This window comes from Tachyglossus aculeatus, chromosome 4, assembly GCF_015852505.1.
Source record: "Tachyglossus aculeatus isolate mTacAcu1 chromosome 4, mTacAcu1.pri, whole genome shotgun sequence".
NCBI lineage: Eukaryota > Metazoa > Chordata > Mammalia > Monotremata > Tachyglossidae > Tachyglossus > Tachyglossus aculeatus.
Genome location: NC_052069.1, coordinates 350,220 through 926,935, shown reverse-complemented (window position 1 = coordinate 926,935; position 576,716 = coordinate 350,220). Strand labels below are relative to the sequence as shown.

General features: G+C 46.1%; 3 protein-coding genes across 11 annotated transcripts; 1 reads left to right on the top strand and 2 right to left on the bottom strand.

Moving 5' to 3' along the window:
* Positions 1-67,669: 67,669 nt before the first annotated feature.
* RNF4 (ring finger protein 4) lies at positions 67,670-124,443 on the bottom strand. Of its 8 annotated transcripts, none has more exons than XM_038745059.1 (9): positions 124,385-124,443; positions 106,642-106,760; positions 85,525-85,552; positions 84,876-84,993; positions 80,012-80,091; positions 76,755-76,764; positions 76,056-76,218; positions 72,151-72,199; positions 67,670-67,954 (listed from the first exon to the last, which is right to left on the bottom strand). In XM_038745059.1, the coding sequence occupies exons 3-9, from the start codon at positions 85,531-85,533 to the stop codon at positions 67,805-67,807; spliced, it is 579 nt and encodes a 192-aa protein (XP_038600987.1). In that variant the 5' UTR covers positions 85,534-85,552; positions 106,642-106,760; positions 124,385-124,443; the 3' UTR covers positions 67,670-67,804. The 8 variants fall into 8 exon arrangements, with proteins under 8 accessions (XP_038600987.1, XP_038600985.1, XP_038600984.1 ...); XM_038745057.1 differs by having other exon boundaries at positions 85,525-85,672; positions 106,638-106,760; positions 124,385-124,440; XM_038745056.1 differs by having other exon boundaries at positions 85,525-85,672; positions 124,385-124,440.
* A 27,083-nt stretch (positions 124,444-151,526) lies between these two features.
* On the bottom strand, positions 151,527-312,564 carry CFAP99 (cilia and flagella associated protein 99). The gene is made up of 16 exons (XM_038745561.1): positions 312,494-312,564; positions 285,731-285,858; positions 270,221-270,365; positions 262,917-263,011; positions 247,987-248,099; positions 245,979-246,153; positions 237,964-238,044; positions 219,796-219,873; positions 215,424-215,519; positions 212,490-212,578; positions 205,879-206,083; positions 189,700-189,841; positions 179,640-179,791; positions 175,715-175,920; positions 158,784-158,967; positions 151,527-151,906 (listed from the first exon to the last, which is right to left on the bottom strand). The coding sequence occupies exons 2-16, from the start codon at positions 285,839-285,841 to the stop codon at positions 151,775-151,777; spliced, it is 2,004 nt and encodes a 667-aa protein (XP_038601489.1). The 5' UTR covers positions 285,842-285,858; positions 312,494-312,564; the 3' UTR covers positions 151,527-151,774.
* Positions 312,565-317,551: 4,987 nt separating this feature from the next.
* On the top strand, positions 317,552-502,529 carry ZFYVE28 (zinc finger FYVE-type containing 28). Of its 2 annotated transcripts, none has more exons than XM_038745215.1 (13): positions 317,552-317,666; positions 406,135-406,275; positions 425,551-425,688; positions 436,670-436,872; positions 438,596-438,685; positions 440,432-440,521; positions 452,029-452,130; positions 459,386-460,720; positions 480,980-481,152; positions 484,312-484,428; positions 488,830-488,934; positions 494,379-494,482; positions 502,323-502,529. In XM_038745215.1, the coding sequence occupies exons 1-13, from the start codon at positions 317,628-317,630 to the stop codon at positions 502,455-502,457; spliced, it is 2,772 nt and encodes a 923-aa protein (XP_038601143.1). In that variant the 5' UTR covers positions 317,552-317,627; the 3' UTR covers positions 502,458-502,529. The 2 variants fall into 2 exon arrangements, with proteins under 2 accessions (XP_038601143.1, XP_038601145.1); XM_038745217.1 differs by having other exon boundaries at positions 502,354-502,468.
* The last annotated feature ends 74,187 nt before the right edge of the window (positions 502,530-576,716 follow it).

Here is a 576,716-nt window from a genome sequence, read left to right as displayed (position 1 = left end):
TTTGTTGAGCGCTTACTGTGTGCAGAGCACTGTACTACGCACTTGGGAAGTCCAAGTTGGCAACATATAGAGACAGTCCCTACCCAACAGTGGGCTCACAGTCTAGAAAGTACACAAGTACTTAATAGCAAGTGCAATTATTATTGTAATATCAATCAATCAATCAATCATATTTACAATTATTATTGTAATATTAATCAATCAATCAATCATATTTATTGAGCGCTTACTGTGTGCAGAGCACTGTGCCAAGCGCTTGGGAAGTCCAAGTTGGCAACATATAGAGACAGTCCCTACCCAACAGTGGGCTCACAGTCTAGAAAGTACACAAGTACTTATTAACAAGTACAATTATTATTGTAATATTAATCAATCAATCGATCGTATTTATTGAGCGCTTACTGTGTGCAGAGCACTGTACTACGCGCTTGGGAAGTCCAAGTTGGCAACATGTAGAGACAGTCCCTACCCAACAGTGGGCTCACAGTCTAGAAAGTACACAAGTACTTATTAGCAAGTGCAATTATTATTGTAATATTAATCAATCAATCAATCATATTTACAATTATTATTGTAATATTAATCAATCAATCAATCGTATTTATTGAGCGCTTACTGTGTGCAGAGCACTGTACTACGTGCTTGGGAAGTCCAAGTTGGCAACATATAGAGACAGTCCCTACCCAACAGTGGGCTCACAGTCTAGAAAGTACACAAGTACTTATTAACAAGTACAATTATTATTGTAATATTAATCAATCAATCAATCATATTTACAATTATTATTGTAATATTAATCAATCAATCAATCATATTTATTGAGCACTTACTGTGTGCAGAGCACTGTGCCAAGCGCTTGGGAAGTCCAAGTTGGCAACATATAGAGACAGTCCCTACCCAACAGTGGGCTCACAGTCTAGAAAGTACACAAGTACTTATTAGCAAGTGCAATTATTATTGTAATATTAATCAATCAATCAATCGTATTTATTGAGCACTTACTGTGTGCAGAGCACTGTACTAAACACGGAAATACCATTTTCACAGCTCCTCTGGTGCCGCTAACCTTCTCACTGGGCCTCCATCTCGCCTGTCTCATCACCGACCGCGGCCCACGTCCTGCCTCTGGCTTGAAACCCCCTCCCTCCTCAAATCCTCCAGAAAATGACTCTCCCCCCCCCCTTCAAGGCCTTCCTGAAGGCCCGTCTCCTCCGGGAGGTCTTCCCAGACTACACCCCACTTGTCCTCATCTCCCACACCCTTCTGCATCATCATCAATCGTATTTATTGAGCGAGCGCTTACTATGTGCAGAGTCTCCCCCTTTTAGACTGTGAGCCCACTGTTGGGTAGGGACTGTCTCTATGTGATGCCAATTTGTACTTCCCAAGCGCTTAGTACAGTGCTCTGCACATAGTAAGCGCTCAATAAATACGATTGATTGATTGATTGATTGATTGATTGCAGAGCACTGTACTAAGCGCTTGGGAAGTCCAAATTGGCAACATATAGAGACAGTCCCTACCCGACAGCGGGCTCACTTGCTCCTTTGGTTCTACCCCCTCTCTCCCCGCCCCACAGCACTAATGTATTTACCCATCATTTAATTTATTTATCATAATAATAATAATGATGATGGCATTTGTTAAGCGCTTGCTACGTGCAAAGCACCGCTCTAAGCGCTGGGGAGGATGCAAGGTGATCAGGTTGTCCCACGTGGGGCTCAAAGTCTTCATCCCCATTTTCCAGATGAGGTAACTGAGGCCCAGAGAAGTTGCCAATTTGTACTTCCCAAGCGCTTAGTACAGTGCTCTGCACGCAGTAAGCGCTCAATAAATACGATTGATGATGATGATGAAGTGACTTCTCAGAGCTTAAATCCTTATTTTACAGATAATAATGATGGCATTTTTTAAACGCTTACTATGTGCAGAGCACTGTTCTAAGCGCTGGGGGGAGATACAAGGTGATCAAATTGTCCCACATGGGGCTCACACTCTTAATCCCCATTTTCCAGATGAGGTAACTGAGGCCCAGAGAAGTTGCCAATTTGTACTTCCCAAGCGCTTAGTACAGTGCTCTGCACACAGTAAGCGCTCAATAAATACGATTGATGATGATGATGAAGTGACTTCTCAGAGCTTTAATCCTTATTTTACAGATAATAATGATGGCATTTTTTAAACGCTTACTATGTGCAGAGCACTGTTCTAAGCGCTGGGGGGAGATACAAGGTGATCAAGTTGTCCCACATGGGGCTCACAGTCTTCATCCCCATTTTACAGATGAGGTAACTGAGGCTCAGAGAAGTGAAGTGACTTGCCCAAAGTCACACAGCTAAGTGGCAGAGCCGGGATTTGAACCCATGACCTCGGACTCCAAAGCCCGGGCTCTTTCCCCTGAGCCACTGTGCTTTTCTGCTTATATTGATGTCTGTCTCCCCCCGACACTAGACTGTGAGCTCACTGTAGGAAGGGACTGTCTCTCTTTATTGCTGTATTGTATTTTTTGTCCAAGCACTTAATACAGTGCTCTGCACCCAATCAATCAATCAGTAGTATTTATTAAGCGCTTACTGTGTGCAGAGCACTGTACTAAGCGCTCGGGAAGTACAAGTTGGCAACATATAGAGACGGTCCCTACCCAACAATGGGCTCACAGTCTAGAAGCGCTCACTGTATACGATTGAATGAATGAAGTGCCTTGCCCAACATAATAATAATAATAATTGCATTTATTAAGTGCTTACTATGTGCAAAGCACTGTTCTAAGCGCTGGGGAGGTTACAAGGTGATCAGGTTGTCCCACGGGGGTCTCACAATCTTAATCCCCATTTGACAGATGAGGTAACTGAGGCCCAGAGAAGTTAAGTGACTTGCCCAAAATCACACAGCTGACAATTGGCAGAGCCGGGATTTGAACCCATGACCTCTGACTCCAAAGCCCGGGCTCTTTTCCAGTGAGCCATGCAACATCACTCAGCAAGCTGGGACTAGAACCCAGGAGGCCTTCCCAGACTGAGCCCCCTCCTTCCTCTCCCCCTCCTCCCCCTCCCCATCCCCCCACCTTACCTCCTTCCCCTGCCCACAGCACCCGTATATATGTATATATGTTTATACGTATTTATTACTCTATTTTATTTGTACATATTTATTCTATCTATTTTATTTTGTTAATATGTTTTGTTTTGTTGTCTGTCTCCCCCTTCTAGACTGTGAGCCCGCTGTTGGATAGGGACCGTCTCTATGTGTTGCCAATTTGTACTTCCCAAGCGCTTAGTACAGTGCTGTGCACACAGTAAGCGCTCAATAAATACGATTGAATGAAATGAATGAATGAATGGCAGGGGGCTATCCCATGTCTCCCCACCTTCAAAGCCTTATTGACGGCCCGTCTCCTCCCAGAGGCCTTCCCTGACTAAAACTCCCTGCCTCCTCTTCCCCCACTCCCTTCTGCACCACCCTGTCTTGCTCCCCTTGTTCTTTCCCTCCCTCCCAGCCCCACAGCACTTTTGTACATATCTGTCATTTATTTATATTAATGCCTGTCTCCCCTCTCTCTAGAATGTAATCTCGTTGTGGGCAGGGAATGCATCTGTTTATTCTCGTACTGTACTCTCCCAAGCACTTAGTATAGTGCTCTGCACACAGTAAGCGCTCAATAAATTCGATTGAATGAATGAATGAATGGATGACAAACCTCCTGTCTCCCCTCACTTCAGTCTATACTTCACTCTGCTGCCTGGATTATCTTTCTACAGAAACGTTCAGGGCACGTCACCACCCTCCTCAAAAATCTCCAGTGGTTGCCTATCCACCTCCATACCAAACAAAAACTCCTCACTCTCGGCTTCAAAAGCTCTCCATCCCTTTGACCCCTCTTACCTCACCTCCCTTCTCTCCTTCTCCATCCCAGCCCGCACCCTCCGTTCCTCTGCTGCCGCTTACCTCCTCACTGGGCCTCGTTCTTGCCTGTCCCGCCATCGGCCCCTGGCCCTCGTCCTACCTCTCTCCTGGAATGCCCTCCCTCCACACATCCACCAAACTTCCCCGCTTCAAAGCCCTACTGATAGCTCACCTCCTCCAGGAGGCCTTCCCAGACTGAGCCCCCACTTTTCCTCTCCTCCTCCTCCCCTTCCCATCGCCCCCCCTGCCCTACCCCCTTCCCATCCCCACAGCACTTGTGCATATTTGTACATATTTATTACTCTATTTTATTAATGATGTGTATATACCTATAATTCTATTTATTCTGATGGTATTGACACCTACTTGTTTTGTTTTGTTGTCTGTCTCGCCCTTCTAGACTGTGAGCCTGTTGTTGGATAGGGACCATCCCTTTATGTTGCCAATTTGTACTTCCCAAGCGCTTAGTACAGTGCTCTGCACACAGTAAATGCTCAATAAATATGATTGATTGATTGGTTGATTAGCAACACAGTAAGCACTCAATAAATACGATTGACTGAATTAATTAATTAACAACTTCTCTGTGCCTCAGTTGCCTCATCTGTGAGCCCCACATGAGACAATCTGATTACCTTGTATCTACCCCACTGCTTAGAACAGCCCTTGGCACACAGTAAGCCCTTATCAAATACCATCATTAATAGTATTATATTTATTGAGTGCTTTACTGTGTGCAGAACACTTAAACCAAGTTCTTGGGAATGCACACTCTATCGGAGTTCGTAAAACACGTTCCCTGCCCAAAAGGAACTTACAGTCCGGATGGGGAGACAGGCATTAAAATAAATTATGATTATGTACCCAAGTGCTGTGGGTCTGAGGGTCAGGTGAATAAATAGTACAAATCCACATGCACAGGCAATGCAGAAGTGAGAAAGAGTGGAGGAAATGAGTGTTTAGTCAGGGAAGGTCTCTTGGAGAAGATGGGATTTTTAAAAAGGCTTTGAAGGTGAGGAGAATGAGGTGAGTCCCTTTTAGACTGTGAGCCCACTGTTGGGTAGGGACTGTCTCTATATGTTGCCAATTTGTACTTCCCAAGCGCTTAGTACAGTGCTCTGCACATAGTAAGCGCTCAATAAATACGATTGATGATGATGATGATGAGGGTCTATTGGATATGAATGAATAAACCAATCAATCACTCAGTGGTATTTATTGAGCACACCCCTCCCCTCCCCTCCATTCTCCTTTCCTCCCCTCCACTCTCCTGTCCTCTTCCTCCCGTTCTGTCCTCTCCTCTCATCTCCTCTTCCCTCACCTCTCTGCTCCTCTCCCCTCAACCATCCTCTCTCCTTTCATTCATTTATTCAATTACATTTATTAAGCACTTACTGTGTACAGAGCACTGTACTAAGCACTTGGGAAAGTACAATACAACAGTAAACAGTGACATTCCCTGCCCAAAACAAGCTCATAGTCTTGGGGGAAGACAGACATCAGTACTAATAAGTAAAATGACAGATATATACGTAAGTGCTGTGGGGCTGGGTTGGGGGAGAAGGGTGCAGGGAGCAAGTCAGGGTGATGCAGAAGGGCGTGGGAGATGAGGAAAAGTGGAGCTTAGTCTGGGAAGGCCTGTATATATGTTTGTACAGATTTATTACTCTATTTTACTTGTACATATTTACTCTTCTATTTATTTTGTTAATGATGTGTGTTTAGCTTTAATTCTATTTGTTCTGATGACTTGACACCTGTCCACATGTTTTGTTTTGTTGTCTGTCTCCCCCTTCTAGACTGTGAGCCCGTTCTTGGGTAGGGACGGTCTCTATATGTCGCCAACTTGTACTTCCCAAGCACTTAGTACAGTGCTCTGCACACAGTAAGCACTCAATAAATACAATTGAATGAATGAATGAATAAGACTTTCCCCTTCTCCTTATGTTGTTGCTATGAAGCAGCCCCTGCTGGATGAGTAAACAAAGATTTTGCCTGAGGCTAAAGGATTTAAATTATAGATTATAAATGATGTGTTTCTATTAACGTCTGTCTCCCCCTCTTGATGGTAAGCTCATTGTGGGCAGGGAATGGGTCCGCCGATTCTGCTGTATTGTCCTCTCCTAAGTGATTAGTAGAGTGCCCTGCACATAGCAAGTGCTCAATAAATACCTCTGATGGATTAACTAAAGGATGGCAATGCCAGTTCGTGGTCCTCAGTCCTGGGCTCCTCCCTATGAAGCCGTGGGAGAGAATGAGTTCACCAAGGAAGTGAGTCTGGATGGAGAACAGAAGGGGACCAAGAACTGACCCTTGAGGAACCCCTACAGTAAGGGGATGGGAGGAGGAGGAGGAGCCCACAAAGGAGACTGAGAATGAACGGCCGGAGAGATAAGAGGAGAACCAGGAGCGGACGGAGTCTGTGAAGCCAAGGTTGGAGAGCGTGTTGAGGAGAAGGGGGTGGGCCACAGTGTCGAAGGCAACTGAGAGGTCGAGAAGGATTAGAATGGAGTAGGAGCCGTTGGATTTGGCAAGAAGGTCACTGGTGACCTTTGAGAGGGCAGTTTCGGTGGAGTGTAGGGGATGGAAGCCAGATTGGAGGGGGTATAGGAAAGAGTTGGAGTTGAGGAATTCGAGGCAGTGGGTGTAGACAATTCATTCTAGGAGTTTGGAAAGGAAGGGTAGGGGGGAGATAGGGCAATAACTAGAAGGGGCAGTGGGGTCAAGAAAGGGTTTTTGTTTAGGATGGGGGAGACGTGGGCATGTTTGAAGGCAGAGGGGAAGGAACTAGTGGAGAGTGAGCGGTTGAAGATGGAAGTTAAGGAGGAGAGGACAGAAGGGGCGAGAGTTTTCATAAGAGAGGGAATGGGGTCTGAAGCACAGGTGGATGGAGTAGAACTTGAGAGAAGGGTGGAGATCTCATCTGAGGATACTGCTGGGAAGGACGGGAGAGTAGCGGAGAGGATTGGGGGGGATGGAGAAGGGGAAGGGGTGACTTTGGGGAGCTCAGACCTGATGGTGTTAATTTTACTAATGAAGTAGGAGGCCAGATCGTTGGGGGAGAGGGATGGAGGAGGGAGAGGAACAGGGGGCCTGAGGAGGGAGTTAAATGTCCGGAACATCTGACAGGGGTGGTGGGCATGGGTGTCAATGAGAGAAGAAAAATAATTTTGCCTGGCAGAGGAAAGGGCAGAGTTAAGGCAGGAAAGGATAAATGTAAAGTGAAAAAGGTTGGCTTGGTATTTAGACGTTCACCAGCAGCATTCAGCAGCTCGAGCACAAGAGCGAAGGAGGCGGACAGTGGCAGTGATCCAAGGCCGTGGGTTAGTGGTGCGAGAGCAGCGAAGGGAAAGGGGAGCAAGCGAGTTGAGTTGAGTAGAGAGGGTGGAGTTGAAAGCAGTAATCTAGAGAGGATAGAGGGGCGAGGTGGGGTGTGATGCGCTGAGAGAGATAGATGCAGTCGAGAGAATGGAGGTCTCTGAAGGGGAGTAATATAGATTTACAGGGGGGAGGAATGTGAGAGAGGAGGCAGGTGAGAAGGTTATGATCAGAAAAAGGGATTTCAGAGTTGGTGAGGGTGGAGATAGTGCAGCGGTAGGAGATGATGAGGTCGAGGGTGTGACCACGTTGGTGAGTGGGCCAAGTGGGGTGATGATGATGATGATGATGATGGTGGCATTCGTTAAGTGCTTACTATGTGCAAAGCACTGTTCTAAGTGCTGGGGAGGATACAAGGTGATCAGATTGTCCCACATGGGCTCACAGTCTTCATCCCCATTTTCCAGATGAGGTAACTGAGGCACAGAGAAGTTAAGTGACTTGCCCAAAGTCACACAGCTGACAGTTGGCGGAGCCAGGATTTGAACCCATGACTTCTGACTCCCAAGCCCGGGCTCTTTCCATTGAGCCACACTGCTTCTCTAAGCAGAGTGGAGCAGGAGGAGGTTGGCAGGGGCAAGGAGAGATAGAAGGCAGGCAGCAGAGGAGTCACCGGGATCATCCATGTGGATGTTGAAGTCTCCAAGGATCAGAGTGGGCATGGAAAAGGAGAGAAGGAAGGTGAGACAGGGGTCAAAATAGTTAAAAAAAGTTGGAGGTGGGGCCAGGGGGCCGGTAGGTGATGGCTACAAGAATCTGGAGGGGGAAGTAGAGGCAAATAATATGGACTTCAAAGGAGGGGAAGGAAAGGGAAGGGGGAGGAGGGATAGTGTGAAAGCGACATTGGGGTGCGAGAAGGAAGCCGATACCTCCTCCTTTCCCGGTGAGTCTGGGGAAGTGGGAAAAGAAGAGACCTCCGCTGGAGAGAGCAGCAGAAGAGACCGTGTCATCTGGGGTGAGCCAAGTCTTGGTGAGGGTGAGGAGGAGGAGAGAGTGGGAAAGGAACAGGTCAAGGATGAAAGGGAGCTTACCTATAATGGAGAGGGAGTTCCATAGGCCACACTTGGCAGCGGCTGTGGAGGGAAGGGAGGAATGGGGAAGGGTGCGAGGGGTGGGGAGGGTTTGGATTGGGATAAGTTGGCCGGGGCCTGGGAGGGGAGAGGAGGAAGATGGGTGGCTATGAGAAAGGAGAACTGGGATGGGGCGGGGGTGGGGAGGAGGGGAGGGAAAGGGTTGGAAGGGAGGGGATGAGGGTGGGCGCTGGTACAGAGGGATTCTGGGGAGAGGGTGGGGGAAAGGGAGGGAAAGAGCTGGGTGGGAGAGGGGAAGGGGAGGACTGGGAAGGGCAGATGGGAGCAGGGGAATTGGTAGTTCAAGGTGAGGTCAGCGAGGTAAATGACAGCACGGGGAGCAGTTAACAATTGACATGCAATCCTCTCCCCTCACCTATCCTCTCTTCTCCTCACCTCCCCTCTTTCCTCCTCTCCCCTTCCTTCTCCATCTCCTCCCATTCCCTCCCCTTCCTTTCCCTCCCCTCTTCCCTCTAGACTGTAAACTCCATAATAACAATAATAATAATAATAATAATAATAATGTTGGTATTTGTTAAGCGCTTACTATGTGCAAAGCACTGTTCTAAGCGCTGGGGTAGATACAAGGTAATCAGGTTGTCCCACGAGGGGCTCACAGTCTTCATCCCCATTTTACAGATGAGGAACTGAGCCCCAGAGAAGTGAAGTGACTTGCCCAACGTCACACAGCTGAGAAGTGGCGGAGCCGGGATTTGAACCCACAACCTCTGACTCCAAAGCCCGTGCTCTTTCCACTGAGCCACACTGCTTCTCTAGAAGCATCTCCATCTAGTCTGTAAGCTCACTGTGGGCTGGGAATGTATCTGCTTATTCTATTGTACTCTCCCAATTGCTTAGTACAGTGCTCCGCAGACAGTAAGCACTCAATAAATATGATTGACTGACTGACTCCCCTCCCCTTCCTTCCCTTCTCCTCTCTCCTCGCCTCTCTTCTCTTCCCTCCCTTCCCATCTTCTCCCCTACCCCTCCTCTCCTCCCCTCCCCTCTCCTAATCAGTCAACCCTTGGTAATAATAATAATAATAATTCTGGTATTTTTAAAGTGCTTACTGCATGCCAGCCACTATACTAAGCACTGGGTTGGACCCAAGCAAATCGGGTTGCACACAGTCCTTGTCCAACACGGGGCTCCCAGTCTTAATCCCCATTTTACAGATGAGGAAACGGAGGCACAGAGAAGAGAAAGGCCTTTTCCAAGGTCACATAGCAGACAAGTGGCAAAGCCGGGATTAGAACCCGTGACCTTCTGACTCCCGGGCCTATACTCTATCCATTATGCTGGTATTTATTGAGTGCTCATTCTTGGGAAAGTACAATATAAAAAGAGCTAGTGGACACCATGCCTGCTCAAAAGGAGTTTATAGCCTGCAGTCTCCTCCCCTTTCCTTTCCTCTCTTCCCATCTTTTTCCTCTCCTCTTTTCTCCTCATTTCCTCGTTCCTCTCCTCCCCTCTCTTCTCCTCTTGTCCTCATTCCTCTCCTCCCCTTTCTGCTCCTCTCCCCCTTTTTCTCTTCCTTTCCTCCCCTCTCTTGTTTTCTCTTGCCTTTCTCTCCTCTCCTTTTCTCTCTTTTCCTCTCCTCCCTTCTTCTCTCCTCTCATCTCCGCTCCTCTTTTCTCCCCTCCTCCCCTCCACCTCGACCTACCCCACAGGCCACTGAGAGAGCTTAGGAATGCCCAGAAGCCCTCTGCAGATCCTGAAACAATAGAAATCAAATACTACTACTACTAATAATAATAATAATAATGCACTTAGTTATGCACTTAGTATGTGCCAAGCACTGTTCCAAGTGCTGGGGTAGATACAAGCTAATGAGGTTAAACGCAGTCCCTGTCCCAAGTGGGGCTCACAGTCTTCATCCCCATTTTCCAGAGGAGGGAACTGAGGCCCAGAGAAGTGAAGTGACTTGCCCAAGGTCACACAGAAGACAAGTGGCAGAGCCGGGATTAGAACCCGTGACCTTCTGATTCCCAGGCCCGTGTTCTAGCCACTACACCATGCTGCTTCTCAGTCTTTTATGTAAGTGACGGAGGTTTCCAAGGTTACATAGGTTTCGTAGGGTTCGCAGCTCACCATGGTTACAAATGTTATGAAGGTTACATTGGTTGCTTGGTTACTTAGGTTATGAAGGTTATGTAGGTTTTGAAAGCTACATAACATGATGCCATGATAAGGAAGCACAAGAAGTTCATCATCATCATCAATCGTATTTATTGAGCTCTTACTGTGTGCGGAGCACTGTACTAAGCGCTTAGGAAGTACAAGTTGATAACATATAGAGACAGTCCCTACCCAGCAGTGGGCTCACAGTCTAAAAGGGGGAGACAGAGAACAAAACCAAACATACTAACAAAATAAAATAAATAGAATAGATATGTACAAGTAAAATAAATAAATAGAGTAATAAATATGTACAAACATATATACATATATATAGGTGCTGTGGGGAAGGGAAGGAGGTAAGACGGGGGGATGGAGAGGGGGACGAGGGGGAGAGGAAGGAAGGGGCTCAGTGTGGGAAGGCCTCCTGGAGGAGGTGAGCTCTCAGTAGGGCCTTGAAGGGAGGAAGAGAGCTAGCTTGGCGGAGGGGCAGAGGGAGGGCATTCCAGGCCCGGGGGATGACATGGGCAGGGGGAAAGTTCTATCAATTGGATTTATTGAGCACTTACTATTTGCAGAGCGCTATACTCTATAAGCACTTGGAAGAGTATTCATTCATTCATTCAATTGTATTTATAATAATAATAATAATAATAATAATAATAATGGCATTTGTTAAGCACTTACCATGTGCAAAGCACTGTTCTAAGCACTGGGGTGGCCGCAAGGTGATCAGGTTGTCCCACGTGGGGCTCACAGTCTTAATCCCCATTTTCCAGATGAGGTAACTGAGGCCCAGAGAAGTGAAGTGACTTGCCCAAAGTCACACAGCTGACAAGTGGCAGAGCTGGGATAAGAACCTATGACCTCTGACTCTATGCAGAGCACCACACTAGGCCTTTTGGAGGAGATGTGCCCCTAATAAGGCTGTGAAGGTGAAAGAGTGATGGTCTGGCATATAATAATAATAATAATAATAATAATGGCATTTATTAAGCGCTTACTATGTGCAAAGCACTTTTCTAAGTGCTGGGGAGGTTACATTCATTCATTTATTCATTCAATCATATTTATTGAGTGCTCACTGTGTGAAGAGCACTGTACTAAGCATTTGGGAAGTACAAGTCGGCAATGTATAGAGACGGTCCCTACCCAACAACAGAGGTTATCTGGTTGTCCCACGGGGGGCTCACAGACTTCATTCTCATTTTACAGATGAGGTAGCTGAGGCCCAGAGAAGTGAAGTGACTTGCCCAAAGTCACACAGCTGAAAATTTGCGGAGCCAGGATTTGAACCCATGACCTCTGACTCCAAAGCCTGGGCTCTTTCCACTGAGCCACGCTGCTTCTCTCTGGCATATATGGAGAAGAAGGGAGTGCCCCGCTAGAAGAAGGGCGTGGGAAAGGGGTTGGCGACAAGGAGTTAGACGAGATCGGGGCACAGTAAGCAAGCTAACATTAGAGGAGCGGGATGAGTGGGCTGGGCTGAAGTAAGATACCTGCCAACTCGTTGTAGACAGCAATGTGTCTGTTTGTTAATAATGATGACTTTTGTTAAGCACTTACTATGTGCCAAGCACTGTTCTAAGCACTGCACAGGGGGAGTACAATGTCATCGGGTTGTCCCACATGGGGCTCACAGTTTCATCCCCATTTTCCAGATGAAGTAACTGAGGCCCAGAGAAGTGAAGTGACTTGCCCAAAGTCACACAGCAGACAAGAGGCAGAGCCGGGATTAGAACCCATGACCTCTGACTCCCAAGCCCATGCTCTTTCCACTGAGCCACACTGCTTCTTGTTGTCACAAGGGTCACAAGGGTCACTCCCTTGGTGACCTCATTCGCTCCCACGGCTTCAACTATCATCTCTACGCTGATGACACCCAGATCTCCATCTCTGCCCCTGCTCTCTCCCACTCTCTTCAGGCTCGCATCTCCTCCTGCCTTCAGGACATCTCTATCTGGATGTCTGCCCACCACCTAAAACTCAACATGTCCAAGACTGAACTCCTTGTCTTCCCTCCCAAACCCTGCCCTCTCCCTGACTTTCCCATCACTGTTGGCGGCACTACCATCCTTCCCGTCTCACAAGCCCGCAACCTTGGTGTCATCCTCAACTCCGCTCTCTCGTTCACCCCTCACATCCGAGCCGTCACCAAAACCTGCCGGTCTCAGCTCCGCAACATTGCCAAGATCCGCCCTTTGCTCTCCATCCAACCCGCTACCCTGCTCGTTCAAGCTCTCCTCCTATCCCGTCTGGACTGCTGCATCAGCCTTCTCTCGGATCTCCCATCCTCGTGTCTCTCCCCACTTCAATCCATACTCCATGCTGCTGCCCGAATTGTCTTTGTCCAGAAACTCTCTGGGCATGTTATTCCCCTCCTCAAAAATCTCCAGTGGCTCCCTGTCAACCTACGCAGCAAGCAAAACCTCCACACTCTCGGCTTCAAGGCTGTCCATCCCCTCGCCCCCTCCTACCTCACCTCCCTTCTCTCCTTCTCCAGCCCAGCCCTCACCCTCTGCTCCTCTGCCGCTCACCTCCTCACCGTTAGGCCTCGTTCTTGCCTGTTCCGCCGTCGACCCCCGGCCCACGTCCTCCCCCGGGCCCGGAATGCCCTCCCTCCCAACATCCGCCAAGCTAGCTCTCTTCCTCCCTTCAAGGCCCTACTGAGAGCTCACCTCCTCCAGGAGGCCTTCCCACACTGATCCTCTTCCTTCCTCGCCCCCTCGTCCCCCTCGCCACCCCCCCCGTCTCACCTCCTTCCCTTCCCCACAGCACCTGTATATATGTATATATGTTTGTACATATTTATTACTCTATTTATTTATTTTATTTGTACATATCTATTCTATTTATTTTATTTGTTAACATGTTTGGTTTTGTTCTCTGTCTCCCCCTTCTAGACTGTGAGCCCACTGTTGGGTAGGGACTATCTCTATGTGTTGCCAACTTGTACTTCCCAAGCACTTAGTACAGTGCTCTGCACACAGTAAGCGCTCAATAAATATGATTGATTGATTGATTGATTGATTGATTATATTGTACTCTCCCAAGTGCTTAGTGCAGTGCTTTGTACACAGCCAGTGCTCAATAAATAAGATTGAATGAATGAGCTGAATGCTGTTTTTTGTGGCTCTCCTTGGCTCCTGTCTCTTTCCACTCCAGGCCAGGCTTTCCTCTGCTGCCCAGATCATTTTTCTAAAAATATAATAAATAATAATGATGGCATTTATTAAGCACTTACTATGTGCAAAGCACTGTTCTAAGTGCTGGGGAGGTTACAAGGTGATCAATTGTCCCACGGGGGGCTCACAGTCTTAATCCCCATTTTACAGATGAGGTAACTGAGGCACAGAGAATGATAATTATAATGATGGCATTTATTAAATGCTTACTATCAATCAATCAATCAATCAATTGTATTTATTGAGTACTTACTGTGTGCAGAGCACTGTACTAAGCGCTTGGGAAGTACAAGTTGGCAACACTGTTCTAAGCACTGGGAGGGGTTACAAGGTGATCAGGTTGTCCCATATGGGGCTTACAGTCCACATTCCCATTTTCCAGACTCATTCATTCATTCATCCATTCATTCATTCAATCACATTTATTGAGCACTTACTGTGAACAGAACACTGTACTAAGCGCTTGGGAAGTACAAGTTGGCAACTTATAGAGACGGTCCCTACCCAGCAGTGGGCTCACAGTCTAGAAGGGGGAGACAGAGAACAAAACAAAACATATTAACAAAAATAAAATAATAGAATAAATATGTACAAATAAAATAGAGTAATAAATATGTACAAACATATATACATGTATACAGGTGCTGTGGGAGGGGAAGGAGGTAAGGCGGGGGGGATGGGGAGGGAGAGGAGGGGGAGAGGAAGGAGGGGGCTCAGTCTGGGAATGAATGAATGAATACACACCAGACATAATACACTTGAGTCATCTAATACTCAATGCATACTTGTAGCTCCCTTACTTAGCCTTTCGCCCTGGTTGAATTTCATCCTGTGTTTAATGGTTCATTTATCAAACTTGTAGATGAAGAAAGCACAGAGTCACACTCCACCCAAAACCTAAATCAAGGCAAATTTGCCCCTCGCTGCTTCCAAGAAACTATTCTGTCAACAGCTTCCAGTGAAAACCATTTTAGAACACTAAGTGAAATATCCTCATTTACAAAGGGCCCCTCGGATGAAAAAGCTCTCGTCGAATAAAAAAGGTGGAACTGATTCGCTATAATGACCGATTCAAGAGTTTTGAATGTTGAGGAAACTGAGGCCAGAGAAGTGAAATGACTTGCCCAAAGTCACACAGCTGACAAGCGGCGGAGCCGGGAGCAGAACCCCTGGCCTCTGACTCCAAAGCCCGGGCTGTTTCCACTGAGCCACACTGCTTCCCCAAGTCTCCTGTCTCTCTCTGCTTCAGTCTATACTTCACTTTGCTGCCCGGATTATCTTTCTAAAGAAACGCTCTGGGCATGTCACTCCCCTCCTCAAAAACCTCCAATGATTGCCTATCAACCTTCACATGAAGCAAAACCTCCCCAAAGTGCCCACCTCCCCGCTCCTGAAGAACCTCCAAACACCTCTGCATCAACCAGAAACACCTTACCATCAGCTTTAAGACAATCAACCAGCATTCCTCCGCTACCTTGGAGAAGCAGCGTGGCTCAGTGGAAAGAGCACAGGCTTCGGAGTCAGAGGTCCTGGGTTCAAATCCCAGCTCTGCCAACGGTCCACTGTGTGACTTTGGGCAAGTCACTTCACTTCTCTGGGCCTCCGTTACCTCATCTGTAAAATTGGGGTTAAAACTGTGAGCCACCCGTGGGACAACCTGATCACCTTGTAACCTCCCCAGCGCTTAGAATAGAGCTTTGCACATAGTAAGCGCTTAACAAATACCATTATTATTATTATTATTATTATTATTACTTCACCTCACTGGTCTCCTGCTGAAACCCAGCCCACTCACTTCACCCCTCTGAAGCCAACCTCCTCACTGTAGCTCCATTCATTCATTCAATCCCCGCCATCTTACCTCCTCCCCTTCCCCACAGCACCTGTATATATATGTATATATGTTTGTACATATTTATTACTCTATTTATTTATTTATTTTACTTGTACGTATCTATTCTATTTATTTTATTTTGTTAGTATGTTTGGTTTTGTTCTGTCTCCCCCTTTTAGACTGTGAGCCCACTGTTGGGTAGGGACTGTCTCTAGATGCTGCCAATTTGTACTTCCCAAGCGCTTAGTACAGTGCTCTGCACACAGTAAGCGCTCAATAAATACGATTGATGATGATGATGATGATGATTCAATCATGTTTATTGAGCACTTACTGTGTGCAGAGCCCTGGACTAAGCGCTTGGGAAGTACAATTCGACAACAGATAGAGACAGTCCCTACGGGCTCACAGTCTAGCAGGGGGAGACAGACAACAAAACAGAACAAGTAGACAGGCATCAATAGTGTCAAAATAGATCAATAGAATTATAGCTATATACACATCATTAATAAAATAAATAGAATAATAAATATGCACAAATATACCCAAGTGCTGTGGGGAGAGGAAGGGGGTAATAATAATGATGGTATTTCTTAAGCACTTACTATGTGCAAAGCACTGTCCTAAGTGCTGGAGTAGATACAAGGTAATCAGGTTTTTCCCCATGGGGCTCACAATCTTCATCCCCCATTTTCCAGATGAGGTCACTGAGGCCCAGAGAAGTGAAGTGACTTGCCCAAAGTCACCCAGCAGACACGTGGCGAAGCTGGGATTAGAACCCATGACCTCTGACTCCCCAGTCCGGACTCTTTCCACTGAGCCACGCTACAGAGGGAGGGAGTAAGGCTGATGGAGAGGGGAGGAGGGGCAGAGGAAAAGGGGGGCTCAGTCTGGGAAGGCCTCCTGGAGGAGGTGAGCTCTCAGTAGGGCTTTGAAAGGAGGAAGAGAGCTAGTTTGGCAAATGTGTGGAGGGAGGGCATTCCAGGCCACAGGTAGGACGAGGGCCGGGGGTTGACGGCGGGACAGGTGAGAACAAGGCCCATTGAGGAGGTTAGTGGCGGCAGAGGAGCGGAGGGTGTGGGCTGCGATGGAGAAGGACAGAAGGGAGGCGAGGTAGGAGGGGGTGAGGGGATGGACAGCCTTGAAGCCAATAGTGAGAAGTTTTTGCTTGATGCTTAGGTTGACAGGCAACCCCAGGAGATTTTTGACGAGGGGAGTGACATGCCCAGAGTGTTTCTTTAGAAAGATAATCCAGGCAGCAGAGTGAAGTATAGACTGAAGCAGAGAGAGACAGGAGGATGGGAGATCAGAAAGGAGGCTGATGCAGTAATCCGGTCAGGATAGGACGAGAGATTGTACCAGCAAGGTAGTGGTCTGAATGGAGAGGAAAGGGCGGATCTTGGCAGTGCTGTGGAGGTGAGACTGGCAGGTTTTGGTGATGGATTGGATGTGTGGGGAGAATGAGAGAACGGAGTCAAGGATGACACCAAGGTTGCGGGCTTGTGAAACGGGATGGTAGTGCCATCCAGAGTGATGGGAAAGTCAGGAAGAGGACAAGGTTTGGAAGGGAAGATAAGGAGCTCAGTCTTGGACATACTGGGTTTTAGATGGCAGGCAGACATCCAGATGGAGATGTCCTGAAGGCAGGAGGAGATACAAGCCCGGAGGGAGGGAGAGAGAACAGGGGAGGAGATGTAGATTTGGGTGTCATCCGTGTAGAGAAGATAGTTGAATCCGTGGGAGTTAATGAGTTCACCAAGGGAGTGAGTATAGATGGAGAACAGAAGGGGACCAAGAACTGACCGCTGAGGAACCCCTACAGTTAGAGGATGGGAGGGGGAGGAGGAGCCTGCAAAGGAAACTGAGAATGAACGACCAGAGAGCCAAGAGGAGAACCAGGAGAGGACAGAGTCCATGAAGCCAAGGTTAGATAACGTGTTGAGGAGCAGGGGGTGGGCCACAGTGTCAAAGGCAGGTGAGAGATCTTGTCTAGCTCGCTGCCGACCCCTGGCCCAAATCAATCAATCAATCAATCAGCAGAGTGGAGTATAGACTGAATCAATCAATCAATCAATCAATCAATCAATCGTATTTATTGAGCACTTACTGTGTGCAGAGCACTGTACTAAGCGCTTGGGAAGTACAAGTTGGCAACATATAGAGACAGTCCCTACCCAACATTGGGCTCACAGTCTAAAATCCTGCCTCTGGCCTGGACCTCCATCCCCCTTCACATCTGACAGACCACCACTGTCCCCCTCTCCAAAGCCCTCCTAAAACCACACCTCTTCCAAGAGGCCCTCCATGACTGACCCCTCACTCCCCCACTCTATCCCGCCATCTCCTCTCTGTCTCATATGTAACTGGGTCTGTAAGAGAAGCAGCCAGGCACCGTGGATCGAGCAGGGGCCTAGGAGTGAGAAAGTCAGGACTAATTCCAATTCCAGATCCGCCACTTGTCTGCCATGTGACCTTAGGCAAGTCACTTTACTTCTCTGGGCCTCCGCTACTTCATCTGTAAAATCGGTATTGAGACTGTGAACCCCACATGGGACAAGGACTGTGTCCAACCCTATTTGCTTGTATCCACCCCAGCACTTAGTACAGTGCCTGGCACATAGTAAGCACTTAACAAATACCACAATTATTATTATTATTATTATTATTGTTATCTGCACCCTTTGGAGAAGCAGCGTGGCTCAGTGGAAAGAGTATGGGCTTTGGATTCATAGGTTCAAATCCCAGCTCCGCCAACTGTTACCTGTGTGACTTTGGGCAAGTCACTTAACTTCTCTATGCCTCAGTTACCTCATCTGTAAAATGGGGATTAAAACTGTGAGCCCCACGTGGGACAACCTGATTACCCTGTATTTACCCCAGCGCTTAGAACAGTGCTGGGCACATAGTAAGTGCTTAACAAATACCATTATTATTATTATTATTATATGGGTGGCATTTACTAACTAAAATAATACTAATAATCGGGATATTTGTTAGGCACTTACTATGTGTCAAGCACCGTACTATGTGCTGGGGTGGATACAAGCAAATGGGGTTCACCATCATCATCAATCATATTTATTGAGCGCTTACTGTGTGCAGAGCACTGTACTAAGCGCTTGGGAAGTACAAGTTGGCAACATATAGAGACAGTCCCTACCCAACACTGGGCTCACAGTCTAAAACCCATGTGGGTTGACACAGTTCCTGTCCCACATGGGGCTTCCAGTCTCAATCCCCATTTTACAGATGAGGGAACTGAGGCACAAAGAAGTGAAGTGACTTTCCCAGAGTCACACAACTGACAAGTGAAGGAGCCAGGAGAAGTACCCAGGTCCTTCTGATTCCCAGGCCCGTGCTCTAACCATCCTCTCCGAGGTGTCTAGTCCAGTGCTCTGCACACAGTACGTGCTCAATAAATACTATCGATCGATTGATTGATAGATCATACTGACAGACTGTGAGCCCACTGTTGGGTAGGGACTGTTTCTATACATTGCCAACTTGGACTTCCCAAGCGCTTAGTACAGTGCTCTGCACACAGTAAGCGCTCAATAAATACGATTGATTGATTGATTGATTGACAGGTGCTGTCGCATCATTGGCAGCATCATCATCAAACCCAAGGGTGACTGGAACGGGCGAGAAACCCTGAAGATATTTTTAAAAATAGCTTTCCCCCCACCTCTCTTCCCAACGTCCGGCTTTACGAAGCCTCGTACGCTACTCCTGAGTCTGTCGGGAGCCATTTTTCCCGGTGACTAATAATCCTAAAGGAAAGTGCCAATATGCCAGTATTAAATATGGATTCAACAGTCCAGCGCAAGCAGCATGAATCAGGAACATTTCCCGTAAAGGTTTTCCCTTCCTATTTTTCTTCTTAATTGTTGGTATTGTTATCATCGCTGATGCTGTTTCTTTGTGCCAGAGTGGTCCCCAGGAGACTTAAATCACACCTGAACCAAACATCCAACTCAATATCCTCGGGACGCGGGAATTGTGTTCACCCTTGAGGGATGAGAATTTATTAAGCATTTTAAAACCCAGTTTTACAGGCCCTTAGAATGTAATCGTACCTCTTAGTCATACAGGGTTTTACTGGCCTGCCAGAAAGAGATTTCTGCTTCAGGGCACTCAATTTTGCATTCATTCATTTATTCACTGAAGCAGCATGGCTTGCTGGCTAGAGCCCGGGCTTGGGTGTTTGAAGGTAATGGCTTCTAATCCCGGCTCCGCCACTTGTCTGCTGCGTGACTTTGAGCAAGTCACTTTGCTTCTCTGTGCCTCGGTTACCTCATCTGTGAAATTATGATGATGGTATTTGTTAGGTGCTTACTATGTACCATTTGGGACAGGGGCTGCAGCCAACCCAATTTGCTTATATAATAATAATAATAGCATTTACTAAGCGCTTACGATGTGCAAAGCACTGTTCTAAGCGCTGGGGAGGTTACAAGGTGATCAGGTTGTCCCGGGGGGCGGGCTCACAGTTTTCATCCCCATTTGACAGATGAGGTAACTGGGGCCCAGAGAAGTGAAGCGACTTGCCCAGAGTCACACAGCTGACAGTTGGTTGAGCCGGGATTTGAACCCATGACCTCTGACTCCAAAGCCTGGGCTCTTTCCGCTGAGCCACGCTTCTTCAGCGCTTAGTACGTGCCTAATACATAGTAAGTACTTAACAAAGACCATAATTATCATTATCATTATTATTCTAGACTGTGAGCCCGTTGTTGGGTAGGGACTGTCTTCATATGTTGCCAACTTGTACTTCCCAAGCACTTAGTACGGTGCTCTGCACACAGTAAGCGCTCAAGCAATACGGTTGAATGAATGAATGAATATTATGAATGAATTCATAGTATTCATATTATGAATGAATTCATAGTATTCATATTAGGTCAAACACAATCTAGTCTGTAAGCACGTTGTGTGCAGGGAATGTGAATGTTTATTGTTATATTGTACTCTCCCAAGCGCTTAGTATAGTACTCTGAACATCACTCCGCTCCTCAAAAATCTCCAGTGGCTGCCTGTCAACCTACAAATCAAGCAAAAACTCCTCACTCTCGAGCTTCAAGGCCGTCCATCCCCTCGCCCCCTCCTCCCTCACCTCCCTTCTGTCCTTCTCCAGCCCAGCCCGCACCCTCCGCTCCTCTGCCGCCGCTAACCTTCTCACTGGGCCTCGTTCTCGCCCGTCCCACTGTCGACCCCCGGCCCACATCCTTCCCCTGGCCTGGAATGCCCACCTTCCACACATCCGCCAAGCTAGCTCTCTTCCCCTATTCAAAGCCCTACTGAGAGCTCACCTCCTCCAGGAGGCCTTCCCACACTGAGCCCCTTTTTCCTCTCCTCCTCCCTATCGCCCCCCCGCCCTATCTCCTTCCCCTCCCCACAGCACTTGTATATATTTGTACAGATTTATTACTCTATTTGTTTTACTTGTACATATTTACTACTCTATTTTATTAATGCTGTGCATATAGCTATAATTCTATTTATTCTGACGGTTTTGACACCTGTCTACTTGTTTTACCTTGTAGTCTGTCTCCCCCCTTCTAGACTGTGAGCCCATTGTTGGGTAATGACCGTCTCTATATGTTGCTGATTTGTACTTCCCAAGCGTTTAGTACAGTGCTCTGCACACAGTAAGCGCTCAATCAATACGATTGATTGAATAGTAAGCACTTAATAAAGATGAATGAATGAATAATATTCATTCATAATATGAATAATATGAATTAGAACATGGGCCTGAGGGTCAGAAGGACCTGTGTTCTAATCGCAACTCCACCACTTGACTGCTGTGCAACCTTGGACAAGTCACTTACCATCTCTGGGCCTCAGTTCCCTCATCCGTAAAATGGGGGTTAAGACTGTGAGCCCCCAGGTGGCACATGGCCTGGGTCCAATCTTATTAGTTTGCATCTAGCCAACTTGTACTTCCCAAGCACTTAGTACAGTGCTCTGCACACAGTAAGTGCTCAATAAATACGATTGAATGAATGAATGAACCCTTACATTTAGTAGAGTGTCCATCTCATAGTAAGTGCTTAACAAATACCATAATAAAAGAAAAATTGAAAGCTTACTGTATGGGGAGCACTGTACTCCCCAATAGAGTTGGTAGATAACATTCCCTGCTCACAACTTTAGTGGACGCAGGACAGGGATCTCGTCCTCATTTTAAAAAGGAGAAGTGAAGTGACTTACCCAAGGTCACACAGCAAGCAACTGGCAGAGCCAAGACTAGAACCCACATCTTGTGACTCCTGTTCCCCTGTTCCTTTCTCCAGGCCACATGGCCAGGGAACTTGTCCACCAGGCTTGTCCCATGGGTATGTCAGGGGAGGGAATTGCAAGCAGGAAGGAGGATTCATTCATTCATTCAATCGTATTTATTGAGCACTTACTGTGTGCAGAGCACTGTACTAAGCGCCTGGGAAGTCCAAGTTGGCAACATATAGAGACGGTCCCTACCCAACAGCGGGCTCACAGTCTAGAGCAATGGGTTGTGGGTGAGTGAGGTGAGACTGAGGCCTAGTGAGTAGGATGGTGTTAGAGGAGCGAAGTGTGTGAGCTGGGTTGTAGTGGGAGAGGAGCGACTATAGTAGGGGGAGAGAGAGCTGATTGAGTGCTTTAAAGCCAGTGGTGAGGAGTTTCTCCTTGATTCATTCATTTATTCACTCAGTTGTATTTATTGAGCGCTTACTGTGTGCAGAGCACTGTACTAAGTGCTTGGGAGAGTACAATACAACAATAAACACACAGTCTCTTCCCATAAGGAGCTTACAGCCTGGGGATAGGGAGACAGACACAAATATAAATAAATTACAGTTATGTACATTAATGCTGTGGGGCTGGGAAGGAGGAAGAACCAAGGGAGAAGGGAGTTCTCTATTTCTCCTCCCTTATTGACACCCATGCCCATCACCCCCGCCAGCTCTTCCATACATTCAACTCCCTTCTCAGGCCCCCGGTTCCTCCCCCTCCTCCTTCCCTCACGCCCAACGATCTGGCCTCCTACTTCATTAACAAAATTAAATCCATCAGGTCCGACCTCCCCAAAGTCACTCCTCCGCCCCCTTCTCCAACCCCCCGGCTCTCAACACTCTCTGCTACTCTCCCATCCTTCCCAGCGGTGTCCTCAGAGGAGCTCTCCTTCCTCCTCTCAAGTGCTACTCCAGCCACCTGTGCTTCTGACCCCATTCCCTCTCATCTCATGAAATCTCTCGCTCCATCCCTTCTCCCCTCCTTAACTTCCATCTTCAACTGCTCACTCTCCACTGGTTCCTTCCCCTCTGCCTTCAAACATGCCCACGTCTCTCCCATCCTAAAAAAACTCTCTCTTGACCCCACCTCACCTTCTAGTTATCGTCCCATATCCCTCCTTTCCAAATTCCTTGAATGAGTTGTCTACACGCGCTGCCTAGAATTCCTCAACAACAACTCTCTCCTCGACCCCCTCCAGTCTGGCTTCCATCCCCTTCATTCCACAGAAACTGCCCTCTCAAAGGTCACCAGTGACCTCCTGCTTGCCAAATCCAACGGCTCATACTCTGTCCTAATCTTCCTCGATCTCTCAGCTGCCTTTGAAACTGTGGCCCACCCCCTTCTCCTCAACACGCTATCTGACCTTGGCTTCACAGACTCCTTCCTCTCCTGGTTCTCCTCTTATCTCTCCGGTCGTTCTTTCTCAGTCTCTTTTGCAGGCTCCTCCTCCCCCTCTCATCCCCTTACTGTGGGGGTTCCCCAAGGTTCAGTGCTTGGTCCCCTTCTGTTCTCAATCTACACTCACTCCCTTGGTGACCTCATTCGCTCCCACGGCTTCAACTCTCATCTCTACGCTGATGACACCCAGATCTCCATCTCTGCCCCTGCTCTCTCCCCCTCTCTCCAGGCTCGCATCTCCTCCTGCCTTCAGGACATCTCCATCTAGATGTCCGCACGCCACCTAAAGCTCAACATGTCGAAGACTGAACTCCTTGTCTTCCCTCCCAAACCTTGCCCTCTCCCTGACTTTCCCATCTCTGTTGACGGCATTACCATCCTTCCCGTCTCACAAGCCGGCAACCTTGGTGTCATCCTCGACTCCGCTCTCTCATTCACCCCTCACATCCAAGCTGTCACCAAAACCTGCCGGTCTCAGCTCCGCAACATTGCCAAGATCCGCCCTTTCCTCTCCATCCAAACCGCTACCCTGCTCATTCAAGCTCTCATCCTATCCCGTCTGGACTACTGCACTAGCCTTCTCTCTGATCTCCCATCCTCGTGTCTCTCTCCACTTCAATCCATACTTCACGCTGCTGCCCGGATTATCTTTGTCCAGAAACGCTCTGGGCATGTTACTCCCCTCCTCAAAAATCTCCAGTGGCTACCGATCAATCTGCGCATCAGGCAGAAACTCCTCACCCTGGGCTTCAAGGCTGTCCATCACCTCGCCCCTTCCTACCTCACCTCCCTTCTCTCCTTCTCCAGCCCAGCCCGCACCCTCCGCTCCTCCGCCGCTAATCTCCTCACCGTACCTCGTTCTCGCCTGTCCCGCCATCGACCCCCGGCCCACGTCCTCCCCCGGGCCTGGAATGCCCTCCCTCTGCCCATCCTCCAAGCTAGCTCTCTTCCTCCCTTCAAGGCCCTGCTGAGAGCTCACCTCCTCCAGGAGGCCTTCCCAAACTGAGCCCCTTCTTTCCTCTCCCCCTCGTCCCCCTCTCCATCCCCGTCTTACCTCCTTCCCTTCCCCACAGCACCTGTATATATGTATATATGGTTGTACATATTTATTACTCTATTTATTTATTTATTTATTTATTTTTTAATTAAATAATTTTTTATTAAATAATTTATTTATTTATTTTACTTCTCCATTTCTATCCTACTTATTTTATTTTGTTGGTATGTTTGGTTCTGTTCTCTGTCTCCCCCTTTTAGACTGTGAGCCCACTGTTGGGTAGGGACTGTCTCTATGTGATGCCAATTTGTACTTCCCAAGCGCTTAGTACAGTGCTCTGCACATAGTAAGCGCTCAATAAATACGATTGATTGATTGATTGATTGTTGGGTAGGGACTGTCTCTATATGTTGCCAATTTGTGCTTCCCAAGCGCTTAGTACAGTGCTCTGCACATAGTAAGTGCTCAATAAATACGATTGATTGATTGATTGAGTGGGAGATGAGGAAAGGGGGAGGCTTAGTCAGGGAAGGCCTCTGGGAAGAGATGGGCCTTCAATAAGGCTTTGAAGTGGGGAAGATTCATTGTCAGATTTGAGGTGGGAGGGTGTTCCAGGCCAGAGGCAAGATGTGGGCCAGGGGTCAGCTGTGAGATAATAATAATAATAATAATAATAATAATGATGGCATTTAGTAGGTACTTACTATGTACGAAGCACTGTTCTAAGCGCTGGAGATAGACAAGATGGAGGCACAGTGAGAAGGTTAGGCCAGAGGAGCGAAGCGTGCAGGCTGGGTTGTAGGAGGAGACTAGCAAGATGAGGTAGGAGGGGGCAAGGGGATTGACTGCTTTAAAGCCAGTGGTGAGGAGTTTTTGTCTGATGCTGAGGTGGATGGGCAACCACTGGAGTTATTTGAGGAGAGGGGGGTGACATGTCCTGAACGTTTCTGTAGAAAAATGATCTGGGCGGCAGAGTGAAGTACGGATTGGAGTGGGGAGAAACAGGAGGCTGGAAGGTCAGCAAGGAGGCTGATGCAGTAATAATAATAATAATTATTATTATGGCATCTATTAAGCACTTACTATGTGCAAAGCACTGTTCTAAGCGCTGGGGAGGTTACAAGGTGATCAGGTTGTCCCACAGGGGGCTCGCAGTCTTAATCCCCATTTTACAGATGAGGTAACTGAGGCCCAGAGAAGTGAAGTGACTTGCCCAAAGTCACACAGCTGACGATTGGCGGAGCCGGGATTTGAACCCTTGACCTCGGACTCCAAAGCCTGGGCTCTTCCCACCAAGCCACGCTGCTTCTCAAGTCCGTAATCCGGTAGTCCAGTAGAGAAGCAGCGTGGCTCAGTGGAAAGAGCCCAGGCTTTAGAGTCAGAGGTAGTGGGTTCGAATCCCAGCTCTGCCACATGCCTGCTGTGTGACCTTGGGCAAGTCACTTCACTTCTCTGAGCCTCAGTTCCCTCATCTGTAAAATGGAGATGAAGACTGTGAGCCCCAAGTGGGACAACCTGATCACCTTGTATCCCCCCCGGTGCTTAGAACAGTACTTTGCACATAGTAAGTGCTTAACAAATGCCACTATCATTATTATTATTATTAATCCAGGCAGGGCAGGATGAGTGATTGTACCAATGTGGTAGTAGGTTGGATAGGGAGGAAACGGAGGATTTTAGCAACATTGAGAAGGTGGATCCGACGGGATTTAGTGATGGATTGACTATGTGGGTTGAATGAGAGAGAGAGGTCAAGGATAAAACCAAGGTTACAGACTTATGAGACTGGAAGGATGGTGGTGCCGTCTACAGTGAGGGGAAAGTCAGGAGGAGGACTGGGTTTGAGTGGGAAGATAATAGTAATAATAATAATAATAATAATGATGACATTTGCTAAGCGCTTACTATATGCAAAGCACTGCTCTAAGCGCTGGGGTGGTTCCAAGGTGATCAGGTTGTCCCACGGGGGGCTCACGGTCTTCATCCCCATTTTACAGATGAGGGAACTGTGGCACAGAGAAGTGAAGTGACTTGCCCAGAATCACACAGCTGACAAGTGGCGGAGCCGGGATTTGAACCCACGACCTCTGATTCCAAAGCCCGGGCTCTTTCCATGAGCCACGCTGCAGATAAGGAGTATGTGGAGATGGATGGGAAATCATTGTAAGTACATGAGGAATGGGGAGACATGTGCAGAACATTCTTTATTCATTCATTCATTCATTCATTCAATCGCATTTATTGAGCACTTACTGTGTGCGGAACACCGTACTAAGCGCTTGGGAAGTACAAGTCGGCAACATATAGAGATGGTCCCTACCCAACAACGGGCTCACAGTCTAGAAGGGGGAGACAGACAACAAAACAAAACATGTGGACAAGTGTCAAGTCCTCAGAATAAATAGAAGTAAAGCTAGATGCACATCATTAACAAAATAAATAGAATAGTAAATATGTACAAGTAAAATAAATAGAGTAATAAATCTGTACAAACAAATTATCCTACACCCCCTCCCTTCTTCCTGGGACACATCTGCCAGATCGCCACTCTCCCCACCTTCAAAGTGCCACTAAAATCACGACTCTTCCAAAAAGCCTTTCCTTGCTAACCTCTAATTTTCCTACCCTATTTTCCCTCCCTTCTGTTTCACCTATACACCTGACTCAATGAAAAGAGCCCGGGCTTGGGAGTCAGAGGTCATGGGTTCAAATGCTGGCTCCGCCAATTGTCAGCTGTGTGACTTTGGGCAAGTCAGTTCACTTCTCTGGGCCTCAGATACCTCATCTGGAATATGGGGATTAAGACTGTGAGCCCCACTTGGGACCACCTGATCACCTTGTATCTTCCCCAGTGCTCAGAACAGTGCTCTGCACATAGTAAGCGCTTAATAAATGCCATTATTATCATTATTATATTATTATATTATTACAATTCGGCAACAGATAGAGACAGTCCCTTCCCAACAACGGGCCATCATTATTATTATTATTATTATTATTATTATTATTATTATTATTATTATTACAATTTGGCAACAGATAGAGACAGTCCCTTCCCAACAACGGGCTCGATGTCTAGAAGGGGGAGACAGACAACAAAACAAAACAAGTAGACAGGCGTCAATACCATCAAAATAGATATACAAAATTACAGATCCCTCTAGACTGTGAGCCCGTTGTTGGGTAGGGACTGTCTCTATATGTCGCCGACCTGTACTTCCCAAGCACTTAGTCCAGTGCTCTGCACACAGTAAGCGCTCAATAAATACGATTGAATGAATGAATAAATAGAATTATAGCTATATACACATCATTAATAAAATGAATGGAGTGTTGTGCTGATGGTAGGAGAGATGGGAGGGATGGGATTCATTCCCCTCCTAGACTGTGAGCCCGTTTTTGGGTAGGGACCGTCTCTATATAATAATAATGGCATTTATTATATGTCGCCAGCTTGTACTTCCCAAGCGCTTAGTCCAGTGCTCTGCACACAGTAAGTGCTCAAAAAATACGAATGAATGAATGAATGAATCTTGTGCCATAAAGTGGTCCTTGTTAGTTGGGTCTGAGCGCCCCCTGGGGGCGGCACACTGCACTACACCCTGGGGTGGGGGTTGGGGGGGACAGAGTGAAGAAGACCCCCAACCTCCTGCCTCCAAGGAGCTTGCATTCATTCATTCATTCAGTCAGTCAGTCATTCAGTCATTCAGTCAGTCAGTCAGTCAGTCAGCCAGTCATTCATTCAGCCAGTCATTCATTCATTCACTCACTCCTTCACTCATTCAATCCTATTTATTGAGCGCTTACTGTGTGTAGAGCACTGGACTAAGTGCTTGGAAAGTACAATTCGGCAACAGATAGAGACAATCCCTACCCAACGGGCTCACAGACAAGAAGGGGGGAGATGGTATAATGATAATAATGATCATTTTGGTATTTGTTAAGCGCTTACTAGGTGCAAAGCACTGTTCTGAGCGCTGGGGAGGATAATACTACTACTATTCATTCATTCATTCAATCGTATTTACTGAGCGCTTACTGTGTGCAGAGCACTGGACTAAGCGCTTGGGAAGTACAAGTTGGCAACATATAGAGACGGTCCCTACCCAACAGTGGGCTCACAGTCTAGAAGGGGGAGACAGAGAACAAAACAAAACATATTAACAAAATAAAATAAATAGAATAAATATGTACTACTACTACCACTACTACTAATAATGATAATCATTCATTCATTCACTCAATCGTATTTATTGAGCGCTGTGTGCAGAGCATTGTACTAAGCGCTTGGGAAGTACAAGTTGGCAACATATAGAGACGGTCCCTACCCAACAGTGGGTTCACAGTCTAGAAGGGGGAGACAGAGAACAAAACAAAACATATTAACAAAATAAAATAAATAGAATAAATATGTACTACTACTATTAATAATAATGGCATTTATTAAGCGCTTACTATGTGCCAAGCACTGTTTCTAAGCACTGGGAAGGATACAAGGTGATCAGGTTGTTCCACATGGGGCTCCCAATCTTAGTAATAATAATAATGATATTTATTAAGCGCTTACTACGTGCAAAGCACTGTTCTAAGCGCTGGGGAGGATACAAGGTGATCAGGTTGTTCCACATGGGTCTCCCAATCTTAATAATAATAACAATTATTATTATTATTAAGCATTTACTATGTGCAAAGCACTGTTCTAAGCACTGGGGAGGATACAAGGTGATCAGGTTGTTCCACATGGGGCTCCCAATCTTAATAATAATAATAATGATATTTATTAAGCATTTACTGTTCTAAGCACTGGGGAGGATATAAGGTGATCAGGTTGTCCCGTGTGGGGCTCACAGTCTTCATCCTCATTTTACAGATGAGGGAACTGAGGCAAAGAAAAGCTAAGTGACTTGCCCAAAGTCACACTGCAGATAAGTGGTGGAGACGGGATTAGAACCCACGACCTCTGACTCCCAAGCCCAGGCTCTTTCCACTGAGCCACGCTGCTTCTCTAATATATATATATATATCAATCGTATTTATTGAGCACTTACTGTGTGCAGAGCACTGTACCAAGCGCTTAGGAAGTACAAATTGGCAACATATAGAGACAGTCCCTACCCAACAGTGGGCTCACAGTCTAAAAGGGGGAGACAGAGAACAAAACCAAACATACTAACAAAATAAAATAAATAGAATAGATATGTACAAGTAAAATAAATAAATAGAGTAATAAATATGTACAAACATATATACATATATATACAGGTGCTGTGGGGAAGGGAAGGAGGTAAGATGGGGGGGGATGGAGAGGGGGACGAGGGGGGAGAGGAAGGAAGGGGCTCAGTCTGGGAAGGCCTCCTGGAGGAGGTGAGCTCTCAGTAGGGCCTTGAAGGGAGGAAGAGAACTAGCTTGGCGGATGGGCAGAGGGAGGCCATTCCAGGATGTATGGATGGTATTTGTTAAGTGCTTCCTTTGCTCCAGGCACTATTCTAAGCGCTGGGGTAGATACAAGCAAATCAAGTTGGACACGGTCCCTGTCCCATATGGGGCTCACAGTCTCAATCCCCATTTTACAGATGAGGGAACTGAGGCCCAGAGACGTGAAGTGACTTGCCCATCGTCACACAGCAGACAAGTGAGAAGCAGCATCGTTCAGTGGAAAGAGCTTTGGAGTCAGAAGTCGTGGGTTCAAATCCCGGCTCCGCCAACTGTCAGCTGGGTGACTTTGGGCCAGTCACTTCACTTCTCTGTGCCTCAGTTCCCTCATCTGTAAAATGGGGATTAAGACTGTGAGCCCCCCGTGGGACAACCTGATCACCTTGTAACCCCCCCCCCCCATCTCTAGATTTTAAACATTCTGAATCATTTAAATTTATGAATGATGATTCTGAATCATTTAAATGACAGGCGTGCCGATTCATCTGAAAGTTTCAAGGGACAGGATCAATCGATCAATTGTATTGATTGAGTGTTTACTGTGTGCAGATCGTGTTACTAAGCCCTTGGGAGAGTACAAAAAACTAGAGTTGGTAGACACATTTCCCTGCCCACAACGAGGTTATAGTCTAGAGGGGGAGGGCAAAATTTAATATAAGTAAATAAATTATGGATGTGTATATAAGTTCTATGGGGCAAGGGAAGGGTGAATAAAGGGAAGAAATCAGGGTGATGTAGAGGGGAGTGGGAAAAGAGGAAATGAGGGTTTAGTCAGGGAAGGCTGTAGCTTGGGTTCCAAAAATCATTTATTCTGAAATTCACTTTAGAAAAAATTTTAAGCTTGTTTTGAGTATGGTTCTCGGTTACTGGGTGTACAACAAAGTGATAACATTAGTGCTAATCTGTGTATCTCCACCTGCCATCCCCTTTTAGACTCCCCTTTTAGACTGTGAGCCCACTGTTGGGTAGGGACTGTCTCTATGTGATGCCAATTTGTACTTCCCAAGCGCTTAGTACAGTGCTCTGCACATAGTAAGCGCTCAATAAATACGATTGATTGATTGATTGATCCACTTCCAAGTTGGGTTAATAGAGAAACTTTAGGAGCTCAAAGTAAATTATTGGCATAAATTCACGTGCCATACCTATGCTAAGTCTTCCTTTAAGAGCAAGCATTGCCCTTTTCCTTGCCTCTTCACCTCAGTGCAGGAAATCTTATGGTCAGACAGCTGGCTGCATTAGAGAAGCAGCGTGGCTCAGTGGAAAGAGCCCGGGCTTGGGAGTCAGAGGTCATGGGTTCTAATCCCAGCTCCGCCCCTTGTCAGGTGTGTGACTTTGGGCAAGTCACTTCACTTCTCTGGGCCTCAGTGACCTCAGCTGTAAAATGGGGATGAAGACTGAGAGCCCCACGTGAGACAACCTGATCACCTTGTATTCCCCCCCAGCGCTTAGAACAGTGCTTTGCATATAGTAAGCGCTTAACAAATGCCATTATTATTATTATTATTATTTGCACATAGTAAGCACTTAATAAATGCCATCATCATCATCATTATTATTATTATTACGTGGCAGGGCCGGGATTAGAACCCATGACCTTTGGACTCTCAGGCCTGGGTTCTACCCATTACACCATGCTGCTTCTCTTCTGATGGAAGAAGCAGGGAACTGGACAAGATGATAATAATGATGGCATGTATTAAGCTCTTACTATGTGCAAAGCACTGTTCTAAGCGCCGGGGAGGTTACAAGGTGATCAGGTTGTCCCACGGGGGGCTCACAGTCTTAATCCCCATTTTACAGATGAGGGACCTGAGGCACAGAGAAGTTAAATGACTTGCCCAAAGTCCCACAGCTGACAAGTGGCAGAGTCGGGATTTGAACCCATGACCTCTGACTCCAAAGCCTGTGCTCTTTCCACTGAGCCACGCTGCTTCTTCCTGCTCGGTGATTTGGGGGTCTCTGTGATTATGGGTGGGGCTACCTGGCAGCAGGGGTTTGGACAGCGTGGCTCAGTGGGAAAGAGCCTGGGCTTTGGAGTCAGAGGTCATGGGTTCAAATCCCGGCTCCGCCAATTAGCTGTGTGACTTTGAGCAAGTCACTTCACTTCTCTGGGCCTCAGTTCCCTCATCTGTAAAATGGGGATGAAGACTGTGAGCCCCCGCGTGGGACAACCTGATCATCTTGTAACCTCTCCAGTGCTTAGAACAGTGCTTTGCACATAATAAGCGCTTAATAAATCCCATTATCACCAGAATATTGAAAATCATTCTGGCTACAATTCCAATTTCTTTTTAAATGGTGTTTGTTAAGCGCTTACTATGTGCCAGGCACTGAATTAAGCACTGGGGTAGATACATAGTAATCCCCACAGTCCCTATCCCACCAGGGGCTTTTAGGGTTAATTTCCATTTTACAGATGAGGTAACTGAGGCCCAGAGAAATGAAGTGACATTTCAGGTGACACAGCAGACATTTGGATTAGAACCCAGGTCTTTCTGATTCCCAGGCTCATGCTTTAATCACTAATTATATTAATAATAATAATAATAATGGTATTTGTTAAGTGCTTACTATGTGCAAAGCACTGTTCTAAGCACTGGGGGGATACAAAGTGATCAGGTTGTCCCACGTGGGGCACACAGTCTTAATCCCCATTTTACAGATGAGGTAACTGAGGCACAGAGAAGCTAAGTGACTTGCCCAAGGTCACACAGTTGACAATTGGTGGAGCCGGGATTTGAACCCATGACCTCTGACTCCAAAGCCCGGGCTCTTTCGATTGAGCCACGCTGCTTCCCAAATGATGTTCACAGGTGCTAATTCATTCAATCATATTTATTGAGTGCTTACTGTGTGCAGAGCACTGTACTAAGCGCTTAAAATAAATAACTAATTATGGTATTTGTTAAGCATTTACTATGTGCCAAGCACTGTACTAAGCGCTGAGATGGGTACAAGCAAATCGGGTTGGACACATTCCCACGTAGGGTTCACAGTAGGGAACTGAGGCCCAGAGAAGTGAAGTGACTTGCCCAAGGTCACGCAGCAGACAAGTGGTGGAGCCGGGATTTGAACCCATGACCTTCCGCCTCCCAGGCCCGGGCTATAGCCTCTACGAGAAGCAGTGTGGCTCAGTGGAAAGATCCCGGGCTTTGGAGTCAGAGGTCATGGGTTCAAATCCCAGCTCCGCCACTTGTCAGCTGGGTGACTTTGGGCAAGTCACTTCACTTCTCTGGGCCTCAGTTACCTCATCTGTAAAATGGGGACTGAGAATGTGAGCCCCCCATGGGACAACCGGATCACCTTGTAACCTCCCCAGCACTTATAACAGTGCTTTGCACATAGTAAGTGCTTAGTAAATGTCATTATTATTATTACTCCATGAGAACAGATAAAAATTATGATTTTTAGACTGTGAGCCCACTGTTGGGTAGGGACTGTCTCTATATGTTGCCAATTTGTACTTCCCAAGCGCTTAGTACAGTGCTCTGCACATAGTAAGCGCTCAATAAATACGATTGATGATGATGATGATGATGATGGTATTTGCTAAGCACTTACTATGTGCCAGGAACTGTACTGAGCACAGATGATTCCCATGATCCTTTTTTCCCCTTGGAAATGAAAGAGATGCTGGTTCTGATATCAGAACCTAGAAAAGCGAAGTTTGCATCCTATCGAGAAGCAGCATGGCTAATCTAGTCCCCGTGCCGGCACTTGTCTGCTGTGTGACCTTAGGCAAGTCACTTCACTTCTCTGTGCCTCAGTTACCTCATCTGCAAAAATGGGGATTCAACAATACCTGATCTCCCTCCTGCTTAGACTTTGAACCCCATGTAGGACCTGACGAGCTTGTGTCTGCATCGGTGCTTAGTACGGTTGTTGGCATATAGTAAGTGCTTAACAAGCATCATCATTATTATTACTAGAGTTCATCATCATCATTATCAATCGTATTTATTGAACGCTTCCTGTGTGCAGAGCACTGTACTAAGCGCTTGGGAAGTACAAGTTGGCAACATACAGAGACAGTCCCTACCCAACAGTGGGCTCACAGTCTAAAAGAGTTTCCATTAAGGCTTACAAAGAGGATCGTCGGTAGCTGTTCGATCTCTACCCTTACCAATTCTGAAATTCCTCTATCTGACCATTAAACTGAACTCCCTTGCTTCATTCATTCATTCAATCGTATTTATTGAGCGCTTACTGTGTGCAGAGCACTGTACTAAGCGATTGGGAAGTCCAAGTTGGCAACATAGAGAGACGGTCCCTACCCGTCTAGAAGGGGACTGGCCCTGGCCCCCCATCAATCTTGTACTACTAAGGCGCAACCGTGGATCACCTGCACAATCTGCTTCCTCTGCTCCTGTGCCCGAGCCAATATATGTTTGTACATATTGATTACTCTATTTATTGATTTATTTTACTTGTACATATCTATTCTATTTATTTTATTTTGTTAATAGGTTTGGTTTTGTTCTCTGTCTCCCCCTCCTAGACTGTGAGCCCATTGTTGGGTAGGGAACCGTCTCTATATGTTGCCAACTTTGACTTCCCAAGCTCTTAGTCCAGTGCTCTGCACACAGTAAGCGCTCAATAAATACGATTGATTGATTGATTGATTGATTGAAAGGAGCTAGTTTGGCAGAGAAGGAGGTGGTCCACAGCGTCAAAGGCGGCCGAGAGGTTTAGTCAGATAAGGAAGGATTAGAGGACGTCAGACTTGGCAAGAAGGTCATCGGTTACCTTAGAGAGAGCTTCTTGTGTGGAGTAAAGGGAGCTGAAGCCAGACTGGAGGGGTTCTAGGAAAGAATTGGAGAGGAAATGGGAACAGAGGGAGCAAACAACTCTCTCAAAAGTTTGGAGATCCTTGGTAGGAGGGAGATGGGGTGATAACTGGAAGGAGCTGTGGGACTCTGTCGGCCATAAATTTGTTCTCATCTGCTTCAATTGGGCCCTCTCCTCTACCTGACAACACTTCTTCCTAATTCATTCCCGTACGAGCTGTTCCAGACATTGAACTCCCTCCTCAAACCTCCTGTCCCTCCCGCCCCCATCATCTCTTTCCCCTAATGACCTGGCTACATGCTACGTCAACAAAATTGAAACCATCAGGCCTGATCTCTCCCTCTCCATCCCCCCCGCCTTACCTCCTTCCCTTCCCCACAGCACCTGTATATGATGATGATGACGGTATTTGTTAAGCGCCTACTAAGTGCCCAGCACTGTTCTAAGCGCTGGGGTAGTTACAAGGTAATCAGAGAGATAGAGAAGCAGCGTGGCTCAGTGGAAAGAGCCGGGCTTTGGAGTCAGAGGTCAAGGGTTCAAATGCCGGCTCCGCCAATTGTCAGCTGTGTGACTTCGGGCAAGTCACTTCACCTCTCTGTGCCTCAGTTACCCCATCTGGAAAATGGGGATTAAGACTGTGAGCCCCCCGTGGGACAACCTGATCACTCTGTAACCTCCCCAGCGCTTAGAACAGTGCTTTGCACACAGTAGGCACTTAACAAATGCCATTATTATTATTATTATTATGTCTACCAATTCTATCATCCTTTCCCAAGCACTCAGTATGGTGCTCAACACCCAATAAGCGCTCAGTATGCACCATCGGCTGACGGATTGATTCGTGGGCTTGTTAGGTCTGGGCAAACTTGGCAAGAGGATCAACAAAACGCCGAGAGACTAGAATGAATCATTTGGGAAGCAGCCTTACCTCTCTACTGTCTCACAAAGAAGCACGATTACCTCTTGCTGCACATAATATTCTTTTGGAGACTTGACGGGTACCATAGCTGAGACGTAACTTAGTTCAAACTCAGTATATATGTTTGTACGGATTTATTACTCTATTTATTGATTTATTTTACTTGTACATATTTATTCTATTTATTTTATTCTGTTAATATGTTCTGTTTTGTTCTCTGTCTCCCCCTTCTAGACTGTGAGCCCGCTGTTGGGTAGGGACCGTCTCTATATGTTGCCAACTTGTACTTCCCAAGCGCTTAGTAAAGTGCTCTGCACACAGTAAGCGCTCAATAAATACGATTGAATGAATGACTGAATGAATCTCCCTAAAGTCTACCCCTGTTCCTCTCCAATCCCCACTTCCTACTCCACCTTCTTCCACTCTCTTTATAAGAATCAGCGTGGCTTAGTTGAAAGAGCCTGGGTTTGGGAGTCAGAGGTCGTGGGTTCTAATCCCGTCTCCACCACTTGTCTGCTGTGTGACTTTGGGCAAGTCACTTAGCTTTTCTTTGCCTCAATTACCTCATCTGTAAAATGGGGATTCATGATAATAATAATAATAATAATGGTATTTATTAAGCGCTTACTATGTGCCAAGCACTGTTCTAAGCACTGGATTAAGACTGTGAGCCCCACCTGGGACAACCTGATAACCTTGTATCTTCTCCCAGCGCTTAGAACAGTGCTTGGCACATAGTAAGCGTTTAACAAATACCATCATCATCATCATTATTATAATCCCTGCAGTAACTCAAGGTAAAATCTCTCAACTCCTCTCTAAATCTAGCCCCTCCACCGGTGCTTCTGACATTCCCTCATAATTAAGACCTAATTAATTCCCTCATAATTAAGCCCTATGTGGGACAGGGACTGCGTCCAAACCGATTATCTCATAATTAATTCCCTCATAATTAAGCCCTATGTGGGACAGGGACTGCGTCCAAACCGATTATCTTGTAACTTCCCCAGCACTTAAAACGGTGCCTGGCACAAAGTAAGCGCTTAATATATACCATGATAATTATTATTATTTTTAAAACACTCACACCCTGCCTTCTTCCTTCTTTGAATGCTGTTCACTTTTCACCTTGTAATGGTTTCTTCCCCACTGCTTCCAAACATGCCTATGTATGATGATGATGATGATGGTATTTGTTAAGCGCTTACTATGTGCCAAGCACCATTCTAAGCGCCGAGGAGGTTACAAGGTGATCAGATTGTCCCACATGGGGCTCACAGTGTTCATCCCCATTTTCCAGATGAGGCAACTGAGGCATAGAGAAGTGAAATCACTTGCCCAAGGTCACACAGCTAAGTGATGGAGCTGGAATTAGAACCCATAACCTCTGACTCCCAAGCCCGGACTCTTTCCACTGAGCCCCGCTGCTTCTCCCCAATCTAAAAAAAAACCTTCCTTGATCCCACAGCTCCCTCCACTTATCACCTCATCTCCCTCCTACCAAGGATCTCCAAACTTTTGAGAGAGTTGTTTGCACCCTCTGTTTCCATTTCCTCTCCTCTACTTCTTTCCTCCCCCTCATCCCCCTCTCCATCCCCCCATCTTACCTCCTTCCCTTCCCCACAGCACCTGTATATATGTATACATGTTTGTACATAATTATTACTCTATTTGTTTATTTTACTTGTACTTATCTATTCTATTTATTTTATTTTGTTAGTAGGTTTGGTTTTGTTTTCTGTCTCCCCCTTCTAGACTGTGAGCCCACTGTTGGGTAGGGACTGCCTCTATATGTTACCAGCTTGTCCTTCCCAAGCGCTTAGTACAGTGCTCTGCACACAGTAAGCGCTCAATAAATACGATTGATTGATTGATTGATTTCCTAGAATCCCTCCGATCTGGCTTCGGCTCCCTTTACTCCACAGAACAGCTCTCTCTAAGGTAACTGATGACCTTCTTGCCAAGTCTGATGGCCTCTAATCCTTCCTTATCTGCCTAAACCCCTCGGCCACCTTTGACATGGTGGACCACCTCCTTCTCCGCCAAACTAGCTCTCTTCCCCCCTTCAAAGCCTGCTCTGCCTATTGTCAGCTGTGTGACTTTGGGCAAGTCACTTCACTTCTCTGGGCCTCAGTTACCTCATCTGTAAAATGGGGATTAAGACTGTGAGCCCCCCGTGGGACAACCTCATCACCTTGTAACCTCTTCAGCGCTTAGAACAGTGCTTTTGGGTAGGGACCGTCTCTATATGTTGCCAACTTGTACTTCCCAAGCGCTTAGTACAGTGCTGTGCACACAGTAAGCGCTCAATAAATACGATTGAATGAATGAATGCTTTGCACATAGTAAGCGCTTAACAAATGCCGTCATTATTATTATTACTGAGAGCTCACCTCCTCCAGGAGGCCTTCCCAGACTGAACCCCCCCTTTTCCTCTGCTCCTCCTCCCCCTCATCACCCCTACTCCCTCCTTCCGCTCTACCCCCTTCCCCTCCCCACAGCACTTGTGTATATTTGTACATATTTATTATTCTATTAATTTTATTTATGATGTGTATATATCTAAAATTCTATTTAGCTATTTTGATTCATTCAGTCGTATTTATTGAGCGCTTACTATGTGCAGAGCACTGTACTAAGCGCTTGGGAAGTACAAGTTGGCGACATATAGAGACTCCTGATGCCTGTTTACTTGTTTTGTTTTGTTGTTTGTCTCCGCCCTCTAGACTGTGAGCCTGTTGTTGGGTAGGGACTGCCTCTGTTGCTGAATTGTACTTTCCAAGCGCTTAGTACAGTGCTCTGCACACAGTAAGTGCTCAATAAATGCAATTTAATGAATGAATGAAACTTTATCCAACCTTGGATTCACTGACACTGCTCTCTTGGTTTCTCTGACCGCTCCTTCTCACTCTTTTTTGCGGGCTCCTCCTCTGCCTCCCTCCCTCTACAGTTCTAGTTCCCCTTCTGTTCATTCATTCAATCGTATTTATTGAGCGCTTACTGCGTGCAGAGCACTGTACTAAGCGCTTGGGAAGTACAAGTCGGTACTTGTATTCAAGGCTCTGTTCTAGGTCCCCTTCTACTCTCCACCTACACCCTCTCCCTTGGAGAACTCATTTGCTCTGCACACAGTAAGCGCTCAGTAAATACGATTGAATGAATAAGTTAATGATGTTTATATTTCTATAATTCTATTTATTCTGATGGTACTGCTATCTCCCTTCCCACCTTCCCGTCCCCACAGCACTTGTATATATTTGTACATATTTATTACTCTATTTTATTAATACTTAGTCCAGTGCTCTGCACACAGTAAGCGCTCAGTAAATATGATTGAATGAATGAGTTAATGATGCTTATATTTCTATAATTCTATTTATTCTGATGGTATTGATGCCTGTCTACTTGTTTTGTTTTGTTGTCTGTCTCCCCTTTCTAGACTGTGAGCCTGTTGTTGGGAAGGGATTGTCTCTGTTGCCGAATTGTACTTTCCAAGCGCTTAGTACAGTGCTGTGCACACAGTAAGAGCTCAATAAATACGATTGAATGAATGACTATGCTCCCAAGACTTCAATTACCATCTCTTTGTGGATGATCCCCAAACCTACATCTCCAGCCCTGATCCCTCTCTCCTTCTTTGCAATCTCGCATTTCCTCCTGCCATTAAGACATATCTACTTGGTTGCCCTGCTGACACCTCGAATTAAACATGTCCAAAACTGAACTCAAGCACTTGGTACGGTGCCCTGCACACAGTAAGCGCTCAATAAATACGATTGAATGAATGAATGAACTCCTTCTCTTTACATCCAACCCCTGTCTTTCCCAGTCTTTCCCACCACTGAAGACAACACCACTGTCCTCCCTACCTCACAAGCCCGTAACCTTCGTTTTGTCCTCAACCCAACCCTCAACCCTTCCTCTCCCCCTCGCCCCCCCTCCATCTCCCCATCTTACCTCCTTCCCTTCCCCACAGCACCTGTATACATGTATATATGTTTGTACATATTTATTACTCTATTTATTTATTTATTTATTTTACTTGTACATATCTATTCTATTTATTTTATTTTGTTAGTATGTTTGGTTTTGTTCTCTGTCCCCCCTTTTAATCAATCAATCAATCAATCGTATTTATTGAGTGCTTACTATGTGCAGAGCACTGTACTAAGTGCTTGGGAAGTACAAATTGGCATCACATAGAGACAGTCCCTACCCAACAGTGGGCTCACAGTCTAAAAGGGGGAGACAGAGAACAGAACCAAACATACCAACAAAATAAAATAAGTAGGATAGAAATGTACAAGTAAAATAAATAAATGAATAAATAAATAGAGTAATAAATATGTACAACCATATATACATATATACAGGTGCTGTGGGGAAGGGAAGGAGGTAAGACGGGGGGATGGAGAGGGGGACGAGGGGGAGAGGAAAGAAGGGGCTCAGTGTGGGAAGGCCTCCTGGAGGAGGTGAGCTCTCAGCAGGGCCTTGAAGGGAGGAAGAGAGCTAGCTTGGCGGATGGGCAGAGGGATTGGGGGCATTCCAGGCCCGGGGGATGACGTGGGCCGGGGGTCGATGGCGGGACAGGCGAGAGCGAGGTACAGTGAGGAGATTAGTGGTGGAGGAGCGGAGGGTGCGGGCTGGGCTGGAGAAGGAGAGAAGGGAGGTGAGGTAGGAGGGGGCGAGGTGATGGATGGACAGCCTTGAAGCCCAGGGTGAGGAGTTTCTGCCTGATGCGCAGATTGATCGGTAGCCATTGGAGGTTTTTGAGGAGGGGAGTAATATGTCCAGAGCGTTTCTGGACAAAGATAATCCGGGAAGCAGCATGAAGTATGGATTGAAGTGGAGAGAGACACGAAGATGGGAGATCAGAGAGAAGGCTAGTGCAGTAGTCCAGACGGGATAGGATGAGAGCTTGAATTAACAGGGTAGCGGTTTGGATGGAGAGGAAAGGGCGGATCTTGGCAATGTTGCGGAGCTGAGACCGGCAGGTTTTGGTGACGGCTTGGATGTGAGGGGTGAATGAGAGAGCGGAGTCGAGGATGACACCAAGGTTGCGGGCTTGTGAGACGGGAAGGATGGTAGTGCCGTCAACAGAGATGGGAAAGTCAGGGAGAGGACAAGGTTTGGGAGGGAAGACAAGGAGCTCAGTCTTCGACATGTTGAGCTTTAGGTGGCGGGCAGACATCCAGATGGAGATGTCCTGAAGGCAGGAGGAGATGCGAGCCTGGAGGGAGGGGGAGAGAGCAGGGGCAGAGATGGAGATCTGGGTGTCAGCAGCGTAGAGATGATAGTTGAAGCCGTGGGAGCGAATGAGGTCACCAAGGGTGTGAGTGTAGATTGAGAACAGAAGGGGACCAAGCACTGAACCTTGGGGAACCCCCACAGTAAGAGGATGGGAGGGGGAGGAGGAGCCTGCAAAAGAGACTGAGAAAGAACGACCGGAGAGATAAGAGGAGAACCAGGAGAGGACGGAGGTGGATGGGATGGGGTGGATGAGTAAGCGCTCAATAAATACGATTGATGATGATGATGAACCCATCTCTCTCATTCCACCCACATATTCAATCTGTCACCAAATCCTGTCGGTTCTACCCTCACAGCATTGCTAAAATCTGCCCCCTCTTCTCCATCCAAACTGTTATTATGCTGATCAATCAATCAATCAATCGTATTTACTGAGCGCTTACTGTGTGCAGAGCACTGTACTAAGCACTTGGGAAGTACAAGTTGGCAACATAGAGAGACAGTCCCTACCCAACAGTGGGCTCACAGTCTAAAAGGGGGAGACAGAGAACAAAACCAAACATACTAAGAAAATAAAATAGAATAGATATGTACAAGTAAAATAAATAAATAAATAGAATAATAAATATGTACAAACATATATACAGGTGCTGCGGGGAAGGGAAGGAGGTAAGATGGGGGGATGGAGAGGGGGACAAGGGGGAGAGGAAGGAAGGGGGTGATCCAAGCAGTTATCCTCTCCCACCTTGACTAGTGCGTCTGCCTCCTCACTGACCTCCCTGCCTCCTCTCTCTCCCCACTCCAATCCATGCTTCACTCTGCTGCATGAATCGCTTATCAACAAAAACGTTCAGTTCAAGTCTCCCTCAAGAATCTCCAGAGGCTGCCCATCCACCTCCGTATTAAGCAGAAGGTCCTTACCATTGGCTTTAAAGCAGTCGATCAGGTCGCCCCATCCTGCCTCAATTTACCAATCTCCTACAGGCCAGCCTGCACACTCTGCTCCTCTAACGCCAGTTTACTCACTGTGCCCCGATCTCCTCTATCTCGCTGCCGACCTCTTTTCCACATCCTCTCCATGGCCTGGAAATCTCTCTCCATATATGCCAGATCACCCCACCACCTTCAAAACATTATTAAGGTCCCATCTCCTCCAAGAGGCCTTCCCAGTTTAAGCCCTATTTTCCCCGGCTTGCTTTCCCTTCTGTGTCATCTCTGCACCTTTGGATATCTGTTATTCGCTCCACCCCAAACCCCACAGCACTTATATACATATCTTTAAATTATACATTATCAATTATTTATTCATATTAATGTCCGTCTCCCCCTCTAGACTGTAAGTTTCTTATGGGCGGGGAACGTGTCTGCTAATTCCGTTGTGTTGTACGCTCCCAAGCATTTAGTATAGTAGAAAAGCAGCGTGGCTCAGTGGAAAGAGCCCGGGCTTTGGAATCAGAGGTCATGCGTTCAAATCCAGGCTCCGCCAATTGTCAGCTGTGTGACTTTGGGTAAGTCACTTCACTTCTCTGTGCCTCAGTTACCTCATCTGTAAAATGGGGATTAAGACTGTGAGCCCCCCGTGGGACAACCTGATCACCTTGTAACCTCCCTAGTGCTTAGAACAGTGCTTTGCACATAGTAAGTACTTAATAAATGTCATTATTATTATATATAATAATATAAATAACATTATATATATGTTTGTACATATTTATTATGCTATTTATTTATTTATTTTACTTGTACCTATCTATTCTATTTATTTTATTTTGTTAGTATGTTTGGTTTTGTTCTCTGTCTCCCCCTTCTAGACTGTGAGCCCACTGTTGGGTAGGGACTGTCTCTATATGTTGCCAGCTTGTACTTCCCAAGTGCTTAGTACAGTGCTCTGCACACAGTAAGCGTTTAATAAATACGATTGATTGATTTATTGATTATTAATAAATATGACTGATAGGGAGGGGAAGAAGAGAAGGAGCAGGTGGAGAAATCGGAGGAGAAAGAAGAGGATAATAATAATAATAATTATCATACTTGTTAAGTGCTTACTATGTGCCAAGCACTTCTGCGTACTGGGGTAGATACAAGTAGATACAAGTTAATCAGGTTGGATACAGTCCCTGTCCCCCATAGGGCTCACGCTTTCAATCCCCATTTTGCAGATGAGGTAACTGAGGCCCAGAGAAGTGAAGTGATTTGCCCAAGGTCACACAGAAGACAAGAGGCAGAGCTGAGACCAAAACCAGTCCTTCTGATGCCCAAGCCTATGCTCTATCCACTATGCCATGCTACTTCGGCAAAACTGTGTTTCTATTTGGTAGTTCTATTAGTTATTTACTCCTCACAAAACCCTTGTGAGATAGGGTTAAGGCATTATCATCCCCAATTTACAGCCCAAGGCCACGCAGGGAACAGGTGTCAGAGGCGGAACTTGAAACTGGAATATCCAGCTTCCAGGACTGAGGCTCTCCCCTCACGCCAGGAAGAGGAGGAGGAGGAGCAGGAAGAGAAGGAGGAGGAGGAGGACGACAAGGACGAGGATGTGAGGATGAAGACGAGTATTATCAAGCCAAAACTCCTCCCTGTTGGCTTCAGAGCTCTCTATCCCCTCGCTCCCTCCTACCTCCGCTCCCTTCTCTCTTTCTCCAGCCCAGCCCGCACACTCTGCTCCTCCGGTGCTGCTAACCTCCTTACTGGGCCTCCTTCTCGCCTGTCCCACCCTCGACCCCTGGCCAACTTGTACTTCCCAAGCGCTTAGTACAGTGCTCTGCACACAGTAAGCGCTCAATAAATACGATTGAATGAATAAATGAATGGCCCATGTCCTACCTCTGGCCTGGAACGCCAAACTAGTACACTTCCCCTCTTCAAAGTCCTACTGAGAGCTCACCTCCTCCAGGAGGCCTTCCCAGACTAAGCCCCCCTTTTCCTCAGCTCCCCGTCCCCCCCTACTCGCCCCGACTCACCCCCCTATTCTATCCTCCTCCCTGCCCCATAGCACTTGTGTAAAGTCTGTTTATATTAATGCCTATTTTACTTGTTCTGATATGTAGATAGATCTCTAATTCTATTTATTTATATCATATTTATTGAGCGCATACTGTGTGCAGAGCACTGTACTAAGCGCTTGAGAAGTACAAATTGGCAACATATAGAGACGGTCCCTACCCAACAACGGACTCACAGTCTAGATAGAGAAGCAGCGTGGTTCAGTGGGAAGAGCACGGGCTTTGGAGTCAGAGGTCGTGGGTTCGAATCCCAGCTCCGCCACAAGTCTGCTGTGTGGCCTTGGGCAAGTCACTTAGCTTCTCTGAGCCTCAGTTACCTCATCTGTAAAAATGGGGATTAAGACTGTGAGCCCTATGTGGGACAACTTGATCACATTGTATCCCCCCACGCTTAGAACAGTGCTTTGCACATAGTAAGTGCTTAATAAATACCATCATTATTATTATTAGATGCTATATTGATGCTAGATACTAGATGTTACACTGATGCTACCGATGCCTGTTTACCTGTTTTGATGTCTGTCTCTCCCCTTCTAGACGGTGAGCCCATTGTGGGCAGGGATTGTCTCTGTTGCTGAATTGTACTTTCCAAACACTTAGTACGATGCTCTGCACCCAGTAAGCACTCAATAAGTACTACAAATTGATGCCAATTTGTACTTCCCAAGCGCTTAGTACAGTGCTCTGCACATAGTAAGCGCTCAATAAATACGATTGATTGATTGATTGATTACTGAATGAATGAGGATGATGATCATCCTGGTAGAGGTGTTTACTCTGGGGTCAGCCGTGCTTGGATCCGCTGAGGATCGTGATCTTGGCAGATCTGTTTTTGAGGTTATCAATCATCCCGTGATTCCCAGCACATCCTGCGGGATGGATCAGCGTCTCCAGGAATCTCGACCTCCGGGAAGGCTCCAGAATCTCGGCCGCCCGGAGCGGTCGCCCTCCAGAACGGATCGGGGAAAGGCACGGTGCCGTTGATGGGGAGAGTTGGTCAGGGTGGATTTAGATTTCCATCCCGTGGTTGGTTGGGGAGGAAGGCCTAGTGGATAGCGCCTGGGACTGGAAGCCAAAAGAACCTGGGTTCTAATCCCGGCTCTTCCCCTCGTCTGCTGGGTGACCTTGGGCAACTCACTGAACTTCTCTGGGCCTCAGTTCCCTTCTCTGTAAAATGTATTGAGCACAGTAAGTGCTCAATAAATACGATTGAATTAATAAAATTAATAGTAATGATGGTATTAGTTTGTGCCAGGCACTGGGGTAGATACAAGACAATTCATTCATTCATTCAGTCGTATTTATCGAGCACTTACTGTGTGCAGAGCACTGTACTAAGCGCTTGGGAAGTACAAGTCGGCAACATAGAGAGACGGTCCCTACCCAACAACGGGCTCACAGTCTAGAAGGGGGGAGACGGACAACGAAACAAAACATGTAGACGGGTGTCAAAATCGTCACCATTAACAAAATAAATAGAATAGTAAATATGTACAAGTAAAGTAGAGTAATAAATCTGTACAAATATATACAAGTCAGCTTGTTGTGGGCAGGGAATGTCTCTACCAACTGTGTTATAATAGACTCTCCCAAGCACTTAGTGTGGTCCTCTGCACACAGTAAGTGCTCAATAAATGTGACTGATGACTGATTGAACATCCTTGCCTCCTGTTCACCGTTCCCTTGTGCAATGAAAAGTTGGCCCCTCTGGGCTTTCATTCATTCATTCAATCATATTTATTGTGCGCTTACTGTGTGCAGAGCACTGTACTAAGCGCTTGACTTCACTCTCTCCACTTCAATCCATACTTCATGCTGCTGCCCGGATTATCTTTGTCCAGAAACGCTCTGGACATATTACTCCCCTCCTCAAAAATCTGCAGTGGCTACCAATCAATCTGCGCATCAGGCAGAAGCTCCTCACCCTGGGCTTCAAGGCTGTCCATCCATCCCCTCGCCCCCTCCTACCTCACCTCCCTTCTCTCCTTCTCCATCGCAGCCCGCACCCTCCGCTCCTCCACCGCCGATCTCCTCACCGTACCTCGCTCTCGCCTGTCCCGCCATCGACCCCCGGCCCACGTCCTCCCCCGGGCCTGGAATGCCCTCCCTCTGCTCATCCGCCAAGCTAGCTCTCTTCCTCCCTTCAAGGCCCTGCTGAGAGCTCACCTCCTCCAGGAGGCCTTCCCAGACTGAGCCCCTTCTTTCCTTTCCCCCTCATCCCCCTCTCCATCCCCCTGTCTTACCTCCTTCCCTTCCCCACAGCACCTGTATATATGTATATATGGTTGTACATATTTATTACTCTATTTATTTATTTATTCATTTTACTTGTACATTTCTATCCTACTTATTTTATTTTGTTGGTATGTTTGGTTCTGTTCTCTGTCTCCCCCTTTTAGACTGTGAGCCCACTGTTGGGTAGGGACTGTCTCTATGTGATGCCAATTTGTACTTCCCAAGCGCTTAGTACAGTGCTCTGCACATAGTAAGCACTCAATAAATACGATTGATTGCTTGATTGATTGATTGACCGGTGCCTATGCCCCAGTGGTCAAAGATGGGCAGAAATTCCCCACTGCCATCATCTTCCAATCGCACTACATTTATGCTTCATCAGGGGAAGCAGCGTGGCTCAGTGGAAAGAGCCCGGGCTTGGGAGTCAGAGGTCATGGGTTTGAATCCCGGCTCCGCCACTTGTCAGCTATGTGATCTTGGGCAAGTCACTTAACTTCTCTGGGCCTCAGTTACCTCATCTGTAAAATGGGGATTAAGACTGTGAGCCCCAAGTGGGACAACCTGATCACCTTGTATCCCCCCAGCGCTTAGAACAGTGCTTTGCACATAGTAAGCGCTTAACAAATACCACCATTATCATCACTCCCTCCCCAGCACCAGGTTGTGGCCTCTTTATCTTCTACTACACATGAAGCTTTTAATCCCTGTCCTGGATTTTCTTTGTTCTTAAACTACCAAGCACTCTCAAGTACCTGTGATTTGAACAATCACAGTTTTTTGGTTATCATTTGTACCTGTCATTTATTTATCATCCATAATTTATGTGTTTATATTAATTTCTGTCTCCCCCTCTAGACTATAATAATAATAATAATAATATAATAATGATGGCATTTGTTAAGCACTTACTATGTGCAAAGCACTGTTCTAAGCGCTGGGGAGGGATACAGTGTGATCAAGTTGTCCCACGTGGGGCTCACAGTCTTAATCCCCATTTTTCCAGATGAGGTAACTGAGGCTCAGAGAAGTGAAGTGACTTGCCCAAGGTCACACAGCAGACTTGTGGTGGAGCCGGGATTCGAACCCATGACCTCTGACTCCAAAGCCCGGGCTCTTTCCACTGGGCCACGCTGCTTCTCTAATAATAATGATGGTATTCATTAAACACTTACTATGTGCCAAACACCATTCTAAATGCTGGGGTAGATACAAGGTGATCAGGTTGTCCCACGAAGGGCTCACACTCTTCATCCCCGTTTTACAGATGAGGGAACCGAGGCCCAGAGAAGTTAAGTGTCTTGCCCAAGGACACACAGCGGACAAGTGGCGGAGCCAGGATTAGAACCCACATCCTCTGACTCCCAAGCAGGTGCTTTTTCCACTGAGCCATGCTGCTTCTCATTAGGTGCTCACTGTGGATGTGGAATTTTTCTACCATCTCTATTGTAACGCTCTCTCCCAAGAGCTTCTTAAGTGCTCTGCACGCAGTAAGTTATTATGATGGCATTTATTAAGCGCTTACTATGTGCAAGGCACTGTTCTAAGCGCTGGGGAGGTTCCAAGGTGATCAAGTTGTCCCACGGGGGGCTCACAGTCTTCATCCCCATTTTACAGATGAGGGAACTGAGGCCCAGAGAAGTTAAGTGACTTGCCCAAAGTCACACAGCTGTCGACATTTTAGACTGTGAGCCCCTTCTAGACTGTGAGCCCACTGTTGGGTAGGGACTGTCTCTATATGTTGCCAACTTGTACTTCCCAAGCGCTTAGTACAGTGCTCTGCACACAGTAAGTGCTCAATAAATACGATTGATGATGATGACAATTGGCAGAGTCGGAATTTGAACCCATGACCCCTGACTCCAAAGCCCGGGCTCTTTCCACTAAGCCATGCTCGTTAATTAACATTTACAGAGAGAACTCTGCTCCACGGTACGTTTGGTGCCACAATAAATTTAGGTTCCGGAAGAAGCCGGAACACAGGGCTCATCCCGGAGATACGGTGGGACATTTTTACGATGGGTTTGAGGATAATTCCAGTTGCCACTGACAATTACATTATATGTTGCCAATTTGTACTTCCCAAGCGCTTAGTACAGTGCTCTGCACATAGTAAGGGCTCAATAAATACGATTGATGATGATAATTACATTGCAGGATCAAGCGTTACCCAAAGTAGGTCATCTGGTCATTAATAATGGCATTTGTTAAGCCCTTACTATGTGCAAAGCACTGTTCTAAGCGCCGGATTGAGGCCCTCCTCATCCGATCGGCCTCCCTCTGAAAATTTTCTGAAGCCCGGGGAAAATTTGGGTGCTTACCTCTGAGTAACCGTCCATGCAAATTGGGCAACCAACAGTGCCTGAAGGCCTAAAATAAATATGATTGACCGACTGATGGTTGGGTTTGTTGCTCACTGTGTCCTGCTCTTCTCTCTCCCACCGCAGAAATCTTGTTCACACCCTCCCCCTCTCCTACTCTCAAAAAACTGACCCATCAGTGATAGTATTATTGAGCACTTACCCCGTGCAGAGCACTGTAATAATAATAATAATAATAATAATAATGGCATTTGTTAAGCGCTTACTATGTGCCAAGCACTATTCTAAGAGCTGGGGTAGATACAAGGTAATCAGGTTGTCCCATGTGGGGCTCGCAGTCTTCATCCCCATTTTACAGATGAGGTAACTGAGGCACAGAGAAGTTGTCACTTTTCAATCATATTTATTGAGCGCTTACTGTGTGCAGAGCACTGTACTAAGCGCTTGGGAAGTCCAAGTTGGCAACATATAGAGGCGGTCCCTACCCAGCAACGGGCTCACAGTCTAGAAGGGGGAGAAGTCGCACAGCAGACAAGTGGCAGAGGCGGAATTAGGTTTAGACTGTGAGCCTACTGTTGGGTAGGGACTGTCTCTATGTGTTGCCAATTTGTACTTCCCAAGCGCTTAGTACAGTGCTCTGCACATAGTAAGCGCTCAATAAATACGATTGATGATGATGATGATGATGATGATTAGAACCCACAACCTCTGACTCCCAAGTCTGGGCTCCTTCCACTAAGCCACGCTGCTTCTTCACTGTACTAAGCCCTTGGGGGAGTACGATACATTTAGATTTGGTGGACAGGATCCCTTCCCTCACTGCACTTTACAATCTAGTCAGGGAGATGGACGTTAAAATTAATTATGGGTAGGGGAAGCAGCAGAATACAGGAATATATACATAATTCATTCATTCATTCAATCGTATTTATTGAGCGCTTACTGTGTGCAGAGCACTGTACTAAGCGCTTGGGAAGTACATACTCCCGGCTCCGCCACTTGTCTGCCGTGTGACCTTGGGCAAGCCACTTAACTTCTCTGTTCCTCAGTTACCGCATCCTTAAAATGGGGATTAAGACTGTGAGCCCCAAGTAGGACAACCTGATTTCCTTGTACCGACTCCAGCGCTTAGAACAGTGCTTAGAACACATAGTAAGTGCTTAACAAATACCATGATTATTATTAGTTATCATGCTGGGAATCAGGTGAGTATCGAAATGCTTCCTTCCTCTCCCCCTCGTCCCCCTCTCCATCCCCCCATCTTACCTCCTTCCCTTCCCCACAGCACCTGTATATATGTATATATGTTTGTACATATTTATTACTCTATTTATTTATTTATCTTACTTGTATATATCTATTCTATTTTATTTTGTTAGTATGTTTGGTTTTGTTCTCTGTCTCCCCCTCCTAGACTGTGAGCCCGCTGTTGGGTAGGGACTGTCTCTGTGTGTTGCTGACTTGTACTTCCCAAGCGCCTAGTCCAGTGCTCTGCACACAGTAAGCTCTCAATAAATACGATTGATTGATTGATTAAAGGGTATAGACTCAAACTTGTTTTGTTTTGTTGTCTGTCTCCCCCTTATAATAATGATGGTATTTGTTAAGCACTTACTCTGTGCGAAGCACTGTTCTAAGAGCTGTGTTGGGGGGGATACAAGGTGATCACGTTGTCCCACGTGGGGCTCACAGTCTCCGTCCCCATTTTACAGATAAGGTAACTGAGGCACAGAGAAGTGAAGTGACTTGCCCAAAGTCACACAGCAGACAAGTGGCAGAGTTGGGATAGAACCCATGACCTCTGACCCCCAAGCCTGAGCTCTTTCCACTGAGCCACGCTGCTTCTAGACTGTGAGCCCGTAGTTGGGAAGGGACCGTCTCTATCTGTTGCTGATTTGTACTTCCCAAGCGCTTAGTACAGTGCTCTGCACACAGTAAGCGCTCAATAAATACGATTGAATGAATGAATGAATGAACGCCGAAGGGAGGATGAACTGGATGGAGAAAGACTGTAACCTGATCACCTTGTAACCTCCCCAGCGCTTAGAACAGTGCTTTGCACGTAGTAAACGCTTAATAAATGCCATTATTATTATTATTGCTATTATTAAGCAGTGTGGCTTAGTGGAAAGAGCCCGGGCTTGGGAGTCAGAAGACATGGGTTCTAATCCCAGCTCTACCACATGTCGTCTGTGTGACTTTGGGCAAGTCACTTGACTTCTCTGTGCCTCAGTTTCTTCATCGGTAAAATGGGGATTAAGACTGTGAGCCCCACGTGGGACAACCTGATTACTTTGTGTCTACCCCAGCGCTTCAAACAGTGCTCCACACATAGTAAGCTCTTAACAAATGCCATCATTATTATTATTGTACTCTCCAAAGTGCAAAGTGTAGTCCTCTGAACACAGTAAGCGTTCAATAAATACGGTTGAATGAATGAATGAACAGAAAGCACTCAGTAAATCCAATTGAATTAATTGGATGAATAGGATATCAAGGAGGTAAAGGAGGAGAGGGCAAGGTGATTCTTCCTGTCCAGCTTCTTTATCTGTAAAATGGGGACAGAAATTTCCACCAATTCACTCATTAGTGCCAGAAGGAGCTATCTAGGAAGCAATTGTAAGGCACTTTACGGATGAAGCTGTGCTTTAGTGTGCAGTTGCAGTTAATTAAACACCTATTTTGGTGACTGTCCAGACAATACTAGATGTGGTATGCCTTTTTGTTTTTTTTTTGGTATCCTTCTACGTGTTTGTTTCCCAAAGTGGGTAAAAACCAGGGATGGTTCCTGCCAACTCTGTTGTGCTGTACTCTCCCAAGCACGTAGTAAGGGCTCCCAAAATACCACTGATCCATCACACCAGGCGATGAGTTCTGGCTTGTATCCTGGATCACAGAACTAAGCTTTTCAGTCAATCAATCGGCGGTATTTCTTGACTTAGTTTATGGTGTGGAGAGCTTGGGAAAGTACACGGGATCCCTGCCCACGAGGAGCGTACGGTTGGTCTAGAGGGGGCTTCCCCCGCGGAGCTGTGCCCTTAATTATCTCGAGAGTGTTTGTGGGCGTAAAATGGGAAGGAGCACTCTGGAATTTAAAATGAAAATGGCCAGTGCTGTTGGGCGACCAGAAAGGCAAATCGTGACCTGGACGAGCCCGCCATCTCTTGATCGCAACTTTCTGGTGGGGAGGGCCTACGTCCAGGACTCGGCATGGCGTAGCGGCTAGAGCACGGGTGTGGGAATCAGAGGGTCATGGGTTCTAATCCCGGCTCCGCCGCTTGTCTGCTGTGTGACCTTGGGCGAGTCACTTCACATCTCTGTGCCTCGGTTCCCTCACCTGCAAAACGGAGACCGAGACTGTGAGCCCCACGTGGAGCAGGGACTGTGTCCAACCTGATTATTTTATTTGTACATATTTATTCTATTTTATTTTGTTAATATGTTTTGTTTTGTTGTCTGTCTCCCCCTTCTAGACTGTGAGCCCGCTGTTGGGTAGGGACCGTCTCTAGATGTTGCCAACTTGGACTTCCCAAGAGCTTAGTACAGTGCTCTGCACACTCAGTAAATGCAATTGAATGAATGAATGAATGAATGCTGGCAACCACCCCAGCGCTTAGAAGAGTTCCTGGCACATAGTAAGCGCTTAATACCACAATTATTATTCTATCTTCCCACCCTGTTGTGAGTACTCCCACAAGTGCAGTGCTCTACACAAAGTAAGGGCTAAATAAATACCTTCTTGGGGGAGCGGGAGGGGGGAAAGAGCTTGATTCGCTCCTGTGGTGTGAATGTGTAAATTTAGCCCAGAGGGACTATCTGGGGCAAAGGTGATGGACTCACCCAAACTCTCAGTCCTGTCAGTGCGTGGGCTTTATTATTAATAGTAATAATAATAATAATAATGGCATTTATTAAGCACTGGGGAGGTTACAAGGTGATCAGGTTGTCCCTCGGGGGGCTCACAGTCCTAATCTCCATTTTACAGATGAGGTAACTGAGGCACAGAGAAGTTGTGACTTGCCCAGAGTCACCCAGCTGACAATTGGCGGAGCCGGGATTTGAACCCATGACCTCTGACTCCAAAGCCCGGGCTCTTTCCACTGAGCCACGCTGCTTCTCACGCTGCTCTATTCGTTAGAAGATGGTCCTGTCAGAGCACGGGTCCTGTTGGTTAGAACGCGATCCTGTCAGAGCACAGACACAGTCCATGTCCCGCATAGGGCTCACAGTCTTCATCCCCATTTTACAGATGAGGTAACCGAGGCCCGGAGAAATGAAATGAGTTGCCCAAGGTCACCCAGCGGACAAGTGGCAGAGCCGGAATTGGTACCCAGGTCCTCTGATTCCCAGGCCTGGGCTCTTTCCCCTAGACCAGGCTGCTTCCCTCTTTCAGTTGAGAAGCAGCGTGGCTCAGTGGAAAAGAGCCCGGGATTTGGAGTCAGAGGTCATGGGTTCAAATCCTGCTCCGCCAATTATCAGCTGTGTGACTTTGGGCAAGTCACTCTCCAAAGCACTGAGAACAGTGCTCTGCACACAGTAAACACTCAATAAAAAATGACCGACTGAACAAATACCATTTTTTTAAGAAAACTATTGAACTCTTGAGAGGTTATTTAAGGGGAGTTATCATTACAAGGAATGTTGGATTCGTTGACTTTTTTAGGGGGTGGGGGAGAGAGGGGGCAACATCACTTTCTTCATTCTTATCCCAACTGCAAGTCATGCTGCAGGTTTGGACAGATTTATTACTCTATTTATTTTACTTGTACATATTTACTATTCTATTTATTTTATTTTGTTAATATGTTTTGTTTTGTTGTCTGTCTCCCCCTTCTAAACTGTGAGCCTATTGTTGGGTAGGGACCGTCTCTAGATGTTTCCAACTTGTACTTCCCAAGTGCTTAGTACAGTGCTCTGCACACAGTAAGCGCTCAATAAATATGATTGAATGAATGAATGAATGAATGAGAAGTTAGTCTTCAAAGCCTTTCTGAAATCACTTCATTCATTCATTCAATCGTATTTATTGAGCACTTACTGCGTGCAGAACACTGTACTAAGCGCTTGGGAAGTACAGAGAAGCAGCGTGGTTCAGTGGAAAGAGCCCAGGCTTTGGAGTCAGAGGTCATGGGTTCAAATCCCGGCTCTGCCAACTGTCAGCTGTGTGACTTTGGGCAAGTCACTTAACTTCTCCGTGCCTCAGTTACCTCATCTGTAAAATGGGGATGAAGACTGTGAGCCCCATGTGGGACAACCTGATCACCTTGTAACCTCCCCAGTGCTTAGAACAGTGCTTTGCACATAGTAAGTGCTTAACAGATACCATCATTATTATCATTATTATCACAAGTTGGGAACATATAGAGACGATCCCTACCCAACAACAGGCTCACAGTCTAGAAGGGGGAGACAGACAACAAAACAGAACATGTGGACAATTTTGTACATATTTATTACTCTATTTATTTATTTATTTATTTTACTTGTACATATTTATTCTATTTATTTTATTTTGTTAATATGTTTTGTTTTGTTGTCTGTCTCCCCCTTCTAGACTGTGAGCCCGCTGTTGGGTAGGGACCGTCTCTAGATGTTGCCAACTTGGACTTCCCAAGAGCTTAGTCCAGTGCTCTGCACATAGTAAGCGCTCAATAAATACGATTGAATGAATGAATGAAAGTCATCAGAATAAATATAAAGCTAGAGGCACATCATTAAGGAAATAAATAGAATAGGATAAATAGAATAGAGTAGGATAAATAGCATAGAATAGGATAAATAGAAATAGAATAGAATAGAATAAATAGAATAGTAAATATGTACAAGTAAAATAAATAGAGTGATAAATCTGTACAAACATCTATACAGGTGCTTTGGGGAGGGGAAGGAGGTAGGGTGGGGGGGGATGGGGAGAAGGAGAGGAAAAAGGGGGGCTCAGTCTGGGAAAAGGGGGGCTCAGTACACTAGGAAGCAGAGTGACTTAGTGGAAAGAGCAAAGGGCTGGGAGTCGGAGAACCTAGGTTCTAATCCCTGCTCCAAGCTGCAAGACCTTGGGTGAGTCACTTCACTTCTCTGTGCCTCAGTTTCCCCTTCTCCCTCCTGCTTATACTGTGTGCCCCATGTGGGACAGGGACTGTCGCTGGCCAGATCCCCTGCTTATCTACTTCAGCAATTAGTAGAGTGTTTTTCATAAAGTAAGGTGGCCTAGGGGAAAGAGTACAAGCTTGGGAGTCAGGGGACCTGGGTTCTAATCCCAGCTCTGCCATTTATCTGCTGTGTGACCTTGGGCAAGTCACTTCACTTCTCTGGGCCTCGGTTACCTCATCTGGAAAATGGGGATTAAAGCTATGATCCCCATGTGGGACATGGAGTATGTCCAACCTGATTAGCTTGTATTTAACTCAGCATTTAGTGCCCCGCACCTTGTAAGTGCTTAACAAATGCCATAAAAAGAAATACAATTACCACCACCACCTGTTACTGGCCCTGGGAAAATCTGGGAGTCCCTAGCAATCCCCAAGTACAAAATCTTTTAGAAATAATACTGATTGTGGTATTTGTTAAGCGCTTACTATAATAATTATGGAATTTGTTAAGTGCTTACTTTGTGCCAGGCACTGTTCTAAGCGCTGGGATGATACAAGCAAATCAGGTTGGACACAGTCGCTGTTCAACATAATAATAATAATAATAATAATAATAATAATAATAATAATAATAATGATAATGATAGCATTTATTAATTGCTTACTATGTGCAAAGCACAGTTCTAAGCACTGGGGAGGTTACAAGGTGATCAGGTTGTCCCACATGGGGCTCACAATCTCAATCCACATTTTCCAGAAGAGGTAACTGAGGTCCAGAGAAGTTAAGTGACTTGCCCAAGGTCACACAGCAGACATAATAATAATTGTGGTATCTGTTAAGTGCTTACTACGTGTCAGGCACTGTACTAAGCGTTGGGGCGGTTACAAGAAAATCAGGTTGGACACAGTTCTGTCCCACGTGGAGCTCACAGTCTCAATCTCCATTTTACAGATGAGGTAACTGAGGCATGGAAAAGTGAAGTAACTTTCCCAAGGTCACGCAACAGTGGCAGAGTCAGGATTAGAACCCATAACCTTCTGACTCCCGGGCCCGTGCTCTATTCACTGTCAATCAATCAATCAATCAATCAATTGTATTTATTGAGCGCTTACTGTGTGCAGAGCACTGTACTAAGCGCTTGGGAAGTACAAGTTGGCAACATCTAGAGACAGTCTCTACCCAACAGTGGGCTCACAGTCTAAAAGGGGGAGACAGAGAACAAAACCAAACATACTAAATTAAAAAAATAAAACAAAATAAACTATGTCCTGGAAGAGTGCAATATAACAATAAACAGACCAATTCCCTGCCCACAACGACCTTTCAGTCTAGAGGGGAAGACAGTCATTAATATAAATAAATTACAGGTACGTACAAAGGTCACAAATGATCTCCTTCTTTCCGAATCCAACAGCCTCTACTCCATCCTCATCCTCCTTGACCCCTCATCTATCTTCGACATTGTCAACCTTCCCCTTCTCCTGGAAACTTTATCCAACCTTAACTTGCTAACTGGTGCTAACTCCCTCACTGGGCCTCCATCTCGCCTGTCCCGCCGCCGACCCCTGGCCCACATCAATCAATCAATCAATCAATCGTATTTATTGAGCGCTTACTGTGTGCAGAGCACTGGACTAAGCGCTTGGGGAGTACAAGCTGGCAACATATAGAGATGGTCCCTACCCAACAGTGGGCTCACAGTCTAGAAGGGGGAGACAGAGAACAAAACCAAACATACTAACAAAATAAAATAAATGGAATAGATAGGTACAAGTAAAATAAATAAATAAATAAATAGAGTAATAAATATGTACAAACATATATACATATCCTACCTCTGGCCTGGAATGCCCTCCCTCCTCTAATCCGCCAAACAATCACTCCTCCCCCCTTCAAAGCCCTACTGAAGGCTCACCTCCTCCAAGAGGCCTTCCCAGACTAAGCCCCCCTTTTCCTCAGCTCCCCCTCCCTTAATAATACTAATAATAATAATGGAATTTATTAAGCGCTTACTCTGTGCAAAGCACTGTTCTAAGCACTGGAGAGGTTACAAGGTGATCAGGTTGTCCCACGGGGGGCTCACAGTCTTCATCCCCATTTTACAGATGAGGGAACTGAAGCCCAGAGAAGTAGTGAAGTGACTTGCCCAAAGGCATACAGCTGACAATTGGCAGAGCCGAGATTTGAACCCATGACCTCTGACTCCAAAGCCCGGGCTTGCTCTCCCCCCCCCCCCCCCCCCACGCCGTCCTTGCCCAACAGCATTTATGTATATATCTCTGCCAATTGTCAGCTGTGTGACTTCGGGCAAGTCACTTAACTCCTCTGTGTCTCAGTTACCTCATCTGTAAAGTGGGGATTAAGACTGTGAGCTCCCCGTGGGACAACCTGATCACCTTGTAACCTCCCCAGTGCTTAGAACAGTGCTTTGCACATAGTAAGTGCTTAATAAATGCCATCATCATCATCTAGAATTCTATTTACTTACATTAATGCCTGTTTACTTGTTTTGATGTGTATATATCTATAATTCTATTTATTTATATTATGCCTGTTTACTTGTCTTGATGTCTGTCTCCCCCCTTCTAGACTGTAAGCCCACTGTGGGCAGGGATTGTGTCTCTTTATTGCTGAATTGTACATTCCAAGTGCTTAATACAGTGCTCTGCTCACAGTAAGCGCTCAATAAGAAGCAGCGTGAGAAGCAATGTGGATCAGTGGAAAGAGCACAGGCTTTGGGGTCAATCAATCAATCAATCGTATTTATTGAGCGCTTACTGTGTGCAGAGCACTGTACTAAGCGCTTGGGAAGTACAAGTTGGCAACAGTGGATTCACAGTCTAGAAGGGGGAGACAAGAGAACAAAACAAAACATAGTAACAAAATAAAATAAATAGAATAGATATGTACAAGTAGAATAAATAAATAAATAGAGTAATAAATGCGAACAAACATATATACATATATACAGGTGCTGTGGGGAAGGGAAGGAGGTAAGGCAGGGGGGATAGAGAGGGGGAGGAGGGGGAGAGGAAGGAGGGGGCTCAGTCTGAGAAGGCCTCCTGGAGGAGGTGAGCTCTCAGCAGGGCCTTGAAGGGGGGAAGAGAGCTAGCTTGGCGGATGGGCAGAGGGAGGGCATTCCAGGCCCGGGGGATGACGTGGGCCGGGGGTCGATGGCGGGACAGGCGAGAACGAGGTACGGGGAGGAGATTAGTGGCGGAGGAGCGGAGGGTGCGGGCTGGGCTGGAGAAGGACAGAAGGGAGGGGAGGTAGGAGGGGGCGAGGGGATGGATGGATGGACAGCCTGGAAGCCCAGGGGGAGGAGTTTCTGCCTGATGTGCAGATTGATTCTCTGCCCCTGCTCTCTCCCCCTCTCTCCCCCTCTCTCCCCCTCTCTCCAGGCTCGCATCTCCTCCTGCCTTCGGGACATCTCCATCTGGATGTCCGCCCGCCACCTAAAGCTCAACATGTCGAAGACTGAACTCCTTGTCTTCCCTCCCAAACCTTGCCCTCTCCCTGACTTTCCCATCTCTGTTGACGGCACTACCATCCTTTCCGTCTCACAAGCCCGCAACCTTGGTGTCATCCTCGACTCCGCTCTCTCGTTCACCCCTCACATCCATGCCGTGACCAAAACCTGCCGGTCTCAGCTCCACAACATTGCCAAGATCCGCCCTTTCCTCTCCATTCCAACCGCTACCCTGCTCATTCAAGCTCTCATCCTATCCCGTCTGGACTACTGCATCAGCCTTCTCTCTGATCTCCCATCCTTGTGTCTCTCTCCACTTCAATCCATACTTCATGCTGCTGCCCGGATTATCTTTGTCCAGAAACGCTCTGGGCATATCACTCCCCTCCTCAAAAATCTCCAGTGGCTACCAATTAATCTGCGCATCAGGCAGAAACTCCTCCCCCTGGGCTTCCAGGCTGTCCATCCCCTCGCCCCCTCCTCCCTCCCCTCCCTTCTCTCCTTCTCCAGCCCAGCCCACACCCTCCACTCCTCCACCGCTGATCTCCTCACCGTACCTCGCTCTCGCCTGTCCCGCCATCGACCCCCGGCCCACGTCATCCCCCGGGCCTGGAATGGCCTCCCTCTGCCCATCCGCCAAGCTCGCTCTCTTCCTCCCTTCAAGGCCCTGCTGAGAGCTCACCTCCTACAGGAGGCCTTCCCAGACTGAGCCCCTTCCTTCCTCTCCCCCTCGTCCCCCTCTCCATCCCCCCATCTTACCTCCCTCCCTTCCCCACAGCACCTGTATATATGTATATATGCTTGTACATATTTTTTTACTCTATTTATTTATTTATTTAATTTATTTGTACATATCTATTCTATTTATTTTATTTTGTTAGTATGTTTGGTCTCTGTCTCCCCCTTTTAGACTGTGAGCCCACTGTTGGGTAGGGACTGTCTCTATATGTTGCCAATTTGTACTTCCCAAGCGCTTAGTACAGTGCTCTGCACATAGTAAGCGCTCAATAAATATGATTGATGATGATGATGATGATGATGATGATTGATTGACGGCTCGGATGTGAGGGGTGAACAAGAGAGCAGAGTCGAGGATGACACCAAGGTTGCGGGCCTGTGAGACGGGAAGGATGGTAGTGCCGTCAACAGTGATGGGAAAGTCAGGGAGAGGGCAGGGTTTGGGAGGGAAGACAAGGAGTTCAGTCTTGGACATGTTGAGTTTTAGGTGGCGGGCAGACATCCAGATGGAGATGTCCTGAAGGCAGGAGGAGATGCGAGCCTGGAGGGAGGGGGAGAGAGCAGGGGCAGAGATGGAGATCTGGGTGTCATCAGTGTAGAGATGATAGTTGAAGCCGTAGGAGCGAATGAGGTCACCAAGGGAGTGCGTGTAGATCGAGAACAGAAGGGGACCAAGAACTGACCCTTGAGGAACCCCCACAGTAAGGGGATGGGAGGGGGAGGAGGAGCCTGCAAAAGAGACTGAGAAAGAATGACCGGAGAGATAAGAGGAGAACCAGGAGAGGACGGAGTCTGTGAAGCAAAGGTCGGATAGTGTGTTGAGGAGAAGGGGGTGGGCCACAGTGTCGAAGGCAGCTGAGAGGTCGAGGAGGATTAGGCTAGAGTAGGAGCCGTTGGATTTGGCAAGCAGGAGGTCATCGGTGACCTTTGAGAGGGCAGTTTCCATGGAATGTAGGGGACGGAAGCCAGACTGGAGGGGGTCGAGGAGAGAGTCGGTGTTGAGGAATTCAAGGCAGCGCCTGTAGACGACTCGTTCAATCAGTTTGGAAAGGCATGGTAGGAGGGAGATGGGGTAATAACTAGAAGATGAGGTGGGGTCAAGAGAGGGTTTTTTTTTTTTAGGACGGGAGAGACGTGGGCATGTTTGAAGGCAGAGGGGAAGGAACCAGTGGAGAGTGAGCGATTGAAGATGGAAGTTAAGGAGGGGAGGAGGGACGGAGCGAAAGATTTCATGAGATGAGAGGGAATGTGGTCAGAAGCACAGGTGGCCAGAGTAGCACTTGAGAGGGCGGAGGAGAGCTCCTCTGAGGATACTGCTGGGAAGAATGGGAGAGTAGCGGAGAGCGTTGAGTGCCGGGGGGTTGGAGAAGGTCGGGGAGTGACTTTGGGAAGGTCGGACCTGATGGATTTAATTTTATTAATGAAGTAGGAGGCCAGATCGGTGGGGGTGAGGGAAGGAGGAGGGGGAGGAACCAGGGGCCTGAGAAGGGAGTTAAGTGTATGGAAGAGCTGACGGGGATGATGGGCATGGGTGTCAATAAGGGAGGAGAAATAGTTTTGTCTGGCAGAGGAGAGGGCTGAGCTAAGGCAGGAAAGGATAAACTTGAAGCGAACGAGGTTGGCATGGTGTTTAGACTTTCACCAGCAGCGTTTGGCAGCTCAAGCATAAGAGTGAAGGAGGCGGACAGTGGCAGTGACCCAGGGTTGTGGGTTAGTGGTACGAGAGTGGCGAAGGGAAAGGGGAGCGAGGGAGTCTAGCTGAGTAGAAAGGGTAGAGTTGAGAGCAGTAATCTGATCATCAAGATTGGGTAGAGAGGAGAGGGAGGCGAGGTCAGAGGTCATGGGTTCAAATCCCAGCTCCGCCAACTGTCAGCTGTGTGATTTTGGGCAAGTCACTTCACTTCTCTGGGCCTCAGTTACCTCATCTGTAAAATGGGGATTAAAACTGTGAGCGCCCCATGGGACAACCTCATCACCTTGTAACCTCCCCAGCGCTTAGAACAGTGCTTTGCACATAGTAAGCACTTAATGAATACCATTATTATTATTATTATTAATAAATACAATTGAGTGAATGAATTTCACAAACAATATCCTCTCTTGGTTCTCCTGGACATATTTATTACTCTATTTATTTATTTATTTATTTATTTTACTTGTACATATCTATTCTATTTATTTTATTTTGTTAGTATGTTTGGTTTTGTTCTCTGTCTCCCCCTTTTAGACTGTGAGCCCACTGTTGGGTAGGGACTGTCTCTAGATGTTGCCAACTTGGACTTCCCAAGCGCTTAGTACAGTGCTCTGCACACAGTAAGCGCTCAATAAATACGATTGATTGATAGATTCTCCTCCTATCTCTCTGGCCGTTCACTCTCAGTCTCTTTCGCGGTCTCCTCCTCTGCCTCCCACTCCCTAACCTTGGGGGTCCCTCAAAGTCCAGTTCTGGGTCCCCTTCTCTTCTCCCTCTACAGCCGCTCCCTTGGAGAACTCAATCGCTCCCATGGCTTCGATTACTAGGCGGATGATTCCCAAATCTACCTCTCCAGCCCTGATCTCTCTCCTTTCCTTTAGTGTCATATTTCCTCCAGCCTTCAGGACATCTCTGCTCAGACACCTCAAATTTAACCTTTTAGACTTTCTTTTAGACTGTGAGCCCATTGTTGGGTAGGGACCGTCTCTATATGTTGCCAACTTGTACTTCCCAAGCGCTTAGTACAGTGCTCTGCACACAGTAAGTGCTCAATAAATATGATTGATTGATTGATTGATTAACCTGTCCAAAACAGAACTCCTTCTCCTCCCACCCAAACCCTGCCCTCCCCCTGACTTTCCCATCACCGCAGGCAGCCCCACCAAATTTCCTCACAAGCCCGTAACTTTGGCGTTATTCTTGCCTTCTCTCTCTCATTCAACCCACATATTCAATCTTACCACTAAATCCTATTGGTTGTCGACCTTCACATCGCTAAAATCTGCCCTTTCCTCTCCATTTACTATTTATTTTGTTAATGATGTGCATTAAGCTTTAATTCTATTTCTTCTGACGACTTGACATCTGTCCACATGTTTTGTTTTGTTGTCTGTCTCCCCCTTCTAGACTGTGAGCCTGTTGTTGGGTAGGGACCGTCTCTATATGTCAGCAACTTGTACTTCCCAAGCGCTTAGTACAGTGCTCTGCACACAGCAAGCACTCAATAAATACGATCGAATGAATGAATGAATTTAGCTTTAATTCTATTTATTCTGACTTGACACCTGTCCACATGTTTTGTTTTGTTGTGTGTCTCCCCCCTCTAGACTGTGAGCCCATTGTTGGGTAGGGACGGTCTCTATATGTCGCCAACTTGTACATCCCAAGCGCTTAGTACAGTGCTCTGCACACAGCAAGCACTCAATAAATACGGTTGAATGAATGAATGAATTTAGCTTTAATTCTATTTATTCTGACGACTTGACACGTGTCCACATGTTTTGTTTTGTTCTCTGTCTCCCCCTTCTAGACTGTGAGCCCACTGTTGGGTAGGGACCGTCTCTATATGTTGCCAGCTTGTACTCCCCAAGCGCTTAGTACAGTGCTCTGCACACAATAAGCACTCAATAAATACGATTGAATGAATGAATGAATCTAAACTGCAATCACTTTCATTCAGTCGTACTTATTGAGCTCTGTGTGCAGAGCACTGTACTAAGCGCTTGGGAAGTACAAGTTGGCAACATAATTAACATCACGTTAATTCTATCCCATCTTCATTGCTCTATCAGTCCCAGTGACGCTCTAGGCCGCAAACTCGTCGTGGGCAGGGAATGTGTCTGTTAAATTGTTATATTGCATTCTCCCAAGCAGTTAGTACGGTGCTCTGCATACAGTAAGCATTCAATAAATACGATTGACTGACTGACGCTTTGCTAACCTCCCTGCCTCCTGTCTCTCCCCACTCCAGTCCCCTCTTCATTCATTCATTCAATCGTATTTATTGAGCACTTACTGTGTGCAGAGCACTGTCCTAAGCACTTGGGAGAGTACAGTACAACAATACAGACACATTCCCTGCCCTCGATGAGTCATTGACTTGGGATGATAGTGCCCTTGGACTACTAAGCACTTGGGAAGTCAAGTTGGCAACATATAGAGACGGTCCCTACCCGACAGCGGGCTCACAGTCTAGAAGGGGGAGACAGACAACAAAACATATTAACAAAATAAAATAAATAGAATAAATATGTACAAATAAAATAGAGTAATAAATACATACAAACCTATATACATATATACAGGTGCTGTGGGGAGGGGAAGGAGATAAGGCGGGGGGGATGGGGAGGGGGACCCGGATCATTTTTCCACAAAAACTTTCAGTCCATTCATTCATTCATTCAATCATATTTATTGAGCGCTTACTGTGTGCGGAGCACTGTACTAAGTCCACGTTTCCCCATTTCTCAAGAACCTCCAGTGGCTGCTCAACCATCTCCACATTAAACGGAAACTCCTCACGGTGGGCTTTAAGACACTCAATCACCTCGCCCCCTCCAACCTCACCTCCCTACTCTCCGACTCCAAACCAGCCTGCAAACTTCACCCCTCTAAGAGGAGCCCACCTACTCACTGTACCTCCATCATCATCATCATCATCAATCGTATTTATTGAGCGCTATGTGCAGAGCACTGTACTAAGCCCTTGGGAAGTACAAATTGGTAACATATAGAGACAGTCCCTACCGAACAGTGGGCTCACAGTCTAAAAGGGGGACTGTCTCTCCATCTCATCTGTCTCACCGCCGACCTCTTACCCCACATCCTGCCTTTGGCCTTGTACTTCCCAAGCGCTTAGTACAGTGCTCTGCACACGGTAAGCGCTCAATAAATACGAATGAATGAATGAATGGCCATCTCTATATGTTGCCAACTTGGACTTCCCAAGCGCGTAGTGCAGTGCTCTGCACACAGTAAGTGCTCAATAAATACGATTGGATGAATGAATGAGTAAACCATCTCTATATGTTGCTAACTTGTATTTCCCAAGCGCTTAGTACAGTGCTCTGCACACAGTAAGCGCTCAATAAATACAATTGAATGAATACCCTGGAATGCCCTCCCTCTTCATATCTGACCATGACTCTCCTCATTTTCAAAGGCACATTTCCTCCAAGAGGCCTTCCCTGACTAAGCCTCATTTCCTCTTTTCCCATTCCTTCTGCACCCCGTGACTTGCTTCCTTTCATTCATTCATTCACTCGTATTTATTGAGCGCTGTGTGCAGAGCACTGTACTAAGCGCTTGGGAAGTACAAGTCGGCAACACATAGAGACGGTCCCTACCCAACAACGGGCTCACAGTCTAGAAGGGGGAGACAGGCAACAAAACAAAACATGTGGACAGGTGCCAAGTCATCAGAATAAATAAAAGTAAAGCTAGATGCACATCATTAACAAAATAAATAGAAAAGTAAATGTGTCCCTTTATTCATCGCCCTCCACCCTTAGCCCCACAGCGCTTTATATCCATAACCGTCAATTATTTATATCGTCATCAATCGTATTTATTGAGCGCTTACTGTGTGCAGAGCACTGTACTAAGCGCTTGGGAAGTACAAGTTGGCAACATATAGAGACAGTCCCTACCCAACAGTGGGCTCACAGTCTAAAAGGGTCAGTCTTCCCCTCTAGACTCTAAGCTTATTTTGGGCAGGGAATGTGTCTGTTAAATTGTTGTGTTGTTCTCTCTCAGGTGTTTAGTACAGAGCTTTTGCAAACAGTAAGCACTCAATAAAAATGACTGATTGTGGGAACCCTAGGGAAAGTACACAGTTGCAATTTGAGGCGGGTTTCTGCATGGCTTTGAATCCATCCCTGACCCCGGACAGGCCCCTTCCTTGGCCCGACGGTGGTCAGGAAGGGCAGGAATGGTCTCTTCTGGCCCACCCATCCTTGCCCCTTCCCATCCATTCCCATCGCTCGGGATTTAGAAAACAGGCTTGAGAGGGGAGCGGGAAAAGCTTCCCGGGACAGGTTTGTGGGCAGAGTTGACCCCATGTGCCCCCTCCCCATCCCCCCCATCTTACCTCCTTCCCTTCCCCACAGCACCTGTATATATGTATATATGTTTGTACATATTTATTACTCTATTTTATTTGTGCATATCTATTCTATTTATTTTATTATGTTTGGTTTTGTCCTCTGTCTCCCCCTTTTAGATTGTGAGCCCACTGTTGGGTAGGGACTTCTATTCTATTTATTTTATTTTGTTAGTATGTTTGGTTTTTTTTTTTTCTCTGTCTCCCCCTTTTAGACTGTGAGCCCAATGTTGGGTAGGGACTGTTTCTATATGTTGCCAATTTGTACTTCCCAAGCGCTTAGTACAGTGCTCTGCACATAGTAAGCGCTCAATATGATTGATTGATAGGGACTGCCTCTATATGTTGCCAACTTGTACTTCCCAAGCGCTTGCTAGAGTGCTCTGCACATAGTAAGCGCTCAATAAATACGATTGATTGATTGACCACCCCGGCTGCAGGAAAAGGGCCCACTCATCATCATTCATTTAATTATATTTATTGAGCGCTTACTGTGTGCAGAGCACTGTACTAAGCACGCAGGAGAGGACACTACAACAGAGGCAGTAGCTACGTTCCCTGCCCACAAATGACACTTACCACCAGGCAGGGTGAGGAGCAGTGTGGGGGTCTCCCTGCCCCCCTAAGCCGCAAAGGGTCCAGCCCCAAATACACACCTATGCCTCTGGAGACCCCCCACTTCAAGGGTGAGCCCCATCTGCCTCCCCCCACAAAGGGGGGAGTGAAGAACCCCCTCCCCTCTATCTCTATCATCAAATCCATTCTTTAATCTTCATCTTTATTAAACAACGATTAACTACCGGAGTCCAAAACGGATGACATACAAACATGAATACAATTTAAATATGACAATGGAAAATTCAAACTGTACACAGACCGAAGTGAGAGAACAATCGTCATATAATTTTTCCCCTACCAGGCAGTTTCAGGAAACTGCACGCGCCACGCCGAGCTGATAGCAGGAAACCAAAAACACTTTCCATTTTCAATGAGAACACATTAAGATTTGGGATCCAGCGTTCGAGTTGGTCTTTCAGTTCACAAAATGCTTGGGTTTTTAAAACGATACGGTCTGCGAACTCTGTTAGCCAACTTCCGATGAACAGTTCAGCAGGCTTTTTTTTTTTTTTTGTTCCGTAAGAGTCGGCGCACATCGATAACCAGGACAAAAAAATAAATATTTACAGAGATAGGCATTTAGCTGTGCAAGCATTGTTCAGAACAAAAGGAAAGTGACTAGGAAAATGAGATCTTACCCCGATTTTAATCGCTAACTTTCTATTTTTAAATGCATACCAAATGAAATGAGTTGGAGACGCTTTAATGAAAATGAAGTAAGCACTTGGCCTTCAAAACGTGATCTAGGGCCATTTCAAGTTTCCTCACCACGGAAGTTTAATCTCGAGGGGACCCACTCTTTGTATCTTCCTTTCCCCCGGCCCCTGCTTTTTATTGCTAACTCCAACTTAAGGTTCCTTAAGGGTGTCCCGGAAAGAAAACTGCTCTAGGTTTGTTTCAGCAACAAGGTGGAAGCCCCCTGGGCTCACCAGGTCCATTGGGCTGCCTTTTCCCGACAAGCTCAATTATAAACACTGCCCAAACTGGGCCTCCATCCCAACCCAAGGAGCGTGAGGGGGCTACGCTCCCCTCCCCAGCGTTTCGTGCTGATGGGCCGGCACCCCACAACAGCCCCCATCTCCCCTCCAGGGGTGGATTTAAGGGCAGATGGACCTTCTCCATCTCTCCCCTCTTCACCCAGCCCTTCCCCACACCCCCATCTTGCCAAACAGCAGCTGCAGGAAGCCGCGGGGGGGGGGAGCAGAACAAGCAGAAAATAAGACCACACAAAATATATTTTATTACAATAACGTAAGCCTGGAGTCGGGCCCCACCTGTGTGTGGTAAGTGCACAGGCCACAACTCTACAATACGACGGTGCGACCAACATTCCTGAGAAGATGAACAGTAGACAGATGAGCCAGGCCCTGGATGGTCCGGGGTGGGGAGGAAGGGGCAGGCTGGACCATCCAACCAAGGTCGCCTTTGCGGGGGGGGGGGGGGGAAACACTTAACTCCAAGCATGCTCCTGCCCAGTGAGATCTGACTCACCAGGAACTAGAAAAAGCCACACGCTTTATTGCACATTTAAAATCTTAGCGAGGGAGGAGGGAGCCATTGTGTTCCCAGGGAGTGAGTCCGCCTCACCCGCCCAGAGTCCGGGGTATTAAATCCATCTTTAGAGAGCGAGGGGGCATCGCCGTCGGGGCGGCTCTCCGATCGCGGCTCCGGGGGGCATCCGTGGCAGAACGACAATGCCAAGGAGCGGAGAAGGGGAGGTGGGAAATCTAAGCCGATCTCTACACGGAGCGGAAGGAAATCTTGAGCCCCCGGATTTGGCATTCAAGCTTCGCAGGTGGGCCGATTTTTCCTCAGACCCCGGTCCAAAAAGAGGCCGCCTCATCCTCTGCGGCCGGTGGGCGACCGACCCACCTGGGCCCTTTCCAAGCGAGTGTGGAAGTTGCCCCCCGGTTAGGGCTGTGGCCGATCAGCTAAGAAGCGCTAGGGCGCCGGCTTTAACGGGAGGAGACCGTCCCACTCGCGGAAGCTTGTCGCTCCTTTTCTTGGCTCCTGGGCCGACGGCCGCTCGAACCGGATTCTTCCCCGCAACACGACTGGCTTGGTGGGGTGGAGAAGGCGGTCCGAATCGAGTTGGGAAGCCCGCTGGTCAGAGCTCCTAGATGTCTTTGGCCCTTCCAGTCATTTGCTCTTTCCTGGGGGAAGGCAGGCCTGCCCTATCTCAGCAGTGAGGTGGGGTCCCAAGCCTAGGTTGACCACGAGGGTCCTAAGGCGGATGGGCTGCGGGGCTCTCCTTTTGTCAAAAAAAAAAAACCCACCAAAACCCACCTCAGAAAAGCCAAGACTCAGTCCCCTAGCCTAGGCAATCCGGATCTTGCGTCCCTTTGCCTCTCTGGAGAAGTCAGAACGAACATCTACGCGGCTTGCTCATCCATAAACTCTCCAGACACGGCCGGGACGAAGGGAGAGAGAGAGAGAGAGAGGTCACACGCCTACCCCGGCCCCCAGCTGAACACCAGAGGACGGGGACGAAGCCAAAAGGGTCGTTTCCGATGGGATGCCGGGACCAAAAAGCTGCTTTTAAACACCATAAAAAAAAAATAAAGACACACAGATAAACACAGACAGCCCAATTCTCTTTACATTTAGAGGAGCTTACAACCTGCCGCTCGTTGATGCCAGGGCATCAACAGTGGGGGGAGAAAAAGAGAGTCCTGGAAGTCCCCTCTCTGGCTGCCCTTGGAGGCTGGTCATATATAGATGGGATGGTACTGTTTGTGATTGAGTTTTTTCCGACACGTGGGGCAAGAGCTAGCGTTTCGGAGGGAATCTCGGAGGCACTGACTACAGAACACGTGGCCGCATTTGGTAGACACGATGAGGCGTCCGCTCTGCACGATCTGGAAGACAGAGTGGGGGGGAGAGAGAAAAAAAAACACAGAGCGAAAGCAACCTTGTGAAGCTAAAACTCTTACAAGCAAGCAGGAATTCTCACATAGGGCAGCAAGGGAGGTGTAGAATGTAAATGGTCAGTTGAGGAAGCTGTAAATGTGAGTCTATAACCTACTCTCCATATCTTGAGAGTGGGTGGCCGAATTTCTTTTTAAAAAGGGAAAAAAAAGTCAAAACCCACTCAAATTGTCATCACCATCATTATCAAAAGTATTTACCGAGTGCCTAAGTGGGCAGAGCACAGTCCTGAACACTTGGGAGTATAGTAGTATTAAATAAGCACTTCTAGACTATAAGCTCATGGTGGGCACGGAATATGTGTTATATTGTTATACTGTCCTCTCCCAAGAGCTTAGTACAGTGCTCTGCACACAGTCGGCGCTCAATAAATACGACTGACTTAGTACTGTGGGTGGGACACTGTACTAAGCACCGGGAAAGACGACACAGGAGAGAACTGGCCGTTGTTCCTCAGGGTAGAGGGGACTGTGTAGCAACTCGGCCCCGCCAACTGTCAGCTTTGTGTGGCTTTGGGCAAATCACTTCACTTCTCTGGGCCTCAGTTCCCTCATCTGGAAAAAGGGGATGAAGACTGTGAGCCCCCCGTGGGACAACCTGATCACCTTGTAACCTCCCCAGAGCTTAGAACAGTGCTTTGCATGTAGTAAGTGCTTAATATATGCCATTATATTCCTCTTCCTCCCTTCAAGGCCCTACTGAGAGCTCACCTCCTCCAGGAGGCCTTCCCAGACTGAGCCCCTTCCTTCCTCTCCCCCTCGTCCCCCCGCATCTTACCTCCTTCCCTTCCCCACAGCACCTGTATATATGTATATATGTTTGTACATATTTATTACTCTATTTATTTATTTATTTATTTTACTTGTACCTATCTATTCTATTTATTTTATTTTGTTAGTATGTTTGGTTTTGTGCTCCGTCTCCCCCTTTTAGACTGTGAGCCCACTGCTGGGTAGGAACTGTCTCTATATGTTGCCAGCTTGTACTTCCCAAGCGCTTAGTACAGTGCTCTGCACACAGTAAGCGCTCAATAAATAAGATTGATGATGATGATGATATGTATGTATGTTTGTACATATTTATTACTCTATTTATTTATTTTACTTGCACATATCTATTCTATTTATTTTATTTTGTTAGTATGTTTGGTTTTGTGCTCCGTCTCCCCCTTTTAGACTGTGAGCCCACTGCTGGGTAGGGACTGTCTCTATATGTTGCCAACTTGTACTTCCCAAGCGCTTAGTACAGTGCTCTGCACACAGTAAGCGCTCAATAAATACGATTGATGATGATGATGATATGTATATATGTTTGTACATATTTATTACTCTATTTATTTTACTTGCACATATCTATTCTATTTATTTTATTTTGTTCCTATGTTTGGTTTTGTTCTCTGTCTCCCCCTTTTAGACTGTGAGCCCACTGTTGGGTAGGGACTGTCTCTATACGTTGCCAACTTGGACTTCCCAAGCGCTTGGTACAGTGCTCTGCACACAGTAAGCGCTCAATAAATACGATTGATTGATTATTATTATTATTATTAATCCAGGGTATCAGGCCCATCACGGCACGAATGTCTCTGCCTCATTCATTCATTCAATCGTATTTATTGAGCGCTTACTGTGTGCAGAGCCTCATGGTTGTCAGGCGAGCCGGGATCGTTCCTGAAGCAGGGGGGAGGGAGAGGCCAAGCGGAAGAGAGTGGGCCTGAGGAGACAGGGAAGGCCGCCGGGCAGGATCCTGCCCACGACAGGCTCCGGACCGACTCTTTAGGACCGGCCGGTTTCCGGAATAGCCGGACGGGGCTTGGTCTTCCTGGACAGAGTCAGACAGACGGCTTTGGAAGACACCTTGGAGTCGTTTTTCCTTGTTTCCATTATGCTTGCCTTCTGTCCTCTCTACCGGGCATCTTTTCTCCCCACCCACCCTGGGACCTCCTGTGGGGTGAGATGCAGGTCTCGAATTCAGACTTTTTGGCATTTCTCCAATGAATGATAATGATGATAGTGGCACTTGTTAAGCGCTTAATATGTGCCAGGCGCTGGGGTGGATACAAGCAAATCACGGACACGGTCCCTGTCCCAATCACAGTCTCACAGTCTCAATCCCCATTTTACAGATGAGGTAGCAGGCCCAGAGAAGTGATGTGACTTGCCAAGGTCACAGAGCAGGTAAGTGGCGGAGCAGGGATTAGAAACCGTGACTTTCTGACTCTCAAGTTGACGCTCAATCAATTGTATTTACTGAGCGCTTACTGTGTGCAAAGCACTGTACTAAGCACTTGGGAAGTACAAGTTGGCAACATATAGAGACGGGCCCTACCCAACAGTGGGCTCACAGTCTAAAATCCACTAAACCATGCTGCTTAGAATGAGTATTTAAGCACTTGCTTTATGCCAAGCACTGTACTAAGCTCCGGCATAGATATAAGGTCACACAGCAGGTAAGTGGCGGAGTCAGGATTAGAACCCAGGTCCTCTGACGCCCAGGCTTTTTCCAGTAACCATGCTGCTTCCCACTTTTACACTCTAAATGCAAAAGTATAGTAAGTATATAAAGTATAGTAAGTATATAAAGTATAATAAGTATAATAAAAGTATAATAAGACCTAGATTTAGCATGTGTATTATCAGGCGCAGTTCCTTGAGTGGTCAGTTTATCATTTACGTGCACGGTGGGGGTCTCATATCTAAATGGTGTCAAGGAGGAAAACCGTCAAATCTGAGTCTTGTAACTGACACAGCTAGCTCGTTATTATGATGGCATTTATTAAGCGCTTACTATGTGCAAGGCACTGTTCTAAGCGCTGGGGAGGTTCCCAGGTGATCAAGCTGTCCCACGGGGGGGCTCACCGTCTTAATCCCCATTTTACAGATGAGGGAACTGAGGCCCAGAGAAGTTAAGTGACTTGCCCAGAGTCACACAGCTGTCGACAATTGGCAGAGTCGGGATTTGAACCCATGACCCCTGACTCCAAAGCCCGGGCTCTTTCCACTAAGCCATGCTCGTTAATTAACATTTACAGAGAGAACTCTCTCTGCTCCACGGTACGTTTGGTGCCACGATAAATTTAGGTTCCGGAAGAAGGCGGAACACAGGGCTCATCCCAGAGATATGGTAGGTCATTTTTATGATGGGTTTGAGGATAATTCCAGTCGCCACTGACAATAAGATTGCAGCATCAAGCGTTACCCAAAGTAGGTCATCGGGTCATTAATAATGGCATTTGTTAAGCACTTACTATGTGCAAAGCACTGAAGCATTACCCAAAGTAGGTCATCTGGTCATTAATAATGGCATTTATTAAGCACTTACTATGTGTTGCCAACTTGTACTTCCCAAGCGCTTAGTCCAGTGCTCTGCACACAGTAAGCGCTCAATAAATACGATTGATTGATTGATTGGACCTGTCTGGAAGTCAGGCAATCCTGACCATAGAATTGTGAGGCAGAGAAGTACCCAGGAGCATCATATAACCAGATACGATTGAACATATTAACAAAATAAAATAAATAGAATAAATATGTACAAGGGAATTCCGAGTTAGTGAGGGTGGAGGTTGTTAGTGAGGGTTTGAGATGACGATGTGCTTAAATTGGAGTGTCGGGGAGGTGAAGTGGAGTAGGAACTGAGGAGTGACAGAAGCAGCATGGCTCAGTAGGAAGAGCCCGGGCTTTGGAGCCTGAGGTCATGGGTTCAAATCCCGGCTCCGCCAACTGTCAGCAGTGTGACCTTGGGCAAGTCACTTCCCTTCTCCGGGCCTCAGTTACCTCGTTTGTAAAATGGAGTTAAACTGTGAGCCCCCCGTGGGACAACCTGATCACCTTGTAATCTTCCCAGCGCTTAGAACAGTGGACTGTGAGCCCACTGTTGGGTAGGGACTGTCTCTATATGTTGCCAATTTGTACTTCCCAAGCGCTTAGTACAGTGCTCTGCACATAGTAAGCGCTCAATAAATACGATTGATGATGATGATGATGAGTAAGCGCTTAATAAATGCCATCATTATTATTGTTATTATTATGTGCAAAGCACTGTTCTAAGCGCTGGATTGAGGCCCTCCTCATCCAGTCGGCCTCCCTCTGAAAATTTTCTGAAGCCCGGGCAAAATTTGGGTGCTTACCTCTGAGTAACCGTCCATGCAAATTGGGCAACTAACAGTGCCTGAAGGCCTAAAAAAAAAAACAAAAAAGACACCAGAGTTGAAGTGAGTTTCATAATGTACTAAAATATTCAGAAGTCGCCACCCAAGTTCCCGATTTGAACCCTGCGGCCAGTTTCCCGGGAACGCTACAGAACCTCGAGATCTCTCCCGCCTCACCCGCTCCGCTCCGGCAACAGTCGGATTCATCGAGTCCCCAAGAACAGGACTCTGGGGCCGCAAAACACACACAGGTCAGAGCGGCGATTCCCCCCGCGCTCAAGAAAGGGAGACGGTACGCTCTACACGGTCCCCTAAACTGTAAGCTCGTTGTGGGCAGGAAACATCTACGAACTCCGTTGTAATGGACTTCCCTAAGCGTTCAATACAGTGTTCTGCCCACAGTAAGCACTCAACAAACACCAGCGACTGACTGATTCTCATTCCAGGGACAAGGAAGCAAACGGGTCACAGAACATACTGATTATGGTATTTCATCCATTCCTTCATTCCATCGTATTTATTGAGCACTTACTGTGTGCATCATCATCATCATCAATCCTATTTATTGAGCACTTACTGTGTGCAGAGCACTGTACTAAGCGCTTGGGAAGTCCAAGTTTGGCAACATATAGAGACGGTCCCTACCCAACAACGGGCTTACAGTCTAGAAGGGGGAGACAGAGAACAAAACAAAACATATTAACAAAATAAAATAAATAGGATAAATTTGTACAAATAAAATAGAGTAATAAATAAATAGAGTATTTGTTAAGTGCTGACTACGTGACAAGCACTGTTCTAAGCGCTGGGGTAGATACTGGGTAATCAGGTTGTCCCACGTGGGGCTCACAGTCAATCCCCATTTTACAGATGAGGGAACTAAGGCACGGAGAAGTGACTTACCCAAGGTCACATAGCAGCAATTGGTGTACCAGGATTAGAACCCACGTCCTCTGACTCCCAATTCTGTGAACCTGCCACTATGCCATGCTGTTCTTTAAGAAGCCAGAGCTACACTTTCATTCATTCAATCGTATTTATTGAGTGCTTACTGTGTGTATATATGTATATATGTTTGTACATATTTATTACTCTATTTTACTTGTACATATCTATTCTATTTATTTTATTTTGTTAATATGTTTGGTTTCGTTCTCTGTCTCCCCCTTCTAGACTGTGAGACCACTGTTGGGCAGGGACTGTATATGTTGCCAACTTGTACTTCCCAAGCGCTTAGTACAGTGCTCTGCACGCAGTAAGCACTCAATAAATATGATTGATTGATTGATTGATTGCAGAGCACTGTGCTACGTGCTTGGGAAGTACAAGTTGGCAACAACTTTCGGGAAGCAGCATGGCATAGTGGAGAGAGCCTGGGTTTGGGAGTCAGAAGGTCAGGGGATCTAATCCTGGCTCCGCCGCTTGTCAGCTGTGTGACCTTGGGCAAGTCACAACTTCTCTGGGCCTCAGTTACCTCATCTGGAAAATGGGGATGAAGACTGAGCCCTATGTGGGACAGCCTGATTACCTTGTATCTACCCCAGTGCTTAGAACAGTGCTTGGCACATAGAAGCAGTGTGGCCCAGTGGAAAGAGCCCGGGCTTTGGAGTCAGATATCATGGGTTCAAATCCCGGCTCCACCACTTGTCAGCTGTGTGACCTTGGGCAAGTCACTTCACTTCTCTAGGCCTCAGTTACCTCATCTGTAAAATGGGGATTAAGACTGTGAGCCCCCCGTGGGACAACCTGATCACCTTGTAATCTCCCCAGCGCTTAGAAGAGTGCTTTGCACATAGTAAGCGCTTAATGCCATTATTATTATTATTATTAATAAGCACTTAAACAAATACCAACATTATTATTATTAATATTATTATCATCTAATCCCGGCTCTGCCACTTTCATTCAATTCATTCAATCGTATTTATTGAGTGTTTACTGTGTGCAGAGCACTGTACTAAGCGCTTGGGAAGTACAAATTGGCAACACATAGAGACGGTCCCTATCATCATCAATTGTATTTATTGAGCGCTTACTTTGTGCAGAGCACTGTACTAAGCACTTGGGAAGTACAAGTTGGCAACAACGGGCTCACAGTCTAGAAGGGGAGACAGACAACAGAACAAAACATTGTCTGCTGGGTGGCTTTGGGCAAGTCACTTCCCTTCTCTGGGCCTCAATTACCTTATCTGTACAATGGGGATTAAGACTGTGAGCCCCATGCAGAACAGGGATTGGGTTCAACCTGATTTGTTTGCATCCACCCCAGTGCTCAGTACAGTGCCTGGCACATAGTAAGCGCTTAAAAAAAGCATTTTTTTTTTTCCACGAACAGTGCTGAGGTTTTATTCCTGAATCTCCATCAAGCTGGGGCAAAGCTAAATCATCAAGTTGCCAGCTTCGGGGGTGGTGGGGAAAAACGCACCGGTTTTCCACCCTGAAACCCTGATTTCTGGTAACCTGCTCCCTCTCCCAGCAGATGAAGGAAGGAGCCATCCGCCTTAGAGAACAGGGGCCGGAGGACACAAGAGGGTGAGATCAAGAATTGCCACTCCATATCGTCTAAGCGATTCAACAACAGTATTTATCGACTGCTTACTCTGGGCAAGAGCAGTGAACTAGACTGTGAGCCCGTTGTTGGGTAAGGATTGTCTCTATCTGTTGCCGAATTGTACTTTCCAGGAGCTTAGTACGGTGCTCTGCACACAGTAAGCGCTTAATAAATACGACTGAATGAACTAAGCCCTTGGGAGAGTACACCAGAGTAAGTACACATGATCCCTACACTCTAGAGGGGAAGTAAGATACGAGAGTAAGTTTCAGGGAGGGGGAAAGCAACCCCTTTTTAAGACGGGGACATGAGTGTGACCAGGGGTGGGGTAAGTACCCACGTGCTTGGATGACCTGGAAGTGCTATGGTGGGGAGATGAGAGATTAATCACCAATCAATCGTATTTATTGAGCGCTTACTGTGTGCAGAGCACTGTACTAAGCGCTTGGGAAGTACAAATTGGCAACACATAGAGACAGTCCCTACCCAACAGTGGGCTCACAGTCTAAAAGGGGGAGACAAAACCAAACATACTACAAAATAAAATAGAATAGATATGTACAAGCAAAATAAATAAATAGAGTAATAAATATGTACAAACATATATACATATATACAGGTGCTGTGGGGAAGGGAAGGAGGTAAGGTGGGGGGGATGGAGAGGGGATTAAATCCCTTTCCTTTTCAAAAACAAAACGAGCAAACACAAAAAACGCCCCACAACACCAAAAGACAACCTTTCACAGTTTCCCTCCCTCGAGAGAGTCATCCTCTGCTAGAGAAGGTACCCAAACTCTGGGCCAAACCTATTTTTTGACTACGAACACTGAAGGTCCAAAGCGACTCCTCTGCCGACCACCCGCTAGCTGAATGCGAGACTTGGCTATCATTTACTGGCTGGGTCCAGGAAGGCCCCGGGTCTCCCTCTCACACGTTCAGAGGAGCGGATAAAGCAGCACTTTCCCATGGATTTTGCTGGGGGACGTGCTGTTTCTGTGGACGGTGGGGCCTTTAGGTCTCTCCTCTCACAGAGTGAGAAAAAAAGACGTTTTTTTCCTACTCAGAACAAAGCCCACCTCGGTAGTTTTTACAATAGTTAGCACTGCTGTAGACTATAAAGTGAATTCTGGATGGAAGAAGAATACAGTTGGTTACGTTTATCCTTTTTCTGGCGGGGGAGGGAGGAAGGAGAGAGAAAGAACTAAGAGAGGTTCTCACTTGGCTTACCCCGTCCCCAGGAACCAGCATTTTTGTGGAGCAGAGTATGCCCATTTCAGACAAGACTTCCCGCTGGATTCTCGAGACACGAAAACGATTCCAAGAGAAAACCAACCTCGACCTTGTAGCTTCCTCTTCCGGGGCGACGGATTCCCGGGGCACATTGTTTGTGACGTAGACATCGTGGTCTCTGGATTCGTCCTCGTCGTCACTACTTAATACGCAGCTGTCGGGCTGTCGCTGACTTACGCCCAGGCTTCTCCTCTGCCTGCGATCCTCTAAGATTGAACCAAGAGGGAGAAAGAAGGAGGTTATTTCTGGAGTGCGGTCGGGGGGATAGCTTTGAGGGCGGGAAGACACCAACACCATAAACAGGCCCCACCACTCCAGATGAGTGAATCCAGTGATCCCAATCACATGCCACCTTAACCCCAATTTGGTCCCCCACCCTCTCATCGCCAGTATACCCCAGCCACCAAACCAACGGACTGTACAAGTCGGGCGTGCGTATCTGAGATGAAAGCACAAACATCCCCTCCTCCCAGCATGTGCTGCGGTCGCATCCTGGCCGGAATGCCATCAAGGGATTAGGGAGGACCTGTCCGACCACGTGAATCCAGCGGGCCGCGGTGTCAGAAGGACTAGCTCGTATGGGTGAATCCGGGGGTGGACGCCCGACTCCTGGCTTGTTTCTCTTCCCTTAGACTTGGGAACTCGGGGTTGCGTTTCTCAGCTGGTGCTTCTGACACAACACTGCTTTATCACTCACAGCATTTAGCAAAGAACTGACCAAATGTGAATCCAGGCAACTTACCTTCAACAATCTTGAGAGGAGGAGAGCGCACCGGAAAAGGAGGGAGGGGGGGAAGAGACAGAGAGACACATACACAGTTAGGCTTCGTCCTTCGATAGTCACTCCTTGCCTTCAAAGTGACAAAAACATCAGTCCAGAACTACCATTTCCTCTTAGGGTGAGTCGGGTCCCCAGGCAAGGGCCACTACTTCCAACTCCAAGAAAATCCCCTCCCTAGACCTGAGGAATTCTCAGAAATATCCCCCCACCTCAGGCAGGTCAGTTGCCAGAACCTCCCAACGCAATAATAATAATAATGGTATTTCTTAAGCGCTTACTATGTGCAAAGCACTGTTCTAAACGCTGGGATTCCACCATCTCCCACAGCGAGCCCTGCATCTGAAGCCAGTCGTTTCATGTACTGTATGTACGGTGGTGAAATCCAGGGCCTCTCCAATGCCACGGAAAGCGGGGGAAAGGGGACCATGCTCCGGATAGATTGGGTGGGGGGCCTACGCTTCTCTGCCTTCCAGCCCAGCCCTCCTCAGCACGTGGGAGGTTGAGATATTTCTTGCAGGGTTTGGAGCAGACGAGCCTGAGAAGCAGCGTGGCCTCGTGGATACAGCATGGGCCTGCTGTGTGATCTTGGGCAAGTCACTTCACTTCTCCGGGCCTCAGTTCCCTCAGCTGTAAAATGGGGATTAAGACTGTGAACCCGATGTGGGACAGGGACTCGGTTCAACCTGATTCGCTTCTATCCTACTCCAGTGCTCAGCACAGTGCCTGGCACATAGCAAGGGCTTGAAATACCATTAAAAAAAAAAAAGCTAGCTTCCACATGCTTCTCAGCTCGTACTTCTGCTCTGCCAGCCCCATTTTTAACAAGCTGAACTGCTGGATACTTTCCTAAATGCAGGCACCCAGCAGCGATGGCAACATCACCTCGATGAATCCGTGGAGACTTTTCTTTTTCCGGGCACCGTCCCATATGTTCTACTATCCTTGCAACATCCAAGTGAGGTAGGGAGGGGTTGGTTATTCCCTCTCCCTGGTTCCTTCTACAGATGGGGAAACTGAGGCCCAGGCAGGCTGCTTGGCCTGGGGCCAAACACACCCACCCACCCTGCAGCAGCAGGCCAAGGGCAAAACTAGCTGGTCTCCCGACTCCCACTGCTCTTCCCATTAGGCATATTGCCAAACTCAGGAAAAGTTTCCTTCACCCGCCTCAGAGGCGACCAAACTCAGCCCAACCCCACGGGTAGAGCTGCCCAGGAGAAGAGGGACGACTCTCAAAAAACCACATCGGTCTGTGGCTCAAACGGACAGGGAATCTTCAAGTTTGGGAGAGGAAAATTCTGCCCAAGAGCCCAGTGGGGCATATAATAATGATGGCATTTGTTAAGTGCTTACTATGTGCCAAGCATTCATTCATTCAATCGTATTTATTGAGCGTTTACTGTGTGCAGAGCACTGTACTAAGCGCTGGGGGAGATACAAGGTAACCAGGTTATCCCATGTGGGGCTCACAGTCTTAATCCCCATTTTACAGATGAGGGAACCGAGGCCCAGAGAAGTTAAGTGACTTGTCCAAAGTCACACAGCTGACAAATGACGGAGCCGGGATTAGAACCAACAACCTCTGACTTCTAAGCCCGGGCTCTTTCCACTGAGCCACGCTGCATCTCGAGGGCATATAATAATAATAATGATGGTATTTGTTAAGTGCTTACTATGTGCCAAGCATTCACTCATATTTATTGAGCACTTACTGTGTGCAAAGCACTGTTCTAAGCACTGGGGAGGTTACAAGGTAATCAAGTTGTCCCACGGGGGGCACACAGTTTTAATCCCCATTTTACAGAAGAGGGAACTGAGGCACAGAGAAGTGACTTGCCCAAAGTCACACAGCTGACAGTTGGAGGAGCTGGAATTTGAACCCATGACCTCTGACTCCAAAGCCTGTGCTCTTTCCACTGAGCCACGCTGCTTCTCAATATGTCACCTGGGGGCTGGACCCTCCACTACAATTGGTTATCAGGCACTACAGTTCATTTCCCCTCATCTTCATTTAGGTTTTGCAACCAAATATTCTTTCTTTCTTTCTCTCTCTCTCTCTCGACTGCAACGTAAAGCCGTCAGCCCCGCTGCCAAAGCTCAATCACGTAATCAAGCCCAGGAGAATGGTGGGAAAATTCCGTTTTCAATTCTGATCAAACATCACTGTAGCTTCTAATCACTTTTAGACTTTTAGACTGTGAGCCCACTGTTGGGTAGGGACTGTCTCTATGTGTTGCCAATTTGTACTTCCCAAGCGCTTAGTACAGTGCTCTGCACATAGTAAGCGCTCAATAAATACGATTATTATTATTTTTTTTTTCTTTACCCTAACTAAACTCAACAATGTATCCCCCACTGTCTAAGCACGGGATTTCATCCGGCACGGGAGAGTCACTTCAACTCTGCAAAGCTGAATCCACTAACTCCTCCTCTGCCACCAGGCTCCTCAGTCTCTCCCTACTCCTCTTCCTAGCGGGACAGCTATTTTTTTTTTTTTGGATGGCATTTATTAAGCGCTTACTATGTGCAAAGCACTGTTCTAAGCGCTGGGGAGGTTACAAGGAGATCAGGTTGTCCCATGGGGGGGCTCACAGTCTTAATCCCCATTTTACAGATGAGAGAACTGAGGCACAGAGAAGTGAAGTGACTTGCCCAAAGTCACACAGCTGACAAGTGGCGGAGCCGCGATTTGAACCCATGACCCCTGACTCCAAAGCCCGGGCTCTTTCCACTGGGCCACGCTGCTTCTCTGGGCAGGGGAAGTGTGACAGCGGGGGAAGTTGTGATCTTCTGCATCACAAATAGTCTCAGAAAGCATCCCCTCAAGTCACGGACGGTTAAACACGCACCAACTACGGCGGATGTCTCCTAGAGGGAAGGCGGCAATTCTGAGACAGAGCCTGAGTAATAATAATAATAATAATGATGTTGGTATTAGATGCAAGGTAATCAGGTTGTCCCACGTGGGGCTCACAGTCTTCATCCCCATTTTACAGATGAGGAAACTGAGGCCTAGGGAAGTTAAGTGACTTGCCCGAGGTCACACAGCTGACAAGTGGCGGAGCCGGGATTTGAACCCACGACCTCTGGCTCCCCAGCCCGGGCTCTTTCCGCTGAGCCACGCTTTTTGGGTTAACTTTGGTGTTTCCCGTCTCTACCACAGTGAAGACTGGCATAGAACAACAGTGCCCTTTGGCCCACCACACTCCGATCGTACTTACCACCACCGAGTCATTGTGAGTTAGATCAACGACTACAGGTTCGGAAGATTCACAGGTCAGATCCACTACTTCTTCCCCGGCTTTAAGATAAAGTATTTTAAAAACCATCAGGAGATCTCATAACACCGCTTTGAAACAACACATTGTCTTTTAACCTGAAATGCAATCTTTGGAAAAGCTACTCTCCCCATCTTCACAGCCTTATTGACGGCACGTCTCTTCCAAGAAGCCTTCTCTAAGCCCTCTTTTCCTTTTCTTCAAATTCCTTCGGTGTCACCCTGTCTTCCTCCCTTAATAATAATAATAATAATAATGATGGCATTTGTTAAGCGCTTACTATGTGCAAAGCACCATTCTAAGCGCTGGGGAGGTTACAAGGTGATCAGGTTGTCCCATGGGGGGGCTCACAGTCTTAATCCCCATTTTACAGATGAGGTAACTGAGGCACAGAGAAGTTAAGTAACTTGCCTAAGGTCACACAGCTGACAACTGGCAGGGCTAGGATTTGAACCCATGACCTCTGACTCCAAAGCCCGGGCTCTTTCCACTGAGCCATGCTGCTCCCTTCATTCATTCACCACCCCCCGCCCCCAGCCCCACAGCACTTACGTACATATCTGCAATTTATTTATTTGTCATAATGTCTGTCTTCCCCTCTACATTGTAAGATCGTGGGGGGCAGGGAAAGTATCTGTTATATAATCATAATAATAATGATGGCATTTGTTAAGCACTTATTACGTGCAAAGCACTGTTCTAAGCGCTGGGGGGGGGATACAAGGTGATCACGTTGTCCCACATGGGGCTCGCAGTTTTAACCCCCATTTTACAGATGAGGTAACTGAGGCTCAGAGAAGTTAAAGTGACCTGCCCGAGGTCACACAGCAGACATGTGGGGGAGCCGGGATTAGAACCCATGACCTCTGACTTCCAAGCCCGTGCTCCTTCCACTGGGACACTCTGCTTCTCCATATTGTACTCTCCCAAGCGCTTAGTACAGTGCTCACAGTAAGTACTCAATAAATACAACTGACTGAACCACAGCTCCGCCCCCAACTCTTCTCTTTCAGCACTCTTTTGCAATAGGCCTGTGACTCTAATTGCCAAAGAGCGCAAATAATAATAATAATAATTGGCATTTGTTAAGCGCTTACTATGTGCAAAGCACTGTTCTAAGCGCTGGGGAGGATACAGGGTGATCAGGTTGTCCCACGTGGGGCTCACAGTCTTCATCCCCATTTTACAGATGAGGTAACTGAGGCCCAGAGAAGTTAAGTGACTTGCCCAAGATCACACAGCAGACATGTGGCGGAGGCGGGATTCGAACCCATGACCTCTGACTCCAAAGCCCGGGCTCTTTCCACTGAGCCATGCTGCTTCTCAAGGCAAAGTCTGCCTTGTTTTAGCAGTTCCATTCCCTGTGATCTGACTGGAAAGAGGGATTCAAGTCTGCTACATTTGAGCCTTAGATAATGTCATGTCTGCTAGCACCAAGTGCTCAGTGGAAAGAGCCCGGGCTTTGGAGTCAGAGGTCACGGGTTCACATCCCGGCTCTGCCAACTGTCAGCTGTGTGACTCTGGGCAAGTCACTTAACTTCTCTGTGCCTCAGTTATCTCATCTGTAAAATGGGGATTAAAACTATGAGCCCCCCGTGGGACAACCTGATCACCTTTTAGACTGTGAGCCCACTGTTGGGTAGGGACTGTATCTATATGTTGCCAACTTGTACTTCCCAAGCGCTTAGTACAGTGCTCTGCACACAGTAAGCGCTCAATAAATACGATTGATTGATTGATTGTAACCTCCCCAGCACTTCGAACAGTGCTTTGCACATAGTAAGAGCTTAATAAATACCATTATTATTATTATTATTATTATTATTATTGTAAGTGCCCTTCCGCTGAACATGATGTCAAAGAGAACACTGAAAAGTAAGTACCAAATTTACAGATGCACCCTGAAAGACTCGTATTCAAAAATTTCATCATCGCTACACATTCTCATTGCCCATCGATCGGGTAATACTAATCATCATCAATCTTATTTATTGAGCGCTTACTATGTGCAGAGCACTGTACTAAGCGCTTGGGAAGTACAAATTGGCAACATATAGAGACGGTCCCTACCCAACAGTGGGCTCACAGTCTGATGATATTTGTTAAGCGCTTACTACGTGCAAAGCACTGTTCAAAGCACTGGGGAGGTTACAAGGTGATCAGGTCGTCCCACGGGGGGCTCACAGTTTTAATCCCCACTTTACAGATGAGGGAACCGAAGCACAGAGAAGTGAAGTGACTTGCCCAGAGTCACACAGCTGACAGTTGGCAGAGACGGATTTGAACCCATGACCTCTGACTCCAAAGCCCGTGCCCTTTTCCACTGAGCCACACTGCTTCTCTAGTTACCATGTTCTACAGTTTACTAGAGTTTCGGTCCCCGAAAACATATGGACGTGCTTCATGTTCTTTCTTTCGGGAGACGGTACTTAGCACTCTTTCAACTGAATACCGTTTTCACGGAAACAATGACGACTGCTCGCCTGGGGAGAGCAGGAGTTGCTAAGCAGAATACAGCCGGTTCCCCCACAATGTGGATTTTCACGGCATTTTGGTTGGAACACGAGGGGGACGTTGGGGAAAGTTTGAGTCTTTCAGGAAGATGCACCTCATCAGAAGGGAGGTTGAGCCGAGGTGAGTCAAGGCGTAAGTACGACAGTGTGAGTTTTTCTTACCCTGGGGTTCTGACAGCAGACACCCTCGTGCTTTAGAACGGACTTAACTGCACTAAAATGCAGAATGAGTTTCCAGTCCAAGGCTTAAAAGCGCCCACGGGCCCCGAATCAAAACCTATCGATCGACGCTGTTTACAGAGAGCTTACCATGTGCAAAACACTGAACTAAGGGCTTGAGAAAATACAATAGAGGAGTAGGTAGATGTGATACACCTGTTCACAATCTACAGGGGGACAGAGAAGTTAAAATGAACTACAGATAGGGGAAACGGTAGGGTATAACGACATGTACGATAAGCGCCGTGGGGCTGGGGTGAGGATCAAAATCAATTGCCAGTAGCGGCAGAAGCCAAAGCTGGATGGGTTTGCTTTTGGCTGGCAGATCCTGACAGCTGCAGGGATAAGTCCACCAGGAAGCTGCTAGACAGAGAAAGCTCCACTGCCAAAGGTTTATAAATTCTCCGCTAAGTCGCTTAGAAAAAAAAAATACAAAAAAGACAAGAGTAGCTGCCAGACCCGATGGGAATGACTGGAAATCAGCTCAAAATGCTTAAATGAAATCCCGGAGACCTTGCATAACTCTACACTCAGACTACCCTGACAATTTGGCCTCTCAAAACACACTCGGGCCTGAATCATCAAAATGGCTTTCACCTACGGTTTTCTGTGGCTTGACTGAAGACACAATTACGGCTCTAACTGTCCAGAAATGTTAAGTGTGGACAGTGAGAGGACATAGCCGTGGCAAGTGACAAGACAAGCCATTTGGGCCTACAACTAAGCTATTCTCCTGTTCTCACCCCTTTGGTCCTACCCACCCCCAATTTCTTTTTTGGCCCCCAAAGAACCACAGTGGGCATTGGTCTGCAGTGCTGGGGTAAAGGGAAATGTGTGAAAGAGTAGAGAACAGTGAGTGGGCATTGGTCTGCACTGCAGGGGTAAAGGGAAACGTGTAAAAGAGAAGAGAACAGTGAGTGGCCACAAGTTCCTGCGGCAATAAAGTCAGTCCCACCGTCCCACGCCCTCCCCTCCTCACCTTTGAGCCTTCTACTCTGGGATTATCTTGCCTGTGGCCACGACTCTATCCATCCCAAAGGGGGATCTCCAATGGACTACTCTCCTCTTCCTCAAATACGAGAGAATGAGGCCTAATCCCAGGGCACCAAACCCTCCCTTCTCCCCCCGTTTCACTTCACAAAAAAGATGAAAGCTAGAGGCGTTCACTAAATGGTGGCAAATTAAAATAGTGCCAGTCGGCCTTTCTCTAGTAACTTGAGCTAACTAGCGCAGTGTTCTTTGCATTACACGGAGAAGCTCAGTGGAAACAGCCTGGGCTTTGGAGTCAGAGGTCATGGGTTCAAATCCCAGCCAACTGTCAGCTGTGTGACTCTGGACAAGTCACTTCACTTCTCTGGGCCTCAGTTACCTCATCTGTAAAACGGGGATGAAGACTGTGGGACAACCTGATCACCTTGCAACCTCCCCAGCGCTTAGAACAGTGCTTTGAACATAGGAAGCGCTTAATAAATGCCATCATTTTTATTACACTGGGAATGTGGTGTGAGAAAAGGCTAGTATAAATTAAGCTACCCATTGTGGGCAGGGATTGTCTCTATCGCTGAATTGTACTTTCCAAGTGCTTAGTACAGTGCTCTGCACACAGAAAGCGCTCAATAAATACAACTGAATGAAAGTCTTGTTTTGCAAAATAAGAGCCAAGTCTAGGCTCCAAACCTCCGTCCGAAATATTTTTGAGTGCGAATTACTGCCAACTTGAAGTCAAGCAGAGGAATTCTGTGTAAAGTTCACCTGGCAAGATAATAGCTAATTGCTTCCATTTTCAATTCAATGCTCAGTTCTGCCCGAGGACGCGAGCCCGCCCAGACCCAGCTTGGTGCGGGGCCGGGAGAAATTGCTGGGCGCACATCTGAGGTGGCAAAGCCGGTGAGGACCGGAGCTTGAGACTGTGAGATCCGGGGCCCACGTCAGCTGTGAATACTCCCTAAGAGGAGTCTATAACGGCCACCGTGGAGTATTAGTAAGCGATTTTGATTTGGGAGCCAAGAAGCCGTAGAAATTCTAACGTCGCTGACGGCCCCCTACCCGACAACGGCCGAGTTTCAGCGACTTACCGCTTTCGACGAGTTCTATCGGTTCCGCTTCCGCAGCCATCTCGGCGGCCGTCCCCAATCTCACTCGCTTCTGGGTTTGTCTAGAATTGGCCGCTCCAGCTCTGCGCTTCCTTTGAGTCTACCGGCGAGAGGGAGGGGAACGGAGTCAACCGAGGCACACGGCCACCGAGCCTTTACACGCAAAAGGAAGTTTCACGAGCAAAGCCACAGTCAAGCCATGCAGATCTGTGTTGGTCCAGATGGGTTGTGACTCACATTAGCTGGATTGTCACAGGGCCCATTTAAAGGACGCTCATCATAATGCTACTGCCAAACGGCTATAAGTTAAGGGCTTATTTCAAACCATCTTTCAGCTTGATAAAAAGGACCAACCGCTTTTGAGCCGGCCGCCGAGCCAAATCTTTTTTTGAAGTGCTCACTGACGCTCTTCTGTTTCATAGCCTCGACTCTCCAATTTCCACAATACATTTTTTAGTTCCCGGTCTCGGTGACCTCAAACCTTAAAGGTGGTTTGATCGGACGGGCAAATCAAAACGTCTACAACTCTAACGCATTCACTTGTATTGGTTACAAAAGCGACTTCTTAAAGCTCAACGGGGGCAAGTCAAAAGTCAGTGGGCTCATTTAAGAACTTAATAAAATTACTTACTGTGCTCATGTCGTTTCTCGGATACAAACTACAGAAAAAGAAGGCAGTAAGCGTATCATTAAATATCAACTCCTTATGTATGTCTGTGGGACATTTCTTTAAGTTTGCATCCAGTTTACAACTCACGCTTCCAAGATCTTCAAAATCTCTGAGAAGAGAGATTACCAACATGACTCGGCTTGCAACGGCATTCACCCGAAAACCAGGGTCTGTGGAATTGGGAGGTGTGGGGAGGGCCCTACCTCAGTCCTACCCACCCCCATCTTCGCTCTCTGGGCAGTGGCCTGATCCAGCTGTATGGACGGAGGGGAGCTGCGTCCAGCTCTCTCCCCCACAACCTCTCACGCTCTCTCTCTCCCCGTTCACTCTGTCATCCGTGCGCAAACCTCCACCGTGACAGGGTGAAGCCTCCGATCCTCACCGGCCTTGAGGCAAATGAATCCGGGAGACGGGGGGGCAAAGGAAACAGAAGGGTCGGCTGTTTCCCTGGCTACTTGGGCCTCCTATCTGGAAGCCACACTTGGCACCACAGAAAGGCCACTGTTCACTCGGGTTAACCGGTCATCTACGACAGCTCAGTTTCAAGTCACTGGAAATAACTGGGAGCGGGACCTGACCAAGAGGAGCGAAGCCAATGGGAGAGTGGAACTTTCTATCCCCTGAGCTATCCTGGGTGCCACTTTGCCTTTTTTTATAATGGTATTTAAGTGCTTACTATGTGCTAGGCACTATTTTAAGTGCTGGGGTAGATACAATCAATCAATCAATCGTATTTATTGAGTGCTTACTGTGTGCAGAGCACTGTACTAAGCACTTGGGAAGTACAAGTTGACAACATATAGAAACAGTCCCTACCCAACAGTGGGCTCACAGTCTACAAGATATTCAGGTTGAAAACAGCCCATGTCCCAGTCTTAATCCTCACTGTGCTGTTGAGGGAACTGAGGCACTAAGAAGTGAAATGACTTGCCCGAGGTCCCACGGAAGATAAGTGGCAGAGCGGGACTAGAACCCAGGTCCTTCTGACTCCTAGGCAGCTGCTCTATCCACTAGGTCATGCTACTTCTCCACCTCAGTTGAGTGGCTTTTTCCTGCCTCTCAACCGCCTTATCTTGGACTTTGCAGGCTGTGGCCTTCCTCCAAATTAGTTGAAGATATCGTGGCTGGGGTCACTCTCCAGGGCTCAGACCGCTCACTCATCCGTCTGTCGTCAAGGCTGCCGTTTCCCTTCCACACTGCCCACCTTCCTTAACTTCTCTACACTCCGCTGCGCCTCACCCTCGTTCCAACCAAACCTCCTTACACTTTTCCGCCGGGTTACTGTCTTCTCTTCATTCTAACCTTACTTCTTCAAAAGGCGTCCATCAAATCAGAGTTGGGAGAAATTGCTACCTTCCCCTGGGACCAACAGCAACGGCCCCTTCTATTCCTGGATCCCAAGACGCCGAGATACGCTCGCCTCGGTGCCTCGGGAAGGAGGCCCCCGGCTTTGGCACAGTCTACATGTGAACACCATTTCACCGTAGCCAAGAGTCACATTCTGCGGATGTGAACCGCCCCCTGACTCACTAAGCGGCAGACAACCCTTTCATGACCAGATTCGCTTGGGCAGGCGGAGGGAGAGGATGGGCGGGGCGAATCTGGAAGCATCAGCCTCCGGCGACAGGCTATTTCCCAAAATGGAGGACCCAGAGACCAAGTCCACCCCATCAGTCCGGGTCTCCTTACTGCCTAGCCACCTTCTGCTGTCCAGCACGCTCTTGCTTATTCCCAACTTCCTGGAAATTCTTCTACTTACCCAGCCGGAAGCCTATAAAAACATCCCCCCGCCCCCACCCCACCGGCACAGACCGGGAAATCGGGCTACGATTTTTGGTGGAGGGATAACGAGAGGGCATTTGGGAGTCACAGAAGCCCTTGAGGGACTGACGGGCTGAAGTTTTTTTAAAAAGCCAATCCTCTGATTTAAAATAAAAAGAATAATCATCAGGCCAGCCACCACCAAAACAGCACAATACTACCAAGTCCTACTCCAGGTGAAGCAAAGTTCCCCTTCTACAAACTCGCGGTGAACGTGGGGGTGAACAACAGGTCGGCTTGACCTCTGCCAAGAAAACAGTCCAGACCTTTCCGAGCCCTGGATCGAGCCCTAATTACGAAGGGCAGAGTTGACCCCGGCAGAGATGCCGCTCACTTCCCAAGGCGAGCCTCCTCAGCTTCCCCTGTCTCCTAACTGCAAGAGGAACAGGGGGGGCCGGGGGACAACGGGAGCAGCAGCATTGTGACACAGTGGGCATTGTTAGGGCAGGACTACGCTCTGATGATGCATCAACACACGGGGAAGATTCCGGGTAGTGCCACGCCCCCGATAGGTGCCAGACCGGGGACAAGTCCAAGGATCCTGGAAGTCTGGGGAGGGCAGAGTTTAAAGAACAGAAATGCCACCCGTAAATCGACACCCCTTTCTCCTCTCCACCTCTCCCCAGCCCAGATCAACCTGCCAGAACCCACAAGCCACACCTCCTCTGATCATTTTTGTGCACAGACACTCTGGGCTTGTCACTCCCCTCCTCAAAAATCTCCAGTGGCTGCCTGTCAACCTACGAATCAAGCAAAAACTCCTCATTCTCGGCTTCAAGGCTGTCCATCACCTCACCCCCTCCTCCCTCATCATCATCAATCGTATTTATTGAGCGCTTACTATGTGCAGAGCACTGTACTAAGCGCTTGGGAAGTACAAATTGGCAATGTATAGAGACAGTCCCTACCCAACAGTGGGCTCACAGTCTAAAAGGGGAGACAGAGAATAAAACCAAACATACTAACAAAATAAAATAGAATAGATATGTACAAGTAAAATAAATAAATAGAGTAATAAATATGTACAAACATATATACATATATACACGTGTTTTGGGGTAGGGAAGGAGGTAAGATGGGGGGATGGAGAGGGGGGTGAGGGGGAGAGGAAGGAAGGGGCTCAGTCTGGGAAGGCCTCCTGGAGGAGGTGAGCTCTCAGCAGGGCCTTGAAGGGAGGAAGAGAGCTAGCTTGGTGGATGGGCAGAGGGAGGCCATTCCAGGCCCGGGGGATGACGTGGGCCGGGGGTCGATGGCGGGACAGGCGAGAACGAGGTACGGTGAGGAGATTAGCGGCGGAGGAGCGGAGGGTGCGGGCTGGGCTGGAGAAGGACAGAAGGGAGGTGAGGTAGGAGGGGGCGAGGGGATGGACAGCCTTGAAGTCGAGGGTGAGGAGTTTCTGCCTGATGCACAGATTGATTGGTAGCCACTGGAGGTTTTTGAGGAGGGGAGTGATATGCCCAGAGCGTTTCTGGACAAAGATAATCCGGGCAGCAGCATGAAGTATGGATTGAAGTGGGGAGAGACACGAGGATGGGAGATCAGAGAGAAGGCTGATGCAGTAGTCCAGAAGGGATAGGATGAGAGCTTGAATGAGCAGGGTAGCAGTATGGATGGAGAGGAAAGGGTGGATCTTTCTGTCCTTCTCCGGCCCAGCCTGCACCCTCCGCTCCCCTGCCGCCGCTCACCTCCTCGCTGGGCCTCGTTCTCGCCTGTCACACCGTCGACCCCCAGCCCCCGTCCTCCCCCTGGCCCGGAATGCCCTCCCTCCGCACATCCGCCAAACTATCTCTCTTCCTCCCTTCAAAGCCCTACTGAGAGCTCACCTCCTCCAGGAGGCCTTCCCAGACTGAGTCCCCTTTTTCCTCTCCTCCTCCCCACCCCCTCGCCCTACCTCCATCCCCTCCCCACAGCACTTATATATTTGTACAGATTTATTACGCTATTTTACTTGTACATATTTACTATTCTATTTATCTTGTTAATGATGTGCATACAGCTTTAATTCTATTTGTTCTGATGATTTTGACACCTGTTTTGTTGTCTGTCTCCCCCTTCTAGACTGTGAGCCCGTTGTTGGGTAGGGACCGTCTCTCTATGTTGCCGACTTGTACTCCCCAAGTGCTTATTACAGGGCTCTGCACACAGTAAGCGCTCAATAAATACGACTGAATGAATGAATGTCCCAAGCCAAGGCACTTCACCCCATTTGCTGCTCGCTGTGAGCAGGGAATATGACTCTTTATTGTTGTGCACTACTCTCCCAAGTGCTTAAGTACAGTGCTCTGCACACAGTAAGCACTCAATAAAAATGATTGACTGCTCTGCATTCAGAGAAGCAGAGTTGCCTAGCGGAGAGAGCCCTGGCCTGGGAGTACGAAAGACCTGCGTTCTAATCCTGACTCTTCTGCTTGCCTGTCGTGTGGCCTTGTTCAAGACACTTCACTTCTCTGGGCTTCAGTTACCTCATCTGGAAAATAAGGATTAAGACTGTGAGCTCTATGTGGGACAGGGACTGTGTCCCATCTGGTTATCTCGTATCTACCTCAGTGCTCAGAACAGTGCCTGGCATATTGTAAGCGCTTAACGCTTAGTACAGTGCTCTGCACACAGTAAGCACTCAATAAATATGATTGAATGAACTACCACCATAATTTTTTTTTAAGGCACTCAATAAATACAATTGACTGTCTAATCAGCCTTACCCTAGAGACCAGGTAAATGAGTTTCCTGAGGGCAGGGCACTGTACTAAGCACCTATGCTGGGGACTTGGTAGAGTACACCTGAAACACAGCACATGCTCCCTGTAAGACGGAGAGCATGCAGAAACCGATGGGAACGACGGAAGTGAATTACTGGATTTGTTTAGGACTCACTACTTCTGGAGGGTAGAGGATAATCAGATAAGACCCAATCTCTATCCCACACCAACTCTTGTGTTGCTTAGTGGAAAGAGCCTGGGCTGGGAGTCAGAGGTCGTGGGTTTGAATCCCGGCTCCGCTACTTGGCAGTTATGTGACTCAGGTCTGAGCTCCCCAAAGTCACCCCCTCCCCCTTCTCCATCCCCCCTGCTCTCAACCCCCTCCTCTACTCTCCCATCCTTCCCAGCAGTATCTTCAGAGGAGCTCTCCTCCCTCCTCTCAAGTGCCACCCCGTCCACCTGTGCTTCTGACCCCATTTCCTCTCACTTTATAAAAACTCCCACCCCTTCCCTACTCCCCTCCTTAACTTCCAACTTCAACCGCTCACTCTCCAACGGCTTCATCCCCTCTGACTTCAAACATACCCACGTCTCCCCCATCCTAAAAAATCCCCTCCCTTGACCCCACTGTCCCCTCCAGTTATTGCTCCGTCTCCCTCCTACCTCTCCTTTCCAAACTCCTTGAGCAGGTCGTCTACACTGCAGCCAGTGTAGCCTCCAATTCCTCACCTCTCTCTCCTGGACCCCCTCAAATCTGGCTTCCATTCCCTACACTCCACCGAAACTGCCCTCTCAAGGTTCACCGATGACCTCCTTCTTACCAAATCCAACGGCTCCAACTCTGTCCTAATCCTCCTCCGCCTCTCAGCTGCCTTTGTCACTGTGGCCCACCCCCTTCTCCTCAACACGCTATCCGACCTTGGCTTCACGGACTCCGTCCTCTCCTGGTTCTCCTCATCTCTCCGGCCGTTCATTCTCAGTCTCCTTCGCGGGCTCCTCCTCCCCCTCCCATCCCCTAACTGTAGGGTTTCCTCAAGGGTCAGTTCTTGATCCCCTTCTGTCCTCCATCTATACTCACTCCCTTGGTGAACTCACTCGCTCCCATGGCTTCAACTGCCATCTCTCCGTGGATGATACCCAAACCTACATCTCCTCCCCTGTTCTTTCTCCCTCCCTCCCTCCAGGCTCGTATCTCCACCTGGATGTCCTCCCACCACCTAAAACTCAACATGTCCAAGATTGAGCTCCTTATCTTCCCTCCCAAACCCTGTCCTCTCCCTGACTTTCCCGTCACTGTGGACGGCACTACCATCCTTCCCGTCTCACAAGCCCGCAACGTTGGTGTCATCCTTGAACCCGCTCTCTCATTCACCCCGCACATCCAATCCGTCACCAAATCCTGCCGGTCTCACCTCCGCAACATCGCCAAGATCCACCCTTTCCTCTCCATCCAAGCTGCTACCTTGTTAGTACAATTTCTCATCCTATCCCGACTGGATTACTGCATCAGCCTCCTTTCTGCTCTCCCAACCTCCTGTCTTCCCCCATTCAGTCTATACTTCACTCTGCTGCCCGGATTATCTTTGTACAGAAACACTCTGGGCATGTGACACCCCCTTTCAGTCTCTAGTGGTTGCCTATCAACCTTTGTATCATGCCAAAACTCTTCACCCTCGGCTTCCAGGCTGTCCATCCCCTCACTCCGTCCTACCTCACCTCCTTTCTCTCCTTCTCCAGCCCAGCCCGCACCCTCCGCTCCTCTGCCGCCGCTAACCTCCTCACTGGGCCTCGTTCTCGCCTGTCCCGCCATCGACCCCTGGCCCACATCCCACCTCTGGCCTGGAACGCCCTCCCTCCTCATATCTGCCAAACAATCACACTTCCCCCCCTTCAAAGCCCCACTGAAGGCACACCTCCTCCAGGAGGCCTTCCCAGACTGAGCCCCCCTTGTCCTCTGCCCTTCCTCTCCTCTACCCCCCTCCCCACCCCACAGCACGTGTGTATAAGAGAAGCAGTGTGGTTCAGTGGAAAGAGCCTGGGCTTGGGAATCCGAGGTCATGGGTTCGAATCCTAGCTCCGCCACTTGTCAGCTGTGTGACCTTGGGCAAGCCACTTAATTTCTCTGTGCCTCAGTTACCTCCTCTGGAAAATGGGGGTTAAGACTGTGAGCCCCATGTGGGACAACCTGATCACCTTGTATCCCCCCCAGTGCTTACAACAGTACTTCAAACATAGTAAGCACTTAAACACCACATTATATTTTATGTATAATAACCATTATTATTATTATATGCACATATTATTCTATTTATTTTATTAATGGTGTATATATATCTATAATTCTGTTTAAATTGATGCTATTGATGCCTGTCTACTTGTGTAGTTTTGTTGTCTGTCTCCCCTCTTCTAGACTGTGAGCCCGTTGTTGGGGAGGGATTGTCTCTATCTGTTGCCAAACTGTACTTTCCAAGCGCTTAGTACAATCAATCAATCATATTTATTGAGTGCTTACTGTGTGCAGAGCACTGTACTAAGCGCTTGGGAAGTACAAGTTGGCAACATATAGTAGATATAGTACAGTGTTCTAGACAGTGAGCCCGTTGTTGGGTACAGATGATCTCTATATGTTGCCGACTTGTACTTCCCAAGCGCTTAGTACAGTGCTCTGCACACAATAAGCACTCAATAAACATGAATGAATGAATGATGAATGCTATGCACACAGGAAGTGCTCAAATACTATTGAATGAATGGATGAACTTAACTTCTCTGTGCCTCAGTTCCCTCATCTGCAAAATGGGGATTAAGGCTGTGAGCCCCACACGGGACAACCTGATAACCTTGTATCTACCCTAGTGCTTGGAACAGTGCTTGGCACATAGTAAACACTTAACAAATATCATCACCATTATTATTATTATTTAAAAGGGAGGAAAACCTCATTTTGCAGTGGGGGAAACTGAAGCCTAGCAGTATCTCAAGAGATCTCCTGCCTCCTCTCAAAATCCACGCCTTCACCTACGTCTCCAACCCCATCCCTTCACACCTATCTAAACATTTTCCCCCTCCTTTCTTCCTCTTCGCCCACCACCTTCAACAGTTCATTCTCCAATGGATTTTTTTTAAAAAAGGGCATTTGTTAAGCACTTACTATATATCAGGCATCAAACTGAGCACAGGGGTGGATACAGGCCAATCAGGTTGGACGCAGTCCCTGTCCCCTGTGAGGCTCAGTCTTAATCCCCACTTTACAGATGAGGTAACTGAGGCACAGAACAGTTGAGTGACCTGCCCAAGGTCACACAGCAGAAAAGTGGCGGACTTGGGATTGGAAGCCAGGTCCTCTGATTCCCGGGCCCGTGTGCTTTTCATTACACGATGCCGCTCTTCACCCTTCTTCCACACTGCTTTCAAACATGCTCATGTATCCCCTATGTACTGTACTCTCCCAAGCGCTTAGTACAGTGCACTGCACAGAGTAAGTGTTCAATGAATACCACTGATTGACCCTAAAAACATCTCTTCCATCACTCCACGGCCCCCTTCAGTTGTCAGCCCCTCTCCCTCCTACTATTCCCCTCTAACTCGACTATCTCGCCGCCAACCTCTCGCCCGCATCCTGCTTGTACATATTTACCCTTCCATTTATTTTATTTTGTTAATATGTCTCCCCCCTTCTAGATTGTGAGCCCGCTGTTGGGTAGGGACTGTCTCTATATGTTGCCAACTTGTACTTCCCAAGCGCTTAGTACACTGCTCTGCACACAGTAAGCGCTCAATAAATATGATTGAATGAATTGAATGAATGCTTCTGGCCTCAAACGCCTTCCCTTCTCAGTCACTCTCAATCGTATTTATTGAGCGCTTACTGTGTGCAAAGCACTGTACTAAGCGCTTGGGAAGTCCAAGTTGGCAACATATAGAGACGGTCCCTACCCAACAGCGGGCTCACAGTCTAGAAGGGGGAGACAGAGAACAAAACATATTAACAAAATAAAATAAATAGAATAGATATGTACAAGTAAAATAGAGTAATAAATACGTACAAACATATATACATATATACAGCTGCTGTGGGGAAGCCCACTGTTGGGTAGGGACTGTCTCTATGTGCTGCCAACTTGTACTTCCCAAGCGCTTAGTACAGTGCTCTGCACACAGTAAGCGCTCAATAAATACGATTGATTGATTGAGGTACTCTCTCCTCACCTTCAAAGTCTCCTCCGATTAGCCTTCCCTGACTATGGCCTCCTATCCTCCTCTCCCACTCCCTTCTGCCTCACCTTGACTTGCTCTCCTTATTCATAGACTGTGAGCCCACTGTTGGGTAGGGACTGTCTCTATATGTTACCAACTTGTATTTCCCAAGCGCTTAGTACAGTGCTCTGCACACAGTAAGCGCTCAATAAATACGACTGATGATGATGATTCATCCCCGCCCGCCCAGCCCCAAAGCACTTCTGTACACATCTGTACTTCTATTTATATTAATGTTTACCTCCTCCTCCAGACCATAAGCTCACTGTGAGCAGAGAATGTGTCTTATACTGTCCTCTCCCAAGTGCTTAGTACAGTGCCTTGCACACAGTCAGTGCTCGATGAATACGATCACATGACTTGAATTGTCCATAGACTCTGCCTCCAAAACTTGTACCTCCCAAGCGCTTAATACAGTGCTCGGCACACAGTAAGCGCTCAATAAATATGATTGAATTGAATGAATGAACCCACATCCTCTGACCTTTCCAGAGGCCCTTCCAGACTGAGCCCCCTCCTTCCTCTCCCCCTCATCATCCCCCGCCTTGCCTCCTTCCCCTCCCCACAGCACCTGTATATATGGATATATGTTTGTACGGATTTATTTCTCTATTGATTTATTTTACTTGTGCGTATTTACTATTCTATTTATTTTATTTTATTAATAATGTTTTGTTGTCTGTCTCCCCATTCTAGACTGTGAGCCCGCCGTTGGGTAGGGACCGTCTCTATATGTTGCCAACTTGGACTTCCCAAGCGCTTAGTACAGTGCTCTGCACACAGTAAGTGCTCAATAAATACAATTGAATGAATGAATGAATGAATGTCTTTGAGCCCCTCCAATCTGGCTTTTGCTTCCTTCGCTCCATGGAAATGGCCCTTCCCAAGGTCACGAATGATCTCCTTCTTGCCAAATCTAACGGCCTCTACTCCATCCTAATCTTCCTCGACCTCTCAGCTGCCTTCGGCACTGTGGACCACCTCCTTCTTCTGGAATTATTATCTAACCTTCGCTTCACAGACACTGTCCTTTCCTCATTCTCCTCCTATCTCTCTAGCCGTCCATTCCCCGTCTCCTTCGCGGGCTCATCCCCTGCCTCCCACCCCCTAACTTTGGGGGTCCCTTTGGGCTCAGTTTTGGGGCCCCTTCTATTCTCCATCTACACCCACTCCCTCGGAGAACTCCCTCCCTCCCAAGACTTCAACTACCATCGCTAGGTGGATAATATGTATATATGTTTGTACATATTTATTATTGTATTTATTTATTTATTTTACTTGTTCATATCTATTCTATTTATTTTATTTTGTTAGTATGTTTGGTTTTGTTCTGTCTCCCCCTTTTAGACTGTGAGCCCACTGCTGGGTAGGGACTGTCTCTATATGTTACCAACTTGGACTTCCCAAGCGCTTAGTACAGTGCTCTGCACACAGGAAGTGCTCAATAAATACGATTGATGAATATCCAGCCCTGACTTTTCTCCTTCTCCACAGTCAAGCATTTGCCCCTGTAGGGACTGTCTCTATATGTTGCCAACTTGTACTTCCCAAGCGCTTAGTACAGTGCTCTGCACACAGTAAGCGCTCAATACATACGATTGAATGAATGAATGAATGACAATTCTAGCTGGATTTTCACGGACATCTCAACCTGAACATGTCCAAAACTAAACTCATCTTCCCCTCTCCATGACTTCCCCTATCAGTGTAGACAGCACTACCACCCTCCCTGTCTCACAAGGCTGAAACTTTGGTATTATCCTCAAGTCACCACTCCCATTAAATTCATTCAATCGTATTTATTGAGCGCTTACTGTGTGCAGGGCATTGTACTAAGCGCCTGGGAAGTACAAGTTGGGAACGTATAGAGACGGTCCCTACCCAACAGTGGGCTCAATCTGAGAAGCAGCACAGCCTGGGGGAAAGAGGTCTGAGGGCCTGGGTTATAATCCCGGCTCTGACACTTTTGTGCTGTGGGTGACCTTGAGCAAGTCGCTTCGTTTCTCGGTCCCCCAGTCTCTTCATAATGATGGCATTTGTTAAGCGCTTACTATGTGCAAAGCACTGTTCTAAGCGCTGGGGGGGATACAGTGTGATCAAGTTGTCCTACGTGGGGCTCACAGTCTTAATCCCCATTTTTACAGATGAGGTAACTGAGGCTCAGAGAAGTTACGTGACTTGCCCAAGGTCACACAGCAGACTTGTGGTGGAGCCGGGATTCGAACCCATGACCTCTGACTCCAAAACCCAGGCCCTTTCCACTGAGCCACGCTGCTTCTCTGTGAAATGGTTAGATTAAGTCCCTGTTTTTCCCACAAGATGGGGACCAGGGATGGTTTTTTTGGGGGGGTATTTGTTAAGCACTTACTATGTGCCAAGCACTGCTCTAAGTGCTGGGGGAGATACAAGGTAGTTAGGTTGTCCCATGTGGGGCTCACAGTCTTCATCCCCATTTTACAGATGAGGGAACGGAGGCCCAGAGAAGTTAAGTGACTTGCCCAAGGTCACACAGCTGACAAGTGGCGGAGCCGGGATTCGAACCCATGACCTCGGACTCCCAAGCCTGGGCTCTTTCCACCGAGCCAGGCTGCTTCTACCAGGTCACTTTACGTCTACCCCAAGCGCTTAAAAAAAAACAAACAAAAATCACAATTACTATTCCCATTCAATCGGAGAAGCAGCTTGGCATAGTGGATAGAGCATGGGCCTGGGAATCAGAAGGTCATGGGTTCTAATCCTGGCCCCACCACTGGTCTGTGTGACCTTGGGAGAGTCATTTCACTTCCTCTACGCCTCAGTTCCCTCATCTGGATAATGGGGATTGAGACTGTGAGCCTCATGTGGGACAGGGACTTTGTCCAACCCGATTTGCTTGTATCCACCCCAGAGCTTAGTATACTGCTTGGCACATAGTAAGCACTCAACAAATACCACAATTATTATTATAAGTCACCAAATCCTGTCGGTTCTACCTTCACAACATTGCTAAAAATCCACCCTTTCCTCTCCAACCAAAATGCTACCACACTAATAATAACAATAATAATGGCATTTATTAAGCGCTTACTATGTGCCAAGCACTGTTCTAAGCGCTGGGGAGGTTACAAGGTGATCAGGTTGTCCCACGGGGGGCTCACAGTCTTAATCCCCATTTTCCAGATGAGGGAACTGAGGCCCAGAGAAGTGAAGTGACTTGCCCAAAGTCACACACAGCTGACAAGTGGAGGAGCCGGGATTTGAACCCATGACCTCTGACTCCAAAGCCTGGGCTCCTTCCACTGAGCCATGCTGCTTCTCACTGATCTAAGCATTTATCCTATCCTGTCCTGATTACTGCACCAGCCTCCTGTCTCTCTCACAGCCCTGGGAGTCTGGGTTCATTCATTCATTCAATCGCATTTATTCATTCATTCAATTGTATTTATTGAGCGCTTACTGTGTGCAGAGCACTGTACTAAGCGCTCGGGAAGTCCAAGTTGGCAACATATAGAGACGGTCCCTACCCAACGGCGGGCTCACAGTCTAGAATGGGGAGACAGACAACAAAACATTATTAACAAAATAAAATAAATAGAATAATAAATACGCACAAGTAAAATAAATCAATAGAGTAATAAATATGTACAAACATATATACATATATACAGGTGCTGTGGGGAAGGGAAGGAGGTAAGGCGGGCGGGATGAAGAGGGGGATGAGGGGGAGAGGAAGGAGGGGGCTCAGTCTGGAAGGGCCTCTGGAAAGGTCAGAGGATGTGGGTTCATTCATTCAATTCAATCGTATTTATTGAGCGCTTACTGTGTGCAAAGCACTGTACTAAGCGCTTGGGAGGTACAAGTTGGCAACATATAGAGACGGTCCCTACACAACAGAGGGCTCACAGTCTAGAAGTGGGGGACAATCCCAGCTCTGCCATTTATCTGCTGGATGCCCACGGGCAACTCACTTGACTTCTCTGGGCCTCAATTCCCTCACCTGCAAAATGGGGATTAAGGTTGTGATCCCCACACGGGACAGGGACTGTGCCCAACCCGATTATCTTGATAATAATAATAATGAGGGCATTTATTAAGCACTTACTATGTGCAAAGCACTGTTCTAAGCGCTGGGGAGGAGACAAGGTGATCGGGCTGTCCCGCAAGGGGCAACCCCAGTGCTTGGCACACAGGAAGCGCTTTACAGATATCACAGTTATTGTTAATATTCTTTCTGCTGCCCAGATCACTTTTCTAAAAATAAGTTTATTCCGCGTCTGCCCATTCCAGTGGTTACCCATTTATCTTGGCATCAAAATAATTCCTTTCCCTTGGTCCCTCCTAACTTACCTCACTTACCTCCTACTACAACCCAACGTGTTCACTTCAACTCCTCTTAACACCAACCCACTCACTGTACACCTTTCGCCAATGACCCTTTCCCTTAGAGATGCAGCATGGCTCAGTGGAAAGAGCCCGGGCTTTGGAGTCGGACGTCACGGGTTCGAATCCCGGCTCCGCCACAAGTCTGCTGCGTGACCATGGGCAAGTCACTTCACTTCTCTGAGCCTCAGTTCCCTCATCTGTAAAAATGGGGATTAAGACTGTGAGCCCCACGTGGGACAACTTGATCACACTGTATCCCCCCCCCCAGCGCTTAGAGCAGTGCTTTGCACATAGTAAGCGCTTAACAAATGCCATCATTATTATTATTATTATAGCTGACAGCCCATGACTCCGCCCCGCCTTCAAAGTCTTATTAAAAGAAACAACAAACAAAAAAGCCCGCCTCCTCCAAGAGGCCTCACTTCTTCTTCTCCCTCTCCCTACTGTGTCACCTCTGCACTTGGTGGCCTAGTGGATATGTTGCCAATTTGTACTTCCCAAGCGCTTAGTACAGTGCTCTGCACACAGTAAGCGCTCAATAAATACAATTGATGATGATGATGATGAAGTTCATGGGTTCTCCTGCCTCTGCCACATGTCTGCTGTGTGACCTTGGGTAAGTCACTTCCCTGTTCCTCTGTTACCTTATCTGTAAAATGGGGATGGAGACTGCGAGTCCCCTGTGGGACAGGGGCTGCGACCAACCCAATCTGCTTTCATTCATTCATTCAATCGTATTTATTGAGCGCTTACTATGTGCAGAGCACTGCACTAAGCCCTTGGGAAGTACAAGTTATCATCATCATCAATCGTATTTATTGAGCGCTTACTGTGTGCAGAGCACTGTACTAAGCACATGGGAAGTACAAGTTGGCAACATATAGAGACAGTCCCTACCCAACAGTGGGCTCACAGTCTAAAAGGGGGAGACAGAGAACAAAACAAAACATATTAACAAAATAAAATAAATAGAATAAATATGTACAAATAAAATAGAGTAATATGTACAAACATATATACATATATACAGGTGCCGTGGGGAGGGGAAGGAGGTAAGGCAGGGGAGATGGAGAGGGGGAGGAGGGGGAGAGGAAGGAGGGGGCTCAGTCTGGGAAGCCCTCCTGGAGGAGGTGAGCTCTCAGTAGGGCCTTGATGCTTATATCCATCCCAGTGCTTAGTACAATGCCTGACACATAGTAAGCACTTAAATACCATATTTACTATTTGTTCCCTTTGTTCACCTTTGTTCAGCACTTAGAACAGTGCTTTGCACATTGTAAGCGCTTAATAAATGTTATTATTATTATTATCATTATTATTCACCCCACTTTCAGCACCACAGTACTTACAAACGGAGCCATAATGTATTTTAATGTCTGCCTCCTCATTTAGATTGAAAGCTTCTCGTGGGCAGGGAACATGCCTACAGACTGTTGTCTCGTACTCTCCCAAGCACTGAGTCGTGCCTTGCACATAATAATAATAATTATTATTATATAATAGTTAAATAATATAATAATAAGCACATAGTAAGTGCTCATTCATTCATTCAATCGTTTTTATTGAGCGCTTACTGTGTGCAGAGCACTGTACTAAGCGCTTGGGAAGTCCAAGTCGACAACATAGAGAGATGGTCCCTACCCAACAGCGGGCTCACAGTCTAGAAGGGGGGGGGGGACAGACAACAAAACATATTGACAAAGTAAAATAAATAAATATGTACAAGTAAAAGAGAGTAAATACGACTGATGGAGAGGTTAAGTGACTTGCCCAAGGTCACCCAAGAGGTCAGTGGCAGGGCTGGAATTCGGAGCTGGGTCTCCTGGGCTCTTCAGTCCCCTGCTCCTTCCCACGTGGGTAGGGACTGTCTCTATATGTTGCCAACTTGTACTTCCCAAGCGCTTAGTACAGTGCTCTGCACACAGTAAGCGCTCAATAAATACGATTGATGATGATGATGATGATGATAAAACAACTAGATTTAAAGGTGCAGCTAGGCAGGGACTGGAAAATCAATCAACCGATCAATCGTATTTATTGAGCGCTTACTGGGTGCAGAGCACTGTACTAAGCGCTTAAAAATAAGCACTGCTCTAAGTGCTGGGGAGGTTACAAGCTGATCAGATTGTCCCATGGGGGGCTCACAGTTTTAATCCCCGTTTTACCGATGAGGTAACTGAGGCCCGGAGAATAATAATAATAATCGCATTTATTAAGCGCTTACTATGCGCAAAGCACTGTTCTAAGCGCCGGGGAGGATACACGTTGATCAGGTTGTCCCACGAGGGGCTCACGGTTTTAATCCCCATTTTACAGATGAGGTAACTGAGGCCCGGAGAAGTTAAGTGACTTGCCCAAAGTCACACAGCTGACAGTTGGCGGAGCTGGGATTTGAACCCATGACCTCGGACTCCAAAGCCCGGGCTCTTTCCCCTGAGCCGTGCTGCTTCTCCAAAATCCAACTTCCGCAGGAGTTTAAACATTTAAACATCTGTTGCTGACGACACCGCCAGGTGCAGACCGCGGCTGTCCTTGGGTCCACAGTACGGTAGCAACATCCCGGCACACCGAGGCCGAGGCGTTTCCCCCATCACCTCTGCTGGCTTCTCTAGCGTGGCTTCCCCATTGCACGCTCTCCCTGGGACAGCTCTACCATTCATTCATTCATTCGATCGTATTTACTGAGCGCTTACAGTGTGCAGAGCACTGGACTAAGCGCTTGGGAAGTACAAGTTGGCGACATATAGAGACGGTCCCTACCCAACAGCGGGTTCACAGTCTACCACTGTCCCTTGAATGATGGATCCTCTCTGGCAGATGATATTATTACTAATGATATTGAATAACGATCGACATCTTTAATCAATCAATCGTATTTATTGAGCGCTTACTGTGTGCAGAGCACTGGACTAAGCGCTTGAGAAGTACAAGTTGGCAACATATAGAGACGGTCCCTACCCAACAGCGGGTTCACAGTCTACCACTGTCCTTTGAATGATGGATCCTCTCTGGCAGATGATATTATTACTAATGATAATGAATAACGATCGACATCTTTAATCAATCAATCATATTTATTGAGCGCTTACTGTGTGCAGAGCACTGGACTAAGCGCTTGGGAAGTCCAAGTTGGCAACATACAGAGACAGTCCCTACCCAACAGCAAGCTCACAGTCTAAAAGGGGGAGACAGCAAAACCAAACATACTAACAGAATAAAATAAATAGAATAGATATGTACAAGTAAAATAGAGTAATATGTACAAACATATATCCATATATACAGGTGCTGTGGAGAAGGGAAGGAGGTAAGATGCGGGGATGGAGAGGGGGACGAGGGGGAGGAGAGGGGGAGGAGGGGGTTAAGCTCTTTACTACTACTACTACTACTACTACTAATAATGGCATTTATTAAGCACTTACTATGTGCAAAGCACTGTTCTAAGAGCTGGGGAGGTTACAAGGTGATCAGGTTGTCCCACAGGGGTCTCACAGCCTTAATCCCCATTTTACAGAGGAGGTCACCGAGGCACAGTGAAGTGACTTGCCCAAAGTCACCCAGCTGACAATTGGCGGAGCCAGGATTTGAACCCATGACCTCTGACTCCAAAGCCCAGGCTCTTTCCACTGAGCCACGCTGCTTACTAGGTGCCAACCTCTGGGTTTGGAGACATTTTACTGTCCATTTGGACAGTCCTGTCAGGCTCACCACCTACGAGGGTGGGAGAAAAGGTATTTAAGGCCCATTTTACGGATGAGGAAACGGGCACCAAAGTGACGCGCCCCACGTCGCACAGCAGGCAAGTGACTTGAGGCAGGATTAGAACCCAAGGCTTCTGAGCTGCCTCAAGCTCTTTCTCGTTTTAATGCTGTATTCCTCTTGTCTGAACCCTCTTTAATTTAAGGCCCTTCACTGCAGTACATACACACAACATCTTTGAACTAGAGAAGCAGCGTGGCTTAGTGGAAGGACCCCAGGCTTGGCAGTCGGAGGTCGTGGGTTCTAATCCCGGCACTACCACTTGTCAGCTGTGTGACTTTGGGCAAGTCATGTAACTTCTCTGGGCCTCAGTTATCTCATCTGTCAAATGGGGATTAAGACTTTGAGCCCCAGACTGTGAGCCCACTGTTGGGTAGGGACCGTCTCTATACGTAGCCAACTTGTACTTCCCAAGCGCTTAGTACAGTGCTCTGCACACAGTAAGCGCTCAATAAATACGATTGAATGAATGAATTACCTTGTATCTTCCCCCAGCGCTTAGAACAGTGCTTTGCATATAGTAAGCGCTTAATAAATAGCATCAATTATCAAGCGCTTAGAACAGTGCTTGGCACACAGTAAGCGCTTAACAAATACCATCATTCATTCAATCGTATTTATTGAGTGCTTACTGTGTGCAGGGCACTGACTAAGCGCTTGATAATTGATGGCATTTATTAAGCGCTTACTATATGCAAAGCACTGTTCTAAGCGCTGGGGAGGTTACAAGGTGATCAGGTTGTCCCTCGTGGGGCTCACAGTCTTAATCTTTTAGACTGTGAGCCCACTGTTGGGTAGGGACCGTCTCTATACGTTGCCAACTTGTACTTCCCAAGCGCTTAGTACAGGGCTCTGCACACAGTAAGCGCTCAATAAATACGATTGATTGATTGATTGATTAATCTCCATTTTCCAGATGAGGTAACTGAAGCGCAGGGAAGTGACGTGACTTGCCCGCAGTCACCCAGCTGACAATTGGTGGGGCTGGGATTTGAACCCATGACCTCTGACTCCAAAGCCCGGGCTCTTTCCAGTGAGCCACACACTGCTCCCTCCTACCTGTCATTTACTTCAATGTCCATCTCCCATTATACTAGGAGCTCTTCAAGAGCAAAGGCCTATCAAGTCCACCGCACTCTCCCAAGCACTCAGTACAGTGCTCCGCACACGATAAGCGCTCAGTCAAGGCTGCGTGGTCTACACCACGGTGCCCTGCACCTCTCTCAAACAGAAACCCGCCGGTCCTCACACACACCGCGAGAGTACCATCATTATCACCATCAATCGTATTTATTGAGCGCTTACTGTGTGCAGAGCACTGTAGTAAGCGCTTGGGAAGTACAAGTTGGTACTCTATATGTTACCCAGCAGTGGGCTCACAGTCTAAAAGTTTTCCAAACCGAGTTCGGAGCCCATCGGCTTCCCGTTTCTCGGAAACTGGGGCTTCAGGTGGAAACGTCACGTGCGGGGACCGATTTTCTCGAACCAGGAAGAGAGTCTGGGGCCCGTGCTGGACCTTCAGCACACTGGACACTGTTTGGCCGCCCTGCCCATGGATCTGGAATTGTATCACCTATGCCGTACTCACTAAAACATCTCAGATCGAGTCCCTTCTCCTTATCGCTACACACCACGTTCCCTCCTCCAGATATCTGGATTCCAGTTTCCCTGAGGACCCATTTCCGTTGCTGCTAATGGTCTCCGTTGAGCGTTTACTACATGCCAGCCACTGTCCTATACGCTAGCCTAATCAGGTTGGACAATGTCCCTGTCCTATACGGGGCTCGGTCTCTATCCCCAATTTCCAGATGAGATAACTGCGGCCCGGAGTAATGAAGTGAGTTGCCCACAGGTCACCCAGCAGATAGATAAATAACGGATTTGGGATTAGAGCCTAGTGGATACAACACAGGCCTAGGAGTCTGAAGGACCTGAGTTCTAATCTCAGCTCCATCACTTGTCTTCAGTGTGACCTTGGAAAAGTCATTTCTCTGGGCCTCAGTTCCCTCATCTGTCAAATGGGGATTAAGACTGTGAGCCCCATGTGGGACGGGGACTGTGTCCAACCTGATGAGCTAGTATCTACCCCAACACTTTTTTATGGCATTTATTAAGCGCATACTATGTGCAAAGAACTGTTTTAATAATAATAATAATAATAATAATAATAATAATAATAATAATAATAATAATAATAATAATAATAATATTTTTGGTATTTGTTAAGCGCTTACTATGTGCAAAGCACTGTTCTAAGCGCTGGGGAGAATACAAGGTGATCGGGTTGTCCCACGTGGGGCGCACAATCTTAATCCCCATTTTACAGAAGAGGTAACTGAGGTCCAGAGAAGTTAAGTGACTTGCCCAAAGTCTCACAGCTGACAAGTGGCGGAGTCGGAATTTGAACCCATGACCTCTGACTCCCAAGCCTATGCTCTTTCCACTGAGCCATGCTGCTTCACTTCTTCTAGAATGTCAGCCCACTGTTGGGTAGGGACTGTCTCTATATGTTGCCAACTTGTACTTCCCAAGCGCTTAGTACAGTGTTCTGCACACCGTAAGCGCTCAATAAATACGATTGATTGATTTTAAGTGCTGGGGAAGTTCCAAGGTGATCAGGTTGTCCCACGGGGGGCTCACAGTCTTAATCCCCATTTTACAGATGAGGTGCTCAGTGCTTAGAACAGTGCTTTGCACATAGTAAGCGCTTAATAAATGCCATCATTATTAATTATTATTATTAACTGAGGCCCAGAGAAGTGAAGTGACTTGCCCAAAGTCACACAGCTGACAATTGGCGGATCCGGGATTTGAACCCATCACCTCCGATTCCAAAGCCCGGGCTCTTCCCAATGGGCCACGCTGTTTCTCGCACATTCATTCATTCATTCATTCATTCATTCAATCACGTTTATTGATCACTTATGGTGTGCAGAGCCCTGTACTAAGCGCTTGGGAAGTACAAGCTGGCAACTTCTAGAGACGGTCCCTACCCAACAGCGGGCTCACGGTCTAGAAGATAGCGGCAAGACAGCAAGCGCTTTAACGGATACCGTCATTATAATAATAATAATAATAATAATAATAATAATAATAATAATAATAATGATGGCATTTGTTAAGCGCTTACTATGGGCAAAGCACCGTTCTAAGCGCTGAATAATTATATTATCAGTTTAATTCAATATTAAATTAAATATTTGGACTGTGAGCCCACTGTTGGGTAGGGACTGTCTCTATATGTTGCCAATTTGTACTTCCCAAGCGCTTAGTACAGTGCTCTGCACACAGTAAGCGCTCAATAAGTACGATTGATGATGATGATTATCATATAATAATGTTATATCATGATATATTATCACATATCATATATTATATATATTATATTTTATATATATATTATATTATTATATATTATATATAATATACACAATATCACATAATACAATATATATTATATCATATATATTATATATAATATGCGATATCATACATCACATCATATATCATATAATATAATTATCATATCATATAATCATATAATAATCATATATATAGTATCATATATAATATACAATACATTATATTAATTATATTTAATTATATTACATAAATATATAACGTATTATAATTATTATGTATTATTAATATATTGTATAATATATTATTATAATTATCAGGTCCTTCTGACTAGGCCGCGCCGCTTCTGTCAAACGGAGCAGCCCTGACGCACACCATCACAACGGGACCACTCAGCCCAAGCCCCGCTTCCGGAGGGAGGTGAAGCAACCTGGTGACGATTCCTTGCTTCCCACCTCGCCCGCCGTCGGCTGGTATGGGTTTGCCCACCCACCCGCCCGCCGATTCTGCTCTGCACACAGCAAGCGCTCAATAAATACGATTGATTGATTGATTGATTGATTGCTGGCCCGAGGACCAAGTCGGGTGAGGGGGAGGAGAGGTCCCTTGGTCCGATTACCCTCGTCCTTGAGATCGCCCGGTGCCGCCTTTGCCCTCGGTCTGCGAGAAGGCCCACAGTGCGACAGTCGCCCGACGAAAGCGGATCCTACGAGCCGGGGAAGTTTCCGGCATTCCCAAATTGATATCGCGACCGCCGGGCGTCAGCGTGGGAACGGCTAATGCTATTTTCTACGGGCCGACTCTTACAAGACGTACTTACGAGGCTCGTTTAACGGCAGCGGGTGTCTCGGCCGATGGCGTCTTCTAGCCGCCCCGCAGCCAGTCGGGCAGAACGGGGCCTTTCCCCCCTCCGTTACACAGGGCGGCAGAGCGGTGACCCTTAAAAATAAAGGAAGGAATAAATACATCCACACTGAATAAAGATCTGGGAGCGGAGGTTGCTGAGGGAGAAGCAAGCAGAGGTGAATATTTGCCTACCCTGAGCCCGATCTATGGATCTAGGGGAAGAGGTGGGCACTAAAATAAGTTATAGGTATGCTTCCTCCAATTAAAACATATGCACAAATAATAATAATAATAATAATGATATTTGTTAAGCGCTTACTAATGAATAATAATAATAATGATGACATTTGTTAAGTGCTTACTATGTGCAGAGCACTGTTCCAAGCGCTGGGGGGGGGATACAAGGTGATCAAGTTGTCCCACGTGGGGCTCACAGTCTTAATCCCCATTTTACAGAGGAGGGAACTGAGGCTCAGAGAAGTTCAGTGACTTGCCCAAGGTCACACAGCAGACACGTGGCGGAGCCGGGATTCGAACCCATGACCCCTGACTCCAAAGCCCGGGCTCTTTCCACTGAGCCCCGCCACTTCTCTGTAAATGCTCTGGGAGGGTGAGATGCAGAAGTGCTGAGGTGGCAGTGGGTGGGGGAGAGCGAGTGATTCATCAGCAGCGGCGTGGCTCGGTGGAAAGAGCCCGGGCTTTGGAGTCAGAGGTCATGGGTTCAAATCCCGGCTCTGCCGACGGTCAGCTGTGTGACTTTGGGCAAGTCACTTTGTTTCTCTGGGCCTCAATTACCTCATCTGTAAAATGGGGATTAAGACTGGGAGCCCCCCGTGGGACAACCTGATCACCTTGTAACCTCCCCAGTGCTAAGAACAGTGCTTTGCACAGAGTACGAGTTTAATAAATGCCATTATTATTATTATTAAAGCGCTTAATAAATGCCATTATTATTATTATTATTATCAGGGAAATCATCCTGAAGGAGACTCAGTTTTAGGATTGGAAGGGTCAGTCGGATATTAGACCCAGGTCAGCACTGGAAATGACGCTCTGGATTGGGGGCAAGAGGTCAGAGAGGGGTCTCCCCAAGGGTTGGAGTCCAAGAAATCCAGGGAATCCAGTGCCCTTCCCCTACCATTCATGCTCTTTCATTCAATCGTATTTGTCATCAATCGTATTTATTGAGTGCTTACTATGTGCAGAGCACTGTACTTAGCGCTTGGGAAGTACAAATGGGCAACATCTAGAGACAGTCCCTACCCAACAGCGGGCTCACAGTCTAAAAGGGGATAATCGTATTTACTGAGTGCTTACTGTGTACAAAGCCCTGTACTATCAATCAATCAATCAATCGTATTTATTGAGCGCTTACTATGTGCAGAGCACTGTACTAAGCGCTTGGGAAGTACAAATTGGCAACACATAGAGACAGTCCCTACCCAACAGTGGGCTCACAGTCTAAAAGGGGGAGACAGAGAACAGAACCAAACATACCAACAAAATAAAATAAATAGGATAGAAATGTACAAGTAAAATAAATAAATAGAGTAATAAATATGTACAACCATATATACATATATACAGGTGCTGTGGGGAAGGGAAGGAGGTAAGATGGGGGGATGGAGAGGGGGACGAGGGGGAGAGGAAGGAAGCGGCTCAGTCTGGGAAGGCCTACTAAGCGCTTGGGAGAGTACACTATAACAACGGACACAATCCTGCCCATGGCGATTACTTGGTTATCCCCCTGACTCCTCAAAGAAACATTTGGTGACTTGTTCTTTCTTTGCAATGTCACAGGCTTCCTCTTATCTCTCTGGCCGCTCCTCCGCCGGGCTCCTCCTCTGCCTCCCACCCTGTAAATGTGGTGGGATCCCTCAAGGCTCATTTTGGGGTTCTCTTCTAGTCTCCATCTATTCCCACTTCCTGGGAGAAGGCATTAATAATAACAATAATAATAATAATAGTAATAATGGCGGCATTTATTAACCACTTACTATGTGCAAAGCACCGTTCTAAGCGCTGGGGAGGTTACAAGGTGATCAGGCTGCCCGACGGGGTCTCCCAGTCTTAATCCCCATTTTACAGATGAGGCCCGGAGAACTTAAGTGACTTGCCCAAAGTCACACAGCTGACAATTGGCGGAGCCGGGATTTGAACCCATGACCTCTGACTCCAAAGCCCGGGCTCTTTCCACTGAGCCACGCTGCATTCATTCCAACAGCTTTTTTTTTTTTAATTTAATGGTATTTGTTCAGCGCTGACTCTGTGTCAAACACTGTTCTGAGCCCTGGGGAAGGTAGGTAGAGAATCAATCGTATTTATTGAGCGCTTACTGTGTGCAGAGCACTGTACTAAGCGCTTGGGTAGTATGAGTTGGCAACATATAGAGACAGTCCCTACCCAACAGTGGGCTCACGGTCTAGAAGAGAAGCAGCGTGGCTCAGTGGAAAGAGCCCGGGCTTGGGAGTCAGAGGTCGTGGGTTCTAATCTCGGCTCCGCCACATGTCTGCTGTGTGTGACCTTGGGCAAGTCACTTAACTTCTCTGAGCCTCAGTTCCCTCATCTGTAAAATGGGGATGAAGACTGTGAGCCCCACGTGGGACAACCTGATCACCTTGTATCCCCCCCAGCACTTAGAACAGTGCTTCGCACATAGTAAGCACTTAACAAATGCCATCATCATTATTATTACAAGTTAATTAGGCAGGACACGCATGGGGCTCACAGTCTAAGTAGGACGGGGAACAGGTATTGAGTCCACATTTTACAGTTGAGGAAACTGAGGCATAGGGAAGTGACCTGCCCAAGGTCACCGAGCAAACAATTGGCAGAGTTGGGATTAGAACCCAGGTCCTTCTGACTGCCAGGGTCGTGCTCTCTCCACTAGGTTTAGTGGAAAGAGCCCGGGCTTTGGAGTCAGAGGTCAGGGGTTTGAATCCCGACTCCGCCACATGTCTGCTGTGTGACCTTGGGCAAGCCACTTAACTTCTCTGAGCCTCAGTTCCCTCATCTGTAAAATGGGGATTAAGACTGTGAACCCCACGTGGGGCAACTTGATCACCCTGTATCCCCCCCCAGCGCTTAGAACATTGCTTTGGACATAGAAAGTGCTTAACAAATGCTATTATTATTATTATTATTACTATTACTAGGCCACACTCTGACACGGATGACTCCCAAATCTCCATCTCCAGCCCTCAACTCTCATTACACCATCATTATTATTACAGAGCCAGGCACCTAGTAAGCGTTTAATGGATACCATCATTATTATTACATTGCCAGGCACATAGTAAGCGCTTAAAACACAACGATGAAACAAAAAAAGGCTTGTCTAGCCACTCGTTCTCTATCTCTGGGCCTCGGTTACCCCATCTGTGAAGTGGGGATTAAGACTGTGAGCCCCACGTGGGACAACCTAATCACCCTGTATCCCCCCAGCGCTTAGAACAGTGCTTGGCACATAGTAAGCGCTTAATAAATATCATTATTATTATTATTATTATCATCTCTCCCCTTTTCTGCAGTCCCACATCTCCTCCTGACTTCAGGTCACCTCTACTTGGATGCCCCACGGATACCACAGAGCTTAACACGCTGCTTCTCTAAGCAGCGTGGCTCAGTGGAAAGAGCCCGGGCTTTGGAATCAGAGGTCAGGGGTTCGAATCCTGCTTCTGCCACATGCCTGCTGTGTGACATTGGGCAAATCACTTAACTTCCCTGTGCCTGTTACCTCATCTGTAAAATGGGGATTAAGACTGTGAACCCCACATGGGACAACCTGATCACCTTGTATCCCCCCAGTGCTTAGAACAGTGCTTAGCACATAGTAAGCACTTAATAAATGCCATTATTATTATTATTAACATGTCAGAAACGGAACTCACCTCACCTTCCTCCTCAAGATCCTTCCTCCCCATCACGGTGAGCCACATCACTCTCTCCCCTGACTCACAAGCCCACAACCCTGGCATAGTTCTCAACTCGGCTCTCGCTCACCCCGTAAATTTAGTCTGCCCCCAGACCCTGTTGCTGTGTGACCTTGGGCAAGTCACTTCACTTCTCTGAGCCTCAGTTACCTCATCTGTAAAATGGGGATTAAGACTGTGAGCCCCACATGGGACAACCTGATCACTTTGCATTCTCCCCCAGCGCTTAGAACAGTGCTTTGCACATAGTAAGCGCTTAACAAATGCCAACATTATTATTATTATACCTGCACGATTCCAGAATCCGCCCCTTTCCATCCCAACTCCTACCGCACTGATCCAACCACTCTTTTCCCATCTTGACTAGGTGATTCGCACTCAAGCCCCTTCAAACAGAAAATTCTTACCTCTGGTTTCGAAGCAATTAACCAACACTCCCTGCCCTATCTCATTTCACTGAGCTCCTCCACCATCATCCAGCCCTCCCTCGTCGCTCTTCTAACCCCAATCCCCCTGATCTCATCTTCCTCAGGCTCGATATTTACCGACTGATTTAGGAAAAGATATTTACCGACTGATTTAGGAAAAGACGGGGGGAAAATCAAAGATCTGACTTTGCTCCTTCTCGGCAGCCTTCACAGGGAGGTGGTGAGGGGGAAAACGAGATCGTGGATGTGAAAGTGCTTCGGAAAAAAAAAGATATTCTACTATTCATAAATATCTGCCTTTTTACGCCTTTCGTCCATTTCCCTCCTTCATCATCATCATCAATCGTATTTATTGAGCGCTTACTATGCACAGAGCACTGGACTAAGCGCTTGGGAAGTACAAATTGGCAACATATAGAGACAGTCCCTACCCAACAGTGGGCTCACAGTCTAAAAGGGGAGACAGAGAACAAAACCAAACATACTAACAAAATAAAATAAATAGAATAGATATGTACAAATAAAATAAATAAATAAATAGAGTAAAAAAATATGTACAAACATATATACATATATACAGGTGCTGTGGGGAAGGGAAGGAGGTAAGATGGGGGGGATGGAGAGGGGGACGAGGGACTCCTTGACTTCGATCGGCTCATTTCTTAATCACCTGGCCGTTTAAAGTGACAGGTAAATAATAATGGTATTTGTTAAGCACTGACGGCTTGTCAATCACTGTTCATTCATTCATTGAATCGTACTTATTGAGCGCTTACTGTGTGCAGAGCACTGTTCTAAGACCTGGGGTAGATACAAGTTCATCAGGTTGGACAGTTCCTGTCCCACTTGGGGATCGCAGGGAGAAAAGGTTCTGAACCCCCATTTTACAGATGAGGAAACTGAGGCCCAGAGAAGTTAAGTGACTTGCCCAAGGTCCCGCAGCTGACAAGTTGGCAGAGCTAGGATAAGAACCCACAGCCTCACTCTTTCCACCAGGCCATCATTAAGATATTAAATCCTATTTTTCCCCCCCCCGTAATAATGATGGTATTTATTAAGCGCTTACTATGTGCAAAGCACTGTTCTAAGCGCTGGACTGTTCTAAGTGCTGGGATGCCCCCTGCCTTTGTCTTAATTTCTTTTCCATTAAGGAACTTGTTAAGTGCTTACTGTGTGTCAATCAATCAATCAATCTTATTTATTGAGCGCTTACTATGTGCAGAGCACTGTACTAAGCGCTTGGGAAGTACAAGTTGGCAACATATAGAGACAGTCCCTACCCAACAGTGGGCTCACAGTCTAAAAGGGGGAGACAGAGAACAAAACCAAACATACTAACAAAATAAAATAAATAGAATATGTACAAGTAAAATAGAGTAATAAATATGTACAAACATATATACATATATACAGGTGTCAGATAGTGCGTACTAGGCGCCGGGGTAAATACCAGCTAATCAAGTTGGACACAGTCTGTGTCCGATATGGGGCCCAAAATCTTAATCTTCATTTTACAGATGAGGGAACTGAGGCACTGAGAAGTGAAGTGACTTGTCCAAGGTCACGGGAGACAAGTGGCGGAGCTGGGATTAAAATTTAGGTCCTTCTGAATCCCCAGCCTGTGCTCTTTCCACGAGACCACGCTGCTTCTAGGCTGTGATCCCACTGTTGGGTAGGGACCGTCTCTATATGTTGCCAACTTGGACTTCCCAAGCGCTTAGTACAGTGCTCTGCACACAGTAAGCGCTCAATAAATACGACTGAATGAATAACAGTAGTTGTTAAGTACCGCGGTAGGAATAAGGTAATCGGGTCAGACACAGTCCCTGTCCAACGGGGTTCTCGGCCTGAGCCGGGGAGAGAGAAAGGTTATTATTGCATCACCATTTTACAGATAAAGAAACTGAGGTTGAAGAAACCAATCAATCAATCGTATTTATTGAGCGCATACTGTGTGCAGAGCACTGTACTAAGCGCTTGGGAAGTCCAAGCTGGCAACATATAGAGACGGTCCCTACACAACAGTGGGCTCACATTCTAGAAGGGGGAGAACAACACAAACAAGAAGAATAAGATGTATACAGTGATCAGGGCTTCCTCTTCTACTGTATTTTCTCCCACAGTGTGGTACCCTACACATAGTCACACATACTACACGTACTCTACACACAGAGAAGCCGCGTGGCTCAGTGGAAAGAGCCCGGGCTTTGGAGTCAGAGGTCATGGGTTCAAATCCCAGCCCCGCCACTTGTCAGCTGTGTGACTTTGGGTGAGTCACTTCACTTCTCTGTGCCTCAGTTACCTCACCTGGAAAATGGGGATTAAGACTGTGAGCCCCCTGTGGGACAACCTGATCACCTTGTAACCTCCCCAGCGCTTAGAACGGTGCTTTGCACATAGTAAGCACTTAATAAATGCATTATTATTATTATTAGTCCACGTTTCAATCAATCAATCATATTTATTGAGTGCTTACTGTGTGCAGAGCACTGTACTAAGTGCTTGGGAAGTACAAGTTGGCAACATAGAGAGACGGTCCCTACCCAACAGTGGGCTCACAGTCTAGAAGGGGGAGACAGATTAAAAAACCAAGCATATTAACAAAATAAAATACATAGGATATGTACAAGTAAAATTAATAAACTGAAAGAATGAACTTCAGGGTGTAAACCACCCCCTTGCTGTTTCCCGCCCAACGATTCTTATATCTTACCCTGGACCGGACTGGAGGAACAGTCTTTTCGTGAGTAAGACATGGCAGGGAACATATCTGCTAATTCTTCTGTTGTAGAAGTAGTAATAATAATAATGGTATCTGTTAAGCGCTTAATAATAATAATAATAACGATGACATTTATTAAGTGCTTACTATGTGCAAAGCACTGTTCTAAGCGCTTGGGTAGATACAAGGTAATCAAGTTGTCCCACGTGGGGCTCACAGACTTAATCCCCATTTTCCAGATGAGGGAACTGAGGCACAGAGAAGTGAAGTGACTTGCCCAAAGTCACACAGCTGACAAGTGGTGGAGCCGGGATTCGAACCCATGACCTCTGACTCCAAAGCCCAGGCTCTTTCAACTGAGCCACACTGCTCCTCCTTGCTTACTATGTGTCAAGCACTGCTCTAAGCGCAGGGGTAGCGTGGCTCAGCGGAAAGAGCCCGGGATTTGGAGTCGGAGGTCATGAGTTCAAATCCCAGCTCCGCCAACTGTCAGCTTCTTGACTTCTCTGGGCCTCAGTTACCTCATCTGTAAAATGGGGATTAAGACTGTGAGCCCCCCCCATGATATGCCCTCTTGGGCATATCAGTGCACAGTTCTCTTTTTATTCTCTTGTCCATTTTGGCCTCCATAGAGAAGCAGGTGGCCAAGTAGACAGAGCCCGGGGTCAAAGGACCTGAGTTCTAATCTAGGCCCTGCCACGTGTCTGCTGTGTGACCTTGGGCAATTTACTTCGATTCGCTGGGCCTCAGTTACCTCATCTGCAGAATGGGGATTTAATACCTGCTCTTCCTCCTACTTAGATTGTGAGTGGTGAAGCCAGGTGGAAAAAGCACTGGTTTGGAAGTCAGAGGACATTCATTCATTCAATCAATTGCATTTATTGAGCGCTTACTGTGTGCACAGCACTGTGCTAAGCGCTTGGAAAGTACAATTTGGCAACAGATAGAGACAATCCCGATCCAACATCGGGCTCACAGTCTAACAAAACAAGTGGACAGGTGTCACAGGACACGGGTTCTAATCCTGGCTCGCCATGTGTCTGTTGGGTGACATAGGACAAGTCGCTTAACTTCTCTTTACCTCAGTTACCTCATCTGTACCTCATATGTACAAACATATATACATATATGTTTGTACATATTTATTACTCTATTTATTTATTTATTTTACTTGTACATATCTATTCTATTTATTTTATTTTGTTAGTATGTTTGGTTTTGTTCTCTGTCTCCCCCTTTTAGACTGTGAGCCCACTGTTGGGTAGGGACTGTCTCTAGATGTTGCCAACTTGGACTTCCCAAGCGCTTAGTACAGTGCTCTGCACACAGTAAGCGCTCAATAAATACGATTGATTGATTGATTGATCTGTAAAATGGGGATTAAATCCTACTCTCTCCTACTTAGACCGTGAGCCCCATGTGGGACAGGGGCTGTGGCCGACCCGAATAACTTCAATTAGAACAGTGCTTGACATATAGTAAGCACTTAATAAAAAAAAATATTGAACTCGGGTCCCCTGGATTCCAGACCTAAGTTCTTTCACTAGGCCATACTGCCGCTCATCACCGCAATTGATTTCTGGTACAGCGTCCGGCACATAGTAAGCGCTTAAATATCATTAGTATTATCGGTTCTTCCACAGGTCAAGGATGGCTGGGATGTCCTCCTAATCATAATCTGCTCTTCCTGGAATCATCATCAATCGTATTTATTGAAATAAATAATTTGCCAGTGATATTTATTGCATATTGATGTGTGCAGACCACTGTACTAAAGCTTGGGAGAATACAATACAGCACATTCCCGGCCCACAAGCAGCTTACTGTCTAGTGGGAGAGAGACATTAAAATAAATTACAGCTATATACATAAGCACAGTGGGGTTTGAGGGGGAGAGTCTGAACCCAAATAATCTAAGAACACTGCCAAAGAAGGCTTTAAATAATAATAATAATAATAATGGCATTTATTAAGCACTTACTATGTGCAAAGCACTGTTCTAATTGAAGTTATTCGGCTGTGAGCCCACTGTTGGGTAGGGACTGTCTCTATACGTTGCCAATTTGTACTTCCCAAGCGCTTAGTACAGTGCTCTGCACATAGTAAGCACTCAATAAATACAACTGATGATGATGATGATGTTCTAAGCGCTGGGGAGGTTTCAAGGTGATCAGGTTGTCCCACAGTCCTAATCCCCATTTTACAGATGAGGTAACTGAGGCAAAGAGAAGTTAAGTGACTTGCCCAAAGTCACACAGCTGACGGCTGGCGGAGACAGGATTTGAACCCCTGACCCATGACTTAGTACAGTGCTCGGCACACAGTAAGAGCTCAATAAATATGATTGATGACTGATTGAACCTCCCTAAGATCCTTGCCTCCTGTTCACCCCTTCTAGACTGGGAGCCCACTGTTGGGTAGGGACTGTCTCTATATGTTGCCAACTTGTACTTCCCAAGCGCTTAGTACAGTGCTCTGCACACAGTAAGCGCTCAATAAATACGATCGATTGATTGATTGACTCACCATTCACTGGTGCAATGAAAAGTTGGCCCCTCTGGGCTTGCCCCCGTGGTCAAAGATGGGCAGAAATTCCCCACTGAAATCATCCTCCAATCTCACTACATTTACCCCTCATCACTCCCTCCCCGGCACCAAGCTGTGGCCTCTTTATAATAATTAATAATAATAATAATAATAGCATTTATTAAGCGCTTACTCTGCACTGTTCTAAGCGCTGGGGAGGTTACAAGGTGATCAGGTTGTCCCTCGTGGGGCTCCCAGTCTTAATCCCCATTTTACAGATGAGGGAACTGAAGCACAGGGAAGTGAAGTGACTTGCCTGAAGTCACACAGCTGACAAGCGGCGGAGCCGGCATTTGAACCCATGACCTCTGACTCCAAAGCCCGTGTCCTTTCCACTGAGCCACGCTGCTTCTCTAAAAGCCAACCCTCCACCCAATTCTATCTTCCCATATTGCGCTGGACGGACACGTGCCACTGTTGTTGTGTCAGACGCTTCCTTTCCAATTTTCCGAGATTGGAAAGTACTGAGGGTTTTCCTTCTCTTCCCCTACAGATTTTGAACTCTCACTTTGGGATGATGGAAAAACCGTATGGTTGGGAGTCAGGAGACCCAGTATCGAATCCCAGCTCTGCTACTGGTCTGTTGTGAGTCCATGGGCAAGTAACTTAATCACTCTGTGCCTCAGTTTCCTCATCACTGGAGTGGAAATGAAATACCTGTTCTCTCTCCCGCTCAGGCTGAGAGATCCATGTGGGACCGGGACTGTGTTTAACCTGATTACATATTTATCACTCTATTTATTTCACTTGTACACATCTATTCTATTTATTTTATTTTGTTAGTATGTTTGGGTTTGTTCTCTGTCTTATTACTCTATTTATTTATTTATTTTACTTGTACATATCTATTCTATTTAATAATAATGATGGCATTTATTAAGCGCTTACTATGTGCAAAGCACTGTTCTAAGCGCTGGGAAGGTTACAAGGTGATCAGGTTGTCCCACGTGGGGCTCAGAGTCTTCATCCCCATTTTACAGATGAGGTCTCAGAGGCACAGAGAAGTGAAGTGACTTGCCCAAAGTCACACAGCTGACAAGTGGTGGAGCAGGATTTGAACCCATGACCTCTGACTCCAAAACCCGGGCTCTTTTCCACTGAGCCACGCTGCTTCTATTTATCTTATTTTGTTAGTATGTTTGGTTTTGTTCTCTGTCTCCCCCTTTTAGACTGTGAGCCCACTGTTGGGTAGGGACTGTCTCTATATGTTGTCAACTTGGACTTCCCAGGCGCTTAGTACAGTGCTCTGCACACAGTAAGCGCTCAATAAATATGATTGATTGATTGATTATCTTATAACTTAGAACAGCGCTTAGAACAGTGCTTTGCACATAGTAAGCGCTTAATAAATGCTATCATCATTATTATTATTATAACTACCCTGGCATTTAAATACCATAGTGGAAAGAGCCCGGGCTTGGGAGTCAGAGGTCGTGGGTTCTAATCCGGACACTGCCACTTGTCAGCTGTGTAACTTTAGGCAAGTCACTTCACTTCTCTGTGCCTCAGTTCCCTCATCTGTAAAATGGGGATGAAGATTGTGAGCCCCAAGTGGGACACCCTGATTACCCTGCAACTACTCCAGAGGAGCAGCGTGGCTCAGTGGAAAGAGCCCGGGCTTTTGAGTCAGGGGTCACAGGTTCAAATCCCTGCTCTGCCAATTGTCAGCTGTGTGACCTTGGGCAAGTCACTTAACTTCTCTGTGCCTCAGTTCCCTCATCTGTAAAATGGGGGTTAAGACTGTGAGCCCCCCGTGGGACAACCTGATCACCTTGTAACTTCCCCAGCGCTTAGAACAGTGCTTTGCACATAGTAAGAGCTTAATAAATCATCATCATCATCAATCATATTTATTGAGAACTTACTGTGTGCAGAGAACTGTACTAAGCGCTTGGAAAGTACAAGTTGGCAACATCTAGAGACAGTCCCTACCCAACAGTGGGCTCACAGTCTAAAAGGGGGAGACAAAGAACAAAACCAAACATACTAACAAAATAAAATAAATAGAATAGATATGTACAAGTAAAATAAATAAATAGAGTAATAAATATGTAGAAACATATACACACATATACAGGTGCTGTGGGGAAGGGAAGGAGGTAAGATGGGGGGGATGGAGAGGGGAAATAATAATAAATGCCATTATTATTATTATTACTCCAGCGCTTAGAACAGTGATTGGCAATCAATCAATCAATCGTATTTATTGAGCACTTACTATGTGCAGAGCACTGTACTAAGCGCTTGGGAAGTACAAATTGGCAACACATAGAGACAGTCCCTACAGTAAGCACTTAAATACCATTATTATTATTATTAATATTATTTGGGAAGCAGAGCTTAGTATAGTGCCTGGCACAGAGTAAGCACTTACCAAATATCATTGTTAGATCTGGGAGTCAGAGGACCCGGATTCAAATCCCAGCTCCGCCAATGACCTACTTTGGAGCTAAAAGCTTGGGAAAAGTCATTTCGCTTCTCTGTGCCTCAGTTTCCACCACCTGCAAAATAGGGATTCAATACCCCATTCAATACAAGTGCTTAGTACAGTGCTCTGCACACAGTAAGCGCTCAATAAATACAACTGAATGAATACCTGTTCTCCTTTCTACTTAGTCTGTGACCCCAGTGTGGGGACTGATTACCTCATATTTAGCCCAGTGCTTAGTACAATGTTTGGTGCCTAGTAAGTGCTTAACAAGTAGCACAATTATTATTATTATTTCTAAAAAAAGACCTGTCTCCAAGCAAGCGGTTGGTGGGGAATGGTAAAGGGGAGGTAGTGTGTGGACTATTCTCTAAAAAGACATCCACTGGCAAGCCCCTATTTTTCAGGGTCGTCTCTAAAATACACACGGATCGTTCCCCCATAACAGCCCGGGGCGATTAAGAGCCAGTGTCAATCATTCATTCAACAGCATTTATTAGCCCCTTCTTTCCTCTCCCCCTCGTCCCCCTCTCCATCCCCCCGTCTTACCTCCTTCCCTTCCCCACAGCACCTGTATATATGTATATATGGTTGTACATATTTATTACTCTATTTATTTATTTATTTATTTATTTTACTTGTACATTTCTATCCTACTTATTTTATTTTGTTGGTATGTTTGGTTCTGTTCTCTGTCTCCCCCTTTTAGACTGTGAGCCCACTGTTGGGTAGGGACTGTCTCTATGTGATGCCAATTTGTACTTCCCAAGCGCTTAGTACAGTGCTCTGCACATAGTAAGCGCTCAATAAATACGATTGATTGATTGACTGATTGATTTATTAAGCACTTACTGGGTGCCAAGCACTGTACTAAGCACCGGGGAAGAGTACAACAACGGACACACTCCCTGAGCTCCTTATCTTCCCAACCAAACCCTCTTCCAGACTGTCCCATCACTCTGGATGGCACTGCCATCCTTCCCGTCTCACACGCTCATATTTTGTTAATATGTTTTGTTTTGCTGTCTGTCTCCCCCTTCTAGACTGCGAGCCCGCTGTTGGGTAGGGACCGGCTCTGTATGCTGCCAACTTGGACTTCCCAAGCGCTTAGTACAGTGCTCTGCACACAGTAAGAGCTCAGTAAATACGACTGAATGAAATGAATGAATACAACGTGATCAGGCTGTCCCCCGGGGGGCTCGCAGTCTTCTTCCCCATTTTACAGATGTGGGAACTGAGGCCCAGAGAAGTGAAGTGACTTGCTCGAAGTCACACAGCTGACAAGCGGCGGAGCCGGGATTAGAACCCATGACCTCTGACTCCCAAGCCCGGGCTCTTTCCACTGAGCCACGCGGCTTCTCCAAGATCTGCCCTTTCCTCTCCATCCAAACTGCTACCTTGTTAATACAATCACTCATCCTATCCCGACTGGATTACTGCATCACCCTCCGCTCAATACGACTGATTGACCTGTATATATGTATATATGTTTGTACATATTTATTACTCTATTAATTAATTAATTTATTTTACTTGTACATATCTATTCTATTTATTTTATTTTGTTAGTATGTTTGGTTTTTTGTGTTTTTTTTCCTCTGTCTCCCCCATTTAGACTGTGAGCCCAATGTTGGGTAGGGACTGTCTCTATATGTTGCCAATTTGTACTTCCCAAGTGCTTAGTACAGTGCTCTGCACATAGTAAGCGCTCAATAAGTATGATTGATTGATTGATTGCTCTCCCATCCTCCTGTCTCTCCCCACTTCAGTCTATACTTCACTCTGCTGCCCGGATTATCTTTCCACAGAAACGCTCTGGGCATGTCACTCCCCTCCTCAATAATCTCCATTCATTCGTTCAATAGTACTCACTGCTTAGAACAGTGCTTTGCACATAGTAAGCGCTTAATAAATGCCATCATCATCATTATTATTATTATTTATTGAGCGCTTACTGTGTGCAGAGCACTGGACTAAGCGCTTGGGAAGTCCAAGTTGGCAACATATAGAGACGGTCCCTACCCAACAGCGGGCTCACAGTCTAGGAGGGGGGAGACAGACAACAAAACATATTAAAATAAAATAAATAGAACAGTAAATGTGCACAAGTACAATAAACGGAGTAATAAATCAGTCCAAACCTGCAGCATGACTTGCAGTTGGGATAAGAATGAAGAAAGCGTTGCTGCCCGCTCTCTCCCCCACCCCCCAAAAAAGTCAACGATTCCAATCCATCGTATTTATTGAGCGCTTACTATGTGCAGAGCACTGTACTAAGCGCTTGGGAAGCACAAATTGGCAACATGTACAGACAGCCCCTACCCAACAGTGGGCTCACAGTCTAAAAGGGGGAGACAGAGAACAAAACCAAACATACTAACAAAATAAAATAACTAGAATAGATATGTACAAATAAAATAAATAAATAAATAGATAGAGTAATAAATATGTACAAACATATATACATATATACAATCAATCGTATTTATTGAGCGTATTTATTGAGGAATTCCAACATTCCTTGCAATGATAACTCCCCTTAAATAACGTCTCAGGGTTCAGTAGTTTTCTTAAAAAAATGGTATTAGTTGGTCAGTCGGTCATTTTTTATTGAGCGTTTACTGTGTGCAGAGCACTGTTCTCAGTGCTTTGGAGAGTGACTTGCCCAAAGTCACGCAGCTGGCAATTGGCAGAGCTGGGATTTGAACCCATGACCTCCAGTGGTTGCCTGTCAACCTCCGCATCAAACAAAAACTCCTCTGTCAAGGCTGTCCATCCATCCATCCCCTGGCCCCCTCGCCTCCCTTCTGTCCTTCTCCATCGCAGCCCGCACCCTCCGCTCCTCTGCCGCCGCTCACCTTCTCACCGGGCCTCGTTCTCGCCCGTCAATCAATCGTATTTATTGAGCGCTTACTGTGTGCAGAGCACTGGACTAAGCGCTTGGGAAGTACAAGTTGGCAACATATAGAGACGGTCCCTACCATCCCGCCGCCGCCCCCCTGCCCACATCCTTCCCCAGGCCTGGAATGCTCTTCCTCCCCACATCCGCCAAGCTCGCTCTCTTCCTCCCTTCAAAGCCCTACTGAGGGCTCACCTCCTCCAGGAGGCCTTCCCACGCTGAGCCCCCTTTTTCCTCTCCCCCTCCCCATCCCCCCCACCCTACCTCCTTCCCCTCCCGACAGCACTTGTATATAGTGCTCCCCTAGCCTCCTCCAGCCTCCCTCAGCTCCCCCGGGGCCTTCTGAGGCCTCCCTCAGCTTCCCCTGCTCTTCTCCGGCCTCCTCTGGCCTTCTCCGACCTCCACTAGGTTCCTTCAGCCTCCCCAGGCCTTCTCCGGCCTCCCTCAGCTTCCCCTGCTCTTCTCCGACCTCCACTAGGTTCCTTCAACCTCCCCAGGCCTTCTCCAGCCTCCCTCAGCTCTCCATGGCCTTCTCCGGCCTCCCTCAGCCTTCTCCAACCTCCCTCGGCTCCCCATGGCCTTCCCCAGCCTCCCTCAGCTCCCCATGGCCTTCTCCGGCCTCCCTCAGCTCCCCATGGCCTTCCCCAGCCTCCCTCAGCTCCCCATGGCCTTCTCCGGCCTCCCTCAGCTCCCCATGGCCTTCTCCAGCCTCCCTCAGCTCCCCATGGCCTTCCCCAGCCTCCCTCAGCTCCCCATGGCCTTCTCCGGCCTCCCTCAGCTCCCCATGGCCTTCTCCAGCCTCCCTCAGCCTTCCCCAACCTCCCTCCGCTCCCCATGGCCTTCTCCAGTCTCCCTCAGCCTTCTCCAGCCTCCCTCAGCTCCCCATGGCCTTCTCTGGCCTCCCTCGGCCTTCTCCAGCCTCCCTCAGCTCCCCATGGCCTTCTCTGGCCTCCCTCGGCCTTCTCCCACCTCCCTCAGCTCCCCATGGCCTCCTCTGGCCTCCCTCAGCCTTCTCCCACCTCCCTCAGCTCCCCACGGCCTCCCCTGGCCTCCCCCGGCCTTCTCCAACCTCCCCCAGCCTCCCATGGCCTTCTGCAGGCTCCCTCGGCTCCCACGGGCCTTCTGCGACGCCCACTGGCTACCTTCGGCCTCCCTCAGCTACCCCTGCCCCTCCCCGGCCTCCACTGGCTTCTTTCAGCCTCCCCTGGCCTTCTCCGGCCTCCCCTGGTTTCCTTCAGGTCCCCCTGGCCTTCTACAACTTCCCCGGCCCCTCTCCGGCCTCCCTCAGCCTCCACTGGCTTCTTTCAGCTTCTCCAGGCCTTCTGCAGCCTCCCTCGGGTCCTCCGGGCCCTCTCCGGCTTCCTTCAGCCTCCCCTGCCCTTCTCTGGCCTCCCTCGGCTTCCTTCAGCCTCCCCTGCCCTTCTCTGGCCTCCCTCGACTTCCTTCATCCTCTCTCACCCTTCCCTAGCTTCCACCGGCCTCCCTGGCTTCCTTCATCCTCTCTCGCCCTTCCCTAGCCTCCCTCGGCCTCCCCTAACCTCCATCGGCCTCTTCCGGCCTCCACTGGTCTTCTCCGGCCTCCCCCAACCTCCGCTGGCTTCCTTCAGCCTCCTTCAGGTCCCCCTGGCCTTCTCCAGCCTCCACTGGCTTCCTTCAGCCTCCCCTGCCTTTTTCCAGCCTCCCTCAGCTCCCCCTGACCCTCTCCGGCCTCCCCCAGCTGCCCCTGGCCCTCTCCGGCCTCCACTGGCTTCCTTCAGCCTCCCTCAGCCTCCCCTGTCCTTCCCCGGCCTCCCTCAGCTTCCCCTGCCCTTCTCTGGCCCCCCCCTATCCTCCTCCGGCCTCCCTTGGCCTCCTCCAGCTTCCCCTGGCCCTCTCCGGCCTCCCCTGGCTTCCTTCAGCCTCCCCAGCCCATCTCCGGCCTCCCCTGGCCTCCTCCGGCCTCCCTCGGCCTCCCCAGGCCTTCTCCAGCTTCCCCTGCCTCTTTTCCGGTCTCCTCCAGCTTCCCCTGCCTCTTTTCCGGCCTCCCCCGCCCTTCTCCGGCCTCCACGAGGTTCCTTCGACCTCCCCCGGCCTTCTCCGGCCTCCCTCAGCTCCCCCCGGCCCTCTCCGGCCTCCCCTGGCTTCCCCCAACCTCCCCTGCCCCCTTTCCGGCCTCCACTAGGTTCCTTCAGCCTCCCCTGGCCTTCTCCAGTCTTTTCGACTGTGAGCCCACTGTTGGGTAGGGACTGTCTCTATGTGTTGCCAATTTGTACTTCCCAAGCGCTTAGTACAGTGCTCTGCACATGGTAAGCGCTCAATAAATACGATTGATTGACTCTCCGGCCTCCCTCAGCTCCCCCTGGCCCTCTCCGGCCTCCCCCTGCCCCCTTTCCGGCCTCCACTAGGTTCCTTCAGCCTCCCCTGGCCCTCCCCGGCCTCCCTTGGCCTCCTCCCGCTTCCCCTGCCCTTCTCCTGCCTCCTTTGGCCTCCTCCAGCCTCCCCTGGCCTTCTCCGGCCTCCCTTGACTTCCTTCGGCCTCCCCTGACTTCCTTAGGCCTCCCTTGGCCCTCACCGTCAACAATCAATCAATCAATCGTATTTATTGAACGCTTACTGTGCGCAGAGCACTGTACTAAGCGCTTAGGAAGTAGAAGCTGGCAACACCTAGAGACAGTCCCTCCCCAACAGTGGGCTCTCCGTCCTCCCCTGTCCCCCTCCCCCCCCCCCAGCCCATCACACCTACCTGCCAAGGAGAAGCCGCCTCCGCCGAGGAGCCCCCCGGGCCGCCACCCTGCGGCTCCCTGCTTTAGGCCTCGAAACCCCGCCCGCCCATTGGACACCGCCTCCTCCGCGGAGCCCCCTTCGGCGCGGCCTCGCCCTCCCATTGGTCCGCGCTCCCGTCAATCAACGCCGGCGCCCAATCGCCTCGCCGCCTCCCTATTCCTCCTTCCTCGTCCGGCCCTGGTCCCGCCCCCTCCGCGCGCGGGGGCTCTCGGGACTTGTAGTCGGCGACGCCCGCGCAGGCGCCTTCCCCAGGGCCACCGAATCTCGGCCTTCGGCTCCCCGCCGGACGGGCGCAACTCTCGCGAGAGCGCCGCCGCCACGCCCCCCTCACTGATTGACGGGTGGAGAGGCCCAGAAGATGTGTGTGTGTGTGTGTGTGTGTGTGTGTGTGTGTGTGTGTGTGTGTGTGTGTGTGTGTGTGTGTGTGTAATAATATCTAATAATAATCATATACTGTGATAATTGTTATCATCATAATACTAATAGGAGCAGAGAGCCAGACAGGGAGTGTGTGGGGTGTGTGTCTCTGTGTAATAATATCTCCTAATAATCATATACTGTGGTAATATTATTATCATAATGATAATGATACTAATAGGAGCAGAGAGCCAGACAGAGAGTGTGTGGGGTGTGTGTCTGTGTGTAATAATATCTCCTAATAATCATATACTGTGATAATTATTATCAATAATAATAATAATAGGAGCAGAGAGCCAGAGAGTGTGTGTGTGTGTCTGTGTGTGTGTGTCATAATGTCTCATGATAATCATATACTGTGATAATTATTATTATAATAATACTGATAGGAGCAGAGAGCCAGGCAGAGAGTGTGTGCAGTGTGTGTGTGTGTGTGTCTGTGTGTGTGTAATAATGTCTCATAATAATCATATACTGTGGTGATATTGTTATCATAATACTAATAGGAGCAGAGAGCCAGACAGAGAGTGTGTGGGGTGTGTCTGTGTGTAATAATCTCATAATAATCATATACTGTGATAATTATCATAATAGGAGCAGAGAGCCAGAGAGTGTGTGTGTGTGTCTCTGTGTGTGTGTAATAATGTCTCATGATAATCATACACTGTGATAATTATTATTATAATAATACTAATAGGAGCAGAGAGCCAGGCAGAGAGTGTGTGCGGTGTGTGTGTGTGTGTGTGTCTTTGTGTGTGTGTAACAATATCTCATAATAATCATATACTGTGGTGATATTATTATCATAATAATACTAATAGGAGCAGAGAGCCAGACAGAGAGTGTGTGGGGTGTGTGTGTGTGTGTCTCTCTGTGTGTGTAATAATATCTCATAATAATCATATACTGTGGTGATATTATTATCATAATAATACTAATAGGAACAGAGAGCCAGACAGAGAGTGTGTGGGGTGTGTGTCTGTGTGTAATAATATCTCATAATAATCATATACTGTGGTGATATTATTATCATAATATAATAGGAGCAGAGAGCCAGAGAGTGTGTGTCTCTGTGTGTGTGTAATATTGTCTCATCACAATCATACACTGTGATTATTATTATTATAATAATACTAATAGGAGCAGAGAGCCAGACAGAGAGTGTGTGTGGTGTGTGTGTGTGTCTCTGTGTGTGTAATAATATCTCATAATAATCATATACTGTGGTGATATTATTATCATAATAATACTAATAGGAACAGAGAGCCAGACAGAGAGTGCGTGGGTGTGTCTGTGTGTCTGTGTGTGTCTGTGTGCAATAATATCTCATAATAATAATATACTGTGATAATTATTATCATAATAATAATAATAGGAGCAGAGAGCCAGAGAGTGTGTGAATGTGTCTCTCTGTGTGTGTAATAATGTCTCATGATAATCATATACTGTGATAATTATTATTATAATAATACTAATAGGAGCAGAGAGCCAGACAGAGTGTGTGTGGGGTGTGTGTGCGTGTGTCTCTGTGTGTGTGTAATAATATCTCATAATAATCATATACTGTGGTGATATAAATATCATAATAATACTAATAGGAACAGAGAGCCAGACAGAGTGTGTGTGTGTCTGTGTGTAATAATATCTCATAATAATCATATACTGTGAATTATTATCATAATAATAATAATGCTATTAGGAGCAGAGAGCCGAACGGAGAGTGTGGGGTGTGTGTGTGTGTTTGTGTGTGTCTGTGTGTAATAATATCTCCTAATAATCATATACTGTGGTAATTATTATCATAATAATAATAATAATAATAGGAGCAGAGAGCCAGACAGAGAGTGTGTGGGGTGTGTGTCTCTGTGTGTGTGCAATAATATCTCATAATAATCATATACTGTGGTAATATTATCATCATGATAATAAAACTAATAGGAGCAGAGAGCCAGACAGAGAGTGTGGTGTGTGTGTGTGTGTGTGTGTGTGTGTAATAATATCTCATAATAATCATATACTGTGGTAGTTATTATCATAATAATAATAATACTAATAGGAGCAGAGAGCCAGACAGAGAGTGTGTGGGGTGTGTGTCTCTCTATGTGTAATATCAAATAATAATAATAATAATACACTGTGATAATTATCGTACTTAATATTAATAGGAACAGAGAGCTAGACAGGGTATGTGTGTGTAATAATATATCATAATAATAATAGACTGTGATAATTATCATAATAATAGTAATACTAATAGGAGCAGAGAGCCAGACAGAGAGTGTGTGGGGTGTGTGTAATATCAAATAATAAGAAGAATAACACACTGTGATAATGATCGTCTTTAATAATATTAATAGGAACAGAGAGCCAGACAGAGAGTGTGTGTGTGTATGTGTAATAATATCTCCTAATAATCATATACTGTGATAATTATTATCATAATAATACTAATAGGAGCAGAGAGCCAGACAGAGAGTGTGGGGGGTGTGTGTAATATCAAATAATAATAATACACTGTGATAATTCTCATACTTAATAATATTAATAGGAACAGAGAGCCAGACAGAGGGTGTGTGTGTGTAATATCAAATAATAATAATAATAATAATAACACACTATGATAATTATCATACTTAATAATATTAATAGGAACAGTGTGTGTGTGGTGTGTGCGGGATGATATCACATAATAATAATCATATCCTGTGATAATAATTATAATACTTAATATTAATCAGACAGGAATACAGACAGTGTGTGTGTGTAATAACAAATAATAAGAATAATACACTGTGATAATTATCGTACTTAATAATAATAATAGGAACAGAGAGCCAGACAGATAATAATACACTGTGATAATTATTGTACTTAATAATATTAATAGGAACAGAGAGCCAGACAGATAATAATACACTGTGATAATTATCGTACTTAATAATATTAATAGGAACAGAGAGCCAGACAGAGGGTGTGTGTGTGTTTGTGTGTAATATCAAATAATAAAAATAATAACAACACTATGATAATTATCATACTGAATAATAATAATATTAATAGGAACAGAAAGCTAGACAGAGAGTGTGTGGTGTGTGTGTGTGTGATGATATCACATAATAATAATCATCATATACTGTGATAATAATCATAATAATAATATTAATCAGACAGGAAGCCAGACAGTGTGTGTGTGTAATATCAAATAAGAATAATACACTGTGATAATTATCGTACTTAATACTATTAATAGGAACAGAGAGCCAGACAGATAATCATCATCATCAATCATATTTATTGAGCGCTTACTATGTGTAGAGCACTGTACTAAGCGCTTGGGAAGTACAGATAATAATACACTGTGATAATTATCGTACTTAATAATATTAATAGTAATAGGGAGCCAGACAGAGGGTATGTGTGTGTGTATGTGATGATATCACATAATAATAATCATTATATACTGTGATAATAATGATCATACTTATAATATCAATCAGACAGGAAGCCAGACAATGTGTGTGTAATATCAAATAATAATAAGAATAATACACTGTGATAATTATCGTACTTAATAATATTAATAGGAACAGAGAGCCAGACAGAGGTGTGTGTGTGTGTGTGTGTGTGCGTGTAATATCAAATAATAATAATAATACACTGTGATAATTATCATACTCAATAATATTAATAGGAACAGAGAGCCAGAGTGTGTGTGTGTGTAATATCAAATAATAATAATAATAATAATGATAATACACTGTGACAGTTATCGTACTTAATAATATTAATAGGAACAGAGAGCCAGACAGAGGGTGTGTGTGTGTGTGTTTGTGTAACATCAAATAATAATAACACACTGTGATAATTATCGTACTTAAATATTGATAGGAACAGAGAGCCAGACAGAGGGTGTGTGTCTGTGTGTGTGTAATATAAAATAATAATAATAATAAAAATAATACACTGTGATAATTATCGTACTTAATAATATGAATAAGAACAGAGAGCCAGACAGAGGGTGTGTGTGTGTGTGTGTGTGTGTGTGTGTATAATATCAAATAATAATAATAATAATAATAATAATAATAACACACTATGATAATTATCATACTGAATAATAATAATGTTAATAGGAACAGAGAGCCTGACAGAGAGTGTGTGGGGTGTGTGTGTGTTTAATAATATCACATAATAATATTAATAAACTGTGATGATTATGATCATAATAATAATAATACTAATAGGAACAGAGAATCAGACAGAGATTGTGTGGGGTGTGTGTGTAATAATATCACATAATAATAATGATCATATACTGTGATCATTTTTATCATACTTAATGATAATAATGTAAATAGGAACAGAGAGCCAGACAGAGAGTGTTTGTGGTGTGTGTAATGATATCACATAGTAATCATCATCATATCCTGTGATAATAATGACCATACTTAATAATAATATTAATAAGACAGGAAGCCAGAGAGTGTGTGTGGTGTGTGTGTGATAATATCACATAATAATAATAATATACTGTGATAATTATTATCATACTTAATAATAATTATATTAATAGGAACAGAGAGCCAGGCAGAGAGTGTGTGTGGGGTGTGTGTGTAATAATATCACATAATCATAATGATCATACACTGTGATAATTATCATACTTAATAATAATATTAATAAGACAGGAAGCCAGACAGTGTGTGTGTGATATCACATAATAATAATAATCATATACTGTGATAATTATTATCATACTTAATAATAATAATATTAATAGGAACAGAGAGCCAGACAGAGAGTGTGTGTGTGTGTAATATCACATAATAATAATCATCATATACTTTGATAAGAATTATCATACTCAATGATAATATTAATCAGACAGGAAGCCAGACAGAGTGTGTGTGTGATAATATCACATAATAATAATAATATACTGTGATAATTATCATAATCATATTAATAGGAACAGAGAGCCAGACAGAGAGTGTGTGGGGTGTGTGTGTATGTAATAATATCACATAATAATAATAAACTGTGATGATTATGATCATACTTAATAATGATAATACTAATGGGAACAGAGAGCCAGACAGAGAGTGTGTGTGGGGTGTGTGTGTGTAATAATATCACATAAGAATAATAATAAGCTGATGATTATGATCATACTTAATAATAATAATGCTAATAGGAACAGAGAGCCAGACAGAGACTGTATGGGGTGTGTGTGTGTAATAATATCACATAATAATAATAAACTGTGATGATTATGATCATACTTAATAATGATAATACTAATGGGAACAGAGAGCCAGACAGAGAGTGTGTGTGGTGTGTGTGTGTGTGTAATAATATCACATAATAATAATAAACTGTGATGATTATGATCATACTTAATAATAATACTAATAGGAACAGAGAGCAAGACAGAGTGTGTGTGAGGTGTGTGTGTGTAATAATATCACATAATAATAATACTAATAAACTGTGATGATTATTATCATACTTAATAATAGTCATATTAATAGGAACAGAGAGCCAGACAGAGATTGTGTGGGGTGTGCGTGTAATAATATCACATAATAATAATGATCATATGCTGTGATCATTATTATCATACTTAATGATAATAATATTAATAGGAACAGAGAGCCAGACAGAGAGTGTGTGTGGTGTGTGTGTGCAATGATATCACATAATAATCATCATCATATCCTGTGATAATGATCATACTTAATAATAATATTAATAAGACAGGAAGCCAGACAGAGTGTCTGTGGTGTGTGTGTGATAATATCAAATAATTAGATTTGAACTTAGAACAGCGCAACCAGCACTTAGAACGGTGCTCAGCGCTTAGAACAGTGCTTTGCACATAGTAAGCGCTTAATAAATGCCATCGTTATTATTATTATTAAATACAATCATCATCATTATTGTTATTATCTGACTTTTTGGGTGGGCGTGCCTTAGTGACAAGAGCCCTGGTTTGGGGGTCAGAGGACGTGGGTTCAAATCCTGGTTCCTCTACTTTCTGCTTTGTGAAGTGTCTTAATAATTAAATAATAATAATTAGGGTGATTTGCCCACGGTCACACAGCAGACCACAGTCTCAGTCCCCATTTTCCAGATGAGGTCACTGAGGCCCAGAGAAGTGAAATGTCTTAATAATTAAATAATAATAATTATGGTGACTTGCCCACAGTCACATAGCAGACCACAGTCTCAGTCCCCAATTTCCAGATGAGGTCACTGAGGCCCAGAGAAGTGAAGTGTCTTAATAATTAAATAATAATAATTATGGTGATTTGCCCACGGTCACACAGCAGACCACAGTCTCAGCCCCCATTTTCCAGATGAGGTCACTGAGGCCCAGAGAAGTGAAGAGTCTTAATAATTAAATAATAATAATTATGGTGACTTGCCCACGGTCACACAGCAGACCACAGTCTCAGCCCCCATTTTCCAGATGAGGTCACTGAGGCCCAGAGAAGTGAAGTGTCTTAATAATTAAATAATAATAATTATGGTGACTTGCCCACGGTCACACAGCAGACCACGGTCTCAGTCCCCATTTTCCAGATGAAGTCACTGAGGCCCAGAGAAGTGAAGAGTCTTAATAATTAAAAAATAATAATTATGGTGACTTGCCCACAGTCACACAGCAGACCACAGTCTCAGTCCCCATTTTCCAGATGAGGTCACTGAGGCCCAGAGAAGTGAAATGTCTTAATAATTAAGTAATAATAATTATGGTAACTTGCCCACGGTCACACAGCAGACCACAGTCTCAGTCCCCGTTTTCCAGATGAGGTCACTGAGGCCCAGGAAAGTGAAGTGTCTTAATAATTAAATAATAATAATTATGGTGACTTGCCCATGGTCACACGGCAGACCACAGTCTCAGTCCCCATTTTCCAGATGAGGACACTGAGGCCCAGAGAAGTGAAGAGTCTTAATAATTAAATAATAATAATTATGGTGATTTGCCCACGGTCACATAGCAGACCACGGTCTCAGTCCCCATTTTCCAGATGAGGTCACTGAGGCCCAGAGAAGTGAAGAGTCTTAATAATTAAATAATGCTAATTATGGTGACTTGCCCACGGTCACACAGCAGACCACGGTCTCAGTCCCCATTTTCCAGATGAGGTCACTGAGGCCCAGAGAAGTGAAGTGTCTCAATAATTAAATAATAATAATTATAGTGACTTGCCCATGGTCACACAGCAGACCACAGTCTCAGTCCCCATTTTCCAGATGAGGTCACTGAGGCCCAGAGAAGTGAAGAGTCTTAATACTTAAATAATAATAATTATGGTGACTTGCCCATGGTCACACAGCAGACCACGGTCTCAGTCCCCATTTTCCAGATGAGGTCACTGAGGCCCAGAGAAGTGAAGAGTCTTAATAATTAAATAATAATAATTATGGTAACTTGCCCACGGTCACACAGCAGACCACAGTCTCAGTCCCCGTATTCCAGATGAGGTCACTGAGGCCCAGGAAAGTGAAGTGTCTTAATAATTAAATAATAATAATTATGGTGACTTGCCCATGGTCACACGGCAGACCACAGTCTCAGTCCCCATTTTCCAGATGAGGACACTGAGGCCCAGAGAAGTGAAGAGTCTTAATAATTAAATAATAATAATTATGGTGATTTGCCCACGGTCACATAGCAGACCACGGTCTCAGTCCCCATTTTCCAGATGAGGTCACTGAGGCCCAGAGAAGTGAAGAGTCTTAATAATTAAATAATGCTAATTATGGTGACTTGCCCACGGTCACACAGCAGACCACGGTCTCAGTCCCCATTTTCCAGATGAGGTCACTGAGGCCCAGAGAAGTGAAGTGTCTCAATAATTAAATAATAATAATTATAGTGACTTGCCCATGGTCACACAGCAGACCACAGTCTCAGTCCCCATTTTCCAGATGAGGTCACTGAGGCCCAGAGAAGTGAAGAGTCTTAATACTTAAATAATAATAATTATGGTGACTTGCCCACGGTCACACAGCAGACCACAGTCTCAGTCCCCATTTTCCAGATGAGGTCACTGAGGCCCAGAGAAGGGAAGTGTCTTAATAATTAAATAATAATAATTATGGTAACTTGCCCACGGTCACACAGCAGACCACGGTCTCAGTCCCCGTTTTCCAGATGAGGTCACTGAGGCCCAGAGAAGTGAAGAGTCTTAATAATTAAATAATAATAATTATGGTAACTTGCCCACGGTCACACAGCAGACCACAGTCTCAGTCCCCGTTTTCCAGATGAGGTCACTGAGGCCCAGGAAAGTGAAGTGTCTTAATAATTAAATAATAATAATTATGGTGACTTGCCCATGGTCACACGGCAGACCACAGTCTCAGTCCCCATTTTCCAGATGAGGACACTGAGGCCCAGAGAAGTGAAGAGTCTTAATAATTAAATAATAATAATTATGGTGATTTGCCCACGGTCACATAGCAGACCACGGTCTCAGTCCCCATTTTCCAGATGAGGTCACTGAGGCCCAGAGAAGTGAAGAGTCTTAATAATTAAATAATGCTAATTATGGTGACTTGCCCACGGTCACACAGCAGACCACGGTCTCAGTCCCCATTTTCCAGATGAGGTCACTGAGGCCCAGAGAAGTGAAGTGTCTCAATAATTAAATAATAATAATTATAGTGACTTGCCCATGGTCACACAGCAGACCACACTCTCAGTCCCCATTTTCCAGATGAGGTCACTGAGGCCCAGAGAAGTGAAGAGTCTTAATACTTAAATAATAATAATTATGGTGACTTGCCCACGGTCACACAGCAGACCACAGTCTCAGTCCCCATTTTCCAGATGAGGTCACTGAGGCCCAGAGAAGGGAAGTGTCTTAATAATTAAATAATAATAATTATGGTAACTTGCCCACGGTCACACAGCAGACCACGGTCTCAGTCCCCGTTTTCCAGATGAGGTCACTGAGGCCCAGAGAAGTGAAGAGTCTTAATAATTAAATAATAATAATAATAATTGGTGACTTGCCCATGGTCACACAGCAGACCACAGTCGCAGCCCCCATTTTCCAGATGAAGTCACTGAGGCCCAGAGAAGTGAAGTGTCTTAATAATTAAATAATACTAATTATGGTGACTTGCCCACGGTCACACAGCAGACCACAGTCTCAGTCCCCATTTTCCAGATGAGGACACTGAGGCCCAGAGAAGTGAAGAGTCTTAGTAATTAAATAATAATAATTATGGTGACTTGCCCACGGTCACACAGCAGACCACAGTCTCAGTCCCCATTTTCCAGATGAGGTCACTGAGGCCCAGAGAAGTGAAGAGTCTTAATAATTAAATAATAATAATTACGGTGACTTGCCCACGGTCACACAGCAGACCACAGTCTCAGTCCCCATTTTCCAGATGAGGTCACTGAGGCCCAGAGAAGTGAAGAGTCTTAATAATTAAATAATAATAATTATGGTGACTTGCCCACGGTCACACAGCAGACCAGTCTCAGTCCCCGTTTTCCAGATGAAGTCACTGAGGCCCAGAGAAGTGAAGAGTCTTAATAATTAAATAATAATAATTATGGTGACTTGCCCATAGTCACACAGCAGGCCACAGTCTCAGTCCCCATTTTCCAGATGAGGTCACTGAGGCCCAGAGAAGTGAAGTGTCTTAATAATTAAATAATTATGGTGACTTGCCCACAGTCACACAGCAGACCACGGTCTCAGTACCCATTTTCCAGATGAGGTCACTGAGGCCCAGAGAAGTGAAGTGTCTCAATAATTAAATAATAATAATTATGGTGACTTGCCCATGGTCACACAGCAGACCACGATCTCTGTCCCCATTTTCCAGATGAGGTCACTGAGGCCCAGAGAAGTGAAGAGTCTTAGTAATTAAATAATACTAATTATGGTGACTTGCCCACGGTCACACGGCAGACCACAGTCTCAGTCCCCATTTTCCAGATGAGGACACCGAGGCCCAGAGAAGTGAAGAGTCTTAATAATTAAATAATAGTAATTATGGTGACTTGCCCAGGGTCACACATCAAACCACAGTTTCAGTCCCCATTTTCCAGATGAGGTCACTGAGGCCCAGAGAAGGGAAAAGTCTCAATAATTAAATAATAATAATTATAGTGACTTGCCCACGGTCACACAGCAGACCACAGTCTCAGCCCCCATTTTCCAGATGAAGTCACTGAGGCCCAGAGAAGTGAAGTGTCTTAATAATTAAATAATACTAATTATGGTGACTTTCCCACGGTCGCACAGCAGACCACAGTCTCAGTCCCCACTTTCCAGATGAGAACACTGAGGCCCAGAGAAGTGAAGAGTCTTAATAATTAAATAATAATAATTATGGTGACTTGCCCACAGTCACACAACAGACCACAGTCTCAGTCCCCATTTTCCAGATGAGGTCACTGAGGCCCAGGGAAGTGAAGAGTCTCAATAATTAAATAATAATAATTATAGTGACTTGCCCACGGTCACACAGCAGACCACGGTCTCAGTCCCCATTTTCCAGATGAGGTCACTCCAGTGCCGTGGGACTGGACAGGGGATGAATGAGGGGAAGAAGTCATTCATTCATTCATTCCTTCATTCAATCCATCGTATTTATTGAGCGCTTATTGTGTGCAGAGCACTGTACTAAGCACTTGGAAAGTACAATTCAGCAATAGAGACAATCCCTGCTCACAAAGGGCTCGCAGTCTAGAAGTGCGGAGACAGACATCAAAACGAGTAAGCGGGCGTCAATATAAATAAATAGAATTATAGGTATCAACACATCAAAATAAGCCGTCTGTGTGAAGAGCACTGTACTAAACGCTTGGAAAGTACAATTCAGCAATAAAGAGAGACGATCCCTGCCCACGCCGGGCTCACAGTCTAGAAGGGGGGGAGACAGACACCAAAACAAGTAAATCGGCATCAGTAGCATCAATATAAATAAATTAGGGTGACACAGAGGGAGTGGGAGAAGAGAAGAGGAGGGCTTAGGGAAGGCTTCGTTGAGAAGACTTTTAATAATAATAATAATAATAATAATGGCATTTATTAAGGGCTTAGTATGTGCAAAGCACTGTTCTAAGTGCTGGGGAGGTAACAAGGTGATCAGGTTGTCCCACAGGGGCTCACAGTCTTCATCCCCATTTTCCAGATGAGGTAACTGAGGCCCAGAGAAGTGAAGTGATTTGCCCAAAGTCACACAGCTGACAATTGGCAGAGCTGGAATTTGAACCCATGACTTCTGACTCCAAAGCCCGGGCTCTTTCCACTGAGCCACACTGCTTCTCTATGCTTCTCTTTTCCCATATGGGAAAAGGATGGGACCTATCTAATTAACTTGCATTTATCCCACCACTTAGCAGAGTGCTTGGCACGTAGTAAGCACTGAACAGATGCCACAATTACAATTATTATTATTGTTTCTTGGAAAATCATATGGTCCATTCTTCTCCCTGCTGTGTGACTTCAGGCAAGTCACCTAGCCTCTCTGGGACTGCTTTTCCTCACAGAAAATGGAGCTATGATACCTGCTCCATTATTTTATTAATGATGTGTATATAGCTATAACTATTTATGAGAATCAGCGTGGCTCAGCAGAAAGAGCGCGGGCTTTGGAATCAGAGGTCATGGGTTCAAATCCCGGCTCCGCCAACTGTCAGCTGTGTGACTTTGGGCCAGTCACTTCACTTCTCTGAGCCCCAGTTACCTCATCTGTAAAATGGGGATTAAGACTATGAGCCCCCCATGGGACAACCTGATCACCTTGTATCCCCCCAACGCTTAGAACAGTGCTTTGCACATAGTAAGCGCTTAATAAATACCATTATTATTATTATAATGAGTTTACAGTCTAGAGAGAGAGAGACATGCTGAAACAAATTACAGATTCATTCATTCATTCAATCATATTTATTGAGCGCTTACTGTGTGCAGAGCACTGTACTAAGCGCTTGGGAAGTACAAGTTGGCAACATATAGGGACGGTCTCTACCCAACAGTGGGTTCACAGTCTAGAAGATATGTACATAACAGCTGTGAGGGTGAAGGTAGGGTGAATATCAAGTGCCTAAAGGGGACAGATCCCGGGGCATAGGTGACACAGAAAGGAGAGTCTTTTAGACTGTGAGCCCACTGTTGGGTAGGGACTGTCTCTATAGGTTGCCAACTTGTACTTCCGAAGCACTTAGTACAGTGCTCTGCACACAGTAAGTGCTCAATAAATACGATTGATGATGATGATGATGAGAGGGGGCAGGGGAAATGAGGGCTTAGTGGGGAAGGCCTCTTGGATGGAATGTGATTTTTAGTGATTTTTGATGGCGGAGAGAGTGATAAATCTGTCAGATATGAAAGTGGAGGGTACTCTAGGCCAGAGTAGATTAGGATGGAATGGAGGCCGTTGCGTTTGTCAAGAAGGAGATCATCACTGTCCTTTGAGAGGGCAATTTCTGGGGAGCAAAGTGTGGGGGAAGCCAGATTGGAGGACGGCCAGGGAAAGAACTAGACGGGAGGGAGAGGGAAGTCAGAGGGTGGAGACAACTATAGGGACCGTCTCTATATGTTGCCAACTTGGACTTCCCAAGCGCTTAGTACAGTGCTCTGCACACAGTCAGCGCTCAATAAATACTGTTGAAGGAATGAAGGAGTTTGGTAGAGGAACGATAGGAGGGAGATGGAGCGGTGACTAATGGGAGCAACACTCCAACTGTCCAGTGACACGAGAAGACCAACCTCCCTCCATTTTTGCAGCTCGGACGTTGCGATTTGAGGGACGGGGCTTCGGGCGTCAAGGCCAACTGAAGCAGTCTCTCCCCCTTCTCCCTGCTTCCCAGGATCCCGGTTTCATAACAGCGGGAATAGATCCTTCCCTGACTAAACCCACCTTTCCTCTTCTCCCACTTCCTTCTACGTCCCCCTGACTTGCTCCCTTTCTAATCCTCCTTCCCAGCCCCACAGCCCTTATGCCCATATCCGTCATTTGTTTATTTCTATTATTGTCTGTCTCCCCCTCAAGACTGAAAGCTTGTTGTGGGCAGGGATTGTGTCTGTTATATTGTTATTTTGTGCTCTCCCAAGCGCTTTCTACAGCAGTGAGGAGCAGCCTGGCTCAGTGGAAAGAGCCCGGGCTTAGGAGTCAGAGGTCATGGGTTTGAATCCCAGCTCCGCCACATCAGCTGTGTGACTTTGGACAAGTCATTTAACTTCTCTGTACCTCAGTTACCTCATCTGTAAAATGGGGATTAAGACAGTGAGCCCCACGTGGGACAACCTGATTACCTTGTATCAACCCCAGAGCTTGGTGCATAGTAAGCGCTAACAAATACCATAATAATAATAATAATAATAATAAACATCATCATCATCATCATTATTATTATTATTATTATTAAAGTGCTTTGCACACAGTAAGTGCTCAATAAATACAATTGAATACAATTGGAAGCAGCGTGGCTCAGTGGAAAGAGCCCGGGCTTTGGAGTCAGAGGTCATCGGTTCAAATCCTGGCTCCGCCACTTGTCAGCTGTGTGACTTTGGGCAAGTCACTTCACTTCTCTAGGCCTCAGTTATCTCATCTGTAAAGTGGGGATGAAGACTGTGAGCCCCCCGTGGGACAACCTGATCACCTTGTAAACTCCCCAGCGCTTAGAACAGTGCTTTGCACATAGTAAGCGCTTAATAAATGCCATAAAAAAAATTTGAATGAATGAATGTATCCCTGTCGCATGTGGGGCTCACAGTCTTAATCCCCATTTTACAGATGAGTTAACTGAGGCCCAGAGTAGTGAAATGACTTGCCCACAGTCACACAGCAGACAAGTGGCGGAGCCGGGATTAGAACCCACATCTTCCTACTCCCAAACCCAGGCTCTTGCCACTAGGCTATGCTGCTTCATTCAGTCATATTCTTTGAGTGCTTACTGTGTGCAAAGCACAATACTAAGCGCTTGGGAGAGTACAGTATAATACTGTCATTATTGTATTATTATAACAATATATTATATATTATATAATTCTTTTATTATTATTATAATGACATTTATTAAGCGCTTACTATGTGCAAAGCACTGTTCTAAGCGCTGGGAAGGTTACAAGGTGATCAGGTTGTCCCACAGGGGGCTCACAGTCTTACTCCCCATTTTAAAGACTGTCCCACCAACTGTCCCACCAACTTTCCTAGACTCCCCACCAACTGTCAGCTTCTCTGGGCCTCAGTTCCCTCATCTGTAAAATGGGGATTAAAACTGTGAGCCCCCCATGGGACAACCCGATCACCTTGTAACCTCCCCAGCGCTGAGAACAGTGCTTTGCACATAGTAAGCACTTAAGAAATACCATCATTATTATTATTATTACAGATGAGGTAACTGAGGCCCAGAGAGGTGAAGTGACTCGCCCAAAGTCACACAGCTGACAATTGGCGGAGCTGGGATTTGAACCCATGACCTCTGACTCCAAAGCCCGGACTCTTTCCACTGAGCCACACTTCTTCTCTGTAATATAATAATACATATTTACTATTCTATTTATTTTACTTTGTTAATATGTTTTGTTTTGTTGTCTGCCTCCCCCTTCTAGACTGTGAGCCCGTTGTTGGGTAAGGACTATCTCTAGATGTTGCCAACTTGTACTTCCCAAGCGCTTAGTACAGTGCTCTGCACACAGTAAGCACTCAATAAATACGATTGAATGAATGAATGAATGAATGAATGAACAAACTGAGCCCCCTCCTCCCCCTCCCCACAGCACCTGTATATATGTATATATGTTTGTACAGATTTATTACTCTATATGTTCATTTATTTTACTTGTACATATTTATTCTATTTATTTTATTTTGTTAATATGTTTTGTTTTGTTGTCTTTCTCCCCCTTCTAGACTGTGAGCCTGCTGTTGGGTAGGTACCGTCTCTAGATGTTGCCAACTTGTACTTCCCAAGTGCTTAGTACAGTGCTTTGCACACAGTAAGCACTCAATAAATGCAATTGAGTGAATGAATGAATATTATGTTACTATATAATACTATATTATTATTACTATCATCCAGATATTAATGTAAATAAGTACCTTACAGATATAATTGCAGTCAGCTGTGTGACTTTGGGCAAATCACTTAACTTCTCGGTGCCTCAGTTACCTCATCTGTAAAATGGGGATTAAGACTGTGAGCCCCCTGTGGGACAACCTGATGGCCTTGTAACCTCCCCGGCGCTTAGAACAGTGCTTTGCACATAGTAAGCGCTTAATAAATGCCATTATTATTATTATTATTTTGGAGAGGGGCTTCTGAAAGTCCCGAGGGAGTCTTCTGGAGTTCACCATGGGGAGTCGAGGTCTGGGACATGCACAGCTCTCAAAGTCCGAGAAGGGAAAGGTCAGGGGGATGTGGAAGCAAGGCAGCGTGGCTTAGTGGAAAGAGCCCCGGCTTTGGAGTCAGAGGTCGTGGGTTCTAATCCTGCCTCAGCCACTTGTCTGCTGTGTGACTTTGGGCGAGTCACTTCACTTCTCTGGGCCTCTGTTACCTCATCCGGAAAATACGGACTAAGACTGTGAGCCCCACGTGGGACAACCTGATCACCTTGTATCTACCCCAGTGCTTAGAACAGTGCTTGGCACAGAGTAAATACTTCGCAAATACTATCATTATCATTACCTCATTATCTTTAGAGAAGCAGCGTGGTTCAGTGGAAAGAGCCCAGGCTTGGGAGTCAGAGGTCGTGGGTTCAAATTTCGGGCAAGTCACTTCACTTCTCTGGGCCTCAGTGACCTCATCTGTCAAATGGGGATTAAGACTGTGAACCCTCCGTGGGACAACCTGATCACCCTGTAACCTCCCCAGCGCTTAGAACAGTGCTTTGCACATAGTAAGCGCTTGATAAATGCCATTGTTATTATTATTATTATTCAAATCCCAGATCCACCAATTTCATTCATTCATTCATTCATTCATTCATTCAATCGTATTTATTGAGCACTTACGGTGTGCAGAGCACTGTACTAAGCGCTTGGGAAGTACAAGTTGGCAACGTATAGAGACGGTCCCTACCCAACAACGGGCTCACAGTCTAGAAGGGGGAGACAGAGACCGAGAACAAAACATATTAACAGAATAAAATAAATAGAATAATTTTTATTGTCAGCTGTATGACTTTGGGCAAGTCACTTCAGTTCTCTGGGCCTCAGTTACCTCATCTGTAAAATGGGGATGAAGACTGTGAGCCCCCCGTGGGACAACCTGATCATTTCTAACCTCCCCAGCGCTTAGAACAGTGCTTGGCACATAGTAAGCGCTTAACAAATGCCATCGTTAAGTGCTTACTATGTGTCAGGCACTGTACTAAGCGCTGGGGTGAATACAAGCAAACTGGGCTGTAATTATTATTACAGACACTGTTGCATTTTCCAGACAGCCCCCCCTTCCCGCTACAGGCAGCATCTGGTGCAGGGGATGTGGGCTGGAGGGGGCTTTTTTATGGTATTTGTTAAGTGCTTACTTCGTGCCAGGCACTGTACTAAGTTGTCCCACTGGGAGCTCACAGTCTTCACCCCCATTTTACAGATGAGGGAACTGAGGCCCAAAGAAGTGAAGCGACTTGCCCAAAGTCACCCAGCTGACAGTTGGCGGAGCCTGGATTTGAACCCATGACCTCTGACTCCAAAGCCCCTGCTTCTTCCACCGAGCCACGCTGCTTCTCCGCTTCTCCTTTTAAGAAGGAGACCCATTACCAAGTACCAAGTACCATTACCAAGAGAAGCGGCGTGGCTCAGTGGAAAGAGCCCGGGCTTTGGAGTCAGAGGTCATGGGTTCAAATCCCGGCTCCGCCACTTGTCAGCTGTGTGACTTTGGGCAAGTCACTTAACTTCTCTGTGCCTCGGTTCCCTCATCTGTAAAATGGGGATTTAGACTGTGAGCCCCCCGCGGGACAACCTGATCACCTTGTAACCTCTCCAGCGCTTAGAACAGTGCTTTGCACATAGTAAGCGTTAATAAATGCCATCATTATTATTATTATTACTTGTCTCCAGTTACCAGGTTACAAGTACCGCAATAATAAGGTATTAAATCCCTCTTTCAGAGATGAGGATGATGACTTGACACCTGTCCACATGTTTTGTTTTGTTGTCTGTCTCCCCCTTCTAGACTGTGAGCCCGCTGTTGGGTCGGGACCGTCCCTATATGTTGCCGATTTGTACTTCCCAAGCGCTTAGTCCAGTGCTCTGCACACAGTAAGCGCTCAATCAATACGATGGAATGAATGAAATTGAGGCCCAGCATGAAGCGATTTGCCCAAGGTCACACAGCAGGCAAAAGGCCGAACCGAAATTAGAACCCATGACCTCTGAGTCTCAGGCCCGTGCTCAGCCCACCATACCATGCTGCTTCTTTTTACAGATGAGGTCACAGAGGCATAGAGAAATCAATCAATCAATCAATCAATCAATTTATTTATTGAGCGCTGACTGTATGCAGAGCACTGTACTAAGCGCTTGGGAAGTACAAGTTGGCAACACAACTTGTGTGAAATGAAGTGACTTCCCTAAGGAAACACTGCAGAAAAGTGGCGGAACAAGGATTTGAACCTAGGTCCTTCTGGCTTCTGGGCCTGTCCTCTTTCATTCATTCATTCATTCATTCATTCATTCATTCATCGTATTTATTGAGCGCTTACTGTGTGCAGAGCACTGTACTAAGCGCTTGGGAAGTACAAGTTGGCAATATATAGAAACGGTCCCTACCCAACAAAGGGCTCACACAAGGCTATGCTGTTTCTCGTATTATTCATTCATTCATTCAATCGTACTTATTGAGCGCTTAGGTGTGCAGAGCACTGTACTAAGCGCTTGGGAAGTCCAAGTTGGCAACATATAGAGACGGTCCCTACCCAACAGTGGGCTCACAGTCTAGAAAGGGGAGACAGAGAACAAAACCAAACATATTAACAAAATAAAATCAATAGAATAAATATGCACAAATAAAATAAATAAATAGAGTAATATATTTGTACAAACATTTATACGTATATACAGGTGCTGTGGGGAGGGGAAGGAGGTAAGGCACGGGGGATGGGGACTGTATTACCAGCAGTAAGATGGCTAGCTGGGAGTCAGTCGACTTGGCTCAGTGGAAAGAGCCCGGGCTTGGGAGTCAGAGGTCATGGGTTCTAATCCCGGCTCTGCCACTTGTCAGCTGTGTGACCTTGGGCAAGTCACTTAACTTCTCTGAGCCTCAGTTACCTCATCTGTAAAATGGGGATGAAGACTGTGATCCCTACGTTGGACAACCTGGTTACCTTGTACCTCCCACCAGCGCTTAGAACAGTGCTTGGCACATAGTAAGTGCTTAATAAATACCAACATTATTATTATTATCATTATTGGTTTAATCTCAGCCCCGCCTCCCGCCCGCCATTTGACCTTGGGTAAGTCACTTAATCTCTCTGTGCCTCAGATACCTTGAATTTAAAATGAAGTTAAGATGCCTGCTCTCCCTCCCTCAGGGATTTATGAGTTTTATGCGGAAGAGGGGCAGGCACTGTGTTTAATCAGATTATTTTGTATCCACCTCAGTGCTTACCCACAGATCGACACACTAATCAATCAATCAATAAATCGTATTTCTTGAGCGCTTACTGTGTGCAGAGCACTGTACTAAGCACTTGGGAAGTACAAGTTGGCAACATATATCAATCAATCACACTTATTAATAATAATAATCGCACTTATTAATAATTAATAATAATAATATTTAGTGCTTACCACGTGCAAAGCACTATTCTAAGCGCTGGGGAGGTTACAAGGTGATCAGGTTGTCCCACGGGGGGCTCACAGTCCTCATCCCCATTTTACAGATGAGGTAACTGAAGCCCAGAGAAGTGGACTGTGAGCCCACTGATGGGTAGGGACTATCTCTATATGTTGCCAACTTGTACCTCCCAGGCGCTTAGTACAGTGCTCTGCACACAGTAAGCGCTCAATAAATTCGATTGAATGAATGAATGAATGAAGTGACTTGCCCAAAGTCACACAACTGACAATGGGTGGGGCCAGGATTTGAACCCATGACCCTCTGACTCCAAAGCCAGTGCTCTTTCCACTGAGCCACACTGCTTCTCTGAGTGTCTACTGTGTGCAGAGCAGTGCACTAAGCGCTTGGGAGAGTACAATATAACAGAGCTGTAGACATGTTCCCTGCCCATAATGAACGTACAGTCTAGAGGGGAGACAGATATTAATACGAATAAATAAATTCTGGATTCGGACATCAGTGCTGTAGGGCTGAGGGAATCAAGGCTGTAAATCCAACTGCAAGGGTGACGTAGAAGGGAGAGGGAGAAGAGGAAAGGAGGGTCATGGGTTCAAATCCCGGCTCCGCCGCTTGTCAGCTGTGTGACTTTGGGCAAGTCACTTGACTTCTCTGGCCTCAGTTCCCTCATCTGTAAAATGGGGATTAAGACTGTGAGCCCCCCGTGGGACAACCTGATCACCTTGTAACCTCCCCAGCGCTTAGAACAGTGCTTTGCACATAGTATAAATTTTCAAGCGCTTAGTACAGTGCTTTGCACACAGTAAGCGCTCAATAAATACGATTGATGGATTGAGGGCTTAGTAGGGAAAGGTTTCTTCGAGGAGATGGGCCTTCATCAAGGCCTTCTTAGGGAGAAGCAGCGTGGCTCAGTGGAAAGAGCCCGGGCTTTGGAGTCAGAGGTTGTGGGTTCAAATCCCGGCTCTGCCAATTGTCAGCTGTGTGACTTTGGGCAAGTCACTTCTCTGGAGCCTCAGTTCCCTCATCTGTAAAATGGGAATAAAGACTGTGAGCCCCACGTGGGACAACCTGATCACCTTGTATTCCCCCAGTGCTTAGAACAGTGCTTTGCACAAAGTAAGCGCTTAACAAATACCCTTATTATTATTATTATAGATTTTTAGACTATATATTTTTAGACTGTGAGCCCACTGTTGGGTAGGGACTGTCTCTATATATTGCCAACTTGTACTTCCCAAGTGCTTAGTACAGTGCTCTGCACACAGTAAGCGCTCAATAAATACGATTGATTGATTGATTGATTATTATCAAGGCTTTGAAGGCCCGGAGAGCGTTGTCTGTCAGACATGAAGAGGGAAGGCATTCCGGGCCGGAGGCAGGATGTGGGTGAGAGGGCAGTGGTTAGAGCAGTGAAGTGTGGACTGGGTTGTAGCAGGAGTTCAGGGAGGATAAGGAAGGAAAGGGAACGGTGACTGAACACTTTAAAGCCGATGGTAAGGAATTTCTGGTTGATTCAATCAATCAATCAATCAATTGTATTTATTGAGCGCTTACTGTGTGCAGAGCACTGTACTAAGCGCTTGGGAAGTACAAGTTGGCAACATATAGAGACAGTCCCTACCCAACAGTGGGCTCACAGTCTAAAAAGGGGGAGACAGAGAACAAAACCATCATCATCATCATCATCAATCGTATTGATTGAGCGCTTACTGTGTGCAGAGCACTGTACTAAGCGCTTGGGAAGTACAAATTGGCAACATATAGAGACTGTCCCTACCCAACAGTGGGCTCACAGTCTAAAAACGGGGAGACAGAGAACAAAACCAAACATACTAACAAAATAAAATAAATAGAATAGAAATGTACAAGTAAAATAAATAAATAAATAAATAAATAGAGTAATAGTAATAGATTCGGAGGTGGGTGAGCAACCCGTGGAGATTCATTCATTCATTTATTCATTCATTCATTCAATCGCATTTATTGAGCGCTTACTGTGTGCAGAGCACTGGACTAAGCGCTTGGAAAGTACAATTCGGCAATGGATAGAGACAGTCCCTATCCAACAACGGGCTCACGTTGGATGAGAGGTACAGGGCTGAGATATCACACAAGCATCCAGATTATTTGTACATATTTATTACTCTATTTATTTATTTATTTATTTATTTTACTTGTACATATCTATCCTATTTATTTTATTTTGTTAGTATGTTTGGTTTTGTTCTCTGTCTCCCCCTTTTAGACTGTGAGCCCACTGTTGGGTAGGGACTGTCTCTAGATGTTGCCAATTTGTACTTCCCAAGCACTTAGTACAGTGCTCTGCACGTAGTAAGCACTCAATAAATACGATTGATTGATTGATTGATTGATTAACAGATGCCTAGACTACAGGAGTAATTTCAGTTTGAAATTCATTTCAGTTAACTAAATTGAGCTCTGAAACTCCAGAATTGTCCGACATCACAAGCGATAGCTTTTCCTGACCAGCTTATCATAAAATATTCAGAAATTTACATTTTCTAACATCCCACATAGGAGGTGTTGGGACAACACATTTGTAGCTCACTGAACATTGCAGACAATTTTTTCAAACGTTTTCTTGAGGAGTGGGGAAACACGGCCTGAACATTTGTGGAGAAAAATGATCCGGGCAGCGGAGTGAAGTATGGATTGGAGCGGGGAGAGACAGGAGGTGATGTGCTCTCCCAAGCACTTAGTGCAGTGTCCTCACACAGTAAGCGTTCAATAAATAAATAAATTGGAGAAGCAGCGTGGCTCAGAGGAAAGAGCCCGGGCTTGGGTGCCAGAGGTCATGGGTTCTAATCCCAGCTCCGCCACGTCAGCTGTGTGACTTTGGGCTAGTCACTTCACTTCTCTGGGCCTCTGTGGGGATGAAGACTGTGAGCCCTATGTGGGACAACCTGATTACCTTGTATCCCCCCAGTGCTTAGAACAGTGCTTGGCACATAGTAAGCGCTTAACAAATACCATTATTATTATTATTATTATTATTATTAAATATGACTGATTAATTGACCGTATCAATCAAGATGGGGTAGGATAAGTGCTTGGGTTAAAGTGGTAGCAGTTTGGATGGAGATGCTAGGCTGAGTCCCCTCCTTCCTCTCCCCTTCCTCCCCCTCTCCATCCCCCCCACCTTACCTCCTTCCTTTCCCCACAGCACCTGTATATATGTATATATGTTTGTACGGATTCATTACTCTATTTATTTATTTTACTTGTACATACTTATTCCATTTATTTTATTCTGTTAATATGTTTTGTTTTGTTCTCTGTCTCCCCCTTCTAGACTGTGAGCCCACTGTTGGGTAGGGACCATCTCTATATGTTGCCAACTTGTACTTCCCAAGCGCTTAGTACAGTGCTCTGCACACAGTAAGCGCTCAATAAATACGATTGAATGAATGAATGAAAGGGTGGGTTTTAGCAATGCTGGGAAGGTTGAACAGACAGGATTTGGTGACACATTGAATACGTAGGTTGAAGAAGAGAGGTGAGTTGAGGATAATGCCAAGGTTACGGGCTTTAGAGACAGGAAGGATGGTAGTGCCATCTTCAGTGACGGAAAAGTCATGGTAAGGACAGGGTTAGGGTGGGGAGATGAGGAGTTCTGTTTTGGTTAATCAATCAATCAATCAATCAATCAATCGTATTTATTGAGCGCTTACTATGTGCAGAGCACTGTACTAAGCGCTTGGGAAGTACAAATTGGCATCACATAGAGACAGTCCCTACCCAACAGTGGGCTCACGGTCTAAAAGGGGGAGACAGAGAACAGAACCAAACATACCAACAAAATAGAAATGTACAAGTAAAATAAATAAATAAATAAATAAATAAATAAATAAATAAATAAATAGAGTAATAAATATGTACAACCATATATACATATATGTATAACCATATACGTATAACCATATATACATATATGGGTATATATATACATATATATATATATACATTATGTTTATATATTATATATATATACATATATGGTTAGGTTAGATTCGAGGTGTCAGTGGGACCGCCAATTAGAGATGTCCAGAATGCAGGGGAAATATGAGACTACAGAGAAGGAGAGAGATCAGGGATGGAGACGAAGATTTGGGAACCATAGCATAGAGATGGTAGTTGAAGGCTTGGGAGCGATTGAGTTCTCCAAGGGAGGGGGTGTAGATGGAGAATAAGCTCTTTGTGGTCAAGGAATGTGTCTGTTTATTGTTGTATACACAGTAAGCGCTCAATAAATATGACTGAATGAATGAAGGGGACCCAGAACTGCACCTAGAGAGACTCCCACAGTTAGGGGTGGGAGGCAGAGGAGGAGCTCGCGAAAGAGACTGAGTTATGAGTGACCAGAGAGATGGAGGAGAACCGGGAGAGGACAGTGTCAGTGAAGACGAGGTTGGATAAGGTTTCCAGGAGAAGGGGATGGTCGATAGTACCGAAGGCAGCTGAGAGGTCGAGAAGGATTCGGATGGAGTGGAGTCCACTGAATTAGGCAAGAAGGAGATGATTTGTGACCTTTGAGGAGGCGGTTTCTGTCCAGTGAAGGGGATGGAGGCCAGATTGGAAGGGGTCAAGGAGAGAATTGGAGGAGAGGAAGTGGAGGCAGCGGGATTGATCAATAAATCAATAGGATTTACCTAGCACCTACTCTGTACAGAGCACTGTACTAAGTCATTCATTCATTCATTCAATCGTATTTATTGAGCGCTTACTGTGTGCAGAGCACTGGACTAAGCGCTTGGGAAGTGCAAGTTGGCAACATCTAGAGACGGTCCCTACCCAACAGTGGGCTCACAGTCTAGAAGGGGGAGACAGAGAACAAAACATATTAACAAAATAAAATAAATAGAATAAATACGTACAAATAAAATGAATAAATAAATAGAGTAATAATAAAATAAATAGTCCTTGATAATAATAATAATAATGATGGTATTTGGGTTTTTTATGGCATTTTTATGGCATTTTTTAATGGCATTAAGCACTTACTATGTGCAAAGCACTGTTCTAAGCACTGGGGGGACACAAGGTGATCAGGTTGTCCCACGGGGGGCTCCCAGTCTTAATCCCCATTTTACAGATGGGGTAACTGAGGCTCAGAGAAGTGAAGTGACTTTCCCAAAGTCACACAGCTGACAATTGGCGGAGCCAGGATTTGAACTCGTGACCTCTGACTCCAAAGCCCGGGCTCTTTCCACTGAGCCACGCTGCTTCTCTACTTGATTTAGTACAAGAGAGTAAGTAGGCATGATCCCTGCCCTCGAGGAGCTGACGGTCCTACTGGTGGGAAACAGACACTAAAATAAATCACCAACTGGAGGAGAATAATAATAATAATAATAATAATAATAATAATAATAAGGAAGAAACGGAGTGAAAAGAAAGATAGGGAAATCAGTGCTCTCGGGGCAGGGGTGGGTTGGGGGTGAGCACCTGAGTTTTTAGGTGTCATGAAAGTGCCAAGGCAGCAGTTGAGGGAGAGAGTGGGAAGATGAAATTAACTTCTCTGGGCCTCAGTTCCCTAATCTGCAAAGTGAGGATTCAATTCTCCCCCTTCTAGACTGTGAGCCCACTGTTGGGTAGGGACCGTCTCTATATGTTGCCAACTTGTACTTCCCAAGCGCTTAGTACAGTGCTCTGCACACAGTAAGCGCTCAATAAATACTATTGAATGAATGAATGAATGAATACCTTTTTCCCTCCTACTTAGACTGTGAGCCCCCTATAATAATAATAATAATTATGGTATTTATAAAGCGCTTACTATGTGGCAGGCACTGTACTAAGCGCTGGGGTGGATACAAGCAAATAATAATTGTGGTATTTGTTAAGCACTTACTATGTGCCACGCACTGTACTGAAGCAAATAACAATAATTGTGGTAATTGTTAAGCACTTACTGTGTACAAAGCACTGGGGTGGATACAAGCAAATCAAGTTGGACACAGCCCCTGTCCCGCATGGAGCTCACAGTCTTAATCCCCATTTTACGGATGAGATAACTGAGGCACAGAGAAGTTAAGTAACTTGCCCACAGCCACACAACAGACAAGTGGTAGAGCCAGGATTAGAACTCATGACCTTCTGACTCTTAGGCCTGTGCTCTAGCCACTATGCCATGCTGCTTCTCTTCCTTATGGGACAGGGATTATCCGCTATTTTCCCCAGAGTTTAGTACAGTACAGTATGTACTTAATTTAGGCTGTGAACCCACTGTTGGGTAGGGACCGTCTCTATGTGTTGCCAACTTGTACTTCCCAAGCGCTTAGTACAGTGCTCTGCACACAGTAAGCGCTCAATAAATACGATTGATGATAAATACGATTGATTTGTGTATGAGTGCTTGGTTTATAGTAAGTGCTTAACAAATACCACGATTATCATTACAGAGAAGCAGAGTGGCCTAGCAGACAGAGCACGGGCTTGAGAGTCAGAGGACCTGGGTTCTAATCCTGGCTCCACCACTTGTCTCGGACAAGTCATTTCACTTCTCAGTGCCTCAGTTTCCTCATCCGTAAAACGAGGATTAAAATCTTACTCCCTCCTGTGACCTTGAGCCCCATGCTGGACATGGGACTGTGTTCAACCTGGTGGATTTATGCCTAACCCAGCCCTTTGAATCAATCAATCAATCAATCATATTCATTGAGCACTTACTGTGCGCAGAGCACTGTACTAAGCGCTTGGGAAGTACAAGTTGGCAACATATAGAGACAGTCCCTACCCAACAGTGGGCTCACAGTCTAGAAGGGGGAGACAGAAAACAAAACCAAACATGTTAACAAAATAAAATAAATAGAATAGATATGTACAAGTACAATAAATGAATAAATAGGGTAATAAATATGTACAAACATATATACATATATACAGGTGCTGCTTTGAACAGTGGTTGGCACCTAGTAAGCACTTGGCAAGCACTGCCTGGGGGTGCACAACAGAATCAATCAATCAATCAATCGTATTTATTGAGCGCTTACTATGTGCAGAGCACTGTACTAAGCGCTTGGGAAGTACAAATTGGCAACACAAGGAATGGGTGAGCTTGTACAATGGGTGAACAGAAGGAATGGGTGAGCTTGTACAATTTATTGGAATAAATGGTTGTGACTGTGTACGGGCCATCAGAAGGAATGGCTTTGTGTGCATGGTATCGGAAGGGACGGCCGTTTGTGTTTTCACGGTGTCCGAACAATTGTGCGTGCGCCTGAAGCGTTGGAAGGAAAGGTTGTGTGGGTTTGTGAGCTCAGAAGGCATGGTTGGGTGTGTGGCGTCAAAAGGAATTGTGCGTCTGCGTGGGGTGTCTGAAAGCCTGGTCGTGCGTGAGCGTGTGGTGTCAGAAGGACCAGTTGTGAGTGTGCGTGGCATCAGAAGGACCGGTTGTGCGTGCGGGTGGCACTGAAAGGAAAAGCGTGGCTCAGTGGAAAGAGCCCGGGCTTTGGAGTCAGAGGTCATGGGTTCGAATCCCTGCTCCGCCACATGTCTCCTGTGACCTTGGGCAAGTCGATTCACTTCTCTAAGCCGCAGTTCCCTCATCTGTAAAATGGGGATTAAGACTGGGAGCCCCCCATGGGACAACCTGATCACCTTGTAACCTCCCCAGCGCTTAGAACAGCGCTTTGCACATAGTAAGCGCTTAATAAATGCCATCATCATCATCATCATCAATGGTTGTGTGTGTGTGCGTGGTGTCAGAAGGAACAGTTATATGTGTGTGTGGAGTCAGAAGGAATGGTTGTGTGTGTGCGCGTGGTGTTGAAAGGAACGGTTTTGTGTGTGTGTGTGTCTCAGAATCGGCAGGGCCCGCTCTGAAATCCCAGCAGACACATCGGCCGGCGGAAATTCCGCCATTATTTTTCCCCCACTTTTTGTTCTTTATTCACCGGATGAACTGCCTGCAGGGAGAAATCCGGTGTAAGGAATGTCATGAACAACACGCAGCATTTCCCTCCCTCCTATTTCCCCCCTACCCGTGGGCCCCAGTGTCCAACTCCCCCAGCCCCTAAACGGTTTTCCCCTCAGCCCATCCTCCTGGGTGGTGGGCCTCGGCCAAGTCCAACCCCACAGCTCTGTTCATGGCAGGATTCCCAGTGTTCCCAGGGGAGTCTCCGGGATTCAGGCCATCGCTGCCAGGCCCGCAGCACGTTTTGCCGCTCGCTCTGGAGAAGGTGGGTGGCCCTGGAGGGTCCTCAGGAGCCTCTGACGATTCTCTTGGATTTCTCGCCAGTGTCTCTCCTCTGGACAACGCTGCAGGAAGGAAAGAGGGGGAGTCCCGTGACTCAGCCGCCCGGTCCCCGCTTCTCCAAAACCTTACCGACGGCCCGTCTCCTCCAAGAGGCCTTCCCTGACTAAGCCCTCCTCTCCCCTTCTCCCGCTCCCTTACGCGCCACCCTGACTTGCTCCTTTTATCCATCCCCACCTCGTAGCCCCACAGCACTTACATACAGAGCTGTTATGTCTTTATTTCTAATTTAAATAATTAATAATGGCATTTGTTAAGCGCTTACTATGTGCAGAGCACTGTTCTAAGCGCTGGGGCGGGGGGATACAAGGTGATCAAGTTGTCCCACGTGGGGCTCACAGTCTTAACCCCCATTTTACAGATGGGGTAACTGAGGCTCAGAGAAGTGAAGTGGCTTGCCCAAGGTCATACAGCAGACATGTGGCAGAGGCAGGATTTGAACCCATTACCTCTGACTCCAAAGCCCGTGCTCTTTCCACTGAGCCACGCTGCTTCTCCATTTTCTATTTATGTCTCCCTTGCTCTAGACTGTAAGCTCATGTGGGCAGGGGATGTGTCTGTTCTATTGTTCTATTGTACTCTCCCAAGCGCTTAGTACAGTGCTTTGCACACAGAAAGAACTCAATAAATATGATTGATTGACTGACTGACTGACTTACAGATGCTCAGGTTCGTTCAGACTCAGCTCCCTCTCCCTTCTGCATCGTCTATGCGCTTGGATCTGTGAACTTTGGGCACCCAACTTGTACTTCCCAAGCGCTTAGTACAGTGCTCTGCACACAGTAAGCGCTCAATAAATATGATTGATGATTTGATATCTGTCCTGCCCTATCCATCAATCCCTCAATCGTATCTTCTAGCCTGTGAGCCCGCTGTTGGGTAGGGACCGTCTCTATATGTTGCCAACTTGGACTTCCCAAGTGCTTAGTACAGTGCTCCGCACACAGTAAGCGCTCTATAAATACGATTGAATAAATGAATGAATTTATCGAGTGCTTACTCTGTGTAGAGCACTGTACTAAGCACTTGGGAGAGTATAATACAATAGATTTAGCATAATTCCCTGCCCACAGTGTACTTACACTTTAAAGGGGAAACAGACACTAACCCTCAGGAACCTCCAGTGGTTGCCCATAATAATAATAATTATGGAATTCGTTAAGAGCCACGAGAAGCAGCGTGGCTCAGTGGAAAGAGCCCGGGCTTTGGAGTCAGAGGTCATGGGTTCAAATCCCTCCTCTTCCAATTACCAGCTGTGTGACTTTGGGCAAGTCACGACTTCTCTGGGCCTCAGTTCCCTCATCTGTAAAATGGGGAGGAAGACTGTGAGACCCCGTGGGACAACCTGATCATTGCCCACTGTTGGGTAGGGACCGTCTCTATATGTTGCCAACTTGTACTTCCCAAGCACTTAGTACAGTGCTCTGCACACAGTAAGCGCTCAATAAATACGATTGATTGATTGATTTCTAACCTCCCCAGGGCTTAGAACAGTGCTTGGCACATAGTAAGCGCTTAATAAATGCCATTATTAAGCGCTTACTATGTGTCAAGCACTGTTCTAAGGGCTGGGGTGAATACAAGCAAACTGGGCTGGACACAGTCCCTGTCCCACTTAGGGCTAACCGTCTCAATCCCCATTTTACAGACTAGTCAACTGAGGCCCAGAGAAGTTCCCATTCATCTCTGCATGAAAATAAAAACTCCTCACCACTTACTCTACCACTTACCATTTATTACTCTATTTATTTATTTATTTATTTATTTTACTTGTACATATCTATTCTATTTATTTTATTTTGTCAGTATGTTTGGTTTGGTTCTCCGTCTCCCACTTTTAGACTGTGAGCCCACTGTTGGGTAGGGACTGCCTCGATATGTTGCCAATTTTTACTTCCCAAGCGCTTAGTACAGTGCTCTGCACACAGTAAGCGCTCAATAAATACAATTGATTGATTGATTTCTAATCTCCCCAGGGCTTAGAACAGTGCTTGGCACAGAGTAAGCGCTTAATAAATGCCATTATTAAGCGCTTACTATGTGTCAAGCACTGTTCTAAGGGCTGGGGTGAATACAAGCAAACTGGGCTGGACACAGTCCCTGTCCCACTTAGGGCTAACCGTCTCAATCCCCATTTTACAGACTAGTCAACTGAGGCCCAGAGAAGTTCCCATTCATCTCTGCATGAAAATAAAAACTCCTCACCACTTACTCTACCACTTACCATTTATTACTCTATTTATTTATTTATTTATTTATTTTACTTGTACATATCTATTCTATTTATTTTATTTTGTCAGTATGTTTGGTTTGGTTCTCCGTCTCCCACTTTTAGACTGTGAGCCCACTGTTGGGTAGGGACTGCCTCTATATGTTGCCAATTTTTACTTCCCAAGCGCTTAGTACAGTGCTCTGCACACAGTAAGCGCTCAATAAATACAATTGATTGATTGATTTCTAATCTCCCCAGGGCTTAGAACAGTGCTTGGCACATAGTAAGCGCTTAATAAATGCCATTATTAAGCGCTTACTATGTGTCAAGCACTGTTCTAAGGCCTGGGGTGAATACAAGCAAACTGGGCTGGACACAGTCCCCGTCCCACTTAGGGCTAACCGTCTCAATCCCCATTTTACAGACTAGTCAACTGAGGCCCCGAGAAGTGCCCATTCATCTCTGCATGAAAATAAAAACTCCTCACCACTTACTCTACCACTTACCATTTATTACTGTATTTATTTATTTATTTATTTTACTTGTACATATCTATTCTATTTATTTTATTTTGTCAGTATGTTCGGTTTGGTTCTCCGTCTCCCCCTTTTAGACTGTGAGCCCACTGTTGGGTAGGGACTGCCTCTATACGTTGCCAATTTGTACTTCCCAAGCGCTTAGTACAGTGCTCTGCACATAGTAAGCGCTCAATAAATGCGATTGATGATGATGATGATGATGACCACTGGCTTTAAAGCACTCACTCACCTTGCCCCCTCCTAGCTCACTACCCTACTCTTCCACCATCACCCAGCCCTCACACTTTGTTCCTCTAATTCTAATCTTCTCACTGTAGCTCCATCTCATCTCCCTCAATCAATCAATCGTATTTATTGAGCGCTTACTGTGTGCAGAGCACTGTACTAAGCGCTTGGGAAGTACAAATTGGCAACATATAGAGACAGTCCCCACCCATCAGCAGTCAAGAAGTTCAGACAGATAATTGCTCTCCCCTCACTTCAAAGCCTTATTGAAGGCCCATTTCTCCCAAGAAGCATCAGAAGCAGCGTGGCTCAATGGAAAGAGCCTGGGCTTGGGAGGTCATGGGTTCAAATCCCGGCTCTGCCAACTGTCAGCTGTGTGACCTTGGGCAAGTCACTTCACTTCTCTGGGCCTCAGTTACCTCATCTGTAAAATGGGGATGAAGACTGTGAGCCCCACGTGGGACAACCTCCCCAGCGCTTAGAACACTGCTTTGCACATAGTAAGCGCTTAACAAATGCCATTATTATTATTATTATTATTATTATTATTAAAATAGGGATTAAAACTGTGAGCCCGATGTGGGACAACCTGATCACCTTGTAACCCCCCAGCGCTTAGAACAGTGTTTCGCACATAGCAAGTGCTTAACAAATACCATTATTATTATTATTATTGTTATTATTATTATTATTAAGAAGCCTTCCCTGACTGAGCCCTCCTCACCTCTTCTCCCATTCCCTTCTGCATTGCCCTGACTTAATAATAATAATAATGTTGGCATTTGTTAAGCACTTACTATGTGCAAAGCACTGTTCTAAGAGCTTGGGGGGATACAAAGTGATCAGGTTGTCCCACGTGGGGCTCACAGTCTTAATCCCCATTTTACGGATGAGGTAACTGAGACTCAGAGAAGTTAAGTGACTTGCCCAAGGTCACACAGCAGACATGTGGCGGAGCCGGGATTCGAACCCATGACCTCTGACTCCAAAGCCCGTGCTCTTTCCACTGAGCCACGCTGCTTCTCTCATTCATCCTCCCTCCCATCCCCACAGCACACGCGTATATGTCTGTAACAGAAGCAGCGTGGCTCAGTGGAAAGAGCACGGGCTTTGGAGTCAAAGGTCACGGGTTTGAATCCCGGCTCCACCACGTGTGCTGTGTGACCTCGGGCAAGCCACTTTACTTCTCTGTGCCTCAGTTCCCTCATCTGTAAAATGGAGATTAAGACTGTGAGCCCCACGTGGGACAACCTGATCACCTTGTATCCCCCAGCGCTTAGAACAGTGTTTTGCATGTAGTAAGCTCTTAACAAAGGTCATTATTATTATTAATAATAATTATTTCATTCATTCATTCATTCATTCAATCGTATTTATTGAGCGCTTACTGTGTGCAGAGCAGTGTACTAAGCGCTTGGGAAGTACAAGTTCGACTTATTTATTTATGTATATTAATGTCTACCTTCCCCTCTAGACTGTGAGCTTGATGAGGGTAGGGAATGTACCTGTTTGTTGTACTCTCCCAACCATTTAGTACAGTGCTTTGCACACAATAAGTACTCAATAAATGATTGAATGACTCCCACAGCACTTATGAACATATCTTAAAATCCTATATGTTATTTATTTATATTAAAATCTGTCTCCCTCACCACTATAATAATAATAATAATAATAATAATAATAATGGCATTTATTAAGCGCTTACTATGTGCAAAGCACTGTTCTAAGCACTGGGGTGGTTACAAGGTGATCAGGTTGTCCCACAGGGGGCTCACAGTCTTCATCCCCATTTTACAAAATGAAAAATAATCTAATATTGTTATGGATCAAGTCAAACTATGAGCAGAGTATCTTATTACTCCATTAGGCTGTAGCCATTTTTCCCTTCAGTCTTTCTTGCTAATTTTGGAGAGGGTTAGGGTTAGTTACTTCTATATAATGAACCTGTAAACAATCTGTAATCAATAATAATAACAGTGATGGCATTTATTAAGCACTTACTATGTGCAAAGCACTAGGGAGGTTACAAGGTGATCAGGTTGTCCCACAGGGGGCTCACAGTCTTCATCCCCATTTTACAGATGAGGTAACTGAGGCCCAGAGAAGTGAAGTGACTTGCCCAAAGTCACACAGCTGACAATTGGCAGAGGCGGGATTTGAACCCATGACCTCTGACTCCAAAGCCCGCGATCTTTCCACTGAGCCACGCTGCTTCTCTCACTAGACCGTAAGCTCGTTGTGGGAAGGGAACAGACAGAGGTGACAGAGGTCAACCCTGTTGTTTTGCACTCTTCCGAGGGCTTAGTACAATGCTCTGCACAAAGTGAAGTGCTCAATAAATTCCACTGATGGTGATGATGGAATCTGGCAGATTCTGGGGGTCTCCCTGAATGATAATAACAATAATTACAATAATAACAATAATGATGATGATAATTGTGTTATTTGTTGAGGGCTTCCTATGGTGCAGAGCGCAGAGCGTGGCCTACCTGTATATATGTATATGTGTTTGTGCATATTTATTACTCTATTTATTTATTTATTTATTTTACTTGTACATATCTATTCTATTTATTTTATTTTGTTAGTATGTTTGGTTTTGTTCTCTGGCTCCCCCTTCTAGACTGTGAGCCCACTGTTGGGTAGGGACTGTCTCTATATGTTGCCAACTTGTACTTCCCAAGCACTTAGTACAGTGCTCTGCACACAGTAAGCGCTCAATAAATACGATTGATTGATTGATTGATTCTACGTGGCCCCGACTTGCTCCCTTTATTCATCCCCTCTCCCAGCCCCACTGCACTTATGTCCATATCTGTCATTTATTTCTTTCTATTCATGCCTGTCTCCCTCTCTACACCATAAACTGATTGTGGGCAGGGATTATATCCATTTGTTGTAATATTGTATTCACCCAAGTGCTCTGCGCACACAGCGTGGCTCAGTGGAAAGAGCACGAGCTTTGGAGTCAGAGGTCATGGGTTCAAATCCCTACTCCGCCAATTGTCAGCTGTGTGACTTTGGGCAAGTCATTTCACTTCTCTGGGCATCAGTTACCTCATCTGTAAAATGGGGATGAAGACTGTGAGCCCCCCGTGGGACCACCTGATCACCTTGTTAACCTCCCCAGTGCTTAGAACAGTGCTTTGCACATAGCAGAGAAGCAGCGTGGCTCAGTGGAAAGAGCCTGGGCTTTGGAGTCAGAGGTCATGGGTTCAAATCCCGGCTCTGCCAATTGCCAGCTGTGTGACTTTGGGCAAATCACTTCATTTCTCTGTGCCTCAGTTCCCTCATCTGTAAAATGAGGATTAAGACTGTGAGCCCCCCCGTGGGACAACCTGATCACATTGTAACCTCCTCAGTGCTTAGAACAGTGCATTGCACATAGTAAGCGCTTAATAAATGCTATCATTATTATTATTATTATTATAGTAAGCGCTTACTAAATGCCATCATTATTATTATTATTACTCCGCCAGTTGTCAGCTGTGTGACTTTGGGCAAATCACTTAACTTCTTTGGGCCCCAGTTCCCTCATCTGTAAAATGGGGATGAAGACTGTGAGCCCCCTGTGGGACAACCTGATCACCTTTTAACCTCCCCAGTGCTTAGAACAGTGCTTTGCACATAGTAAGCGCTTAATAAATGCCATTTCATTCATTCAATCGTATTAATTGAGCGCTTACTGTGTGCAGAGCGCCGTACTGAGTGCTTGGGAAGTACAAATTGGCAACATATAGAGACGGTCCCTACCCAACAGTGGGCTCACAGTCTAGAAATTATTATTATTATTATATAATAATAATTATTATTATAGTAAGCATTTGATAAATACAAATAAGTGACTGCCTGACTGACTAGGAAGGGTGGCAGACCCTCGTTCGCCCCTGCTTAGCATCTCACTTGGTGTTTCTCACTGCATCTTCTCAAAACTGTGCTCTCTCCCGTGGGCTTGGCCACTTTTTGGGCTTTGGTTTGTTTTTTACGCTCCAGGGATTTCTCCGCAATCTTTCTCTGTAAATCCAACAGGCGCTCGTCAGGCCGAGAGGCTTTGGCTACCCAGGGCTTTACTTTCTTTTCTTCGTGCCTGTGGACGGAACGGAAAAGGAAGAAAAAATTAAAAGGGAACGAGGTAGAGAATCAGCCCGGCCTGAGTGGAAAAAACACAGGTTTGGTCGCTGTGTGACCTTGGGTAAGTCACAACTTCCTTGAACCTCAGTTTCCTCATCTGTAAAAATACCTGTTTTCCCTCCCTCTGACTTTGGAAGCTCCGTCTGGGACAGGGTCTGTGTCCCATCTGATTATTTTTCACCCGCCCAGTCTTTAATCAATCAGTGGTATTTATTGAGTGCTTATTGTGTGCAGTGTAATAATAATCCAGAGGTGGATTATGTCCATTAGCTATCTGGACATAAATCGATAATGGCATTTATTCAGCGCTGTCCCAGTAGGGAGAGCACGGGTCTGAGAGTCGGCGGACCTGGGTTCGAATTCTGCCTCCGCCACTTGTGTGTCGTGTCACTTAAATGATCTGTATCTCGGTTTCCTCATTTGGAAAATGGGAGTTACATATAATCATAATCATATAATCCCCCTTTTAGACCGTGAGCCCACTGTTGGGTAGGGACTGTCTCTATATGTTGCCAATTTGTACTTCCCAAGCGCTTAGTACAGTGCTCTGCACATAGTAAGCGCTCAATAAATACGATTGGTGATGATGATGAATCATAATAATAATAATGGCATTTATTAAGCGCTTACTGTGTGCAAAGCACTGTTCTAAGCACTGGGGAGGATACAAGTTGATCAGGTTGCCCCATGAGGGGCTCACGGTCTTAATCCCCATTTTACAGATGAGGTAACGGAGGCACAGAGAAGCTAAGTCACTTGCCCAGAGTCACACAGCTGACAAGCGGCAGAGCAGGGATTCGAACCCATGACCTCTGACTCCCAAGCCTGGGCCCTTTCCACTGAGCCACACTGCTTCTCAATTACAGAGGTTAACGTCTAAAGCAGAACTCCTTATCTTCCTTCCCAAATCCTGTCCTCTCCCTGACTTTCCCAACACTGTAGATGATGCTAACATCCTTCTTGTCTCTCAAGCCTGTAACCTTGGCATTATCCTTGACTCCGCTCTCTCTCATTCAACCCACATAGTCAATCCATCACTAAATCCTGTCAGTTCCATCTTCACAGCATCATTAAAACCCCTCCTTTCCTCTCCATCCAAACTGCCACCACATTAATACAATCATTTATCCTATCCTGCCTTGATTACTGTATCAGCCTCCTGTCTCTTCCTACTCCAGTCCATATTTCACACTGCTGCCCATATAATTTTTAATTTTTCTACAAAATATTTCAAGATGTTTCCCCACTCCTCTTCTCCCACTCCCTTCTGTGTCACCCTGATTTGCTCCCTTTATTCACTCCCCTCCCAGCTCCACAGCCCTTATAATAATAATGATGATGGCATTTATTAAGCGCTTACTATGTGCAAAGCACTGTTCTAAGCGCTGGGGAGGTTACAAGGTGATCAGGTTGTCCCTCGGGGGGCTCACAGTCTTAATCCCCATTTTACAGATGAAGTAACTGAGGCACAGAGTAGTGAAGTGACTTGCCCAAAGTCACAAAGCTAACAATTGGCGGAGCCGGGGTTTGAACCCATGACCTCTGACTCTGACCTCTGACTTTTAGACTGTGAGCCCACTATTGGGTAGGGACTGTCTCTATGTGTTGCCAATTTGTACTTCCCAAGCGCTTAGTACAGTGCTCTGCACATAGTAAGCGCTCAATAAATACGATTGATGATGATGATGATGACTCCAAAGCTTGTGCTCTTTTCACTGAGCCACGCTGCTTCTCTTATCACTTATCACTTCTTTTAGACTGTGAGCCCACTATTGGGTAGGGACTGTCTCTATATGTTGCCAACTTGTACTTCCCAAGAGCTTAGTACAGTGCTCTGCACACAGTAAGCGCTCAATAAATACGATCGATGATGATGATGATGATGATCACTTATCACTTCTACTTCCCAAGCGCTTAGTACAGTGCTCTGCACACAGTAAGCGCTCAATAAATACGATCGATGATGATGATGATGATGATCACTTATCACTTCTTTTAGACTGTGAGCTCACTGTTGGGTAGGGACTGTCTCTATATGTTGCCATCTTGTACTTCCCAAGCGCTTAGTACAGTGCTCTGCACACAGTAAGCGCTCAATAAATACGATTGATTGATTATGTGATAACAGTAATAATAACTGTGGTATTTGTAAAGCACTTACTATGTGCCAGACGCTGTACTAAGTGCTGGGGTGGATACGAGCAAACCAGGTTGGACACAGTCCCCGCCCCACATGGGGCTCATAATCTTAATCTCCATTTCACAGATGAGATCACTGAGGCCCAGAGAAGTTAAGTGACTTGCCCAAGGTCACACAGAAAACAAGTGGTGAAGCCTGGATTAGAACACATGAGCTTCTGGCCATGCCATGAGAAGCAGCGTGGCTCAGTGGAAAGAGCCCGGGTTTTGGAGTCAGAGGTCATGGGTTCAAATCCCAGCTCTGCCAACTGTCAGCTGGGTGACTTTGGGCAAATCACTTAACTTCTCTGTGCCTCAATCAATCAATCAATCAATCAATCAATCGTATTTATTGAGCGCTTACTGTGTGCAGAGCACTGTACTAAGTGCTTGGGAAGCACAAGTTGGCAACATACAATGACCTCATCTGTAAAATGGGGATAAAGACTGTGAGCCCCCCATGGGACAACCTGATCGCCTTGTAACCTCCCCAGCGCTTAGAACAGTGCTTTGCACATAGTAAGCACTTAATAAATGCCATCATCATCATGCCGCAAACACGATTGGATGAATGAATGAATGAATGAATGAATGAATGAGTGAATGAATGAGCAGGCAAGTTCTGGGCAGGTGGGGGGGGGGGTCTAGAGGCTTTAGAGATGAGGTCACAGTGCAGTTACCTTTGTCAGTCAATCAGTCAATCATATTTATTGAGCGCTTAATGTATGTGGAGCACTGTACTAAGCACTTGGGAGAGTACAGTGTAACAATAAACAGACACATTCCCTGCCCACAACGAGCTTATAGTCTAGAGAAGCAGCGTGGCTCAGTGGAAAGAGCCCGGGCTTTGGAGTCAGAGGTCATGGGTTCGAATCCCGGCTCCACCACAAGTCTGCTGTGTGACCTTGGGCAAGTCACTTCACTTCTTTGAACCTCAGGTACCTCATCTGTAAACATGGGGATTAAGACTGTGAGCCCCACGTGGGACAACTTGATCACACTGTATCCCCCTCCAGCGCTTAGAACAGTGCTTTGCACATAGTAAATGCTTAACAAATGCCATTATTATCATTATTATATTATCAGAGGGAGAGACAGACATTAATAGAAATAAATTGTACGTATTGGGGGGGTACCTGCCCCTGGGCCCTGCTGGTTCGATGAGTGTTGGGAGGAATTACAATCTGTAGGGCGGGAATGATCCCCCTTAGCCCACAAGAAATTTAGGGCCAACACACTTCATTCATTCTTCAATCATATTTATTGAGCGCTTACTGTGTGCAGAGCACTGTACTACGCACACTTCTCATGATAATGGAGGAGGAGGAGGAGGGAGGGGAACCTGAAAGCAGCAGGAGCTGTGGAAAAGTAGCAGTAACAGTGGCACCATCTCTAGATCGGAAGCCCATCGTGGGCGGGGAATGTGTCCACCAGCTCATTATATTCTTATACAGCGCTTAGAACAGCGCTCAGCATTTAAAACAGCAGAGAGAAGCAGCGTGGCTCAGTGGAAAGAGCCCGGGCTTTGGAGTCAGAGGTCATGGGTTCAAATCCCGGCTCCGCCAATTGTCAGCTGTGTGACTTTGGGCAAGTCACTTCACTTCTCTATGCCTCAGTTACCTCATCTGTAAAATGGGGATTAAGACGGTGAGCCCCCTTTGGGACAACCTGATCACCTTGTAATCAGCCCAGCACATAGAACAGTGCTTTGCACATCGTAAGCACTTAATAAATGCCATAATAATAATTATTATTATTAACAGTGCTTAGTGCTTAGAACAGTGCTTGGCACTACAGTGCTTTGCACGTCGTAAGCACTTAATAAATGCCATAATTATTATTATTATTATTAACAGTGCTTAGTGCTTAGAACAGTGCTTGGCACAAAGTAAGCACTTAACAAATACCATTATTATTAGTATTATATTGCACTCTCCCAAGCAGTGCACACACTAAGAGTTCAGTAAACAGCATTGATCGATTGATCAATAGTAGTAGTAGTGGTAGTAATAATAACGGTAGTGACTGAGTGCAATTCTGTAGTTGCCCGAATAATAATGACAATTATGGTATTTGTTAAGAGTTTACGATGTGCCAAGCACTGTTCTAAGCACTGGGGTAGATACAAGGTAATCAGGTTGTCCCATGTGGGGCTCACAGTCTTAATCCCCATTTTCCAGTTGAGGTGACTGAGGCACAAAGTTATTTTACTTGTACATATTTACTATTTACTATTATTATAGTATTATAATAATATATAACATATAATATATAATAATATATAATAATATATAATAATAATATATAATAATATAATACAATATAATATATAGTATTATATTTACCATTCTATTTATTTTGTTGATGATGTGCATTTATATATATATAAATCATGTATATATGTTTGTGCATATTTATTACTCTATTTATTTTAATTGTTCATATATATTCTATTTATTTTATTTTGTTAGTATGTTTGGTTTCGTTCTCTGTCTCCGCCTTTTAGACTGTGAGCCCACTGTTGGGTAGGGACTGTCTCTATATGTTGCCAACTTGTACTTCCCAAGCGCTTAGTACAGTGCTCTGCACACAGGAAGCGCTCAATAAATACAATTGATTGATTGATTAAGTGACTTACTCAAGGTCACACAACAGACAAGTGGTGGAGCCGGGATTAGGCCTTCCCAGACTGAGCCCCCTTTTTCCTCTCCTCCTCCCCATCGCCCCCCAGCCCTACCTCCTTCCCTTCCCCACAGCAATTGTATAGGGGCTTTGGAGTCAGAGGTCATGGGTTCAAATCCCAGCTCCACCAATTGTCAGCTGTGTGACTTTGGGTAAGTCACTTCACTTCTCTGCGCCTCAATTCCCTCATCTGTAAAATGGGGATTAAGACTGTGAGCCCCACGTAGGACAACCTGATCACCTTGTATTCCCCCAGCGCTTAGAACAGTGCTTGGCACATCGTAAGCGCTTAACAAATAACATCATTTTTATTAGTATTATTATTATTTATTTTACTTGTACATATTTACTATTCTATTTATTTTGTTAATGATGTGCATATAGCTATAATTCTGTTTATTCTGATGATTTTGACACTTGTCTGCATGTTTTGTTTTGTTGTCTGTCTCCCCCTTCTAGACTGTGAGCCCGTTGTTGGGTAGGGACTGTCTCTATATGTTGCCAACTTGGACTTCCCAAGCGCTTAGTACAGTGCTCTGCGCACAGTAAGCACTCAATAAATACGATTGAATGAATGAATGAATGAATGAATTAGAACCCATGTCCTCTGACTCCGAAGCCCATGCTCTTTCCACTAAGCCACACTAGTGGAAACAACCCAAGCCCAGGACTCAGGAGTTGAGATCTGGGTTCTAATCCTGCCTCTGCCACTTGCCTGCTGGGTGACTTAACTCTATATGGCTCAGTTTCCTCAACTGAATAATAATAAAGCTTAATAAGTAAGCCTTATTAAGGGCTTACTATGTGCCAGACACTGCATTAAGCACTGGGGTACATATATATTAATCGGGTTGGACACAGTCCAGGTCTCACAGTCTTAATCTCCATTTTACAGAGAAGCAGCATGGCTCAATGGAAAGAGCCCGGGCTCTGGAGTCAGAGGTCATGGGTTCAAATCCCGGCTCCGCCAACTGTCAGCTGTGTGACTTTGGGCAAGTCACTTCACTTCTCTGGGCCTCAGTTCCCTCATCTGGAAAATGGGGATTAAGACTGTGAGCTCCCCGTGGGACAACCTGATCACTTTGTAACCTGAACAGTGCTTTGCACATAGTACGTGCTTAATAAATGCCATTATTATTATTATTATTATTACTCATGAGGTAACTGAGGCACAGAGAATTGAAGTGACCTGAGCAAGGATTAGAACCCAGGTCTTTCCAACTTCCTGGCCCGTGCTCCAACCACTAGGCAACACTGCTTCTCAAATGGGGATTCAATACCTCTTGTCCTTTTAGACTGTGAGCCCACTGTTGGGTAGGGACTGTCTCTATATGTTGCCAACTTGCACTTCCCAAGCGCTTAGTCCAGTGCTCTGCACACAGTAAGCGCTCAATAAATATGATTGATTGATTGATTGATTGTCCCAACCTGTTAGACTGTGAGTCCCATGTGGGAAAGGGGCCTTATCAAAACACTGGCCCTCTCAATCAATCAATCAATCAATCGTTTCTCCTTTCTTCCCTCCTTAATAGCCATCTTCAACTGTTCACTCTCCAGTGGCTTCTTCCTCACTGATTTCAAACAAGCCCTGGTCGCTCCTTCTACCATAATAATAAATAATAATGGCATTTATTAAGCGCTTACTATGTGCAAAGCACTAGAGAAGCAGCGTGATATAATGCTTAGAACAGTGCTTTGCACATAGTAAGCACTTAATAAATGCCATCATCATCATTATTATTATTACTGCACTGGCCTGGGAGTGAGGAGGTCATAGGTTATAATCCCAGCTACACCACTTGTCTGCTGTGTTACCTTGGACAAGTCACTTCACTTCTCTGGGCCTCAGTTACCTCATCTGTAAAACGGAGATTACGATTGTGAGCCCCATGTGGGACAGGGACTGTGTCCAACCTGATTAGGTTGTATCTACCCCAGTGACACATACTAGGTGCTTAACAATGACTGTCATTATTATCAATCTTCTCCTTATTATTATTCCTCTTCAAACACCTCCAGTGCTTAGAACAGTGCTTTGCACATAGTAAGCGCTTAAGAAATACCATCATCATCATCATCATCATCACTTTGAGCTAGTCGTCTACACCTGCTGGCTCAAGTTCCTCTCCTCCAATTCTTTCCTTGACCCCCTCCATTCTGGCTTCCGTCCCCTTCACTCATTCATTCATTCATTCATTCAATCATATTTATTGAGCGCTTACTGTGTGCAGAGCACTCTACTAAGCGCTTGGGAAGTACAAGCTGGCAACATATACCCAAAAATGGGCTCACAGTCCACAGAAACCGCCCTCTCAATGATCTCCTTCTTGCCAATTCCAAGGGCTTCTACTCCCTCCTAGACCTCCTCTACCTCTCAGCTGCCATAGACACAGTCGACCACCCCCTTCTCCTGGAAACGTTATCCAACCTCGGCTTCCCGGTCGCTGTCCTCTCCTGGTTCTCCTGGTTCTGGTCTCAGTCTCCCTCTCCTTCTGACATCCAAGCCCATGCTTAATCCACTAGGCCACGCTGATTCCCTTTTCCTATCTTCCCCTTTGGAACATCAGGTGAAACCTCCCTAAAATCTCCCCCGCTCCTCTCCAGTCCCTCCCTCCTCCCACCTCTTCTCTCTTCCATCTCTCCCAGTGGAATCTCAAGAGGAGCTCTCCCATCGCCTTTCACAATCTCCACCTCCTGTCTCCACGTCTGACCCAATCTCTTGCCCCCACCTTTCTTTCCTCTCTGATTGTCATCTTCAACTGTTTTTTTCATCAACGGTCACGGTTGCTCTTGAACGATCCCAGTTCCTCAACGGGGTACGGTGCTTGATGGTGCTCAAATAGTGCCCGCCCGGCCCCCTCTCCATCCCCCCATCTTACCTCCTTCCCTTCCCCACAGCACCTGTATATATGTATATATTTATTACTCTATTTATTTTACTTGTACATATCTATTCTATTCACTTTATTTTGTTAGTATGTTTGGTTTTGTTCTCTGTCTCCCCCTTTTAGACTGTGAGCCCACTGTTGGGTAGGGACTGTCTCTATATGGTGCCAACTTGTACTTCCCAAGCGCTTAGTACAGTGCTCTGCACACAGTAAGCGCTCAATAAATACGATTGATTGATTGATTGATTGATTCCCCACTATTTTCAAACGTGCCCATGTATCTCCTGTCTTAAAAACCCCTCCCTTGATCCCATGGTTCCCTCCAGTTATCGCCCCATCTCCCTCCTACCATTCCTCTCCAAACCCCTTGAGTGAGTTTTCTACACCCGCTGTCTCAAATTCTTCTCCTCCAACTCTCTCCTTGACCACATCCAATCAGGCTTCCGTCGCCTTCGCTCCACCAAAAGTGCAATCTCTAAGGTCACCACGACCTTCTTCTAGTCAAACCCAACCGCCTCTACTCTGTCCTAATCCTCTTTGGCCTCTCAGCTGCCTTCGAACATGTGGACCTCCTCCTTCTCCTGGAAACATTATCCAACCCTGGCAGGGGGTCCAGGAAACCCACCAACAGCTTCAAGAAGATCCTGAAGCCTCCAGGGGGATTTAGGAGGCACCCCACCCCTAAAGCACCCCCTAATAATAATAATAATAATAATGGTATTTGTTAAGCGCTTACTATATGCAAAGCAATCAATCAATCAATCATATTTCATTCATTCTGTTCTAAGTGCTGTGGAAGTTATAAGGTGAACAGGTTGTCCTACGGGGGGCTCACAGTTTTAATCCCCATTTTACAGATGAGGTAACTGAGGCACAGAGAAGTTAAGTGACTCGCCCAAAATCACACAGCTGACAGTTGGCAGAGATGGGATTTGAACCCACGACCTCTGACACCAAAGCCCAGGCTCCTTCCATTGAGCCAATCAATCAATCAATCGTATTTATTTAGCACTTACTGTGTGCAGAGCACTGTACTAAGCGCTTGTACTAAGAGCCATCATGCTTCTCCTAGGCAGGGTCTCGTCTCTGTCTCCCCCTTCTAGACTGTGAGCCCACTGTTGGGTAGGTACCGTCTCTATGTGTTGCCAACTTGTACTTCCCAAGCGCTTAGTACAGTGCTCTGCACTCAGTAAGCGCTCAATAAATATGATTGAATGAATGACTGTTCTGAGCTCCACCTGGGGAGCCCAGCCCTGTTGAAATTCTCCACATTTTTCCAGGTGGAGCTGGGCTTCTTGCCACTGAAAACATCCCAGCTCCACTCACGGTCTCCTAAAGGATCCTTTTGCCTTTTTAGTAAATCTCTTCCTCTCAGACCTGAAATTTACCTGAAAGATCTGGGCATCATTCCAAACCCCGGAGACAGCAGGCGAGTGAGTGGTTCTTCTATTTTTTCCCCACTTTCATTAAACTGAGCCATCCTGTCTTAAGTAACAGCCAAATTTAGGAAAATGAAAAGCTAATTTGCTTCGGCATTAATTATACATTACAGGATTACCCATAGGATTAAACTCTTCTAGAGAGCAAGAAAGCAGAGATTGTGCCTAGTAATTCCATTTTACTCTCCCAGGCCTTTAATACACAGCTCTCCACAGACAGAATAAGCACTTAATCAATGGTATACAGTGCAGCGTGGCTCAGTGGGAAAAGCACGGGTTTGGGAGGCAGAGGTCATGGGTTCGAATCCTGGCTCCGCCACATGTCTGCTGTGTGACCTTGGGCAAGCCACTTAACTTCTCTGTGCCTCAGTTACCTCATCTGTAAAATGGGGATTACTACTGTGAGCCCCACGTGGGACAACCTGATTACCATGTATCCTCCCAAGCGCATAGTAAGCACATAGTAAGCGCTTAACAAATGCCAATATTATTATTATTATAATTACTATGTGCAGAGAGGACTGTACTAAGCTCTTGGGAAAGTACACTACAACAGAATTAGCAGACATGTTTCCTGCCCAGATCAAGCCATAAATACGATTGATTGATCAATTGAGATTATTGATTGAGATTAGGAAGCAGTGTGGCCTAGGAGAAAGAGGACGGGATTGGGAGTTGAAGAACGTGGGTTCTAATCCCAGCTCTGCCACTTGTCTGCTGTGTTTCCTTGGGCAACTCACTTAACTTCTCTGGGCTGTGCCTCAGTTCCCTCAACTGCAAAATGGGGATTCAATACCTGTTCTCCCTCCTCCTTAGACTGTGAGCCGCATAGCGGACTGTGAGCCCCATATTGAGGCAGCGTGGCTCAGTGGAAAGAGCCCGGGCTTTGGAGTCAGAGGTCATGGGTTCAAATCCCGGCTCGGCCAATTGTCAGCTGTGTGACTTTGGCCAAGTCACTTCAGTTCCCTGGGCCTCAGTTACCTCATCTGTAAAATGGAGATTAAGACTGTGAGCCCCCCGTGGGACAACCTGATCACCCTGTAACCTCCCCAGTGCTTAGAGCAGTGCTCTGCACATAGTAAGCACTTAATAAATGCCATCATTATTATTATTATCGACCTGATTATCTTGTATCTACCTCATTTATTCATTCAATCGTATTTATTGAGCACTTACTGTGTGAGGAGCACTGTAATAAGTACTCGGGAGAGTGCACTATTTAAATAAATAGGCACATGCCCTTATCACGGTGAGCTTACAGTCTAGCGGAGAAAGACATTAATATAAATAAATAGGTTAGAGATACGTACATAGGTGCTGTGGTGCTGGGGCGAGGGATGAATGAAGATAGCACCAAGGTCTTGGGCTTGTGAGACAGGAAGGGTGATAGTGCTGTCTACAGTGATGGGAAGGTCAGGGGTAGGACAGGGTTTGGATGGGAAGACAAGGAGCTCTGTTTTGGAAGTGTTAAATTTGCCCAAATAAGCCAAAATATGCCAAAAAATATGCCAATAAATACACCAAACTAGCATACTTTCCCCCTTCAAAGCCCTGCTGAAAGCTCACCTCCTCCAGGAGGCCTTCCCAAACTGAGCCCCCCTTTTCCTCCGCTCCTCCTCCCCTCCCTATTAGCCCGACTCTCTCCCTCTGCTCTACCACTCTCCCTGCCCCATAGCACTTGTGTATATATGCATATACACATACATGTATATAAAGCGCTTAGTACAGTGCTCTGCACATAGTAAGCGCTCAATAAATACGATTGATGATGATGTATATATATAATAATAATAATTGGCATTTATTAAGCGCTTACTATGTGCAAAGCACTGTTCTAAGCGCTGGGGAGGATACAGGGTGATCAGGTTGTCCCACGTGGGGCTCACAGTCTTAATCCCCATTTTACAGATGAGGTAACTGAGGCCCAGAGAAGTTAAGTGACTTGCCCAAGATCACGCAGCAGACATGTGGCAGAGTCGGCATTCGAACCCATGACCTCTGACTCCAAAGCCCGTGCTCTTCCCACTGAGCCACATAGAACAGTGCTCTGCACACAGTAAGCGCTCAATAAATACGATTGAATGAATATATGTATACATAATATATATTCATATATATGAATATATGTACATATATATTTATATGTATTTATATATTATATATATTTTATATATATTTATTTATATGTATATTTATATGTACATACTTATTATTCTATGTAGTTTATTAATGATTGAGAACCAGCATGGCTCAGTGGAAAGAGCCCAGGCTTAGGAGTCAGAAGTCATGGGTTCAAATCCTGGCTCAGCCAACTATCAGCTGTGTGACTTTGGGCAAGTCATTTCACTTCTCTGGGCCTCAGTTCCCTCATCTGTAAAATGGATTAAGACTGTGAGCCCCCCTGGGGCATCCTGATTGCCTTGTAACCTCCCCAGCACTTAGAACCGTGCTTTGCACATAGTAAGTGCTTAATAAATGCCATTATTATGATGATGATGTGTATATATCTATAATTACATTTATTTATACTGACGCTATTGATGTCTGCCAACTTGTTTTGTTTTGTTGTCTATCTCCCCACTTCTAGACTGTGAGCCCGTTGTTGGGTAGGGATTGTCTCTGTTGCCGAACTGTACTTTCCAAGTGCTTAGTACAGCGCTCTGTACACAGTAAGCGCTCAATAAATACGATTGAATGAATGAAGTGTTGGCAAGATATCCAAGTAGAGACGTCTTGAAGGCAGGAGGAAATGTGAGACTGCAAAGAGGAAAAGGGATAAGGGCTGGAGATGGAGATTTGGGAATCAACTGCATAGAGGTGGGAGTTGAAGTCGTGGAAGCGAATGAGTTCTCCAAGGGAGTGAGTTTAAGATGGAAAATAGAAGGGGACCCTTAGCTGAACCTTGTGGGATCCCCATAGTTAGGAGGTGGTTTTAGTACAGTAATAATAATAATAATAATAATAATAATAATAATAATGGCATTTATTAAGCACTTACTGTGTGCAAAGCACTGTTCTAAGCGCTGGGGAGGTTACAGCATGATCAGGTTGTCCCACAAGGGGCTCACAGTCTTCATCCCCATTTTACAGGTGAGGTAACTGAGGTCCAGAGAAGTGAAGTGACTTGCCCAAAGTCACACAGCTGACAAGTGGCGGAGCCGGGATTTGAACTCATGACCTCTGACACCAAAGCCCAGGCTCTTTTCCACCGTGCCACGCTGCTTCTCTGCTACAGTGCCCCAGCACTTAGTACAGTGCCCGGCACATAAGAGGCACCTAACAAATACCACAATTATTATTATTAGAGGAGGAGCCTGTGAAGGAGACTGAGAATGAGCGCCCGGAAAGATAGGAGGAGAACCAGGAGAGGACTATACACCATCACTGACCCCTTGAGTTGGTAATAATAATCATAATAATAATGACATTTATTAAGTGCTTTCTATGTGCAAAGCACTGTTCTAAGCGCTGGGGAGGTTACAAGGTGATCAGGTTGTCCCACGTGGGGCTCACAGTCTTAATCCCCATTTTACAGATGAGGTAACTGAGGCCCAGAGAAGTCAAGTGACTTGCCCAAAGTCACCCGGCTGACAATTGGCAGAGCCTGGATTTGAACCCATGACTTCTGACTCCAAAGCCCGGGCTCTTTCCACTGAGCCACGCTGCTTCTCTAGACACGCTGCTTCTCTAGTGGAAAGAGCCCGAGCTTGGGAGTTAGAGGATGTGAGTTCTAATCCTGACTCCACCACCTGCCTGCTGTGTGACCTTGGGGAAGCCACTTAATGTCTCTGGGCCTCAGTTCCCTCATCTGTAAAATAAGGATTAAGACTATGAGCCCCACGTGGGACAACCTGATTACCTTGTATTTACCCTAGCACTTAGAACAGTGCTTGGCACATAGTAAGCGCTTAACAAATACCATTATTATTATTATTATCCCTGCCCACAAGGAGCTTACAGTCAATAGGGCTTAGAATAGTGCCAGCACTTAGAACAGTGCTCTGCACGTAGTAAGCGCTTAATAAATGCCATTTTTATAATAGGGGGAGACAGACATGAAAACAGAGTAGGGCTAGGGGAATAGCAGAATATATGACTATTAACATAAGTATTGCTTCTGCCACTTAATAATAATGATGGCATTTGTTAAGCGCTTACTATGTGCAAAGCACTGTTCTAAGCACTGGGGAGGATACAAGGTGATCAGGCTGTCCCATGTGGGGCTCACAATCTTAATCCCCATTTGACAGATGAGGTAACTGAGACCCAGAGAAGTGAAGTGACTTGCCCAAAGTCACACAGCTGACTAGTGGCAGAGCCGGGATTTGAACCCACAACCTCTGACACCAAAGCCTGTGCTCTTTTCCACTGAGCCACGCTGCTTCTCACTTGTCAGCTGTGTGACTTTGGGCAAGTCACTTAACTTCTCTGGGTCTCAGTTCCCTCATCTGTAAAATGGGGATAAAGTCTGTGAGCCCTACTCTGGACACCCTGATTACCTTCTATTTCCCCCAGCGCTTAGAACAGTGCTTTGCACATAGTAAGCACTTAGCACTTAAATACTATAATAATAATAATAATAATTATTATTATTATTATTATTATTACTGTGGAACTAAGTACCAATGTGCTTAAGGGCACACAGCCAACTGCATAGTTGATTTATTCCTTCAATCGTATTTATTGAGCGCTTACTGTGTGCAGAGCACTGTACCAGGCATATGGAAAATATATTTCAACAACAAAATCAGTTGATGCAGAGGGGAGGGCAGATAGAGTAGATTTAGGGGTGAGCCTGGGAAGGCCTCCTGGAGGAGATGTGATTTTATGAGGGTTTGAGAGTGGTAGACTGTCAGATATGAAGGATATGAGGGAGTTCCACACTCATTCATTCAGTCAGTCATATTTATTGAGCGCTTACTGTGTGCAGAGCACCGTACTAAGCGCTTAGAAAGTAAGCAGCGTGGCCTAGTTGCAAGAGCACGGGCTTGGGGGTCAGAGGACGTGGGTTCTAATCCCGCCTCCACCACTCCTCTGCTATGTGACCTTTGGCAAGCCACTTAACTTCTCTGCGCCTCAGTTACTTCATCTGTAAAATGGGGATTAAGAACTGTGAGCCCCATGTTGGACAACCTGATTACCTTGTATCTACTCCAGCGTTTAGAACAGTGCTTGGCACATAGTAAATGCTTAATCAATACCATCATTATTATTACAATTCACTCATTCATTCATTCAATCGCGTTTACTGAGCACTTACTGTGTGCAAATCACTGTACTAAGCGCTTGGGAGGTACAATTTGGCAACATATAGAGATGGTCCCTACCCAACAGTGGGCTCACAGTCTAGAAGACTACAATTCAACAATAAAGGGAGACAATCCCTGCCCAAACCAGGCTTACAGTCTAGAAGATGGGGAGATGGACATCAAAACAAGTAAACAGGCATCAGTTTAAATAAATAGAATTATAGATATATAAACAAGTAAACAGGCATCCATATAAATAAATAGAATTATAGATATGTACATATATACAGCCCCTCCTTCTAGACTGTGAGCCCATTGTTGGGTAGGGATTGTCTCTATTTGTTGTTGAATTGTACTTTCCAAGTGCTTAGTCCATCATCATCATCATCAATCGTATTTATTGAGCGCTTACTGTGTGCAGAGCACCGTACTAAGTGCTTGGGAAGACAAATTGGCAACATATAGAGACAGTTCCTACCCAACAGTGGGCTCACAGTCTAAAAGGGGGAGACAAAACCAAACATACTAACAAAATAAAATAAATAGAATAGATAAGTACAAGTAAAATAAATAAATAAATAGAGTAATAAATATGTACAAACATATATACATATCATCATCATCAATCGTATTTATTGAGCGCTTACTATGTGCAGAGCACTGTACTAAGCGCTTGGGAAGTACAAATTGGCAACATATAGAGACAGTCCCTACCCAACAGTGGGCTCACAGTCTAGAAGACTAGAAGACATATATAGAGGTGCTGTGGGGAAGGGAAGGAGGTAAGATGGGGGGGATGGAGAGGGGGAGGAGGGGGAGGAGTCCAGTGCTCTGCACACAGTAAGCGCTCAATAAATACAATTGGATGAATGAATGAATATATACACAAGTGCTGTGGGGGAAAAGAAGGTAGAGCAGAGAGAGCGAGTCATGGTGATGCGCAGGGGACGGGAAGATGGGGACAAGGGCGGCTTAGTCTGGGAAGGCCTCTTGGAGGAAGTGAGCCTTCAGTAGGGCTTTGAAGGGGGGAAGTGTGATCGGCGGATTTGAGGAGGGTGTTCCAGGCCGGAGGCAGGATATGGTCCGGGGGTCGAAGGCAGGACAGGCGAGAACGAGGCCCAGTGAGGAGGTGAGTGGTACCAGAGGAGCGGAGGGTGCGGGCTGGGCTGGAGAAGGAGAGAAGGGAGGTGAGGTAGGAGGGGGCGAGGGGATGGACAGCCTTGAAGCCGAGAGTGAGGAGTTTCTGCCTGATGCGCAGATTGATTGGTAGCCACTGGAGATTTTTGAGGAGGGGAGTAACATGCCCAGAGCGTTTCTGGACAAAGACAATCCGGGAAGCGGCGTGAAGTATGGATTGAAGTGGGGAGAGACAGGAAGTTGGGAGGTCAGGCGCGAGGGAGAAGGGGGGTTAGTGGTCAGTGGTGGGACATATGAAACAGACTTATAGAGTGTAGGTTGGTGTAGTACAGTGCTCTGCACACAGTAAGTGTTCAATAAATATGATTGATTGATTGATTGACTGATTGGTGTGAGAGGAACAGAGTTTACACATTGGGTTGTAGTAGGAGGTCAGTGAAGGAAAAACAGGGAAGAAGCACAGAGAAGAAAAGAGAAGAAAAACCTGCCTACATGTTTGGTTTTGTTGTCTGTCTCCCCCTTCTAATAATAATAATAATAATAATGATGGCATTTATTAAGCGCTTACTATGTACAAATCACTGTTCTAAGCGCTGGGGAGGTTACAAGATGATCAGGTTGTCCCATGGGGGGCTCACAGTCTTAATCCCCATTTTACAGATGAGGTAACTGAGGCACAGAGAAGTGAAGTGACTTGCCCAAAGTCACACAGCTGACAGTTGGCGGAGCCAGGATTCGAACCCATGAACTCTGACTCCAAAGCCCGGGCTTTTTCCACTGAGCCACGCTGCTTCTAGACTGTGAGCCCGTTGTTGGGTAGGGACCGTCTCTATATGCTGCCGACTTGTACTTCCCAAGCGCTTAGTACAGTGCTCTGCACACAGTAAGGGCTCAATAAATACAACTGAATGAGTGAATGAATGAATGAAAAGGAGAAGACAAGAGCTCGGGAAAGTACAATTCAAGATTTAGTACGGTGCTACACACACATAGCAAGCACTCAGTAAATAGCACTGATTGATGGATTATTTTGTATCAACCTTGGGGTTGCCATGCTCTTTGGCATAAATTAAGCACTGAATAGATCCTGTCATTAATGATGATTATTAAGTACCATGCTTTGAACTGACTTAAGTGCTGCTGTTCTCCCAGCGACTTCTCGGGCCAGACAAATTTGTTCCAGTTTGTCCAGAAGCAGCTGCTCCTTTGCTAGTTTTTCTTGTATGATGTGGTCCCTCTTGTCTTCTTCTATTCTTTTCTGGGCTTCCCTCAGCAAGATCAGTCGCTCACGCAGCTCCACTATTGACATTTCTCCGTGGAAGCCGTAGCCGGGAGTCTGAGAAGGAAACAAGAAACGGTGGAACGGGGGAATCACTTAACTTCTCTGGGCCTCCGTTCCCTCATCTGTAAAATAAATAATAATAAATAAATAAATAATAATGGCATTTGTTAAGCGCTTACTATGTGCAAAGCACTGTTCTAAGCGCTGGGGAGGTTACAAGGTGATCAGGTTGTCCCACAGGGGGCTCACAGCCTTTAATCCCCATTTTACAGATGAGGGAACTGAGGCACAGAGAAGTGAAGTGACTTGCCCAAAGTCACACAGCTGACAGAGCTGGGATTTGAACCCATGACCTCTGACTCCAAAGCCCGTGCTCTTTCCACTGAGCCATGTGGGGATTAAGACTGTGAACCCCACGTGGGATAACCTGATCACCTTGTAACCTCCCCCACGCTTAGAACAGTGCTTTGCAAATAATAAGCGCTTAATAAATGCCATTATTATTATTATTATTATTATTATCCCAACGTACCCAAGGTCTAGCAGCAAGCAGACAAGTGGCCGAGCTGGGATTGGGAACCCAGATCCCCCAACTCCCACTCCTGTGCTCTTTCCTCTAGGAGTGCTCCTTTTATTTTTTTATTTTGTACGTAATTTGTTAACTGCTTACTATGTGCCAAGCACTGTACTAAATGCTGGGGTAGATACATGCTGATTAAGGTGGACACAGCTCATGTCATCATCATCATCATCAATCGTATTTATTGAGCGCTTACTATGTGCAGAGCACTGTACTAAGCGCTTGGGAAGTACAAATTGGCAACATATACAGTCCCTAGAGTAATAAAGTAATAGAGTAATAAATATGTACAAACATATATACATATATACAGGTGCTGTGGGGAAGGGAAGGAGGTAAGATGGGGGGATGGAGAGGGGGACGAGGGGGAGAGGAAGGAAGGGGCTCAGTCTTGGAAGGCCTCCTGGAGGAGGTGAGCTCTCAGTAGGGCCTTGAAGGTAGGAAGAGAGCTAGCTTGGCGGATGGGCAGAGGGAGGCCATTCCAGGCCCGGGGGATGACGTGGGCCGGGGGTCGATGGCGGGACAGGCGAGAACGAGGTACGGTGAGGAGATTAGCGGTGGAGGAGCGGAGGGTGTGGGCTGGGCTGGGGAAGGAGAGAAGGGAGGTGAGGTAGGAGGGGGCGAGGTGATGGACAGCCTTGAAGCCCAGGGTGAGGAGTTGGGGCTCACAATCTTAATCCCCATTTTGCAGATGAGGAAACTGAGGCACAGAGAAGTTCAGTCTCTTGTCCAAGGTCACCCGGCAGGCGTATGGCAGAACTGGGATTAGAACCTAGGTCTTTCTGATTCCCAGGCCCATGTTCTTTTCACTAGTCCTCATATGGTGGGTTCTATTTTCTACATTTCCTAGGTTCCATCCAAAGATGGGAAGAGGATGGAAGAGGGTCAAGGGTGGGAAGAGGGTTCTAATGATAATAATGATAGTGATTGTGGAATTTGTTAAGCGCTTACTATGTGCCAAGCACTATACTAAGTGCTGGGATAGATACAAGATCGTCCGGTCCCACTTGGGGCTCACAGTGTAAGAAACTGGGATTGAATCTCCATTTTGCAGATGAGGGAACTGAAGCACAGAGGAGGTAATTGACTTGCCCAAGGTCACAAAGCAGACAAGTGCGTGGCTCAGTGGAAAGAGCAGGGGCTTGGGAGTCAGAGGTCATGGGTTCAAATCCCGCCCCCGCCAACTGTCAGCTGTGTGACTCTGGGCAAGTCACTTCATTTCCCTGGGCCTCAGCTATCTCATCTGTAAAATGGGGATTAAGACTGTGAGCCCCACGTGGGACAACCTGATCACCTGGTATCCTCCCCAGTGCTTAGAACAGTGCTTTGCATACAGTAAGCCCTTAATAAATGCCATCGTTATTATTATTATTAAGTGGAGGAGGCAGGATTAGAACTCAGCCCCTCTGACTCCCAGGATCATGCTATATCCACTAGGCCATTCTGTTTCTACGCGGGAAAATGATCGAGGGACTATTGGCCTAAGGGGGTTCCCCTCTACTCCTGGAGATTTCAGGGCAAAGCAGTCTGGCTTAGTGGCAAGAGCCGGGCTTGGAACTCAGAGGTTGTGGGTTCTAATCCCGACTCCGCCACTTATCAGCTGTGTGACGCTGAGCAAGTCACTTAACTCCTCTGTGCCTCCGTTTCCTCATCTGTAAACTGGGGATTAAGACTGTGGGCCCCAGGTGGGACAACCTGATAACTCTGGATCTACCCCGGTGCTTACAACAGTGCTTGGCACATAGTAAGTGCTTAACAAATACCATCATCATCATCAATCGTATTTATTGAGTGCTTACTATGTGCAGAGCACTGTACTACCAATACTATTATTATTATTATTCTATCTTTCTGCAGTGCTTTTGCTAGCCCGTGCCACAGATGGACTGACTAACTGTCTGAGGGGGCCCCCCCATTCCTTCAGGTCTTCATTCCCCATGTCTCTGCCCCCCACCCTCTCCTCTCCATCCAAACCGCTACCACGTTAGTACGATCACTCATCCAATCCCGACTGAATTACTTCGTCAGCCTCTTTTCTGACCTCCCAACCTCCTGCCTCTCCCCACTTCAGTCCATACTTCCCTCTGCTGCCCAGATTATCTTTGTACAGAAATGTTCAGCGCATGTCACCCCCCTCCACAAAAGTCTCCAGTGGTTGCCTAACCACCTCTGCATCAAGCAAAACCTTCTCACTACTGGCTTCAAAGCGGTCCATCCCCTCGCCCCCTCCTCCCTCACCTCCCTTCTCTCCTTCTACAGCCCAGCCCGCGCCCTCCGCTCCTCCGGGGCCACTAACCTTCTCACTGGGCCTCCAACTCACCTGTCCCACCACCGTCCTCCCCCTGGCCTGGAATGCCCTCCCTCCTCAAATCCTCCAAACAGTCACTCTTCCTCCCTTCAAAGCCCTGCTGAATAATAATAATAATAATGGCATTTATTAAGCACTTACTATGTGCAAAGCACTGTTCTAAGCACTGGGGAGGTTACAAGGTGATCAGGTTGTCCCACGTGGGGCTCACAGTCAATCCCCATTCTACAGATGAGGTAACTGAGGCACAGAGACGTGAAGTGACCTGCCCAAAGTCACACAGCTGACAAGTGGCGGAGCCGGGATTTGAACCCATGACCTCTGACTCCAAAGCCCGGGCTCTTTCCACTGAGCCACGCTGCTTCTCCTCCGAGAGGCCTTCCCAGACTAAGCCCCCCTTTTCCTCAGCTCCACCTCCATTCTGCATCACCTCTGCTCAATAATAATAATAATAATAATAATAATGGCATTTATTAAGCACTTACTATGTGCAAAGCACTGTTCTAAGCGCTTTCCTCTTCCCCGCCCCTCCACCCCACAGCACTTACGTATACATGTATATATCTAGAATTCTATTTATTTATATTGATGCCTGTTTACTTGTTTTGATGTCTGTCCCCCCACCCCGCCTAGATTGGAAGCCGCTTTGGGCAGGGATTGTCTCTCTTGCTGAATTGTACTTTCCAAGCGCTTAGTACAGTGCTCTGCCCATAGTAAGCGCCCAATAAATACGATTGAATGAAAGAATGAGTAAATGACTTCACTCCCAGCCCAGGCCCGTAGGCCCACAGGAAGCACGTGGGCTCGGCAGACCAGTGCCCGACGCGGAAGAGGCGTACGCGGGTTCTGGGCACATCCCACATACACCGGTGCAGGTGGGCTTACCTGGGTCAGATCGACACACTTGTTCCTCATCGCCGGGAGAGACTCCAGAGCTCGGATCTGATGAATCAGTTGGAATCTCCGGTTGAGGTCCTCTTGGGCCTGCTCCCGGCCCTGGCAGAGAAGCTTCCTGCTCTCCTCGGCTACTTCTTCAACTGGAGAAGGAAACATCGGTCTGTCTGGGGCCCCAGCCGGGGGACAGCTTGTGCTGGCGAATGCAGTGCCGGGCCTGAGCCCGGCCTGTGCCCGATCTGGGCCTGGCACGCCCCACTTGCCCTCAGTAAAATTTGGGTAAGGTGGTCAGTGGCCCCGCCAGGGAGCCTAGGCTTCTCCATCAGGAGTGGCACAGTGGCCCGGCTCCCACGTGGCATGAAGGGATGCAGTCCCGACAGACCAACCTGCTCATTGACCACGATTGATTGATTGATTGATTGACCAAGCAGTACACCCCTACTCGTCCCGGGGCCACACTGCCCCAGGTCAGATGGGCACCGGCTCCTCACCATTGGCTTTAAATCATCACCTTGCCCCCTCCTATCTCACCTCGCTACTCCCCTACTACATTCATTCATTCAATTGTATTTACTGAGTGCTTACTGTGTGCAGAGCACCCTATTAAGCGCTCGGGAAGTACAAATCAGCAACATATAGAGACGGTCCCTGCCCACAATGGGCTCACAGTCTAGAAGGGGGAGACAGACCTACAAAACAAAGCAAGTAGACAGGTGGCAATACCATCAGAATAAATAGAATTATAGCTATATACACATCATTAATAAAATAAGTAGAGTAATAAATATGTACAAATGTACAAAAGTGCTGTGGGGAGGGGAAGGGGGTAGGGCAGAGGGAGGGAGTCGGGGCCATGGGGAGGGGAGGAGGAGGAGGAGAGGAAAAAGGGGGGGGCTCAGTCTGGGAAGGCCTCCTGGGGGAGGCGAGCTCTCAGTAGGGCTTCGAAGGGAGGAAGAGAGCTAGCTTGGCAGATGTGCGGAGGGATTGGGGGCATTCCAGGCCCGGGGAAGGACGTGGGTCTGGGGGTCGATGGTGGGACAGGCAAGAACGAGGTACAATGAGAAGGTTAGCAGTAGAGGAGCGGAGGGTGTGGGCTGGGCTGTAGAAGGAGAGAAGGGAGGTAAGGTAGGAGGGGATGAAGCGATGGACAGCTTTGAAGCTGAGTGAGGAGTTTTTGCTTGATTCGAAGGTTGACAGACAACCACTGGAGATTTTTGAAGAGGGGAGTGACATGCCCAGAGCATTTCTGTACAAAGATAATCCGGGCAGCAGAGTGAAGTATAGACTGAAGTGGGAAGAGACAGGATGATGGGAGATCAGAGATGAGGTCGATGCAGTAATCCAGTCGGGATAGGATGAGAGATTGAATCAGCAAGGTAGCAGTTTGGATGGAGAGGAAAGGGCAGATCGTAGCGATGTGGTGGAGGTGAGACTGGCAGCTTTTGGTGATGGATTGGATGTATGGGGTGAATGAGAGAGCAGAGTCGAGGATGACGAAGGTTGCAGGCTTGTGAGACGGGAAGGATGGTAGTGCCATCTACAGTGATGGGAAAGTCAGGGAGATGACAGGGTTTGGGAGGGAAGATAAGGAGCTCAGCCTTGGACATGTTGAGTTTTAGATGGCGGGCAGACATCCAGATGGAGATGTCCTGAAGGCAGGAGGAGATATGAGCCTGGAGGGAGGGAGAGAGAACATGGGTGGAGATGTAGATTTGGGTGTCATCAGCGTAGAGATGATAGTTGAAGCCGTGGGAGTGAATAATAATAATAATAATGATGGTATTTGTTAAGCGCTCATTATGTGCAAAGCACTGTTCTAAGCATTGGGGTAGATTCAAGGTGATCAGGTTGTCCCACATGGGGCTCACAGTCTTAATCCCCATTTTACAGATGGGTAACTGAGGCCCAGAAAGTGAAGTGACTTGCCCAAAGCCACACGGCTGACAAGTGGCAGAGCTAGATTAGAACCCGTGACCTCTGACTCCCAAGCCCGGGTTCTTATGAGTTCACCAAGGTGGTGCGTATAGATGGAGAACAGAAGGGGACCAAGAACTGACCCCTGAGGAACCCCTACAGTAAGGGGATGGGAGGGGGAGGAGGAGCCCGCAAAGGAGACTGAGAATGAACGGCCGGAGAGATTAGAGGAGAACCAGGAGAGGACAGAGTTTGTGAAGCCAAGGTTGTATAATGTGTTGAGGAGAAGGGGGTGGGCCACAGTGTGGAAGGCAGCTGAGAGGTCGAGGAGGATTAGGATAGAGTAGGAGCCATTGAATTTGGCAAGAAGGAGGTCACTGGTGACCTTTGAGAGGACAGTTTCCGTGGAATGTAGGGGATGGAAGCCAGATTGGAGGGGGTCGAGGAGAGAGTTGGCATTGAGGAATTCGAGGCACGGAGTGTAGATGACTTGTTCCAAGAGTTTGGAAAGAAAGGGTAGGAGGGAGATAGGGCGATAACTAGAAGGAGCGGTGAGGTCAACAGAGGGTTTTTTTTAGGATGGGGGAGATGTGGGCATGTTTGAAGGCAGAGGGGAAGGAACCAGTGGAGAGTGAGCAGTTGAAGATGGATGTTAAGGAGGGGAGGAGGGAAAGGGCGAGAGATTTCATAAAATGAGAGGGAATGGGGTCTGAAGCACAGGTCCGAAGCACATCCCAGACCAAACTCTTTGTTCCTCTAATGCCAACCTTCATTCATTCATTCAATCGCATTTATTGAGCACTTACTATGTGCAGAGCACTGTATTAAGTGCTTGGAAAGTACAATTCAGCAATAAAGAGAGACAATCCCTGCCCATAATGGGCTCACAGTCTAGAAGTGGGGAGACAGACATCAAAACAAGTAAACAGGCATCAATATAAATGAATAGAATTATAGATATATACATATATACATAAGTGCTGTGGGGCGGGGGGGGTGGAGAGCAAAGGGAGTGAGTTGAGGTGATGCGGAAGGGAGGGGGAGTTGAGGAAATGGAGGGCTTCATCTGGGAAGGCCTCTTGGAGGAGGTGAGCCTTCAGTAGGGCTTTGAAGGGGGGAAGAGTGATTGTTTGGAGGATTTGATGAGGGAAGGCATTCCAGGCCAGAGGTAGGACGTGGGCCAGGGGTTGATGGTGGGACAAGCGAGAATGAGGCACAGTGAGAAGGTCAGTGGCACCAGAGGAGCAGAGTGTGTGGCTGGGATGGAGAAGGAGAGAAGTGAGTTGAGATAAGAAGGGGCAAAAGGATGAAGCCAATAGTGAGGAGTTTTTGTTTGATATGGAGGTTTATGGGCAACCACTATAGATTTTTGAGGAGGGGGTGGTGGCATGCCCAGAACGTTTCTGAAAAAAGACAATCCGGGCAGCAGAGTGAAGTATGGACCGAAGTGGGGAGAGACGGGAGGTTGGGAGGTCCAAAAGGAGGCTGATGCAGTAATCCAGTCGAGATACGATGAGTGACTGTACTAACGTGGTAGTGGTTTGGATGGAGAGGAAAGGGCGGACCTTGGCGATGTTGTGAAGGTGAGACTGGCAGGATGTGGTGACGATTTGGATGTGTGGGGTGAATGACAGAGCGGAGTCAAGGATGACACCAAGTTTGCGGGCTTGTGAGACGGGAAGGATGGTTGTGCCATCCACAGTGACGGGAAAGTCAGAGAGAGGACAGGGTTTGGGAGGGAAGATAAGGAGCTCTGTCCTGGACATGTTGAGTTTTAGGTCATGGGAGGACATCCAAGTAGAGATGTCCTGAAGGCAGGAGGAGATGAGAGACTAATCTCTTAATAGATGCTCTCAACTCCACCCTCTCTATTCAATTCAAATTGTTCGCTCCCCAATCCCTTCCGCCCTCTCCGTCACTAACCCACAGCCCTGGATCACCTGCACTGTTGCCTCCTTCATTCTTACGCTCAAGCCCTTGAATGCTGCTGGAGGAAATCTAAACGTCAGGCCGACCTCGTCCACTTCAAGTTTGTCATTTCTCGCCTTAACTCTGCCCTCTCCTCTGCCCGGCAAAACTATTTCTCTTCCCGTCTCATTTAACCTCGATCTCATCTATCTCACTTTCGACCTCTCACCCACGTCCTGCCACTGGTCTGGAATGCCCTCCCTCCTCATATCCAACAGACAATGTCTCCCCTCCCATTCACACCCTTTAGAGAAGTAGCGTGGCTCAGTGGAAAGAGCCCAGGCTTTGGAGTCACAGGTCATGGGTTCAAATCCCGGCTCAGCCAATTATCAGCTGTGTGACTTTGGGCAAGTCACTTCACTTCTCTGGGCCTCAGTTCCCTCACCTGTAAAATGGGGATTAAGACTGTGAGCCCCACGTGGGACAACCTGATCACCTTGTAATCTCCCCAGAGTTTAGAACAGTGCTTTGCACATAGTAAGCGCTTAACAAATGCCATCATTATTATTATAGTAAGTGCTTAACAAATGCCATCATTACTATTATTAGCCCCACAGCCCTTACGCACATATCTGTAATTCATTTATTTCTATTAATGTCTGTCTCCCCCAAGAGACTGTAAGCTTGTTGTGGGCAGGGAATGAGTTTGTTGTTGTACACTCCGAATCGCTTAATACAGTGCTCCACACACAGTAGGTGCTCAATAAATATGACTGAATGAATGAAAGGGTGGCGGCTTTCTGGTTGGCCTCCTGCCATTCTACCTAGCAGCAGAATGGGAGCCCAAAGCCCTCCACCCCTAGCCCCTTAGGACTGCCTCCCAGGGTAGCCTCCATCCTGACTCCCAGGGCAAAGGCCCGGCTTTAGGAGGATACAGATAAATAGTAATGATAATGATGGTATTTGTTAAGTGCTTACTATGTGCAAAGCACTGTTCTAAGTGCTGGGGAGTTTACAAGGTGATCAGGCTGTCCTACGGGGAGCTCACAGTTTTAATCCCTATTTTACAGATGAGGTAGCTGAGGCACAGAGAAGTGAAGTGACTTCCCAAAGTTACACAGCTGACAGTTGGCGGAGCCAGGACTTGAACCCATGATCTCTGACTCCAAAGCCCGGGCTCTTTCCACTGAGCCACAGCTGCTTCTACAGATGCGAAAGCAAGTCGATCAGGCGGGTTGGCTGGGAGCACGGAAAGCAAACCTTTCCAGAAAGCCTTTCTCCAACACTTTGTCGTTGAAAATACAGGGAATGCGTCTACCAACTGTGTTACGCTGTTGTAGTGTACTCCTCCAATCACTTAGTACAGTGCTCTGCACACAAGAAGTGCTCAGTAAATACCACTGCCTGATTGAAAACAGCAAGCCCCTTGCCATGTGAGTGAGCATCACTGATGCTAACCTACGCATCAAGCAAAACTCCTCAGTCTTGGCTTCAAGGCTGTCCATCCCCTCGCCCCCTCCTACCTCACCTCCCTTCTGTCCTTCTCCAGCCCAGCCCGCACCCACCGCTCCTCTGCCATTGCTAACCTCCTCACCGTACCTCGCTCTTGCCTGTCCCGCCATCGACCCCCGGCCCTCATCCTCCCCCTGGCCTGGAATGCCCTCCTTCTGCACATCCGCCAAGGTAGCTCTCTTCCTCCCTTCAAAGCCCTACGGAGAGCTCACCTCCTCCCAGAGGCCTTCCCAGACTGAGCCCCCTTTTTCCTCTCCTCTTCCCCAACCCCCCCACCCCACCTCCTTCCCCTTCCCAAAGCACCTGTATATATGTCTGTACAGATTTATTACTCTATTTATTTTACTTGTACATATTTACTATTTATTTTGTTAATGATGTGCATTTAGCTTTATTTCTATTTGTTCTGACGACCTGACACCTGTCCACATGTTTTGTTTTATTGTCTGTCTCCCCATTCTAGACCTGTGAGCCCGTTGTTGGGTAGGGACCATTTCTATATGTCGCTAACTTGTACTTCCCAAGTGCTTAGTACAGTGCTCTGCACACAGTAAGCGCTCAATAAGTACGATTGAATGAATAAATGAATGAAGGAATGCCAGTGGCTGAGAGGGGAAAAGTATGCTCCGCAGTCAGCAGGACCTGGTTGGAATTGTGTTTACAGCACTGGTGATCGTTAGCACTAAACCATCTAGAGAAGCAGTGTGGTTTAGTGGATACAGCACAGGCTTGGGAGCCAGAGGCCGTGGTTCTAAGCCCGGCTCTGCCACTTTTCTGCTGTGTGACCTTGAGCAAGTCATTTCACTTCTCCGTGCTTCAGTCTATACTTCACTCTGCTGCCCGGATTATGTACAGAAATGCTCTGGGCATGTCACTCCCCTCCTCAAAAATCTCCAGTGGTTGCCTATCAACCTCCGTATCAAACAAAAACTCCTCACTATTGACTTCAAAGTTCTCCATCACCTCACCCCCTCCTACCTCACCTCCCTTTTCTCCTTCTCCAGCCCAGCCTGCACACTCTGCTCCTCTGCCACCGCCAACCTCCTCACTGGGCCTCGTTCTCGCCTGTCCCGCCGTCGATCCCTGGCCCACATCCTACCTCTGACCTGGAATGCCCTCCCTCCTCACATCCACCAAACTAGCTCTCTTCCCCTCTTCAAAGCCCTATTGAGAGCTCACCTCCTCCAGGAGGCCTTCCTAGACTGAGCCCCCCTTTTCATTCATTCATTCAGTCATATTTATTGAGCACTTTCTGTGTGCAGAGCACTGTACTAAGCGCTTGGGAAGTAAAAGCTGGCAACATATAGAGACGGTCCCTACCCAACAACAGGCTCACAGCCTAGAAGGGGGAAAAAGACAAAAAAAAAAAACAAGTAGATAGGTGTCAAAACCGTCAGAATAAATAGAATTATAGCTATATGCACATCATTAATAAAATAGAGTAGTAAATATGTACAAATAAAATATATGGAGTAATAAATATGTACATACTAGCGATGCGGGGAGGGGAAGGGGACAGGGCAAGGGGAGGGCGATGTGGAGGGGAGGAGGAGAGGAAAAAGGGGTCAGTATGGGAAGGCCTCCTGGAGGAGGTGGGCTCTCAGTAGGGCTTTGAAGGGAGGAAGAAAGCTAGCTTGGTGGATGTGTGGAGGGAGGGCATTCCAGGCCAGGGGAAGGACGTGGACCGGCTGTCGATGACGGGACAGGTGAGAACAAGGCCCAGTGAGGAGGTTAGCGGTGGTAGAGGAGTGGAGGGTGCAGACTGAGCTGGAGAAGGAGAGAAGGGAGGTGAGGTAGGAGGGGGCGAGGGGATGGACAGCTTAGAAGCCAATAGTGAGGAGTTTTTGTTTGATACAGAGGTTGATAGGCAACCACTGGAGATATTTGAGGAAGGGGGTGACATGCCCAGAGTGTTTCTGCACAAAGATGATCCGGGCAGCGGCGTGAAGTATAGACTGGAGTGGGGAGAGACAGGAGGATGGGAGATCAGAGAGGAGGCCGATGCAGTTATCCAGTTGGGACAGGATGAGAGACTGAACCAGCAAGGTAGCGGTTTGGATGGAGAGGAAAGGGCAGATCTTGGAGATGTTGTGGAGGTGAAACTGGCAGGTTTTGGTGACGGTTTGAACGTGTGGGGTGAACGAGAGAGTGGAGTCGCGGATGACACCAAGGTTGCGGGCTTGTGAGACAGGAAGGATGGTAGTGCTGTCTACAGTAATGGGAAAGTCAGGGAGAGGACAGGGTTTGGGAGGGAAGATAAGGAGTTCAGTCTTGTACATATTGAGTTTTAGATGGCGGGCAGACATCCAGATGGAGATGTCCTGAAGGCAGGAGGAGATGCAAGCCTGGAGAGAGGGGGAGAGAGCAGGGGCGGAGATGTAGATATGGGTGTCATCAGCGTAGAGATGAGAGTTGAAGCCATGAGAGCAAATGAGTTCACCGAGGGAGTGAGTGTAGATAGAGAACAGAAGGGAACCAAGAACTGACCCTTGAGGAATCCCTACAGTAAGGGGATAATAATAATAATAATAATAATAATAATAATAATAATAATGGCATTTGTTAAATGCTTACTATGTGCCAAGCACTGTTCTAAGCACTGGGGGGCGGGGGGGGGGTAAAAGGTAATCAGGTTGTCCCACACAGGGCTCACAGTCTTAATCCCCATTTTACAGATGAGGTAACTGAGGCACAGAGAAGTTAAGTGACTTGTCCAAAGTCACACAGCTGACAAGTGCCAGAGCCGGGATTAGAACCCATGACCTCTGACTTCCAACCCCTACAGTAAGGGGCTGGGAGGGGGAGGAGGAGCCCACAAAGGAGACCGAGAATGAACAACCGGAGAGATAAGAGGAGAACCAGGAGAGGACGGAGTCTGCGAAGCCAAGGTCGGATAGCGTGTTGAGGTGAAGGGGGTGGTCCACAGTGTCAAAGGCAGCTGAGAGGTCGAGGAGGATTAGGATAGAGTAGGAGCCGTTGGATTTGGCAAGAATGAGGTCATGGGTGACTTTTGAGAGGGCAGTTTCGGTGGAGTGTAGGGGTGGAATCCAGATTGGAGGGGGTCTAGGAAAGAATTGGCATTGAGGAATTCGAGGCAGTGAGTGTAGACGACTCATTCTAGGAGTTTGGAAAGGAAGGGTAGGAGGGGGATAGGGCGATAACTAGAAGGAGCAGTGGGGTCAAGAGAGGGTTTTTTTAGGATGGGGAAGACGTGGGCATGCTTGAAGGCAGAGGGGAAGGAATCAGTGGAGAGTAAGTGGTTGAAGATGGAAGTTAAGGAGGGGAGGAGGGAAGGGGCGAGAGATTTCATAAGATGAGAGGGAATGGGGTCCGAAGCACAGGTGGATGGAGTAGCACTTGAGAGGAGGGAGGAGATCTCATCTGAAGATACTGCTAGCAAGGAAGGGAGAGTAGCGGGAAGGGTTGAGAGTGGGGGGAATGGAGAAGGGGGAGGGGTGGCTTTGGGGAGCTCAGACCTGATGGTTGTGTTGCCGACTTGTACTTCCCAAGCGCTTAGAACAGTGCTCTGCACACAGTAAGCTCTCAATAAATACAATTGATTGATTGATTGATTGATTGATGGTGTTAATTTTACTAATGCAGTAGGAGGCCAGATGGTTGGGGCAGAAGTTTTCCTCTGCTCCTCCTCCTCTCCCCATTGTCGCTACTCCCTCCCTTCTGTTCTACCCCCTTCCCCTCCCCTCAGCACTTGTGTCTATTTGTACATATTTATTACTCTATTTTATTAATGATGTGTATATAGCTATAATTCTATCTATTTCGCCTTGTTTTGTTTTGTTGTCTGTCTCCCCCTTCTAGACTGTGTGCCCCTTGTTGGGTAGGAATTGTCTCTATCTGTTGCTGAATTGTACTTTCCAAGTGCTTAGTACAGTGCTCTGCACACAGTAAGCGCTCAATAAATCTGATTGAATGAAATTCTCTGTGCCTCAGTTCCCTTATCTGTAAAATGGGGATTAAGATGGTGAGTCCCATGTGGGACAACCTGATTATCTTGTAACCACCACAGCGATTAGAATAATAATAATAATGGCATTTAGTAAGTGCTTACTATGGGCAAAGCACTTAGCTGGGGAGGTTACAAGGTGATCAAGTTGTCCCACGGGGGGCTCACAGTCTTAATCCCCCATTTTACAGATGAGGTAACTGAGGTACGGAGAAGTTAAGTGATTTGCCCAAAGTCACACAGCTGACAATTGGCGGAGCCGGCATTTGAACCCATGACCTCGGACTCCAAAGCCCAGCTCTTTCCACTGAGCCACGCTGCTTCTCCAGAACAGTGCTTAGCACATAGTAAGTGCTTAATAAATGCCATTATTGTTATTATTCTTATGGTTATTATCCACACACTCTCTCTCCCACTTCATGCAATGTGAGATTCATTTAGAGGTGCAGTCAGTCAGAGGAGAGGGGAGAGGAGAAAAATTGCCATTTTCGGCTGCAGGCAGTGGATGATGCTCTCTTTGGCTGGATCCCAGGGGCTGCCAATTTGTACTTCCCAAGCGCTTAGTACAGTGCTCTGCACATAGTAAGCGCTCAATAAATACGATTGATTGATTGATTGATTGATTGGAAGCCCAGCTTCTTTGGCTGTCCTGGGGGACGGGAAGGGGTACCCCACCCCTGACCCGTTCCCACGGTTCCCCCCATGAAGATCCACACCCATGGCCCCCACAGCCCGGCCTCTTCCCCCGATTACCTATTTGCCGTTTGCATTTCTGGAGCTTCGTCTGGGCCTGCCTTGTGTTTTTGTGCCCCTCCATGACCTGCTCCACCAGCTCTCGCATTTCCTTTTCCTCCTGCAGCCGCCTCTCTGCCCACCGGCGCATCATCACGGCCGTCTAAATCCCAAACGGAGAGAGAAATGAGAGGGGCCTGGGGTGGGGGGTAGAATCAATCAATCAATCAATCAATTAATCGTATTTATTGAGTGCTTACTGTGTGCAGAGCACTGTACTAAGCGCTTGGGAAGTACAAGTTGGCAACATATAGAGACAGTCCCTACCCAACAGCGGGCTCACAGTCTAAAAGGGGGAGACAGAGAACAAAACCAAACATACTAACAAAATAAAATAAATAGAACAGATATGTACCAGTAAAATAAATAGATAAATAAATAGAGTGATAAATATGTACAAACATATATACATATATACAGGTGCTGTGGGGAAGGGAAGGAGGTAAGATGGGAGGAGGGAGCTGCTCAGAGGGGCGCTCAGCCAACATCCCAGTGAGCTTGCTCAATGCCTCACAGCTCGCAAAACGATATCAGTTCCTTTGGAGCTTCCATCCCAGGGCCCAAGATATGGGTCCCTGGCCCACCAAGGGTATCGTCTGAGGATTCCTGACCATTCATTCATTCAATTGTATGTACTGAGCGCTTACTGTGTGCAGAGCACTGTACTAAGTGCTTGGGAAGTACAAGTTGGCAACATATAGAGACGGTCCCTACCCAACAACGGGCTTACAGTCTAGAAGGGGGAGACAGACAACGAAACATGTGGAAAGGTGTCAAGTCATTAGAACAAATAGAAATAAAGCTAGATGCACAAAATAAATAGAATACTAAATATGTACAAGTAAAATAAATAGAGTAATAAATCTGTACAAATGTATATACAGGTGCTGTGGGGAGGGGAAGGAGGTAGGGTTGGGGGGGATGGGGAGGAGGAGAGGAAAAAGGGGGTTCAGTCTGGGAAGGCCTCCTGGAAGAGGTGAGCTCTCAGTAGGGCTTTGAAGGGAGGAAGAGAGCGAGCTTGGCGGATGTGCGGAGGGAGGGCATCCCAGGCCGAGGAGAAGAAATGGGCCGGGGGTTGATGGCGGGACAGGCGAGAACGAGGTACGGTGAGGAGTTTAGCGGCAGAGGAGCGGAGGGTGCGGGCTGGGCTGTAGACCACCAATGGTAGCTGTGTGACTTTGGGCAAGTCACTTAACTTCTCTGTGCCTCAGTTCCCTCATCTGTAAAATGGGGATTAAGACTGTGAGCCCCCCGTGGGACAACCTGATCACCTTGTAACCTCCCCAGCACTTAGAACAGTGCTTTGCACATAGTAAGTGCCTAATAAATGCCATTATTCTTCTTCTTATTATTATTATTATTATTATGGAGGGGCCTTAATAATAATTATTATTATTTGGTAAGCACTGTAAGTTATTAATAATACTGATGATTAATTATTATTATTAATAATGATAATAATAACAATTATTATTTGTTAAGCACTTACTATGTGCCAAACACTGTTCTAAGGGCTGGGGTAGATACCAGTTTGTTAGGTTGGACACAATCCCTGTACCTGTTGCTCTCTTAATCTCCATTTTCTGTCACTGAGGCCCAGAGGAGTGAAGTGATTCGCCCAAGGTCATACAGCAGACCAGTGGCGCAGCCAGGATTAGAACCCAGGACCTTCTGACTCCCAAGCTCCTGCTCTATTCACTAGGTGACATTGCTTCTCACTTCCTGAAGTGTGACTTTAGGCAAGTCATTTCACTTCTCTGGACCTCAGTTTCCCTATCTAAAAAGGGGAAGGATAATACTTGCATTTCCCTACATCAGAGGGATGTTCTCAGGACAAAAACGAGACTATTAATAATAATGGCAATTATTAAGCACTTTCTATGTGCAAAGCACCATTCTAAGTGCTGGGGAGGTCACAAGATTCATTCATTCAATCATATTTATTGAGCGCTTACTGTGTGCAGAGCACTGTACTAAGTGCTTGGGAAGTACAAGTTGGCAACATATATCAGGTTGATGATAAGATGACAAGATGATCAGGTTGTCCCACGGGGGGCTCACAGTTTTAATCCCCATTTTACAGATGAGGTAACTGAGGCACAGAGAACTGATGTGACTTGCCCAACGTCACACAGCTGACAATTGGTGGAGCGGGGATTTGAACCCATGACCTCTGACTCCAAAGCCTGAGCTCTTTCCACTGAGCCATGCTGCTTCTCCATTAATATGAAAGCAGTGTGGTCTAGTGAAAGAGCACATGCCTGGGTGTCAGAAGGTCATGGGCTCTAATCCGTCTCTGTCACTTGTCTGCTGTGTGACCTTGGGAAAGTCATTTCACTTCACTGCATATATGTATATATGTTTGTACATATTTATTACTCTATTTATTTATTTATTTTACTTGTACATATCTATTCTATTTATTTTATTGTGTTAGTATTTTTGGTTTTGTTCTCTGTCTCCCCCTTTTAGACTGTGAGCCCACTGTTGGGTAGGGACTGTCTCTATATGTTGCCAATTTGTACTTCCCAAGCGCTTAGCACAGTGCTCTGCACATAGTAAGTGCTCAATAAATACGATTGATTGATTGATTGATTGATTGATTGATTGATTGATTCACTGGGCCTCAGTTCCCTCAACTGCGAAATGGGGATTAGGACGGTGAGCCCTACATCAGACAGGGTATGTGTCCAACCTGATTTGCTTGTATCCACCCCAGGGCTTAATACAGTGCCTGGCACATAGTAAGCAGTTAATTAACATCACACCTTTTATTATATATTTATCTATGGTATTTGTTAAGCCGCTACTATGCGCCAGACACTGGACTAAGTGCTGTGGTTGATGCAAAATAATCAGATTGGCCTTCCCTGACTAAGCCCTCCTTTCCTCTTCTCCCTCTCCCTTCTGTGTCACCCTGACTTGCTACTTTTATTCATATCTGTAATTTATTTATTTCTATTAATGTCTGCCTCCCCCTCTAGACTGGAAGCTCATCGTGGGCAGGGAACATGTCTGCTTATTGGTAAACAGTACTCTTCGAAGTGTTGAGTACAGTGCTCTGCAGACAATAAACGCTCAATAAATATGATCGAATGAAATATGATTGAAAAGTGGTAGAGCTGGGATTAGAATAACAACAATAATAATAATGATGGCATTTATTATTACTCTATTTATTACTCTATTTATTTATTTATTTTATTTGTACATATCTATTCTATTTATTTTATTTTGTTAGTATGTTTGGTTTTGTTCTCTGTCTCCCCCTTTTAGACTGTGAGCCCACTGTTGGGTAGGGACTGTCTCTATGTGTTGCCAATTTGTACTTCCCAAGCGCTTAGTACAGTGCTCTGCACATAGTAAGCGCTCAATAAATACGATTGATGATGATGATGACTTATTAAGCGCTTATTATGTGCACAGCACTGTTCTAAGCGCTGGGGAGGTTACAAGGTGATCAGGTTGTCCCACCTGGGGCTCACAGTCTTAATCTTGATTTATTTATATATTTTACTTGTACATATCGATTCTATTTATTTTATTTTGTTAGTATGTTTGGTTTTGTTCTCTGTCTCCACCTTCTAAACTGTGAGCCCACTGTTGGGTAGGGACTGTCTCTATATGTTGCCAACTTGTACTTCCCAAGCGCTTAGTACAGTGCTCTGCACATAGTAAGCACTCAATAAATATGATTGATTGATTGATTGATCCCCATTTTACAGATGAGGTAACTGAGGCACAGAGAAGTGAAGTGACTTGCCCAAAGTCACACAGCCGACAAGCGGCGGAGCCGGGATTAGAACCCAGGTCCTCTGATTCCCAGGCCGGTGCTTTAAACACTAATAAATGCTGCTTCCATGCAGAACAGCCAGCAGATGGAACAACCTATCTGTCCATTTAGCAAGAGCTTCCCGCTGCCAAAATCCCCTCCCGCGACAGAAAATTTTATTTATGGAATTAACCCCAGGGCCTGAACCAAGTTTTATCTCCGCCACATGGAGGTGTGGCTGCCGTTCCTTCTAGAGAAGCAGCGTGGCTCAGTGGAAAGAGGAACGGGCTTGGGAGCCCGAGGTCACGGGTTCGAATCCCGGCTCCGCCAATTGTCAGCTGTCTGAGTTTGGGTAAGTCACTTAATTTCTCTGTGCCTCAGTTCCCTCATCTGTAAAATGGGGATTAATCAATCAATCGTATTTATTGAGCGCTTACTGTGTGCAGAGCACTGTATTAAGCGCTTGGGAAGTACAAGTTGGCAACATATAGAGACGGTCCCTACCCAACAGCGGGCTCACAGTCTAGAAGGGGGAGACAGATAACCAAACAAAGCATATTAACAAAATAAAATAAATAGAATAAATGTGTACAAATAAAATAAGTAAATAAATAGAGTAATAATACACTGTTCTAAGCATTCATTCATTCATTCAATCGTATTTATTGAGCGCTTACTGTGTGCAGAGCACTGTACTAAGCGCTTGGGAAGTCCAAGTTGGCAACATATATAGTCCCTACCCAACAGTGGGCTCACAGTCTAAAAGACTGTGGATTAAGACTGTGAGCCCCACGTGGGACAACCTGATCACCTTGTACCCCCCCAGCGATTAGAACAGTGCTTTGCACATAGTAAGCGCTTAACAAATATCATTATTATTAATGATTTGTTCTAACGATGCCCAGCGTGGGTTGAACTGAAACTAGCTTCTTTGGGCTGCCATCCCATTTTCTTCTCTTTAGGCTCTCTCTCACTGGGACTCTGGCAATCAAGTGACCCTAGACCCTCTTTCTCTTTTTGGTCAATCAGTAGTACTGACCCAGAGCCTACTGGGTGGCGAGCAAGCCCTTGGGAGACTCCACTAGATGCTAATAGACCTAATCCCTGCCCTCCAAAAACCTACAGTCCATAGTTCTGTCATCAGGGACAAAAGAAGCAGTGTGGCCTAGTGGATGGACGATGGGCCTGGGTGTTTGAAAGAACTGGGTTCTAAACCCAGCTTTACCAGTCATCATCATCATCATCATCAATCGTATTTATTGAGTGCTTACTATGTGCAGAGCACTGTACTAAGCGCTTGGGAAGTACAAATTGGCAACATATAGAGACAGTCCCTACCCAACAGTGGGCTCACAGTCTAAAAGGGGGAGACAGAGAACAAAACCAAACATACTAACAAAATAAAATAAATAGAATAGATATGTACAAATAAAATAAATAAATAAATAAATAGAGTAAAAAATATGTACAAACACATATACATATATACAGGTGCTGTGGGGAAGGGAAGGAGGTAAGATGGGGGGGATGGAGAGGGGGACGAGGGGGAGAGGAAGGAAGGGGCTCAGTCTGGGAAGGCCTCCTGGAGGAGGTGAGCTCTCAGCAGGGCCTTGAAGGGAGGAAGAGAGCTAGCTTGGCGGATGGGCAGAGGGAGGCCATTCCAGGCCCGGGGGATGATGTGGGACCTGCAGTCATCTGCTGCATGACCTTAGGCAAGTCACTTCTCTCCTCTCTTTCATTCAACCCACATATTCAATCCTTCACCAAATCTTCTCGGTCTCACCTTCACAACATTGCTAAAATCTGCCCTTTCCTCTCCGTCTAAACTGCTACCACGTTACTACAATGCTTTGCACATAGTAAATGCTTAATAAATGCCATTATTATTATTACAATCCCAGACTGAGCCCCTTCCTTCCTCTCCCCCTCGCCCCCCCTCCATCCCCCCATCTTACCTCCTTCCCTTCCTCACAGCACCTTAATGTATGTATATATGTCTGTACATATTTATTACTCTATTTATTTATTTTACTTGTACATATCTATCCTATTTATTTTATTTTGTTAATATATTTGGTTTTGTTCTCTGTCTCCCCCTTTTAGACTGTGAGCCCACTGTTGGGTAGGGACTGTCTCTATATGTTGCCACCTTGGACTTCCCAAGCGCTTAGTACAGTGCTCTGCACACAGTAAGCGCTCAGTAAATACGATTGATTGATTGATTACAATTACTCATTCTCTCCCGCCTAGACTATTGCATCAGCCCTACTTCAAAGCCCTACTGAGAGCTCGCCTCCTCCAAGAGGCCTTCCCAGACTGAGCCCCCTTTTTCCTCTCCTCCTCCCCATCCCCCCCACCCTACCTCCTTCCCCTCCCCACATCACCTGTATATATGTTTGTACAGATTTATTACTCTGTTTATTTTACTTGTACGTATTTACTATTCTATTTATTTTGTTAATGATGTGCATTTAGTTTTAATTCATTCATTCAATCGTATTTATTGAGTGCTTACTGTGTGCAGAGCACTGTACTAAGCGCTTGGGAAATACAAGTTGGACTTAATTCTATTTGTTCTGACAACTTGGTTCTGACTTCCCCTTTTAGACTGTGAGCCCACTGTTGGGTAGGGACTGTCTCTACATGTTGCCAACTTGTACTTCCCAAGCGCTTAGTACAGTGCTCTGCACACAGTAAGCGCTCAATAAATACGATTGATGATGCTGATGATGACTTGACACCTATCCACATGTTTTGCTTTGTTTTTGGTCTGTCTCCCCCTTCTAAACTGTGAGCCCGTTGTTGGGTGGGGACTGTCTCTATACGTTACCAACTTGTACTTCCCAAGCGCTTAGCACAGTGCTCCGCACACAGTAAGTGCTCAATAAATATGACAATGAATGAATGAATGAATCAGCCCCCTTCTAAACTGTGAGCCCACTGTTGGGTAGGGACCGTCTCTATATGTTACCAAATTGTACTTCCCAAGCGCTTCGTACAGTGCTCTGCACACAGTAAGCGCTCAATAAATATGAGTGAATGAATGAATGAATGACTGAATGAATCAGCCTCCTTTCTGACCTCCCCAGCCTCCTGTCTCTCCCTACTCCAGGCTTCACTCTGCTGCTCAGATCATTTCTCTACACAAACGTTCAGCACATGTCACCCTGCTCCTCCAAAAATTCCAGTGATTGCCCATCCACCTCCGCATCACAGAAAACGCCTCACCATTAGCTTTAAAGCAGTCATCATCATCATCATCAATCGTATTTATTGAGCGCTTACTGTGTGCAGAGCACTGTACTAAGCGCTTGGGAAGTCCAAGTTGGCAACATATAGAGACAGTCCCTACCCAACAGTGGGCTCACAGTCTATGCCCTCCCTCCTCAAATCCGGCAGACAATTACTCTCCCCTACTTCAAAGCCTTATTGAAGGCCCATCTCATCATCATCATCATCATCAATCGTATTTATGGAGCGCTTACTGTGTGCAGAGCACTGTACTAAGCGCTTCTCCTCCAAGAGGCCTTCCCAGACTAGCCCCCCACCTTTTCCTCATCTCCCACTCCCTTCTGCATCACCCTGACTTGTTCCCTTTGTTTTTCCCCCCTTCCCGGGGCCCAAAGTGCTAATGTACCTATCTGTAATTATTTATTTTTAGACTGTGAGCCCACTGTTGGGTAGGGACTGTCTCTATATGTTGCCAATTTGTACTTCCCAAGCGCTTAGTACAGTGCTCTGCACATAGTAAGTGCTCAATAAATACGATTGATGATGATGTCCGTCTCCCCCCTCTAGACTGTAAGCTCGTTGTGTGCAGGGAATGTATCTGTTTATTGTTGTATTGCATTTTCCCAAGTGCTTAGTACAGTGCTCTTCACACAGTAAGCACTCAATATTTATTTTGTTAATTATGTGCATTTGGCTTTAATTCTATTTGTTCTGACGACTTGACACCTGTCCACATGTTTTGTTTTGTTGCCTGTCTCCCCCTTCTAGACTGTGAGCCCGTTGTTGGGTCAGGACCGTCTCTATATGTCGCCAACTTGGACTTCCCAAGCGCTTAGTACAGTGCTCTGCACACAGTAAGCACTCAATATTTATTTTGTTAATGATGTGCATTTGGCTCTAATTCTATTTGTTCTGATGACTTGACACCTGTCCACATGTTTTGTTTTGTTGCCTGTCTCCCCCTTCTAGACTGTGAGCCCGCTGTTGTGTCAGGACCGTCTCTATATGTCGCCAACTTGGACTTCCCAAGCACTTAGTACAGTGCTCTGCACACAGTAAGCACTAAATATTTATTTTATTAATGATGAGCATTTAGCTTTAATTCTATTTGTTCTGACGACTTGACGCCTGTCCACATGTTTTGTTCTGTTGCCTGTCTCCCCCTTCTAGACTGAACGCGTTGTTGGGTCGGGACCGTCTCTATATGTTGCCAACCTGGACTTCCCAAGCGCTTAGTACAGTGCTCTGTACACAGTACGCACTCAATAAATGCGATTGAATGAATGAATAAATGTGATTGAATGAATGAATGAATGAATGACAGGGATTGTGTCCAACCAAATTAACTTGTACCTAACGCAGCGCTTAGAACAGCGCTTAGTTTATTGCCTGGCACATAGTAAGCACTTAACACAGCATGGCATAGTGGATAGAGCACGGGCCTGGGAACCAGAAGGTCATGGGCTTCAATCCTGACTCTACCACTTATCTGCTGTGTGACCTTGGACAAGTCACTTCACTTCCTTGTGCCTCAGTGACCTCATCTGTAAAATGGGGATTGAGACTGAAAGCCCCACATGGGACAAGGGACTGTGTCTGACTCTATTTTTTTGAATCCACCCCAGTGCTAAGTACAGTGCCTGGCACATAGCAAATTCTTAACAAATATCATAATTATTATTAACAAATACCATTATTATTATTATTTAAAAAGCCATTGCACAATGCTGTTGTTGATGAGACATGGAAACATGGACCTCTTCCTTTCCAATGAATGGAAATTTGGGGGTGCCTGAACTCCAGAGTGAGATTGTCACTGTTCACTGCTGTATTGTACTTTCCCAAGTGTTTAGTACAGTGCTCTGCACACAGTAAGCACTCAATAAATACGATTGAATGAATGCTTAGTACAGTGTTCTACACACAGCAAGGACTTAATACAATTGAATGATTGAATGGATGAACGATGATTGAATGGCATTTATTAAGCGCTTACTACGTGCAAAGCACTGTTCTAAGCACTGGGGAGGCTACAAGGTGATCAGGTTGTCCCACGGGGGGCTCCCAGTCTTAATCCCCATTTTACAGATGAGGTAACTGAGGTACAGAGAAGTTAAGTGACTTTCCCAAAGTCACAAAGCCGACATTTGGCAGAGCCGAGGTTTGGACCCGTTTTTTAAGTAAGGCCTTCTGTAAGAGCATCAGCCCGTGGCCGTTCCACTCTTCTCTGCCACAATTACGACTGGTAGATACAGAAAAGGGGTAAAGAGATAATAATAATAATAATAATAATTGGCATTTGTTAAGCGCTTACTACATGCAAAGCACTGTTCTAAGCGCTGGGGAGGATACAGGGTGAGCAGGTTGTCCCATGTGGGGCTCACAGTCTTCATCCCCATTTTACAGATGAGGTAACTGAGGCCCAGAGAAGTTAAGTGACTTGCCCAAGATCACACAGCAGACATGTGGCGGAGTCGGGATTCGAACCCATGACCTCTGACTCCAAAGCCCGTGCTCTTTCCACTGAGCCACGCTGCTTTTCCCTGCCATTACTGGAATTCTAAACTCTTCAATCCCCTGCCCTCCTTATGAAGCGGCATGGTGTAGTGGATAAATCCCCCTGTTTATCTCCTCATGGTGGAGATAAAACTTCCGTTCCGGCCCGCTGGGTTAATTCCATAAATAACATTTTCGCTTAGGGGAGGGGATTTTGGCAGTGGGGAAGCTCTTACTAAATGGCCAAATAGGCTGTTCCTTATGCTGGCCGTTCCTGGGTGGAAACAGCATTGGCTTAGTGGTTAAAGAACGAGCCTGGGAGCCCACTGTTGGGTAGGGACCGTCTCTATATGTTGCCAACTTGGACTTCCCAAGCGCTTAGTACAGTGCTCTGCACACAGTAAGCGCTCAATAAATACGATTGAATGAATGAATGAATGAATGACAGAGGTTCTAATCCCAGCTCTGCCACTTCTCATTCAATCATACTTACTGAGCGCTTACAACTCCTCCAGAAGGCCTTCCCTGACTAAGCACCCCCTTTCTTCTTCTTCTTCCACAGCACCTGTATATATGTATATATGTTTGTACATATTTATTACTCTATTTATTTATTTATTTATTTATTTTACTTGTACATATCTATTCTATTTATTTTATTTTGTTAGTATGTTTGGTTTTTATTTTTCCTCTGTCTCCCCCTTTTAGACTGTGAGCCCAATGTTGGGTAGGGACTGTCTCTATATGTTGCCAATTTGTACTTCCCAAGCACTTAGTACAGTGCTCTGCACATAGTAAACGCTCAATAAATATGATTGATTGATTGATTGATTCTTCCACTCCCTCTGCAATGCCCTGATTTGCCCTCTTTGTTCTTCCCTTCTCCCAGCCCCACAGCATTTATGTACATAGCTGTCATTTATTTATTGACATTAATGTCTGTCTCCCTGCCCTCTAATGATAATAATAATAATAATACTAATAACATTTATTAAGCGCTTACTATGTGCAAAGCACTGTTCTAAGCGCTGGGGGGATACAAGCTGATCAGGCTATCCCACGGGGGGCTCACAGTCAATCCCCATTTTACAGATGAGGTAACTGAGGCCCAGTGAAGTTAAGTGACTTGCCCAAAGTCACACAGCTGACAATTGGCGGAGCCGGGATTTGAACCCACTACCACTGACTCCAAAGCCCATGCTCTTTCCACTGAGCCACGCTGCTTCTCTAGACTATAAGCTCACTGTGGGCTTCCTTCCTCTCCCCCTCATCCCCCTCTCCATCCCCCCATCTTACCTCCTTCTCTTCCCCACAGCACCTGTATATATGTATATATGTTTGTACAGATTTATTACTCTATTTATTTATTTATTTTACTTGTACATATCTATTCTATTTATTTTATTTTATTAGTATGTTTGGTTTTGTTCTCTGTCTCCCCCTTTTAGACTGTGAGCCCACTGTTGGGTAGGGACCATCTCTATATGTTGCCAACTTGTACTTCCCAAGGGCTTAGTACAGTGCTCTGCCCACAGTAAGCGCTCAATAAATATGATTGATTGATTGTGGGCAGGGAATGTATCTGTTTAATTGTAGTACTCTATTGTCCCAAGGGCTTAGTACAGTGCTCTGCACACAGTAGGTGCTCAATAGATACGATTGAATGAATGAACTTCACTTTTCTGTGCCTCAGTTCCCTCACCTGTAAACTGGGGATTAAGACTGTGAGCCCCATGTGGGACAGGGAGTGTGTCCAACCTGTCCACATGATGTTTTGTTTTGTTCTCTGTCTCTCCCTTCTAGACTGTGAGCCCGTTGTTGGGTAGGGACTGTCTCTAGATGTTGCTGACTTGTACTTCCCAAGCGCTTAGTACAGTGCTCTGCACACAGCAAGTGCTCAATAAATACAATTGAATGAATGAATGAAAAGGGAGGCTCAGTCTAGGAAGCCCTCCTGGAGGAGGTGAGCTCTCAATAGGGCTTTGAAGAGGGGAAGAGAGCTAGTTTGGTGGATGTGAGGAGGGAGGGCATTCCAGGCCAGAGGTAGGACCCCAAATACCATCATTATTATTATTATTACCCCAGTGCTTAGTAATAATAACAATACTAATAATAATGGTATTTGTTAAGCACTTACTATGTGCCAAGCACTGTTTTAAGCACTTGGATAGATACAAGGTTATCAGGTTGTCCCACATGGGGCTCACAGTCTTAATCCCCATTTTACAGATGAGATAATTGAGGCACAGAGAAGAGAAGTGACTTGCCCGAAGTCCCACAGCTGACATGTGGTGGAGGAGGGATTAGAACCCACTATCTCTCATTCCCAAGCAGTGCCTGGCACATACTAAGCACTTAACAGTCTTCTAGACTGTGAGCCCACTCTTTTAGACTGTGAGCCCACTGTTGGGTAGGGACTGTCTCTACATGTTGCCAACTTGTACTTCCCAAGCGCTTAGTACAGTGCTCTGCACACAGTAAGCGCTCAATAAATACAATTGATTGATTGATTGATTAACAAATACCATTTTTTTTTAAATCCCTCCTTCAAACCTTCCAATCACACAGAGCGAGTGACAGGCATCTGTGTTGCCCTTGTTCATAGATGAACTCCACCAGACATACAGTGCTAAGCGCTTAGTACAGTGCTCTGCACACAGTAAGCGCTCAATAAATACAATTGATGATGATAAGGGTGACTGCCTGGACAGCAAACAGAGCAAGGGGCAATCAGTAGGAAAGCTACCCTTGTCCTCAGGGACAACCAGATACCCAATTGATCGCGATTCCCTGCTACTTAATAATAAATAATAAATAGTGATGGTATTTGTTAAGCGCTTACTACGTGCAAAGCACTGTTCTAAGCGCTGGGGAGGTTACAAGGTGATCAGGTTGTCCCACGAGGGTCTCACAGTCAATCACCATTTTACAGATGAGGGAACTGAGGCCCAGAGAAGTGAAGTGACTTGTCCAAAGTCACACAGCTGACAATTGGCGGAGCCGGGATTTGAACCCATGACCACTGACTCCAAAGCCCGGGCTCTTTCCACTGAGCCACGCTGCTTCTCTGGCTTGCCAGAGCTACTACGGTGACACTGAGGGCTGGAAGCTATGGAGTCAGAGGTCATGGGTTTGAATCCTGACTCTGCCACATGTCTGCTGTGTAACTTGTGACCAAGTCATTTAACTTCTCTGAGCCTCAGTTCCATCATCTGTAAAATGGGGATTAAGACTCTGTGCCCGACGTGGGACAACTTGATCACCTTGTATCACCCCCAGTGCTTAGAACAGTGCTTTGCACATAGTAAGCGCTTAACAAATGCCATTATTATTATTATTATTATTATTATTATTATTATTATTAGGTGCTACCCTCATCATCATCATCATCAATCGTATTTATTGAGCACTTACTGTGTGCAGACCACTGTACTAAGCGCTTGGGAAGTACCCTGCAAGGTACAACCCATCTCCCAGCCTCCAAACTCCGCTCCCCTGACTTAACACTTCCTGACTTCTAGACTGTGAGCCCACTGTTGGGTAGGGACCGTCTCTCTATGTTGCCAACTTGGACTTCCCAAGTGCTTAGTACAGTGCTCTGCACACAGTAAGCGCTCAATAAATACGATTGATTGATTGATTGATTAACACAGCCATGGCGGGTGGGCCTTGTGAGGAGAAGGAATGACAGCAGGAGACCCATATGGCTGCTGGATGGAGAACTGAGATTGGGAAGCTGAAAACCCGGAGGGCGGAGGAATCATTTTAAAGCAAAAGTAGCACAAAGCCTCGGAGCTCTCTGCATCCCAACCCAACAATGGGTGTCTATGGCATAGGTGACACCAGATAATTTAATATCTGTAATTTATTTATTTCTATTTCTATTATTTCTAATTTCTATTTATATTTTTATTTCTAGTATCATTATTATTATTATATTACTATATTATTATCTTATAATATAATAATATAATATAATCAATATATCATTGATATAATAATATATTTATTATATTATATTATTATATTATAATATAATATAATATAATAACATAATATATAATAATATAATATAATTAACATATTATTGGTATAATAATACATAATAATATAATTATTATAATAATATAATTATTATATATTATTACATATACAATAATATATATTAATATAATGTAATTAATATATAATATAATTAATACAATATGTATAATATAATAATATAATATAATATAATTATATATTATTATATTATTATAGAGAAGCAGCATGGCTCAGTGGAAAAGAGCATGGGCTTTGGAGTCAGAGGTCATGGGTTTGAATCCCGCTCCACCACATGTCTGCTGTGTGACCTTGGGCAAGTCACTTAACTTCTCGGAGCCTCAGTTCCCTCATCTGTAAAATGGGGATTAAAACTGTGAGCCCCACGTGGGACAACTTGATCACCTTGTATCCCCCCAGCGCTTAGAACAGTGCTCTGCACATAGTAAGTGCTTAATAAATGCCATTATTATTATTATTCGATGAAAGCCTGTCTCCCCCTCTAATAATAATAATAATAATGGTTTTTACTAAGTGCTTGCTATGTGCCAAGCATTCTGCACCCTTAGTTCTCTGTGATACAGGTAGATACAAAGTAGAAAGATAGATACAAGGTAAGCAGGTTGTCCCACATGGGGCTCACAGACTTAATCCCCATTTTACAGATTAGGGAACTGAGGCAAAGATACTCTATTTATTTATATCTATTCTATTTATTTTATTTTGTTAGTATGTTTGGTTTTGTTCTCTGTCTCCCCCTTTTAGACTGTGAGCCCACTGTTGGGTAGGGACTGTCTCTATATGTTGCCAATTTGTACTTCCCAAGTGCTTAGTACAGTGCTCTGCACACAGTAAGCGCTCAATAAATACGATTGATGATGATGATGAAATGACTCGCCCAAAGTCACACAGCTGACAAGTCATAGAGCCAGGATTAGAACCCATGACTCCCAAACTCAAGCACTTTCCACTAAGCCATACTGCTTCTCTAGAGAAGCAGCGTGGCCCAGTGGAAAGGGCAAGGGCTTTGGAGTCAGAGGTCATGGGTTCAAATCCCGGCACTGTCAGCTGTGTGACTTCGGGCGAGTCACTTCACTTCTCTGGGCCTCAGTTCCCTCACCTGTAAAATGGGGATTAAGACAGTGAGCCCCCCGTGGGACAATCTGATCTCCTTGTAACCTCCCCAACGCTTAGAACAGTGCTTTGCACATAGTAAGTGCTTAATAAATGCCATCATTATCATTATTATTAATCTCTAGACTGTAAACTCACTGTCGGCTGGGAATGTGTCTGTTTATTGTTATAGTGTAGTCTCCCAAGCGCTTAGTACAGTGCTCTGCACGCAGTAAGCTCTCAATACATTGAAAATAAATATAGAAAAATAGAAAAAAATAAAATAAAATAAATATCATCAATATGAATGGATGAAGCAATGAACCCAGCAGGAGTCTCCATTACCTCCTCCTTTTTCCAGATGGGCCTCAGTTACCTCTTCTGTAAAATGGGGATTAAGACTGTGAGCCCCCCGTGGGACAACCTCATCTCCTTGTAACCTCCCCAGCGCTTAGAACAGTGCTTTGCACATAGTAAGTGCTTAATAAATGCCATCATTATTATTAATCTCTAGACTGTAAGCTCATTGTGGGCTGGGAATGTGTCTGTTTATTGTTATAGTGTACTCTCCCAAACGCAGAGTATAGTGCTCTGCACGCAGTAAGCTCTCAATAAATACATTGAAAATAAATATAGAAAAATAGAAAATAAATAAATAAATAAAATAAATATCATCAATATGACTGGATGAAGCAATGAACCCAGCAGGAGTCTCCATTACCTCCTCCTTTTTCCAGATGGGCCTCAGTTACCTCTTCTGTAAAATGGGGATGAAGACTGTGAGCCCCCTGTGGGACAACCTGATCTCCTTGTAACCTCCCCAGCACTTAGAACAGTGCTTTGCACATAGTAAGCGCTTAATAAATGCCATCATTATCATTATTATTAATCTCTAGACTGTAAGCTCATTGTGGGCTGGGAATGTGTCTGTTTATTGTTATAGTGTACTCTCCCAAGCGCTTAGTACAGTGCTCTCTGCACGCAGTAAGCTCTCAATACATTGAAAATAAATATAGAAAAATAGAAAAAAAAATAAATAAAATAAATATCATCAATTGGAATGGATGAAGCAATGAACCCAGCAGGAGTCCTGTATATATGTATATATGTTTGTACATATTTGTTACTCTATTTATTTTACTTGTACATATCTATTCTATTTATTTGATTTTGTTAGTATGTTTGGTTTTGTTCTCTGTCTCCCCCTTTTAGACTGTGAGCCCACTGTTGGGTAGGGACTCTCTCTGTATGTTGCCAACTTGTACTTCCCAAGCGCTTAGTACAGTGGTCTGCACACAGTAAGCGCTCAATAAATACGATTGATGATGATGATGATGAGTCTCCATCACCTTTGAGACTGTGAGCCCACTGTTGGGTAGGGACTGTCTCTATGTGTTGCCAATTTGTACTTCCCAAGCGCTTAGTACAGTGCTCTGCACATAGTAAGCGCTCAATAAATACGATTGATTGATTGATTGATTGATCACCTCCTCCTTCTTCCGGTCAGCCTTCTTTTTGTTCTCCTGGATTTGGTTTTGGTGGGCTAAGATGGCCTCTTCGTAGCTGAGCTTCCCGCGCAGTTTCCGGTATTCCTGCTCCGCCAGCTCCTGCTCTAAATCCTTCCCCCGCATCTGCTTTTGCCACTCTAGGAATTCAGAGAAGTCGCCGCTCCCCTGGGCCAGTTCATTGACCCTAGAAAAAGAGACAGAACGGACGCGTATGAAGTCGCAGACCGCTTTGAGAAGCAGCTTACTTCAGCGGAAAGAGCACAAGGGCTTAACAACTACCATTCAAGAATAAACAAATGCACAAAAAGGACAGGTATTACATCCCCATTTTGCAGATGAGGGAATGGAGGACCGGAGCAGTGAAGTGGCTTGTCCAAGTTCACACACAGCGGGTAAGTGGTGGAGCCAGGATTAGAACCCAGCTCCTCCGACTCCGAGGCCCATCCTCTGTCCACTAGGCCACGGTGTTTCCCCAACAGATGAAGATATTAAAGCAAGAGAAGTGGCCACACAGAAGGTGTTGGAGAGGAATTAGAACTCAGGGCTCCAGACTTCCGGTCCTGTGCTCTTTATTCATTCATTCAATTGTATTTACTGAGTGCTTACTGTGTGCAGAGCACTGTACTAAGTCTTCCTGCTAGGATACGCTGCCTCTCAAGGATCAAGGATGGTTATTTACCATTTGTCTGAAGAAAGTATAATTTGTAGGAGTTCCAGCCCAAAATGAGTTTGGAAGTGCTCAACAAATACGATTGAATGAATTAGCCACAGATGTAACCACTGACGTGGCCCATTTTCTCATTCATTCATTCATTCAATCGTATTTATTGAGCGATTACTGTGTGTAGAGCACTGTACTAAGTATTCCTGCTAGGCCACGCTGCCTTTCAAGGATCAAGGATGGTTATTTACTATTCGTTTGAAGAAAGTATAATTTGTAGGAGTTCCAGCCCAAAATGAGTTTGGAAGCGCTCAATAAATACGATTGAATGAATGAATGAATTAGCCTCAGATGTAACCGCTGACGTGGCCCATTTTCTCATTCGTTCATTCATTCAATCGTATTTATTGAGCGCTTTCTGTGTGCAGAGCACTGTACTAAGTCTTCCTGCTAGGCCACTGCCTCTCAAGGATCAAGGATGGTTATTTACCATTTGTCTGAAGAAAGTATAATTTGTAGGAGTTCCAGCCCAAAATGAGTTTGGAAGCGCTCAATAAATACGATTGAATGAATGAATGAATTAGCCTCAGATGTAATCATTGACGTGGCCCATTTTCTCATTAGTTCATTCATTCAATCGTATTTATTGAGCACTTACTGTGTGCAGAGCACTGTACTAAGTCTTCCTGCTAGGCCACGCTGCCTCTCAAGGATCAAGGATGGTTATTTACCATTCGTCTGAAGAAAGTATAATTTGTAGGAGTTCCAGCCCCAAATGAGTTTGGAAGCGCTCAATAAATACGATTGAATGAATGAATGAATTAGCCACAGATGTAACCACTGACGTGGCCCATTTTCTCATTGGTTCATTCATTCAATCGTATTTATTGAGCACTTACTGTGTGCAGAGCACTGTACTAAGTCTTCCTGCTAGGCCACTGCCTCTCAAGGATCAAGGATGGTTATTTACCATTCGTCTGAAGAAAGTATAATTTGTAGGAGTTCCAGCCCAAAATGAGTTTGGAAGCGCTCAATAAATACGATTGAATGAATGAATGAATTAGCCTCAGATGTAACCATCGACGTGGCCCATTTTCTCATTCGTTCATTCATTCAATCGTATTTATTGCGCACTTACTGTGTGCAGAGCACTGCACTAAGTGCTTGGGAAGTCCAAGTTGGCAACATATAGAGACAGTCCCTACCCAAAAATGGGCTCACAGTCTGGAAGGGGAGACAGACAACAAAACAAAACAGGTGAACAGGTGTCATCAGAATAAATAGAAGTAAAGCTAGACATGTGGAAATGTGGAAACACATAGCTCCTCACTACAAATACCCCCAGCAATCTGTCCTTGGGGACATCCGTTTTTCCGTCCCCACTACAATCCTTGTGTCAGGCTCAACAATCCTACGTGAACCCGGAAAGGCGTTTGGACCCTAAAATCGAACACCGCTTGCCACAGTCATATGAAGATTGTTGATTAAAATTCCATACATTTTATTTTTCTCATAGAAGTCAAATAAAAGGAGCAAGTGATAAAACGGTACTCAACCGGACAGGTTATTCAGCATTTATAACCTGCTTAGTACAGTGCTCTGCACACAGTAAGCGCTCCATAAATACGATTGATGATGATTTATAATGATTCCCTCATTAATGCTTCTACAGAGGAGAGTCATCGATGCTTGGCACATAGTAAGCACTTAACCAATACCATCATGATTATCGATATAAACCTAGTATACGTGTGGTCTGATGGGAAGGGTATGGGATGGGGATTGGGAAACCGAGGTTCTAATCCCAGCTCTGCCACTGGCCATCTCTGTGACCTAAGATGATAATAATAACAATAATTACAATAGTGAAGCAGCATGGCTCAGTGGAAAGAACACGGGCTCTGGAGTCAGAGGTCATGGGTTTGAATCCCGGCTCTGCCACTTGTCAGCTGTGTGACTTTGGGCAAGTCACTTCACTTGTCTGGGCCTCAGTTACCTCATCTGTAAAATGGGGATTGACTGTGAGCCCCCTGTGGGACAACCTGATCACCTTGTAATCCCCCCAGTGCTTAGAACAGTGCTTTGCACATAGTAAGCGCTTAATAAATGCCATAAAAAATAATAATAATAACAATTGTGGTATTTGTTAAGTGCTTAATATGTGTCAAGTACTGTTCTAAACACTAGAGAAGATACATGATGATGTGGTCAGACACATCCCGGCTCCGCCACTTGTCAGCTGTGTGACTTTGGGCAAGTCACTTAACTTCTCTGGGCCTCAGTTCCCTCATCTGTAAAATGGGGATTAAGACTGTGAGCCCCCTTGGGACAACCTGATCACCCTGTAACCTCCCCAGTGCTTAGAACAGTGCTTTGCACATAGTAAGCGCTTAATAAATGCCACTATTATTATTATTATTATTATCTCTGTCCCACAGAGACTAGGTAGGAGAACAGGTATGACTCCCCACTTTACAGATGAGGTAGCTAGGCACAGAGAAGTTCAGTGACTCACCCAAGGTTACACAGCAGGCACGTGGTGGAGTTGGGATTAGAACCCAGGTCCTCTGATTTTCCACTAAGCCAAGCTGCTCCTTAACCTCTCTGGGCATCAGTTTCTTTCTCCATAAAATGGGGATAAGCTACCTGTTCTCCCTTCCCTTTAGACTGTGAGTCCCATGTGGGGCTGGGATTGGGTCTCACCTATTCACTTGGATCAATCTCAGTGCTTAGCACAGGACTTAGAACAGCACAGCGCTTAGAACAGTGCTTTGCACATAGTAAGCGCTTAATAAATGCCATCATTATTATTATTATTACTTGTCACCCAGAAAGTGTTTAATTAATGCCACCACTATTGGAGAATTCCATACTGCATTACACTTACAAAGAGCCAGATGGAAATTGTAATTATCAAAGATGGTCTGTTATTTCAAAAAATCAATCAATCAGTCAATCATTCAATCAATCGTATTTATTGAGCGCTTACTGTGTGCAGAGCACTGTACTAAGCGCTTGGGAAGTACAAGTATTTATTGAGCACTTACTATGTGCAGAGCACTGTACTAAGCACTTGGGAGACTACAATACAATAGAATTAGCAGGCACGTTGCCTGCCCATAATGGTCTTACAGTCTAGAGGGGGAGATTGACATTAATATGAATAAATAAGTCATTTGTAACATAATTTATAGATATATACGCAAGTGCTGTGGGGTTGAGAGTGGGGAAAATATCAAGTGTCCAAAGGTTACAGATTGAAGTATGTTGATGATGCAGAAGGAGGAGTGAGATGGGGGAAAGAGGGATTAATCATGGAAGGCCTCTTGGAGGAGATGTGATTATTTCAGTGTGACTCTGAAGTCCACCTGAATGTTACCCATCTACATCATGGATGGTATGTACTGAACGCCTAAGCAGAGCGAGGCTCTGGTCTATGTTCTTCACATCTGGTCCCTGCCCTCCAGGTGCTCACAATGCAGCATAAACTAGTGGAAGAGCACAGGCCTGAGAGTCAGAGGTCCTGGGTTCTAATCCCACTCTGCCACTGACCTGCTGTGCGACCTTGGATTAAGTCAATTCATTTCTTTGTGCTGCAGTTTCCTTACCTAATAATAATAATGGCATTTATTAAGCGCTTACTATGTGCAAAGCACTGTTCTAAGCACTGGGGAGTTTACAAGGTGATCAGGTTGTCCCACGGGGGGCTCATTTTACAGATGAGGGAACTGAGGCCCAGAGAAGTGAAGTGACTTGCCCAAAGTCACACGGCTGACAAGTGGTGGAGCCGGGATTTGAACCGATGACCTCCGACTCCAAAGCCCGGGATCTTTCCACTGAGCCACGCTGCTTCCCCAAATGGGGAACTGATTATCTTGTATCTACCCCACTGCTTAGTACAGAGAAGCAGCGTGGCTCAATGGAAAGAGCACGGACTTTGGAGTCAGAGGTCATGGGTTCAAATCCCGGCTCCGCCACTTGTCAGCTGTGTGACTTTGGGCAAGTCACTTAACTTCTCTGGGCCTCAGTTACCTCATCTGTAAAATGGGGATTAAGACTGTGAGCCCCCTTGGGACAACCTGATCACCTTGTAACCTCCCCAGCGCTTAGAACAGTGCCTTGCACATAGTAAGCACTTAATAAATGCCATTATTATTATTATTACAGATCCAGGCACATTGCAAGCACTTAACAAATACACAATTATTGTCCCTCTGGGCTATAAACTCCTTGTGAGCAGGGGACGTGCCTACCAACTCTATTATATTGAATTCTCCCAAGCACTTAGTATAGTGCTCTGCACACAGTAAGTGCACAGGCCTGGGAGCCAAAGGACCTGGGTTCTAATCCTTGCTCTGCTGTGGGATCTGGGGCAAGACACTTAACTTTTCTGTGCCTCAGTTCCCTCTCCTGGAAAATGTGGATTAAGACTGTGAGCCGCATGTGAGATAGGGACTGTGTACGACATGTTGAGCTTGTATACAACCACTCCATGCTGCTGCTCCTCACTCCAGGAGGAAGGAACCAGCGTGGCTTAATAGATAGAGCACAGGCGTGGGAGTCAGAAGACCTGGGTTCTAATTCCAGCTCTGCTGCATATCTGCTGTGTGACCTGGGGAAAGTCACTTAACTTCTCTGTGCCTCTGTTACCTCATCTATAAACTGGGGAGTAGAGTGTGAGCCCCATGTGAGACAGGGACTGTGTCCAACCTGATTAATCAATCAATCAATCAATCGTATTTATTGAGCGCTAACTGTGTACAGAGCACTGTACTAAGCGCTTGGGAAGTCCAAGTTGGCAACATATAGAGACAGTCCCTACCCAACAGTGGGCTCACAGTCTAAAAGGGGGAGACAGAGAACAAAACCAAACATACTAACAAAATAAAATAAATAGAATAGATATGTACAAGTAAAATAAATAAATAAATAAATAAATAGAGTAATAAATATGTACAAACATATATACAGATTAACTTATATATATAGATTAACTTGTATCTATCCCAGCGCTTAGAAAAGTGCTTGGCATATACTAAACACTTAACAAGTACCATAATTATTAACTCTTTGGCTGTTCCAGGAAAGCAAGTGAAGGTGCATTTCTGAGGAAAAATAAGGTCCCTTGAATTAGCCCAGCATTGAGTTTTTTAGGGCATGAAGTCATGTTTCTACAGTGCTTGGCACATAGTCAGGGCTCTGCACACAGTAAGTGCACAATAAATACGATTGAATGCATGAATGAATAAATGCTATTATTATAATTAGTATTATTTTTCATTGCATGATAAAGTTCATACTGGAAGTTCTAGACTGTCAGCTGGTTGTGGGCTGGAAACGTGCCTACCAACTCTGTTGTACTGTACTCTCTCCCAAGCGTTTAGTACAGTGCTCAGCACACAGGAAGTGCCATTTTGAGTGATTGATTTTAGACTGTGAGCCCACTGTTGGGTAGGGACTGTCTCTATATGTTGCCAAGTTGTACTTACCAAGCGCTTAGTACAGTGCTCTGCACAGAGTAAGCGCTCAATAAATATGATTGAAGGGTGCTCCTCTTCCCTCCCCCTTCGTCCCCCTCTCCATCCCCCCCATCTTACCTCCTTCCCTTCCCCACAGCACCTGTATATATGTATATATGTTTGTACATATTTATTACTCTATGTATTTATTTATTTTACTTGTACATAGCTATTCTATTTATTTTATTTTGTTAGTATGCTTGGTTTTGTTCTCTGTCTCCCCCTTTTAGACTGTGAGCCCACTGTTGGGTAGGGACTGTCTCTATATGTTGCCAATTTGTACTTCCCAAGCGCTTAGTACAGTGCTCTGCACATAGTAAGCGCTCAATAAATACGATTGATGATGATGATGATGATGATGATTGGTTGAGGTCTCTGGGGGTGAAAGGGACTTGATTTCCGGGCCTCACCTCCTCAGCTCTTCCTGGGCCTTCCGCTGGTAGAGTGCTCCTTCCCTCAGGATGGAGGCTGCATTCAGTCTGATGGGCGGGTTGTCCGGCTGTGGGGAGAGGAACGGAAGGATCGCTTTTAATCCGCAGCATTCCCCACCGCTCCAGAAAAATTCCCTGGGGACAAGTCCCGCCTCTAGGCAATCATTCTCCCTACCTACAAAGCCTTATTGAAGGCACATCTCCTCCAAGAGGTCTTCCCTGACGAGGCCCTAATTTCCCTTCTGCATCGCTCTTGCACTTGGATTTGCTCCCTTTATTCCCCCCTCCCTCAGCCCTAAAGCACTTGTGTCCATATCCATCATTTATTTATTTCTACTAGTCTATTTCAGACTGTGAGCCCACTGTTGGGTAGGGACCGTCTCTATATGTGGCCAACTTGGACTTCCCAAGCGCTTAGTACAGTGCTCTGCACACAGTAAGCGCTCAATAAATACGCTTGATTGATTGATTGATTAATGTCTGTCTCCCACTCTCGACTAGAAGCTCGTTGTGGGCAGGGAATGCGTCTACCAAATCTGTTATATTGATTGATTGACAAGCAACCTGCTCAGACAGTTCTGTCTCAGTTTCCCCTGAAAAGGTGAGTGACCTCGGCTTGACATGGTCGTTTAAGACTCCAGCCAAGAGCACGCTAGGTGAATCATTCATTCATTCAATCGTATTTATTGAGTGTTTACCGCGTACAACTGTTTACTGTAGAAGCAGCTTGGCTCAGTGGAAAAGAGCCCAGGCTTTGGAGTCAGAGGTCACGGGTTCAAATCCTAGCTCCGCCAATTATCAACTGTGTGACTTTGGGCAAGTCAACTTCTCGGTGCCTCAGTTCCCTCATCTGTAAAATGGGGATTAAGACTGTGAGCCCCCCGTGGGACAACCTGATCACCTTGTACCCTCCCCAGCGCTTAGAACAGTGCTTTGCATATAGTAAGCATTTAATAAATGCCATTATTATTATTATTATTATTATTACAAAGCACTAAGAGCTTGGGAGAGTGCAGTATAACAATAAAACAGACGCATTCCCTGCCCACAGCGAGCTTACAGTCTAGAGGTGGGGGACAGACATTAATAGAAATAAATAAATTACAGCTATGTACGTAAGTGCTGTGGGGCTGGGAGAGAAGTTGAATAAAGGGAATGACTCAGGGCGAAGCAGAAGGGAGTGGGAGAAAAGAAAGGAGAGCTTAGTCAGGGAAGGCCTCTCGGAGGAGGTGTGTCTTCAAAAAGGCTTCGATTAAAGGTCCAATCTGTCGCCAAGTCAAACCCCTGGGCAAAATTTGACAAATGGATTTTTCTCTTTCTGCAAATCCTCCCTTTAAACTGTAAGCTCATTGTGCCTGCCATCTCTGTTACACTGAATTCCCCCAAGTGCTCAATACAGGGCTTGTGCACAGAGTAAGTGCTCAATAAATACCATCGATCAATTGATTGATTCATCTTAATATGCAGATGGAAACCCAGGCTTCAAAATGAAATCATTTGGTGGCCATAAAACTGCCCCTGTCCTGTTTGCCTAGTGGAAAGAGCGGAGGCCTGGGAGTTAGAGGACCTGAGTTTTAATCCCATCTTTGCCATTTGCCGTTGTGCTTTGCACATGATAATAATGGCATTTATTAAGCGCTTACTATGTGCAAAGCACTGTTCTAAGCGCTGGGGAGGTTACAAGGTGATCAGGTTGTCCCACTGGGGGCTCACAGTCTTAATCCCCATTTTACAGATGAGGTAACTGGGGCCCAGAGAAGTTAAGTGACTCACCCAAAGTCACACAGCTGACAATTGGCAGAGCCAGAGTTTGAACCCATGACCTCTGACTCCAAAGCCCGGGCTCTTTCCACTGAGCCACGCTGCTTCCTAAGCACATAGTGAGTACATAGTAAACGCTTAATAAATGCCATCATTATTATTATTATTTGGGCAAACCACATAACTTCTTTGTGCCTCCGTTTCCTCATCTGTAAAGTGGAGGTCAAAAATCCCAGTTCCGCCGCTTGTCTGCATAGTAAGCGTTTAACAAATCCCATCATTACGGTAGTAACAATGACGACGATGACGGCATTTGTTAAGTGCTTACTATGTGCCAAGCACTGTACTAAGCACTGGGGTGGATACAAGCAAATCGGTTGGATGCAATCCCTGTCCCATGTGGGGCTCACCATCTCAATCCCCATTTTACAGATGAGGTAACTGAGGCATGTAGAAGTGAAGAAGTGACTTGTCTAAGGTCACACAGCACACAAGTCCCAGGCCCATTTCCCAGGAGGACGAGCGGGCTCCTTCTGCCGCCTGCCTTTTACTGGTCCCGAGGCTGCCTGTTGCTGCTCAGTTTAAATGGCAGCTAGAAAAATTGGGGGTACACACCCTGATCGCCCCGTCCAACTGGGACTCTCTGAGTGGTCTCTGCTAGAAGCTCAATCACAACTGAGGCACAGCAGCCCCGATTTCATCATCAATCGTATTTATTGAGCGCTTACTATGTGCAGAGCACTGTACTAAGCGCTTGGGAAGTACAAATTGGCAACACATAGAGACAGTCCCTACACAACAGTGGGCTCACAGTCTAAAAGGGGGAGACAGAGAACAAAACCAAACATACCAACAAAATAAAATAAATAGGATAGATATGTACAAGTAAAATAAATAGAGTAATAAATATGTACAACCATATATACATATATACAGGTGCTGTGGGGAAGGGAAGGAGGTAAGATGGGGGGATGGAGAGGGGGACGAGGGGGAGAGGAAGGAAGGGGCTCAGTCTGGGAAGGCCTCCTGGAGGAGGTGAGCTCTCAGCAGGGCCTTGAAGGGAGGAAGAGAGCTAGCTTGGCGGATGGGCCGAGGGAGGCCATTCCAGGCCCGGGGGATGACGTGGGCCGATTTCTTCATTTCACCACTGACCTTGGGAACAGGTTCTTCTGATGCCTTCCTTGTGGAGAAAACCGGTTTACATGCCTTTCTTTTCTTTTCCATGACAGAGGTTTTAATCCTTGATGACTGCAGAGGAGAGAATAATAATAATAATAATGGCATTTATTATCAGACTGTGAGCCCACTGTTGGGTAGGGACTGTCTCTATATGTTGCCAATTTGTACTTCCCAAGCGCTTAGTACAGTGCTCTGCACACAGTAAGCGCTCAATAAATACGATTGATGATTGATGATTTATTAAGTGCTTATTATGTGCAAAGCACTGTTCTTTACAAGGTTACAAGGTGATCAGGTTGTCCCACGGGGGGCTCACAGTCTTCATCCCCATTTTACAGATGAGGGAACTGAGGCCCAGAGAAGTGAAGTGACTTCCCCAAAGTCACACAGCTGATGTGGCGGAGTCAGAATTAGAACCCATGACCTCAGACTCCCAAGCCCGCGCTCTTTCCACTGAGCCACACTGCTTCCCTAGACTTTTCTAGACTGTGAGCCCACTGTTGGGTAGGGACCGTCTCTATATGTTGCCAACTTGTACTTTAGAAGCGCTTAGTACAGTGCTCTGCACACAGTAAGTGCTCAATAAATACGATTGATTGATTGATTGATTCTCTGACACATGAGCTTCCAGAGGTGTCCCTCGATTCGCATTCCAAACACAGGACTGCCTTAGCACGATTTTCACGACGGAGTCAGAACGCCGGGAAATATCCCTCCGGTTCATCGCGTCAACTGGGCCCCAACGGAGGAGGCTGCTTCCTTCTTGGAGGATGGAGCAGGAAGAAGTAGGCTAACAGCCCGAACAGACCCAGCTAACTATTGTATCATCATCATCATCATCATCAATCGTATTTATTGAGCGCTTACTGTGTGCAGAGCACTGTACTAAGCGCTTGGGAAGTACAAGTTGGCAACATATAGAGACTCCCTACCCAACAGTAGGCTCACAGTCTAAAAGGGGGAGACAGAGAACAAAACCAAACATACTAACAAAATAAAATAAATAGAATAGATATGTACAAGTAAAATAGATAGAGTGATAAGTATGTACAAACATATATACATATATACAGGTGCTGTGGGGAAGGGAAGGAGGTAAGATGGGGGGATGGAGAGGGGGACAAGGGGGAGAGGAAGGAAGGGGCTCAGTCTGGGAAGGAGTACTCAAGCACTTAGCATAGTGCTATGAACACCGTAAGCGTTCAATAAGTAAGATTGATCGATTGATGGATTAACTAATGTTTGCAAGGCAGTAGAGGTTAGACAAGCGTCCCTCTGTGAACCAGTTCAATGAGAGAAGACTCTGCTGAGCAGACTCTCTTCCTTCAAAGCATTCATTCATTCATTCACTCAATCGTATTTATTGAGCGCTTACTGTGTGCAGAGCACTGTACTAAGCGCTTGGGAAGTACAAGTCGGCAACATATAGAGACGGTCCCTATCCAACAACGGGCTCACAGTCTAGAAGGGGGAGACAGACAACAAAACAAAACATGTGGCCAGGTGTCGAGTCATCAGAATAAATAGAAGTAAAGCTGGATGCACAGCATTAGCAAAATAAATAGAATAGTAAGTATGTACAAGTAAAATAAATAGAGTAAATAGAATAAATAAAGCAGCTGTCGCCCCTCCCGGAATTCACCGCTGCCGTGCTGTAGTCAAGAACGGCGGAAATCATCCCACTCTCCTCAGATATCAGAGATTACCGCCGGACGTGTGGAGAGTCGTCTCGTCAAAATGGGAGCGCCCACCTTCTGGATGACTGAGGGAGCGGGAGGATTTTCCGGGCAATGGGCCGGAAAAGGAGGAAGCGTAGGGGGGCTCGGGAAAGGGCGCTGGAGAGCAGTGGGGAGCAGGGAAAGAGACGGTGAAGAGTTTGGGCTAACCAGGCCAGCCTTGACTGCTGGGTTGGGATTCTGAAAAACTGGCCCAGTCAATCAATCATAATAATACTATGATTATTCCCCTCCCCACAGACCTTGTATATATATTTGTCCAGATTTATTACTCTATTTTACTTGTACATATTTACTATTCTATTTATTTTGTTAATGATGTGCATATAGCTATAATTCTATTTATTCTGACTATTTTGACACCTGTCTACATGTTTTGTTTTGTCATCTGTCTCCCCCTTCTAGACTGTGAGCCCATTGTTGGGTAGGGACCGTCTCTATATGTTGCCGACTTGTACTTCCCGAGCGCTTAGTACAGTGCTCTGCACACAGTAAACGCTCAATAAATATGATTGAATGAATGAATAGTAATAAATGTGCCAAGCACCATTCTAAGCACTGGGGTAGATACAATCTAATCAGGTTGGACACAGTCCCGGCCCCACATTGGGCTCACTGTCTTAATCCCCATTTTTCACGGATGAGGTAACTGAGGCACAGAGAAGTGAAGTGACTTGCCCAAGGTCACACAGCAGACAAGTGGCTCAGTCAGGATTGGAACCCGTGACCTTCTGACTCCCAAGCCCGTGCTCTAGCCACTAGGCCTTGCTGCTTCTCATGGCGTATTGAGCACTTACCATATGCAGGGCACTGTAATAATAATAATTATCATGGTATTCGTTAAGCACTTACTATGTGCAAGGCACTGTACTAAACGCTGGGTGGATACAAGGAAATCAAGCTAGAAACAGTCCCTGTACCATGTGGAGCTCACAGTCTCAATCCTCATCATCATCATCATCAATCGTATTTATTGAGCGCTTACTATGTGTAGAGCACTGTACTAAGCGCTTGGGAAGTACAAACTGGCAACATATAGAGACAGTCCCTACTCAACAGTGGGCTCACAGTCTAAAAGGGGGAGACAGAGAACAAAACCAAACATACTAACAAAATAAAATAAATAGAATAGATATGTAAAAATAAAATAAATAAATAAATAGAGTAAAAATATGGATGAGGAAACTGAGGCCCAGAGAAGTTAAGTGACTTGCCCAAGGTCACACAGCTGACAAGTGGTGGAATTGGGATTAGAACCCAGGCCCTCGCTCTAACCACTAAGCCATGCGCTGTACCAAGCGCTTGGCAGAATATAACACAATAGACAATACACACAATAAACAGTCCAACAATATAACAGACACATTCCCTGCCCACAACAAGCTCACAGTCTAGAGGGGGAGACAGACATTGAGTCGCCCAAGCAACTTTAGATTCAATGCTGTGGTCAGAGTCGATTTGTCCTGCTTCACTGAGGCTTATCATTCTTTCCCACGACTCCGTATGGGCCTGCTTTCTGTTCCCATTCCCAAGGGAACGTCTGAAGCCCTCTACACCCCTGGCCTTCTGCCAATTTCCATCCTCATCACAACCAGGGCAGGCTCAGAGTGGATGGCAGATGTGTAGACGCCCGCGATGCGTAGTACGTAACCCCACGCTCGTGGTGCAAAGCGACGGGCCACGCGGAAGTCTGTCGGAGGCCACCTGGGCTTTTATCTGTGGGGACTCTACATATCTATTCTATTTATTTACATATCTATTGTATTTATTTTATTTTGTTAGGATGTTTGGCTTTGTCTCCCCATTTTCGACTGTGAGCCCTCTGTTGGGACTGTCTCTATATGTTGTCAATTTGTACTTCCCAAGCGCTTAGTACAGTGCTCTGCACACGGTAAGCGCTCAATAAATACGATTGATGATGATGATGATGATGATGATGACTCCCTTCCTCCTGTCCCTCTGCTCCAGAACCGCTGCGTTCCCCTGCCGGACCCTGGCGCTTGTGTCTGGGCCGTAGCGGGGACATCAGAATGCCAGCCACAAAAGCGTCCAGTGACGTGTCAGAACCGGCCAGAGGGCAGACTGGTGGGAAAACAGCCACCTACCCCTTAGGCCAATCAATTAATCAATCAATCAATCGTATTTATTGAGCGCTTACTATGTGCAGAGCACTGTACTAAGCGCTTGGGAAGCACAAATTGGCAACATATAGAGACAGTCCCTACCCAACAGTGGGCTCACAGTCTAAACGGGGGAGACAGAGAACAAAACCAAACATACTAACAAAATAAAATAAATAGGATAGATCTGCACAAATAAAATAAAAAAATAAATAAATAGAGTAATAAATATGTACAAACATATATACATATATACAGGTGCTGTGGGGAAGGGAAGGAGGTAAGAAGGGGGGGATGGAGAGGGGGACGAGGGGGAGAGGAAGGAAGGGGCCACATCTGAAATGGATGAGACGGTGACCCAAACTCCAGTGTCTCATCCCTGCCTGGGATTTTATCTTCATCTTTATCCATTCTTTGCCTAAACCTCATCCGTGAAACAACACCGTTTTCCCCCAGAAACTCTGGCAGCCATTGATTGGCATTACTCACTGCTACTGATCCATCCCTGTCTTTGGGCTTCAGGGCGGTATTCTGGAACTGCTCAGTGTTTGCCCTGAGGAGTCGTTCCTGAAATGAAAATAAGAATGCAGATAGCGGTGATCGAGCCGTTTGAAACAGCCTAAGCACTTCGAAAAAAGAAACTACAAATAAATCGTTCTAGAAATCCCAGTTAAGAAGCGGGAACGGAGGTTATTTGACTTTGTGGGGGCTCCTCGCTTATCCCAGCCATGGCGAAGACTTTCATTCGTTCATTCAATCCTATTTATTGAGTGCTTACTGTGTGCAGAGCACTGTACTAAGCGCTTGGGAGAGTACATTAGAACAACAAACAGACACATTCCCTGCCCATCACGAGCTTACAGTCTAGAGAAGCAGCGTGGCTCAGTGGAAAGAGCACGGGCTTTGGAGTCAGAGGTCATAGGTTCAAATCCCGGCTCTGCCACTTGTCAGCTGTGCGACTTTGGGCAAGTCACTTAACTTCTCTGGGCCTCAGTTCTCTCATCTGTAAAATGGGGGTTAAGACTGTGAGCCCCCTGTGGGACAACCTCATTAACTTGTGACCTCCCCAGCGCTTAGAATAGTGCTTTGCACATAGTAAGCACTTAATAAATGCTATCATTATTATTATTATAGGAGGAGACAGATATTAATATAAAAAAATAAATTAGAGATATGTACATAAGTACTGTGGGGCTGGGAGGAGGGATGAATAAAGGGAGCAAGTCGGGATGATGCAGAAGGGAATGGGGTAAGAGGAAAGGAAGACTTAGGGAAGGCCTTTTGGAGGAGATGTGCTTTCAGTAAGGCTTTGAAGGAGGGGAGAGTGAGCGTCTGTTGGATTTGAGGAAGGAGGGCATTTCAGGGTGAGAATGTGGGTGAGGGGTGGGCAGCGAGATAGATGAGATGGAGGAACAGTGAGAGGGTTAGCACCAGAGGAGAGAATTGGGATCTCTCGGCTCCCTCAGACCAAATGGAGCACGGCTAATTCCTCTCGGTGTTCCTGCAGATTCCAAATGCTCCTCCACTGGTGGGGAGGACAGGATGAGTGTGGGGAGGGTTGCTTTTTTAATCCATCGCTTCACCTTGGTTCATTCTGGAAAATGGGCACGCAGTTCATTCATTCATTCAGTCGTATTTATTAAACACTTACTGTGTGCAGAGCACTGCACTAAGTACTTGGGAAGTACAAGTTGGCAACATATAGAGACGGTCATCATCATCATCATCATCATCAACAATCGTATTTACTGAGCGCTTACTGTGTGCAGAGCACTGGACTAAGTACTTGGGAAGTACAAGTTGGCAACATATAGAGATGGTCCCTACCCAACAGCGGGCTCACAGTCTAGAAGGGGGAGACAGACAACGAAACAAAACATATTAACAAAATAAAATGAATAGAATAAATATGTACAAATAAAATCAATAGAGTAATAAATATGTACAAACATATATACATATATACAGGTGCTGTGGGGAGGGGAAGGAGGTAAGGCGGGGGGGATGGGGAAGGGGAGGAGGGGGAGAGGAAGGAGGGGGCTCAGTTTGGGAAGGCCTCCTGGAGGAGGTGAGCTCTCAGTAGGGCTTCGAAGGGAGGAAGAGAGCTTGCTTGGTGGATGTATGGAGGGAGGGCATTCCAGGCCAGGGGGATGATGTGGGCCAAAAAGCGCAGTTAAGCCAAAAAACAAATGTGGGCTATTCAAAGCAGCCTGGAAATTTCTATTTCACAGTATGGTCATTGGCTGTGGTGTTTTCACAATGATAAGCGACAAAGGGGTCATTCGTCGTACTAGAATTTGTTAATCGCTTACTATGTGTCAAGCAGTTTTCTAAGCTCAAGGGTAGATACAAGTTAATCAGGGACACAATTCCTGCCCATCATGAGGCTCACATCTAAGGAGGAGGGAGAACAGGAATTCACTCATTCATTCAGTTGTATTTATTGAGCGCTTACTATATGCAGAGCATTCATTCATTCAATTGTATTTATTGAGTGCTTACTGTGTGCAGAGCACTGTACTAAGCGCTTGGGAAGTACAAGTTTGCAATATATAGAGACGGTCCCTACCCAACAGCAGGCTCACAGTTTAGAAGGGAGCACTGTACTAAGTGCTTGGAAAATACAATTCAGCAATAAAGAGAGACAATCCCTGCCCACACCGAGCTGGGTGGGAGACAGACATCAAAACAGCTTAACAGGCATCAATATAAATAAAGGGAATTATAGATATATACACATCAAAACAAGTAAACAGGCATTAATATATATATAGAATTACAGATATATACATCTATACATAAGTGCTGTGGGGAGGGGGAGAGCAAAGGGAGTGAGTTGAGCTGATGTGAAGGGAAGGGGAGCAGAGGGAAAAGGGGGCTTAGTCTGGGAAGGCCTCTTGGAGGAGGTGAGCCTTCAGTAGGGCTTTGAAGGGGGGAAGAGGGATTGTTTGGCGAAATTGAGAAGGGAGGGCATTCCAGGTCAGAGGTAATAATAATAATAATAATGATGGCATTTGTTAAGCGCTTACTATGTGCAAAGCACTGTTCTAAGCGCTGGGGAGGATACAAGGTGATCAGGTTGTCCCACGTGGGGCTCACAGTCTTCATCCCCATTTTCCAGATGAGGTAACTGAGGCACAGAGAAGTAAAGTGACTTGCCCAAGGTCACACAGCAGACATTTGGCAGAGTGGGATTCGAACCCATGACCTCTGACTCCAAAGCCGGGGCTCTTTCCACTGAGCCACGCTGGATATGGGCCAGGGATTGATGGCAGGACAGGAGAGAACGAGGCACAGTGAGAAGGTTAGTGGCACCAGAGGAGCAGAGTCTACGGGCTGGGCTGGAGAAGGAGAGGAGGGAGGTGAGGTAAGAAGGGGCAAGGGGATGGACAGCTTTGAAGCCAATAATCCCCATTTTACAGTTGAGGAAAATGAGGCACAGGGGAGTGAAGAGCCTTGTCCAGGGTTACATCATCATCATCATCATCATCAATCGTATTTATTGAGCGCTTACTATGTGCAGAGCACTGTACTAAGCGCTTGGGAAGTACAAATTGGCAACATATAGAGACAGTCCCTACCCAACAGTGGGCTCACAGTCTAAAAGGGGGAGACAGAGAACAAAACCAAACATACTAACAAAATAAAATAAATAGAATAGATATGTACAAATAAAATAAATAAATAAATAAATAAATAGAGTAATAAGTATGTACAAACATATATACATATATACAGGTGCTGTGGGGAAGGGAAGGAGGTAAGATGGGGGGATGGAGAGGGGGACGAGGGGGAGAGGAAGGAAGGGGCTCAGTCTGGGAAGGCCTCCTGGAGGAGGCAGGTAAGTGGCAAAAGTGGGATAAGAACTTAGATCAATCAATCAATCAATCAGTCATATTTATTGAGCACTTACTGTGTGCAGAGCACTGTACTAAGCGCTTGGGAAGTACAAGTTGGCAGCATATAGAGACAGTCCCTACCCAACAGTGGACTCACAGTCTAGAAGGGGGAGACAGAGAACAAAACCAAACATACTAACAAAATAAAATAAATAGAATAGATATGTACAAGTAAAATCATCTGACTCTCTGGCCCAGCCTCTTTCCACTAATCATAATAATAATGATAGCATTTATTAAGCGCTTACTATGTGCAAAGCACTGTTCTAAGAGCTGGGGAGGTTACAAGTTGATCAGGTTGTCCCACGGGGGGCTCACAGTCTTCATCCCCATTTTACAGATGAGGTAACTGAGGCCCAGAGAAGTGAAGTGACTTGCCCAAAGTCACACAGCTGGCAAATGGCAGAGCCGGGATTTGAACCCAGGACTCCAAAGCCCGTGCTCTTTCCACTGAGCCACACTGCTTCCCATTCACAAACCCAACACGTGGATTTTCAGGCCTGTTCTGGCCATGGCAATGGCTGTCCTTCTCCCGACAATGAAAGGAACCTCCTCCCCCTTGGGCTTGCCAACAGCTATTTCTTGTCCTTCACCATTGCAGGGAATAATAATAATAATAATGATGGTGTTTGTTAAGTGCTTACAGTGTGTCATCATCAATTGCATTTATTGAGCGCTTACTGTGTGCAGAGCACTGTACTAAGTGCTTGGGAAGTCCAAGTTGGCAACATATAGAGACAGTCCCTACCCAACAGTGGGCTCACAGTCTAAAAGGGGGAGACAGAGAACAAAACCAAACATACTAACAAAATAAAATAAATAGAATAGATATGTACAAGTAAAATAAATAAATAAATAAATAGAGTAACAAATATGTACAAACATATATACATATATACAGGTGCTGTGGGGAAGGGAAGGAGGGGAAGTGTCAAGCACTCTTCTAAGCACTGGGGTAGACCAAAGCTAATCAGGTTGGACACAGTCCCTGTCCCACGTGGGGCTCACAGCCTTAATCCCCATTTTACAAATGAGGTAACTGAGGCACAGAGAAGTTAAATTACCCAAGGTTATACAGCAGAAAAGTGGCGGAGCCGGGATTAAAACCCACATCCTTGGGACTCCTAGGCCTGTCCTCTATCCATTAGGCCATGAGGGAACTGCAGCTTCTGATCGGATACACACCCTAGCTTGAATAACAATAATCATCAATCGTATTTATTGAGCGCTTACTATGTGCACAGCACTGTACTAAGCGCTTATATAATAATATATATAATAATATTATATATTATAGTATTATAAGAATATTATATAATAATAATAATCAATGCATTTATTAAGTGCTTACTATGTGCAAAGCACTGTTCTTAGCGCTGGGGAGGTTACAAGGTGATCAGGTTGTCCCACGGGGGGCCCACAGTCTTCATCCCCATTTTACAGATGGGGGAACTGAGGCACAGAGAAGTGAAGTGACTTGCCCAAAGTCACACAGCTGACAATGGGCAGAGCTGGGATTTGAACCCACGACTTCTGACTCCAAAGCCCGGGCTCTTTCCACTGAGCCACGCTAATTCTCTAATAATGACAGCATTTGTTAAGCGCTTACTATGTGCAAAGCACTGTTCTAAGCGCTTTGGGGAGGATACAAGGTGATCAGGTTGTCCCACATGGGGCTCACAAGTCTTAATCCCCATTTTACAGATGAGGTAACTGAGGCACAGAGAAGTTAAGTGACTTGCCCAAGGTCACATAGCTGACAATGGGCAGAGCCGGGATTTGAACCCATGACTTCTGACTCCCAAGCCCGTGCTCTTTCCATTGAGCCACGCTGCTTAGCCGAGACACTTAGTCTTGGACACCAGTGAGACTAATGGAGCACATTCCATTATCTGCTCAGATATTTCATCCCTGTACTAAGCGCTGCAGGGTGGACATTCATTCATTCATTCAATTGCATTTATTGAGCGCTTATTGTGTGCAGAGCACTGTACTAAGCGCTTGGGAAGTACAAGTTGGCAACATATAGAGACGGTCCCTACCCAACAACGGGCTCACAGTCTCTTCTCCCACTCCCCTCTGCATTGCCCTGACTTGCTCCCTTTATTCACCCCCCGGCCCAGCCCCACAGTACTTATCAATCAATCAATCAATTGCATTTATTGAGCGCTTACTGTGTGCAGAGCACTGTACTGAGCGCTTGGGAAGTACAAGTTGGCAACATATAGAGACAGTCCCTACCCAACAGTGGGCTCACAGTCTAAAAGGGGGAGACAGAGAACAAAACCAAACATATTAACAAAATAAAATAAACAGAATAGATATGTACAAGTAAAATAAATAAATAAATAGAGTAATAAATACGTACAAACATATATACATATATACAGGTGCCGTGGGGAAGGGAAGGAGGTAAGGCAGGGGGGATAGAAGCAGCGTGGCTCAGTGGAAAAGAGCTCGGGCTTTGGAGTCAGAGGTCATGGGTTCAAATCCTAACTCTGCCAATTAGCTGTGTCACTGTGGGCAAGTCACTTAACTTCTCTGTGCCTCAGTTCCCTCATCTGTAAAATGGGAATGAAGACTGTGAGCCCCCCGTGGGACTACCTGATCACCTTGTAACCTCCCCAGTGCTTAGAACAGTGCTTGGCACATAGTAAGCACTTAATAAATGCCATCATTATCCTTCTAGACTGTGAGCCCACTGTTGGGTAGGGACCGTCTCTATATGTTGCCAATTTGTACTTCCCAAGCGCTTAGTACAGTGCTCTGCACATAGTAAGCGCTCAATAAATACGATTGATGATGATAGAGAGGGGGAGGAGGGGGAGAGGAAGGAGGGGGCTTATGTACATTAGAGAAGCAGCGTGGCTCAGTGGAACAAGCTCGGGCTTTGGAGTCTTTTAGACTGTGAGCCCACTGTTGGGTAGGGACTGTCTCTATATGTTGCCAATTTGTACTTCCCAAGCACTTAGTACAGTGCTCTGCACATAGTAAGCGCTCAATAAATACGATTGATGATGATGATGATGAGTCAGAGGTCATGGGTTCAAATTCCGGCTCCGCTAATTGTCAGCTGTGTGACTTTGGGCAAGTCACTTAACTTCTCTGTGCCTCAGTTCCCACATCTGGAAAATGGGGATTAAGACTGTGAGCCCCACATGGGACAACCTGATCACTCTGTAACCTCCCCAGAGCTTAGAACAGTGCTTTGCACATAGTAAGCACTTAATAAATTCCATCATTATTATTATATCTGTAAATTATTTATATATATATATATATTAATATCTGTCTCCCCCTCTAGACTGTAAGCTCACTGTGGGCAGGAGTTATGGCTACCTACTCTTATATTGTACTCTCCCACAGTGCCCTGCACATAGTAAGCACTCAATAAATCAACAGTCAATTGATGATATTTATTGAGCACTTACTTCACACTTTATGGAACAGTAGAGCGATCCCTGTCCCGACCTTATATTCCACCTGGTACTTGGGCCTTGCCCCCTTTAGGATTGTCTCCTTCAAATGCTATGCTTTAACCACCTGGTTTATTCATTCATTCACCTCTGACTCATTCATTCATTCCTGTATATATGTATATATGTTTGTACGTATTTATTACTCTATTTATTTATTTATTTGTACATATTTATTCTATTTATTTTATTTTGTGAATATGTTTTGTTTGTTCTCTGTCTCCCCCTTCTAGACTGTGAGCCCGTTGTTGGGTAGGGACTGTCTCTATATGTTGCCAACTTGGACTTCCCAAGCATTTAGTACAGTGCTCTGAACACAGTAAGTGCTCAATAAATATGACTGACTGACTGAATGAATGAATGAATGAATGAATCGTATTTACTGAGCTCTTACTGTATGCAAAGCACTGTACTAAGCACTTGGGAGACTTAACAAACACCATCATTATTAGAGAAGCAGCATGGCTCAGTGGAAAGAGCATGGGCTTGGGAGTCAGAGGTCATGGGTTCAAATCCCAGCTCTGCCAATTGTCAGCTGCGTGACTTTGGGCAAGTCACTTAACTTCTCTGGGCCTCAGTTACCTCATCTGTAAAATGGGCATTAAGACTGTGAGCCCCACATGGGACAACCTGATCATCTTGTATCGCCCCCCCAATGCTTAGAACAGTGCTTTGCACATAGTAAGTACTTAACAAACGCCATTGTTATCATTATCAAGCGCTTAGTACAGTGCTCTGCACACAGTAAGCACTCAATAAATACCACTGAATGAATGAGAGCACAATACAACAACAAACAGACAGATTCCCTGCCTACAATGACCTCACTCCTGACTCCTCCCCTTAAGCCATATTCTCCTAGTTCACTGTACACAACACCACCATCCTTTCCGTCTCACAGACCCATAACCTTGGCGTTATTCTTGGCTCATCTCTCTCATTCAATCCACATTTTCAATCTGTCACTAAATCCCGTCAGTTCGTCTTTCACAACATCACTAAAACCTGCCTTTTCCTCTCCATACAAACTGTTACCATGTTAAATCCAAATGCTTATCTTATCAATCAATCAATCAATCGTATTTATTGAGCGCGTACTATGTGCAGAGCACTGTACTAAGCGCTTGGGAAGTACAAATTGGCATCACATAGAGACAGTCCCTACCCAACAGTGGGCTCACAGTCTAAAAGGGGGAGACAGAGAACAGAACCAAACATACCAACAAAATAAAATAAGTAGGATAGAAATGTACAAGTAAAGTAAATAAATAAATAAATAAATAAATAAATAAATAAATAAATAAATCTTATCCCACCTTGGTTACTGCATTAGCCTCCTCGCTGACCTCCCTGCCTCCTCCTGTCTCTCCCCACTCCAGTCCATACTTCACTCTGCTGCTGGATCAGTTTTCTACAGAAACGTTTAGTCCTTGTTTCCCCACCCCTCAAGAACTTCCAGTGGTTGCCCATCCACCACCGCATCAAACAGAAACTCCTTTCCAATGGCTTTAAAACACACACCTCGCTGCTCTCCAACTTTACTCCTCATTTCGCTCCTCTAATGCCAACCTCCACACTGTGCCTCCAACTTATCTCTCTCACCTCCCACCTCCCACCCACGTCTTGCCTCTGGCCTGGGCCTTCCCTCTTCATATCCTACAGACGATCACTCTCCTCACCTTCAAAGCTTTATTGAAGGCACATCTCCTTCAAGAAGCCTTCCCTGACTAAATCTTCATTTCCTCTCCTTCCACTCCCATCTGTTGTCACCCTTGCACTTGGATTTGCTCCCTTTATTAACCCCTCCCTCAGTCCCACAGCACTTCTGTACATATCCATAATTCATTTCTTTCTATTAATGTCTGTTTCCCCCTCTAGACTTTAAGCACGTGAGGGCAGGGAAAGCGTCTACCAGTGCTGCTATATTGTACCCTCCCAAGTGTTAATACAGTGCTCTGGATACCTTAAACTTTCAATAAAGACAATTAGTTGACTTATAGTCCGGTGCTCTTTCCACTAGGCCGCAGTAATATTTTGTGTTCTAACAAAGGGTAAACGGCTTCTCAGTTCATTTCTTGCCATTGAGACAAACTAGTTTGAAAACTAGCACTTAATAAATGCCATTATTATTATTATTATTATTATTATTATTATTATTAAAAAGAAGCCTTGTGGCCTAGTGGATAATATTAAGAATAATAACAATGATAATTATGGTATTTGTTAAGTGCTTACTATGTGCCAGGCACTGTTCTAAAGAACTGGGGTAGATAACAATAATAATAATAATAATGGTATTTGTTACGCGCTTACTATGTGACAAGCACTGTTCTAAGCGCTGGGGGAGATACAAGGTCATCAGGTTGGCCCGCACAGGGCTCACAATCTTCATCCCCAATTTACAGGTGGGAGAACCGAGGCACAGGGAAGTGAAGTTATTTGCCCAAGGTCACGCAACAGAAAATAATACTTGATAATTGTGGCACTTGTTAAGCGCTTACTATGTGCCACACACAGACAAGTGGCAGAGCCAGGATTGGAACCCATGACCTTCTAACTCTATCCACTACACCATGCTGCTTCTGACTCCCAGAGCCTGGGCTCTAAGTCTGGTCCTACCACACGTCTGCTATGTGACCTTGGGTAAGTCACTTCACTTCTTTGGACCTCAGTTACCTCATCTGTAAAGTGGGGATTAAGAGTGTGAGCCCCATGTGTGAAACAGATCATGTCCAACCTGATTAACTGGTATCTACCCCAGCACTTAGAACAATGCTTGGTACATAGTAAGCACATAACAAGTATCATAATTATTAATTATTATTATTATTATTATTAAAACTTGGGAGTTTTTTGCAAAAACTTCTCTGTGAGGGGGTCTCCCTATGCCCTCCCCAAACCTGGATTTTAAAATTGGCACAAATATTGCCCCCACATGGCTTCGCTCTGTTGACAATTCCCCCATCCCCTCCCTTGACAAGGGGGCTGTAGACTGCCCCTGGAATTTTAATTTAGAGCCGTCGCGGCTCAGACTGGCATACGAGATGGTTCCTTTGGCCAGGGACATGATGCCTTTCTTTCTTTTTTTAACAGGACATTCTGTTTGTGGACTCTCGATTGGCTTGCGTTCTTCACGCTAGTAGGTCTGCAAGATTTTGCTCATCTCTGGGCTAGGGAACGCCATTCCTTATCATGCAACAGGTTTTTGGCTTATTACGGAATCTTTCTGGCAAGGTTTTGAACTCAGATTGCTCCAGTGAAATCATCATCATCATCAATCGTGTTTATTGAGCACTTACTGTGTGCAGACCAGTGTACTAAGCACTTGGGAACACTTGTACATATTTATTACTCTATTTATTTATTTATTTATTTATTTTACTTGGACATTTCTATCCTACTTATTTTATTTTGTTGGTATGTTTGGTTCTGTTCTCTGTCTCCCCCTTTTAGACTGTGAGCCCACTGTTGGGTAGGGACTGTCTCTATGTGATGCCAATTTGTACTTCCCAAGCGCTTAGTACAGTGCTCTGCACATAGTAAGCGCTCAATAAATACGATTGATTGATTGATTGATTGGGAAGTACAAGTTGGCAACATATAGAGACAGTCCCTACCCAACAGTGGGCTCACAGTCTAAAAGGGGGAGACAGAGAACAAAACCAAACATACCAACAAAATAAAATAAACAGAATAGATATGTACAAGTAAAATAAATAGATAAATAAATAGAGTAATAAATATGTACAAACATATATACATATATACAGGTGCTGTGGGGAAGGGAAGGAGGCAAGATGGGGGGATGGAGAGGGGGACGAGGGGGAGAGGAAGGAAGGGGCTCAGTCTGGGAAGGCCTCCTGGAGGAGGTGAGCTCTCAGTAGGGCCTTGAAGGGAGGAAGAGAGCTACCTTGGCTGATGGGCAGAGGGAGGCCATTCCAGGCCCGGGGGATGACGTGGGCTGGGGGTCGAGGGCGGGACAGGCGAGAAAGAGGTACGGTGAGGAAATTAGCGGCAGAGGAGCGGAGGGTGCGGGCTGGGCTGGAGAAGGAGAGAAGGAAGGTGAGGTAGGAGGGGGCGAGGTGATGGACAGCCTTGAAGCCGAGGGTGAGGAGTTTCTGCCTGATGCGCAGATTGATTGGTAGCCACTGGAGATTTTTGAGGAGGGGAGTAATATGCCCAGAGCGCTTCTGGACAAAGATAATCCGGGCAGCAGCATGAAGTATGGATTGAAGTGGTGAGAGACACGAGGATGGGAGATGAGAGAGAAGGCTGATGCAGTAGTCCAGATGGGATAGGATGAGAGCTTGAATGAGCAGGGTAGCGGTTGGGATGGAGAGGAAAGGGCGGATCTTGGCAATGAAAGAGCCAAACCTCTAATCTGCCAACCAATCAAACCAATCCATAGCATGTCCGAAGTCTTAACAGTTCTATCTTCACGACAGCTCAAAAATCTGCACTTTTCTCTCCAAACTGCTTTCATGCTGCTCAAAGTATTTATCCTATCCCACCTTGACTGCTGCCTCAGCCTCCTCGCTAACGTCCCTGCCTCTTGCTTCTCTCCTCTCCAGTCCACACCTCATTCTGCTACCTTTATTATTTTTCTAAAAAAAGTTCAGGCCCTAATTCTCCACTCTGCAACAACCTCCATTGGTTTCCCATCCACCTCGGCATCAAACAGAAACTCTTTCCCATCAACCTAAAAGCACTCAATCAGCTCTCCTCCTACCAAACTTTTTTGATCTCTCTCATTTCACTCCTCTAATGCCAACATACTCACCGGGCCTCAAGCTTGTCTTTCTTTCCGCCAACCCCTCGTCCACATCCTCCCTCTGGCCTGGAACTTTTTCCCCCTTCATATCAATCAATCAATTGATGGTATTTATTGAGCACTTACTATCAAGTTCTTAGTACAGTGCTCTGCACACAATAAATACAATCGAATGAGTGAATGAATGGAGGCATTTGGGAGGATACAACAGAATTAGCAGACACATTCCCTACCTACAATGACCTTAGTCTAGAGGGGGAGAGAGACACTAAAATGAAGAAATAAGTAATTCATAATATCTAATTTAAAGATATGTACACAAGTGCTGTGGTGTTGGGGTGGGGTGAATATCAAATGTCCAAAGGTCACAGATCAAAGCGCGGAGGCGACACAGAAGGGAGGGTGAGCTGAGGAAAAGGGGGTTTAATGGGGAAAGACCTCTTGGGGAAGATGCAACCTTAATAATAATAATGGCATTTGTTAAGCGCTTACTACGTGCAAAGCACTGTTCTAAGTGCTGGGGGGATACAATGTGATCAAGTTGTCCCACGTAGGGCTCACAGTCTTAATCCCCATTTTTACAGATGAGGTAACTGAGGCTCAGAGAAGTTAAGTGACTTGCCCAAGGCCACACAGCAGACTTGTGGTGGAGCCGGGATTCGAACCCACGACCTCTGACTCCAAAGCCCGGGCTTTTTCCACTGAGCCACGCTGCTTCTCTAATAATAATAATGGTGTTTATTAAGCACTTACTATGTGCAAAGCACTGTTCTTAATAATGCTTTGAAGGTGGGGAGAGTAGTTATATATACATATAATGGCAGTTATTAAGCACTTACTATGTGCAAAGCACTGTTCTAAGCACTGGGGAGGTTATAAGATTGTCCCACGGGGGGCTCACAGTCTTAATCCCCATTTTACAGATGAGGTAACTGAGGTGTAGAGAAGTTAAATGACTTGCCCAAAGTCACACAGCTGACAGTTGGCAGAGTAGGGATTCGAACCCATGACCTCTGACTCCAAAGTCCGTGCTCTTTCCACTGAGCCATGCTGCTTCTCTGGCCTAGTGATCAAGGCAATGTACTAGAAATCCATTGGGGTTCCTGTGCAGGTTCGAGTCCTGCCGATTACATGTCTTTAGAGGAGCAGTGCGGCCTACTTGGATAGAGCATGGATCCTGGAGTCAAAAGGACCTGAGTTCTAATCCCAGCTCCGCCATTTGTCTGCTGTGTGACCTTCTTTAGGCCTCGGTTTCCTCATCTGTAAAATGGGGATTAAGACTGTGAGCCCCATGTGGGACAGACTGTGAGCCCACTTTCTAGACTGTGAGCCCACTGTTGGGTAGGGACCATCTCTATATGTTGCCAACTTGTACTTCCCAAGCGCTTAGTACAGTGCTCTGCACACAGTAAGCGCTCAATAAATACGATTGATTGATTGATTGATTGATTGATTGACAGGGACTGTGTCCAACCTGATTAGATTCCACCCCAGAGTTTGGAACAGTGCCTGGTATATAGTAAGTGCTTAACAAATACCATAATTAGTATTATTATTACTATCACTGTCCCCACTTATCAAGCCCTCCTGAAATCACATCTTCTCTGTTAGCCCCCTGGGGATGGTCTTCCATGTGGGCAAAGCCACACTGTGAAGGTGGTCGAAAGCAGCAGAAGCCTCTTCATTCATTCATTCAATCGTATTTATTGAGCACTTAATGTGTGCAGAGCACTGTACTAAGCACTTAGGAAGTACAAGTCGGCAACATATAGAGACGGTCTCTACCCAACAACGGGCTCACAGTCTAGAAGGGGGATTCCTTCTCTGGGGGTGGTGGGATGGGGAGAGAGGCACTGCGGGGCTCCAAAAAGGAGGTGTTCTGATACGGGGATTGGCAGCTTTATTCATTCATTCAATCACATTTATTGAGCGCTTGCTGTGTGCACAGCACTGTAGTAAGCGCTTTGAAAGTACAATTTGGGAACAGATAGAGACAATCCCTAACCAACAACAGGCTCACAGTCTAGAAGGGGGAGACAAGCAACAAAACAAAACAAGTAGACAGCATCAATAGCTTCAAAGCTTTATTGCCCACTCATCAAGGAGGGGTGCCACATGGGTCCTGATCACTCTCCCAAGCGTTGAGTACAGTCCTCTGCACACAGTAAGCGCTCAATAAATACAATTGAATGAATGAATGAATCGGGGACAGAGTCAACCGAAGAGAGTCATGCTGACCATGACAATCTACCCACTTATGGATACCCTCTATCAGGTCCAGTGTTCTGCTACTGGTCCTCTTCTCCACCTGTGTCCTTCCGAGATTGGATGGTTGGGGGAACTGGTGTCCGCTCCTCTTTGTGGGCCACCCCCACCGATCTCCTCAAGAGTGGCTTAGCGGAAAGGGAAAGGGCTTGGGAGTCAGAGATCTTGGGTTCTAATCCCACCTCCGCCACTTGTCAGCTGTGTGACTTTGGGCAAGCCACTTAACTTCTCTGTGCCTCAGTTACCTCATCTGTAAAATGGGGAAGAAGACTGTGAGCCCCACGTGGGACAATCTTATGACCCTGTATCTACCCCAGTGCTTAGAACAGTGCTTGGCACATAGTAAGCGCTTAACAAATATCATTATCATCATCATCAGTCAGTTTCAGCTAGGGTGGGTCCTTGGTTCCATGACCCTTGTGGACTCTTCCTTTCTTCTGGTGGTGACCCCATGGTTCCCACCAGTTATCGTCCCATCTCCCTCCTACCATTCCTCTCCAAACTCTTTGAGTGAGTTGTCTACACCCACTCTCTCCAGCTTTCCTCCATTTCTCTCCTTGACCCCCTCCAATCTGGCTCCCGTCCCTTTCACTTCACAGAACTGGACTCTAAATGGACACAAAGGATCTCCTTCTTGCCAAATCCAATGGCATCCAAATCCTCCTTGACCTCTCAGCTGCCTCTGACACTGCTGACCACCCCCATCTCCTGGAAACATTACCTAACCTTGGCTTCACTGTCCTCTCTTGGTTCTCCTAACTCTCTGGTCACTCATTCTCAGCCTCTTTTGCAGTCTCCACATTTAGCTCCCACCCCCTAACTATGAGAGTCCCTCAAGGTTCAGTTCTGGGTCCCCTTCTGTTCTCCCCTCACGCCCACTCCTTTGGAGAACTCACTCTCTCCCCTGGCCTCAACTACCATCTCTATGCAGATGATTCCCAAATTTACATCTCCCACCCTGACCTTTCTCCTCTGCAGTCTCACATTTCCTTCTGCCTTCAGGACATTTCTGCTTGGATGTCCCGCTGACACCGCAAACTCAACATATCCAAAACAGAACTCCTTTTCTTCCAATCCAAACCCTGACCTCCTCATGACTTCCCCATCACTGTAGACGGCACCACCAACCTCCCTGTCTCACAAGTTTGTAATCTTGGCGTTATCCTCGACTCATCTCTCTCATTTGGCTCACACATTCAATCTATACTAAATCCTGTCAGTTCAACCTTCACAACATCCCTAAAATCTGCCCTTTCCTCTCCATCCGAACTGCTACCATATTAATCCAAGCACTTATCCTACCCCACCTTGATTACTGCATCAACCTCCTTGCTGACCTCCCCGCCTCCTGTCTCTCCCCACTTCATACTTTATTCCGCTGCCTGGATCATTTTTCTACAAAACAGTTCAGTCCATGTTTCCCCACAGTTCAAGAAATTCCAGCGGCTGCTCGTCCACTTCCACATCAGACAGAAACTCCTTCCCATTGGCTTCAAGGCATTCAATCATCTCACCTCCTATTCATTCATTCAGTTGTTCATTCATTCAATCGTATGTATTGAGTGCTTACTGTGTGCTCTGCGCTTGGGAAGTACAAGTTGGCAACATATAGAGACGGTCCCTACCCAACAACAGGCTTACAGTCTAGAAGGGGGAGATAGACAACAAAACAAAATATGTAGACAGGTGTCAAAGTCATCAGAACAAATAGAATTAAAACTATATGCACATCATTAACAAAAAAATAGGATAGTAAATATGTACAAGTAAAATAAATAGAGTAATAAATCTGTACAATATATACACAAGTGCTGTGGGGAGGGGAAGGAGGTAGGGCAGGGGGGATGGGGAGGAGGAGAAGAAAAAGGGGGCTCAGTCTGGGAAGGCCTCTTGGAGGAGGTGAGCTCTCAGTAGGGCTTTGAAGGGAGGAAGAGAGCTAGCTTGGCAGATGTGTGGAGGGAGGGCATTCCAGGCCAGGGGGAAGATGTGGGCCGGGGGTCAATGGTGGGACAGGCGAGAATGAGGTACAGTGAGGAGGGTAGCGGCAGAGGAGCGGAGGGTACGGGCTGGGCTGGAAAAGGAGAGAAGGGAGGTGAGGTAGGAGGGGGCGAGGTGATGGACAGCTTTTAAGCCGAGAGTTGTACTAATTAAACGATTAATATATGAAGAGCACAGTACTAAGTGCTTGGGAAAGTACAATATAGCAATAAAGAGTGACAATCCCTGCCCACAATGAGCTCGCGGTCTAGAGGCGGGGTGACAGATATCAATATAAAGAAATAAAATACAGATATATACATAAGTGCTGTGGGGCAGGGAGATGGAGGAAGAGCAAAGAGACAAAGTTGGGGTGATGCAGAAGTTGGGGGAGATGAGGAAAAGTGAGGCTTATTCTGGGAAGGACTCCTGGAGGAGATGTGCCTTCATTAAGGCTTTGAAAGTGGGGAGAGTAATTGTCTGGCGGATTTGAGGAGGGGAGGCATTCCAGACCAGAGGCAAGAAGTGGGCCAGGGGTTGGCAGTGAGACAGGCGAGATGGAAGCACAGTGAGAAGGTTAGCAGCACCAGAGAAGCTGAGTGTGTGGGCTGGGATGTAGAAGAAGAGAAAGGAGGTGAAGTAAGAAGGAGCAAGGTGATGGAGAGCTTTAAAACCAATGGTGAGGCGTTTTTGTTTGATGCGGAGGTTGGTAAGCAACTACTGGAGATATTTGAGGACAGGGGTAACATGTCCTGAGCGTTTCTGTAAAAAGATAATCCAGGCAGCGGAGTGAAGTTTGGACTGGAGTGGGGAGAAATAGGAGGCTGGGAGGTCAGCATGGAGGCTGATGCAGTAACCTAGGCGGGACAGGATAAGTGATTGTGTTAAGGTAGTAGCAGCTTGGATGGAGAGGAAAGGGCAGATTTTAGCGATGTTGTGAAGGTGGGACTGGCAGGATTTGGTGATGGTTTGAATTTGTGGGCTGAATGAGAGAGAGGAGTCAAAGATAACACCAAGGTTACAGGCCTGTGAGACAGGAAGGATGGTGGTGCTGTCTACAGTGACGGGAACGTCAGGGAGAGGACAGGGTTAGGTGGAAAGATAAGGAGCTCTGCTTTGGACATGCTAAGTCTGAGGTGACGGGAGGACATCCAAGTAGAGATGTCTTGAAGGCAAGAGGAGATGGCAGGGACAGAGATCAGGGGAGGTGATGATGATTTGGGTATCATCTGCACAGAGATGGTAGTTGAAGCCGTGGAAGTGAATGAGTTCTCCAAGGGAATGAGCGCAGATGGAGAATACAAGGGGACCAAGAACTGAACCTTGAGGGACCCCCACAGTTAGGGGGTCTTACTCCTCTGCTTTCCTACTACAATCCAGCCTAAACACTTCAGTCCTCTAATGCCAAACTACTCACTGTTCCTTAAGTCTTTTTTTTTGTATTTAATAAGTACTTACTATGTGCCAGGCACTGTACTAAGCACTGAGATAGGTACAAGCTAATTAGGTTGGTTACAATCCCTGTCCCAAATGAGGCTCACAATCTCAATCCCCATTTTCTGATAAGGGAACTGAGGCACAGAGAAGTGAAGTGACTTCCCTAAAGTCACACAGCAGACAAGCGGCAGAGCCAGAATTAGAATCCGTGACCTTCTGACTCCCAGGGCTGTGTTCTTAATGAGTGCATACTGGGTGAAGAACACTGTACTAAGCACTTGGGAGAGTAAAATACAACAATAAACACTCATTCCCTGCTCACAACAAGCTTATAGTCTAGAAGGGGAGACAGACAGGAACATAAATATAAATAGGAATAATGGTCTGTTGGCTCTCCCTGCTGAGGGGTGGAGTTCACCTTAGAGAAGCAGCGTGGCTCAGTGGAAAGAGCACAGGCTTTGGAGTCAGAGGTCATGGGTTCAAATCCCAGCTCCACCAATTGTCAGCTGTGTGACTTTGGGCAAGTCACTTAACTTCTCTGGGCCTCGGTTACCTCATCTGTATAATGGGGATTAAGACTGTGAGCCCCACGTGGGGCAACCTGATCACCTTGTAACCTCCTCAGCGCTTAGAACAGTGCTTGGCACATAGTAAGCTCTTAATAAATGCCATCATTGTTATTATTATTACACGAGAGGCTCCCCCAGGGGCCTGCCCAGTGGCCCGGGACCCCCCTCGGGTGACCGCCATGGGCAGAGAGGGCTTGACTGGAATTGGGCACCGCAAATCAGGCGGCGGCTTCTGGTGGGAGACTATCTGAAGTGGCACTTACCTCGGCCTCGCGGCGGTTTTTAAACTTCTTTTCTTCCAGTAGCTGCATTTCCTTGGGTCGCTTGTACGTGCTCGGAGGGACCTGTGTTGGAACAGACGCGCAACCATAAATGTCAAAGGCGATACACTGGTGCAGTCAGTGGGAAGCAGTGTGGCCTAGTGGATAGAGCCCAGGGCCTGGGAATCAGGAGGACCTGAGTTCTCTGCCACTCATCATCATCATCATCACCATCAATCGTATTTATTGAGCACTTACTATGTGCAGAGCACTGTACTAAGCGCTTGGGAAGTACAAATTGGCAACATATAGAGACAGTCCCTACCCAACAGTGGGCTCACAGTCTAAAAGGGGGAATAATAATAATGATGGCATTTGTTAAGCGCTTACTATGTGCAAAGCACTGTTCTAAGCGCTGGGGGGGGATACAATGTGATCAAGCTGTCCCATGGGGGGCTCACAGTCTTAATCCCCATTTTTACAGATGAGGTAACTGAGGCTCAGAGAAGTTCAGTGACTTGCCCAAGGTCACACAGCAGACTTGCGGCGGAGCCGGGATTCGAACCCACGACCTCTGACTCCAAAGCCCAGGCTCTTTCCACTGAGCCACGCTTAACAATAGCAATAAATAAATAAACACTCGCCTGCTGTGTGACCTTGGGCGAGTCACTTCCCTTCTCTGGGCCTCACTTCCCGCTTCTGGAAAATGGGGATTAAGACTGTGAGCCCCATGTGGGACAGGGACTACGTCCAACCTGATTACCTTGGATCTACTCCAGTGCTTTCAACACACAGTAACTGCTTAACAAATACATTATTATTACTAATAATCATCATTAACATTAATTAATATTTATTTCACTCATATTTATTTCACTCACCAGGCACGGTGTGCCCATGGGAAGGGCTAGACCTCCCCTTGCCCATAGAATCTGGGACCCAGATTGGCTTGGGGCTGAGCTGTCCCATTTCTAGACATTTTGGGGAGCCCAAAGGGGCCTTTTTGGGTTTGATTAATCAGCGATATTTATTTAGCCCCTTCTGAGTGCAAAGCACTGCACTGAACACTCAGGAGGGAATGCTACAACTAGAAGACAAGATCCCTGCCCTTGAGGAGCTTACAGTCTAGTGGACTGGGGGAATCAATTAGTCAATCAATGATATTTATTCATTCATTCATTCAATCGTATTTATTGAGCGCTTACTGTGTGCAGAGCACTGTACTGAGGGCTTGGGAAGTACAAGTCGGCAACGGTCCCTACCCAACAATGGGCTCACAGTCTAGAAGGGGGAGACAGACATGTGCAGAGCACTTTAGTAATAATGTTGTTATTTGTTAAGTGCTTACTATATGCCAAGCACTGCTCTAAGCACTGGGGTAGATACAAGGGAATTAGGTTGTCCCTCATGGGGCTCACAGTCTTCATCCCCATTTTACAGAAGAGGTAACTGAGGCCCAGAGAAGTTAAGTGACTTGCCCAAGGTCACAAAGCAGATACGTGGTGGAGCCAGAATTAGAACCCACAACCTCTGACTCCCAAGCCCGGGCTCTTTCCACTGAGCCACGCTGCTTTTTGTGCTACTAAGCACTTGGGAGAGCGCAATATAACTGAGTGAGCAGACCCATTCCCTGCCCACAATGTTCTTACAGAAACTGTAATAGAGTAATAATAATAATAATAATAATAATGGCATTTATTAAGTGCTTACTATGTGCAAAGCACTGTTTTAAGCGCTGGGGAGGATACAAGGTGATCACGTTGTCCCACAGGGGGCTCGCAATCTTCCTCCCCAGTTTACAGATGAGGGAACTGAGGCACAGAGAAGTTAAGTGACTTGCCCAAAGTCACACAGCCGACAATTGGCGGAGCCGGGATTTGAACCCATGACCTCTGACTCCAAAGCCCATGCTCTTTTCCACTGGGCCACGCTGCTCAGTACACCCAGCTACATGAAAATATGAGGAGAGGGGGCATCCTGGCAGAATCCAGTATCAAGGGAAACGCACTGCCAAGTGCATCATGACTGCTGTTGTGTACATGCTTACACCCATTTCTTATAACATCGCATCATCATCATCATCAATTGTATTTATTGAGCGCTTACTATGTGCAGAGCACTGTACTAAGCGCTTTGGAAGTACAAATTGGTAACATATAAAGACAGTCCCTACCCAACAGTGGACTCACAGTCTAAAAGGGGGAGACAGAGAACAAAACCAAACATACTAACAAAATAAAATAAATAGAATAGATATGTACAAGTAAAATAGAGTAACAAATATGTACAAACACATATACATATATACAGGTGCTGTGGGGAAGGGAAGGAGGTAAAATGGGGGGGGATGGAGAGGGGGACGAGGGGGAGAGGAAGGAAGGGGCTCAGTCTGGGAAGGCCTCCTGGAGGAGGTGAGCTCTCAGCAGGGCCTTGAAGGGAGGAAGAGAGCTAGCTTGGCGGATGGGCAGAGGGAGGCCATTCCAGGCCCGGGGGAGGACGTGGGCCGGGGGTCGATGGCGGGACAGGCGAGAACGAGGTACGGTGAGGAGATTAGCGGCGGAGGAGCGGAGGGTACAATCGCATGCGTGGGTACAACTATTTCCTCCAACACCGCATGTATGGGTACAACCATTTTCTCCGACACTACGAGGAGGCACAGAACTGTTTCCTCTGACCCTGCGGCATTTCATACGGAAACTGATTCACACTACTGGATGAATGTTTCTCAATTCCCCAGGAGCATTCCCCAGAATGCGTGGGAAAAGCCTGCATTGTGGCAGAGCTGAGGTTGCCTCCTTAGAGGGCGGTTGCAATCCTAGCTTCCCGCAGTGCCATGAATCAGCAGTATTTATTGAGCACCTACTGTCTGAGCACTGTCCTAAGCACCTGGGAAAGTACAATCGTGTTCGTAGATATGCCCCCTGCCCTTAAGGAGTTCCTAGTCTAGCAGGACAGGCACGAAAATCAATTACAGATTTTCCCATTCTCGATCCTCATTTTACAGATGAGGAAACTGAGGCCCAGAGAAGTGAAGTGACTTGCGCAGGATCACCCAGCAGACAAGTGGCCAAGCTGGGATTAGAACCCATGACCTTACTACGCGACAAGAACTGTACTAAGCGTTGGGATAGACACAGAGAAGCAGTGTGGCTTAGTGTAAACAGCCCGGGCTTTGGAGTCAGAGATCATGGGTTCGAATCCCGGCTCCATCAATTGTCAGCTGTGTGACTTTGGGCAAGTCGCTTCACTGTTGGGTAGGGACTGTCTCTATATGTTGCCAGCTTGTACTTCCCAAGCTGTTAGTACAGTGCTCTGCACACATTAAGCGCTCAATAAATACGACTGATTGATTGATTGACATTCAGGCCAGGTTTCCCCACTCAAGAACCTCCAGAGGTTGCCCATCCACCTTCGCATCAAACAGAAACTCCTCACCTATGCCTTTACAGCCGTCCATCACCTTCCCCCTCCTATTTCACCTTGCTACTCGCCTACTACAACCCAGCCCGCACACTTTATTCCTCTTAATTCTCACCTTCTCACTGTGCCTCCATCTCGTCTATCTCGCCACTGACCCCTCGCCCACATCCTGCCTCTGGCCTGGACCCCCTTCCCTCCTCAAATCCAACGGACAACTACTCTCCCCTGCTTCAAAGCCTTATTGCTTATTGCTGTGTGCTCTGCACACAGTAAGCGCTCAATAAATACGATTGATTGATTGATTGATTGATTGAAGGCACATCTCCTCCAAAAGGCCTTCCCTGACTAAGCCCTCCTTTCTTTTTTTCCCCACTCCCTTCCTTCTGCCTCACACTGACTTGCTCCTGTTATTCATCTCCCCCTCCCAGCCCCACAGCACTTACATCCATATCTGTAATTTATTGATTCACATTAATGTCTATCTCCCTCTCTACTCTAAGCTCATTGTGGGCAGGGGATGCGTCTGTTTATTGTTATATTGTACTCTCCCAATCACTTAGTACAATGCTCCGCACACAGCAAGCACTCAATAAATATAACTGACTGACTGACTGAGACATGACTTCAGAAGGGCTTTGAAGATGGGTTCTTGCTGACCTCCCCTTGATAGTGATTAATTCATTCAATTCATTCATTCAATCAGATTTATTGAGCGCTTACTGTGTGCAGAGCACTGTACTAAGCGCTTGGGAAGTACGAGTTGGCAGCATGTAGAGATGGTCCCTACCCAACAGCGGGCTCACAGTCTAGAAGGGGGAGAGAGACAACAAAACATATTAACAAAATAAAATAAATGGAATAAATATGTACAAGTAAAATAAATAGAGTAATAAATATGTACAAACATATATACATACATCAATCATCAATCAATCAATAGTATTTATTGAGCGTTTACTGTGTGCAAAGCACTGTACTAAGAGCTTGAGAAGTACAAGTTGGCAGCATATAGAGATGGTCCCTACCCAACAGCGGGCTTACAGCCTAGAAGGAGGAGACAGACAACAAAACAAAACATATTAACAAAATAAAATAAATAGAATAAATATGTACAAGTAAAATAAATAGAGTAATAAATCTGTACAAACATATATACATATATACAGGTGCGGTGGGGAGGGGAAGGAGGTAAGGCGGGGGGGATGGGGAGGGGGAGAGGAAGGAGGGGGCTCAGTCTGGGATTAATTAATCAGTCAATCTGGTATTTATTGAGCACTTCTTAGGTGCAGAGCACTGTCCTCAATGCTCAGGAGAGAACAACACAACAGAATTAGCAGACACGTTCCCTGCCCCTGACGACCTTACAGTCCAGAGGCCCGGATTTGAGTGAAAGCCCTGGATAGTTCCGACTTTGGGCCAGCCTAGAAATGGAGCCATTTTCCAAGGGGTTGGCTGGGAGGTCCCCAAGTCAGCCCATCCATTAGACCGAAAGGAAAAATATCAGCTCAAGACGATCCCGCCAACCCTGCCCTCCATAAATAACCACAATACACATGGGAGTATTAGTGTCAAATTATTCCCTTCCGAGAACTGCAGAAATTCCCGGCTGACGGCTGCATTATTCACCCCTCTTGGCACTGGGTGTGGAGCGTTTGGCTTCCAAGAATCTGGTCCCGGGCCTGCTCTCCGAGATCCAGCCAACTCCCCATCCAATCGGCCCCAAGAGCAAATCATCTCAGCGAGCATCCCCTTGTTTAATCCCTAAGCTCCTCAAAAAGGGGTGAGGGGAGAGTACGGCGATGATAGCCACATTCTGTTATCCACAGGTCCAGCTTTTGGTCCGCCGAACCCCGCCATGCTGGCAGAAGTCCAGGCTTCACAGCAGGAACGGAGATCATCATCATCAATCGTATCTATTGAGCGCTTACTGTGTGCAGAGCACTGTACTAAGCGCTTGGGAGGTACAAGTTGGCAACACAGAGACACAGTCCCTACCCAACAGTGGGCTCACAGTCTAAAAGGGGGAGACAGAGAACAAAACCAAACATACTAACAAAATAAAATACATAGAATAGATATGTACAAGTAAAATAAATAAATAAATATTTATTAAAATTAAATATTTAGCTGGGTGTACATCGGAGATGCGATGTAACAGGGCTGGCAGTGGGTTGTTAAAGTGTCCCAGTTTTCCCCCGTTCACAGTGGGACACCCTCCGCTCCGGGATTCCAGGAGGATAGAGGAGAAGGAATGGGGAGAACTGGTTGAAGTTGGGGGAGGAGGGCCGGAGGAGGAGGAGAGGCCCTGAGGAGGGACAAAAGGAAGAAGACGGGGATGGGAGAGGAAAACTCAGGAAAATAGAATCAGACTACCAGACATACACACAAACACATACACACACGCCCTTCGAGATAAACACACTTCAGGAGTCAAAGATAAGAGAGAGAGAGAAATTCACACCCCTATGAACTCTATCAGACAACCTGAAGCAGAATGGCCTAGTGAACGGAGCATGGGCTTTGAAGTCAGAGGCCCTGGGTTCTAATCCTAGCTCTGCCACTTGCCTGCTGTGTGACCCTGGGCAAGCCACTTCACTGCTCTGGGCCTCAGCTTCCTCATCAGTAAAATGGGGATCCGATACCTGTCCTCCCACCCACTTAGAGGGTACGTCCATATGGGACAGGGACTCTGTCTGGCCCAATAAACTTGAATCTACCCCAGTGCTTCATACAGGGCTTGGCGCATAGTAAGTGCTTAACAAATGTTGTTTTTGTTATTATTATTAATTATCATTAGTAATAATAATAATAATAATAATGGTATTTGTTAAGCACTTACTATGTGCAAAGCACCGTTCTAAGCGCTGGGGGGATACAAGGTGATCACGTTGTCCCACGTGGGGCTCACAGTCTTAATTCCCATTTTACAGATGAGGTAACTGAGGCTCAGAGAAGTTAAGTTCATTCATTCAGTCAATCGCATTTATTGAGCGCTTACTGTGTGCAGAGCACTGTAGTAAGCGCTTGGGAATCAATCAATCGTATTTATTGAGCGCTTACTGTGTGCAGAGCACTGTATTAAACGCTTGGGAAGTACAAGTTGGCAACATATAGAGATGGTCCCTACCCAACAGCGGGTTCACAGTCTAGAAGGGGGAGACAGACAACAAAACATATTAACAAAATTAAATAAATAGAATAAATATGTACAAGTAAAATAGAGTAATAAATCCGTACAAACATATATACATATATACAGGTGCTGTGGGGAGGGGAAGGAGGTAAGGCCGGGGGGGATGGGGAGGGGGAGGAGGGGCAGAGGAAGGAGGGGGCTCAGTGTGGGAAGGCTTCCTGGAGGAGGTGAGCTCTCAGTAGGGCTTTGAAGGGAGGAAGAGAGCGAGCTTGGCGGATGTGAGGAGGGAGGGCATTCCAGGCCAGGGGGAGGATGTGGGCTGGGGGTCGACGGCGGGACAGGCGAGAACGAGGCACAGTGAGGAGGTTCAATCAATCAATCAATCAATAGTAGTTACTGAGCGCTTACTGTGTGCAGAGCACTGTACTAAGCGCTTGGGAAGTACAAGTTGGCAACATATAGAGACAGTCCCTACCCAACAGTGGGCTCACAGTCTAGAAGGTTAGCAGCAGGGGAGAGGAGGGTGCGGGCTGGGCTGTAGAAGGAAAGAAGGGAGGTGAGGTAGGAGGGGGCGAGGTGATGGAGAGCCATGCTGCTTCTCTATTAGTATTTAGTATTAGTAATTAGTATTACTATAATTCTCTATTCTGTCTTCCCTCTCCCCCATCCCTTCTCCTTTCTACACCTTTTCTACTTCCCACACACTCGTTTCTCATTCATTCACTCATTCATTCAATCGTATTTATTGAGCGCTTACTGCGTGCGGACCACTGTACTAAGCGCGAGTCCCTGCAATGACATAATTTTTGGTCTCACCACAGCCCATTTTCTGTTTATCCTGAAGCTCGGCCTTTGGTCTCTCAGGTCCTTGCCGGGCCCTGCCAGCCCACCGCCCCCTGCCCTTAGTCCCTCAGGCTCAAAATAATCCAGGAAACAACCAAGAAACAGATTCGATCAGCTGTCGGAAGGCATTCCTTCTCATGAAGCATCGACCTCCCGCTCCACCTCATTTTGCATGCATGAGAAGCCGGGGAAAAGCAGTGTGGCCTAGTGGACAGAGCAGGGGCTTGGGAGTCAGAGGTCATGGGTTCTAATCCCGGCTCCGCCGCTTGTCAGCTCTGTGACTTCGGGCAGGTCACTTAACTTCTCTGGGCCTCAGTTGCCTCATCTGTAAAATAGGGATTAAGACTGTGAGCCCCACGTGGGACAACCTTGTATCTACCCCAGGGCTTAGAACAGTGCTTGGTATAGAGTAAGCACTTAACAGATACCATCGTTATTATTATTATTCTCTGTGCCTCAGTTCCCTCATCTGTAAAATGGGGATTAAGACCGCGAACCCCATGTGGGGCAGGGACTTTGTCCACCTTGATTAGCTGGAATCTGCCCCAGTTTTTTGGTACGGTCCCTGGCAGAGAAAGTACTTAATAAATACTATTTTTTTAAAAAAAGGTGTTCTACTCACCGGACGAGGCTTTTCCTGCTGAGGGATTGGCTGAGGGACGGGTAAACCCCGGGGCCTCGGGACTGTCAAATTAAATTCTTTGGGCTTTGTTACCTTTGAGGTCTTCGGCGACATATGGCGATTAGCTAATACGTCGTCCAGGTAGTTAATTAGTTGTTGGACCTTTGGTTGCCATCTTAAAACAAAAGAGAAGACTAATAATTATAATTTTGATTGATCAATCAACAAATAGTATTTACTGAGCTCTTACTGTGTGCACAGCACTGCACTATATACTTGGGAGAGTACATTCATTCATTCATTCATTCATTCAATCGTATTTATTGAGCGCTTACTGTGTGCAGAGCACTGTACTAAGCGCTTGGGATGTACAAGTTGGCAACATATCGAGACGGTCCCTACACAACAGCAGGCTCACAGTCTAGAAGGGGGAGACAGACAACAAAACAAAACATATTAACAAGATAAAATAAATAGAATAGTACAATATAACAGAGTCGGCAGACATGGCGTAGTGCATAGTGCTTAGTGCACGGGCCTTGGAATCAGAAGGTCATAATACATAATTACAAGGTTGTAATCCTTGTACATGTTTACTATTCTATTTATTTTGTTAATGATATGCATATAGCTTTAATTCTGTTTGTTCTGATGATTTTGACACCTGTCGACATGTTTTGTTTTGTTGTCTGTCTCCCCCTTCTAGACTATGAGCCCGTTGTTGGGTAGCCAAGCTAGCTCTCTTCCTCCCTTCGAAGCCCTACTGAGAGCTCACCTCCTCCAAGAGGCCTTCCCACACTGAGCCCCCTTTTTCCTCTCCTCCTCCCCAAGCCCCCCTGCCCTACCTCCTTCCCCTCCCCACAGCACCTGTAAATATGTTTGTACAGATTTATTACTCTATTTATTTTACTTGTACATATTTACATTCTATTTATTTTGCTAATGATGTGCTTTTAGCTTTAATTCTATTTATTCCGACGACTCGACACCTGTCCACATGCTTTATTTTGTTGTCTGTCTCCTCCTTCTAGACTGTGAGCCCGCTGTTGGGTAGGGACCGTCTCTATATGTTGCCAACTTGTACTTCCCAAGTGCTTAGTACAGTGCTCTGCACACAGTAAGCACTCAATAAATACGATTGAATGAATGAATAGGGATCGTCTTTATATGTTGCCGACTTGTATTTCCCAAGCGCTTAATACAGTGCTCTGCACACCGTAAACACTCAATAAATACAATTGAATGAATGAATGAATCCTGCACCTTGTCTGCTGGGTGATTTTGGGCAAGTTACTTCACTTTTCTGGGCCTCAGTTCCCACATCTGTCAAATGGGGCTTGAGATTGTGAGCCCCATGTGGGAAAGGGACTGTGTCCAACTTGATTATCTTGCATCCACCTAAGCTTTCAGTTCAGTGCGTGGCACATAGTAAGCACTTAACAAATACCATTATTATTATATTATTATATTATATGATATATTATTATATATTATACATTCTATATATTGTATATTATAATTATATAATAATTATATAAGAGAAGCAGCGTGGCTCTGTGGAAAGAGCACGGGCTTTGGAGTCAAGAGGTCATGGGTTCAAATCCCGACTCCACCTATTGTCAGCCGTGTGACTTTGGGCAAGTCACTTCACTTCTCTGTGCCTCAGTTACCTCATCTGTAAAATGGGGATTAAGACTGTGAGCCCCCCGTGGGACAACCTGATCACCTTGTAACCTCCCCAGCGCTTAGAACAGTGCTTTGCACATAGTAAGCACTTAATATATGCCATCAGTATTATTATAATTAGTAATAAATTTATAGTCTAGAGGAGCATCTTTGGCACCTCAAAAGGAAAAGGACAATCCAAACAGTGGCTCCTCACGTGAATCACCCTCCTCCTTAGAGGGGCAAGGAAAGGGAGTTTCGCAAAAACCTAAACATTTTCCAAACATCTTGGTCACAATGGCAGGGCAACTACAACAATCAGATGAGCTCAAGTGTTACTTACTTTAACAATGGATCAATCCAGTGCTGTTTTACAAACATGAAGTCATATATCTGACTCCATTCATCCTTGATCCATGTGTTCAAGTTCCCGACATCGAAAAAGAACCTAAGAAACTAAGAAGACAATTTGCAAGTCTCAAATAGTGGCAAATCCAAAGCTTGGGGCCTGCCTGTGCCATGCTTTTAGCGACTGGACAAGAAAATCAACCAATCAATCAATCAATCCCAGCTTTGGTTATTTTCCTGGTTGGTATATTACCATCTAAAGCCAATTTTCCATCATGGGAAGTTAGCCTTCCCCCATTACGGGAAGCAGCATGGCCTAGGATGTGGATTCCAGTCCCAGCTTCGCCACATACCTGTGGTGTGACCTTGGCAAGTCATATCGCTTCTCTGTGCCTCGGTTTTCTCATCTGCAAACTCGGACCTGATTATCTTGAATCTACCCCAGTGCTTGGCAAATAGAAAGCACTTGACAAATACCCCAGTTATCATTATGATTATTATTAGACTATAAGCTCCTTGAGGGCAGGAACCATGTCTACCAGCTCTATTGTGCTCTTCCAAGTGCTCAGTATAGGGTTTTGCACTCAGCAGGTGCTCAGTAATAATCTTGTCTGATTGGTTGATGCTACTGCTGCAAAAAGCAAGTCAATCTGTCAAATAATTAATAATAATAATCATCATCATCATCATCAATCGTATTTATTGAGCGCTTACTATGTGCAGAGCACTGTACTAAGCGCTTGGGAAGTACAAATTGGCAACATATAGAGACAGTTCCTACCCAACAGTGGGCTCACAGTCTAAATAAATAATGGCATTTATTAAGCGCTTACTATGTGCAAAGCACTGTTCTAAGCGCTGGGGAGGTTATAAGGTTGTCCCACGGGGGGCTCACAGTCTTAACCCCCATTTTACAGATGAGGTAACTGAGGCGTAGAGAAGTTAAGTGACTTGCCCAAAGTCACACAGCTGACAGTTGGCGGAGCTGGGATTTGAACCCATGACCTCTGACTCCAAAGCCCGAGCTCTTTCCACTGAGCCATGCTGCTTCTCTGCTAAGTGTATTTATTGATCAGTTACTGTGTGCGGAGCACTGTACTTAGCGCTTGGGAGAGTACAATGCAACAATAAACGGTTACATTCTCCACTCACAATGAGCTTACAGGGGGAGAGACATTAAAATATATGACTACGTTACAGGTGTGTACATAAGTGCTGTGGGTGTGGGAGGTGGGTGAATGAAGGAATCAAGTCAAGGTGACACGGAAGGGAGTGGGAGATGAGGAAAAGTGGGATTTAGTCTGGGAAGGCCTCCTGGAGGAGATGGGCCTTCAATGTGGCTTTGAAGAAGGAGAGAGTCGTCTGTCAGGTATGAGGAGGGAGGGCGTGCCAGGCCAGGGGCAGCCGTGGGCGAGAGGTTGGCGGTGAGATAATAATAATATAATAATGATGGCATTTATTAAGCGCTTACTATGTGCAAAGCACTGTTTTAAGGGCTGGGGAGGTTACAAAGTGATCAGGTTGTCCCACGATGGGCTCACAGTCTTAATCCCCATTTTACAGATAATAATAAGGATAGCATTTTTATTAAGCGCTTACTACGTGCAAAGCACTGTTCTAAGCGCTGGGGAGGTTAACAAGGCGATCAGGTGGTCCCACGGGGGGGCTCGCAGTCTTCATCCCCATTTTCCAGATGAGGGAACTGAGGCCCAGAGAAGTGAAGTGACTTGCCCAAAGTCACACAGCTGACAAGTGGCGGAGCCGGGATTTGAACCCATGCCCTCTGACTCCAAAGCCCGGGCTCTTTCCACTGAGCCATGCTGCTTCTCATGAGGTCACTGAGGCCCAGAGAAGTTAAGTGACTTGTCCAACGTCTTAATCCCGAGGTAGACGAGACGGAGGCCCAGTGGGAAGGTTAGCATTAGAGAAGCCAAGTGTTCAGGCTGGGTTTGTGGTAGGAGAGTAGTAAGCGCTCAATAAATATGATTGATTGATTGATTGATTGATTGAAAGTAGTGAGGTGAGGTAGGAGGGGGCAAGGGGACTGACTGCTTTAAAGCCAAGGGTGGGGAGCTTCTGGTGGATGGGCAAACAGAGAAGCAGCGTGGCTCAGTGGAAAGAGCCTGGGCTTTGGCGTCAGAGGTCATGGGTTCAAATCCCGGCTCCGCCACTTGTCAGCTGTGTGATTTTGGGCAAGTCACTTCACTTCTCTGGGCCTCAGTGACCTCATCTGTAAAATGGGGATGAAGACTGTGAGCCCCCCGTGGGACAACCCGATCACTTTGTAACCTCCCCAGTGCTTAGAACGGTGCTTTGCACATAGTAAGTGCTTAATAAATGCCATCATTATTATTAAGCTTGGCTTGGCTTTAAAGAAGTCAGTCCCCTTGCCCCCTCCTACCTCACCTCACCACTCTCAATCAATCGATCAATCGTATTTATTCAGCGCTTACTACTCTCCTACCACAAACCCAGCCCGAACACTTCGCTTCTCTAATGCTAACCTTCTCACTGGGCCTCCGTCTCATCTATCTAGGGATTAAGACTTTGGACAAGTCACTTAACTTCTCTGGGCCTCAGTGACCTCATCTGTAAAATGGGGATGAAGACAGTGAGCCCCCCGTGGGACAACCTGATCACCTTGTAACCATCCCAGTGCTTAGAACGGTGCTTTGCACATAGTAAGTGCTTAATAAATGCCATTATTATTATTATTATTATTATCATTATTGGAAGTAAAGCGCTTTGGGCACCTCCAGAATCCTGGCCTGGATTAGCCACTCTGATTAGATGCAGTGCCTGGATGGCACCCTGGTACCCTGTTGTCTTTGATAAGGGGATCACATAAAAATAATTATAATAACAACAATAATAGTGATAATAGTGGTATTTGTTCTTTCATTCATTCATTCAGTCATATTTATTGAACACTAACTGTGTGCAGAGCACTGTACTAAGCACTTGGAAAGTACAGTTCGGCAACCGATAGAGACAATCCCTACCCAACGGGATCACAGTCTAGAAGGGGGAGACAGACATTTGTTAAGCGCTTACCATGTGCCAGGCACTGTACTAAGTGCCGGGGTGGATACAAGTAAATAGGGTTGGACACAGCCCCTGTCCCCTGTGGGGTTCACAGCCTCAATCCCCATTTTCCAGATGAGGTAACTGAGGCCCAGAGAAGCGAAGTGACTCACCCAAGGTGACACAGCGTACCTCGTTCTCGCCTGTCCCGCCATCGACCCCCGGCCCACGTCCTCCCCCGGGCCTGGAATGCCCTCCCTCTGCCCATCCGCCAAACTAGCTCTCTTCCTCCCTTCAAGGCCCTGCTGAGAGCTCACCTCCTCCAGGAGGCCTTCCCAGACTGAGCCCCTTCCTTCCTCTCCCCCTCATCCCCCTCTCCATCCCCCCCATCTTACCTCCTTCCCTTCCCCACAGCACCTGTATATATGTATATATGTTTGTACATATTTATTACTCTATTTATTTATTTATTTTACTTGTACATAGCTATTCTATTTATTTTATTTTGTTAGTATGTTTGGTTTTGTTCTCTGTCTCCCCCTTTTAGACTGCGAGCCCACTGTTGGGTAGGGACTGTCTCTAGATGTTGCCAATTTGTACTTCCCAAGCGCTTAGTACAGTGCTCTGCACATAGTGAGCGCTCAATAAATACGACTGATGATGAAGTGGCAGAGTCGGGATTAGAACTCACGACCTTCTGACTCCCGGGCCTGTGCTCTAGCCATCACACCGTGTTGCTTCTCGTTGGTCCCGGCATCACTTGGAAGACAACGGGATATTCAAGTCTCCATGAGGACTCCTCCCCGGAATATCCGTTGTTGACCCATTGGCTCACACCACACCTATTTGGTTCACTGTGCCCCATCCAGAGGGAGGTTGCTCTGAAATGCGGCATTCCCCTCCCACCCAATTCCTCCATCTCTCCCGTCCCTCCCTTCTTCCTCTCCTTCTTCCTCTTCCTCCCCTCCAGCAAGCTGTAACCACAAACAACCCCAATCGTGGGTTCCCAAAGCCAAAGGGCCAACAGGGCTCCGCTGCCCTCAAGAAAGCCAGCCTTTCGTCCTCCACCGCTGCTGGGGGTTAGGAAAACACCCCTGTCCCCTCACCACTGAACCCCTGGCCTCTAGACTGTAATCAATCAATCAATCATATTTATTGAGCGCTTACTGTGTGCAGAGCACTGTACTAAGCGCTTGGGAAGTACAAGTTGGCAACATATAGAGACAGTCCCTACCCAACAGTGGGCTCACAGTCTGTAAGCTCGTCGTGGGCAGGGAATGTGTCACATTGTAATAATAATAATAATAATGGCATCTATTAAGTGCTTACTATGTGCAAAGCACTGTTCTAAGCCCTAGATTATAATGGCATTTGTTAAGCGCTTACCATACCATAGTCACAAGCGCTTAGTACAGTGCTCTGCACATAGTAAGCACTCAATAAATACGATTGATGGTTGATGATATTCAAAACACTGTTCTAAGCGCTGGGGAGGATACGAGCTGATCAGGCTGTCCCACATGGGGCTCACAGTCTTAATCCCCATTTTACAGATGAGGTAACTGAGGCACAGAGAAGCTAAGTGACTTGCCCAAGGTCACAAAGCTGACAATTGGCGGAGCCGGGATTTGAACCCATGACCTCTGACTCCAAAGCCCGGGATCTTTCCTTAAGCCATGCTGCTTCTCAAGAGCTTAGTAGTAGTAGTAATAATAAGGGCTTAGTATAGTGCTCTGCACATAGTAAGCGCTCAATAAATACGATTGATGATGATAATAATAATAATAATAATTCTAGATGGTGAGCCTGTTGTTGGGTAGGGACTGTCTCTATTTGTTGCTGATTTGCACTTCCCAAGCACATAGTACAGTGCTCTGCACACAGTAAGCGCTCAATAAATATGATTGAATAATAATAATAATTATTATTATTATGGTATTTGTTTAGTGCTTAGTATGTGCCAGGCACTGTTCTAAGCACTGGGATATATACAGCAAATCAGGTTAGACACAGGCCCGGTCCCATGGGGGGCTCACAGTCTCAATCCCCATTACACAGATGAGGTAACTGAGGCCCAGAGAAGTGAAGTGATATGCCCAAGGTCACCCAGCAGACAAGTGGCAGAGCTGGGATTAGAACCCATGACCTTCTGACTCCCAAGCCCAGGCTCTGTCCTGTAGGCCATGTTGCTTCTCAGTACAATTATATATGTATATATACTGTGAGAGCTCAATAAATGATTAAATGAATGTTCCCCCAATATTATTCATTCATTCAATCGTATTTATTGAGCGCTTACTGTGTGCAGAGCACTGTACTAAGCGCTTGGGAAGTGCAAGTTTGGAACATACAGAGACGGTCCCTACCCAACAGTGGGCTCATAGTCCGTTGTTGGGTAGGGACCGTCTCTATATGTTGCCAACTTGTACTTCCCAAGCGCTTAGTACAGTGCTCTGCACACAGAATAAATACGATTGATTGATTGATTGTACTTCCCAAGCGCTTAGTACAGTGCTCTGCACACAGTAAGCGCTCAATAAATACGGTTGAATGAAATCGGTCTAAAGAGCCAGTGGCCTTGGTCAGTTCTCCCGTCTCCATTTTGAGGTTCTTGGCCTCTCCTTCAGAGAGGAAGATGAGGCGTATTTGTCTTTTTAAAGGTATTTGCTAAGCGCTTACTATGTGCCAGGCTCTGTATTAAACATGGAGATAGATACAAGATAATCAGGTTAATAGATAATATAGATAATAGATACAAGATAATCAGTCCATGTCCCACGTGGGGCTCATTGTCTTCACCCTCATTTTACAGTTGAGGGAACTGGAGTACAGATAAGTGAATAATAATCGATAATAATTGTGGTATCTGCTAAGCGCTTACTATGTGTAAGGCACTGTACTCTGTACGGGGTGGATACAAGCAAATTGGAACGGATACAGTCACTGTGCTAGGTGGGGCTCACTGTCTTAATCCCCATTTGACAGATGGGGGAACTGAGGCACAGAGAAGTGAAGTGACTTGCCCAAGGTCACACAGCTGATAAGTGGCGGAGCCGGGATTAGAACCCATGACCTCTGACTCCCAAGCCCGGGCTCTTTCCACTAAGCCTCGCTGCTTCTCCTAAAGAATAAGCTCCTTGTGGATATGGAACATGTCTTTCCACTCTGGTATGTTGTACTCTCCCAAGTGCTCAGTAAACGCTCAGTAAATCAATCAATCAATCAATCGTATTTATTGAGCGCTTACTATGTGCAGAGCACTGTACTAAGCGCTTGGGAAGTACAAATTGGCATCACATAGAGACAGTCCCTACCCAACAGTGGGCTTTGATTGACTGATTGATCTGTGCAAGGGGGTGATAATAATAATAATAATGAGGGCATTTGTTAAGCGCTTACTATGTGTGAAGCACTGTTCTAGGCGCTGGGGTGGATACAAGGAGATCAGGTTGTCCCACGTGGGGCTCACAGTCTAAATCCCCCTTTTACAGATGTGGTAACTGAGGCTCAGAGAAGTGAAGTGACTTGCCCAAGGTCACACAGCAAACATATGGTGGAGGCAGGATTAGAACCCATGACCTCTGACTCCCAAGCCCATGCTCTTTCCACTGAGCCACGCTGCTTCTCTGATGCAACTCAATTCAGAGGACAGCCGCTGGACGGAAGGACATCCTCACAAGCACTCATTCAATTGAATTTATTGAGCACTTACTATGTGCAGAGCACTGTACTAAGCACTTGGGAGAGTACAATACAACAGAATTAGCGGACACGTTGCCTGCACATAATGAGCTCACAACCAACCGCAGCGAAAACTTTGCGGTTTAGTGGAAGAGAAATGATTAAACGGGGATTAATCAATCAATCAATCATATTTATTGAGCGCTTACTATGTGCAGAGCACTGTACTAAGTGCTTGGGAAGTACAAATTGGCAACATATTGATTAAGACTGTGAGCCCCACGTGGGACAACCAGATTACCTTGTATCTACCCCAGCGCTTAGAACAACGCTTGGTACATAGTAAGCGCTTAAGAAATACCATCATTATTATTATTATTATTCATTCATTTATTCAATGATATTTATTGAGCCCTTACTGTGTGCAGAGCACTGTACTAAGCACTGGGGAGAATATAACAATAAACAGACACATTATCTGCCCACACTGAGTTTACAGCCTAGAGGGGAGAGAGAGACATCAGTACAAATAAATAAATAGAGAAGCAGCGTGGCTCAGTGGAAAGAGCTCGGGCTTTGGAGTCAGAGGTCATGGGTTCAAATCCTGGCTCCCCCACTTGTCAGCTGTGTGACTTTGGGCAAGTCACTTCACTTCTCTGCACCTCAGTTACCTCATCTGTAAAATGGGGATTAAGACTGTGAGCCCCCTGTGGGACAACCTGATCACTCTGTAACCTTCCCAGCACTTAGAACAGTGCTTTGCACATAGTAACCGCTTAATAAATGTCATCCAAAAAAAAAAATGACTGATCCGTACATAAGTGCTGTGGGATGGGGAGGGGAGATGAACAAAGGGAGCAAGTCAGGGTGATGCAGAAAGGAATCAGAGAAGAGGGAAGGGGTGTTTACTCAGGGAAGGCCTCCTGAAGGAGATGTAATAATAGTAATAATGGCATTTATTAAGCGCTTACTATGTGCAAAGCACTGTTCTAAGCGCTGGGGAGGTTACAAGGTGATCAGGTTGTCCCGGGTGGGGGTTCGCAATCTTAATCCCCATTTTACAGATGAGGTAACTGAGGCCCAGAGAAGTGAAGTGACTTGCCCAAAGTCACACAGCTGACAATGGGCAGAGCCGGGATTAGAACCTATGACCTCTGACTCCAAAGCCCAGGCTCTTTTCACTGAGCCATGCTGCTTCTTCTAGATGTACCCTCAAGAGGCCTCAGCAGGTCCTTCTAGAGGTAAAGACATTAATATAGATAATTTAGGACTATAAATTATCCCAGAGCTTAGACAAAACACTTTTTCTGTTTTTTTCAAACACTATCAGTCATATGGTGCAAGAGGGTTGTAATAGCCTCCTTAAAATTTATTACTCCTCTTGGAAAAACAGTTATTTCAGTGTCTGTCTTCATTGCAAAATCTCCAGCTCCTTGAGGGCAGAGATCATGGCCACTAATTCTGTTGGACTCTCCCAAGTCTTTAGTACAGTCCTTTGGAACATAGTAGGCGCTCAATCAGTAGTTGAAGCAGCACGGCCTAGACGACAGAGCCACGGCGCGTGAGTCAGAAGGACCTGGGTTCTAATCCCGCCTCCACCACTTGTTTGCTCTGGGACCTTGGGCAAGTGACTTCACTCCTCGGCGCCTCAGTTACCTCACCTGTAAAATGGGATTAAGACCGTGGATGTGGTGGTGGGGAAGCCTTCGGAAAAACTGGATATTTACTTCATCATCATCAATCCTATTTATTGAGTGCTTACTGTGTGCAGAGCACTGTACTAAGCGCTTGGAAAGTACAAATTGGCAACATACAGAGACAGTCCCTACCCAACAGTGGGCTCACAGTCTAAAAGGGGGAGACAGAGAACAAAACCAAACATACTAACAAAATAAAATAAATAGAATAGATATGTACAAGTAAAATAAATAAATAAATAGAGTAATAAATATGTACAAACATATACGGCGCTTGCCCAATTTCAAGTAAATCTCCAACTTTCTTGCCTCAGTAAAGTCCTCTGGGTTAGCCCCATGGGGGACAGGGACTGTGTCCAACTCAATTTGCTTGTATCCTCCCCAGCACTTAGTACAGTGCCTGGCACATAGTAAGCACTTAACAAGTAATGATAATGATAATAATAGTAGTAATTATGGCATTTGTTAATAATAATAATAATAATCACATTTATTAAGTGCTCACTATGTGCAAAGCACTGTTTTAAGCGCTGGGGGAGATACAAGGCAATCAGGATGTCCCACGCAGGGCTCACAGGCTTCATGCCCATTTTACAGATGAGGGAACTGAGGCCCAGAGAAGTGAAGTGAAGTACAGAAGCAGCGCGGTTGAGTGGAAAGAGCCCGGGCTTTGGAGTCAGAGGTCATGGGTTCAAACCCCGTCTCCGCCACTTGTCAGCTGTGTGACTTTGGGCAAGTCACGTCACTTCTCTGGGCCTCAGTTACCTCATCTGTAAAATGGGGATGAAGACTGTGAGCCCCCCGAGGGACAACCTGATCACCTTGTAACCTCCCCTGCGCTTAGAACAGTGCTTTGCACATAGTAAGCGCTTAATAAATGCCACCATTATTACAGCCTGCCTAAGGTGCCTCTGCTCAAACTTCTCCCTTCTTTAAGCTACAGAAACGGTATAATAATAATGGTGGTATTTGTTAAGCGCTTACTATGTGCAAAGCACTGTTCTAAGTGCTGGGGGGATACAAGGTGATCAGGTTGTCCCACGTGGGGCTCACAATCTTAATCCCCATTTTACAGATGAGGGAACTGAGGCCCAGAGAACTTAAGTGGCTCAGTGGAAAGAGCGTGGGCTTTGGAGTCAGAGGTCATGGGTTCAAATCCTAGCTCTTAGAACAGTGCTTTGCACATAGTAAGCACTTAATAAATGCCATCATTAAATAAATTGACTTCCCATAGTCACACAGCCGACAAGTGGCAGAGCCGGGATTAGAACCCATGACCTATGACTCCCAAGCCCTGGATCTTTCCACTGAGCCATGCTAAGCACTTAACAAATACCATCATTATTATTAAGCGGGGAGACTTGGCGGTCGACAGGCCAGACTGGTGTGCTGTGATCCAGACAGCAACGGCTATTCCCAGCGCTTAGGACAGTGCCTGGCATATAGTAAGCGCTTTAACAAATACCATAATGACTATTATTATTGTTTTCCCACAGGAGTTCCAAGAGGATCGTGAGGCTGTGAAGCCAAAGTGAAAAGAGGAGTGGGCACTGCATGCTACTGACATGCCAGAACCCCAAAGGACAGTCTTAGTGCGTGCCTGGGGCTCTGTAATAATAATAATAATAATAATAATAATAATAATAACAATAACAATAACAATAATAATAATAATAATGGCATTTGTTAAGCGCTTACTATGTGCAAAGCACTGTTCTAAGCACTGGGGAGGTTACAAGGTGATCAGGTTGACCCACGGGGGGCTCACAGTCTTCATCCCCATTTTCCAGATGAGGTCACTGAGGCCCAGAGAAGTTAAGTGGCTTGCCCAAAGTCACACAGCTGACAATTGAGAAGCAGCGTGGCTCAGTGGAAAGAGCCCGGGCTTTGGAGTCAGAGGTCGTGGGTTCAAATCCCGGCTCCGCCACTTGTCAGCTGTGTGACTTTGGGCAAATCATTTCACTTCTCTGTGCCTCAGTTACCTCATCTGGAAAATGGGGATTAGGACTGTGAGCCCCCCGTGGGACAACCTGATCACCTTGTAACCTCCCCAGTGCTTAGAACAGTGCTTTGCACAAAGTAAGCACTAATAAACGCTATCATAATAAATGCTATCATTAATTGGCAGAGCCAGGATTTGAACCCACGACCTCTGACTCCAAAGCCTGTGCTCTTTCCACTGAGCCACGCTGCCTCTTCAGTCTCTCACACCCCTACAGTGAACACCTCAGTCAGTGGCGTTGTCTTAGACAGCCAAGGATGGCTCTAACTTCTCTACAGACGTTAAAAGTAGCAGATCGGGTCACTTGGAAGGTCTCTCTGAGGCAGGTGGCATGATCAATCAATCAATCAATCGTATTTATTGAGCGCTTACTGTGTGCAGAGCACTGTACTAAGCGCACGATCATACCTGAGAATCGGAAGCTGAGGGACCGCAGCCCCTGGAGACACGGTTCAAACCGAAACTTCTCGTAATCGGTTTTTAAGCACTCGATCAGCGCGCCCCCGACCTTACCCGGCTGATTTCCTAGAATAACCCACAGTGCCTGCTTCGTTGCCCTAATTCATTCGTTCATTCAATCGTATTTACTGAGCGCTTACTGTGGGCAGAGCATTCATTCATTCATTCAATCGTATTTATTGAGCTCTTACTGTGTGCAGAGCACCGTACTAATCGCTTGGGAAGTACAAGTTGGCAACATATAGAGACGGTCCCTACCCAACAGCGGGCTCACTGTACTAAGCACTTGGGAAGTACAATTCAGCAACAAATAGAGACAGTCTCTGCCCACAGCGGGCTCACAGTCTAGAAGGGGGGAGACAGACATCAAAATAAGCCAATGGGCATCAGTAGCATCATGCCAACCTAGTCACCGTACCATCCACGTCACCGTTGGCAACCTCGTTCACATCCTCCCTTGGGCCTAGGTCTGTCTCTCCCTTCAGACCACCAAACTTCCCAACTACAACTTCCCAACTCTTCTAGTTGGAGAAGCAGTGTGGCTCACTGGAAAGAGCACTGGCTTTGGAGTCAGAGGTCATGGGTTCATATCCCGGCTCTGCCAATTGTCAGCTGTGTGACTTTGGGCAAGTCACTTAACTTCTCTGTGCCTCAGTTACCCCATCTGTAAAATGGGGATTGAGACTGTGAGCCCCCCGTTGGACAGCCTGATCACCTTGTAACCTCCTCAGCACTTAGAACAGTGCTTTGCACATAGTAAGTGCTTAATAAATGCCATCATTATTATTATTATTCTAGACTGTGAGCCCACTGTTGAGTAGGGACCGTCTCTATATGTTGCCAAATTGTACTTCCGAAGCGCTTAGTACAGTGCTCTGCACACAGTAAGCGCTCAATAAATACGACTGAATGAATGAACTACAACTCCTACAAGAGGCCTTCCTCCACTAAGCCCTCATTTTCCCTATTTCCTCTCCCTTCTCTGTCTCCTATGCACTTTTATTTGTTCCTGTTACGTACTTGATACTCACCCCACAGTCAGTCCCACAGTACTTACATACACATCCATAATTCACTTTAATGTCTGTCTCCCCCTCTAGACTGTAAGTTCCTGGTGGGCAGGGAATATGCCTAATGACTGATGTATTCTATTCAGAGAAGCAGCATGGCTCAGTAGAAAGAGCCCGGGCATTGGAGTCGGAGGTCATGGGTTCAAATCCCGGCTCCGCCAACTGTCAGCTGTGTGACTTTGGACAAGTCACCTGACTTCTCTGGGCCTCAGTTATCTCATCTGTAAAATGGGGATTAAGACTGTGAGCCCTCCATGGGACAACTGATCACCATGTAACCTCCCCAGCACTTAGAACAGTGCTTTGCACATAGTAAGCACTTAATAAATGCCATTATTATTATTATTATTACTCTGCTAAGCATCTAGTACCATGTAACCTCCCCAGCACTTAGAACAGTGCTTTGCACATAGTAAGTACTTAATAAATGCCATCATTATTATTATTATTATTACTCTCTTAAGCATCTAGTACCATGTATTTTGTTAGTATGTTTGGTTTTGTTCTCTGTCTCCCCCTTTTAGACTGTGAGCCCACTGTTGGGTAGGGACTGTCTCTATATGTTGCCAATTTGTACTTTCCAAGCGCTTAGTACAGTGCTCTGCACATAGTAAGCGCTCAATAAATACGATTGATGATGATGATGATGTAACCTCCCCAGCACTTAGAACAGTTCTTTGCACATAATAAGCACTTAATAAATGCCATCATCATTATTATTATTATTACTCTTAAGCATCTAGTACCTATGCTCTACATACAGTAAGTGCTCAATAAATACCACTGATTGAATGGTGTTGGCAGGGCAAGGCCCATGGGCAAATAAGGGAATGGTGTGTTTGAAGGAGAATTCCTGCTCTGTCAGGGTGGGCAAACAAAGGAATGGTGTGTTTCAAGGATAAACCCTGCTCCATCGGTGTGGGCAAGTAATCAATCAATCAATCGTATTTATTGAGCGCTTACTGTGTGCAGAGCACTGTACTAAGCACTTGGGAAGTACAAGCTGGCAACATATACAGACAGTTCCTACTCAACAGTGGGCTCACAGTCTAGAAGGGGGAGACAGAGAACAGAACCAAACATACTAACAAAATAAAATAAATAGAATAGACAGGTACAAGTAAAATAAATAAATAGAGTAATAAATATGTACAAACATATAAGTAAGGGAGTGGAGGGTTTCAAGGAGAATTCCAGCTGTGTCAGTGCTGCTAACAACGCTCCCTTCAAGCTTCCTTCACCGGCCTGCTCTTAGGAAAGGATAGATAGTCTTAGATTCTCAAAAGAACGGCGTCTTTAAGGACGATGATTCTGCTATTTGGTGAATCCCTTAAAGATTGGTAGCCATGTCGGGGCTTTCCCAAATCAGACTTTTGTTTTAAATTGGACCCAGGGAAACTGCATTCCAGTTGGGTCCACTAAATGTGGCTGCATTTAGTGTGGCGTAGTGGAAAGAGCACGGACTTGGAAGCCAGAGGTCATGGGTTCTAATCCCGGCTCCGCCGCTTGTCAGCTGGGTGACTTTGGGCAAGTCACTTCACTTCTCTGTGTCTCAGTTATCTCATCTGCAAAATGGGGATTAAGACTGTGAGCCCCATGTGGGACAACCTGATTAGCTTGTATCTACCCCATCAGGCAGAAACTCCTCCCCCTGGGCTTCCAGGCTGTCCATCCCCTCGCCCCCTCCTACCTCACCTCCCTTCTCTCCTTGTCCAGCCCAGCCCGCACCCTCCGCTCCTCCGCCGCCAATCTCCTCACCGTACCTCGCTCTCGCCTGTCCCGCCATCGACCCCCGGCCCACGTCCTCCCCCGGGCCTGGAATGCCCTCCCTCTGCCCCTCCGCCAAGCTCGCTCTCTTCCTCCCTTCAAGGCCCGACTGAGAGCTCACCTCCTCCAGGAGGTCTTCCCACACTGAGCCCCCTCCATCCCCCCCACCTTACCTCCTTCCCTTCCCCACAGCACCTGTATATACGTATGTATGTTTGTATGTATTTATTACTCGCATGGCTCAGTGGAAAGAGCCCGGGCTTTGGAGTCAGAGGTCATGGGTTCAAATCCCGGCTCTGCCAATTGTCAGCTGTGTGACCATGGGCAAGTCACTTAGCTTCTCTGTGCCTCAGTGACCTCATCTGTAAAATGGGGATTAAGACTGTGAGCTCCACACGGGACAATCCAATCACCTTGTATCCTCCCCAGTGCTTAGAACAGTGCTTTGCACATAGTAAGCGCTTAAAAAATGCCATTATCATTATTATTATTATTATTACTCTATTTATTTATTTTACTTGTACATATCTATTCTATTTATTTTATTTTGTTAATATGTTTTGTTCTGTTCTCTGTCTCCCCCTTCTAGACTGTGAGCCCACTGTTGGGTAGGGACTGTCTCTATATGTTGCCAACTTGTACTTCCCAAGCGCTTAGTACAGTGCTCTGCACACAGTAAGCGCTCAATAAATATGATTGATTGATTGATTGATTGTACTTCTCAAGTGCTTAGTACAGTGCTCTGCACACAGTAAGTGCTCACTAAATATGATTGATTGATTGATTACCCCAGCCCTTAGAACAGTGCTAGCACATAGTGCACAATAAATACCATCAATATTATTATTATTTACTGGTTATTTCATGTTTCATAATTAAGAGGGTTTCATTCATTCATTCATTCATTCATTCAATCGTATTTATTGAGCACTTACTGTGTGCAGAGCACTGTACTAAGCGCTTGGGAAGTACAAGTTGGCAACATATAGAGACGGGTTCCAGAATCACTGAAGAAACAAGTTCCATTTTTTGTTTGAAAATGGGCAGAGTGAAAAATTTACAGGCCACCTGAGTCTAGGTGGGGAATGGGACAGGGTAGGGGGGATTCGAACTCGCACAGTTCGAGTTCACAGCTTGTTTCTGAAATGGCTGCTGTCCTATTTTAACAAGTGGCAACCATCCTGTATACCCAGCCAGGGATATATTTGCCAATTTTGCTTCATACCTTATGCATTTTGGCAGGATCCAGCGACTTGATGATCTTGCTGAAGTGCTGAAGTCCCAGCTCCTCCAGGTGGAAAGTGGACAGGCAGCAAACAACTAAAAAAAACACCAGAAGCATATGAGCGTGGTTGCAGCGCTAAATCCTGTCAGTTTGACCTTCACAACTTTGCTAAAATCCACCCTTTCCTCTCCATCCAAACTGCTACCACGTTAATCTAAGCACTTATCCTATTCATTCATTCATTCAATCGTATTTATTGAGCGCTTACTGTGTGCAGGGCACCCTACTAAGCGCTTGGGAAGTAGAAGTTGGCAACATATAGAGATGGTCCCTACCCAACAACGGGCTCACAGTCTAGAGAAGCAGCGTGGCTCCATGGAAAGAGCCTGGGCTTTGGAGTCAGAGGTCATAGGTTCAAGTCCCGGCTCTACCAATTGTCAGCTGTGTGACTTTGGGCAAGTCACTTCACTTCTCTGGGCCTCAGTTCTCTCATCTGTAAAATGGGGATTAAGACTGTGAGCGCCCCGTGGGGCAACCTGATCACCTTGTAACCTCCCCAGTGCTTAGAACAGTGCTTTGCACATAGTAAGCGCTTAACAAATACCATTATTATTATTATTAGAAGGGGGAGACAGACAATAAAAACAAAGCATGTTGTTCCTACCTTACCTTGCTTCCTGTATCAGCTGACCTCCCTGCCTCCTGTCTCTCCCCACTCCAGTCTATACTTCACTCTGCTGCCTGGATCATTTTTCTACAAAGATGTTCAGGTCATGCTTTCTCACTCCTCAAGAAACTCCAGCAGTGATTGTCCATCCACCTCCGCATCATAAATAATACGATATAAACTCCACCCTCTCCTCTCCATCCAAACTGCTACCATGTTAATCCAAGCATTTATCCTATTCATTCATTCATTCAATCGTATTTATTCAATTCAATTCAATCGCATTTATTGAGCACTTACTGTGTGCAGAGCACTGTACTAAGCGTTTGGGAGGTACAAGTTGGCAACATATAGAGATGGTCCCTATTTATTGAGCGCTTACTGTGTGCAGTGTAATCGTAAATAAACAGGACTAATTGACTGACAATGAGAAGTGTCTCTTTTAAACTGGATATAGAGGTGAGCTCAGAATTTCAGGGGCAGAAATTCAAACCCATATTGGAGGTTCTGGATGTAGAAATAATTTAGAATGAATTAAGACCAACATCATAAAAATGAAGTTGTGGTCATTTTGGAGTAAGTGATGCATGCACTCAAATAAGGTCAATTTCCACAATCAAAAGTACTCACTGACATGTGTAATTTACACTTGGATTTGTATCCTTTAGGCACTTGGTATTCATCCCTCCCTCAACTCCACAGTACTTATGTACATATCCATAACTAATTAATGTCAATGTCTGTCTCCCCTTCTAGACCCTAATCTCACTGTGGCAGGGAACACATCTACCAACTCTGTTGTACTGTAGTCCCCAATTGCTAAGTACAGTGCTCTTCACACAGTAAGCGCTCAATAAATACAACTGACTGATTGATTGATTGATTACAGTGGTCTGCACACAATGAACACTCAATAAATACCATTGATTGACTGATAATTTAAAAGTGGTCAGGATGAAAACAGCACCGGAAAGGGTGATTTGTGTCTTAGTGGCAATCCAAATAAGCAAAATGTGCTCTGTTAATGTAACTGGAAAATGAACTGATGTACTTAGCGGTAGTGAGTGTCTTTTCGATAGCGACATTTTCCAAACGGTGGCCAAATAATAATAATAATAATAATAATGGCATTTATTAAGCGCTTACTATGCACAAAGCATTGTTCTAAGCGCTGAGCACTGTTCTAAGTGCTGAGCACTGGCCAAATGGACAGTAGTCCTATGAACTGACACCTTATCGTGGTAGGAGAGTTTGCATATTCATTCATTCATTCAATCGTATTTATTGAGCGCTTACTGTGTGCAGAGCACTGTACTAAGCGCTTGGGAAGTACAAGTTGGCAACATATAGAGACAGCAATGGGCTCACAGTCTAGAAGGGGGAGACAGACAACAAAACAAAACATATTAACAAAATAAAATAAATAGAATAAATATGTACAAGTAAGATAAATAGAGTAATAAATACGTACAAACATATATACATATATACAGGTGCTGTGGGGAGGGGAAGGAGGTAAGGCGGGGATGGGGGGGAGGAGGCGGAGAGGAAGGAGGTGGCTCAGTCTGGGAAGGCATCCTGGAGGAGGTGAGCTCTCAGTAGGACTTCGAAGGGAAGCCCTTCAAACATTACCTTTCTAATGTTGATACAAACTATACCACTTCCTTTATTAAATTACCACCCTACATGGCAGATTTGCATTCTACTTTGGGTCAAATATAATGGTTTGTAATAGTTGCTCCCATCTAATGTATTGGTCTTTTCTACCTTCTAACATTCCTAATCGCAACACCTTAAGTGCTGTTCATGTATGGGTTGATATGCCGATGAAGCCTAGGGCTGTGCCATATGGGGCTACCCACAATGGAAAGGTCTGAGCCGATTCACCAGTGCTGGGCAGCAGCGGCAGGCGAGAAGAGTCAAAGGTGGATGGATCATCAAGTGATCAAAACATTGAACAAAGACAATAGCAGAAACTCACATTTTTACTGCACAGAAGGAGGCAATGGTAAACCACTTCTGTATCTTTACCAAGAAAACTCTGTGGATACACACACCAGAACAATTCTGTGGCAGAAGATGGGTCGCTTTGAAGAGGGGGCGTCCACGGAGTCGCTATGGGTCGGAAACTTTGAAGGCATTTGAAGAAGACTTGAGAGAGGCAGAAAATGAGGCCAGAAGCCCAAGGAAGGCCAAGGGGAGATAGTGAGAGCTATATTGGCTCAGCACAGGAGTTTAAACTCCTGACACCAAATCAGGGGCTCAGGGCCTTGGGGCACATTATTATTATTATTAATAACAACAATAATAATATAATTTGTTAAGCATTTGCTATGTGCCAGGCACTGTACTAAGCTCTGGGGTAGATACAAGGTAATCAGGTTGGACTCAGTCCCTGTCCCACATGGGGCTCACAGTTTCAATCCCCACTTTACAGATGAGGGAAATGAGACACAGAGAAGTGAAGTGACTTGCCCATGGTCACACAGCAGACAAGTGGCAGAGCGGGGATTAGAACCCAGGTCCTTCTAACTCCCAGGCCCATGCTCTATCCACTAGGCTACCCTGCTTCTCTAATTACCTTCTAATTAGCTTACATTACCGTCTTTTTCGCTGCGGTGGCTGTTCAATTGCATTTTCCGAACCCCTGACACCCAAACCTTTACTAAGAATCAATCCGTCCAATCAATCAATCAATCAATCAATCATATTTATTGAGTGCTTACTGTGTGCAGAGCACTGTACTAAGCGCTTGGGAAGTACAAGTTGGCAACATATAGAGACAGTCCCTACCCAACAGTGGGCTCACAGTCTAGAAGGGGGAGACAGAGAACAAAACCAAACATACTAACAAAATAAAATAAATAGAATAGATATGTACAAGTAAAATAAATAAATAGAGTAATAAATATGTACAAACATATATACGTATATACAGGTGATATACATATATACAGGTCCAGCACCCTCGAACTCTCAACCCATTAGCTGATAGTATCCCTTGAGCGCTTGCTCTGTGCAGAGCACTGTACTGAATGCTTGGGAGTGCACAATAGCAGTAGTAGACACGTTCCTTGCTGCCCAAGCATTTAAAGTGCTTAATGGGTGCTCAATAAATACTCCTGATTGATTGGAACACGTTACCCTCTGCTTTCGAAAGCTGATATGATTTTCATATTCTGAGTGTACTTCAGGGCCCACTGAGATTCTGATTTATTTTGTTACTGTTTGAATCCTCGATGGAATAAAGACCAAATTCTTTATTTGCTACTTATATGCTGCTTCTGGGAAGCAGCATGGCTCAGTGGAAAGAGCCCGGGCTTTGGAGTCAGAGTTCGTGGGTTCGAATCCCGGCTCCGCCAATTGTCAGCTGTGTGACTTTGGGCAAGTCACTTCACTTCTCTGTGCCTCAGTTCCCTCATCTGTCAAATGGGAATGAAGACTGGCAGCCCCCCAAGGGACAACCTGATCACCTTGTAACCTCCCCAGCGCTTAGAACAGTGCTTTGCACATAGTAAGCGCTTAATAATGCCATTAAAAAAAATTCCTTTTGTTCAGGAGTGAGCGAGGATTTTGCTCACTGCCTATGTTTACCTTTTCAGAGTAGAACAGTGACCAGATGTGGGCAGGTAGGGGATCTGGGCATTTGGAGAAGCAGCATGGCTCAGTGGAAAGAGCCCGGGCTTTGGAGTCAGAGGTCATGGGTTCAAATCCCGACCTCGCCAACTGTCAGCTGTGTGACTTTGGGCAACTCACTTAACTTCTCTATGCCTCAGTTACCTCATCTGTAAAATGGGGATTAAAACTGTGAGCCCCCCGTGGGACAACCTGATCACCTTGTAACCTCCCCAGAGCTTAGAACAGTGCTTTGCACATAGTAAGTGCTTAACAAATACCATCATTATTATTATAAAACACCCAGCTCAACCTCCATCTGTGGAACCAAGTAGAACTTTGCCTTGACTAAGTTTTCCCCCAAATTCCAAACAAACCTAAATGGTGATAATAATCGTAGTCATAATTGTGGAATTTAAAATAAAAAATAAATAAATGACGGTATTTGTTAAGCGCTTAACTATGTGCCAGGCATTGTAGCGTAGCTCAGTGGAAAGAGCATGGGCTTTGGAGTCAGAGGTCCTGGGTTCAAATCCTGGGTCTGCCAATTGTCAGCTGTGTGACTTTGGGCGAGTCAATTCACTTCTCTGGGCCTCATTTACCTCATCTGTAAAATGGGGATTAAAACTGTGAGCCCCTGATGGGACAACCTGATCACCTTGTAACCTCCCCAGGGTTTGGAACAGTGCTTTGCACATAGTAAGTGCACCACCAAGTGCACCAATTGGCTCCACCAGTTGTCAGCTGTGTAACTTTGGGCAAGTCACTTCACTTCTCTGGGCCTCATTTACCTCATCTGTAAAATGGGGATTAAGACTGTGAGCCCCCGGTGGGACAACCCGATCACCTTGTAACCTCCCCAGTGCTTAGAACAGTGCTTTGCACACAGTAAGCGCTTAATAAATGCCATCATCATCATCATCATCACTGTACTAAGTGCTGGGGTTGATACAAGCAAATCGGGTTGGACCCAGTCCCTGTCCCATGTGGGGCTCCCATTCTCGATCCTCATTTTACAGATGAGGGAACTGAGGCCCAGAGAAGTGAAGTGACTTGCCCAAGGTCACCCAGCAGACGAGTGGCCAAGCTGGGATTAGAACCCATGACCTTACTATGCAACAAGAACTGTACTAAGCGTTGGGATAGATACAGAGAAGCAGTGTGGCTTAGTGGAAAGAGCCCGGGCTTTGGAGTCAGAGATCATGGGTTCGAATCCCGACTCCACCAATTGTCAGCTGTGTGACTTTGGGCAAGTCGCTTCACTTCTCTGGGCCTCAGTTACCTAATGTGTAAAATGGGGATGAAGACTGTGAGCCCCCTGTGGGACAACCTGATCACCTTGTAGCCTCCCCAGTGCTTAGAACAGTGCTTTGCACATAGTAAGCACTTAATAAATACCATTATTATTATTATTATTATACAGAGAAGCAGTGTGGCTTAGTGGAAAGAGTGCGGGCGTTGGAATCAGAGGACGTGGGTTCTAATCTTCTAATCCCGGCTCCGCCACTTGTCTGCTGTGTAACTTCGGAGAAATCATGTCACTTCTCTGGGCCTCAGTTACCTCATCTGGAAAATGGGGATTAAGACTGTGAGCCCCCTGTGGGACAACCTGATCACTCTGTAACCTCCCCAGCGCTTAGAACAGTGCTTTGCACATAGTAAGCGCTTAGTAAATGCCATTATTATTATGATTATGATTATGATTATGATTATGATTATTCTCTGGGCCTCAGTTCCCTCATCTGTAAAATGGGGATGAAGACTGTGAGCCTCACGTGGGGCATGCTGATTACCTTGTATTCCCTGCAGCCTTCCCAGGAGGCCTTCCCAGACTGAGCCCCCTCCTTCCTCTCCCCCACCCCATCCCCCCTGCCCTACCTCCTTCCCCTCCCCACAGCACCAGTATATATGTTTGTACAGATTTATTACTCTATTTATTTTACTTGTACATATTTACTATTCTATTTATTTTATTTTGTTAATATGTTTTGTTTTGTTCTCTGTCTCCCCCTTCTAGACTGTGAGCCCGCTGTTGGGTAGGGACCGTCTCTATATGTTGCCGACTTGTACTTCCCAAGCGCTTAGTACAGTGCTCTGCACACAGTAAGCACTCAATAAATACGATTGATTGAATGAATGAATGAATGCAGCGCTTGGAACAGTGCTTGGCACATAATAACATCTAGAGACGGTCCCTACCCAACGGCGGGCTCACAGTCTAGAATATATATATGTATATATACATGTATATATATATATATGTTTGTACACTGAGCTCTTGAGAAGGTCCGTGATCAATCAGCTGTATTTATTGAGCGCTTACTAGGTGCAGAGCACTTGGGAGAGGACAGTAGAGCAATATAGTAGACACATTCTCTACCCACAGCGGGCTTGCGGTTTAGAGGCGGGTGGCAGACATTAATAGAAATAAATCAATTAGCCATGTGGACGTAAGGGCCGTGAGGCTGGGGGGAAGATTTTCCAGATGAGGGAACTGAGGCCCAGAGAAGTGAAGTGCCTTGCCCAAGGTCACACAGCTGACAAGTGGCAGGGCCGGGATTCGAACCCATAACCTCTGACTCCCATGCCCGGGCTCTTTCCACTGAGCCACAGTGTTTTTTTTTCGTTTGCCTGTTTTGTTTTGTTGTCTGTCTCCCCCTTCTAGACTGTGAGCCTGTTGTTGGGTAGAGATCGTCCCTATCTGTTGCCGATTTGTACTTCCCAAGCGCTTGGTACAGTGCTCTGCACACAGTAAGCGCTCAATAAATGTGATTGAATGAATGAATGAATGAATAGGCGCTTAACAAATGCCATCATTATTATACAAGACAATCAGATCCTCCATGGGACTCCCATTCTAAGTAGGAGGGAGTCCAGGTGTTGAATCTCCATTTTTTAGAGGAGGGAACTGAGGCACAGAGAGGTTAAGTCATAAGGCAGGTGAATGGTGGAACTGGAATTAGGATCCAGGCCCTTTCCACTAGGCCAGGCTGTTTCTCCGAAAACCCCGGCAAACACTTACCCAGGTAGAGGTTGTGATCCGACACCAAGCAGTGCTTCCCAACCCGAGCGAAGAATGCGTTGACCACGACATCCAATAGCGGTTTATACTCGAGACATCCACAGAGAACTTGCAGAATAAACTTTTCGTCAGGGACGCTGCGTGTCTAAAAGGAAACGTAGAAGTTGCCCACTGTTGGGTAGGGACTGTCTCTATATGTTGCCAATTTGTACTTCCCAAGCGCTTAGTACAGTGCTCTGCACACAGTAAGCGCTCAATAAATACGATTGATGATTGTTCAGGAGGCGGGACCAGTGGAGACCACCTGTCTCCTCCTCCTCCTAACCCCCCTCACTGAGATGAAGAGGGGAACTCATCCATCCCTATGCCCATCCACGTCCACACACTTCTCCTCCTGTTAGAGAAGCAGCGTGGCTCAGTGGAAAGAGCCTTGGCTTTGGAGTCCTCCTTCCTCTCCTCCTTCCTCCCCCTCCCCATCCCCCCATCCTTACCTCCTTCCCCTCCCTACAGCACCTGTATATCATCGTCATCAATCGTATTTATTGAGCGCTTACTATGTGCAGAGCACTGTACTAAGTGCTTGGGAAGTACAAATTGGCAACATATAGAGACAGTCCCTACCCAACAGTGGGCTCACAGTCTAAAAGGTGGGCTCACAGTCTAAAAGTCTGTATATATGTATATATATATACATACATATATATATATGTATATATGTTTGTACATATTTATTACCCACACCACAAATCCTGATACTTTGCCGCTACCTGTACTTTATTTCAATGTCTGCCTTTCTCACTAGATTGGAGGTTTCTCAAGGGCAGGTTTCGTGTCTGCCAATTGGGCTGAACTCTCCTAGGCACTTGATATATTTCTTTGTGAGCAGTAAGCAGCAACGTGGCTCAGTGGACAGAACACAGGCTTGGGAGTCAGAGGTCGTTAGTTCTAATCCCAGCTCTGCCACTTATCGGATGTGTGACCTTGGGAAAGTCACTTCACTTCTCTGGGCCTCAGTTATCTCGTCTGTAAAATGGGGATTAAAACTGTGAGCCCCATGTGGGGCAACCTGATTACCCTGTATCTACCCCAGGGATTAGAACAGTGCTTGGCACAAAGTAAGCGCTTAACAAATGTCATTATTATTATTATTATTATTATTATTATTATGCCCTCAATAAAACTCACTGAATGATTGAATGATTTACTGCTTACTAAGAAGACTATTTCACCAGCCTCCTTGCTGGTCTCCTTGTCTTAGCCAATTTATAGAAGCAGCAGAGCCTAGTGGAAAGAGCATGGGCTTGGGAATCAGAGGACCTGAGTTTTAATCCCATATTTGCTATTCTACTTATTTTATTAATTATGTGCATATAGCTATAATTCTATTTATTCTGACGGTATTGACACCTATCTACTTGTTTTGTTTCGCTGTCTGTCTCCCCCTTCCAGACTGTGAGCCCACTGTTGGGTAGGGAGCGTCTCTATATGTTGCCGACTTGGACTTCCCAAGTGCTTAGTATAGTGCTCTGCACACAGTAAGCGCTCAGTAAATACGACTGAATGAATGAATGAATGAAGTGCCTGCTGGGTGACCTTGGGTAAGTCACTTCGCTTTGCTATCCCTCAGTTTCCTTATGTGTAAAATGGGGATTCAATTCTCCTCACTCCTTAGACTGTGAGCCCCATATGGGTCTGGGACTGTGTCTGACCTGATTAATTTGAATCTATCCCATTGCTTAGAACAGTGCTTGACACATAGTAAGTGAGAAGCAGTGTGGTTCAGTGGAAAGAGCCCGGGCTTTGGAGTCAGAGGTCATGGGTTCAAACCCCGGCTCTGCCAATTGTCAGCTATGTGACTTTGGGCAAGTCACTTAACTTCTCTGGGCCTCAGTTACCTCATCTGGAAAATGGGGGTGAAGACTGTGAGCCCCCGTGGGACAAACTGATCACCTTGTACCTGCCCCAGTGCTTAGAACAGTGCAAAAACTCCTCACCCTGGGCTTCAAGGCTGTCCATCCATCACCTCGCCCCCTCCTACCTCACCTCCCTTCTCTCCTTCTCCAGCCCAACCCGCACCTTCCACTCCTCTGCCCCTAATCTCCTCACCGTGCCTTGTTCTCGCCTGTCCCGTCATCGACCCCCGGCCCATGTCCTCCCCCAGGCCTGAAATGCCCTCCCTCCACACATCCGCCAAACTAGCTCTCTTCCTCCCTTCAAAGCCCTACTGAGAGCTCACCTCCTCCAGGAGGCCTTCCCACACTCAGCCCCCTTCTTCCTCTCCCCCTTTTCCCCCTCCCCATCCCCCCCGCCTTACCTCCTTCCCCTCCCCACAGCACCTGTATATATGTATATATGTTTGTACGGATTTATTACTCTATTTATTTATTTATTTTATTTGTACATATTTATTCTATTTATTTTATTTTGTTAATATGTTTTGTTTTGTTGTCTGTCTCCCCCTTCTAGACTGTGAGCCCGCTGTTGGGTAGGGACCGTCTCTATACGTTGTCAGCTTGGACTTCCCAAGCGCTTAGTACAGTGCTCTGTACACAGTAAGTGCTCAATAAATACGGTTGAATGAATGAATGAATGAATGCTTTGCACATAGTAAGCGCTTAATAAAGACCATCATTATTTTACAGTAAGTGCTTAAAACATTAACAATAATAAGTGGTATTTGTTACGTGCTTGCTACATGCCAGGCACTGTTCTAAGCATTGGAGTAGATAAAATATAATCAGATTGGACAGAGTCCCTGTCCCACATAGGGCTCATATTCTTAATTCCCATTTTACAGATGAGGGAACTGAGGCACAGAGAACTTAAGTGACTTGATTGTTAAGAAGCAGCGTGGCCCAGTGGAAAGAGCCCGGGCTTTGGAGTTAGAGGTCGTGGGTTCAAATCCTGGCTCCGCTACTTGTCAGCTGTGTGACTTTGGGCAAGTCACTTCACTTCTCTGGGCCTCAGTTCCCTCATCTGTAAAATGGGGATGAAGACTGTGAGCCCCTTGTGGGGCAACCTGATTACCTTGTATCTACCCCAGCGCTTAGAACAGTGCTTGGCACATAGTAAGCACTTAACAAATACCAATATTATTATTATTATTATTATTATTATCTCGGCTCCACCAATTGTCAGCTGTGTGACCTTGGGCAAGTCACTTAACTTCTCTGTGCCTCAGTTCCCTCATCTGTAAAATGGGGATGAAGACTGTGAGCCCCTCGTGGGGCAACCTGATCACCTTGTATCTCCCCTAACGCTTAGAACAGTGCTCGGCACATAGTAAGCGCTTAACAAGTACTTAGCACTGGGGTGAATTCAAGATAATCAGGTCCCACATGGGGCTCACAGTCTAAATAGGAGGGAGAAGAGGGAGAAAAATCCCCCATTTTGCAGATGAAGGAACTGAGGCCCAGGGAAGTTAAGAGTCGAAGGTCGCACAGCAGCTAAAGGTGGAGCAGGGATTAGAACCCAGATCTTCAGACTCACAGGCCCCATCTTCTCTTTCCACTAGGTCACAATGCTTCAGCAGCCTTGTGGGAAGAGAACTGCAAACTCTTTGCGAGCAGGGTTTGCGTTGACTAGTACAGTGCTCTGCACACAGTAAGCGCTCAATAAATACGATTGATTGATTGATTGACTAATTCTATCATACTCACCCATGCATTTAATACTGTAGTCACTCACTACACTGTCGCTGCTCAGTAAATACTACTGGCTGATTGACTGATCTGAAGGGTTGCCTCCTCAGTGAGCGCTTACTATATACAAGCACTGTCATTCATTCATTCATTCAGCGCTATTGAGCGCTTACTATGTGCAGAGCACTGTACTAAGCACTTGGGAAGTACAAATTGGCATCACATAGAGACAGTCCCTACCCAACAGTGGGCTCACAGTCTAAAAGGGGGAGACAGAGAACAGAACCAAACATACCAACAAAATAAAATAAGTAGGATAGAAATGTACAAGTAAAATAAATGAATAAACAAATAAATAGGGTAATAAATATGTACAACCATATATACATATATACAGGTGCTGTGGGGAAGGGAAGGAGGTAAGACGGGGGGGATGGAGAGGGGGACGAGGGGGAGAGGAAAGAAGGGGCTCAGTCTGGGAAGGCCTCCTGGAGGAGGTGAGCTCTCAGCAGGGCCTTGAAGGGAGGAAGAGAGCTAGCTTGGCGGAGGGGCAGAGGGATTGGGGGCATTCCAGGCCCGGGGGATGACGTGGGCCGGGGGTCGATGGCGGGACAGGCGAGAGCGAGGTACAGTGAGGAGATTAGTGGTGGAGGAGCGGAGGGTGCAGGCTGGGCTATAGAAGGAGAGAAGGGAGGGGAGGTACGAGGGGGCGAGGTGATGGACAGCCTTGAAGCCCAGGGTGAGGAGTTTCTGCCTGATGCGCAGATTGATCGGTAGCCATTGGAGGTTTTTGAGGAGGGGAGTGATATGTCCAGAGCGTTTCTGGACAAAGATAATCCGGGCAGCAGCATGAAGTATGGATTGAAGTGGAGAGAGACACGAGGATGGGAGATCAGAGAGAAGGCTAGTGCAGTAGTCCAGACGGGATAGGATGAGAGCTTGAATGAGCAGGGTAGCGGTTCGGATGGAGAGGAAAGGGCGGAGCTTGGCAATGTTGCGGAGCTGAGACCGGCAGGTTTTGGTGACGGCTTGGATGTGAGGGGTGAATGAGAGAGCAGAGTCGAGGATGACACCAAGGTTGCGGGCTTGTGAGACGGGAAGGATGGTAGTGCCGTCAACAGAGATGGGAAAGTCAGGGAGAGGACAAGGTTTGGGAGGGAAGACAAGGAGCTCAGTCTTCGACATGTTGAGCTTCATGTGGCGGGCGGACATCCAGATGGAGATGTCCTGAAGGCAGGAGGAGATGCGAGCCTGGAGGGAGGGGGAGAGAGCAGGGGCAGAGATGTAGATCTGGGTGTCATCAGCGTAGAGATGATAGTTGAAGCCGTGGGAGCGAATGAGGTCACCAAGGGAGTGAGTGTATATTGAGAACAGAAGGGGACCAAGCACTGAACCTTGGGGAACCCCCACCGTAAGAGGATGGGAGGGGGAGGAGGAGCCTGCAAAAGAGACTGAGAAAGAACGACCGGAGAGATAAGAGGAGAACCAGGAGAGGACGGAGTCTGTGAAGCCAAGGTCAGATAACGTGTGGAGGAGAAGGGGGTGGGCCACAGTGTAACGCTTATCATCATCAATCGTATTTATTGAGCGCTTACTATGTGCAGAGCACTGTACTAAGCGCTTGGGAAGTACAAATTGGCAACACATAGAGACAGTCCCTACCCAACAGTGGGCTCACAGTCTAAAAGGGGGAGACAGAGAACAAAACCAAACATACTAACAAAATAAAATAAATAGGATAGATATGTACAAGTAAAATAAATAAATAGAGTAATAAATATGCACAAACATATGAGGGAGACTGTTCCTGAGTGTTCCTGACATCTGCAAAGCCTTCTTCGGGATAAAAGTGGGGGACGCTGGAAATCCCTCCAGCCGGAAACTCTTCTGATTCAACCGGCTACAGAAATCATTGGAAGTCCTTGAGACAGTGATTCCGGAACTTCCATTTGCTGATTACTGCACTCGGGAGATGCGTGTACATACATACCTAATGTGCAGGGGGATTAGGGCTTGCTTTGAGGAGTCAGCAAAACTATCCATTCTAACGATCAACCTGAAGAAAACAGAGGTTTAGGTATCAGGCTGCACCCGTCTTATTTTAATAGTCATCGTGGTGTTTGTTAAGTGCTCATTAAGTTATAGAGAAGCAGCGTGGCTCAGTGGAAAGAGCCCGGGCTTTGGAGTCCGAGGTCAGGGGTTCGAATCCCAGCTCCGCCACATGTCTGCTGTGTGACCTTGGGCAAGTCACTTAACTTCTCTGGGCCTCAGTTACCTCATCTGTAAAATGGGGATTAAGACTGGGAGCCCTCCGTGCGACAACCTGATCCCCTTGTAACCTCCCCAGCGCTTAGAAGGGCGCTTTGCACATAGTAAGCGCTTAATAAATGCCATCATTATTATTATTATTATTAAGTGCCAAGCACTGTTTTAAGCACTGGGGTAGATGATAATAAGAACGATGTTTTTTGTTAAGCACTTGCTATGTGCCAAGCCCTGTTCTAAGCGCTGGGGTAGATACAAAGTAATCAGGTTGCCCCACGTGGGGCTCACAGTCTTCATCCCCACTTTACAGATGAGGGAACTGAGGCCCAGAGAAGTGAAGTGACTTGCCCAAGGTCACACAGCTGACAAGGGGTGGAGCCGGGATTAGAACCCACAGCCTCAGACTCCCAAGCCCGGGCTCTTTCCACTGAGCCACGCTGCTTCTAGATACAGGAAGCCTTCCCTAGGCCCTTCTTTCCTCTTCTCCCACTCTCTTCTGCGCCACTCTTATTTGCTCCTTCATTTATCATCATCAATCGTATTTATTGAGCGCTTACTGTGTGCAGAGCACTGTACTAAGCGCTTGGGAAGTACAAGTTGGCAACATATAGAGACAGTTCCTACCCAGCAGTGGGCTCACAGTCCCTCCCATCCTCATAGTATATATGTATATATCTGTAATTTATTTGTCTATTTATTTATTTATATTAACATCTGTCCCCTCCCTCTACTTATGTATTTATTTATTTTAATGCCTGTCTCCTGCTCTAGACTGTGAGCTTGTTGTGGGCAGGAATGTGCCCGTTTGTTGTTCTGTTGTACTCTCCCAAGTGCTTAGCACAGTGCTTTGCACACAGTAAGCACTGAATAAATATGATTGAATAAATGAAAGATAATCAGATTCCACATGGGGTTCTCCTAAATTGGAGGGAACAGAGGTATTGAATCCACGTTTTGCAGATGAGGGAACTGAAGCACAGGGAAGTTAAGTGACTTGTTGAAGGTCTCACAGTAGATAAGGTTGGGTAGGGATTGTCTCTGTTGCCAAATTGTACTTCCCAAGCGCTTAGTACAGTGCTCTGCACACAGTAAGCGCTCAATAAATACGACTGAATGAATGAATAAGTGGCACAGCCAGGATAAGGTCTAATAATAATTATTGTTATTATTATTATTATGGTATTTGTTAGGCGCTTACCATGTGCCAAGCACTGTTCTAAGCACTGGGGTAGATGCAAGCTAATCATGTTGTTCCACGTGGGGCTCACGGCCTTAATCCCCATTTTCCAGATGAGGTAACTGAGGCACAGAGAAGTTAAGTGACTTGCCCAAGGTCACACAGCTGACAAGTGGCCGAGCCGGGATTAGAACCCAAGTCCTCTGACTCTGAAGCCTGTGCTTAGGTTCTCTGACTCTCAGGCCTGGCCTCTTTCCACTAGGCCATTGCAGTCCCCCAGGTGCTTAGCACAGTGTTTAGGCTGTAAATTCATTGTGGGCAGGGACTGCGTCTGTTAGATGGTTGCTAAATTGTTCTTTCCAAGCGCTTAGTACAGTGCTCTGCATGCAGTAAGCGCTCAATAAATACTATTGAATGAATGAATAAGTGCTCAATAAACATGATTGATTGATGGATTGCTTGCTCTGTGCACAATGGATGCTCAATAATGCAAATGGCTGATTGATTGATGATTTGTGAACCAGTAGCGCCTAGAACAGTGCTTTGCACATAGTAAGCGCTTAACAAATGCCATTATTATTATTATTATTATTATTACTAGTGTGGCTCCTGCATTCGGTTCTTCAGCAGGGCTCTCTCAATCAATCAATCATATTTACTGAGTGCTTACTAGGTACAGAGCACCGTAATATAATAATAATGATGGCATTTATTAAGCGCTTACTATGTGCAAAGCACTGTTCTAAGCGCTGGGGAGGTTACAAGGTGATCAGGTTGTCCCACAGGGGGCTCACAGTCTTCATCCCCATTTGACAGATGAGGGAACTGAGGCACAGAGAAGTGAAGTGACTTGCCCAAAGTCACACAGCTGACAACTGGCGGAGATGGGATTTGAACCCATGTCCTATGACTCCAAAGCCCGGGCTCTTTCCATTGAGCCACGCTGGTAAGCAATTATGAGAGTACAGCACAACAGAATTAGCAGACACGTTTCCTGCCCATAATGAGCTTTCAGTCTAGAGACTCTATCCAACAAGGAATAATAATAATAATAATAATGGCATTTATTAAGCACCTACTATGTGCAAAGTGCAAGGGGGGTTACAGGGTGATCAGGTTGTCCCATGGGGGCTCACAGTCTTAATCCCCATTTTCCAGATGAGGTAACTGAGGCACAGAGAAGTTAAGTGACTTGCCCAAAGTCACACAGCTGACAGTTGGCGGAGCGGGATTTGAACCCATGACCTCTGACTCCAAAGCCCGGGTTCTTTCCACTGAGCCACGCTGCTTCTCAGGAAGCAGTAGGAAGCAGAAGCAGCATGGCCTACTGGAAAGAGCAAGGGCCTAATAGTCCGAGGATTAATTCATTCAGTCGTATTTACTGAGCGCTTACTATATGCAGAGCACTGTACTAAGCGCTTGGGAAGTAAAAGCTGGCAACATGGTAGAGACGGTCCCTACCCAACAACGGGCTCACAGTCTAGAAGGGGGAGACAGACAACAAAACAAAACATGCGGACAGGTGTCATCAGAATAAATAGAAATAAAGCTAGATGCACATCATTAACAAAATAAATAGAATAGTAAATATGGACAAGTAAAATAAATAGAGTAATAAATCTGTACAAACATATACACAGGGGCTGTGGGGAGGGGAAGGAGGTAGGGCGGGGGGGATGGGGAGGAGGGGAGGAAAAAAGGGACTCAGTTTGGGAAGACCTCCTGGAGGAGGTGAGCTCTCAGTATGGCTTTGAAGGGATGAGGGTTCTCATCCCAGCTCCATCATTCACCCGCTGTGCACCTTGGGCAAGTTACTTAACTTCTCTGGGCCTCGGTTCCCTCATCCCCTTGTCTGCTGTGTGACCTTGGGTAAGCCACTTAACTTCTCTGTGCCTCAGTTACCTCATCTGCAAAATGGGGATTAAGACTGTGAGCCCCACCTAGGACAACCTGATCACCTTGTATCTATCCCAACGCTTAGAACAGTGCTTGGCACATAGTAAGTGCTTAACAAAATGGGGATTCAGTACGTGTTCTCCCTCCTAGTTCGACTGTGAGCCCCACGTGGGACCTACTCTGGCACTTAGTTCATTCATTCATTCAATCATATTTATTGAGCACTTACTGTGTGCAGAGCACTGTACTAAGCGCTTAGGAAGTACAAGTCGGCAACATATAGAGACGGTCCCTACCCAACAGTGGGCTCACAGTCTAGAAGTGGGAGACAGACAACAAAACAAAACATGTAGACGGGTGTCAAAATCGTCAGAACAAATAGAATTAAAACTATATGCACTTCATTTACAAAATAATAGAGAAGAGAATAATAGAGAAGCAGCGTGGCTCAGTGGAAAGAGCCTGGGCTTTGGAGTCTGAAGTCACGGGTTCAAATCCTGGCCCCACCAATTGTCAGCTGTGTGACTTTGGGCAAGTCACTTCACTTCCCTGGGCCTCAGTTCCCTCATCAGTAAAATGGGGATGAAGAGTGTGAGCCCCCCGTGGGACAAACTGATCACCTTGTAACCTCCCCAGTGCTTAGAACAGTGCTATGCACATAGTAAGCGCTTAATAAATGCCATTAGTAGCAGTAGTAGTAGTAGTAGTAGTAGTAGTAGTAGTAGTAAGCGCTTAACAAAATGGGGATTCAGTACATGTTCTCCCTCCTAGTTTGACTGTGAGCCCCATGTGGGGACCTACCCTGGCACTTAGTTCATTCATTCATTCAATCATATTTATTGAGTGCTTACTGTGTGCAGAGCACTGTACTGAGTGCTTGGGAAGTACAAGTCGGCAACATATAGAGATAGTCCCTACCCAACAACGGGCTCACAGTCTAGAAAGGGGAGACAGACAACAAAACCAAACATGTAGACAGGCGTCAGGTCGTCAGATCAAATAGAATTAAAGCTATATGCACATCATTAACAAAATAATAGAGAAGAGAATAATAGAGAAGCAGCATGGATCAGTGGAAAGAGCCCAGGCTTTGGAGTCAGAGGTCAGGGGTTCAAATCCCGGCCCCACCAATTGTCAGCTGTGTGACTTGGGGCACTACTCTGGGCCTCAGTTCCCTCATCTGTAAAATGGGGATGAAGACTGTGAGCCCCCCGTGGGACAAACTGATCACCTTGTAGCCTCCCCAGCGCTTAGAACAGTGCTATGCACATAGTAAGCACTTAATAAATGCCATTATTATTATTATTAGTAGTAGTAGTAAGCGCTTAACAAAATGGGGATTCAGTACGTGTTCTCCCGACTAGTTCGACTGTGAGCCCCATGTGGAACAAACTGATCACCTTGTAACCTCCTCAGCACTTAGAACAGTGTTTTGCACATAGTTAGTGCTCAATAAACGCCCTTATTATTATTATTAATAATAAATAGTGGAGTGTTTGGCACATGGTAAGCACTTAAATACCACAATGACTCATTCAATCATATTTATTGAGCGCTTACTGTGTGCAGAGCACTGTACTAAGTGCTTGGGAAGTACAAGCTTGCAACAGTGATTCCCCTCTCAGGATCATACCTGGAGAATTTCCAGTCCTCTATCAATCGTATTTATTGAGCGCTTACCGTGTGCAGAGCACTGTACTAAGTGCTTGGGAAGTCCAAGTTGGCAACATCTAGAGACAGTCCCTACCCAACAGTGGGCTCACAGTCTAAAAGGGGGAGACAGAGAACAAAAGCAAACCTACTAACAAAATCAAATCAATAGAATAAATATGTACAAGTAAAATAAATAAGTAAATAAATAGAGTAATAAATATGTACAAATATATATATACATATATATACATATATATACATATATATATATATATATATATATATACGTACAGTTTCTGCTACGGGAGGGAGGAGCAGAGGCCTACCCATTCCATTCTGCATAATTCAAGCAGTAGGATCACAGCCAAACGTTGCAAAGACCCACTGTAGCCCAGCCTCAAACACTGGCATATCGCAGTGGGCTGATGTGCGACAATCACAACAGACGACAATCACGGCAGACTGACCAGGAGGAGGGCGTTTGTTCTTGAGCTGAGGCTCTGGGGAAGGCTGAGAAACCAAGATGTAGTGTTGGGTAGGGACTGTCTCTATATGTTGCCAATTTGTACTACCCAAGCGCTTAGTGCAGTGCTCTGCACATAGTAAGTGCTCAATAAATACGATTGATGATGAAGAGGTAGTTTTGCAAAACAGCGTCAGGGACTGCAAGCAGTGAAATGCCCCTGTGCAATAAGGAATGCCTTGTTCCGCGCTTTTAGACTGTGAGCCCACTGTTGGGTAGGGACTGTCTCTATATGTTGCCAACTTGGACTTCCCAAGCGCTTAGTACAGTGCTCTGCACACAGTAAGCGCTCAATAAATACGATTGATGATGATGATGACGAGAGAGGACTGGACTGTCAGTCGGCCATCAGCTTTGTCAGCCACATGGATGGATCAGATTCGTTTCCCCTCCGAGATTTGTCTCCCACCTGAGAATCTCATTTCTTACCCCGTGCTTCACTCTCAGGTGACATAAAATGATGCAGCTCTTTGAACCCTTCAGATGTCCTGGGCAGGGAATGCATCTCTTTATTGTTCTACGGGAGCTCTCCCAAGCGCTTAGAACAGTGCTCTGCACGCAGTAAGCGCTCAATAAATACGATTGACTGAATTCACTACAGGCCAGGGATTCAGGATCACGTTATGAGAACCAGCATGGCTCAGTGGAAAAGAGCATAGGCTTGGGAGTCGGAGGTCATGGGTTCAATTGTCAGCTGTGTGACTTTGGGCAAGTCACTTAACTTCTCTGGGCCTCAGTTACCTCATCTGTAAAATGGGGATTAAGACTGTGAGCCCCCCGTGGGACAACCTGATCACCTTGTAACCTCCCCAGCGCTGAGAACCCCCGCCGCCTCCATCCCCCCATCTTACCTCCTTCCCTTCCCCACAGCACCTGTATATATGTATATATGTCTGTACATATTCATTACTCTATTTATTTATTTATTTATTTATTTTACCTGTACATATCTATTCTATTTATTTTATTTTGTTAGTATGTTTGGTTTTGTTCTCTGTGTCCCCCTTTAAGACTGTGAGCCCACTGTTGGGTAGGGACTGTCTCTATATGATGCCAACTGGTACTTCCCAAGCGCTTAGTACAGTGCTCTGCACACAGTAAGCGCTCAATAAATACGATTGATTGATTGATTAGAACAGTGCTTTGTACATAGTAAGTGCTTAATAAATGTCATCATTATTATTATTATTATTATGGAACCTGGGTCCCACTCCTGTCTCCTTCTCTCCAACCAGGCAGGGGACAAGGTTTTTTTGTTGGCTTGTTTGTTTTTTTATGGTTTTTGTTAAGTACTTACTATGTTCCAGGCACTAAAGTGCTGAGGTAGACACAAGTTAATCATGTTGAACATAGTCCCTGTCCTTCATTAATAATAATAATGGCATTTATTAAGTGCTTACTATGTGCAAAGCACTGTTCTAAGCACTGGGGAGGTTACAAGGTGATCAGGTTGTCCCACGGGGGACTCACAGTCTTAATCCCCATTTTACAGATGAGGTAACTGAGGCCCAGGGAAGTTAAGTGACTTGCCACTCTGCTTCTCTCTTCATTGGGCTCACAGTCTTAATCCCCATTTTACAGATGAGGTAACTGAGAAGTGAAGTGACTTAGCAAAGAAAGCGAATCGAGGTAAGCCCTTAACAAATACCACTAAAGAAAGGACCAAATTAATGATGCTTTGATTTTATAGAGCCCCTTGTTCAAGCAATGATCATCATTAATACTACTACTAATAATAATGGCATTTGTTAAGTGCTTACTATGTACAAAGCACTGTTCTAAGTTCTGGGGGGGTTACAAGGTGATCAGGTTGTCCCACGGGGGGCCCACAGTCTTAATCCCCATTTTACAGATGAGGTAACTGAGGCCCAGGGAAGTTAAGTGACTTGCCCAAAGTCACACAGCTGACAATTGGCAGAGCTGGAATTTGAACCCATGACCTCTGACTCATTCATTCACTCATTCAATCGTATTTATTGAGCGCTTACTGTGTGCAGAGCACACAGTACCTCACTGTACGGTCCCTACCCAACAGAGGGCTCACAGTCTAGAAGGGGAAGACACAGAACAAAACAAAATATATAAACCAAATAGAATAAATATGTACAAGTAAAATAAATAAATAGAGTAATAAATACGTACAAACATATATACAGGTGCTGTGGGGAGGGGAAGGAGGTAAGGCAGGGGAGATGGGGAGGGGAAGAGGAAGGAGGGGGCTCAGTTCATTCATTCATTCATTCATTCAATTGTATTTATTGAGCGCTTACTGTGTGCAGAGCACTGTACGAAGCGCTTGGGAAGTCCAAGTCGGCAACATATAGAGACGGTCCCTACCCAACAGCAGGCTCACAGTCTAGAAGGGAGAGACACAGAACAAAACAAAACATATAAACCAAATAAAATAAATAGAATAAATATGTACAAGTAAAATAAATAAATAGAGTAATAAATACGTACAAACATATATACAGGTGCTGTGGGGAGGGGAAGGAGGTAAGGCAGGGGAGATGGGGAGGGGAAGACGAAGGAGGGGGCTCAGTTCATTCATTCATTCATTCAATTGTATTTATTGAGCGCTTACTGTGTGCAGAGCACTGTACTAAGTGGTTGGGAAGTCCAAGTCGGCAACATCTAGAGACGGTCCCTAACCAACAGCGGGCTCACAGTTTAGCAGGGGGAGCCAGACGACAAAACAAAACATATTAACAAAATAACAGTAACACAGTAAGCGCTCAATAAATACGATTGATTGATTGAATAAACATGTACAAATAATATAGAGTAACAAATGCGTACAAACATGTATACATATATCCAGGTGCTGTGGGGAGGGGAAGGAGGTAAGGATGGGGAGGAAGGAGGGGGCCGAGTGTGGGCAGGCCTCCTGGAGGAGGTGAGCTGTCAGTAGGGCTTTGAAGGGAGCCCTGCTGTCCCTCCCCAAAGCCCTGGCTCTTTCCACTGAGCCACCCTGCTTCTCATGAGATGGGCCTCGTCTGAGGCCCTATTCTCCCGCTCATTCATCTTCAGGAAAATATACGGTGGAATCTCCTCACTGTGCCCCGTTCTCGCCTGTCCCGCCGTCGACCCCCGGCCCACGTCCTCCCCCTGGCCCGGAATGCCCTCCCTCCGCCCATCCGCCAAGCTAGCTCTCTTCCTCCCTTCAAAGCCCTACTGAGAGCTCGCCTCCTCCTCCTCCAGGAGGCCTTCCCACACTGAGCCCCCTTCTTATGTTGCCAACTTGTACTTCCCAAGCGCTTAGTACAAGTGCTCTGCACAAAGTAAGCGCTCAATAAATATGATTGATTGACTGATTCTTCCTCTCCCCCCTTCATCCCCCCCGCCTTACCTCCTTCCCCTCCCCACAGCACCTGTATATATGTATATGTTTGTACATATTTATTACTCTATTTCTTTATTTATTTTACTTGTACATATTTATTCTATTTATTTTATTTTGTTAAAATGCTTTGTTTTGTTGTCTGTCTTCCCCTTCTAGACTGTGAACCCGCTGGTCGGTAGGGACCGTCTCTATATGTTGCCGACTTGTACTTCCCAAGCGCTTAGTACAGTGCTCTGCACACAGTAAGCGCTCAATAAATACGATTGAATGAATGAATGAATCGCCAGACAAGTGGTGGAGCCTGTATTAGAACCCAGGTCCTTCTGACTCCCAGGGCCGTGTTCTATCCACGAGGCCATTAAACTCTTTTAAACTAGGTCAGATCTGATTTCTTTTATATGGACTGGCGAAAACCAAAGATCTGCCCTTTAATTAAAAATTCTGCATCTTTGTAATAGCATCAGGCTCCTCGACCTCCACCACCCTCTTCACCATCATTAATAATAATAATAATAATAATAATGGCATTTATTTATTTATTTTATTTGTACATATCTATTCTATTTATTTTATTTTGTTAGTATGTTTGGTTTTGTTCTCTGTCTCCCCCTTCTAGACTGTGAGCCCACTGTTGGGTAGGGACTGTCTCTATATGTTGCCAATTTGTACTTCCCAAGCGCTTAGTACAGTGCTCTGCACATAGTAAGCACTCAATAAATACGATTGATGATGATGATGATGATAATGATGATGATGATGATTAAGCTCCTACTATGTGCAAAGCACTGTTCTAAGCCCTGGGGAGGTTACAAGGTGATCAGGTCGTCCCACGGGGGGCTCACAGCCTTTGTCCTCATGTTACAGATGAGGTAACTAAGGCACAGAAAAGTAAAGTGACCTGTCCAAAGTCACACAGCTGACAATTGGTGGAGCCGGGATTTGAACCCATGACCTCTGACCTACTCGGTCTCCGAAGAGGATGAGGAGCAATCTAATCCAGCTCCTGCCAAACCTGCAAAATGGCACTTGTCTCCTCCAGGATCTGGTCCACGCTGTCGCTTTCGGGCTTGAATTTGTTCAGCTGTTGAATCACTATCTCGATGTATTTCTTGTAACGGGCCATGTCCGCAGTGAAGAGTCCTGAAATCGAAGGAAGCCATGAACTGTCCTGCTCCCTCAGGTGACAGTAAAAATTGCTGTATTTGTTGAGCGCTTACTATGTGCCAGGCACCGTACTAAGGACTGGGGTAGGTACCAGGTAATTGGGTTGGACACAGCTCCTGATCCACATAGGGTTCACACTCTTAATCCCCATTTTACAGATGAGGTAACTGAGGCCCAGAAAAGTGAAGCGACTTGCCCGAGGTCAGGCAGAATAATAATAATAATAAAAATAATAATAATGGCATTTATAATATAATATTTATAATAAGACAATAGTAATAAGTGCTTCCCAAGCACTTAGTACAGTGCTCTGCACACAGTAAGCGCTCAATAAATATGATTGATTGATTGATAATTATAATAACTATAGTACTTGTTATACCATAATAATAATAATAATAATAATAATGGCATCTATTAAGCGCTTACTATGTGCATAGCACTGTTCTAAGTGCTGGGGAGGTTACAAGGTGATCAGGTTGTCCCACGGGGGGCCCACAGTCTTAATCCCCATTTTCCAGATGAGGTAACTGAGGCCCAGAGAAGTGAAGTGACTTGCCCGAAGTCACACAGCTCACAAGTGGCGGAGCCAGAATTTGAACCCATGACCTCTGACTCCAAAGCCCATGCTCTTTCCACTGAGCCCCGCTGCTTCTCTAAGCCTTACTATGTGCCAAGCACTGTTTTAAGCATTGAGGTAGATATAAATTAATCAGGTTGGACACAGTCCCTGTCCCAGATCAGGGTTCACACTCTTAAAGCCCATTTTACAGATGAGGGAACTGTGGCACGGAGAAGTGAAGTGACTTGGCCAAGCAGACAAATGGAGGGGCCAGAGTTGGAACCCATGACCTTTTGACACCATCACATTGCTTGAGCACCGGCCTGGGAGTGAGAAGGTCATGGGTTCTCATCCCAGCTCAGCCCCTTGTCTGCTGTGTGACCTTGGGCATGTCATTTCACTTCTCTGTGCCTCAGTTCCCTCATCTGTAAAATGGGGATGAAGACTGTGAGCCCTATATGGGACAGGGACTGTGTCCAACCCAATTTGCTTGTATCCACCCCAGTGCTTAGTACAATGCCTGGCACATAGCAAGCTCTTAACAAATGATTATGGTAATTTGTTAAGCACTTACTATGTGCCATGCACTGTTCTACCATATTTATATTATCTTCATTATATTATTATTAATAATATCTGTTATTAATTAATTAATTAGAGAAGCAGCATGGCTCATTGGAAAGAGCCCGGGCTTGGGAGCCAGAGGTCACCATTATCAATCGTATTTATTGAGCGCTTACTGTATGCAGAGCACTGTACTAAGCGCTTGGGAAGTTACAAGTTGGCAACATATAGAGACAGTCCCTACCCAACAGTGGGCTCACAGTCTAAAAGAGGTCATGGGTTTTAATCCCAGCTCTGCCACATGTCTGCTGTGTGACCTTGGGCAGGTCACTTAACTTCTCTGAGCCTCAGTTCCCTCATCTGTAAAATGGGGATGAAGACTGTGAGCCCCCTGTGGGACAACCTGATCACCTTGTATCTCCCCCAGTGCTTAGAACAGTGCTTTGCACATAGTAAGCGCTTAACAAATGCCATCATTATTATTATTATTATCAATAAATGTCACAAAAATGTTTTGATCAACCACCATAAATTACAAATTGTTTTGACCAACCATCATAAATCAAAATTGCAAGATGGAATAGCAGGTTAGAATGCTGACACCAGCGGGTCTGGAGGCCTAGAAAATTCCCATCCAAGTGAATAAAGTGACTTGTGACACTTTTTTCATTCATTCATTCAATCATATTTATTGAGCGCTTACTGTGTGCAGAGCACTGTACTAAGCGCTTGGGAAGTACAAGTCGGCAACATATAGATATGGTCCCTACCCAACAGCGGGCTCACAGTCTAGAAGGGTGAGACAGACAGCAAAACAAAAAATATTAACAAAATAAAATAAATAGAATAGTAAATATGTGCAAGTAAAATAAATAGAGTAATAAATCTGTACAAACATCTATACAGGTGCTGTGGGGAGGGGAAGGAGGTAGGGTTGGGGGGTCAGGGGGAGAGGAAGGAGGGGGCTCAGTCTGAGAAGGCTCCTACTTGTCTGCTGTGTGATCTTGGACAAGTCACTTCACTCCTCTGTGCCTCAGTTACCCAATCTCTAAAATGGAGATTAAGACTGTGAGCCCCATGTGGGACATGGACTGTGTCCAAATACAAGTCACTTAACTTCTCTGTGCCTCAGTTCTCTCATCTATAAAATGGGGATTAAGACTGTGAGCCCCACATGGGACAACCTGATGACCGAAGCAGCGTGGCTGAGTGGCAAGGACCCGGGCTGGGGAGTCGGAGGTGGTGGGTTCAAATCCTGGCTCCGCCACTTGTCTGCTGTGTGACTTTGGGCAAGTCACTTCACTTCTCTGGGCCTCAGTTACCTCATCTGGAAAATGGGGATGAAGACTGTGAGCCCCCCGTGGGACAACCTGGTTACCTTGTACCCTCTCCAGCACTTAGAACAGTGCTTTGCACATAGTAAGCTCTTAATAAATCCCATTATTATTATTATTATTATTATTATTATCCCAGAGCTTAGAACAGTGCTTGCCACATAGTAATCATTTAGAAAATACCATCATTATTGTTATTATTATGACAAGCAGCGTGACTTAGTGGAAAGAACACGGGTTTGGGAGTCAGAGGTCGTGGGTTCTAATCCCGGCTTCGCCACTTGTCAGCTGTGTGACCTTGGGCAAATCACTTAGCTTCTCTGTGCCTCAGTGACCTCATCTGTAAAATGGGGATTAAGACTGTGAGCCCCATGTGGGGCAACCTGATTATCTTGTATCTACCCCAGTGCTTTGAACAGTGCTTGGCACCTAGTAAGCGCTTAACAAATACCATCATCGTCATCATTATTGCATAGCTACCCCAGAAGTTAGTATAGTTCCTGATTCATAGTAAGCGCTTAACAAATATCATGAAAAAAAAAGAGTCTGAATGAGAATGATGACAGGCTTGGGGCTACCTATGATATGTACAGCAGTGTGGCTCAGTGTTAAAAGCACCGGCTTTGGCGTCAGAGGTCATGGGTTCAAATCCCGGCTCAGCCACTTACCAGCTGTGTGACTTTGGGCAAGTCACTTCACTTCTCTAGGCCTCAGTTCCCTCATCTGTAAAATGGGGATTAAGACTGTGAGCCCCATGTGGGACAACCTGATCACCTTGTAACCTCCCCAGTGCTTAGAACAGTGCTTTGCACATAGTAAGCACTTAATAAATGCTATTATTATTATTATTACAGCAGCTGGTTCTGGTCCTGGCTGGGTTTACTCAATCAATCAGTGGTATTTATTGAGCACTTACTCTGTGTAGAGCACTGTATTAAGTGCTTGGGAAACTACAATAGAGTGAGTATACACAATCCCTGTTCTAAAGAGCTTAAAGTCTGGGGGAGGCCACTGATGCTAAATAAATGACAGGTAAGAGAAGAAACCGAATATAAAGATATGTGCATATCACTAGGCCACAGCAAGAAGTGTGGCCTAGTGAAAAGAGCACAGGGCTGGGAGTTAGAGGACCTGGGTTCCAACTCCAGCTCCACTACTTGCCTGCTGTGTGACTTTGGGCAGGTCACTTCACTTCTCTGTGTCTCAGTTTCCTCAACTGCATAATAATAATAATAATAATAATAATGGCATTTATTAAGCGCTTACTATGTGCAAAGCACTGTTCTAAGTGCTGGGGAGGTTACAAGGTGATCAGGTTGTCCCACGGGGGGCTCACAGTCTTAATCCCCATTTTACAGATGAAGTAACTGAGGCACAGAGAAGTGAAGTGACTGGCCCAAAGTCAGACACCTAACAATTGGCAGAGCCGGGATTTGAACCCATGACCTCTGACTCCAAAGCCTGTGAACTTTCCACTGAGCCAAGCCGCTTCTCTAAATGGGGATTGAATACCCGTTCTCCCTCCTACTTAGGCTGTGAGCCCCATGCGGATACTGGGTAGGACCTAATTAACTTGTAACTAGGCCAGTGCATACAACAGTGCTTGGCACATTCATTCTATAATTCATTCAATCGTATTTATTGAGTGCTTACTGTGTGCAGAGCACTGTACTAAGCGCTTGGGAAGTACAAGTTGGCAACATATAGAGACGGTCCCTACCCAACAGCAGGCTCACAGTCTAGAAGGGGGAGGCAGAAAACGAAACAAAACATACTAACAAAATGAAATAAATAGAATAAATATGTACAAATAAAATAAATAGAGTAATAAATCTGTACAAACATATATACATATATACAGGGGCTGTGGGGAGGGGAAGGAGGTAAGGCGGGGGGATGGGGAGGGGGAGGAGGGGAAGAAGAAGAAGGGGGCTCAGTCTGGGTAGGCCTCCTGGAGGAGGTGAGCTCTCAGTAGGGCTTTGAAAGAAGGAAGAGAGCTAGCTTGGCGGATGTGCGGAGGGAGGGCATTCCAGGCCTGGGGGATGACGTGGGCCAGGGGTCGACGGTGGGATGGGTGACAACGAGGCCCATTGAGGAGGTTAGCAGCAGCAGAGGAGCGGAGGGTGCGGGCTGGGCTGGAGAAGGAGAGAAGGGAGGTGAGGTAGGAAGGGGCGAGGTGATGGACAGCCTTGAAGCCCAGGGTGAGGAGTTTTTGCCACATAATAAGTGCTTAACAAATATAATAATAATAGTAATAATCCATCTTCAACCGCTCACTCTCCACTGGTTTCTTCCCCTCTGCCTTCAAACATGCCCACGTCTCTCCCATCCTAAAAAAACCCTCTTTTGACTCCACCTCACCTTCTAGTTATCACCCTATCTCCCTCCTACCACTCCTTTCCAAGCTCCTTGAACGAGTCGTCTACACGCGCTGCCTCGAATTCCTCAACGCCAACTCTCTCCTCAACCCCCTCCAATCTGGCTTCCGTCCCCTCCATTCCATAGAAACTGCCCTCTCAAAGGTCACCGATGACCTCCTTCTTGCCAAATGCAACGGCTCATACTCCGTCCTAATCCTCCTCGACCTCTCAGCTGCCTTTGTCACTGTGGCCCACCCCCTTCTCCTCAACACGCTATCCAACCTTGGCTTCACAGACTCCGTCCTCTCCTGGTTCTCCTCTTGTCTCTCCGGCCGTTCATTCTCAGTCTCTTTTGCAGGCTCCTCCTCCCCCTTCCCATCCCCCCAGCCTTACCTCCTTCCCCTCCCCACAGCACCTGTATATATGTATATATGTTTGTATGTATTTATTACTCTATTTGTACATGTTTATTCTATTTATTTTATTTTGTTAATACGTTTTGTTTTGTTCTCTGTCTCTCCCTTCTAGACTGTGAGCCCACTGTTGGGTAGGGACCGTCTCTAGATGTTGCCAACTTGTACTTCCCAAGCGCTTAGTACAGTGCTCTGCACACAGTAAGCGCTCAATAAATATGATTGAATGAATCATAATAATAGCAGCAACTTGGATGGAGAGGAACGGATGGAGTCTAGAGACGTTGTGAAAAAGTGACAAGATATGATGATGGACTGACTGATTATATGGGGTAAAATCAATCAATCAGTGGTATTTATTCATTCATTCATAGAGAAGCAGCGTGGCTCAGTGGAAAGAGCCTGGGCTTTGGAGTCAGAGGTCATGGGTTCAAATCCTGGCTCCCCCACTTGACAGCTGTGTGACTTTGGACAAGTCACTTCACTTCTCTGGGCCTCAGTTCCCTCATCTGTAAAATGGGGATGAAGACTGGGAGCCCCCTGTGGGATAACCCGATCACCTTGTAACCTCCCCAGTGCTTAGAACAGTGCTTTGCACATAGTAAGTGCTTAATAAATACCATTATTATTATTATTCATTCATTCAATTGTATTTACTGAGTGTTTACTGTGTGAAGAGCACTGTACTAAGCACTTGGAAAGTACAATTCAGCAAAAGAGACAATCCCTACCCAACAACGGGGGATTTACTGAGCACTTACCGAGTTCAGAGCACTTCACTGAATGCTTTGGAGAGTACGTTAGACACGCTCCCTGCCGACAATGAGCTTACAGTCCAGAGCGGGAGACAGACATTAATGTAAATGAATAATTTAACTTAATTTACAGATACGTACACGAGAAAGAAAGAGGGAACTCAAGGATAAGGCCACGGTTGTTGTTGGTGTTGTCAACAGCGATGGGAAAGTTCTGGGGAGAGAGTTTGGGTGGGAAGATGAGGAGTTCAATTTAGGACACACTGAGTTTGACATGATGGTGAGACATTGAGGAAGAGACGTCCAGGAGGAGGGAGGAAATGCCAGACTGCAAAAAGGGGATAGGTTTCTGGGCTACATTAATCCCGGGGATGGGCATGTGTAGAACATAATAATAACAATAATTACGCAGCAGCATGGCTCAGTGGAAAGAGCATGGGCTTTGGAGTCAGGGGTCAGGGGTTCGAATCCCAGCTCTGCCAATTGTCAGCTGTGGGCAAGTCACTTAACTACTCTGTGCCTCAGTTCCCTCATCTGTAAAAATGGAGATTAAGACTGTGAGCCCCCTGTGGGACAACCTGATCTCCTTGTAACCTCCCCAGCGCTCATAACAGTGCTTTGCACATAGTAAGAGCTTAATAAATGCCATCGTTATTATTATTATTACGGTATTTGTTAAGCACTTAGTATGCGCCAGGCACTGTACTAAACACTGGGGTGGATACAAGCAAATTGTGTTGGACACAGTCCCTGTCCCATGTGGGGCTCACAGTCTCAACCCCCATTTTCCAGATGAGGTCACTGAGGCCCAGAGGGCACAAGGTCACACAGCAGAAAAGTGGCAGAGCGGGATTAGAACCTATGACCTTCTGACTCCGACGCCTGTGCTCTACTCACTACGCAGAGGCCTGGAAGCCCCCATTTCTTCATTTCCACTTCCTCCTCTGTCACCCTTGTGCTTGGATTTGCTCGCCTTATTCACCCCTCATTCACAGAGAAGCAGCGTGGCTCAGGGGCAACAGCACGGGCTTTGGAGTCAGAGGTCCTGGGTTCTAATCCTGGCTCCGCCAATTGTCAGCTGGGCGACTTTGGGCAAGTCACTTCACTTCTCTGGGCCTCAGTCACCTCATCTGTAAAGTGGGGATTAAGACTGTGAGCCCCACTTCGGACACTCTGATCACCTTGTAACCTGAACAGTGCTTTGCACATAGTAAGTGCTTAATAATTGCTATTATTATTATTATTACCCCTCCCACAGATCCACCGCACTTCTGTCCACAGCCGTCATTTATTTATTTCTGATTGTGTCTGTCTCCCCAGCTAGACTGTGAGCTCTTTGTGGGCAGGGAACATGGCTACCAACTCTGTTCTTTTCTCCTCTCTCAAGTGCTTAGTATAGTGCTCTGCACGCAGTAAGCCCCCGATAAATATGATTGATTGATTGGATGATTGATTGGGGCCCAGAGGCCTGCAGAGATTCTGGGATGGTTTCAAGAAGTGGAGTGATGGGCCAAGCCCTCCCCCATTTCTTATGTGCCCCAAAGAGGAAGTGGGGCAACATGGCGTAGTGAACAGAGCCCAGGCCTGGGGGCCAGAAGGTCAGAGGCTCTAATCAGAGAAGCAGCGTGGCTCAGTGGAAAGAGCACTGGCTTTGGAGTCAGTGGTCATGGGTTCAAATTCCGGCTCCACCCATTGTCAGCTGTGTGCTTTGGGCAAGCCACTTAACTTCTCTGTGCTTCAGCTACCTCATCTGTAAAATGGGGATGGACTGTGAGCCCCCCGTGGGACAACCTGATCACCTTGTAACCTTCCCCAGCACTTAGAATCAATCAATCAATCAATCATATTTATTGAGTGCTTACTGTGTGCAGAGCACTGTACTAAGCGCTTGGGAAGTACAAGTTGGCAACATATAGAGACAGTCCCTACCCAACAGTGGGCTCACAGTCTAAAAGGGGGAGACAGAGAACAAAACCAAACATACTAACAAAATAAAATAAATAGAATAGCTATGTACAAGTAAAATAAATAAATAAATAAACAAATAAATAGAGTAATAAATATGTACAAACATATATACATATATACAGGTGCTGTGGGGAAGGGAAGGAGGTAAGATGAGGGGATGGAGAGGGGGACAAGGGGGAGAGGAAGGAAGGGGCTCAGTGTGGGAAGGCCTCCTGGAGGAGGTGAGCTCTCAGCAGGGCCTTGAAGGGAGGAAGAGAGCTAGCTTGGCGGATGGGCAGAGGGAGGGCATTCCAGGCCCGGGGGAGGACGTGGGCCGGGGGTCGATGGCGGGACAGACGAGAACGAGGCACGGTGATCAAGGCGATCACTTAGAACAGTCCTTTGCACATAGTGAGCACTTAATAAATGCCATTATTATTATTAATCCAGCTCTGCATACTTGTCTGCTGTGTGGCCTTGGGCAAGTCACTTCACATCTCTGTGCCTCAGTTACCTCATCTGGAAAATGGGGATTAGGACTGTGAGTCCCATGCGGGACAGGGCATGGGTCCAACTTGATCTGCTTGTATCCACCCCAGCGGTTAGTGTAGTGCCTGGCACACAGTAAGCACATAACAAATACCAAAATTATTATTATTATTATTGTTATTGGAACTGTAAGTTCATTGTGGGCAGGAAATGTGTCTTCTATATTGTCATATCGTACTCTCCCATGCATCTAGTACAGTGCCCTGCACACAGTAAGCACTCAATAAATACAATTGACTGACTGAAAAGTAATAAAAATAATAATGGTGGTATTTGTTAAGCGCTTACTACATGCCGAGCACTGTTCTAAGCACTGGGATAGATACAAGCTTACCAGGTTGTCCCACGTGGGGCTCACAGTCTTCATCCCCATTTTACAAGTGAGGTAACTGAGGCAAAGAGAAGTGAAGTGCCTTGCCCAAAGTCACACAGCTGACAAGTGGCGGAGCTGGGATTAGAACCCACGCCCTCTGACTCCCGAGCCCTGGCTCTTTCCACACAGGAGACTGAGGGGGAAAGTAAGTGAACCTCGGCTGCTTCTGATGGCAATGCTGGGCCCCCCCGGCTGGGCCGGGGCCTGGTGATAATATATATGTTGCCAACTTGTACTTCCCAAGCGCTTAGTACAGTGCTCTGCACACATTAAGTGCTCAATAAATACAATTGATTGATTGGTGAGGCCTGGGCTTCCAGCCACAGAGAAGGACGGTGGCAGGAAAGGAGGACGGGAGGACGGGAGGACGGGTGGATGGCCTGGCTGATCACAGCCCCAACATCCTCTCTAGCTGCCTTCTCACCCGTCCTCTAACCCTTTGGATCTATTTTTGATCTATTTTTGATCTCCCCCCTTCCCCCTGACTGAGCCCCTTCCTTCCTCTCCCCCTTGTCCCCCTCTCCATCCCCCCCATCTTACCTCCTTCCCTTCCCCACAGCACCTGTATATATGTTTGTACATATTTATTACTCTATTTTACTTGTACATATCTATTCTATTTATTTTATTTTGTTAGTATGCTTGGTTTTGTTCTCTGTCTCCCCCTTTTAGACTGTGAGCCCACTGTTGGGTAGGGACTGTCTCTAGATGTTGCCAATTTGTACTTCCCAAGCGCTTAGTACAGTGCTCTGCACATAGTAAGCGCTCAATAAATACGATTGATGATGATGATGATGATTTTTGTTTGTTGCAATTCAGTAGATCTGCGTTCAAATCCCAACTCCTCCACTTCCCTGCTGTGTGTCCTTAGGCGACGTGCTTCACTTCTCTGGGCCTCAGTCTCCTCATCTGTATATGTGGGGATAAAATACCTGTTCTCCCTCCCACTTAGACTGTGAGCCCCATGTGGGACTGGAACAGTGTCTGATCTAATTCATCTCATTCATTCATTCAATCATATTTATTATGATTGAATGAATCATATTTATCACAGTCTTTTAGACTGTGAGCCCACTTTTAGACTGTGAGCCCACTGTTGGGTAGGGACTGTCTCTATATGTTGCCAACTTGTACTTCCCAAGCGCTTAGTACAGTGCTCTGCACACAGTAAGCGCTCAATAAATACGATTGATTGATTGATTGATTGATTAAGCACGTACTGTGTGCACAGCACTGTACTAAGTGCTTGGGAAAGTACAGTAAGTAAGAAGCAGCCTTGCTTAGTGGAAAGGGCACAGGCTATGGAGTCAGAGGACGTGGATTCTAATTCTGGCTCCGTCGCTTGTCTACTATGTGTCCTTCGGCAAGTCACTTAACTTCTCTGTGCCTCAGTTACCTCACCTGCAAAATGGAGATTAGGACCGCGAGCCCCACGTGGGACGTGTATCTACCCCAGCGCTTAGAACAGTGATTGGCACAGGGTAAGTGCTTAACAAATATCATAATAATAATACAATACAACAATAAACCGTGACTTTCCCTGCCCGCAACGAGCTCACGGAGTAGAGGAGGGGAGACAGACATCAATACAAGTAAATAAAATGACAGATCTATAATAATAATAATAATGTTGGCATTTGTTAAGCGCTTACTATGTGCAAAGCACTGTTCTAAGCGCTGGGGGGGGATACAGAGTGATCAGGTTGTCCCATGTGGGGTTCACAGTCTTAATCCCCATTTTACAGATGAGGTCACTGAGGCTCAGAGAAGTTAAGTGACTAGTTGCTGTGGGGTTGGGAGGAGGGGGAAGAGCAAAGGGAGCAAGTCATGGTGACACAGAAGGGAGTGGGAGATGAGGAAAAGTGGGGCTTAGTCAGGGAAGGCCTCTTGGAGGAGGTGGGCCCTCAATAAAGCTTTGAAGCAGGGGAGAGTAATGTCTAATTGATTTCTATCATTCATTCATTCAATCGTATTTATTGAGTGCTTACTGTGTTCAGAGCACTGGGCTAAGCGCTTGGGAAGTACAAGTGAGCAACAGATAGAGACGGTCCCTACCCAACAACAGGCTCACAGTCTAGAAGGGGGAGACAGACAACAAAACAAAACAAGTAGTCAGGCGTCAGTACCATCAATAATAATAATAATAAATGATGGCATTTATTAAGCGCTTACTATGTACAAAGCACCGTTCTAAGAGCTAGGGAGGTTACAAGGTGATCAGGTTGTCCCACGTGGGGCTCACAGTCTTAATCCCCATTTTCCAGATGAGGTAACTGGGGCCCAGAGAAGTGAAGTCACTTGCCCAAAGTCACACAGCTGACAAGTGGTGGAGTCGGAATTTGAACCCATCACCTCTGACTCCAAAGCCCAGGCTCTTTCCACTGAGCCATGCTGCTTCTCTATTTATTCTCTATTTTCTCAAAATAGATAGACCAGATTTGTGTTTTATCTAGCCCAGTGCTTGGTACAAAGTAAGTACTTAAAAGAGAAGCAGCGTTGCTACAGAGAAGCAGCGTGGCTCAGTGGAAAGAGCATGGGCTTTGGAGGCAGAGGTCATGGGTTCGAATCCCGACTCCGCCACATATCTGCTGTGGGACCTTGGACAAGTCACTTAACTTCTCTGAGCCTCAGTTACCTTATCTGTAAAATGGGGATTAAGACTGTGAACCCCACATGGGACAACCTGATCACTTTGTATCCCCCCCAGAGCTTAGAACAGTGCACATAGTAAGCGCTTAACAAATGCCAACATTATTATTATTATACCACCACTATGATTATTATTATCCCTTCACAAACACTTTACTCCTGAAAAAGAGCTAAAAAACGAATTCCCATTTCTGGTCAGGATTGGAGCCGGCAGCTCCCTCCTCTGCTTTCATACATTCAGTCAATCCCTCCTATTTATTGAGCACTTACTGTGTGCCAAACACTGTACTAAGTGCTTGGGAGAGGGCAATGCAACAATAAATAATAATAATAATAATGGCATTTGATAAGGGCTTACTATATGCAAAGCACTGTTCTAAGCGCTGGGGAGGTTACAAGGTGATCAGGTTGTCCCACTTGGGGCTCACAGTCTTAACCCCCATTTTACATATGAGGTAACTGGGGCACAGAGAAGTGAAGCGACGTGCCCAAAGTCACACAGCTGACAAGCAGCAAGGCTGGAATTTGAACCCATGACCTCTAACTCTACTGTGAGTCCCCCCCGTGAGACAACCTGATCACCTCGTAACCTCCCCAGCGCTTAGAACAGTGCTTTGCACATGGTGAGCGCTTAATAAATGCCATTATTATTATTATTATTATTATTATTATTATTATTATTAACTTCCAAACCCATGCTCTTTCCACTGAGCCACACGGCTGCTTCTCTAATAAACAGACCCATTCCCTGCCCACAATGAGCTAAGAAGAAGCAGTCAATCAATCAATCAATCAATCGTATTTATTGAGCGCTTACTGTGTGCAGAGCACTGTACTAAGCGCTTGGGAAGTACAAGTTGGCAACATACACAGACGGTCCCTACCCAACAGTGGGCTCACAGTCTAGTTAAACCCTGCTCCTTCCTACTTAGACTGAGCCCACTGTGGGACCAGGGATTCTGTCCAACCTGAGAATCTTGTATCTACCCCAGTGCTTGGTAAAGGCCTCGGCACATAATAATAATAATAATAATAATAATAATAATAATAATAATAATAATCGTATTTGTTAAGCGCTTACTATGTGCCAAGCACTGTTCCAAGCGCTGGGATAGATACAAGTCACAGCTGAGCTGCCTGTACCTCACGGCTGATAATAATAATAACAATAATAAAGAAGTGAAGTGACTTGCACGAAGTCACACAGCTGACAAGCGGTGGAGCCAGGATTAGAACCCACAACCTCTGACTCCCAAGCCCGGCCTCTTTCCACTAAGCCACGCTGCTTCTGGTGGGTGGATAAGGGGGTCACTTGAGTGCTTAGAACAGTGCTTGGCACATAGTATGTGCTTAAGAAATACCATCATTATTAGGGGCAGAAAGGGTGGGTGGGAGGATGGTGATGATGATGGTATTTGTTCATTCATTCATTCAATCGTATTTATCGAGTGCTTACTATGTGCCAGGCACTGTACTATGCGCTGGGGTGGATACAAGCATATCAAATTGGACACAGTCCCTGTCCGAAGTGGGGCTCACTGTCTAGGGAGGAGGAGGAGACCAGAGAGGAGAAGAGTCCAGGGGCTGGACGGTTCTCAGCGTGGCTCAGTGGAAAAGAGCACGGACTTTGGAGTCAGAGGTCATGGGTTCAAATCCCAGCTTTGCCACTTGTCAGCTGTGCGACTTTAGGCAAGTCACTTAACTTCTCTGGGCCTCAGTTCCCTCATCTGTAAAATGGGGATTAAAACTGTGAGCACCCTGTGGGACAACCTGATTACCTTGGATCCCCCCAGCACTTAGAACAGTGCTTTGCACATGGTAAGCGCTTAATAAATGTCCTCATTATTATTATTATTCTCTGCTGCCCCGATCTGAATGGTGTGGGAGGGAACCATCAGTCAATCCTGCAACTGATAGCATTTTCTGAGCTACTACAATCGATCAATCGAGCAATGGGATTTGAGAAGCAGCATGGCGTAGCAGCTAGAGTCATGCCTGGGAGTCAGAAGGTTGTGGGTTCTAATCCCGGCTCCACCACCTGTCAGCTGTGTGATCTCGGGCAAGGCACTTCACTTCTCTGGGGCTCAGTGACCTCATCTGGAAAATGGGGATGGAGGCTGCGAGCCCCACGTGGGACAAGGACTGTGTCCAACCCGATTTGCTTGTATTCACCCCAGGGTTTAGTACAGTGCCTCGCTCACAGTAAGTGCTTAAATACCACAATTATTATTACTATTATTTATTGAGTGCCTACTGTGTGCGGAGCACAATACGACAGAGTTAGTAGACAGTTTCCCTTACAGTCTAGAGTGGAGCTCCTCCTTTCATTCAATTGTATTTATTAAGCGCTTACTGTGGGCAAAGCACTGTATTAAGCTTTTGGGAGAGTACATACAAACAGACACATTTGTACCCATGAAGAGCTCACAGTCTAGAGGGGGAGAGGGATATTAATATAAATAAATACATAACAGGTAAAATAATGATGGCATTTGTTAAGCGCGTACTATGTGCAAAGCACTGTTCTAAGCACTGGGGGGATACAAGGCAATCAGGTTGTCCCATGTGGCACTCACAGTCTTAATCCCCATTTTACATGTGAGGTAACTGAGGCTCAGAGAAGTTACGTGACTTGCCCAAGGTCACACAGCAGACATGTGGGCAGGATTAGAACCCTTGACCTCTGACTCCTAAGCCCGAGCTCTTTCCACTGAGCCACCCTGCTTCGCTATTTTCCAGGTATATAGATATAATAATAGTAATAATAATAATGGCATTTATTAAGCACTTACTATGTGCAAAGCACTGTTATAAGCACTGGGGGGGTACAAGGTAATCAGGTTGCCCCACGGGGGGCTCACAGGGTTCATCCCCATTTTACAGATGAGGGAACTGAGGCCCGGAGAAAGGAAGTGACTTGCCCACAGTCACACAGCTGCCACTTGGCGGAGCCGGGATTTGAACCCATGACCTCTGACTCCAAAGCCCGGGCTCTTTCCATTGAGCCATGCTGCTTCTCCACAGATATTTGCTGTGGGGATGGGAGGGAGAATGAATGAAGGAGCAAGTAAGAGCGGCACAGAAGGGAGTGGGAGAAGAGGAGAGGAGGGCTCCGTTGGGGAAGGTTTCTCAATTGAGAAGCAGCGTGGCTCAGTGGAAAGAGCACAGGCTTGGGAGTCAGAGGTCATGGGTTCAAAGCCCGGCTCCTCCAATTGTCAGCTGGGTGAATCTGGGCAAGTCACTTCACTTCTCTGGGCCTCAGCTCCCTCATCTGTAAAATGGGGATTAAAACTGTGAGCCCCCCCGTGGGACAACCTCATCACCTTGTAACCTCACCAGCGCTTAGAACAGTGCTTTGCACATAGTCAGTGCTTAATAAATACCATTATTATTATTATTATTATTATTATTCACTGTCCTAAGCAATTGGGAGAATACAGGCCTCCTTCTCAGCAGGGTAGTCCCAAGAAGGGCAGGGAGTTGGTCTGATCAGTTCATCTTGTTCAGTTTTTGTTCATCAGTTCAGTGCTCAGGCTGCTATACTGTGTCTGTTATGTTGTACCCTCCTAAGTGCTTAGTACAGTGCTTTGCCGACAGTAAGCACTCAATAAATACGATTGATCATCATCAATTGTATTTATTGAGCGCTTACTATGTGCAGAGCACTGTACTAAGCGCTTGGGAAGTACAAATTGGCAACATATAGAGACAGTCCCTACCCAACAGTGGGCTCACAGTCTAAAAGGGGGAGACAGAGAACAAAACCAAACATACTAACAAAATAAAATAAATAGAATAGATATGTACAGGTAAAATAAATAAATAAATAAATAGAGTAATAAATATGTACAAACATATATACATATATACATTGATTACCTGGCCCAAAGTTTGGCACATAGTATATAATAATAATAATGGTATTTGTTAAGCGCTTACTATGTGTGTAGTAACTGTTCTAACTAGTAGTAACTTAGCTACCATGTACTACATAGTAGTAACTACGTGTGTAGTAGCTCCCCCTTTTAGACTGTGAGCCCACTGTTGGGTAGGGACTGTCTCTATGTGATGCCAATTTGTACTTCCCAAGCGCTTAGTACAGTGCTCTGCACATAGTAAGCGCTCAATATATACGATTGATTGATTGATTGATTGACTGATTGATTGTTAGCACTTTTCTAAGCGCTGGGGGGATACAAGGTGATCAGGTTGTCCCACGTGGGGCTCACAGTCTTCAACCCCATTTTACAGATGAGGGAACTGAGGCACAGAGAAGTGAAGTGACTTGCCCAAAGTCACACAGCTGACAAGTGGCGGAGCCGGAATTTGAACCCATGACCTCTGACTCCAAACCCCGTGCTCTTTCCATTGAGCCACGCTGCTTCTCTATATATGCATGTATGTATATGTACATATCTTTAAATTGTATTTTATAAATCACTTCATTTATAATGTCATTTAGTAATGTCTGTCTCTACACTGTAAGCTTGTTAGGGGCAGGGAATGTTGTCTGTTTACTCTTTTCATTCATTCATTCAATCATATTTATTGAGCGCTTACTGTGGGCAGAGCACTATACTAAGCGCTTGGAAAGTACAATTCATTCATTCACTCGTATTTATTAAGTACTTACTGTGGGCAGAGAACTATACTAAGTGTTTGGAAAGTACAATTTGCCAACAGATAGAGACAGTCCCTGCTCAACAACAAGCTCACACTCTCCCAAGCACTCAGTCCAAGTGTCTGCACATAATAAGCACTCAATAAATACCATTGATTTATTTATTGATAGTAGGTGCCTAATAAATACCATCATCATTATTTATGCCTGAGGCAAAACAGACATTTTCCACCCTCCAAGAGTTTGACATTTAATAGTGGAGAGTCAGAGCCCTGGGAAGGTAACACATAGTAACATTTGTCCAAACTTTGAGGCTGCACAATATTTCCAAGATGCTACCCCAATCTTCCACATCTCAGCCAGGGAATCCTTGTGCCTATCCACTGGCTTGTAACTACTATATTGTACTCTCCCAAGCCCTTAGTACAGTGTTCTGCACACAGTAAGTGCAGGGATTGTGTTTTACTAACTCTACTGTTCTCAAGCAGGTAGTACAGTGGTCCTCACACAGACAATTGCAAGCTCCTTGAGAGCACAGATCATGACTATTGATTCCATTGTACCCTAAGTGCTCAATAAATACTATTGATTATTCATTCATTCAATCGTATTTATTGAGCACTCACTGTGTGCAGAGCACTGTACTAAGAGCTTGGGAAGTACAAGTCGGCAACATATAGAGATGGTCCCTACCCAACAACGGGCTTACAGATTAGAAGGGGGAGACCACAACAAAGCAAAACAAGTAGACAGGTGTCAAAACTGTCAGAATAAATAGAATTATAGCTATATGGACATCATTAATAAAATAAAATTTTAATAATAAAATAAAATCAATAAATTAATAAAATTAATAAAATTTTATTTCAAAATAAAATAAAATAAATAAAATAGGGTAGTAAATATGTACAAGTAAAATAAATAAATATATGTGTACAAATATATACAAGTGCTGTGGGGAGGGGAAGGGGGGCGATGGGGAGGGGAGGAGGAGAGGAAAAAGGGGGCTCAGTCTGGGAAGGCCTCCTGGAGGAGGTGAGCTCTCAGTAGGGCTTTGAAGGGAAGAAGAGAGCTAGTTTGGTGGATGTGTGGAGGGAGGGCATTCCAGGCCAGGGGAAGGACGTGGGCCAGGGGTCGACGGCAGGACAGGCGAGAACGAGGCCCGGTGAGGAGGTTAGCGGTGGCAGAGGAACGGAGGGTGCGGGGTGGGATAGAGAAGGAGAGAAGGGAGGTGAGGTAGGAGGGGGCGAGGTGTGGGAGAGTCTTGAAGCCAAGAGTGAGGAGTTTTTGCTTGATTCGAAGGTTGACAGGCAACTACTGGAAATTTTTGAGGAGGGGAGTGACATGCCCAGAGCATTTCTGTACAAAGATAATCCGGGCAGCAGAGTGAAGTATAGACTGAAGCGGAGAGAGACAGGAAGATGGGAGAGCAGAAAGGAGGCTGATGCAGTCATCCAGTCGGGATAGGATGAGAGATTGAACCAGCAAGGTAGCGGTTTGGATGGAGAGGAAAGGGCGGGTCTTGGCGATGTTGTGGAGGTGAGAACGGCAGGTTTTGGTGACGGATTGGTTGTGTGGGGTGAATGAGAGAGTGGAGTTGAGGATGACAGCAAGGTTGCGGGCTCTATTACTATCTACTCTCTTGCTAGCTACAAAGACCTAGTCAATAGCATTGAGCTTTGACCAGGCCTTGATGGTCTCGGAGAGTGAAATTTCCTCCCATCAATTGTAAGCTCCTTGAGGAAGCAGCTGTGTTGTCTGATTTTATGGTAAATTCCCAAGCCTATATTACAGTGCATTGCCCTTGGTTAACATTCCCACTAAACAGTATTGAGGATGTAGAAAATCTATTAAGCACAAAAGCCTTGGGGATAATAAACCTTTCAAAAAATGTGAACAGCGGCAATTGTTATGAAAACTGAAAAGAACAAAACTCTGGAATTTGCAGTTAGGCACAATTGAGATTAAGAAGAATTTTCTACAAAATGTGTTCAATTGTGATAACCAACCATGTTTAGATAGAAAAAAAATCTAACACTGTAAGTGTAAAGATTTTGAAACACAATTCCTTCTGACCTTAGCGGCACCAGAAGAGATAGGTGAGATCTGATGGAAACAGGAGAAAATAAATCTATAAGATTATTACAAAATACAATGTTTTCATTTTAGTTTACAAAGGTGATAAAGAAAAGAGTTTGTGTAGCATTGGAAGGTACAGCCCTGGGTGACAAGTTATTACTATGGTGCTTATTAAGTGCTCACTAGGTGTTCAACACTGTGGTGACACGAGGTAAAATCGGACCCAGGGCTCACACAAAGGGGGCTCTCATCTAAGTGGGAGGAGGAGCAGGGAGCTTTCCCTATTTTACAAATGAGGAAACTGAGGAACAAAGAAGTTAAGTGTCTTATCTAAGGTCACCCATCAGGCCAGAGGCGGAGCTGGGACTAGAACATCTTGAGAGAGTTGCTTTCACCCGCCCTCTTCGCATCCTCTCCTCCACTTCTCTCCTTGATCCCCTCCTATCTGGCTTCAGACTCCTTCATTGCACAGAAACTGCCCTGTCTGAGGTAATCGAGGACCTTCTTCTCACCAAATCCAACAGTCACTGACTCTATCAATCCGCTCATTTGCTTTCGACACTGTAGAACACCCCCTTCTCCTTGAAACTTTAACCAACCTTGGCTTCACTGACACTGTCCTCTCTTGGTTCTCCTAGAACTGCTCCTTTGCAGTTTCTTTCGCTCCTCCTCTGCCTCCCACCCTCTGATATTATTACTCTATTTATTTTACTTGTACATATCTATTCTATTTATTTTATTTTGTTAATATGTTTGGTTTTGTTCTCTGTCTCCCCCTTCTAGAATGTGAGCCCACTGTTGGGTGGGACTGTCTCTATATGTTGCCAACTTGTACTTCCCAAGCGCTTAGTACAGCGCTCTGCACACAGTAAGTGCTCAATAAATATGATTGATTGATTGACAGCGGGGGTCTCTCAAGGCTCAGTGCTGAGTCTCCTTCTATTCTCCACTTAGACCCACTCCCTTGGAGAACTCATTCCGCTCCCGGGCTTCAACTACCTTCTCTAAGTGGATGATTCCCACATCTACATCTCCAGCCCCGACTTCTCTCCTTCCCTGCAATCTCACATTTCCTCCTGCTTTCAAGACATCTCTCCCTGGAAGTCCTACTGACACCTCAAACTAAACATGTCCAAAACTGAACTCCTAATTTTCCCACCCAAACCCTGTACGACACTGGTCTCTCCCATCACTCTAGACAATACTATTTATTCTGTTCTCGAACTACACTCACTCCCTTGGTGACCTCATTCGCTCCCACGGCTTCAACTATCATCTCTATGCTGATGACACCCAGATCTACATCCCTGCCCTGCTCTCTCCCCCTCTCTCCAGGCTCGCATCTCCTCCTGCCTTCAGGACATCTCCATCTGGATGTCTGCCCGTCACCTTAAACTCAACATGTCCAAGACTGAACTCCTTGTCTTCCCTCCCAAACCCTGCCCTCTCCCTGACTTTCCTATCTCTGTTGATGGCACTACCATCCTTCCCGTCTCATGAGCCCGCAACCTTGGTGTCATCCTCGACTCCGCTCTCATTCAGCCCTCACATCCAAGCCATCACCAAAACCTGCCGGTCTTAGCTCCGCAACATTGCCAAGATCAGCCCTTTCCTCTCCATCCAAACCGCTACCCTGCTCATTCAAGCTCTCATCCTATCCCGTCTGGACTACTGCATCAGCCTTCTCTCTGATCTCCCATCATCATCATCATCATCAATTGAATTTATTGAGCGCTTACTGTGTGCAGAGCACTGTACTAAGAGCTTGGGAAGTACAAGTTGGCAACATATAGAGACAGTCCCTACCCAACAGTGGGCTCACAGTTTAAAAGGGGGAGACAGAGAACAAAACCAAACATACTAACAAAATAAAATAAATAGAATAGATATGTACAAGTAAAATAAATAAATAAATAGAGTAATAAATATGTAAAAACATATATACATATATACAGGTGCTGTGGGGAAGGGAAGGAGGTAAGATGGGGGGATGGAGAGGGGGACGAGGGGGAGAGGAAGGAAGGGGCTCAGTTTGGGAAGGCCTCCTGAAGGCCTCCCATCCTTGTGTCTCTCCCCACTTCAATCCATACTTCATGCTGCTGCCTGGATTGTCTTTGTCCAGAAACGCTCTGGGAATGTTACTCCCCTCCTCAAAAATCTCCAGTGGCTACCAATCAATCTGCGCATCAGGCAGAAACTCCTCACCCTGGGCTTCAAGGCTGTCCGTCACCTCACCCCCTCCTACCTCAGCTCCCTTCTCTACTTCTCCAGCCCAGCCCGCACCCTCCACTCCTCCGCTGCTAATCTCCTCACCGGGCCTCGTTCTCGCCTGTCCCGTCATCGACCCCCGGCCCACGTCATCCCCCGGGCCTGGAATGCCCCCAATCCCTCTGCCCATCCGCCAAGCTAGCTCTCTTCCTCCCTTCAAGGCCCTACTGAAATCTCACCTCCTCCAGGAGGCCTTCCCACACTGAGCCCCTTCCTTCCTCTCCCCCTCGTCCCCTTCTCCATCCCCCCATCTTACCTCCTTCTCTTCCCCACAGCACCTGTATATATGGATATATGTTTGTACATATTTATTACTCTATTTATTTATTTATTTATTTTACTTGTACATATCTAGTCTATTTATTTTATTTTGTTAGTATGTTTGGTTTTGTTCTCTGTCTCCCCCTTCTAGACTGTGAGCCCGCTGTTGGGTAGGGACTGTCTCTATGTGTTGCCAACTTGTACTTCCCAAGCGCTTAGTACAGTGCTCTGCACACAGTAAGCGCTCAATAAATACAATTGATTGACTGATTGATTGATTCATTCATTCATTCAATCATATTTATTGGTGAAGCAATGTGGCTCAGTGGAAAGAGCCCGGGTTATGGAGTCAGAGGTCACGGTTTCAAATCGCGGCCCCACCAGTTGTCAGCTGTGTGACTTTGGGCACTTCTCTGGGCCTCAGTTCCCTCATCTGTAAAATTGGGATTAAGACTGTGAGCCCCGTGTGGGACAACCTCATCACCCTGTAACCTCCCCAGTGCTTAGAACAGTGCTTTGCAAATAGTAAGCACTTAATAAATGCCATTATTATTATTATTATTATTGAGTGTTTACTGTATGCAGAGCACTGTACAAAGTGTTTAGGAAGTACAAGTTGGCAACATATAGAGATGGTCCCTACCCAACAACGGGTTCACAGTCTAGAAGCAGCTTTAAGGAAGCAGCATGGCTCAGTGGAAAGAGCCTGGGCTTGGGAGTCAGAGGTCATGGGTTCTAATCCCGGCTCCGCCACTGCTCTGCTGTGTGACCTTGGGCAAGTCTCTTAACTTCTCTGAGCCTCAGTTACCTCATCTGTAAAATGGGGATTAAGACTGTGAGCCTCACATGGGACAACATGATCACCTTGTATACCCCTCCAGCACTTAGAACAGTGCTTAGCACATAGTAAGTGCTTAACAAATACCATTATTATCATTATTTATTATTAGAAGAGACAGAAGCACTTCTGTCTCTTCCCATTCCAGTCCGTACTTTGCTCTGATGCACTCCTCAAAAATCTCCAGTGGCTACCAATCAACCTACGCATCAGGCAGAAACTCCTCACCCTGGGCTTCCAGGCTGTTCATCACCTCGCCCCCTCCTACCTCACCTCCCTTCTCTCTTTCTCCAGCCCAGCCTGCACCCTCCGCTCCTCTGCCGCTAATCTCCTCACCGTTAGGCCTCGTTCTCGCCTGTCCCGCCGTCGACCCCCGGCCCACGTCATCCCCCTGGCCTGGAATGCCCTCCCTCTGCCCATCCGCCAAGCTAGCTCTCTTCCTCCCTTCAAGGCCCTACTGAGAGCTCACCTCCTCCAGGAGGCCTTCCCAGACTGAGCCCCCTCCTTCCTCTCCCCCTCCTCTCCCTCTCCATCCCCCCACCTTACCTCCTTCCCTTTCCCACAGCACCTGTATATATGTATATATGTTTGTACGTATTTATTACTCAATTTATTTTACTTGTACATATCTATTCTATTTATTTTATTTTGTTAATATGTCTGGTTTTGTTCTCTGTCTCCCCCTTCTAGACTGTGAGCCCACTGTTGGGTAGGGATCATCTCTATGTGTTGCCAACTTGTACTTCCCAAGCACTTAGTACAGTGCTCTGCACACAGTAAGAGCTCAATAAATACGATTGATTGATTGATTTTCAACAAAAACATTCAGTCCATGTCTCCCCACTCCTCACAATCCTCAATGGCTGCCCATCCACCTCAGCATCAAACAGAAACTCCATACCATGGGCTTTAAACACTCAATCAGCTGGCCCCCTCCTACCTCACTTCACTGATCTACTCCAGCCCAGCCCACGCACTCCACTCTAGGGCCAGTTTACTTACTGTGTCCTGATCTTTTCACTTCACCACCATCCCCTTTCCCAAACCCTCCCCTTAGCCTGGCTCCTTCCCCCTTCCTATATGCCAGACTACCATTCTTTCCTCCTTCAAAACATATTAAGGTCACATCTCCTCCAAGAGACCTTCCCTACTTAAGCCCTCTTTTCCCCGGCTTGCTCTCCCTTCTACATTGTCTATGCACTTGGATCTGTCACCTTTGGACATCTGATATTTGCTCCACGCCCTACCCCACAGCACTTATGTACATAGCTTTAATTTATATATCCTAAGTTAATCATTTATATTAAAGTCTCTCTCTCCCCTCTAGCCTGTAAGCTAATTATGGACAGGGAACCTGTCCTCTAATTCTGTTGTATTGTACTTTCTCAAATGTTTAATACAATGCCCAACACATCGTAAGTGCTCAGTAAGTATGACTGATTGACTGATTGCTAGAACCTGGGTCTTTTGACTCCTTTCAACTAGGTTACTTACTCCTTTCTCCATCTCTGAGAATTTTAAAGACACATTGTATAGGCCAAGTGAACCAAGCCCTTTGGGCACCCTAAGTTGGCTGACTTAATAAATTTGATTTTATCTTATCCTTCTGGAGTTAGGGTCTCCTGGAATTGACGTGTAAATTTCTGGAAACATTATGCAAAGTACAGGCAGGTGTCCTGGGATTTACTAAAAAAAGATGCACGTTTTTATTTTTAGCCTTAGACAAAGAAGAACAAAAACATCCAAATGGAAAGCATTAAGAAGCAGCATGGCTTAGTGGATAGAGCACGGGCCTGGGATCCAGGTTATGGGTTCCAATCGCAGCTCCGCCACTTGCCTGCTGTGTGACTTTGGGTAAGTCACTTCACTTCTCTGGGCCCCAGTACCCTCATTTATAAAGTAGGGATTGAGACTGTGAGCCCCACATTCATTCATCCATTCAATCATATTTATTGAGCACTTACCGTGTGCAGAGCACTGTACTAAGCGCTTGGGAAATACAAGTTGGCAACATATAGAGACGGTCCCATTGTATCCAACCCCGATTTACTTCATTCATTCAATTGAATTTATTGAGCGCTTACGGTGTGCAGAACACAGTACTAAGAGCTTGGGAAATTACAATACAGCAATTAAGAGAGATAATCCCTGCCCACAACGAGCTCACAGTCTAAAGGAGGGGAGACAAACATCAAAACAAGTGAACAGGTGTCAATAGCATCCATACAAGTAAACCAATAGCGCTTAAAACAGTGCTTTGCACATAGTAAGCGCTTAATAAATGTCATCACTATTATTATTATAAATAAAACAAATGACAGATATATACATAAGTGCTGTGGGGCAGGGAGAAAGGAGAAGAGCAAAGGAGCAAGTTGGGGTGACAGAGAAGGAGCGGGAGATGAGGAAAAGTGGGGCTCAGTCTGGGAAGGCTTGTATCTTAGTCTTGCATCTACCCTAGTGCTTAGTACAGTGCCCGGCACATAGTAAGTGCATAACAAATAATAATAACAATGATGGTATTTAAGAATAATAATAATGTTGGTATTTTCTAAGCCCTTACTACGTGCCAAGTGCTTACTACTGCTCTAAGGGCTGGAGTATTCATTCATTCATTCATTCAATCGTATTTATTGAGTGCTTACTGTGTGCAGAGCACTGTACTAAGCACTTGGGAAGTACAACTTGGCAACATAGAGAGACGGTCCCTACCCAACAACAGGCTCACAGTCTAGAAGGGGGAGACAGACAACAAAACAAAACATGTGGACAGGTGTCAAATCATCAGAATAAACAGAAGTAAAGCTAGATGCACATCATTGACAAATAAATAGAATAGTAAATATGTACAAGTAAAATAGAGTAATAAATCTGTACAAACATATATACAGGTGCTGTGGGGAGGGGAAGGAGGCAGGGCAGGGGGCATGGGGAGGGGGAGAGGAAAGAGGGGGCTCAGACTGGGAAGGCCTCCTGGAGGAGGTGAGCTCTCAGTAGGGCTTTGAAGGGAGGAAGAGAGCTAGCTTGGCAGATGAGCGGAGGAATGGCATTCCAGGCCAGGGGGAGGAGGTGGGCCGGGGGTCGATGGTGGGACAGGCAAGAACAAGGCACAGTGAGGAGGTTAGCAGCAGAGGAGCGGAGGGTGCGGGCTGGGCTGGAGAAGGAAAGAAGTGAGGTGAGGTAGGAGGGGGCGAGTTGATGGACAGCCTTGAAGCCGAGAGTGAGGAGTTTTTGCCTGATACATAGGTTGACTGGTAGCCACTGGAGATTTTTGAGGAGGGGAGTAACATGCCCAGAGCGTTTCTGCACAAAGATGATCTGGGCAGCAGCGTGAAATATAGACTGAAGTGGGGAGAGACAGGAGGATGGGAGATCAGAGAGGAGGCTGATGCAGTAGTCCAGACGGGATAGGATGAGAGATTGAACGAGCAGGGTAGCGGTTTGGATGGAGAGGAAAGGGCGGATCTTGGCGATGTTGCGGAGGTGAGACCAGCAGGTTTTGGTGACGGATTGGATGTGAGGGGTGAACGAGAGAGCAGAGTCGAGGATGACATCAAGGTTGCGGGCCTGTGAGCCGGGAAGGATGGTAGTGCCATCAACAGTGATGGGAAAGTCAGGGAGAGGGCAGGGTTTGGGAGGGAAGACGAGGAGTTCAAACTTGGACATACTGAGTTTTAGATGGCAGGCAGACATCCAGATGGAGATGTCCTGAAGGCAGGAGGAGACACTAGCCCAAAGAGGGGGAGAGAGAGCAGGGGCAGAGATGTAGATTTGGGTGTCATCAGCGTAGAGATGATAGTTGAAGCCGTGGGAGCGAATGAGTTCACCGAGGGAGTGAGTGTAGATAGAGAACAGAAGGGACCAAGAACTGACCCTTGAGGAACCCCTACAGTAAGGGGATGGGGAGGGGGAGGAGGAGCCCACAAAGGAGACTGAGAATGAACGGCAGGAGAGATAAGAGGAGAACCAGGAGAGGATGGAGTCTGTGAAGCCAAGGTTGGATAGCGTGTTGAGGAGAAGGGGGTGGGCCACAGTGTTGAAGGCAGCTGAGAGGTCGAGGAGGATTAGGATAGAGTAGGAGCCATTGGATTTGGCAAGCAGGAGCTCACTGGTGATCTTTGAGAGGGCAGTTTCGGTGGAATGTAGGGGATGGAAGCCAGATTGGAGGGGGTCGGGGAGAGAGCTGGCGTTGAGGAATTCGAGGCAGCGCGTGTAGACAACTCGTTCAAAGAGTCGATACAAGGTTATCAGGTTATCCCATGTGGGGCTCACAGTCTTAGTCCCCATTTTACAGATGAGGTCACTGAGGAACAGAGAAGTGAAGTGACTTACCCAAGGTTACACAGCTGACAAGTGGCGGAGCTGGAATTAATACTAATAATAATGATGGCATTTGTTAAGCGCTTACTATGTGCCGAGCACTGTTCTAAGTGCTGGGAGAGATACAAGGTCATCAGGTTGTCCCACGTGCGGCTCACAGACTTAATCCCCATTTTACAGATGAGGTAACTGAGGCCCAAGGAAGTGAAGTGACTTGCCCCAAATCACACAGCTGATAAAGTGGCGGAGCTGGAATTAGAACCCATGACCTCTGACTCCTAAGCCCGAGCTCTTGCCACTAAACAACAAATGCCATAATAATAATAAATATTATATGACATATCATATTATAGCATATATTATATTATATTAATATATGTTGCCGACTTGTACTTCCCAAATGCAGAATACAGTGCTCTGCCCACAGTAAGTGCTCAATAAATACGATTGAATTAATTATGTTGTATTACGTTGTATTATTTGTAATAATAATGACGATGGTTATTATTAAAAGCAACATCAGGTGAACTCACGAGAAATAGGCTCAAACCTACAACAATTTCTTACCATTTAACAATACATAGCTGGCTGTAAAATAGAGGACAGGAGCAAATTTCGACCCATCACTTTCCTGATCTCATTTTCGTTATTTTTTCCCCCCATATTCCCCGCCCCAACTCCAACCTTCCTCCCTCATCCCCTCCTCTCCTTTCCCTACCTGTCGGGTCCAGACTCCTGTTGCTTGGATACCGGCTCGGACGCGGAGCATCTCCGAGGCCGGCCCCGTTGCCTAGGCGACGGAGAGCGGTGGCTGCTGGGATTTGTAGTCCATCCTCCCCCTTCACTCCAGGCCTCGGAGAGACTACAGAATAATAATAATAATTATAATGGCATTTATTAAACTCTTACTTTGTGCATCATCATCATCATCAATCGTATTTATTGAGCGCTTACTATGTGCAGAGCACTGTACTAAGCGCTTGGGAAGTACAAATTGGCAACATATAGAGGCAGTCCCTACTGTTCTAAGCGCTGGGGAGGATACAAGTGATAAGGTTGCCCCATGTGAGGCTCACAGTCTTTCATTAAATTCTGGGAATTACACACGGCCACTGGCCAAAACTCCCAAGATCTCGTGATGGAGGAAAATAATAGTAATAATAATAATAATAATGGCATTTGTTGAGCGCTTACTATGTGCAAAGCACTGTTCTAAGCACTGGAGAGGTTACAAGGTGATCACGTTGTCCCATGGGGGGCTCACATCATCATCATCAATTGTATTTATTGAGCGCTTACTATGTGCAGAGCACTGTACTAAGCGCTTGGGAAGTATAAATTGGTGACATATAGAGACAGTCCCTACCCAACAGTGGGCTCACAGTCTTAATCCCCATTTTACAGATGAGGTAACTGAGGCCCAGAGAAGTTAAGTGACTTGCCCAGAGTCACACAGCTGACAACTGGCGGAGCCAGGGGAAAAGGATGCTCGAGGGACCAGTTCATTGATTCATTCCTTCAATCGTATTTATTGAGCGCTTACTGTGTGCAGAGCACTGCACTAAGCGCTTGGGAAGTACAAGTCGGCAACATATAGAGGCTGTAACTACCCAACAACTGGCTCACAGTCTAGAAGGGGGAGACAGACAACAAAACAAAACATGTGGACAGGTGTCAAAACCGTCAGAATAAATAGAATTATAGCCATAGGCAAGTCATTAACAGAATAAATAGAGTAGTAAATATGAACAAGGAAAATAAATAGAGTAATAAATCTGGACAAATATATACGAGTTTGAAGGGGAACGGTGTGGTCGTTGGTGAGCCCTCGCCCGGCAACCAGGCAGCATGGCTCAGTGGCAAGAGACCGCATGGGAGTTAGGGGTCATGGGTTCTAATCCTACTTCCGCCACTTGTCCGCTGTGTGACTTTGGGCAAGTCACTTCACTTCTCTGTGCCTCAGCTCCCTCATCTGTAAAATGGGGATGAAGACTGTGAACCCCACGTGGGACAACCTGATCAGCTTGTATCCCCCCCAGCGCTTAGAACAGTGCTTGGCACATAGTAAGCACTCAACAAATCCCATTTTTTAGGAGGTCTTCCCAGACTGAGTCCCCTTTTTCCTCTCCTCCTCCCCATCCCTGGGGCCCTACCTCCTTCCCCTCCCCACAGCACTTGTATATATTTGTACAGATTTATTACTCTATTTTACTTGTACATATTTACTACTCTATTAATGATGTACATATAGATATAATTTTATTTATTCCGACGGTTTGGACACCCGTCTGCATGTTTTGTTTTGTTGTCTGTCTCCCCCTTCCAGACTGTGAGCCCGTTGTTGGGTAGGGATTATCTCTGTTGCCGATTTGTACATCCCAAGCACTTAGTACAGTGCTCTGCACACAGTAAGCGCTCAATGAATACGATTGAAGCAGAGGAGCAGCGTGGCTCAGTGGAAAGAGCCCGGGCTTGGGAGTCAGAGGTCATGGGTTCAAATCCCAGCTCCACCGCTTGTCGGCTGGGTGACTTTGGGCAAGTCACTTCAGTTCTCTGGGCCTCAGTGACCTCATCTGTAAATTGGGGATTAAGACTGTGAGCCCCCCGTGGGACAAGTTGATTTATTCATTCATTCATTCAGTCAGTCGTATTTATTGAGCGCTTACTGTATGCAAAGCACTGTACTAAGCGCTTGGGAAGTACAAGTTGGCAACATATAGAGACGGTCCCTCCCCAGAAACGGGCTCACAGTCTAGAAGGGGGAGACAGACAAAAAAACGAAACATGTGGACAGGTGTCAAGTCACCAAAATAAATAAAAATAAAGCTAGATGCACATCATTAACAAAATGAATAGAATAGTAAATATGTACAAGTAAAATAAATAGAGTAATAAATCTGTACAAACATATATACAGGTGCTGTGGGGAGGGGAAGGAGGTAGGGCCAGGGGGGTGGGTTCCCAGACTGAGGAAGCCTTCCCAGACTGAGCCCCCTCCTTCCTCTCCCCCATCCCCCTCCCCACAGCACCTGTATATATGTATATATGTTTGTACGTATTTATTACTCCATTTATTTGACTTGTACATATCTATTCTATTTATTTTATTTTGTTAATATGTTTTGTTTTGTTGTCTGTCTCCCCCTTCTAGACTGTGAGCCTGTTGTTGGGTAGGGACCGTCCCTATATGTTGCCAACTTGTACTTCCCAAGCGCTTAGTACAGTGCTCTGCACACAGTAAGCGCTCAATAAATACGACTGAAGCAGAGGAGCAGCGTGGCTCAGTGGAAAGAACCCCAGTGCTGTATCCCCCCAGTGCTTAGAACAGTGCTTCGCACATATTAAGCGCTTAATGAATGTCATCATTATTGTTATTATTGAATGAATGAATGAACAGTGCTTTGCACATAGCTCTTAATAAATGAAATTATTATCTCTCCCTCCCCATCCCCCAGCCTTACCTTACTCTATTTATTTATTTATTTCACTTGTACTTATTTATTCTATTTATTTCATTTTGTTAGTATGTTTTGTTTTGTTCTCTGTCTTCCCCTTCTAGACTGTGAGCCCACTGTTGGGTAGGGACTGTCTCTAGATGTTGCCAACTTGGACTTCCCAAGCGCTTAGTCCAGTGCTCTGCACACAGTAAGCGCTCAATAAATACGATTGAATGAATGAATGAATGGGGAGGAGGACAGGAAAAAGGGGGCTCAGTCTGGATCACCTTGTATCCCCCAGCACATGTGTATATATGCAATAATAATAATAATGATGGTATTTGTTAAGCACTTACTATGTGCAAAGCACTGTTCTAAGCACTGGGGGTTTACAAGGTGATCAGGTTGTCCCACGGGGGGCTCACAGTCTTAATCCCCATTTTACAGATGAGGTCACTGAGGCCCAGAGAAGTGAAGTGACTTGCCCAAAGTCACACAGCTGACAATTGGCGGAGCCGGTATTTGAACCCACGACCTCTGACTCCAAAGCCCGTGCTCTTTCCACTGAGCCACGCTGCTTCTCATATAATACTCTTATAATACATACTTATAATAATACATTATAGTACATACTTATAATTCTGTTTATTTATATTAATGATATTTATCGATCTATAATTCTATTTCTATTGATGCTATTGATGCCTGTTTACTTGTTTTGATGCCTGTCTCCCCCCTTCTAGACTGTGAGCCTGTTGTGGGCAGGGATTGTCTCTGTTGCCGAATTGTACTTTCCGAGCGCATAGTAAGCGCTCAATTCATTCACTCATTCATTCCATCGTATTTATTGAGCACTTACTGTGTGCAGAGCACTGTACTAAGCGCTTGGAAAGTCCAAGTCGGCAACATCTAGAGACGGTCCCTACCCAACAGTGGGCTCACAGTCTAGACGGGGGAGACAGACAACCAAACAAAACATATTAATAAAATAAATAGAATCAATCAATCAATCAATCAATCGTATTTATTGAGCATTTACCGTGTGCAGAGCACTGTAGTAAGCGCTTGGGAAGTACAAGTTGGCAACATATAGAGATGGTCCCTACCCAACAGTGGGCTCACAGTTTAGAAGGGGGAGACAGACAACCAAACAAAACATATTAATAAAATAAATAGAATCAATCAATCAATCAATGGTATTTATTGAGCGCTTACTGTGTGCAGAGCACTGTACTAAGCGCTTGGGAAGTACAAGTCGGCAACATCTAGAGACGAGCCCTACCCAACAGTGGGCTCACAGTCTAGAAGGGGGAGACAGGGAACCAAACTAAACATATTAATAAAATAAATAGAATCAATCAATCAATCAATCGTATTTATTGAGCGCTTACTGTGTGCAGAGCACTGTACTAAGCGCTTGGGAAGTACAAGTTGGCAACAGAGACAGTCCCTACCCAACAGTGGGCTCACAGTCTGGAAGGGGGAGACAGACAACCAAACAAAACATATTAATAAAATAAATAGAATCAATCAATCGTATTTATTGAGCGCTTACTGTGTGCAGAGCACTGCTCTAAGCGCTGGGGGGGAATATAGGTACGATTGAATGAATGAATGAACAGTGCTTCGCACATAGTAGCGCTTAATGAATGCCATCATTAATGAATGGCCCGCACTCGCGGCGGAGGGGAGACTACAATTCCCGGCACGCAAAGCGCCCCCCTCCGCACTCACGGCGGAGGGAGACTACAACTCCCAGCACGCAACGCGCCCTGCCCCCCACCCCCGCCCGCCCGCGAGACTACAGTTCCCAGGAGGCCGCGCGCCCCCCAGAGCCCGTCCCCCCAGGCGCCTGGCTGTCGCAAAGCACGCCGGGGCCTGTAGTCCCGCGGGCGGAGGGGAGGGCGGCCGGCGCCGCCCTTGGCTGGGGTCCGGGGGGCAAAGGCTTCCCGCGCCGCCCGCGGCCGGCGCATGCGCCGAGCGGGGCCGGCCGTGACTTTAATGTTCGGGAGCTGTCAGGGAGCGGAGCGGGGCCGCCGCCAAAACGGGGGGCAGCGAAAAGCGGGGTGCCGGGAAGCATCGGCAGCTGCAGCAGCTCCAGCAATTGCAGCAGCAGCAGCAGCAGCAGCAGCTCCAGCAATTGCACGAGCTCCAGCGGTTGCAGCAGCAGCAGCCCCAGCAATTGCAGCAGCAGCAGCTCCAGCAATTGCATTGGCTCCAGCGGTTGCAGCAGCAGCAGCAGCAGCAGCAGCAGGTCCAGCGGTTGCAGCACTTGCAGCAATTGCAGCGGCGGCCGCCGGTCCCGTGGGGTCGTCCCCCCGTCCGTGCCCGTGGTGCGGGCCCTCGGTGCCCCCCCCCGGGCGTCCGCCGCCCCTGCCCGGGCCGCTGGTCCCCGGGGCTCCGGCGGCTGCGGCGATGATGAACAGGTTCCGAAAGTGGCTGTACAAACCCAAGGTGAGAGCAGAGCGGGCGGGAGCACGGGCACAGGCACCTCCTCCTCTTTTTCTTCTTCTTCCTCCCCTTCTTCCTTCTCCCTTCTCTTATTCCTTCTGTTCATCCTCTTCCTCCTCTTCTTTCTCCTCCTCTTCCTTCTCTTCCTCCTCTTTTCCTCCTCTTTCTCTTCCTCCTCTTCTTTCTCTTCTTCCTCCTCTTCTCTTCCTCATCCTCTTTTTCCTCTTCTTTCTCCTCTTCCTTCTCCTCTTCTTTCTCTTCCTCCTCTTCTTCCTCCTCTTCCTCCTTCTCTTTCTCCTCTTGTTTCTCCTCCTCCTCTTCCTTCCTTTCCTTCTTTTCTTCCTCCTCTTTCTCATCTCCTCCTTCTCCTCCTCCTCTTCCTCCTCTTCCTTCTTTTCCTCCTCCTCTTTCTTTTCTCCTCCTTCTCCTCCTCTTCCTCCTCTTTCTCCTCTTCCTCCTCTTCTTCCTCCTTTTCCTTCTTTTCCTTCTCCTTTTCCTCCTCTTCCTCTACGTCTTCTTCTTTCTCCTCTTCTCCTCTTCCTCCTCCACTTTTTCCTCTTCCTTCTCTTCCTCATCTTCCTCCTCTTCCTCCTCTTTTTTCCTCTTCTTTTTCCTCCTCTTCTTCCCCCTTCTTTCTCCTCTTCTTTTTCCTCTTCCTTTTTTCTCCTCTTCCTCCTCCTTCTCTTCCTCCTCTTCTGCCTCCTCTTTCTCTTCTCCTCCCTCCTCTTTCTCTTCTCTTCCTCCTCTTTTTTCTCTTTTCTCCTCCTCCTCTTCATCCTCCTCTCCTTTCTCCTTTTCCTCCTCCTCCTCTTCCTCGTCTTCCTCCTCTTCTGCCTCCTCTTTCTCCTCTTCTCCTTTTCCTCCTCTTTTTTCCTCTTCTTTCTCCTCCTCTTCTTCTTCCTCCTCTTCTTTCTCCTCCTCTTCTTCTTTCTTCTCTTCCTCCTCCTCCTTTTCTTCCTCCTCCTCCGTGTCTTTTTTCTCTTCCTCCTTCTTTTCCTCCTTTTCTTCCTTCTCTTCCTCCCCATCCTGCGGCAGGACCCAGGGTGGCAGCAGCCCCTCTAATAATGATTATGGTATTTGTTAATAATAATACTGATAATTGTGGCATTTGTTCAGCGCTTACTATGTGCCAGGCAGTGTACTGGGGTGGACGTAAGCCAATCAGGTTGGACACAGCCCCTGTCCCTCATGGGACTCAAAGTCTTAATCCCCATTTCACAAAGGAGGACACTGAGGCGCAGAGAAGTGAAGTGGTTTGCCCAAGGCCACACAGCCGACAAGTGGCAGAGCCGGGATTGGAACCCATGACCTTCGGAGTCCCAGGCCTGTGCTCCGTCCACTACACCATGCTGCTTCCTAGCACTTACTGTGTGCCAAGCACTGTTCTAAGGGTTGGCACTGTAAACTCCTTGTGGGCAGGCAGTACATCTCTTATATTGCATTATTGTACTCTCCCTGAGCGCTTAGTACAGTGTTCTGCCCACAGCAAGAACTGATGGACTGACTGACACAATTACCCCCCTCCGTCCTGTTGGGGACTCTCACCAGAGCTTGGCCCAGTGCTCTGCACATAGTTAAGCGCTCAAATCATTATGATCATCATGATGCTCTGACTAGGTGCCAGGCACTGTACTAAGCGCTGGGGCGGCTACAAGTAAATAGGATTGGACAGGGTTTGTGGAGTGACAGAGGTGACCCAGGCTCGGAGTTTTGTGGATTGATCGAGGTGACCCTGGCTTGGAGGATTATTATTGTTGTTGTGGTGTTTGTTAGGCGCTGACTATGTGCCAGGTACTGTACTAAGCGCTGGGATACGTACAGTCAAATTGGTGATCTTGGGGTAGATGGGGAGCATCCCTCCAGGAAGACCAGGGAGCAAGGGTCAGGGGAGGTCTCCTGCTGCAGTGGGGTGTGTGTGTCTATGTTTGTGTGTGTGTGTTTGTGTGTGTGTCTGACATAGCTGGACTTGACTACTGCATCAGCCTCCTTTCCTGATCTCCCTGCTTCTTCCCTCTCCAATCCTTCAATCCATCGTTCTGTCATATTCAATCGTATTGATTGAGCGCTTACTGTGTGCAGAGCACTGTACTAAGCGCTTGGGAAGTACAAGTCGGCAACATATAGAGACGGCCCCTACCCAACAACGGGCTCACAGTCTAGAAGGGGGAGACAGACAAGAAAACAAAGCATGTGGACGGGTGTCAAGTCGTCAGGACAAATAGAATTGAAGCTAGATGCACATCATGAAAGCTAGATGCACATCCTATCTCGTCTGGACTACTGCACCAGCCTTCTCTCTGATCTCCCATCCTCGTGTCTCTCTCCACTTCAATCCATACTTCATGCTGCTGCCCGGATTATCTTTGTCCAGAAACGCTCTGGGCATGTTACTCCCCTCCTCAAAAATCTCCAGTGGCTACCAATCAATCTGCGCATCAGGCAGAAACTCCTCACCCTGGGCTTCCAGGCTGTCCATCCATCCCCTCGCCCCCTCCTACCTCACCTCCCTTCTCTCCTTCTACAGCCCAGTCCGCACCCTCCATTCCTCCACCGCTCACCTCCTCACCGTACCTCGCTCTCGCCAGTCCCGCCATCTACCCCCGGCCCACGTCATCCCCTGGGCCTGGAATGCCCTCCCTCTGCCCATCCGCCAAGCTAGCTCTCTTCCTCCCTTCAAGGCCCTACTGAGAGCTCACCTCCTCCAGGAGGCCTTCCCACACTGAGCCCCTTCCTTCCTCTCCCCCTCGTCCCCCTCTCCATCCCCCCCATCTTACCTCCTTCCCTTCCCCACAGCACCTGTATATATGTATATATGTTTGTACATATTTTTTTACTCTATTTATTTATTTATTTATTTTATTTGTGCATATCTATTCTATTTATTTTATTTTGTTAGTATGTTTGGTTTTGTTCTCTGTCTCCCGCTTTTAGACTGTGAGCCCACTGTTGGGTAGGGACTGTCTCTATATGTTGCCAATTTGTACTTCCCAAGCGCTTAGTACAGTGCTCTGCACATAGTAAGCGCTCAATAAATACGATTGATGATGATGATGATGATGATGATGATGATCATTAACAAAATAAATTCATTCATTCAGTCATATTTATTGAGCGCTTACTGTGTGCAGAGCACTGTACTAAGCACTTGGGAAGTACAAGTCGGCAACATATAGAGACGGCCCCTACCCGACAACGGGCTCACAGTCTAGAAGGGGGAGACAGACAAGAAAACAAAGCGTGTGGACCTGTGTCAAGTCATCAGAACAAATAGAATTAAAGCTAGTTGCACATCATTAACAAAGTAAATTCATTCAGTCGTATTTATTGAGCGCTTACTGTGTGCAGAGCACTGTACTAAGCGCTTGGGAAGAACAAGTCGGCATCATATAGAGACGGTCCCTACCCAACAACGGGCTCACAGTCTAGAAGGGGGAGACAGACAAGAAAACAAAGCATGTGGACCGGTGTCAAGTCCTCAGAACAAATAGAATTAAAGCTAGATGCACATCAGTAACAAAATAAATTCATTCATTCATTCAGTCGTATTTATTGAGCACTTACTGTGTGCGGAGCACTGTACTAAACGCTTGGGAAGTACAAGTTGACAACATATAGAGATGGTCCCTACCCAACAGTGGGCTCACAGTCTAGAAGGGGGAGACAGACAAGAAAACAAAGCATGTGGACGGGTGTCAAGTCGTCAGAACAAATAGAATTAAAGCTAGATGCACATCATTAACAAAATAAAGAGAATAGTAAATATGTGCAAGTAAAATAAGTAGTGATGAATATGTACAAACATATATACAGGGGCTGTGGGGAGGGGAAGGAGGTAGGGCAGGGGGGATGGGGAAGGGGAGAGGAAAAGGGGGGCTCAGTCTGGGAAGCCCTCTTGGAGGAGGTGAGCTCTCAGTAGGGCTTTGAAGGGAGGAAGAGAGCTAGCTTGGCGGATTTGTGGAGGGAGGGCGTTCCAGGCCAGGAGAAGGACGTGGGCCGGGGGGTCGATGGCGGGACAGGTAAGAACGAGGTACAATGAGGAGGTTAGCGGAGGGTGCGGGCTGGGCTGGAGAAGGAGAAAAGGGAGGTGAGTTAGGAGTGGGCGAGGGGATGGACAGCCTTGAACCCAAGAGTGAGGAGTTTTTGCTTACTGAGCACTTATTGAGTGCTGAACACTGTACTGGGTACTTAGGAGAGGACAGTATAACAGTGGGTAGACACGTTCCCTGCTCACAAACGAGGTTACAATCCGTCCCTTTTTCTTTTTTAAGGTATTCGCTAAGTGCTCACTATGTGTCAAGCACCGCTCCAAGCGTGGGGGAGATTCAGGTTAATCGGGCCAGATACAGTCATCATCATCATCATCAATCGTATTTATTGAGCGCTTACTATGTGCAGAGCACTGTACTAAGCGCTTGGGAAGTACAAATTGGGAACATATAGAGACAGTCCCTACCCAACAGTGGGCTCACAGTCTAAAAGGGGGAGACAGAGAACAAAACCAAACATACTAACAAAATAAAATAAATAGTATAGATATGTACAAGTAAAATAAATAAATAGAGTAATAAATATGTACAAACATATATACATATATACAGGTGCTGTAGGGAAGGGAAGGAGGTAAGATGGGGGGGATGGAGAGGGGGACGAGGGGGAGAGGAAGGAAGGGGCTCAGTATGGGAAGGCCTCCTGGAGGAGGTGAGCTCTCAGCAGGGCCTTGAAGGGAGGAAGAGAGCTAGCTTGGCAGATGGGCAGAGGGATTGGGGGCATTCCAGGCCCGGGGGAGGACGTGGGCCGGGGGGGGCGGGGGGGGGGCTCACACTCTAAGAGGGAGAACAGGTATTGAATTCCTGTTTTGCAGGGGAGGAAGCAGGCGCACAGGAGTGAACTGACTCGCCTAAGGTCACACAGCAGGTTGATGGCGGAGCTGGGATTAGAACCCAAGTCCTCTGGCGCCCAGGCGTTGTGCTCGTTCCCCTAGGCTGTGATTGCTTCCTTCACTCCGCTGCCCGGGTCATATTTTTTACAAAAAACACCCAATGGGTGCCCATACCTCTCCATATCAAGCAGAAACCTGTACGTTTTGGTTTTGAGTCACTCAGACAGCTCTCTTCCCGCTATTTATCCTCGCTCCTCTTCCCACTAACTTGCACGCTTTGCTGCACTCGCGCCAGCCTACTCATTGTGCTTCATACCTCTCTCCAGACTGACTTTTCGTTCACACCCTGGAAATTCATCCTCTTTCACATCTGGCCCACCGTGGCGCTTCCTCTTTTCAGAGCCCTTCTCAAATCGAAGCGTCTCCCTCAGGAGGTCTTTCCTGATAAATCTCTGTATTTTTTTCTACTTCCCATCCCACAACTTCCACTTGATCCTCAGACCCAACTCACAAAAATAATAATGATGGCATTTGTTAAGCGCTTACTATGAGCAAATAACCCAGACTGAGCCCCTTCCTTCCTCTCCCCCTCGTCCCCCTCTCCATCCCCAACATCTTATCTCCTTCCCTTCCCCACAGCACCTGTATATATGTATATATGTTTGTACATATTTGTTACTCTATTTTACTTGTACATATCTATTCTATTTATTTTATTTTGTTAGTATGTTTGGTTTTGTTCTCTGTCTCCCCCTTTTAGACTGTGAGCCCACTGTTGGGTAGGGACTGTCTCTAGATGTTGCCAATTTGTACTTCCCAAGCACTTAGTACAGTGCTCTGCACATAGTAAGCGCTCAATAAATACGATTGATGATGATGATCAGTCTAAAAGGGGGAGACAGAGACAGAGAACAGAACCAAACATACCAACAAAATAAAATAAATAGGATAGAAATGTACAAGTAAGATAAATAAATAAATAAATAGAGTAATAAATATGTACAACCATATATACATATATACAGGTGCTGTGGGGAAGGGAAGGAGGTAAGATGGGGGGATGGAGAGGGGGACGAGGGGGAGAGGAAGGAAGGGGCTCAGTCTGGGAAGGCCTCCTGGAGGAGGTGAGCTCTCAGCAGGGCCTTGAAGGGAGGAAGAGAGCTAGCTTGGCAGAGGGGCAGAGGGATTGGGGGCATTCCAGGCCCGGGGGATGACGTGGGCCGGGGGTCGACGGCGGGACAGGCGAGAACGAGGCCTAACGGTGAGGAGATCAGCGGCGGAGGAGCGGAGGGTGTGGGCTGGGCTGGAGAAGGAGAGAAGGGAGGTGAGGTAGGAGGGGGCGAGGTGTTGGACAGCCTTGAAGCCCAGGGTGAGGAGTTTCTGCCTGATGCGCAGATTGATTGGTAGCCACTGGAGATTTTTGAGGAGGGGAGTAATATGCCCAGAGCGTTTCTGGACAAAGATAATCCGGGCAGCAGCATGAAGTATGGATTGAAGTGGAGAGAGACACGAGGATGGGAGATCAGAGAGAAGGCTGGTGCAGTAGTCCAGACGGGATAGGATGGGAGCTTGAACGAGCAGGGTAGCGGTTTGGATGGAGAGGAAAGGGCGGATCTTGGCAATGTTGCGGAGCTGAGACCGGCAGGTTTTGGTGATGGCTTGGATGTGAGGGGTGAATGAGAGAGCGCAGTCGAGGATGACACCAAGGTTGCGGGCTTGTGAGACGGGAAGGATGGTAGTGCCGTCAACAGAGGTGGGAAAGTCAGGGAGAGGACAAGGTTTGGGAGGGAAGACAAGGAGCTCAGTCTTCGACATGTTGAGCTTTAGGTGGCGGGCGGACATCCAGATGGAGATGTCCTGAAGGCAGGAGGAGATGCGAGCCTGGAGGGAGGGGGAGAGAGCAGGGGCAGAGATGGAGATCTGGGTGTCATCAGCGTAGAGATGATAGTTGAAGCCGTGGGAGCGAATGAGGTCACCAAGGGAGTGAGTGTAGATTGAGAACAGAAGGGGACCAAGCACTGAACCTTGGGGAACCCCCACAGTAAGAGGATGGGAGGGGGAGGAGGAGCCTGCAAAAGAGACTGAGAAAGAACGACCGGAGAGATAAGAGGAGAACCAGGAGAGGACGGAGTCTGTGAAGCCAAGGTCGGATAGCGTGTTGAGGAGAAGGGGGTGGGCCACAGAATCGAAGGCAGCTGAGAGGTCGAGGAGGATTAGGACAGAATGATGATGATGATGATGATGATGATAATTATAATAATAATAATAATGATGGTATTTGTTAAGCGCTTACTATTTGCAAAGCACTGTTCTAAGCGCTGGGGGGGATTCAAGGTGATCAGGTTGTCCCACGTGGGGCTCACAGTCTTAATCCCCATTTTACAGATGAGGGAACTGAGGCCCAGAGAAGTGAAGTGACTTGTCAGAGGGGAAGCCACAACCAGGCCACAGTGGGGTCCCGGGGAGATGTGGGAATCAGAAGGACCTGGGTTCTAATTCTGCCCCTTCCACTGTAACCTTGGGCAAGTCACTTCACTTCTCTGGGCCTCAGTTCCCTCATCTGTAAAATGGGAATTACGACTGTGAGCCAGTCAGTCATATTCATTGAGGGCTTACCGTGTGCAAAACATTGTGGGACGGGGACCATGTCCAACACAATTTTCTTGTATTCAGCCCAGTGCTTAGAACAGTGCCTGGCACATAGTAAGTGCTTAACAAATACCACATTTCTTCTTATTAATTATTCTTATATGCGAGCCTTGGGGGAGAAGATTGATTAGAGAAGCAGTGTGGCTCAATGGAAAGAGCATGGGCTTGGGAGTCAGAGGTCCTGGGTTCAAATCCCAGCTCCTCCAATTGTCAGCTGTGTGACTTTGGGCAAGTCACTTCACTTCTCTATTTATTTTACTTGTACATATCTATTCTATTTATTTTATTTTGTTAGTATGTTTGGTTTTGTTGTCTGTCTCCCCCTTCTAGACTGTGAGCCCACTGTTGGGTAGGGACTGTCTCTATGTGTTGCCAGCTTGTACTTCCCAAGCGCTTAGTACAGTGCTCTGCACACAGTAAGCGCTCAATAAATATGATTGATTGATTGATTCTCTGTGCCACAGTTACCTCATCTGTCAAATGGGGATGAAGACTGTGAGCCCCACATGGGGCAACCTGATCACCTTGTATCCTCCCCAGTGCTTAGAACAGTGCTGTGCACGTAGTAAGCGCTTAACAAATGCCATCATTTTATTATTGGTTACCCAACTCTCCTAGATGGGGGCAGCGCCAACCAAAAACTGAAAATCCAGAGTGCCCTTTGTGGTGTTTTGGACTCCATTTCTGCCAGCTCTGCTGTCCCAAATGGAACTTTTTGACAGTTGGTTTTAGTTTAGCTGTGGTGAAGCAAGTGTACGTTTGAAGAGGAGTTCAACATAACAACCGTCCAGCTGTTGCCTTGGGTCCAATTCCGGTTGTAAAGTTTCCTGAATGTTTCTTCCTTGATGATGGCCAAGTGCCTTTATTAAAATCAAATTTTCCATCTACAGTATCTGTTTGGGCCCAGAGAACTGCTCCAATCGCAATACTCTCCAGAACCATTCTGAAATAAAAGTGGGAGGAATGTTTGGGGTTTGCCCATAAAGTCGGTGTCAATTCCCCACATCATTCTGCCTCACCAGAAACAAATACGCTAGTTGGCCCCAGATTTTTTTTTTCCAGTGCAGTGCATTTGCTATTCCATTCTTATGTTACTGAACAGTGAATTATGCTGTGTGTCTGTGCTTTCTGCTATCATTTTATACAAATCTTCATTTGGAGTATAACAAAAAGTTTGAAATGGGTGCTTATGCTACTCATTCATTCAGTTCATTCCCACTTTCAACGCTCCCCTCTACTTTCCCATCCTGTCTAGCAGTATCTTCAGATGAGATCTGCACACAGTAAGTGCTCAATAAATACGATTGAATGAATGAATAAATGAATATTCACTATTCTATTTATTTTATTTTGTTGATATGTTTTGTTTTCTTGTCTGTCTCCCCCTTCTAGACTGTGAGCCCGCTGTTGGGTAGGGACCGTCTCTATATGTTGCCAACTTGTACTTCCCAAGCGCTTAGTACAGTGCTCCGCACACAGTAAGCGCTCAATAAATACAATTGAATGAATAAATGAATCTTCTCCCTTCTCTCAAGTGCCACCTCATCCACCTGTGCTTCGGACCTCATTCCCTCTCACCTTATAAAAACACTTGCCCATTTCCTCCTCCCCTCCTTAACTTCCATCTTCAGCCACTCATTCTCCACTGGTTCCTTCCCCTCTGCCTTCAAACATTTCCATGCCTTCCCAATCCTAAAAAAACCCTTTCCTGACCCCACTGCCTCTTCTAGTTATCGCCTATCTCCCTTCATTCATTCAATCGTATTTATTGAGCGCTTACTGTGTGCAGAGCACTGTACTAAGCACTTGGGAAGTACAAGTTGGCAGCATAATTCATTCAGTCGTATTTATTGAGCACTTACTGTGTGCAGAGCACTGTACTAAGCGCTTGGGAAGTACAAGTACTCATTAAAAGAACCTCAAAACGCAACTCCAGGGCAATTTCTTTCCCTCCTTAAAACTTTGTTTTTTTGAGGTGCTTTTCTGTGCGCTTTGAAATGTAAAATCAAATTCCCCAATCAAGCAGAGCAAAATGCATAATTTGCTTTATGGCAGTCCGTTAAAATGTAACGAACTCAGAAAAATCTGATGAAAATTACATTTTTGAGAGCATCTCAAAATGTTCTCAGGGAAAAACAATAGATCTCCCTCCCCCAGCCCCCACCAGAATGCATTTTCTTGCTCGCCATCATATAGCTTGTCGATCAATTATTCATTTTTATTTATGGGCCCAATTCTGGCTACTTTCTGGCAACAAAAGAGGCAATTTGGGAGGAGCAGGGGCAGATTTGGGCTTCAGCTCTGGAAATGTTTTGCGTGTCTCAGATTCCTTCTGCGTTGGTATTTATAAATGCTTATTTTGAATTCAGTGACCAATAGTCCAGCGTTGAAACTGAGGTGATGAAAAAGAAGTTTGTTTCTTGGTGTGGTTGCAAGGCGCCTAGCTCACTGGCAAGGAACTTGGCTAATTGGATTCTTAAAGCTGTAAAGGAGGGGCCGCTTAGGTGGACAGTTTGGTCATTTAATAATAATAATAATCATGATGGCATTTATTAAGCACTTACTATGTTCTAAGCGCTGGGGGGGGGATACAAGGTGATCAGGTTGTCCCACGTGGGACTCACAGTCCTAATCCCCATTTTACAGATGAGGTAACTGAGGCCCAGAGAAGTTAAGTGACTTGCCCAAAGTCACACAGTTGACAAGTGGCAGAACTGGGATTTGAACCCATGACCTCTGACTCCAAAGCCCGTGCTGTTTCCACTGAGCCACACTGCTTCTCTGAAAGGGGATCATGAGGGATTGGGGAACGGGCCTGACATTTGAACTGCTGGGATAGTGTAATGTAGGGTTGAGCATTCCTTGCTGAAGGAAAGTGGCTGGGACAAGGGATTTGTGATTTGTTAATCATATTTAGATTATTTCCCCTCTAGACTGTAAGCGCGTTTTTAAAGTAGTATCTTTTAAGTGTCAGGAACCATACTAAAGCGCTGGGGTAGATACAGACTAATGGGGCTCACAGTCTTAATCCCCATTTTGCAGATGAGGGAACTGAGGCACAGAGAGTTTGTGACTTGCCCAAGGTCACACAGCAGACAAGTAGTGAAGCTGAGATTAGATCCCAGGTGGTTCTGAGTTCCAGGCCGTGCTCTCTCCACTAAGCCGCGGACCTTCATTGTGGAACATGCCTTCATTCATTCAATTGTATTTATTGAGCGCTTACTGTGTGCAAAGCACTGTACTAAGCGCTTGGGAGAGTACCATATGACAGTCACGTTCCTGCCCACAATGAGCTCACAGTCTAGAGGGGGATACAGACACTAATATAAATGAATAAATACATAAATTACAGAGACATCCAGATATATATTTCCCCAGCTTGCTCTGCCTTCTGCATCTATGCTCTGTACTAAGCACTTGGAAAGTACAATTCGTCAACAACTGCTATATTGTACTCTCCCAAGCGTTTAGTACAGTGCTGTGCACACAGTAAGCTCTCAGTAAATACGATTGATTGATTTACTGATATCCTACAATGTGCACAGAGCGCTGTACTCAGTCCTTCAGTAAGGACAGTAAAGGGTTTTGTGGTTCATTTAGGAAGCCACGGGAATAAGCTGAGACCGTTTCTTGAAGCAGCGTGGCTCAGTGGAAAGAGCCTGAGCTTGGGAGTCAGAGGTCATGGGTTCTAATCCTGGTTCTGCCATTTATCAGCTGTGTGACCTTGGGCAAGTTCCTTAACTTCTCTAGCCCTCAGTTACCTCATCTGGAAAATGGGGATGAAGACTGTGAGCCCTGCCTGGAACAACCTGAGTACCTTGTATCTACCCCAATGCTTAGAACAGTGTTTGGCACCTAGTAAGCCCTCCCGCCTTACCTCCTTCCCCTCCCCACAGCACCTGTATATATGATTGTACATATTTATTACTCTATTTTACTTGTACATACTTACTATTCTATTTATTTTATTTTGTTAATATGTTTTGTTTTGTTGTCTATCTCCCCCTTCTAGACTGTGAGCCCGCTGTTGGGTAGGGACCGTCTCTATATGTTGCCAACTTGTACTTCCCAAGCGCTTAGTACAGTGCTCTGCACACAGTAAGCGCTCAATAAATACGATTGAATGAATGAATGAACAAATACCAACATTATTATTATTATTATTGGAAAGACCATGTGCCTGGGAGTCAGAGGGCCTGGGTTCTAATCCCGGCTCTGCCACTTACCTGCTGTGTGACCTTGGGTAAGTCACTTCACTGCTCTGTGCCTCACTTCCCTCATCTGTAAAACTGGACTGTGAGCCTGTCGTTGGGTAGGGCCCGTCTCTATATGTTGCCGATTTGTACTTCCCAAGCGCTTAGCACACAGTAAGTGCCCAATAAATATGATTGAATGAATGAATGAATGGAATTCAATACCTGTTCTCCTTCCTACTTGGATTGTGAGCCCCATGTGGGACCTGATAATAATATAATTATAATAATAATTATAATAATGGTATTTGTTAAGTGCTTACTATGTGCCAGGCACTGTTCTAAGCACTGGGGGAGATACAGGGTAATCAGATTGTCCCACGTGGGGCTCACAGTGTTAATCCCCATTTTACCTGATGATCTTGTATCTATAGTAATAATGATGGCATTTATTAAGCGCTTACTATGTGCAAAGCACTGTTCTAAGCGCTGGGGTGGTAACAAGGTGATCAGGTGGTCCCACGGGGGGCTCACAGTCTTAATTCCCATTTTACAGATGAGGGAACTGAGGCACAGAGAAGTTAAGTGACTTGTCCAAAGGCACACAGCTGACAATTGGCAGAGCCGGGATTTGAACCCATGACCTCTGACTCCAAAGCCCGTGCTCTTCCCACTGAGCCATGCTGCTTCTCTATCCCAGAGCACTTAGCATGGCTCAGTGGAAAGAGCACGGGCTTTGGAGTCAGAGGTCATGGGTTCAAATCTCCGCTCCACCAATTGTCAGCTGTGCGACTTTGGGCAAGTCACTTCGCTTCTCTGGGCCTCAGTTACCTCATCTGTAAAATGGCGATTGAGACTGTGAGCCCCCCGTGGGACAACCTCATCACCTTGTAACCTCCCTAGCGCTTAGAACAGTTCTTTGCACATAGTAAGCGCTTAATAAATGCCATTATTATTATTATCATAGTAAATGCTTAACAAATAGCATTATTATTATTATTATTATTATTATTATTATTATTATTATTATTATTATTATTATTATTATTGGAGCAGTTTGAGCCTTCCTTTGGTTGTTACCATGATCTTGTCTATGTTGCCCTGTGTTGAGCCTAAGGATGAATCCAGATCTCTAGACCTTGGCTCACTGCGTATCATGCCCTAGATGGCCAAGGGCTTTACTAAGCTTGATCACCAATGCCCTTGTGAACAGTGGGTTTGGCTCTGGGAGGGAACTGATCGATTCCTCGTTAGGGTGGGAGCTAGGTCACTGAAAAATCATTTTTTCCTTTTTTTTAATGGTATTTAAGTGCTTACTATATGGTTGGCACTGAGCTAAGCACTGGGGTATATACAAGCTAATCAGATTGGATACAGTCCATGTCCCTCATGGGGCTCATACGCGAACTCAAATTAGTAGTACACAAAGTGATCACATTGGATCTGTAGGTGGTTTTTAATCAGGTCAGCACTCAAGTTGTTGAGGATAAAGGCTGAGCAGTGATGAGTTAGCTTCCCAAATTTACAGCTGTACTGGAGTTGCCTGTATTTTGCAGGGTGCGTTGTTTTCTTCAGGTGGAAATATACTTTTTTCAAGTTTTATATGCACTTGTTTCACACATTGAATGAAGTCTGTTTTGTGAGACTGTGATGAAAAATATTTGGAGCCCTATACGCCGTTCATTGATTCAGTTGAAAAATCTTTTTTCACAGAACTAAGTGTCTTTGAGTTGATATTTATGAATACTTCACTTGGAGATTATTTGACTGAACTCTTTTAAAATCTCTGAAATCATTGTTGTGTCGCTTGTCACGTGTTGCCGGGAGAAGGTGCCGGCAGGGTTTGTGGGTCCTGGATTTTGGTGGAACTTCCAGATATTCCAAAATTTTCAGTGCCCTCTTCTGCCATAGGCTTAGAACAGTGCTTTGCACATAGTAAGCGCTTAACAAATGCTATTATTATTATAAGCTAACACACCCCTAAGCTGGGAAGCCTGCTTTAGCCCTTGGGGTGACAACCCAGGTGGAACCTCCAAAGTGATATGCTCCCAGCCCCAAAAGGTTGGGAAATCCAGGGCATCAGCCGTATTTCCGGGGGATCAACTCGGTGCTGAGGAAAACAGAGCAAGTCCCGGGAGCGAGGTCTGGGTGAGCGAAAGTTGGGTCGGAAGAGAGCTGATTGTGTGTCACTGGGTAAGTTACTGAAATGTTCTGTGCTTGGCATCCTTTGCAAGCCAAGGATCAATAATTGATACCTGACTGTAGATGGCAAAATGTGTAGATATTTGGAACTTCTCGGAAGAAAAGAATTGCTGTGAAAATATGGTGCAATTTATCCTCTTCAGCCCTTACTTGCTGAAAAATTCCATACACATATGGGATGTCCAGAAAGTGGGTCATGTGAAGCAGAAATGTGTTTGCTCTTCTTGGTTTTGGTTTATTACCTGAGTTGATTGGGCCAAATGTTGGACTTTCTGGAAGCTGATAAAACCACAGGGAAAAAGCGTCTTGTTCCCTGTGGGCTGTGCTGGTTGAGACATTGATTTTCATTGGAGATTGGAGTCTTCTGGGGGAGTAGGGAGTTTTCACTGGATTCCATCATTGTCCGGTGAATGGCAAGCCTGGTGAACTTCCCGAATCCTTTCCTGTTTGTCTACATGCCTGTTGAGCATCTGACTTGCTGCTGATGCCGTGAAAAGTGGGCATGGGGGTGGGGACCATGGGGGGGGGGAGCGCCCTTGGTTGAAATGGTTAGGGTCACCTGCTTACAATTGGTTATTTGGTTCTCTAATTTTATGTATGTGCATGATATGATGGTTGGTTTCCAGGGATGGATATAGCCTGGGCTAAGTGGAGGGTGAAGGGAGGGAATTTTGTCCCATTTGGGCTGTTCTGATCCAGCGCGGATACCGACATCACTTCCTGGGGGGCTGTGGGGATCCCCTGTCTTTCCCTTCCTTCTCGAGAGTCTGAGTTGGACCGTTCTAATCCAGCGGGAATGCTGATATCACTCCCCTGGGGGCTTGAAGGAACCCTCTCCCTCCCAACCATCCCAAGAGTCTGAAATGGACCATTCTAATCAGTCATATTTATTGAGGTCGTATTTATTGAGTGCTTATTGCCTGCAGAGCACTGTACTTAGAACAGTGCTTTGCATGTAGTAAGCGCTTAATAACTGCCATCATTATTATTATCATTAATAATAATAATAATTTTGGTATTTGTTAAGCACTTACTATGTGCCAAGCACTGTTCTAAGCACTGGGGAGGATACAAGGTGATATAATAATAATAATAATGATGGCATTTATTAAGCGCTTACTATGTGCAAAGCACTGTTCTAAGCGCTGGGGAGGTTACAAGGTGATCAGGTTGTCCCACGTGGGGCTCACAGTCTTAATCCCCATTTTACAGATGAGGTAACTGAGGCACAGAGGAGTTAAGTGACTTGCCCAAAGTCACACAGCTGACAATTGGTGGAGCCGGGATTCGAACCCGTGACCTCCGACTCCAAAGCCCGGGCTCTTTCCACTGAGCCACACTGCTTATTATTATTATTATTACTAAGCACTTGGGAGAATACATTACCACAGAGTTGGTAGACACATTCCCTGCCCATAATGAACTTTCAGTCTTGAGGGAAGAGTCAGACATTAAGAAACATAAATAAATTACAGATATTCATTCAATCATATTTATTGAGCGCTTACTGTGTGCAGAGCACTGTACTAAGCACAGTGCTGTGGGTCTGAAAGAGGGGTGAAGAAAGGGTACAAACCCAAGGGCAATGGTGGCACAGAAGGGAGTTGGAGAAGAGGAAATAAGGATTCAGTAGGAGAAGGCCTCTTGGTGGAGATGTGCTTTTGATAAAACTTTGAAGGTGGGGAGAGTAATTGTCAGATAAAAGGAGGGAGGGCGTTCCAGGATGGAAGGAGGATGTGGGCGAGAGGTCAACGGCAAGATTAACGGGCCGAGGTACAGTGAGAAGGTTGGCATCAGAGGAGCAAAGTATGTGGGCTGGGTTGGAGCCCTACTGAGAGCTCACCTCATCCAGGAGGCCTTCCCAGACTGAGCCCCCTTTTTCCTCTCCCCCTCCCCATCCCTCCCGCCCTACCTCCTTCCCCTCATCACAGCGCCTGTATATATGTTTGTACAGATTTTTTACTCTATTTATTCTACTTGTACATATTTACTTTTCTATTTATTTTGTCAGTGATGTGCATCTAGCTTTACTTCGGTTTATTCTGATGACTTGACACCTGTCCACATGTTTTGTTTTGTTGTCTGTCTTTCCCTTCTAGACTGTGAGCCCGTTGTTGGGTAGGGACCGTCTGTATATGTTGCCAACTTGTACTTCCCAAGTGCTTAGTACAGTGCTCTGCACACAGAAAGCGCTCAATAAATACCATTGAATGAATGAATGAATAGTAGGAAATCAGAGAGGTAAGGTAGGAGGGGGCAAGATGATTGAATGGTTTAAAGCCAGTGGTAAGGAGCTCTGTTTGATGTGAAGGCAGAAGGGCAACCACTAGAGGTTTTTGAGAAATGGGGAAATGTGGACTGACTGTTTCTGTAGAAAAATGATCCGGACAGCAGAGTGAAGTATGGACTGTTCTCTGTCTCCCCCTTCTAGACTGTGAGCCCACTGTTGGGTAGGGACTGTCTCTATATGTCGCCAACATGTACTTCCCAAGCGCTTAGTACAGTGCTGTGCACACAGTAAGCGCTCAATAAATACGGTTGATTGATTGATTGATTGACTGGAGTGGAGTGGGGAGAGACTGGAGGCAGGGAGGTCAGTAAGGTAGGCTGATGCAGTAATCAAGGTGGGATAGTATAAGTGCACGGATTAACGTAGTAGCAGTTTGGATGGAGAGGAAAGGGTGAATTTTAGCGATGGGCTGAAGGTTGAACCGACAGGATTTGGTGACAAATTGAATATAAAGAGCTCACCTCCTCCAGGAGGCCTTCCCAGACTGAGCCCCCTTTTTCCTCTCCTCCTCCCTATCCCCGCCGCCCTACCTCCTTCCCTTCCCCACAGCACTTGTATATATTTGTACAGATTTATTACTCTATTTATTTTACCTGTACATATTTACTATTCTAATTATTTTGTTGGTGATGTGCATCTAGCTTTATTTCTATGTATTCTGATGACTTGACACCTGTCCACATGTTTTGTTTTGTTGTCTGTCTCCCCCTTCTAATAATAATAACGATGGCATCTGTTAAGCACTTATTATGTGCAAAGCACTGTACTGAGCGCTGGGGAGGTTACAAGGTGATCAGGTTGTCCCATGGGGGGGCTCACAGTCTTAATCCCCATTTTACAGATGTGGTAACTGAGTCCCAGAGAAGTTAAGTGACTTGCCCAAAGTCACACAGCTGACAGTTGGTGGAGCCAGGATTTGAACCCATGACCTCTAACTCTAAAGCCTGAGCTCTTTCAACTGCGCCACACTGCTTCTCTTAAGCAGCCTTCTAGACTGTGAGCCTGTTGTTGGGTAGGAACCATCTGTATATGTTGCCGACTTGCACTTCCCAAGTGCTTAGTACAGTGCTCTGCACACAGTAAGCGCTCAATAAATGCAATTGAATGAATGAATGAGTGAGATCGATGGGTCAGAGATGACGCCAGGGTTACGGGCTTGTGAGACAGGGAGGATGGTGGTAGTGTCTACAGTGATGGGAAAGTCACGGGGAGGGCACGGTTTGGGTGGCATGTCTGTTTTGGGTATGTTGAGGTGTTGGAGAGATATCTAAGTAAAGATGGCCTGAAGGCAGGAAGAAATGTGAGACTGCAGAGAAAGAGAGAGAGATCTGCCCTGGAAATGTAGATTTGGGAATCATCTTCATAGATGTAGTAGTTGAAGCCATGGGAGCGAATGAGTTTTCCAAGGGAGTTGGTGTAGATGGGGAATAGAGGGGGGCCCAGAACTGAGTCCAGAGGGACCACCACAGTTAGGGGGTGGGAGGCAGAGGAGGAGCCCATGAAAGAGTCTGAGAATGAGTTGCCTGAGAGTTAGGAGGAGAACCAGGAGAGGACAGTTTTAGCAAAGCCAAGATTGGATAATGTTTCCAGGAGAAGGGGGTGGGGGGAATCCATAGTGTCAGTGGCAGCTGAGAGGTGGAGGAGGATTAGGATGGAGTAGAGGCCATTTGATTTGGCAAGAAGGAGATCATTGGTGACTTTTGAGGGGACGGGTTTCTGTGGAGCGAAGGGGACGGAAGCCAGATCGGAGAGAGTCAAGGAAAGAATTGTAGGTGAGGAATTTGAAACAATGATGGTGGAAAACTCACTCAAGGAGTTTGGAGAGGAATGGTAGGAGGGAGATGGGGCAATAACTGGAGGGAGCCGTGGGGTTGAGGGAGGATTTTTTAGGGTAGGAGAGACAGGAGCGTGTTTGAAAACAGTGGGGAAGAAGCCCTTGGAGAGCGAACAGTTGAAGATGGCAGTTAGGGAGGGAGGAAAGGAGGGGATAAGAGCTTTGATAAGGTGCAGAGGGATGCGTCGGAGGTACAGGTGGAGGGGTTGGATTTTGAAAGAAGGCAGGAGATCACCTCTTGAGATACTTCTGGGAAAGATGGGAGAGTCAAAGAAGAGGCCGGAGTAGGGAGGAACTGGAGAGGAGCAGTGGAGATTTTAGGGAGATGACGCCTGCTCGTTTCAATTTTCTCAAACTAAGTGGCCAGGTCATTAGGGGCAAGAGATGGGGGAAATAGGGGAACAAGGGTTGGAGGAGAGAGTTAAATGTCTGAAACAACTGGATGCTAACATCACTTCATCAGGGGCTATTGGGATCGCCTCTTCCTCCTTTCTCCAGAGTCTGAGTTGGACCATTCTAATCCAGTGGCTTTGCAGACATCATTTCTTCAGGGGATAGGGGAAATCCCCTCGCACTACCATCCCTCTTGGGCAGTGTAGCTTAGTGGAAAGAGCATGGGCTTGGGAATCAGAGGTCGTGGGTTCTAATCCCAGTGCTCTGCACACTGTACACTCTGCACACTTCCCCTCATCCCCCTCTCCATCCCCCCCATGCACACTGCCCACTCTGCACACTTCCCCTCGTCCCCTCTCCATCCCCCATCTTACCTCCTTCCCTTCCCCACAGCACCTGTATATATGTATATATGTTTGTACATATTTATCACTCTATTTATTTATTTATTTATTTTACTTGTACATATCTATTCTATTTATTTTATTTTGTTAGTATGTTTGGTTTTGTTCTCTGTCTCCCCCTTTTAGACTGTGAGCCCACTGTTGGGTAGGGACTGTCTCTTTATGTTGCCAACTTGTACTTCCCAAGCGCTTAGTACAGTGCTCTGCACACAGTAAGCGCTCAATAAATACGATTGATGATGATGATGATGTAAGCGCTCAATAAATATAATTGAATGAATCCCATCTCCGCCACTTGTCAGCTGTGGGACTTTGGGCAAGTCACTTCATTTCTCTGGGCCTCAGCTGCCTCATATGTAAAATGGGCATTAAGACTGTGAGCCCCATGTGGGACAGCCTGATTACCTTGTATTTACCTCAGCGCTTAGAACAGTGCTTGGCACATAGTAAGTGCTTAACAAATACCATCGTTAAATTGGACCATTCTAATCCAGTAGGGATGCTGACATCACTTCCTCATTCATTCATTCATTCAATCGTATTTGTTGAGCGCTTACTGTGTGCAGAGCACTGTACTATGCGCTTGGGAAGTACAATTTGGCAACATATAGAGACAGTCCCTACCCAACAATGGGCTCACAGTCTAGAAGGGGGAGACAGACAACAAAACAAAAACAAAACAGGGGCTGGGGGATACCTCCTCTCTCCCCAACCCCTCTTAGAGCCTGAGTCAGACTATTCTAATCCAGCGGGGATGTTGACATCACTTCCTCAGGTGCTGGGGGAATCCCCTCTCCCTCCCACCCCTCTGAGAGTCTAAATTAATTCATTCTAATCCGGCAGGGTTGCTGACATCACTTCTTCAAGGGCTAAGGAGATCCCCCTCTCTCCCGCACCCCTCTTGTGATCTGAGTTGGACCAGTTTAAGCCAGTGGGGATAATAATAATAATAGTGATGGTATTTGTTAAGCGCTTACTATGTACCAAGCACTGTTCTAAGCTCTGGGGGAGATACAGAGTTATCAGGTTGTCCCAGTTGAGGCTCACAGTCCCGATTTTACAGATGAGGCTACTGAAGCACAGAGAAGTAAGTGACTTGCTGACAAGTGGCGGAGCCAGGATTAGAACCCATGACCTCTACTGACATCACTTTGTCAAGTACTAGGTGGCGGGGGTGGGAAGGGCACAGGTCTCTTCCAGAAGTGTGGCACAGCCTGCCATTGACCTGCCTCTGCAGGAGAAATATGTCCACCTTTGGCAGCTGGAAATAGTGCTGTGATGGAGAGAATCCTTCAAAAAACGAATTTGCCTTCCCGCATCATTTAAGATATGTCGAGAGGTCACCCAGCTATTTTTTTTCATGGTATTTGTTCATTCATTCTTTCAATCTTATTTAGTGAGCATTTACTGTGTGCAGAGCACTGTACTAAGTGCTTGGAAAGTACAATTTGGCAACAGATACAGTCCCTACCCAATAACGGGCTCACAGTCAAGTGGGGGGAGACACAACAAAACAAAACGAGTAGACAGGTGTCATTGTTAAGCACTTACTATGTGCCAAGCACTGCACTAAGCATTGGGGTAGAGACAAGCCATTCAGATTTGGACACAGCCCGTGTCCCACTTGGGGCTCACAGTCTTAATCCGCACGTTGCAGATGAGGGAATTGAGGGCACAGAGAAGTCAACTGACTTGCCCAAGGTCACACAGCAGACAAGTGGCAGAGTCGGGATCAGAACTCAGGCCCTCCCGACTCCCATGCCCGTACAGTGCAATTTTTCACTGAAAAGGAAAGGAAAAATGTAAATGGGGATTAAGACTGTGAGCCTCCTCTGGGACAACCTGATCACCTTGTAACCTCCCCAGCGCTTAGAACAGTGCTTTGCACATAGTAAGCACTTAATAAATGCCGTCATTATTATTATTATTAAAGCACAAGCCTGGGAGTCGGACATTTATGGGTTCTAATCCTGGCTCTGCCACATATCTGCTGTGGGACCTTGGGCAAGCCACATAACTTCTCTGTGCCTCAGTTACCTCATCTGTAAAATGGGGATTAAGACTGTGAGCCTCATGTGGGACAGGGATTGTGTCCGACCTGATTTGCTTATATCTACCCCAGGGCTTAGTACAGTGCCTGGCACGTAGCAAGCGCTTAATAAATACCACAATTATCATTATTATTATTATTAAGTGCTTAACAAACACCATTAAAAAAAACAAGCAGCAATCTGGCGATTTACTCTGGCTGTTTCTCAACCGGTGACAGACCAGTTCACTGCAGTGTCCCTTTTCAGACAAACCCAGGACATGAATATTTATTTCTGGCACTTTATGCCTCTGCTATTGAATGAACAAGAATGCTTTCTTATTGCTGGGTCTGGTGAGCATTAGTGTGGGGTTAATAATAATAATGATGGCATTTAATGATGGTATTTATTAAGTGCTTTCTTTATGCCAGGCACTGTACTAAGCACTGAGATGGACTCAAATCAGGTTGGACACAGTCCCTGCCCTATATGGGTCTCACGGTCTCAATCCCCATTTTACAGATGAGGTGACTGAGGCTCAGAGAACAGAAGTGACTTGGCCAAGGTCACACAGCAGACAAGAGGCAGGGCCAGGATAAGAAGCCATGACCTGATTCCCAGGCCTGCACTCTATCCACTGTGCCATGCTGCTTCTCTAACAACAACAACAATAATAATAATAATAATAATAATAATGATGATAATATTTGTTAAGCGCTTGTTATGTGCCAGGCTCTGTAGTTATGCTCTATTGCTTCTTGCCTTTTGTATCTGAAGATGACACCAGTGACAGTGAATATTTTTTATGGTATTTGTTAAGTGCTTACTATTCATTTGTGTTTATTGAGCGCTTTCTGTGTGCAAAGCGCTGTACTAAGCACTTGGAAAGTACGGGTCGGCAATAGGTAGAGACAATCCCTACCCCACAGTGGGCTCACAGTCTAGAAGGCCATGCACTGTACTAAGTGCTAGGGTAGTTACAAACTAATCCAGCGCTTAGAACAGTGCTTCCAGTGCTTAGAACAGTGCTTTGCATTCATTCATTCAGTCGTATTTATTGAGCGCTTACTGTGTGCAGAGCATTGTACTAAGCGCTTGGGAAGTACAAGTTGGCAGCATATAGAGACGGTCCCTACCCAACAGTGGGCTCACAGCCTGGAAGGGGGAGACAGAGAACAAAACAAATTAACAAAATAAAATAAGGAGAATAAATATGTACAAGTAAAATAAATAGAGTAATAAATATGTAGAAACATATATACATATATACAGGTGCTGTGGGGAAGGGAAGGAGGTAAGGCGAGGGGGAGGGGGGGAAAGGAAGGAGGGGGCTCAGTCTGGGAAGGCCTCCTGGAGGAGGTGAGCTCTCAATAGGGCCTCGTTGAAGCCTATCTACCCACTCTGTTATAGCCTACTTTTCCAGTGTTTTGTCCAATCAATCAATCAATCAATCATTGAGCTTTATTGAGCGCTTACTGTGTGCAGAGCACTTGGGAGAGCAGTACAACAGAACTAGCTGACACATTCCCTGCCCATACTTCCCAAGCGCTTAGTACAGTGCTCTGCACATAGTAAGCGCTCAATAAATACGATTGATGATGATGATAAGGTGGTTACAGTCTAGAAGGAGAGGGAAAGAGGGAGAGGATGAGCTTGTGGTGGGCAGGGAGCAAATCTTCCCACTCTTGTGCAGCGTGGCTCAGAGGGAAGAGCTCGGGCTTTGGAGGCAGAGGTCATGGGTTCAAATCCTGGCAACGCCAATCAATTGTCAGCTGTGTGACTTTGGGCAAGTCACTTAACTTCTCTGTGTCTGTTACCTCATCTGTAAAATGGGGATGAAGACTCTGAGCCCCCAGTGGGACAACCTGATCACCGTGTAACCTCCCCAGCGCTTAGAACAGTGCTCTGCACATAGTCAGCGCTTAATAAATGCCATCATTATTATTACTGTTATTATTATTACTCTCCCAAGTGCTTAGTTCAGTGCTCTGCACCAAGTGCTCAACAGACACTATTAGTTGTGCTTAAAGTTGGCAGCGCTTAGTGCTGTTTTCTTTATTGCCACTTTGCCTTTTACCTTCCTTACAAAGCTTTGTTTGAAAAGCGCCTGTCCCTACCTGATGGCATTGTGCCCTGTTACTTCTATCTTCAGCAAGGGATTTCCATTGTTTAGCCGGGATGGAGCACTTTCTGAACTTTATAATAATAATAATAATAATGTTGGCATTTGTTAAGCGCTTACTAATGTGCAAAGCACTGTTCTAAGCGCTGGGGGGGATACAAAGTGATCAGGTTGTCCCATGTGGGGTTCACAGTCTTATCTGTAAAATGGGGATTAAGATAGCACATAGTAAGCGCTTAACAAATACCATCATCATCATCATCGTTAATAGTTTATTTGTAATGTCTCAAAAGACTTATAGTAAGGTATTTTTTGCCACTCTTTCAGTTACAAAAGAATATTTGGAAGTAAGCACTGACTTTCTCAACATGAAATAAGACTATCATCACCATTATTATTAGTGTTACTATTATAATTATTGTAATATAATATTCTTATAATAATCATATTATAACATTATAATGATAGTGATGCCGATATTATAATATATGATATATTGATATTTTAATATTATTACCAGTAATAATAGTATTTGTTAAGCCCTCACTACAATAATAATAATAATGGTGGCATTTATTGAGCACTTACTATGTGCAAAGCACTGTTCTAAGCGCTGGGGAGGTTACAAGGTGATCAGGTTGTCCCACAGGGGGCCCACAGTCTTAATCCCCATTTTACAGATGAGGTAACTGAGGCACAGAAAAGTTAAGTGACTTGCCCAAAGTCACACAGCTGACAAGTGGCGGAGCCAGGATTTGACCCCATGACCTCTGCCTCCAAAGCCCAGGCTCTTTCCTCCTTTCCATCTTACCTCCTTCCCTTCCCCACAGCACCTGTATATATGTATATATGTTTGTACATATTTATTACTCCATTTATTTATTTATCTTCCATGTACATATCTATTCTATTTATTTAATTTTGTTAGTATGTTTGGTTTTTTTCTCTGTCTCCCCCTTCTAGACTGTGAGCCCACTGCTGGGTAGGGACTGTCTCTATGTGTTGCCGACTTGTACTTCCCAAGCGCTTAGTGCAGTGCTCTGCACACAGTAAGCGCTCAATAAATACGATTGATTGATTGATTGATTTCCACTGAGCCACGCTGCTTACTATGTGCCAAGCACTGTTCTTAACCCTGGAGTAGATACAAGATGAGTGGACCAGACACAATCCCTGTCCCACATAGAGCTCACAGACCAATTGGGATGGAGGACGGGTCCCATTTAGGATATGGACTGTGTCCATCCTGATGATCTTGTCTCTGTGCCTCAGTTACCTCATCTGTAAAATGGGGATGAAGACTGGGAGCCCCAAGTGGTACAAGCTGATCCCCAACACTTTGCACATAGTAAGCACCCAACAAATACCATATAAAAAAGAGTATTCAACTTGCGTTTTGCAGATGAGGAAACTGAGGCATGGAGAAGTTAAGTGACACACAGCGTGCAAGTGGCAGAGGCAGAATTAGAACCCAGATCCCATGACTTCCGGGCCTGTGCTCTTTCCACTTGGTCACACTGCTTTTCACACACACTAGACTTACGTCTAGCCAGATGATAGTGTACGCTGGCAGACATTTAAGGATCAGTCTTGTTACATATGAATTCTGTACAGCCAAATCTTATTTTAATGAGCATTATATAACATACTTCATTTTTAGAAACCTTTGAAAAAGTGGGCGATGCAGCCTTTCGTCAGCTAGCATGAGCTCGTTTCAGGGTAACACATTTTCAGCCAAATGATACCAATCTAGCATCCTCTGCAGATAAAATAAGAATTTACTATAAGGCAGTTCCAAGACTTAGTCACACATGGGGTTGTCCTAAGCGTCCTCCATGTGCAGAGCACTGGACTGGGCACTAGAACAGTGCTTTGCACATAGTAAATGCTTAACAAGTACCATAATAATAATGACATTTATTAAGCACTTACTATGTGCAAAGTGTTGGGGATCAGCTTGTCCCACTTGGGGCTCCCAGTCTTCATCTCCATTTTACAGATGAGGTAACTGAGGCTTAGAGAACTTAAGTGACTTGCCCAAAGTCACACAGCTAAGTGGCAGAGCTGGAATTTGAACCCATGACCTTTGACTCCAAAGCCCGGGCTCTTTCCACTGAACCACGCTGCTTCTCTAATAATTATTATTATTAAAGAGCATGCCATGCAAGAGGAAAGCATGGTGCCTGCCCTCAAAGAACTTACCACGGAGACCTTGTTCCTAATCAAAACCCCTCTCAACTCCTTTGTTCTCTCAACCTTCAGATGTGTGATTTTCCTTATGAACTCAGGTTCGCTTCAGTGACCCCTTCATTCTGAGAAATTCAGTCCTTCCACTCCAAACCGGTTTTTAACGTGGTCTAGAGATTTCACTTATTAAATTTTGGTTGCTTAATTACCCTTAAAAAGATGAAAGTCCTGTGTTTTTCTTATCAGCTAATAATGATGGCATTTTTTAAGCACTTACTACGTGCAAAGCACTGTTGTAAGCACTGGGAGGGGATACAAGGTGATCAGGTTGTCCCACGTGGGGCTCACAGTCTTCATCCCCATTTTACAGATGAGGGAACTGAGGCACAGAGAAGTTAAGTGACTTGCCCAAAGTCACACAGCTGACAGGTGGCAAAGTCGGGATTAGAGTCCATGCTCTTTCCACTGAGCCACGCTGCTTCTCTTCAGTTGGTCTGCAAAGTTCATTTCCATCAATCAGTGGTATTTATTGAGTGTTTAGTAGTGTGTGCGTCCTCCTCCTCCTCTCCATCCCCCCACCCTACCCCCTTCCCCTCCCCACAGCACCTGTATATATGTTTGTACAGAGTTATTACTCTATTTTACTTGTACGTATTTACTATTCTATTTATTTTGTTAATGATGTGCATTTAGCTTTAATTCTTTTTGTTCATCATCATCATCAATCGTATTTATTGAGCGCTTACTGTGTGCAGAGCACTGTACTAAGCGCTTGGGAAGTACAAGTTAGCGATTGGGAAGTACAGGTTCATTCAATCGTATTTATTGAGCGCTTACTGTGTGCAGAGCACTATACTAAGCGCTTGGGAAGTACAAGTTAGCAGCATACAGAGACGGTCCCTACCCAACAATGGGCTCACAGTCTAGAAGGGGGAGGCAGACAATAAAACAAAACATGTAGACAGGTGTCAATTCATCAGAACAAATAGAATTAAAGCTAAATGCACATCATTAACAAAATAAATAGAATAGTCAATATGTACAAGTAAAATTAATAGAGTGATAAATCTGTACAAACATCCTCAGGGGGTCTTCTCAGTCTCTCTTGTATGTCACCCTTGTACTTGGATTTGTACCCCTTATTCACTCCACAGCACCACGTACATGATAAGTGCTTAACAAATACCATCATTATTATTATATCTGGAATTTATTCAACTATATTAACATCTGTCTCCCCTCCACAGCACCATGTACATAGGTGCTTAAGAAATACCATCATTATTATTATATCTGGAATTTATTCAACTATATTAACATCTGTCTCCCCTTGTGGGGAGGGAACATGACTCTGTTATACTGTAGTCTCCCATGCGCACAGATTTATTTTGTTAATAATGTGCATTTAGCTTTAATTCTGTTTCTTCTGACGACTTGACACCTGTCCACATGTTTTGTTTTGTTTTCGGTCTCCGCCTTCTAGACTGTGAGCCCGTTGTTGGGTAGGGACCCTCTATATATGTTGCCAACTTGTACTTCCCAAGCGCTTAGTACAATGCTGTGCACGCAGTAAGCGCTCAATAAATACGATTGAATGAATGAATGAATAATCAATCAGTCAATCAATCATATTTATTGAGCGCTTACTGTGTGCGGAGCACTGTACTAAGCGCTTGGGAAGTACAAGTTGGCAACATATAGAGACAGTCCCTACCCAACAGTGGGCTCACAGTCTAGAAGGGGGAGACAGAGAACAAAACCAAACATACTAACAAAATAAAATAAATAGAATAGATATGTACAAGTAAAATAAATAAATAAATAAATAAAAAGAGTAATAAATATGTACAAGCATATGTACATATGTACAGGTGCTGTGGGGAAGGGAAGGAGGTAAGATGGGGGGATGGAGAGGGGGACCAGGGGTAGAGGAAGGAAGCACTGTTCTAATCTCTGGGGTAGATACATTCATTCATTCAATCGTATTTATTGAGTGCTTACTGTGTGCAGAGCACTGTACTAAGTGCTTGGGAAGTACAAGTTGACAACATATAGAGACGGTCCCTACTCAACAGTGGGTTCAGGTTGTCCCACATGGGACTCACAGTCTTCATCCCCACTTTACAGATGAGGTAACTGAGGCCCAGAAAAGTTAAGTGACTTGCCCAAGTCACACAGCAGACAAGTGGCAGAGCGGGGATTAGAGTACCAGTAATAATAATAATGGCATTTATTAAGCACTTACTATGTGCAAAGCACTGTTCTAAGTGCTGGGGAGGTTGCAAGGTGATCAGGTTGTCCCACATGGGGCTCACAGTCTTAATCCCCATTTTACAGGTCAGGTCACTGAGGCCCAGAGAAGTGGAGTGATTTGCCCAAAGTCACACAGCTGACAAGTGGCCGAGCTGGGATTTGAACCCATGACCTCTGACTCCAAAGCCCATGCTTTTTTCCACTGAGCCACGCTGCTTCTCTGACTTCCAAGCCCCAGTTCTTTCCACTAAGCCACGCTGCTTCTCCCAAGTGATTCACTGGGCCGTCTTGGATTTTTTTTTTCAGTGGTATTTTCAAAGTGGTTACTATGTGCCAGGGACTGTGCTAAGCATTGGGGTAATAATTATTATGGTGTTTGTTAAGCACTTACTATGTGCCAGGCAGTGTACTAAGTGCTAGGGTAGACACAAGGAAATTGGGTCAGACACAAAGGCAAGGTATCCTATATTCACCCTACCCTTGGCCCCATAATTCATTCATTCATTCATTCAGTGGTATTTATTGAGTGCTTACTGTTTGCAGAGCACTGTTCTAATCAATCAGTCAATCAGTCGTATTTATTGAGTGCTTACTGTGTGCAGAGCACTGTACTAAGCGCTTGGGAAGTACAAGTTGGCAACATATAGAGATGGTCCCTACCCAACAGCGGGCTCACAGTCTAGAAGGGGGAGACAGACAACAAAACGAAACATATTAACAAAATAAAATAAATAGAATAAATATGTACAAATAAAATAAATAGAGTAATAAATACGTACAAACATATATACATATATACAGGTGCTGTGGGGAGGGGAAGGAGGTAAGGTGGGGGGATGGGGAAGGGGAGGAGAGGGAGAGGAAGGAGGGGGCTCAGTCTGGGAAGGCCTCCTGGAGGACGTGAGCTCTCAGTAGGACTTTGAAGGGAGGAAGAGAGCGAGCTTGGAGGATGCGCGGAGGGAGGGCATTCCGGGCCGGGGGAGGACGTGGGCCGGGGGTCGATGGCGGGACAGGCGAGAATGAGGCCTAAAGGTGAGGAGGTTAGTGGCAGAGGAGCGGAGGGTGCGGGCTGGGCTGGAGAAGAATCAATCAATCAATCAATCGTATTTATTGAGCACTTACTGTGTGCAGAGCACTGTACTAAGCGCTTGGGAAGTACAAGTTGTTAACATCTAGAGACGGTCCCTACCCAACAGTGGACTCACAGTCTAGAAGGGGGAGGCAGAGAACAAAACAAAAAGAAGAAGAAGAAAAAGAACAAGAAGAAGAGAAGGGGGGTGAGGTTGGAGGGGGCGAGGTGATGGAGAGCCTTGAAGCCGAGGGTGAGGAGTTTTTGCCTGATGCGTAGGTTGATTGTCCATAACACAAGTATTGTGGCTTCAAAGCCCTACTGAGAGCTCACCTCCTCCAGGAGGCCATCCCAGACTGAGCCCCCTCCTTCTTCTCCCCTTCCTCTCCCTCCCCATCCCCCCCACCCTACCTCCTTTCCCTCCCCACAGCACCTGTATATATGTCTGTACAGATTTATTACTCTATTTTACTTGTACATATTTACTATTCTATTTACTTTATTTTGTTAATATGTGTTGTTTTGTTGTCTGTCTCCCCCTTCCATACTGTGAGCCCGCTATTGTGTAGGGACCGTCTCTATATGTTACCAACTTGTACTTCCCAACTGCTTAGTACAATGCTCTGCACACAGTAAGCGCTCAATAAATACAATTGAATGAATGAATGAATGAATGAATGGCTTATTGGATAGGGCACGGGACTGGGAGTCAGAAGGACCTGGGTTCTAATTTCGGCTCTGCCACGTGTCCGCTCTGTGAACTTGGGCAAGTCAATTCACTTCTATGGGACTCAGTTACCTCATCTGGAAAATGGGGATTAAGAATGTGAGCCCCTTGTGGGACAGGGTCTGTGTCCAACCTGATTAACGTGTATCTCGAGAAGCAGCGTGGCTCAGTGGAAAGAGCCCGGGCTTTGGAGTCCGAGGTCATGGGTTCAAATCCTGGCTCCACCACTTGTCAGCTGTGTGACTTGGGGAAGTCACTTCACTTCTCTGGGCCTCAGTTACCTCATCTGAAAGATAGGGATGAAGACTGTGAGCTCCCCGTGGAACAACCTGATCACCTTGTAACCTCCCCAGCGCTTAGAACAGTGCTTTGCACATAGTGAGCGCTTAATAAATGCCATCATTATTATTATTATTATCTACCCTGATCTTTGTCCCTCTCTGCAGTCTCACATTCCTCTTGCCTTCAAGGAATCTCTACTTGAATGTCCTCCTGTCACCCCAAGCTTAAAGTGTCCAAAACAGAGCTCCTGCTCTTCCCACCCAAACCCTGTCCTCCCCCCGACTTTCCCATCACTGTAGACGACACCACTATCCTTCCTGTCTCACAAGCCTAAAGCCCTGGAGCTATTCTTGACTCCTCTCTCTCATTCTAGAGATCAGCGTGGCTTAGGGGAAAGAGCACGGGCTTGGGAGTCAGAGGTCGTGGGTTCTAATCCTGGCTCCGCCAATCATCAGCTCTGGGACTTTGGGCAAGTCACTTAACTTCTCTGTGCCTCAGTTACCTCATCTGTAAGATGGGGATTAAAACTGTGAGCCCCACGTGGGACAACCTAATTACCGTGTCAGCGCTTAGAACAGTGCTTGGCACATAGTAAGCGCTTAAAAAAAATACCATTATCATTCAACCCACATATTCAGTCCATCAGCAAATCCTGTCTGTCCCACCTTCACAACATCATCATCATCATCAATCGTATGTGTTGAGCGCTTACTATGTGCAGAGCATTGTACTAAGCGCTTGGGAAGTACAAATTGGCAACATCTAGAGACAGTCCCTACCCAACAGTGGGCTCACAGTCTAAAAGGGGGAGACAGAGAACAAAACCAAACATACTAACAAAATAAAATAAATAGAATAGATATGTACAAATAAAATAAATAAATAAATATTATTTATCAACATCACTAAAATCTGCCCTTTCCTCTCCATCCAAACTGCTACCACGTTAATACAGTCATTCATCCTATCCCGCGTGGATGACTGCCTCAGCCTCCTTGCTGACCTCCCAGCCTCCTGCCTCTTCCCACTCCAGTCCACACTTCACTCTGCTGCCCGGATCATTTTTTTTTTACAAAAACATTCAGGATATGTCACCCCACTCCTTAGAAAATTCCAGTGGTTGCCCATCCACCTCCTCATCCAACAGAAACTCCTCACCATTGGCTTTTAAGCAGTCCATAACCTTGTCCCCTCTTACCTCACCTCTCTTCTGTCCTACTCCAATTCAGCCTGCACACTTGGCTCCTCTAAGCCAAACTTCTCACTGTACCTCCATCTTGCCTATCTTACCCCTCGCCCACGTCCTGCCTCTGGCCTGTAATGCCCTCCCTCCTCAAATTCATTCATTCAGTCGTATTTACTGAGCGCTTACTGTGTGCAGAGCACTGTACTAAGCGCTTGGGAAGTACAAGTTGGCAACATATAGGGACAGTCCCTACCCAACAGTGGGCTCACAGTCTAGAAGACTCAAATCTTCTAGTGGGCTCAAATCCAACAACGACTCTCTCCCGCTTCAAAGCCTTATTGAAGGCCCATCTCCTCCAGGAGGCCTTCCCTGACTAAGCCCCCCAACCCTTCACCCACTCCCTTCTGTGTCACCCTGATTTGCCCCCTCCGTTCTCCCCCCACCCCCAGCCCCACAGCACTTATGTCCATACCTGTATATATGTATATATGTTTGTACATATTTATCACTCTATTTATTTTACTTGTACCTATCTATTCTGTTTATTTTGTTTTGTTAGTATGTTTGGTTTTGTTCTCTTTCTCCCCCTTCTAGACTGTGAGCCCACTGTTGGGTAGGGACTGTCTCTATATGTTGCCAGCTTGTACTTCCCAAGCACTTAGTACAGTGCTCTGCACACAGTAAGCGCTCAATAAATATGATTGATGATGATGATATCTGTAATTTTTTTTAATATTAATGTCCATCCCTCCCACTCTAGACTTGTAAGCTCATTGTGGGCAGGGAATGTGTCTGTTTATTATTGTATTGTACTGTCCCATGAGCTTAGTACAGTTCTCTGCCCGCAGTAAGCGCTCAGTAAATACGATTGAATGACTCTACCCCAGCAGTTAGAACAGCACTTGGCATTCATTCATTCAATCATATTTATTGAGCGCTTACTGTGTGCGTAGCACTGTACTAAGCGCTTGGCACATAGTAAGCACTTACAAGTACCGTTAGAGAAGCAGCGTGGCTCAGTGGAAAGAGCACGGGCTTTGGAGTCAGAGGTCATGGGTTCAAATCCCTGCTCTGCCACTTGTCAGCTGTGTGACTCTGGGAAAGTCACTTAACATCTCTGTGCCTCAGTTATCTCATCTGTAAAATGGGGATTAAGATTGTGAGCCCCACATGGGATAACCTTGTATCCGCCCCAGCGCTTAGAACAGTGCTTTGCACATAGTAAGTGCTTAATAAATGCCATTATTATTATTATCGTTAGTGGGAAGAGCATGGGCTTGGGAGTCAGAGGACGTGGGTTCTAATCCCGGCTCCGCCACTTGTCTGCTCTGTGACCTTGGGCAAGCCACTTAACTTTTCTGGGCCTTAGTGACCTCATCTGGAAAATAGGGATTAAGATTGTGAGCCCCACGTGGGACAACCCGATCACCTTGTATCCCCCAGCATTTCCTTTTCTACAAGATTGGAATAAGCCTGAGTCGTGCTCATCAGGCAGGTCTTTGCATTTTGGAGTACAGTGCTCTGCACATAGTAAGCGCTCAATAAATGCGATTGATGTTGATGATGGAGCCGGGCAACCTGGATGTCTACTGGCCACTGTCTACCCAAGCCCTGACCAGGGCCCCTTCAGGACCACTTCAGTGCGTTTGGGACTGAACTCCAAAAGCCCCAGTTCAAATTATGAAAGGAACATTAGATGTTTACTCTATTTATTTATTTATTTAATTTATTTGTACCTATCTATTCTATTTATTTTATTTTGTTAGTATGTTTGGTTTTGTTCTCTGACTCCCCCTTTTAGACTGTGAGCCCACTGTTGGGTAGGGACTGTCTCTATATGTTGCCAATTTGTACTTCCCAAGCGCTTAGTACAGTGCTCTGCACATAGTAAGCGCTCAATAAATACGATTGATGATGATGATGATGATGATGTTCTGAGGAAAATGTAACAAGGGTGCACTCCCCCTCCCCCCCCCCACAAAAAACAAGTCCTTAGTGACATTAACTTCTCTTTGCTAGGAAAATAAAAAAAATTATCAATCAGTCACTCAGTGGTATTTATTGAGCGCTTATTATGTGCAGAATATTGTATTAAGTGCTTGGGAGAGTATAATGCAGCGAAATTAGCAGACACATTCCCGGCCCATAACGAGCTTACGGCCTGGAGGCGGAAACTGACATTGATGTGAATAAATAAGTAATTTATCATACATAATTTACAGCTGTGTAATACAGTTTTTAAGTAAAAAAGACATTTGTGAAACTAGCCCCCTCAGCGTGGTTGTAAATTTGTATATTCACTTGGTTATTTTGGCTGCTCGCGTTCAATACTCGAGAAGTGAGCCCGCTGTTGGGTAGGGACTGTCTCTATATGTTGCCAATTTGTACTTCCCAAGCGCTTAGTACAGTGCTCTGCACATAGTAAGCGCTCAATAAATACGATTGATGATGATGATGATGATGATGAGAAGCAGCGTGGCTCAGTGGAAAGAGCACGGGCTTTGGAGTCAGAGGTCCCGGCTCCACCAATTGTCAGCTGTGTGACTTGGGGCAAGTCACTTAACTTCTCTGGGCCTCAGCTACCTCATCTGTAAAATGGGGATTAAGACTGTGAGCCCCCCCGTGGGACAAGCCGATCACCTTGTAACCTCCCCAGCGCTTAGAACAGTGCTTTGCACATGGCGCTTAATAAATGCCATTATTATTATTATCATTATTATTAATAGATACAATTGAATGAATGAATAAACTACTGTAGGTATAGATTTATGTTTTTTCTCATCCCTTAAATTGTAAACCCCTTGTGGACAGGAAGCATCTCACTTCCTTAGTACTGCCAACAGGCCTAGTGCAGCGCACTGAACTAATCCTACTATTTCCACAGCCCCCCAGGCATATTTTTTAATGGAATTTGCTAAGTGCTTACTGTGTGCCAGGCATTGTTCCAAGTGCTGGGGTAGTTGCAGCTTAATCAGTTTAGGCATAGTCCATGTCCCGCATTCATTCATTCAATCATATTTATTGAGCGCTTACAGCGTGCAGAGCACTGTACTAAGCACTTGGAAAGCACATTTTGGCAACAGATAGAGACAATCCCTACCCAACAACACGTGGGGCTCGCAGTCATAATTCCCATTTTCCAGATGAGGTAAAGAGAAGTAAAGTGACTAGTCCAAGGTCACAGAGCAGAGAAGTGGTTGAATCAGGATTAGAACCCAGGTCCTTCTCTCTCTCCCAGGCCATTGCCCTATCCAGTAGGCCACACAGCTTCCCCTGAAGTGTATGTGCATATTCATAATTTATTTTAATGTCAGTCTCCCCCTTTAGACTGTAAGCTCCTGGTGAGCAGGGAACATATCCAGCGCTTAGAACAGTGCTTTGTACGTAGTAAGCGCTTAATAAATGCCTTCATTATTATTATTATCTACAAACTGTTGAATTGTACTATCCCAAGTGCTTAGTACGATGATCTGGAGTGTTTACTAACACTCGATAAATACCTTGGAATGATTATTGTAGTCTTCCAAACACTTAGTACAGTGCTGTTCACAAAGTAAGCACTTTATGAGTACAAGTGGTTGATTGATATTCCAAATCCTTCTAAGAGCTTAAGCTCCTTGAGGTCAGAGAACATGTCTACTAATTGTGTTGTACTCTTCTCAAGTGTTCAGTACAGTGCTCTTGGCACAGAAGACTCTCAATAAGTACTATTGGGGAAGCAGTGTGGCTCAGTGGAAAGAGCACGGGCTTTGGAGTCAGCGGTCAGGGGTTCAAATCCCAGCTCTGCCACTTGTCATCTGTGCGACTTTGGGCAAGTCACTTCACTGGGCCTCAGTTACCTCGTCTGGAAAATGGGGATTAAGACTGTGAGCCCCCCATGGGACAACTTGACCACCTTGTAACCTCCACAGCGATTAGAACAGTGCTTTGCACATAGTAAGTGCTTAATAAATGCCATCATTATTATTATTATTACTATTGATGGATTGATAGCTACGTGTTCACCCTGATAAATTGGAAGGTGATTTGGGGACTTTGAGTCCGGAAATTGCAGGATCTACTAAAGATACCATTTGAACATTTTCTTGCCTCATCTATAAAATGAGTTTTAAGGCTAAGTGTCCCCTGTGGGACAGGGACCGCTTCCAACCTGATTAGTTTTTATCTACCCCAGCGCTTAGCACAGTGCTTGACACATAATAAGTGCTTAACAAATACCATCATCGTCATCGCCTATTTTTCTGATTGGTGTCATCCTCGACTCTGCTCTCTCGCTCACCCCTCACATCCAATCCGTCACCAGAAGCTGCTGGTCTCACCTCTGCAGCATAGCCAAGATCCACCCTTTCCTCTCCATCCAAACCGCTACCCTGCTGGTTCAGTCGCTCATCCTATCCCGACTGGATTACTGCATCAGCTTCCTCTCTGATCTCCCATCCTCTTGTCTCTCCCCACTTCAATCTATACTTCATGCCGCTGCCCGGATCATCTTTGTGCAGAAACGCTCTGGGCATGTTACTCCCCTCCTCAAAAATCTCCAGTGGCTACCAGTCAACCTACGCATCAGGCAAAAACTCCTCACCCTGGGCTTCAAGGCTGTCCATCCATCCCCTCGCCCCCTCCTACCTCACCTCCCTTCTTTCCTTCTCCAGCCCAGCCCGCACCCTCTGCTCCTCTGCTACTAACTTCTTCGCTGTTCCTCGTTGTCGCCTGTCCCACCATCGGCCCCCGGCCCACGTCCTCCCCCTGGCCCGTAATGCCCTCCCTCCACACATCCACCAAGCTAGCTCTCTTCCTCCCTTCAAAGCCCTACTGAGAGCTCACCTCCTCCAGGAGGCCTTCCCACACTGAGCCCCCTCCTTCCTCTCCCCCTCCCCATCCCCCCCGCCCTACCTCCTTCCCCTCCCCATAGCACCTGAATAGATGTTTGTACAGATTTATTACTCTGTTTATTTTACTTGAACATATTTCCTATTCTATTTATTTTATTTTGTTAATATATTTTGTTTTGTTGTCTGTCTCCCCCTTCTAGACTGTGAGCCCGTTGTTGGGTAGGGACCGTTTCTATATGTTGCCAACTTGTACTTCCCAAGCGCTTAGTACAGTGCTCTGCACACAGTAAGCACTCAATAAATATGATTGATTGATTGATTGATTAATACAGTGCTCACAGTAAGCACTCAGTAAATACGATTGAATGAATGAATGATTTAAAGGCCTTAGAAATGGGTGAATTAAATACAGAATGGCTCTGTTTTTAAACTGTGGCTTAATAGAGAGGAAAGGCAAATCACATAATAGAGGAATCATCATACCCCCTTAATAATGTATGTTTAATTAAAAATAGATTTTCATCAGTCCCAGCGAGCCTTTATTTTCTATTGCTTGCATTATTTATTTTATTTTGTTAGTATGTTTGGTTTTGTTCTCTGTCTCCCCCTTTTAGACTGTGAGCCCACTGTTGGGTAGGGACTGTCTCTATTTGTTGCCAATTTGTACTTCCCAAGCGCTTAGTACAGTGCTCTGCACATAGTAAGCGCTCAAAATGCGATTGATGATGATGATGATGAGGTGGATGGTGATTGTTACAAAAAAATAAAGCAACGGTATAAGTTATCTCTGGCGATGGACAAGACAAAGGGGAAAACCCGCTCAGCTGTTTCTGCTGGAGACCTGGAGGCTCTCCTCTCTCCCCTCAGCCCCCTGATAAGGGCAAGGAGTAGTTATCATCATCAATCGTATTTATTGAGCGCTTACTGTGTGCAGAGCACTGTACTAAGCACTTGGGAAGTACAAGCTGGCAACATATTAGTTGGTAGTTGGTTGTCAGAAGGAAATGCTACGGTAAAGATGGCTGGCACGGTGGCTGAAAAACCAGGGACTTTTCTGTGCCTCAGGGTACAGTGCTCTGCGCACAGTAAGCACTCAATAAATACGATTGATTGATTGATTGATTGATTGATTTGGTGCTAGTTAAGTTAAAGAGAAAACTACAGGGACAGCAGTTGGTTCTCAGAAGGAAGTGCTACGGTAAAGGTGGCTGGCACGGTGGCTGAAAAACCAGGGACTTTACTGTGCCTCGGGGTACAGTGCTCTGCGCACAGTAAGCGCTCAATAAATACGATTGATTGATTGATTGATTTGGTGCTAGTTAAGTTAAAGAGAAAACTACAGGGACGATGGGTTTGTCACTAATTAAACCATAATTAGAATGTAACCTCCATTAAATCATAGTTAAATTACATTATTAATTAATTAAATGAAATCATAATTAAACCATACCCTTCAAGACAGTGAGCCCATTGTTGGACACAGGGACTGTGTCCAACCCGATTGGCAGGTCTGTACCCCAGCGCTTAGTACAGCACCTGGCACATAGTGAGCGCTTAGTGATTGATATAATTATATAATTCGTATAACAATTATTAGTCATATTAATTACATGCGTCTCTGTGTACGTAAAGGTACATTTGGTGCCCAACTTGTACTTCCCAAGCGCTTAGTACAGTGTTCTGCACACAGTAAGTGCTCAATAAATACGATTGATTGATTAATGCTTAAGAGAGGCAGCGTGGCTCAGTGGAAAGAGCTCGGGCTTTGGAGTCAGAGGTCATGGGTTCAAATCCCGGCTCCACCAATTGTCAGCTGTGTGACTTTGGGCAAGTCACTTCACTTCTCTGGGCCTCAGTTCCCTCACCTGTAAAATGGGGATTAAGACTGTGAGCCCCCCCATGGGACAGCCTGATCACCTTGTACAGTGCTTTGTACATAGTAAGCGCTTAATAAATGCCATCATCATTATTATTAATTATTAATGGACTTCTTGCCCTTGTAACCCTTCTCCTCCACAGGTCAGGCAGGGGGGAGTCCAAAGCATCCAGCAGCATGGTGGCTAGAGCAGTGAGCGCTCAATAAATGTGATTGATTGATTGATTGATTGATTGATTGATAGAGGCCAGGCCTGGGAATCAGAACGTCATGGGTTCTAGTCCCAGCTGTGCCACTCGTCGGCTGTGTGACCTTAGGCAAGTCATTTAACTTCTCTGTGCCTCAGTTACCTCATCTATCAAATGGGGATTGAGACTGTGAACCCACATGGGAAAACCTGATTACCTCGTATCTACCCCAGTATCTATCTACTTCTAGACTGTGAGCCCGCTGTTGGGTAGGGACCGTCTCTATATGTTGCAAACTTGTACTTCCCAAGTGCTTAGTACAGTGCTCTGCACACAGTAAGCGCTCAATAAATATGATTGAATGAATGAATGAAAACCCCAGTACTTAGAACTGTGCTTGGCACATAGTAAGCACTTAATAAATACCGTTAATGTTATTAAGTCACTTCACTTCTCTGGAACTCAGCTACCTCCTTTGTAAAAGGGGGATCGAAACCGTGAGCCCCTCGTGGGACAGGGACTGCGTCCAACCCAATTTGCTTGTATCCACCTCAACGTTTAGTACAGTACCTGGCACATTGTAAGTTCTTAACAAATACTATCGTTATTATAATTTTTATTCCAGAAACATTTCCAAACCCATCTACTAGAGCATGGTGGGAGCAGTGGTGCAGGATGGAAAATCCTTGGCTGGGGAAAGTTGGTGTTGGATAGACTTACATGGAAAACCATTCCAAGACAGAGGAGAAATAATAATAATAATGGTATTTGTTAAGCATTTACTACATGCCAAGCACTGTTCTAAGCACGGGGGTAATCAGGGTGTCCCAGGTGGGGCTCGGCCTAATCCCCATCTTGCGGATGAAGTAACTGAGGCAGAGACAAGTTAAATGACTTGCCCAAAGTCACACAGCTGACAAGTGCTTTGCACATAGTAAGCGCTTAATAAATGCCATCATTATTATTATTATGTGGTGGAGCCGGGATTAGAACCCATGACCTCCTACTCCCAAGCCCCTGCTCTTTCCACTAAGCCATATGAGAACACTTGTTCTTAAAGAGTTGGAGAGCCCGCCAAGGTTTTCACTAGGTGTTGGCCACATTTGAGTGTTCCCTGAGGTGGAAGAAAACAAGAGCAGTCGATCAATGGTATTTATTGAGCGCCCACTGTTTGCAGAACACAGTTCTAAGCGCTTGAGAGAGTACAAGATAACAGATTTGGGAGACATGTTCTCTGCTCACAATGAGAAAACCATCAAGGCCTAGTGGCTCTCTAGCTCCCGGTCCTGGGAGTCTGAAGGACCTGGGTTCTAATTCCAACCACGCCACTTGTCTCCTGTGTGACCTTGGGCAAGTCACCTCACTTCTGTGTGCTTCAGTCACCCCGTGGGATTAAAGCTGTGAGCCCCATGTGGAACATGATTATCTTGCTTCTATCCCGGCGCTTAAAACACTGCCTGGTACGTAGTAAGCGCTTAGCAAGCGCTGTAGAGCTGAGGAGCTAAGGGAGGGGTAGAGAACAGTGCTTTGCACATAGTAAGCGCTTAATAAATGCAATTAAAAAAAAAATTGGTGCAAATCCAAGTGCAAGAGCGAAACCAAAGGGAGTGGGGATAGTGTCAGATGCCAGCCGTGTCCTCCAGGAGCTCTGAGCTGGGCAGTACTTGGACTGGCCTGAGTTTCATTCATTCATTCATTCAATCGTATTTATTGAGCGCTTACTGTGTGCAGAGCACTGTACTAAGCGCTTGGGAAGTACAAGTTGGGAACATATAGAGACGGTCCCTACCCAACAGTGGGCTCATTTTGGAAGCAGGCACAGATCGATAAATCTTCAGTAGTGATAAATGGGTAAATCAATCTGTACCAAATAACTTGCGCTTTCATTCATTCAGTTGTATTTATTGAGCGCTTACTGTGTGCAGAGCACTGTACTAAGCGCTTTCAAGAACCTGAACCGTACTGAGGCATCACGCCAGAAGAGGTTTGCTTGGTCTCTGATTGCAGCCTTTGTTAATGCTTTCTTTTCAAATGTTCAGGCCGTGTCTCCCCACTTCTCAAGAACCTACAGTGATTGCCCATCCATCTCTGCATTAAACCGAAACTCCTACCATAATAATAATAATAATAATAATAATAATAATGATGATGATGATGGCATTTGTTAAGCACTTACTATGTGCAAAGCAGTGTTCTAAGCACTGGGGGGAATACAAGGTGATCAGGTTGTCCCACATGGGGCTCACAGTCTTAATCCCCATTTTACAGATGAGGTTACTGAGGCTCAGAGAAGTGAAGTAATAATAATAATAATAATGATGGCATTTTATTTTGTTAGTATGTTTGGTCTTGTTCTCTGTCTCCCCCTTTTAGACTGTGAGCCCACTGTTGGGTAGGGACTGTCTCTATATGTTGCCAACTTGTACTTCCCAAGCGCTTAGTACAGTGCTCTGCACACAGTAAGTGCTCAATAAATGCGATTGATTGATTATTAAGCTCTTACTATGTACAAAGCACTGTTCTGTGCGCTGGAAGTGACTTGCCCAAGGTCACACAGCCGACACGTGGAGCTGGGATTCGAACCCATGACTCACCATCGGCTTTAAAGCAATCAATCACTTTGCCCCCTCCTACCTCACCTCACTACTCTTCTGTTATAACCTGGCCCACAGACTTCACTCTTTTGGTGCCAACCTAGTCTCCGTACTTCGATCTCGTCTATCTCACTGCCAACCTCTCGCCCACATCCTGCCACTGGTGCGGTGCCCTCTGCCCCCTTCTTATCTGACAGTTTCTCTCCCCGCCTTCAAAGCCTTATTGAATAATCATAATGGCATTTATTAAGTGCTTACTATGTGCAAAGCACTGTTCTAAGCGCTGGGGAGTTTACAGGGTGATCAGGCCCTACTGAGAGCTCACCTCCTCCAGGAGGCCTTCCCACACTGAGCCCCTTCCTTCCTCTCCCCCTCGTCCCCCTCTCCATCCCCCCATCTCACCTCCTTCCCTTCCTCACAGCACCTGTATATATGTATATATGTTTGTACATATTTATTACTCTATTTATTTATTTATTTTACTTGTACATATCTATTCTATTTATTTTATTTTGTTAGTGTGTTTGGTTTTGTTCTCTATCTCCCCCTTTTAGACTGTGAGCCCACTGTTGGGTAGGGACTGTCTCTATATGTTGCCAACTTGTACTTCCCAAGCGCTTAGTACAGTGCTCTGCACACAGTAAGCTCTCAATAAATACAATTGATTGATTGATTGATCAGGTTGTCCCACGGGGGGCTCACAGTCTTCATCCCCATTGAAGGCCCATCTCCTCCAAGAGGCCTTCCCTGACTAAGCCCTCCTTTCCTCTTTTCCCACTCCTTTCTGTATCTCCCTGATTTGCTCCCTGTAGTCAACACGCCCCCCCACCCCCCAGCTCCGCAGCACTATGTCCATATCTATAATTTATGTATTTATTTTAATGTCTGTCTCACCCTTTAGATCATCAACTCATTGTGGGCGGGGAAATTGTCTACCAACTCTGTTGAATTGTACTCTCTCACGTGCTTAGTACAGTGCCCTGCACACAGTAAGTGCTCAGTAATAGAGAAGCAGCGTGGCTCAGTGGAAAGAGCACGGGCTTTGGAGTCAGAGGTTGTGGGTTCAAATCCCAGCTCCTCCAAGTGTCAGCTGTGTGACCTTGGGCAAGTCACTTAACTTCTCTGGGCCTCAATTCCCTCATCTGTAAAATGGGGATGAAGACTGTGAGCCCCCCGTGGAACAACCTGGTCACCTTGTAACCTCCCTGGTGCTTAGAACAGTGCTTTGCACATAGTAAGTGCTTCATAAATGCCATTATTATTATTATTATTATTATTATTATTATTATTCTATGGGCCTCAGTTACCTCATCTGTAAAACGGGGATTGACTGTGAGCCCTCCGTGGGACAACCTGATCACCTTGTATTCATTCATTCATTCAGTCGTATTTACTGAGCACTTACTTTGTGCAGAGCACTGTACTAAGCACTTGGGAAATACAAATCAGCAACATATAGAGACGGTCCCCACCCAACAATGGGCTCACAGTCTAGAAGGGGGAGACAGACAACAAAACAAAACAAGAAGACAGGTGTCAATGCCATTATAATAAATAGAAGTATAGCTATATACACATCCCCCTCCCCCCACCTTTTAATCAATCAATCAATCAATCAATCGTATTTATTGAGCGCTTACTGTGTGCAGAGCACTGTACTAAGCGCTTGGGAAGTACAAGTTGGCAACATATAGAGACAGTCCCTACCCAACAGTGGGCTCACAGTCTAAAAGGGGGAGACAGAGAACAAAACCAAACATACTAACAAAATCAAATAAATCGAATAGATATGTACAAGTAAAATAAATAAATAGAGTAATAAATATGTACAAACATATATACATATATACAGGTATATATAAAGCCATTTGAGAGTGCTACTTGAATAACGCAGAGTGTTGAGATGGGAACTGGTATGGTGGAGAGTTTGTTTTGAACCCAAAATGCTGAAAAAATACTTACCTTTTAGACTGTGAGCCCACTGTTGGGTAGGGACTGTCTCTATATGTTGCCAATTTGTACTTCCCAAGCACTTAGTACAGTGCTCTGCACATAGTAAGAGCTCAATAAATACGATTGATGATGATGATGATCATTGATAAAATAAATAGAGTAATAAATACATACAAATAAAATAGAGTAATAAATATGTACAAATATCCACAAGTGCTGTGGGGAGGGGAAGGGGGTAGGTCAGATGGAGGGAGGGGGGCACTTGGGAGGGGAGGAGGAGAGGAAAAAGGGGGTGCACAGTCTGGGAAGGCCTCCTGGAGGAGGTGAGCTCTCACTAGGGCTTTGAAGGGAGGAAGAGAGCTAGTTTGGCGGATGGGCAGAGGGAGGCCGTTCCAGGCCGGGGGAAGGTCGTGGGCTGGGGGTCGACGGCGGGACGGGCGAGAACGAGGCCCAGTGAGGAGGTGAGCGACGGCAGAGGAGCGGAGGGTGCGGGCTGGGCTGGAGAAGAAAAGAAGGGAGGTGAGGTAGGAGGGGGCCAGGGGATGGACAGCCTTGAAGCCCAGGGTGAGGAGTTTTTGCTTGATTCGAAGGTTGATAGGCAACCACTGGAGATCTTTGAGGAGTAAGAGCGAAATGTGCGGGCTGAGTTATAGAAGGAAATTAGCAAGCTGAGGTAGTAGTGGGCAAGGTAATTAAGTGCTTAAAAGCCGATGGTGAGGAGTTTCTGTTTGATGCAGAGGTGGATGGGCAACCACTGGAGGTTCTTGTATCCCCCCCAGCGCTTAGAACAGTGCTTTGCACATAGTAAGCGCTTAATAAATGCCGTCATTATTATTACTATTATTAATAAATATGATGTGATGGACTCAGATCCTTCATCTTTTTTTAACGGTATTTGTGAAGCTCTTACTGTGTATGTGACAAGCACCGTTCTAAGTTCTGGGGTCAAGACAAGTTAATTACATTAGACATAGTCCCCGTCCCTCATGGGCCTCACGGTCAAAGTATGATAATAATTCTGGTATTTGTTAAGCACCTACTATGTGCTAGGCACTGTGCTAAGCGCTGGGGTGGGCATAAGCAAATAATAATGATGGTATTTATTAAGCACTTACTATGTGCCAAGCACTGTTCTGAGCACTGATTGGGATGGACACAGTCTCTGTCCCACGTGGGGCTCACAGTCTCAACTCTGATTTTACAGATGAGGTAACTGAGGCCCAGAGAAGTGAAGTGACTTGCCCAAGATCACCCAGCAAACAAGCAGCAGAGCTGGGATTAGAACCCAGGTCCTTCTGTCTCCCAGACCCTGGCTGCTCAGTGGAAAGAGCATGGGCTTTGGAGTCAGAGGTCATGGGTTCAAATTCCGGCTCTGCCAACTGTCAGCTGTGTGACTTTGGACAAGTCACTTATAATAATAGTAATAATAATGGCATTTATTAAGTGTGTACTATGTTCAAAGCACTGTTCTAAGTGCTGGGAAGGTTACAGGGTGATCAGGTTGTCCCGCAGGGGGCTCAATCAATCAATCGTATTTATTGAGCGCTTACTGTGTGCAGAGCACTGTACTAAGCGCTTGGGAAGTACAAGTTGGCAACATATAGAGACAGTCCCTACCCAACAGTGGGCTCACAGGCTCACAGTCTTAATACCCATTTTACAGATGAGGGAACTGAGGCCCAGAGAAGTGAAGTGCCTTGCCCAAAGTCACACAGCTGACAGTTGGCGGAGCCGGGGTTTGAACTCATGACCTCTGACTCCAAAGCCCGTGCTCTTTCCACTGAGCCACGCTACTTAACTTCTCTGTGCCTCAGTACCTCATCTGAAAAATGGGGATTAAGACTGTGAGCCCACCGTGGGACAGCCCATACTCTTTCCACAGAGTCACACTACTTAGCTTCTCTGTGCCTCAGCACCTCATCTGTAAAATGGGGATTAAGACTGTGAGCCCCCTGTGGGACAACCTGATCACCTTGCAACCTCCCCAATGCTTAGAACAGTGCTTTGCACATAGTAAGCGCTTAATAAATGCCATCATTATTATCATTATTATTATTATCACTAGGCCATGCTGCTTCTCATAGGTATGGTGGGTGTCACACAGAGTGGTTCCTAGTAGAGAAGAAGCTTAGTGGATTGAGCCCAGGCCTGGGAATCAGAAGGTTTGTCTGTCTTATGCTGTGTAGTTGTCTCCGACCCATAGCGGAGACAAGCTATGCCAAGCTCCGCCCTCTCCTCTCCATCCAAACTGCTACCCTGCTCGTTCAAGCTCTCATTCTATCCCGTCTGGACTACTGCATCAGCCTTCTCTCTGATCTCCCATCCTCGTGTCTCTCCCCACTTCAATCCATACTTCATGTTGCTGCCCGGATTGTCCAGAAACGCTCTGGGCATGTTACTCCCCTCCTCAAAAATCTCCAGTGGCTACCAGTCAATCTACGCATCAGGCAGAAACTCCTCACCCTGGGCTTCCAGGCTGTCCATCCATCCCCTCGCCCCCTCCTACCTCACCTCCCTTCTGTCCTTCTCCAGCCCAGCCTGTACCCTCCGCTCCTCTGCCGCCGCTAACCTCCTCACTGGGCCTCGTTCTCTCCTGTCCCGCCATCGACCCCCAGCCCACGTCATCCCCCGGGCCTGGAATGCCATCCCTCTGCCCATCTGCCAAGCTAGCTCTCTTCCTCCCTTCAAGACCCTACTGAGAGCTCACCTCCTCCAGGAGGCCTTCCCAGACCGAGCCCCTTCCTTCCTCTCCCCCTCGTCCCCCTCTCTATCCCCCCATCTTACCTCCTTCCCTTCCCCACAGCACCTGTATATATGTATATATGTCTGTACATATTTATTACTCTATTTTACTTGTACATATCTATTCTATTTATTTTATTTTGTTAGTAAGTTTGGTTTTGCTCTGTCTCCCCCTTTTAGACTGTGAGCCCACTGTTGGGTAGGGACTGTTTCTATATGTTGCCAACTTGTACTTCCCAAGCGCTTAGTACAGTGCTCTGCACACAGTAAGCGCTCAATAAATACGATTGATTGATTGATAGCATATTTATTACTCTATTTATTTTACTTGTACATATCTATTCTATTTATTTTATTTTGTTAGTATGTTTGGTTTTGTCTCCCCCTTTTAGACTGTGAGCCCACTGTTGGGTAGGGACTGTCTCTATATGTTGCCAATTTGTACTTCCCAAGTGCTTAGTACAGTGCTCTGCACACAGTAAGCACTCAATAAATACGATTGATGATGATGATGATCTGCAATCGTTCTGGTAGTGAATCCACAGAGTTTACTTGGTAAAAATCCAGACGTGGTTTACCATTGCCCCCTTCTGCGCAGTAAACTCGAGTTTCCACCCTCGGCTCTCTCCCGTGCCGCTGCTGCCCAGCACAGGGGAGTTTTGTCTTGTAGCAGATTGCCTGCCCCTCGCTAGCCACTGCCCAAGCTAGGAAGGGAATGGGTAGGCCTCTGCTTGACTCTCCATCCATAGTTGAGACTGGTAGAAACTGTCCAGGTGCGACCCTGAAAGAGGGGATCAGAAGGACCTGGGTTCTAATCCCGGATCCTCCACATGTCTGCTGTGTGACCTTGGGCAGGTCCCTTAATGATGATAATGATGATGATGATTATGATATTTGTTAAGCACTTACTATGTGCCAAGCACTGTTCTAAGCGCTATGGGGATACAGGGTGATCAGGTTGTCCCACGTGGGGCTCACAGTCTTAATCCCCATTTTTCAGATGAGGGAACTGGGGCACAGAGAAGCTAAGTGACTCGCCCAAAGTCACACAGCTGACAATTGGCAGACTAGTATTCGAACCCATGACCTCTGACTCCAAAGTCCGGGCTCTTTCCACTGAGCCACACTGCTTCTCTAACTCCTCTGAACCTCAGTTCCCTTATCTGTAAAACGGGGATTAAAAGTGTGAGCCCCATGTGGGACAGGGACTGAGTCCAACCTGATTAACTTGAATCAACTCCAGTGCTTAGACCAGTGCTTGGCACAGAGAAAGCACTTAAGTACTGTTATTAATATTATTTTATTTTTATAAGCCTGGTCCTCAAATAGGTTTACCTTCTGGGAAAAGTCTAGATCCCAAAAGCAGACTGGACTTTTACCCTCAGGGAATATATGTTTAATCCCAGGCTAAAAGTAGATCTGAAATGGAGTAATAAATTAAAAGACAGAAAAGCCTGGAGAGTAAGGACCATATCGGGCCTTTGGACAAGAAGTTCCACCCGCCCGTTAGTTATAGTTTTGATTCATTGCATAATCTGTGCCAAAGACCGTGCTAAGCACTGGGCAACTACCCGTTTCTGACCCATATGACACTCATAGTCTGAGAGCAAAAGTGACCAGTTGTCCTACCCCATTTTACAGCTGAGGAAACTGAGGCCCAGAGAGGTTAAGCGACTTGTCTACAGTCCCACAGGAGGCCGATGGCAAAGCTGCAACAAGAATTTGAAATCCCTGACTTTGAATCCCACATTCTTTTCCTTAGGCCTGACTGGCCCTCGGTTGTTTTCGGGGAGATCAATTTCTCTCTTGGCCTTCGACCCCCGTCACAACAACTCTGAGTCATTCGAATTCACTTGCCAAATGAAACAGAAAGAGACTGTGTGTGTTTTAGCATTACTTTGGCATTCTTGCTCCTCAGATTCAGGGAGCCTGATGGGAAACGCATCAAAGTTATCTTCCTGGTATTTATAGACCTTTCCAAAGCATTTGACTCCATCAGTATGCCAGTGAATCAGTCAGTCAGTCAATTATATTTATTGAGCACTCACTATGTGCAGAGCACTTTAGTAAGTTCTTGGAAGAGTACAAGTTGGAGAGTAACAGAGTTGGTCGACATATTCCCTGCCCACAAGGAGCTTACAGTCTAGAGGGGGAGACAGACACTGATATGAATAAAGTGTTGGGGCGGATACAAGCAAATCGGGTTGGACACAGTTCCTGTCCTGCATGGGGCTCACGGTTTTAATCCCCATTTTACAGATGAGGAAACTGAGGCCCAGAGAAGTGAAGTGTGTTATGAGTGCTATGGGGCTGAGGGAGGGGTGAGTTAAGGGAGCAAATCCGAGGCTCTATATGTCGCCAACTTGTACTTCAGAAGGACTTAGTACAGTGCTCTGCACACAGTAAGCGCTCAATAAATATGATTGAATGAATGAATGAAATCCATGTGTAAGGGTGATGCAGAAGGGAGAGGGAGAAGAGGAAATAAGGGCTTAGTGAGGGAAGGCCTCCTGGAGGATATGTGCAGCAGAGATGTACTGTCACTGTCAGATAGAGAAGCAGCGTGGCTCAGTGGAAAGAGCACGGGCTCTGGAGTCGGAGGTCATGGGTTCAAAGACCGGCTCCGCCAATTGCCAGCTGTGTGACTTCGGGCAAGTCACTTAACTTCTCTATGCCTCAGTTACCTCATCTGTAAAATGGGGACTAAGACCGTGAGCCCCCTGTGGGGCAACCTGATCACCTTGTAACCTCCCCAGCGCTTATAACAGTGCTTTGCACATAGTAAGCGCTTAATAAATGCCATCATTATTATTCTTTGAGCCTGTTACCTCATCTGTAAAATGGGGATTAAGACTGTGAGGCCCCCGTGGGGCAACCTGATCACCTTGTAACCTCCTCAGCGCTTAGAACAGTGCTTTGCACATAGTAAGCATTTAACAAATGCCAACATTATTATTATTATTATGTGCCTCAGTAAGGCTTTGAAGGTGGGGAGAGTCATTGTCGGATAGGACGAGGGAGGGTGTTTCAGGATAGGGGCGAGAGGTTAGCAAAACTTCATCTAGCTCCTAAATTGTGTCCAGGGAAGACATGAAGTTGTATCAAGGCCCCATGCTGGGGCCAGAGAGAGGGGTCCATCCTAGCCAGGGTTCTGTCCCCGAGATGGCAGCAGAATGGGGGGGGTGGGTGCTCATTCATTTATTCATTCATTCTTTCAATCATATTTATTGAGCGCTTACTTTGTGCAGAGCACTGTACTAAGCGCTTGGGAAGTACAAGTTGGCTCAGAGGGACCGTGCCATGCTCGTTCCCCCAGGCCCTCCTTTCAGGTTAGGCTGACCCAACTGGCACCCCATTAATAATAATAATAATGATGCCATTTGTTAAGCGCTTACTATGTGAGAAGCACTGTTCTAAGCACTGGGGGGTACAAGATGATCAGGTTGTCCCACGTGGGGCTCACAGTCTTAATCCCCATTTTGCAGATGATGTAACTGAGGTTCAGAGAAGTGACTTGCCCTAGGTCACACAGCAGACGTGTGGCGGAGCTAGGATTAGAACCCAAGACCTGTGACTCCCAAGCCTGTGCTCTTTCCACTGAGCCACGCTGCTTCACCCCATTCCATCCACTTGCCCACTTGTGCCCTGTTCTGGCTTCCTTGGCCACAAATTTATCATCCAAAACCCTTTGAACAGGGATTGTGGCTTGTAAGTCTTTTGTATTCTCCCAAGAGCGTAATACAATGCTCTGCTCTCATTAGGCTTTTAGATGTCACTGATGAGGATGACGAGGCAGGGTGGTCTAATGGATAGAGCATGCTCCTGGGAATCAGGCGGCTAAGAGTACTAATCCTGGCTCTGCCTCTGTCAGCTGTGTGACCTTGGGCAAGTCACTTAACTTCCCTGGGCCTCAGTTACCTCATCTATAAAATGGGATTAAGACTGTGAGCCCCATGTGGGACAACCTGATCATCTTGTATCCCCCCCAGCGCTTAGAACAGTGCCATCATCATAGAACAAATGGCATCATTATCATTATTACTAATGGTGCCAGTTGAGTCAGCCTAACCTGAAAGGAGGGCCTGGGGGAACGAGCATGGCATGGTCCCTCCGAACACCCCCCCGCCCCCATTCTGCTGCTACCTCGGTTACCTCATCTGTAAAATGGGGATTAAGACTGTGAGCCCTAGTGGGACAGGGACTGTGTACAACCTCCTTAGTTTCTATCTACCCCAGCTCTTAGAACAGTGCTTGACACAAAATAAGCACTTAACAAATGCCATCATTACTATTATCCAGTCTGGCTTCCGTCCCCTACACTCCACCGAAATTGCCCTCTCAAAGGTCACCAATGACCTACTTCTTTCCAAATCCAGAGGCTCCTACTCTATCCTAATCCTCCTCGACCTCCCAGCTGCCTTCGACACGGTGGATCACCCCTTTCTCCTCAATATGCCATCCAACCTTGGCTTCACAGACTCTGTCCTCTCCCAGTTCTCCTCTTACCTCTCCGGCCGTTCATTCTCCGTCTCCTTCACGGGCTCCTCCTCCCTCTCCCATCCCCTTACTGTAGGGGTTCCTCAAGGGTCAGTTCTCGGTCCCCTTCTGTTCTGTATCTACACTCCCTCCCTCGGTGAACTCATTCGCTCCCATGGCTTCAACTATCATCTCTACACTGATGACACCCAAATCTACATCTCCGCCCCTGCTCTCTCTCTCCCTCCCTCCAGCTCGTGTCTCCGCCTGCCTTCAGGACATCTCCATCTGGATGTCTGCCTGCCATCTAAAACTCAGTATGTCCAAGACTGAACTCCTTATCTTCCCTCCCCAACCCTGCCCTCTCCCTGACTTTCCCGTCACTGTAGACAGCACTGCCGTCCTTCCCGTCTCACAAGCCCGCAACCTTGGTGTCATCCTCGACTCCACTGTCTCATTCACCCACACATCCAGTCCGTCACTAAAACCTGCCGGTCTCACCTCCGCAACATTGCCAAGATCCGCCCTTTCCCCTCCATCCAAACCGCTACCTTGCTGGCTCAATCTCTCATCCTATCCCGACTGGATTACTGCATCGGCCTCCTTTCTGATCTCCCATCCTCCTTCCTCTCCCCACTTCAGTCTATACTTCACGCTGCTGCCTGAATTATCTTCGTGCAGAAATGCTCTGGGCATGTTACTCCCCACCTCAAAAATCTCCAGTGGCTGCCTGTCTACCTACGAATCAGGCAGAAAAACTCCTCACTCTCGGCTTCAAGGCTCTTCATTCCCTTGCCTCCTCCTAGCTCACCTCCCTTCTCTCCTTCTGCAGCCCACCCCGCACCCTCCACTCATCTACCGCTAATCTCCTCACTGGGCCTCATTCTCGCCTGTCCCGCCGTCGACCCCCGGCCCACGTCCTTCCCCTGGCCTGGAATGCCCTCCCTCCGCACACTTGCCAAGTGAGCTCTCTCTTCCTCCCTTCAGAGCCCTACTGAGAGCTCACCTCCTCCAGGAGGCCTTCCCAGACTGAGCCCCCTTTTTCCTCTCCTCCTCCCCATCCCCCTGCCTTACCTCCTTCCCCTCCCCACAGCACCTGCATACATGTTTGTGCAGATTTATTACTCTATTTTACTTGTACATATTTACTATTCTATTTATTTTGTTAATGATGTGCATCTAGCTTTATTTCTACTTATTCTGATGACTTGACACCTGTCCACATGTTTTGTTTTGTTGTCTGTCTCCCCCTTCTAGACTGTGAGCCCGTTGTTGGATAAGGACCGTCTCAATATGTTGCCGACTTGTACTTCCCAAGTGTTTAGTACAGTGCTCTGCACACAGTAAACACAAAATAAATACGACAATGAATGAATGAATAGTAAGTGCTTAATAAATGTCATTATTATTATTATTATTAAATTCAAGTGAGAGGGTAACAGGAAGGAGAAGGAGTAGGTGGAAATGAGGGCTTATTACTCTATTTATTTATTTATTTATTTATTTTACTTGTACATTTCTATCCTATTTATTTTATTTTGTTGGTATGTTTGGTTCTGTTCTCTGTCTCCCCCTTTTAGACTGTGAGCCCACTGTTGGGTAGGGACTGTCTCTATGTGTTGCCAATCTGTACTTCCCAAGCGCTTAGTACAGTGCTCTGCACATAGTAAGCGCTCAATAAATACGATTGATTGATTGATTGATATTAACAGAACAAAATAAATAGAACAAATATGTACAAGTAAAATAAATAGAGTAATAAATACGTACAAACATATATACATATATACAGGTGCTGTGGGGAAGGGAAGGAGGTAAGGCAGGGGGGATGGAGAGGAGGAGGAGAGGGAGAAGAGGGGGAAGAGGGGGACATTTGCACATTTACTATGTGCAAAGCACTGTTCTAAGTGCTGGGGAGGTTACAAGGTGATTAGGTTGTCCCACAGGGGGCTCACAGTCTTCATCCCCATTGTACAGATGAGGGAACTGAGGCACAGAGAAGTTTGGTGACTTGCCCAAAGTCACACAGCTGACAATTGCTAGAGCTGGGATTCGAACTCATGACCTCTGACTCCAAAGCCCGTGCTCTTTCCACTGAGCCAATCTGCTTCTCTATTCTCTGCAGCTTTACTCAACTTTTGCTCAGCCCAAAAGCTCTGAGAAGCTTGGCCCTACTGAGAGCTCACCTCCTCCAGGAGGCCTTCCCAGACTGAGCCCCTTCCTTCCTCTCCCCCTCGTCCCCCTCTCCATCCCCCCCATCTTACCTCCTTCCCTTCTCCACAGCACCTGTATATATGGATATATGTTTGTACATATTTATTACTCTATTTATTTATTTTACTTATACATATCTATTCTATTTATTTTATTTTGTTAGTATGTTTGGTTTTGTTCTCTGTCTCCCCCTTTTAGACTGTGAGCCCACTGTTGGGTAGGGACTGTCTCTATATGTTGCCAACTTGTACTTCCCAAGCTCTTAGTACAGTGCTCTGCACACAGTAAGCGCTCAATAAATACGATTGATGATGATGATGATGAGTTCAAATCCTGTCTCTGCCAATTGTCAGCTGTGTGACTTTGGGCAAGTCACTTCACTTCTCTGGGCCTCAGTTACCTCATCTGTAAAATGGGGATTAAGACTGTGATCCCCCCGTGGGACAACATGATCACCTTGTAACCTTCCCAGTGCTTAGAACAGTGCTTTGCACATAGTAAGCACTTAATAAATGCCATTATTATCATTATTATTATTATTATTATTATGGGAAGTAGCATTGCCTGGTGGTCAGAACACGGGCCTGAGAGTCAGAAGGTCATGAGTTCCAATGCCGCTTCTACTAATTGCTGTGTGACCTTGGGTAAGTCACTTCACTTCTCCAGGCCTCAGTTACCTCATTTGTAAAATGGGGATTAAGACAGCGATCCCACATGGGACAACACGATTACTCTGTATCTACCTCAGTTCTTAGAACTTCTAGACTGTGAGCCCACTGTTGGGTAGGGACCGTCTCTATATGCTGCCAACTTGTACTTCCCAAGCGCTTAGTACAGTGCTCTGCACACACTAAGCGCTCAATAAATACGATTGATTGATTGATTAGAACAGTGCTAGGCACATAGTAAGCGCTTACCATCATTACAAATACCATCATTATTATTAAGTGCTCTGCACACAGTATGCACTCAATAAATATGATTGAATGAATTAAGTGGTGGAGCTGGAATGAGAACGTGGATCTTTCTGACTCCGCGGCCCGTGCTCTATCCGCTAGGCCATGTTGCTTACAGTTTTCTGCACACAGTAAGCGCTCTGTATTCATAAAGTCATTCAGTCGTATTTATTGAGCACTTACTTTGTGCAAAGCATTGGACTAAGCGCTTGGGAGTTTACAATATAATAATTAACAGACACATTCCCTGCCCGCAATGAGCTTTCAGTCTCGAGAGGAGCTTACAATAAATACCATTGACTGATTGATCGACTGATTGGTGACACTTCCACCCCCACACCGCCCACCCACCACACTCCCACCTCACCCCAGACGAGGTGGGGCTAGCAGTAGTGAGAAGCAGCATGGCTCAGTGGAAAGAGTCCGGGCTTTGGAGGCAGAGGTCAGGGGTTCAAATCCCGGCTCCGCCAACTGTCAGCTGCGTGACTTTGGGCAAGTCACTTCACTTCTCTGGGCCTCAGTGACCTCATCTGTAAAATGGGGATTAAGACTGTGAGCCCCCTGTGGGACAACCTGATCACCTTGTAACATCCCCAGCACTTAGAACAGTGCTTTCCATATAGTAAGTGCTTTATAAATGCCATTATTATTATTATTATTATTATTATTATTATTATTATTGTTATTGTTATTATTATTATTATTATTATTATCAGGGCTCTAGAAGCGTGCACCCAAGAGGATTCACTCAGTGTTTTGGGCTCCTTTTCAGAGGTGGCTTTGGGCTCCAGGCCAACTGGGAGCCCGAGGGATTGTTGAGGTTCTGTGCCAGGCTGAATCAGGGAAACACTGTGCATTGTTGCATTTGTGCAATTGAATTTATTGAGCAAACACCCTCCCTCTTCAAAATCTGCCAATTCAATTGTATTTGATTGAATTGAGTGCCAATGACACTCCCCCCTTTAAAGCCTTACTGAAGGCCCATCTCCTCCAAGAGGCTTTCCCGGACTAAGCCCCTTTTCCTATGTTTTGCCACTTGTACTTCCCAAGCGCTTAGTACAGTGCTCTGCACAAAGTAAGCACTCAATAAATACGATTGATTGGTTGATCTCCCACTCCCTTCCGTGTCTTCCTTTGCTCTTCCCCCCTCTACAGCACTTATGTATATGTCTGTCATTTTATTTATTTATATTGATGTCCGTTTACTTGTATCGATGTCTATTTCCCCCCTTCTAGACTGTGAGCTTGTTGTGGGCAGGGGCTTTCTCTCTTCATTGCTGCATTGTGCTTTCCCAAGCGTTTGTACAGTGCCCTGCATGCGATAAGTGCTCACTAAATACGACTGAATGAATGAATAATAATAATGATGACATTTGTTAAGCGCTTACTATGTGCAAAGCACTTTTCTAAGCGCTGGGGGGATGCGGGGTGATCAGGTTGTCCCGTGTGGGGCTCACAGTCTTAATGCCCATTTTACACATGAGGTAACTGAGGTTCAGAGAAGTTGTGACTTGCCCAAAATCACAGAGCTGAGAATTGGCGGAGCCGGGATTTAAACCCATGACCTCTGACTCCCAAACCTGGATGAATGAATGAATGAATGAATGAATGAATACTAAGTGCTTGGGAGAGTACAATATAACAACAGACACATTCCTGTCCACAGTGAGCTTACAGTCTAGAGGGGGAGACAGACACTAATGTAAATAAATAAGTAGATGAATGAGTGAATAAATAAATAGATATAATAATAATAATGGTATTTGTTAAGTGCTTACTTTGTGCGAAGCACTGTTCTAAGTGCCGGGGGGGTGGGGGGGATACAGATTGATTGGGTTGTCCCACGTGGGGCTCCCAGTCTCAGTCCCCATTTTACAGATGAGGTGACTGAGGCACAGAGAAGTGAAGTGACTTGCCCAAAGTCATACAGCTGACAAGTGGGGGAGTCGGGATTAGAACCTGCGACCTCTGACTCCCAAGCCCGGCCTATTTCCACTGAACGATACTGCTTCTCTACCCCTCTTCCCCTCTCCATCCCTCCCGTCTTACCTCCTTCCCTTCTCCACAGCACCTGTATATACGTATATATGTTTGTACATATTTATTACTCTATTTATTTATTTTACTTGTACATATCTATTCTATTTATTTTATTTTGTTAATATGTTTGGTTTTGTTCTCTGTCTCCCCCTTCTAGACTGTGAGCCCACTGTTGGGTAGGGACTGTCTCTATATGTTGCCAACTTGTAATTCCCAAGCGCTTAGTACAGTGCTCTGCACACAATAAGTGCTCAATAAATACGATTGATTGATTGATATACGTGTGTGCTGTGGGGATGGAGGGAGGGTGAATGAAGGAGAAAGTAAAAGCGGTGTCGAAGGGAGTGGGAGAAGAGGAGAGGAAGGCTTACTTAGGGAAGACTTCTCGGAGGGAATGTGCCCTTTTATTTCCATCTCCTGAGGAAAGTTAAAAGCTTGGGAGAAGATCAACCACTGGGTCCAGCCTCAAAGGTTGGCTCACAGAGCTTCCTCCCTCTCATCCCACTCTGTCCTTTTTTTTTAATTGTTATTTAAATGGTATTTATCAAGCACTTAGTACAGTTCTCTGCACACAGTAAACACTCAATAAATACGACTGAATGAATATTTGTTAAGCACTTGGTATTCAATCAATCAATCAATCAATCATATTTATTGAGCGCTTACTATGTGCAGAGCACTGTACTAAGCGCTTGGGAAGTACAAATTGGCATCACATAGAGACAGTCCCTACCCAACAGTGGGCTCACAGTCTAAAAGGGGGAGACAGAGAACTGAACCAAACATACCAACAAAATAAAATAAGTAGGATAGAAATGTACAAGTAAAATAAATAAATAAATAGAGTAATAAATATGTACAACCATATATACATATATACAGGTGCTGTGGGGAAGGGAAGGAGGTAAGACGGGGGGATGGAGAGGGGGACGAGGGGGAGAGGAAAGAAGGGGCTCAGTCTGGGAAGGCCTCCTGGAGGAGGTGAGCTCTCAGCAGGGCCTTGAAGGGAGGAAGAGAGCTAGCTTGGCGGATGGGCAGAGGGAGGGCATTCCAGGCCCGGGGGATGACGTGGGCCGGGGGGTCAATGGCGGGACAGGCGAGAGCGAGGTACAGTGAGGAGATTAGTGGTGGAGGAGCGGAGGGTGCGGGCTGGGCAGTAGAAGGAGAGAAGGGAGGTGAGGTAGGAGGGGGCGAGGGGATGGACAGCCTTGAAGCCCAGGGTGAGGAGTTTCTGCTTGATGCGCAGATTGATCGGTAGCCATTGGAGGTTTTTGAGGAGGGGAGTAATATGTCCAGAGCGTTTCTGGACAAAGATAATCCGGGCAGCAGCATGAAGTATGGATTGAAGTGGAGAGAGACACGAGGATGGGAGATCAGAGAGAAGGCTAGTGCAGTAGTCCAGACGGGATAGGATGAGAGCTTGAATTAGCAGGGTAGCGGTATGGATGGAGAGGAAAGGGCGGATCTTGGCAATGTTGCGGAGCTGAGACCGGCAGGTTTTGGTGACGGCTTGGATGTGAGGGGTGAATGAGAGAGCGGAGTCGAGGATGACACCAAGGTTGCGGGCTTGTGAGACGGGAAGGATGGTAGTGCCGTCAACAGAGATGGGAAAGTCAGGGAGAGGACAAGGTTTGGGAGGGAAGACAAGGAGCTCAGTCTTCGACATGTTGAGCTTTAGGTGGCGGGCGGACATCCAGATGGAGATGTCCTGAAGGCAGGAGGAGATGCGAGCCTGGAGGGAGGGGGAGAGAGCAGGGGCAGAGATGTAGATCTGGGTGTCATCAGCGTAGAGATGATAGTTGAAGCCGTGGGAGCGAATGAGGTCACCAAGGGAGTGAGTGTAGATTGAGAACAGAAGGGGACCAAGCACTGAACCTTGGGGAACCCCCACAGTAAGAGGATGGGAGGGGGAGGAGGAGCCTGCAAAAGAGACTGAGAAAGAACGACCGGAGAGATAAGAGGAGAACCAGGAGAGGACGGAGTCTGTGAAGCCAAGGTCAGATAACGTGTTGAGGAGAAGGGGGTGGTCCACAGTGTCAAAGGCAGCTGAGAGGTCGAGGAGGATTAGGACAGACCCTCAATAAATACGATTGATTGATTGATTGAAGAAACTCAGGCCCATGAGGAGCTCACAGTCTAAGTAGGAGAGAGACCAGGTATTGAATCTCATTTTGCAGATGAGAGAACTGAGGGACAGAGAAGTTAAGTGACTTACCTAAGGTCACACAGCAGACACGGGGACACTTATCCTAATTCAGGAACCTTAATCCTAGAGACAGGTAGTTCTTCAATAATAATAATAATAATAATGATAGTGGCATTTATTAAGCGCTTACTATGAGCAATGCACTGTTCTAAGCTCTGGGGAGGTCACAAGGTGATCAGGTTGTCCCAAGGGGGGCTCACACTCTTCATCTCCACTTCCCAGATGAGGGAACTGAGGCCCAGAGAAGTGAAGTGACTTGCCCAAAGTCACACAGCTGACAAGTGGCGGAGCCGGGATTTGAACCCATGACCTCTGACTCCAAAGCCCGGGATCTTTCCACTGAGCCACGCTGTATTAAGCACTTACTCTGTGCCAGTCACTGCCCTGAGCATTTTGGTAGATATGAGTTAATCAGGTTGGACACAATCCCTGTCCCACATTCACTCATTCATTTATTCAGTCATATTTATTGAGCGCTTACTGTGTGCAGAGCATTGTACTAAGTGCTTGGGAAGCTCTTGAAACGGTCCCTACCCAACATCGGGCTCACAGTCTAGAAGGGGGAAACACAACAAAACAAAACAAGCAGACAGGTGCCAATACCATCAGAATAAATAGAATTATAGGAGAATTATTGGAGAAGCAGCGTGGCTCAGTGGAAAGAGCACGGGCTTTGGAGTCAGAGGTCATGGGTTCGAATCCCGGCTCCGCCACTTGTCAGCTGTGGGACCTTGGGCAAGCCACTTAACTTCTCTGTGCCTCAGTTACCTCATCTGTAAAATGGGATTAAGACTGTGAGCCCCACGTGGGACAACCTGATCACCTTGTATCCCCCCAGTGCTTTGCACATAGTAAGCGCTTAATAAATGCCATTATTATTATTATTATAGGTATATACAGATGGGGCTCACGGTTCTAATCTCCATTTTACAGATGAGGGAATTGAGACAACAGAGAAGTCAAGTGACTTACCCAAGGTCACAGAGCAGATGAGTGACGGAGCCGGGACTGGAACCCCTGTCCTCTGACACTCAAGCCCTGGCTCTACTGTGTGCAGAGCAAAGAGGAAAGGAGGGCTTGGTCAGGGGAGGCCTCTTGGAGGAGATGTTCCTTCATTAAGACTTTGATGGTGGGGAGAATGATGATCTGTTGGTTGTGTTGCCAACTTGTACTTCCCAAGTGCCTAGTACAGTGTTCTGCACACAGTAAGCGCTCAATAAATACGATTGAATGACTATGAAGAGGGAGGGCCTTTCAGGACACGGGTGGCGGGCCGTGAGATAGAGGTACAGTGAGAAGCGGGGGTGAAGGGGGGTCTCAAACCTCTAAAACCCCTCCACCCCCCCCCCAGTGATGATCAGCAGGGTCCTCGGTGGTGGTGGCTGTGAGGTTCTGGAATTGCCCGTGGCCTGGGATCTGGGTAATCACATGTTTACTACTAATAATAACAATAATAATAATAATTGTGGTGTTTGTTAAGGGTTTCATATGTGCCAGGCACTGTAATAATTAATAATAATTATGGTATTTGTTAAGCACTTACTTTGTGCCAAGCACTGTACTAAGCACTGGGATGGATATAGCACATTGGGTGGGACCCAGTCCTTGTCCCACGTGGGGCTCTCAATCCCAACCCCCATTTTAGAGATGAGGTAACTGAGGCACAGAGAAGTGAAGTGACTTGCCCAAGGTCACCCAGCAGACAAGTGGAGAAACAGCGAGGCTTAGTGGAAAGAGCGCGGGCTTGGGAATCAGAGGTCGTGAGTTCTAATCCCGGTTCCGCCACTTGTCAGCTGTGTGACTTTGGGCAATTCACTTCACTTCTCTGGGCCTCAGTTCCCTCAGATGTAAAATGGGGATGGAGACTCTGAGCCCCATGTGGGACAACCTCATTAGAGAAGCAGCATGGCTCAGTGGAAAGAGCACGGGCTTTGGAGTCAGAAGTCATGGGTTCAAATTCCGGCTCTGCCAATTGTTAGCTGTGTGACTTTGGGCAAGTCACTTACCTTCTCTGGGCTTCAGTTACCTCATCTGTAAAATGGAGATTAAGACTGTGAGGCTCCCCATGGGACAACCTGATCACCTTGTAACCTCCCCTGTGCTTTGAACAGTGCTTTGCACGTAGTAAGTGCTTAATAAATGCCATCATTATTATTATTATTATTACAGTTACCTCATCTGTAAAATGGGGATTAAGACTGTGAGCCCCATGTGGGACAACTTGATCACCTTGTATCCCCCCCCCACCCCCAGCACTTAGAACAGTGCGCTGCACATAGTAAGCGGACTGTGAGCCCACTGTTGGGTAGGGACCGTCTCTATATGTTGCCAACTTGTACTTCCCAAGTGCTTAGTACAGTGCTCTGCACACAGTAAGCGCTCAATAAATATGATTGATTGATTGACTGATTAACAAATGCCATCATCATTATTATACCCCAGCGCTTAGAGCAGTGCTTGGCACATAGTAAGCACTTAATAAATACCATAAAAAAAGTGGCGGAGCTTGGATTGGAACCCAGGACTTTCTGACTCCCAAGCCAGTGTTTATTCACTATGTCTTGCTGCTTCTGTACTGAGTGCTCTTTGAAAGGGTCAGCCAGTGAGGGGCTGGAGGAGATGACCCTGAAAGCCCTCATTTCCCCTACTCGCCCTTCTTTTTGCTTTGCCTCTCCTCCCTTTTTTTTGCTATTTGTTAAGTTGCTAAGCACTTCTTCTGTGCCAGGCACCGTACTAAATTCTGGGGACGAAACAAGAAAATCAGGTTGGGCACAGTCCACGGGCAGGCCCGGCGCCCACCTCTGAGCACGAGAGGTCACCTGTGGTTTGAAGTGGCACACCATGCCCCTGAAATAGAGGGTCCCAGGCATGGCCCAGGGAGGCTGCCCTGTGGCAGCGATTCCACTGGGAACCACCTTCCCTCTACAAAATCACCGAAGAGGCCGCCTGACGGCTTGGGATGTTCGTGCCTTCGCTTGGCTATTCCCTGCTGCTAGCCTCCTCACTGTGCCTCGTTTTTGCCTATCCCACCATCGACCCCTGGCCCACGTCTTACCTCTAGCCTAGCTCTCTTCCTCCCTTCAAAGCCCTACTGAGAGCTCACTGCTTCCAGGAAGCCTTCCCAGACTGAGCCCCCTCCTTCCTCTCCCCCTCCCCCGCCTTATATATACGTATATATGTTTGTACATATTTATTACAAGGCCCTGCTGAGAGCTCACCTCCTCCAGGAGGCCTTTCCAGACTGAGCCCCTTCCTTCCTCTCCCCCTCGTCCCCCTCTCCGTCTCCCCCATCTTTCCTCCTTCCCTTCCCCACAGCACCTGTATATATGTATATATGTTTGTGCACATTTATTACTCTCTCTATATATTTATTTATCTTACTTGTACATATCTATTCTATTTACTTTATTGTGTTAGTATGTTTGGTTTTGTTCTCTGTCTCCCCCTTCTAGACCGTGAGCCCGCTGTTGGGTAGGGACTGTCTCTATGTGTTGCCGACTTGTACTTCCCAAGCGCTTAATACAGTGCTCTGCACACAGTAAGCGCTCAATAAATACGATTGATTACTCTTTTTATTTTACTTGTATATATTTATTCTATTTATTTTCTTTTGTTAATATGTTTTGCTTTGTTGTCTGTCTCCCCCTTCCAGACTGTGAGCCCGCTGTTGGGTAGGGACCGTCGCTATATGTTGCCAACTTGTACGTCCCAAGCATTTAGTACAGTGCTGTGCACACAGTAAGCGCTCAATAAATACGACTGAATGAATGAAATAAATGAATGGCCTGGCATGCCCTCCCTCCTCACGTCCGCCAAACTAGCACCCCTTCAAAGCCCTCCTGAAAGCTCACCTCCTCCAGGAGGCCGTCCCAGACTGAGCCCCCCTTTTCCTCTGCTCCTCCTCCTCCTCTCCCCATCAGCCCGACTTCCTCCCTCTCCTCCACCCCACCCCCCAGCCCCATAGCACTTTCATATATGTACATATTTATTATTCTATGTATTTTATTGATGATATGTATGTATCTATAATTCTGTTTATATTGATGCTATTGATGCCTGTCTGCTTGTTTTGTTATCTTTCTCCCCCCTTCTAGACTGCAAGCCCATTGGGGTAGGGATTGTCTATCTGTTGCCAAACTGTGCTTTCCAACTGCACAAAATAAGAGCTCAATAAATATGATTGAATGAATGAATTTACTGAGGACTTACTGTGTGCGGAGCACTGTATGAAGCGCTTGGGAGAGGACAGTAGATCAGAGTTGGGAGACACATTCCCTGACCACAAGGAGCTTGCAGTCTAGAGACCGAGAGCCAGAGAACAGCATTCATCTTATAATAATAATGATGGTATTTGTTAAGCGCTTACTATGTGCAAAGCACTGTTCTAAGCGCTGGGGTAGATATAATCAATCAATCAGTCGTATTTATTGAGCGCTTACTGTGTGCAGAGCACTGTACTAAGCGCTTGGGAAGTTCAAGTTGGCAATATATAGAGACAGTCCCTACCCAACAGTGGGCTCACAGTCTAAAAGGGGGAGACAGAAAACAAAACCAAACATACTAACAAAATAAAATAAATAGAATAGATATGTACAAGTAAAATAAATAAGTAAATAAACAGAGTAATAAATATGTACAAACATATATACATATATACAGGTGCTGTGGGGAAGGGAAGGAGGTTAGATGGGGGGATGGAGAGGGGGACGAGGGGGAGAGGAAGGAAGGGGCTCAGTCTGGGAAGGCCTCCTGGAGGAGGTGAGCTCTCAGTAGGGCCTTGAACCTGATATAAGGTTATCAGGTTGTCCCACGTGGGGCTCACAGTCTCAGTCCCCATTTTACAGATGAGGTAACTGAAGCACAGCGAAGTTAAGTGACTTGCCCAAAGTCACACAGCTGACAAGTGGCAGAACGGGATTCGAACCCATGACCTCTGACTCCAAAGCCCATGCTCTTTCCATTAAGCCATGCTGCTTCTATCACTAGCTGACCGGGCAGCTCAAAGGGAGTTCATCATCAGTTGTACTTATTGAGCATTTGCTGTGTGTAGGGCACTGTACTAAGCGCTTGGGAGGGGACAATATTGCATTCCCATTCCTTACCCACAATTGCGCTTCCTCTGCTGAGAAGGCTAATGTAAAGGATGTGAGTTTCGTTCATTCAACAGTTCATTCAGTCATATTAATCAGGACGAAGCAGTGTTCTAAGCGCTTGGGAGAGTACAGTACAACAACAAACACACATTCCCTGCCCACAATGAGCTCACAAGTCTAGAGGGGGAGACAGACGTTAATATACATAAGTAAATGAATAAATAAATTACAGATACGAGTTAGTTTGATGTACCTGTGTGATCAGGTGAGAGACAAACAGATAATGAGCAGACTTCCTCAGTCAATCCATGGAATTTATTGGGCGCTTCCTTTGTGCAGAGCCCTGTACTAAGCACTACATAGTACAACAGAGTTGGTAGACACGTTCCCTGCCCACAAGAAGCTTCAAAGCCCAGAAGCGGCCCAGGGCAGTCACATGCCTGGGGTATGAGTTCTAGCAATGCATTCACACTATCATCTCTTTGGGCCTTTTTACATTTCTGAATCCATTAGTTATGGATTCACCTCTCCTTGTAAAGAGATGAAATTCCCAATTCCTTATATGCACGAAACCAGCTCCGTCTGTAAACCAGCTTCTGAACAGGCTATTAAATACCCACTCTCTCCCTGAAAAGACAGTGAATTCATCAGCGGTCAGAATCATTCCATTTTGTAAGTGTTAGGACTTGACTTGAAAAATAGCAAGACTATTGATGCATGTGAAAAACTCTACCCATGTGTGCAGTGGGTTGGCTGCCAGTGGAACTTTGTAGTTCATTTTATGCCCATGTGAAATACTGGGAAGGATGAAACTTCTGTAGACTCTAAGCTCGTTGTGGGCAGGGAATGTGTCTGTTTATTGTTATATTGTACTCTCCCAATGTCTCAGTATGGTGCTCAATGCCCAATAAATACTATTGAATAAATGAATGAGAAGCAGTGTGGCCTGGTGGAAGGGCCTGGGCATCCCAGATCCTGGATTCTAATCCTGACTCCTTCCCCTGCTTGCTAAGCAATCTTGGGCAAGTCACTTCACTTCTCCGTGCCTCAGTTACCTCATCTTTAAAATGTTCTCCCTTCCCTTTAGACTGCAAGCCCCACATGGGACAGGGACTGTGTCTGACCTGATTAACTTGTATCTATCCCATATCTTAGTGCAGTGCTTGGCATTTAGAAAGCATATAACAAATGCCCCAGTTATTATTATGGATTAGGCGTGAAGTATTGCAATTATTATTGTGAAGAGACATGAAATACCACAATTATGATTGTGAATAGATATGAAATACCACAATTATTATTGCAGATAGACATGAAATACCACAGTTGTTATGAGTCGATGTGAAATACCACAATTATCATGAATAGATATGAAATACCGCAATTATTATGACTAGATGTGTTCCATCTGCAGAACTGACCCACTTTCGCTGGGCCCTGCTAGGGAACTGGGAAACCTTTTCTGTTTCATTAACCAGAAAGGAAATTGAGCTAAATGTTTTAAGTAAAAAGAAAATGAAAAGTTTTATCATATTCCCAACTGAGCACCTGGTTGTTGCAATGACCATCTTGGTATGTTGTTTTCCTTTTGTAATTAAAGACAATGCCTCTGGTGAAATTGGATTGTGATTTTGTTCAAAACGACCATTGCGAGACCCATGGTTGTGGCTGCATTGTGCTACACAAAGGCCTTCCCTTGTTGGGTTGTTGTGTTTATTACTCATTGTGCCTGGCGCTGTTTTGCTATGCCCCTCTTGCCTCATGATCCTTACAAAGCTTCTATTAGGGGGGAACCTCTTCTTTCTGGATCACAGAGTGTCAGCCTGGTCTGGTGGTGACAGTCCCTTCGGTTTTCAACTAGAAAACAGCATTGTGTGTGTGTGAGGCTTTGTACTCTTCCTGGGGCTTTTCCTTCCCTTCTGAGTTCAGATGTTGCACTTCCAACAAAATGCGAGCCAGAGGAACAATGCAACACTCTTGAGCTGTTAAAAGAGTTGTTCTACAGCGTCCTTGTTCCTAAGATTCTCAAAAGTAGAAAAAGCCCAAGTAACTCATGTCATGAGAACACAATGGAAATGCCACAAAAAGGAATTGTGAAGACAGGTTTTGGAGCACCAATCGCTGATGGCTTATGGGAGGGAATTCAGCAAAACTGCACTAGAAAGTGAAGGGCAATTTCTAAAAGATTTAAAAGAAAATAACTTTTTTCATAAACCAGAAACAAGGGACGGAAATAGGATAATTGTCCTAGAGAAAGCAGGAAGGCTTAATATTCCTAAATCCCAACCTTTATCCCCCAAACTTTCTGGAAACTATGTATCCAACTTGATGTACTTTCTGTTAGTCGAGAATCAGCTTGGCTCAGTGGAGAGAGCCCGGGCTTTGGAGTCAGAGGTCATGGGTTCAAATTCCGGCTCCGCCAATTGTCAGCTGTGTGATTTTGGGTAAGTCACTTAACTTCTCTGGAACTCAGTTTACTCATCTGTAAAATGGGGATTAAGACTCTGAGCCCCCCATGGGACAACCTGATCACTTTGTAACCTCCCCAGTGCTTAGAACAGTGCTTTGCACATAGTAAGCGCTTAATAAATGCCATTATTATTAATATTTATTTATTAAGTGATTAAAGGTGAGATTCTGTTGAGGTGTGGGGACCTGGAAGGACCACTGAAAAATTAATAGTTCCTTCCACCCTCTAACTTCAGCGCTTCGCAAAGTGTTCAGCACCTCCCCTCCATTTCTTGTCCCACAAAACGGTCTCCAGCAAAAAGTTGGGCTTAAGATTCCTGTCTTCACAATCTGAATCCATTTTTTATTCAATCCATCAGTCAATCCACCGATCAGTGGTATTTTTTGAGCACTTACTGTGTGCAGAGCACTGAACTAATCATTTCGGAGAGCACAGTAGAATTGGTAGACACAATCCCTGCCCACAAGGAGCTTAGAGTCTAGAGGAAGGCAGTGCTGGTCTAGTGGAAAACTTTTAGACTGTGAGCCCACTGTTGGGTAGGGACTGTCTCTATGTGTTGCCAATTTGTACTTCCCAAGCGCTTAGTACAGTGCTCTGCACATAGTAAGCGCTCAATAAATACGATTGATTGATTGATTGATTGATTGGAAAAGACACATGGGACTGCTGTGTGACCTTGTTCAAGTCACTTCCTTCCAGGTTGGAGTTTCCTCGCCTGTACATTGGGGATACTTCCTTCTGGTCTTAAGCACTTTAATTCGTTCATTCAGTTGTATTGATTGAGCGCTTACTGTGTGCAGAGCACTGTACTGAGTCCTTGGAAAGTACAATTCGACAGTAATAATAATAATGGCATTTATTAAGTGCTTTCTATGTGCAAAGCACTGTTCTAAGCGCTGGGGAGGATACAAGGTAATCAGGTTGTCCCTCAGGGGGCTCACAGTCTTAATCCCCATTTTACAGATGAGGTCACTGAAGCGCCGAGAAGTGAAGTGACTTACCCAAAGTCACACAGCTGACAAGTGGTGGAGCTGGGATTTGAACCCAGGACCTCTGACTCCAAAGCCCAGGCTCTTTCCACTGAGCCACGCTCCTTCCAACAAATAGAGACAGTCCCTACCCAACAATGGGCTCTCAGTCTAGAAGGGAGGAGACAGACAACAAAACAAAACAAGTAGACAGGCATCAATACCATCAATGTAAATAAATAGAATTATAGCTATAATCAGCTATATTATTATTATTACATATAATAATTATTATATTATTACATCATCAATAAAATAGAGTAATAAATATGTATAAATAAACGCAAGTGCTGTGGGGAGGGGAAGGGAGTAGGGCAGTGGGAGGGAGTCGGGGTGATGGGGACAGGAGGAGGAGCAGAGGAAAAGGGGGGCTTAGTGTGGGAAGGCCTCCTGGAGGAGGTGAGCTCTCAGTAGGGCTTTGAAGGGAGGAAAAGAGATAGTTTGGCCGATGTGAGGAGGACTGTGAGCCCACTGTTGGGTAGGGACTGTCTCTATGTGTTGCCAATTTGTACTTCCCAAGCACTTAGTACAGTGCTCTGCACATAGCGCTCAATAAATACGATTGATGATGATGATGATGATGATGATTCCAGGCCAGGGGGTGGACGTGGGCCGGGGGTCGACGGCGGGACAGACGCCAACGAGGCACAGTGAGGAGGTGATATTCACCCCTTCCACAGCTCCACATCACTTATGTGCATATTCCAATATACTCTGACATTTCCCTTATCTGTAATTTATCTTAGTGTCTGTCTCCCCCACTAGACTGTGAGGATCCTTGTGGGCAGGCAGTGTGTCTGTTTGTTGTTACAAAGAGTATAGTGAGTATAGTGTACTCTCTCAAACTCTTAGTACAGTGCTTTGCTCACAGTAAGTGCTCAATATATAGAACTGAATGAATGAATGGGCAGGGATTTTGTCTTCCAACTGTATTGTATTATCCCAAGCACTTAGTGCAGTGTTCTGCACACAGTAAGAGCTCAATAAATACCCATTGATTGATCGATTTATTAGCTTATTGGGAGCAGAGCCATATGGTCTAGTGGAGCACAGGCCTGGGTGTCAGAAAACTTGGGTTCTAATCCCAGCTCCTCTACATGTCTGCTGTGTGACCTTGGGCAAGTCACTTAACTTCTCCGTGCCTCAGTTCCCTCATCAGTGAAATGGGGATTAAAACTGTGAGCCCCATGTGGGACATGGAATGTGTGCAACCTGATTAACTCTTATCTACTGCAGCGCTTAGTATAGTGCCTGGAACATTTTAAGCACGTAACAAATACTGTTAAAACAAACAAAACAAAAAAGGTCGCATTAAAAATAATAATAATGATGGTATTTGTTAAGCACATACTATGTACAATGCACTGTTCTGAGCACTGGGGAGGTTACAAGGTGATCAGGTTGTCCCACAGGGGGCTCACAGTTTTAATCCCCATTTTACAGATGAGGTAACTGAGGCACAGAGAAGTCAAGTGACTTGCCCAAAGTCACACGGCTGACAGCTGGCGGAGCCGGGATTTGAACCCATGACCTCTGACTCCAGAGCCCGTGCTGTTTTCACTGAGCCACGCTGATTCTCCGCTGATTAAGTGCTTGGGAGATCACAGTAGAGGTCTAGGTCTGGAATATTTTAAGCAGGGCTAGGGACCAAAGATGCTATGTGTAAAATGTTATATTGCTTCTGAGGATATTATTGAATCCAATCAGCTCTCACTAAATCAAGATTCAATATTTGTTTTAATTTCAAGATGTCATTTTCGGCTTTAGTTTTATAATGCACTTACCTGTCAGCTCAGTTGCATGTATTAAAGCAGTGATGTTGAGTTGTTTTAAGTTAGAAAGAAGAGAATGAATTGAGCTAATAAATTCACCTGGTGGTTTGCTGTTCTTCATAGGAATCAGGCTGTCCAAACTTCCAGCTTTCCGAGTAGGGCAGACTTAGTTCTCGGTGTCATTAGATTTTATTATATATTTTATAGAGAAGCAGCGTGGCTCAGTGGAAGGAGCCCGGGCTTGGAGTCAGAGGTCATGGGTTTGAATCCCGGCTCTGCCACTTGTCAGCTGTGTGACCTTGGGCAAGTCACTTAACTTCTCTGTGCTTGTTACCTCATCTGTAAAATGGGGATTAAGACTGTGAGCCCCATATGGGACAACCTGATCACCTTGTATCCCCCCCCAGCGCTTAGAACAGTGTTTTTGCACATAGTAAATGCTTAACAAATACCATTATTATTGTTATTATTATTATTATTGTTATCGCTAGCCCAAGCTCGTGGTAAGGGAACGTACCTACCAACTCTGTTGTATTGTACTCTCCCAAGCGCTTAGTATAGTATTCTGCACACAGTAAACCAGTGCTTAATAATAATAATGATGGTATTTGTTAAGCACTTACTGTGTGCCAAGCACTGTTCTAAGCGCCGAGGTTGAGTGGTTCACAGAAGAAATGGAATAAGCCCACTTGTTTCTCATCCCTAGCTCTGTTTTCCCGGTTGGCTTCATCGGAGTGGACTGAGAACCAGACAGAAAGAGAGGTAAAAGTATCAGGGCAAGTCACTTAACTTCTCTGTGCCTCAGTTCCCTCATCTGTAAAATGGGGATTAAGACTGTGAGCCCCACATGGGACAACCTGATTACCTTGTAACCTCCCCAGCACTTAGAACAGTGCTTTGCACATAGTAAGAGCTTAATAAATGCCATCATTATTATTATTATTATTATCAGGGGGGAAGAGATGGGGCGCAAGATGTTTCTGGTTCTCATTCGTCCTCTTATTGTCTTTGCCTTTTTGGGTGTCTTGGAGTTTCTGTTGTTTCATCTTTTCTGATGTGTTTTATGGCCAGTCTTCTTCCTTTTCTTCCCCCGTGACTTATTCTCAGATTGAGAGTGCCCCGGGCCAGGGACCTTGTCTGACTCTCCTCTCATCACTCCCTGAGTGAGTTATCTACACCCACTGTCTCAAATTCCTTCAGAAAAGCACTGTGGCTTAGTGGCCAGAGCACAGGCCTGGCAGTCAGAGGTCGTGGGTTCTAATCCCGGCTCCGCTACTAATCGCTGTGTGACCTTGGACAAGCCGCTTAACTTCTCAATGTGTCAGTGACCTCATCTGTAAAATGGGGATTAAGACTGTGAGCCCCACGTGGGACAACCTGATTACCGTGTATCTACCCCAGTGCTTCAAACAGTGATTGGCACATAGTAAGGGCTTAACAAATATCATAATGATTATTATTATTCTTCTCTCAGAAACCCTGCAGTCTGGCGTCCGTGCCCTTCACTTGACAGAAACCGCTTCCTCAGAGGTCACAGATCATCTCCTTCTTGCCTAATTCAGTGGACTCCACTCCATCCTAATCCTTCTCGACCTCTCAGCTGCCTTCGGTACTATCGACCATCCCCTTCTGGAAACATTATCCAACCTCAGCTTCACTGACACTGTCCTCTCCTGGTTCTCCTCCCTCTCTCTGGCCGCTCATTCTCGATCTCTTTCGCGGGCTTCTCCTCTGCCTCCCATCCCCTAGCTGTGGGAGTCCTTCAAGGTTCAGTTCTGGGGCCCCTTCTATTCTCCATCCACAGCCTACTCCCATGGAAATCTTATTTGCTCATATGTCTTCAACTACCACCGTTCCGCAGATAATTCCCAAATCTGCATCTCCAGCCCTCTCCCCAGTCTTGTATCTCCTCCTGCCTTCAAGACATCTCTACTTGAATGTTCTGCTGTCACCTCAAACTTAAAATGTCCTAAATGGAACTCCTTATCTTCTCACCAAAACCCTGTCCTCCCCCTGACTTTCCCATCACTGTAGATGGCACCACCATCCTTCCCGTCTCACAAGCCTGTAACCTTGGCGTTATCCCTTAACACCTCTCATTCATTCAGTCGTATTTATTGAGCACTTACTGTGTGCAGAACACTGTACTAAGTGCTTGGGAAGTACAAGTTGGCAACATATAGAGACGGTCCCTACCCTACAACGGGCTCACAGTCTAGAAGGGGGCTCACAGTCTCCCACATATTCAATCTTTCACTAAATCCTGTCTGTTCAACTGTCGCATCGTTGCTAAGATCTGCCCCTTCCTCTCCGTCCAAACTGCTACTTATCCTCCCCTGCCTTGATTACTGTATCAGCTTCATTGCTGATCTCCCTGGCTTCTGCGTCTCCCCATTCCAGTCCATACTTCACTCTGCTGCCTGGATCATTTTTCTACAAAAACATGTAGACCGTGTTTCCCCACCCCTCAAGAAACCGCGGTGGTTGCCCATCCCGCCCTGCATCAAACAAAAACTCCTCACCATTGGCCCTAAAGCCCTCCATCCCCTTGCCCCCCTGTGTCACCTTGCTACTCTCCTTTTACAACCTAGCCCACACACTTCACTCCTCTGATGCCGCTAACCTTCTCGCCGTGCCGCCATCTCATCTGTCTCACAACTAGCCTCTCACCCTCGTTCTGGCCTTGAATGACCTCCCTCCTCCTCCAACAATTACTTTCCCCCATTTCAAAACCTAATTGAAGTCATGTCTTCTCCAAGAGGTCTTCCTTGAATTTGCCCTCCTTTCCTCTCCTCCCATTCCCTCCTACAGCACCGTGATTTGCTCTTTATTCACCCCCTCCCAGCCCCACAGCACTTAATAATAATAGTAATGGTATTTGTTAAGCGCTTACTATGTGCCAAAAACTGCTGGGGTAGATACAGGGTAATCAGATTGTCCCAGGTGGGGCTCACACTTTTAATCCCCAATTTACAGATGAGGTAACCAAGGCCCAGAGAATAATAATGATGATGGCATTTATTAACTGCTTACTATGTGCAAAGCACTGTTCTAAGCGCTGGGGAGGTTACAAGGTGATCAGGTTGTCCCACGGGGGGCTCACAGTCTTCATCCCCATTTTACAGATGAGGTCACTGAGGCCCAGAGAAGTGAAGTGACTTGTCCAAAGTCACACAGCTGACAAGTGGCGAAGCCGGGATTTGAACCCAAGACCTCTGACTCGAAAGCCCGGGCTCTTTCCACTGAGCCACGCTGCTGACTTGCCCAAGGTCACACAGCAGAAAAGCAGCAGAGCCGGGATTAGAATCCACGTCCTCTGACTCCCAAGCCCGTGCTCTTTCCACTAAGCCACGCTGCTTCTCTTTGTCCATAGCCATAATTTATTTATTTATAGTAAAGTCCATTTCCCCGTCTAGACTGTACGCTTATTGTAGGCAGGGAATATGTCTGCTTTATTGTGATATTGTAAAATAAAAATAAAATAAATGATAGTATTTAAGTGCTTAGTATGTGTCAGGAACTGTACTAAACTCTGAGGTAGATCCCAATCTTAATCTCCATTTCATGGATGAGGTAACTGAGGCCCAGGGAAGTGAAGTGACTTGCCCAAGGTCACACAGCAGACAAGTGGCTGAGCCGGGATAAGAACCCAGATCCACCTGACTCCCAGGCACATAATCTCTCCACTAGACCACTCTCCCAAACGGTTAATACAATGCTATGCAAACCGTAAGGGCTCAATAAATGCGATTGTTCGATTGACTGATCTGTAATTTATTTACATTAACGTCAGTCTTCCTGTCTAGACTGTAAGCTCGTTATGAGCAGGGAATGTGTCTGTTATATTGTTATTCTGTATTGTTCCAAGTGTTTAGTGCAGTGCTGTGCACACAGTAAATGCTCAATAAAGCTCCAGCTCTTAGTATAGTGCCTTGCACATAGTAAGTGCTTAACAAATGCTATTATTATTATTAACAATAATAATAATAAATATGATTGCTTGATCCAGCATCAATCAAGAGAAGCACCATGGCTCAGTGGAAAGAGGACGGGCTTTGGAGTCAGAGGTCATGAGTTCAAATCCCGGCTCCACCAATTGTCAGCTATGTGCCCCCTCCTTCCTCTCCCCCTCCCCCCGCCTTACCTCCTTCCCTTCACCACAGCACCTGTATCTATGTATATATGTTTGTACGTATTTATTACTCTATTTATTTTACTTGTACATATTTATTCTATTTATTTTATTTTGTTAATATGTTTTGTTTTGTTCTCTGTCTCCCCCTTCTAGACTGTGAGCCCACTGTTCGGTAGGGACCGTCATTATATGTTGCCAACTTGTACTTCCCAAGTGCTTAGTACAGTGCTCTGCACACAGTAAGCGCTCAATAAATACGATTGATTGATTGACTTTGGGCAAGTCACTTAACTTCTCTGCACCTCAGTTACCTCATATGTAAAATGGGGATTAAGACTGTGAGCCCCCCGTAGGGCAACCTGATCACCTTATAACCTCCCCAGCGCTTAGAACAGTGCTTTGCACATAGTAAGAGCTTAATAAATGCCATTATTATTGTTATTATTATTATTATTAACTCGGCAACATATAGAGATGGTCCCTACCCAACAATGGGCACACAGTTTAGAAGGGGGAGACGGACAACAAAACAAAACATGTAGACATTAGAGAAGCAGTGTGGCTCAGTGGAACGAGCACGGGCTTGGGAGTCAGAGGTCATGGGTTATAATCCCGGCTCCGCCACTTGTCAGCTGTGTGACTTTGGGAAAGTCACGTAACTTCTCTGTGCCTCTGTTACCTCATCTGGAAAATGGGGATTAAGAATGTGAGCCCCACATGGGACAACCTAATTACCGTATCAGTGCTTAGAACAGTGCCTGGCACATAGTAAGCGCTTAAAAATACCATCATTATTATTATTATTATTATTATTATTATTATCATTATTTAGACAGGTTTTGTTTCCTTTGTGGAGCTGTCTGGTTGCTTAGCGCTTTTACGGAGTCCTTGCTAAGAGGCTTCTGGCGACCAAGGCCCAGCTGACCTAGATACCCCTCTTCAGGATTCACCGAACAGGGAGATGCTACCACTCCCCGAGAGATGTAGTCCAGAAAACAGAGACAACAGCTTGCTTTTGTTTTTTTGTTTTTTAGTGGTATTGGATAAGCACTTACCATGTGCCAGGAATTGAGACTTGAGATGCAGCTTGGCTCAGTGGAAAGAGGCCGGGCTTTGTAGTCAGAGGTCATGGGTGCTAATTCTGGCTCCGCCGACTGTCAGCTGTGTGACTTTGGGCAAGTCGCTTCACTTCTCTGAGCCTCAGTTCCCTCACCTGTAAAATGGGAACGAAGACTGTGAGCCCCCCGTGGGACAACCTGATCACCTTATAACCTCCGCAGTGCTTAGAACAGTGCTTTGCACATAGTAAGAGCTTAATAAATGCCATTATTATTATTATTATTATTATTATTATTATTATTTGAACTACACGCTGGGGCACATTGGATACAGTCCACGTCCCCTTGGATGGCAGAGGGAAAAGGCTTCTAAAACTAGCCTGTAAAATCTCACAGCTTCTATAACTCTCTCCAAGTCAGTCAGAATTCAGCGCGGTGCCGGCCAGAGAGTCAAAAATAGCATTTCATGCCTTCTTTCACTTTTCATTACTGGATCTGTTTGGTCCAGAAAAATAATAATAATAATAATGTCATTTATTAAGCGCTTACTATGTGCAAAGCACTGTTCTGAGCGCTGGGGAGGTTGCAAGGTGATCAGGTTGTCCCAAGGGGGGCTCACAGTCTTCATCCCCATTTACAGATGAGGGAACTGAGGCCCAGAGAAGTGAAATGACTTGCCCAAAGTCACCCAGCTGACAAGTGGCGGAGTCAGGATTTGAACCCATGACCTCTGACTCCAAAGCCCGTGCTCTTTCCACTGAGCCACGCTTCTTCTCTAAAATGGAATGATGGCGTGTTATCATCCTCATCTTCCCACCCAGACCCTGTCCTCCCCTGACTTTCCCAAATTATATTCAACACCACCCTTGTCCCTGTCTCACAAGCCCATAACCTTGGCATTATCCTCCATTTATCTCTCTCCTACAACCCACATATTCTGTCTGTCAGCAAATCCTGTCAGCTCAACCTTCACAGTATCGCTAAAATCCTTTTCATCTCCATCTGAGCTGCTACCATCTTAATCCAAGCATTTATCCTGTCCTGCCTTGATTATAATAATAATGATGATGGCATTTGTTAAGCGCTTACTATGTGCAAAGCACTGTTTTAAGCGCTGGGGAGGTTACAAGGTGATCAGGTTGTCCCACGGGGGGCTCACAGTCTTCATCCCCATTTTACAGATGAAGTAACTGAGGCCAAGAGAAGTTAAGTGAATTGCCCAAAGTCACACAGCTGGCAATTGTTAGGGCCAGGATTTGAACCTATGACCTCTGACTCCAAAGCTTGGGCTCTTGCCACTGAGCCACGCTGCTTCTCACACTGATTACTGCATCAGCCTCCTCGTTGACCTCCCTGCCTCCTGCCTTTCCCCACTTCTGTCCATATTTCGCTGTGCCGCCCGGTCATTTTTTTACAAAAACATTCAGTCCCTGTCTCCCCCCTCTTCAAGAACCTCCTCTGCACACAGTAAGCGCTCAGTAAATACGATTGATGATGATGATGGTAGCCCATCCACCTCTGCATCAACCAGAGGCTCTCCCCTCCTACTTAACCTCAATGCTCTAGAAGAATTAGAATTAGAATCTAGAACTAGAGAAGCAGTGTGGCTCAGTGGAAAGAGCCCGGGCTTTGGAGTCAGAGGTCATGGGTTCATATTCCGGCTCCACCACTTGTCAGCTATGTGATTTGGGCAAGTCACTTCACTTCTCTGTGCCTCAGTTCCCACACCTGTAAAATGGGGATGAAGACTGTGAGCCCCCCGTGGGACAACCTGATCACCTTATATCCCCCCCAGCCCTTAGAACAGTGCTTTGCACATAGTAAGTGCTTAATAAATGCCATCATTATTATTATTATCTCTGACTACCATCCCGACTCTGCCACATGTCTGCTTTGTGACCTTGGGCAAGTCACTTAACGTCTCTGAGCCTCAGTTACCTCATCTGTAAAATGGGGATTAAGACTGTGAGTCCCCCGTGGGACAACTTGATCACCTTGTATTCCCCCCCCCCCCCGTGCTTAGAACAGTGCTCTGCACATAGTAAGTGCTTAACAAATGCCATTATTATTATTATTATTATTATCATCATTATTACTACAACCCAACCTCCACGCCTCTAACACCAACCTACTCTGTGTGCCTTGATCTCATCTATTTTGTCACCTCACCCCTTGTTCATGTTCTCTCTCAGGCCTGGAATTCCCTTCCCTCCAGCGCTTAGAACAGTGCTTTGCACATAGTAAGCGCTTAACAAATACCATCATTATTATTATATATGATAGACCACCACTGTCCCCACTTTCAAAAGCCCCCTAAAATCACCTCTCCTCCAGGAGGCCTTCCCTGACTAAATTTTTTGCTTCTCCTGTCATCTGTGCCCTGGGCATCAGCTTTTCACTTGTCTGTGTATTCCCTCAGCATTTTGTTACTTTCTCTAGCCCCATTCAATATTTAGCATCATTGGCACCATCATCATCATCAATCGCATTTATTGAGCACTTACTTTTGGCAGAATAAAGATGATTACATACGGTTGGGAGAGTACAAAACAAGAAAGTCAGTAGACATGTTCCCTGCTCACAGTGAGCTGATAGTCCAGTGGGGAAAAAAGATGTTAATGTGAATAAATAATTTATAATATATAGATATGAACGTAAGTGCAGTGGGGTTGAGGACGGGGCAAACATCAAATGCCCATGGGTCCCCGATCCAAGTGCATAAATGACTCAGATTCATTCATTCATTCAATCGTATTTATTGAGCGCTTACTGTATGCAGAGCACTGTACTAAGCGCTTGGGAAATACAAATTGGCAACATATACAGACGGTCCCTATCATCATCATCATCAATCGTATTTATTGAGCGCTTACTATGTGCAGAGCACTGTACTAAGCGCTTGGGAAGTACAAATTGGCAACACATAGAGACAGTTCCTACCCAACAGTGGGCTCACAGTCTAAAAAGGGGAGACAGAGAACAAAACCAAACATACTAACAAAATAAAATAGAATAGAATAGATATGTATAGATAATAGATATGTATATGTCCCTACCCAACAGTGGGCTTACAGTCTAGAAGATGGGTGAAGGAACCCAGAGAAATGAGGACTAAGCGCTTAGTACAGTGCTCTGCACACAGTAAGCGCTCAATAAATACGATTGAATGAATGAAAGACTTTATCGGGGAAGGCCTCTTGGAAGAGATGTGATCTTAATAAGGCTTTGAAGGTGGGGGAAATGGTGGTCTGGAGTGTGTGGAGGAGGAGGGAGTTCGAAGTTACGGGGAGGATATTCATTCATTCATTCATTCAATCGTATTTATTGAGCGCTTACTGTGTGCAGAACACTGTACTAAGCGCTTGGGAAGTACAAGTTGTCAACATATAGAGACGGTCCCTACGCAACAGCGGGCTCACAGCCTAGAAGGGGGAGGCAGAGAACAAAACAGAACATAGTAACAAAATAAAATACATAGAATAAATATGTACAAATAAAATAAATAAATAGGTAGCAATTGGCAGAGCCATGAAAGAGAGGGTGGAGGCGAGATAGAGATTGGGGTACTGTGAGTAAGCTGGCACAAGCGCCTGGCTTAGTGGAAAGAGCACAGATTTGGGAGTCACAGGTCATGGGTTCTAATCCCGGCTCCGCCACTTGTCAGCTGTGTGACGCTAGGGAAGCCACTTCACTTCTCTGGGCCTCACTTATCTGTAAAATGGGAATGAAGGCTGTGAGCCCACGTGGGACAACCTGGTTACCTTGTGTCTACCCCAGTGCTTAGAACAGTGCTTGGCACATAGTAAGTACTTAACAAATACCATTATTATTATTATTATCATTATTAGTACTGTGCTTTGCACGCAGTAAGCGCTCAATAAGTATGATTGAGTGAACTAGAGGAGTAAAGTGTGCAGGTTGGGCTGTAAGAGGAGATCAGGGGGGTAAAGTAGGAGCTGATTGAGAGCCTGAAAGCAATTGATAAGGCATTTGCTTTTGTAAATATTCTTTTATTCTTTCCCCTCTCTGTAATTTATTTTAATGGCTCTGCCCCGCTGTAGAGCCTGAGTTCCTCGTGGACAGGGATCACATCTACCAAATCTGTTGGATTGTCCTTTCCCGAAGGCATAATAATAATAATAATAATAATAATAATAATAATAATAGCATTTATTAAGCGCTTACTATGTGCAAAGCACTGTTCTAAGCGCTGGGAAGGTTACAAGGTGATCAGGTTGTCCCACGAGGGGCTCACAGTCAATCCCCATTTTACAGATGTGGGAACTGAGGCACAGAGAAGTTAAGTGACTTGCCCAAAGTCACACAGCTGACAGGTGGTGGAGCTGGGATTTGAACCCATGACCTCTGACTCCAAAGCCCAGGCTCTTTCCACTGAGCCACGCTGCTTCTATGCAGACAGTACTCTGCACACAGAAAATGCTCGCAAAATACCATCTCATGCATTCATTCATTCATGCAGTCGTATTTATACGATTGATTGATTTATTGGGCGCTTACTGTGTGCAGAGCACTGTACTAAGCGCTTGGGAAGTACAAGTTGGCAACATATAGAGACGGTCCCTACCCAACAACGGACTCACAGTCTAGAAGGGGGAAACGGACAACAAAACAAAACGTATTAACAAAATAAAATAAATAGAATAAATATGTACAAATAAAATAGAGTAGTAAATACGTACAAACATATACATCTATACAGGTGCTGTGGGGAGGGGAAGGAGGTAAGGTGAGGGGGATGGGGAGGAGGAGAAGGGGGAGAGGAAGGAGGGGGCTCAGTCTGGGGGCTCAATAGGCTCAGTAGTCACACACCGTCTGCTGTGTGACCTTGGGCAAGTCACTTAACTTCTCTGTGCCTCAGTTGCCTCATCTGTAAAATGGGGATGAAAAGTGTGAGCTCCACATTGGACAACCTGATTACCCTGTATCTACCCCAGTGCTTAGAAGAGTGCTTAGCATATAGTAGGCATTTAATAAATTACCTTAATCATTATTATTATTATTGATTGACTGATTGATTAATCTTGCTCCTAAAGGTCTGCTGGGGGCCAACCATCAGTAGTATTTATTGGGTGTTCTTGCTGTGCAGAGCACTGCACTAAGTGTTTGGGAGAGTTCAACAGAGTTAGCAGACATGATCCATGGCCTCGAGGGGACTGCTGTCTAGCGTGGGAGACTCTAGAATAAAATAAAGGCAAGAGGAAGCAATAGCGCACAGCGATATGTGCATAATGATAATTGTGGCATTTGTTAAGTGCTTACTATGTGCCAAGCACTGTACTAAACACGGGGTTAGATACAAGATAATCAGGTCCCCCAGGGGACTCAGTCTGTGGAGGGAGAACAGATATTGAATCTCCATTTTGCAGATGAGGGAACCGATGCACAGAGAAGCTAAGTGACTCGCCCAAGGTTACACAGCAGAGTGCAACAAAGTGCACCAAGCGTGCAGGCGTGGCGGATGCTCTGTGAATTAAAATAAATTAATTGTGCCATTAAAATAAATTACAGAGAGGGGAAAGAATAAAAGAATATTTACAAAAGCAAATTACCTTATCAATACCCAAGTGCTTAGGTGAGGTGGAAGTGTTGAACTGACAGCTGGTTATTATAATTATTATATAATATTATTATTATTATTCTGTGCTGTCAAGTCGTTTCCGATTGATAGAGATTCCATGGATATACTTTCTCCAGAATGTCCTGTCCACTGCCATTATCCGCAACTTTTCTAGCGGCTCTTCCGTTATCGTTGTTACGGTCTCTCCGTCTAGCTGCCGATCTGCCTCCTCCACGTTTTCCCTGGACTTTCCCCTTTCCCTAGCATTAGTGTCTTCTCCAGAGAATCAGTCCTCTGATGGGGATTATTATTATTATTGTTGCTAATAATAATATTATTGTTGCTAATAATAATAATTGCGCTATTTGTTAAGAACTTACTATATGTTAAGGTAGATACAGGATAATCGGGTCCCACATAGGGCTCACAGAGTAGACAGGAGGTGAGGAAGCTGAGGCACAGAGAAGTTGTACTTCCCAAGCGCTTAGTACAGTGCTCTGCACACAGTAAGCGCTCAATAAATACGATTGAGTGATTGAATTTAGTTGTATTTATTGAGAGCTTTCTGTGTGCAGAACATTTTACTGAGCACTTGGAAGAGGACAATAGAACAATAAACAGACACATTCCCTGCCCACAGCGGGCTTACAGTCTAGAGGAGAAGCTTCTTGTAGCTGCTTCTTGAGAAGCAGCGTGGCTCCATGGAAAGAGCCCGGGCTTTGGTCAGAGGTCATGGGTTCAAATCCCGGCTCCACCAGTTGTCAGCTGTGTGACTCTGGGCAAGCCACTTAACTTCTCTGGGCCTCAGTTACCTCATCTGTAAAATGGGGATGAAGACTGTGAGCCCCCCGTGGGACAACCTGATCACCTTGTAACCTCCCCAGCGCTTAGAACAGTGCTTTGCACATAGTAAGCGCTTAATAAATGCCATCATTATTATTATTATTGTTAGAGGGGGAGATAGACATTAATAGAAATAAAGCAATGACAGATATGGGCATAAGTGCCGTGGGGCTGGGAGCGGGGAATGAATAAAGGGAGCAAGTCTGGGTGACCCGGAAGGGAATGGGAGAAGAGGAAAGGTGGGTTTAATCAGGGAAGGCTTCTCAGAAGAGATGTGCTTTCAGTAAGGTCACAGAGGAAGGAGTTGCCGGAGCCAGGCCTGGGCTCTTTCTACTAGGCCACGCTGATTCTCCAATTAGGAAATGTTTGTGCTGCAGTTGCCAGCACAGCAGAGAAACAATCAATCAATCAATCGTATTTATTGAGCGCTTACTGTGTGCAGAGCACTGTACTAAACGCTTGGGAAGTACACTTCAGAAACAGTCTGAAGTGCCGAGATGCTGGGGCTTGGGGTGCACGGAGGTTTCTCTGCTGCCCTGATTTGAGGGATGGGAGACTGGGCATCATCATCATCATCATCAATCGTATTTATTGAGCGCTTACTGTGTGCAGAGCACTGTACTAAGCGCTTGGGAAGTCTGTGAGCCCCACGTGGGACAACCTGATAACCTTGTATCAGGAGAAGCAGTGTGGCTCAGTGGAAAGAGCCCGGGTTTGGGAGTCAGAGGTCGTGGATTCCAATCCTGGCTCCCCCACATGTCTGCTCTGAGGCCTTGGGCAAATCACTTAATTTCTCTGAGCCTCAGTTGCCTCATCTGTAAAATGGGGATTAAGGCTGTGAGCCCCACGTGGGACAACCTGATCACCTTGTATCCCCCCAGTGCTTAGAACAGTGCTTCGCACATAGTAAGCCCTTAACAAATGCCATCATTATTATTATTATTATTATTATTATTATTATTATTACCCCAGCGCTTAGGACAGTGCTCAGCACATAGTAAGGGCTTAACAATTACCATCATCATCATCATCATCATCAATATTTATAGCATTTTCTGTAGACTCTAAGCTCATTGTGGTCAGGGAACATACCTATCAACTCTGTTATATTGTACTCTCCCAAGTGCTTAGTACAGACAGTACTTTGCACTCAGAAAATCCTCAATAAATATGGTTGATTGATTGATTGATCTTTCTCCTGAAGCTGTCTTGGGGGCAACAATCAATAATGATGGCATTTGTTAAGCGCTTACTATGTGCCATGTACTGTTCTAAGTGCTTGGGGGGGTGGGGGGGGATACAGGATAATCAGATTGTCCCACGTGGGGCTCACAGTCTTAATCCCCATTTTACAGATGAGGTGAGAGGCACAGAGAAGTTAAGTGACTTGCCCAAAGTCACAGAGCTGACAAGTGGCAGAGCCGGAATTAGAACCCATGACCTCTGGCTCTCAAACCCGTGTTTTTTACACTGAGCCATGCAGCTTTCCTAGTATTTATTGGGTGTTTTCTCTGTGCAGAGCACCCCACTAAGTGTTTGGGAGAGTCCAAGAGAGCAGAAAAGATCCCTGGCTTCAGGGAGCTTATTGTCTAGCTGAGGAGACAGCCCCATTGCACTTATGTCCATTGCTGTAATTTAGTTATTTCTATTAATGTCTGTCTCCCCTTCTGGACTGTAAGCCCACTGTGAGTAGGGAATGTGTCTGTTTCTTCTTGTGTCTGTTTCTTCTTGCAGAGAAGCAGCGTGGCTCAGTGGAAAGAGCCCGGGCTTTGGAGTCAGAGGTCATGGGTTCGAATCCCGACTCCGCCACATGTCTGCTGTGTGATCTTGGGCGAGTCACTTAACTTCTCTGGGCCTCAGTTACCTCATCTGTAAAATGGGGATTAAGACTGTGAGCCCCACGTGGGACAACCTGATCACCCTGTATCCTCCCCAGTGCTTAGAACAGTGCTTTGCATGTAGTAAGCGCTTAACAAATGCCAATTATTATTATTATTATTGTTATACTCTCCCAAGCACTTATTACAGTGCTTTGCATATTCCCTACTCACAGTGAGCTTGGGAGCATACAGTATAACAATAAACAGACACAAATTTCATCCCCATTTTACAGTGAGGAAACTGAGACACAGATAGGTGACTCAGCTAAGGTCACACAAAAGATAAGTGGCAGAGCCAGTATTAGAACCCTGCTGAAAGCTCACCTCGTCCAGGAGGCCTTCCCAGACTGAGCCCCCCTTTTCCTCTGCTCCTCTTCCCTTCCCCATCGCCCCGACTCCCTCCCTGTGCTCTACCCCCCTCTCCTCCCCACAGCACTTGTGTGTATATGTACATATCTATAATTCTATTTATTTTATTAGTGATCATCAATCATCAATCGTATTTATTGAGCGCTTATTGTATGCAGAGCACTGTACTAAGCGCTTGGGAAGTACAAATTGGCAACATATAGAGACAGTCCCTACCCAACAGTGGGCTCACAGTCTGAAAGGGGGAGATGGAGAACAAAACCAAACATACTAACAAAATAAAATAAATAGAATAGATATGTACAAGTAAAATAAATAAATAAATAGAGTAATAAATATGTACAAACATATATACAGGTGCTGTGGGGAAGGGAAGGAGGTAAGATGGGGGGGATGGAGAGTGATGTGTATATATATCTATAATTCCATTTATATTGATGCCATTGATGCCTGTCTGCTTGTTTTGTTGTCTGTCTTCCCCTCTTCTAGACTGTGAGCCCATTGTTGGGTAGGGATTGTCTCTATTTGTTGCCGAATTGTACTTTCCAAGCGCTTAGTGTAGTGCTGTGCACAGAGTAAGCGCTCAATAAATTTGATTGAATTAATAATAATAATAATAATGACGGCATTTGTTAAGCGGTTACTATGTTCAGAGCACTGTTCTAAGCGCTGAGGGGGGATACAAGGTGATCAAGTTGTCCCACGTGGGGCTCACAGTCTTCATCCCCATTTTACAGATGAGGTAACTGAGGCTGAGAATAATAATAATAATGATGGCATTTATTAAGCGCTTACTATGTGCAAAGCACTGTTCTAAGCGCTGGGGAGGTTACAAGGTGATCAGGTTGTCCCACGGGGGGCTCACAGTCTTCATCCCCATTTTACAGATGAGGTAACTGAGGCACAGAGAAGTTGAGTGACTTGCCCAAAGTCACACAGCTGACAGTTGGCAGAGCTGGGATTTGAACCCATGACCTCTGACTCCAAAGCCCGGGCTCTTTGCACTGACCCACGTAAGTGACTTGCCCAAGGTCATACAGCAGCATGCGGCGGAGTCAGCATTCGAACCCATGACCTCTGACTCCAAAGCCCGTGCTCTTTCCACTGAGCCACGCTGCTTCTCTAATTGATCAATCTAATTAATCAATCAATCAATCAATGAGGTGCTCCAACACCCAGGCCAGGGTTCTTTCCATCTAGGCCGTGCTGCTGGGGAGAGCTGGGGATAATAATAATAATAATATTAATGAGGATGGTATTTGTTAAGCACTTAATGTATGCCAAGCCCTGTTCTAAGTGCTGGGGTAGATACAAGGTAATCAGGTTGTCCCAAGTGGGGCTCAGAATTGTACTCCCCATTTTACAGATAATAATAATAATAATAATAATAATAATAATAATAATGGCATTTATTAAGCGCTTACATGTGCAAAGCACTGTTCTAAGCGCTAAGGAGGCTACAAGGTGATCAGGTTGTCCCACGGGGGGCTCACAGTCTTAATCCCCATTTTACAGATGAGGGAACTGAGGCTCAGAGAAGTTAAGTGACTTGCCCAAAGTCACACAGCCGACAAGTGGCGGAGTCGGAATTCGAACCCATGACCTCCGACTCCCAAGCCCCGGCTCTTGTCACTAAGCCCTCTAGGCTTCTGCCCCTCTCAGAGGGGAGAGAGGAGGGGACCGCAGATGGGGAGTTAGAGAGCCACTCATTCATCATCGATCGTATTTATTGAGCGCTTACTGTGTGCAGAGCACTGTACTAAGCGCTTGGGAAGTCCAAGTTGGCAACATATAGAGACATATAGAGTGCAGTACTTTGCACTCAGAAAATCCTCAATAAATATGGCAACATATAGAGACGGTCCCTACCCAACAGTGGGCTCACAGTCTAAAAGGGGGAGACAGAGAACAAAACCAAACATACTAACAAAGTAAAATAAATAGAATAGATATGTACAAGTAAAATAAATAAATAAAGAGTAACAAATATGTACACTGTCTTCCCTGGGCTAGCGCTACCTTTGTACAGTCCCGCCTTCCTTTCCCCGTATTTGTTAAGCGTTTACTATGTGCCAGGCACTGTACTAAGCTCTGGGATAGATACAAGCTAGTCAGGTTGGACATAGTCCGTGTCCCATCTGGGGCTCCCAGTCTTATGCCCCATTTTACAGTTGAGGCAACTGAGTCCCAGAGAAGTGACCTGTCACACAAGAGACAGGTGGCAAAGGCAGGATTAGAACCCAGGCCCTTCAGACTCCCCCCAGGCCCGGGCTCTATCCATTAGGCAATGTTGCTTCTGCATCAATCGGAGCTCTAGGCTTTGTCTGTGTCAGATGAAGAGAAGTAAAACGAAGAAGGAAGTGGAGAAACACTGTATGTAAACTTGGCATGGTATGAAGTGAGAAATTAGGACAGATTTGTTGCGCTTTTTAATTTTGCAAATCCTGGCCGTTTGTGTTCTGTCAGTGGTGTTCATTCATTTCGGGGCATTTTCCCCTCCGCTTCTCCACCCTCCCTCGTTAAACGATTCCATTTCACGCAGCTTTATTCTGACACGGCCTGTGTGTGACTGAAAAAAATTAATCAAAAATCACACCACTAATCCAACGCGCCGCAGCACACCTTGGGGAACAAATTAGAATTTCGGATCCTTCCAGTGGAAAAAATCAGTCTTGTGAGAGCTTAATCTTCAGCCTGACTAGGCCGAGTCCAAGTGATGAGCACCAGGTCTTTTCCATTATTTAGACAAAATTAATTAGAAATTATTACAGCTCTGTTTTTAACTCAAATTTCCCATCTATTTTCTTTCTTGTGTGGCATTATTTTGCTCATTTCGTGAAACATTAAAAAAAAAACAATGCTGGCTTACTAAAACTTTTTCTTGCCAGGAACAAAGGAAAGAGCAAATATAGTACACTTTTCTTGAAGAAACTAGTAGGCAAAGTGAAACCCATGTGTGTCCTTCTTTTGGGGAGATAACCTCACAGTTGATTGTCTTTCAGCAGGGATTACGTTTTATGTTCCTTCTCTAGCCCCATTCCATCCTATCACGGTGCTGCCCTGAACCCAGTGAGCGCTCAGTAACGAAAAATAATAGGAACAATTATTAACAATTACAATAATAGTGATATTTAAGGCCGTAATATTTATTTCTATTAATGTCTGTCTCCCCCTTTAGACTGTAAACTCGTTGTGGCAGGGAATGTGTCTGTTTATTGCTCTATTGTACTTAGTACTTAGCAGCGTGGCTCAGTGGAAAGAGCACGGGCTTTGGAGTCAGAGGTCATGGGTTCGAATCCCGGCTCCACCACGTCTGCTGTGTGACCTTGGGCAAGTCACTTAACTTCTCTGAGCCTCGGTTACCTCATCTGTAAAATGCGGATTAAGACTGTGAGCCCCACGTGGGACAACCTGATCACTTTGTATCCCCCCAAGCGCTTAGAACAGTGCTTTGCACATAGTAAGCGCTTAACAAATGCCAACATTATTATTATTATTATTACAGCGCTCCACACATAGTAAGCACTCCATAAATATGATTGACTGACTGACTGACTTCATCCTATTTCGGGAGATGCAGCGAAAGCGGAGCAGTTGAAAACTCTTGCAGGGATCAGGGGCCCCGGCGGGCGGCCTCAGAATTTACAGTAGGATTTTGGAGTTTCTGTCTCAATTAAGCTCAGGCTCACCACTTCTTCATGATCGCCCCAGAAACATTCAGCTTCTCTCCCTCAGTTCTCTGGCCTCTTCAGTGTGGTTTTATCCAGGAGTGGGTTCTGCCAGCTCTTCCATAATTTAGTCAGGCGGTCCGTTGAATTTATTGAGCTTATTTATTTATTGCTGCCTGGATCGTGTTTGTGCAGAAACGCTCTGGGCATGTTACTCCCCTCCTCAAAAATCTCCAGTGGCTGCCAGTCAACCTACACATCAAGCAAAAACTCCTCACTCTCGGCTTCAAGGCTGTCCATCACCTCGCCCCCTCCTACCTCACCTCCCTTCTCTCCTTCTCCGGCCCATCCCGCACCCTCCGCTCATTTATTTTACTTGTACATATTTACTATTCTATTTTTATTTTATTTTATTTCTATATTTATTTTGTTAATGATGTGCATCTAGCTTTATTTCTATTTAGTCTGATGACTTGACACCTGTCTACATGTTTTGTTTTGTGGTCTGTCCCCCCCCCTTCTAGACTGTGAGCCAGTTGTTGGGTAGGGACCGTCTCTATCTATTGCCAACTTGTACTTCCCAAGCGCTTAGTACAGTTCTCTGCACACATTAAGCGCTCAATAAATACGATTGAATGAATGAATTGAGCACTTACTGTGTGCAGAGCACTGTACTAGGCTCTTGGGGCACTCAGACTTGGCAAGAGACCTCAGCCACGGGATTGGTGACGGTGTCAGGACCGCAGCAGAAAAAGGATCATGGTCGCTTCTTCCTTGGAGGTATCAGGCTCTGCAACGGGGCTGGAAAGCGCTTAGAACAGTGCTTAGCGCATAGTAAGCACTTAACAAATACCATTTTAAAAAAGTATAATCAAGATGTTGGAAGTGCATCCTTAATCAATCAATCAATTGTATTTATTGAGCACTTATTGTGTGCAGAGCACTGTACTAAGCGCTTGGGAAGTACAAGTTGGCAACATCTAGAGACAGTCCCTACCCAACAGTGGGCTCACAGTCTAAAAGGGGGAGACAGAACAAAACCAAACATACTAACAAAATAAAATAAATAGAATAGATATGTACAAGTAAAATAAATAAATAGAGTAATAAATATGTACAAACATATGTACACATATACAGGTGCTGTGGGGAAGGGAAGGAGGTAAGATGGGGGCAGATGAAGCTAAGATTTTGCAAATCCTAGTGGAAAGACCATGGGCCTGGGATTCTGTGGCAGAGCTGCCGTGTGACCTTGGGCAAGTCACTTCACTTCTCTGTCCCTCAGTTCCCTCATCTGTAAAATGGGGATTCAGTACCTGTTCCCCCTCCTGCTTAGACTGTGAGCCCCATGTATGTCCTGGGGTGGGTCAGTGGAAAGAGCCCGGGCTTTGGAGTCAGAGGTCATGGGTTCAAGTCCCAGCTCCACCACTTGTCAGCTGTGTGACTTTGAGCAAGTCACTTCACTTCTCTGTGCCTCAGTTACCTCATATGGAAAATGGGGATTAAGAGTATGAGCCCCCCGTGGGACAACCTGATCACCTTGTAACCTCCCCAGTGCTTAGAACAGTGCTTTGCACATAAGTGCTTAATAAATGTCATTATTATTATTATTATCATTATTACCCCAGAACTTTGTAGAATGCATGGCACATCTCCCCCTCTCGATTATGAGCTCACTCTAGGCAGGGAATGTATCTGTTTTGATGATAATAATAATAATGATATTTGGTAAGTACTTACTATGTGCCACTGTACTAATGAATTACAAGCAAATCGGGTTAGACACAATCCCTGTCCCACGTGGGGCTCACAGTCTCAATCCCCATTGTACAGCTGAGGTAACTGAGGCCCAGAGAAGTGAAGTGACTTTCCCAAAGTCACACAGCTGACAAGTGGCGGAGCCGGGTTTAGAACCCATGACCTTCTGACTCCCAAGCCTGTACTCTATTCATGTTTTGTTTTGTTGTCTGTCTCCCCTTTCTAGACTGTGAGCCCGTTGTTGGGTAGGGACCGTCTCTATATGTTGCCGACTTGTACTTCCCAAGCGCTTAGTACAGTGCTCTGCACACAGTAAGTGCTCAATAAATGCGATTGAATGAATGAATGCTGTGATTTTGTTGTATCGTACTCTCCCGGGCACTTAGTACAGTGCTTTACAATCAATCAATCAATCAATCAATCGTATTTATTGAGCGCTTACTGTGTGCAGAGCACTGTACTAAGCGCTTCGGAAGTCCAAGTTGGCAACATATAGAGACGGTCCCTACTAAGTCCCCAGTAAATATGATTGAATAATGAATGAATGGAATAATAATAATAATGATGATAATGGCATTTATTAAGTGCTTACTATGTGCAAAGCACTGTACTAAGTGCTGGACCATTATTATTATTATTCTTCTCTATGCCTCAGTTCCCTCATCTGCAAAATGGGGATTCAATACCTGTTCTTCCTGCTTTGTCTGTGAGCCCTAACTGGGACCTGATTTTCTTGTATCTAACTCAGCGTTTAGTACAGAGCTTGATACATAGTAAGTGCCTAACGTATACCTCAATAATGATGTTGATGATGATGATGAAGAAGGGAATTCTGAGTTTTTTATGGTATTTAAGTGCATATTATGTGGCAAACACTGTACTAAGCAGCGTGGCTCAGTGGAAAGAGTGCAGGCTTTGGAGTCAGAGGTCATGCGTTCAAATCCCGGCCCCGCCAGTTAATCAGCTATGTGACTTTGGGCAAGTCACTTAACTTCTCTGGGCCTCAGTTACCTCAACTGTAAAATGGAGATTAAGACTGTGAGTCCCCCATGGGACAACCTGATCACCTTGTAACCTCCCCAGCGCTTAGAACAGTGCTTTGCACATAGTAAGCGCTTAATAAATGCCATTATTATCATTATTATTATTAATCAGATTGGACACAGTCCCTGTTCCACACAGGGCTCACAGTCTTAATCCCCATTTTACAGATGAGGTCACTGAGGCCCAGAGAAGTTTAAGTTTGAGAAGCAGCATGGCTCAGTGGAAAGAGCCCGGGTTTTGGAGTCAGAGGTCATGGGTTCAAATCCCGGCTCCGCCAATTGTCAGCCGGGTGACCTTGGGCAAGTCACTTAACTTCTCTGAGCCTCAGTTACCTCATCTGTAAAAATGGGGATTAAGACTGTGAGCCCCACGTGGGCCAACTTGATCACCTTGTATCCCCCCAGCGCTTAGAACAGTGCTTTGCACATAGTAAGCGCTTAACAAATGCCATCATTATTATTATTATTATCAAGTGAGTTACCTGAGGTCACACAGCATACAGGTGGCAGAGCCGGGATTAGAACCCAGAACCTCTGAGTTCCAGGCCCGTGTTCTCTCCAATAGGCCACGCTGTTCCTCTTGAAACCAGCCTGTAACTGTTGGGAGGCAATGACCATCTAGGTAGAGCACTTAGTACAGTGCTTTGCACACAGTAAGTGCTCAGTAAATACAATTGAATGAATGAATTGTATTCTTACCTCCTCCCTTCCCCACAGCACCTGTATATATGTTTGTACATATTTTTTTACTCTATTATTTATTTAATTTATTTCTACATATCTATTCTATTTTATTTTGTTAGTATGTTTGGTTTTGTTCTCTGTCTCCCCCTTTTAGACTGTGAGCCCACTGTTGGGTAGGGACTGTCTCTATATGTTGCCAATTTGTACTTCCCAAGCGCTTAGTACAGTGCTCTGCACATAGTAAACGCTCAATAAATACGATTGATGATGATGATGATGATGAAGGTAAATTCCGTTCCAACCTTCTCATTCCAGAGGTCTGATCCTCAGCTTCTGGCTCAGTTCTACTACGCAGATGAAGAGTTAAACCAAGTTGCTGCGGAATTGGACAGCCTGGATGGGAGGAAAGACCCCCAGAGGTGTACCCTGCTTGTCAATCAGTTCCGCTCCTGTCAGGTAAGGAGCCGGGGAGGGGTAGCGACCGTCGTTCGGGTCACAAGCAAGTGGCCTCTGTGATAAACACCCATCTCGGAGCCTTGGAGGGAGACTATAATTCTGTTTAATCTGATAATAATAATAATACTGTCATTGTTAAGCACTTAAGAAGCAGCATAAATAATAATAATAATAATGATGGCATTTATTAAGCGCTTACTATGTGCAAAGCACTGTTCTAAGCGCTGGGGAGGTTACAAGGTGATCAGGTTGTCCCACGGGGGGCTCAGAGTCTTCATCTCCGTTTTCCAGATGAGGGAACTGAGGCCCAGAGAAATGAAGTGACTTGCCCGAAGTCACACAGCTAATTGGCCGAGCCAGGATTTGAACCCACGACCTCCGACTCCAAAGCCCGGCCTCTTTCCACTGAGCCACGCTGCTTCTCTAAGCGTGGCTGCATGGCTCAGTGGAAAGAGCACGGGCTTTGGAGTCAGAGGTCGTGGGTTCAAACCCGAATCCACCAATTGTCAACTGTGTGACTTTGGGCAAGTCACTTCTCTGGGCCTCAGTTACCTCATCTGTAAAATGGGGATTAAGACTTTGAGCCCCCGTGGGACAACCTGATCACCTTGTAAGCTCCCCAGCGCTTAGAACAGTGCTTTGCACATCGTAAGCGCTTAATAAATGCTATCATTATCATTATTATTATCACTGTTCAAAGCACTGAGGGGGGATACAAGGTGATCAGGTGTCCCTTGTGGGGCTCACAGTCTCCGACCCCATTTTAGAGATGAGATAACTGAGGCTCAGAGAAGTTAAGTGACTTGCCCAAGGTCACACAGCAGACACGTGGAAGAGCACACAGCACCTGTATATATGTTTGTACGTATTTATTACTCTATTTTATTTGTACATATACTGTTTATTTTATTTTGTTAATATGTTTTGTTTTGTTCTCTGTCTCCCCCTTCTAGACTGTGAGCCCACTGTTGGGTAGGGACCGTCTCTATATGTTGCCAACTTGTACTTCCCAAGCGCTTAGTACAGTGCTCTGCACACAGTAAGTGCTCAATAAATACGATTGAATGAATGAATGAATGGACCCATGATCTCTGACTCCTGTGCCTGGGCTCTTTCCACTGAGCCACGCTGCTTCTCTGATGGTATTGAGGCCTGTCTACTTCTTTTATTCTGTTGTCTTTCCCCCACCTTTTAAACTGTGAGCCCGTTGTTGGGTAGGGACCGTCTCTAGATGTTGCCGATTTGTATTTCCCAAGGGCTTGGTACAGTGCTCTGCACACAGTAAGCGCTCAATAAGTACGATTGAATGAATGAATGAGACATTCCCCCTGCGAGTTTGACCTGTCTTCCTCAAACTCAAGACCACTATGGTATTCGAGGGGGCTTCGGCAAAACTGTGCGCCGAGTAGCTCGAAATGAGCCTGGTGATGATAAGGTGGTGGATCAGTCTGAAGAGGGTGTCTTTAATTAATCAATCAATCAATCAGTGATATTTATTGAGCACTTACTGTGTGCGGAACACTTGTCTAAGCGCTTGGAAGACAGGTCAAACTCGCAGGGGGATTATCTCCATTCATTCAGTCGTATTTATTGAGCGCTTACTATGTGCACAGCACTGTACTAAGCCCTTGGGAAGTACAAATCGGCAACATATAGAGACGGTCCGTACCCAACAGTGGGCTCACAGTCTAGAAGGGTGGGGACAGACAACAGAATAAAAGAAGTAGACTGGCATCATCATCATCATCAATCATCATCAATCGTATTTATTGAGCGCTTACTATGTGCAGAGCACTGTACTAAGCGCTTGGGAAGTAGAAATTGGCAACATATAGAGACAGTCCCTACCCAGCAGTGGGCTCACAGTCTAAAAGGGGGAGACAGAGAACAAAACCAAACATACTAACAAAATAAAATAAATAGAATAGATATGTACAAATAAAATAAATAAATAAATAGAGTAATAAATACGTACAACCATATATACGTATATACAGGTGCTGTGGGGAGGGAAGGAGGTAAGATGGGGGGGATGGAGAGGGGGACGAGGGGGAGAGGAAGGAAGGGGCTCAGTCTGGGAAGGCCTCCTGGAGGAGGTGAGCTCTCAGCAGGGCCTTGAAGGGAGGCAGAGAGCTAGCTTGGTGGATGGGCAGAGCGAGGGCATTCCAGGCCCGGGGGAAAATTTTATCTTAGCACTCTTAGGTGATCTATTCCAAACCCTCCTTGGTATTTACAATCTTTTTTCAACTCTCATACCAGAGGGGGGATTAGAACCCAGGCCTCCAACCTTTCAAGGCTGTTACTTTCCCTCTGAGCCACCACAGGCCTCACAATACCATCAGAGAAGCAGCGTGGCTCAGTGGAAAGAGCCCGGGCTCGGGAGTCAGAGGTCATGGGTTCAAATCCCGGCTCCTCCTAGCGGGTAGAGCCATGGACCTGAAATCAGAAGGAACTGGCTTCTAATCCCATTTCCGCCACATGTTTGCAGTGTGACCTCGGGCAAGTCATTTTGTATATTTTACTTGTACATATCCTATTTATTTTATTTTGTTAATATGTTTGGTTTTGTTCTGTCTCCCCCTTCTAGACTGTGAGCCCACTGTTGGGTAGGGACCGTCTCTAGATGTTGCCAACTTGTACTTCCCAAGCGCTTAGTACAGCGCTCTGCACACAGTAAGCGCTCAATAAATACGATTGATTGATTGATTGATTTTAATTCTCTGGGCCTCACTTTCCTCATCTGTAAAATGGGGATTGAGACTTGTAAGCCCCTTGTGGGACAGGGATTGGGTCCAACCTGATTAGCTTGTATCTACCTCAGCGCTTAGAACAGTGCTTGACACATAGTCAGCACATAGAACAGTGCTTGACATGTAATAAGTGGTGACATGTAGTAGTCATGGGTTCAAATCCCGGCTCCGCCACTTGTCAGCTGTGTGACTTTGGGCAAGTCACTTAACATCTCGGTGCCTCAGTTCCCTCATCTGTAAAATGGGGATTAAGACTATGAGTCCCATGTGGGACAACTTAATCACCTTGTATTCTCCCCAGCGCTTAGAACAGTGCTTTGCACATAGTAAGCGCTTAACAAGTGCCATCATTAGTAATAAGAATTTAGCAAATCCCACGATCATCATTACTGTTATTATATGCTGCCAACTTGTACTTCCCAAGTGCTTAGTACAGTGCTCTGCACACAGTAAGTGCTCAATAAATGCGATTGATTGAATGAATGAATGAATGAATGAATATTATCAGTAATTATAATATTAATAGAGTTGGTGGACCTGTTCCCTGCCCACAAGGAGATGACAGTGTAGAGGGGGAAAGAAAATCTGTAAACTGACTTGCCTCTCCTTTATCTGATAATGCTGTTGGTTCCAGGGCCGTATTTATAGGCAGGCTCTGATGGACGGGATTGATGTGTTCCTTCCTTCATTCATTCATTCAGTTGTATTTATTGAGCGCTTACTGTGTGCAGAGCACTGGACTAAGCACTTGGGAAATACAAGTTGGCAACATATAGAGACGGTCCCCGCCCAACAGTGGGCTCACAGTCTAGAAGGGGGAGACAGAGAACAAAACATATTAACAAAATCAAATAAATAGAATAAATAGGTACAAATAAAATAAATAGAGTAATTCATTCACTCATTCAATCGTATTTATTGAGTGTTTACTGTGTTTAGAACACTGTACTAAGAGCTTGGGAAGTACAGTTGGCAACATATAGAGATGGTCCCTGCCCAACAGTGGGCTCACAGTCTAGAAGGGGGAGACAGAGAACAAAACATATTAACAAAATAAAATAAATAGAATAAATAGGTACAAATAAAATAAATAGAGTCATTCATTCATTCAATCGTATTTATTGAGCGCTTACTGTGTGCAGAGCACTGTACTAAGCGCTTGGGAAGTACAAGTTGGCAACATATAGAGATGGTCCCTACCCAACAGGGGGCTCACAGTCTAGAAGGGGGAGACAGAGAACAAAACATATTAACAAAATAAAATAAATAGAATAAATATGTACAAATAAAATAAATAAATAGAGTAATAAATACGTACAAACATATATACATATATACAGGTGCTGTGGGGAGGAGAAGGAGGTAAGGCGGGGGGCGATGGGGAGGGGGGAGGAAAATAATCCCTAAGGCGGACCTTCCGGATAGTGACATCCAAACCCAGTCATCCCATTAACTTTCCCTGTGCGGTGGGCGGTGGTTTTCCCGGGCTCCCCAGGCTCCACCATCTCGGAGTGAAGCGGGATCTTCCGTCAGTGCCTTTATAGGATATACCTGTATATATGTATATATGTTTGTACATATTTATTCCTCTATTTATTTTACTTGTACATATCTATTCTATTTATTTTATTTTGTTAGTATGTTTGGTTTTGTTCTCTGTCTCCCCCTTTTAGACTGTGAGCCCACTGTTGGGTAGGGACTGTCTCTATATGTTGCCAACTTGTATTTCCCAAGCGCTTAGTACAGTGCTCTGCACACAGTAAGCACTCAATAAATACGATTGATGATGATGATGATGATGATTGGGTCCGGCTGTCGGCGAGGCTGTCCGGCCAGCCCCCTGCTTCCCAGCCTCGAGCTTGCGTTTCCTGCTCTGCTTTTTCATCGCACTAATTGTGACTTTTTTTTAATGGTGGTTGTTAAATGCTCACTACGTCAGTGCCTAATAAATGCTGATTAAGAGAAGAGAAGCAGCATGGCTTAGTGGAAAGACCGCAGGCTTGGGAGTCAGAGGCCGTGGGTTCTAATCCCGGCTCTGCCACTTGTCCCCTGTGTGACTTGGGACAAGTCACTTCACTTCTCTGGGCCTCAGTTACCTCATCTGTAAAATGGGGATTAATAATAATGATGATGGCATTTATTAAGCGCTTACTATGTGCAAAGCACTGTTCTAAGTGCTGGGGAGGTTACAAAGTGAGCAGGTTGTCCCACGGGTCACTCACAGTCTTAACCCCCATTTTACAGATGAGGGAACTGAGGCACAAAGAAGTTAAGAGACTTGCCCAAAGTCACACAGCTGACAATTGGCGGAGCCAGGATTTGAACCTAAGACCTCTGACTCCAAAGCCCGGGCTCTTTCCACTGAGCCACACTGTTTCTCTGTGGCTGTGAGCCCCATGTGGGACAACCCGATAAACTTGTATCTATCCCAGTGCTTAGAACAGTGCTTGGCACATAGTAAGTGCTTAACAAATACCATTATAATAATAATAATAATAATAATAATAATAATAATAATATAATGGCATTTGTTAAGCGCTTACTATGTGCAGATCACTGTTGTAAGCGCTGGGGGGGATACAAGGTGATCAAGTTGTCCCACATGGGGCTCACAGTCTTAATCTCCATTTTACAGATGAGGTAACTGAGGCTCAGAGAAGTTGTGACTTGCCTAAGGTCACACATAATAATTAGTGATAATTATTATTATTATTATTATTATTATTATTATTATGTGCCGGGGCCTTTACCAAGCACTGGGGTAGATACAAGATTCTTAGGTTGGACAGAATCCCTGGTCCCACAGGGGGCTAAGTCTAAGTAGGAAGGAGTAGGGCTTAACTAGACTGCGAGCCCACTGTTGGGTAGGGACCGTCTCTAAATGTTGCCAACTTGTACTTCCCAAGCGCTTAGTACAGTGCCCTGCACACAGTAAGCGCCCAATAAATACGATTGATTGATTTAATCCCCCTTTTACAGGTGAGGAAACTGAGGCACAGAGGAGTAAAGTGACTTGCCCACACAGCAGGCGAGTGGCAGAGCCGAGATTAGAACCCAGGTCCTCTGACTTCCGGTGTCGTGCCCTTTCCACTAGACAACAGTGCTTATCTTGAACAAGTTATTAATTCAACCCTCCCTCCTGCCCCCCTGCTAGATGGGGTACTGGGGTCGTGGTGTTGGGAGCGGCACAGTGTAGCCTAGTGGATAGAGCACAGGCCTGGGAATGCTGTGTGACCTTGGGCAAGTCGTTTCACTTCTCTGGGCCTCAGTTCCCTCATCTGTAAAATGGGGGTGAAGACTGGGAGCCCGCTGTGGGACAGGGACTGTGCGCAACCTGATTAGCTTGTATCCACCCCAGTGCTTACTAATAATAATAGTAAGTGACCTTGGGCAAGTCACTTAACTTCTCTGAGCCTCAGTTACCTCATCTGTAAAATGGGGATTAAGACTGTGAGCCCCACGTGGGACAACCTGATCACTTTGCATCCCCCCAAGCGCTTAGAACAGTGCTTTGCACATAGTAAGCGCTTAACAAATGCCAACATTATAATAATAATAATGGCGTTTATTAAGCACTTACTATGTGCAAAGCACCATTCTAAGCGCTGGGGAAGTTACAAGGTGATCAGGTTGTCCCACTGGGGGGCTCACAGTCAATCCCCATTTTACAGATGAGGCCACTGAGGCCCAGAGAAGTTTAGTGACGTGCCCAAAGTCACACAGCTGACAGTTGGCGGAGCCAGGATTCGAACCCGTGACCACTGACTCCAAAGCCCGGGCTCTTTCCACTGAGCCGGTACAGTACCTGGCCCAAGGTAAGCGCTTAACAAATAGCACAAATTATTATTGTTGTTATTATTTTTATGAAGCAGATGATGGGCTGCCCTGTCGCTGTAGAGTACCCATGCTGTACTCCCTTTTAGACTGTGAGCCCACTGTTGGGTAGGGACCGTCTCTATATGTTGCCAACTTGGACTTCCCAAGCGCTTAGTACAGTGCTCTGCACACAGTAAGCGCTCAATAAATACAATTGATTGATTGATTGCTGTGTTTCTTTGTCTGTCAGCGGCCTCCCATTGAGCTACCGAAGCGCTTCAGAGGTGCGGCCGCGGTGGAGTCATGAGAAGCAGCGTGGCTCAGCGGAAAGAGCCTGGGCTTGGGAGTCAGAGGTCGTGGGTTCTAATCCTGGCCCCGCCACTTGTCAGCTGTGTGACCTTGGGCAAATCCCTTAACTTCTCTGTGCCTCAGTTACCTCATCTGGAAAATGGGATTAAGACTGTGAGCCGCATGCGGGACAACCTGATTTCCTTGTATCTACTGTGGCTCAGTGGAAAGAGCCCGGGCTTGGGAGTCAGAGGTCATGGGTTCAAATCCCGGCTCCGCCACTTGTCAGCTGTGTGACTTTGGGCAAGTCACTTCACTTCTCTCTATTCTATTTATTTTATTTTGTTAGTATGTTTGGTTTTGTTCTCTGTGTCCCCCTTCTAGACTGTGAGCCCACTGTTGGGTAGGACTGTATATGTTGCCAACTTGTACTTCCCAAGCGCTTAGTACAGTGCTCTGCACACAGTAAGCGCTCAATAAATACGATTGATTGATTCTCTGGGACTCAGTTACCTCATCTGTAAAATGGGGATTAAGATTATGAGTCCTACATGGGACAACCTGATCACCTTGTATCCTCCACAGTGCTTAGAACAGTGCTTGGCACAGAGTAAGTGCTTAACAAATACCAAAATTATTATTATTATTATTGTTACTACCCCAGTGCTTAGAACAGTGCTTGGCACATAGTAAGCGCTTAACTCTGCACACAGTGAGCGCTCAATAAATACGATTGAATGAATCATCATTATTATAATACAACAGACTTGGTAAGTCAAGTAAACAGGCATTAATATAAAAAAATAGCCCTCGAGCAGCTGACAGTCTACTGTGTGCCAAGCACTGTACTAACTGTTGGGGAGCGTTCAACAGAGAAGCAGCGTGGCTCAGTGGAAAGAGCGTGGGCTTGGGAGTCAGAGGTCATGGGTTCGAATCCCGGCTGCAGCACTTGTCAGCTGTGTGACTTTGGACAAGTCACAACTTCTGCGTGCCTCGGTTACCTCATCTGTAAAATGGGGATTAAGAACGTGAGCCCCACGTGGGACAACCCGATTACCTTGTATCTCCCCCAGTGCTTAGGACAGTGCTTGGCACATAGTAAGTGCTTAACAGATGCCATTATTATTATTATTACGATATTATACGATACCAAACGCTCCCAAGTGCTTAGTACAGAGCTGTGCCCAAGGTAAATGCTCAGTAATACCAGTGATTGATTGATTTATTCATCTTACTTGTAGTTTATTCTAGCATTTGTTTCCTCCTGTGGAGTGCAAACTCCTGGAGGGCAGGGAACATGTCAACTAACTCTATTTTAATAGTCTCCCCAATCCTTAGTACAATTCCCTGCCCAGAGTATGCATTCCAACTTGTACTTCCCAAGCGCTTAGTCCAGTGCTCTGCACACAGTAAGTGCTCAATAAATCCGATTGAATTCATTCATTCATTCATTCATTCAACTCATTCACCTGTTTTTAGACTGTGAGCCCACTGTTGGGTAGGGACTGTCTCTATATGTTGCCAATTTATACTTCCCAAGCGCTTAGTACAGTGCTCTGCACATAGTAAGTGCTCAATAAATACGATTGATGATGATGATTTATTGAGTGCTTACTGTGTGCAGAGCACTGTCCTGAGCGCTTGGGAAGTACAATTCAGCAACAAATACAGAAAATCCCCGCCCACAACGGCTTCACGGTCTCTAGAAGGGAGGAGACAGACATCCAAGAGGCATCAATAGAAATAAATAGAATTATAGATATATAGACATCATTAATAAAAGTAAATAGAATTATGATTTGATTAGAGCCCTGGAAAGATGGAACGTGACAATGCAACAAGGAACAGCCTCTTTGTGCGAACAATCTGAGCGGGACAGTTGGCTTTTCCAGGCACACGTGCGCTCACTCACAGGTGAATTTTTCACTCGCTCATTCGTATTTATTGAGCCCTAACTGTGTGCAGAGCACTGTACTAAGCGCTTGGAAAGTACAGTTTGGCAACAAATAGAGACAATCCCTGCCCAACAACGGGCTCACAGTCTAGAAGCTGGGGGACAGACAACGAATCAAAACAAGTAGGCAGGCATCGATAACATCAATATAAATAAATAGAATTATAGATATATACACATCATATCGAAGCCACATCTCCTCCAGGAGGCCTTCCCTGACTAAACCCACACATTTCCTCTTCTCCCACTCCCTTCTGCGTCACCCCTGCGCTAGAATTTGCACCATTTAATCGCCCTACCCTCAACCCCACAGCACTTACGTGGAGCAACAGCGTGGAAAGAGCACGGCCTATGGAGTCAGAGGTCATGGGTTCAAATCCTGGCTCCGCCACTTGTCAGCTGTGTGACCTTGGGAAAGTCACTTAACTTCTCTGGTGCTCAGTTACCTCATCTGTAAAATAGGGATTAAGACTGGGAGCCCCCCGGGGGACAATCTGATCACCTTGTAATAATAATAATAATAATAATAATAATAATGGCATTTATTAAGCGCTTACTATGTGCAAAGCACTGTTCTAAGCACTGGGGAGGTTACAGGGTGATCAGGTTGTCCCCCGGGGGGCTCACAGTCTTTATCCCCATTTTACAGTTGAGGGAACTGAGGCCCAGAGAAGTGAAGTGACTTGTCCAAAATCACATGGCTGACAAGTGGCGGAGGTGGCATTTGAACCCATGACCTCTGACTCCAAAGCCCATGCTCTTTCCACTGAGCCAGGCTGCTTCTTGTAATCTTCCCAGCTCTTAGAACAGTGCTTTGCACATAGTAAGCACTTAATAAATGCCATTATTATTATTATTATGTCCATAATTTATTCATATTAATGCCCATCTCCCCCTCTATATTGTAAGCTCACTGTGGGTAGGAAGCGTGTTTCCCAACATCTTCTAGACTCTGAGCCCGTTGTTGGGTAGGGACCGTCTCTATATGTTCCCGATTTGTACTTCCCAAGTGCTTAGTACAGTGCTCTGCACATAGTAAGTGCTCAATAAATGCAATTGAATGAATGAATGAATGGTTCATTGCACTTTCCCAAGCACTTAGTACAGTGCCCTGCACACAGTAAGGGCTCAATAAATATGATTGATTGATTCTTTGAATACAGAAGGACAACTAACCATTAGATGTTCCATTACTATTAATTATCAATAATAATAATCATTGTGGTATTTGATAAACGCTTACTATGTGCCAAGCACTGTACTGGGCGCTGGGGTGGGTACAGGCAAACTGCATTGGACACAGTCCTTGTCCCATGTGGGGTTCACAATCTCAGTCCCCATTGTGCAGATGAGGTAACTGAGGCACAGAGAAGTGAAGTGACTTGCCTAAGGCCACACAGCGGACAAGTGGTGGGGGTCAGATTATCGGGTTGCATCCTGAGCAGGCCCGGATAAAACGGGGTGTCCTTTGAGGGAATCGAGTTTATTGTTTTGTTGTCTGTCTCCCCATTCTAGACTGTGAGCCCGTTGTTGGGTAGGGACCGCCTCTGTATGTTGCCGACTTCATCATCATCATAATCAATCGTATTTATTGAGCGCTTACTGTGTGCAGAGCACTGTACTAAGCACTTGGGTAGTACAAGTTGGCAACGTATAGAGACAGTCCCTACCCAACAATGGGCTCACAGTCTAGAACGGGGAGACAGAGAACAAAACCAAACATACCAACGAAATAAAATAAATAGAATAGATATGTACAAGTAAAATAAATAAATAAATAGAGTAACAAATATGTACAAATATATATATATATATATATATATATATATATATATACAGGTACTTGTACTTCCTAAGCGCTTAGTACAGTGCTCTGCACACAGTAAGTGCTCAATAAATACGACTGACTGACTGAATGAATGAATGAATGAGGCTGAGCTCATATGCCCCCGCCGCCGACTCCGTATGTAAGGACAGCGAGGTTGCGAAGCGAATCGTGGAATATTTCCCAGCCTGATTCCAGGACTGTTTCCCAGCAGACCACGTGAGTCAATTCCCAGCAGAGTTTCTGGAAACCGTTCCGGGCAGTAGAAAGATCGGAGGCTTCTCGTCACCGGGCGATGGGATGCGGGACACAAAAATGGGGAATTGTCCCAGCCCCGCATGGCCTGGTGGTTCTGAATCCATTCCTGGGGGCTTGAGTAATAGTGATGGCATCTTTTAAGTGCTTACTATGTGCAAAGCAATCAATCAATCAGTCGTATTTATTGAGCGCTTCCTGTGTGCAGAGCACTGTACTAAGCGCTTGGGAAGTCCAAGTTGGCAACATATAGAGACAGTCCCTACCCAATAGCGGGCTCACAGTCTAAAAGCACTGTTTTAAGCACCGGCGAGGTTACAAGGTGATCAGGTTGTCTCACGGGGGGGCTCACGGTCTTAACCCCCATTTTACAGATGAGGGAACTGAGGCCCAGAGAAGTGAAGTGACTTGCCCAAAGTCACACAGCTGACAAGTGGTGGAGCCGGGATTTGAACCCATGACCTCTGACTCCAAAGCCCGGGCTCTTTCCAGTGAGCCACGATGCTTCTCCCGTCTCTTGAAGAGACAAGCAGCTTGGCGTAGTGGACAGAGCACGGGCCTGGCAATTAGAAGGTCATGGGTTTTAATGGTGGCATTTGTTAAGCGCTTACTATGTGCAAAGCACTGTTCTAAGCGCTGGGGTAAATGCAAGGTGATCAGATTGTCCCATGTGGCGCTCACAGTCTTAATCCCCATTTTACAGATGAAGGCACTGAGGCCCAGAGAAGTGAAGTGACTTGCCCCAGGTCACTCAGCAGGTCATGGGTTTTAATCCTGGCTCCACCACTGGACAGCTGTGTGACCTTGGGAAAGTCACTTCACTTTTCTGGGCCTCAGTCCCCTTATCTGTGAAATGGGGGGTTGAGACCGTGAGCCCCTTGTGGGACAGGGATCGGATCCAACCTGACTCGATTGTATCCGTCCCAGTGCTCAGTAGAGTGCCTGGCAGAAAGTAAGTGCTTTGCAAATACCACAATTATTATTATTTTATTATTATTATTATTAATAGAGAATGGGCTGGTTCATCAGTCTCTGAAGGGGGATGAATCGGACTGGTGAGGGGCTCGGGTGAAATAACTGTGGTGAAAAGGGTCTCATCCCCCAGCCCCATGTCAGGGATTAGACCATCTTCTCTTTAAGAAGCAGGTGGCTCAGTGGATAGAGCCCGGTCTTTAGAATCAGAGGTCATGGGTTCAAATTCCGGCTCCGCCAACTGTCAGCTGTGTGACTTTGGGCAAGTCACTTCACTTCTCTGTGCTTCAGTTCCCTCATCTGTAAAATGGGGATTAAAACTGGGAGCCCCCGGTGGGGCAACCTGATCACCTTGTAACCTCCCCTGCGCTTAGAACAGTGCTTTGCATATAGTAAGCGCTTAACAAATACCATCATTATTATTATAATTATTTTATTTATTGAGCGCTTACTGTGTGCAGAGCACTGTACTAAGCACTTGGGAGAGTACAATAGAACAGTATGAGAGAGTTGGTGGTCCCATTCCCTGCCCACAACGAGCTTAAGTGTCATGTTCCTTGTGGGATCCTGACACCCAGAACTGGAAGAAAAATGCGGCGTTGCCTAGTGGATAGAGCCCGGGCCTGGGAATCAGAAGGACCTGGATTCTAATCCCGGCTCCGCCGCTTGTCTGCTGTGTGACCTTGGGCAAGTCATTTCACTGCTCTGGGCCTCAGTTATCTCATCTGTAAAATGGGGATTAAGACTGTGAACCCCACGTGGGACAGGGACTGTGTCCAATTTGATTAGTTGTAGCTACCCCAGTGCTTAGTACAGTGCGGGGCACATAGTGCTTAATAAATATCATAAGAAAGCACACTCAATTAAAGAGATTGCCCAGAGCTCACCTCCTCCAGGATGCCTTCCCAGACTGAGCCCCCTCCTTTCTCTCCCTCTCCTCCCCATCCCCATCCCCCCTGCCTTACCTCCTTCCCCTCCCCACAACACCTGTATATATGTATATACGTTTGTACAGATTTATTACTCTATTTTACTTGTACATATTTATTTTATTTTGTTAATATGTTTTGTTTTGTTGTCCCTCTCCCCCTTCTAGACTGTGAGCCCGCTGTTGGGTAGGGACCGTCTCTAGATGTTACCCAGGTGTACTTCCCAAGTGCCTAGTACAGTGCTCTGCACACAGTAAGCGCTCAATAAATACGATTGAATGAATAAATTAATGAATGTATTGCTGAGGAACAGGAAGTCAAGTTTGTGCATTGTGGAAGTAACTTAACAGCACTTAGACCAGTGTGTGGCACATTGTAAATGCTTAACAAATCAGTAATAATAATAATAATGGTGGCATTTAAGTGCTTACTATGTGCAAAGCACTGTTCTAAGCGCTGGGGTAAATACAAGGTGATCAGGTTGTCCCATGTGGGGCTCACAGTCTTAATCCCCATTTTACAGATGAAGGAACTGAGGCACAGAGAAGTGAAGTGACTTGCCCAAGGTCACACAGCAGACATGTCGGGGAGCTGGGATTAGAACCCATGGCCCCTGACTCCCAAGCCCAGGCTCTTTCCACCGAGCCACTGTCATAACTATAATTGTGGTTGAGCACTTATTATGTACCCTGCACTGTACTGAACTCTGTGGAGTAGATTCAAGATAATCAGATGGGACACTCGCTTTCTCTCAGACTGGGCTCACAGTCTCAAGAGGAAGGAGAACAGGTGTTGAATCCCCATTTTACAGATGAGAAAACCGAAACCCAGAGAAGTGAAGTGACTCACCCAAGGTCACAGAGCAGACGAGAGGCAGAGCGGTGATGACAACCCAGTTGCTGCAACTCCCCGGTCAATCAGTTGTATTTATTGAGCGCTTACTGTGTGCAGAGCACTGGACTCCAGGGTCTAGCTTAGAGTGACCTGTCATCATCATCATCAATCGTATTTATTGAGCGCTTACTGTGTGCAGGGCACTGTACTAAGCGCTTGGGAAGTACAAGTTGGCAACATATAGAGACAGTCCCTACCCAACAGTGGGCTCACAGTCTAAAAGACTGTCTAAAAGTCTAAGAGACTGTCCCCGCTCCAGCTCTCAATATGAATTGCCGACTCACCTTCCTTTTTGTTTGTTCTTTTGGTTTTTGTTGTTTTTTGGTTTTTTACTGGTATTCATCAAGCGCTTACTCTGTGCCAGGCACTGTATGGCGCTTTTATCAAGCTACTTAATAATAAACCCCTCCATCCTCTCCCCCTCCTCCCCCTCTCCATCCCCCCTGCCTTACCTCCTTCCCTTCCCCACAGCACCTGTATAGATGTATATATGTTTGTACAGATTTATTACTCTATTTATTTACTTATTTTATTTGTACATATTTATTCTAATTATTTTTTGTTAATATGTTTTGTTTTGTTCTCTGTCTCCCCCTTCTAGACTGTGAGCCCACTGTTGGGTAGGGACCATCTCTAGATGTTGCCAACTTGTACTTCCCAAGTGCTTAGTACAGTGCTGTGCACACAGTAAGCGCTCAATAAATACGATTGAATGAATGAATGAATGTATGTATGTTTGTACGTATTTATTACTCTATTTTACTTGTACATATTTATTCTATGTATTTTATTTTGTTAATATGTTTTGTTTTGTTCTCTGTCTCCCCCTTCTAGACTGTGAGCCCGCTGTTGGGTAGGGACCGTCTCTATATGTTGCCAACTTGTACTTCCCAAGCGCTTAGTACAGTGCTCTGCACACAGTAAGCGCTCAATAAATACGATTGAATGAATGAATGTATGTATGTTTGTACTTATTTATTACTCTATTTTACTTGCACATACTTATTCTATTTCTTTTATTTTGTTAATATGTTTTGTTTTGTTGTCTGTCTCCCCCTTATAGACTGAGAGCCCGCTGTTGGGTAGGGACCGTTTCTATATGTTGCCAACTTGTACTTCCCAAGCGCTTAGTACAGTGCTCTGCACACAGTAAGTGCTCAATAAATACAATTGATTGATTGATTGATTGATTGACTTAACTTCCTGTGCCTCAGTTCCCTCATCTGTAAAATGGGGGTGAAGACTGTGAGCCCCATCTGACACAACCTGATGACCTTGTATCTACCCCAGTGCTTAGAACAGTGCTTGGCACATAGTAAGCGCTTAACAAATACCAACATTATTATTACGTTTTATGTTTTATGATGTTTTTATTTTTTATGTTTTATTATGTTTATGATTATTATTATCTGGGAAGCAGGCCTTCCCAGACTGAGCCCCCTCCTTCCTCTCTGCCTCCTCCCCCTCCCCCCGGCCTTACTTCCTTCCCCTCCCCACAGCACCTGTATATATGTATATATGTTTGTAGGGATTTATTATTCTATTTATGTATTTATTTTACTTTTACATATTTATTCTATTTATTTTATTTTGTTAGTATGTTTTGTTTTGTTCTCTGTCTCCCCCGTCTAGACTGTGAGTCCGCTGTTGGGTAGGGACCGTCTCTATATGTTGCCGACTTGTACTTCCCAAGCGCTTAGTCCAGTGCTCTGCACACAGTAAGCGCTCAATAAATATGATTGAATGAATGAATGAATTATTATTATTAGTATTATTATTGCCATCTGAGTCTTTCACAGACTGGAGTAGGGGCTGATTTATTATTATTATTATTATTCATTTAATGGTATTTGTTAAGCACTTACTATGTGTTGGGCACTGTTGTAAGCATGGAGTAGATACAAAGTAATCAGGTTGGACAAAGTCCATGTCCCCCAATCTTAATTCCCATTTTCCAGATGAAGGAACTGAGGCCTAGAAAAGTGAAGTGACTTGCCCGAAGTCACACAGCCGAGTGGCAGAGCCAGAATCAGAACCCAGTTCATTCTGATTCCCAGGCCGGTGCTCTACGAACTAGGCCACCCTGCTTCATGCGTCACGCCGATAATAATGGTGGTATTTGTTAAGCGCTTACTCATCATCATCATCAATCGTATTTTTTGAGCGCTTACTATGTGCAGAGCACTGTACTAAGCGCTTGGAAAGTACAAATTGGCAACATATAGAGACAGTCCCTACCCAACAGTGGGCTCACAGTCTAAAAGGGGGAGACAGAGAACAAAACCAAACATACTAACAAAATAAAATAAATAGGATAGATATGTACAAGTAAAATAAATAAATAAATAGAGTAATAAATATGTACAAACATATATACATATATACAGGTGCTGTGGGGAAGGGAAAGAGGTAAGATGGGGGGATGGAGAGGGGGACGAGGGGGAGAGGAAGGAAGGGGCTCAGTCTGGGAAGGCCTCCTGGAGGAGGTGAGCTCTCAGCAGGGCCTTGAAGGGAGGAAGAGAGCTAGCTGGGCGGAGGGGCAGAGGGATTGGGGGCATTCCAGGCCCGGGGGAGGACGTGGGCCGGGGGTCGATGGTGGGACAGGCAAGAGCGAGGCCTAATGGTGAGGAGATTAGCAGCGGAGGAACGGAGGGTGTGGGCTGGGCTGGAGAAGGAGAGAAGGGAGGTGAGGTAGGAGGGGGCGAGGGGATGGACAGCCTTGAAGCCCAGGGTGAGGAGTTTCTGCCTGATGCGCAGATTGATTGGTAGCCACTGGAGATTTTTGAGGAGGGGAGTGATATGCCCAGAGCGTTTCTGGTCAAAGATAATCCGGGCAGCAGCATGAAGTATGGATTGAAGTGGAGAGAGACACGAGGATGGGAGATCAGAGAGAAGGCTGATGCAGTAGTCCAGACGGGATAGGATGAGAGCTTGAATGAGCAGGGTAGCGGTTGGGATGGAGAGGAAAGGGCGGATCTTGGCAATGTTGCGGAGCTGAGACCGGCAGGTTTTGGTGACGGCTTGGATGTGAGGGGTGAATGAGAGAGCGGAGTCGAGGATGACACCAAGGTTGCGGGCTTGTGAGACGGGAAGGATGGTAGTGCCGTCAACAGAGATGGGAAAGTCAGGGAGAGGGCAAGGTTTGGGAGGGAAGACAAGGAGTTCAGTCTTGGACATGTTGAGCTTTAGGTGGCGGGCAGACATCCAAATGGAGATGTCCTGAAGGCAGGAGGAGATGCGAGCCTGGAGAGAGGGGGAGAGAGCAGGGGCAGAGATGTAGATCTGGGTGTCATCAGCGTAGAGATGATAGTTGAAGCCGTGGGAGCGAATGAGGTCACCAAGGGAGTGCGTGTAGATCGAGAACAGAAGGGGACCAAGCACTGAACCTTGGGGAACCCCCACAGTGAGGGAATGGGAGGGGGAGGAGGAGCCTGCAAAAGAGACTGAGAAAGAACGACCGGAGAGGTAAGAGGAGAACCAGGAGAGGACGGAGTCTGTGAAGCCAAGGTCAGATAGCGTGTTGAGGAGAAGGGGGTGGTCCACAGTGTCAAAGGCAGCTGAGAGGTCGAGGAGGATTAGGACAGAGTAGGAGCCGTTGGATTTGGCAAGCAGGAGGTCACGGGTGACCTTTGAGAGGGCAGTTTCCGTGGAATGAAGGGGACAGAAGCCAGACTGGAGGGGGTCGAGGAGAGAGTTGTTGTTGAGGAATTCTAGGCAGCGCGTGTAGACAACTCGTTCAAGGAGTTTGGAAAGGAATGGTAGGAGGGATATGGGACGATAACTAGAAGGTGAGGTGAGGTCAAGAGAGGGTTTTTTTAGGATGGGAGAGACATGGGCATGTTTGAAGGCAGAGGGGAAGGAACCAGTGGAGAGTGAGCGGTTGAAGATGGAAGTTAAGGAGGGGAGAAGGGATGGAGCGAGAGATTTCATGAGATGAGAGGGAATGGGGTCAGAAGCACAGGTGGCCGGAGTAGCACTTGAGAGCTCCTCTGAGGACACTGCTGTTAATATGTTTTTTTTTGTTGTCTGTCTCCCCCTTCCAGACTGTGAGCCCACTGTTGGGTAGGGACCGTCTCTATACGTTGCCAACTTGTACTTCCCAAGCACTTAGTACAGTGCTCTGCACACAGTAAGTGCTCAATAAATTCCCTCCTACCTCACCTCCCTTCTCTCCTTCTCCAGCCCAGCCCGCACCCTCCGCTCCTCCGCCGCTAATCCCCTCACTGTACCTCGTTCTCACCTGTCCCGCCATCGACCCCCGGCCCACGTCATCCCCTGGGCCTGGAATGCCCCCAATCCCTCTGCCCATCTGCCAAGCTAGCTCTCTTCCTCCCTTTAAGGCCCTACTGAGAGCTCACCTCCTCCAGGAGGCCTTCCCAGAATGAGCCCCTTCCTTCCTCTCCCCCTCGTCCCCCTCTCCATCCTCCCCATCTTACCTCCTTCCCTTCCCCACAGCACCTGTATATATGTTTGTACATATTTATTACTCTATTTATTTATTTATTTTAGTTGTGCATATCTATTCTATTTATTTTATGTTGTTAGTATGTTTGGTTTTGTTCTCTGTCTCCCCCTTTTAGACTGTGAGCCCACTGTTGGGTAGGGACTGTCTCTATATGTTGCCAGTTTGTACTTCCCAAGCGCTTAGTACAGTGCTCTGCACATAGTAAGTGCTCAATAAATACGATTGATGATGATGATGATGATGATGATGAATAAATACGATTGAATGAATGAGGCTCAGAGAAGCTAAGTGACTTGCCCAAAGTCACACAGCTGACAAGTGGCAGAGCCGGGATTGGAACCCACGACCCCTGAATCCCAAGCCCCTGTTCTTTCCGCTAAGCCACGCTGCTGCTGATGGGAGTCCCGCGGGGAGCCCACTGTTGGGTAGGGACCGTCTCTATATGTTGCCGACCTGTACTTCCCAAGCGCTTAGTACAGTGCTGTGCACACAGTAAGCGCTCAATAAATACGATTGAATAAATGAATGATTCTTTAATTCTATTTGTTCTGAGGACTTGACACCCGTCCACATGTTTTGTTTTGTCGTCTGTCTCCCCCTTCTAGACTGTGAGCCCACTGTTGGGTAGGGATCGTCTCTATATGTTGACAGCTTGTACTTCCCAAGTGCTTAGTACAGTGCTCTGCACACAGTAAGCGCTCAATCATCATCATCATCAATCGTATTTATTGAGCGCTTACTGTGTGCAGAGCACTGTACTAAGCGCTTAGCACTGTACTAAGCGCTTAAGTGCGAATGAATTCGTACTTATTCATTCAATAAGTACGAATGAATGAATGAATGAATGAGAAACAAATAGGTGTCGTGCCTGTGGTGGCGGAGTTAGGCCTGGCTGGGTAGGGAACTCTGCCCTCTCAGTGGTTTGCCAACCTCGGCCACCCCCTTGCCTGGGAATTCCCTCCATGGTACCAGCTTTGGACAGAGGCGGCGGCGCCACGCGCCCTGAGGAGGCATCCCCTCTTCCCACAGGGCCAGTCCCCCCGCCCAGCGGAATCCATCCCGATCCGGAACGCGCCAGATGGGCCTGGGAAACCTAGCCCTCTGAGAGTCGACTGTTTCTGTTCCAGGATAACGTGCTGAACATCATCAACCAGATCATGGACGAATGCATCCCCCGGGAGCGAGCCAACAGGGACTTCTGCGTCAAGTTCCCGGAGGAGATCCGGCACGACAACCTGGCCGGACAGCTGTGGTTTGGAGCAGAGGTAGGCCACCCTTCTCCTCGCAGTCCATCCATCCGAGCTGGGTTCCCCCCGTGGCCGAGCCGGCCCCGGAAGCCAGGCCACGGGGAGCCTCGAACGAGGCCCCCAAAATAGTGTCCGAGTGACTCATGAGGGTGGAGGATGACACGCAAATTCGTGAAGCGTTCCATATTTTTCCAAGCTAGCTCTCTTCCTCCCTTCAAGGCCCTGCTGAGAGCTCACCTCCTCCAGGAGGCCTTCCCAGACTGAGCCCCTTCCTTCCTCTCCCCCTCGTCCCCCTCTCCATCCCCTCCATCTTACCTCCTTCCCTTCCCCACAGCACCTGTATATATGCATATATGTTTGTACATATTTATTACTCTATTTATTTATTTATTTTACTTGTACATAGCTATTCTATTTATTTTATTTTGTTAGTATGTTTCGTTTTGTTCTCTGTCTCCCCCTCTTAGACTGTGAGCCCAATGTTGGGTAGGGACTGTCTCTATATGTTGCCAATTTGTACTTCCCAAGCGCTTAGTACAGTGCTCTGCACATAGTAAGTGCTCAATAAATACGATTGATGATGATGATGATGATGAGGGAACTCCCAGACAGCGATTGACATTAGATTCTCAGGTCCTTTTGACTCCTAGCCTCGTGCTCTATCCAGTAGGTCACATTGCTTTCCCAACTTGTACTTCCCAAGCACTTAGTACAGTCTCTGCACACAATAAGCGCTCAATAAATACAATGGATTGAGTGACATTAGATTCTCAGGGTGGGGCTGTATCCACCAGGCCACACCACTCGTCAGTGGTAGTTTTTGAGGAGCGGGGAGATGTGTGCAGAACGTTTTAGGAAATCTAGGGAGTGGAGTAACGGTTGGGCTGGAGCAGGGAGAGGATAAGAGGCACGGAGGTCCGAGAGGAGGCTGATTCATTCATTCATTCAATCGTATTTATTGAGCGCTTACTGTGTACAGAGCACTGTACTAAGCGCTTGGGAACTACAGGTCGGCAACATATAGCGACGGTCCCTACCCAGCAACGGGTTCACAGTCTAGAATGCAGTAATCAAGGTGAGAGCGGATAAGTGCTTAGAGCAGTGTGATGATGGCAGGTGGGATGGAGAGATTGAGCCCCCTTTTTCCTCTCCCCCTCCCCATCTCCCCCTCCCTACCTCCTTCCCCTCCCCACAGCACCTGTATATATGTTTGTACAGATTTATTAATCTACTTATTTTACTTGTTCGTATTTATTATTCTATTTACTATTCTGAAAATATGTATTTACCATTCTAAAAATAGAATACATATTTGTACGTATTTTCTTGTACGTATTTACTATTCTAAAAATAAATTTGTTAACGATTTACATCTAGTTTTATTTCTATTTTGATGACTGGACACACGTCCGCGTGTTTTGTTTGGTTGTCCGTCTCCCACTTCTAGACCGTGAGCCCGTTGTTGGGTAGGGACCGTCTCTAGATGTTGCCGACTTGTACTTCCCAAGCGCTTAGTCCAGTGCTCTGCACACAGTAAGCGCTCAATAAATACCATTGAATGAATGAATGAATGATTGATCAGGACTGCTGTTTTCTCAGAACCGAAGCGAGGCATGTCCCATTAGATTCCTGTTGTGGTTGGGTTTTTTTTTTTCCTCTATGGTATTTGTTAAGCTCTTTCTATGTGCCCTACACCGTACTAAGCGCTGTGGTAGATACAAAATGATCAGGTTGGCCACAGTCCCTGTCATTCATTCATTCAATTCAGTCGTATATATTGAGCGCTTACTGTGTGCGGATCATTGTACTAAGCACTGGGAGAGCACAATTCGGCAACAAATAGAGACAATCCCGACCCAACAGCGGGCTCACAGTCTAGGAGCGGGGGGAGACAGACAACAAAACAAAGCAAAACAAGTAGACAGGCATCAATAGCATCCCCACAGCACCTGTGTATATGTATGTATGTATTTATTACTGTATTTATTTTATTTGTACATATTTATTCTATATATTTTATTTTTTTTAATATCATCATCATCATCATCAATCGTATTTATTGAGCGCTTACTGTGTGCAGAGCACTGTACTAAGCGCTTGGGAAGTACAAGCTGGCAACATATAGAGACGGTCCCTACCCAACAGTGGGCTCACAGTCTAGAAGGGGGAGACAGAGAACAAAACCAAACATACTAACAAAATAAAATAAATAGAATAGATAGGTACAAGTAAAATAAATAGAGTGATAAATATGTACAAACATATATACATATATACAGGTGCTGTGGGGAAGGGAAGGAGGTAAGATGCGGGGGATGGAGGGGTGATGAGGGGGAGAGGAAGGCAGGGGCTCAGTCTGGGAAGGCCTAGATGGTGCCGACTTGTATGTTTTGTTTTGTTGACTGTCTCCCCCTTCTAGACTGTGAGCCCACTGTTGGGTAGGGACTGTCTCTATATGTTGCCAACTTGGACTTCCCAAGCACTTAGTACGGTGCTCTGCACACAGTAAGCGCTCAATAAATACGATTGAATGAATATAAATGAATAGAACTATAGATGTATGCACATCATTAATAAAATAAATAGAATAATAAATATGTACATATATCCGGAAGTGCTGTGGGAGGGAGCTATCCAATACGCCACACTGCTTCTGTTGATGTTGGTGTTGCCATCATGGATACTGAGCTAAGTGGTGCCCTTTTCCTACACAAATTTGAGTTCCACCACGGAGTCAGAGGTGGGTGAACTCCCTGGAGGTGGCTATTAGCTTCCACCGGAAATTCTTCCAGCCCCAGTTCCTTGCTTTGGGATCCTCCTGCTCAGATGAGCTGAGAGTTCTCTCAGAAATTCATTATTAATAATAATAATAATGATGGCATTTATTAAGCGCTTACTCATCATCATCATCAATCGTATTTATTGAGCGCTTACTATGTGCAGAGCACTGGACTAAGCGCTTGGGAAGTACAAATTGGCAACATATAGAGACAGTTCCTCCCCAACATTGGGCTCACAGTCTAAAAGGGGGAGACAGAGAACAAAATTAAACATACTAACAAAATAAAATAAATAGAATAGATATGTACAAGTAAAATAAATAGAGTAATAAATATGTACAAACATATATACATATATACAGGTGCTGTGGGGAAGGGAAGGAGGTAAGATGGGGGGGATGGAGAGGGGGACGAAGGGGATTAAATACGATTGAATGAATATAAATGAATAGAACTATAGATATCTGCACATCATTAATAAAATAAATAGAATAATAAATATGTACATATATACACAAGTGCTGTGGGAGGGAGCTATCCACTACGCCACAGTGCTTCTGTTGATGTTGGTGTTGCCATCATGGATACTGAGCTAAGTGGTGCCCTTTTCCTACACATTTGAGTTCCACCGCAGAGGCAGAGCTGGGTGAACTCCCTGGAGGTGGCTATTAGCTTCCACCGGAAATTCTTCCAGCCCCAGTTCCTTGCTTTGGGATCCTCCTGCTCAGATGAGCTGAGAGTTCTCTCAGAAATTCATTAATAATAATAATAATAATAACAATAATAATAATAATAATAATAATGATGGCATTTATTAAGCACTTTCTATGTGCAAAGCACTGTTCTAAGCGCTGGGGGGGTACAGGGTAATCAGGCTGTCCCACGGGGGGCTCACAGGGCTCATCCCCATTTTACAGATGAGGGAACTGAGGCCCGGAGAAGCGAAGTGACTTGCCCAAAGTCACACAGCTGACAATTGGTGGAGCCGGGATTTGAACCCATGACCTCTGACTCCAAAGCCCGGGCTCTTTCCATTGAGCCACATTGCATTCATTCAGTAGTATTTATTGCGCGCCTACTGTGTGCAGAGCACTGTACTAAGCACTTGGAAAGTACAATTTGGCAACAGATCGAGACAATCCCTACCCAACATCAGGCTCACAGTCTAGAAGGGGGAGACAGACAACAAAGCAAGAAAAGAGAAGCAGCGTGGCTCAGTGGAAAGAGCCCGGGCTTTGGAGTCAGGGGTCATGGGTTCGAATCCCGATTCTGCCAGTTGTCAGCTGTGTGACTTTGGGCAAGTCACTTCACTTCTCTGTGCCTCAGTTCCCTCATCTGTAAAATGGGGATTTAGACTGTGAGCCCCCCGTGGGACAACCTGATCTCCTTGTAACCTCCCCAGCGCTTAGAACAGTGTTTTGCACGCAGTAAGTGCTTAATAAATGCCATTATTATTATTATTATTATTATTATTATTAAGTAGACAGGCATCCATTGGGCCACTCTGCTGCTCACTGAAGGTTTGTATAGCGCTTACCACGTGCCAAGCATTGTACTGAGCTCTTAGGTAGATGCAAGATCATCAGGTTGGACACAGTCCCTGTCCCATGCGCTCTAACGGGGAGGGAGAATCGATATTGAATCCCCATTTTACAGGTGAGGCAACTGAGGCACAGAGAAGGGAAGTGGCTTGCCCAAGGTCATCCAAAAGGCAAGTGGCGGAGCTGAGATGAAAACCAGGTTCCCTGATTTCCGGGCCCGGGCTCTTTCCGTTAGGCTACACTGCTCCCCGCCCAGAACTTTTTTTGTTTGTTTGTTTTTAATGGCATATGTTAAGTGCTTACTATGTGCAAAGCACTGTTCTAAGCGCTGGGGAGGTTACAAGGTGATCAGGTTGTCCCACGGGGGGCTCACAATCTTAATCCCCATTTTACAGATGAGGTCACTGAGGCCCAGAGAAGTGAAGTGACTTGCCCAAAGTCACACAGCTGACAATTGGCGGAGCCAGGATTCGAACCCATGAACTCTGACTCCAAAGCCCGGGCTCTTTCCACTGTGCCACGCTGCTTCCCTGACATAACATGTCCAACACTAGTGCAGTTTGAGTAAACATTCATTCCTTCCTTCAATTGTATTTATTTAGCACTTACTGTGTGCTGTACTACTAAGCGCTTGGGAAAGTACAATATAACAGTAAACATTGACATTCCCTGCCCACAATGAGCTTACAGTTTAGATTGGGGGAGACAGAAATCAATACAAATCAGTATGAGAAGCAGCATGGCTCAGTGGAAAAGAGCCCGGGCTTTGGAGTCAGAGGTCATGGGTTCAAATCCCAGCTCTGCCAATTGTCAGCTGGGTGACTTTGGGCAAGTCACCTCACTTCTCTGGGCCTCAGTTCCCTCATCTGTAAAATGAGGGTTAAGACCGTGAGCCCCCCGTGGGACCACCTGATTACCTTGTAACCTCCCCAGCGCTTAGAACAGTGCTTTGCACATAGTAAGTGCTTAATAAATGCCATCATTATGATTATTATTATTAAAATGTCAGATGTATGCATAAGGGCTGTGGGGCTGGGATGTGGGGGGAAGAGCCAGGGGAGCAAGTCAGGACGACGCAGGAGGGAGTGGGAGATTCATTCATTCATTCATTTAATCGTATTTATTGAGCGCTTACTGTGTGCAGAGCACTGTACTAAGCACTTGGGAAGTACAGGTTGGCAACATACAGACACGGTCCCTACCCAGCAGTGGGCTCACAGTCTAGAAGGGGGAGACAGAGAACAAAACATATTAACAAACTAAAATAAATAGAATATGTACAAGTAAAATAAATAGAGTAATAAATACGTACAAACATATATACATATATACAGGTGCTGTGGGGAAGGGAGATGAGGAAAAGTGGGGCTTAGCCTGGGAAGGCTTCTTGGAGGAGATGGGCCTTCAGTAAGGCTTTGAAGGGAGGGTGAGTCACTGTCAGATTAGAGGAGGGAGGGCATTCCACGTAAGCAGCGTGGCTCAGTGGAAAGAGCCCAGCCTTTGGAGTCAGGGGTCATGGGTTCGAATCCCGGCTCTGCCAATTGTCAGCTGGGTGACTTTGGGCGAGTCACTTCACTTCTCTGGGCCTCAGTTCCCTCATCTGGAAAATGGGGATTAAGACTGTGACCCACCCCCCCCCCCCCCCCGTGGGACAACCTGATCTCCTTGTAACCTCCCCAGCGCTTAGAACAGTGCTTTGCACATAGTAAGCGCTTAATAAATGCCATTATTATTATTAGAGAAGCAGCATGGCTCAGTGGAAAAAGCCTGGGCTTTGGAGTCAGAGGTCGTGGGTTTGAATCCCGGCTCCACCACAAGTCTGCTGTGTGACCTTGGGCAAGTCACTTAACTCCTCTGAGCCTCAGTTACCTCATCTGTAAAAATGGGGATTAAGACTGTGAGCCCTACGTGGGACAACTTGATCACATTGTATCCCCCCAGCGCTTAGAACAGTGCTTTGCATGTAGTAAGCGCTTAACAAATGCCATTATTATTATTATTATTAAGGGCCAGGGATCGGTGGTGAGACAGGCTACATCAGGGGAAAATTGAGAAGTTAGTGGCATCGGAGGAGCAGAGTGTGCCCGCTGGCTTGGAGAAGGAGAGAAGCAAGATGAGGTAGGAGCCCACTGTGAGCCCACTGTTGGGTAGGGACTGTCTCTATATGTTGCCAATTTGTACTTCCCAAGCGCTTAGTACAGTGCTCTGCACATAGTAAGCGCTCAATAAATACGATTGATGATGATGATGATAGGAGGGGGCAAGGTGATGGACGGCTTTACAGCCAATGGTGAGGAGTTTTTCTTTGACATGGAGGTTAGTAGGCAACCACTGCAGATTTTTAAGGAGGGGCTGACAGCTCCTGACCATTTTTGTAGAAAGACGATCCAGAAAGCGGAGTACAATATGGACTGGAGCAGGGAGAGACAGGAGGTTGGGAGACAGACTATGCAGTGCTTTTTTATGGTCCTCAGTCTGCTAAACTTCATTCATTCATTCAGTCGTATTTATTGAGCGCTTACTGTGTGCAGAGCACTGCACTAAGCGCTTGGGAAGTACAAGTTGGCAACATATAGAGGCTGCACCTACCCATGGAGGGAAGGGCAAATTCCTGGCTCAGGGCATCATCATCATCAATCGTATTTATTGAGCGCTTACTAGGTGCAGAGCACTGTACTAAGCGCTTGGGAAGTACAAATTGGCAACATATAGAGACAGTCCCTACCCAACAGTGGGCTCGCAGTCTAAAAGGGGGAGACAGAGAACAAAACCAAACATACTAACAAAATAAAATAAATAGAATAGATATGTACAAGTCAAATAAATAAATAAATAAATAGAGTAATAAATATGTACAAACATATATATATATATATATATATATATATATACAGGTGCTGTGGGGAAGGGAAGGAGGGAAGAAGGGCATGGCGCATCTCAACATGAGGGTGCTGGGTTGGGGGCAGGGGGTAGTTGAGGGAGACTTTAAAGGCCATGGGCTCCCGGGGCCCTCTATGTGGTAAGCTCATTGTGGGCAGGGAATGTGCTTGTTTATTGTTCTATTGTATTCTCCCAAGCGCTTCATACAGTGCTTTGCACCCAGTGAGCACTCAATAAATGTGATTGAATGAATAGAAGTTAATAATAATAATGATAGCATATATCAATATATTATATTATTGGAGAAGCAGCGTGGCTCAGCAGAAAGAGCACGGGCTTTGGAGTCACAGGTCACGAGTTCAAACTCCGGCTCCGCCAATTGTCAGCTGTGTGACTTTGGGCAAGTCACTTCACTTCTCTGGGCCTCAGTTCCCTCATCTGTAAAATGGGGATTAAGACTGTGAGCCCCCCGCAGGACAACCTGATCACCTTGTAACCTCCCCGGTGCTTAGAACAGTGCCTTGCACATAGTAAGCGCTTAATAAATGCCATTATAAAATAAATAAAAAATTAAACGCTTACTATGTACAAAGCACTGTTCTAAGCACCGGGGAGGTTACAAGGTGATCAGGTTGTCCCACAGGGGGCTTGCAGGCTTAATCCCCATTTTACAGATGAGGGAACTGAGGCATAGAGAACCCAAGTGGCTTGCCCAAGGTCACACAGCTGACAAGTGGGGGAGCTGGGATTTGAACCCATGACCTCCAAAGGCCGCGCTCTTTGGAAATTTGGACCATTTGCCTGCTTTTTGCCCTTCAGGAGGACAGCTGTGTTTCCTAACTCTGTGAAAGGCTCCAGTGCTCCCAGATCATTGAGTTGTGGCCCCAGTCCTCCCCTCCACCCCCATAAATACAGTGCTCTGCACACAGTAAGCGCTCAATAAATACAATTGAATGAATGAATGAATGAACCCTGCCTCCCTGAAGCACCGAGGGTGCAGCTACTGCACATTTTGGACTGTGAGCCCACTGTTGGGTAGGGACCGTCTCTATATGTTGCCAACTTGTACTTCCCAAGCGCTTAGTACAGTGCTCTGCACACAGTAAGTGCTCAATAAATACGATTGATTGATTGATTGATTGAGTGACTGTGCTTTGGGTATTTTAGAAGCAGCGTGGCTCAGTGGAAAGAGCCCGGGCTTTGGAGTCAAAGGTCATGGATTCAAATCCCAGCTCCGCCACTTGTCAGTTGTGTGACTCTGGGCAAGTCACTTCACTTCTCTGTGCCTCAGTTCCCTCATCTGTAAAATGGGGATTAAGACTGTGAGCCCACCTTGGGACAACGTGATCACCTTGTAACCTCTCCAGCGCTTAAAACAGTGCTTTGCACATAGTAAGTGCTTAATAAATGCCATCATTATTATTATTATTTTGTGGCAGAAGGCAGGAAGGCATGCCCACCAAAGAAGCAGTGTGGCTTAATGGATAGAGCCTGGGCCTGGGATTAAGAAAGACCTGGCTCCACCAGGTCTATTGGGCAAGTCTATTCACCTCTCTGGGCCTCAGTCACTTCAGCTTGTACTTCCCAAGCCCAACTTGTACTTCCCAAGCGCTTAGTACAGTGCTCTGCACACAGTAAGCGCTCAATAAATACGATTGATTGATTGACTCATCTATAAATTGGGGATTATGAATGTGAGCCCCACGTGGGACGTGAACTATATCCAACCTGATCAGCTTGTATCAACCCCGGCATTTTGTACAGTGTCTGGCACAGAATAAGCGCTTAACAAGTACCATAAAAACAAGAGAGCCGTGGGGCCCAAGGAGCGCTGCCTGGGGAATATAGACAGGACTTGAGGACGCTTTGTTGTCAGCTCTCACAGTAAATATGATTGAATATATATGTATATATTTTTGTACATATTTATTACTCTATTTTACTTGTACATATTCAATTTATTTTATTTTGTTAATATGTTTCGTTTTGTTGTCTGTCTCCCCCTTCTAGACTGTGAGCCCACTGTTGGGTTGGGACCATCTCTATATGTTGCCAACTTGTACTTCCCAAGTGCTTAGTACAGTGCTCTGCACACAGTAAGCGCTCAATAAATACGATTGAATGAGTGAATGAATGAGCTGTCAGAGCCAACTCCTCCAAAGCAAAATGGCATTCTGGAATAGCGAGAGATTGTGGCTTCAGGCTGCATAGACCTGCCGTTGACTTAAAGGATCTACTTTTATGGAATTTAGGTAGCGATGAATCACCAGAATAAAGTCTTCCAGTTAAATAAAGGCTTATTCTGTGCTAAGGCCGGTACTTATGTGCCAGGGGAGTAATTACCAGATCATCACAAAAGCCTCTCTTAATGGCACAGTTTTCTTCCAAGCTGCGCTCAGCGGTCTTCCCCACGTTTGAGGTGGACGAGTGGGTATGTGTTGGAGAACCCTCAGAAATCAGCCTGAACGCTTTTGCTCCGAAGTTCAGCGGTTTCCTCCCGTCGGTTTCACAATCTGACTGTCAGGGAATGGGACCGACTTTGGAAAGGAAAATGTTCTCATCGGCATCTGCCCTTTTTCAATAAAAACGGGTACAGCAGGTTCGGGGAACATTCTCCCTGGAAACGCCGGAGACTATTGCTGCCCTTCTACCCAGTGATATGAAAGAGGGCAGGATTCGGAGGAGGCGGGAGAAAACCCCAGGCATAAAAAGGCACTGTTTTAGCCTAGCACAATAGAGGGTTGTGTTGTTCAGTTTGTTTTTGTTTTTCAGAACTATGCTAGTCACTTGACTGTTTTCCAAATTCCAGCCTCTAAGGGCCCTCAACTTTCTTACTTCATAAGTGACTTGGGGGTGGTCCCCATTTCAAGAATAATAATAATAATAATAATAATAATAATAATAATAATAATGGCATTTATTGAGCGCTTACTATGTGCAAAGCACTGTTCTAAGCGCTGGGGAGGTTACAAGGTGATCAGGTTGTCCCACGGGGGGCTCACAGTCTTATTCCCCATTTTACAGGTGAGTTAACTGAGGCACAGAGAAGTGAAGTGACTTGCCCAAAGTCACACAGCTGACAAGTGGCAGAGCCGGGATTTGAACCCATGACCTCTGACTCCAAAGCCCGTGCTCTTTCTTTCATTCATTCATTCATTCATTCAGTCGTATTTATTGAGCGCTTACTGTGTGCAAAGCCCTGTTCTAAGCGCTGGGGAGGTTACAAGGCGATCAGATTGTCCCACGGGGGGCTCACAGTCTTATTCCCCATTTTACAGGTGAGTTAACTGAGGCACAGAGAAGTGAAGTGAATTGCCCAAAGTCACACAGCTGACAAGTGGCAGAGCCGGAATTTGAACCCATGACCTCTGACTCCAAAGCCCGTGCTCTTTCATTCATCCATTCATTCATTCAACCGTATTTATTGAGCGCTTACTGTGTGCAGAGCACTGTACTAAGCGCTTGGGAAGTACAAGTTGGCAACAGATAGAGACGGTCCCTACCCAACAACGGGCTCACAGTCTAGAACGGGGAGACAGACAACAAAACAAAACATGTGGACAGGTGTCAAGCCATCAGAATAAATAGAAGTAAAGCTAGACACGCATCATTAACCAAATAAATAGAATAGAAATATGTACAAGATTTATTTGTAACAATAATAGCAATAATATTGTCGTTATCACCCTGCATTACCCTTGAAATGGCCGTTCCCCCCCCCCACGTCGGTCCCCGCGGGAGTTTTCCTGTGGAAAGGGCAAAGTGGGTGGACGGTTTGCCGCCCGCGTGTCCCCACAGTGCCTGGCGGCTGGCTCCATCATCATGAACCGCGAAATCGAAAGCATGGCCATGCGGCCCCTCGCCAAGGACCTGACCCGGAGCTTGGAGGAAGTCAGGAACATCGTTCGGGACCAAGCCCTCAGGGACCTGAACCTTTACACGGAGAAAATGAAAGAGTCCCTGAAGCACTTCGATGGCCTCTTCGCTGAGTTTGAACTAAGGTAGCCGGGCCTGGAGGTGGGGGGGACCACCGCGCTCGGCCCTTGGACGCTCCTGGCTGCTTTCGGGGTCTCTGGTGATTTGGGACTTGGCCGTGGGGTGCCCGGGTTCAGAGCCCACTTGCCCGGTGGCCCCGGGGCAGATGACCTCGCCCCAGTGGCCAGGGTCAGTGTGTAGTCTTGGGGGACTGCTCGGTGTCAATCAATCAATCAATCAATCATATTTATGGAGCGCCTACTGTGTGCAGAGCACTGTACCAAGCACTTGGGAGGTACAAGTTGGCCACATATAGAGACAGTCCCTACCTAACAGTGGGCTCGCAGTCTAAAAGGGGGAGACAGAGAACAAAACCAAACATACTAACAAAATAAAATACATAGAATATGTACAAGTTAAATAAATAAATAGAGTAATAAATATGTACAGACATATATATATATACATGCACACATACACATACATACATATATACATATATACAGGTATGTCCCTCCCCCTCCCCCAGCACTCGGGCACATTCGCAATCTGATGTAAATTCAGTTGTATTTATTGAGCGCTTACTCTGTGCAGAGCACTGTACTAAGCACTTGAGAGAGTACAACACAACAGCTTGGTGCCCCCTCCCCTCTCCCTGCACTTGGGCACATTCGCAATCTGACATAAATTCAGTTGTATTGAATGCTTACTGTGTGCAGAGCACTGTACTGGAGAAGCAGCGTGGCTCAGTGGAAAGAGCACGGGCTTTGGAGTCAGAAGTCATGGGTTCAAATCCTGGCTCCGCCAATTGTCAGCTGTGTGACTTGGGGCAAGTCACTTCACTTCTCTGGGCCTCAGTTACCTCATCTGTAAAATGCGGATTAAGACTGTGAGCCCCCCGTGGGACAACCTGATCACCTTGTAACCTCCCCAGCGCTTGCACATAGTCAGTGCTTACTAAATGCCATTATTACTATTATTATTATTATTATTATTACTAAGCACTTGGGAGAGTACAACAGAACAGTAAGCAGACACATTCCCTGCCCACAACAAGCTTACAGTCTAGTAAAGTTCAAGTCATTTGACAGAAAAGCACTACCTTGAATTCAGTGTATTTGGACCCAAATCAAATCTTCCCTCTCTTAATCTTCTTCTTTTTAAGCTTTGGGTGGTCAGATACCAAGCTGCTACTACTACTAGTAATAGTAATAACGATGGCATTTATTAAGCGCTTACTATGTGCAAAGCACTGTTCTAAGCACTGGGAAGGTTACAAGGTGATCAGGTGGTCCCACGGGGGGCTCACAGTCTTAATCCCCATTTTACAGAGGAGGTAACTGAGGCCCAGAGAAGTGAAGTGACTTGCCCACAGTCACACAGCTGACAACTGGCAGAGCCGGGATTCGAACCCATGACCTCTGACTCCAAAGCCCGGGCTCTTTCCACTGAGCCACGCTGCTTCCCCAAGACGAAGCAGACGAAACAGGCCCCTGAGCTGAAATTCCCTAGTAGGAAATGGGCTCAGGGAGGGTTATGCGAATTGCTTATCATTTTCTAATGGAATCGCAGGGGCTCTAATCGAAAACTGCCATGTTGGCGAAATTACCCCAAAGGGACAGATTCATAATTAAAATGATTTGACCCGAAGAGTTTCAGATTATGATTACAGCGGCCGGGCGGCGGAGGGACAGAAAGGATTCGGGATTCCCTCATTCCAATTGACCATTCTCTCGGTTGTCGTTTCAGTTACGTCTCAGCTATGGTACCCGTCAAGTCTCCAAAAGAATATTATGTGCAGCAAGAGGTAATCGTGCTTTTTTGTGAGACAGTAGAGAGGTAAGGCTGCTTCCCAAATGATTCATTCTAGTCTCTCGGCGTTTTGTTGATCCTCTTGCCAAGTTTGCCCAGGCCTAACAAGCCCACGAATCAATCCGTCAGCCGATGGTACATACTGAGCGCTTGTTGGGTGTTGAGCGCTTGGGAAAGGATGATAAAATTGTTAGACATAATAATAATAATAGTAATGGCATTTGTTAAGCGCCTACTGTGTGCAAAGTACTGTTCTAAGTGCTGGGGAGGTTACAAAGTGATCAGGTTATCCCTCTGGGGGCTCACAGTCTTAATCCCCATTTTCCAGATGAGGTAACTGAGGCACAGAGAAGTGAACTGACTTGCCCAAAGTCACACGGCCGACAGTTGGCGGAGCCGGGATTTGAACCCTTGGCCTCTGACTCCAAAGCCCGGCTCTTTCCACTGAGCCACGCTGCTTCTCTATCTCTCTGATTACCTTGTAACTACCCCAGCGCTTAGAACAGTGCTGGGCACATAGTAGGCGCTTAACAAATACCGTCATCATCATCACCTATGCTCTTGGAACTGTACCTCTTCTTCAGTTCTTGTCATTCACCCATTCATCAGCTTCACAGGACTGCTGTACTTATCCTTATACTCTCCCATTTTCCCAATAAGTAAATTATTTTGGAGAAGCAGCGTGGCTTAGTGGATAGAGCACGGATTGGGAGTCAGAAGGACGTGGGTTCATTCATTCATCCAATTGTATTTATTGAGTGCTTACTATGTGCAGAGCACTGTACTAATCGTTTGGAAAGTAAATAAATATGATTTATTATTCAATAATTATTATTGAATAATATTTATTCAATATTATTTTATTTATTTATTTATTTATTTATTTATTTGATTTATTTATTATTTGATATTTATTAATATTATTTGATTTATTTATTTCAATAAATGCAATTGATGATGGAAAGTACAGTTCAGCATAGAGAGAGACAATCCCTGCCCACACCGGGCTTACAGTCTAGTCTGGGTTTTAAACCCGGCTCCACCGCTTGTCTGCTGTGGGACCTTGGACAAGTCACTTCACTTCTCTGAGCCTCAGTTCCCTCATCTGTCAAGTGGGGATTAAGAGTGTGAGTCCCATGGGGACAGGTACTGTGTCCAACCTGATTAACTCATATCTACCCTAGCGCTTAGAACAGGGCTTAGCACATAGTAAGCGCTTCACAATAATTCATTTCCATGCCTGTCTTCCCTCTGTAGCCTGTGAGCTCCATGAGGGCAGGGAACGTGTCTCGCAACTTCCTTCAATCGTATTTATTGAGCGCCTACTGTGTGCAGAGCACTGTACTAAGCGCTTGGGAAGTACAGGTCGGCGACATATAGAGACGTCCCTACCCAACAGCGGGCTCACAGTCTAGCCACTCTACCACGTGGTTCTCTCCCAAGCGCCCACTTCAGTGCTGGGCACAGAGCAAGCGCTCAATAAATATCCCTGATGGATTGATTGATTCCAGACTTTCTCGCCCCCTCTCCGCCTTCTGGAGTGAAAGACGTGTCCTTTCCCGTCCTGGCCGCTCGCCTCCCCGAGCTCCTCGCCTGTCCCCGGTGGGAACCGATCGAGTCCCCCGGGGATTTTGGGAGCTCGGATCTCTCCGGCTTCCGTTGTATCGTCCCATTCCCGAGTTTAAATTTTGTGGCCTGAGTGTCCCTTTGACCCTCCCGGACAGCAGCTGGCATTTCTGGAATTAATTAGTGAACACCTTGTCCCTTGCCCAGGGCCCTAAAGCTTGGATACCTGACCCAAGACATGATTGATGACTACGAGCCGGCGCTAATGTTTACGATCCCCAGGCTAGCCATCGTCTGGTAAGTACGGTACCGCGGCTCGGCGGGATCGATGGTTTGGCCCTGCGGGAAACCGGGCGGGTGGCCCAGCACGGAGACCGGGAGAAAAGTAGTCCGTGCCACAACACATCCTGTTTCCCGGTTCTGGTGCCCACGGCCTACTAACTGACTTATTTTGAATTTCCTCGTACTAAATCGTCATCATCATCATCATCATCAATCGTATTTACTGAGCGCTTACTATGTGCAGAGCACTGTACTAAGCGCTTGGGAAGTCCAAATTGGCAACATATAGAGACAGTCCCTACCCAACAGTGGGCTCACAGTCTAAAAGGGGGAGACAGAGAACAAAACCAAACATACTAACAAAATAAAATAAATAGAATAGATATGTACCAAATAAATAAATAAATAAATAAATAGAGTAATAAATATGTACAAACATATATACAGGTGCTGTGGGGAAGGGAAGGAGGTAAGATGGGGGGGGATGGAGAGGGGGGACGAGGGGGAGAGGAAGGAAGGGGCTCAGTCTGGGTAGCATTTACCATAATAATAATAATAATAATAATGATGGCATTTGTTAAGTGCTTACTATGTGCAGAGCACTGTTCTAAGCGCTGGGAGATTTAATAATAATAAATAATCATAATAATTATTATAATATATTATAAACAATAATAGTGTGATTTGTTGAGCAGTTACTTTGTGCCAGGCCTTGTACTAAGCACCGGGATGGATACAACACAAATTGGGTTGAACACAGTCCCTGTCATTCATTCGCCCGGGCTTGGGAGCCAGAGGTCGTGGGTTCTAATCCCGGCTCCGCCACTGGTCAGCTGTGTGACTTCGGGCAAGTCACTTCACGTCTCTGTGCCGCAGTTGCCTCATCAGTAAAATGGGGATTAAGACCGTGAGCCCCACGTGGGGCAACCTGATCACCTTGTATCCCTCCCAGCACTTAGGGCAGTGCTTTGCAAGTAGTAAGCGCTTAACAAATGCCAGCATTGTTATTACTATATTCATTCATTCAATTGTATTTATTGAGCACTTACTGTGTGCAGAGCACTGTACTAAACACTTGAGAAGTACAAATTGGCAACATATGGAGACGGTCCCTACCCGACAACAAGCTTACAGTCTAGAAGGGGGAGAGACCCACTTGGGGCTCACAGTCTTAATCCCTATTTTGCAGATGAGGGGACTGAGGCACAGCGACTTGAAGAGACTTGCCCAAGATCACGCGGCAGAGTGGCAGAACCAGGATTAGAACCCACTTCCTCTGACTCCCAGTCCCGTGGTCTTTTCACTGTAGTAATAATAGTAATGATAATAATGGCATTTGTTAAGCGCTTACTATGTGCCAAGCACTGTTCTAAGCACTGCAGTAGATACAGGGTAATCAGGTAGTCCCACATGGGGCTCACAGTCTTAATCCCCATTTTACAGAAGAGGTAACTGAGGCACAGAGAAGTGAAGTGACTTGCCCAAAATCACATAGCTGACCTGTTGTGGAACCGGGATTAGAACCCATGACCCTCTGACGCCCAAGCCCGTGCTCTTTCCACTAAGGCACGCTGCTTCTAGACCGTGCTGTTTCTCTAGACCATGCTGATTACCATGTGCCAAGCACTGTGCTAAATGCTGGGGTCAAGTACAATCAGTCAATGCTATTTATTGAGCATTTACTATGTGCAGAGCACTGTACTAAGCGCTTGGGAGAATACCGTACAACAGAATTAGCAGACACATTCCCTGCCCATAATAAGCTTGCAGTCTAGAAAATAATCAGAGTAGCATGGTCCTAATAATAATAATAACACAGTAAGCGCTCAATAAATACGACTGAATGAATAATAATGGTATTTGTTAAGTGCTTTCTATCTGCTAAGCCCTGTACTAAATGCTGGCTAAAATAGTAGATAATCAGGTCCCACGTGGTGCTCACAGTCTAAGTAGGAGGGAGAACAGCTATTGAATCCCCATTTTGCAGATGAAGGAACTGAAGCCCAGAGAAGTGGGGTGACTTGCCTTAGGTCACACAGCAGATACGTGGAGGAACCGGGATTAGAATCAATCAATCAATCAATTGTATTTATTGAGCGCTTACTATGTGCAGAGCACTGTACTAAGCGCTTGGGAAGTACAAATTGGCAACACATAGAGACAGTCCCTACCCAACAGTGGGCTCACAGTCTAAAAGGGGGAGACAGAGAACAGAACCAAACATACCAACAAAATAAAATAAATAGGATAGAAATGTACAAGTAAAATAAATAAATAAATAAATAGAGTAATAAATATGTACAACCATATATACGTATATACAGGTGCTGTGGGGAAGGGAAGGAGGTAAGATGGGGGGGGATGGAGAGGGGGACGAGGGGGAGAGGAAGGAAGGGGCTCAGTCTGGGAAGGCCTCCTGGAGGAGGTGAGCTCTCAGCAGGGCCTTGAAGGGAGGAAGAGAGCTAGCTTGGCTAGTCAGGTCCTCTGACTCCCAGTCTCATATTTTACCCACTAAACCAAGCTGATTCTTGCTGTTTACCTACCAAGGGGCAGGTATCTTAGCCCCCATTTCCCGGATGATGAAACTGGACCAGAGAGGTCAAGGGAGGTCACACAGCAGGCCAGTGGCAGAGCCAGAGCAAGAACCTGGGCACCCTACCTCCCCATCCCAGATTCTTTCCACTAGGCCACACTGCCTCCCTTTTATTTGCTGAGGTTATTCTATGAAGTCAACTGGGGCAAAAACTGTCTGTGTCGAGAGAGTCCTTCAAAAACCACATCCTCCACCCACTCCTCCTGACAAGCACACCGCTACACATTCCCATTTATAATAATAACGGTAATAACTGTAATATTTGTTAAGCGCTCAGTGTGTGCCAGGCACTGTATTAAACACTGTGGGGGGCAGGGGTGAATTCAAGCAAATTGATTTGGACACAATCCCTGTCCCACATGGGGCTCACAGTCTTAATCCCCATTTTACAGATGAGGTCACCGAGGCCGAGAGAAGTGAAATACCTTAGTAATAATAATTATATTTGTTAAGCACTTAGTTTCAGGCATTGTTCTAGTCAATCAATCAATCAATCAATCGTATTTATTGAGCGCTTACTGTGTGCAGAGCACTGTACTAAGCGCTTGGGAAGTACAAGTTGGCAACATATAGAGGCAGTCCCTACCCAACAGTGGGCTCACAGTCTAAAAGGGGGAGACAGAGAACAAAACCAAATGTACTAACAAAATAAAATAAATAGAATAGATATGTACAAGTAAAATAAATAGATAAATAAATAGAGTAATAAATATTTACAAACATATGTACATATATACAAGTGCTGTGGGGAAGGGAAGGAGGTAAGATGGGGGGATGGAGAGGGGGGCCAGGGGGAGAGGAAGGAAGGGGCTCAGTCTGGGAAGGCCTCCTGGAGGAGGTGAGCTCTCAGTAGGGCCTTGAGCTCTCAGTAGGGCCTAAGCACTGGGGTAGATACAATAATAATAATGATGGCAGTTATTAAGCACTTAAGATGTGCAAAGCACTGCTCTAAGCGCTGGGGAGGTTACAAGGTGATCAGGTTGTCCCACATGGGGCTCACAGTCTTAATCCCCATTTTACAGATGAGGTAAATGAGGCAAAGAGAAGAGAAGAGACTTGCCCAAAGTCACACACGTAAATCGGGCTGGACACAAAGGGCTCAGTTACAACCAGATCGGGTTGGACACAGTCCCTGTCCCATAAAGGGCTCACAGTTTTAATTCCCATTTTACGGATGAGGGAACTGAGGCCCAGAGAAGTGAAGTGACTTGCCCAAGGTTACACAGCAGTGGAGCCGAGATTAGAGAAGCAGCTTGGCTCAGTGGGAAGAGCACGGGCTTGGGAGTCAGAGGTCATGGGTTCTAATTGTGGCTCCATCGCTTATCAGCTGTGTGACTTGGGGCAAGTCACTTCTCTGGGCCTCAGTGACCTCATGTGGAAAATGGGGATGAAGACTGTGAGCCCCACATGGGACAACCTGATTACCTTGTATCTTCCCCAGGGCTTAGTATAGTGCTTGGCACATAGTAAGCGCTTAACAAATGCCAACATAATAATAATAATAATAATATATTATCATTATTATTATATTATAGTAATAATAATGATGGCATTTATTAAGCGCTTACTATGTGCAAAGCACTGTTCTAAGCGTTGGGGAGGTTACAAGGTGATCAGGTTGTCCCATGGGGGGCTCACAGTCTTAATCCCCATTTTACAGATGAGGTAACTGAGGCACACAGAGAAGTGAAGTGACTTTCCCAAAGTCACACAGCTGACAGTTGGCAGAGCCGGGATATGAACCCATGACCTCTGACTCCAAAGCCCGGGCTCTTTCCACTGAGCCACGCTGCTTCTCTAATAATGATGGTATTTGTTAAAGCACTTACTATGTGCCAAGCACTGTTCTAAACACAGGGGAGTGGATACAAGGTAATCAGGTTGTCTCACGTGGGGCTCACAGTCTCAATCCCCATTTTCCAGTTGAGGTAACGGAGGCCCAGAGAAGTGAAGTGACTTGCCCAAAGTCACACAGCTGACAAGTGGCGGAGCCAGGATTAGAACCCACGACCTCTGGCTCCCAAGCCCGGGCTCTTTCCACTTAGCCACGCTGCTTCTCTGTGCCAAGCACCGGAGTAGACAGATACAAGCTAATCTCCCAGATGGGGCTCACGTCTAACCCTCATTTTACAGATGAGGTAACTGAGGGCCATTATAGTTATTATATATAATTATTATAATATATATATAATATAATTATTATAATATTATAATTATTATTATTAGAACCCATGACTTTCTGACTCCGGAGGCCCGGACTCTATCCACTAGGCCATGCTGTGTCCCGTGGCCACAGAGCAGACAATTAGCGGACCTGGGGGTGGGCAAAACTGAGCACTTTTATCTGCCTGCCTTCATATACTTCCTGGAGTATATTCTCTATTCTATTCTCTATTATTCCTTCAAAGGCAGGAAAGATGATCCCCTGGCAGCTTGAGAGACAGACCCGCTGGACAGTTTGCCGCCAAATTTCCTGTCAGGAAATGGGAGACCGAAGTTCCTTTTCCCTGAATCTCCAATCTGCTTCATCAGTGCGCACCTCTGCCCACGTTCCCCCCTTTTACCCAAGAAATAAGAGAAGCAGCGTGGCTCAGTGGGAAGAGCCCGGGATTTGGAGTCCGAGGTCATGGGTTCTATCAATAATAATAATTATAATAATGTAATATAATGCAATATAATAATTGGCTCGGCCAATTGTCAGCTGTGTGACTTTGGGCAAGTCACTTAATAATAATGATGGCATTTATTAAGCGCTTACTATGTGCAAAGCACTGTTCTAAGCGCTGAGGAGGTTACAAGGTGATCAGGTTGTCCCACATGGGGCTCACAGTCTTCCTCCCCATTTTACAGATGAGGGAACTGAGGCCCAGAGAAGTGAAGTGACTTGCCCAAAGTCACACAGCTGACAAGTGGCGGAGCTGGGATTTGAACCCATGACCTCTGACTCCAAAGCCCAGGCTCTTTCCACTGAGCCACGTTGCTTCTCTGGGCCTCAGTTACCTCATTATGTGCCTCATACCTCAGTATGTGCCTGGGAGTCAGAAGGTCATGGATTCTAATCCTGCCTCTGCCACCTGTCTGCTGTGTGATTGTGGGCAGGTCATTTCACTTCTCTGGGCCTCAGTTATCTCATCTGGAAAATAGGAATTTTGACTGTGAGCCCCCCATGGGACAGGGACTGTCCAACTGTGTCCAACATCTAAGCGTGTGTCCAGCACTTAGAACAGTGCTTTGCACATAGTAAGCACTTAACAAATGCCATCATTATTATTATAATGATAGTAATAATGGCATTAATCGCTTACTATGTGCAAAGCACTGTTCTAAGTGCTGGGGAGGTTACAAGGTGATCAGGTTGTCCCACGGGGGGCTCACAGTCTTCATCCCCATTTTACAGATGAGGCAACTGAGGCACAGAGAATAATAATAATAATAATAATAATAATAATAATGGCATTTATTAAGCACTTACTATGTGCAAAGCACTGTTCTAAGTGCTGGGGAGGTTACAGGGTGATCAGGTTGTCCCACGGGGGGCTCACAGTCTTCATCCCCGTTTTACAGATGAGGTAACTGAGGCACAGAGAAGCGAAGTGACTTGCCCAAAGTCACACAGCTGACAGTTGGCAAGCTGGGATTTGAACCCATGACCTAGTCTTCTAGACTGTGAGCCCACTGTTGGGTAGGGACCGTCTCTATGTGTTGCCAACTTGTGCTTCCCAAGCTCTTAGTACAGTGCTCTGCACACAGTAAGCGCTCAATAAACACGATTGATTGATTGACCTCTGATTCCCAAGCCCATGCTCTTTCCACTGAGCCACGCTGCTTCTCATTATCATTATTCTCTATTCTCTATTATTATTGTTATTTGCTTGTATCACCCCAGCACTTAGTGCATCATCAATCATCATCAATCGTATTTATTGAGCACTTACTGTGTGCAGAGCACTGTACTAAGCGCTTGGGAAGTACAAATTGGCAACATATAGAGACAGTCCCTACCCAACAGTGGGCTCACATTCTAAAAAGGGGTCGCAGTGCTTGGCACATAGTAAGTGCTTAACAAATACCACAATTATTATTATTATTAAGTGCTGTGGGGCTGGGAGAGGAGGATGAATGAAGGGAACAAGTCAGGGTGATGCAGAAGGAGAAGAGGAAAGGTGGGCTTAGTCCGGAAAGGCGTCTTTGAGGAGTCGACAGGCCGACCCCTGACCCTTAGCAAGAAAACCTTTCATGAGCCTCAAGAACTAATCAAACATTCCTTCCTATCTGGCCAACATTTTCTTTATGCCTGCATAGATATCCATAATCTATTTATGTTGAAGTCTTTCTCTCCATCTAGATTGTAAACTTGCTGTGGGCAGGGACTGTGTCTACCAACTCTGTTGTGCTGTACTCTCCCAAGCGCTTAGTACAGTGCTCTGCCCGCAAAGCGTGGCTCAATAAATACCATTCGTAGAATGATAGATAACTTTGGAAAACCCACGCAATGCTTTTCCTCAGATTTCGTTAGAAGTCGACAGCCTTTCCAATGCGGACAGAGGAATCCCGTGAGAACCTTTGATTCCGTTTGCGGTGCGCTCAGTTCTGCCCAAACAGTTGTTTGCCCTCCGTGTTTTGGCTGGAAAGCTGCTGGGGACGTAGAGGAAGTTTGACTGGTGTCACTAGCCTGATCAGGGCTCAGCACGCTACAGGACTGCAAGAAACAACCCTGGCACATGGCGTTGGGACTAGTGAGAAGCAGCGTGGCTTTTAGGATTTTTTTTATAGCATTAATTAAGCGCTTACTATGTGCAAAGCACTGTTCTAAGCGCTGGAGAGGTTACAAGGTGATCAGGTTATCCCATGGGGGGTGCTCACAGTCTTAATCTCCATTTTCCAGATGAGGTAACTGAGGCCCAGAGAAGTGAAGTGACTTGCCCAAAGTCACACCACTGACAATTGGTGGAGGTGGGATTTGAACCCATGACCTCTGACTCCAAAGCCCAGGCTCTTTCCACTGAGCCGAGCACGGGCTTGGGAGTCAGAGGTCATGGGTTCTAGTCCTAGCTCTGCCACTTGTCAGCTGTGTGACTTAGGGCAAGTCACTTAACTTCTCTGTGCCTCAGTTACTTCATCTGTAAAAATGGGGATTAAGACTGTGAGCCCCACGTGGAACAACCTGATTACCTTGTATCTACCCAAGGGTGTTGAACAGTGCTTGGCACGTAATAAACGCTTAACAAATGCCATTATTGTTATTATTATTGGTGAATGTGACAGGGAAGTTCCCGTGAGCTGCTCGAGAGCCGGGGGTTAACGGCACTCCTTCTTGGGAGGGTTTTGTTCATTCATTCATTCATTCAATTGTATTTATTGAGCGCTTACTGTGTGCAGAGCACTGTACTAAGCGCTTGGGAAGTATAAGTTGGCAACATATAGAGACAGTCCCTACCCAACAGCAGGCTCACAGTCTAGAAGGGGGAGACAGACAACAAAACTCAACATATTAACAAAATAAAATAAATCGAATAAATATGTACGAATTAAATAAATAGAGTAATAAATACGTACAAACATATAACATATATACAGGTGCTGTGGGGAGGGGAAGGAGGAAAGCTGGGAGGGATGGAGAGTGGGAGGAGGGGGAGAGATCAAAGAGGGGGCTCAGTCTTGGAAGGCCTCCTGGGGGAAGTGAGCTCTCAGTAGGGCTTTGAAGGGAGGAAGAGAGCTAGCTTGGCGGATGTGCGGAGGAGGGCATTCCAGGCCGGGGGAGGACGTAGGCCGGGGGTAGACAGCGGGACAGGCGACAACAATTATTAAAATCATTATTTTAATAATTATTTTAGTATTAATGTGGCATGTTTTAAGTGCTTACTATGTGCAAAGCACTATTCTAAGTGCTGGGGAGGTTACAAGGTGATCGCGTTGTCCCACGGGGGGCTAACAGTCTTAATTCCGAGGCCCAGAGAGGTGCAGTGACTTGCCCAAAGTCACACTGCTGACAGTTGGCTGAGCCGGGATTTGAACCCATGAGCTCTGACTCTGAAGCCCGTGGCCTTTCCACTGAGCCACGCTGCTTCTCTCTCCACCCCTCCTCCTCTGTTGTTTTTTCTTGTCTCTTATGGTATTTGTTCAGCACTTACTATGTGCCAGGTACTGCACTAAGCATCGGGGTAGATAGAAGCTAATCACGTTGGACACAGTTCACGTCCCACATGGGGCTCTTAGTCTCCTAGCTCATCTCCCTTCCCTCCTTCTCCATCCCCCAGCCTTCACCCTCCGCTCCTCTGCCGCCGCTCACCTCCTCACCGGGCCTCGTTCTCGGCTGTCCCGCCATCGACCCCCGGCCCACTTCCTTCCCCTGGCCTGGAATGCCCTCCCTCCGCACATCCACCAAGCTAGCCCTCTTCCTCCCTTCAAACCCCTACTGAGAGCTCACCTCCTCCAGGAGGCCTTCCCACAGAGCCCCCTTTATCCTCTCCTCCTCCCCATCCCCCCCCGCCCTACCTCCTTCCCCTCTCCACAGCACTTGTATATATTTGTACAGCTTTATAACTCTATTTTACTTGTATATATTTACTACTCTATTTTGTTAATGATGTGCGTATAGCTAGAATTCTATTTGTTCTGACGATTTTGACACCCGTCTACGTGTTTTGTTTTGTTGTCTGTCTCCCCCTTCTAGACTGTGAGCCCACTGTTGGGCAGGGACCGTTTCTATATGTTGCCAACTTGTACTTCCCAAGCGCTTAGTACAGTGCACACAGTAGGCGCTCAATAAATACGATTGATTGAATGAATGAATGAACAAAGCATTACCAAGGTCACATCTCCTCCAAGAGGCCTTCCCCAATTAATCCCTCTTTTCCCAGACTCCCTCTCCCTTCTGCAGCATTTGTGCATTTCAATCTATGACCTTTGGACTCCTGATATCTGCCCCACCACCAACCCCACAGCACTTACGTACACAAGCGTGGCTCAGTGGAAAGAGCCCTGGCTTTGGAGTCAGAGGTCATGGGTTCAAATCCTGGCTCCGCCAACTGTCAGCTGTGTGACTTTAGGGCAAGTCACTTAACTTCTCTGTGCCTCAGTTACCTCATCTGGGAAATGGGGATTAAAACTGTGAGCCCCCGTGGGTCAACCTGATCACCTTGTAACCTTCCCTGCACTTAGAACCGTGCTTTGCACATAGTAAGCGCTTAACAAATACCATCATTATTATTATCATTATTATGTCCATAAATTATGTGTTATACATTCTTTAGTCATTCATATCAATCCCTGTCTCCCCCTCTAGACTGTAAACTCATTATGGGCAGGGAACGTATCTGTTAATTCTGTTGTGTTGTACTCTCCCAAGTGCTTAATACAGTGCTCTGCGCATCGTAAGCGCTCAATAAATACGATTGACAGACTGATTAATCCCCATTTTACAGATGAGGTAGCTGAGGCCCACAGAAGTGAAGTGACTTCATTCATTCATTCATTCAATTCAATCGTATTTATTGAGCGCTTACTGTGTGCCGAGTTGCCCAAAGTCATTCAGCAGTCAAATGGCGGAGTCAGGATTAGAGCTCAGGTCCTTCTGATTCCCAGGCCCGTGCTCTATCCATTCATTCAATTGTCTTTATTAAGCGCTTACTATGTGCAGAGCACTGTACTAAGCGCTCGGAAAGTACAATTCGGCAACAGATAGAGACAATCCCTACCCACCAACGGGCTCACAGTCTAGAAGGGGGAGACGGACAACAAAACAAGACGTGTAGACAGGCATCCATTGGGCCACTCTGCTGCTCATTGGAGGTTCATTGAAGGGCACTTTCAGGCACATCGGTTCAGCGGGTGAGCTTTCCAAATGGTATCCTCTGCCAAAAGCTTCCACTGCGGTTTTCAGCCTCAATTATTATTATTATTCCTTTAAAAATTATCATTATCAATCAATCAATCAATCATATTTATTGAGCGCTTACTGTGTGCAGAGCACTGTACTAAGCGCTTGGGAAGTACAAGTTGGCAACATATAGAGACTGTCCCTACCCAACAGTGGGCTCACAGTCTAAAAGGGGGAGACAGAGAACAAAACCAAACATACTAACAAAATAAAATAAATAGAATAGATATGTACAAGTAAAATAAATAAATAAATAAATAGAGTAATAAATAAATAAGTAGAGTAATAAATAAATAGGGTAATAAATAAATAGAGTAATAAATAAATAAATAGGGTAATAGTTATAATTGTATCTGTTAAGCTGACCGTCTCTATATGTTGCCAACTTGTACTTCCCAAGCGCTTAGTACAGTGCTCTGCACACAGTAAGCACTCAATAAATACGAATGAGTGAATGTTACTATGTGCCAAACCCACTGCTAAGTAATGAAGATGCAAGTTAATAATAATAATGATGGCATTTATTAAGCGCTTATTACGTGCAAAGCACTGTTCTAAGCGCTGGGCGCTGTTCTGAGCGCTGGACTGTTTTAAGCGCTGGAATCATTAATCAAGTCAGAAACTGTTCCTGTCCTACATGGGGCTCATAGTCCGAGTCCGAGGGCAACTAGGTCTTGAATCCCCATTTTGCAGATAAAAGCACACAGTAAGCGCTCAATAAATACGATTGATGATGCTGATAAATGAACTGAGGCCCAGAGAAGTGAAATGACTAGCCCAAGGTCCCACAGCAGATAAGTGGCAGATTGGGATTAGAACCCCGGTTCTCCTACTCCCAGGCCTGTGCTGTTTCCATCAGGCCGCTTTCCAGTTGCCAAAAATGAGAGGCGAGGCCCGTGATGGAGGGGAGGATTCCTGGACAGAGGCATTTTGGAAAGCAGCTCGACTGTTGTCTCGGGTTTTAAACTCACATCGGTCATTTGATTAGTTCACCACTCTGCCCGAGGACCAGGTCGAAAGTGAGAATTGTTTTTTGTGTTTTGAATGCAGTGGGCTTGTTGTGTACTCAGAGGGGCCTTTGAACCTGGACCATAAACCCGAAGATATGTCTGAGCTGTTTCGACCCTTCCACACCTTGCTAAGAAAAATAAGGCAAGTCCGACTTGATTTTCTGGATGTTTTCCTTCGACTCCGTGTTACAAAATGTGTGACCCTGGCATGTGAAGTGGAAGATCAGCCTCACTGGTGTGTAGAACTTCGCATTTCATCACAATTTATGTCTTTCGGATTTGGCTCTCCTCCCAGAAGCTTGCCCCTCCCCGACTCCCACCGCATAAGCCTTCTAGACTGTGAGCCCACTGTGGGGTAGGGACCGTCTCTATATGTTGCCAACTTGTACTTCCCAAGCGCTTAGTACAGTGCTCTGCACACAGTAAGCGCTAAATAAATACAATTGAATGAATGAATGAATAATGCCGCCCTGGGTCCTGTCCTGTTCTCCCTTGACTCTCTAGAGTGTATTGGGCAAGTCACTTAACTTATCTGGGCCTCAGTTACCTCATCTGTAAAATGGGGATTAAGACTGTGAGCCCCACGTGGGACAACCTGATCACCCTGTATCGCCCCCCAGCTCTTAGAACAGTGCTTTGCACATAGTAAGCGCTTAACAAATGCCAATTATTATTATTATTATTATTATTAGAGACATTTTTCCTGCTCCTCCTCTCCCCGAGTGCTGGCCAAGACTCAACCTTAAGTCCTCTCCATCGACGCGTGAGAACCACGTCCGGCTCACTTCCTTTGGCCCATTAAAAGTCACCGGTTAGATGAGCGTCTCATTTTTTTTTTTAAATGGTACCCGGCTCCACCACTTGTCGGTTGTGTGACTTTGGGCAAGTCACTTTTCTATGCCTCAGTCACCTCATCTGTAAAATGGGGATTAAGACTGCGAGACCCACCTGGGACAACCTGATTACCTTGTAATTACCCCAGAGCTTGGCACATTGTAAGTGTTTAACAGATACCATCATCATCATCATCATTTGTTCAGCACTTACCATGTGTCAAGTACTGTTCTAAGGGCTGGGTTTGGTGTAAGTTAATCAGGCCAAATACGGTCCCTGTCCCACATGGACTCAAAGTCTAAGTAGGAGGAAAGACAGGCATCGAATCCTCATTTTGCAGTTGAGGACAGTGAGGCGCAGAGAAGTGCCCAAGGTCTCGCAGCAAGCAAGTGGCAGGACCACGATTAGAACCCAGGTCCTCTGGCTCCTACGCCCGGGCTTTATCTGCTAGACCACCGTGCTTCCCACCGGTCTCCCCTCGAGAACAGTGGCTGAGCCTTGATCCTGAGACTCCGGGATGGAGAATCCGGGTGGGGAAATTGATTTGTTCGCACCCTGTGTCTAGAGGTGCAGAGCCTTCCTCCTCTCCCTGGTAAAGCGGGACCTGGCTGATGAGTTGGAGACCCGAGCGACGATCTCGGGTGAGGAGTTAGCCAAATCCGTCTCCACCGTGTCAGTTCGGCCCGTGCGGATAATGTGCTAAGGATCCCCACGTAATTACGGTGTGATCGATCCCGCTTCCCAAATCCAATTCAGAAACAGCAAATCTTTCCATCGCCTGGAAGAGGTCTGGGTTTCCCTTGTACGGGGAAACCAACTGACTTGGCCTCCTGGACGGGCGTCATCTTGGGACCCCGGGGAAGTGTAACCTATTCAGACTGTGAGCCCACTGTTGGGTAGGGACTGTCGCTATATGTTGCCAACTTGTACTTCCCAAGCGCTTAGTACAGTGCTCTGCACACAGTAAGCACTCAGTAAATACGATTGATTGATTGATCGATTGGTGTAAGCGGCCTTCAGAGTCCTGTGTGGGTTTTTGGGCCATCCTAGCCCACCTGCTGCTCTCCACGCCCAGAATGAAGCTCTCTTGGTTGGAGATCATGCTTTGAAAGACAAGACACAGATCATCATCATCAATCGTATTTATTGAGCACTTACTATGTGCAGAGCACTGTACTAAGCGCTTGGGAAGTACAAATTGGCAACACATAGAGACAACACATTGGCAACACAGATGAAGCTTCAGAAGCCCGTTACTGGTGTGATGTTTTTAAAGCTGTAATGAAAGGAAATATATTGCAACTGTCACAAGTGGCATTTCCTGGCTGTACCTAATTTACTGTGAATTATAAAAGAAAGGTACTCATTGGAACCCTGGCTTCATTCCCCCCTGGACTGTGTGACAAAAGGAGTGCCTTTTTACCCCTCCTAACCCTGAAAGAGACTCTAAGGTTCATGCGGATGGCAGGTTTGGGCTTGGTTTTTTCTTTTTTTTTTTTTTTAAAGTAGGAAAAACTCTGTCCAGGACATGATGATGAAAATGATAATAGTATTTGGCAGGTTTGGGCTTGGGTTTTTCTTTTTTTTTTTTTTTTTTTAACGGTAGGAAAAACTCTGTCCAGGGCATGATGATGAAAATGATAATAGTATTTGGCAGGTTTGGGCTTGGGTTTTTCTTTTTTTCTTTTTTTAAAGGTAGGAAAAACTGTCCAGGACCTGATGATGAAAATGATAATAATATTTGTTAAGCGCTTGGTATGTGCCAGACACTGTACGTAGCTCTGGGGTAGATATAGGATAATCTGGTTGGACACAGTCCCCGCCCGACATAGGGCTCACAGTCTTCACCCCCATTTTACAAATGAGGTACCTGAGGTGCAGAGAATTAAGCAACTTAACCAAGGTCACACAGCAGACAAATGGCGGAGGCAGGATTAGAACCCGGGTCCTCTGAATCCCAGGCCCGTACTCTTTGCACTAGACCATGCTGTTTCTCTCTGTGAATGCAGTGTCTGTAGACTGATGGATGGATGTGTCGATGAACAAGGAATTAACTTAGTAAACCACTTGCCCCACCAGGGGCCAAGCGAGGTTGACGCAACTGCAAATCAGCGCTTAGAACAGCGCTTTGCACATAGTAAGCGCTTAATAAATGCCATTATTATTATTATCAGGACCAGCAGCAGGTGGTTCTGGGAAGACATCAGGAAGTTGGGGGCTGCCCTTTCCATCCCGTGGATTCAGGCAGCAACAGCAGATCTGTCTGCTTCGTTCAGCAGGTCCGGACCTTCTACTGACACCTTTACAGAGGACGGACCTTCTTTTTAAACTTCTAACGGCATTGGTTCAATCCCTCGATTTAAAGACAGTGTGAATTATTTCACCCCTTGGCAAGGGCCAAGCCAAAAGTATTTGGGGTAGCAGTTGGACGCTTTTCACTGGAGCTGAACAAAGGCAGTATTTATGATCTTTGACGTTTATAGGCATAGTCTGTGGGGGTGTACAATGCTGAAGGGACTGTGGGTCCCCAATTAGCTTTTTAAGTCACACACATAACACACACAAACACACATTCTCTCCCTCCTGCTCTCCCGTTCTCCCTCTCTGCCTTTCTCTCTCTCACCCTCGCACCCTCCTTCCTCATGAAAAACCATCCTGCAGCTGTTTCTGACACAAATAGGAAGTGAGTTCTAGAATAATCAGAAAACAGGTTCAAATTCTCTTACCAGAATTGGATGTATCTTATAATAATAAAGGCATTTATTAAGCGCTTTCTATGTGCAAAGCACTGTTGCTAATACCTTCTGGTGACTTTAGTCCTCTGCAGTGGGATTTTAGACATAAACTGTTTTCTAAAACGGTCAGTTTTAGAAATGCGAACTCAGTTTCCATTTTTCAGTGCCGCGTCGTTGGCTTCAAACTTACCGAAAATTGTGGAGATTATTGAATTAAGTGTCTTTGAAATCCCCTACAAGGGCAGATCTTGTATTCATTAATCTTTTTATAGTCTTAAGCAATCAGGCCGTCTTTTGATTTATATACTTTAGGAATCCGAGCATTCATCATGGTGACAATCCTGAATTTAGCCCGCAGAGAATAATTAACTCTAAAGAAAGACTGTTACCATTTACAAAAATTGACGCCTGAACAGGCTCCTAAGAAAATTGACTTAGGGGCCAGGTAAAATGGATTAAAACAAAAGAGAGTTTGATTGATGGAAGCTTTAATAAAATAAAAGTTGTTAAATCCAGGCAAAGGGGACTGGGTGCGAGGCAATAAATTCTTTTTAAGAGACTGTAGTCATAAAAATGCCAGTTAAACTGATGTCTGCTTAATGCATTTATCCTCCCCTGGTATTTTTTGACCACTTTACAAATAATAATAATTGTAGTAGTGGTGATATTTATTAGTGCCCACTAAATGCAGCACACTATATTGAGTATTTGAGAAAATACAACAGGTACACAAGCCGTCTTCCCTGCTCTCAAGGAGTTTACACTCTACTGTGGGGAGGGAGGAGGGAACAGCCATAAAAAAATACTTCCAGAGAGAACAGGTGTAGAATCCCCATTTTACAGTTAAGGAAACTGAGACCCACCAGATTAAATGACTTGCCCACCTTTGGCCAGTGGCAGAGGCGAGTAAAGGGAAGCAGCGTGGCCTAGTGGATAAATAATAATAATATGAATAATAATAATAGCATTTATTAAGCGCTTACTATGTGCAAAGCACTGTTCTAAGCGCTGGGGGGGGTTACAAGGTGATCAGGTTGTCGCGAGGGGGGCTCACAGTCTTAGAGAAGCAGCGTGGCTCTGTGGAAAGAGCCCGGGCTTTGGAGTCAGAGGTCATGGGTTCAAACTCCTGCTCCACCAACTGTCATCTGTGTGACTTTGGGCAAGTCACTTACCTTCTCTGTGCCTCAGTTCCCTCATCTGTAAAATGGGGATTAAGACTGTGAGCCCCCCGAGGGACAACCTGATCACCTTGTAACCTCCCCAGCGCTTAGAACAGTGCTTTGCACATAGTAAGTGCTTAATAAATGCCATCATCATTATTATTATTATTAATCCCCATTTTACAAATGAAGAAACTGAGGCCCAGAGAAGTGAAGTGACTTGCCCAAAGTCACACAGCTGACAATCGGCGGAGCCGGGATTTGAACCCATGACCTCTGACTCCAAAGCCCGGGCTCTTTCCACTGAGCCACGCTGCTTCTCTATAAAGCATGGCCCTGGAAGTCAGAAGGACCTGAATTCTAATCACGGCTCCACCACTTGCCTGCTGTGTGACCTTGGGCAAGTTAGTTCTCCTCTCTGTGCCTCAGTTCCCTCAGCTGCAAAATGGGTATTCAGTACCTGTTCACCCTTCTACTTAGACTGTGAGCCCAAAGTGAGACAGGCATTGTCACCAGCCCTATAGAGGAGCAGCACGGCCTACTGACAAGAGCCAGGCTTGGGAGTCGGAGGTCATGGGTTCTAATCCCGGCTCCGCCACTTCATCATCATCAATCGTATTTATTGAGCACTTACTATGTGCAGAGCACTGTACTAAGCGCTTGGGAAGTACAAATTGGCAACATATAGAGACAGTCCCTACCCAACAGTGGGCTCACAGTCTAAAAGGGGCGACTTGTCTAAAAGCCACTTGTTTGCTGTGTGACCTTGGGCAAGTCACTTAACTTCTCTGGGACTCAGTTCCCTCATCTGTAAAATGGGATTGAGACTGTGAGCGCCATGTGGGACAACCTGCTTACCTTGTATCTACCGCAGCGCTTAGAATAGCGCTTGACACGTAGTAAGCGCTTAACAGATACCATAATTATTATTATTATCAAGTTGTATCTATCCCAGCACTTAGAACAGTGCTTGACACGTAGTAAGCCCTTAACAGATACCATTAAAAACGTAAAATGGAAAAAGAAGACTTCGATCTCCCGGTGCTGTCCTCTCTGTGCACAGCCGTGCCACATCGATCCCCGGAATCACTCTCGTATCGGGGATGTCGACGGCTACTACTGGTGCTTCCCCACCGGGCCCGGCTTGCCCGCACTGTCTTTTTTAACACCATGCAATGGGGTGCTTGGCCCTGGATGGGTTGAGCAGCTCCCATAATGGATTACTGCCGCCTACGATACCCAACTGATGAGCATCGGGGCGACGGAGACAATCTATACCCCACCTGAACATCACAACCCCAGACCGACCACATCCAATGTCCTGCAGGTTCACGTAGACGGTATTTTGGTGTCTGTGTCTACCCATTAGAATGACAGACCTTTGAAGGCAGGGATTGCGTCACTTAATAATAGTAATGATGGCATTTATTAAGTGCTTACTATGTGCAGAGCACTGTTCTAAGCGCTGGGGAGGTTACAAGGTGATGAGGTTGTCCCACGGGGGGCTCACCGTCTTAATCCCCATTTTACAGATGAGGTAACCGAGGCCCAGTGTGACTTGCCCAAAGTCACACAGCTGACAGTTGGAGGAGCCAGGATTTGAACCCATGACTTCTGACTCCAAAGGCCGGGCTCTTTCCACTGAGCCACACTGCTTCTCACTTCTGTTTTGTACTTAATAATTATAATGATTGTGGTATTTATTAAGCACATACTATGCTCCAATACTGTACTACTTGGAGCATAAATTGTGTGTTGTACTACTACTTAGAGAAGCAGCTTGGCTCAGGGGAAAGAGCCCGGGCTTTGGAGTCAGGCGTCATGGGTTCATATCCCTGCTCCGCCACTTGTCAGCTGTGTGACTTCACTTCTCTGGGCCTCAGTTCCCTCATCTGTAAAATGGGGATTAAGGCTGTGAGCCCCACGTGGGACAACCTGATCACCTTGTATCCCCCCAGCGCTTAGAACAGTGCTTTGCACATAGTAAGCACTTAACAAATACCATCATTATTATTACTAAGCGCAGGGAAAGATATGATATCATCAAGTCCCACATGGGGCTCCCAGTGTAAGTAGGAGGCAGAACAGGGATTGAATCTCCATTTTGCAGATGAGGGAACTGAGGGACAGAGAAATTAAGTGTTCAGTATGGTGCATTGCTCTCAGAGGGGGCTTGATTGATATGATTATTCATGCAATGACTACTGCAAGGACCCCTATTCCTCCTCCTGCTCCTCCTCCTCTTCCCCCACCTCCACCTTCTCTACATCCTCCTCCTCCTCTCTCTCTCCTCCACTTCCTCCCCTTCCACTCCTCCTCTACCTGCTCCTCCCCTTCCACCTCCTCCTTCCCCTCCTCCAGCTCATCCTCCACCTCATCTTCCACCTCATCCTTCTCCTCTTCCTCCTCCTCTCCCTCCGCCACCTCCTCTGCCTCACCATCGTCTTCCTGCTCCCCATCCTCACCGTCCAGTAGGGTTTTGAATCCCCCCAGAGAGCATAGCCCCTCGAGCGAAGCAGGCTGAGCTTTCATAAAGAGCCGTCGGTTCTGTGGGATCTCCACGTGCCGGGAGTCCAACCCCCCGGGCGGTCGTCTCGGTTTTAGGGTCGGGGGCGACGGGTCCGGCGGCCCGGAAGCTGACGGCCGATTGTCCTTCTGGCCCTGGCAGGGACCTGCTGCAGACGCTGACGGAGGAAGAGCTGCACGCTCTGGAGCGCAGCCTGTGCATCTCCCAGGACCTGGAGTTCCCCGTGCCTGCGGCCCCGCCGGCCCTGGCCGCCGCCGCCGCCGCGCTGCCCTCCGAGCCGCCCGAGGCCAAGGCCGACCCGCCCGAGGCCGAGATGGCCTGCTCCATGCAGTACGACCAGCAGGAGCTGGAGCAGCTCAACCGCATGGTCCACCGCGTGGGCGACGAAATGTCCTCCCTCCTCTCCCCGCCCAGCGCCTGCCCGTCTCCGGCCCGCCGGCCCGGGGACGGGAGGCCCGGGGAGAGCCCCGAGGCGTCGCCCGGCCGGCCGCCGGTCTCGGGTCGGGCGGTCGACCCCGACGACCGCGTGTTCTTCATGGACGACCTCGACGGGGCGGGAGAAGGTGCGCCTGGGCCCGAGGTGGCCGCCGAAGCTCTCGCCTGGGCCACCGGGCCCCACGTTAGGCCGCCAGGCCGGGTTGGGGAGGTGGCCGCCCATGGCACCCCGTCCAAGAAACCCGAGGACGACCCGAGCGATAACAACAACACCATCGTCGCCGGGGAGGGCCGCGGGCCCGACTCCTTGCCCAACTCCTGCTCCTGCCTGGAGTCCCAGCTCTACCTGGGCGGCTGGGACGCCGGGCCCGACCCCGCCGAGACCGCCGAGATCATCGCCCACCGCACCGGCGGCATGAAGATCTCCGCCACGGTCATCTTCAACCCCAAATCGCCCACGGCGCCCGACTCGCCCACGGCCGGAGCGGCTGGGCCCGAGCCTCGCCCCGGGGAGGAGGAGGACGAGGAGGAGAGGGAGGAGGAAAGGGGTGAGGAGGATGAGGGGAGCGGCTCCCCTAAGCTCAGTCTGGCGGCGACGAACTGTCTGATCAACTCGTGCGTGTGCTGCGGGAGCTGTGAGGACAGCAGGGAGGAGCCCGCCGAGAGCCTGCAGGCCCAGTGCTCGCCGGGAAAGGTCGTCCATGCTTCTTACAACTTGGTCAAGTCCAAGGAAAAGGACCTCCTAGAGAAGCCGGGCGGCCCGGAGCCCACCCAGGAGACGGCCAAAACCGCAACGGCTTTGGCCCTGCCCACGGAGAGACCCACTGGCAGGGAGGAAGCCCCGCTGTCCCGCTCGGTCCCCAGGCGACCGCCCCCCGCCTCGGGCTCCCACCCTGGACCAGAAGGACCACCGGAGCTCCCACGCCCGGAGGAGATAGCCGAGAAGGATGGCCAGCCGGACCGGAGGGGGGCCGGGCCCAGCGGAGAGGGGATTGGGGAGACGCGAGGAAAGGAAGAGCCCCGGGACAGGTCGGGGTCCAGGTGAGTGACCAGGCCGACGGGCATCGCGTCCGGCCTAGAATGAGAGAAGCAGGGGGAGGGCGGGATTCATAAGTCCGCCGTGACCCCGGCGGGATAGCCGGCCTCAGTAGCCAGGCCTCAGTGGCCAGGCCTCGGGCTCTGTTGGCTTTCCCAGTAATCCCATATTCCAGGAGGAGGAACTGTTGACTCCAGGAAGAGTGTTTTTACTTCCTCTTAGATCTGCCCTTTGGGTGTTTTGGGCCCAGCTAGAGAATGCCTGTTCACTTCCACTTGAACTGCTCCACAAAGCAGGATTATAATAATAATAATAATGATAATAATAGCATTTATTAAGCGCTTACTATGTGCAAAGCACTGTTCTAAGCGCTGGGGAGGTTACAAGGTGATCAGGTTTTCCCACATGGGGCTCACAGTCTTAATCCCCATTTTACAGATGAGGGAACTGAGGCCCAGAGAAGTTAAGTGACTTGCCCAAAGTCACACAGCTGACAATTGACGGAGCCGGGATTCGAACCCCTGACCTCTGACTCCAAAGCCCGTGCTCTTTCCACTGAGCCACGCTGCTTCTCTCAGAAGACACTGAGAATTCTCTCAGGATTCTCAGTGTCCCCTTAGCCCCGGGACAAACGGGGAGAACGGCATCTGCCTTGAGCAATTCTCCGAAAGCAATTCTCCGCTAATCCCCATCCCTTTTCTCGGTTGGCGAGGTAATTCGGAAATGGCATTTAGCACAATGCGGAATCTGTCATCATTGTTTGGCTACCTCTCAGCCGCTGTGTAAGAGCGTCGTTTCTTGGCTCAGTGGAAAGAGCCCGGGTTTTGGAGTCAGAGGTCATGGGTTCGAATGCCGGCTCCGCCACATGTCTGCTGTGTGACCTTGGGCAAGTCACTTAACTTCTCGGAGCCTCAGTTCCCTCATCTGTAAAATGGGGATGATGACTGTGAGCCCCACGTGGGACAACCTGATCACCTTGTATCCCCCAGTGCTTAGAACAGTGCTTTGCGCATAGTAAGTGCTTAACAGATGCTATTATTATTATTATTATAAAGTGTCACGTGGGGAAATGGGACATTTGAGTCACTTATTTTCTGGTTTGGAGCCTTCTAATGGTGCTAGCGGAAGGTCGGGTGACAGCGGAGAATGGGAACCTGGATTGTTCCTGGCACGGTGACGGCGGAGTGGCCGGAGTCACCAGGAACGTGGAGCCTGTGAGCTCACTGTGGGTGGGGAATGCATCTGCCAACCTAGTTATATTGTACAGCGTGACTCAGTGGAAAGAGCACAGGCTTGGGAGTTAGAGGTCATGAGTTCTAATCCCGGCTCTGCCACTTATCGGCTGTGTGACTTTGGGCAAGTCACTTAACTGCTCTGTGCCTCAGTTACCTCATCTGTAAAATGGGAATTAAGACTATGAGCCCCATTTGGGACAACCTGATCACCTTGTATCCCCCCAGCACTTAATAATAATAATAATAATGGCATTTGTTAAGCGCTCAGTATGTGTAAAGCACTGTTCTAAGCACTGGGGAGGATACAAGGTGATCAGGTTGTCCCACTTGGGGCTCACAGTCTTAATCCCCATTTTACAGATGAGGTAACTGAGGCCCAGAGAAGTTAAGGGACTTGTCCAAAGTCACACAGCTGACAATTGGTGGAGCCGGGATTTGAACCCATGACCTCTGACTTCAAAGCCCATGCTCGTTCCAATGAGCCACGCTGCTTCTCTTAGAACTCTTAGCACTTAGAACAGTGCTTTGCACACAGTAAGCGCTTAACAAATACCATTATCATCCTCGTTATTATTTATTATTATTATTATTATTATTACTCTCCCAAAGTGCTTAGTACAGTGTTCTTTGCATAAGGTAAGTGCTCAGAAAACACCCTGGATTAATTGAGAGTCAGTAATCCCAGCTCCGCCACCTGTCTGCTGTGGGACCTTGGGCAAGTCACATCACTTTTCTGTGCTTCAGTTATCTCATCTGTAAAATGGGGACTGAGATTGTGAGCTCCACGTAGGTCCAAGCTTGCTCTCTTCCTCCCTTCAAATCCCTCCTGAGAGCTCACCTCCTCCAGGAGGCCTTCCCACACTGAGCCACCTCCTTCCTCTCCCCCTCCTCATCCCCCCCTTACCTCCTTCCCCTCCCCACAGCACCTGTATATATGTTTGTACAGATTTATTACTCTATTTTAACTTGTGCATATTTACTATTCTATTTATTTTATTAATGTGTTTTGTTTTGTTGTTTGTCTCCCCCTTCTAGACTGTGAGCCCGCTGTTGGGTAGGGACCGTCTCTGTATGTTGCCAACTTGTGCTTCGCAAGCGCTTAGTACAGTGCTCTGCACACAGTAGGCGCTCAATAAATACGATTGAATGAATGAATGACCGAATTTGCTTGTATCCATCACAGCGCTCAGTACAGTGCCTGGGGTGTAGTAAGTACTTAATAAATACCATCATTATTATTATTATTATTTTTAATTATTTTTAGAGCAGAGCAGCCTGAATCCCTGCCCCCAGAGACGTTTCTGGACCTGTGGCCCCTCAGCGGCAGGTGGCCTGCAAATCAAGAGCAAGTATTGATCTGCCAGTGTTCATAATGGCATTTATTAAGCGCTTACTATGTGCAAAGCACATTCTAATCAATCAATCAATCAATTTATTGAGCGCTTACTGTGTGCAGAGCACTGTACTAAGCGCTTGGGAAGTACAAGTTGGCAACATCATCATCATCATCAATCGTATTTATTGAGCGCTTACAGTGTGCAGAGCACTGTACTAAGCGCTTGGGAAGTACAAGTTGGCAACATGTAGAGACAGTCCCTACCCAACAGTGGGCTCACAGTCTAAAAGGGGGAGACAGAGAACAAAACCAAACATACTAACAAAATAAAATAAATAGAATAGATATGTACAAGTTAAATAAATAAATAAATAAATAGAGTAATAAATATGTACAAACATATATACAGGTATATATATGTGTATACATATACATATGTATACATATATACACCTATATATAAACATATATACATATATATAGGTGTGTGTGTGTATATATATATATATAGATATACACACACACACACCTATATATATTCTAAGCGCTGGGGAGGATACAAGGTGATCAGGTTGTCCCATGGGGGGCTCACAGTCTTCATCCCCATTTTAGAGATGAGGTAACTGAGGCCCAGAGAAGTGAAGCGACTTGCTCAAAGTCACACAGCTGACAGTTGGCAGAGCCGGGACTTGAACCCATGACCTCTGACTGCAAAGCCCGGGCTCTTTCCACGGAGCCACGCTGCTTCTCTGTTCTAGAAATGCCCCTCTTCTCCAGACGGAGAAGCAGTGTGGCCTAGTGGATACAGTAGGAACCTGGGAGGCAGAAGGACCTGGGTTCTAATCCAGGCTCCCCACTTGTCTGCTTTGTGACCTTGGGCAAGTCGCTTCACTTTTCTGGGCCTCAGTTCCCTCATCTGGAAAATGGGGATGAAGACTGTGAGCCCCAAGTGGGACAGGGACTGTGTCCAACCTGATTAGCTTGTATCTACCCCAGCGCTTAGTACGGTTAACAAACACCACAATTATTATTATTATTATTATTATTATTATTATTATTATTATTATTATTATTATTATTATTATTACCATCCTAGCGGGAGAGGAAGCGGGGCCACTGCGGCCCCAAGCTCCTGTTTCCTGATGGTCCTTGCCGTCCCTCACCCCATCGTCTCATCTGTGGGTGTCGGTGTGGGTGGTGAGGGGGAACACAATGTGCCACCCCTATGTAGGTGTAGGAAGTACAATTTGTACTTCCCAAGCGCTTAGTACAGTGCTCTGCACACAGTAAGCGCTCAATAAATACGATTGATAATGTAGGTGGCCAGGACAGGGTGGAGGGCTGGGGGCTGATTAACAGGTCTGACTCAGTGAGGGAGCGGGGGCAAGCAGCAGCCATAATAGTAATAATAATAATTATAGCATTTGCTAAGCGCTTACTATGTGCAAAGCACTGTTCTAAGCTCTGGGGGGGTTACAGGGTTATCAGGTTGTCCCACGGGGGGCTCACAGCCTTCATCTCTATTTTACAGATGAGGTAACTGAGGCTTTGAGAATAATAATAATAATCATGGCATTTATAAAGCGCTTACTATGTGCCAAGCACTGTTCTAAGCGCTGGGAGAGGTTAAAAGGTGATTAGGTTGTCCCACAGGGAGGCTCACAGCCTCAATCCCCATTTTACAGATGAGGTAACTGAGGCTCTGAGAATAATAATAATAATAATGCCAGTTATTAAGCGCTTACTATGTGCCAAGCACTGTTCTAAGCGCTGGGGGAGGTTATAGGTTATAAGGTGATCAGGTTATCCCACGGGGGGCTCACAGCCTTAATCCCTATTTTACAGATGAGGTAACTGAAGCTCTGAGGATAATAATAATGATGGCATTTATTAAGCACCTACTATGTGCCAAGCACTGTTCTAAGTGCTGGGGAGGTTACAAGGTGATCAGATTGTCCCACGTGGGGCTCACAGTCTTAATCCCCATTTTACACATGAGGTAACAGGCTCAGAAAATAATAATAATAATAATGATGGCATTTATTAAGCACTTTCTATGTGCCAAGCACTGTTCTAAGCACTCTGAGGTTACAAGGTGATCAGGTTGTCCCACGGGGGGCTCACAGTCTTCATCCCCATTTTACAGATGAGGTCGCTGAAGCACACAACAGACGTGGTGGAGCTGGGATTAGAACCCATGACCTCTGGCTCCCAAGCCTGGGCTTTTTCCACTGAGCCACACTGCTTCTCTGTAGAAGCGACACCCCCTCCACCTCACCTATCCAAGCACGGTCCAACCCCCAGCCCACCCATCATCGTTCATTCATTCGATTCAGTCGTATTTATTGAGCGCTTACTGTGTGCAGAGCACTGTACTAAGCGCTAAGTTCTCGGCTGCCACCGGCATCAGTCTTGGGTCAGTGGTGAACCAGCCAATCAGTCAGCGGTATCCAAGGGGCGCCTTCTGAGCGGGGAGCACTGTGCTGAGCGCCAGGGAAAGGGAAGCAGAATTGCGGCCCGTGTTCCCCTGTCTCCTTCGAGGTGACATGTAAGGTCACGTCTCCTCCAGGAGGCCTTCCCCGATTGAACCAAGCGCTTAGTACAGTGCTCTGCACATAGTAAGCGCTCAATAAATACGATTGATGATGATTGAACCCTCTTTTCCTCAGCTCCCTCTCGCTTCTGCGTCGACTCTGCACTCGAATGTGTGACCTTTGGACGTCTGGTATACGCCCCAGCACTTATGTAAAGATCTTGAAATTAAATATTATAAAATATTTATATTAATAATAATAATGGCATTTATTAAGCGCTTACTATCAATCAATCAATCAGTCAGTCGTATTTATTGAGCGCTTACTGTGTGCAGAGCACTGTACTAAGTGCTTGGAAAGTACAAGTTGGCAACATCTAGAGACGGTCCCTACCCAACAGTGGGCTCACAGTCTAGAAGGGGGAGACAGAGAACAAAACAAAACGTATTAACAAAATAAGAGAAATAGGATATGTACAAGTAAAATAAATAGAGTAATAAATACGTACAAATATATACATATATACAGGTGCTGTGGGGAAGGGAAGGAGGTAAGGCGGGGGATGGGGAGGGGGAGGAAGGGGAGAGGAAGGAGGGGGCTCAGTCTGGGAAGGCTTCCTGGAGGAGGTGAGCTCTCAGTAGGGCTTTGAAGGGAAAGCCCCATCAGCAGGCCCGGCTTCCTGCGGCCGTCTTGGGGAACTCACACTTCCTTGAAGAACTCAAAGCTACGCAGGCCGCAGACCTCTGCCGTGATCATCATCATCATCATCAATCGTATTTATTGAGCGCTTACTATGTGCAGAGCACTGTACTAAGCGCTTGGGAAGTACAAATTGGCAACATATAGAGACAGTCCCTACCCAACAGTGGGCTCACAGTCTAAAAGGGGGAGACAGAGAACAAAACCAAACATACTAAGAAAATGGCAGATTCTCTTTGTCCTGCCTTGACTTCGACCCCTAAGCGGACGAGGTGAACTAGAATTCAGCAGAATGCTCCGCATGTCCGGCCGCTTCCCGTCAAAGATGGAGGAACCCACTGAAGCCCTGAATCCGTCGAAAGAGTTGCCTATGTGGCCTGAAGGGAGCTCCAGCATCTTCAGATGGGAGGTCCTTATAACGATGGCATTTGTTAATAATAATAATGGCATTTATTAAGCGCTTACTATGTGCAAAGCACTGTTCTAAGCGCTGGGGAGGTTACAAGGTAATCAGGTTGTCCCACAGGGGGGCTCACAGTCTTCATCCCCATTTTACAGATGAGGGAACTGAGGCACAGAGAAGTCAGTCAATCAATCAATCAATCATATTTATTGAGCGCTTACTGTGTGCAGAGCACTCTACTAAGCGCTTGGGAAGTACAAGTTGGCAACATAAGTGACTGGTCCAAAGTCACATAGCTGACAATTGGTGGAGCCGGAATTTGAACCCACAACCTCTGACTCCAAAGTCCGTGCCCTTTCCACTGAGCCACGCTGCTTCTCTTGTTAAGCGCCTATTATGTGCCAAGCACTGTTCTAAGCACTGGACTTGGAAACGGAAAGAAAGGTCAAATTCCACACGGGATCACAGGTGGCTGGATTTTTGGAAGACTCCACGAATGTCTCCGGCATCAACAACGAAAATCAGGATATTTTCCAAATGTCACAGCTCTTGATGTAACTGGCCATGCCAGTCCTTTGTGGTCCAGGTGCCCTTGGTCGATTGGTGAGTTAGTTTATCTTTCTCTAAAGATTAATCGAATTTGATGAACAATTCTCCTGTGGAGGAGCTGGATTTTCCTCTAGGACGGGCCATGGCTTGTTTATTCCTTCTAGGTTACAGTAGCTGGACTCAGCCCCTTCTGTTGAATTTCCTCCTCATCGCCTTATAAATTCCCCCAAAGTGGTGGCCTGTAAGATCCCTTTTTGTTTAGTAAACAATAATAGTAGCACTTGTGGCATTTGTTGAGCGCTTTCTATGTGCCGAGCACTGTACCAAGCACGGTGCAAGCAGCTCAGACCCCATCCCGGCCTCACGTGAGGCTCATAGTCTAAGGAGGAGGGAGAACATAGCAGTATGGCTCAGTGGAAAGAGCCTAGGCTTTGGAGTCAGAGGTCATGGGTTCAAATGCTGAGTCTGCCAATTGTCAGCTGTGTGACTTTGGGCAAGTTACTTAACTTCTCTGTGCCTCGGTTACCTCAACTGTAAAATGGGGATTAATACTGTGAGCCCCCTGTGGGACGACCTGATCACCTTGTAACCTCCCCAATGCTTAGAACAGTGCTTTGCACATAGTAAGCGCTTAATAAATGCCATTATTATTATTATTAGTGGTAGTAGTAGTAACTCCCATTTTCCAAATGAGGAAACTGAGATACAGATAATTTAAGTGACACGACACACAAGTGGCGGAGGTGGAATTTGAACCCAGGTCCGCTGACTCTCAGGCCCCTGCTCTCCCTACTGGGACATGCTGCTTCTTCGGGTCTTAGAACACATTTTGAAGTCCAGGAACTGTGGTCTCTGTCCCCTTTTAAATCCTCACCTAATTCTTCCTCCTTAGCAGGGACCAGATCGAGGGGGGACATCCATCCCTCTTTCTCTCCCTGGCTCCCGGCCCCTACCCTCAGCACTGTCAGCAGCAGGTCAAGTGGCCTTTATTGACTGCCTCTTGGGTGCTGAGTCCTCAACTGGGCGCTGGGGAACATATGCAGTCAGTCATCATCATCATCATCAATCGTATTTATTGAGCACTTACTGTGTGCAGAGCACTGTACTAAGCGCTTGGGAAGTACAGGTTGGCGACATATAGAGACAGTCCCTACCCAAGTGACAGATGCTGCCCTTGCCCTGGAAGAGCTTGCCTGTCAGTCAGTCTCTCTCTCTCTCCTCTCTCCCTCCCCCTCTCTCCCCCTCCACCTCTTGCCTGTCTCTCTCTCTCTCTCTCTCTCTCTCTCTCTCTCTCTCTCTCTCTCTCTCTCTCTCTCTCTCTCTCTCCCTCTCTCTCCCTCTCTCTCTCTCTCTCCCTCCCTCCCTCCCCCCCCCTCTCTCCCCTCTCCACCTCCCTCTCTCTTTCTTTCTCCATTTTTCTCTTCCTTTCTCCATTTTTCTCTCCCTTTCTCTCTCTCCCTCCCTTTCACTCTCTCTTTTTATTTCCCTTTCTCTCCTTTTCCTCTCCCTCCCTTTTGCTCTCTCCTTTTCTCTCCCTTTATCTCTTTCTCTCTTTTTCTCTCTTCCTCCCTTCAAGGCCCTACTGAGAGCTCACCTCCTCCAGGAGGCTTTCCCAGACTGAGCCCCCTCCTTCCTCTCCCCCTCGTCCCCCTCTCCATCCCCCCATCTTACCTCCTTCCCTTCCCCACAGCAACTGTATATATGTATATATGTTTGTACATATTTATTAATCTATTTATTTATTTATTTTACTTGTACGTATCTATTCTATTTATTTTATTTTATTTTGTTAATATGTTTGGTTTTGTTCTCTGTCTCCCCCTTCTAGACTGTGAGCCCACTGTTGGGTAGGGACTGTCTCTATATGTTGCCAACTTGGACTTCCCAAGCGCTTAGTACAGTGCTCTGCACACAGTAAGCACTCAATAAATGCGATTGATTGATTTTTCCCTCCCTGTGTTCCTCTCTCCCTTTCTCCCTCTCTCCCTTTCTCTCACTTTCTTTCTCCCTTTCTCTCTCTTCCTCCCCCATTCCATTCCCTCCTTTTCTCTCTCCCTTTCTCCTCCTCCCTCCCTTCCATTCCCTCCTTTTCTCTCTCTTTATCTCCCTTTCTCTCTCCCTCTTTTCCTCTCTCACTTTCTCCCTCGTTTTCTCTCTGCCTTTCTCCCTTTTCTCTCTCTCTTTTCTCTATCCCTTTCTCTCTCCCTCCTTTCCATTCCCTCCTTTTCTCTTCATTTATCTCCCTTTCTCTCTTTCTCCCTCCTTTCCTTCTCTCATTTTCTCCCTGTCTCCCTTTCTCTCCTCCGCTTTCACTCTCTCCTTTTCTCTCCCTTTCATTCATTCATTCATTCATTCATTCAATCATATTTATTGAGTGCTTACTGTGTGCAGAGCACTGTACTAAGCGCTTGGGAAGTACAAGTTTCTCCTTCCCTTTCACTCTCTCCTTTTCTCTCCCTTTCTCTCTCCCTCCCTCTCCATTCCTTTCCCTTTCTCCCTTTCACTTCCTTTCTCTCTCTCTTTCTCTCCCCCCCTCAGCCACCCACAGCTTCTTTAATCTGCATTGCTTTTGTAATAGAAAACAGGATCCTGTGGCCTATCTCCAGCCCACAAGCTGACCCCAGCCCCCTGGCCCACACCTGCTTAGAAGAGGAAGCCCTGGTAATAATTGTGTTGGAGCCAGAGGTCCTGAGCTTGGGCCTCTTTCAGCCCTGCCCCTTCTTTTCTTTGCTCCTTGCACTGCTATGGAGCTCCGTGGGCATGTTCCACACCTCCATCCTCTGGAACTGCTTTTGTTAGAGTTCATTGGAGCCAGGCATCTGGTACAAATTACCCGTGTGCCCTTCTCTCTTCAGTGGATCCCCTCGGCTCTTCCTTCACACTTGGGGGCCTGGGGATGGGGGTGCTCACACGGACAGGGTGTATCTTCAGGATTTCCCAGTGTCTATAGTAATAGTAATAATAATAATAATAATAATGTCATTTATTGAGCGCTTACTATTTGCAAAGCACCGTTCTAAGCGCTGGGGAGGTTACAAGGTGATCAGGTTGTCCCACGGGGGGCTCACAGTCTTCATCTCGATTTTACAGATGAGGTAACTGAGGCCCAGAGAAGTTGTTTATTTTATTTTGTTAGTATATTTGGTTTTGTTCTCTGTCTCCCCCTTTTAGACTGTGAGCCCACTGTTGGGTAGGGACTGTCTCTATATGTTGCCAACTTGTACTTCCCAAGTGCTTAGTACAGTGCTTTGCACACAGTAAGCACTCAATAAATACGATTGATTCATTGATTGATGAAGTGACTTGCCCAAAGTCACACAGCTGACAAGTGGTGGAGCTGGGATTTGAACCCATGACCTCTGACTCCAAAGTCCAGGCTCTTTCCACTGAGCCACGCTGCTTCTCTGGTATTTGTTAAGCACTATGTACCAGGCACTGTACTAAGTACTGGGGTGGATACAAGCAAATTGGGTTGGACACAGTCCCCTGTCCCATGTGGGGTTCACTGTCTCAATCCCCATTTTACAGATGAGGTAACCAAGGCCCGAAGTGAAGTGACTTGTCCAAGGTCACACAACAGACAAGTGGCGGAGCCGAGGTGTATAGGGAAGCAGCGTGGCTTGGTGGATAGAGAACGATCCAGGAAGTCAAAGGTCATGGGTTCTAATCCTGGCTCTGCCACTTGTCTGCTGTGTGACCTTGGGCAAGTCACTTTTCTTCCCTGTGCTTCAGTTACCTCATCTGTAAAATGAGGATTGAAACTTTGAGCCCACGTGGGACCGGGACTGTGTCCAACCTGATTTTGCTTACATCTGCCCCAGCACAGTGCCTGGCACATAGTAAGCACTTAACAAATACCATAATTATTATTATTATTATGTTTGTCCACCGGTTCCTCCTCCTTTAGACCCAGAAACCGGAGGGAGGGGTGGGAGCGATGTGACCAAGCTGGAAGAGAGCGGGAGGGCCATGAATGGATGAGGTGAATGGGATCGGGGGAACAAGGGATGCACGGTGAGGGGGACTGCCTGTCTTTCACTTTGACAGTCACATCGGTGGATGTGAGATGTTCTGACTTGTTCCAAAAAATTAAAAAAGATTTCACTGTGTTCTCCATCTCGCTTTACGGATTTCTTCGCTGTTGCCCCCAGTAAATCTGAGTGCCGCCGTGTAGTGAAACTCCCAAGTTCAGTAAATCAAAGGTGAAGCATCCACAGGGTCCTTGGGCTCTGATTCGGCCAGTCACGATGAGGTCTCGGCTTCCGAGTCTCCCCCTGAATTTTTCTTGCACAGGGCACCAAAAGCAAAATGACGGAGGAGGCTTTATTTTTCTACAGGTTGGGCCAGAAAACTCCCTCCAACTGTCCAGAGCTTCTGGCTCCCAGCTCCAGCTCCAAGACCCAAGTTCCCATCCCACACGGCTTACTATATCAATCGATCAATCGTATTTATTGAGCGCTTACTGTGTGCAGAGCACTGTACTAAGCACTTGGAAAGTACAAGTTGGCAACATATAGAGACAGTCCCTACCCAACAGTGGGCTCACAGTCTAGAAGGGGGAGACAGAGAACAAAACCAAACATATTAACAAAATAAAATAAATAGAATAGATATGTTCAAATAAAATAGAGTAATAAATATGTACAAACATATATACATATATACAGGTGCTGTGGGGAAGGGAAGGAGGTAAGACGGTGGGGATGGAGAGGGGGACGAGGGGGAGAGGAAGGAGGGGGCTCAGTCTGCTCACCTCCCTGCCTCCTGACCGTTCCACTGATGATTAGCCTCTCATCTCCTGACCCAATAACCCCCATCTGCAACTTTTACATTTCCAGGCCACCTAAGCCCTACCACGTTAATACAGTCACTCACCCTATCCTGCCTGGATGACTACATCAGCCTCCTTGCTGACCTCCCAGTCTCCTGTTTCTCCCCACTCCAGTCCATACTTCATTCTGCTGCCCAGATCATTGTTCTACAGAAGCGGTCAGGACATGTCACCCCCCTCCTCAGAAAACTCCAGTGGTTGCCCATCCACTTCCGTATCAAACAGAAAGTCCTCACCATTGGTTTTAAAGCAGTCCATCACCTTGCCTCCTCCTACCTCACCTCCCTTCTTTCCTTCTCCATCCCAGCCCACACACTCCGCTCCTCTGGTGCCGCTAACCTTCTCACTGGGCCTCCATCTCGCCTGTCTCGTCCCCGACCTCTGGCCTGGAATGCCCTCCCTCCTCAAATCCAACAGACAATTACTCTCCCTGCTTCGAAGCCTTATTGAAGGCCCATCTCCTCCAAGAGGCCTTCCCTGACTAAGCCCCCAGTTCCTCATCTCCTACTCCCTTCCACATCGCTCTGACTCGCTCCCTTTGTTCTTTCCCCTTCCCAGCCCCACAGCACTTATGTACATATCTGTAATTCATTTATTTTATTAATGTCTGTCTCCCCAGCTCTAGACTGTAAGCTCATTGTGGCCAGGGAATGTGTCTGTTATATTATTATATTTTATTCTCCCAAGCACTTAGTACAGTGCTCTGCACACAGTAAGTGCTCAGTAAATATGAATGAATGAATAAATGAATGAATGAATGAATGGTAGTTTTTGTTAAGCGTTTCCTGTGCCACGCACTGTTCTAAGCAGTGAAGTATGTGCAAGTTAATAATAATACTAATAATACTAATAATAATGGCATTTATTAAGCGCTTACTATGTGCAAAGCACTGTTCTAAGGGCTGGGGTAGATACAAGATGATCAGGTTGTCCCACAGGGGGCTCACAGTCTTAATCCGCATTTTACAGATGAGATAACTGAGGCCCAGAGAAGTGAAGTGACTTGCCCAAAGTCACACAGCTGACAATTGGAGGAGCAGGATTTGAACCCGTGACCTCTGACTCCAAAGCCCGGGCTCTTACCACTGAGCCACGCTGCTTCTCTAATCAGGTTGGACACTGTCTCTGTCTGACATAGCTCACAGTCTAGGTAGGAGGAGGTGGATTTAATCCTCATTTTACAGATAAGGAAAATGAGGCCCAGAAAAGTTAGAGAAGCAGCGTGGCTTAGTGGAAAGAGCCTGGGCTTGAGAGCCAAAGGTCGTGGGTTCTAATCCATATTCCACGCCGCTGCCCACATCGCCTTTGTGCACTCTGGGCATGTTACTCCCCTCCTCAAAAATCTCCAGTGGCTACCAGTCAACCTACGCATCAGGCAAAAACTCTTCACCCTGGGCTTCAAGGCTGTCCATCACCTCACCCCCTCCTACCTCACCTCCCTTCTCTCCTTCTCCAGCCCAGCCCGCACCCTCCGCTCCTCTGCCACCGCTCCCCTCCTCACTTGGCCTCGTTCTCGCCTGTCCCGCCGTCGAGCCCCGGCCCACGTCCTCCCCCTGGCCCGGAATGCCCTCCCTTCACACATCCGCCAAGCTAGCTCTCTTCCTCCCTTCAAAGCCCTACTGAGAGCTCACCTCCTCCAGGAGGCCTTCCCAGACTGAGCCCCCTCCTTCCTCTCCCCCTCCCCTCCCATCCCCCCCGCCTTACCTCCTTCCCCTCCCCACAGCACCTATATATATGTTTGTACGTATTTATTACTCTAATCTGTACATGTTTATTCTATTTATTTTATTTTGTTAGTATGTTTGGTTTTGTTCTCTGTCTCCCCCTTCTTGACTGTGAGCCCACTGTTGGGTAGGAGCCGTCTCTATAAGTCGCCAACTTGTACTTCCCAAGTGCTTAATACAGTGCTCTGCACACCAGTAAGTGCTCAATAAATACTACTGAATGAATCCCGGCTCCAGCACTTGTCAGCTATGTGACTTTGGACAAGTCACTTCACTTCTCTATGCCTCAGTTACCTCATCTGTAAAATGGGGATGAAGACTGTGAGCCTCACGTGGGACAACCTGATCAACTCTTATCTACCCCAGCGCTTAGTACAGTGCTTGGCACGTAGTAAGCGCTTAACAAATACCATCATTATTATTATGATTATATTATGATTATACGATTGATTGATTATAATTATTATTATTACATGACTTGTCCAAGGTCATACAGCAGACAAGTGGCAGAGCTGAGATTAGAACCCAAGTCCTCTGGCTCCCAGGCTCATACTCTTTCCAGTAAGCCAAGAGGCTTCCCTAAAGACTCGATTTCATTCATTCAATCATATTTATTGAGCACATACTGTGTGCAGAGCACTGTACTAAGCGCTTGGGAAGTCCAAGTTGGCAACATATAAAGATGGTCCCTACCCAACAACGGGCTCACAGTCTAGAAGTGGGAGACAACAAAACAAAACATGTGGACAGGTGTCAAGTCATCTTAATAAGTAGAAATAAATCTAGATGCGCATCATTAACAAATAGAATAGTAAATATGTACAAGTAAAATAAATAGTGCAATACGTTTGTACAAATATACAGGTGCTGTGGGGAGGGGAAGGAGGTAGGGCTGGGGGGATGGGGAGGAGGAGAGGGAAAAGGGGGCTTAGTCTGGGAAGGCCTCCTGGAGGAGGTGGGCTTTCAGAAGGGCTTTGAAGGGAGGAAGAGAGCTAGCTTGGCGGATGTGCGGAGGGAGGATGTTCCAGTCCAGGGGGAGGACGTGGGCCGGGGGCCGACCACGGGATGGGCGAGAATGAAGCCCAGTGAGGAGGTTAGTGGCAACAGAGGAGCGGAGGGTGTGGGCTGGGCTGGAGAAGGACGGAAGGGAGGTGAGGTAGGAGGGGGTGAGGTGATGCAGAGCCCTGAAGCCGTGAGTGAGGAGTTTTTGCTTGAGGCGTATGGTGACTGGTAGCCACTGGCGATTTTTGAGGAGGGGAATAACATGCCCAGAGCGTTTCTGCACAAAGATTATCCGGGCAGCGGCGTGAAGTATTGACTGGAGTGGGGAGAGACAGGAGGATGGGACATCAGAGAGGAGGCTGATGCAGTCATCCAGTTGGGATAGGATGAGAGATTGAACCAGCAAGGTAGTGGTTTGGATGGAGAGGAAAGGGCGGATCTTGGTGACGTTGCGGAGGTGAGACCAGCAGGTTTTGGTGACAGATTGGATGTGAGGGGTGAACGAGAGAGTGGAGTCGAGGATGACACCAAGTTTGCAGGCTTGTGAGACGGGAAGGATGGTGGTTCCGTCTTCAGTGACGGGAAAGTCAGGGAGAGGATAGGGTTTGGGAGGGAAGATAAGGAGTTCAGTCTTGGACATATTGAGTTTTAGATGGCGGGCAGACATCCAGTTGGAAATGTCCTGAAGGCAGGAGGAGACCCGAGCCTGAAGGGAGGGAGAGAGAGCAGGGGCAGAGATGTAGATTTGGGTGTCATCAGCGTAGAGACGATAGTTGAAGCCATGGGAGCGAATGAGTTCACCGAGGGAGTGAGTGTAGATAGAGAACAGAAGGGGACCGAGAACTGACCTTTGAGGAGCCCCTACAGTAAGGGGATGGGAGGGGAAGGAGGAGCCCACAAAGGACACTGAGAATGAATGGCCAGAGAGATTCTGCTACCTGGATCAGTTTTCTACAAAAACCTCCAGCGGTTGCCCATCCACCTCTGCATCAAACAGAAACTCCTCACCATTGGCTTTAAATCACTTAATCTCCTTGCCCCCTCCTACCTCACCTTGCTAATTTCCTTCTATAACCCAGTCCATGCACTTCACTCCTTACTTCTCAAAGATCTCCAGTGGTTGGCCTATCAACCTTCGAATCAAGCAAAAACTCCTCACTCTCGGCTTCAAGGCTGTCCATCCCCTCGCCCCCTCCTACCTCACCTCCCTTCACTCCTTCTTCAGCCCAGCCCGCATGCTCCGCTCCTCTGCCGCTAACCTCCTCACTGGGCCTTGTTCTCGCTTGTCCCGCTGTCGACCCCCAGCTTTCGTCCTACCTCTGGCCTGGAATGCCCTCCCTCCGTACATCCACCAAACTAGCTCTCTTCCTCCCTTCAAAGGCCTTCCCAGCCATAGACCCCCCACTTTTTCCTCTCCTCCTCCCGTCCTCATTGCCCCCCTCCCTCTGCCCTACCCTCTTCCCCTCCCAACAGCACGTGTATATATTTGTACATATTTATTACTCTGTTTTATTTGTACATATTTATTACTCATTTATCAATGATATGTATATAGCTATACTTCTATTTATTATGATGGTATTGACACCTGTCTACTTGTTTTGTTGTCTGTCTCCCCCTTCTAGACTGTGAGCCCATTGTTGGGTAGGGACCGTCTCTATATGTTGCTGATTTGTACTAAGCGCTGGGGAGGTTACACGGTGATCGGGTTGTCCCACGGGGGGCTCACATTTTCCAGATGAGGTAACTGAGGCACAGAGAAGTGACTTGCCCAAAGTCACACAGCTGACAATTGACGGAGTCGGGATTTGAACCCGTGACCTCTGACTCCAAAGCCCGGGCTCTTTCCACTGAGCCACGCTGCTTCTCTTAAGCCCATGCCCCCTTAAACCCTGGGCACCCCTTTTCCCTGACAAGCCTGGGAGCCCACTAGACTGTGAGCCCACTGTTGGGTAGGGACCGTCTCTGTGTGTTGCCGACTTGTACTTCCCAAGTGCTTAGTACAGTGCTCTGCACACAGTAAACGCTCAATAAATACAATTGATTGATTGAGGGGGTGTCTACCTAGCTTTTGACTATGTTGCTTCCACGACTTGAAATCCTATTTCATTCATTCATTCAATCATATTTTAGTGTTTCCCCGCCCCTCCTCGCCTCCCATATTGTAAGCTCATTAGGAACTGGATATCAGTGTCTTCTAACCTACTTCTAGGAGAAGCAACATGGCATAGTGGCTAGAGCCCCGGCCTGGGGGTCAGAAGGTCATGGGCTCCAAACCCGGCTCTCCCACTCATGTGCCGTGTGACCCTGGACAAGTCACTGCACTTCTCTGCGCCTCAGTTGCCTCATCAGCAAAATAGGGATCAAGACCGTGCATCCCACGTGGGACAGGGGCTGTGTCCATCCTGATTTGCATTAAAAATAATAATAATGATAGCATTTGTTAAGCGCTCACTATGTGCAAAGCACTGTTCTAATCAATCAATCAATCGTATTTATTGAGCGCTTACTGTGTGCAGAGCACTGTACTAAGTGCTTGGGAAGTACAAGTTGGCAACATATGGAGACAGTCCCTACCCAACAGTGGTCTCACAGTCTAAAAGGGGGAGACAAAGAAGAAAACCAAACATACTAACAAAATAAAATAAATAGAATAGATATGTACAAGTAAAATAAATAAATAAATAAAGTAAATCAATCAATCGATCGTATTTATTGAGCACTTACTGTATGCAGAGCACTGTACTAAGCGCTTGGGAAGTACAAGCTGGCAACATATAGAGACGGTCCCTACCCAACAGTGGTATGTTCTAAGCGCTGGGGAGGTTAACAAGGTGATCAGGTTGTCCACGGGGGGCTCACAGTCTTCATCCCCATTTTACAGATGAGGTAACTGAGACCCAGAGAAGTGAAGTGACTTGCCCAAAGTCACACAGCTGGCAAGTGTTGGGGCTGGGATTTGAACCCATGACCTCTGACTCCAAAGCCCGGACTCTTTCCACTGAGCCACGCTGCTTCTCCTGTAATAATCAGTAATGATTAGTGGCTCAGCGAGTGGGGTGGGCACTGGCCACTGAAGTTTGGCTTTGCTGTAGAGTCTTTGTGGATGAGGATTATGTGTACCAACTCTAATATTGTATCAATCAGTCAATCAATCATATTTATTGAGTGCTTACTGTGTGCAGAGCACTGTACTAAGCGCTTGGGAAGTACAAGTTGGCAACATATAGAGACGGTCCCTACCCAACAGTGGGCTCACAGTCTAAAAGGGGGAAATATTGTACTTTCCTAAGCGCTTAGGCCAGTGCTCTGCACACAGTAAGCACTCAATAAAATCGCCCTCCCTCCTCAAATCCGCCAGGTAATTACCCTCCCCCTCTTCAAAGCCATTTCCTCCAAGAGGCCTTCCCAGACTAATCCCCACTTTTCCTCAACTCCCACTCCCTTCTGCATTTCCCCGACTTGCTCCCTTTGCTCTTCCCCCCCTCCCCTCCCCACAGCTCTAATCGATATATCTGTAATTTTATTTATATTGATATCTGTTTATTTGTACTGATGTCTGTCTCCTCCCCTCTAGACTGTGAATTTGTTGTGGGTAGGGATTGTCACTATTGGTATATTGTACTGTCCCAAGCGCTTAGTACAGTGCCCCACATACAATAAGCGCTCAATAAATACGATTGAATGAATGAATGAAAATATGATTGATTGATTGGGGGTGGGTAGGTTTCACCATGTGCAGAAGTGGGGCTCCTAGGCTTCATCTTGTTGAAGGAAAACCAGATTAGGGGACTTTTAAAAGCTCGCAGGTTGGGTTGGACGTCCAGCTTTTTGGACATTGTCCATGGCTCGTCTCTACTTCTAAAGGAAAGCAGCGTGGCCTAGAAGAAAGCATTCAGGCCTGGGTGTCTGAAGGCATGGGCTCTAACCCCGGCTTCCCCACTTGTCAGCTGTGTGACCTTGGGCAAGTCACTTCAGTTCTCTGGGCCTCAGTTCCCTCATCTGTAAAATGGGGATTAAGACTGGGAGCCCCATGTGGGGCAGGGACTGCATCCATCCTGATTAGCTTGTATCTGCAGCAGCACTTAGATCAGTGCTTGGCACATAATAAGCGCTTAAAAAATACCACAATTATTATTATAATTATGGTAGTAGTTTAGAGAAGCAGCATGGCTCAGTTGAAAGAGCATGGGCTTGGGAGTGAGAAGTCATGGGTTCTAATCCCGGCTCCGCCACTTATCAGCCTAATGACTTTGGACAAGTCACTTATCATCATCAATCGTATTTATTGAGCGCTTACTATGTGCAGAGCACTGTACTAAGCACTTATCTTCTCTGTGCCTCAGTTGCCTCATCTGGAAAATGGGGGTTAAGACTGTGAGCCCCATGTGGGACAACCTGATTACCCTGTATCTCCCCCAGTGCTTAGAACAGTGCTTGGCACATAGTAACTGCTTAACAAATACCAAAATTATTAAATTATTATTATTAAATGCCATCATTATTATTATTAGTAGTAGTGGTAATAGTAGTAGTAGTAGTATTAAAGTTTGATGCTGAGTTAGGCATGAGGGCCGTATCAGTGGAAAGAGAATTTCCTGGACAGTGCATTTGTCATCAGGGGACCCGATAATCACAATAGTGTCTATTTTCCCAGCATGCCTCTTCTCCAGCCTCCCTCCCCCAGGAAAACGTGGATGTGGAAAATAAGTCCAGAGTTGGGAAAATCTTTCCCACTGCAGCAGGTGACCGCTGCTCACCCAGCTGCTTGAATAAGATTGAACTGGGAGAGGCCTGAATTCCCAAGGATTTTCTGCTTCCTCCCGTAAACGTTCAATCAATCAATCAATCGTATTTATTGAGCGCTTACTTTGTGCAGAGCACTGTACTAAGCGCTTGGGAAGTACAAGTCGGCAACATATAGAGACAGTCCCTACCCAACAGTGGGCTCACAGTCTAAAAAGTGGGCTCACAGTCTAAAATGTTCAAGAAATGAACCGAATAACCCTCCCTCCTCCTGATGACAGACAATGACTCTCCCCCCTCTTTAAAGCCTTACTGAAGGCCCATCTCCTCCTTATATGTTGCCAATTTGTACTTCCCAAGCGCTTAGTACAGTGCTCTGCACATAGTAAGCGCTCAATAAATACGATTGATGATGATCTCCTCCTAAAGGCCTTCCCGACTAAGCCCTGCTTTCCTCTTCTCCCTCTCCCTTCTGCGTCACCCTGACTTGTTCCCTTTATTCGCTCCCCCTCCCAGACTTAGGGTAGTTGTATTCATATCTGTAATTTGTTGAAATCTGTTAATGTCCGTGTCCCCCTCTCGACTGTAAGCTCGCTGTGAGCAGGGAATGTGCCTGTTATGTTGTTATATTGTATTCTCCCAAGTGCTTGGACGGTTGTTCTGCCCACAGTAAGTGCTCAATAAATACATTGACTGACGGATGACTGACTGCCCAAGAGCGGCTCAGTTCCCGGGCCTACCAAGTGGGGATAATCAATCAATCAATCACATTTATTGAGCACTTACTGTGTGCAGAGCACGGTACTAAGCGCTTGGGATGTACAAGTTGGCAACATATAGAGACGGTCCCTACCCAACAGTGGGCTCACAATCTAGAAACTCAAGCAGGGTTTCGAGGGGGGCACCGATGAGCGTGGGCAGGCTGACGGGTGTGTGCCCCCAAACACCAGCTGCAGGCCTGGCACTGCCAGCCTGCTCTCGGACGAGGAGATGCGGAGAGCCAAGCTAGAAGGAAGAGGAGACTTGCGGGGCCCCAGGATTTCTAAGGCACCCAGAGAGATGGTTTTACGTGGTGTGGGTCTGAGGCAGCGAAAGAGCCCGCCTTCCACCAGGAAACCCGGAACCAAAATCTCGAGACCCGTACTCTGCCAGGGAGAAAACCGGAGCCTTTCTTCTCTGACCTTCCTCTTCCTTGTGCCCATCAGCTTCCGGCCCAGCTCCTGTTCTACGGATGCCGTGGACCAGGAGAAGGAGGAGGAGGAGGAGGAGCAGGTCCGGCTGACTCTGCGGGCGGCCAAACTGGCCAGCAGGGAGAAGATAAGGTCCCGTTTTCATAGCAGCAATGATCTGATCCACCGACTCTTCGTCTGCATCTCAGGTGGGGGAGACACGTTCGTCTTCCTTGGCCTCCTTGGCGTCGCCCGCTTAATTCGACGCAGGGAGGCAGTGCGGCCTGGTGGAAGGGGACCGGTACCGGCAGCCGGAAGGCCTGGGTTCGAGTCCCAGCTGTGCCCCTGCCGTGCCTTGGGACTTTGGGCAAGACACTTCCACTTTCTCGGCCTCAGTGTTCTAATCTGTAAAAGGAGGGGGTCAGACAGCCGTTCTCGCTCCCTCTTAGATAATAATAATAATGATGGCATTTATTAAGCGCTTACTGTGTGCAAAGCACTGTTGTAAGTGCTGACTGGAGGACGGGGACTGGGTCCGACCGAAGCACTCAGCGCGGTGCTAGAAGCCCTAATCAATACTCTAACCACTATCGTTATTGGATGCAGCCACAGGGCACTGAGGAGCGTTAGCTGTGGCATAGATGTGCAAGGGTTGAGGCCCCCATCTCCCACTGCTCCAGACGAGTCCCTGTTCAATGACTCGGGCCCAGATCCAAAGAAATTCCCATCAGTTCCCCGACAGACTAGGAAACGTGGTTCCTTGATGGGTTGGTTTTCACCTGGACCTTCAGTGTGGTCTCAGCAGTCCCGGGGACTCGTTTTCTGCGGCTGGACAGAGGTCCGGCCAAGGCAAGTGTCTGCCAGGCTTTCAACATCACCAGCATAGCTGCCCTCATGACAACATTAGCCCAGACCTTCTCAGCCCCTTGAATCCATGTGCCCAGTTGAGCAGGGCATAGGAGAGCAGTAGGTTTCTGCTCCACGGGTGAGGCCACGGCCCTGCAGGCGTCCCCCGATAGTCAGATTTCATCATCATCATCATCAATCGTATTTATTAAGCGCTTACTGTGTGCAGAGCACTGTACTAAGCGCTTGGGAAGTACAAGTTGGCAACATTAGAGACAGTCCCTACCCAACAGTGGGCTCACAGTCTAAAAGGGGGAGACAGAGAACAAAACCAAACATACTAACAAAATAAAATAAATAGAATAGATATGTACAAGTAAAATAAATAAATAAATAGAGTAATAAATATGTACAAACATATACATATATACAGGTGCTGTGGGGAAGGGAAGGAGGTAAGATGGGGGATGGGGAGGGCGACGAGGGGGAGAGGAAGGAAGGGGCTCAGTCTGGGAAGGCCTCCTGGAGGAGGTGAGCTCTCAGTAGGGCCTTGAAGGGAGGAAGAGAGCTAGCTTGGCGGATGGGCAGAGGGAGGCCATTCCAGGCCCGGGAGAACGAGGTACGATGAGATTAGGAGCAGAGGAGCGGAGGGTGCGGGGTGGGCTGTAGAAGGAGAGAAGGGAGGTGAGGTAGGAGGGGGCGAGGTGATGGACAGCTTTGAAGCCCAGAGTGAGGAGTTTCTGCCTGATGCGCAGATTGATTGGTAGCCACTGGAGATTTTTGAGGAGGGGAGTAATATGCCCTGAGTGTTTCTGGACAAAGATAATCCGGGCAGCAGCATGAAGTATGGATTGAAGTGGGGAGAGACACGAGGATGGGAGATCAGAGAGAAGGCTGAAGATTTAAGGTGCTCCTTAAGCGCTCTCCCACCTATTTATTCTTGCTCCTCTCCCACCATGCCCCAGCTCCTCCTCCCTCATTATAGGTTACACACTTTGCTCCTGTCCCACTATGCTCCAATTTGGACGCTAGAGGTAGGATGTGGGCCAGGGATTGACCATGAGACAGATGAGATGGAGGCCCAGTGAGAAGGTTAGCGGCAGAGGAGCAGAGTGTGCGGGCTGGAATGGAGAAGGAGAGAAGGGAGGTGAGGTAGGAGAGGGCAAGGTGATGGAGAGCTTGGAAGCCGAGAGTTTCTGCTTCATATGGAGATTGACAGGAAACCTCTGGAGATTTTTGAGGAGGGGGGTGACATGCCCTGAACGCTTTTGTGGGAAGAAAATCCGAGCAGCAGGGTGAAGTATGGACCGAAGTGGGGAGAGACAGGAGGTTGAGCGATCAGAAAGGAGACTGATGCACTAATCCAGTCACCCGTAAAGAGTGGGCACCTATGGAACCCCGGTCCCCTGACCCCCAGCCCCCTCCTCTAATAATAATAATCATGATGGCATTTGTTAAGCTTTTAGACTGTGAGCCCACTCTTTTAGACTGTGAGCCCACTGTTGGGTAGGGACTGTCTCTATATGTTGCCAACTTGGACTTCTCAAGCGCATAGTACAGTGCTCTGCACACAGTAAGCGCTAAATAAATACGATTGATTGATTGATTGATTGATTAAGCGCTTACTGTGCGTCACGCACTGTTCAAAGTGCTGGGATAGGTACAGCCTGATCAGGTTGGACACAGTCCCTGTCATCATCATCATCATCATCATCATCAATCATATTTATTGAGCGCTTACTGTGTGCAGAGCGCTGTACTAAGCGCTTGGGAAGTACAAGTTGGCAACATATAGAGACAGTCCCTACCCAACAGTGGGCTCACAGTCTAAAAGGGGGAGACAGAGAACAAAACCAAACATACTAACAAAATAAAATAAATAGAATAGATATGTACAAGTAAAATAAATAAATAAATAAATAAATAGAGTAATAAATATGTACAAACATATATACATATACACAGGTGCTGTGGGGAAGAGAAGGAGGTAAGATGGGGGGGATGGAGAGGGGGACGAGGGGGAGAGAACTTTCCACTGAGCTAGGCACAGTCCCTGTCCCACATGGGGCTCACAAACCTTAATCCCCATTTTACAGATGAGGTAACTGAGGCCCAGATAAGTGAAGTGACTCTCCCACAGTCACACGGCAGACAGGTGGCAGAGCCGGGATTAGAACCCATCGCCTTATGAGTGCCGGGCCCCTGTGCTAGGCACTCTGCCATGCTGCTTCTTCATTCCACAAGGCCACGCTGATGTTTTAGGGAGGAGAAGTTTTCCGAAGTTGTCTTTGGGGGTGAACAGATGCAGGAAATGGGCCCCGGGAGTTGTCAGAGTCAGACCCCACCAGGCCCGTGCCCGCCTAGAGGGTAGAGCCATGTGGAGACGGGGCAGGCCCCGATCCGCCTCCCCGCTCCGGGGCCCTGAGGTGGAGAGGAATGTTATCCATGCTCCCTTTCTGGCATTTGGCTACCGTGGAGGAACTGCCCCAATCCTCTGTGTGTCTCTGCCTTTCCCCGACCAGGGGTGGCTGACCAGCTGCAGACCAACTACGCGAGCGACCTGCGCAGCATCCTGAAGACCCTGTTCGAAGTGATGGCCACTAAACCGGAGACGGAGGACAAGGACAAGCTAAAGAAAGGTGAGCCGGCTTCCGGCCCGTCATCATCATCAATGGTATTTATTGAGCGCTTACTATGTGCAGAGCACTGTACTAAGCGCTTGGGAAGTATAAATTGGCAACATATAGAGCCAGTCCCTACCCAACAGTGGGCTCACAGTCTAAAAGGGGGAGACAGAGAACAAAACCAAACATACTAACAAAATAAAATAAAAAGAATAGATATGTACAAGTAAAATAAATAAATAAATAGAGTAATAAATATGTACAAACATATATACATATATACAGGTGCTGTGGGGAAGGGAAGGAAGTAAGATGGGGGGATGGATAGAGAGGAAGGAAGGGAGCAAATCAGGGTGACGCAGAAGGGAGTGGGAGATGAGGAAAGCGCTTACTATGTGCGAGGCACTGTACTAAACACTGGAGTGGATACAACCAAATTGAGTTGGGCAGTGTCCCGGCCCCCCGTGGGGCTCACAGTCTCAATCCTCATTTTGCAGATGAGGTAACTGAGGCACAGAGCAGTGAAGTGATTTGCCCAAGATCACACAGCGGTTAAGTGGTAGAGCTGGCCTAGTGAATAAAGCAGGGGCTTGGGAGTCAGAAGGTCATAGTTTCTAATCCTGGGTCATCATCATCATCAATTGTATTTATTGAGCTCTTGCTGTGTGCAGAGCACTGTACTAAGCGCTTGGGAAGTACAAGTTGTCCACTTGTACAAGCGGTCCACCCGCTTGCGTGCTGTGTGACCTTGGGCAAGTCACGAGAGGGAGAGAAGGGAGGTGAGGTAGGAGGGGGCGAGGTGATGGATGGACAGCCTTGAAGCCCAGGGTGAGGAGTTTCTGCCTGATGCGCAGATTGATAGGTAGCCACTGGAGACTGGTAGCCAGCCAGGGCCCTTGTTCCCCACGATCCCGTGGCAATCCGCACACAGTAAGCGCTCAATAAATACGATTGATGGTTGATGGTGAATCCGAGCCAGCCAACAGACTAACTCAAGAGCTGCTGCTGCCCACGGTGAGGGCAGGGCGGAGGGCCTGGGGGCCTCCAGAGGCACCACTCAGCCCTGAACCCTGAACCGTTCTCATGTGTCTGCTGTTGGGTAGGGACCGTCTCTATATGTTGCCAACTTGTACTTCCCAAGCGCTGTGTGCAGAAGACTGTACTGAGCGTTTGGGAGAGTCCAGTCTAACAGTGAAACAGACACAGCCCCTGTCCACAATGAATTTACAATCTAGAGGCTATAGCGGAGGGTAGAGAGCCACATCAGGCCTCTGGGCCTGCCACAGGGAGCCTCGTGGCCCGCCGGGCTGAGTCCGACAACATTCAGTGCTGAACCAAACCCCAGCTCAGCGGCCGGGAGTCCTTGGGTGCTGGTATCCCTGGTTGCCACATTTCCTCGGGTGGTGGTATCCCCATTGCCAAGTGACCTCGGGTCCTGGTGTAATAATACTAATAATAATGATAATAATAATAATAATAATGATGGCATTTGTTAAGCGCTTACTATGTGCAAAGCACTGGCCCTGGGGGGGACACAAGGCGATCAGGTTGTCCCACGTGGGGCTCACAGTCATCATTGTGAGCCCATAAACTGTGAGCCCACTGTTGGGTAGGGACTGTCTCTATATGTTGCCAACTTGTACTTCCCAAGCGCTGGGAAGTGACTTACCCAAAGTCACACAGCTGACAATTGGCAGAGCCGGGATTCGAACCCATGACCTCTGACTCCAAAGCCCGGGCTCTTTCCACTGAGCCACGCTGCTTCTCCTGATCACCTTGTAAGCTCCCCAGCGCTCAGAACAGTGCTTTATACATAGCAAGCGCTTAATAAATGCCATTATTATTATTATTATTATTATCTGTTAATTACTTAGTGTGTGCCGGGTACAGAACTATGCACTGGGGTGAATACAAGCAAATAAGTTTAAATAAGTTAAATAAGTCCATGTCCCAGGTGGGGCTCACAGTCTCAATCCCCATTTTACAGATGAGGTAACTGAGGCATCGAGAAGTGAAGTGACTCACCCAAGATCACACAGCAGACAAGTGGTGGAGCCGGGATTAGAACCCATGACCTTTGATACCCAGGCCCGTGCCCTAGCCACTATACCGGGCTTTGGAGTCAGAGGTCATGGGTTCAAACCCCGGCTCCGCCAATTGTCAGCTACGTGACTTTGGGCAATCACTTAATCAATCAATCAATCAATCATATTTATTGAGCACTTACTGTGTGCAGAGCACTGTACTAAGCGCTTGGGAAGTACAAGTTAGCAGCATATAGAGACGGTCCCTACCCAGCAGCGAGCTCACAGTCTAGAAGGGGGAGACAGAGAACAAAACCAAACATACTAACAAAATAAAATAAATAAAATAGTAGAATAAGTAGAATAAATAGAATAAATAGTAGAATAAGTAGAACAAGTAGAATAAATAAATAAATAGAGTAATAAATATGAGCAAACATATATACATATATACAGGTGCTGTGGGGAAGGGGTCTCTGTGCCTTAGTTACCTCATCTGTAAAATGGGGATTGAGACTGTGAGCCCCTCTTGGGACAACCTGATCACCTTGTAGCCTCCCCAGCGCTTAGAACAGTGCTTTGCACATAGTAAGCGCTTAATAAATGCCATTGTTATTATGCCATGCTGCTGCTTCTCTAATAGCTCTAGTAGTAGTAGTAATAGTGTGATATGTCCCCCTCGTCCCCCTCTCCATCCCCCCATCTTACCTCCTTCCCTTCCCCACAGCACCTGTATATATGTATACATGTTTGTACATATTTAGTACTCTATTTATTTATTTATTTTACTTGTACATATCTATTCTATTTATTTTATTTGGTTAGTATGTTTGGTTTTGTTCTCTGTTTCCCCCTTTTAGACTGTGAGCCCAATGTTGAGTAGGGACTGTCTCTATATGTTGCCAATTTGTACTTCCCAAGCGCTTAGTACAGTGCTCTGCACATAGTAAGCGCTCAATAAATACGATTGATGATGATATTTATTTTGTTGGCATTATTCTAAGCTCTGGGGATGACACAGGTTGTATCTACCCCAGGAGTAGTAGCATCCAGAGGCCCCCACGGCCCAAGCGCCTAATACAGTGCTGTATGCATAATAAGTGCTTATTGATTCATTCATGCAATCAGTCATATTTAGAAGCAGCGTGGTTCAGTGGAAAGAACCCGGGCTTCGGAGTCAGAGGTCATGGGTTCTAATCCCTCCTCCGCCACTTGTGGCCAAGTCACTTCACTTCTCGGTGCCTCAGTTCCCTCATCTGCAAAATGGGGATTAATACTGTGAGCCCCACGTGGGACGACCCAATTACCATGTATCCCCCCCAGCGCTTGGAACAGTGCTCGGCACATAGTGAGCGCTTAACAAATACCGTCATCATCATCATTTATCTAAGAGATAAATCATCATTATCTAAGAGAAGCAGCGGGGCTCCGTGGAAAGAGCCCGGGCTTTGGAGTCAGAGGTCATGGGTTCAAATACCGGCTCCGCCAATTCATTCATTCATTCAATTGTATTTATTGAGCGCTTACTGTGTGCAGAGCACTGTACTAAGCGCTTGGGCTGTGGGGGCCCCTGGATGCTATACTCCTGAGCACTGTACTAAGCGCTTGGGAAGTACAAGTTGGCAACATATAGAGATGGTCCCTACCCAACAGTGGACTCACAGTCTAGAAGGCCAATTGTCAATCAATCAATCAATCGTATTTATTGAGCGCTTACTGTGTGCAGAGCACTGTACTAAGCGCTTGGGCTGTGGGGGCCCCTGGATGCTATACTCCTGAGCACTGTACTAAGCGCTTGGGAAGTACAAGTTGGCAACATATAGAGATGGTCCCTACCCAACAGTGGACTCACAGTCTAGAAGGCCAATTGTCAATTAATCAATCAATCGTATTTATTGAGCGCTTACTGTGTGCAGAGCACTGTACTAAGCGCTTGGGAAGTACAAGTTGGCAACATATATGGCATATGGCAACAATTGTCAGCTGTGTGACTTTGGGCAAGTCGCTTAACTTCTCTGTGCCTCAGTTCTCTCATCTGTAAAATGGGGATGAAGACCGTGAGCCCCCTGTGGGACAACCTGATCACCTCGTAACCTCCCCAGCGCTTAGAACAGTGCTTGGCACATAGTAAGCGCTTAATAAATGCCATCATTATTATCATTTATTGAGCGCTCACTGTGTGCCGAGCACTGTACTAAGCGCTTGGAAAGTACAGTTCAGCAACAAAATGATGATGCTGCTCAAGAACAGAGACTGTTTGTCCCCCTTTCCCGGGGTCATGGCCGGGAAGGGTGGGGGGGGGAGGGCGTCGGGGCCCCGGCGGGGGTGCGGGACGAGGGTCCGGCCTCGGGACACCCCCCAGCGTTGAGACGGCCGCGATTGGCTTTTTCAGTGAACCCGAATTTGCGGAGTGCCACTCTGGAGGACTGCGCCCTGTGCCAGGAAACCACCTCTTCTTCGGAGCTCGCTGCCAAGGCCAGAAACGGCGACTTCGAAGGTATCCTGAAATCCCTCCCTCTCCATCATCATCATCATCATCAATCGTATTTATTGAGCGCCTACTATGTGCAGAGCACTGGACTAAGCGCTTGGGAAGTACAAGTTGGCAACATATAGAGACAGTCCCTACCCAACAGCGGGCTCACAGTCTAAAAGGGGGAGACAGAGAACAAAACCAAATATACTAACAAAATAAAATAAATAGAATAGATACATACAAGTTAAATAAATAAATGAATAGAGTAATAAATATATACAAACATATATACATATATACAGGTGCTGTGGGGAAGGGAAGGAGGTAAGATGGGGGGGATGGGGGGGGGACGAGGGGGAGAGGAAGGAGGGGGCTCAGTGTGGGAAGGCCTCCTGGAGGAGGTGAGCTCTCAGTAGGGCCTTGAAGGGAGGAAGAGAGCGAGCTTGGCCGATGGGCAGAGCAATTGGGGCATTCCAGGCCCGGGGGATGACGTGGGCCGGGGGGCGATGGCAGGACAGGCGAGAACGAGGCCCGGTGAGGAGATTAGCGGCAGAGGAGTGGAGGGTGCGGGTTGGGCTGGAGAAGGAGAGAAGGGAGGAGAGGTAGGAGGGGGCGAGGGGATGGACAGCCTGGAAGCCCAGGGTGAGGAGTTTCTCCACTCCACACACCCAAAGCCATCCGGGCCCAGAAAGGGCAAAGGAAACATGGCAAAACCCAGTGAGCTGAACAGTGTCAGCCGTCCGGTCCGTCAAATATACTGAGCACTTGTGTTTGCAGAGCACTGTAATAATAATAATGGCATTTCTTAAGCACTTAATATGTGCAAAGCATTGTTCTAAGCGCTGGGGAGGTTACAAGGTCATCAGGTTGTCCCACGGGGGGCTCACCGTCTTCATCCCCATTTTACAGATGAGGTAACTGAGGCCCAGAGAAGTGAAGTGACTTGCCCAAAGTCACACAGCTACATTCATTCATTCAATCGTATTTATTGAGCGCTTACTGTGTGCAGAGCACTGGACTAAGCGCTTGGGAAGTCCAAGTTGGCAACATATAGAGACGGTCCCTACCCATCAGTGGGCTCACAGGCTAGAAGGGGGAGACAGAGAACAAAACAAAATATAGTAACAAAATAAAATAAGTAGAATAAATATGTGCAAGTAAAATAAATAAATAAATAGACTGAATGGGAGATGTATCTACCACATGAAGCAAGTTTCTCCCTTTTCACCTGATTCATTCATTCATTCAATCGTATTTATTGAGCACTTACTGTGTGCAGAGCACTGTACTAAGCACTTGGGAAGCACAAGTTGGCAACACATAGAGACGGTCCCTACCCAACAGTGGGCTCACAGTCTAGAAGGAGGAGACAGAGAACAAAACCAAACATATTAACAAAATAAAATTAATAGAATAGATATGTACAAATAAAATAAATAAATAAATAGAGTAATAAATGTGTACAAACATATATACAGGTGCTGTGGGGAAGGGGAGGAGGTAAGGCAGGGGGATGGAGAGGGGAGGAGAATAAAATAAGTAGAATAAATATTTACAAGTAAAATAAATACCTAGACTGAATGGGAGATGTATCTACCACACGAAGCAAATTTCTCCCTTTTCACCTGATTCATTCATTCATTCAATCATATTTATTGAGCGCTTACTGTGTGCAGAGCACTGGACTAAGCGCTTGGGAAGTCCAAGTTGGCAACATATAGAGCCGGTCCCTACCCAACAGTGGGCTCACAGTCTAGAAGGGGGAGACAGACAACAAAACCAAACAGATTAACAAAATAAAATGAGTAGAATAAATATGTATAAGTAAAATAAATAAATAAATAGACTGAATGGGAGATGTGTCTACCACATGAAGCAAATTTCTCCCTTTTCACCTGATTCATTCATTCATTCATTCAGTCGTATTTATTGAGGGCTTACTTTGTGCAGGGCACTGTACTAAGCACTTGGGAAGTACAGGTTGGCAACATATAGAGCCGGTCCCTACCCAACAGTGGGCTCACAGTCTAGAAGGGGGAGACAGAGAACACTAAGTGCTTGTACAGTATAACAGATATATAGATATGTAACAATATATATAACAGAGTTTAATCCCGACTCCACCACTTGCCTGCTGTGTGACCTTGGACACGTCACTTAACTTCTCTGGCACTCGGTTTCCTCATCTGTAAAGTGGAGATGAAGATTGTGAGCCCCGTGTGGGACAACCTGATAACCTTGTATATATCCCAGAGTTTAGAACAGCGCTTGGCACATAGTAAGCACTTAACAAATATCATCATCATTTCTCTGTCCCTCAGTTCCCTCATCTGGAAAATGAGGATTCAATACCTGCTCTCCCTCCTACTTGGATTGTGAGCCCCGCGTGAGACTGCCTGATTACCTTGTATCTACCCCAGCGCTTAGAACAGTGTTTAGCACACAGTAACTGCTTAACAAGTACTATAATTGTTTTTATTTATCATTAATCATATTATTAATTCTAATTATTGTTAGAGAAATGATGTAGCTTAGTGGAAAGAGCCTGGGCTTGGGAGTCAGTGGTCGTGGGTTCTAATCCCAGCTCTGCCACCTGTCCTCTGTGTGACTTTGGGCAAGTCACTTCACTTCTCTGGGCCTCAGTTCCCTCATCTGTAAAATGGAGATTAAGACTGTGAGCCCCACGTGGAAGAAACTGATTACTTTGTATCTACCCCAGTGCTTAGAACAGTGCTTGGAACATAGGAAGTGCTGAACAACTACCATAATGATCATAATAATTATTATTAATAATAATCCCCGGGGCAGGTGCAATTGATAGACCGTGGGCCCACTTAATTATCTTGTATCTATCCATATTTATATCTCTGTGTATAGCTAACTATAGCTATATAGCTGTATAGATAGATAATTATAGACAAATAGATAGATAAAGAGATAGATAGACCTCCAGCTCTTAGTATGATTCTTGGCACATAGTAGGTGCTTAACCAATACCATAGCTATTATTATTATTATTATTATTATTATTATTATTATTATTATTATTATTATTATTATTATCATCATCATTATTACAGCGTGGCATAGTGGAAAGAGCCTGGGCTTTGAAGTTAGAGGTCGTGGGTTCAAATTGCTCTGCCACTTGTCAGCTGTGTGACTTTGGGCAAGTCACTTCCCTTCTCTGGTGCCTCAGTGACCTCATTTGTAAAATGGGGACTAAGACTGTGAGCCCCCCGTGGGTCAACCTGATCACCTTGTATCTACCCCAGCGCTTAGAACAGTGCTTTGCACATAGTAAGCGCTTAACAAATACCATTATTATTATTAGAACAGGTCTCTGCCCCCAAGGAGCTCACAGTCTAGCAGGGGACACATACATTAAAATAAATTCCAAGTAAGAGGAAACAGTAGAGTGTAGAGCTGTGGACAGCAGGGCTCAGGGCAGACATTCATTCATTCAGTCGTATTTATTGAGCGCTTACTGTGTGCAGAGCACTGGACTAAGCGCTTGTGAAGTGCAAGTCGGCAGCATATAGAGGCGGTCCCTACCCAACAGCCGGCTCACAGTCTAGAAGCGGGAGACAGACAACAGAACAGAACATGTAGACAGGTGTCAAAGTTGTCAGAACAAATAGAATTAAAGCTATATGCACATCATTAACAAATAGTATAGTAAATATGTACAAGTAAAATAAATAGAGTAGTAAGTCTGTACAAATATGTAGACAAGTGCTGTGGGGAGGGAAAGGAGGTAGAGTTGGGGGGATGGGTAAGAGGAGAGGAAAAAGGGGCCTCAGTCTGGGTCATGAGTAACAGAAGCACTTAGATGGTGCGGAAATCTCCTGCTGACAAAATTGGCAGCTTCCAGCTTCAGTGAAATCAATCAATGGCATTTACTGAGCTCTTTCTCTTACTGAGCCCTACTTAGAGCTCACCTCCTCCAGGAGGCCTTCCCAGACTGAGCCCCTTCCTTCCTCTCCCCCTCGTCCCCATCTCCATCCCCCCCATCTTACCTCCTTCCCTTCCCCACAGCACCTGTATATATATGTATATATGTTTGTACATATTTATTACTCTATTTATTTATTTTACTTGTACATATCTATTCTATTTATTTTATTTTGTTAGTATGTTTGGTTTTGTTCTCTGTCTCCCCCTTTTAGACTGTGAGCCCACTGTTGGGTAGGGACTGTCCTTATATGTTGCCAACTTGTACTTCCCAAGCGCTTATAACAGTGCTTTGCACACAGTAAGCGCTCAATAAATACGATTGATTGATTGATTATTGTGTGCACAGCACTGTACTAAGTGCTTAATAATAACAACAACAACAACGATTGTGATATTTGTTAAGCATTTACTATGTGCCGGCCACTGTATTAAGCGCTGGGGTGGATACAAGGAAATGGGGTTGGATCCAATCCCTGTCCCTTGCGGGGCTCACAGTCTCAAACCCCAATTTACAGATGAGGTAACTGAGGCTCAGAGAAATAGAAATGCCTTGCCCAAGGCCACACAGCAGACAAGAGGGGGAGCTGGGATCAGAACCCATGACCTTGCAGCTCCCAGGCCTGAGTTCTATCCACTACGCCATGCTGCTTCCCACGTGCTGCTTGGGAGAGCACAGTACAACACAGTTGCTAGACAGGTTCCCTGCCCACAATGACCTTCCTGTCTCCCCTAGGATAATAATAATGATCAATCAATCAATCAATCGTATTAATTGAGCGCTTACTGTGTGCAGAGCATTGTACTAAGCACTTGGGAAGTACAAGTTGGCAACACATAGAGACAGTCCCTACCCAACAGCGGGCTCACAGTCTAGAAGGGGGAGACAGGGAACAAAACCAAATGTACTAACAAAATAAAATAAATAGAATAGATATGTATAAGTAAGATAAATAAATAAATAAATAAATAGAGTAATAAATATGTACAAACATATATGCATGTATATTGTATACATATAATGTATACATATATACATATATAATGATGGCATTTGTTAAGCGCTTACTATGTGCCAAGCACCATTCTAAGCGCTGGTATTTGTTAAGCGATTACTATGTGCCAAGCACTGTTCTAAGCACAGGAGTAGATACAAGATTATCAGGTTGTCCCACGTGGGGCTCACGGTCTTCATCCCCATTTTACAGATGAGGCCACTGAGGCCCAGAGAAGCGAAGTGACTCGCCCAAAGTCTCACAGCTGACAATTGGCCGAGCCTGGATTTGAACCCATGACCTCTGACTTACAAGCCCGGGCTCTTTCCACCGAGCCACGCTGCTTCTAGGATGTGCTCCTCGTATGTTCCCGGTTCCAGAATGGGCATGGCCTCCTCCGTTAATTCAGACCTTTGCGCCCGAGGTGTGCCCCGGGCAGAACTGACCCGTCAATGAACGGGATGTACTGAGCGCTTCCCGTGGGTGGAGCACCGTACTGAGCCGCTCTTGTTTGTGCAGATCCGCCCGAATGGGTCCCCGACGAAGCGTGCAGCTACTGCACGGCCTGTAAGGCTCCGTTCACCGTCATCCGCCGGAAACACCACTGTCGGAGCTGTGGCAAGGTGAGGAGCGCGGATGGAGGGGGGGGGGCCCTTACAAAAACGTTCAGGCCACGTTTCTCCACTCCTCAAAAACTCCAGCGGTTGCCCATCCACCTGCTCATCAAACCGAAAACCCTCGCTTTCGGCTTTAATAATAATAATGGCATTTATTAAGCGCTTCCTATGTGTAAAGCACTGTTCTAAGCTCTGGGGAGGTTACAAGGTGATCAGGTTGTCCCATGGGGGGATCACAGTCTTCATCCCCATTTTCCAGATGAGGGAGCTGAGGCCCGGAGAAGTGAAGTGACTTGCCTAAAGTCACCCAGCTGACAATTGGCGGAGCTGGGATTTGAACCCATGACCTCCGACTCCAGAGCCCGGGCTCTTTCCACTGAGCCACGCTGCTTCCCTTTAATGCACTCAATCCCCCTGCCACCTCCTGCCTCACCTTACTACTCTTGTATTCCAACCCAGCCCGCACATTGCGCTCCTGTAATATAGCACCTTCGCACTGAGCCTCCATCTCGATTATCATCATCATCATCAATCGTATTTATTGAGCGCTTACTGTGTGCAGAGCACTGTACTAAGCGCTTGGGAAGTACAAGTTGGCAACATATAGAGACAGTCCCTACCCAACGGTGGGCTCACAGTCTAAAAGGGGGAGGCAGAGAACGAAACCAAACATACTAACAAAATAAAATAAATAGAATAGATATGTACAAGTAAAATAAATAAATAAATAGAGTAATAAATATGTACAAACATATATACATATATACAGGTGCTGTGGGGAAGGGAAGGAGGTAAGATGGTGGGGGTGGAGAGGGGGACGAGGGGGAGAGGAAGGAAGGGGCTCAGTGTGGGAAGGCCTCCTGGAGGACGTGAGCTCTCAGTAGGGCCTTGAAGGGAGGAAGAGAGCGAGCTTGGCGGATGGGCAGAGGGAGGCCATTCCAGGCCCGGGGGATGACGTGGGCCGGGGGTCGATGGCGGGACAGGCGAGAACGAGGCCTAACGGTGAGGAGATTAGCAGCGGAGGAGCGGAGGGTGTGGGCTGCGATGGAGAAGGACAGAAGGGAGGTGAGGTAGGAGAGGGCGAGGTGATGGACAGCCTTGAAGCCCAGGGTGAGGAGTTTTTGCCTGATGCGCAGATTGATTGGTAGCCACTGGAGATTTTTGAGGAGGGGAGTAACATGCCCAGAGCGTTTCTGGACAAAGACAGTCCGGGCAGCAGCATGAAGTATGGATTGAAGTGGGGAGAGACACGAGGATGGGAGATCAGAGAGAAGGCCGATACAGTAGTCCAGACGGGATAGGATGAGAGCTTGAATGAGCAGGGTAGCGGTTGGGATGGAGAGGAAAGGGCGGATCTCACCACCGACCCCTCGCCCATGTCCTGCCTCTGACCTGGAACTCCCTCCCTCCTCCCATCCGACAATGACTCTCCCCAGCTTCAAAGCCTTATTGAAGGTCCATCTCTTCCAAGATGCCTTCCCTGACTAAATCCTCCTTTCCTCTTCTCCCGCTCCCTTTGGCGTCACCCTGACTCGCTCCTTTTATCCATCCCCGCTCCCAGCCCCACAGCACTTGTGTCCGTATCTGTAATTCATTCATTTATATTAATGTCGTTTCTCCCCCTCTAGACTGTAAGCTTGTTGTGGGCAGGGAATGTGTCTGTTTATGGTCATATTGCACTCTCCGAAGTGCATAGTACAGTTCTCTGCACACAGTAAGCACTCAATAAATATCAATCAATCAATCAATCATATTTATTGAGCGCTTACTGTGTGCAGAGCACTGTACTAAGCACTTGGGAAGTACAATTTGGCAACATATAGAGACGGTGTGTCTGTTTATGGTCATATTGCACTCTCCGAAGCGCATAGTACTGTGCTCTGCACACAGTAAGCACTCAATAAATATCAATCAATCAATCAATTGTATTTATTGAGCGCATACTGCGTGCAGAACACTGTACTAAACTCTTGGGAAGTACAAGTTGGCAACATATAGAGATGGTCCCTACCCAACAGTGGGCTCACAGTCTGGAAGGGGGAGACAGAGAACAAAACAAAACATATTAACAAAATAAAATAAATAGAATAGATACGTACAAGTAAAATAAATAAATAAATAGAGTAATAAATACGTACAAACATATATACATATATACAGGTGCTGTGGGGAAGGGAAGGAGGTAAGGCGGTGGGGTGGAGAGGGGGAGAAGGGGGAGAGGAAGGAGGGGGCTCAGTGTGGGAATCAGTCAATCAATCAATCAATCATATTTATTGAGCGCTTACTGTGTGCAGAGCACTGTACTAAGCGCTTGGGAAGTACAAGTTAGCAACACATAGAGACAGTCCCTACCCAACAGTGGGCTCACAGTCTAAAAGACTGGGAAGGCCTCTTGGAGGAGGTGAGCTCTCAATAGGGCCTTGAAGGGAGGAAGAGAGCTAGCTTGAATGAGTAAATGAATGAATAAAGGTGGGTCAGGGGAATTGGTTCTCCCCTCCTGGTGGGGACTGAGATGATGATGGCATTTGTTAAGCGCTAACTATGTGCGAAGCACTGTTCTAAGTGCTGGGGAGGTTACAAGGTGATCAGGTTGTCCAACGTGGGGCTCACAGTCTTAATCTCCATTTTACAGATAGGTAACTGAGGCACAGAGAAGTTAAGTGGCTTGCCCAAAGTCACACAGCTGACAAGTGGCGGAGCCGGGATTAGAACCCATGACCTCTGACTCCCAAACCCGGGCTCTTTCCACTGAGCCACACTGCTTCTCTGGCGATGGTCTGGGGAGGAGGGGCGGGGGTCTGGTCGATGCAGAGCGGAAGGTGGGCACAGACCCCTCCAGCTGCAGCAGCGGAGAACCCACCAAGGCCCCAGGATTCCACAGGCGAATTCCTCGTGTCTTTTCTGTAGACACCACCCATGACATTCATTCATTCATTCATTCATCCAAGGCCCTGCTGAGAGCTCACCTCCTCCAGGAGGTCTTCCCAGACTGAGCCCCTTCCTTCCTCTCCCCCTCGTCCCCCTCTCCATCCCCCCCATCTTACCTCCTTCCCCTCCCCACAGCACCTGTATATATGGATATATGTTTGTACATATTTATTACTCTATTTATTTTATTTGTACATATCTATTCTATTTATTTTATTTTGTTAGTATGTTTGGTTTTGTTCTCTGTCTCCCCCTTTTAGGCTGTGAGCCCACTGTTGGGTAGGGACTGTCTCTATATGTTGCCAATTTGGACTTCCCAAGCGCTTAGTACAGTGCTCTGCACACAGTAAGCACTCAATAAATATGATTGATGATGATGATGATGATGCTTCAATCGTATTTATTGAGCGCTTACTGTGTGCGGAGCACCGTACTGAGCACTTGGGAAGTACAAGTCGCCAACAGATAGAGACAGTCCCCACCCAACAACGGGCTCACAGTCTAGAAGGGGTAGACCGACAGTAAAACAAAACATGTAGACAGGTGTCAATGCCATCAAAACAGATAAAATAGAACTATAGATATATACACATCATTAATCAGCGTGGCTCAGTGGAAAGAGCCCGGGCTTTGGAGTCCGAGGTCATGGGTTCAAATCCCGGCTCTGCCACCTGTCAGCTGTGTGACTTTGGGCAAGTCACTTCACTTCTCTGGGCCTCAGTTCCCTCATCTGTAAAATGGGGATGAAGACTGTGAGCCCCCCGTGAGACAACCTCATCACCTTGTAACTTCCCCAGCACTTAGAACAGTGCTTTGCACATAGTAAGTGCTTAATAAATGCCATTATTACTATTATTAATAAAATAAATAGAATAATAAATATGTACAAATATACACGAGTGCCTGTGGGGAGGGGAAGGGGGTAGGGCCTTCCTACCTTCCTCTCCCCCCATCCCCTCTCCATCCCCCCCATCTTACCTCCTTCCATTCCCCACAGCACCTGTATATATGGATATATGTTTGTACATATTTATTACTCTATTTATTTATTTATTTATTTTATTTGTACCTATCTATTCTATTTATTTTATTTTGTTAGTATGTTTGGTTTTGTTCTGTCTCCCCCTTTTAGACTGTGAGCCCACTGTTGGGTAGGGACTGTCTCTATATGTTGCCAATTTGTACTTCCCAAGCGCATAGTACAGTGCTCTGCACATCGTAAGCGCTCAATAAATATGATTGATGATGATGATGATGATGATTCAATCGTATTTATTGAGCGCTTACTGTGTGCAGAGCACCGTACTGAGCGCTTGGGAAGTACAAGTCGCCAACAGATAGAGACAGTCCCCACCCAACAACAGGCTCACAATCTAGAAGGGGGAGACTGACAGTAAAACAAAACATGTAGACAGGTGTCAGTGCCATCAAAACAGATAAAATAGAACTATAGATATATACACATCATTAATCAGCGTGGCTCAGTGGAAAGAGCCCGGGCTTTGGAGTCCGAGGTCATGGGTTCAAATCCCGGCTCTGCCACCTGTCAGCTGTGTGACTTTGGGCAAGTCACGTCACTTCTCTGGGCCTCAGTTCCCTCATCTGTAAAATGGGGATTAAGACTGTGAGCCCCCCGTGGGACACCCTCATCACCTTGTAACTTCCCCAGTGCTTAGAACGGTGCTTTGCACATAGTAAGCGCTTAATAAATGCCATTATTATCATTATTATTAATGAAGTAAATAGAATAATGAATAAGTACAAAAATACACGAGTGTTGTGGGGAGGGGAAGGGGGTAGGGCAGAGGGAGGAAGTGGGGGTGATGGGGAGGAGGAGCAGAAGATAACGGGGGGCTTAGTCTGAGAAGGCCTCTTGGAGACCCAGAGACCCAGACTCCACGACACAGTCAGTCAGTCATCCTATTTATTGGGCGCTTACTGTGTGCAGAACTACTTGGGAGAGTACACTGTAACAATAAAACAGACACTTTCCCTGCCCACAGTGAACTTACAGTCTGGAGAGGGAGACAGACACTAACATAAATACATGACAGATATGAGCCCACTGTTGGGTAGGGACCGTCTCTATGTGTTGCCAACTTGTACTTCCCAAGTGCTTAGTACAGTCTGCACACAGTAAGCGCTCAATAAATACGAATGAATGAATGAATGACACAAGGGCTGGGCGGCTGGGAGGCTGGCAGCAAGGAGGAATAAAGGGAGCAAGTCAAGGTGGTGCAGAAGGGAGAGGGAGAAGTAGAAAGGGGGGAGAAGTCAGGGAAGGCCTCTTGGAGAAAAGGGGCCTTCAGAAAGGCTTTGAAGGTGGGGAGAGCCATTGTCTGTCAGAGCAGTAAGCGCTCAATAAATACGATTGAATGAATGAATTTGGAGAGGGAGGGCATTCCAGGCCAGAGGCAGAAGGTGGGCGAGAGGTCGGCGGCGAAATAGATGGGATTGAGGTATAGTGAGTAAGTTGGCAGTACAGTGCTCTGCACACAGTAAGCGCTCAATAAATACGATTGAATGAATGAATGAATTCATTCAATCGTATTTATTGAGCGCTTACTGTGTGCAGAGCACTGTACTAAGCGATTGGGAAGTCCAAGTTGGCAACATATAGAGACGGTCCCTACCCAACAGTGGGCTCACAGTCTAGAAGGGGGAGACAGACAACAAAACAAAACATATTAACAAAATAAAATAAATAGAATAGATATGTACAAGTAAAATAAATAAATAGAGTAATAAATATGTACAAACATATATACATATATACAGGTGCTGTGGGAGGGGAAGGAGGTAAGGCAGGGGGGATGGGGAGAATGAATGAATTAGAGTAGTAAAGTGTGCAGGCTGGGTTGGAGTAGGAGAGTAGCGAGGAGAGGTAAGAGGAAGCAAGGGGATTGAGGGCTTGAAATTCGGCCCCTTGGGGTCTGAGGTTTGCCAGGGGTAGATTGGACCAAGGCAGAAGGGATTTAATAATAATAATGGCATTTATTAAGCCCTTACTGTGTGCAAAGCACTGTTCTAAGCGCTGGGGAGGTTACAGGGTGATCAGATTGTCTCCTGGGGGGTTCACAGTCTTCATCCCCATTTTGCAGATGAGGGAACTGCGGCCCAGAGAAGTGATGTGACTTGCCCAAAGTCACACAGCTGACAATTGGCGGAGACAGGATTTGAACCCATGACCTCTGTCTCCAAAGCCCAGGCTCTTTCCACTGAGCCACACTGCTTCCTCTACTAAGCCACGCTGCTTTTGGATTTTGGTCCAGTCAGTCAGTCATATTGATAGAGCGCTTACTGTTTGCAGAGCACTCTGCTAAGTGCTTGGGAGAGTGTATTATAGCAATAAACAGATACATTCCCTGCCCCTGACGACCTTACAGTCTAGAGGGGGAGACAGACATTAATATAAATAAATACAATTACAGACATGGACATATCCGGGCGAGAAGCCAGAGAGAGAACCACCTCGGGTGGCCCCGTATAGGGAGCCTCGGGAGACTGGGAGAATTTGCAGCTCAGACTGAGCGGCCCCATTCGTGGGGACCTGGGAAGGGAACAAGGGAATACCGGGCCCACCCCTACCCCCGAGACGCAGCCTCGGCTTGGATGGATTCATTCAATCCTATTTATTGAGCACTTACTGTGTGCAGAGCACTGTACTAAGCGCTTGGGAAGTACTAGTTGGCAACTCCAGGAGGCCTTCCCAGACTGAGCCCCCTCCTTCCTCTCCCCGTCCTTCCCCTCCCCACAGCACCTGTATATATGTTTGTACGTATTTATTACTCTATTTATTTATTTATTTTATTTGTGCATATTAATTCTATTTATTTTATTTTGTTAATATGTTTTGTTTTATTGTCTGTCTCCCCCTTCTAGACTGTGATCCCGCTGTTGGGTAGGGACCGTCTCTAGATGTTGCCAACTTGTACTTCCCAAGCGCTTAGTACAGTGCTCTGCACACAGTAAGCGCTCAATATATATGATTGAATGAATGAATGAATGAGTGAATGAATGAATGAATGAATGAACATATAGAGACGGTCCCTACCCAACAATGGGCTCACAGTCTTTTCGTAGTGGATGGAGCCTGGGCGTCAGAAGGTCATGGGTACTAATAATCCTTTTTCGGTTGTGTGGCTTCGGGCAAGTCACTTCGACTTATCTGGGCCTCAGTTCCCTCATCTGTAAAATGGGGATTGAGACCGTGAGCCCCACGTGGGACAGGGACTGTGTCCAAACCGATTTGCTTATATCCGCTCCAGCGCTTAGTAATAATAATAATGATGGTATTTGTTAAGCGCTTACTATGTGCAAAGCACTGTTCTAAGTGCTGCAGGGGATACGAGGTGATCAGGTTATCCCACGTGGGGCTCACAGTCTTAATCCCTATTTTACAGATGAGGGAACTGAGGCACAGAGAAGTTAAATGACTTGCCCAAAGTCACACAGCTGACAATTGGAGGAGCCGGGATTTGAACAACCCATGACCTCTGACTCCAAAGCCTGTGCTTTTTCCACTGAGCCTGGCACATAGTAAGCGCTTAACAAATACCATAATCATTATTAATAAGTCACTGCACAGTGCATCCAAGAAGGGCGTCCGAGAAGCAGCGTGGCTCAGTGGAAAGAGCCCGGGCTTTGGAGTCAGAGGTCATGGGTTCAAATCCCAGCTCCACCCATTGTCAGCTGTGTGACTTTGGGCAAGTCACTTCACTTCTCTGGGCCTCAGTTACCTCTTCTGTAAAATGGGGATGAAGACTGTGAGCCCCCCGGGGAACAACCTGATCACCGTGTAACCTCCCCAGCGCCTTAGAACAGTGCTTTGCACATAGTAAGCGCTTAATAAATGCCATTAAAAAAAAAAGGGGGCGACTGGGCGGGTGAACATTGTGGGTCTGTGTGTGTGTTTCAGATTTTCTGCTCCCGCTGCTCTTCCCATTCAGCTCCTCTACCTCGCTACGGCCAGATGAAACCAGTCCGCGTGTGCACTCACTGTTACATGTTCCACGTCACGCCCTTCTACAGCGACAAAGCCGGCGGCATCTGACCCCGGGACCGAGGGACTCGTAGCCAGGTGGCTGGCCGCGGCCCACGCCCGGGACCGGCGTGGAGGAAGAGACCGGGGGTGGGGATGGGGGGGCCGGGGAGGGGCCGTGGGGGGACCGGGGTGGGGGGCGGGGAGGGGTGAGGAGGCTCAGTACACCCATCGCTCTCCATTTCGTACCGGTGGTTTTTCTTGCGTTTTCCTGAGCTGCCGACAAGGAGGACGGAGAACCCCCAGGCCTTCCCAGTCTGCTGTAATTCTCCAAAATTAACGTTCCCCCGGAAGAGCGTGGAGCGGTCCCAGAGGCATCGCTCTTGGCCCACGACCCGGGGGCGAAGAGCCAAGTCACCCCGCAGAGAACCGGGGCCAACCGTCCACCTCCTGGCGCTCACAGGTTTCCTGGGGCTTCCCGCAAGCACTGTGCTTCCCCACTCCGTTCACACGCGTACATTTTCCTCCGGTTGTGGCCGGGAAAGCTTCCGCCTAGGCCTGCTCCTCTCTGACAGGAGAGAGCCCTCCTCCAGAGCTGAAGAAGTCCCAGAAGCTGGAGTCCCTGGAGCCGAAGTGGCGGGAGCCGAAGGTTTCCGCAGTCTCTGGCTTCCCCCCACCAAGCAATAATGCCGAGGCCTTCTCAGAATTCATCCCGGGCCTTCCAGCTTGGAGTCACACTCCGCGGCTCGGGGTGGAGGTCTCTCAGAATCCTTCCCTCCGGCTCCCGGCCGACGAAACCCCAACCCCACGTGCGAGACCGATTCCTTGGCCGCACGGACGACGCCGACGACCCCTCCGCACGGAATGCGTCCCTGGGGCGGGAGCAACTGGGAGGAGGGAAAGGTCCGGCGGGATTCATTCTCACTTGGGAACCGTTTTTCAGGACGAGGACAGAATTGACACACCGGACCGCTTCCCAGTTGCGTTATTTTTCCAAACCAAAAATGTTCCAAGAGGCAAACGTGCAGGCTGTCGATTTTTATGCAACAGGTCCTACCCGCTGACGGGTCCGTCTCCGCTCTAAACCCCCTGCCCCCCACCCCCCGACCCCCCCGACGTCTGATTTCGTAAATTACCTCTCCTTTGCTCCCGATCGGGAGCGCGGGAGAGCTAGTCATCCGCTGCTTAACCCCGGGCAAGTGGGCTTGCCGATCGTCGCGGGGGCCACCAGGAAAGGTCGTTCTTAGCCAGCCAGGTAGGCCGTACCTCGGGCCAGGCCCTCCTGTCCGACGAGAGGATTTCTAGATTTCTAGATGATTTCTAGATGAAAGACGGGGAGGCCATGGAGGTGATTCCCCCCCGCCCGGGGACTGTCTTGAGGCCCTGTGGCAGGGAACACAGGCCTAACCCTCCTTGCTACCCCTGACCACTCGAACCCACCCCCGCCCGCTGTGTTTGGCCTCCCCCAACCCCTGCTGCAGCCCCCAACCACCTCCCTCGCTGCCCCCGGCCACCCCCCGGCTCCCTGGGGAGGGGGTTGTGCCCCCAAAACCCCAGCACCCCCAGCTTCCAAGGGCTCCCGGGGGTCACCGAGGGCGAGCCGAGACGCCCGGCCGGACAGCTCGGACCGGGCGAGCGGCCCCGGGAGCCCGGAGCCGGTCTATCCATCCGTCTGTCCATCTGTCCCCCCCATCCCGCTCAGCCCCTAGGACACGGGGGTGGGGACGGGGCGGGGGAGAAGCCGGACGGGTATTAATTCAGGCTTAAATCTCAGGCTTCACATTGCAATGACGATTGCAGTTTTATTTTTAGAAAGACAACCGACCGGGCGCTTCTTTTATAGGGGAGAGATTCCGCGGGAACTCGTGGTGAAGAGAACCGGCGCAAGGTTGCTTCTACGGGAGAGTGATCTTATTTAATGGACGGGATATTATTTATTCGAGCTTATTTTTATTTTGTAAAGGCTGTATTTCAAAGTCATTTCCATAAATATGATATTTAAGGATCTCAGAAGCTCTAGTTTCTTATGTAAATACGAACCCCTATTTCTCTTACTGAAAAGCACACTGACTATATATATATCATCTATATATAGATATATATCATATATAGATATATCTATCTATCTATCTATCTATCTATATATCTACATATATATATCTATATATGTAGATATATAGATATATCTATCTATCTATATATCTATATATCTACACATATCTATATATCTATATATCTATATATCTATATATATCTATATATATCTATATATATCTATATATCTATATAGATATATATAGATATATGTATATATAGATATATATATATATATCATCTCTCGGTACTGATATGCAGTGGCCTCAAGGTGGTCTTCCGTCTAATAATCTCTTCAGGTGATTAAAATTCCAGGGCTTTCTACTCCCCCGGTGCGCGTTTGCTTGCTGTTTCCTTGATTTGTCCGCTCCCCCCAACTGGGCCCAACACTCGCGCCCTCCCCACTTCACACCATCTGGGCCAGAGGATGACAGGGAGAGAACAAGGAACAGATCTACCACCCGAGCGCTTAGCACAGTACTCCGCGCCCGGTGAGCGCTCAGTAAATGCCACCGATGGATGGATTGAGCATCTGTGTTTGGCCCGGCCAGTGCTGTCCACTCCCAGGTTGGACGCATCAGTGGGGAAGGAGCGTGGCCTAGTTGTTAGAGCCCGGACTTGGGAGTCGGAAGGACCTGGGTTCTAATTCTGACCCCGCCACATGTCTGCTGGGTGACTTTGGGAAAATCGCTTCATTTCTCTGTGCCTCAGTTACCTCATCTGTAAAATGTGAGTTCAATACCTGTTCTCCCTCCTACCTAGATAGTGATGTGGGACAGGGACTGCATCTGACCTGATTAGCTTGTATCTACCCCAGCGCTTGGAACAGGGCTTGGCACATAGTAAGCATTTAACAAATACCAAAATGCATTATTATTATTATTATTATTAAAATGGGGATTAAAACTGTGAGCCCTATGTGGGCCAGGGCCAGTGTCCAACCTGATTATGCTGTATCTACTCCAGCACTTAGTCCAGTGAGAAGCAGCGTGGCTCAGTGGAAAGAGCCTGGGCTTTGGAGTCAGAGGTCATGGGTTCAAATCCCAGCTCTGCCAAGTGTCAGCTGTGTGACTTTGGGCAAGTCACTTCACTTCTCTGGGCCTCAGTGACCTCATCTGTAAAATGGGGATGAAGACTGTGAGCCCCCGTGGGACAACCTTATCGCCTTGTAACCTCCTCAGCGCTTAGAACAGTGCTTTGCACATAGTGAGCACTTAATAAATGCCATCATTATTATTATTATTAAAACAGTGCTTTGCACATAGTAAGTGTTTAATAAATGCCTTCATTATTATTATGATTATTATTACAGTGCCTGCCACTTTGTAAACTCTTAACAAAATCCATAAAAAACATCAATAATCGTCGTAAAAAAAACCTGTGGCGTCTGTTAAGAGCATCCAGCACCGTACCAAGCTCTGTAGTAGATTATAAGACATCACAACACACAAGAACCGTGTCCCACTTGGGGTTCACCTGTGACGTAAGAGGGAGAACGGGTATTTAACCCCCATTTCACAGATGAGGAAACTGAGGCCCAAAGAAGTTAAAGTGATGTGCCCAAGGTCACAGAGCAGTCAAGTGGCAAAACTGGACGTAGAACCCAGGTCCCCTGATTCCCGGAATTCCCAGGGAATTCTCTTTCCCAACCTTTTCAACCTCCCCCACTCCCCACCCCCTTCTCGGTTAGGTCTGGGGGCTGTTGCAGTGCTGCTCAGGGGGCTGCACATAGAAGGAAGAAGAGGAGGAGGAATAATAATAATAATAATAATGGCATTTATTAAGCACTTACTATGTGCAAAACACTGTTCTAAGCGCTGGGGGGAAAACAAGGTGATCAGGTTGTCCCATGGGGGGGCTCACGGTCAATCCCCATTTTACAGATGAGGTAACTGAGGCACAGAGAAGTTAAATGACTTGCCCAAGGTCACACAGCTGACAATTGGCGGAGCCGGGATTTGAATCCATCTATCAATCAATCGTATTTATTGAGCGCTTACTGTGTGCAGAGCACTGTACTAAGCGCTTGGGAAGTACAAGTTGGCAACATATAGAGACGGTCCCTACCCAACAGTGGGCTCACAGTCAAAAAGGGGGAGACAGAGAAGAAAACCAAACATACTAACAAAATAAAATAAATAGAATAGATATGTACAAGTAAAATAAATAAATAAATAAATAAATAGAGTAATAAATATGTACAGACATATATACATATATACAGGTGACCATGACCCATGACCACTGACTCCAAAGCCCGTGCTCTTTCCACTGAGCCACACTGCTTCTCATTCCTCATTCCTTTTAGACTGTGAGCCCACTGTTGGGTAGGGACTGTCTCTATATGTTGCCAGTTTGTACTTCCCAAGCGCTTAGTACAGTGCTCTGCACACAGTAAGCGCTCAATAAATACGATTGATGAGGCACAGAGAAGTTGAATGACTTGCCCAAGGTCACACAGCTGACAATTGGCGGAGCCGGGATTTGAACCCATGACCACTGACTCCAAAGCCCGTGCTCTTTCCACTGAGCCACGCTGCTTCTCATACTGAAAGAAGACCGAAAGCTCTTCGAGGGCAGGGAATATGTCCATTTATTATTATATTTCCTCTCCCAAATGCTTAGTCCACTGCTCTGTTCACAGGAAGCGCTCAATAAATATGATTGACTGAGGAACAACAGCAACAACTGAGAAGATAATCAGATCTCCTGCTTCCTTCTGTCCTAGTCAACTTGTAAGTGCTCCTGCCATGAAGGAGCCTACTAGGAAATGGTGGAAGGGGAGGAGACGGGAGAGATCCAAGCTCAGACCACAATTTTCCCTTCACCGAGTCTGGACTTCCCACTTGGTCCCAGATCCTTGAAACCTCTGGGCTCAGGGAAGCCACAGGTCAGTGTGACTTTCCTCCCTCCCCTATCTCAGTGCTTGGCACATAGTAAGCATTCAACAAGTACCATTATTATCGCAGTGTGGCTCAGTGGAAAGAGCCTGGGCTTTGGAGTCAGAGGTCATGGGTTCAAATCCCGACTCTGCCAAGTATAATAATAATAATAATGGCATTTATTAAGCGCTTACTATGTGCAAAGCACTGTTCTAAGCGCTGGGGAGGTTACAAGGTGATCAGGTTGTCCCACGTGGGGCTCACAGTCTTAATCCCCATTTTACAGATGAGGTAACTGAGACACAGAGAAGTTAAGTGACTTGCCCAAAGTCACACAGCTGACAATTGGTGGAGCTGGGATTTGAACCCCTGACCTCTGACTCCAAAGCCCGGGCTCTTTCCACTGAGCCATGTGCTTCAACTGTCAGCTGTGGGGCGTTGGGCAAGTCACTTCACTTCTCTGGGCCTCAGTTACCTCATCTGTAAAATGGGGATTAATAATAATAATAATAATGATAGCATTTATTAAGCGCTTACTATGTGCAAAGCACTGTTCTAAGTGCTGGGGAGGTTACAAAGTGATCAGGTTGTCCCACGGGGGGCTCACAGTCTTAATCCCCATTTTACAGATGAGGTAACTGAGGCCCAGAGAAGTGAAGTGACTTGCCCAAAGTCACACAGCTGACAATTGGCAGAGCTGGGAGACTGTGAGCCCCCTGTGGAACAACCTGTACACCTTGTAACCTCCCCAGTGCTTAGAACAGTGCTTTGCACATAGTAAGTGCTTAATAAATGCCATCATTATTATTATTATTATCCTCTCTCCCCTGCCCACTCCTCTCTGTTCCTCTCCCCCTTCCTCATCTTCTTGTCTCTGTCCCTCCTCTTCCTCCCCCCCACCAATTCCCCAACCTCTCCTCCCCTGTGCCTACTCTTTCCCTTCCTTTCCCTTCCCCGTCCTTCCATCTCCCTCTCTTCCCAGCCTTAATCTACATGCTGAGAAGCAGCGTGGCTCAGTGGAAAGAGCCCGGGCTTTGGAGTCAGAGGTCATGGGTTCAAATCCCGGCTCTGCCACTTGTCTTCTGTGTGACCTTGGGCTTGTCTTCTGTGTGACCTTGGGCAAGTCACTTCACTTCTCTGTGCCTCAGTTCCCTCATCTGTAAAATGGGGTGAAGACTGTGAGCCCCCCGTGGGACAACCTGATCACCTTGTAACCTCTCCAGTGCTTAGAACAGTGCTTGGCCCTGACTTTCCCATCACTGTTGACGGCACTACCATCCTTCCCGTCTCACAAGCCCGCAACCTCAGTGTCATGCTCGACTCCGCTCTCTCGTTCACCCCTCACATCCAAGCCGTCACCAAAACCTGCCGGTCTCAGCTCCGCAACATTGCCAAGATCCGCCCTTTCCTCTCCATCCAAACCGCTCCCGTGCTCGTTCAAGCTCTCATCCTATCCCGTCTGGACTGCTGCATCAGCCTTCTCTCTGATCTCCCATCCTCGTGTCTCTCCCCACTTCAATCCATACTTCATGTTGCTGCCCGGATTGTCCAGAAACGCTCTGGGCATGTTACTCCCCTCCTCAAAAATCTGCAGTGGCTACCAGTCAACCTACGCATCAGGCAGAAACTCCTCACCCTGGGCTTCCAGGCTGTCCATCCATCCCCTCGCCCCCTCCTACCTCCCCTCCCTTCTGTCCTTCTCCAGCCCAGCCCGCACCCTCCGCTCCTCTGCCGCTCACCTCCTCACCGTTAGGCCTCGTTCTCGCCTGTCCCGCCATCGACCCCCGGCCCCCGTCCTCCCCCTGGCCTGGAATGCCCCAATCCCTCCCGACATCCGCCAAGCTCGCTCTCTTCCTCCCTTCAAGGCCCTACTGAGAGCTCACCTCCTCCAGGAGGCCTTCCCACACTGAGCCCCTTCCTTCTTCTCCCCCTCATCCCCCTCTCCATCCCCCCCATCTTACCTCCTTCCCTTCCCCACAGCACCTGTATATATGTATATATGTTTGTACATATTTATTACTCTATTTATTTATTTATTTTACTTGTACATATCTATTCTATTTATTTTATTTTGTTAGTATGTTTAGTTTTGTTCTCTGTCTCCCCCTTTTAGACTGTGAGCCCACTGTTGGGTAGGAACTGTACCCAATTTGTACTTCCCAAGCGCTTAGTACAGTGCTCTGCACATAGTAAGCACTCAATAAATACGATTGATGATGATGATGATGAAGTGGCGGAGGTGGAATTAGAACCCACGACCTGAGCTCACCTCCTCCAGGAGGCCTTCCCAGACGGAGCCCCCTCCTTTCTCTCTCCCTCCTCCCTCTCCCCATCCCCCCCCCCGCCTTACCTCCTTCCCCTCCCCGCAGCACCTGTATATATGTTTGTACAGATTTATTACTCTATTTTACTTGTACATATTTACTATTCTATTTATTTTATTTTGTTAATATGTTTTGTTTTGTTGTCTGTCTGCCCCTTCTAGACTGTGGGCCCGCTGTTGGGTAGGGACCATCTCTTTATTTTGCCAACTTATACTTCCCAAGTGCTTAGTACAGTGCTCTGCACACAGTAAGGGCTCAATAAATACGATTGAATGAATGAATGGAATGAATGAATGACCTCTAGACTCCTAAACCCGGGCTCTTTCCACTGACATATTATTTTATTTTATTTATTTATTTATCTATTTATTTTATTCTGTTAATATGTTTTGTTTTGTTATCTGTCTCCCCCTTCTAGATTGTGAGCCCACTGTTGGGTAGGGACTGTCTATGTTGCCAACTTGGACTTCCCAAGCGCTTGGTACAGTGCTCTGCACACAGTAAGCACTCAATAAATACGATTGAATGAATAATGATAATGATGGCATTTATTAAGTGCTTACTATGTGCAAAGCACTGTTCTAAGCGCTGGGGAGGTGACAAGGTGATCAGGTTGTCTCCCGGGGGGCTCACAGTTTTAATCCCCATTTTCCAGATGAGGGAACTGAGGCCCAGAGAAGTGAAGTGACTTGCCCAAAGTCACACAGCTGACAGTTGGCGGAGCTGGGATTTGAACCCATGACCTCTGACTCCAAAGCCACTGAGCCACGTACTTTCCATTCATTCATTCAATCGTACTAAGCGCTTGGAAGTACAGGTTGGCAACATATAGAGACAGTCCCTACCCAACAGTGGGCTCACGGTCTAGAAGGGGGAGACAGACAACAAAACAAAACATATTAACAAAATAAAATGAATAGAATATGTACAAATGAAATACAGTAATAAATAAGTACAAACATATATACATCTATACAGGTGCTGTGGGGAGGGGAAGGAGGTAAGGCTGGGGGGACGGAGAGGGGGAGAAGGGGGAGAGCGCTCACTCTGTGCCAGGCACTGTACTAAGCTCTGGGGTAGAGACAAGTCAATCAGGTTGGACACAGTCCCTGTCCCACATGGGGCTCAAGAGTCTTACTCCCCATTTCACAGATGATGGAGCTGAAGCCCAGAGAATAATAATAATAATGAAAAATGAAATGAAAAATGAAAAACCTTTCCAAGCGCTTAGTCCAGTGCTCTGCAGACAGTAAGCGCTCAGTAAATACGATTGAATGAATGAATGAATGAATGAGTGAATGAATGAATGAGTGAGTGAATGAGTGAGTGAATGAATGAATAAATGAATGAATGAACGAACGAACGAACAATAATTTTAAAAACATGATTGATCGCAAGGCTGTTCCGGGCCCCGGCTCGGTTGGCAGTTGACGATTGCCGTCGGGGCCACCAGAGGGCGCCCGCGCCGCTCGGGAAAGCCGCGTGGGGGCGGGGAGGGGCAGGGCGCGCGCCCCCACGTGACCACGGGCACACGCCGGGACGCGATGACGTCATGCGCTCAGCGTGGCCCTGCCTGTCCTGAGCCCTGTCAGCCAGCGTCAAATTAAAGAATCATTATACTACTACTACTACTACTACTACTACTACTACTACTACTACTACTACTACTACTACTACTACTACTACTACTACTACTACTACTACTACTACTACTACTACTACCTAAGCGCTCACCTTGTGCAAAGCAATCAATCAATCGTATTTATTGAGTGCTTACTGTGTACAGAGCACTGTACTAAGCGCTTGGGAAGTACAAGTTGGCAACATAGAGAGACGGTCCCTACCCAACAGTGGGCTCACAGTCTAAAAGGGGGAGACAGAGAACAAAACCAAACATACTAACAAAATAAAATCGATAAGAATAGATATGTACAAGTAAAATAAATGGAGTAATAAATATGTACAAACATGTATACATACATACAGGTGCTGAGGGGAAGGGAAGGAGGTAAGATGGGATGGAGAGGGGGACAAGGGGGAGAGGAAGGAAGGGGCTACCCTTCATAATACTACTACTACTAATAATAATAATAGTAAAAATGGTATTTGTTAAGCACTTACCTTGTGCAAAGCACTGTTCTAATCTCTGGGGAGGTTACAAGGTGATCAGGAGGCCTTCCCAGACTGAGCCCCCTCCTTCCTCTCCCCCTCCTCCCCTTCTCCATCCCCCCCCCACCCCCCCCCGCCTTACCTCCTTCCCTTCCCCACAGCACCTGTATATATGTATATATGTTTGTACGGATTTATTACTCTATTTTACTTGTACGTATCTATTCTATTTATTTTATTTTGTTAACATGTTTGGTTTTGTTCTCTGTCTCCCCCTTCTAGCCTGTGAGCCTGCTGTTGGGTAGAGACCATCTCTCTATGTTGCCAACTTGGACTTCCCAAGCGCCCCTTCCCCATCCCCCCCGCCTTACCTCAATCAGTCAATCAATCAATCAATCGTATTTATTGAGCGCTTACTGTGTGCAGAGCACTGTACCAAGCGCTTGGGAAGTACAAGTAGGCAACATAGAGAGACAGTCCCTACCCAACAGTGGGCTCAGTCTAGAAGGGGATAATAATGGCATTTATTAAGAGCTTACTATGTGCAAAGCACTGTTCTAAGCGCTGGGGAGGTTATAAGGTGATCAGGTTGTTCCACGGGGGGCTCACGGTCTTCATCCCCATTTTACAGATGAGGTAACTGAGGCCCAGAGAAGTTAAGTGACTTGCCCAAAGTCGCACAGCTGACAATTGGCAGAGCCGGGATTTGAACCCACGACCCCTGACTCCAAAGCCCGGGCTTTTTACACTGAGCCACGCTACCTCCTTCCCCTCCCCACAGCACCTGTATATATGTATATGTGTTTGTACGGATTTATTACTCTATTTTATTTGTACATATTCATTCTATTTATTTTATTTTGTTAATATGTTTTGTTGTCTGTCTCCCCATTCTAGGCTGTGAGCCCACTGTTGGGTAGGGGCCATCTCTATATGTTGCCAACTTGGACTTCCCAAGCACTTAGTACAGTGCTCTGCACACGGTAAGCGCTCAATAAATAGAATTGAATGAATGAATGAATCAGGTTGTCCCTCAGGGGGCTCAAAGGCTTAATCCCTATTTTACAGATGAGGTCACTGAGGCCCAGAGAATAATGTATTTATTAAGCGCTTACCATGTGCAAAGCACCGTTCTAAGCGCTGGGGATGTTACAAGGTGACCAGGTTGTCCCTCAGTGGGCTCACAGGCTTCATCCCCATTTTACAGATGAGGTCACTGAGGCCCAGAAAATTATGTATTTATTAAGCGCTTACCATGTGCAAAGCACTGTTGTAAGTGCTGTGGTTGTTACAAGGTGACCAGGTTCTCCCTCAGTGGGCTCACAGGCTTCATCCCCATTTTACAGATGACATCCCTGAGGCCCAGAGAATAATAATGGTATTTATTAAGCGCTTGCCATGTGCAAAGCACTGTTCTAAGCGCTGGGTAGGTTACAAGGTGACCAGGTTGTCCTTCGGGTCTCACAGGCTTAATCCCCATTTTATAGATGATGTCCCTGAGGCCCAGAGAATAATAATGGTATTTATTAAGCGCTTACTGATGGGCCCATGCACCATGGAAAGATTGCAGATATTGTTTGAATGTACACGGTCCTGTTGCCATATTTAGTGTGGGCCTTAGACCCTGCAGCCCACTCCCTGGGCCTGGGAACCAAACAAAATAAGGAGATAGACCCTGCCCAGCTCTGCACCAAATCTGCACCAAATCTGGTCCCTGCTGTTTTCAAATCTACCAATCACTGTGATCAGCAACAGCAGTATATAAGCCCGTTGCATCGAGTATTCGGGGCCTTTTCCCTTAAGGAAATGCGCTTGCCGGTTGTGTTACCCCCTATTCGGTCTTCGGCCTTACCAATAAAACTATACAGTTCTCTGCACACAGAAAGCGCTCAATAAATACAACTGAATCAATGAATGAATTAAAACTTTCGGCAGTCACATGCTGTCTGACTAATTCTTTAGTCGCCTGGCGACCTTGGTGGCCATCCGGAGCAACCACCGCCATCACTTACCATGTGCAAAGCACTGTTCTAATCGCTGGGGAGGTTACAAGGTGACCAGGTTGTCCCTCAGGGGGCTCACAGGCTTAATCCCCATTTTACAGATGAGGTCCCTGAGGCCCAGAGAATAATAATGGTATTTATTAAGCGCTTACCATGTGCAAAGCACTGTTCTAAGCGCTGGGGAGGTTACAAGGTGATCAGGTTGTCCCACGGCGGGCTCACAGTCTTCATCCCCATTTTACAGATGAGGTAACTAAGTAAGGCACAGAGAAGTTAAGTGACTCATCCAAAGTCACATAGCTGACACGTGGCAGATGGGATTTGAACCCGTGACCTCTGACTCCGCTGTCTGTGCTCTTTCCACTGAGCCACGCTATGTCTCAATGATGATGGATTCTGTTAAGCGCTTACTATGTGCTAAGCACTGTTCTAAGCGCTGGGGGGGATACAAGGTGATCACTTTGTCCCACGGGGGGCTCACAGTCTTCATCCCCATTTTATAGATGAGGGAACTGATGCCCAGAGAAGTGCAGTGGTGATGATGATGGTATTTGTTAAGTACTTGCAATGTGCCAAGCACTATTCTAAGCACCGGGGGGGATACAAGGTCAGCAGGTTGTGCCACCTGGGGCTCACAGTCTTCATCCCCATTTTACAGATGAGGAAACTGAGGCACAGTGAAGTGACTTGCCCCAAGTCACACAGCTGACAAGCAGAGTTGGGATTTGAACCCATCACCTCTGACTCCCAAGCCCGGTCTCTTTTCACTAAGCCATGCTAAATAATCATAATAGTTATATTGATGGTATTTCAGTCATTCATGCATTCAATTATATTTATTGAGTGCTTACTGTGTGCAGAGTATTCACTCATTCAGTCGTATTTATTGAGCGCTTACTGTGTGCAGAGCACTGTACTAAGCACTTGGGAAGTACAGGTTGGCAAAATATAGAGACGGTCCCTACCCAACAGTGGGCTCACAGTCTAGAAGAGTACTGTACTAAGCACTTGTTAAGTGCTTACTATGTGCCAAGCACTGTTCTAAGCGCTGCGGTACATACAAGTTAATCAGGTTGGACATAGTCCCCTGTCCCACTTGGGGCTCACAAGTCTTCACCACCATTTTACAGATGAGGGAACTGAGGCACAGAGAAGTCAAGTGACTTGCTAAAGGTCACACAGCTGAGTGGTGGCAGACTCAGGATTAGAACTCATGACCTTCTGACTCACAGGCCTGTGCTCTAACCACTCCACCGTGTTAAAGATAACAAGAGAAGACATAAATGCCATCATTATATTATTATTAAATGCATTCCTATGGGACAGAGGACAGACCAGCTGGAGGGCAGGCTGCTGCAGTATAACAGCAGACCCCCTGGCCCCAGGGCAGCAGGGCCTAATGATAATAATTATGGTATTTGTTAAGTGGTTCCTATAATAATAATAATAATAATAAATAATAATAATAATGGTATTTGTTAAGTGCTTACTATGTGCCAAGCACTGTTCTAAGCACTGGGGTAGATACGAGGTAATCAGGTTGTCCCGTGTGGGGCTTCACAGTCTTAGAGAAGCAGCGTGGCTCAGTGGAAAGAGCCCAGGCTTTGGAGTCAGAGGTCATGGGTTCAAATCCCGGCTCCGCCAACTGTCAGCTGTGTGACTTCGGGCAAGTCACTTCACTTCTCTGTGCCTCAGTTACCTCATCTGGAAAATGGGGATTAAAATTGTGAACCCCCCATGATCACCTTGTAACCTCCCCAGCGCTTAGAACAGTGCTTTGCACATAGTAAGCGCTTAATAAATGCCATCATCATTATTATTATTACTCATCCCCATTTTACAGATGAGGGAACTGAGGCCCAGAGAAGTGAAGTGACTAGGCCAAGTTCACACAGCTGAAAAGTGGCGGAAGTGGGATAAGAACCCACGACCTGTGACTCCCAAGCCTGTGCTCTTTCCATTCATTCATTCATTCAATCGTATTTATTGAGCGCTTACTGTGTGCAGAGCACTGTACTAAGCGCTTGGGAAGTACAAGTTGGCAACATATAGAGATGGTCCCTACCCAACAACGGGCTCACAGTCTAGAAGGGGGAGACAGACAACAAAACAAAACGTATTAACAAAATAAAATAAATAGAATAAATATGTACAAATAAAATAAAAAATAGTAATAAATACGTACAAACATTTATACATATATGCAGGTGCTGTGGGGAGGGGAAGGAGGTAAGGTGGGGGGGATGGGGAGGGGGAGGAAGGAGAGAGGATGGAGGGGCCTCAGTCTGGGAAGGCCTACTTACTATGTGCTAAGCACTGCTCTAAGTGCTGGGGGAAACGCGAGGTAATCAGGTTGTCCCACATGGAGCTCATTCATTCATTCATTCAATCCTATTTATTGAGCGCTTACTGTGTGCAGAGCATTGTACTAAGCGCTTGGGAAGTACAAATTGGCAACATATAGAGACGGTGCCTACCCATTTTATTTTATTTTATTTTATTTTATTTTGTTAGTATGTTTGGTTTTGTTCTCCGTCTCCCCCTTTTAGACTGTGAGCCCACTGTTGGGTAGGGACTGTCTCTAGATGTTGCCAACTTGGACTTCCCAAGCGCTTAGTCCAGTGCTCTGCACACAGTAAGCGCTCAATAAACACAATTGATGATGATGATGATCCCCATTTCTCAGGGAACTGAAGCACAGAGAAAAATAATCATCATCCTAATAATGATGGTATATTTTAAGCACTTACTATAGGCCAGGCATTATACTAAGCCCTGGAGTGGATTCAAGCAAATTGGGTTGGAGATAGTCCCTGTCCCACATGGGGCTTACAGTCTCAATCCCCATTTTACAGATGAGATAACCGAGGCTCAGAGAACTAAAGCGACGAACCCAAGGTCACACAGCAGACAAGTGGCGGAACCTGGATTAGAACCCATGACGCTTAGACCTGAGGATCACAGTAAGATAGGGCTAGTTTCAAGTTTTTTTCAGCCAAAGGCCTTTCCTCTAAAATGAAACTTCCGCAGGGGCCCGTTAGGCCAGAAACAGGACATTTAAGTCATGGGGAATACCCAGAGCCCATCCACGAATATTGAACTGAATTTGTAAAACTACAGAGGCATGCATGCGTAAAGCTGCAAAGGTACTTATAATAATAATGGCATTTGTTAAACGCTTACTATGTGCAAAGCACTGTTCTAAGCGCTGGGGGGGGGATACAAGGTGATCAGGTTGCCCCACGTGGGGCTGACAGTCAATCCCCATTTTACAGATGAGGGAACTGAGGCTCAGAGAAGTGAAGTGACTTGCCTGAGGTCACACAGTAGACATGTGGCGGAGCCGGGATTCGAACCCACAACCTCTAACTCCAAAGCCCGGGCTCGTTCCCACTGAGCCACGCTGAGTGAGCCACGCTGAGCCACGCTGCTTCTCTCGTGCTTCTCTCGTGCTTCTCACGCTGCTTCATCATTTAGTACTTAACTAAATGATGGCGGAATAGGGCGCTGGAAGATGCCAACGTTTTATTCTCTACCGTGAAAATTAACTATATGAACCCAAATTTGTTTATATTCTTTTCTTTTTAATTCCTAATTTTAGAACTGCTGGAATTTTGCAGTTCATGTGTTTTTCCAACAGGACTCTGATGTAGAGTTAAATCTAGTTAAATCCACTTGCTTTTAGTCCTATAGTCTCCTTTAAAAACCATCTCGTGAGCCCTCATTTCATACCTTTTTGAACTCCAGCGCTTAGAACAGTGCCTTGCACATAGTAAGCGCTTAACAAATGCCATTATTATTATTATTATTATTCAGTGGCTTGCCCACGGCCACACAGCAGACAAGTGGTGGAGCTGGGATTAGAACCCGTGTCCTCTGACTCCCAAGACCGTGCTCTTTCCGCTAATAATAATAATGATGATCAATCAATCAATCAATCGTATTTATTGAGCGCTTACTGTGTGCAGAGCACTGTACTAAGCGCTTGGGAAGTACAAGTTGGCAACATACAGAGACAGTCCCTACCCAACTGTGGGCTCACAGTCTAAAAGATGATGATGGTATTTCGTTCCATCGGAATTAAGCACTTACTGCATGCAGAGCACTGTACTAAACGCTTGGGAAAGAACAACACAACAATAAACAGTGACAATCCCTGCTCACAGTGAGCACACAGGCTGGCAGGGGGCGGGGAGACAGACATCAATACAAATAAATTAAAATGACAGATCTGGACTTAAGTGTTGTGGGGCTGGGGAGGGGAGATCAATCAATCAATCAATCGTATGTATTGAGCGCTTACTGTGTGCAGAGCACTGTACTAAGCGCTTGGGAAGTACAAGTTGGCAACATCTAGAGACAGTCCCTACCCAACAGTGGGCTCACAGTCTAAAAGGGGGAGACGGAGAACAAAACCAAACATACTAACAAAATAAAATAAATAGAATAGATATGTACAAGTAAAATAAATAAATAGAGTAATAAATATGTACAAACATATATACATATATACAGGTGCTGTGGGGAAGGGAAGGAGGTAAGATGGGGGGGATGGAGAGAGAGGATAGAGAGGAAGGAAGGGAGCAAATCAGGGTGACGCAGAAGGGAGTGGGAGATGAGGAAAGCGCTTACTACGTGCCAGGCACTGTACTAAACACTGGGGTGGATACAAGCAAATTGAGTTGGGCAGGTTCCCGGCCCCCCGTGGGGCTCACAGTCTCAATCCTCATTTTGCAGATGAGGTAACTGAGGCACAGAGCAGTGAAGTGATTTGCCCAAAATCACACAGCGGTTAAGTGGTGGAGCCGGCCTAGTGGATAAAGCAGGGGCTTGGGAGTCAGAAGGTCATAGTTTCTAATCCTGGGTCATCATCATCATCAGTCGTATTTATTGAGCGCTTACTGTGTGCAGAGCACTGTACTAAGCGCTTGGGAAGTACAAGTTTTGTCCACTTGTACAAACGGTCCACCCGCTTGCGTGCTGTGTGACCTTGGGCAAGTCACGAGAAGCGGCGTGGCTCAGTAGGAAAGAGCCCAGGCTTTGGAGTCAGAGGTCATGGGTTCAAATCCCGGCTCCGCCAATTGTCAGCTGGGTGACTGTGGGCAAGTCACTTAATTTCTCTGCGCCTCAGTTACCTCATCTGTTAAATGCGGATTAAGACTGTGAGCCCCACGAGGGACAACCGGATCATCTTGTTACCTCCCCAGTGCTTAGAGCAGTGCTTTGCACATAGTAAGCGCTTAATAAATGCCATTATTATTATTATTATTACTTCAATTCTCTGGGCTTCAGTTCCCTCATCTGTATAAATGGGGATTAGGACAGTGAGCCCCATGCGGGACAGGGGCTGTGTCCAACCTGATGAGCTTGTATAATAATAATAATAACAATGGCATTTATTAAGCGCTTACTATGTGAAAAACTGTTCTAAGCGCTGGGGAGGTTACAAGGTGATCAGGTTGTCCCTCGTGGGGCTCACAGTCTTAATCCCCATTTTACAGATGAGATAACTGAGGCCCAGAGAAGTGAAGTGACTTGCCCCAAGTCACACAGCTGACAATTGGTGGAACTAGGATTTGAACCCCTGACCTCTGACTCCAAAGCCCGGGCTCTTTCCACTGAGCCACGCTGCTTCTCATATCTTGTATCTACCCCAGCACTTAGAACGGTGCCTGGCACATAGTAAGCGCTTAACAAATAGTATTATTATTATTATTATTATTATTATTATTATTATTATTATTATTATTATTATTATTGCCTGCCTATAGACAGGTGGTCACCCTGTCAGGAAAAAGGACCACCACCAACAGTGCAGGGAAACTGGACATTGTCCACCCTAAAGCTGGAGTTGGGGGAACCAAAAGTCCAGGATCAAAATCTCCATTATGGGCAGGGACTGTGTTCTATTGCATCATATTCTCCCAGGCGCTCTGTACAGTGCCGTGCACACAGTAAGCGCTCAATAAATAGCAATAATAATAATTGCGGTATTTGTTAGGTGCTTACCAGTGCCAGGCACTACACTAAGCAGTGGGGGATGCAAGTAAATCGGTGTGGACCTAGTCTACGTCCCACGTGGGGCTCACGGTCTTAATCCCCATTTTACAGTGGAGGTAATTGAGGCACAGAGAAATTAATTGACTTACTCAAGGTCACACAGCAAGTAGACAAGTTAGAGAAGCGGCACGGCTTGTCAGAGAGAGCCCGAGCCTGGGAGTCAGAAGGTTATGGGTTCGAATCCCGACTCCGCCATATGTCTGCTGTGGGACCTTGGACAAGGTGCTTCACTTTTCTGTGCCTCAGTTACTTTGTCTGTGAAATGGGAATTGAGACTATGAGGCCCACAAGGGACAGGGACTGTGTCCAACCCGATTTGACTTGTATATATGTATATATACCCTGTATATATACCCTGTATATATGTATATATCCTGTATATATGTATATATGTTTGTACATATTTATTACTCTATTTATTTATTTATTTATTTTACTTGTACATATCTATTCTATTTATTTTACTTTGTTAGTATGTTCGGTTTTGTTCTCTGTCTCCCCCTTTTAGACTGTGAGCCCACTGTTGGGTAGGGACTGTCTCTACATGTTGCCAATTTGTACTTCCCAAGCGCTTAGTACAGTGCTCCGCACATAGTAAGCGCGCAATAAATGCGATTGATTGATTGATTGATTTGCTTGTATCCAACCCAGTGCTTAGTACAACGCCTGTAAGCGCTCAGCAAGGATTATTTTTACAAGCGGCGGAGTCAGGATTAGAACCCACGATCTTGGCGGATGTGCGGAGGGGTCCCTACCCATCATCATCACCATCATCAATCGTATTTATTGAGCGCTTACTATGTGCAGAGCACTGTACTAAGCGCTTGGGAAGTACAAATGGGCAACATATAGAGACAGTCCCTACCCAACAGTGGGCTCACAGTCTAAAAGGGGGAGACAGAGAACAAAACCAAACATATTAACGAAATAAAATAAATAGAATAAATATGTACAAGTAAAATAAATAGAGTAATAAATATGTACAAACATATATTCATTCATTCATTCAATCATATTTCCCCTTGGGGCCCGCTGCCCAGCGATGCCCTGCCAGACGGGCCATCCTTCCCTCTCTGGTCCCCGTCCTCCCAACAGCACCGACCGCTGACCCGCTTTACTGTGAGCCCACTGGTGGGTAGGGACCGTCTCTATATGTTGCCAGCTTGTACTTCAATCAATCAATCAATCAATCGTATTTATTGAGCGCTTACTATGTGCAGAGCACTGTACTAAGCGCTTGGGAAGTACTTCCCAAGCGCTTAGTACCGATACTATTAGTGAAGTCTAAACCTCGCGCCTACCAACTCTGTTGTAATTAATCAATCGATCCTCTGCCCCTTCATCAGCGGTATTTATCAAGGCCTTACTGTATGGCAGGTTGGTAATGATAATAATCATGACGGTATTTGTTAAGCGCTTACTATCACTTCTCTGTGCCTCAGTTCCCTCTTCTGTAAAATGGGGGTGAAGACTGCGAGCCCCACGTGGGACAACCTGATCACCTTGTGTTCATTCATTCGCTTACTGTGTGCGGAGCACTGTACTAAGCGCACGTGGGACAACCTGATCACCTTGTAACCTCCCCAGCGCTTAGAACAGTGCTTTGCACGTAGAAAGCGCTTAACAAATACCATCATTATTATCCCCATTTTCCAGATGAGGGAACTGAGGCCCAGAGAAGTGAAGTGACTTGCCCAAAGCCACCCAGCTGACAAGTGGCGGGGCTGGGATTTGAACCTGTGACCTCCGACTCCAAAGCCCGGGTTGTTTCCACTGAGCCACCTCCTTCCCTTCCCCACAGCACCTGTATATATGTTTGTATGTATTTATTACTCTATTTATTTATTTATTTATTTTACTTGTACATATCTATTCTATTTATTTTATTTTGTTAGTATGTTTGGTTTTGTTCTCTGTCTCCCCCTTTTAGACTGTGAGCCCACTGTTGGGTAGGGACTGTCCCTATATGTTGCCAACTTGTACTTCCCAAGCACTTAGTACGGTGCTCTGCACACAGTAAGCGCTCAATAAATATGATTGATTGATTGATTAGTACAGTGCTCTGCACACAGTAAGCGCTCAATGAATACGATTGATTGATTGATTGATTGATTGATTGATTGGGCCAAGGTCCCTCCAGCCGCCTTGGAGCAGGACTGTGTCCCAAAGGATCAGGGGGAGGAAGCGGAGCAGCCCGGGCCTGCCAGTCAGAAGGACCTGGGTTCCAATCCCGGCTCTGCCACCTGTCTGCTGTGTCACCTTGGCCAGAGTCACTTCAATCAATCAATCAGTCAATCAATCAATCGTATTTATTGAGCACTTACTGTGTGCAGAGCACTTTCCTAAGCACTTGGGAAGTACAAGTTGGCAACACATAGAGACAGTCCCTACCCAACAGCGGGCTCACAGTCTAAAAGGGAGAGACAGAGAACAAAACCAAACGTACCAACAAAATAAAATAAATAGAATAGATATGCACAAATAAAATAAATAAATAAATAGAGTAATAAATATGTACAAACGTATATACACATATACAGGTGCTGTGGGGAAGGGAAGGAGGTAAGATGGGGAAGATGGAGAGGGGGATGAAGGGGAGAGGAAGGGAGGGGCTCAGTCTGGGAAGGCCTCCTGGAGGAGGTCTTCACTTCTCTGCACCTCAGTTTCCTCATATGGAAAATAATAATAATAATAATAATAATGGCACTTATTAAGTGCTTACTACGTGCAAAGCACTGTTCTAAGCACTAGGGAGGTTACAAGGTGATCCGATTGTCCCATGGGGGGCTCACAGTCTTAATCCCCATTTTCCAGATGGGGTAACTGAGGCCCCCTCCCCCTCCCCATCTCCCCCGCCTTACCTCCTTCCCCTCCCCACAGCACCTGTATATGTGTTTGTACATATTTATTACTCTATTTATTTATTTTATTTGTACATATTTATTCTATTTATTTTATTTTGTTAACATGTTTTGTTTTGTTCTCTGTCTCCCCCTTCTAGACTGTGAGCCCACTGTTGGGTAGGAACCTTCTCTATATTTTGCCAACTTGTACTTCCCAAGCGCTTAGTACAGTGCTCTGCACACAGTAAGCGCTAAATAAATACGATTGAATGAATGAATGAATGAATAATAATAATGATAATGATAGTATTTGTTAAGTGCTTACTATGTGCAAAGCACTGTTAGCGCTAAGGTAGATACAAGGTAATCAGGCTGGGCACAGTCCCTGACCCATGTAGGGCTCCCAGTCTTAATCCCCATTTTACAGATGAGGGAACTGAGGCATGGAAAAGTGAAGTGACTTGCCTAAGGTCACACAGCAGACATGTGGCAGAGTCAGAATTAGAACCCATGACCTTCTGATTCCCAGGCCTGTGATCTATCCATTATGCCATGCTGCTTCCCTGTATACACGTTCCCTGCCCAGAAGGAGCTTATAGTCCAGAGATGTGCTTATTGCACATGATTTTTTATGTATTAAATTATGTAAATCATGTAATTAAATTATTAATTAATTGATTAAATTTGCATAAATTACATAAATTACATAATTAAATACGATTGATTGATTACCTGGTGTACACAGGAAGCAACATGGCTTAGTGGCAACAGCATGGGCTTAGGAATCAGAGGACATGGGTTCTAATCCTGGCTCTGCCGCTTGCCTGCTGTGTGACCTTGGGGAAGCCACTTAACTTCTCTGTGCCTCAGTTCCCTCACCTGTAAAATCGGAATTAAGACTGTAAGCCCCAAGTGGGACAACCTGATTACCTTGTATGTACCCCAGCGCTTAGAACAGTGCTTGGCACATAGCTTAGCAAATACCATAATTAATAATTATTAATCACTCAATAAATTTCATTGATCATTTGTTTAAGGATTCTTGCCAAGGGTGGGTAAAACTGGCCAAGGGCAGCTTTTGGATAGATGGTATGAGAATGTTGGGAATAACTGAGGAAGGCTTCTTGGAGGAGGTGGGATTTCAGGGGGCTTTGGACATGGAGAGAACTTGGACCTGGTGGATGGCAGGTCCAGACTGGGGAACAGCTTGAGAGAGGGTCAGAGATGGGAGAATCGAAAGTGAGGGATTCTTAGAGGATCAGCTAGGGAAGAATGAAGAGTGGGAGCTGGGGAATTGTGGAAAAGGAGAGCTGATAGGGAAGGTGGGGCCATATGGTGGAGAGCCTCGAAGAGGATTGGGATGAGTTTTCCTTTGATGCGGCGGGATGCAGGGGTCCTTCAGACCTGCTCTCTTGGGGTCCAGAAAGAAATCTTTCCTTCTGACAAGCATGGGGCTCTGATTATTCCCACTTCTCAGGGAGCTCTATCTCTGATTTGGGGGGTGGAATGGGGTTGGGGGGAAAAGAGAAAGAAAAGAAGAGAAGAAAAGAAAGGAAAGAGAGAGTCAGAAAGAGAGCAACCCGGGGGAGATAGGGAGAGGAAAAGGATCTGTGTGCATCTGAAGGAAGTGGCCTCCTCTTTCACCCTTCCAGACAGGAAATAATGTGGTCAACGCACTTACATCCAAGTGTGTCAGAGGTTTCCGTGCTTCCAAAGGAAACAAGGAAAAGGCTCCAGAAAGAATGATGATGATGATGATGACAACTAGGCTGAACGCACAAAAGGCTCAAGCCAATGTGTGGTGGGCCTTTTTTTTCTTAAAGGTATCTGTTAATCGTTTACTCTGTGCCAGGAGCTATACTAAGCACTAGGGTAGACACAAGCTTAGCAGGTTGGACATAGTCCCTATAATAATAATAATAATAGTATTTGTTAAGCACTTACTATGTGCAAAGCATTTTTCTAAGCTCTGGGGTGACTACAATGTGATCAGGTTGTCCCACGAGGAGCTCACAATATTAATCCCCATTTTACAGATGAGGTAACAGGCCCAGAGAAGTTAAATGACTTGCCTAAAGTCACACAGCTGACAAGCGGCGGAGTCGGGATTAGAACCCATGACCTCTGACTCCCAAGCCCCTGCTCTTTCCACTGAGCCACGCTGCTTCTCTCCAGTGCTCTGCACACAGTAGACACTCAATAAATACAATTTAATGAGCGAGATCACGGTCTGAGATCGGCACTGATAGACCGTTGTCTGAGATCAATGGCGTTAGACCACAGTCTGAAATCGGAAGTGTTAGACGGCAGTCTGAGATTGGCGGTGTTGAGTCAGAGGCTGACACTGTGGTAGACGCCATCTGAGATTGGAGGTATTAAACCCCAATCTGAGAGCACGGTGGTAAACCACAGTCTGAGACTGGCGGTGTTATCAGTGATCAGTCTGGATCAGTGATGTTTGATCATAGTCTGAGATCAGTGGTATTATTTTTTATGGCTTTTATTAAGCGTTTACTATGTGCCAGTCACCGTACTAAGCGTAGGGTAAAAGCAAACTAATCAGGTTGGACACAGTCCATGTCATACACGTCTTAATAACACGAATTATAATGGTTGTATTCCTTAAGCGCTTACTATGTGCCAAGCACTGTTCTAAGCACCGGGATAGATACAAGGTAATCAGGTTGCCCCACGTGGAGCTCAAAGTCTAAATCCCCATTTTACAGGTCCGGGAACCGAGGCCCAGAGAAGTGAAGTGACTTGCCCAAAGTCACACAGCTGACAAGCGGTGGAACCGGGATTAGAACCCATGACTTCTGACTCCCAAGCCTGTGCTCCTGCCATTAGGTCGCATCGTTGGCAGCCCTCCTTCTTGAGAAGCAGTGTGGCTCAGTGGCTTTGGAGTCAGAAGTCATGGGTTCAAATCTCGGCTCCGCCAATTGTCAGCTGTGTGATTTTGGGCAAGTCACTTCACTTCTCTGCACCTCAGTTCCCTCATCTGGAAAATGTGGATTAAGGCTGTGAGTGCTCCCCCACCCCACCACCAGTGTGGGACAACCTGATTGCCTTGTATCCTCCCCAGTGCTTAGAACAGTGCTTTGCACATAGTAAGCACTTAACAAATGCCATCGTTATTATTATTATTAATGAAGAGAGTCACAAGTCACAGGTGCAAGGTCCTGGCTCCAGTCTTCATCCAACGAGGTTTCCCTGGCAACTGCCGGGGGCGGTTGCCCTGGCAACAGAATCAAAGGGCTTGGACCCTCGGCCAGGTTTCCTGAAGTCAGTCTTCCTCTCTGGCACTGCTGAGCGCCAGTGGGGGTTGGGGGACGATTGCAGGTCAAGGGTCAATCAATCAATCAATCAATCAATCAATCGTATTTATTGAGCGCTTACTATGTGCAGAGCACTGTACTAAGCGCTTGGGAAGTACAAATTGGCATCACATAGAGACAGTCCCTGCCCAACAGTGGGCTCACAGTCTAAAAGGGGGAGACAGAGAACAGAACCAAACATACCAACAAAATAAAATAAGTAGGCTAGAAATGTACAAGTAAAATAAATAAATAAATAAATTAATAAATAGAGTAATAAATATGTGCAACCATATATACATATATACAGGTGCTGTGGGGAAGGGAAGGAGGTAAGATGGGGGGATGGAGAGGGGGACGAGGGGGACAGGAAAGAAGGGGCTCAGTCTGGGAAGGCCTCCTGGAGGAGGTGAGCTCTCAGCAGGGCCTTGAAGGGAGGAAGAGAGCTAGCTTGGCGGATGGGCAGAGGGAGGCCATTCCAGGCCCGGGGGATGACGTGGGCCGGGGGTCGATGGCGGGACAGGCGAGAGCGAGGTACAGTGAGGAGATTAGTGGTGGAGGAGCGGAGGGTGCGGGCTGGGCTGGACAAGGACAGAAGGGAGGTGAGGTAGGAGGGGGCGAGGTGATGGACAGCCTTGAAGCCCAGGGTGAGGAGTTTCTGCCTGATGCGCAGATTGATCGGTAGCCATTGGAGGTTTTTGAGGAGGGTCATGGGGCAGGGGGAGCGGAGGACAAGAGGACAGACGAGATTGTGTATATAATAATAATAACCGTAATAATGATGGCATTTATTAAGCACTTACTATGTGCAAAGCACTGTTCTAAGCACTGGGGAGGTTACAAGGTGATCAGGTTGTCCCCTGCGGGGCTCACAGTCTTAATCCCCATTTTACAGATGAGGCCCAGAAAAGTGAAGTGACTTGCCCAAAGTCACACAGCTGACAATTGGCAGAGCCGGGATTTGAACCCATGACCTCTGACTCCAAAGCCCGGGCTCTTTCCATATCTATAATTCTATCTATCTATTTTGATGGTGTTGACTCCTGTCCACTTGTTTTGTTTTGTCGTCTGTCTCCCCCTTCTAGCCTGTGAGCCCATTGTTGGGTAGGGACCGTCTCTATCTGTTGCCGAATTGGACTTCCCAAGCGCTTAGTCCAGTGCTCTGCACACAGTAAGTGCTCAATAAATACGATTGATTGATTGATTAGCCCAGTGCTCTGCACACAGTAAACGCTCAATAAATATGATTGAATGAATGAATGAATTGATTTCCATCATGTCACTTAGCCTCCCTCTCCCATTCCCATTTCTCCTCTCAGATGTGGTTTAGGACTTCTCCCAAATTTCCTCCTGAGCCCAGATGGGGCCCTAGGAGTTCCAACTTGTTGCCAACTTGTAATTCCCAAGCACTTAGTACAGTGCTCTGCACACAGTAAGTGCTTAATAAATACAATTGATTGATTGATTGATTCCATCATCATCATCATCATCATCAATCATATTCATTGAGCACTCACTATGTGCAGAGCACTGTACTAAGCACTTGGGAAGTACAAATTGGCAACATATAGAGACAGTTCCTACCCAACAGTGGGCTCACAGTCTAAAAGGGGGAGACAGAGAACAAAACCAAACATACTAACAAAATAAAATAAATAGAATAGATATGTACAAATAAAATAAATAAATAAATAAATAAATAGAGTAAAAAAAATATGTACAAACATATATACAGTTGCCCACCCCCAGGTCCCGCTGCCTCTGAACAGCCCTGGCCTCGTGTTACTACAGGGACCACCCATGTGCCCTCCCCTTCAAATAATAATAATGATAATGATGGCGGTGTTTGTTAAGCACTTACTACGTGCCAGGCACTGTACTAAGCGCTGGGGTGGGTGAAGAGAAGCAGCGTGGCTCAGTGGAAAGAGCCCGGGCTTTGGAGTCAGAGGTCATGGGTCATGGGTTCAAATCCCGGCTCTGCCACTTGTCAGCTCTGTGACTCTGGGCAAGTCACTTCACTTCTCTGTGCCTCAGTTCCCTCATCTGTAAAATGGGAATGAAGACTGTGAGCCCCCCCGTGGGACAAGCTGATCACCTTATAACCCCCCAGCGCTTAGAACAGTGCTTTGCACATAGTAAGCGTTCAATAAATGCCATTATTATTATTACAAGCAAACCAGTTGGGACTCCGTCCCTGTACCACGTGGGGCTCACAGTCTCAATCCCCATTTTACAGATGAGGTAACTGAGGCCCAGAGAAGCATAGTGACTCGCCCCAAGTTCATTCGGCAGACAGGTGGCAGAGCTGGTATTCGAACCCATGACCTTCTTACTCCCAGGCCTGTGCTCTATCCACTACGCAGTGCTACATCTTCAGCGAGACTTTCCCGGCTGCTGTGTCCCTCATCCCTCTCAATTTTCACTGGTTTTCTCATATTTCTTTCCTCCTGGGGGTTCTTGACTGCACGGGCCCCCGCAGCCCCTAGTTCAGTCAATTCATTCTAATGCAATGGTTTCTAATCCCGGCTCTGCTACCTCTTTGCTTAAATACACCCCAGCGCTTAGTACAGAGAAGCAGCATGGCTCAGTGGAAAGAGCCCAGGCTTTGGAGTCAGAGGTCAAGGGTTCAAATCCCGGCTCCGTCGCTTGTCAGCTGTGTGACTTTGGGTGAGTCACTTCACTTCTCTTGGTCTCAGTTACCTCATCTGTAAAATGGGGATGAAGACTTTGAGCCCCTTGTGGGACAACCTGATCACCTTGTAACCTCCCCAGTGCTTAGAAAACAGTGCTTTGCACATAGTAACCACTTAATAAATGCCATTATTATTATTATTATTACAGTGCCTGGCTCATAGTAAGCGCTTTACAAATCAAATCCCGGCTCCGCCACTTGTCAGCTGTGTGACTTTGGGCAAGTCACTTCGCTTCTCTGGGCCTCATTTCTCTCAACTGTAAAATGGGGGTGAAGACTGTGAGCCCCTTGTGGGACAACCTGATCACCTTGTAACCTCCGCAGCACTTAGAACAGTGCTTTGTATGTAGTAAGCACTTCATAAATGCCATCATTATTATTATTATTATTATTATTGTTGTTACAAATAAAATAACAACCACAATAATAATACTAATGGTATTTATTGAGTGCTAACAGTGCAGAGCAGCTCTGCAGAGCCTCCAATTCCCGAGTTCCCCAATGTCCCTCCAGTACTCCACAGCTCCCTTTTCCTGGCAGTTTCCCCAGTTCCCCAGAGTTCCCAGGCCCCCTCATGTCAATCAATCAATCAATCATATTTATTGAGCGCTTACTGTGTGCAGAGCACTGTACTAAGCGCTTGGGAAGTACAAGTTGGCAACATATAGAGACAGTTCCTACCCAACAGCGGGCTCACAGTCTAAAAGGGGGAGACAGAGAACAAAACCATACTAACAAAATAAAATAAAATAAAATAAAATAAAATAAAATAAAATAAAATAAAATAAAAACCCCTGCCCAGTTGCCCAGATCCCTGGTTTCCCCACCCTCCCACCCCACTGCAATCATCGGATGGGGACAACGGGACAGTAGAGCAGTGTGAGAAGCCAGATGAGAAGGCCCTGGGTTCTAATCCAGACTCCGTCATAGGTCTCCTGTGTGACCTTGGGCAAGTCACTTCACTTCCCTGGGCCTCAGTGTCCTCATCTGTAAAGTGGGGATTAATTCATTCAATTAATAATAATAATGGCATTTATTAAGCGCTTACTATGTGCAAAGTACTGTTCTAAGCGCTGGGGAGATTACAAGGTGATTGGGTTGTCCCACATGAGGCTCACAGTCTAAATCCCCATTTTACAGATGAGGTAACTGAGGCACAGAGAAGTAAGTGACTTGCCCAAAATCACACAGCTGACAATTGGCAGAGCCGGGATTTGAACCCATGACCTCTGACTCCAAAGCCCAGGCTCTTTCCACTGAGCCATGCTGCTTCTCAATTCATTCAATGGCATCTATTGAGTGCTTACTGTGTGCAGAGCACTGTACTAAGCGCTTGGGAAGTACAATTCAGCAACAAATAGAGACAATCCCTGCCCACAACGGGCTCACAGTCTAGAAGTGGGGAGAAAGGCATCAAAACAAGTAATCAGGCATCGGTAGCATCAATAATAATAATAATGGCATTTATTAAGCACTTACTATGTGCAAAGCACTGTTCTAAGCACTGGGGAGGTTACAAGGTGATCAGGTTGTCCCACGGGGGGCTCACAGTCTTTATTCCCATTTTACAGGTGAGGGAACTGAGGCCCAGAGAAGTGAAGTGACTTGCCCAAAGTCACACAGTTGACAACTGGCGGAGCTGGGATTTGAACCCATGACCTCTGACTCCAAAGCCAGGGCTCTTTCCACTGAGCCATGCTGCTTCTCAGATTATAGATATAGTCACATATATTAATAAAAAGAAATAGGATTATCATCATCATCATCATCAATCGTATTTATTGAGCGCTTATTGTGTGCAGAGCACTGTACTGAGCGCTTGTATAATTATAATTATAAATATATGCATGAGTGCTGTGGGGCGGGGATGGAGGGCAGAGCAAAAGGAGGGAGTTAGGGGGAGGAGAGGGGGAGCAGAGGAAAAGGGGGGCTCAGTCTGAGTCTCTTAGATTAAGCGTGTGAGCCCCATGTGGGATGGGAACTGTGTCCAACCGGTTAACTTGGATCTGCCCCAGCGCGTAAAACAGTGTTTGGCACATGGAAAGCGCTTAAAAAGTACAATTATTATGAATGAATGAATTATTTTTAGAGCCCGGCCTCCACATGAATTTTGACAATTTGTGCCATTGACAGGTTCCAGTGTGTAGCCCTGGTGGCTTCTTCCCAGTGACCCTCTCCTTCAGGGCCCACTAGGCCAGAGGGGACCCCCAAGTCCAGATAATAAGGATGGTATTTGTTAAGCGCTTACTATGTGCCAAGCACTGGTCTAAGCACTGGGGTAGATACAAGGCGATCAGGTTGTCCCACATGGGGCTCACAGTCTTAAACCCCAGATGAGGGAACTGAGGCACAGAGAAATTAAGTGGCTTCCCCAAGGTCACACAACAGACAAGCGGCAGAGCCAGGATTAGTAAGTGCTTAACAAAGACCATTATTATTTTTATTATTAATATTACCACACTAAGTGCTTGGGAGAGTACAGCACAATAATTAATAGCCAAACATCACTGTCCTCAAGGAGTTTACAGTCTAGCTAGGGAGACAGTCCGAAAACTAAATTACAGGTTGGGAGATGGAACGGAGTTTAAGGATAGGTAGATAAGCACTGTGGGCGCAGGGCTGGGAGAGTGTAGCTCAGTGTTTAGGATGCAACAACTCAAATATGCAGGTGATATTCAGTATTCATTCATTCATTCAATGATATTTATTGAGCACTTACTGTGTGCAGAGCACTGTACTAAGCGCTTGGGAAGTACAAGTTGGCAACATAAAGATGGTCCCTAATCAATCAATAGTATTTATTGAGTGCTCACTGTGTGCAGAGCACTGTACTAAGCGCTTGGGAAGTACAAGTTGGCAACATATAAGGACGATCCCTAATCAATCAATCAATCAATAGTATTTATTGAGTGCTTACTGTGTGCAGAGCACTGTACTAAGAGCTTGGGAAGTACAAGTTGGCAACATTTAAAGATGGTCCCTACCCAACAACGGCCTCACAGTCTAGAAAGGGGAGACAGACAATAAGACAAAACATGTGGACAGGTGTCAGGTCATCAGAATAAATAGAAATAAAGCTGGATGTACATCATTAACACAATAGAATAGTAAATATGTACAAGTAAAATAAATGGAGTAATAAATCTGTACAAACATATATACAGGTGCTGTGGGGAGGGGAAGGTGGTAGGGTGGGGGAGAGGAAGGAGGGGGCTCAGTGTGGGAAGGCCTCCTGGAGGAGGTGAGCTCTCAGTAGGGCTTTGAAGGGAGGAAGAGAGCGAGCTTGGCGGACGGGCAGAGGGAGGCCATTCCGGGCCAGGGGGAGGACGTGGGCCGGGGGTCGACGGCGGGACAGGCGAGAACGAGGTACGGTGAGGAGATTAGCGGCAGAGGAGCAGAGGGTGCGGGGTGGGCTGCAGAAGGAGAGAAGGGAGGGGAGGAAGGAGGAGGTGAGGGGATGGACAGCCTTGAAGCCTAGAGTGAGGAGTTCTTGCTTGATGCGTAGGTTGACTGGCAGCCACTGGAGGTTTTTGAGGAGGGGACTGACATTCCCAGCGTGTTTCTGCACAAAGATGATCTGGGCAGCAGCGTGAAGTATAGACTGAAGCAGGGAGAGACAGGAGGAGGGGACATCAGAGAGGAGGCTGATGCCGTAATCCAGTCAGGATAGGATGAGAGATTGAACCAGCAAGGTAGCGATTTGGATGGAGTAGCCCATTTGGAATTAGCCCATTGTTGGGTAGGGACTGTCTCTACATGTTGCCGACTTGTACTTCCCAAGCGCTTAGTCCAGTGCTCTGCACACAGTAAGTGCTCAATAAAAACGATTGAATGAATGAAGCCGGGCTCTTTCCACTGAGCCACGCTGCTTCTCTAGTTATATTGTGTTCTTACAAGTGCTAGTACCATGCTCTGCACATAGAGAAGCAGCGTGGCTAGAGAAGCAGCGTGGCTCAGTGGAAAGAGCACGGGCTTTGGAGTCAGAGGTCACGGGTTCGAATCCCAACTCATCCACATGTCTGCTGGGTGGCCTTGGGCAAGTCACTTCACTTCTCTGAGCCTCAGTTACCTCAACTGCAAAATGGGGATTAAGATTGTGAGCCCCACGTAGGGCAACTTGATCACCTTGTATCCCCCCCAGCGCTTAGAACAGTGTTCTGCACATAGTAAGCGCTTAACAAATGCCATTATTATTATTATAGTAAGCACTCAGTAAATACCATTGATGATGGTGATCCACATATTCAATCGGTCACCAAATCCCGACGGTCCCAATATTGCTAAAATCCGCCTCTTCCTCTCTATCCAAACAGGTACCACGTTAATACAGTCACTCATCCTCTCCCGCCTGGATGACTGCATCAGCCTCTTTGCTGACCACCCAGCCTCCTGTCTCTCCCCACTCCAGCCCATATTTCACTCTGCTGCCTGGATCATTTTTATTCTACAAAAACGTTCAGGCCGTGTTTCCCCATTCCTCAAAAAACTCCAGTGGTTTGCCCATCCACTTCTGCATCGAACAAAAGATCCTCACTGTGGCTCTATCTTGCCTGTCTCGCCGCCGACCCCTGACCTGTATATATGTATATATGTTTGTACATATTTATTACTCTATTTGTACATATTTATTCTATTTATTTTATTTTGTTACTATGTTTTGTTTTGTTCTCTGTCTCCCCCTTCTAGACTGTGAGCCCACTGTTGGGTAGGGACCGTCTCTATATGTTGCCAACTTGGACTTTTCAAGTGCTTACTACAGTGCTCTGCACACAGTAAGTGCTCAATAAATGCGATTGAATGAATGAATGAATGAATGACCCACGTCCTCCCTTATTCCTGGAATGCCCTCCCTCCTCAAATCCGACAGACAATTGCTCTCCTCCACTTCAAAACCCCATTGAAGGCCCATCTCCTCCCAGAGGCCTTCCCTGACTAAGCCTCACCTTTCCTCATCTCCCACTCCTTTTTGCATCGCCCTGACTTGCTCCCTTTGCTTTTCCCCCCTCCCAGCCCCACAGCATTTATATCCCTATCTGTCATTTTCTTTATTTGTATCGATGTCAGTCTCCCCAACTCTGGACTGTAAACTCACTGTGGGCATGGAATGTGACTATTGTCCCTATATGTCATATTCTTTATTGGTATCGATGTCTGTCTCCCCAACTCTAGACTGTAAACTCACTGTGGGCATGGAATCATCAATCATCATCATCAATCGTATTTATTGAGCGCTTACTGTGTGCAGAGCACTGTACTAAGCGCTTGGGAAGTACAAATTGGCAACATATAGAGACAGTCCCTACCCAACAGTGGGCTCACAGTCTAAAAGGGGGAGACAAAACCAAACATACTAACAAAATAAAATAAACAGAATAGATATGTACAAGTAAAATAAATAAATATAAAATTCAGTGTAAATTCACTGTGAGCATGGAATGTGTCTATTGTTGTATCATACTTTCCCAAGCACTTAGTACAGTGCTCTGCACACACTAAGAGTTCAATAAATACGACTGAATGAATGAATGAATGATCCAAATTGTCTTACCGAGATCTCTCCAGAGATGAAGCTATTTGACCCCCAAAGATGGTGTAGCACTAGAGCACATGTGGGAGAGAGAGAGACAGAGAGAGAATGACAGACAGAGAGAGAAAGAGAGAGGGAGGGAATCAGGGGAAGAGGAGGAGAACTTGTTGGGCAGTGAATGTGTCTGTTTATCGTTATATTATACCCTCCCAAGTGCTTAGTACAGGGCTCTGCACACAGTAAGTGTTCCATAAATATGATTGAATGAATGAATGATTGCTGGCATCTCCCACACAGGCTCCAGAGGGATGGGAGGAGAGAAGCAGTGTGGCCTAGTGAGTCTGAAGGTCTGACTCCCAATCTGACCTGGGAGTCGGGAGGTCATGGGATCTAATCCCGGCTCTGCGACTTGTCTGCTCTGTGACCTTGGGCAAATCATTTCCACATCCCAGCCCACGTGCTCTGCTCCTCTGCCGCTAACCTCCTCACCGGGTCTCGTTCTCGCCTGTCCCGCCGTCGACCCCTGGCCCACGTACTACCGCTGGCCTGGAATTCTCTCCCTCCTCAAATCCACCAATCATACCTCCCCCCCTCCTTCAAAGCCCTACTGAAGGCTCACCTCCTCCAGGAGGCCTTCCCAGGCTAAGCCCCCCTTTTCCTCAGTTCCCCCTCTCCTCCCCAATTCCCCTACTCCCTCCCTTTGCTCTACCCCCTTCCCCACCCCATAACACTTATGATATATCTATAATTCTATTTATTTATATTAAGGCCTGTTTACTTGCTTTGATGTGTATATATCTATAATTCTATTTATTTATATTTATGCCTATTTACTTGTTTTGATGTGTGTCACCCCCATTCCAGACTGTAAGCCCGCTGTGGGCAGGGATTGTCTCTCTTTACTGCTCAATTGTACTTTCCAAGGGCTTAGTACAGTGCTCTGCACACAGTAAGTACTCAATGAAGACAATTGAATGAATGAATGAACGAATGAATTTATCTGGGCTTCATTTGCCTCATCACTAAAATGGGGTTCAAGACTATGAGCTCCATGTGGTACAGCAATTGTGTCCATCCTGATTTGCTTGTATCCAAACCCAGCGCTTAGTAGAGTGCCTGCACTTAAGCACTTGTAAGCACTTAAGAAATACCAATCAATCAATCAATCAATCAATCGTATTTATTGAGCGCTTACTGTGTGCAGAGCACAATACTATAATTATTTTTATTATTATCTGCAAATCCCATGTAATATCTGTTCCTTTCATTCACAGTCCAAGGACCCTCTTTCCTCTTCTCCCACTCCCTTCTGTGTCACCCTGACATGCTCCCTTTATTCATCCCTCAGGAACTTGTTTAGTCAGTCAATCGTATTTACATAGATATAATTTATTTATTTATTTATTTTTTCTTTTTTTCTTTTTATTGGCATTTATTAAGCGCTTACTATGTGCAAAGCACTGTTCTAAGTGCTGAACATTTATTTCTTTAGTCATAGTGTCTGGCTCCCCGCCTAGACTGTAAGCTCACTCTAGGCAGGGAATGTGTCTGTTTATTGTTATGTTGTACTCTCCCAAGCACTTAATACAGTGTTTTCCCCACAGTAAGTGCTCAATAAATATGACTGATCGATCGATTGATATTCATCCCCCCTCCCGGCCACACAGCACTAATGTCCGTGTCCCCCTTTTAGACTGTGAGCCCACTGTTGGGTAGGGACTGTCTCTATATGTTGCCAACTTGTGCTTCCCAAGCTCTTAGTACAGTGCTCTGCACACAGTAAGCGCTCAATAAATATGATTGATTGATTGATTGATTGATTGATGTTTATTTATTTCTCTTTATTTCTGTCTCCCCCTCTAGACTGTAAGCTCACTGTGGGCAGGTAATGTCATCATCATCATCAATCGTATTTATTGAGCGCTTACTGTGTGCAGAGCACTGTACTAAGCGCTTGGGAAGTACAAGTTGGCAACATTTAGAGACAGTCCCTACCCAACAGTGGGCTCACAGTCTAGAAGGGGGAGACAGAGAACAAAACCAAACACACTAACAAAATAAAATAAATAGAACAGATATGTACCAGTAAAATAAATAAATAAATAGAGTAACAAATATGTACAAACATATATACAGGTAATGTGTCTGTTTATTGTTGTATTGTCCTCTCCCAAGTGCTTTGTACAGTCCTCCACACACCATAAGGGCTCAATAAATAGGACAGCCTGATGAGAGTGAGTCAGACAAACAGAGGAGGGATCAGCCATTGAACAAATATGTACACAGGCCGAAGTAAATGATTTGCACACTGGGATCAGCGAGTCAGGGCCAGACCTAATCCATCCAAACCCAGAGCAAAATTGACCTTTCTGCCCATTCCCCCATCCCAACCTGAGCATGGACAGAGCAAGGCTGGAGCACGGAAGAGGGGCAGGGGCAGAGAGGGGGTCCCAGCCATTCCAGGGATTTGGGTCCGGCCTCTCCCAAACGGGCATCTGCCCTCACCTCCGCAACAGCTCTGTGGGGGGACTCTAGCTGGGCTCTCCCACCATATAAGCTGTGTGACTTTGGCAAGTCACTTAACTTCTCTGTGCCTCAGTGGAAAGAGCACGGGCTTTGGAGTCCGAGGCCATGGGTTCGAATTCCGGCCCCGCCACATGTCTGCTGTGTGACCTTGGGCAAGTCACTTAACTTATCTGAGCCTCAGTTACCTTTTCTGTAAAATGAGGATTAAGACTGTGAGCCCCACTTGGGACAACTTGATCCCATTTTATCCCTCCAGCGCTTAGAACAGTGCTTTGCACATAGTAAGTGCTTAACAAATGCCATCATTATTATTATTATTATTATTCCCTCATCTGTAAAAAGGGAATGAAGACTGTGAGCCCCCCATGGGACAACCTGATCACTTTGTAACCTCTGCAGCACTTAGAACAGTGCTTTGCACACAGTAAGCACCTAATAAATGCCATCATTATTATACAAGGCTGGGACCTGGGACAACAAGCCAGAAATGCATCGAAAGCAGGGGGTCAGTGTGGCTCAATAGAAAGAGCCCGGGCTTGGGAGTCAGAGGTCATGGGTTCAAATCCCGGCTCTGCCAATTGTCAGCTGTGTGACTTTGGGCAAGTCACTTCACTTCTCTATGCCTCAGTTACCTCATCTGTAAAATGGGGATTAAGAAGGTGAGCCCCACGTGGGACAACCTGATCACCTTGTATCCTCCCCAGTGCTTAGAACAGTGCTTTGCATATAGTAAGCGCTTAACAAATGCCATTATTATTATTATTATAAGAAGCAGCTTGGCTGAGTGGAAAGAACACAGGCTTGGGAGTCAGAGGACATGGGTTCTAATCCCGGCTCTGCCACTTTTCTGCTGTGTGACGTTCACTCTTGGCTTCAAGGCTGTCCATCCCCTCGCCCCCTCCTACCTCACCTCCCTTCTTTCCTTCTCCAGCCCAGCTCGCACCCTCCGCTCCTCTGCCACCGCTCACCTCCTCACCGGGCCTCGTTCTCGCCTGTCCCGCCATCGACCCCCGGCCCATGTCCTCCCCCTGGCCCGGAATGCCCTCCCTCCGCACATCCGCCAAGCTAGCTCTCTTCCTCCCTTCAAAGCCCCACTGAGAGCTCACCTCCTCCAGGAGGCCTTCCCAGACCGAGCCCCCTTTTTCCTCTCCTCCTCCCCACCCCACAGCCCTACCTCCTTCCCCTCCCCACAGCACTTGTATATATATATAAATATGTATATATAATAACATTTATTAAGCGCTTACTATGTGCAAAGCACTGTTCTAAGTGCTGGGGAGGATACAAGGTGAAGAGGTTGTCCCACGGGGGGCTCACAGTCTTCAACCCCATTTTACAGATGAGGGAACTGAGGCCCAGAGCAGTTAAATGACTTGCCCAAAGTCACACAGCTGACAATTGGCGGAGCTGGGATATGAACCCATGACCTCTGACTCCAAAGCCCATGCTCTTTCCACTGAGCCATGCTGCTTCTCTCGTATATATTTGTATATATTTGTACAGATTATTACCCTATTTATTTTACTTGTACCTATTTACTATTCTATTTATTTTTCTAATAATGTGCATATAGCTATAATTCTATTTATTCTAATGATTTTGACACCTGTCTACATGTTTTGTTTTGTTGTCTGTCTCCCCCTTCTAGTCAGTGAGCCCGTTGTTGGGTAGGGACCATCTCTAAATGTTGCTGACTTGTCCTTCCCAAGCTCTTAGTCCAGTGCTCTGCACACAGTAAGCGCTCAATAAATACTATTGAATGAAAGAATGAAGTGACAACTTCTCTGTGCCTCATTTATTCATTCAATCATATTAATTGAGCGTGTATTGTGTGCAGAGCACTGTACTAAGCGCTTGGAAAGTACAATTCAGCAGCTCATCTGTAAATGGGAATTAAGTCTTCACTTCAAGTTTATCCTTTCCTGCCTTAACTCAGCCCTCTCCTCTGCCAGACAAAACTATTTCTCCTCCCTTATTGACACCCATGCCCATCACCCCCGCCAGCTCTTCCGTACATTCAACTCCCTTCTCAGGCCCCCGGTTCCTCCCCCTCCTCCTTCCCTCACCCCCAACGATCTGGCCTCCTACTTCATTAACAAAATTAAATCCATCGGGTCCGACCTCCCCAAAGTCTCTTCCTCCCTTTCTCCATCCCCCCGGCTCTCAACACTCTCTGCTACTCTCCCATCCTTCCCAGCAGTGTCCTCAGAGGAGCTCTCCTCCCTCCTCTCAAGTGCTACTCCGGCCACCTGTGCTTCTGACCCCATTCCCTCTCATCTCATTAAATCTCTTGCTCCATCCCTTCTCCCCTCCTTAACTTCCATCTTCAACCGCTCACTCTCCACTGGTTCCTTCCCCTCTGCCTTCAAACATGCCCATGTCTCTCCCATCCTAAAAAAGCCCTCTCTTGACCCCACCTCACCTTCTAGTTATCGCCCCATATCCCTCCTACCATTCCTTTCCAAACTCCTTGAACGAGTTGTCTACACGCGCTGCCTAGGATTCCTCAATAACAACTCTCTCCTCGACCCCCTCCAGTCTGGCTTCCGTCCCCTTCATTCCACGGAAACTGCCCTCTCAAAGGTCACCAATGACCTCCTGCTTGCCAAATCCAACGGCTCCTACTCTGTCCTAATCCTCCTCGACCTCTCAGCTGCCTTTGACACTGTGGACCACCCCCTTCTCCTCAACACGCTATCTGACCTTGGCTTCACAGACTCTGTCTTCTCCCGGTTCTCCTCTTAACTCGCCGGTCGTTCTTTCTCAGTCTCTTTTGCAGGCTCCTCCTCCCCCTCCCATTCTCTCACTGTGGGGGTTCCCCAAGGTTCAGTGCTTGGTCCCCTTCTGTTCTCGATCTACACGCACTCCCTTGGTGACCTCATTCGTTCCCACGGCTTCAACTATCATCTCTACGCTCATGACAACAACTCAACAACAACTCTCTCCTCAACTCTCTCCTCGACCTCTCAGCTGCCTTTGACACTGTGGACCACCCCCTTCTCCTCCACACGTTATCTGACCTTGGCTTCACAGACTCCGTCCTCTCCTGTTCTCCTCTTATCTCTCCGGTCGTTCTTTCTCAGTCTCTTTTGCAGGCTCCTCCTCCCCCTCCCATCCTCTTACTGTGGGGGTTCCCCAAGGTTCAGTGCTTGGTCCCCTTCTGTTCTCAATATACACTCACTCCCTTGGTGACCTCATTCGCTCCCACGGCTTCAACTATCATCTCTACGCTGATGACACCCAGATCTACATCTCTGCCCCTGCTCTCTCCCCCTCTCTCCAGGCTCGCATCTCCTCCTGCCTTCAGGACATCTCCATCTGGATGTCTGACTGCCACCTTAAGCTCAACATGTCGAAGACTGAACTCCTTGTCTTCCCTCCCAAACCTTGCCCTCTCCCTGACTTTCCCATCTCTGTTGACGGCACTACCATCCTTCCCGTCTCACAAGCCCGCAATCTTGGTGTCATCCTCGACTCCGCTCTCTCATTCACCCCTCACATCCATGCCGTCACCAAAACCTGCCGGTCTCAGCTCCGCAACATTGCCAAGATCCGCCCTTTCCTCTCCATCCAAACCGCTACCCTGCTCATTCAAGCTCTCATCCTATCCCGTCTGGACTACTGCACTAGCCTTCTCTCTGATCTCCCATCCTCGTGTCTCTCTCCACTTCAATCCATACTTCATGCTGCTGCCCGGATTATCTTTGTCCAGAAATGCTCTGGACATATTACTCCCCTCCTCAAAAACCTCCAATGGCTACCGATCAATCTGCGCATCAGGCAGAAACTCCTCACCCTGGGCTTCAAGGCTGTCCATCACCTCGCCCCCTCCTACCTCACCTCCCTTCTGTCCTTCTCCAGCCCAGCCCGCACCCTCCTCTCCTCCACTGCTAATCTCCTCACTGTACCTCGCTCTCGCCTGTCCCGCCATCGACCCCCGGCCCACGTCATCCCCCGGGCCTGGAATGGCCTCCCTCTGCCCATCCGCCAAGCTAGCTCTCTTCCTCCCTTCAAGGCCCTGCTGAGAGCTCACCTCCTCCAGGAGGCCTTCCCAGACTGAGCCCCTTCCTTCCTCTCCCCCTCGTCCCCCTCTCCATCCCCCCGTCTTACCTCCCTCCCTTCCCCACAGCACCTGTATATATGTATATATGGTTGTACATATTTTTTTTTACTCTATTTATTTATTTATCTAATTTATTTGTACATATCCATTCTATTTATTTTATATTGTTAGTATGTTTGGTTTTGTTCTCTGTCTCCCCCTTCTAGACTGTGAGCCCACTGTTGGGTAGGGACTGTCTCTCTATGTTGCCAATTTGTACTTCCCAAGCGCTTAGTACAGTGCTCTGCACACAGTAAGCGCTCAATAAATATGATTGATGATGATGATGATGAAGTCTGTGAGCTCCATGTAGGACAACCTGATTACCTTGTATCTACCCCAGCGTTTAGAACAATACTTGGCACCTAGTAAGCCCTTAACGAAATACCATCATTATTATTGTGATGATGACAATGATGGAAGCAGCGTGGCTCAGTGGAAAGAGCCCGGGCTTTGGAGTCAGAGGTCATCTGTTCAAATCAATCAATCAGTCAATCATATTTATTGAGCGCTTACTATGTGCAGAGCACTGTACGAAGCGCTTGGGAAGTACAAATTGGCAACATATAGAGACAGTCCCTACCCAACAATCTCAGCTCCACCACTTGTCAGCTGTGTGACTTCGGGCAAGTCATTTAACTTCTCTGGGCCTCAGTTCCCTCATCTGTAAAATGGGGATTAAGACTGTGAGCCCCCAGTGGGACAACCTGATCACCTTGTAAACTCCCCAGCGCTTAGAACAGTGCTTTGCACATAGTAAACACCTTAATAAATGCCACAATTATTGTTATTATTATTTGTTAAGAGCTTACTATGTGTCAAGCACCATTCTAAGAGCTGGGGTAGATACAAGCTAATCAGGTTGGACAAGGAAAGTGATCACGGTTGTGATCCCCATTTTACAGATGAGGTCAGTGAGGCCCAGAGAAGTGAAGTGACTTGCTCAAGGTTATGCAGACAAGCAGCAGACCCGGGATTCGAACGCAGGTCCTTCTGACTCCCAGGTTTACGCTCTTTCCAATAGGGCACGCTGCTTACTTCAGTAGCAACTGCTTCACTGGCCTGACAGGTCACTCCATATGTTCAGCGTCGTGATGACGCCCCTGACTATGTTGGAACGTGGTGTGGTCATTCATGCATTCATTCATTCATTCAATCGTATTTATTGGGCGCTTACTGTGTGCAGAGCACTGTACTAAGCGCTTGGGAAGTACAAGTCGGCAACATATAGAGACGGTCCCTACCCAACAAGGGGCTCACAGTTTAGAAGGGGGAGACAGACAGCAAAACAAAACATGTGGACAGGTGTCAAGTCATCAGAATAAATAGAAATAACGCTAGATAATAATAATAATAATAATGGCATTTATTAAGCACTTGCTATGTGTAGAGCACTCTTCTAATCGATCAATCAATCAATCGTATTTATTGAGTGCTTACTGTGTGCAGAGCACTGTACTAAGCGCTTGGGAAGTACAAGCTAGCAACATATAGAGACAGTCCCTACCCAACAGTGGGCTCACAGTCTAAAAGTCTCACAGTCCTAAGCGCTGGGGAGGTTACAAAGAGATCAGGTTGTCCCACGGGGGGCTCACAGTCTTCATTCCCATTTTACAGATAACTGAGGCCCAGAGAAGTGAAGTGACTTGCCCAAAGTCACACAGCTGACAAGTGGCGGAGCCGGGATCTGAACCCACGACCTCTGACTCCAAAGCCCGGGCTCTTTCCACTGAGCCACGCTGCTTCTCTAGTGATGTGCTAGATGCACATCATTAACAAAATAAATAGAATAGTAAATATGTAGAAGTAAAATAAATAGCATAATAAATCTGTACAAGTCATTCTGACCGACGGGCACCAAAAAGACACCCCCAGCTCTGCTGGACACTGGCACGGCCAGTCACTCTGACCTCTGGGCACCGTCAGGATGGCCCTAGCCATGCTGGAACGTGGCATAGCCGGTAACGGCCCACGGGGCACAAAGAGAGTGCTCCTGGCTCTGCTGGAACATGGTAAAGTCACAGTCAGTCTGCCCAATCAATCAATCAATCAATCAATCAATCAATCAATCGCATTTATTGAGCGCTTACTGTGTGCAGAGCACTGTACTAAGCACTTGGGAAGTACAAGCTGGCAACATATAGAGACAGTCCCTACCCAACAGTGGGCTCACAGCCTAGAAGGGGGAGACAGAGAACAAAACCGAACATACTAACAAAATAAAATAAATAGAATAGATAGGTACAAGTAAAATAAATAAATGAATAGAGTAATAAATATGTACAAACATATATACACATATACAGGTGCGGTGGGGAAGGGAAAGAGGTAAGATGCGGGGGATGGAGAGGGGGACGAGGGGGAGAGGAAGGAAGGGGCTCAGTCTGATTGATTGCCCACCGGGCAATCAATCGATCAATCAATCATTTATTGAGCGCTTACTGTGTGCAGAGCACTGTTTTAAGCGCTTGGGAAGTACAAGTTGGCAACATATAGAGACAGTCCCTACACAACAGTGGGCTCACAGTCTAAAAGGGGCTCACAGTCTAAAAGACTGCAAAGATGCAAAAGAGAAGCAGCGTGGCTCAGTGGAAACAGCCCGGGCTTTGGAGTCAGAGGTCATGGGTTCAAACCCCGGCTCTGCCAGTTGTCAGCTGTGTGACTTTGGGCAAGTCACTTCACTTCTCTGGGCCTCAGTTCCCTCATCTGGAAAATGGGGATTAAGATTGTGAGCCCCACGTGGGACAACCTGATCACCTTGTATCCCCCCAGCGTTTAAAACAGTGCTTTGCACACAGTAAGCGCTTAACAAATACCATCATTATTATTATTATCCCGAGTCCGCCACTTGTCAGCTGTGTGACTTAGGGCAAGTCACTTAATAATAATAATATTGATGGCATTTATTAAGCGCTTACTGTGTGCAGAGCACTGTTCTAAGCGCTGGGGAGGCTACAAGGTGATCAGATTGTCCCACGGGGGGCTCACAGTCTTAATCCCCATTTTCCAGATGAGGGAACTGAGACACAGAGAAGTAAAGTGACTTGCCCAAAGTCACCCAGCTGACAAGTGGCGGAGCCAGGGTTTGAACCCAGGACCACTGACTCCAAAGCCCGTGCTCTTTCCACTGAGCCATGCTGCTTCTCTAACTTAACTTCGCTGAGCCTCAGTTCCCTCATCTGTAAAATGGGGATTAAAACTGTGAGGTCCCCCCCCCCCCACCCCGTGGGACAACCTGATCACCTTGTAACCTCCCCAGCGCTTAGAACAGTATCCTACCCTTCCCCACAGCACCTGTATATATGTATATATGTTTGTACATATTTATTACTCTATTTATTTATTTTACTTGTACATATCTATTCTATTTATTTTATTTTGTTAGTATGTTTGGTTTTGTTCTCTGTCTCCCCCTTTTAGACTGTGAGCCCGCTGTTGGGGAGGGACTGTCTCTATATGTTGCCAACTTGTACTTCCCAAGCGCTTAGTACAGTGCTCTGCACACAGTAAGTGCTCAATCAATACGATTGATTGATTGATTGATTGCTCTGCACATAGTAAATGCTTAATAAATGCCATCATTATTATTATTATTATTGTTATTATTATGCAGCATGTGCTTCACAAGCCAGGACCTACACGGAGCCCAGAGGACAGCGGGGAAGAGAGGGGAGGGGATCAGGGGAAGAGGAAAGGGACAGAGGAGCAGGGGAGACAAGAGGCAGGGAGAGGGGCAGGGGAGAAAGATGGGGGGAGATTGATTGATTGATTGATTGATTGATTGATTGTTCTTCCAAAACAGAGCTGCCTCATTTGAGGCCAAATCATTTCCTCACCCACAGCATTTGCGGGTACCAAAATGGCGCTTGACACCCATTGCACCTTAGGTTGGCCTTTCTGGGCGCAATTTGCCACTTGCCTCTCATTGTGGAGTCCTAAATTGCCCACTGTGTTTGTCGGCTGTGTGACTTAGGGCAAGTCACTTAACAATAGTAATGATGATGGCATTTATTAAGCGCTTACTGTGTGCAAAGCACTGTTCTAAGCGCTGGGGGAGGCTACAAGGTGATCAGCATGGCTCAGTGGAAAAGAGCGCGGGCTTTGGAGTCAGAGGTCATGGGTTCAAATCCCGGCTCCGCCAACTGTCAGCTGTGTGACTTTGGGCAAGTCACTTCATCATCATCATCATCATCATCATCATCATCATCAGTCGTATTTATTGAGCGCTTACTATGTACAGAGCACTGTACTAAGCGCTTGGGAAGTACAAATTGGCAACATATAGAGACAGTCCCTACCCAACAGTGGGCTCACAGTCTAAAAGGGGGAGACAGAGAACAAAACCAAACATACTAACAAAATGAAATAAATAGAATAGATATGCACAAGTAAAATAAATAAATAAATAAATAAATAGAGTAATGAATATGTACAAACATATATACATCTATACAGGTGCTGTGGGGAAGGGAAGGAGGTAAGATGGGGGGATGGAGAGGGGGGCGAGGGGGAGAGGAAGGAAGGGGCTTCACTTCTCTGGGCCTTAGTTACCTCATCTGTAAAATGGGGATGAAGACTGTGAGCCCCCTGTGGGACAACCTGATCACCTTGTAACCTCCTCAGCGCTTAGAACAGTGCTTTGCACATAGTAAGCGCTTAATAAATGCCATTATTATTATTATTATTATTATTATTATTATTATTATTATTAGCCCCTCTGGACTGGAAGCTCACTGTGCACAACTAATGGGTCTACCAACTCCAAAACTGCATGGCTGAGCGGAAAGAGCCCGGGCTTGGGAGTCAGAGAACTTGTCTGCTAATTCTGTTGTGCTCTCCCAAGTGCTTAGTACAGTGCTCTGCACATACTAAGAGCTCAATGAGCCCCCCTGTGCTCTCTCCCTTCTTCCCTCCCCATCCCCCCGCCTTACCTCCTTCCCCTCCCCACAGCACCTGTATATATGTACATATGTTTATACATATTTAATACTCTATTTATTTTACTTGTACATATTTATTCTATTTATTTTATTTTGTTAATATGTTTGGTTTTGTTCTCTGTCTCCCCCTTCTAGACTGTGAGCCCACTGTTGGGTAGGGACCGTATCTATATGTTGCAAACTTCTAATTCCCAAGTGCTTAGTACAGTGCTCTGCACACAGTAAGTGCTCAATAAATACGATTGAATGAATGAATGAACTGGCTTGTAACCATCCTGTATCCTCCTCAGTGCTTAGAACAGTGCTTGGCACATAGTAAGCGCTTATCAAATGCCGTTATTATTATGATTATTAAAGAGACAGTGGCATGGAGCTGGGAACGGGCCGGCCTCTTCCTGGAGGCCTCTTCCAACTTGTACTTCCTAAGTGCTTAGTACAGTGCTCTGCACACAGTAAGCGCTCAATAAATATGATTGAATGAATGCATGAATGAATACGATTGATTGATTGATTCATTGATAGGGAAGCCGCATGACTCAGTGGAAAGAGCCCGGGCTTTGGAGTCAGAGGTCATCAGTTCAAATCCCGGCTCCGCCACTTGCCAGGTGTGTGACTTTGGGCAAGTCACGTCACTTCTCTGGGCCTCAGTGACCTCATCTGTAAAATGGGGATGAAGACTGTGAGCCCCACGTAGGACAGCCTGATCAGCCTTGTAAACTCCCCAGCGCTTAGAACAGTGCTTTGCTTTATTACTCTAGTTATTTATTGATTTATTTATTTTACTTGTACATATCTATTCTATTTATTTTATTTTGTTAGTATGTTTGGTTTTGTTCTCTGTCTCCCCCTTTTAGACTGTGAGCCCACTGTTGGGTAGGGACTGTCTCTATATGTTGCCGACTTGTACTTCCCAAGCGCTTAGTACAGTGCTCTGCACACAGTAAGCGCTCAATAAATACGATTGATTGATTGATTGATTGATTTGCACGTAGTAAGTGCTTAATAAATGCCATTATTATTTAGTATTATTGGAAGACCCATTGTAGGATGCGTCCCCAGGCACTCTGTGTGACGTTGGGCAAGTCACTTCACTTCTCTGGGCCTCAGTTACCACATCTGTAAAATGGGGATTGAGACTGTGAGCCTCACATGGGGCAGGGACTGTGTCCAACCTGATTTGCTTGTATCCACTCCAGTGCTTAGTACAGGACCTGGCACATAGTCAACACAACAAATTCCATCATAATAATAACAATTATTATATAATAATAATAATCATTATTATTATTATTATCATTGGCTCCTCCAAGGGGCCTTCCCTGACTAAACCCTCATTTCTTCTTCACCAACTTCCTTCTGTGTTGTCCTTGTTTTTGGATTTTGCCCTCTTTATTCACCCCTCCCTGAGCCCCATTGCGCTTTATGTGTATACCCGTAATTTATGATTTATATTAATGTCTGTCTCATCCTCTAGGCTCTAAGCTCACTGTGATTTTACTTGATGTTTGTGGCTAGAGCCCAAGAAGCAGGGTGGCCTGCTGGTTAGAGTCAAAAGCCCTGGGTTCTAAGGCCGGCTCCACCGCTCGTCTGCTGTTTGACCTTGGATAAATCACTTCACTTCTCAGTGCCTCAGTTCCCTGAGCTGTAAAATGGGGACTAAGACCGTAAGCCCTATGTGGGATGGGGACCGTATCCAACCCATTTATCCCTGTGTCTCTCCCAACGCCTGGCACATAATACGTGCGCATAACTCACCACTGACCTGTCACCCCTGTCCCGCCTGTGGCCTAAAATACGATTGATTGATTGAAATGCCTAAAATGAGAAGCAGCGTGGCTCAGTGGAAAGAGCCCGGGCTTTGGAGTCAGAGGTCATGGGTTCAAATCCCGTCTCCGCCAACTGCCAGCTGTGTGACTTTGGGCAAGTCACTTCACTTCTCTGTGCCTCAGTTACCTCATCTGTCAAATGGGGATTAAAACTGTGAGTCCCCCGTTGGACAACCTGATCACCTTGTAACCTCCCCAGCGCTTAGAACAGTGCTTTGCACGTAGTAAGCGCTTAATAAATGCCATTATTATTATTATTATTCCTCCTTGTATTTCACAGACAATGACTCTCCCCGGCCTCAAAGCCTCACTGAAGGCCTGTCTCCTCCAAGAGGCCTTAGTGTGTCTCAGTGAAAAGAGCCCGGGCTTGGAGTCATCATCAATCGTATTTATCATCAATCGTATTTATTGAGCGCTTACTGTGTGCAGAGCACTGTACTAAGCGCTTGGGAAGTACAAGTTGGCAACATATAGAGACAGTCCCTACCCAACAGTGGGCTCACAGTCTAAAAGGGGGAGACAGAGAACAAAACCAAATATACTAACAAAATAAAATAAATAGAATAGATATGTACAAGTAAAATAAATAAATAAATAGAGTAACAAATATGTACAAACATATACATATATGTTTATAGGGGTCATGGGTTCAAATCCCGCCTCTGCCAGTTGCCAGCTGTGTGACTTTGGGCAAGTCACTTAATAATAATAATAATGATGGCATTTGTTAAGCGCTTACGATATGCAAAGCACTGTTCTAAGCACTGGGGAGGTGACAAGGTGATTAGGTTGTCTCCTGGGGTGCTCACAGTCTTAATCCCCATTTTACAGATGTGGTCACTGAGGCCCAGAGAAGTGAAGTGACTTGCCCAAATCCTGACAGGTGGCAGAGCAGGATTAGAACCCATGACCTCTGACTCCACAGCCCGTGCTCTTTCCATTGAGCCACTAAACTTTTCTGTGCCTCAGTGACCTCATCTGTAAAATGGGGATGAAGACTGTGAGCCCCCCCATTGGACAACCTGATTACCTTGTAACCTCCCCAGCGCTTAGAACAGTGCTTTGCACATAGTAAGTGCTTAATAAATGCCATCATTATTATTATTACACCCTCCTTTTCTCTTCTCCCACTCCCTTCTACATCACCCTGACTTGCTCCCTTTACTGATCCCCACTCCCAGCCCCACATCACTTATTCATTCAATCAATCGTATTTATTGAGCGCTTACTGTGTGCAGAGCACTGTACTAAGCATTTGGAAAGTATGATTCGGCAACAAATAGAGACAATCCCTACCTAACAACGAGCTCACTTGTGTCCATAGCTGTCATTTTATTTATTTATATTAATGTCTGCCTCCCCTCTAGACTGTAAACTCGTTGTGGGAAGGGAATGTGTCTGTTTATTGTGATTTAGTCCTCTCCCAAGCGCTTAGTGCAGTGCTGCCTCCCCTCTAGACTGTAAACTCGTTGTGGGAAGGGAATGTGTCCGTTTATTGTGACCTATTTTACTTGTACATATCTATTCTATTTATTTTATTTTGTTAGTATGTTTGGTTTTGTCCTCTGTCTCCCCCTTTTAGACTGTGAGCCCACTGTTGGGTAGGGACTGTCTCTATATCATCATTATCATCATCATCAATCGTATTTATTGAGCGCTTACTGTGTGCAGAGCACTGTACTAAGCGCTTGGGAAGTACAAATTGGCAACATATAGAGACAGTCCCTACCCAACAGTGGGCTCACAGTTTAAAAGGGGGAGACAAAACCAAACATACTACAAAATAAAATAGAATAGATATGTACAGGTAAAATGAATAAATAAATAAATAGAGTAATAAATATGTACAAACATATATACATATATACAGGTGCTGTGGGGAAGGGAAGGAGGTAAGATGGGGGGGATGGAGAAGGGGACGAGGGGGAGAGGAAGGAAGGGGCCCAGTCTCTATATGTTGCCAGCTTGGACTTCCCAAGCATTTAGTACAGTGCTCTGCACACAGTAAGCGCTCAATAAATACGATTGATTGATTGATTGATTGATTGATTTAGTCTTCTCCCAAGCGCTTAGTGCAGTGCTTTGCACACAGCAAGAGCTCGGTAAATACGACTGAATGACTGACCCTCTTAACAAATACTATTTTAAAAACAGGGCAAACCAACTGGGGAAGTGGAGTGGTTTCTTCAGATCAGGAGGCCCTGCCTGGTCCTCAGCCAGCACACCGTCTGAGGAAATGGGTGCAAGGGGGGAAAGTGTCAAACATGGTCAGTCTGACACACAGGCTTCCTGTCACGAGGGCTGCTTCCTCAGGAACACATCCCCCCTGTCCCCCAGGAAACCGGGTTTACAGCCGCCTTGCCAAATAATAATCATTAGGGGACTTAATAATAGTATCACTTTACTGCCCAGATTATCTTTCTACAGAAATGCTCAGGGCATGTCACCCCCCTCCTCAAAAATCACCCATGGTTGCCTATTAACCTTTTTATTAAGCTAAAACTCCTCACTATTCATCATCATCATCATCAATCGTATTTACTGAGCGCTTACTGTGCGCAGAGCACTGTACTAAGCGCTTGGGAAGTACAAATTGGCAACATATAGAGACAGTCCCTACCCAACAGTGGGTTCACAGTCTAAAAGGGGGAGACGGAGAACAAAACCAAACATCCTAACAAAATAAAATAAATAGAATAGATAGGTACAAGTAAAATAAATAAATAAATAGAGGAATAAATATGGACAAACATATATACACATATACAGGTGCTGTGGGGAAGGGAAGGAGGTAAAATGGGGGGATGGAGAGGGGGACGAGGGGGAGAGGAAGGAAGGGGCTCAGTGTGGGAAGGCCTCCTGGAGGAGGTGAGCTCTCAGTAGGGCCTTGAAGGGAGGAAGAGAGCTAGCTTGGCGGGTGGGCAGAGGGAGGGCATTCCAGGTCCAGGGGATGACGTGGGCTGGGGGTCAACGGCCCAGATTATCTTTCTACAGAAATGCTCAGGGCATGTCATCCCTCTCCTCAAAAATCACCTGTAGTTGCCTATCAACCTTTTTATTAAGCTAAAACTCCTCAATATTCTCTTCAAAGCTCTCCATCACCTTGCCCCCTCCTACCTCACCTTCCTTCTCTGCTCCTACATCCTAAACCACACACTCCGCTCCTCTGCTGCTCACCTCCCCACTGGGCCTCATTATTATTATTATTATTATTATTATTATCATTATTATTCTCCCCTGCCCCGCCGTCAACCCCCAGCCCACATCCTACCTCTGGCCTGGAACGCCCTCCCTCCTCACATCCTTCAAGCTAGCTCTCTTCCCCCTTTCAAAGCCCAACTGATAGCTCACCTCCTCCAGGAAGCCTTCCCAGACTGAGCCCCCTTTTTCCTCTCCTCCTCCTGCCCTCCCCATCACGCCGACTCCCTCCCTCTGCTCTACCCCCTTCCCCGCCCCACAGCACTTGTGTATATTTGCACATATTTACCATTCTATTTATTTTATTAATGATGTGCCTATCATCATCATCAATCGTATTTATTGAGCGCTTACTGTGTGCAGAGCACTGTACTAAGCGCTTGGGAAGTACAAGTTGGCATATCTATAATTCTGTCTATTTTGATGCACATGATGCCAGTCTACTGTTTCGTTTTGTTGTCTGTCTCCCCCTCTGAGACTGTGAGCCCGTAGTTGGGTAGGTATTGTTTCTATCTGTTGCCAAATTGTACTTTCCAAGCGCTTAGTGCAGTGCTCTGCACACAGTAAGCGCTCAATAAATATGATTGAATGAATGAATGAATAATAATAATAATCATGGCATTTGCTAAGTGCTTACTCTGTTGCCTATCTGTACTTCTCAAGCGCTTAGTCTTTAAGACTGTGAGCCCACTGTTGGGTAGGGACTGTCTCTATATGTTGCCAATTTGTAGTTCCCAAGCACTTAGTACAGTGCTCTGCACACAGTAAGTGCTCAATAAATATGATTGATTGATTGATTAGTCCAGTGCTCTGCACACAATAACCACTCAACAAATACTATTGAATGAATGTGCCTCAGTTCCCTCATGTGGAAAATGGGGATGAAGACAATGAGCCCCACGGGGGACAACCTGATCATCTTGTAACAATAATAATAATAATTACGGTATTTGTTAAGCGCTTACTTTGTGCCAAGCACTGTTTTAAGCATTGGGGTGGATAGAAGGTGATCAGTTTGTCTCCTAGGGGGCTCACAGTCTTTATCCCCATTTTACAGATGAGGTAACTGAGGCTCAGAGAATAATAATAATAATGGTATTTATTAAGCACTTACTATGTGCAAAGCACCGTTCTAAGCGCTGGGGAGGTTACAAGGTGATCAGTTTGTCCCACATGGGGCTCACAGTCTTCATCCCCATTTTACAGGTGAGGTAACTGAGGCACAGAGAAGTAAAGTGACTTGCCCAAAGCTACACAGCTGACAAGTGGCAGAGCTGGGATTAGAACCCAAGACCTCTGACTCCCAAGCCCGGGCTCTTTCCGCTGAGCCATGCTGCTTCTCATCTCCCCGACGTGGGACAACCTGATCACCTTGTATCTCCCTCAGCGCTTAGAACAGCGCTTGGCACATCATAAGCGTTTAACAAAAACCATTATTATTATTAGAGAAGCAGCGTGGCTCAGTGGAAAGAGCCCGGGCTTTGGAGTCAGAGGTCATGGGTTCAAATCCCAGCTCCACCACTTGTCAGCTGTGTGACTTTGGGCAAGTCACTTCACGTCTCTGGGCCTCAGTGACCTCGTCTGTAAAGTGGGGATGAGGACTGTGAGCCCCATGTGGGACAAACTGATCACCTTGTAACCTCCTTAGTGCTTAGAACACTGCTTTGCACAGAGTAAATGCTTAATGAATAGCATTATTATTATTCTTCTCTGGGCCTCAGTGACCTCAGCTGTAAAGTGGGGATGAAGACTGTGAGCCCCATGTGGAACAACCTGATCACTTGTAACCTCCCCAGTGCTTAGAACAGTGCTTTGCACACAGTAAGCATTTAATAAATGCCATTATTATCATTATTCTCTGGGCCTCAGTTACCTCATCTGTAAAATGGGGATAAAGACTGTAAGCCCCCTATGGGACAAACTGATCACCTTGTAACCTCCCCAGCACTTAGGACGGTGCTTTGCACATAGTAAGTGCTTAATAAATACCATTATTATTATTATTATTCTCTAGGCCTCAGTTCCCAATCGTCAGCTGTGTTACTTTGGGCGAGTCACTTCACTTCTCTGGGCCTCAGTTCCCTCATCTGTAAAATGGGAATGAAGACTGTGAGCCCCCATGTGGGACGACATGATCACCTTGTAACCTCCCCAGGGCTTAGAACAGTGCTTGGCACATAGTAAGTGCTTAATAAATGCCATTATTTTAATAAGTACCAGTATTATTCATTATTATTATTATATGTTTGTACGTATTTATTACTCTATTTATTTATTTATTTTACTTGTACATATTTATTCTACTTATTTTATTATGTTAATCTGTTTTGTTTTGTTGTCTGTCTCCCCCTCCTAGACTGTGAGCCCACTGTTGGGTAGGGACTGTCTCTCGATGTTGCCAACTTGTACTTCCCAAGCGCTTAGTACAGTGCTCTGCACACAGTAAGCGCTCAATAAATACGAATGAATGAATGATTATTATGAGTGGTGTGGGCTATGTGGAGGAAGGCCGGGCCTCAAGCCCGGGGGGATCACGTGACCCGCCGGACCACGTGATCGGGGAAACCGCGCATGCGCGGGCCCGACAAGGCCGCCGATTGTCGCCTCGGCTGGGCCCGGGGGAGAGGGCGTGGTCGGGCGGACGCACTGACACACGGTCGTCCAGACGGAATGACGTGATGACGTAACGACGCACGCCTCCGTGCCGACCAATGGCGACGGGCGGGGAGGGGCCGCTGCGGCCTTCGCTGACGTGGGGCCTCCACACTCTGGGTGCGTGTGTGGCATTCGGAGCGTACTAGACGCACACATTCATTCAGGCGTATTTATTGAGCGCTTACTGTGTGCAGAGTATCAATCAATCAATCAATCGTATTTATTGAGCGCTTACTGTGTGCAGAGCACTGTACTAAGCGCTTGGGAAGTCCAAGTTGGCAACATCTAGAGACAGTCCCTACCCAACAGTGGGCTCACAGTCTAAAAGGGGAGACAGTGAACAAAACCAAACATACTAACAAAATAAAATACATAGACTAGATATGTACAAGTAAAATAAATACAGTAATAAATATGTACAAACATATATACATATATACTGGACGAAGCGTCTGGGAACTACAAGTCGGCAGCAGGTAGAGACGGGCCCTACCCAACAACGGGCTCACAGCCTGACCAGTCTGTTTTGTTGTCTGTCTCCCCCTTCTAATAATAATAATAATGATGATGGCATTTATTAAGCGCTTACTATATGCCAAGCACTGTTCTAAGTGCTGGGGAGGTTACAATAATAATAATCATAATCATAATAATAATAATAATGGCATTTGTTAAGTGCTTACTATATGACAAGCACTGTTCTAAGCACCGGGGAGGTTACAAGGTGATCAGGTTGTCCCACATGGGGCTCACAGTCTTCAACCCCATTTTGCAGATGAGGGAACTGAGGCCCAGAGAAGTGAAGTGACTTGCCCGAAGTCACACAGCTGACAATTGGCGGAGCTGGGATTTGAACCCATGACCTCTGACTCCAAAGCCCAGGCTCTTTCCACTAAGCCATGCTGCTTCTCCATGCTCCATGAGCCCGCTGTTGGATAGGGACCGTCCCTATATGTTGCCAACTTGGACTTCCCAAGCACTTGGTACAGTGCTCTGCACACAGTAAGCGCTCAATAAATACGATTGAAGGAATGAATGAATTAATGAGAAGCAGCGTGGCTCAGTGGAAAGAGCTCGGGCTTTGGAGTCAGAGGTCATGGGTTCGAATCACGACTCCCCCACGTCTGCCGTGTGACCTTGGGCAAGTCATTTAACTTCTCTGAGCCTCAGTGACCTCATCTGTAAAATGGGGATGAAGACTGTGAGCCCCCCGTGGGACAACCTGATCACCTCGTAATCTTCCCCAGCGCTTAGTGCTTTGCACATAATAAGCGCTTAATAAATGCCATTATTATTATTATTATGACCAGTCCCCAGCCGTGCAAAGTGGCCGCCACCATGCGGGGAAAGACGTGCTTGCGTGTTTGTCCATTCAATCATATTTACTGAGTGCAGGGCACTGTACTAAGCGCTTAATAGTAATCATTCATTCAATCGTATTTATTGAGCGCTTACTGTGTGGAGAGCACTGGACTAAGCGCTTGGGAAATCCAAGTTGGCAACATATAGAGACGGTCCCTACCCAACAGCGGGCTCACAGTCTAAAAGGGGGAGACAGACAACAAAATAGCATATTAACAAAATAAAATAAATAGAATAAATATGTACAAGTAAAATAAATAGGGTAATAAATCTGTACAAACCTACATACAGGTGCTGTGGGGAGGGGAAGGAGGTAAGGCGGGGGGGATGGGGAGGGAGAGGAAGGAGAGGGCTCGGTCTGGGAAGGCCTCCTGGAGGAGGTGAGTGTCTATTCAGTCGTATTTACTGAGTGCAGAGCCCTGTACTAAGCGCTTAATAGTAATTATGGCATTTGTTAAGCGCTTACTATGTGCCAAGCACTGTCCTAAGCACTGGGGTAGATACAAGGCAGGTTGTCCCACACGGGCTCCCAGTCTTCATCCCCATTTGACAGATAATAATAATAATGGCACTTATTAAGCGCATACTATGTGCAAAGCACTGTTCTAACTGGTGGGGAGGTTACAAGCTGATCAGATTGTCCCACGGGAGGCTCACAGGCTTCATCCCCATTTTACAGATGAGGGAACTGAGGCCCAGAGAAGTGAAGTGACTGGCCCAAGTCACACAGCTGACAATTGGCAGGGCGGGATTTGAACCCATGACCTCTTGACTCCAAAGCCCGGGCTCTTTCCAGTGAGCCACGCTGCTTCTCTGATGAGGAAACTGAGGCACAGAGAAGTCTGTGCGTGCGACTATTATTTGGGTATATGTCTCTATATGTTGCCAACTTGTACTTCCCAAGCGCTTAGTACAGTGCTCCGCACACAGTAAGCGCTCAATAAATACGATTGAATGAATTGAGTGAAGCGCTTACTATGTGCGAAGCACTGTTCTTCATCCCCATTTTACAGATGAGGGAACTGAGGCCCAGAGAAGTGAAGTGACTTGTCCAAAGTCACACAGCTGACAATTGGCGGAGCTGGGATTTGAACCCATGACCTCTGACTCCAAAGCCCGGGCTCTTTCCCACTGAGCCAGGGTGCTTCTCTACCTGTGTGTGTTATATATAATAATAATAATAATAATAATAATTAGCATTTGTTAAGCGCTTACTATGTGCAAAGCACTGTTCTAAGCGCTGGGGAGGATACAGGGTAATCAGGTTGTCCCACGGGGGGCTCACAGTCTTAATCCCCATTTTACAGATGAGGTAACTGAGGCCCAGAGAAGTTAAGTGACTTGCCCAAGATCACACAGCAGACATGTGGTGGAGCTGGGATTCGAACCCATGACCTCTGGCTCCCAAGCCCGTGCTCTTTCCACTGAGCCACGCTGCTTCTCCATATATATATATATATATATATGTATATATATGTATATATATATGTGTATATATATATATATATGTGTGTATATATATGTATATATATATATGTGTATATATATCTGTATATACAGGTTCTTTATTCTGTATGTATGTATATGATACATCCATATACCTGTATGTATCACCTGTATATATGTTTGTACATATTTATCACTCTATTTATTTTACTTGTACATATTCTATTTATTTTATTTTATTTTATATGTTTAGTTTTGTTGTCTGTCTTTCCCCTTTTAGACTGTGAGCCCACTGTCGGGTAGGGACCGTCTCTATATGTTGCCAGCTTGGACTTCCCAAGGGCTTAGTCCAGTGCTCTGCACACAGTAAATGCTCAATAAATACGATTGAATGAATGAATATATATATATATATTTTTTTTTTTTAGACTGTGCGCCCACTGTTGGGTAGGGACTGTCTCTATGTGTTGCCAATTTGGACTTCCCAAGCGCTTAGTCCAGTGCTCTGCACACAGTAAATGCTCAATAAATATGATTGAATGAATGAATATATATATATATATATATTGCCAACTTGTACTTCCCAAGCGCTTAGTACAGTAAATACGATCAAATGAATGAATGTTCTAAGTGCTTGTGGGGGGTATACAAGGTGATCAGGTCGCTCCAGGGGGGGCTCACAGTCTGGTAACTATTCTATTTATTTTATTTTGTTAGTATGTTTGGTTTTGTTCTCTGTCTCCCCCATTTAGACTGTGAGCCCACTGTTGGGTAGGGACTGCCTCTCTATGTTGCCAATTTGTACTTCCCAAGCGCTTAGTCCAGTGCTCTGCACACAGTAAGTGCTCAATCAATACGATTGATGACGATGACTCGCCCCAAGTCACACAGCTGCCAAGTGGCGGAGTAGGGATTAGAACCCACGACCACGACTTCCTCTATGTGTTGCCAATTTGTACTTCCCAAGCGCTTAGTACAGTGCTCTGCACATAGTAAGCGCTCAATAAATACGATTGATTGATTGATTGATTGACCCCCTGGCCACTGAGCCATGCTGACGAGGCCCCAGCTGTGCAGGGCGGCGGGCGTGTGGGCGTGTGTTTTGGCCGCAACACCTCAGCCGTGCAAAGCGGCTGCAGCCATGCAAGGAGGGACACGTGTGTGTTTACGTGTGTTTTTGCGTGTGCGGCCTGTTGTCCTTTTCCCGTAAACGTCTCTGCCGCTGCTTTCTTTTCCGGGCAGGCCGGGCCGGACGGAGCGGCTCACCGAGCACACGACTTCCTTCGCGTCTTTCCAGAGAAGCGGCGTGGCTCCGGGGAAAGCGCCCGGGCTTTGGAGTCAAAAGTCATCATCATCATCAATCGTATTTATTGAGCACTTACTGTGTGCAGAGCACTGTACTAAGCGCTTGGGAAGTCCAAGTTGGCAACGTATAGAGACGGTCCCTACCCGACAGTGGGCTCACAGTCTAAAAGGGGGAGACAGAGAACAAAACCAAACATACTAACAAAATAAAATAAATAGAATAGATATGTAAGTCGTGGGTTCAAATCCCGGTTCCGCCGCTTAGTCATCATCAATCGTATTTATTGAGCGCTTACTGTGTGCAGAGCACTGGACTAAGCGCTTGGGAAGCACAAGTTGGCCACATATAGAGGCGGTCCCTACCCAACAGTGGGCTCACAGTCTAAAAGTACTCACTTGTCCGCTTATATGTTGCCAACCTGTACTTCCCAAGCGCTTAGTCCAGTGCTCTGCACACAGTATGCGCTCAATAAATACGATTGATTGACTGTCACCCAGGGTCATGGGTTCAAATCCCGGCTCCGCCAATTGTCACCTGTGTGACTTTGGGCAAGTCACTTCGCTTCTTTGTGCCTCAGTTATCTGTTAAACGGGTAGGGACCGTCTCTATATGTTGCCAACTTGTACTTCCCAAGCGCTTAGTCCAGTGCTCTGCACACAGTATGCACTCAATAAATACGATTGATTGATTGTCACCCAGGGTAATGGGTTCAAATCCCGGCTCCGCCAATTGTCACCTGTGTGACTTTGGGCAAGTCACTTCGCTTCTTTGTGCCTCAGTTATCTGTAAAACGGGTAGGGACTGTCTCAATGTGTTGCCAAGTTGTACTTCCCAAGCGCTTAGTACAGTGCTCTGCACACAGTAAGCGCTCAATAAATATGATTGAATGAATGAATGAATATGTTGCCAACTTGTACTTCCCAAGCGCTTCGTACAGTGCTCTGCACACAGTAAGCGCTCAATAAATACTATTGATTGATTGATTGATGAAGACTGTGAGCCCCACGTGGGACAACCTGATCACCTTGTATCCTCCCCAGCGCTTAGAACAGTCCCCCTCGTCCCCCTCTCCATCCCCCCATCTTACCTCCTTCCCTTCCCCACAGCACCTGTATATATGTATATATGGTTGTACATATTTATTACTCTATTCATTTATTTATTTATTTATTTTACTTGTACATTTCTATCCTATTTATTTTATTTTGTTGGTATGTTTGGTTCTGTTCTCTGTCTCCCCCTTTTAGACTGAGCCCACTGTTGGGTAGGGACTGTCTCTATGTGTTGCCAATTTGTACTTCCCAAGCGCTTAGTACAGTGCTCTGCACATAGTAAGCGCTCAATAAATATGATTGATTGATTGATTGATTGCTTTGCACGTAGTAAGTGCTTGACAAATGCCATCATTATTATTATTATTCTTCGGTGGGATGGATTGCTTCATTCATTCATTCAATCAATCCTATTTATTGAGCACTTACTGCGTGCAGAGCACTGTAGTAAGCGCTTGGAAAGTGCAATTCAGCAATAAAGGCAATTCATTCATTCATTCAATCGTATTTATTGAGCGCTTACTGTGTGCAGAGCACTGTACTAAGCGCTTGGGAAGTACAAGGTGGCAACATATTCATTCATTCATTCAATCATTTATTGAGCGCTTACTGTGTGCAGAGCACTGTACTAAGCGCTTGGGAAGTACAAGTTGACAACATATTCATTCATTCATTCAATCATTTATTGAGCGCTTACTGTGTGCAGAGCACTGTACTAAGCGCTTGGGAAGTCCAAGTTGGCAACATATAGGGACGGTCCCTACCCAACAGCGGGCTCACGGTCTAGAAGGGGGAGACAGACAACAAAACAAAACATATTAACAAAATAAAATAAATAGAATAAATATGTACAAGTAAAATAGAGTAATAAATCTGTCCAAACATATATACAGGTGCTGTGGGGAGGGGAAGGAGGTAGGACGGGGGGGGGGGGGGGGGGGGGGGGGAGGGGGAGAGGAAAGAGGGGGCTCAGTCTGGGAAGGCCTCATTCATTCATTCAATCATATTTATTGAGCACTTACTGTGTGCAGAGCACTGTACTAAGCGCTTGGGACGTACAAGTTGGCAACATATAGAGACGGTCCCTACCCAACAGTGAGCTCACAGTCTAGCAGAGCACTGTACTAACTGAGAAGCAGCGTGGCTCAGTGGAAAGAGCCCGGGCTTTGGAGTCAGAGGTCATGGGTTCAAATCCCGGCTCCGCCAATTGTCCGCTGTGTGACTTTGGGCAAGTCACTTAACTTCTCTGTGCCTCAGTTCCCTCAACTGGAAAATGGGAATGAAGACTGTGAGCCCCCCATGGGACAACCTGATCACCTTGTAACCTCCCCAGCGCTTAGAACAGTGCTTTGCACATAGTAAGCGCTTAATAAATACCATTATTATTATAACTGCCTGGGGGGAGTACAGTACAACAGAAGGAGCGGACGTGTGCCCTGCCCCTAGCAAGCTTACAGTCTAGAGGAAGAGGCAGGCATTAATTAATTCATTCATTCAATCGTATTTATTGAGCGCTTACTGTGTGCAGAGCACTGTACTAAGCACTCGGAAAGTACAATTTGGCAACAGATAGAGACAATCCCTTCCTATGAGAAGCAGCGTGGCTCAGTGGAAAGAGCCCGGGCTTTGGAGTCAGAGGTCGTGGGTTCAAATCCCGGCTCCGCCAACTGTCAGCCGTGTGACTTTGGGCAAGTCACTTCACTTCTCCGGGCCTCAGTGGCCTCATCTGTAAAATGGGGATGAAGACTGTGAGCCCCCCGTGGGGCAGCCTGATCACTTTGTAACCTCTCCAGCGCTCAGAACAGTGCTTTGCACAGAGTAAGGGCTTAATAAATGCCATCATTTTTATTATTATTGTTGTTGTAAATAAATAAACTACTGTTAGACACATATGTAAAGGCTTAATAAATGCCATCATTATTATTATTATTGTTGTAAATAAATAAACTACCGTTAGATACATAAGTACTTCCCAAGTGCTTAGTACAGTGCTCTGCACACAGGCAGCGTGGCTCAGTGGAAAGAGCCCGGGCTTTGGAGTCAGAAGTCATGGGTTCAAATCCCGGCTCCGTCAGCTTTGTGACTTTGGGCAAGTCACTTCACTTCTCCGGGCCTCAGTGGCCTCATCTGTAAAATGGGGATGAAGACTGTGAGCCCCCCGTGGGGCAGCCTGATCACCTTGTAACCTCTCCAGCGCTCAGAACAGTGCTTTGCACAGAGTAAGGGCTTAATAAATGCCATCATTATTATTATTATTGTTGTTGTAAATAAATAAACTACCGTTAGACACATAAGTAAAGGCTTAATAAATGCCATCATTATTATTATTGTTGTTGTAAATAAATAAACTACCGTTAGATATATAAGTACTTCCCAAGTGCTTAGTACAGTGCTCTGCACACAGGCAGCGTGGCTCAGTGGAAAGAGCCCGGGCTTTGGAGTCAGAAGTCATGGGTTCAAATCCCGGCTCCGTCAGCTTTGTGACTTTGGGCAAGTCACTTCACTTCTCCGGACCTCAGTGGCCTCATCTGTAAAATGGGGATGAAGACTGTGAGCCCCCCGTGGGGCAGGCTGATCACCTTGTAACCTCTCCAGCGCTCAGAACAGTGCTTTGCACAGAGTAAGGGCTTAATAAATGCCATCATTTTTATTATTATTGTTGTTGTAAATAAATAAATTACCGATAGATACGTAAGTGCTGTGGGGCTGGGAGCGGGGGGCATGAATAAAAGGAGCAAATGAGGATGACGCAGAAGGAAGAGCTGAGGAGCAGCGTGGCTCAGTGGAAAGAGCACGAGCTTTGGAGTCAGAGGTCGTGGGTTCAAATCCCGACTCCGCCAACTGTCAGCTGTGTGACTTGGGGCAAGTCACTTCAAGCGCTTAGTACAGTGTACAGTTTAACAAATGCCATCATCATCATCTGAGTATTTTGAGGGGTATTTACTACATGCCAGGCTCTGCAGGGGGTAGATAGGCTAGGATAGGTAGATACCTGTATATATGTTTGTACATGTTTATTTCTCTATTGTTAAGATGTTTGGTTTTGTTGTCTGTCTCCCCCTTCTAGACTGTGAGCCCGCTGTTGGGTAGGGGCCGTCTCTATGTTGCCAACTTGGACTTCCCAAGCGCTTAGTACAGTGCTCTGCACACAGTAAGCGTTCAATAAATACGATTGATTGATTATTTTACTTGTACATATCTATTCTATTTATTTTATTTGGTTTATATGTTTTGTTTTGTTGTCTGTCTCCCCCTTCTAGACTGTGAGCCCGCTGTTGGGTAGGGACCGTCTCTATATGTTGCTAACTTGGACTTCCCAAGCGCTTAGTACAGTGCTCTGCACACAGTAAGGGCTCAATAAATACGATTGAATGAATGAATGAAACTTCACTTCTCTGGGCCTCAGTTCCCTCATCTGGAAAATGGGGATTAAAACTGTGAGCCCCCCGTGGACAACCTGATCACCTTGTAACCTCCCCAGCGCTTAGAACAGTGCTTTGCACATAGTAAGCGCTTAAACGCCATTATTATTATTATTATTATTAAGAGGGAGAAGAGGAAAGGAGGGCTTAGTCTGGGAAGGCTTCTTGGAGGAGATGGGGCTTCAATAAGGCTTTGAACGTGGGGAGAGCCATCGTCAGATATGAGGAGGGAAGGCGTTTGAGGCCAGAGGTAGGAAGTGGGCGAGAGGTCAGCAGCAGTACTTTGCACATAGTAAGCGCTTAATAAATGCCATTATTATTATTATTATTAATTATTATTATTATATGTATATATGTTTGTACATATTTATTACTCTATTTATTTATTTATTTTATTTGTACATACCTATTCTATTTATTTTATTTTGTTAGTATGTTTGGTTTTGTTCTCTGTCTCCCCCTTTTAGACTGTGAGCCCGCTGTTGGGTAGGGACTGTCTCTAGATGTTGCCAATTTGTACTTCCCAAGCGCTTAGTACAGTGCTCTGCACATAGTAAGCGCTCAATAAATACGATTGATGATGATGATGATATGATGATGATGATGATTATTATTATTATATAGATGACACCGAGGTACAGAGAGAAGGTTAGGGTTAGAGGAGCAAAGCGTGTGGGCTGGGTTGTATTAGGAGAGTAATGGGGTGAGGAAGGAGGGAGCAAGGGGATTGACTGCTTTAAAGCTGTTGGTGATAATCAATCAATCAGTCGTATTTATTGAGCGCTTACTGTGTGCAGAGCACTGTACTAAGCGCCATCCCCCCATCTTACCTCCTTCCCTTCCCCACAGCACCTGTATATATGTATATATGTTTGTACATATTTATTACTCTATTTTACTTGTACATATCTATTCTATTTATTTTATTTTGTTAATATGTTTGGTTTTGTTCTCTGTCTCCCCCTTTTAGACTGTGAGCCCACTGTTGCGTAGGGACCGTCTCTAGATGTTGCCAACTTGTACTTCCCAAGCGCTTAGTCCAGTGCTCTGCACACAGTAAGCGCTCAATAAATACGATTGATCGATTGATTGACAGTCCCTACCCAACAGCGGGCTCACAGTCTAAAAGGGGGAGACAGAGAACAAAACCAAACGTACTAACAAAATAAAATAAATAGAATAGACATATACAAGTAAAATAAATAAATAGAGTAATAAATATGTACAAACATATATCCATATATACAGGTGCTGTGGGGAGGGGAAGGAGGTAAGATGGGGGGGATGGGGAGGGGGCCGAGGGGGAGAGGGGGTGATAAGTTGAGAAGCAACGTGGCTCAGTGGAAAGAGCCCGGGCTTTGGAGTCGGAGATCATGGGTTCGAATCTGGAAAATGGGGGTGAAGACTGTGAGCCCCAAGTGGGACAGCCCGATCACCTTGTATCCTCCCCAGCGCTTAGAACAGTTGCTTTGCACATAGTAAGCGCTTAACGAATGCCATCATTACGATTATTAGTATTAAAAGTGTAACAGACACATTCCCTTCCCGCAAGGAGCTCACAGTCTAGAGGAACAGACAGGCGGCAATATAAATCAATAAAATTACAAATAAATACAACTGACAGGACATAAGCGCTGTGGGATTTGGGGGCGTCAGCCGGGTGGGGAAGCAGCATGGCCCAATTCCACCGGGAGCCAGAGAACTGGACTTCTAATCCCGGCCCTGTCACTCGCCAGATGTGTGACCCTGAGCAAGTCACTTAACTTCTCTGGGCCTCATCATCATCATCATCAATCGTATTTATTAAGCGCTTACTGTGTGCAGAGCACCGTACTAAGCGCTTGGGAAGTACAAGTTGGCAACATATAGAGACAGTCCCTACCCAACAGTGGGCTCACAGTCTAAAAGGGGGAGGCAGAGAACAAAACCAAACATACTAACAAAATAAAATTAATAGAATAGATAGGTACAAGTAAAATAAATAAATAAATAAATAAATAGAGTAATAAATATGTACAACCATATATCCATATATACAGGTGCTGTGGGGAAGGGAAGGAGGTAAGATGGGGGGGATGGAGAGGGGGGCGAGGGGGAGAGGAAGGAAGGGGCTCAGTCTGGGAAGGCCTCCTGGAGGAGGTGAGCTCTCAGCAGGGCCTTGAAGGGAGGAAGAGAGCTTCCTCAACTGCAAAATGGGGATAAAATAGTAATAATGATGATGATGATGATGATGGTGGCATTTGTTAAGCGCTTACTATGTGCAAAGCACTGTTCTAAGCGCTGAGGGGGGGGGGGATACAGGGTGATCAGGTTGTCCCACGTGGGGCTTACAGTCATCATCCCCATTTTACAGATGACGTCACTGAGGCTCCGAGAAGTTAAGTGACTTGCCCAAGGTCACACAGCAGACATACGGCAGAGCCGGGACTCGAACCCCTGACCTCTGACTCCAAAGCCTGGGCTCTTTCCACTGAGCCACGCTGCTTCTCTAATTATAATAATCATAATAATGATGATGGCATTTATTAAGTGCTTACTATGTGCAAAGCACTGTTCTAATAATAATAATGTTGGTATTTGTTAAGCGCTTACTATGTGCCAAGAACTGTTCTAAGCACCGGGGTGGATGTAAGGTAATCAGGTTGTCCCGGGGGGGCTCACAGTCTTAATCCCCATTTTCCAGATGAGGGAACTGAGGCCCAGAGAAGCTAAGTGACTTGACGAAAGTCACACAGCTGACAATTGGTGGAGCCGGAATTTGAACCCATGACCTCTGAGTCCAAAGCCCAGGCTCTGTCCACTGAGCCACGCCGCTTCCTAATGTATAATAATAATTATTAGTAGTAATAATAATAAGGGTATTTGTTAAGTGGTTACTATGTGCCAGGCACTGTACTTGTGCTTCCCAAGCGCTTAGTACAGTGCTCTGCACACAGTAAGCGCTCAATAAATACGATTGAATGAATTTTACAGATAATAATAATAATAATGTTGGTATCTGTTAAGCGCTCAGTATGTGCCAAGCACTGTTCTAAGCACTGGGGAAGATACAAGGTGCTCAGGTTGTCCCAGGTGGGGCTCACAGTCTTCATCCCCATTTGCCAGATGAGGTCACTGAGGCCCAGAGAAGTTAAGAGACTTGCCCAAAGTCACGTAGCTGTGCCCAAGGTCACACAAGCTGACACGTGGTGAAGGCGGGATTAGAACCCACGACCTCTGACGCTCAAGCCCGGCTCTTTCCACTGAGGCACGCTGCCATGAGATAACTGAGGTAAAAGGAAATGAAGTGACTTTTCCAGGGTCACAAAGAAACCAGAATTAGCATCCAGGTCCTCTGGATCCCAGGCCCGGGCTCTATAATAACAATAATAATAATAACGATGGCATTTATTAAGCGCTTACTACATGCAAAGCACTGTTCTAAGCGCTGATAATCATGATGGTATTTGTTAAGCGCTTACTATGTGCAACTATGTCCACTGTTCTAAGCGCTGGGGAGGTTACAAGGTGATCAGGCTGTCCCACGGGGGGCCTCACAGTTTGAATCCCCATTTTACAGGTGAGGGGACTGAGGCCAAGAGAAGTGAAGTGACTTGCCCAAAGTCAGACGGCTGACAAACAGCGGAGCCGGGATTTGAACCCATGACCTCTGGCTCCAAAGCCTGGACTCTTTCCCCCTTTTAGACTGTGAGCCCACTGTTGGGTAGGGACTGTCTCTATATGTTGCCAACTTGGACTTCCCAAGCACTTAGTACAGTGCTCTGCACATAGTAAGCGCTCAATAAATGCGATTGATTGATTGATTGATTCTCTGTCTCCCCCTTCTAGACTGTGAGCCCACCGTTGGGTAGGGACTGTCTCTAGATGTTAACAACTTGGACTTCCCAAGCGCTTAGTACAGTGCTCAGCGCACAGTAAGCGCTCAATAAATAAGATTGATTGAATGAATGAATGTAAGTCACTAGGTAAGCCACGCAGGAAACACAGACTCACAAGGCCGCAGTGGAAATTCATTCATTCAATCGTATTTATTGAGCGCTTACTGTGTGCAAAGCACTGTACTAAGCGCTTGGGAAGTACAAGTTGGCAACATATAGAGACGGTCCCTACCCAACAGCGGGCTTACAGTCTAGAAGGGGGAGACAGAGAACAAAACAAAACACACTAAGTAAAATAAATAGAATAAATATGTACAAGTAAAATAGAGTAATAAATACGTACAAACATACACACATTCATTCATTCAATCAGTTGTATTTATTGAGCGCCTACTGTGTGCAGGGCACTGTACTAAGCGCTTGGGAAGTACAAGTTGGCAACATATAGAGACGGTCCCTACCCAACAGTGGGCTCACAGTCTAGAAGGGGGAGACAGACAACGGAACAAAACATACTAACAAAATAAAATAAATAGAATAAATATGTACAAGTAAAATAGAGTAATAAATACGTACAAACGTACATACATTCATTCATTCATTCAATCGTATTTATTGAGCGCTTACTGTGTGCACAGAACTGTACTAAGCGCTTGGGAAGTGCAAGCATGGGGATGACAGTCCCAGCTCGGCCTCTGGTTTGCGGTGTTACCTCGGCCAGGTCACTTAATAATAATAATAATGATGGCATTTATTAAGCGCTTACTATGTTCAAAGCACTGTTCTAAGCACTGGGGAGCTTATCAGGTGATCATGTTGTACCACAGGGGGCTCACAGTCAACCCCCATTTTACAGATGAGGTAACTGAGGTGCAGAGAATAATAATAATAATAATAATAATGACATTTATTAAGCGCTTACTATGTGCAAAGCACTGTTCTAAGCACTGGGGAGGCTACAAAGTGATTGGGTTGTCCCTCAGAGGGCTCACAGTCAATCCCCATTTTACAGATGAGGTAACTGAGGCACAGAGAAGTGAAGTGGCTCAGTGGAAAAGAGCCCGGACATTGGAGTCAGAGGTCATGGGTTCAAATCCCTGCTCCGCCACTTGTCAGCTGTGTGACTTTGGGAAAGTCACTTCACTTCTCTGGGCCTCAGTTCCCTCATCTGTAAAATAGGGATGAAGACTGTGAGCCCCACGTGGGACAACCTCATAACCTTGTATCCCCCCCGCGCTTAGAACAGTGCTTCGCACATAGTAAGCGCTTAATAAAATGCCATTATTATTATTATTAAGTGACTTGCCCAAAGTCACACAGCTGACAATTGGCAGAGCCAGGATTTGAACCCACGACCTCTGACTCCAAAGCCCGGGCTCTTTCCACTGAGTCACCCAGCTGACAATTGGTGGAGTCGGGATTTGAACCCACGACCTCTGACTCCAACGTCCGGGCTCTTTCCACTGAGCCACGCTGCTTCTCTAACCTCTCTGGGATTCAGTTTCCCCCTCTGTAAAATGGGAATAAGATCCCTGCTCTCCCTCGCTCTTCAACTGTGAGCCTGGGATGGGGCAGCTACTGTGTTTGAACATGAAAGGCCCAGGCAAAATTGTGGTTAATAATAATAATAGTAATAATGGTATTTGTTCATTCATTCATTCATTCAATCGTATTTATTGAGCGCTTACTGTGTGCAGAGCACTGTGTTTACTCTGTACTAAGCACTGTTCTAAGTGCTGAGGTAGATTAGAGAAGCAGCATGGCTCAGTGGAAAGAGCATGGGCTTTGGAGTCAGAGGTCATGGGTTCAAATCCCTGCTCCGCCAATTGTCAGCTGTGTGACTTTGGGCAAGTCACTTCACTTCTCTGTGCCTCAGCTACCGCATCTGTAAAATGGGGATGAAGACTGTGAGCCCCCTGAGGGACAACCTGATCACCTTGTAACCTCCCCAGTGCTTAGAGCAGTGCTTTGCACATAGTAAGTGCTTAATAAATGCCATTATTATTATTATTATTATTACAATACAAGGTAATCAGGTTGTCCCACATGGGGCTCACGGTCTTCACCCCCATTTTCCAGATGAGGGAACCGAGGCCCAGCGAAGCGAAGCGACTTGCCCAAGGTCACTCAGCAGACAAGGGGCGGAGCCGGGATTAGAACCCAGGTCCTTCTGACTCGCAAGCCCGTGCCCTAACGGGGAGCAGCGTGGCTCAGTGGAAAGAGCCTGGGCTTTGGAGCTAAAGGTCATGAGTTCAAATTCCGGCTCCGCCAATTGTCAGCTGTGTGACTTTGGGCAAGTCACTTCACACTGTGGGCCTCAGTTCCCTCATCTGTAAAAATGGGGATGAAGACTGAGCTCCCCGTGGGACAACCTGATCACCTTGAAACCTCCCCAGCTCTTAGAACAGTGCTTGGCACATAGTAAGCGCTTCATAAATGCCATTATTATTTATTATTATTATTATTATTACAAGTCGGCAACATATAGAGACGGTCCCTACCCAACAACGGGCTCACAGTCTAGAAGGGAATACCACAGTTACGATTATTAATTATTAGACAGACGGCAGCAGTAAACCAGAGCACCGTGAGGAGAATGGCCAAGGTCAGTCACGTCAACCCCCCAAAAAGGGAATTCCCCTGCCTCCTTGGGGCCCAAATATTAATCTATTTATTGATTTATTTAGTACTCTATTTATTTATTTATTTTAATTGTACCTATCTATTCTATTTATTTTATTTTGTTTGCCATTATTATTATTATTATTACTATATAAGGCAATCAGGTTGTCCCACGTGGGGCTCATGGTCTTCATCCCCATTTTACAGATGAGGGAACTGAGGCTCAGAGAAGTTAAGTGCACACATTTACTATTCTATTTATTTTATTTTGTTAATATGTTTGGTTTAGTTCTCTGTCTCCCCCTTCTAGACTGTGAGCCCGCTGTCGGGTAGGGACTGTCTCTGGATGTTGCCAACTTGGACTTTCCAAGCGCTTAGTCCAGTGCTCTGCACACAGTAAGCACTCAATAAATACGATTGATTGGTTGATTGATTGATTGATTGACGGTGGGACTCAGATTTTAGTCTCGCCAGAAGGTGTTTCCCTGTTAAGTGTTTTCTCCCTCCTGTTCGGACTGTCATCCTCCACCTGGATCTTGGCCGAATGAATGGCAGAAAGCCGCTTTTTTCTCTGACGCCTTGTCAATCAATCAATCAATCAATCAATCGTATTTATGGAGCTCTTACTGTGTGCAGAGCACTGTACTAAGCGCTTGGGAAGTACAAGTTGGCAACATATAGAGACAGTCCCTACCCAACAGTGGGCTCACAGTCACTGTCACTCTCTCTCATATTGTTCAGACTCCAACTCTTCCACCCTGTGTTTTATAATAATAATAATAATAATAATAATGACATTTATTAAGCACTTACTATGTGCAAAGCACTGTTCTAAGCGCAGGGGAGGTTACAAGGTGATCAAGGTTGTCCCACGTGGGGTTCACAGTCTTCACCCCCATTTTCCAGATGAGGTAACCGAGGCACAGAGAAGTGAAGTGACTTGCCCAAAGTCACACAGCTGACAATTGGTGGAGCCGGGATTCGAACCCATGACTTCTGACTCCAAAGCCTGGGCTCTTTCCACTGAGCCACGCTGCTTCTCCGCCATTATGCAATCCGCCCAAAGGACACGACAATCCGGCCTTTCCGATCACGACAGCGTTTTTTTATTACTATTGAGAAGCAGTGTGGCTCAGTGGAAAGCGCTTAGTACAGTGCTCTGCACACAGTAAGCGCTCAATAAATGCGATTGAATGAACGAATGAATGAAAGAGCCCGGGCTTTGGAGTCGGAGGTCATGGGTTCGAATCCCTGCTCTGCCAGCTGTCAGCTGTGTGACTTTGGGGAAGTCACTTCACTTCGCTGTGCCTCAGTTCCCTTATCTGTAAAATGGGGATGAAGATTGTGAGCCCCCCCATGGGACAACCTGATCACCCTGTAACCTCCCCAGTGCTTAGAACAGTGCTTGGCACATAGTAAGCACTTAACAAATACCAACATTATTATTATTATTATTTAGTAAGCGCACATAGTAAGCACTTAATGAAATGTCATTATTATTATTATTATTATTATTATTAAATTCATTTCATTCATTCATTCAATCGTACTTATTGAGCACTTACTGTGTGCAGAGCACTGTACTAAGCGCTTGGGAAGTACATGTCGGCAACATCTAGAGACGGTCCCTACCCAACATTGGGCTCAAAGTCTAGAAAGGGGAGAAATAAGCGCTTAACAAAATACCACCATCATTCAGTCGTATTTATTGAGCGTTTACTGTGTGGTGAGCACTGGACTAAGCGCTTGGGAGAGGATAATGTAACAATAAACAGACGCATTCCCTTTCATTCAATTGTACTGAGCACTTACTGTGTTCGGAGCACAGCACTAAACAATATAGTGGACAAGGAGAGGACAATATAACAATAAACAGACACATTCCCTTTCATTCAGTTGTATTTATTGAGCACTTACTGTGTTCGGAGCACTGAACTGAGCGCTTAGGAGAGGACACTATAACAATAAACAGGCGCAGCCCCTTTCATTCAATCGTATTTATTGAGCATTTACTGGGTGAGGAGCTCTGGGCTTAAGTGCTTGGGAGAGGACACTATCACAATAAATAGATGCATTTCCTTTCATTCAGTTGTATTTATTGAGCGCTTACTGTGTGCGGAGCACTGAACTAAGCGCTTAGGAGAGGACACTATAACAATAAGCAGGCACAGCCCCTTTCATTCAATTGTATTTATTGAGCATTTACTGGGTGAGGAGCTCTGGGCTTAAGCGCTTGGGAGAGGACACTATCACAATAAATAGATGCATTTCCTTTCATTCAGTTGTATTTATTGAGCGCTTACTGTGTGCGGAGCACTGAACTGAGCGCTTAGGAGAGGACACTATAACAATAAACAGGCGCAGCCCCTTTCATTCGATCGTATTTATTGAGCATTTACTGGGTGAGGAGCTCTGGGCTTAAGCGCTTGGGAGAGGACACTATCACAATAAATAGATGCATTTCCTTTCATTCAGTTGTATTTATTGAGCGCTTACTGTGTGCGGAGCACTGAACTAAGCGCTTAGGAGAGGACACTGTAACAATAAACAGGTGCAGCCCCTTTCATTCAATCGTATTTATTGAGCATTTGCTGTGTGAGGAGCTCTGGGCTTAAGCGCTTGGGAGAGGACACTATCACAATAAATAGATGCATTTCCTTTCATTCAGTTGTATTTATTGAGCGCTTACTGTGTGCGGAGCACTGAACTGAGCGCTTAGGAGAGGACACTATAACAATAAACAGACGCATTCCTTTTCAGTCAGTCATATTTATTGAGCGCTTACTGGATGCGAAGGACTGTGAGCTCCTAATGGATAGAGATTGTCTCTATTGTATTCTCCCAAGCGCTTAGTACAGTGCTCTGCACACGGTAAGCGCTCAATAAATGCGACTGAGCGAATGAATGAACAGTAGACACATTCCTTTTCCGGCAAACGGTATTTATTGAAGGCTTACCGTGTGCAGAGCATTGTACTAAGCGCTTGGGGAAGGCCAAGATAACAATAAACAGACGCAGTCCCTTTCAGTCATATTTATTGAGCGCTTACCGCGTGTGGAGCCCTGGACTAAGCGCTTGGGAGAAGCAGCGTGGCTCAGAGGAAAGAGCACGGGCTTGGGAGCCGGAGGTCATGGGTTCAAATCCCGGCTCCGGCAGCTGTGTGACTTTGGGGAAGTCACTTAACTTCTCCGGGCCTCAGTTCCCTCATCTGCAAAATGGGGATGAAGACTGTGAGCCCCACATGGGACAACCTGATCATCTTGTATCCTCCCCAGCGCTTAGAACAGTGCTTGGCACAGAGTAAGCACTTAACAAATACCATTATTATTAGTAGTAGTAGTAACAGACACAGTCCCTTTCAGTCAATCGTATTTATTGAGCGCTTTCTGCTTGCAGAGCACTTTACTAAGCGCTTGGGAGAGGTCACGATAACCATAAACAGACGCTGTCCCTTTTAGTCAATCGTGTTTGTTTTAAAGGTTTACTGTGTGCAGAGCACTGGACTAAGCGCTTGGACAAGATAACAATAGTATTTCAGTCAATCGTATTTACTGAGCGCTTACTGTGTGCACAGCACTGTACTAAGTGCTTGGGTGAGGTGGCGTGGCTCAGCGGAAAGAGCACAAGCTTTGGAGTCAGAGGTCATGAGTTCTAATCCTGGCTCGCCACTTGTCAGCTGTGTGACTTGGGGCAAGTCACTTCACTTCTCTGGGCCTCAGTTACCTCATCTGGAAAATGGGGTTTAAGACTGTGGGACAACTTGACCGCCTTGTAACCTCCCCAGTGCTTAGAACAGCGCTTTGCACATAGTAAGCGCTTAATAAATGCCATTATTATTATTATTATTATTATTATTATTATTATTATTATTATAATAAACAGACGTTGTCCCTTTCAGTCAATCATATTTATTGGGCGCTTACTGTGTGCGCAGCACTGTACTTCTAATAATAATAATAATAATGGCATGTATTATAAAGCGCTTAACAAAATGCCATTATTATATCATTATTATAATGAACAGACGCAGTCCCTTTCAGTCAATCATATTTATTGAGCGCTTACTGTGTGCGCAGCACTGTACTTCTAATAGTAATAGTAATAATGGCATTTATTATAAAGCACTTAACAAAATGCCATTGTTATATTGTAATAGATGCAGTCCCTTTCAGTCAATCGTATTTATTGAACACTTACTGTGTGCACAGCTCTGGACTTCTAATGATAATAATAATAATGGCATTTATTATAAAGCACTTAACAAAATGCCATTATTAATAATAATAATAATAATAATGGCATTTATTAAGCGCTTACTATGTGCAGAGCACTGTTCTAAGCGCTGAGCACTGTTCTAAGTGCTGAGCACTGTTCTAAGCACTAATTATTATATTGTTATAATGAACAGACGCAGTCCCTTTCAATCAATCGTATTTATTGAGCACTTACTGTGTGCACAGCACTGGACTTCTAATAATAATAATAACGATAATAATAATAATAATAATATTTATTATAAAGCACTTAACAAAATGCCATTATTATATTATTATAATGAACAGACGCAGTCCCTTTCAGTCAATCGTATTTATTGAGTGCTTACTGTATGCACAGCACTGTACTTATAATAATAATAATGACATTTATTATAAAGCGCTTAACAAAATGCTATTATATTATTATAATGAACAGACGCAGGCTCTTTCAGTCAATCATATTTATTGAGCGCTTACTGTGTGCACAGCACTGGACTTCCAACAATAATAATAATAATAATAATAATAATGGCATTTATTATAAAGCGCTTAACAAAATGCCATTGTTATATTGTAATAGATGCAGTCCTTTTTAGTCAATCGTATTTATTGAATGCTTACTATGTGCACAGCACTGGACTTCTAATAATAATAATAATAATAATAATAATAATAATAATAATAATGGCATTTCTTATAAAGCACTCAACAAAATGCCATTGTTATATTGTAATAGATGCAGTCCCTTTCAGTCAATCGTATATATTGAACGCTTACTATGCGTACAGTACTGGACTTCTAATAATAATAATAATAATGGCATTTATTATAAAGCGCTTAACAAAATGCCATTGTTATATTGTAATAGACGCAGTCCCTTTCAGTCAATCGTATTTATTGAGCGCTTACTGTGTACACAGCACTGGACTTCCAATAATAATGATAATAATGGCATTTATTCTAAAGCACTTAACAAAATGCCATTATTATATTATTATAACGAACAGACGTAGTCCCTTTCAGTCAATCGTATTTATTGAGCGCTTACTGTGTGAACAGCACTGGACTTACTGTGTGCACACCACTGGAATTCCAATAATAATAATAATGGCATTTATTCTAAAGCACTTAATAAAATGCCATTGTTATACTGTAATAGACGCAGTCCCTTTCAGTCAATCGTATTTATTGAGCGCTTACTGTGTGCGCAGCACTGTACTAAACGCTTGGGAAGTACAAGTTGGCAACATATAGAGACAGTCCCTACCCAACAGTGGGCTCACAGTCTAAAATAATGATCTAATAACAATCATCATCATCAATTGTATTTATTGAGCGCTTACTATGTGCAGAGCACTGTACTAAGCGCTTATAATAAGGTCCCCTTCTAGACTGTGAGCCCACTGTTGGGTAGGGTCTGTCTCTCTATGTTGCCAACTTGGACTTCCCAAGCGCTTAGTCCAGTGCTCTGCACACAGTAAGCGCTCAATAAATACGATTGATTGATTGATTGATTCTAAAGCGCTTAACAAAATGCCACTGTTATACTGTAATAGACGCAGTCCCTTTCAGTCAATCGTATTTATTGAGGGCTTTCTGGGTGCGCAGCACTGGACTACTACTACTGCCACCACTACTACTACTATTACTACTACTACTACTGATAGTAATGATGGCATTTATTTTATTTATTATTATTATTATTGGCATTATTCTTTCCACAAAATTCTTTTATGGAATTTTTATTATTATTTTATTATTTATTTTGTGGAAATAATAATGCCAATAATAATAATTCCACAAAATTCTTTTGTGGACAGACCAAACCAGGCCAAAGAAGCAGCATGACCTAGTGGAAAATCAGCAGCGGAGATCGCCCAGCGGGGCCCAGGAGTCCCCCACCTTCGACCGGAGGGGGGATATTATTTCTCTTATTTCTGTTATTATTATTTCCATTATTTTTTATTATTATTTCTGCTTATAGATAAGCAGCGTGGCCCAGTGGAGGGAGCCCGGGCTTTAGAGTCAGAGGTCATGGGTTCAAATCCCCCTCCTCCCCCGCCTTACCTCCTTCCCCTCCCCACAGCACCTGTATATATGTTTGTACAGATTTATGACTCTTTTTGTTTATTTTACTTGTCCATATTTATTCTATTTATTTTATTTGGTTAATATGTTTGGTCTTGTTGTCTGTCTCCCCCTTCTAGACTGTGAGCCCGCTGTTGGGTAGGGACCGTCTCTGTATGTTGCTGACTTGGACTTCCCAAGCGCTTAGTACAGTGCTCTGCACACAGTAAGCGCTCAATAAATACGATTGATTGATTGATTCTAAAGCGCTTAACAAAATGCCACTGTTATACTGTAATAGACGCAGTCCCTTTCAGTCAATCGTATTTATCGAGGACTTTCTGGGTGCGCAGCACTGGACTACTACTACTACTACTACTGGTAGTAATGATGGCACATTTATTTTATTTATTATTATTATTATTGGCATTATTATTTCCACAAATTTCTTTTGTGGAAATAATTATGCCAATCATAATAATTCCACAAAATTCTTTTGTGGACAGACCAAACCAGGCCAAAGAAGCAGCATGACCTAGTGGAAAATCAGCAGCAGGGGTCGTCCAGCCGGGCCCAGGAGTCCCCCACCTTCGACCCAAGGGGGGAGATTATTTCTCTTATTTCTGTTATTATTATTTCCATTATTTTTTTATTATTATTTCTGCTCATAGAGAAGCAGCGTGGCCCAGTGGAGGGAGCCCGGGCTTTGGAGTCAGAGGTCATGGGTTCAAATCCCCCTCCCCATCCCCCCCCCGCCTTACCTCCTTCCCCTCCCCACGGCACCTGTATATATGTTTGTACAGATTTATGACTCTATTTACTTATTTATGTTACTTGTTCATATTTATTCTATTTATTTTATTTGGTTAATATGTTTGGTTTTGTCATCTGTCTCCCCCTTCTAGACTGTGAGCCCACTGTTGGGTAGGGACCGTCTCAGTATGTTGCCGACTTGGACTTCCCAAGCGCTAAGTACAGTGCTCTGCACACAGTAAGCGCTCAATAAATACGATTGATTGATTGATTGATTCTAAAGCGCTTAACAAAATGCCACTGTTATACTGTAATAGACGCAGTCCCTTTCAGTCAATCGCATTTATTGAGGGCTTTCTGGGTGCGCAGCACTGGACTACTACTACTACTACTACTACTACTACTACTACTACTACTGATAGTAATGATGGCACATTTATTTTATTTATTATTATTATTATTATTATTGGCATTATTATTTCCACAAAAGAAATAATAATGCCAATAATAATAATTCCACAAAATTCTTTTGTGGAAAGACCAAACCAGGTCAAAGAAGCAGCATAACCTAGTGGAAAATCAGCAGCGGGGCTCACCCAGCTGGGCCCAGGAGTCCCCCACCTTCGACCCGAGGGGGGAAATTATTCCTCTTATTTCTGTTATTATTATTTCCATTATTTTTTATTATTATTTCTGCTTATAGAGAAGCAGCGTGGCCCAATGGAGGGAGCCCGGGCTTTGGAGTCAGAGGTCATGGGTTCAAATCCCCCTCCCCATCCCCCCTGCCTTACCTCCTTCCCCTCCCCACAGCACCTGTATATATGTTTGTACAGATTTATGACTCTTTTTATTTACTTGTTTTATTATTATTTCTGCTTATAGAGAAGCAGCCTGGCCCAGTGGAGGGAGCCCGGGCTTTGGAGTCAGAGGTCATGGGTTCAAATCCCCCTCCCCATCCCCCTGCCTTCCCCTCCCCACAGCACCTGTATATATGTTTGTGCATATTTATGACTCCATTTACTTATTTTACTTGTCCATATTTATTCTATTTATTTTATTTGGTTAATAGGTT

Excerpts from the sequence above, each read along its gene's own strand:
- ZFYVE28 (XM_038745215.1), top strand. The coding sequence starts at position 317,628 with ATGATGAACAGGTTCCGAAAGTGGCTGTACAAACCCAAG. Across the intron at positions 425,689-436,669 it reads AGCTGTGGTTTGGAGCAGAG|TGCCTGGCGGCTGGCTCCAT; the intron begins GTAGGCCACCCT and ends GTGTCCCCACAG. Across the intron at positions 494,483-502,322 it reads ACTGTCGGAGCTGTGGCAAG|ATTTTCTGCTCCCGCTGCTC; the intron begins GTGAGGAGCGCG and ends TGTGTGTTTCAG.
- RNF4 (XM_038745059.1), bottom strand. Across the intron at positions 80,092-84,875 it reads GATAGAACTCGTCGAAAGCG|CCGGGGAAGAAGTAGTGGAT; the intron begins GTAAGTCGCTGA and ends TTTATCTTAAAG. Across the intron at positions 72,200-76,055 it reads GAGGAAGCTACAAGGTCGAG|GCCTTCAGGCACTGTTAGTT; the intron begins GTTGGTTTTCTC and ends TTTTTTTTTTAG.
- CFAP99 (XM_038745561.1), bottom strand. The coding sequence starts at position 285,841 with ATGGCCCGTTACAAGAAATACATCGAGATAGTGATTCAACAGCTGAAC. Across the intron at positions 270,366-285,730 it reads AGACAAGTGCCATTTTGCAG|ACACGCAGCGTCCCTGACGA; the intron begins GTTTGGCAGGAG and ends GTTTCCTTTTAG. Across the intron at positions 246,154-247,986 it reads TGGATTGATCCATTGTTAAA|ATGGCAACCAAAGGTCCAAC; the intron begins GTAAGTAACACT and ends TTTTGTTTTAAG.